We start from the raw sequence: 576,716 nt of genomic DNA on the forward strand, positions 1-576,716 counted from the left end.
CCTCATGTTCTTTCAGAACCCTGATCTGACCTTTGCCCAATTCAAGGACAGGGCCATAAGGGTGCTCCGTGAACCTGCAACAAGTGGCGCTATAAACCCCCGGCGCCCTGTCCTCACCTATCACCAGGAGGCAGCGCCCTCCTCTATGGACTCTGTGGGGGCCGATGCACAGGCCCTGAACCAAACCCCGTCGAAAGAACTGCACCACCAAGACCAGGAGCGTCGCGGCATTGACCAGGACCGTCCAGGCGTTGCAAGTGGACCAGTCAAGACCCATCGAGTTGGCCTCAAGTCCGGAGGATGTCCCGTGGCGTCGACAGAGGAGGATCCCGTCATTCCGAGGGAGGCCCACAGATCGCTACGCAGAGGATGGACAGCCTATTTGTCGTCGATGCAACCAGCCCGGACACATTTCCAGGTACTGTAATTTAAACGGGTCCAACCTGGGGCAGAGGGCCAACCCCCAGGCATAAGATCACCAGGCCCTTACAATTGGCGTAATAAGTACATTGGGGGGCGCCCGGTTTTACCCGTGGTGCTGGACGGTATCCCCATGAGCGCCTTGCTGGATACCGTGTCGCAAGTAACTACTATCCCTTATGTACTTTTTAAGCAGTATTGGACTGATGCTGATATAACACGGCATCCAGACAGTGACTTGAGCATCATCGCCAGTAATGGCTTGCCCGTGCCGCAGATGGGGTTCAAGGAGATGACCATTAAAATTGGTAAAGTTGAACTACCGGCACAGGGAGTGATTATTGTGGACATTGACCGTCGTGAAAGTCACCCTAAAATAACTGTGGGTACTAACGTGATTGAAAATTGTCTTTCAGAGGTAATTGTAATTCTACAACAGGTGGCGGTAAATGCTAGTTCCAGCCAACAGAGAGTCCTCAACAAGGAGATAAAAGCCCTGATGAGACGGCAGCAGGTAGAACTGTCTGGTGGTGAGATCGGTAGCGTAAGACTGAGTGACCCATTCCCCATTTCCATGCCTCCCAAAAGTGAAATGATGATCTGGTGTCGGGCTGCAATCGGGTTGAGAGGTAGAGACTACCAAGCCATGGTAGAACCCGTGTACTCAGACAGCAGGCCCACCATTTTGACAGCCCGGGGGGTGGTTGATGTCCGTCATGGGAGGGTGCCCGTTCGCATTCTCAACATTGGGGAGAGAGAGGTACACTTACCCAGGTATGCTACACTTGCCAAACTGTTTGTTGTCGAACACAAAGCTATCAGGGCCGTGGAGCCTTTGCCTCCATCTCCACAGGCAGAGGGTAATGGCTCCCAGAAACAAAAGGAGGACTGGTGCCAGAAACTCCATGTGGGTGCCGACTCCACTCCCCTGCACCAAAAACAAGGAGTCTACCGGGTGGTCCAGGAGTATGAGAGAATTTTTAGTAAGCACCCGCTAGACTTCGGCAGAGTAAAAGGGATAGAACACCATATCCCCACGGGGAGCCACCCACCAATAAAAGAGAGACACAGGCCTGTACCCCCTGCACATTATCAGAACGCCAAGGGTATGCTGCGGGAAATGAAAGAAGCTGGGGTCATTAGAGATAGCTGTAGCCCCTGGGCAGCCCCCCTGGTTCTGGTGAAAAAGAAGGACGGCACCATGAGAATGTGCGTAGACTATAGACAAATGAACCGTATCACCCATAAAGACGCATACCCGCTGCCTAGAATAGAGGAGTCTTTAGCCGCACTAAAATCAGCTAACTTCTTTTCTACTTTGGACCTTACTAGCGGGTACTGGCAGGTTCCTGTGGCAGAGGCTGACAAGGAGAAGACCGCCTTCACCACCCCGATGGGATTGAGCGAGTTCAACTGTATGCCCTTCGGGCTCTGCAACGCACCAGGGACCTTCCAGAGGCTGATGGAATGCTGTCTAGGGCACCGAAGCTTCGAGACGGTCCTCCTTTACCTGGACAACGTGATCGTCTATTCGAAGACTTGCGAGGACCATCTAAACCACCGGGCCGAGGTGTTCGAAGCCCTGGCAGGCTATGGCCTGAAGGTGAAACCATCAAAGTGTCACCTGTTGAAACCAAAGGTCCAGTACCTAGGGCACGTGGTAAGTGGGAAGGAGTAGCCCCCGACCCTGACAAGGTCACAGCAATCAAGAGCTGGCCAAGCCCCTCGAACATCAAGGAAGTGAGGCAATTCCTCGGGTTGGTAGGCTACTACTGAAGGTTCATCCCCGGGTTCACTAAGATGGCAGCTCCTATGCAGGACCTCCTGATAGGACAGTCTAAGTCCAGAAGCCAAAAGCCACCCTTCAAGTGGGATAAACCGGAAGAGGAGTCCTTCCGTCAGTTGAAGGTGGCCCTCACAGGGGATGAGATCCTGGCCTACCCTGATTATGGCCAGTCTTTTATTCTCCACACAGACGCCAGTAATGTGGGACTAGGAGCCGTACTGTCACAAAACCAACAGGGCAGAGAAAGGGTGATCGCGTACGCCAGCCGGAAGCTGAGGCCCACCGAGAGGAACCCGGAGAATTACAGCTCCTTCAAGCTAGAATTCTTGGCGGTGGTGTGGGCCGTAACGGAACGCTTCAAGCATTACCTGGCCTCCGCAAAGTTCACCGTGTACACGGACAACAACCCGTTAACACACCTTGACAGTGCAAGACTTGGTGCCCTAGAACAGCGGTGGATGGCCCGTCTCTCCAATTATGACTTCGTGATCAAGTACCGGGCAGGCAAAACCAATGCCAACACTGATGCCCTGTCGAGAATGCCTCACTTACCTGAAGGTGACGAAGACCCAGAGGAGCTGGAGGAGGTAGAACTCCCTGCGTTTCACCGGTATGGGGCCGCTCAATACTCCCACCGCATGAAGGAGGAAGATTTAACAACCGTTATGATTAGTGTTGAGCGAGCACTAAAATGCTCGGGTGCTTGAAGCTCGGGCCGAGCTCGCCGTGATACTCGAGTGCTCGACCCGAGCAACGAGCCCAATGTTAGTCTATGGGAGACTCGAGCATTTTTGCGGTGGCACCCCCGGCAGTCTTTTAAAAGCCTAACAAGTGCCCAAAACGATAGTGACAGTGCTCAAATGACATGGGGACAGCATGGGGATCACCCCAGGAAGCATCTCTGACCCCCAGGTCACTGCTGTCAACAACGTGGTCAGAGGTATTAAGCCACTTTTACGGGCTCACAATAAAACGTTCAAAAACGAAAGTGAAACTTTTTTCCGGTGAAATATGTTAAGGAACATCCTTTCCAGGGAAAAGACTTGTGTATAAGTTAAAATAAATGACCAAAAACAAAAATACTCCTCCACACCTTCGGCTATGTTCACAAGTAGCATTTTTTATGCGTTTTTGCACTTTTGTATTGCTTTCAACTATGACAAATGTCATTTTAACATTTTACAACCTTATCTGGCCATGTGCTGTGTGACACATGCATAAAGTGCTGAAAAGACATGGGAACAGCATGGGGAAGACCCCTGGAAGCATCTCTGACTCCGAGGTCACTGTCTAAAAGTGTGCCCATCATAAGTGATCCTTGCCGCATCAGAAGATGCAGACTTGCAACTATCCCCATGCAAGTTCTAGTCCCAGGGCAGTGTTCAATTATACCTCCCCCATTCCTTGCAATGCAAGCGCAAGTATGCAGCCTGCCACCCACCCACCCCCAGGCTGCAATACCATACTGCTTGCTTGCTTGAACTTGAAATTGGGCCTTTTAGGCATGTGGAGGCGGAATCTGGCCACCACGTCATGGCTGTGTTGGCGGCCTGGAATCCATACTCAGTCCCCAGCTGCCCGGCGGCCGGGTGTCCATACTCGGTCCCCAGCCGCCCCGCTGCCGGGTGTCCACACACGGTCCCCAGCCGCCTGGGGGCAGCCGGGTGTCCATAAACGGTCCCCAGCCGCCCCTATTTCTCCTTGGAACATCCCCCCACACACTTTTCTTAGCCCGGCCTGCTTTAGGCAGCATTGGACGAGCCCACCAGAGAACCAGGCTCCTCCGGTGGGCCCTGACTTCTCCATCGGTGGAGTTGAGAGTGCCAAGGTGAGGAGCATGATGATGATGACAGAAGTTAGCATCTGCTATGTTTTCTTTTAATGCAAGTGTAAGTGTGCAGCCTGCCACCCACCCACCCCCAGACTGCAATTCCATACTGCTAGCTTGCACTTGAAATGGGGCCTTTTAGTTCGGAGGAGGCCGAAGCTGGCCACTACCTCATGGCTGCTTCGGCAGCGAGGTACCCAGACTCCTCCGGTGGGCCCTGGCTTCTCCATCAGGGGAGTTGAGAGTGCCAAGGTGAGGAGCATGATGAGAATGATAGAAGTTAGCATCTGCTTTGTTTTGTTGTAATGCAAGCGCATGTATGTAGTAGCGGCTAGGCCTGAGGTGGTCAGCGTTTTGGCGCTTTCCTGCTACTATCCAAGTTCTATGACTCCCGTTAAAACAAAGCTTCAGGTGATAAATGATGGATGAGGTAGTGGCAAAGGAGAAAGAGCAGCAGGAACAGGGACCATTCACATCAATATCAGGCCAGTCAACCAGATATGTCTTGTAGGATATGTTTCTGTAACAAAAGGAGCGGTTTGGCTACACAGTTATAGGGCATACAGTGAGTGCAATGCCTACCAAAAATTTTGAGGCACTCCAATGCCCCTTGGAAATGACATGGAGGTCAGAGGGCGTTAACTAAACCTTTTTTTCCATTTATAGCAACTGGGTCTCCTGTGCACTGTTGGCCTAAGCAGTGAATGGAAGGCTTTCCAAAAATTATGAGGAACTGCAATGCCCCTTACAAGAGCCATGTGTGGCACCCCAGGGGTCTGGTCACCACAGTAATAGAGATATTACGTCGGAAAGCAAGTGGGAGGTTTCCTGGTCAGGATCCCTTAAACATGCAACATCCTCCTGCCCCAGTCCTGGGAGGGGAGAATTCTGTCCTTATAAACTGGATCTGGGGCGGGGTTGAGTGAGTCAGAGAACAGAGAACAGTCAGAGTCAGAATGAGAGCAAGCGAAAGTAACAGCAAGGAGCTCTGTAGGAGCTAGGAGCTAAAGACCAGGGGCTGGAAGCTGAGCAGAGCTCGCCCTGGCAGAAGACAATAGGAACCGGACACAGGAGTCCGAGGCTGTGAGGACTTATATATCCAGCAGCAGAAACCAGCCGGCAGGGGATTTCAGGTCCTCTGGCCATAGAAGCCCGGAGACTCAGTCACAAGCAAGGGACCAGCACCGCCATCGTGGAGCGGAGGCTAACAGAAGGCCCAAATTCACCAGCCATACGGGTGAGCACTACACGGTACACTCAGGGACGTGGGCTACTTCTACCCGCTTACAGCAAGGTAGCCAGGAAGAGTGCAGACAGACGGGGAGGCCTACAACTCCACCTGGCCAGGGGAACTCCTGCTTGCTCACAGACTGACCAGGCCTCTTATGCTAGCCAGTACTCCCGGGAGGGTCTACCTTATAATCATCAGTAAAGACCCTGAACTGCACTGCAAAGACTCTGAGTTGTTCCTGCTGCGCTCGTGCACCATCACCCCCATCATCCACACTCACTGCCCTGAGGCTATACTCCTCCCGTGGGGAGTTATCCCATTCTCTGCTGCGCACACAACACCAGCCTCAGCGGTCTGCCTCGCAGCGGTGGTACTCCCTGACCGCAATCCACGGGTGGCGCAGTCGGACAATTAACCTCAAAACCTAAGAAAGACTGCCACTGGTTTGACCAGCCTGAGCCACGGGACCGGGTCACCGCCACGGAGACTACAGACCCCAGAGACCCGGCACTGGGTATCCCACACACGTGTACACACGGCCCAGGGGGCGCGTCACATGCAGTACAGCATATTACAAACATAAAGTCCCATTATTGGGGAGTGGGTGTCCCATAGTATTTGCTTATGCCTTGCAAGCAAAAGCTGCCAAAAATTAGGACGGAGCAACTTGCAATGCCCCTTACAAGAGCCATGCAGTACAGCATATTACAAACATAAGTCCCATTATTGGGGAGTGGGTGTCCCATAGTATTTGCTTATGCCTTGCAAGCAAAAGCTGCCAAAAATTAGGACGGAGCAACTTGCAATGCCCCTTACAAGAGCCATGCAGTACAGCATATTACAAACATAAGTCCCATTATTGGGGAGTGGGTGTCCCATAGTATTTGCTTATGCTTTCCAAGCAAAAGCTGCCAAAAATTAGGACGGAGCAACTTGCAATGCCCCTTACAAGAGCCATGCAGTACAGCATATTACAAACATAAGTCCCATTATTAGGGAGTGGGTCTCCCATAGTATTTGCTTATGCTTTCCAAGCAAAAGCTGCAAAAAATTAGGACGGAGCAACTTGCAATGCCCCTTACAAGAGCCATGCAGTACAGCATATTACAAACATAAGTCCCATTATTGGGGAGTGGGTGTCCCATGGTATTTGCTTATGCTTTCCAAGCAAAAGCTGCCAAAAAATTAGGACGGAGCAACTTGTAATGCCCCTTACAAGAGCCATGCAGTACAGCCTATTACATACATAAGTTCCATTATTGGGGAGTGGGTTCCCATAGTATTTGCTTATGCCTTGCAAGCAAAAGCTGCCAAAAATAAGGACGGAGGAACTTGCAATGCTGGCACCCTGGTGGTATAGTGGTGGTGGAGGCTGAGGATAAGGAGAAGAAGATAAAACAGCTGAAACGAGGAAGCGTATACCCATGTGTGGGTGTGAAGCGGTGCATGTGAATACACCTCCCGAAATAACACAGTGGATTTGACTTTATGTTACTCTGCTGTCATTTGGTGGTGATGAGAAGTCTGGCCCAATCCAGCCCTTGTTCATTTTGATAAGGGTCAGCTTGTCAGCATTGTCAGTTGACAGGCGAGTGTGCTTATCAGTTATAATTCCCCCAGCGGCACTAAAAACACGCTCCGATAATACGCTAGCGGCAGGGCAGGCCAGGACCTCCAAGGCGTACAGAGCGAGTTCATTCCAAGTGTCCAGCTTGGATACCCAATAATTAAAAGGCACAGAGGAATCACAGAGGACGCTGGTACGGTCGGCAAGGTACTCTCTCACCATCTTTTGAAACTTTCCACTCCTTGTGAGAGTACCCCGCGCCTCAGGGCCTGTAAGCTGGGCGGGTCTCAGAAAACTGTCCCAGAACGTTGACACTGTTCCCCTGCCTCTGCTGGATTGGAGTTGCATCTCTCTCACCTGTACGCCTTGGTTGGGCAACGAACTGTGACCTCTGCTGCTAGTGTGTTCAGATGGGAATTTTTTTAAGAGTTCTGCAGCAAGGGCCTTCTGGTACTGCCCCATTTTTGTAGACCTCTCCACCTCAGGAATAAGAGAGTGAAAGTTCTCCTTGTAGCGGGGGTCTACAAGTGTCACCAACCAGTAATGACTGTCACCCAACATTTTGACAACGCGAGGGTCACGGTTAAGGCAGCGTAACATAAAGTCAGCCATGCGTGCCAGACTGGTAACGGGCAAGATTTCCGTGTCCTCACCAAGATGACGACTGACCATGCTCTCCTCCTCCTCCTCCTCTTCCTCCTCCCCCCTGTCCTCAGGCCACCCACGCTGAACCGACGGTATGACACTTGTACAGGTACTACCGTCTACAACGCATGATAGCTGCTCCTGTTCTTCCTCCTCCTCTCCCTCATTGTCCCCCAATGCACGTTGGGATGAGATGAGGCTGGGCTGTGTGTAATCGCCCGCTACGGCTTCTTGATCCATCTCATCATACTCTGGCTGCAATGCCTCCTCTTTAATTCTCTGCAGAGAGCGTTGCAAAAGACAGACAAGTGGGATGCTGACACTAATGATGGCGTCATCGCCACTCACCATCTTGGTGGCCTCCTCAAAGTTTGTCAGGATGGTACATATGTCAGACATCCAGGTCCACTCCTGAGGTCTTATGTGTGGAGTCTGACCTGAATATCGATGGCCTTGTTGCAGCTGGTACTCCACAACTGCTCTCTTCTGCTCACAAATCCTTTGCAACATGTGGAGGGTAGAGTTCCAATGTGTGGGGACTTCACACACCAGTCGGTGTGCCGGAAGCTGCAAACGCTGCTGCAACACAGCAAGAGCGGCGGAAGCTATAGCCGACTTGCAAAAATGAGCTGACAGGCGGCGTGCTTTCACGAGCAGATCTGGCAACTCGGGGTACGATTTAAGAAACCGCTGAACCACGAGGTTAAGCACATGAGCCAGGCATGATACGTGTGTGATCTCACCTCGCCTCAGAGCCGCCACCAGGTTACGGCCATTGTCACACACGACCATGCCGGGATGTAGGTTCAGCGGTCTCAGCCACAGATCTGCCTGCTCTTTCACAGCTGTCCACAACTCACAAGCAGTGTGAGGTTTATCACCTAAGCTTATGAGTTTCAGCACAGCCTGTTGCCGCTTGGCGGAGGCAGTACTGCAATGCTTCTAGCTTGTAACTGATGTGGTGATATCTGAGATGGAGGCTGAACATGAGGAGGAGGAGGAGGATGCGCAGGAGCTGTACACTGTGGGGGCAACTCTGACTGACATAGGGCCCGCAATCCTCGGTATGGGGAGGATGTGTTCCGTCCCAAGGTCCGACTGGGTCCCGGCTTCCACTATATTTACCCAGTGTGCCGTCAGAGAGATGTACCGTCCCTGGCCACAAGCACTTGTCCACGTGTCCGTTGTCAGGTGGACTCTCCCAGTAACTGCGTTGTTGAGGGCACGGCAGATGCTTTGGGACACGTGCTTGTGTAGTGCCGGGATGGCACACCGGGCAAAATAGTGTCGGCTGGGGACCGAGTACCGAGGGACGGCCACCGCCATAAGATTGCGGAAGCATTCCGTCTCCACCAGCCTTAAAGGCAGCATTTCCAATGCAAGCAGTCGTGAAATGTGCGAATTTAGGACTGTGGCCTGTGGGGCGTTAGCTGCGAATTTCTGCTTTCGTTCAAAGGTCTGGGATATGGACAATTGAACGCTGCGGTGGGACGTGGATGTGGACGTTGATGCTGTTTCTTGAGAAATTGCCATAACAAGTGAAGACTGAGAGGAGGGGGCATCTTTACATGCAGTATGGACAGGGGATTGCCTTGCACACACAACAGGGGGTTCTATTGCACGCACAACAGTGGAAGAAGCAGTGGTTACACCCGCTGACACTGGTTGTGGACCCTGGGTTTCGCCCCACAAAGTCGGATGCTTTGCTGCCATGTGCCTGATCATGCTGGTGGCGGTCAGGCTGGTAGTTTTGTCACCCCTGCTGATGCTGGCATGGGGGAACATATGGCCTTTTGGGTGTTATCAGCAGAGTCTTTAAAAAAATTCCAGACTCTGGAAGACCTACCGCTTGTACTGGCAACTTCCCTCGTGTTGGTGTTACGGGGAACGGTTGCCTGCCTTCTGTCTGCGGCCACCACACTGCTTCTCCCTGCCTGTTGGGGTACTCTGCCTCCCTCCCCCTGTGTGCTGCTGGCCTCACTCTGCATGTCCTCCTTCCACGTTGGGTCAGTTACTAGATCATCCACCACCTCCTCCTCTTCCACTTGCGCACCACGATCCTCCTCCTCACTTCCTGGCAATTGTGTCTCATCATCGTCCACCTCTTGTGACAGATTGCCAACGTCGACTTCCTGTGGCCGTGGCTGTTCAAATATTTGGGCATCGCAACATGGGATCTCCTCTTCCACCACTTCAAGCGTATCAGGCGAGGGGCCCAAATATGGAAATGGACCAGTGAACAGCTCTCCAGAGTGTCCAAGTGTGGGATCACTTGCTGTCTGACGACACTCGGCATGGTGGGAGGAAGGAGCATCAGGGTGAGGAGGAGTATGCGGTCGAGACTCACGGCTACTAAGAGTTGACCGTGTGGAAGACAGACTGGAGGTGGTGGTGCCCAGGTAACTGGAAGTATTATCTGCTATCCAATTAATAACCTGTTCACACTGATCAGTTCTCAATACTGGTGTTGTTCTGTGCTTCCCTAGTAATTCGGTCAAGAAGTGGGAGCGAGAAGATGTGGCTGTTGGTTGTGGCACATTTTCACCTTGGCCACGGCCCCGTCCTCTGCACGACCCATCACCAGAATGTCCACTTCCACGTCCCTTGCCACGCGCCTTGCCCATTGTAAATGAAGTAAAATAGCTTACACTTGCACTATCAATGGAAAAAGGGTAATAAAGAGTAGATTAGAACCGTGGAAAAGGAAAACCACAGTTATTGTTTACTGGGGTATACCACACTTTTTTAAATAGAGATATTTGCGGCTGAACAGTGAGCGACACACTCAAACTGCTTTTTTTTTTAGATACCAAAGGCCCAAAACTGGATAGTACAGCGATTTGACCCGTGGAACTGCGAAACCACACTGGGATGTCGGGCTTACACAAGACTATTTTCAACAGATATATTTTTGTGCCACAACAGTCAGGAGACACTACTGTTTTTCTTTACGGAAAAAACTACCAAAAGCTGAATAATAGAGATTTTTTACCGTGGGATGGCAAAACCACAGTTATTGTTTACTGGGGTATACCACACTTTTTTAAATAGAGATATTTGCGGCTGAACAGTGAGCGACACACTCAAACTGTTTGTTTTTTTTAGATACAAATGGCCCAAAATGGATAATACAGAGGTTTGAACCGTGGAAGTGCAAAACAACACTTCTGTTTCTCTAGCCTACACCAGACTATTTTCAACAGTTATATTTGTGTCTGAAAAATCAGAGACACGCTTTTTTTTTGGGGGGGGGGGGGAGGAAGGACACACCAAAAGGTTAATAAGACGGGTATTTGTACAGTGTGAAGGAGGAAAAAAAAGGAGGATTTAGATGAAAAAAAAAGGATTTTTCCTGGCCCCCGACACCTGGTGCTAAGTCCAGCAATTTCAGCAACAGGAGCACACAGCACTGTAATGCAGCGTTTGCTGGTATAACCACTGTGTCTCCTATACGGCCTGCCTGGTATCTGGGATGGATATTAGTCCTGAAAAGGACTGTTTGTTTGTTCTGGCAGCCTTTACAGACCCTACACTAACTATTTCGCAGTTTATATCTCTCCCTAAATCAGCAGCGCTGTCCCTACACTGTCTAATCCGGAGCGACAGTGCCCAAGATGGCGGCGCCCGGTTTTAAATACTCGAGGTGACACTGTGCGGCCAGCCAATCACTGTAATGCCCACAACCAACATGGCTGCAGCATTACAGTGACTGGCAGGCAATCCCTGCATGTTCATTGGCTCTGTAAAGAGTGCCAAACATGCAGGGCGGAGACCCGAGCTCCCGCCCGAGTAACCCAGAAATGCTCGGTGCTCGCCGAACATCCCGAGTAGCGTGATGCTCGGGCGAGTACCAAGCAGTGTCGAGCGTGTTCGCTCAACACTAATATTTAGCCTTGTCTACACCACCAATATGGTATCAAATTAAAATAAGGAAATAACACTTATCATCTTATTATCTGCACACGGCATTGACTGGCCATCTGGGGAGAGAGACTGAGATCTCCCTTAGGTCGCCTGAAGAACCTTGGATGACCCAGGGAGAAACGCGTCGGGACAACAAATGAGGGACAGCAAATGATAAGTGTTATTTCATTATTTTAATTTGATACCATATTGGTGGTGTGGACAAGGCTAAATATCCATAAATTATGAGTGTATTTAATTTCCTGATCTTCCAAGTGTCATGACACTCACATGATGCAGTTTGGCAATTTTCTTGGCCAAGAGACCACTATCGATGAGCTGGATTATGCTGTTTCTCTTTTCTTGAGAAACCTTCTTTATGGCTGTTCCTCAATTTGAACCAGTGACCTTTCACTTGGGAATTAACCTAATAACACACTGAGCTATTAGGGAATGCGAGAACAGATTGTAATATGTAGTATACAGGTAGTCAAAGATTTTTCCACCACCAGGAGCAAAACACTAACAATGCTTTTACATGACAAGAATCTGCAAAACTAATCATAAGCAAAATAGTTTATTAACCTATACAGAAATACCCCTGGTTAGTATGCATAAAACCTAAAAAGAAAAAGACAGGATTCTTTGCCAATACCTGCACAATAAGATAATAATGGCAGAGTTCTTATAGAAAAAAAGAACCAGGGGAGAAAAAGTTCAATAATAATAATACTTATTTATTATACAAAAATAGAACAATGACACAATACAAAATATTACATAGTGTGGCGTATACTGTAATTGCCCAGTTTGGCACCCCTTAATGAGAAAGCTATAAAAGGTGTCTAGCACCAGTTGTCAAAATGCAACAAGCCCCAATATTAAATCAGAAAACCCCTATGGGCTTCTACAGGATAGGAATATTACTCCCAAATAGCCCTTAGATAGTTCATAGTATAGGCGCCGTCGGGATCCAAACAATGGAAGAAGCTGGCGGTCGCTATGTCTGTTTAATTAGTCAATACAAAAAACAACTAATGTTTGCAAGAAAAGCTAGTAAAATACAGTGATCATAATGATATTGGTAGTCCTATATTACCTTGTAACATGTTGTAAACAGCGTGGGGGACTCCAAGAGGGACAAGAAAGCGCGCCTCAACGCGCGTTTCACCTATGTGGCTTCCTCAGGAGGCGTGCGGGATTACGTCCCAGGTTTTTACATCTCCTGGTTTCCTGTTTGTACTTCTCTCTTCCATCACCATATTTTGTTAAATACTATGTAATATTCTGTATTGTGTCATTGTTCTATTTTTGTATAATAAATATGTATTATTATCAAACTTTTTCTCCCCTGGTTCTTTTTTCTATAAGAACTCTGCCAGAATTACCTTATTGTGCAAGCATTGGCAAAGAGTCCTGTCTTTTTCTTTTTAGGTTATAAGCAAAACAGTTGTAAGTCAAATTTATGTATGAGATAGCCAAGATGATTGTGTATAAAATGATGGTAGTCTCACATTAAAAGCAGAAGTGGATGGTGAGATATGGAGCCTAAAAGTCAAAATTTCAAAACATTGTTACCCTTTTGCTCATCAGAGTACATGGACAGTAACTTGCTAATCAGTGCTTGGGGTGGAACAGAAGGCACATGAGCTGTAGTCCTGTAGTGATAATCTGCTGACAAAACATTCATTGTTTTGAAACAACAGCACTTGGCCTAATAAGTGACACATCACTGATATCAGTGTCTCAGCCCCTACCTCATGCTGCCCTCAAATTACATAGAAAAAAACTGCTGACAGATCTCCTTTAAGTCTTAAAAGACCAGTTCATACATAGGAGAAGTCTTTCACCAATAGATGTGTAAACAAGCAAATATATAGAGATTTTTTTTCCACACTCAAAAGTATGGATTTATAGTGACAAAGAGGAGAGTTGTTAAAATAGAAATATTATGACACCCTCTGATTACATTTAGAACGTGAACACCTATATCACACAGTCTTACTAACTGATAGTATATTTGATATTGAGTAATCTACCTGATATCCTCTAGGCAATAGTGACTTCCTAGGATTTCCTGAGATAAGCTCCAAGAAAAACAAGAAGGAGTGTGAAATAAAAGTGGTAACAACTCTATGCCCTGCAGGTGGAAAAGGGCAAGTCCCATCTGGTGAGTGAGAACAAGGCCTGACCTATCTGAGAACTGGCACAGAAATACCAAAGGGAACTGGTATACTGCCAACGCCTTAACCCCAAGGTTTAACCCTTGTGGTCAAAGTGTAATTTTAAGGAGGGAATTTAGCGAGGTATTTATCTATCTATCATCTATATATTGTGATGAATGTTGACACATTTCACTAGTCATATTTACCCCTAACATATGTGCTCTGTAAATTTCCCTTTAATATATTATACTATGGGACATGTTATGGAATGATCTGATCAATAATTAATTGTAAAATAAATTGTATACACTGCAGTAATTATTATCTTTGTGACAGTTATTATATTAACATGATTATTATGTCTCTTCATACCTAGTCGCCATAATGAAACACTGATAAAGCAAGCGATTAGATGATGGGATAATTAATACATCCTTCTTCTTTTTTAAATCTAGGAGATTTAAGTTACTGAGTACGGATTCATTTCCTTCAATGCTCTAAACATAGAACTAACTTGGCTTAATTCTTTTATGAATGGATTTCTCCTACAATATCATTTAGTGAATGAACTAAAGTATCAATAAGCAATAGCTTTAAGCACAGATTCCTCTTAACAACAGTTCATGACATTGCTGCTCCAGGAGTGCAATTAGCCATAATTACTCAATTCTGCAATCCATTAGGCATGTCAATGTCACTATTGTACTTTGATCCTGCATAGACTGCTTTAATAAACTTCTCCTATTTAAAGTGCAGTGCTACTCAGTGCCTTACAGGAGACATCAGTGGCTCAGGGGTTAAATGTCATATTTTCTGTAACCTGATATTGGCCAGCAGGAGGAGTTAGTGAGAAAAGAAAGATTAAAGTTGGGAAAAAAAAAAGTCAAAACCTTGCACTTATATAGACACACTCTCACCCTCCCACCTTAAGCCCTTCCTTCAAAAGAAACTCATTTTCTCCTTCAAGCAAGGTTCTGGGTGGCTGAGAGAAGGAGGAAGATTAAACATTAGACTACTGCTAAAAATAATTAATCCTACAGCACAAGAATCCGACAATCCCGAGGAGTTTTCTTAGCTCCAATCACATTCCAATAAAGCAAAATTACTTAGAGAAAGAAATATATCAGGGCTCATCAGAAGATTGTGGCTTTTTGTATTTGCAGCAGTGCCTAATATTTGGAGGAGTTCAAGATCTTCAATTTATTTTCGCAGGACAGATCAGGTTAAGTGGAAGAAGTGTTGCTTAATATGTTAGACACATGACATGCCTCCAGAAACACGTATGTTAATTAGCTGCACTTATATAATGAAGCGACTATAACTTCTGACAGCTCTTGGATGGGAAAGACGGGCTGGAGAGAGAAATTACAACAACCCTACTTAGTGGATTTTACAAGGAATTACAAGAAGACTTAACAAGGCTTTTTTTTTTTCACTGTATAACAGAATTTCCGAGGAGCTTTCAAGAAATCGTTGACTAGAAATAATCTAAAGTCCCTGTTTTAGTTGTACCCAGCATGGGACATGATGACCACTCAGAAGCTGTCATGAGAGGTTGGGCAGTTCCTTCCAGATGTTGCAGCCTCTCTTAGTGGTGTCCAAGTGACCTTTAAAACATCTTCTTTGACTGTCCCAATGGAAGTCACAGACATATTCAAGGGGAACCCATCTTTATGGCTTTGTGCTTACAACAGTGGATCTGATATGATTTCAGGAGACCCCAATATTCACTAGCAGTCTGGATGGTCCGGGCTAAAGGTAAGGAAAAAAGGAATAAAACCACAATTGTACTTCTTGAAACATGTGTTCCTCTTCATATGTGCCTCTCTTAGCAGCCTCGCAAAGCCTTATAATTGAGAAAGCATGTAGGTGTAATAAGCTCAGCCTCAGACTTTTCTCTTTTGATGTTCAAAATACTATAAAACTATTTAAGGAATTTCTCCTAAAAGTGAAACATTTGCATCCAAGTGTACATTTTGATGAGAACTGAACATTAAGACTAAAATCCTCGTTCTTGAGTAGAATGGATTAATTTACAAGCTTTTAAGACTGAAATGTAAATGCTGTAGTTTTCTTGGTACCAGAGTCTTGATGAATGTGTCAGAGTATCATCAGCAGGAGGTGCAACAGAAGATCTCAACAGGATTCGGAATTCAGCTCGGCAGATAGCTTGTCAATAAGAATTAGTTAAGTCATTTATTAGTCTTTTTTTAAATTGCGAGTGACTATCCATGGATTTTTTTTAAAGGATTTAAAGCAGTATAACACAGTATCACAGGGCAATCTAATCCCTTATGGATTACAGTGTCAGGTGATCCAGGCTTTTAATGCAACATTTGCACATTAAACTGGTTACACCTGATTCAGAGTAAATCGAACAATATTCATGAAAAGAAGACATTATCTACTTTATAATTTATGTGAGATCATTTTTAATCCACATCACTATAAACTACAAAATACTCCAATTTTATTTTATTTCAAATCATCAATATTTTGCTTTATTGAATAAAACACAGGGTTTTTTTCAGTCTCACTACATTCACATGTTCAGTATTGAGTCAGTATTTACATCAGTATTTGTAAGCCAAAACCAGGAGTGGGTGATAAATCCAGAAGTGGTGACGCATTTCTATTATACTTTTCTTCTGATTGTACCACTGCTGATTTTTGCTTACAAATGCTGATGGAAAATACTGATCAAATACTGAACGTGGGAAAGTGGCTTCAAGACTTTAGAACATACTGACCAAATACTGAATGTGGGAAAGTGGCTTCAAGACTTTAGAACTAAAGCTATATGGCTCATAAGTAGAGCACAATAGTTGTCAAAGGCTTCGTACCATGCACAGTGGAAATCAAAGGGTTAAAGAGAACATGACAAGCTCAATAGACAGTCAATGTAAATTCCACTCTAACAAAATCTGTCTGAATCTCATCCTAGCACATGTTTCGGAGGGATATAGGCTATAGTTAGCTGAAGTCCACAATCACCATACACAACTGCTAATATACTGTGATTACTCAAATAAATAGACCAGATTAAAATATACTACATTGAAAAAAAATGTGATTATTAAAACAATTTAATAAAATACGTAGATGGAAACGAATGACTGATTTGAAAGCCTTTGTGTCCATCATTGCTGATTACCAATATTTCAGGAAGTTACCTAATTCATAGAGACATCTTGCCTGCATTATATTTTCCTATTAGGGCATGTTTATACAGTACAGTGTTTTGGAGCATTTTTCTCTTCATGAACAATGGCAGTGTTGGCAGGAAAAAATGCTGCAAGATTTTGATGTTTTTTTAATGCATTTAATTGAAGCAGGAAAAATGCTGCGGCTCCCTAAAAATGTCGCCTCTTCTCAAAAAACGCAAGGAAAAAATGCACCGTGAAAATATGATTTTAAAAATCTTTTTTATTTTGCTGAAAGAAAATCCCCTACAAGTGAACCAGCCATTCGAGTTATGAATAAAGTAGCCTCTTTTTTCATACAAACAGGACTATTCTTAGATATTAAAATATCAAGTGGGTCTTAACGGTGCGAGAATGGCATAACCATTGGTAGGACGTTCATACAAATGAGGTACGGGACAAGACCTCCTTGTCATGCTTCACCAACGTCTGATAACAGCAAAGTGCCAACATGGCTGAACGGAATTTCAGAGCTGTGCGATTCTGACAATGTGCCGCTTGATAAGTGCTTTACATTAGATAGTAGGCCGGCACATATTGCATTCATTGTGATAATCTGTAGAATGGAGGACACACGCAATGGAAAGCTAGCTTTCTCTTGATAATCTGGTCGTGCGGTCACAGCTCAGTAGATAGGATGCAAGCACACTGCGCTGCCCTGGATATATGGGAAAGGAGATTGCACAGAAAGCCAGTACATCTTCTGAGCGCTCTGATTTTATCAGATGTCACCATGTATTAGAGAAAGTGAGACATCTTTACCTTTCACAAAATGTGTGGCAATTGCATTAGAAAGTGTTTGGGTTTTCATATCCTGATCTATATTCCCAACTCATGTGAAAGTAAGAACAATCCGCACCTGTTTTGGCAATCTGTTGGAGGGTCCCGCCGGACAGAAGACCATGTAAAAGTCATTCAGTAGTTTCCAAATTGAATATGTATCTCTTTCAGGAGGAAGCCTGTAATCTTTACCCTTAATCCACTCATGCTTTCCTAAGCATTCCTAATATTCCACGAAGAGCTCATTCAGACGTCAGGGATTTTCTTGTTTAAGAAAATCTGTCCGAGTCTCATCAGGGTTTTTGATCAGCATATCATCAGAGTGGGAGCCACAATCAGGAGTGGGTGATAAATGCAGAATTGGTGACGTGTTTCTATTATACCTTTTCTCTGATTGTTCCTCACCTGGTTTTGGCTCCCACTCCTGAGAAAAAATACTGACCGAATACTCAATGTGTGCTTGTGGTCTTTTTCAAACTGCTCATATTAAATAGACTGTAAAAAGGAGACTATGTGGATGGCATCCAAGCATTGTCCATTTTTTTTTCACAGGCCCATAGATTTGCATTGGCAAGTTTGATTCGAGACTGTGAGTCCCATAGATTATAATAGGTACTATACCATAGATAATAATAGTTCTATTCGTGAAAAACACAGATAGTACTCATAGGCAAATTGACATGTGAATGAACCTTTAGAAGGATGTTAATGGTGAAACTGCCATTCATTTCTCTTACACTTCATTCAGACATCAGTGTTTTTCACATATGCAAAAAATATGGTACGAGTCTCATCAGTGTTTGGGATCCAAGTGCCTGAGTATTTGGTCAGTGTTTGGACAGCATGTCTTCAGTGTTTGGTCAGCGTGTCTTCAGTGTTTGGTCAGTGTGTCTTCAGTGTTTGGTCAATGTGTCTTCAGTATATTGGATCAGTGTGTCATCAGTATTTGGTTAGTGTATTATCAGTGTTTGGTCAGTGTGTCATCAGTGTTTGGTCAATTTGTCTTCAGTGTTTTGGATCAGTGTGGCTTCAGTGTTTGGTCAGTGTGTCATCAGTGTTTGGTCAGTGTGTCATCAGCATTTGGTCAGTGTTTGGACAGCATGTCTTCAGTGTTTGGTCAGCGTGTCTTCAGTGTTTGGTCAGTGTGTCTTCAGTGTTTTGGATCACCATGCCATTATTGTTTGGTCAGTGTGTCTTCAGTGTTTGGTCAACATTTGGTCAGTGTTTGGACAGCATGTCTTCAGTGTTTGGTCAGCGTGTCTTCAGTGTTTGGTCAGTGTGTCTTCAGTGTTTTGGATCACCGTGCCATTATTGTTTGGTCAGTGTGTCTTCAGTGTTTGGTCAGTGTGTCTTCAGTATATTGGATCAGTGTGTCATCAGTATTTGGTTAGTGTATTATCAGTGTTTGGTCAGTGTGTCATCAGTGTTTGGTCAATTTGTCTTCAGTGTTTTGGATCAGTGTAGCTTCAGTGTTGGGTCAATTTGTCTTCAGTGTTTTGGATCAGTGTGTCTTCAGTGTTTGGTCAGTGAATTATTAGTGTTTGGTCAGCGTATTATCAGTGTTTGGTCAGTGTGTCTTCAGTATATTGGATCAGTGTGTCATCAGTATTTGGTCAGTGTATTATCAGTGTTTGGTCAGTGTGTCTTCAGTATATTGGATCAGTGTGTCATCAGTATTTGGTCAGTGTATTATCAGTGTTTGGTCAGTGTGTCATCAGCGTTTGGTCAGTGTGTCATCAGTGTTTGGTCAGTGTGTCATCAGTGTTTGGTCAGTGTGTCATCAGCGTTTTGGTCTTCAATGTTTTGGATCAGTGTGGCTTCAGTGTTTGGTCAGTGTGTCTTCAGTGTTTGGTTAGTATGTCATCAGTGCTTTTCATTTATGGATAAAGAAATAAATTATAAATCTTCTACTATTCTTTGCAATGTTAATCTCGGACAGCACACCGATGCCATACATGTGCTGTCTGTGTTTTTTTCATGGACCCATAGACTTGTATTAGTACTTTTCATTAGTACTTTTCATATGCCGGAAACAAAAATTAACATATCTCTATGATTTTTGCAACGACACACAGTCCGCAAAAAATGCATGGACATGTGAACAGTCCCATAGACTATAATTGGTTTGAGTTCTATTTGTGACAATCACGGATAGAACATGTACATGAAACACAAATGACTGAATGAGGCCTTAGACTGTGATGGACGCTACTCACAGGCAAATTAATGTAATGTACAGTTCCAAAAATTAGCAAAGTATTTGATAAGTATTTTATTAATAAGGATTTTGTTATCCCGAATTGCAGAAAGAATAATGCTAGAGAAGACATACATAAATGTAGCTCCACTACAAAGTCCTGCCATTGAGAAGATTACATTTAGTACTCTAGTCCTATATCTAAATTGTATCTAAATTTGCTGACAGAGAAGCTTGTTGCCATCCCCATAATGATTGAGGCACATGCCTTGCCAACCGCACCGCTGTTCCCCCGCGCCATTATACTTTCATAATAAAAGGACTGATGATGACTAAACTGTAACTAGAAGTTCCATGCTTATCGAAGAGGTGCACAAACATGGGGGCCCAAGCCATATTCCCAAATCCCATTCTTTTAGTAATTGGCTAATGGCAAATAACCCCTTCTGGTTTTAATGTGGTTTAAAGGAGACTAACCAGTAATTGGTGTTGGTGCAAGGATATTTGGAGAAGCAGGCATATGTGAGATGAGCTCAAAATGTAATCAAAACCTCTTAACATAGACCACCTTGAGGCGGCACACTTTATACCATTTGTGACACACTCTTAAGATGAACTCCAGAGATTGAAATACACGCACTATCGGAATTTGTCTGTTAAGTCTTGCAGTAAGAACATTTCTCTACATGACATAGAAAACGTGCTGACTTCAAAATTGTTGTACTTTATTTCCTTTTCAGGACATTAATCAGGAATTTAGTGTAGTCCTGAGAAGCATTAGATAATTGGAGGAGAATTTCTATAATTATTTTTCTGCTGACCACCCAAAGTGTGCAGTTGATCAACTCACGCTATATTCAGCCTAGGTTTATACAAATGTATTTATAAGTAGAGTTTAAAGGAATGAATGTTAAGGCTATTTTCCTTAAAACCTTAAATCTGGAGATTTGTCAGGCAAGAAAATTTTGTTGTATACATTACAAGTACAAAAATAGTAACAGAGTTTACAGGTTGTACAATGATAGGCTCGTTACACTTGGTGGTGGGGGTTACAGTCAGTGGAGCACCTGTGTGCACCAATGTCTTTCAATTAATTTTAAAGAGTACTGTACATATAATTAAAGTAAATGAAACAAGTGGCAATTAATCATTATTAGAGATTGTTAAACCAATTCAATCTGAATTCGAGTTGAGTTTCATTAAATTTGCAGATCGTACTCGAACGATTTGCAATTCAATTTGCGTAAATGGCCACAAAAATTTCTGTTGCCTTTTAACACATTGCATAAAATTACATCAGTCATAAAAGGCTAACATGACTTCAGGAGCAATCACATTAGTTTTTTATAATGCATTTAGGTATCACATCACATGGTATAACACAGCCAATCAGGAGAGACTATCATAGCCTGTATAAAAGCCTAAGCAGGGAATGAAGCAGCCATTTTAGAGTGATTTAAGATAGTGAGAATTTGTCAGAGCTGACAGCTCAGGAATAGAGACAGGAAGAGAGAGCCCTGAATCATTGGATAAATATTCCAGACACTAGTAGTCTACCAATAATACAAAGATTAAATTGGTAAAGGGGTTATCCAGGTCTACTATTATTTTTGTGCATGGAGCGAAGAACTAATAGACAGGTAGTTGCTAATTACCTGCCTGTTCTTAACGGGGACAATCTCTGCCTGCTCAGTCGGTTATTTCACCTCTTCAGTTCACCACTCGTCAACAGAGCGGCTCTTCCTTTTTCAGTCTGCTCTGTGAAAGGGGTGATACTGCAGACAACATGCTGATTAATAGCTGGCTCCCAGCAGTTCGGCAGCAGGGAGTCAGCTGTTAATCAGCATGACATCAGCAGAGATGCCCCTCAACAGAGCAGAGCGAAAAGAAGACACCGCTTTGTCAATGTGATGGTTGCAGAAGAAAGAGAATCGGCTACAGAAGCTGTCCATGACCACTCTGAGCCAGCAGAGATTGGTGCCAAGCAGAACAGGTAGGTAGTTTGCCACAATTGGCCTCCTTAGCATCCAGCAAGCGTAATAGTGCGAAAGAGGTAGAGGGCATTATCGAAAGTAAGGTACATCACTTGTCTCAGTCACAACAGGATGATGGTACCTCTAACAGAGGCACCATCAGTTTGAGTCTGTGTTCTACATATAATTGTCTGTCTGATCACAAATGACTAAGAAGGATAACTTATGGACCATTTTTTATAAAAAAAAAAAATGAAAAACATGAAAAACTGTCAGCACACTGTTTTTAAATGGGCTGTTTGTTACTACCGGATTACCATCTGTTTCTATGATGAGGTCACTTTGACACATTTTGGCTGTGCTTGTGTTAAACAGATTGAAAGGGGTTGTATACAGTCCTAGGAAACCTCAGAGTGTTATATATATCTTTGTAGGGCAATTGGAGTACCTGCAATTTATTTATGTATGTGTCGCGCCCCTGGGGCCGTGGGGTACCCGGCAGCCGGGCCCTCAGATGCTTGGGGGATATCACGGTGGCTGGCCCGGTCTGTGGCCCAGGGCGTACAACTGAAAATAGGGGAAAGTATATTGGGATAATAGGTTTGTAAATGTTCGTGACGCCACCTGTGGTGTCTGGTGAGGATCACCAGCGCTGCAGCAGTCCACTGAGGCCGGTGTTGTGACAGCTTAGATGGTATCGCTCCCCACAGGTGGAGCAGGGCCTCAGGGCAGCGTAAGAGGGGTGGGTGCAGGACAGAGGGGACCCAGCCGGGTCAGAGCAAGAATAGGAGCACACACGAAAGTCACTTCAGTACCTTTTACTGATGGAAATTCAGGCACATCCCGGAGCACTGTAGGGTGAAGGGTGCATATCAGGATCCTACCCAGTGAGTGGGTGTAGGGCCTCCTTTTTCTTGCCTCTCTGTAGTAAGTTTCTGACCTGCCTAGAGCTAGGCCTAACTTGGTTCTGTTCTGCACCTGCTGACTTGGTGATAGGGCCTTCTGTTGGAGATCACTCTCCCTATGCTTTGAGGTCTCCGTGATTCCTGACCATGGTACGTATCAGCTTTTGGTGATCCTTGGACATGTAGTTCGCCAGGGGTTTCGGTTGTTTTCTACTGGTCATGAAGATCCACGTAGACTCGGACCTGGTGTCCGGTATATGCTTTCGGGGTGAGCTGGTTAAGCTCCTCTGCCCCCTATGTTACTCACTTTCCACTCGCCTTCGGCCCCGCTCGGGCCCTCACTATGCTACACACACTGCAGCGGGGACGCTGCTCTTCTTCGCCGCTCTCAGAGTGTCGGCACACTCCTAGGTCTCTATCCTGAGCTCTGTGAGTTCTAGTCTGGACTCACTCTACAGACTGTACTGAACTCTTTCTGCAGGAACTGCTAGGCTCTGGCTCGACTGCACTGACTCCTTCTGTGTCTGAGCAGGAACTCCCTAGCTGCTCTGTACTCTAGCAGGCTAGGAACTCTCCAGAGGAACTGACTGCCTAGCTCCACCTTCCCTTTTTATACCCCTAATGGGCTCCCTCTGGTGGTCTGAGGTGGAAGGTGGAGGTGTGTGAATGCTTATGAGGGCCTCATGTGGAGAAATCCTTCTATGCACCCCTCTAGGATCTGTGGTACCAAGCGCAGCTGGGCGCCACATATGCTTTCCATGGTTTGTAGAAGATGCGGAACTATAGTATTTTCTCATTGGGAAACAATTGAATATTTTGCATCAGTTCAGTGCTTTTTGGTTTTATCTTTAAGATTGATAGTTGGCCTACACAATCACACTGTAGAAATTTGTACACGACTGTCGCTGTGTTCAATGAGAACCCAGCATTGGAGATATAGCTGGTAGCATCTTTATTAAAAGTCATAAAAGAGGGCTTTCTGTTTCTTTGACAACACAAATTGTTATAAAGTTGTGATGTTGCTGGAGTGATACAGTTACTATGGCAACGAGTGAGGAGTTTGGTTTGACTCCATGTATACACTGCTTTTTGCATTTTGGCAGAGTAATGCATTTTGAAGGACACTTTGTCCAGTGGAATATAAACTATTAAATACAGATAGTGAGTCAACTTAGTAGGGGAGGGCTTCCTAGTTGTAATGCTCTTAATAAAAGCTGGAAGTGTTGGAAGAAGTTTCTTAATATTCGAGGTCCTCTGAGTTTTACCTGCTTATGAGACAAAACTTGGAAATTCTTTCAATCCTGGACCAAACATTCTGGAGATGTGAAAATGTTGTGTTGGTGTCTCATTTGTTTAGTACTGGTAAATTTTATTCTTGGGAACAATTGAAGGACTCCCACAATAAAGAGTAAAAGACTCATAAGCCTCCCAAACATATTAGACTAATGTTGACTGAACCAGACGATACTAACAGGTTCTGCCTAAAGTCTACAGAGAATTGATTGTCGAGGAAGTTAAGGATCTGGTATATCCAATTTAGGACTGTTGATCCTTTTATTCCTGAGAGAAGATGGCCCCTTTGATACTTTGATAGAGAAAACAGGAGCGCTAGTTCAGCCAAATGTACTGTGGTGTGAAAAAGTGTTTGTCTCCTTCCTGATTTCTTATTCTTTTGAATATTTGTCACATTTAAATGTTTCAGATCACAAAACAAATTTAAATATTAGACAAAGATAACACAAGTAAACACAAAATGCAGTTTTTAAATGAAGGTCTTTATTATTAATGAAAAAAGAAATCCAAACCTACAGGACCCTGCGTGAAAAAGTGATTGCCCCCTAAACCTAATAACTGGCTGGGCCACCCTTAGCAGCAATAACTGCAATCAAGCGTTTGCGATAACTGGCAATAAGTCTTTTACAACGCTCTGGAGGAATTTTGGCCCACTTATCTTTGCAAAATTGTTGTAATTCAGCCACATTGGAGGGTTTCTGAGCATGAACCGCCTTTTTAAGGTCATGCCACAGCATTAATGATCAGCGAGCATGTTCGTTACTTGAGATTTACGAGCATGCTCGGGTGTTTTCTGGGTATCTATGGCGTGCTCGGATGTTATGTTTGAGTCACTCCGTGCGCATGATTTGCGACTGTTTGACAGCTTTAATACATGTGAGGAATAGGTTTAGCACGCTGAAGATACTCGGTGAGCACCCGAGTATGCCTGCCGAAAGGGTTAACAGAACATGCTCGATCATCACTACACAGCATCTCAATATGATTAAGGTCAGGACTTTGACTAGGCCATTCCAAAGCCTTAATTTTGTTTTTCTTAAGCCATTCAGAGGTGTACTTGCTGGTGTGTTTTGGATCATTGTCCTGCTGCAAAACCCAAGTGCGCTTCAGCTTGAGGTCATGAACAGATGGCTGGACATTCTCCTTCAGGATTTTTTGGTAGACAGCAGAATTCATGGTTCCATTTACCACAGCAAGTCTTCCAGGTCCTGAAGCAGCAAAACAGCCCCAGACCATCACACTACCACCACCATATTTTACTGTTGGTATAATGTTCCTTTTCTGAAATGCTGTGTTACTTCTCCGCCAGATGTAATGGGACATACCTCTTCCAAAAAGTTCAACTTTTGTCAGTCCCTAGAGTATTCTCCCAAAAGTCTTGGCAATCATCAAGATGTTTTCTGGAAAAACTGAGATGAGCCTTTATTTTCTTTTTGCTCAGCAGTGGTTTTCGTCTTGGAAATCTGAAATGCATGTCATTTTTGCCCAGTCTCTTTCTTATGGTGGAGTCATGAACTTAACTGACAACAATGATCTTAACTGTAGCAAGTGAGGCCTTCAGTTCTTTGGATGTTGTTGTGGGGTCTTTTGCAACCTCTTGGATGTGTAGTTGCTGTGCTCTTGGGGTAATTTTGGTTGGCTGGCCACTCCTGGGAAGGTTCACCGCTGCTCCATTTTTTCACCATTTGAGGATAATGTCTCTACTGTGGTTCTCTGGAGTCCCAAAGCTTTAGAAATGGCTTTATAACCTTTTCCAGACTGATAGATCTCAACTACTTTGTTTCTCATTTGTTCCTGAATTTCTTTGGATCACAGCATGATGTCTAGCTTTTGAGGATATTTTAGTCTACTTCACTTTGTCAGGCAGGTCCTATTTAAGTGATTTCTTGATTGAGAACAGGTGTGGCAATAATCAGGCCTGTGTGTAGCTAGGAACATTGAACTCAGCTTCCCAAAGATGTGATAAACCACGGTTAATTTATGTTTTAAGCGGGGGGGGGGGGGCGCTATCACTTTTTCACACAGGGACCTGTAGGTTTGGATTTCTTTTTCCTTTAATAAAACTGCAATAAAAGGCCTTCATTTAAAAACTGCATTTTTTGTTTACCTGTGTTATCTTTGCCAATTATTTAAATTTGTTTTGTGATCTGAAACATTTAAGTGTGACAAATATGCAAAAGAATAAGAAATCAGGAAGGTGGCATACACCACTGTATATGTATGGAAGGGCCGGCCAAGATGGCTGCCAAGTTGAATAATCGGCCGAAGTATGTTTGTTCGACAGCTATCTCATGTGTACAGCGGACTTTCTACACATTTATAGGTTTCTAATAAAAGCTTACACAGATAAAGTCACTTTTAATAGTCAGATGAAATTGGCAACAAAGATAGGACACTTAATAGCTGAACTCTGGTGTAACATATTTAAACAGACCACCAGGACTATCCAGTTTTCACTTAGTTCACAAGTTGTATTATACCCAAGTATCCTTGGCCAAAATTAAAATTAAGCCAATGGACAGTTGCCCAAGATGCTATAGTTCTCGGGCTAATTTTGGCCATTTGATTTGGGCGTGTGTGGTTCATGAGCAATACTGGCATCGGGTATTTGATACAATAAAAGAAAATTAGGTATATTTTTACCTTGAAATATTCTGGCAGAGGTCTTAAACTGCACTTTAAGGAGTGGCAATGCGACAATAACTGTAAAGTATTAATCACTAAACTGATCTTTAAAGGTGGTGATGGTGGCAAAGCAAGCCCTGTCTGTAGCTGAATGACTAGTGGTCAGTAGGATAGCAGAATTTGAAAAAATTGGTTTGAAAGTCAAAAGGTAATGAGAAAGGCAATTCATGTGTTCAAGTCATAATTATTGTAAACCTTTTATCCGGCTGCTCCGGGCAAAACTTTTTAATTTGGTCTACAAGTGAGACTCACTCCAAAGCATTTGAACAGTATAGAATTTGTGTTTTACATGAGCCATATGTCTAAAACTGTGCCTATATAATGTTGTCAGCCTTCTGCAATGGATCTGGCTTTATAGGCATACAGTGGCTTACATAGACTATGCAGCCCACCTTCTCTTTTGTCCATTAACCCCAAATTCCCTGTTGCTTCTGACTAGCCCCTGTCCCTTTCCAGCTCTCAAGACAGTCTCTGGCTGTCAGTTATTTAGTTTAGCTAGACCTGATCGCTCTGATCCATTTATGTTATTGTGCTACTTTGTCTATCTCATTTTCTGACCTCAGTTTTTATTGTGACCACTCACTTGCTTTCTGATTTTGTCGCTGACTTGACCTCTTGGTATCGACAGCTTGTGATGACCGTAATTGCTGCCAGCTTGCTCCTCCGGTCAGTTGACTCCGTGTCCCCAGCTGTGTAAGTCCAGATCACTGTCCAGCCATTAGAGGGTTAAGGCCAGGGCAAATACTGGGATCTGATAAACGGAGTGTTTTGCACTAAACCTGTCTTTGGAAGTCCTATTATCAGCTTCCAGGCTTCCACAAACAGTGCTTTAAACCTAAAAAAAAGAAGGAATTGAATTCCAAAATATCATGATATAGATATATGTTGTCCTAAGCACAATTCAAGCAGACAGCATAGAATATGAAAAAGGAACTACTGGAACAAAGATATAGACAATAAAATTATTCCATATAATTGATTTTTTACTAGGGACAGCAAGACATGAAAAGACTGATTAAAAAACAAAATGATAAGACATGATAAAACCGACTACAATAAATTAAAAAGCAAACAGGACAACATACACAGCATAATGGCAGTATAAGTAAGGTGCAAGTGCTTGGTAAAGTGGAGTAATTTAAATCTTTAATAGCAATAGTACTATTGAATAGTCATAGCAATAGTGGATATATATAAGGATATATAAAGTGCAGTGCACATAAATAATCCACCCGTACTATAAAGTGCAGTGAATTAAGGATGATAATCACACATAACAGCGTGAGGTAGCAGTGTGAGTGTGAGTGTGAGATAGCAGTGTGTGAGGTAGTAGTGTGAGTGTGAGCAGTGTGTGAGGTAGTAGTGTGAGTGTGAGGTAGCAGTGTGAGTGTGAGCAGTGTGTGAGGTAGCAGTGTGAGTGTGAGATAGTGTGTGTGAGGTAGTAGTGTGAGTGTGAGCAGTGTGTGAGGTAGCAGTGTGAGTGTGAGGTAGCAGTGTGAATGTTAGATAGCAGTGTGTGAGGTAGCAGTGTGAGTGTTAGATAGCAGTGTGTGAGGTAGCAGTGTGAGTGTGAGGTAGCAGTGTGAATGTTAGATAGCAGTGTGTGAGGTAGCAGTGTGAGTGTGAGGTAGCAGTGTGAGTGTGAGGTAGCAGTGTGAGTGTTAGATAGCAGTGTGTGAGGTAGCAGTGTGAGTGTGAGGTAGCAGTGACAGCATGCACAATATGAATTCAGGTTGGTAACTTTCCTTATGTGTACAATGGGGAGCTTGGTATTTAAATGGCTTTCTAATCACTGATTATGATTATCTCCTAATTATGATTTATTATGCATGATTATCATCCTTAATTCACTGCACTTTATAGTACGGGTGGATTATTTATGTGCACTGCACTTTATATATCCTTATATATATCCACTATTGCTATGACTATTCAATAGTACTATTGCTATTAAAGATTTAAATTACTCCACTTTACCAAGCACTTGCACCTTACTTATACTGCCATTATGCTGTGTATGTTGTCCTGTTTGCTTTTTAATTTATTGTAGTCTATATCATTTTGTTTTTTAATCAGTCTTTTCATGTCTTGGTGTCCCTAATAAAAATTCAATTATATGGAATAATTTTATTGTCTATATCTTTGTTCCAGTAGTTCCTTTTTCATATTCCACAAACAGTGCACCTGTGACACATAGGGCCTGATTCATTAAGACTGCCATTGTGCATGCCACTTAATGAATTAGGCGCACTTTTCAACTGGGTGCTCCTCAATGCTTCTCTGCTAGAAATGTTATTCCAGTCAGGAAATGGAGTAACATTTATTCTATGAGGCACGTGAAAACGCCATAAAAAAATCCAAAACTTTGCAGCATTTGAAGGCGTTTTATGCCATGAAACTGTCGAAAACACCTTCATGGATCAGGCCCATAATGTGAGCAGGGCTTTAAAAGGGTTTGACAACTTTATCTTTATTTTAACAAATGCATTGTGGACATGATTTTGTGTAACATACCAATTTCAGGTTTTCTAACCTTGTGAAGCCCTGTCTGCTTGTTAGTGCTGCCGTCCTCACAGAATGCACATTGTTCTCAAAATGGTCGCTGATGGAGGGGCACAAGACTAAATCTGCTCCTCAGTCTCCTCCAATCGAACAACAGCATTCCCATGTTCAGTCTTCATCAAGGTCAGTTTCACATGAGCGTTATATGACACTATAGGTTTGGGTCATTAGACCTGCTGGGACTAAAGTTAAGCAGGCCTATCTGTATATTACAGTATATAAGGGATTAGCGGGAGGTGCATTTTATGGTCTTCTACTGATGATTAAACTTATTTGTATAACTCATTTTAGACAACATGAAGGTGTTTTCATATCCATTGTTTTTAAATACGTGTTTAATATTTGTCATCTAAGGGGTGTTTAACTGGTGGTATAGGGCCCAGACTTAAAATGTTTCCCTCCAAAATAAGGGGTAGGTTGTAGTAGATGTTAAAAACTTTGTTATATGATTTTGGTGCCAGGAAGTAAAGCATTCAATGCAAAACATCTTCTCCCCTCTCAAGCCAATTTTGACTGATATGGGCATCACAAATGATTGGAGGAGTGTTGACTGAGCAGGGAGCTGTTGTGGGATTGTTTTAGTTTGCTGATATTCAGGTCCAGATAATTTTGTATTCTTTTTTATTAGAAGTTTAATTAAAGGTACTGCATGTTATACAGTATGTCTGTTCGTAAATTGATTTACAAAGCTGAGGTCAACCTCCAAGTCAAGCCAAAAATGTAAACTTGAAATATTGTTGGTCTCTGATTTTGTGTTATATTAAGTAAAAGGAACTAAGAAAGTAAATACGTGTACAAGGCCTGCTCAAAGCGTTCCTTGGGGATCAAGTGTTCGTTTTATGATACCTCTAGTTTTATACATAAAAACATCTTCCCTTGCCATAAAATAAGAGTGTCAATAAATCAATTTTAGTTTATTTAACATGCCTGTCATTTCAGGTGACTGTTTTAATAAGCTGTCCGTGTATGTACATGAAGAATAACTCTATTTCTGGACCTTAAATAAGTTGCACACAGCATTTTTCACCAGTCTCCCCATCTGCAGACTCTGTTGTTGTCTCTGAGCTAATAGCTAGTAGCCATGATGTCTTCTACACAACACACAGAGACATGAGAGATTCCTGCTCTTCTGTGTCTATGTAAAACATAATCAGATGCAGCAACATGGAGGACATTATATAGCAGTACTAAGCAGTGTAGCTGTGAATCCAGGACTGGGGTGAGATAAATACTTATTAGAAAGCAGCAGCAAATGTCTGTTTATGTCTGTCCAGCTCTCTTTTTGTTATTATATTCTATTATACAAACTGATGTTGCAAATCACTACATGGGCTTGAGAATACTTCCAGAAATCATTGTCTATGAACACAGTTCACCATACATTCCACGAGTGCAAGTAAAAGCTCCATCATACAAAGAAGGAGCAATATATCAACACAATCCAGAAATGTTGCCGTCTTCTCTGGGCCAAAGCTCATTTATAATGGACTGAGGCAAAATGGAAAACTGTTCTGTGGTCAGATGAATCAAAATTTGCAATTCTTTATGGAAACCACTGATACTGTGTCCTGCAGGCTCAAGAGGAGAGGAACCATCCAGTTTGTTATCAGCGCACAATACAAAAGCCTGCATCTCTGGTGGCATGGAGTTGCATTAGCGCCTATGGCATGGGCAGCTTACACAACATAAAACAATTTATGCTCCCATCCAGACGACGTCTGTTTCAGGAAAGGCCTTTTATGTTTCAGAAAGACAATGGCAAACCACATACTGCATCCATGACAACAGCATGGCTTCACAGAAGAAGACTTTGGGTGATGAACTGGCCACTTGCAGTCCACACCTTTCACCAATAGAAAACTTTTGGTGTCTTATGAAAAAGAAAAACCCGACAAAGAACACCCAAGACTGTTGAGCAGATAGAATCCTGTAAATGCAGAAAAAAATTTGAAAAAGAAACCCAGACCCATAGAATATTTTTCAAACAGTGCTATTATTTTTACTTTAGATCTAATAAAATAGCATAGACAATAATAGTAGCAATTTACGGAGTGCACATCAATATAATGCAAATACTTGCTATATGTTTCGTCTATAATTGAATCTGCCAGCAAGTTTTTGCTGTATAATCTGGGGGCAGAATGAAGTAGGGGCTGAGACTGATTTCAGCGATGTGTCACTTATTAGGCTGTGTGCTGTTGTTTCAATACAATAAGTGTTTTATCAACAGGAAATTATCACTGCCAGACTATGTCCTGGTCCAAAGTCTGCAACACTGATTAGCAGCTTACTGTCAATTTACAATGTACATAGGAAGCTGTGGTGTGGATGGGGTTAGCTTTCTGAGCATTGCTACATCTACAGCAAAGAAAACTCTGATTGTATCACAACTGCTGCACACAGCAAATGAAGTGATACATCGCAGAAATCAAGGTCTCTTTCCCTACATTGTGCTGCTCTCAGATGAGGTAGCAAAAACCTGGTGGCAGATTCTTTTTAAGACAGTCCCATAAGCGAGTCCTCAGGATAATCCAGTCCATAACGTAATCCGTGAGAAAACACACATAAACAGCATGCACAAAAAGAGTATCATGGAGGCATTGTATTAGGAAATTGGCATGTAGACACACCTGTAGCAGCTAGAATCCTACATCAGACCCGAAAAGGACAACATTCCTCTCCCAAAACTCCAGCAATTGGTCTCCTCACTTCCCAGACGTTTACTAACTGTTGTGATAAGAAGAGGGGATGCTACACAAAGGTAGACATGGCCATGTCCAAACTTTTTCGAGATATGTTTTTTTCATCAATTTCTAAATGAGGTAATTTTTCCAATTGAAAGTGGAAAATGTCCTTTCATCTTCTAATCTGTGTTCTATGTTCTGTTGTGAATATAATACGGCTAGAAGAGATTTCCAAATCATTGCATTATTGTTTTCTTCACATTTGACATTTCGGTTGTAATTTAAATCATTTTCATGGAGTAAATTATGGTGAATTTGTCGTCATACTCCTTCCCCACTAAGCTACCCCAAAAAAGTTGGAGCTGGCCAGAGTTGGCCTAAAAATGTCAAAAGTCATGACATTTTTGCACAACTATGTTGAGCTTAAAACTTTCATGACATTTCAAAGGTTTTAATCCAGAAATCTGGCACAAACTGATAATGGATAGGATCTAGAGTGCTTATTGCATATATTTTATAGTGATGTGCCAGACTCCATGAGGCTAATTGTATAAAACTGGTAACAGAATAAAAGCCTAGAGTATAGGACCAAGCATATGGTATAGGCAAAATAAAACCCCCAAGCCCAATACATACTGCACACTCACAGACCCGGTTAATACTGCCCAGCAATCACTTGATCTGTGTGCATTATTCCTAAATGACAGCAAAGGCCGGACTGCCCTTCTGGCAATTCTGGCAAATGAAAAATGTGTCAGTTGGCCTGCATTGGCCTGCATAATTATTAACAGAATGCGGATACTGGTAAAAAGAGCAGAGAGACATCAGATCCATGCTCTGCCACTTTTTATGGCAATACTCAGGCTACTTTATTCCTGTAAGCTGACGCAGATCTGGATCACACAGGGGACATCAGGTGTTGAAATAACATTACTTCATGGAGCCACCTGTGCTGGGCCACAAGCTGCACTGAAAATAAAGAGACTGTCATTAATCAATCATTTTAGCAGTGTAATTGTTATGATCTGCTACAAGCACTAAGGAAAGAAAGGAGATCTGTCCCTACAATAGAACTAAGCTAGATCCCTACGATGTAACGGGGAACCTGATCCTGCGATCAGACCCGCTAAAGTCCTCGGCTAGTCTGTACGAAGACCTATAGATGCAAGGGAGGGATCCCTACAAGAACTAGGGACTGGGATAAAGTTGGACACCTCCTAGCAGAGATTGTAGCAGTAAAAGACAAACACACAACATAGAACATAAAGGTCCGAAGACCTAGCTAAACTGACTGAGAAAGGTAACAAAGCACCAGGCTAGCTTAAGAGTAGAAATTACAATGAAGTCCAGCAAGGCCAGGAGGGCGGAGCAGGATTAAATAGGCAAAAAAGGTCATGTGACCAGCAAGATACAAAAAACCTAACAGGAGAGTTCTAACAGTACCCCCTCTTCTATGAGGATCCTCCGGATCCCCTAGGCCCAGGCTTATCAGGAAACCTCTTGTGAAACGCTCTGACAAGTCTGGAAGCAGAAACATCATCCGCCCTCACCCATGAGTTATCCTCGGGTCAGAAACCCTTCCAAGCGACGAGATACTGCAAACTCCCTCTATACCGTCTAGAATTTAGGATGCGGGAAATTTCGTATTCCCCGTCCTCCACCACCGGAGGAACAGTGGCAGAGGCGTCTCCATCTGACACATAAGCTCTTTTCAACAGAGAAACATGAAACACCGGATTAATCTTCCAGGAGGTAGGAACCTCCAACCTAACAGCAGATTGGTTAACTACCTGAAGCACCTTAAAGGGCCCTACAAACTTGGGACCCAATTTTTTAGAAGGAAATCCTCAACCGCAGATTCTTAGAGGACAACTAAACCATGTCACCAATAGCAAACAAAACCTCTTGCCGTTTCCTATCAAAACACCTCTTAGATTTTTTGTTAGCCTCCTGAAGATTACCACGCACATCCGTCCAAACTCTCTCCAAATCACCGGAAAAACTCTCCTCCTCAGGCACAGCCGATACCAATTTGGAGAATGACCCAAAAGACGGATGTCTCCCAGAACAACAAAAAAAAGGCGAACAACCAGCAGAAGAGGATGTATGGTTGTTAAGAGCAAACTCAGCAAGTGGCAGAAACTCAGACCACCCCTCCTGATTGTCTGCCACAAAACAACGCAAGAACTGCTCAACATCCTGATTCTTCCTTTCTGTCTGGCCATTAGACTCAGGATGATATCCGGATGAAAACGACAAATGAACTCCCAACCTGTCACAAAAAGCACGCCAAAAACGAGCCACGAACTGAGGTTCCCTATCCGAAACAATGTCAGTAGGATCGCCATGTAGTCTGACAATTTCCTTGACAAAGGCCTTAGCGAGTGTCTTAGCGCAGGGCAGTTTGATGAAATGAACCAAGTGACACATCTTGCTAAAACGGTCCACGACCACCCAGATGACTGTGAAACCCTCAGAGGGGGGAAGGTCAGTAATAAAGTCCATAGCCAGATGTGTCCAAGGTGCACTAGGAACCTCCAGAGGGCAAAGCAACCGCGCTGCAGGAGTATGTGAAGACTTAGATCTAGCACACACCGTACCTTGACGCACCCACTTAATGACTTCCTTCTGCCATCCAGGCCACCAAAAACTGTGACCCACAAGTCTCTTGGTCTCAGAAATTCCTGGATGACCTGCCAACCGAGACTCATGACACTCAACAAACAAATCTCTCCTAAAGGTCCTAGGCACAAACAACCTCCCATGGGGAGTGTTAGATGGGGCATTCTCCTGTGCTTTAAGAATCTCATCTTCCAAAACAGAGTCCAAAGCAGCAATCACAATACCTTCTTGTAAAATTCTCCCCTCCTCCTCAGCACCGACCATGGGAGAAAAGCTGCGAGACAAAGCATCAGCTTTAACATTCTTGGTACCCGGGATGTAAGTATCGGAAAAATTAAACCGCGAGAAAAAAAGTGCCCACCTAGCCTGACGGGCATTCAAGCGCTTGGCAGCATCAAGATAGATCAGATTTTTATGATCAGTGAAAACCTGAATGGGAAATTCAGCACCTTCCAAGAGATGACGCCAGTGTTCAAATGCGAGTTTAATAGCCAGCAATTCCCGATTACCAATATCGTAATTAAGTTCAGTCTCAGAAATTTTTTTTGAAAAAAAAGCACAGGGATGTACTCAATCCTTGTTTTTCTGAGACAACACCGCACCGACCCCCACCGAAGAAGCATCAACCTCAACCAAAAACGGCTTAGTCACATCAGGCTGCATAAGGATGGGAGCAGAGCTGAACCTCTCCTTTAGAAACACAAAAGCTTCAATGGCCTCAGCAGTCCACTGAACCGCATTAGCACCTTTCCTGGTGAGATCGGTCAGTGGTTTGACAATAATAGAAAAATTTTTAATGAATTTTCTGTAATAATTGGCGAAACCCAAAAACCTCTGTATCGATTTCAAACCAATAGGCCTAGGCCATTCCTGAACCGCCTGAACCTTCACAGGGTCCATATCAAAGCCCTCGCTGGAGATAATGTAGCCCAAAAAACTAATTCTCTGTACAGCGAACTCACATTTCTCCAGCTTAGCAAAAAGCGAATTGCCAATTAATAACTGTAATACCTCACATACGCTCCGCCAATGAGACTCCAGGTCAGGCGAATAAATCAGAATGTCATCCAAATACACAACCACATTTTTGCCGATCAAAGGTCTAAGGATGTCATTAATAAGATTCTGAAAAAATGCTGGAGCATTGGTAAGACCAAAAGGCATAACCAGGTTCTCAAAATGACCCACAGGAGTGTTAAAAGCAGTCTTCCATTCATCACCCTCCTTCATGCGCAACAAATTGTATGCCCCCCGGAGATCAATTTTAGAGAACCACTTGGCCCCCACTAACTGGTTAAACAAATCAGGAATCAATGGCAGTGGGTAAGGATTGCGTACAGTAATTTTATTAATCTCACAAAAATCCAGACAAGGACGTAAACCGCCGTCCTTTTTTTTAACAAAAAAAAATCCAACAGCCACAGGAGACTTGGAAGGCCTAATGTGACCGGCGGCCAAGCTTGTCTGTATGTATTCCTCCAAAGCCTTTCTCTCAGGAATAGTAAGATTAAATAAACGACTTTTAGGAAGAGTCGCTCCAGGGACAAATTCAATGGTACAATCATAGTCTCTATGGGGAGGCAAAATTTGTGACTCCTCCTCAGAAAAAACTCTCCACAAATCCTGAATAGGTACAGGTAATTCCCCTTTTTCCACCGCAGCAATACGTCCGTTACAATACTTGTCATAACACTTAGGGCTCCAGGACTTAATTTCATTGGTAGACCAATCCAGTACAGGATTGTGCAATTTTAACCAGGGTAACCCCAAAATTACTGGAGAAGGCAAATTATTTAATACCACCAAATCCAAATTTTCTTGGTGAATACCATTAATACTGAGGGGAAATTCACAGACCTTGTGAGTAACACTCTTCAAGGGGGAGCCATCGACAGAAACCACAGCAATAGGGGATGACAAAGGTTTGGGTTTTAATTTAAGTTTTTCCAAGAATCCCCCATCAATCACATTCAGAGTAGAACCACAATCCACAAATATCCGAAATTCAATTAATTCTTCCTGAGCAGCAGTAGTAGCAGAAAGAAATACCCCCTTAGTATTTAAACAGGCAATACGGGCGTAACTGACCTTTTTTTTTTCTTTGTTCATATGAAGCACACAGTTCTTAATAAAATGGTCAGATTTCCCGCAATAAAAGCACAAACCTTCAGAAGATCTGCGGTCTTTTTCCTGAGAGCAGGGTGCCATCGCCCCAATCTCCATCGGCTCTCCAATGTCAGTACAGACCCTCTCAAGACTCGGAGCTGACATGGCAGAGGATTTACTCTCATTAACCCTTGCACGCAGTCTCCTGTCCACCCGTATAGCTAATTGCATTGCCTCCTGCAAGTTTCCAGGTGTGGGATAAGCAATCAGCAAATCCTTAACCCTTTCACCTTGCCCCGCAAGAAACAAACTTTTCAAAGCTGAATCGTTCCACCCCACCTGGGCAGACCACCGACGGAAGTGAGAACAATATTTTTCCACATTTCCTGATCCCTGCCTCAAACGTCTCAATTCAGTCTCAGCTGATGAGACACGATCAGGATCATCATACAGCAAACCCAAAGCAGAAAAAAAACTATCCACTGATCTAAAGCATGGATCACTAGGTTGGAGAGAAAAGGCCCATCCCTGAGGTTCTTTGCGTAAAAGTGACATTATGAACCCTATGCGCTGTGATTCATCACCAGAGGATCTGGGTCTCAAACGAAAATACAACAAACAAGCATTTTTAAAGGAAAAAAATTCTTGTTGATCGCCAAAAAATAAATCAGGCAAACGTACCTTTGGCTCCACAAAATGTGCTCTAGAACAGCTACTCACGTGTTGTTGGAGTTCGGCCACCTCCAGAGAGAGTCCCTGCAGGCGTTGAGCCAAATCCTGAACCGACACCATGATGGAAACTGGAGGTCTTTCCTTAGAAATATTTTTGGGCTAGACTTACTGTTATGATCTGCTACAAGCACTAAGGAAAGAAAGGAGATCTGTCCCTACAATAGAACTAAGCTAGATCCCTACGATGTAACGGGGAACCTGATCCTGCGATCAGACCCGCTAAAGTCCTCAGCTAGTCTGTACGAAGACCTATAGATGCAAAGGAGGGATCCCTACAAGAACTAGGGACTGGGATAAAGTTGGACACCTCCCAGCAGAGATTGTAACAGTAAAAGACAAACACACAACATAGAACATAAAGGTCCGAAGACCTAGCTAAACTGACTGAGAAAGGTAACAAAGCACCAGGCTAGCTTAAGAGTAGAAATTACAATGAAGTCCAGCAAGGCCAGGAGGGTGGAGCAGGATTAAATAGGCAAAAAAGGTCATGTGACCAGCAAGATACAAAAAACCTAACAGGAGAGTTCTAACAGTAATAAGGTAAAGAGGGCCAGTGGAATAACTTGAAACAATGCAAAAGCTCCAACAAGGCCCCCAATTATTGCAAGTATTTAATAGTAATGGTCTTTTCATATGGGCCAAAGGGATCTTTTGAGCCACTTAGGCTCCTGGACCCAGGTGTGATTGCAACCCCTGCACCTATTATAGTTACGCACCTGAAGATGGCAATACACATGAGATAGTTGTCAGCCAAACGTTTGTCCAGCAGACAACAGTGTCTCCCAAATCCACCATACAAATGAGCACTCAATTTGGCCAAGCATTCATGTGTTTTCACAGGGAGAGAGGAGAAAGCCCCTGCCAGATTTCTCTGGCAGCACTTTATCTCCCTTGAAAACAAAAGGATCGGTTATTGAAATTGCAACTGCCTGACACTTCTCTCCCCAATATCATTTGTCAGGGAGAGAGGCATGGAGAAGCACAAAGGGGACATTATTACTATATTAAGACATGGAAGAGGGGACTGTTACTATGTAGAGGCACAGAGTGGGCATTATTACTATGAAAGGGTACCGAGAGGAGCACTATTACTATGAAGAGGCACTGAATGGGGCACTATTACTATGAAGAACCACAAGGGAGTCACTATTACTATGAAGTGGTACAGAGGGGGTCCCTATTGCTATATGGATGCATTGTAAGAACCCATAGGGTCACTATGTGAATCCAAAATAGGGTCACTGCACATCATTATTATGTAAGCACAATGGGGACACTATTACTATGTGTAAAGTACAATAGGGTCGCTATTACTTTGTGCAGGCATTATTATGGTGGAAGCACAATAGGGGCACTATTACTATGTGAGGGAAGAGAGGTGGTATTATTACTATGTGGAGGCACAATGAGGACACTAGCAGAAGATCAAAGAGGGTACTATTACTGTGTGGAAACCTAGGGTGCATTACTAATAGAACTATGTATGTACTGTATATCAGTATGTTGTTTGTTTAGGGGTGGGAAATGTAGAGATTTTCCTTAAAAAAAACAGTGATTGATGTCTACGCATTACATTCTGCTGAGTCGAGTAATGGATGTAACATTTTATGGAGATCTAAGCCTAATTGAAAAGAAAAAGGAAACTGGACGACTCCAGTCATAGAGACCATCTGTCACGGGGATACCATGACAGAGAGGGGTCAGAAGAGGTGTCCAGCTAAATGTGCACCTGCACTGGATGGATCTGCTTTGCCATCTAGTTAGCTGCGCATATTTCCTTTGTTCTGGTGTTGCAAGGGTTAAGTTGCACAAATTTCCCTTGCTCTGTTGTTGCAAGGGTTACACAGTTCTGTTTGTCTCCTAGAGCTCTCTGTGCTAAGTTATTTCAGCTGTTCTGAGTTTGTCACTCCCCTCTGGTATAAATGCTCACCTCTTAGTTAGAGTAGTTGCCAGTGATAGCTTGCTATAACCTGGTTTGGAGCTGGAGGAAGGAGCTATGTGAAGAGAGATCGTCTAGGAGTCGTCTCTGGAGATATCTGTTTGGAGGTTTGTTTGAGTGTTTTTTCCTTACCTTATCGTCTATTTGGTTTGCCTCACCAAATCCTTCCCCTTTTCCCTTTCTGTAGTCTGGAAGTGCATTGAGTGATTGCTGTTTGCCTTTGTACTAGAGCAAGAGTAGCGTTTCTGCTGCCCTACGCACTAGTCAGGGTCTTTCTCAGGGTTTGACAGGGATAGGAACGTGATCACCACACTGGGTGAAAGGACTCATCTAGGGATGCTAGGGAGCCTAGGGTTGCAAGTGTCAGGGGTGTCCCCCTTTAATCTTTCCCTAGTAGCAGAGCTCCCCTTCCCTTTGGTCTTGTCATGAGCCATCTTACTTCTGGCAGAAGCGTGACAACATCATGGGGAATCACAAGATTTACCAGTACTATATACAAAAATGGTCTACAAAGCACTAGTGTAGAACTGATGTCTACCACTATATGGTTAATTTATGGTCGTAACATTGACCACAGTGCAGTGATTTTTGTTAATAATCAGTATTGTGGTATTATTTTGTCATATTGAGGTGGTAATACAAGGTCATTGGGATATTTGAAGGGGGAGGCAAAGGGCCGCTACTGACATGCTGTGGGCCGGAACTGACTTCTCTTCGCCCTGTGTCCGCTCTTCTATTAAGGACTGAGAGTGGAGTGTGTGGTGTGATAAAGGGTTTTCTGTACTCACTGTTACCTCATCCATGGGACCGAAACCAACTTCAAACAAGACAGGAGATCTTAGATTCGAATTAACAGACTCACTTTTACTGTGTAATTCTTCTATACACGGCTGCATACAGATTAAGACATAGTCTTTAGTTAGTGAAGTACCCTTGGTTATGTGCCTTCCCAGTGTTCGTCCTTGTCCTGTCCTGAGACCCAACATCATCCACTTCTTCTGCGACCCAGCTGAGAATCTCCCCATGAGGGATATAGAGGCTTCCTTCTGAGCACTTCTGATGGTCTGTAAGCCTAGAACTGTGTCGGCATCCAGATCGAATATCAAACGTGTTACCATTCTGTTCTGACAACTTACACTATTAAAACACTTTCTTCACCGCTGTACCTGCTGTTGGAATCTGTCTCCCTGTCCGTTCAGTCTTCCTTCAACATTCCACTCTCTCTGGTTTGGAATAGGACCTGCACCAGTCCTGTGCTGTTGGGGTCGTGGACCCAGAACTGGAGTGGTCTTGCCACAGACTACACCCTAGCAGCCTCACTGCCTAACTCTCCCTCTAACTGCAACCCGGAAATTGTTTTCTATAAAACTGCTCTAACTCCTCCCAACTGGGAAATTCCCTTGTGTGGTGGGTGTAATGCATAACTACTTCTGCACTGAACTTACCTAACTTCCTGAACTACAGTGCCCTCTCCCATTACTAACCTAAACTAGGAACCCTATACTATACCTATGTCCTACACCTAACCCTATATGTTATACATAAAGAACATTATACATTCACTATATTACAATACATTAACTGAGCACATTAGTTTTCATGAAACTCTATACATTCCACATATGATAACAGTCACAAATTAGTACACATTTTGCATGAACACTGCTTAGAGAGGGAGTGGCATATGACAGCCCTTGTCACACCCTTACATATTATTTCATTTATATGGTGGTATTATTGGTAATATTGCCTTATTAGATCTTATTAGTAATGCTACGTGTTCATTGTACAGGGATATAACTTGGCATTTGCATAACTTTAATATTTAGTGGTGTACCGGCTAGGGGACATGCTGGACTAGTCAGGCCTCTCTCTATAGTCCTTGGCCTGCTCTTCAAGCTATGTTTTCTCTGAAAACTCCAGAGCATTTCAGAGCAGAGAAAAACATACCTGTCTGCAATCGTACATACAGACTCCTATTATTGCTGCCTGTGGTTTGAGCAGGATGAATGGAGTGACAAGTTCCCTTTAAAAATGCCAGAGCTGAATTTCAATATCAGCGCGGCCCTGATGGAAACAGCAAACAAAATGTTAATATGGAGATAATAAATACATTACTATATAACTCATACATATGTTTCATCATCCACCGATAGACCTGTATGTCTCAGTTAAATAGTGTATTCTCTAAAATGGATAGGGACACACAAAAAAATGAACTAATTAAAGAAAAATTAATAATAAAACTATGTTTAACTCAATATATAAATATATAAACTTCTTGTAAAGTCTACATCCACTGCATACTTAATGACATTTCAGCAGCCAAAACTGTTGTCCTTCTCCCAGGAATGTCTGAAAATGTACACAAATCACACAGGAATGACTATTTTAGGGTGGGATGTACATAAACCCTGCCCCTTTGTGTAGAGGGTAGCTCTGAATCTAGAGTCCTGTCTTCAATGGAGTGGAGGTGCGTATGCTCCATTCGTGGGTCTGCTGGAAATAGCTGAGCTCTGTACATAGACAATGAATGGTATGGAGGTCGAACATGAATACCTCTGCTCTTTTCTGCAGATCCCTTGGGATTGATGAGTGTCTGAGCATCATCAATTGTCTATGATTGATCCAGTGTTATCTGGCCCTATTTTTATAACAGAGGTGTTAACTGCCTTTGATGATAATTCTTCCTGTGATGATAATGAGACTACTGCGGAGGAGTGATCTTTCTATATTAGACAATTAATAAGCTCAGCGTTCTGTATGACAACTGGAAAACTGCAAGATATCAGGATCATTTAAACATAAAATCCTGAAAGATTAGATGAAACACAACAAACATTTTTAAAAAATAGAAAGTTTTTTAACTTTGAAAAGTAAATTTAAGCAAAATGTAATTTCTGCTGCTACTTTCCCTTTAAACGTGGCGTCATTGGGTCATGTTTATTCCTACCCAGGGAGGAACTGTTGATTGGCATGTACCCAATAAAATTACATTTTCTCAGTCATTAGTTAAAGTTCCGCTAAGATGAATAGAGTGTTTTCCATCTGCTCTATTTCTTTACACACCGCATTTAGTAATTACACAGACCTCGCTGTTTTGGTACAAAAATTAGCTTTTGATGTTGTTGTTGTCAGCTGTCCAGACCACATTGTATTTTCCTACTTAGATGTTATCCTTACAAAAAGTAAATGGAGAAGTGCAAGTTTAAACTGCCTCTATTTCTCTTGTTTATAGAGTAACATTATATCGGTAGCAAGTTGTGCTCGCAGTGGTTTACAAAAGTACTGATTGTGGTTACGTGAAGGTGGCACGTTGCACATGGTGAGAGCAATTAATTTGATATCAAAGGGGTGGTCTGAAATCCAAATTAATTTTCTTCCTAAATCTCTATCTATTTAATGCTATAATCTAAACTATTTTCTAATATGCTTGGATTAAAAGTTCCCTAACTATACTGTAGAACTATTTAACAGTGCATACTGGGATACTCAAATGAAGTGTCATCAGGGGGTAGAGGCTGCGGTCACTGCTGCAGCCTCTGCCCCCTCCATGACACAAAGCGTCATCAGTGACACTCGTTTCAGGGGCTCGGCTAGTGATGCGATGTGCACAATGACAGCGCACTCTCTTGCCGGCTCAGATCAGCAGTAACGAGTCGGCAACAGAGCAGAGTGTACTGTTAGAGCGCGGTGTAAGAATACCCAGCGTGCAGAGACCAGTGCCGCCCCTGTAAGATGTGGATGTCACAGCAAAGCGTCATCAAAAAGGGAGAGGGAAAAAAAATAGAATAGCAGTTAGATAGTGTAGTTAGGGAATGGTAGGGAATTTTAATATCAAGTATATTAGAAAATAGTTTAGATTATGGCATTAAATAATTAGGGATTTAGGATGAAAATTGATTTGGATTTCAGATCACCCCTTTAATAATCCCCTTACTTACCGGGGACGTATTAGTACGCATGTTTGCGTACCCCCCGTTCAGTGAGGGCTGCTGCGCTGAGCCCTCACTGAACGGAGCACATGTCAGCTGATTCTTACAGCTGACATGTGCCCGCAACAGCCGCGGGTGGAATCGCGATCCACCTGCGGCTGTTAACATGTTAAATGCCGCTGTCAATCTCAGACAGCAGCATTTAACGCGCGCTTCCGGGTAGCGCGTCATAAGCCCCGCCCACCGGCGACCCCGTCACGTGATCGCCGGTCGCCGATGGGCGTGCATGACAACCCAGGGTCTGCAGCAGACGCCTGTGGTTGTCATGATCTTGTCGCTATGAGCGCCACCTAGTGGTCGGCGCTCATAGCACAGGACCATTTCTGCTGCATGCAGGGGACCTGCTCGTCCCCTGTATGTAGCAGAGGCAATCGGACAGTTGCTGCTTCTAGTCTCCTATGGAGACTATAGAAGCATGCAAAAAGTAAAAAAAAAAGTTTTTAAAAATATAAAAAAAAATAAAAAAATATAAAAAGTTTAAATCACCCCCCTTTCGCCCCATTCAAAATAAAATATATAAAAAAAACCCCACATACACATATTTGGTATCGCCGCGTTCAGAATCGCCCGATCTATCAATATAAAAAAAGAATTAATCCGATCGGTAAACGGCGTAACGAGAAAAAAATTCTAAACGCCAGAATTACGTTTTTTGGTCGCCGCAAAATTGCAATAAAATGCAATAACGGGCGATCAAAACATCGGATCTACCCCAAATGTTATCAATAAAAAACGTTTGCCTGGTGCGAAAAAAATAAGCCATCAACCAGCCCCAGATCACGAAAACTGGAGACGCTACGGGTCTTAGAAAATGGCGCTATTTTTTTATTTTTTTTTTAACAAATTTTGGAATTTTTTTTCACCACTTAAATATAAAAGAACCTATACATGTTTGGTGTCTATGAACTCGTAATGACCTGTAGAGTAAGAAGGGCAGGTCAGTTTTAGCATTCAGTGAACGTGGTAAAAAAAATAAATAAAAAACAACTGTGGTATTGCACTTTTTTTGCAATTTTACCGCACTTGGAATTTTTTTCCCGTTTTCCCGTACAGGATATGGTAAAACTAGTAATGGCATTGAAAAGTACAACTCGTCCCGCAAAAAATAAGCCCTCACATGGCCATATTGACCAAAAAATAAAAGCGCTATGGCTCTGGGAACAAGGGGAGCAAAAACGAAAATGCAAAAACGGAAAATGCTCCGGGGCTTAAGGGGTTAAGAAAAAGCCATGTTATATTTTGGGATAAGTAAAATGTAGTTAAGATAAAGTTCTTGGTGCAGGTAAGTTATATCTGAGTATGAAAAATATGTACAATTAAAGGAGTCCAGCCATTAAAAATAAAAATACAAAAAAGCTTACAATGCTTTAAAATAAGATAATAAAAATACCTACTTAACTGATTCTCCATCAGTCTGCTTCTCATGCTTTCCAGTACTTTGACAGTCTCTACACTTCCTTGCAGGTGATCATGCACCACCTAGACATGTGACCACTGCAGCCAATCACTAGCTCTAGCGGGTCACTTCAGCTAGAGACTGGAAAGCATCAGAATAGGAGTCGCAACGGATAAGTAAGTTGAACATAACTTTTGTTTTCATAACATATAAAATGTTTTCTGGATTGGACAACTCCTATATGAAGAGAACTACGTATGAGTTTATGGAAGTTCAATCCTGAAAAGACGCAGATAACTGAGGACCAGGGAATGTGAATGCTAAGTGTTATTTTTAGAAGGTATTCACCCAGCTGTAAAGGAAGCCAAGTTGTGATGCTTAAAAAGGTTCAGTAATAACAATGGAACAAAATATTCATAGGGCAACATAACACACGTGTGGAATAACCTGTACTTGGAAATCTAGTATCAAATGACTTGGTACATTGCAATTTAACAGAATACAAGCACTCATTTTTGTTGTTTTTTTTAAATTGTGTAGAATGCATTATTCACTACCTGGATAATATGCAGCGCCTATTTGACTATTGATAAATCTTTTAATAATTGAAGAAGCTAACTAGTAAAAACTTTCGGGCCATTTAGATGTACTGATGCTGAGGGAACAGGCCAGAAAACACTCGACTAATGGGAAAAACACTTGTTTGTAAGGTGTGTTGATTTTAAAGGGAATCTGTCACCCCCCTGGGAGTTATCAGACCTCTAATATGGGCATACAGGTTATAGAAATGTAAATCTATACATACCTGTATGTCCCATATTAGGGGTCTGGTTGCAGAGAAATGTCTTTTTACAAAATCCGTTTTCATATGCTTGGCGCCCGTAGGACGACAAGAAATCCCCACCTATCTGATTAGGAAGCCCAGAAATCCCGCCTATCTGCTTAGGACGCCAAGAATCCCAGCAGTCAGACCCCCAGCCATCTTCTGTTCTATTCTGTAGAAAGGGGATAACTTGAGTTTTTGGGAATAACCCTTTAAAATGATTAATGATTACTAACATTAGGCCATTGTCACAGACTTTCTACATATGTAGGTCAGTCTTATGTGGCTATAGTTTGTCCACATTTTAGGGTTAGTAGAGGAGGACGATATCACATTGAACAGGTTGCGCTATAGTAAATGAGAAGCCTTTTGTGTTCCAAAACGGTTCTCTATTGTTCCAACGCATTTTGGTGCCGAACCGGCTCCTTTCTCAAGGTATAGAACCGAGTAACAGTTCCTCACATTTTAGAGTTGCAATAATATGGTGTCCAGATCAGAATACCTGCAATGAGAGGAAAGTTTTGGGTGTTGAGCAGAACTTACTGGCTCAAATGTGCATCAGCATGTTGACTAGACTGTAGTAATGAGGAACAAAACCTCCTATGTGCCTCTACTTTTAGAGCATCCAGAATACTGACATCATAATGAAGTGTCGGAAATTGGCATAATTAAAGCTGCCACTATGTAGCAAAGGCAATATATATCGAAAGATATAGTTGATAGGATTGGTAGGAATAGTTTAAAGCAATAGGTCTTAAAAGGTGTTAGAAGGATTAGGGGAATAATTTATCAGGATCAGGTGATATAATACATAAAGGGTTAAGGAGGCGTAATAAAATCCTGGCAGGTTTTGGCTGGCATAATGTGTCTGTTGATTTAAAAGATGTTCAAGCCAGTTCACACAATAAATGAGCCACACATGTTTGCATTGCTGTGAGACCAAGGCAGCAATCGGACAGATGGCTCAGCTTAGCCGGGAAAAGCCTTCAAATCCAAAACACATTTACAAAGCAGCTCAGAGGGGGCTCAGAGTACGTGAGTTCCTCTCTGCTGCCCTCCAGATGGCTACACAGGGCAGGATGTGAGGTGGCAGGAGGCAAACAAAAGGCCAATGATACTCAACTTTGAAGACCAAAAATATTTGAATACTATTTACATTTTTTTAGCATGCTCCAGGGACCTTTCACTACCTTTCACTAACATAGGAGAAAGGGCACTTATCTGTTTTGTGGGCACAATAGCTTCATTAGAAATGAGAGTACTCCATTGGGAAGTACATATATACTATGCCATGCTCTGCTTGGGAAAGGCTCGAAAAAGGGACCTGAAACGTAGCACGTATTGGTGAATAAAAGGATTCATTTTCTTTTTTATTATTTTGATTTTTTTAATATTTGATGGGGTCCTGAGCCCATGACCCTTGGAGTTTTTGAGCATGAAAATTTACCGTGCTGTTATTTTTTTATTCTTTGTACTGTGTAAAAAGCTTTGGGCACAAATTTTGTCTCTGTATATGTTTGCATCCTGCTATCATGCAATTTACAGGTTCAAAGTTTTCAAGGGCTTTATATCTTAATGTAACTTCTGTCTATATCTATACATTGGCGTTGCAGCATTCTTATATTTGCATAAGTTATCTTGTGTGCAGTGTTTCCTCCTCAGTCTAAATTAAAGTGTTCCCAATAGATAAAATATTAGTTACTCCTACCAGGGGTCAACTCGGAAAGCCTCTGTCTTAGCTTAGTTCACTTAATTAACGTTATAGATCAATGCATAAAAAAACATGAAAATTCTTATAGCTTCGTGAAAAATTCTGTTTCTGCTCTTCAAAAGGAACCGTACTATTAGCAAACTGCATAAATCAATCATACAAGTGATTATAAAATAAAAACTTTGAAATATATCTTACCAGAGAACTCTGCTTCCTTGCCCACTTATGAGCCACTTCTTCCACCCACCCACCTTCTGATGTCTTCATCCTCTTGGCTCAAGATCATCTTGCTCGAAAAAGATGGACTGAAGGTTTCATGGGACATAGCCCATTATACAGAATGAAAGGGGAAAGAGAAGGAGAAATGAAGAGCTGAATGGGAAAATAGGTCGAGGGAGACACAGAAAGATCATGCTGAGCTTTCTAACATGTCGTTTCACTCACATCATAGATATATCCACATTTTATTCTATGATTCTATCAAAAGAGGCTGGACAGACATCTGTCTGAGATGGTTTAGTGAATCCTGCATTGAGCAAGGGGTTGGACATGATGACCCTGTAGGTCCCTTCCATCTAATATTCTATGATTCTAGATTCTATCCACACAGTTCAGTAATGCGGTATATTGTCCTCCATGCTGCTTTTGCTGATTATCTCTGTGTGGTAAAATGGAATAAAAAGCAGGAATCCCTCTTTGTGTGCGCTGTGCTGTGCATGGGAGAGATCATAGCAGCTAGTTTCCTCCCACCAGCTCAGAGTCCATTGCAAAATAAGAGACAGAGCCTGCAGAGGGGATACTGGTGAAAATGCAGGATACAAGTATAATGATACAATATAATGGCCAAAAATAATGTTATTCTTCATTCAGCTTATTCTGAAAAGTTACTTTTCAATACTGTTACCCTTTAAGGCATAACTATCTGAGGTAGTAATGCTACACAATTGTATTTCATACTACATATTGTAAGCTTAATATAGTTTTTTGTGAGTTGAACTCTCCTAGATATTTCTTTCTTGGTTTGATGTGTTTCCTCCTAAGTAAAATGTTAAATTACCATTGTTAGCATTGCTGTTTTTGCTGAGGTTTTTCTAGCTGTATCATTTTTGCAACCAGTGATCTGCATAAACATGTGCAGTAACTAATTGTACATAGCTGTATCAATGTCAGTATGCTGAGAGTAAACATATTATCTCATTGTTGTTACATGAGTGTTCTAGATCGGAATATCCACCTCCTTTTGGAAGTGTACGATTAGGAACAAATAAATTATGCTCTGGTAAGTCAAATGCTTATACCAAACTAGTATAAGCATTGATTTCTACTATGAACAGGGAATAAAAGTGCCTTTTTTCTGGGCTGTTTATGAAAAGCCATTACTTTAGTGTCCTAATGATAAACTATCTTAGTTCATCCTTAAAGTGGAATAAATTAGGGCTGATGAGCTATATTCAGTACTGACATCCTTCCTTCTACGGGATCACGCTGGAAACAAATAGCTCCCCAATGGCAATATGCCATTATTTTAGACTTTGCTGACTCCTGTAATGAGGCGTCAAAATAATTTATGTGAATGTAGTGGGTGAGCAGAACTGGTGGTGACGTCATTTCACTTGAAAGTGTCTGCCTGCCCACTCTATTCTAAAGCAGCAGTGGACGGGAATCCCACAGCCATTGAGAGTAGGGGCTGGGTCTCACATGTGGTGTGAATTTAATGTTATATTTATGTGAATGGAGTTATTCTTGCAGCAAGCATATTCAAGCCCCATTCAGATGAGTTAGGCTTTTCTCTTGTTACAGGTAGCAGTCATGAAAGGAGAAAACGGAGTTATAATTTTGCTGCTCCTTGCTCCTTTCTAGTTATGGGGGCAGCATGTAGCACGGAGCAGTCATGGCTGTTCTCCAATCATTCCCACTGATCAGTTAATAGACCTCCAACTCAGAACATTCACAGGCTAAGTGGAACGTCAGTCAACTGAACAGTGGGCATTATTGGAGAATGTCTGGAATAGCTCATACTTTGTGTTCTCCTTTCACCAATGACTGCTACTTGTGACAGACACATGTTCAGGATGCTACACACCAACTCACAAAAAGACAAAAATCACTATAAAAAATATAATGAATTTTATTGGGATCAGAAAAACAATATATGATGTGCCAGGTAGGATAACAGGAAGAGAACAAGTATAGCAAGTTGGTCAAAAACAGGCCACCTCCTGACAACTTACTATAGTGAAATGCGCGTCAACATGTTCTTTTAGCTGATGCAGTATGGCCTGTCTAGAACTATGTCTGCAAGTATAGTGATTAATAAATAGTTTACCTCCTTTATGTTTAGCCATGCTTCAAGAAGATGTACATGTTTGGTTTGTTTAAAGATGAATTTTCTTTAAATCCTGTATGTCTTACTCCATTGATCGAGGAATATAGTATAATTCTAAATTACACTTATATCAGTAGTTGCTATTGATCTTTCTTATTGTTACATACCCATCCATATGATCACTTGATATATATTATATATATTGTAGAGTTTCCACGCTCTTTAACTGCAGTTAGCATTCACACAGGCAATGTGTTCTGGTCCAAACATGCAAAGTTTTATTGCTTGCATAAAACTCCAGTGGGTTCAAAACAAAACAGCCTCTTCTGGGCACAATGGAATAACAGAAACACGCAGTTCATGTGGCAGGCACATATATGTCAGTGTGGGCTCACCTGATCAAACAAAAGTCCAACTGCGAATCTCTAACAGATTAACCAATGCTCACAAGTTTATTCCTTCCTCCCACACCACAGATCATCTCTGAGACAGCTCAGCTACCTTAAATAGGACCTGCAAAGCCCGGACTGGAGCTGTGGGACCGACCATACCCACCCAAGCTCTTCTGGGTGCTCCTAAAACACGGACCCAAAATCCAGTCCTATTATAAACGTATCAGCAACCTATTATTGATGGAATCTTTAATCTCCTGGATTTACATCATCGCGGCTAGCCACCTCGACACATACCTCCCATCCAGAACTTTACCTCCAGCTTCCCAACAATATATATATGTATATATATATTTTTTTATAACATCTTATTACATTTTGTATCTCCTTGTTGTATGGCAATATTTACACATTTTAGCTATTATAGCTTTGGTATTAATTATATGTGGACTACCATATATTTCCATACATTTCGAATCCTGTAACCGTCCAAAGTTTTTCTGCTTCCTAAAAGCCTGTAGGTTTGTGCATAGTTTTGACTGTTGTCTGGGAGCAGCCTTTATTTTGTGAGGTAGGTTAAAGGGGTTCTCCACTACTCAGACACCCCCTTCTGAATCTGTATGTTTCACCTCAGTAAAATAATAACACTTATACTCATCTCCGGTGCTGGCATCATTCCAGTGGTGTTGGCCCTGGCCCTCCCAGGGCTCGCATGACATTGTTACATCACGCTTTCCTGCTGGCTTCACTCTCCCCTGCTCCAGACAAATCAAAACATCTGGAGGAAGTGAATGAGCAGACCTAGTAATCATTTCCTCCGGATGTCAATTTCGTCTGTAGGAGGAGAGACTAGCCAACTTTGATTGGCCGCAGGAATCGTGTGACATGATAAGCGATCCCCAGGAGAGACAGAGCCACCACCACTGGAATGATGCCTGCACAGGAGATGAGTATAAGTGTTATTATTTTACTGGGGGGGGAACATAGGGATTCAGAAGGAGTGCAGTTATTGATTCCTTGTAGCCGTCACAGAGACATAAAGAAATAGAAAGTGTAATGGACAGGTTATCTTCTCCCTTGAATCTACTCCTGGTTTTGGCTTAATAACTGCATAAAAAAAACCTGATCAAAGACTGCACATATACTGGCAGCCATATGGGTTGCCAAGGTATGCATCTCGAGCACTGAAGCTCAGGTATTCCTGGTTGGCCTTGTGTACTTGTTCTGCATTGATGATCATGTACATCCAGGTAACTGTTGCAACCAATCACTGGTCTCAGCAACATATTAATGATGATAAACCTATACCTGTCAAGACATATTTTAACTTCTATTTTGATTCACCTATGGCTATGCTCTTTTCGTGTTTTAGCCGACGGTCAGGGGCTCCGTCAGGACTGACGTTTGAAGTTCTGGAAAACAGGATTCAGACATATACATTGACAGAGATATTGACTCTAATGAGCCAGATGGAGTCACTATGTGCTCTGTCATACATGATTTTCGGCAGTATCCACCTATTTGAAACTTTTTCCAAGACGGGGTTAACTGCATCGTCAAGTAAGCCTCAAATAGGCAAACATGACCAAAAATCATGTCCGACAGATGAAAATGTGACCCCATCTGCATCATTATAGTCAATGGCCCCATCAGCGTAAACATCCAAATGCCGTTTTGGTCGCTTCAGATCTAAATCCTGATGGAGCCACTGACCATATGATAACACGGTATGTGAAAATAGTCTTACTCATAACAATGCCTTAGATTTGGTTATATATAACCAGTCTTGTAATGTTTAAAGGGTGATATTGGTCTTAGAAGGTATCTCACTTTCCAGTTTCAATAAGTTCCCTCAGTAACTGTAAATCCCCTAATATGCTGTGTTATAAGATGTTATTTTATGAACCTAATGCACACCCCTGATATAACATTACATCAATACTAATCAGTGAAAAACCAACACAGCTTCAATATAGTTGCAGATTATCACAGCTTTGGGTTGTTTAATGACAGAATTTATGGAGCCATAAAAGTTGATACGGTGCAGGTTGTGACCATTTTCTCTTAATACCAGAGAAGTTACAACTCCGTCTTTTTTCCACTGCCTAAATAAGTCTGAGCTAACTGAGTGTATAAACCAGATTCCAGACCCCTTTGAATGTTATTGTTGGATGCTGAACCCATTTGGCGTGTTGAAAACTCATGGGTAATATTTATGTGTTCTTGGGAATGACCCTCAACCTCAGGTCATAAAACTCGCTGGCTTGTTTTATTTTGGAGACTCCTCTGTTACAGGTGTTAGACACCTGCAATTTGCATCTTATATTTTAACATTTCTGAACCTTTGGCTACTTTAGAGAGTAAATTTCCTTGTGATGATATGCAATAATAGTATTAAAGAGTAAATGTCATTTCAGGAAGGTGCAGAAGTAATACAAGGACTGTGCCCCTTTCTTTATGAAAGGTGCTTATTGGGGAACCAAGCAAGGAACATAAGGGTAGATAGAAAGTCAATGGGCCCGATTCATCATTTGCGACTTTTCATTTTTTTATGTCAAATTCATCAAAATGGTGCACATGGTTCATGAATTTTGTCAAAAATGTTTTTTTTTTCTGGTCCTTAATCGTTTTTGAAATTCTTTAGTAGCAAAAGTAGTATTTTGATTGATGCTTTACTGACCTATTTATAATGTGTTTTTTGCATTAATAACTGTCCACATGCTGTGTGTTAGTGTTTGTCTTGTGTATTTATACAGTGTATGTCCTGTGTTTGTGTAACCAATGCAGTGTGATATTTGCACTGTGTTTCTTTGACGTGTCTAATATGAGTGCTGTGCTTGTGTGACATGCCTGATGTGTGTGTTGTGGTTGTATGTGTGAGCTATGCTTGTGTGATGTGTCTGGTGTGTATGCTGCGCTTGTGTGATGTGTGCTGTGCTTGTCAGTGTGCACTATGCTTATGTGGTGTGTGTTCTGTGCTTGTCTGATATGTCTGATGTGTATGCTGTGTTTGTATGTATGCACTGTTTGTATGGTATGTGTGTGTGATGTGTTCCCTCTGCTTTTATGTGTACAAAATGCTTGCATGTTATGTGCATGTGTGACACATCTACGTGTGTCACACATGTAATTTACTTGTGTGATGTGTCTAACTTGTGTGCTTTGCTTGTGTGACATGTGTGCTGTGCTTCAGGAACTTGTACACTATGCTTGTTTAATGTGTGTGCCGTATTCGCATTATATGTACACCCGTCTTGAATGTCGAGTGTACTGTGCTTGTATGATGTGTGTGTTTTGTTTTTCGTACGTGATTGCTGTGTTTGTGTGACATGTCTGTGTAGCACCCTGAGGATTCGGCTGCTACAGGGGTATTGCACCTCAATCCAGAGGTGTGATATTCCACTCCCGGGTAAGGATGGAGTGTGGAACTGAGCTCGGTAGGCTGCATGCACTACACACATCCCATTTCCGAGGAGCAGACCGACGGTACTCCCACTTAGAAATGTGCAGGTACGACCGAGTCTGTTCCTGGCTGGAGTGGGAGGGGGGTGGTACATCCCAAGTAGTGTAGGGGCAGATAGGGGGAGCAGCCTGGGTAAAGATAGGAGCTCATTGGGTGCTGGTCACCTGAGCTCACACATAGAGGGTGTATATAAGGTGGGCACCATCTAAGATCAGGGTCAGTCTTTGCAGAGCAGTCAGTCTGTCAGAGTCAGGAAGAGGAGCAGAGCAGATCCAAAGAGAGAGAGAGGAGAAAGAAGGAAAGACCCAGAGAGGGGACAAAGAGAGGACTCTGAGAACCCAAATTCAAGCTACGGGTGAAGAGTCGGCATCAGGGTACCGGAACCCAAGCTGGTGGGGGCAAAAACACACCCCAGCCAGAGACCGGAGGCCGTGGGCAGCGTCTGCCACGGCCACCCACCACATCCACCACGAAGGCATACCACGTGGAGGGTCAGGGAACCCAAGGCCAAGGGTCACCCAACAGAAGGCCCGAGGGAGCTGGACCTGGGTGGATCAATAGTGGGGACGGCCAGAGAAAGGACAGAAGGAGAGCTCAGGGTCACGCTCCGGACTCGCTTGGGGGTTGGCTGGATCCAGGACCTGGTGGACGCAGCACGGCTCGGGAGGTCACTTGAAGCTGGAGTGACCGGAACATCAGCAGTGAGTAAATACCCTAAACTGCACAACCCGACTCTGTCTTCATTTAACACCTATGCTGCACCACCACAACCCCCATCCTCTGCACCTGACCCCCTGAGGCTATACCCCACCCGTTGGGGGTTATACCACCAAAAGCTGCACCTACACCATCAGCCTCAGCGGACCCTGCTGCAGCGGCGGCCATAGTGACCGCAATACAACGGGTGGCGTAGTCGACAATAAAGAACTTATAACATCTGTAGGACTGCCACATACAACTGAGTTTGACACCCTGGGCACGGACCGGGTCACAGCCACTCGGAAGACTACAACTCCCATCTGATCCGGCTCCGGATATTCCCCCTAAAGAATATGGCCCAGGGGGCGCGTCAACTTTGGCGTAGTCGGCAGGATTACGTGCCCGCAACACCCGGGTACTGCGTGCCTGAAGAAAAGAACAAATTTACCTCAAAAAGAAGTCTCCTGTCGGTTCCGGAGGGTCCATGCCATCGGACTCCATCACAGGTCGATTCCCGCCGGTTGTCCGCCATTAACAGCGTTTTCCCGCCATCTGCAGAGTTTCCCGCCACTGGGAAGCGATTCCCGCCATTTCCAAAGGTTTCCCGCCTTGGAAGAGCGGACGCCATTATGGGCGTGCCAGAGGGTGGCGAGAGGCCACCTCCCATTGTGGGCCAGGACCGAAAATGGCGCCAAAAGTGGAAACCGCCCCCACCAACAGAGACTGTGATGCTAGAGGTGTCTGTCAGCGTGAAAGAACAGCCCCTGGAGCTGACAGTCACCAAGTGGCCCCGGGACCGCCCTCGAGGGGGGAGGAGACGAAAGGAGAGAACAAAGATGGGTGCCGCCTGGAGCAGTCTAGAGCGAGCGCACCCGGAGGCAAGAAGCCGGGAGAAGAATATCGGAGGAGCTTACCCGGAGATGGCGAGAAAGCAGAGCAGCACCGGCCCGTTGGCCAGGAGCCTGCTAGAAACAGAGGAGGGAGAGCAGAGCAGCACCGGCCCGCTGGCCAGGAGCCTGCTGGAGACAACTGTAGAAGAGCAGAGCAGCACCGACCCGTTGGTCAGGAGCCTGCTGGAAGCAACGACCCCACTAGGCCTAGTGGAGGTCCTAGCACAGCTCCCCCGAGACCGGGAGTGTGCGCAGACCGCTCTGGAGGGCCTCGCAAGGAGGATGGCCCGGGTGCAGCGAGAGACGTTGGCGGAGTGGAGCCGAGAGATGGCCCAGCAGACCGAGACCCGTCAGCGGAGCACGCCACCCAAGACGAGGAGACCGACCGCCTCTGAGGATGGCGCGGGAGGACTGAAGGCCGGAGACGGCGCCGAGAAGGGAGCCGAACGAGTGGAGGCAGGTAAAGGGGACGTCTATACCCCAAACCGGGAAACCGCGAACCTGCCCCAGCTCCCCGTCGCAGAGCCCGAAGTCTATCCTGCCGTGCCCGTCGCTGCAACGTCACCGCCGCAGACTAGGCCTCAAACGGGAGCCGCGACCCCTGTGACGTCACACGCCTCGACCCCGGGCGTGACCAAGCAGGAAGTACCACCAGCCTGGTCGCAAGGCTTAGTACCCCCGGGCGCCGCAATACCAACAGCGCCCCCTACCTCCGCGGAGCCCCCGGCCTGGTCGCAGGGCCAAGTAGCCCAGGGCGCCGCCGTCCTTACGGTGCCCTTTACCTTCCAGATACCCCAGGCCTGGCCGCAAGGCCCGGGCAACCCGGGTGCTAACACCACCGCGCCCATAAGACCAAGAGTGCCGCATCTGGGAGAGGACCTGTACGCCCAGCATACGTGCCCGGATGGGCAGCCATTTATATGGCCACCGGAGTTCCACCATCCCCGACTCCGGAGAGAGAGACCCCTGGATGAACCCCTGATCCCGGCTCCAAAGCCCGTAAAGAGGATCTCGCCCCCGCTAGCAGAAGCGCAGTTTGAGTGGGACCCCACCGGAGAAGACCTCATGGGGTTCACTCAGGAGACTCGGGCAGCTGCAGCGGAGCGTGCTGAGTGCTGCCGCCAACAGCTCGAGGTCTTCGAGAGGGAGCGGAGAGAGAGGCGGGTCCGGGAACAGCAAGCTCAAATAAGGAGCGCGGAGCAGAAGAGCCGGGCCAGGAGAGACCCCCGTGCAGCGCATAGTCCCCGCACCACCGGGACTGTGATAAAGTTTAACATGCAGCATGGGTGGGGCTTCATCCGAGACCACCGCACCCTAGGCGACGTCTTCGTGACCAGGAGAGACGTTGAGTCCCACCTACCGGAGGGACACAGAGGTCGTGACCTTTACATCGGGGACGAGGTCACCTTTACCCGGCACAAGTGTGCCAAAGGACCCTACGCCCTCCATGTGCATCGTCTGACGGAGGAAGAGCTGCGGTGTGAGGAGGAAGAACAAGAGGACCCGGACGGGTCTGAAACTAGAGCCAAAGGTAACAATAAAGAAAGAGCAGGAGGACGCCGTCGTTAAGTACAGCGAAGGAGGAGCTGTATATAGTTGCCCGTCGGGGCACCATAAACTGAAACTGTTGCTGTTGCTAAAAATAGTCCCCGTTGGGACCAGCAAGTGTAAACTGTTACCCGATTAACCCCTAAATCCCACTGACCGAGGACTGAGAGCGGTCATTACTCCCCAATACCTGGCCGAGGACTGAGAGCGGCCATATCCCTGTATATAGTTGCGCGTCCTAAAGCGCCCCCTACCGGTTTTATAGGAAAACCAGTTTTCCAGAGAGACTGTCGCACTTTACCCGGTCACACGTTGCACAGTGACCGGAGGAGGAGCCAGAGGCGACCAGAATGATTATATGAAAAGTTTTATATGATGTTTTATTATGTTTATGTTTATGAAAAAAAAAAAAAATGTATGTTTGTGGATGTTATGTCTTACAGCCCGAGGACGTGCTGTGATTTACCAGGGGGGAATGTAGCACCCTGAGGATTCGGCTGCTACAGGGGTATTGCACCTCAATCCAGAGGTGTGATATTCCACTCCCGGGTAAGGATGGAGTGTGGAACTGAGCTCGGTAGGCTGCATGCACTACACACATCCCATTTCCGAGGAGCAGACCGACGGTACTCCCACTTAGAAATGTGCAGGTACGACCGAGTCTGTTCCTGGCTGGAGTGGGAGGGGGGTGGTACATCCCAAGTAGTGTAGGGGCAGATAGGGGGAGCAGCCTGGGTAAAGATAGGAGCTCATTGGGTGCTGGTCACCTGAGCTCACACATAGAGGGTGTATATAAGGTGGGCACCATCTAAGATCAGGGTCAGTCTTTGCAGAGCAGTCAGTCTGTCAGAGTCAGGAAGAGGAGCAGAGCAGATCCAAAGAGAGAGAGAGGAGAAAGAAGGAAAGACCCAGAGAGGGGACAAAGAGAGGACTCTGAGAACCCAAATTCAAGCTACGGGTGAAGAGTCGGCATCAGGGTACCGGAACCCAAGCTGGTGGGGGCAAAAACACACCCCAGCCAGAGACCGGAGGCCGTGGGCAGCGTCTGCCACGGCCACCCACCACATCCACCACGAAGGCATACCACGTGGAGGGTCAGGGAACCCAAGGCCAAGGGTCACCCAACAGAAGGCCCGAGGGAGCTGGACCTGGGTGGATCAATAGTGGGGACGGCCAGAGAAAGGACAGAAGGAGAGCTCAGGGTCACGCTCCGGACTCGCTTGGGGGTTGGCTGGATCCAGGACCTGGTGGACGCAGCACGGCTCGGGAGGTCACTTGAAGCTGGAGTGACCGGAACATCAGCAGTGAGTAAATACCCTAAACTGCACAACCCGACTCTGTCTTCATTTAACACCTATGCTGCACCACCACAACCCCCATCCTCTGCACCTGACCCCCTGAGGCTATACCCCACCCGTTGGGGGTTATACCACCAAAAGCTGCACCTACACCATCAGCCTCAGCGGACCCTGCTGCAGCGGCGGCCATAGTGACCGCAATACAACGGGTGGCGTAGTCGACAATAAAGAACTTATAACATCTGTAGGACTGCCACATACAACTGAGTTTGACACCCTGGGCACGGACCGGGTCACAGCCACTCGGAAGACTACAACTCCCATCTGATCCGGCTCCGGATATTCCCCCTAAAGAATATGGCCCAGGGGGCGCGTCATCTGTGCACTGTGCATGTGTGACTTGTCTGACGTGTGCACTTGGCGTCTGTAACCTTTGCAATTTGCTCAAGTGATATGTGCGCTGTGTTTCTGTGACATGTCTGATGTTCAGTGTGTTTGTGTGACATGTTCGCTATAATATTATGATATACTGTATGTGCAACATGTTTTTGTTGTGTACCATGTGTTAATTAAGGGAGAGGGTCCATACACAATTCTCAAACAAGGGCCCATTGCTCCGACTGTCTGCCCTTGGTTTAAATTGTTGCACACCATAGTGGTTACAGCCATTTCAAGACGTACAATGGGTTTGGTCGTATCTTACAGGACTGGGTTCTAGAGGATTATTTATCACAAGCACAATTCCCCCAGGGGTCAGGTCGCACCCAATATGCCTGACTGCTCTTCTATGAACCTACATACTGCTATGGGTCTTAGCTTATCTCCTCTTCCCCATAGCATGGGAAATCCAGTTCTAAAAGTATGCATCACAATTTGCACAATGGAGTCAGCCCACTGCTCCAATTAATGGCCCCTTCTAACTGACATCTCCTCCTACTGCAGGGTGACATCCAGGCATCCATTACTGGTGTCATCAACCAATACTGTTAAGACAGTGTTTCCATTCCATTGAAAAATGTAGTTGACACTACAGGTGTAGAGCGTGCATTCTTTTGAACAATTGAGTTGAATACTAGAGGGATGTGCTGCCATAGTATAGTTGTAGAAAGCAATCTGCAAATGCATTATTGAAGAAGGAGGGGGTTGTCCATAAATCCTTAGTCATATAACATGGCCCATTTCATAAGACATCAAAGTACAGGATGCGGAGATTACCATTTTATGTAGATGCCATAAAATACAACACAATACAGCCAGATGAAAAAGCATGAATCAAAATTAAGGAGAAAATATGGATTCTTTTTCTTGTCGACACGTTTTACATAAATAATATAGTAAATCACTCCAAATATAAATTTAATATTATATCAAACGCTTTTTATCTTGACCATTTTTCCAGTTGTTGCAGGAAATCTGAACGATATGGGAGTGCGAATAAACATTTAGAAAGCCTGTTAATCCATGGAAATACCTACATCCTCACAATGAGTATCACGTAATCCTACAAGCCATACCGCACGTGGTGAGGAATTAAAACACGTCGCTATCCCCTGTTCAGTATAGTGTTCACTTAATTCATGGGAATGGAAGCAGTAGCTGTTTAACATTTGATTTTATGATATGTAATAATTCATTAGAAGTCTTTGTAAGAAATAACAAACCTTTACTGCCAGGGCAAAAGTTGCATATATGTCTGTTTAGAAGTATTGTCCTTTGTAATATAAACGAACCATAACGAGAAGCAGTCCGTGGACCGACATCATGCTCTCTCTGCTACCCATCTATTACATAATATATACAATAACACCTATGTAAAACATACAGAACTTCTCCAGAGGTCGTGTATGTAACTTTTCAATGGCTTCTAAGAACGCCATATGAACATAATCCAGACCTCGAAATAGAGTACTGAAACTTACTTTCTTAGCTATTTCCAAGTGCATTAATCACAATTTGAACCTATTAAAATATTAATTAATATATGTAACCAATGACCTATATACTGTAGGTCCACCAATAATAAGACAAATGGTCTTGTGTTTGTTTCCCCCTGCATCCCTTTCCATGGGCCATTTCCTTACCTCTATGCCAGTATGCACTTCCTTAGTTTATATGCTTTCATAATTTGTTGACTAAGTTGACCTTCAGTTATTCTGTATATACTGTTCACCTTATTTTTTATTGCATTACAACAGTCATACTGCTCTCTTTACTTTATGCCTGATGACGGCTCTCAAGGCATTAGTCATTAATCTATGCATGTCAAGGAAATATCCACTTAAGTAGCTTTAGCCTCTTGGAGTGTGGGCTGCCGGGAAACGTCTTATATGTAACAACAGTAGAAAGAACACAATCCATCACACTGACATAATATCTATATTGTAAGATCCTTCTTATAATGTCAGGAATCAAAGCGATCTGTCTGCCTGGATTCCAACAACTTTCTTCCCTAAATTAATAACTGTTTTTCAATTGGTTGTTCAGTTTTATATAACTATAGTGTCAATATTGCATGTTGTAAAGTTACAGGGGGGAAAAAATGTATTTAGTCAGACACCAATTGTGCTATTTCTCCCACTTAAAACAGGTAATGAGTGGAGGACAGAGGAGCCTCTTAAAGAAGAAGTTACAGGTCTGTGAGAGCCAGAAATCTTGCTTGTTTGTAATTGACCAAATACTTATTTTCCACCAAAATTTGAAAAAAATTTCTTTCCAAATCAGACAATGTGATTTTCAGGATTTGTTTTCTCGTTTTGTCTCTCATAGTTGAGGTCTACCTATTATGTCAATTACAGGCCTCTCTCATCTTTTTAAGTGGGAGAACTTGCACAATTGGTGGCTGACTAAATACTTCTTTCCCCACTGTATCTCCAATAGACCATGTCAAAGCATCTACTTGCTTTCAAGGAATATTAACATCTATTCACTAAAGAGGACTACCCTGGCTCACTCAGCCTACTTTTACACAGTTTGTTACAGTTTGAGTGGAAGGAAAGAGCTGTCAGCATGGTTTCTAAGAAAAAGCAGGGGCGTACATAGAAATCACAGAGCCTCATAGTGGAAGCTCTAATAAGGCCCCCCCTCCAAAAAAATAATAATAATATCTGACAACTTTGTAGCACTCATAGAATAATTTTCCTCCAGTTGAAGCTCCGGATTCCCCTGTCATTGCCCCCATATACCAACAAAAGTGCCTCCCAAACACAATATGATACTGACACAGTGAATTCCTACACAGCACCCTACAGATGCACAGTATGATGACTCTACTGTACCCACCCGGCACAGTATGGTGACCCCAACACAATATGATGCCCCAACTGTGACCCCCAACACAGCCCTCCAAACAATATGATGGCCCCTACACAATATGATGGACCCTACACAAACCTCCATACTGTATAATGACCCCCACTAGCCCTCCAAACAATATACCGGCCCCCACTCAACCCTCCAAACAGTATAACGGCCCCCACATAGCCCTCTAAACAGTTTAATAGTCCCACATAGCCTTCCATATAGTATAATGGCCCCACATAGCCTGTAATTTAATATAATATAATTAGTAGTGATGAGCGAGTATGTTCTGTTAACCCTTTCGCCGAGTATGCTCGGGCGAGCACCGAGTAGTTACAGCTGCACGGTGTTATGTTTAAATCACTCACGCGTGCATGATTTGCGACTGTTTGACAACTTTAATACATGTGAGGAATGATTGTTTCTTTTGCATTCCTCACATGTAATAAAGCTGTCAAACAGTCGTAAATCATGCACGCGGGAGTGATTTAAACATAACACTGAGCAGCTGTAACTACTCGGTGCTCGCCCGAGCATACTCGGCGAAAGGGTTAACAGAACATACTCGCTCAACACTAATAATTAGTGATGAGCGAGTATGTTCTGTTAACCCTTTCGCCGAGTATGCTCGGGCGAGCACCGAGTAGTTACAGCTCCTCGGTGTTATGTTTGAATCACTCCCGTGTGCATGATTTGCAACTGTTTGACAGTTTTAATACATGTGAGGAATGTCTATTTCTTACACATTCCTCACATGTATTAAAACTGTCAAACAGTCGCAAATCATGCACACAGGAGTGATTCAAACATAACACCGAGCAGCTGTAACTACTCGGTGCTCGCCCGAGCATACTCGGCAAAAGGATTAACAGAACATACTCGCTCATCACTAAATATAATATATAACTCACCCTCCCCAGATCCATTGCTGGGTCTCTGCGACTGCTCCCTATGTCTGGCATTAGTTGCGACACTGACGTCACATCAACAGTGATGCTTACAATCAGTGAGCTTAGCGGCCCTGCTAGACTAAACAGAATGCCCCACTCAGAACCACTGAACTCACTGATTGGCTGCCACACTGTTGACGTAACGTCAGCACCGCTGCCAAAGCCAGACACCGGGAGCAGTGGCAGAGACTCACTGTTGGCCCGAGGGTCGGTGAGTATAGCATGGTATGTTTGTTTTTTATACCAAACTGCACCCAGTAACCAATATTTCCTGAAAGGGGACAACCCCTGTAATGGATTTATACATCTTGTTGATCTAACAGTTACTGCCTCTGTACCCGCGCAACCAAGGAGGCAAGGGCTGATACACAAATACAGGTTCTGCTGACACTGTGGGGTTCGATAAGAACACCATTCCCACACAGTTTTAACCCATTGGATGTTGGGGTCAATAGCCCATCAATGGTGGAGATGTGCTATTACGATAGTTGGGGCCTAATAATAATTGCCAAATGTTAGTTAATATGCATAATACTGTACATTGCAAAAACAGAAGTTTTGATGTGTATTATATGACCAATTACGCTCAATGAAATTCAAGTTCTCTAGTAGGACTAAAATAAAAAGGTAAAAATATTAAAAAAAAGGTGAAAGAAAAAATATCCCTCTTACTTATTTTTTTATTAAACCCTTCACACCTTATGACATACTATTACATCATGCGTAGGTGAAACTTCAATCTGAACTTCGTTTGCATTTGAAGCTAAGCCCTTGAAGGAGAAAGTGTCAATAGTAACAAATAGCTGACACCCTACTCCATTTGCCAGGTTCAATGCTAGCACTGATCCTCACATTTTAACCCTTTAGATGCCACAGTAAATAGCGACCATTGTATTTGGATGGTTGACAGAGGTTGCGGGCACCCTCTGTACCTCCATCAGTCTCCTCACAATGCAATTGCAGGGTTCCATTGGTTATCATGGGAACCTAAGATCTAACAATAACCTCATGGTCTTTCAGCTTTGGAAGCCTACTAGGCCTTACTATCAGTATGGTCTAATAGGCTGAATGTGACGCTGCAATGCAGAAGTATTGCAGTAAATTATACTGTTGATCGAGCTGGTAAAGGTTGAAGTCCCACTGTGGGACTAAGTAAAGAAATAAATAAAAGATTTATAAAAAAATGAAATCACCCTTTCTCACTTTTTGGGCCAATTCTTCAAGAGAGGCGTAAATACACCATCACAGTATGCCAGTCTTGACAGAGTAGAAAAGGTACCAAATTCATTAAGAAGTGTATGTTACTTGAGAATTTGATGCTTCTTCTGAATGGCGTGCACCTCTGTCTGCCATGCTAGAAATGCTACTCCAGTTAGAGGCTAGAATAGCATTTCTAGCTCAAAAAATGCTGTCACTTTTCATGAATCAGATGGGTGTTCTGACATGACTTTTCCCAAGCTCCCCCATTTTGGCGTAGCTGATCCAAAGTGGGGTAAAAAAAGCGAAAGTTGCAAAATTGTTGCAACTCTTCAAAGCATTTATGGCACTTTTGTGGCATAAAAGCTTTGATGAACCGGCCCTTATTTTCTAAAATAAAAAAAGTTCTAGTTATTTGGTAAACACTGCATGTGTAGAGACAAGATCTATAAAGCTAGCATTTAATTTAACTCCTCCCCATTGAACGCTTTTAAAAAAAAGTAAACAAACTTGTTGTTTATGACATGGTGCCTAAAAAAATTAAATTAAAACGTGATCAAAAAGTCAAATAAACACAAAATTGTACAAATAAAATCTACAGTTCGTCCTGCAAAAAACGTGCCTTCTCAAAGTAATAAAATTTAAATGTAAGATACATAACTGATATTGCAGCCTGAATTGTTTTTTTTATTGCAGCCAGAATTGTTTTTACTCATAGTGCCTAAATAATGGAATAAATAAATAATAAAGTCACAGGTACCCTAAAATGGTACCAATCAAAACAACATCTCGTCCCGCATAAAAAAGTCCTCATACACCCTATTAATGAAAAAAAAAGTTCTAGCTCTATGTTTAACATAAGGGATTTTATTTTAGCAAGGTAAAGAAAACATTAACAAAATACACATAATTGATATCACAGTACTATAACTTTATCATGTTTCTTATTCTGCTATGTAATGGCTATGTGCCTTCAAAAATTTCAATAAAACGTTGTCAAAACTGCAAAATATACCAAAAATGATACAAGAAAATTATCATTTGTCTTGCAAAAATACAAGCCTTCACACAGATCCAGCTACAAAAAAATGTCACATAAAAACATAAATTCTTTTGAAAAATTGGATTTTATTGCAAAAAAAAGTAATAAAACTAAAGAAACTTTTTTGTTACAAAAATATCTAATTTATAAAAAGACATGCTATTTACATTGCCCAATGAGTATTTAAAAAAAAAAGAAAAAGAAACCTAGAATGACCATTTTTGTCATCTCGTGATCAAGACGAAAAGGCGATGCCTGAAAACTATTCCAGTGAAATCTGTGCCCAAACAATGGTTATACTACCCCATATAGTGTATTGTTGTACTCAGAAGAAATTGCGTAACAAATTGTGTGGTGCTTTTTCTCCTATTACTTCTTGTGAAAATGTAAAATTTAGGGATAAAACCGCATTTTACTGTAGAAAAATTGAATATTTCATTTTTACATTCCAATTTATGTTAATTCCTCTAAAGCATCTGAAGCGTTAAAAAATGTCCTAATTTTTTTTTTAAATACTTTAGGGGGATCACTTTTTCAAATCAGGGGATTTATAGAGGGCTTCTAATATATAGGACCCTCAAAGGCACTTGAGAGCTAAATTGACCTCTAAACTATCGTTTTCTGAAAGTTTCTTGAAAATACGGAAAATTGCTAAACTTAGAAGCCATCTAATGTTCCAAAAATAAATGGATGTATAAGAAAATCTGTTTTAAGGGCAGATATATTAAAAGTTTGCAAAAGAGCAAATTTTCCAATTTATTCGTAAATTTCATTTTTTTTTTTAATAAGTTCAAAACATATCAATCTACTATTCCTCTTAATGGAAAGTACAATGTGTTATAATTAGTGTTGAGCCACCCCGTAGTGTTCGAGTTCGGTTCTGTTCGTCGAACACCCGTATGTTCGACGAACTGTTCGACGAACACCTTCGAACACCATTAAAACCAATGGCAGGCAAACAAAAACACATAGCAACAGATAGAAAACACATAGAAAACACTTCAAAGGTGTCCAAAAGCTGACAAACTGCTCAGAAGACACAACTAACACATGGAAAAGTGACAAGTACATATAGTCATGCGAAAAGAAAAGAGGTGGAGGAGTAAAAGGAGGGGGAGACACAGATATAGGCATGTCATGCCCTTCTAAAACCAAAAAAGTGCAAAGCCGACACGGCCAGTCCGTTCCTGCCTGTGCGACCTCCGTGTCGCCGGGTTTGTGCCAGAGCTGCGGTGGACCCTGACGGCCAGCCCCCCTCTCCCAATACTGGTGCCTGTCCGCTGGTGGGTCAAGCGAGCCCCCCTGCGGTGGAGGCAGGTCTAAGCTTTTTCATTTAAATTGTCTCTCTAATTTGAATGAGTACACTTTAAATCCTTTTACAAGGATCTATTGGAGGGCAAGTCTGATGCCAGCAGCTGCGGGAATTCCAGCTCCAGTAGCGTCAACTAAAGCTGCTGCAGTTAAAAAGCTTTTATAAGGATCGAGCTTGGCGCTCCACCGCAAGGCGTCCTACCGCCAGTCCCTGCCCCTGTGCCTTGGGGTGCCTCCCGATGCTCTTCACTGAGTATCCCAGGGGCCCAAAGCATTTCCTTTGAAAAAATTAAGTGTCCAAACTACAGGTGGTGTAGCTTGCTTAACAGCTGGGATAATCCGCTGACTAGCAAACACTGCTACTAGGCACAAAGTATTTCCTGGGCTAGATGCAGTTAAAAATTTGTAATTAGATACTCTCGTTGGATGCTGAGAAAGCATTCCATAGAGTCTCCTGGCACGCCATATATTATTCTCTTAAAAAGCTTGGGGTAGGGGTCTAGGGGACCCTTTTATAGCCAAAATCACGGCCCTGTATCGCAATACGTCACCTAGGCTGAAGATAAATGGAATTGTAGCACCCCGAGGGCTCGGTTGCTACAGAGGTATTGCACCTCACCCAGAGGTGTGATATTTCACTCTCAGGTAAGGATGGAGTGTGGATCAGGACCCCGACACCTGCATGCATTACACCACATTGCCGTGGGGCAGGGCGACCAATATGCCCCTGAGATGGGCACGACAGTCCCTGTCCCTGGTTGGAGTGTGGGGAGGGAACACCGAGGAAGGGGAACCCTGTAGTGCAGGAGCAGGGAGGAAGCAGTTCCTGGGTGCATTGAGAAGGGAGTATAAAAGGTGGGCACCATCTTAGTTCAGTGCAGAGAAGTCTGAGCAGAAGTGACAGGGAGCAGGGGTCTGCATGAGCTCTGCTCCGGAGGCGGGCCTAGTAACAGAGGCCCAGGCCTGGAAGAGGGAGAAGGAAGGAAGAGGAGCGGAGAAGGCTCCAGGAACGAGAAACGAAGGGATCCCAGGGGTGCGGACGGGCGAGTCGCCACCGCACGCCCGAATCCACCTGCGTGGAGGGGTCAGGCCAAAGGGGGAGACCGGTCCCCAAAACTAGTGGAGGCGGGAAACGACCCTCAGCTAGAAACCGGAGGCTGTGACATTTTATGTGGCGCAGCCCCTCGCTACACCCGCTAGGAAGGCACCACATAGGGTCAGGGAAACTGGCGCCAAGTTTACCAAGAAGAGGCCCGAGGCAGCCGGACAGAAGCGTGGTCACTGGTGGGGTAAGAAAGGCCAGAGAAAGGACACACAAAGGGGGTCCTGTGAAACGCTCCAAAGTTATCTGGGAGTTGGCCGAGCCCCTCACCTGGTGAGCACAGTACGAAGTGGGCAGCCGTTACCTGCAGAAGTGGTCTGGATAATAAGAACTGTGAGTAAAGGCCCTGGACTGCATCATTGACACCGTGTCATTACTGCTGCTGCCCTGCACCATTACCCCCATCCTCCGCATACACTGCCCTGAGGCTATACTCCTCCCGTGGGGAGTTATACTACGCTCTGCTGCACCCACAACACCAGCCTCAGCGGTCTGCCCTGCAGCGGCGGTTCACTCTGACCGCAATCCACGGGTGGCGTAGTCGGACATTTAAACATCAAAACCACATAAATAGTTCCGCCACTGGTTTGACCGCCCTGAGCCACGGAACCGGGTCGCCACCACGGAGACTACAACCCCCAGCATCCACCAAAAAGGGTCCGGCTCCAGAAGTCCCAAGGCCCAGGGGGTGCGTCAGAACATTTTCATCACCTTTCATAATCACCAATGGGACAAGGCAGGGATGTCCTATGTCCCCTCTCTTATACATCCTAGTGATGGAGCACCTGCTCTCATCCATTCGCCATAACCCCAATATTAGGTGGATTGAGGTGGGAGGCACCGAGTACAAGTGCTCTGCATTTGCTGATGATGTCCTAGTATATATCACTCAATCACATATATCCATCCCTGCTGTTATGGCTGAAATAGATCACTTTGTTACATGGTCAAATTTTAAAATCAATGCAGCGAAGTCTGAGGCCCTCGATGTTTCCCTCCCCAAATCCATACAGGATTCCATCCAGTCCAACTTTCCCTTTGCCTGACCCTCACAGGGTATCAAATACTTAGGAATTCGTATTCATAGAGACCTCTCCTGTCTATGTTATCTTAATTTTTGGGCCCTTTATTGAACAACTCCATACAGACCACGGTTGGCAAGTTAGAACTGTAAGATTCACTACGTAAACCACAGGTGTTTTGTGGAAAAGCACATGTACACTGTGTTCCTAATTATTATGCAAAAAGTGTTTAGGACTGATAAGGTAAGAATTTTTTTGTTTGTCAGTTAAACTCATTGATGGTGATGTGTCAGGGCTCTTTATATCACTGTAAGCAATTGCAGACACCTGTGCTAATTAGTTTGGCAGGTGTGTACAATGAAAGGCAAGACTACTTAAGAAGGCTGTCCCACATTATTAAGCAGCCTACATTTTCTGCCAAAATGGGAAAGAAAAAGGATGTGTCGGCTGCTGAGAAGCAACAAATTGTGGAGTGTTTAGGTCAAGGCATGACTACAATCAACATTGCCTAGACACTTCATCCTGATCATCGCACAATCAAGAAGTATGTAGCTGATTCACAGTACACACGTGTGCGTGCTGATAAGGGAAAATTGAGGACTCTTTCCTACAGGCAATTACGTCAGGTTAAAAGAGCAGCGGCAAAAAAGCCTTGTCATAGCAGCAGACAAGTTTTTTAAGCTGTTGGTGCCTCCAACGTCCCCCGAACAACAAGATGCAGGGTCCTTCAGAGGTTTGCAGCTGTGCGTAAGCCATCCTGTCGACCTCCTCTATCCACTGTGCAGAAGCAGAAACGGCTCCAGTGGGCCAAACAATACATGAAGACTGACTTCAAAACTGTTTTGTTCACCGATGAGTGCCGTGCAACGCTCGATGGTCCAGATGGATGGAGTGGAGGATGGCTGGTTGATGGACACCCCATGCAAACACGGCTACGGCGCCAACAAGGAGGAGGTGAAGTAATGTTTTGGGCTGGAATCATGGGGAGAGAGATTGTCGGCCCCTTTAGGATCCCTGAAGGAGTAAAGATGAACTCCATAATGTATGTGGAGTTTCTCAAACAGCACTTCCTGCCATGGTTCAAGAAGAAGAACCGTGTATTCCGCAGCAAGATCATTTTCATGCATGATAATGCACCGTCTCATGCTGCATATAACACATCTGCATCCCTGGCTGATATGGGCATAAAAGGGGACAAACTTATGGTGTGACCCCCATGCTCCCCTGACCTCAACCCCATTGAGAACCTCTGGAGCATCATCAAAAGGAGTGTCTATGATGGCGGGATGAAGTTCACATCTAAGCAACAGCTCTGGGAGGGTATTCTGTCCTCATGCAAAACAATTGAAGCAGAAACCATCCAAAACTTGACAAATTCAATGGACGAGAGAGTTCAGAAGCTCCTGTCGAACAAGGGGTCCTATGTGCAAATGTAACATCACCTAGAATAAAGTTTTGAGTTGAAAACTGTTTGATTTCAGTTTCTAATAACCTGCTAATGCTTATAATTTCAAAAATGACCATTTTTTTGTTCTTTATTAAAATGAAAAGGTTGATCGAAGAGTGTCGGGGATCTAAGAGTGTGGCAACCCAGTAGTCAGGATTATTTCGAATTCTGACAATCTGAGGGTCATGTTGCAGGTACTGCAGCAAGAAGGCACTCATGTGTCTTGCGCATCTAGGAGCCCCAAAATTATTTTCCAGGCTAGATGCAGCTAAAAATTATAATTAATTTGAAAGCTGGTGGAGCTTAGTATAGATGGCCTAATAGAATCAGTACTGCAAACTGCTACAAGGCCCATATTATTTTACAGCCAAGATACAGATAAACATGATTAGTAATTTTAAATCTGGTGGAGTTTAGTATAGATGGCCTAATAGAATCAGTACTGCAAATTGCTACAAGGCCCAAATTATTTTACAGCCAAGATACAGATAAACATGATTAGTAATTTTAAATCTGGTGGAGTTTAGTATAGATGGCCTAATAGAATCAGTACTGCAAACTGCTACAAGGCCTAAATTATTTTCCAGCCAAGATACAGATAAACATGATCAGTAATTTGAAAGCTTAAAACGGTTGGTGAGGTGATTTTAACAAATCATCAAGCTTTTACTCTCCCCAGGATGACACAGGGGTAGAAAAGTCCTTTCGGATCCATGATTTGTTCATCTTTATGAACGTGAGTCTGTCTACATTATCAGTGGAGAGCCGCATGCGCTTATCTGTCAGCACACCACCAGCAGCGCTGAACACACGTTCAGACAGAACGCTGGCTGCGGGGCATGACAAGATTTCCAAGGCGTAAGTGGCGAACTCCGGCCATTTATCCAGATTGGAAGCCCAAAAAGAGCAAGGGTCCAGAGACACAGTCATGGCTTCAATGTTTACTTGGAGATACTCCTGTACCATCGTCTCTAGGCGTTGACTATGTGTCAGACTTCTTGTCTCCTGTGGCCTTGCAAAGGATGGGCTAAAAAAGTGGTGAAATGATTCCGCAAAATTGATGTTACCAGCAGATACTGTGTTTCTGTTCTGTTTTGAGTGCTGAACACTTGACGGTCCCACGGTTGGCAAGTTGGAACTGTGAGATTCACTACGTGCACCACTAGTGTTTTGTGGAAAAGCACATGTAAGATTCTGCAACAGTCTCTGCTGATACTCCTGCATGCGTGCATCTCTTTCTATAGCCAGAATAATTTCTGCAAATTTACTTTTGTACTGGGAATCTAACAGTGTGGCAACCCAGTAGTCAGGATTATTTCTAATTCTCACAATTCGAGGGTCATTTTGCAGGTAGTGCAGCAAGAAGGCACTCATGTGTCTTGCGCATCCAGGAGCACCAAGTCCCTGTTGTGTTGGTGGCGAGGTAACAATCATGCTTCCTTCCTCTGCCCTCTCCCCCCAACCTCGCACAACAGAAATGTGATCAAGGTCTCCCTCATCTGATGAGTCTTCCATCAGTTCGTCCTCCACTTCTTCCTGGGCTCCTGCACCTTCCTCACTAGTTTGGCTGCTACCATGCGCCCTGGTAAAACCATCTCCCCCACCCTCACATGCCTGCCGCCTTGGTGCTGCCGACCATCTGGACCTTGCAGATGTTAGCCCTTCCGCATACAACTCCTCCTCCTCTACTTCCTCCACCTCCTCTTGTGCCACCACCTGACTCCGAATTCTGTTTAACATGTGCTCCAGCATGTAAATCACCGGAATAGTCATGCTGATAATGGCATCGTCAGCACTAAACATCTTCGTCGCCATTTCAAAACTGTGCAGAAGGGTGCATAGGTCCCTGATCTGAGACCACTCCTCCAGCGTGATTTGCCCCACCTCTGGATCTCGTTGGCCCAGGCTATACGTCAGAACGTATTGCACCAGGGCTTGTCGGTGCTGCCACAGTCGCTGCAACATGTGCAGAGTTGAATTCCACCGGTTAGGCACATCGCATTTTAGCCGGTGAAGTGGCAGGCCCAACGACTTCTGTAGAGATGTAAGTCGCTGAGCTGCGGGATGCGAATGGTGGAAGTGAGCACACAGCGACCGTGCCCTCTGCAGAAGGCCATCTAGTCCGGGATAGTGGGCTAAAAATTGCTGGACAACCAGGTTCAACACGTGAGCCATACAAGGCACGTGTGTGACATTGCCCCGGTGAAGGGCCGCACCCAGGTTTGCAGCATTGTCGCACACGGCCTTCCCTGGTTTCAGGTCCAGTGGAGACAACCATTCATGAAACTGGTTCTCCAGAGCTGACCACAACTCCTCAGCTGTGTGACTCACATTTCCCAGACATTTCAAAATAAAAACTGCCTGATGACGTTGAGCCCTGCTGCCAGCATAGTATGGAGGTGTGCAGGATCCCTTCTGCGCAGTTAGAAAGCTTGTGGCATGACCAGGCAGGCTTTGGGTGCAGGTAGAGGACCGAGAGGAGGTTGAGGAGGCAGAAGCTGTGGAGGAACTTCGAGATAAAGAGGATTGACGCACAACTCGTGGGGACGGCAAGACTTGGACAGCAGCCCCTTGTCCTGCTGTCACCATAGTTACCCAGTGCCCAGTCAGCGACATGTGTTGCCCCTGTCCATGCCTACTTGTCCAAGTGTCTGTGGTGAAATGCACCCTGTCACACACAGAGTTTCTCAAAGAAGCGGTGATGTTGTGTGCGACATGCTGGTGGAGCGCAGGCACACCTTTCTTTGAGAAGTAGTTCCGACTGGGCATCTGGTACTGGGGCACTGCGACGGACATAAGGTCTCTCGAAATCCTCTGTGTCCACCAGGCGGAAAGGCAGCATTTCTGTAGCCAAGAGCTTGCAGATGGTGAAATTCAACCTCTTAGCTTTCTTATGGCTAGGAGGAAATGGTCTTTTACTTGTCCACATCTGAGGGACCGAGGGCTGGCTGTTGTGCTTAGACGGGGTTGAGAAGGGTGTCCCCGGCAAACTGCCGGTCTGTGAGGAAGATGCAGGCAGACATGTTAGGTTGCCTTGATCCAAAGGTGGTGCTATCGATGTCGGACAGCGCTGAACACCAGCTGGTGTTTCCACCTCCAAAGAAAATGATGACCTGCCAATCACGCTGGCTGTTGTGGGTAAAGAGGTGGCAGGTCTGCGTCCCAAAATAGGTGTGACTGCTGTCCCCCCAGTCACAGAGGATGAAGAGGCCACGGATGCACAAGATGTGGCAGACGGTGGTTGGCCCGGCCGGCTAGGCCGCATTGTAGCACAGTGAGCTTCCCACTGCAACTTATGCTTCATATCCATGTGCCGGTTCATGCATGAAGTACTCAAACTATGTATTTTTTGGCCTCTACTTAGCTTTTGCTGACAAATGTTACAGATAACACGAGTTGGGTCATCTTTATCGATCTGAAAAAATACCCAGGCTATGCAAGGCTTAGCACTCATGCGACCTGAAGAGCCACCACGACTTGTGGTCAGAGGCAGAGTTGTGTTTGAGGATGCAGTTGTTGACGTGCTTCCAGTACTACGTCTCTGTCCAGGAAGGCGCAACCTGACCTCGTCATCACTAGCATCCTCCTCCACCTCCTCTGCTGACCTCATCGACTGGCTTACTGTGGGTTGACAGTAAGTGGGATCTCCAACCTCGTCATCATCACCCTGTGTATTACCACACCCGTCGTCCTCAGAGCCAACCTCTTCCTGCCCTGACAAAAAACTAAAGTTGTCGCTCCAATCAGGTATTTGAGTCTCATCATCGTCTTCCTCATTGTCTCCACCAACAGGAGTTACAGTTTGGCAACGAGGGTCGACATTATGGTCAGAACCTTCTGCGTCTGGTCCTGGATCCGACTCATAAAGATTCTGGGCATCAGTGCAGATCATTTCCTCGTCTGCATTCACAGAAGCTCTGGAGCCGATCTCTAATTCCCAGGCTATAGTATGAGTAAACAGCTCTGCAGACTCAACCATCTGTTCTACCCCATACTCAGATGGGCAGCTGGATACTTGGGAGCTGTGAGGAAGCAAGTGCGATTGGGGTGACACCTCTGAGGACTGGAGTATTTGTGATGTTGAAGTTGAGGTGGAGGAGAGCCCACTTAAAGGAGCACTTGATATCCGCTGAAGCACCTGCTGTTTTTGTGCCTCATCTGGAATTTGTAGCGATTGGCGTGGCCGTAAGAAAGGGATCTTATCACATTGTCCGCTAAAAGAAGTAGACATCTTAGTTTGGCTGGAAGATGGTCTTTCTTCTGCAGATGTTACTGTTGCTTTAACACCTACCCCACGGACACAACCTTTTTTCCCTTCCCAACACGCCTATTCCCCTTTCCACCAGCAGCAGGCCTTTTTCCACTCATTTTGGTGGTTAACTAATTCACAACTCTAGAGTTGTTTGCACAAAAAACAATGGATGGGAGCTGAGTGGCCAAACTGTAGTATTAGCCCAAAAGTATTGGCTGGGTTAGATGCAGATAAAAATTATTTTGAATTTGCAACCTGGTGGAGGTTAGTATAGATGGACTAATAGAACAAGTCCCACACACTGCTACAAGCCGAAATATTTTTTCAGAGCTAGATGCAGAAAAAAATTATATTGAATTTGCAACCTGGTGGAGGTTAGTATAGATGGACTAATAGAACAAGTCCCACACACTGCTACAAGCCAAAATATTTTTTCAGAGCTAGATGCAGAAAAAAATTATATTGAATTTGCAACCTGGTGGAGGTTAGTATAGATGGACTAATAGAACAAGTCCCACACACTGCTACAAGCCGAAGCCCAAATATTTTTTCAGAGCTAGATGCAGATAAAAATTATATTGAATTTGCAACCTGGTGGAGGTTAGTATAGATAGACTAATAGAACAAGTCCCACACACTGCTACAAGCCGAAATATTTTTTCAGAGCTAGATGCAGAAAAAAATTATATTGAATTTGCAACCTGGTGGAGGTTAGTATAGATGGACTAATAGAACAAGTCCCACACACTGCTACAAGCCAAAATATTTTTTCAGAGCTAGATGCAGAAAAAAATTATATTGAATTTGCAACCTGGTGGAGGTTAGTATAGATGGACTAATAGAACAAGTCCCACACACTGCTACAAGCCGAAGCCCAAATATTTTTTCAGAGCTAGATGCAGATAAAAATTATATTGAATTTGCAACCTGGTGGAGTTTAGTATAGATGGACTAATAGAACAAGTCCCTGTTATGTTCTGCTACCAGAGCTAAGGAAAGAGAGGAGATCTGTCCCTACGATAGAACTCAGCTTAATCCCTACGATGTAACAGGGAACCTGATCCTGCGATCAGACCTGCTAAAGTCCTAAGCTAGTCTGTACGGAGACCTATAGATGTGGGGAAGGAATCCCTACAAGTACTAAGGACTGGGAGGAATATGGGACACCTCCTAACAGAAATAGTAGCAGACAGACGAACAAACAAAATATATAGAACATAGAGGTCAGTAGACCAAGCAAACTAACAGAGCAAGACACAGAGCACAGGCTAGCTAGAAAGTAGATATACAATGAAGTCCAGCAAAGCCAGAAGGGCGGAGCAGGATTAAATAGGCCAACAAGGTCATGTGACCAGCAAAGGAAAAAAAACTAAGAGCAAGGTTCTAACAGTACCCCCCCTTCTAAGAGGATCCTCCGGATCCCCTAGGACCAGGCTTATCAGGAAATCTCCTGTGAAACGCTCTGATAAGTCTGGACGCGGAAACATCATCCGACCTCACCCAAGAGTTATCCTCGGGACCGAAACCTTTCCAGGCCACAAGATACTGCAAACTACCTCTATACCGTCTAGAGTTAAGGATGCGAGAAATTTCATATTCCCCGTCCTCCACCACCGGAGGAACAGAGGCAGAGGCGTCACAATCCGATACAACAGCTTTTTTCAACAGATAGTCATGAAATACCGGATTAATTCTCCAGGAGGTAGGAACCTCCAACCTAACAGCAGATTGGTTGACAACCTGAAGCACCTTAAAGGGCCCTACAAACTTGGGACCCAATTTCTTTGAAGGAATCCTCAACCGCAGATTCCTAGAGGACAACCAAACCATGTCACCAACAGCGAACAAAACCTCTTGTCGTTTCCTATCAAAGTAGTCTTTAGATTTTCTGTTGGCCTCCTGAAGATTACCACGCACATCCGTCCAAACTCTCTCCAAATCACCGGAAAAATTCTCCTCCTCAGGCACGGCAGATCCCAACTTGGAGAACGACCCAAACGACGGATGTCTCCCAGAACAACAAAAAAAAGGCGAACAACCAGCAGAAGAAGATGTATGATTGTTCAGAGCAAATTCAGCAAGTGGCAGAAACTCAGACCACCCCTCTTGATTGTCTGCCACAAAACAACGCAAGAACTGCTCAACATCCTGGTTTTTCCTTTCTGTCTGGCCATTAGATTCAGGATGATATCCGGACGAGAACGACAAATGAACTCCCAACCTATCACAAAAGGCACGCCAAAAACGAGCCACGAACTGAGGACCCCTATCAGAAACAATGTCAGTAGGAACGCCATGAAGTCTGACAATTTCCTTGACAAAGGCCTTAGCGAGAGTTTTAGCGCAGGGCAGTTTGACGAAAGGAACCAAGTGACACATCTTGCTAAAACGGTCCACGACCACCCAGATGACAGTAAAACCCTCAGAGGGGGGAAGGTCAGTTATAAAGTCCATAGCCAAATGTGTCCAAGGAGCACTGGGAACCTCCAAAGGACAAAGCAACCCCGCAGCAGGAGTATGTGAGGACTTAGATCTAGCACATATAGTACATTGACGCACCCACTTAATGACTTCCTTCTGCCATCCAGGCCACCAAAAACTGCGACCCACCAGTCTCTTGGTCTCAGAGATTCCGGGATGACCTGCCAACCGAGATTCGTGACACTCAACAAACAAATCTCTCCTAAAGGTCCCAGGCACAAACAACCTCCCATGAGGAGTGTTAGAAGGGGCATTCTCCTGTGCTTTAAGAATCTCATTTTCCAAAACGGAGTCCAAAGCAGCTATCACAACACCTTCTTGTAAAATGTTCTCCTCTTTCTCAGCACCGACTATGGGAGAAAAACTGCGAGACAAGGCATCCGCCTTAACATTCTTAGTACCAGGGATGTAAGTAACGGAGAAATTAAACCGCGAGAAAAACAGTGCCCACCTAGCCTGACGGGCATTCAGGCGCTTGGCAGCATCAAGATATATCAGATTTTTATGATCCGTAAGAACCTGAACGGGAAATTCCGCACCTTCCAAGAAGTGGCGCCAGTGTTCAAATGCGAGTTTAATAGCCAATAATTCCCGATTACCAATATCGTAATTCAGTTCAGTCTCCGAAAATTTTTTTGAAAAAAAGGCACAGGGATGTAATCCATCCCCGTTATCCTGAGACAATACTGCGCCAACCCCCACAGAGGAAGCATCAACCTCAACCAAAAACGGCCTAGTAACATCAGGCTGCATAAGGATGGGAGCAGAGGTGAACCTCTCCTTGAGATACACAAAAGCTTCAATGGCCTCAGAAGACCACTGAACCGCATCAGCACCTTTCCTGGTGAGATCAGTCAGAGGTTTGACAATACTAGAAAAATTTTTTATGAATTTTCTGTAGTAATTGGCGAAACCCAAAAACCTCTGTATCGATTTCAAACCAATAGGCCTAGGCCATTCCTGCACAGCCTGAACCTTAACCGGATCCATCTCAAAACCTTTGCTGGAGATAATGTAGCCCAAAAAACTAATTCTCTGTACAGCGAACTCACATTTCTCCAGCTTAGCAAAAAGCGAATTGTCCATTAATAACTGTAATACCTCACGCACGCTCCGCCAATGAGACTCCAGATCCGGCGAATAAATCAAAATGTCATCCAAATACACAACCATATTTTTACCGATCAAAGGTCTAAGGATGTCATTAATCAGATTCTGAAAAAATGCAGGAGCATTAGTAAGACCAAAAGGCATAACCAGATTCTCAAAATGACCCACAGGAGTGTTAAAAGCAGTCTTCCATTCGTCACCCTCCTTCATGCGCAACAGATTGTATGCCCCCTTAAGGTCAATTTTAGAGAACCACTTGGCCCCCATTAACTGGTTAAACAGATCAGGAATCAATGGCAGTGGGTAAGGATTGCGTACAGTAATTTTGTTAATCTCACGAAAATCCAGACAAGGACGTAAACCGCCGTCCTTTTTTTTTACAAAAAAAAATCCAACCGCCACAGGAGACTTAGAGGGCCTAATGTGACCGGCGGCCAAACTTGTCTGTATGTATTCCTCCAAAGCCTTCCTCTCAGGAATAGTAAGGTTAAATAAACGACTTTTAGGAAGAGTCGCTCCAGGGACAAATTCAATAGAACAATCATAGTCTCTATGGGGAGGCAAAACCTGCGATTCCTTCTCAGAAAAAACTCTCCAAAAATCCTGAATAGGAACAGGCAATTCTCCCCTATCCAAAGCTGCAATACGCCCATTACAACACTTGTCATAACATTTATGGCTCCAGGATTTAATTTCACTGGTAGACCAATCCAGTACAGGATTGTGAAATTTTAACCAGGGCAATCCCAATATTACTGGAGAAGGCAAGTTATTCAACACTACCAAATCCAATTTCTCATGGTGAACACCATTAATAGTGAGAGGAAATTCACAGACCTTGAGAGTAATATTCTTCAAAGGGGAACCATCCACAGAAACCACAGCAATGGGGGATGATAAAGGTTCAGGTTTTAAATTGAGTCTTTCCACGAATCCCCCATCAATAACATTCAGAGTAGACCCACAATCGACAAACACCCGAAATTCCATTAATTTTTCCTGAGCAATCGTGGAAGCAGCTAAAAATACACCCTTGGAATTTAAACAGGCAATACGGGCATGACTGACCATTTTTTTTTCTTTCTTCATACGAAGCTCACAGCCTTTAATCAAATGACCAGATTTTCCGCAATAGAAACACAAGCCTTCAAAAAATCGACGGTCTTTTTCTTGAGAGCGAGGTGCCACCGATCCAATCTCCATCGGTTCACCACTGTTAGTACACACATTCTCATAACCAGAAACTGACATAGCAGAGGATTTGCTCTCATTAACCCTTGCACGCAGTCTTCTATCCACCCGTATAGCTAATTGCATAGCCTGTTGCAAATCTTCAGGTGTAGGATAAGCAATTAGCAGGTCTTTAACCCTTTCACTGAGCCCAGCAAGAAATAGACTTTTCAGAGCAGAATCGTTCCACCCTGTTTGAGTAGACCAACGACGGAAATGAGTACAATATTTTTCCACATTACCTGATCCTTGTTTTAAACGTCTCAACTCAGTCTCAGCTGATGCGACACGGTCAGGATCATCATATAATAGTCCCAAAGCAGAAAAAAAACTATCCACTGATCTGAAGCATGTATCACTAGGTTGCAAAGAAAAGGCCCACTCCTGAGGCTCTTTGCGCAAAAGTGACATTATGAACCCTATGCGCTGGGATTCATCCCCAGAGGACTTAGGTCTCAAACGAAAATACAATAAGCAAGCATTTTTGAATGAAAAAAATTCTCGGTGTTCACCAAAAAATAAATCCGGCAAACATACCTTAGGCTCCAAGAAATGTGCTCCAGGACAGTTACTCACGTGCTGACGGAGCTCGGCCACCTCCAGAGAGAGTCCCTGCAGGCGATGAACCAAATCCTGAACCGACACCATGATGGAACAGAAAAATCTTTCCTTAGAGAATTTGCTGGCTGGACTTACTGTTATGTTCTGCTACCAGAGCTAAGGAAAGAGAGGAGATCTGTCCCTACGATAGAACTCAGCTTAATCCCTACGATGTAACAGGAAACCTGATCCTGCGATCAGACCTGCTAAAGTCCTAAACTAGTCTGTACGGAGACCTATAGATGTGGGGAAGGAATCCCTACAAGTACTAAGGACTGGGAGGAATATGGGACACCTCCTAACAGAAATAGTAGCAGACAGACGAACAAACAAAATATATAGAACATAGAGGTCAGTAGACCAAGCAAACTAACAGAGCAAGACACAGAGCACAGGCTAGCTAGAAAGTAGATATACAATGAAGTCCAGCAAAGCCAGAAGGGCGGAGCAGGATTAAATAGGCCAACAAGGTCATGTGACCAGCAAAGAAAAAAAAACTAAGAGCAAGGTTCTAACAGTCCCACACACTGCTACAAGCCAAAATATTTTTTCAGAGCTAGATGCAGAAAAAAATTATATTGAATTTGCAACCAGGTGGAGGTTAGTATAGATGGACTAATAGAACAAGTCCCACACACTGCTACAAGCCAAAATATTTTTTCAGAGCTAGATGCAGAAAAAAATTATATTGAATTTGCAACCTGGTGGAGGTTAGTATAGATGGACTAATAGAACAAGTCCCACACACTGCTACAAGCCGAAATATTTTTTCAGAGCTAGATGCAGAAAAAAATTATATTGAATTTGCAACCTGGTGGAGGTTAGTATAGATGGACTAATAGAACAAGTCCCACACACTGCTACAAGCCGAAATATTTTTTCAGAGCTAGATGCAGAAAAAAATTAAATTGAATTTGCAACCTGGTGGAGGTTAGTATAGATGGACCAATAGAACAAGTCCCACACACTGCTACAAGCCGAAATATTTTTTCAGAGCTAGATGCAGAAAAAAATTATATTGAATTTGCAACCTGGTGGAGGTTAGTATAGATGGACTAATAGAACAAGTCCCACACACTGCTACAAGCCGAAATATTTTTTCAGAGCTAGATGCAGAAAAAAATTATATTGAATTTGCAACCTGGTGGAGGTTAGTATAGATGGACTAATAGAACAAGTCCCACACACTGCTACAAGCCGAAATATTTTTTCAGAACTAGATGCAGAAAAAAATTATATTGAATTTGCAACCTGGTGGAGGTTAGTATAGATGGACTAATAGAACAAGTCCCACACACTGCTACAAGCCGAAATATTTTTTCAGAGCTAGATGCAGAAAAAAATTATATTGAATTTGCAACCTGGTGGAGGTTAGTATAGATGGACTAATAGAACAAGTCCCACACACTGCTACAAGCCGAAGCCCAAATATTTTTTCAGAGCTAGATGCAGATAAAAATTATATTGAATTTGCAACCTGGTGGAGGTTAGTATAGATGGACTAATAGAACAAGTCCCACACACTGCTACAAGCCGAAATATTTTTTCAGAGCTAGATGCAGATAAAAATTATATTGAATTTGCAACCTGGTGGAGGTTAGTATAGATGGACTAATAGAATGATGCTATGCCCAAAAGGTTTTACTTCACTAGATGCAGTAAAAAAATTGGTATTCTATACACAGGTGGTGTAGCTTGCCACACAGATAGGCTACTCCACTGACTAACACACACTGCAAGAGGCCAAAAAGGATTTGCTTTGCTAGATTTAGCCAAATGCTGTGAAAAAAACTTGCACAGCACTAAAACAGACCTGCCTGGCAAAAAGTGATAGGAACTGATGTAACCTAGCCCTCAAAAGGACTGCAATTACAATTAGTCTTTACTCCCAACCTATCTATTTAAGAGCACAGACCTGCCTGATAAAAGTGATAGGAACTGATGTAACCTAGCCCTGAAAAGGACTGCAATTACAATTAGTCTTTACTCCCAACCTATCTATTTAAGAGCACAGACCTGCCTGATAAAAGTCATAGGAAATGATGTAACCTAGTCCTTAAAAGGACTGCAATCACAACTATTCCCTACTCCCAAGCTATCTGTAGATTTGTGCGAAAATTGGCTTGAAATTAACAAAGTATAGCGTACACAGCAACAGCGGTGCCGTCTAACACGCAGCTGCAGCAGTGAGAAAATGGTCGCGACGGGGAAAATGGCTGGGTCTTATAGGGCAAGGACATGTGACATACACTGCCAATGACACATGCCCTTGCTTGTGTGAAAAAAAGCAGTTCGCTCCGTGTGTGCGCTGCTGATAGGCTGACAGATTGCACCTCCCCACTGTAAATGCGGGAAAGAGAAAAAAAATGGAGATCTTCATTATTTATTGCAGAGATCCATCCCCTGCCCCTCCCCCCCCGCCCCGCTGTACACTCAAACTGCGTATTAACATTAATTTTCAGCAATGATTTTGGTGCACGAACAGTTATCGAACATAACCTCGAACAGCCGAATTTTTTTAAAATCGTTCGTGTTCGCCAAACGCCTCGAACACCGCCCAAAACAGCTCGAATTTGAGATTGGCGAACAGTTCGATTCGAACACCGCTCATCTCTAGTTATAATATAACATTCTCAGAATCACTTGGATATGTAAAGCCATTCTAAAATATTTATTACGGAAAGTAACATGGCAGATTTGAAAAATGGGGCTGCGGCTAACATCCTGAAAAGAGAGCATCATAAAGGGATTAATAATAATAATAATAATTTTTTGGCTTATTCTCCTTTCAAAAAATGAAACAAAACACTATAAAAAAATTATATGTACCCCAATCTGAAATCTTCACTCAGCTCCATTGGCAATATAATAAAACAGTTTGGGCTCTTGGAATAGGGAGACAGAAAAATAAAAGTGATATTATTGTGCAAAAATGCAAAAAAAGTGAAATATAATAAACATAAAAAAACAATGTAAATTTTGTTTTATTATAATATATAATTTTTGCGTATGCTTGACAAAAGCTGCATGATGGCCAAAACGTTACTTTATGATGCATTTTGGATACAAATTAAACTATCTCTCTGGTGCCTTGGAAACAATTTGTCTCTTAATTTGTTGGTAGCTTGGTGGCAAGTTGCCCCAAGGAAGCACAGAGTCTGTGGAGTGGTGCAAAGGGAATTACCATTACGGACACAAAAAAACAAAATTATTTTCTTTTAGAATTGCTATTTTTCTTTTTTTATTCCCCTTTACAAATATTATGTATAGCCTGACATGATACAATTTAAGGGAATCTGTCACCACATATGACCTATCTAAACTATTAATATGGGCATACAGGTTATAGACTGCTGAGGAGAGTGATGCATGTGTGCCTCATATCAGATGTCTCGTTGTGGATACATAATCTTTTATCACTTTATGTAAATGACTTCCTCCAGACTATGGAGAGGACGCTGCCCAGAAGATAACTCCGCCTCCAGAGCTTGTTTTACATGAAGGAGGAGTTACCAATGTGAGACAAGTAACTAACACAGAACAGGAGAACTGAACTTTATCTTCCCCGTCATGTAATATAAGATCTGGAGGCAGATTTATCTTCCAGGCAACATCCTCCCCAGAGCCTGGAATATGTCATTTACATAAAGTGATAAAAGATTGGATGGATTTATCCACAACAAGGCATCTGATAAGAAGCATACAGGTAGGACTTTTTTCAGGAGTCTATAACTTGTATTCACATATTAATAGTTTAGATAGATCAAATATGGCGACAGATTCCCTTTAAAAAATACAACTTGACTTGAAGAAAACAAGCTTTCATACGCACACATTTAATGAATAAAAAACTTAATGGGAGTGCTTCTTTAAAGGGAATCTGTGCCACTATCCTGCCATTCATGAGGTCCTATGGACGCAGTGAGTGATAGTTCAGCCACCATATAGAATGCAGGGGCGTGCTGGGCTGTCAGTTTTGTGAATGACAGCCCATCCGCCCATTCAATGGCAGGGGCATGCTGGGCTGTTAGTATGGTGAGTGACAGCCCAGTCGCCCAATCAGTGGTAGGGGCATGCTGGATTGTCAGCATAGTGAGTTACAGCCCAGCTGCCCATTTAGGTCAGGCTTGCTGGGTTCATTGTCTGGCTGTTTAGTTAGCTGACAAAGGATAGATCATTGCCAGTCGTAGCTTTAGCTCAGTGGTGTGTGTGCCTTGTACTCTAGTGCTCTGTTATTCTGATCTTTTGCTGCCCGACCTTGGACCTTGCCTTTAACCATCCGTTTGCCAAATCCCTTTGTCTCGATACGTTACCTCCCCAAATTATGACCTCGGACTGTGACCTGTTTACTCCTTTGTCTTGTCCCTCTGTTTATGATGAAATCTCTTGGAGTTTGACCCCGAACCTATTGACTCCCCTTCTTGTCCGTGAGAAGTGATGTTTATGACGCGCCCCCTGGGCCATATTCTTTAGGGGGAATATCCGGAGCCGGATCAGATGGGGGTTGTAGTCTTCCGAGTGGCTGTGACCCGGTCCGTGCCCAGGGTGTCAAACTCAGTTGTATGTGGCAGTCCTACAGATGTTATCAAGTTCTTAATGTCGACTACGCCACCCGTTGTGTTGCGGTCACTGTGGCCGCCGCTGCAGCAGGGTCCGCTGAGGCTGGTGGTGTAGGTGCAGCTTTGGTGATATAACCCCCAACGGGTGGGGTATAGCCTCAGGGGGATCAGGTGCAGAGGATGGGAGTTGTGGTGATGCAGTGTAGACGGCAATCAGAGACAGAGTCGGGTTATGCAGTTTAGGATGTTTACTCACTGCTGATGTTCTGGTCACTCCAGCTTCGAGTGACCTCCCGAGCCGTGCTGCGTCCACCAGGTTCTGGATCCAGCCAACCCCCAAATAAGTCCGGAGCGTGACCCTGAGCTCTCCTTCTGTCCTTTCTCTGGCCGTCCCCACTATTGATCCACCCAGGTCCAGCTCCCTCGGGCCTTCTGTTGGGAGACCCTTGGCCTTGGGTTCCCTGACCCTCCACGTGGTATGCCTTCGTGGTGGATGTGGTGGGTGACCGTGGCAAACGCTGCCCACGGTCTCCGGTCTCTGGCTGGGGTGTGTTTTTGCCCCCACCAGCTTGGGTTCCGGTACCCTGTGCCGACTCTTCACCCGGGGATTTAGTTTGGGGTCTTAGAGTCCTTTTCTTCTGTTTCCCCCTCTGGGTCTCTCTCTCTCCTCTCTCACTCTGGGTCTCTCTTCTCCTCCGCTCGCTGACTTTCTCTCTGCAACTGACTCTGTTCTTAGTTGGTGCCCACCTTATATACACCCTCTATGTGTGAGCTCAGGTGACCAGCACCCAATGAGCTCCTATCTTTACCCAGGCTGCTCCCCCTATCTGCCCCTACACTACTTGGGATGTACCACCCCCCTCCCACTCCAGCCAGGAACAGACTCGGTCGTACCTGCACATTTCTAAGTGGGAGTACCGTCGGCCTGTTCCCCGGAAATGGGATGTGTGTAGTGCATGCAGCCTACCGAGCTCAGTCCCACACTCCTTCCCTACCCGGGAGTGGAATATCACACCTCTGGGTTGAGGTGCAATACCCCTGTAGCAGCCGAATCCTCAGGGTGCTACATTCCCCCCTGGTAAACCACAGCACGTCCTCGGGCTGTAAGACAAAAACATCACAAAACATACAAAAATTTTCATATAAACATAAACATATAAAACATATAAAACTTTATATAAATTAGCAGCATTAAACATTCTCGTCGTCTCTTGTTCCTCCTCCGGTCACTGGGCAACTGTTGACCGGGCAAAGTGCGACAGTTCCTTTCTTTAAGGTGGTTTTACAGTAAAACCAGTAGGGGGCGCCTTAGAAAGCGCAACTATATACAAGGATATGGCCGCTCTCAGTCCTCGGCCAGTTAAGGAGGGAAAGGGAATGGCTGCTCACAGTCCTCAGCCTGTGGGATTAAGGGTAAACGGGTGAACAGTTCACTCAGCTGGTCCCAACGGGGACTATATTTGCAGTAACAGTTTCTTTATACCCCGATCGGGTAACTATTTACAGCACCTGCTCCGCTGTACTCAACAACGTCTTCCTCCTGCTCCTTCTTTGGGGATCTCAGCTTCAGACCCGTCCGGATCCTCTTGCTCTTCCTCCTCACATCGCAGCTCCTCCTCTGTCAGGCGATGCACATGGAGGGCGTAAGGTCCTTTGGCACACTTGTGCCGGGTAAAGGTGACCTCGTCCCCGATATAAAGGTCACGACCTCTGTGCCCCTCCGGCAGATGGGACTCCACATCTCTGCGCGTGACAAAGACGTCGCCGGGGGTGTTGTGGTCTCTGATGAAGCCCCACCCATGCTGCATGTTGAACTTAATTACAGTCCCGGTGGTGCGGGGACTGTGCGCTGCACGGGGGTCCCTCCTGGTTCGGCTCTTCTGCTCGGCGCTCCTTATTTGGGCCTGTTGTTCCCGGACCCGCCTCTCTCTCCGCTCCCTCGCAAACTCCTCGAGCTGCTGTCGGCAGCACTCAGCACGCTCCGCTGCAGCTGCCCTGGTTTCTTGAGTGAACCCCATTAGGTCTTCTCCGGTGGGGTCCCACTCAAATTGGGTCTCTTCAAGCGGGGGCGAGATCCTTATCACGGGCTTCGGAGCCGGAATCAGGGGTGCACACATGGCCCCAACTCTCCTCTGGTGCTCCAGTTCATAATATTTCTGGGGCCAGATGAAAGGCTGCCCGTCCGGCCACGTGTGCTGGGCAAACAAGTCCTCTCCCAGACGCGGCACCCTTGGTTTTACGGGTGCGGGCGCGGTGGTGGTGGCGCCCGGGTTGCCCAGGCCTTGCGGCCAGGCCTGGGGCACCTGGAAGGTGAAGGGCACCGTTAGGACGGCGGCGCCCTGGGCTACCTGGCCTTGCGGCCAGGCCGGAGGCTCCGCGGAGGTAGGGGGCGCTGTTGGTGATGCGACGCCCGGGAATTCTAGGCCCTGCGACCAGGCTGGTGTTACTTCCTGTTTTGCCACGCTCGGGGTCGGTGCGCATGGCGTCACAGGGGTCGCGGCGGCGGCTTCCGGTTGGGGCCTAGTCTGCGTCGGTGACATGGCGTTTTCGGGCACAGCAGGGGGACTTTCGGGCTCTGCGACGGGGAGCTGGGGCAGGTAAGCGGTGTCCCGGTTTGGGGTATAGACGTCCCCTTTACCTGCCTCCATGCGTTCGGCTCCCTTCTCGGCGCCGTCTCCGGCCTTGGGTCCTCCCGCGCCATCCTCAGAGGCGGTCTGTCTCCTCATCTTGGCTGGCGTGCTCCGGGTCTTGGTTTGCTGGGCCATCTCTCGGCTCCACTCCGCCAATGTCTCTCGCTGTACCCGGGCCATCCTCCGTGCGAGGCCCTCCAGAGCGGTCTGTGCACACTCCCGGTCTCGGGGGAGCTGTGCGAGGACCTCCACTAGGCCTAGTGGGGTCGTGGTTTCCAGCAGGCTCCTGACCAACGGGTCGGTGCTGCTCTGCTCTTCTTCCAGCAGGCTCCTGGCCAGCGGGCCGGTGCTGCTCTGCTCTCTCGCCATCTCCGGGTGAGCTCCTCTGCTACTCTTCTCCAGGCTTCTTGCCTCCGGGTGCGCTCGCTCCAGACTGCTCCAGGCGGCACCCATCTTCGTTCTTTTCTTTCGTCTCCTCCCCCCTCGAGGGCGGTCCCGGGGCCACTTGGTGATTGTCAGCTCCAGGGGCGGTTCTTTCACGCTGACAGACACCTCTAGCATCACAGTCTCTGTTGGTGGGGGCGGTTTCCACTTTTGGCGCCATTTTCGGTCCTGGCCCACGATGGGAGGTGGCCTCTCGCCACCCTCTGGCACGCCCATAATGGCGTCCGCTCTTCCAAGGCGGGAAACCTTTGGAAATGGCGGGAATCGCTTCCCAGTGGCGGGAAACTCTGCAGATGGCGGGAAAAAGCTGTTAATGGCGGACAACCGGCTGGAATCGACTGGTGATGGGGTCCGATGGCGGGGACCCTCCGGAACCGGCAGGAGACTTCTTTTTGAGGTAAACTTGCACTTTTCTTCAGGCACGCAGTACCCGGGTGTTGCGGGCACGTAATCCTGCCGACTACGCCAAAGTTGACGCGCCCCCTGGGCCATATTCTTTAGGGGGAATATCCGGAGCCGGATCAGATGGGGGTTGTAGTCTTCCGAGTGGCTGTGACCCGGTCCGTGCCCAGGGTGTCAAACTCAGTTGTATGTGGCAGTCCTACAGATGTTATCAAGTTCTTAATGTCGACTACGCCACCCGTTGTGTTGCGGTCACTGTGGCCGCCGCTGCAGCAGGGTCCGCTGAGGCTGGTGGTGTAGGTGCAGCTTTGGTGATATAACCCCCAACGGGTGGGTTATAGCCTCAGGGGGATCAGGTGCAGAGGATGGGAGTTGTGGTGATGCAGTGTAGACGGCAATCAGAGACAGAGTCGGGTTATGCAGTTTAGGATGTTTACTCACTGCTGATGTTCTGGTCACTCCAGCTTCGAGTGACCTCCCGAGCCGTGCTGCGTCCACCAGGTTCTGGATCCAGCCAACCCCCAAATAAGTCCGGAGCGTGACCCTGAGCTCTCCTTCTGTCCTTTCTCTGGCCGTCCCCACTATTGATCCACCCAGGTCCAGCTCCCTCGGGCCTTCTGTTGGGAGACCCTTGGCCTTGGGTTCCCTGACCCTCCACGTGGTATGCCTTCGTGGTGGATGTGGTGGGTGACCGTGGCAAACGCTGCCCACGGTCTCCGGTCTCTGGCTGGGGTGTGTTTTTGCCCCCACCAGCTTGGGTTCCGGTACCCTGTGCCGACTCTTCACCCGGGGATTTAGTTTGGGGTCTTAGAGTCCTTTTCTTCTGTTTCCCCCTCTGGGTCTCTCTCTCTCCTCTCTCACTCTGGGTCTCTCTTCTCCTCCGCTCGCTGACTTTCTCTCTGCAACTGACTCTGTTCTTAGTTGGTGCCCACCTTATATACACCCTCTATGTGTGAGCTCAGGTGACCAGCACCCAATGAGCTCCTATCTTTACCCAGGCTGCTCCCCCTATCTGCCCCTACACTACTTGGGATGTACCACCCCCCTCCCACTCCAGCCAGGAACAGACTCGGTCGTACCTGCACATTTCTAAGTGGGAGTACCGTCGGCCTGTTCCCCGGAAATGGGATGTGTGTAGTGCATGCAGCCTACCGAGCTCAGTCCCACACTCCTTCCCTACCCGGGAGTGGAATATCACACCTCTGGGTTGAGGTGCAATACCCCTGTAGCAGCCGAATCCTCAGGGTGCTACATTTACAAGCGTCGCAACCTGACAGCTAATACACTCTGCTTTAACCACAACCAGCATGTATCAGACACTGGCTCTACAGTTTGAGCCAGGTATGTTTTACTCTAAAATGCTGAGTCAAAAGTTTGGACACACCTGTTCATGCAATAGTTTTCCTTGTTATTACTGGAATGTGCAAATTGTAAATTCGGACTGAAGTCAGCAAAACAACAAAAAAGCATGTATGGAGATATGGAGTAAAAACATTTGTGAAATAAACCAGAATATGTGTTAATTTTTTACTCTGATGACATCTTTCCACACCTTTAACAGATAGTCACCTAGAATGACTTTCCAACAATCTTGAAAGTGTTCCCAGAGGTGCTGAGCACTTTGTCGTTACTCTGTAATCTAACTCATCACAAACCATCTCAATTGTGTTGAAGATGGGAGATTATGGAGGCCATGTCATCTGACGCAGCACTCCATTCCTCTTCTCCTTGGTAACATAGCCCAAACATAGCCTAGAGGTGTGGTTTTGGGTTATTGATGGTCCCACTAAGTGCAAACCAGATGGGATGGCATGTCATTGCAGAAACACTGTGGTAGTCATGCTGGGTAAGTGTAAAAATGGCAGTTCAGCTGTTGCGATAATATGATGTGGGAGCATGGAAGTTCGTCCTGACCAGAAATTCAGAAAGGTTGAAGAATCCAGCTCCGGTTTAACAGTAAAATCCTGTATTGAAAAACATTAAAAATACCAACTTCATGAAAACATTCGCTCACTTTTTCTGCATCTCACTCATCAGTACACAGTACACAAATATTGACTCATCAGTACACAGTACAGTTACCACTGATCTACTGTCCATTCTTTTGTTGCATGGCCCAAACAAGTCTCTTCTTCTTGGTTATGGTCCTCTGTAGTACCTTCTCTGCAGAAATTCAACTGGTAAAGGTTTGATCTTGCAGTCTTCTCTGTATAGCTAATGTTGAGATGTGCCTGCTACTTCATGTCTTTGCATTATTTATGAGGGCTGTTATCTGAGGTACTGTCAATTTACGTTTTCTTAGTTGGTTTTGCTGATGAACTTATCCTCTACAGCAGAGGTAATTCCTTGTCACCAGTGGCTTTTTCTCACCCTGCTCCCATTGAGTGACAGGTCTCTCCTTATACTCACATATAGTGAGAAACCTGTTACTTAAGGGGATCAGGTAAGGGGGAAACCATTGAGCATTGACCTCTTGGATTATCCAAGTAGCTTGGTTTCAAAAGTAGTTTTTTTTTTTTTTCTGAAATGCTGTTGTGTTTCAAAGTAAAATATACCTGACTGAAATGACAAAGCTAGTGTTGTTTGGGCAGCTTGGGGAATAGGAATCTATAACTCAATTACAAAGAATTGTAGTTCATTTGGCATTAACTGGAGGAATGTAGGAACTAAACAGTTCATGAAATATTTTTTGGCATATCATACTGATTAAATCAGTCATCATGTGCGGCGAAAGATGAGGGCCCAGCATGCGAGCCCACATCAAAGTCAGGGACTTGACCCTTGACGTAAATATACGTCAAAGGTCGTGAAAGGGTAATATTGAAAATTTTCAAAGTTTCTAAATATTTGGCAGAATTTTGATGTTTTCCTAGATAAACACAAAACATATTGAATCTAAATCTACCACTAACATATGATAAAATCAGGGTTGCCAACTTTATTTTTTATTTTTTCCGGACACCTTCTCAAAAACTCATGGACAGCCAATATTTTATATTTTTTTTTATAGATACATTTCAAAACCATGTTAAATCATAAAGATTTTATGTAATATATGTCTATAGTACATCATTCTGATACAAAGATTTTAGCTGCATTCACTGAGAACTGTAAATTGATGATAATTACAGTCACAGTAATCTGTAAAAGATTATACAGCCTTGAACCTCATGGTCACATCCATTTTTTCTTATAGACAAGAGGAAAAGTGTTCTATTTTTAAGGACTGTCCAGGAATTTGTGGATTGTTGGCAACCTTGAGTATAATGTGTCATAAAAAAAAATCTCACAATTGCTGAGATATATAGAAGCATTCAAAATGTATCATCACATAAAGTGATACATGGCAGATTTGAAAAAGGGGGCTCTGCAGGAAGGCCAAAAATGGTTTCAGCAGTAAGGGGTTAAAATTAAACATCATCTTCAGTTACACTATATAATAGTTCTTGAAATTTCTAAAAGGGTAGAAAACTTAATTTATGATTCAGTGAGCGAGGTGGTCATGCCTGTTGCTGTTGACAGCTTGTCTGAGCTAGCAGATACTAGCACAAGTCTGCATACATAGGAATCAATTTCAGCAGTCGACACATATTGCATTCTAATGAATGTGGAGCCCTTTTGAATAAAAAATGCCAAAATGCAACGCTTATTGACATTTAGAAGTGCAGAAAATTTCTTTGGCTTTATTCAAATTCCCATTTTAAAATTCAAATCATCCATCTATGAAGAGAGAGGAATAACCCTCTTATTAGATGAAACTGATGAAGGATGCCAAAAGAATTACATATTAGCATGGGTGTAACGATTGCGGTTGAAGAGAGTGTGACCGCAACCAGACCAGTGAAAGAAAGGGACCCCCCGATGTAACCACCTTTTTCAACTCAGTGTGAATCCTTGATTGTATTACGGCGCAGAGAGCTACCAACCACAACAATGACTATATCAGAGGCCGGCTGCTGATGTCAGCGTACCCATCGTGGGTAGCACATGACATCATTGCCATGTGCCTCCCCTCCGGACCTCTACACAGTGGGAGTGGGGGCAGGTTTCAAGGTGGGAGACATTGTTACAGGATAGGAGATATTATTATAAGGTAGGGACCAGGATGGTGGACATGATTGTGAGATGGGTGATATAATTACTGTATGGGGTTCAGAATAAGGAACATATATTATTAGTTTATGGTAGCCAGTTGGGGAAATTATTACTGCCTGGGACCTACTGGGGGACAATATTACTGTATGGAGGCCAGAATGGGGGACACTATTACTGTACAATGAAGAATATTAAAATTCCTTATTGTGGCCCATACATTATTAATTTACGGAGCAACAATTTTGGACTTTCCAACTGTTTTGAGGCCTAAAACGTGCACGCGATTACTGTATGGGGACAGAAATGGTGTAGGTTACTACAGTTTTGTTGACACTGGGTAAGGGGCATTAGTGTTGTATTTGAGCACAAAGACGGACATAACTACTGAATGGGTGCACAAAGAGGAAGTTTAGTTTTGCGTGGGGCCACAAAAGGGGACATATGCATTAATATTGTATGAGGGCCACAAAGAGGGGGAATATCTACTGTGGGTCACAAAGGGAGACATCACATCACTACTATAATATATTCTATTTTTGCAGACACTGTTACTATGGGGGAACAAATGGGAAATACTGTTACTATGCAGTGCAACAAGGCGGCACTATTGACATTTCTAGCCCAGTGTACAAGTGGAAATATTTGTCTCTTGTATCTGATGATTTTGGTATATTGGTCTTGGTATAGTAGATTTTGTTCAGTAATCCTCAGATGCTATATTGTAATTATATACAGTACAGACCATAAGTTTGGACACACCTTCTCATTTAAAGATTTTTCTGTATTTTCATGACAATGAAAATTGTACATTCAGACTGAAGGCATCAAAACTATGAATTAACACATGTGGAATTATATACTTAAAAAAAAGTGTGAAACAACTGAAAATATGTCTTATACTCTAGGTTCTTCAAAGTAGCCACCTTTTGCTTTGATGACTGCTTTGCACACTCTTGGCATTCTCTTGATGAGCTTCAAGAGGTAGTCACCGGAAATGGTGTTCACTTCACATGTGTGCCCTGTCAGGTTTAATAAGTGGGATTTCTTGCCTTATAAATGGGGTTGTGATCATCAGTTGTGTTGTGCAGAAGTCTGGTGGATACACAGCTGATAGTCCTACTGAATAGACTGTTAGAATTTGTATTATGGCAAGAAAAAAGCAGCTAAGTAAAGAAAAACGAGTGGCCATCATTACTTTAAGAAATGAAGGTCAGTCAGTCCGAAAAATTGTGAAAACTTTTAAAGTGTCCCCAAGTGCAGTTGCAAAAACCATCAAGCGCTACAAAGAAACTGGCTCACATGGGGACCGCCCCAGGAAAGGAAGACCAAGAGTCACCTCTGCTTCTGAGGATAAGTTTATTCGAGTCACCAGCCTCATAAAATTGCAGGTTAACAGCAGCTCAGATTAGAGACCAGGTCAATGCCACACAGAGTTCTAGCAGCTGACACATCTCTACAACAACTGTTAAGAGGAGACTTTGTGCAGCAGCCCTTCATGGTAAAATAGCTGCTAGGAAACCACTGCTAAGGACAGGCAACAAGCAGAAGAGACTTTTTTGGGCTAAAAAACACAAGGAATGGACATTAGACCAGTGGAAATCTGTGCTTTAGTCTGATGAGTCCAAATTTGAGATCTTTGGTTCCAGCCACCATGTCTTTGTGCGACGCAGAAAAGGTGAGCAGATGGACTCTACATGCCTGGTTCCCACCATGAAGCATGGAGGAGGAGGTGTGATGGTGTGGGGGTGCTTTGCTGGTGACACTGTTGGGGATTTATTCAAAATTGAAGGCATACTGAACCAGCATGGCTATCACAGCATCTTGCAGCGGCATGCTATTCCATCCGGTTTGCGTTTAGTTGGACCATCATTTAGTTTTCAACAGGACAATGACCCCAAACACACCTCCAGGCTGTGTAAGGGCTATTTGACCAAGAAGGAGAGTGATGGGGTGCTACGCCAGATGACCTGGCCTCCACAGTCACCAGACCTGAACCCAATCGAGATGGTTTGGGGTGAGCTGGACCGCAGAGTGAAGGCAAAAGGGCCAACAAGTGCTAAGCATCTCTGGGAACTCCTTCAAGATTGTTGGAAGACCATTTCCGGTGACTACCTCTTGAAGCTCATCAAGAGAATGGCAAGAGTGTGCAAAGCAGTCATCAAAGCAAAAGGTGGCTACTTTGAAGAACCTAGAATATAAGACATATTTTCAGTTGTTTCACACTTTTTTGTTAAGTATATAATTCCACATGTGTTAATTCATAGTTTTGATGCCTTCAGTGTGAATGTACAATTTTAGTCATGAAAATATAGAAAAATCTTTAAATGAGGTGTGTCCAAACTTTTGGTCTGTACTGTATGTATAGCAGACTTGTTCAGAAACAATATGGTGATATTTGTTATTTGGTAACTGTATGACTTTTATTTAGAAGTATTACTTAGAAAGTATCGTACTACCGTGTTTTTGATGAGATTTATAGATTTTATCTGTATAAAGAGAAATAGAGAGTAGTGTTGAGCCACCCCCGTAGTGTTCGGGTTCGGTTCGGTTCGTCGAACACCGGGATGTTCGAGGAACTGTTCGTCGAACTGTTCGTCGAACACCTAAGAACACCGTCGAACACCGTTAAAACCAATGGCAGGCAAACAAAAACACATAGAAACACACAGAAAACACCTTCAAAGGTGTCCAAAAGCTGACAAACTGCTCAGAAGACACTCTCTTTAAAAAAGCCGGCCGGCAATTCAGCAGCGGCATACACCGGTACCCGACAATTTAGACAAGAAGGAATAGAGCCTCACACATAGATTAGATAGATAGAAACATGTCAGTCACATATATATGAAGTACAGTGACAGTGTTGCTTACTGTACTTGTCATTTAGTGTAAAGGATTTATTAAAAAATATAATAGTGTTTTCATGCACTGTCTCTTTAAAAAAGCCGGCCGGCAATTCAGCATCTGTACCCGACAATTTATAACAGACAGAATAGAGCTTCACACATAGATTAGATAGATAGAAACATGTCAGTCACATATATATGAAGTACAGTGATAGTGTTGGTTACTGTACTTGTCATTTAGTATTAAAATAAAGGATTTATTATTAAAAAAAATTGGCGTGGGGTTCCCCTTAATTTTAGTCTCTAGCGGAGGTTAAGCAGACAGCTGGGGCAGATGTTTGAAGCCTGGGAAGGGGGTAATACCCACGGAGCTTCCCAGGCTACTAATATCAGCCCCCAGCTGAATACATAGCCTTTACTAGCTATTAAAATGGGGGACCCCCCAAAAAAAATGACGTGGGGTCCCCCCTAATTTAATAGCTAGCAAAGGCTAGGCAGACAGCTGGGGGCTGATATTAATAGCCCAGGAAGGGAGCCATGAATATTGGCCCCCTCCCAGGCTAGAAACACCAGCCGTCAGCCGCCCCAGAAATGGCGCATTCATAGGATGCGCCAATTCTGGCACTTAGCCTCGCTCTTCCACGCTGCCCTGTAGCGGTGGCAGGGGGTAATAGGGCTGGGGTTGATGTCAGCTTATAATGCCAGCTGACATCAAGCCCAGGTTAGTAATGGAGAGGCGTCTATAAGACACCCCCATTACTAACCCCATAGTCAAAGTTAAAAGAAAACACAAACACCCAGAATAAAGTCCTTTAATTGAAATAAAGACACAATCCTTTATTGTTCTAAATTAAACCATACTTACCATCACGCCCATTCCAGCTGAAGCCAACGATCTCCTGCAATAAAAGAAAAATAATAAAGCAACATCATCCTTACCTTTCCATGGTTCCCACGACAGCTTCAGCTCTGCTACATCGAGATGACAGGCTGGACCGCAGCAGAACGCTGCCATCCAGCCTGTCATCCCGCAGACACTGAGAAGCGCAGGCATGCTTGCGCTCTGCAGTGTCTGGCTGTGACGGCATAAAGATGAGACGAGTTCATGTCCAATGAACTCGGCGCACCTCATGCACGTCACTGACAGCGTGGGAAAATTCTCACGCTGAAGCGCTGAGTGCAGGAGAATTCTCCCACGCTGTCAGTGACGTGCATAAGGTGAGCTCATGTCCAATGAACTCAGCTCACCTCCTGCACGTCACTGACAGCGTGGGAGAATTCTCCTGCACTCAGCGCTTCAGCGTGAGAATTCTCCCACGCTGAAGCGCTGAGTGCAGGAGAATTTTCCCACGCTGTCAGTGACGTGCATAAGGTGAGCTCATGTCCAATGAACTCAGCTCACCTCCTGCACGTCACTGACAGCGTGGGAGAATTCTCCTGCACTCAGCGCTTCAGTGTGAGAATTCTCCCACGCTGAAGGGCTGAGTGCAGGAGAATTTTCCCACGCTGTCAGTGACGTGCATGAGGTGAGCCGAGTTCATTGGACATTAACTCGGCTCATCTGGATGCCCTCACAGAGAGACACTGTGGAGCGCAAGCAAGCCTGCGCTTCTCAGTGTCTGCGGGATGACAGGCTGGATGGCAGCGTTCTGCTGCGGTCCAGCCTGTCATCTCGATGTAGCAGAGCTGAAGCTGTCATGGGAACCATGGAAAGGTAAGGATGATGTTGCTTTATTATTTTTCTTTTATTTCAGGAGATCGTTGGCTTCAGCTGGAATGGGCGTGAAGGTAAGTATGGTTTAATTTAGAACAATAAAGAATTGTGTGTTTATTTCAATTAAAGGACTTTTTTCTGGGTGTTGTGTTTTTTTTAAATACTTTACTAGAAATTCATGGTGGTCATGTCTAATATTGGCGTGACCCCATGAATTTTGGGCTTAGGGCCAGCTGATAATGCCAAGCTGGCCCTAACCCCTTTATTACCCAGTGAGCCACCGCATCAGGGCCCTGGATGAGTTGGGTACAGCGCCAGAAGATGGCGCTTCTATGAACGCGCCATTTTCCGGGGTGGCTGCGGACTGCAATTTGCAGCGGGGGTGGCCCAGAAAGCTTGGGCATCCCTGCGCTGCGGATTCCAGCCCCCAGCTGCATAGTTGTACCTGGCTGGACACAAAAACAGGGCGAAGCCCCACGTCAATTTTCTTTAAATTATTTCATGAAATAATTAAGAAAAAAAGGGCTTCCCTATATTGTTGTGTCCGGCCAGGTACAAATAGGCAGCTGGTGGTTGGGGGCAGCCCGTTCCTGCCTGCTGCACCTGACTGGACACAAATATAGTGCGAAGCCCCACGTCAATTTTTTTTTAATTATTTCATGAATTTCCTGAAATAATTAAATAAAAAATACGTATGGCTTCGCCCTATTTTTGTGTCCAGCCAGGTACAACTAGGCAGCTGGGGGCTGGAATCTGCAGCGCAGGGAGGCCCAAGCTTTCTGGGCCCCCCCCGCTGCAAATTGCAGTCCGCAGCCACGCCGGAAAATGGCGCGTTCATAAAAGCGCCATCTTCTGGCGCTGTACCCAACTCATCCAGGGCCCTGGTGCGGTGGCTCACTGGGTAATAAAGGGGTTAGGGCCAGCTTGGTATTATCAGCTGGCCCCAAGCCCAAAATTCATGGGGTCACGCCAGTATTAGACATGACCGCCATGAATTTCTAGTAAAGTATTTAAAAAAAACACAACACCCAGAATAAAGTCCTTTAATTGAAATAAACACACAATTCTTTATTGTTCTAAATTAAACTATACTTACCATCACGCCCATTCCAGCTGAAGCCAACGATCTCCTGCAATAAAAGAAAAATAATAAACCAACCTCATCCTTACCTTTCCATGGTTCCCACGACAGCTTCAGCTCTGCTACATCGAGATGACAGGCTGGACCGCAGCAGAACGCTGCAATCCAGCCTGTCATGCCGCAGACACTGAGAAGAGCAGGCATGCTTGCGCTCCTCAGCGTCTCGCTGTGACGGCATCCAGATGAGCCGAGGTCATGTCCAATGAACTCGGCTCACCTCATGCACGTCACTGACAGCGTGGGAAAATTCTCACGCTGAAGTGCTGAGTGCAGGAGAATTCTCCCACGCTGTCAGTGACGTGCATGAGGTGAGCTCATGTCCAATGAACTCAGCTCACCTCATGCACCTCACTGACAGCGTGGGAAAATTCTCCTGCACTCAGCGCTTCAGCGTGAGAATTCTCCCACGCTGTAAGTGATGTGCATGAGGTGAGCCGAGTTCATTGGACATGACCTCGGCTCATCTTTATGCCGTCACAGAGAGACAATGTGGAGCGCAAGCAAGCCTGCTCTTCTCAGTGTCTGCGGGATGACAGGCTGGATGGCGGCGTTCTGCTGCGGTCCAGCCTGTCATCTCGATGTAGCAGAGCTGAAGCTGTCGTGGGAACCATGGAAAGGTAAGGATGAGGTTGCTTTATTATTTTATTTTTATTACAGGAGATCGTTGGCTTCAGCTGGAATGGGCGTGACGGTAAGTATGGTTTAATTTAGAACAATAAAGAATTGTGTCTTTATTTCAATTAAAGGACTTTATTCTGGGTGTTTGTGTTTTTTTTAACTTTGACTATGGGGTTAGTAATGGGGGTGTCTTATAGACGCCTCTCCATTACTAACCTGGGCTTGATGTCAGCTGGCATTATAAGCTGACATCAACCCCAGCCCTATTACCCCCTGCCACCGCACCAGGGCAGCGTGGAAGAGCGAGGCTAAGTGCCAGAATTGGCGCATCCTATGAATGCGCCATTTCTGGGGCGGCTGACGGCTGGTGTTTCTAGCCTGGGAGGGGGCCAATATTCATGGCTCCCTTCCTGGGCTATTAATATCAGCCCCCAGCTGTCTGCCTAGCCTTTGCTAGCTATTAAATTAGGGGGGACCCCACGTCATTTTTTTGGGGGGTCCCCCATTTTAATAGCTAGTAAAGGCTATGTATTCAGCTGGGGGCTGATATTAGTAGCCTGGGAAGCTCCGTGGGTATTACCCCCTTCCCAGGCTTCAAACATCTGCCCCAGCTGTCTGCTTAACCTCCGCTAGAGCCTAAAATTAAGGGGAACCCCACGCCAATTTTTTTAATAATAAATCCTTTATTTTAATACTAAATGACAAGTACAGTAACCAACACTATCACTGTACTTCATATATATGTGACTGACATGTTTCTATCTATCTAATCTATGTGTGAAGCTCTATTCTGTCTGTTATAAATTGTCGGGTACAGATGCTGAATTGCCGGCCGGCTTTCTTAAAGAGACGGTGCATGAAAACACTATTATTTTTTTTAATAAATCCTTTACACTAAATGACAAGTACAGTAAGCAACACTGTCACTGTACTTCATATATATGTGACTGACATGTTTCTATCTATCTAATCTATGTGTGATTCTCTATTCCATCTATTCTAAATTGTTGGGTACAGATGCTGAATTGCCGGCCGGCTTTTTTAAAGAGACGGTGCATGAAAACACTCTTATTTTTTTTGATAAATCCTTTACACTAAATGACAAGTACAGTAATCAACACTGTCACTGTACTTCATATATATGTGACTGACATGTTTCTATCTATCTAATCTATGTGTGATTCTCTATTCCTTCTATTCTAAATTGTCGGGTACCGCTGCTGAATTGCCGGCCGGCTTTTTTAAAGAGACGGTGCATGAAAACACTATTATTTTTTTTGATAAATCCTTTACGCTAAATGACAAGTACAGTAAGCAGCACTTTCACTGTACTTCGTATATATGTGGCTGACATGTTTATATCTATCTAATCTATGTGTGAAGCTCTATTCTTTCGGTTCTAAATTGTCGGGTACCGGTGTATGCCGCTGCTGAATTGCCGGCTTTTCGTGTTTCACTGTGAGCACAGTTCCCATCGATTTGGGCAATCACTGTAATGCCACAACCACCATGGCTGTGGCATTAAAGTGAGTGGCAGACAATCCCTGCATGATTGGTGCTCTAAATAGCACCAGACATGCAGGACACGCTTTTGGTGCACGAACAGTTATCGAACATAACCTCGAACAGCCGAATTTTTTGCAAATCGTTCGGCTTCGTCGAACAACTCGAACACCGCCCAAAACAGCTCGAATTTGAGATTGGCGAACAGTTCTAGTCGAACACCGCTCATCTCTAATAGAGAGAGAGATCCACAGTGTGTGCAATAATTTAGGTATGTCTAAAAAATACTGCTAAGTAAAAATTTCCCTTAAAAAATAGAGAAATTAGAGGAATCTAAAATAAATCGGTATTTATATTGACCACCCTTTGCCTTTGAACCAGCATCAATTCTTCTAGATACACTTGTACACAGTTTTGAAAGGCAGACAGGCAACCTCGGCAGTGAGGTTGTTCCAAACATTTTGGAAAATTAACCGCAGATCTTCTGTGGATGTAGTCTTGTACAAATCCTTCTGTCTCTACATGTAATCCCACACAGAATCAGTGATGTTGATATCAGGCCTTTGTGGGTACCTTCTGTGCTTTTAGGACTCTGGGTCCTTTTTTACACTGAAGATAGCTCTTAACCCCTTATATGTTTGAAGTGTAGTATTTGTTACTAGCTGTGTTATATAACGGGCACCTGACAGTAACTGATGCGATAAAACTCTCTGATGTCATCAGTTCAAAACTTTAAATGTTGCTGCCAGCAGCATTTAAAAGTCTTCAAGAAGGCAGTCATCAGGGTACACATTGGTTCCTATCGCATCCAGGAACATTCTGAAAAAATCAGAAGGTCCCGGCAGTTATGACTTTAATGCAGTTTCTCTTTATTTCGGTGTAGCTTCAAGTATTACGTTTCTTTCAACCCACCCAAGCTTTTATCAACAACTTAAACAGGTGAAAAATTTCCAATGTTCAATTTGCATTTTCTTCACTTTTTTCTTCTGTTCCAATCCACACAAAGGAAATAAACATGTGGATAGTAAAACATATGTTATTGCAATAATTTTCTGGGAGAAATACTTCATTTTCTGGAACAATTTCAAGGGTGCCATCACTTTCGGCAATGATTGTATATGTATATGTACAGTATATGTATATGTATATATATATATATATATATATATATATATATATATATATATACAGTTATATGAAAAAGTTTGGGCACCCCTATTAATCTTAAGCTTAATGTTTTATAAAAATTGGTGTTTTTGCAGCAGCTATTTCAGTTTGATATATGTAATAACTGTTGGACACAGTAATGTTTCTGCCTTGAAATGAGGTTTATTTTACTAACAGAAAATGTGCAATCTGCATTCAAACAAAAATTGACAGGTGCATAAGTATGGGCACCTCACCAGAAAAGTGACATTAATATTTAGTAGATCCTCCTTTTGCGATAATAACAGCCTCTAGTCGCTTCCTGTAGCTTTTAATGAGTTCCTGGATCCTGGATGAAGGTATTTTTGACCATTCCTCTTTACAAAACAATTCCAGTTCAGTTAAGTTTGATGGTCGCCGAGCATGGACAGCTCTCTTCAAATAATCCCACAGATGTTCAATGATATTCAGGTCTGGGGACTGGGATGGCCATTCCAGAACATTGTAATTGTTCCTCTGCATGAATGCCTGAGTAGATTTGGAGCGGTGTTTTGGATCATTGTCTTGCTGAAAGATCCATCCCCTGCGTAACTTCAACTTTATCACTGATTCTTGAACATTATTGTCAAGAATCTGCTGATAGTGGAATCCATGCGTCCCTCAACTTTAACAAGATTCCCGGTGCTGGCATTGGCCACACAGCCCCAAAGCATGATGGAACTTCCACCAAATTTTACTGTGGGTAGCAAGTGTTTTTCTTGGAATGCTGTGTTTTTTTGCCGCCATGCATAACGCCTTTTTGTATGACCAAACAACTCAATCTTGGTTTCATCAGTCCACAGGACCTTCTTCCAAAAAGAAATTGGCTTCTCCAAATGTGCTTTTGCATACCTCAGCCGACTCTGTTTGTGACGTGCTTGCAGACACGGCTTCTTTCTCATCACTCTCCCATACAGCTTCTCCTTGTGCAAAGTGCGTTGTATAGTTGACCGATGCACAGTGACACCATCTGCAGCAAGTTGATGCTGCAGCTCTCTGGAGGTGGCCTGAGGATTGTCCTTGACTGATCTCACCATTCTTCTTCTCTGCCTTTCTGATGTTTTTCTTGGCCTGCCACTTCTGGTCTTAACAAGAACTGTCCCTGTGTTCTTCCATTTCCTTACTATGTTCCTCACAGTGGAAACTGATAGGTTAAATCTCTGAGACAGCTTTTTGTATCCTTCCCCTGAACAACTATGTTGAATAATCTTTGTTTTCAGTTCATTTGACAGTTGTTTTGAGGAGCCCATGATGCCACTCTTCAGAGGAGATTCAAACAGGAGAACAACTTGCAAGTGGCCACTTTAAGTAGCTTTTCTCATGATTGCATACACCTGGCTATGAAGTTCAAAGCTCAATGAGGTTACAAAACCCAAAAAAGTGCTTTAGTAAGTCAGTAAAAAGTAGGTAGGAGTATTTAAAACAAGAAAATGATAAGGGTGCCCATACTTATGCACCTGTCAAATTTTGTTTGAATGCAGATTGCACATTTTCTGTTAGTACAATAAACCTCATTTCAAGGCAGAAACATTACTGTGTCCAACAGTTATTACATATATCAAACTGAAATAGCTGTTGCAAAAACACCAAATTTAAGAAAACATTAAGCTTAAGATTAATAGGGGTGCCCAAACTTTTTCATATAACTGTATGTATATGTATATATACACACACACACACACACACACATTTATCAATATATAAATGTGTACACTGCTGGCTCTGCAAGTGCTGTTGGTGCATCTGTCGTTGGCTCTGCTTAATGAGCTCCTCCATACTGCCGGACTTCTCTGGCTGACTGCCGGCCTTCACCCAGGACATCCATCGGTATCTGTGGCAGTACACATGTTCCTGGAATCTTGCACGCACTCTCACACCAACTGTGGTAGGTCGACTAGCTCGGCTGCTTCCGGAAGTAGACTCAGGAACCGGGTTTTCTCTGCAGGCTTTATTCTATGGCATAAAGCCCTGCAACTCCAGCGAAAATAAACATGGCCCTAATGGCAAAACAACAAAATAAAAGATAAACGATAGAACAGTCCATATGTGTGTGTGCGGTTCGCCTACACAGGTTATGTCCAGCCTTCAGCTCCTCTCTGAGCTATGGCTGACCAGTCTGGAGACCTTGCCTCTCCAAACACAACACAGAGAGAAAGAAAACTGAACTGAACATTTAAAGCTTGCTCATCCACACCCTGAGGTGGAGGTATGGGGAATGACTTCCCTCCCATCTCTACGTCATTCCCATAAAACCACACCCTTTAAAAGATGTAACCTCCAGCATATAACATGCTGGCAGACATTCAGTAGGTCTCTGTTCATACAGGAGAGCATCCTGAGTGACACATACCTCCCCTCGCATATAATACCAGTGACTCTGTCACAATATATATAGTACATACAGTTGAAACAAGAAGTTTACATACACTATATAAAAAGATACATATGCATGTTTTTCTTAACCACTTAACCCCCGGGGACGTATTAGTACGCATATTTGCGTACCCTCCGTTCAGTGAGGGCTGCTGCGCTGAGCCCTCACTGAACGGAGCACATGTCAGCTGATTCTTACAGCTGACATGTGCCCGCAACAGCCGCGGGTGGAATCGCGATCCACCCGCGGCTGTTAACCAGTTAAATGCTGCTGTCAATCTCCGACAGCAGCATTTAACGCGCGCTTCCGGGTAGCGCGTCATAAGCCCCGCCCACCGGCGACCCCGTCACGTGATCGCGGGTCGCCGATGGGCGTGCATGACAACCCAGGGTCTGCAGCAGATGCCTGTGGTTGTCATGATCTTGTCGCTATGAGCGCCACCTAGTGGTCGGCGCTCATAGCACAGGACCATTTCTGCTGCATGCAGGGGACCTGCTCGTCCCCTGTATGTAGCAGAGGCGATCGGACAGTTGCTGCTTCTAGTCTCCTATGGAGACTATAGAAGCATGCAAAAAGTAAAAAAAAAAAGTTTTTAAAAATATAAAAAAAAATAAAAAAATATAAAAGTTTAAATCACCCCCCTTTCGCCCCATTCAAAATAAAATATATAAAAAAAAAACCCACATACACATATTTGGTATCGCCGCGTTCAGAATCGCCCGATCTATCAATATAAAAAAAGAATTATTCCGATCGGTAAACGGCGTAGCGAGAAAAAAATTCTAAACGGCAGAATTACGTTTTTTGGTCGCCGCAAAATTGCAATAAAATGCAATAACGGGCGATCAAAACATCGGATCTACCCCAAATGTTATCAATAAAAACGTCAGCCTGGCACGCAAAAAATAAGCCATCAACCAGCCCCAGATCACGAAAAATGGAGACGCTACGGGTCTTAGAAAATGGCGCTATTTTTTTATTTTTTTTTTTACCAAATTTTGGAATTTTTTTCACCACTTAAATATAAAAGAACCTATACATGTTTGGTGTCTATGAACTCGTAATGACCTGTAGAATAAGAAGGGCAGGTCAGTTTTAGCATTCAGTGAACATGGTAAAAAAAATAAATAAAAAACAACTGTGGTATTGCACTTTTTTTGCAATTTTACCGCACTTGGAATTTTTTTCCCGTTTTCCCGTACAGGATATGATAAAACTAGTAATGGCGTTGAAAAGTACAACTCGTCCCGCAAAAAATAAGCCCTCATATGGCCATATTGACCAAAAAATAAAAACGCTATGGCTCTGGGAACAAGGGGAGCAAAAACGAAAATGCAAAAACGAAAAATGCTCCGGGGCTTAAAGGGTTAATATCTGGTATCTAGTAAATATATTTCTAAAGGTACTATCAACAGCTATCCAGCTATCATTGTGTCCAAGACAAAATTAAGACTCCTCGCTGAAGAACCTACACCTCCATTTCAACCTCCATTGTTATCTTGCTCTGCACCAAGACAGCCCTCAATAGTGGTGACATGATGTCAAGTACAGAGTAGATCAATTGAGGAACTAGTGGTATGGCCATTTTTCCAATGTGTTCTAGTAGCCATTTTCAATAAGACAACATCAGGTCACATGCTGCTCATGCTACTGTGAGCAGCTAACCTGGCATGCAGTATCTCCGGACTTGTTTTCCATCGTGCGTAGTATAGCTCCGTATGGCATTAGATTTTTTTTTTGTGAACCCATAGACTTAAATAGATGAGTCCCATCCAATTTATGGAAGAAACCAGTACATGCTACGATTTTTTTCACATGCAGATTCGGTCAGTGAAAAAGATCACTCAGCTGCAATACCCCATTGAATAATATTGGTCCTAGTGCTGTCCATTTATTTCACGGCGAAGACTAGGACCGAAAATATGGTTGTGTGAATGAGTCCTAACACATGGGAAATATAAAAATTGATTTATCTGAAAATAATCAGTACAGTAAATTACTCATATTGATAAGGAGACAAGTATTATAAGCGTAACAGAGATACGACAAGACTACATATAAAAATGTCAAAATGTGCATGAATGTGTGAATAAATGACCCATAACAATATGTGCCACCATATAGTATGTAGGTAAACTGTCAGATATCAAGTAATTAAAACTAAAGAAAAATCAACAGATTAAAGCAAATTAGCACTGAATGCGAACAAAACAAGAGAGAACATTTTTTATAACTGATTGTATAACTGTATAAGCTACAGAAATACCAATAGCGGTAAATTAATGATGTAAAATAAAATCTAGTTTTTTATTCACACCATGCAGAATACGTGCCCCTAAACTATCCAAAAGGTCTTATGAATGAATAGTTTTCAAAGGTGGTCACAACCTCTAACTGGTGGATTTTAAAGATGAACGGATCTTAGGAATTCGAATTCACCGGATTCGCAGAATTTTCCCCAAAAATGTGAAGTTTAACTGTCTTTTTAATTTTTATTTCATGAATCAATAAATCAATAGTACACATGGAAATATACTTTGTAATATATCTTATCAGGAAAATCTGCTTATTTCTCTGCCAGGAATTATTATTTACTCTCAATTCAGGGGTAAAATCTGTGAATTCAGTGAAGACAAATTTTCTCATTACTGGGTTAAGAGATGACAGCTAGTGCTTTTAAAAGTTCTCCTGACATGACAGTTAGTTCTGCATAGAACTTGATGAGCACCAGCCTGTCATCTTCTTTATCACTAATGGGAAAATCCATATTCACTAAAGAGTAAAGACAGATTTTACCTGTAAACTGAGAATGAATGATTAGTTAAAGAGGAGAAGGAACCTGATTTCTTTAATAAGGTATATTACAAAGTTTCTTATTTTCTTGTGTATTCTTGATTTAAGAAATACAAATTAAAATGATGGCTACTCTTTAAGTGGAACATGTCAAGTGATTCATATTGCCCGAACCACTGGCAGTAGGAATCAGACACTAGCTGCACTATTACAACCATGTATTTTTTACTCTGAAATGCTTTGGCGAAAAACAATAAAAACAATAGGACGGGGATTGTGCGTCGAGTCCTCAAGAGCCACCAACAGAAGTGTTCCCAAATTCCAGTCCTCAAGAGCCACCAACAAATCATATTTTCAGAATTTCCTTAGTATTGCACAGGTGATGGAATTATTTCCTATGCAAGTTATGCCATTTTCACCTGTGCAAAACTAAGGAAATACTCAAAACATGATCTGCTGGTGATTCTTGAGGACTGGATTTGGGGAACACTCCTGTTGGTGACTCTTGAGGACTAGATTTAGGGAACACTCCTGTTGGTGGCTCTTGAGGACTGGATTTAGGGAACACTCCTGTTGGTGGCTCTTGAGGACTGGATTTGGGGAACACTCCTGTTGGTGGCTCTTGAGGACTGGATTTAGGGAATACTCCTGTTGGTGGCTCTTGAGGACTGGATTTGGGGAACAATCCTGTTGGTGGCTCTTGAGGACTGTATTTGGGGAACACTCCTGTTGGTGGCTCTTGAGGACTGCATTTGGGGAACACTGCTCAAAGGCATAGGTTGTTATAGGTAGGTAGGTATAGATATTGATATTTATTGTCTAACATTAAAAGCCATTTAAGCAAGTAGTACTGTGGTTTAGTAGCTTGCATTGTTGTCTTGCAGTGCTAACATACCAGGTTTGAATCTTGCAAAGAACATCTGCTTGGAGTTTGTATGTTCTACTTGTTTTTGTATGAGATTTCTTCCAGTACTCTGTTCTCCTTCCACAATCTAAAAATGTAATGGGTTAATTTAGATTTTGGGCTCAATAAGTACAGAGACTAATATGAGCTATGACAATCTGTGTAGAGCGCTGCAGAATATGTTGGCCCTATATAAAGAAGTAACATAAAGATGTGGTCATGCAGCTTTGGAGGCTAGCTCCAATCTGACTGTGAGTATGGGTACCTTTAAAAGTCAAAGTATTTTTTGTTATATGAAATAAGATCATTTTTAATAAGAAAAAGCATTTTGGTTTCCATCAGTGAATAGCAAGTATAGTGGAAGCTGTTTTCCATGTTTTCCTGAGACTTTTTGTGCCATTATGCCCTAGAATCCTTGTTCAGGAAGAAATATACATAAAACTCCTCAAGGAAACATGCCGTTTCCATCTGTAAAAAATGTTAAACTGAGACAGATACTCACTGTGTAATGACCCTAAATCATCCAGTTTGTATATAGACAGTCCATATATAGCTTGGAGATATGTTAGAGAAGTTGTATTGGAAAGCGGGCATCCCTGGCATAGGAACCACATCAGGCCTTACTAAACTGCACTCTCAGCTTTCCGTTGCCCCTTCATCAGGTGTAGGATTGAAATCCTAAAACTTATATGAACAAGAAAAAGTTTATCCCACCCTATATTAAGTTCAGCCACCATAGAAGTCTTGTGGACCACATTTACATTTAGAAAACGTTCTGTTCTAACAGAGTAAGAATATGAAATACTTAGTACATATAAACATTTGTGAAAGCATGCAATACATTGACATGGAAATGATGAGTTTAGTTGATTTTATAATAGAAAATGAAACCATATTTAGCAGATTTGTTTGAAATGTAGATGGTTTATGGGCCATTCAGAGGTTAATGCACTAATTAGCGTGTATGCCAAGGTTTATTTTACTTAGTCTAGTTCTCATGCCACACACTTGTTATTCTGAAAGTTGTATTGACTGATTAGTATGTGGCATACTCCATGGTATGAATACTTCATAGAATGTTTCCAAAGTGCAGTTCAAGACAAGCCTGTTTACCATAAACAGGTCAAAATGAAGTTTGAAAGAATTGAATATGTCAAATGCCCTGATTGATTTTCATTTATAAAAAGATAAAGTTATTGTTTCTCAACATATCTGTGCGTATTTCTGCCTGCTATTAGAGATGAGTGGATCTTTTTGAATTTGCCAGGTTCGCTGAATTTTCTGTAATATTGAAAAGCCAGTACTTGCCTTTAAAAAGGAGAGAGAAAAAAAGTGAGAGAGAGAGAGAGTGAGACTCCTTGTTTGTAATGTGTGAAGAATGGAAAAATAGGCTATTAGTAAGGTACAGTTACAGGCAGGGCCGGCTCCAGGTTCTTGTAGATCCTGGGCGAAAGAGTCTCAGTGGGCCCTTTTAACACATACCACGATTCATGATGCACAGATACAGCAGAGAAATATATATATATATATTGTACAAGGCCAAAGATTTCACTTCTTATATTACATGAGCAATATCTATCGTAAATTTCACAATAGCTCAGAAACCGGCGAATCTCTCCATACAGAATACTGGCCCCCATAAAATGCTCCATACAGGATACTGGCCCTCATATAACACTCCATACAGGATACTGGCCCCTATATAATGCTCCATTCAGAATACTGGCCCTCATATAATGCCCCATGCAGGCTGTTCCCCCCACATAATGCCCCATGGAGGCTGTTCCCCCCACATAATGCCCTATGCAGGCTGTTCCCCCCTTAAAATGCCCCATGCAGGCTGTTCCCCCTTATAATGCCCCATGCAGGATGTCATCCCCCTTATAATGCCCCATGCAGGATGTCAACCCCACCCTTTATAATGCCCCATGCAGGATGTCACCCACCCTTTATAATGCCCCATGCAGGATGTCACCCCCCCTTATAATTCCCCATGCAGGATGTCACTCCCCCCCTTATAATGCCCCATGCAGGATGTCACTTTCCCCCATATAATGCCCCATGCAGGATGTCACTTCCCTCCCCCCTTATAATACCCCATGCAGGATGTCACCTCCCTCTCCCCTTATAATGCCCCATGCAGGATGTCACTTCCCCCCTTTTAATGCCCCATGCAGGATGTCACTTCCCCCCCATATAATGCCCCATGCAGGATGTCACTTCTCCCCCCTTATAATGCCCCATGCAGGATGTCACCATCCTCCCCCCTTATAATGCCCCATGCTGCATGTCACCCCCTCCCTTATAATTCCCCATGCAGGATGTCACTTCCCCCCATATAATGCCCCATGCCTCCATACATTAAAAAAAAAATCAAATACCTCACTTCTCCTCACCTGCTGCCGCTGCTCAGCTCTGGACTCCAGCGTCGCCGGCGTCTTCCCGCTCTGCGCTGTGATGGCTCAGGAGAGGGCACGGTGGAAAGACGTCACCGCGCCCTCTGACCTGAGACGTCACAGTGCAGCAGCCACGGAAGATGCAGGACCTGCTACGGAGGCAAGGGGAGAGGTAAATATTGTGCCGGCTGCCGGGGTCCTGAGCAAAAGGCGGGGCGGAGGGCGGGCGCTGGCACCGCTCTCCTCCGCTCATGGGTCCTATAGCGCGGGGGGGTGCCCGACGGCGAGTGGACCCCCTGCCTGCTCAGGGCCCTTGCACTTGCCCGGGTGCACCGAGCACTGGCACCCGGGCCTGGTTACTGCAGTATATCTCAGATCAATCAGTTCAGTCACACTGACTATGCAGCTACAGCACTTCCCTCTATATCACTTGAATGTTTGGAATACTATTCACAGACTGAGACTAGCACTCTCACATTTAATCTGCTTGAGCAATGAAAGTAGTACACCGCAATCAGATTAGGCTTTTTTCTATCCATAGGTGGAATAATCTGTGTGCTCGGTCTCCTATCAATACACAGTGCAAGCACAAAATGGCACTCATTGGCCAGCCTCTATTTTTTATACTGGCTGTGATAGCCCCTTGATTTGATTGGCTGTACTAGACCATTTGATATGATAGCTGCAGGGCATTAAGAAGAAGCCTGTGTGATTACGCCACATGCCTTTAGCTCGCTCTCTAAGTCTTCAATAGTGTGAAATGACACTGGGAATGTTTTTTTTTCTTGGTTGACCCTTGCAAATATAATTGCAGAGTATTTGAATTTGCTGAGACCTGCACATTTCAGGAGATTCAACTTAAAGTTGATCAATCTACTCATCTCTACTTGCAATACATATTGTAGTCACTGCAGTTACATGCAAGTGTAATTTTACAAAGCATATTTACTTGTAGAACCATTGCATGGGAAATGCACTGCCAAAATTTCACCCACTTATTTTATAAAATATGCAATAAATCTGGGGAAACATTTCTGCAAAAGATTAAAGTTGTCAACACTTCCATAGAATAACACATGTTACATAATCTGTACTTACTCCATTAGGTTCAAGGCACATAAGAGTGCAAGAGGCTTTAGGCTTTCTTTCAGGCATGCCAACTCACCCAGTTTTACCAGGGGTCACCTGATTTCTATGAACCATACCTTAGTCAGAGTTCAACAATCCTTTTCACCGGGCCTTTTGCTTGGATTCTTGACAGTGAGAAGATTACTGCACCCAAGCTACAGAAGCAGGTAGCGCTGACATCAAGTTAAGTAGATTGCCAGACTCCACCTCTCTCTCTTCCTATTCGGAGCTACCAGGAAGAAGGAGTAATTCAAGAGGCATCTCCAGCCAACCCAGAAAGAGCAACATGGTAGGGAATACTACAGTCAAAGGTAAACTTATACTGACTGACTGGTGTAAAAGTGGCTAAAGCTCATGTCCGAACTTATGATTAGGCACATGAGACAGAGGTCGAGGGTGGCTAAAGGATGGGGCAACACTTTACCCTTCTTAAAGCCAACATCTACTATATGGCACAGGAGATTATATGAAGAGCAGAAAAACCTGGCTTCTGTTTTACACAATAGTAGCATCTGAGTCAATGAGCAGATATTTTAGACCTGTAAAGCACATGCTCCGCTGAGCACTCCCACTCTAGATCTAAATCATTGGCCTCTAAATATTCAGGTCATTGCACATCACACAACACCTTCACTGTGTGGTGCTAGCATGTGTAGATGTTGTTCATACTTATTTTGACCCAGCAGGCTGTTTAGTACTGTTCCCATTTCACTGGCCCAGCAGACTTCACCTCTTCATTTCCTGTTTTCTTACAATAGAATTCTGCCCCTTGGCTCTTCTAAGCTACAAGTTGCCTAGAATTTAGAGGAGCAGGTGATAGGAAGATAGGTACAGTGTTGGCCAAAAGTATTAGCACCCCTGCAATTGTGTCAGATAATAGTTGACTCAACCTCTGTCCTGTGTCCTTGTGTGTACCACATTGAGCATGGAGAAAAGAAATAAGACCAAAGAACTGTTTGAGGACTTGAGAAACCAAATTGTGAGGAAGCATGAGCAATCTCAAGGCTACAAGTCCATCTCCAAAGACCTGAATGTTCCTGTGTCTTCCGTGCGCAGTGTCATCAAGAAGTTTAAAGCCCATGGCACTGTGGCTAACCTCCCTAGATGTGGACGGAAAAGAAAAATTGACGAGAGATTTCAACGCAAGATTGTGCGGATGGTGGATAAAGAACCTCGACTAACAGCCAAACAAGCTCAAGCTGCCCTGCAGTCCGAGGGTACAACAGTGTCAACCCGTACTATCCGTCGACGTCTGAATGAAAAGGGACTGTATGGTAGGATACCCAGGAAGACCCCACTTCTTACCCCGAGACATAAAAAAGCCAGGCTGGAGTTTGCCAAAACTTACCTGAGAAAGCCTAAAACGTTTTGGAAGAATGTTCTCTGGTCAGATGAGACAAAAGTAGAGCTTTTTGGGAAAAAGCATCAACATAGAATGTACAGGAAAAAAAAGAGGCATTCAAAGAAAAGAACACGGTCCCTACAGTCAAACATGGCGGAGGTTCCCTGATGTTTTGGGGTTGTTTGCTGCCTCTGGCACTGGACTGCTTGACCGTGTGCATGGCATTATGAAGTCTGAAGACTACCAACAAATTTTGCTGCATAATGTAGGGCCCAGTGTGAGAAAGCTGGGTCTCCCTCAGAGGTCATGGGTCTTCCAGCAGGACAATGACCCAAAACACACTTCGAAAAGCACTATAAAATGGTTTGAGAGAAAGCACTGGAGACTTCTAAGGTGGCCAGCAATGAGTCCAGACCTGAATCCCATAGAACACCTGTGGAGAGATCTCAAAATGGCAGTTTGGAGAAGGCACCCTTCAAATATCAGGGACCTGGAGCAGTTTGCCAAAGAAGAATGGTCTACAATTCCAGCAGAGCATTGTAAGAAACTCATTGATGGTTACCGGAAGCGGTTGTTCGCAGTTATTTTGGCTAAAGGTTGTGCAACCAAGTATTAGGCTGAGGGTGCCAATACTTTTGTCCGGCCCTTTTTTGGAGTTTTGTGTGAAATGATCAATGATTTCATTTTTGCTTCATTCTCTTTTGTGTTTTTTCCTTGCAAGCAAATTAAATGAAGATAATAAGACCAAAGAATTTGTGATTGCAATCATTTTCAGGAAGAAACTGAGTATTACCTGACAGGATTGCAGGGGTGCCAATACTTTTGGCCAGCACTGTATATATGGTAGCCATAGCCAAGAGCTCGCCTGCAGTGTGCAGATTGTGTGTAAGAAAACTATAAGTAATGCACTCAAGCTCAGGTACTCCCCGCAAGATTTCAGACAGAGGTGTGAAAAGAATTATCAAAAGAGTTATCCAAGAACCAAGGAACTGAGGAGAGCTACAGAAAGACCTGGAATTAGCAGGTACAATTGTTTCAAAGAAAACTATAAGTAATGCACTCAAGCTCCATGGCCTGTATGGACGCTCACCATGCAAGACTCCTTTGCTGAACAAAAAGACCGTGTACAGTTTGCTCAACAACATTTAGACAAGCCTGTGAAATACTGGGAGAATACAGTCTAATCAGTGAGACCAAAATTGAACTCTTTGGATGCCATAATACACACCATGTTTGGAGGCCAAAAGGCACTGCATATCTCCCAAACAAAAACCATGCCAACAGTGAAGTTTGCATGTTTGGAGGCCAAAAGGCACTGCATATCATCCAAAAAAAAATACCAACAGTGAACTTTGGAGGTGGGAACATCATGGTGTGGGGCTATTTTTCAGCATATGACGCTGGCAAACTTCATATAATTGAAGGATGGATGAATGGACAAATGTACCTAGACATTCTTGATAAAAATCTGCTGACATCTACCCGGATGATGATGATGATGATGATGATGAAGATTAAATGAGGGTGGACATTTCAGTAAGACAATGATCCGAAACACACAGCCAAGGAAACTCTCGAGTGGTTTCAGAGAGGCTGTTAGAATGGTCCAGTCTATCACCTGATCTGAATCCAATAGAAAATTTATGGAAGGAACTAAAGCTCAGAGTTCATGGAAGCAGCCCATGGAACCTTCAGGATTTGAAGAGTGTTTGTGTGGAAGAATGGGCCAAAATCAAACCTGAGCAATGCCTGCGACTATTTCTCCATACAGCAGGTGTCTTGAAGATGTCATCACCTACAAAGGCTTTTGTACGAAGTATGAAATAAATTTCAGTTAGCGTATTCAATACTTTTTCTCTGTGTCATTTCTCATTACTACACAAAACATAATTTATAGACATCTATGGTGATTTCTTTGCCTGTGTGGATAGGACGGGTTGTTACCAACATCTAGTGAGAATTTCATGTCAATAGCACCTTTAGAAATATATTTACTTAGAAAATTGGTGAAGTGATCAATACTTATTTCACCCGCTGTACATATATGTATATATAAATGTACACTACCGTTCAAAAGTTTCACAATTTTGTGCTTTCCATGAAAACTCATACTTTCATTTATCAAATGAGTTGCAAAATGATTAGAAAATATAGTCCAGACATTGACAAGGTTAGAAATAATGATTTTTATTTGAAAGAATAATTTTCTCCTTTTGCTTTGGTCACAGAATGCTCCCTTTGCAGCAATTCCAGCATTGCAGACCTTTGGCATTCTAGCTGTTAATTTGCTGAGGTAATCATGAGAAATTTCACCCCATGCTTCCTGAAGCCCCACAAGTTGGATTGGCTTGATGGGCACTTTTTGCGTACCATACGGTCAAGCTGCTCCCACAACAGCTCAATGGGGTTGAGATCTGGTGACTGCACTGGCCACTCCATTACAGATAGAATACCAGCTGCCTGCTTCTTCCCTAAATAGTCCATGCATAATTTGGAGGTGTGCTTTGGGTCATTGTCCTGTAGTAGGATGAAATTGGCTCCAATCAAGCGCTGTTCACAGGGTATGGCATGGCTTTGCAAAATGGAGTGATAGCCTTCCTTATTCAAAATCCCATTTACCTTGTACAAATCTCCCACTTTACCAACACCAAAGCAATCCCAGACCAGCACATTACCTCCACCATACTTGACAGATGGCATCAGGCACTCTTCCAGCATCTTTTCAGTTGTTCTGCATCTCACAAATGTTCTTCTGTGTGATCCAAACATCTCAAACTTTGATTCGTCTGTCCATAAAACTTTTTTCCAATCTTCCTCTGTCCAATGTCTGTGTTCTTTTGCCCATATTGATCTTTTCCTTTTATTAGCCAGTCTCAGATATGGCTTTTTCTTTGCCACTTTGCACTGAAGGCCAGCATCCCGGAGTCGCCTCTTCACTGTAGACGTTGACACTAGCGTTTTGCGTGTACTATTTAATGAAGCTGCCAGTTCAGGAGCTGTGAGGCATCGATTTCTCAATCTAGAGACTCTAATGTCCTTGTCTTGTAGTTCAGTTGTGCAGCGGGGCCTCCCACTTCTCTTTCTACTCTGGTTAGAGCCTGTTTGTGCTCTCCTCTGAAGGGAGTAGTACACACCGTTGGAGGAAATCTTCAGTTTCTTGGCAATTTCTCGCATGGAATAGCCTTCATTTCTAAGAACAAGAATAGACTGTCGAGTTTCACATGAAAGTTCTCTTTTTCTGGCCATTTTGAGAGTTTCATAGAACAAACAAATGTAATGCTCCAGATTCTCTACTAGCTCAAAGGAAGGTCAATTTTATAGCTTCTCAAATCAGCCAAACCGTTTTCAGATGGGCTAAGATACTTGTGCAAGGGTTTTCTAGGGTTTTCTACATTGTCCACATTATTTATTATTTCAATGTAATAGATAGTGATCCGTATATTTACCCTTCATTCTCCTGACTGTTTATCTTTGTGTGAACAAAAATATTACTTAGGGCTCATTCACTTGTCCAATTTTTCCATGTATGAGAAATATAAACCAATTATTCTTCTGATCAGACTATGATCATCGTTTGATCAGAGTGCAGTCCGAGTGTCATCCAATTTTCTAGTACGTAATTGAAAAAAAAAGTTTTCCACCTTCTCCATTCTGACAGTCCATGAAAATTGGATGTTATCTGATTGTGGTCCAATTTTTTCATGGACCTATTGACTTGCATTGCCAACTCTGATCGGACCAGTGGATCAAAATCTAATATGTCTATCGGTCCACAAAAAATCATGGTCATGTGAATGGCCTCATGGACTATCACAGGTACGGGTGCTATCCATGAAAATCAAGGCTAGCATTCCTATGCAAAAATTGGACGTCTGAATGGAGTCTTAATAGAAAATAAACTTAAAAAACAGGAAGTAAAAAATTGCAGATTGGCTTTTCCTCTCCCCCCAACATAAAAAAATATTTGTATTATACAGTGGGTACGGAAAGTATTCAGACCCCTTTAAATTTTTCACTCTTTGTTTCATTGCAGCCATTTGGTAAATTCTAAAAAGTTAATTTTTTTTCTCATTAAAGTACATTCTGCACCCCATCTTGACTGAAAAAAAACAGAAATGTAGAAATTTTTGCAAATTTATTAAAAAAGAAAAACTGAAATATCACATGGTCATAAGTATTCAGACCCTTTGCTCAGACACTCATATTTAAGTCACATGCTGTCCATTTCCTTGTGATCCTCCTTGAGATGGTTCTACTCCTTCATTGGAGTCCAGCTGTGTTTAATTAAACTGATAGGACTTGATTTGGAAAGGCACACACCTGTCTATATACAGTTATATGAAAAAGTTTGGGCACCCCTATTAATCTTAAGCTTATTGTTTTATAAAAATTGGTGTTTTTGCAACAGCTATTTCAGTTTGATATATGTAATAACTGTTGGACACAGTAATGTTTCTGCATTGAAATGAGGTTTATTGTACTAACAGAAAATGTGCAATCTGCATTCAAACAAAATTTGACAGGTGCATAAGTATGGGCACCTCACCAGACATTAATATTTAGTAGATCCTCCTTTTGCAAAAATAACAGCCTCTAGTCGCTTCCTGTAGCTTTTAATGAGTTCCTGGATCCTGGATGAAGGTATTTTTGACCATTCCTCTTTACAAAACAATTCCAGTTCAGTTAAGTTTGATGGTCGCCGAGCATGGACAGCCCTCTTCAAATGATCCCACAGATGTTCCATGATATTCAGGTCTGGGGACTGGAATGGCCATTCCAGAACATTGTAATTGTTCCTCTGCATGAATGCCTGAGTAGATTTGGAGCGGTGTTTTGGATCATTGTCATGCTGAAAGATCCATCCCCTGCGTAACTTCAACTTTATCACTGATTCTTGAACATTATTGTCAAGAATCTGCTGATGCTGAGTGGAATCCATGCGTCCCTCAACTTTAACAAGATTCCCGGTGCCGGCATTGGCCACACAGCCCCAAAGCATGATGGAACCTCCACCAAATTTTACTGTGGGTGGCAAGTGTTTTTCTTGGACTGCTGTGTTTTTTTGCCGCCATGCATAACGCCTTTTTGTATGACCAAACAACTCAATCTTGGTTTCATCAGTCCACAGGACCTTCTTCCAAAAAGAAATTGGCTTCTCCAAATGCGCTTTTGCATACCTCAGCCGACTCTGTTTGTGGCGTGCTTGCAGAAATGGGTTCTTTCGCATCACTCTCCCATACAGCTTCTCCTTGTGCAAAGTGCGTTGTATAGTTGACCGATGCACAGTGACACCATCTGCAGCAAGTTGATGCTGCAGCTCTCTGGAGGTGGTCTGAGGATTGTCCTTGACTGATCTCACCATTCTTCTTCTCTGCCTTTCTGATGTTTTTCTTGGCCTGCCACTTCTGGCCTTAACAAGAACAGTCCCTGTGTTTTTCCATTTCCTTACTATGTTCCTCACAGTGGAAACTGACAGGTTAAATCTCTGAGACAGCTTTTTGTATCCTTCCCCTGAACAGCTATGTTGAATAATCTTTGTTTTCAGATCATTTGACAGTTGTTTTGAGGAGCCCATGATGCCACTCTTCAGAGGAGATTCAAACAGGAGAACAACTTGCAAGTGGCCACTTTAAGTAGCTTTTCTCATGATTGCATACACCTGGCTATGAAGTTCAAAGCTCAATGAGTTTACAAAACCAAAAAAAGTGCTTCAGTAAGTCAGTAAAAAGTAGGTAGGAGTATTTAAAACAAGAAAATGATAAGGATGCTCATACTTATGCACCTGTCAAATTTTGTTTGAATGCAGATTGCACATTTTCTGTTAGTACAATAAACCTCATTTCAAGGCAGAAACATTACTGTGTCCAACAGTTATTACATATATGAAACTGAAATAGCTGTTGCAAAAACACCAATTTTTATAAACATTAAGCTTAAGATTAATAGGGGTGCCCAAACTTTTTCATATAACTGTAAGACGTCACAGCTCACAGTGCATGTCAGACCAAATGAGAATCATGAGCTCAAAGGAACTGCCCAAGGAGCTCAGAGACAGAATTGTGGCAAGGCACAGATTTGGCCAAGGTTACAAAATAATTTCTGCATTACTCAAGGTTCCTAAGAGCACAGTGGCCTCCATAATCTTTAAATGGAAGAAGTTTGGGACCACCAGAAGTCTTCCTAGACCTGGCCGTCCAGCCAAACTGAGCAATAGTGGAAGAAGAGCCTTGGTGAGAGAGGTAAAGAAGAATCCCAAGATCACTGTGGCTGAGCTCCAGAGATGCAGTAGGGATATGGGAGAAAGTTCCACAAAGTCAACTATCACTGCAGCCCTCCACCAGTTGGGCCTTTATGGCACAGTGGCCCGACGGAAGCCTCTCCTCAGTGCAAGACATATGAAAGCCCACATAGAGTTTGCTCAAAAACACATGACGGACTCCCAGACTATGAGAAATAAGATTCTCTGGTCTGATGAGACGAAGATAGAACTTTTTGGTGATAATTCTAAGCGGTATGTGTGGAGAAAACCAGGCACTGCTCATCACCTGCCCAATACAATCCCACCAGTGAAACATGGTGGTGGCAGCATCATGCTATGGAGGTGTTTTTCATCTGCAGGGACAGGACGACTGGTTGCAATTGAAGGAAACATGAATGCGGCCAAGTACAGAGATATCCTGGATAAAAACCTCTTGAAGAGTGCTCTGGACCTCAGACTTGGACGAAGGTTCACCTTCCAACAAGACAATGACCCTAAGCACACAGCTAAAATAACAAAGGAGTGGCTTCAGAACAATTCTGTGACCATTCCTGACTGGCCCAGCCAGAGCCCTGACCTAAACCCAAATAAGCATCTCTGGAGAGACCTGAAAATGGCTGTCCACCAACGTTCACCATCCAACCTGACGGAACTGGAGAGGATCTGCAAGGAAGAATGGCAGAGGATCCCCAAATCCAGGTGTGAAAAACTTGTTGCATCATTCCCAAGAAGACTCATGGCTGTACTAGCTCAAAAGGGTGCTTCTACTCAATACTGAGCAAAGGGTCTGAATACTTATGACCATGTGATATTTCAGGATTTTTTTAATAAATTTGCAAAAATGTCTAAATTTCTGTTTTTTTCAGTCAAGATGGGGTGCAGAGTGTACTTTAATGATAAAAAAAAATAACTTTTTAGAATTTACCAAATGGCTACAATGAAACAAAGAGTGAAAAAATTAAAGGGGTCTGAATACTTTCCGTACCCACTGTATATCCCATATTACCATTAAAAAAAACAAATAGACATACTGCATGCAAGCTCATTTTTTCTATGTTGATGGAAAAAATAGGCAGCTTTGGCTTTAGGAACATACAGTAGAAAAAAATTGCTGTCCTCAAGGAATAAATTGTGTTCTGAAGTTTGCAGTGGCGTTGATGCCATCAGGCAAATATGGTGATTGTCTACTTGATAAAATTAACAGCTGGTAAGGTGGTAGAATTCATAGTAGTAATAGTAAATGATGATTTTTGTTGCATCCAGTCTGAATCGACTTTATGTCATAGTGATCAAATGAATTATTTACAGGGAGGGAAATCTGCTTTTTCCAGGTCTGAACCTCAGAGTAATGTATATTCACAGATGCTATTCTTTTTGGAGAAAAATGCTATGCAAATATTTGTCTTTCCGCATAGGCCAAGTGAAATGTGAAAGGAAAATTCCTTGCTTTGTATGTTCTAAAGTGCTGAGTGGCATCTAGTGAAAACATGGTCGTCCCTGTGTGGTAGCACTGCGATAGCAATGTTTGTAAAGTATTGTCTACACGAGGCTCCAATTAAAATAAACCCTAAAGTGTGTCATACAGCTTTTTATATACACACATACGCACCAGGGATTTTTGTTCAGGCTTTTTGGATAATAACAATGGTAATGTAAGGTCTGCTGGGAAACTAAAATAGCTTTTGTTGCAGACTCAGCTCAGAGATGCTGCTATCTATTTACTTACTCTATATACATTAAAGAGTGAATGGAAAGCATCAAAGAGAAGTCAACATGTGTCCTAAAGGAGTGTTCCCTTATAGGATAGGATGTTTTTACTAAATGTGCACAAGTTGTAGTAATCATCAAATCAGTGCAAACATTAGTCTCCAAAACAAGTGCATAAAGAGGACGACAGAAAGTAAGGAAAATGGAGCAATTAAACCATTGCAGCAATAGTATATGCAGCAGCTGTCTATTAATTCAATGACATCACTATATGAATCCTATTACTGTTCTCTATTAATCCTATGACAGCTACCTATGATTCCTATGACAGCTAATTATGATTCCTATGACAGCTGCATATAATCCTATGACAGCTGTCTATAAATCCTATGACAGCTCTCTATAATTCGTTGACAGCTCTCTATGAATCCTACAACAGCTCTCTATAAATCTCATGACAGCTACCTATGAATCCTATGACAGCTACCTATGAATCCTATGACAGCTATCTATGAATCCTATGACAGCTACCTATGAATCCTATGACAGCTCTCTATAAATCCTATGACAGCTTTCTGTAAATCCTGACAGCTACCTATGAATCCTATGACAGCTCTCTATGAATCCTATGACAGCTCTCTATGAATCCTATGACAGCTCTCTATGAATCCTATGACAGCTTTCTGTAAATCCTGACAGCTACCTATGAATCCTATGACAGCTACCTATGAATCCTATGACAGCTCTCTATGAATCCTATGACAGCTCTCTATGAATCCTATGACAGCTACCTATGAATCCTATGACAGCTCTCTATAAATCCTATGACAGCTCTCTATGAATCCTATGACAGCTACCTATGAATCCTATGACAGCTCTCTATAAATCCTATGACAGCTTTCTGTAAATCCTGACAGCTACTTATGAATCCTATGACAGCTCTCTATGAATCCTATGACAGCTCTCTATGAATCCTATGACAGCTACTTATGAATCCTATGACAGCTACCTATAAATCCTATGACAGCTATCTATGAATCCTATGACAGCTCTCTATAAATCCTATGACAGCTCTCTCTAAATCATATGACAGCTCTCTATAAATCCTATGACAGCTATCTATGAATCCTATGACAGCTCTCTATAAATCCTATGACAGCTTTCTGTAAATCCTGACAGCTACTTATGAATCCTATGACAGCTCTCTATAAATCATATGACAGATCTCTATAAATCCTATGACAGCTATCTATGAATCCTATGACAACTCTCTATAATCATGTGACAGCTCTCTATAAATCCTTTGACCGCTCTCTATAATCCTATGACAGCTCTCTATAAATTCCATGACAGCTCTCTATAAATCCTATGAAAGTTTTTATGAATACTATGACATCTCTCTATAAATCCCATGACAGCTCTCTATAAATCCCATGACAGCTCTCTATAACTCACATGACAGATACCTAAAATCCTATGACAGCTCTCTATGAATCCTATGACAACTACCTATAAATTCTGTAACCGCTTCATATAAATTCTATGACAGCTTCTTACCAGGGTTGCCAACCATCCAGGAATTCATGGTCAGTCAGTAATAAGACCATTTTTTACCCCATCGGTGTTATGTGTCCATGATTTTCTTTTTTGAAACTGGAGGAACCCATACAAAATATTATGATTGTAATTACTATCACTTTAGAGTTCCCAGTACATTCAGCTAACGTATTTCCAATGTGTCTGTAAAAATGTTGTCTGTCCGTGTTTTTTCAAAGAGCTGTCCAAAATAAATAAATAAATAAAAAATTAAGTTGTCAACCCTTTTACATTTATAATCTTTTAATAGCTACCTATAAATACTAGACAGCTACTTATGAATCTAGTGGCAGCTACCTATGAATTCTTTGACATCTACAGACAAATCCTATGACAGCTTATAAATCAAAGGCCAGCTACTTATCACTCGTATGACAGCTACAGTACTTATAAATCCTAAAATAACAGCCATTTCGGATTATTTTAAAGAATGTAAAGGTAACATCATTTTACAATAACAAGCATCCAACCTAGTTTTAGATTTTTATTCAATGATGCATGGTAAGTGAGGTGCCCATAACATATTTATATAATATGGGAAGTATAGTGGCTCAGTGGTTAGCATTGTTTCTTTGCAGCACTGAGGTCCTGGGTTCAAATTTCACCAAGGACACCATCTGCAAGGAGTTTGTATGTTCTCCCCATGTTTGTGTGGGTTTTCTCCAGGTTCTCTGGTTTCCTCCCACACTCCAAAGACATACTGATAGGGAATGTAGATTATGAGCCCCAATGGGGACAGTGATGATAATGTCTGTAAAGCGCTGTGGAATTAATGGCGCTATATAAGTAAGCAAAGTAAATGTGCTCACTTGTAAGGATACAATAAAGACAGAGCTTCTGAAATTGTTGTAACAGTATATACAGAACAATTAAAGGGGTTTTACACCTTCCTTAAAAAAACAATGTTGGCCAATAGATTGAAAGGAGAAAATGTATACTAACTTATATGCTAAGAGATGACATCCTCACCATCAGTCTCCTTGTAACGTGAGACGGGGCAGTAACCATGGGTGAGATCCTCGTCTTCCACACCCTGGCACGCTACATGAAAATAGGGGTCCTGGCTGGGTGTGGGGACTTTAGTTATAGAGGCGCTATGCCCTTGCAGACCGCATGATGCCGGTGACTTCGGCTGGTCAGCACCAGATGTTGAAGAGTTCAATGAGGGAGACCACCACTCAAAATTAACTGTCTTTTACTGAACAATAGTATAAGGAGAAAAATGTACATTGGATAGCGGGAACTAAACTTTGTGAACGTTTTTCTTAGAACATATGACATTTCCATACACATTCCGTTCCTTCATGAGCTTTTTTCGTTCTCTGCCCATTAGTCTCTCCCTTTAGCTTCACCACCATCCAGCACCGCACTCTGAGAGCTTCCTTAGTCTCCAACAACAGCACCACTAACCAGTAAGCAAGAGTCCTAATTTCAACCCACGTTTCCATGCACTTTTCCCTTTAGTAAAGCTTCTTTGCCACTATGGCTGTTACTTACTTCTTTGCTTGCCAATGCCTTGGAACTACCGCACAGGGCACTCTGTCTTCGTCCTGCTTTAATTCTCAGCACTGCTCCATTATTTCACTGTCAGATAACTCTCTACCATCCCTCTAGGCTTAATGACCCAGACCTCATCTCTGGAGAATCACTCACTCCTTCTAACACTTTTCCTTGTCCCCACTCTAGATCACGCTATCCATTGCCTTGGTCTTCTCTCACTTTAGGGTCACCCAATTCATGCGGCTCTGCTGACTAATCAGACCAAAGGTCTGTTGTAGCTACAAGCTAGGCCCTGTCTGACTTCCTGACAGGAAACTCCCTTTGTCCCTTCCCTTTAGCCCCTTTCACTCTGGGCTAGTCCCAACCATTAACTCTACCGGTCCCTATTAACTATTTCAAATCCAATGATTGATTCTTATGTTTTCTTATTCCCTGATTAAAAACAAACACTTCTATTTTTTTAAACATTCTTTAAGTAAATAGAACATAAACAAATGACATCAGTGCAGCATATGGAATTATAGACAAGGAAATTGAGATATCATAACAATATCAATAAAGAGACAATAGTATCTCGATGGAGCAAATCAAGGCACTTGAAACAATATATAACAAGGAAAACACAAAAGTAAACCTAATATACCTAGACAATGAGAGACCTAAGCTAGGGAAATTAATAATATCTGAATAAAGTATTAGAAAGGGTTTAATACAAGAGAGCATAATGTATGAGAGACATCACATACCAAAACAAAGTTATTTGTGTCGTGGCGCGTTGGCAAGATTAATAAACAACCTGAATGAGGTAGGAGAAAAACAGTAACGGAAAGGGGGGGGCTACTCAAGATATAACAGAATAAGTAGTAGTTATTTTGGCCCACAAAACCGCTAAACCGGCCAGGTAGGTTTCCAGGGAAACCAAACCTCAAGAAAATGGGAATGCCAGGATGTCTCCCAACTAGTGAACTCCTCCAACCACCTAATCATGTCAAACTTATTCAACCACTCAACGTAAGTGGGGGTGTAACCTGCAACCAGTGTAGAGGAATCAGGTATTTCGTCGCCCCGAACAGTAGGGGAGCAGATCATGATTTTTAGGTTTAAAATTTTGAGATGGGCAGGATAGTAAGATTTCTTTCGGAGACAAGGGACCCCTTATCAAACCTAAGTCTTTCAACGTCTCCTCTATTTTAACCCAAAAAGGTCTAATATTAGGGCAGTACCAAAATGTATGGGACATGTTCCCCACCCCTACTTTACATCTCCAGCAACGGTTAGAGTCAGACAATCCATAATGGCATAAAAGTTCTAGCGTTCTATACCACCGTGTTAATATTTTGTACGAATTCTCTTGCAAAGATATGCACCTGCAGAATCCGTGAGAATTAGTAAGTATGGATTCGACTTCTTCATTCGCCAAAGAGATGTTAAGTTCCTTTTCCCAAGAGTATATAAAGGAGGGTTTTTGGAAGGACTGGGGCAGGATCATATGGTTATATATCTTCGATATTCCTTTAGGAAAAGGGAACGAAGTTTACACAGCATGTCCACCCATGAACCTCCTCCCGCACCAGGGAATTTAGATTTAAACGTCGAAAGAATGTGGATGACATGTTTGTGTTGTAAGAAATTAATGGGGCGCGTGGAGGAATTAACCGGCCATGAATCCAGCAATGGGATTTTATTGGTCAGGAACTGTTTGAATAGTTCGGCAAATCCAACCAGAGATTATAGAGATCTGAATAATTTGGGTCTAGAAAGTACGGAATGGTAGAAATAGGGGCCTGAGCTGAGGGGAGTGTGCTCTTTTTTAGATCTTTATCTAAGTCTCGTTTAATCTTAAGGGAAGTGGTAATAATAATGTCACTTATGGCCTCGGAAGTGGGGAAAACATTTGTCCATATGTATTTGTGTGGATTATTACCCAGGAGTAGAAGATCAATGTCTGAGGCATCCCATCTCTTGGAGGCACTGGTTAATTTGAGCCATCTATTTAACTGGATTGCTTTGTAATAGTTTAGGACACTAGGAAGGCCAATACCCCCTTTTTGATTAGGTAGGGTTAGGATTTTATGAGGAAGTCTAGATTTTTTATACTTCCAAATGTATTGGGATAGGACCTGTTTTATTGCGGAAAAGAAGGCTAATGGAAGATTTATAGTGTGCATATTCATGTGATAAATAATTTTGGGGAGGATATATGCTTTGACTACATTTTTCCTACCTTTCCAGGATAACAAAGGGTTATCATATGTTCTAAGGAGGAATTTAATTTTCTCAATAAGTGGCATAAAGATTCTATAGTATAAAAGGTCGGGATTATTAGTAATCTGCATTCCTAAGTATTTGATACTGACCTCTGGCCATTTGAAGGGTGCAGTTCTCTGAAGTAATTTTACGTCGCTTAAGGGAGTCGAAATGTTAAGAGCCTCAGACTTTTTGAGGTTAATTTTGAAGTTTGATATTTCCCCAAATTGCTCTAATATCGTTAGAAGTCTGGGGATTGTTACCACGGGATTAGATAACATTAGGAGGAGATCATCTACGAACACTGCAGCCAATAACTTTGTATTTTTGATTTTAATGCCCTGGACATCTGGATCTTGTCTGATTTTCTGTACAAGCTCCTCCATAAGAAGGATGAAGAGGGAAGGAGAGAGGGGGCACCCCTGCCATATCCCATTTTGAATATCGAAACTCCCTGACAGCGTGCCATTAATTCTAACACGAGCAGAGGGGGCACAGTATAGCGATAGGACGCTGTTCACAAATACTGGCGGGAAGGCAAATTTTTAAGTATATAAGTATAAGCTAAAAAGCGCTAACTGACCCTGTCAAACGCCTTCTCCGCGTCAGGAGAATCCCCCTACTCCTAGCATAAGAGATGGTGTGTATAATTTTAATAGAATTATCTTTTCCTTCTCTCCCTCTGACAAATCCCGCCTGATCTTGATTAATTATATATCGAAGAACATCCTCTGGTCTCTTGGCCAGAATTTTCGCCCATAATTTAATATCTGCGTTTAATAACAAAATTGGACGATAGCTAGCACAGTGGGTGGGATCTTTACCTTCTTTGGGTATTGTTGAGATGTGAGCTACTAAAATCTATTTGGCTGGGACTTCCCACTCAAGGAAAGAATTAAACAAGGTTACTAGATGTAGGAGCAGAGATTTGATAAGCTTTTTATAATAGATGATAGGGAGACCATCGGGACCCAGGGATTTCTCGTTAGGGATAGTTTTTAGTGTGTCCAGAATTTCCTGCTGCATAATTTTCCCAGTTAACTTCCGAATATCCTCAGGTTTAAGCGAGGGGAGTATTAGGGTGTCAAGAAAATCTTTAATTTTAGTGGCGGCTATCCCAGGATCTAGCATGGAGAGTGGCGTTTCTAGATTATAAAGTACCTGGTAAAATGTAGTAAAGGCTTGAGAGATATCAGTTGTCTTGTCAACCAGAGTGCCTTCTTTGTTTCGAATCTTATTGATAAATGAGTGTTCAATGTTTTTCTTAAGCAGGGAGGAGGTAAGTTTGCCTCCTTTGTTGCCATGTAGATAAATCTTTTGTTTACATCTCAAATAGAGTTTGGCCGAATTAATATTTAGGGTATCTTTGAGTTTATTTCTTAACTTCAGGAGCTCGTTTTGAGCTTTGAATGCTAGCGATCTTTTGTGGAGTCTTTCCATGATGTTAATTTGAAGTAGTATGGAGGAGATTTCTTTGTTTCTTAATTTTTTTAAGTGGGTGTTATAAGAAATCATTTCACCCTGAATAACAACTTTATGAGCTTCCCATGTCACCGGTATGGAGGGGCCCGACCCTGCGTTTTCTTGGAAAAACAAATCAACGGATTTAGTGACCCTGGAGATGTATTCCTCATTATTCATTAACGTTTCATTTAATCTCCACAGCAGTTCCTTTCTAGGGAGAGAGGATATAGTAAGTTCTAAAAAAAACTGGAGCATGATCTGATAAGGTTATAGAACCTATTGAGGAAGTTTTAATAAGGGATATATAGGAGCTTTGAAGGAACAAATAGACTAATATGTGATAAGTTGAGTGTGTGGGAGAAGAAAGTATAATCCTTTGTTGAAAGGTGTAAGGTTCTCCATGTGTCAGTTAAATGCAGCTTGTTGAAAACCAGATGAATCCTTCTCAGGGTTTTTTGGGACAGAGTGGACGAGCCAGTAGACACGTCCATAAGGAGATTTAAAGGGGTATTGAGATCACCCCCCACTATCAAGAGACCCAGGGTCTCAAGAGTCTTACTGAGCCAACCTGATTGGCCTTTGTTTGGTGCGTACAAGTTGCTCATAGTGACTACAGTGTTAGCGACAGTGCCCTTAACAAACATACAAGGTGGGCTATTTATATGGATACACCTAAATTAAATGGGAATGGTTGGTGATATCAACTTCCTGTTTGTGGCACATTAGTATATGGGAGGGGGAAAACTTTTCCAGATGGGTGGTGACCATGGCGGCCATTTTGAAGTCGGCCATTTTGGATCCAACTTTATTTTTTTCAATGGGAAGAGGGTCATGTGGCACATCAAACTTATTAAGAATTTCATAAGAAAAAAAATGGTGTGCTTGGTTTTAACGTAACTTTATTCTTTCATGAGTTTTTACAAGTTTATGACCACTTGAAACTGTGCGCTTGGAAGCCCAGGTACTGGATCTAAATGAGCAGCTGGCAACACTGAGATCCATTGACAATATGGAAAGGAGTCTGCTGCTCACTGAGCAGCTGCTCACTGGGGTAGATGAGGGTGGTAGTAGGGAGCTGCAGGACAGTGAGGCAGCCAGCTGGGTGACAGTTAGAAGGGGGGGTAGAGGGAAGAGTGCCAGGGAGGCTAGTCCTGATCTGGCACACCCCAATAAGTTTGCAAAGTTGGCAGATGAGGGGGGTGTCGGTACAGGGGTAGCACTGCTGCAACAAGGCATGTCCTCTGGAGGAGTGTCAGCTCCAGTAATGGGGGAAATAGGAGAGCAGGGCAGGCCAGGCAGGTGCTGGTAGTGGGGGACTCAATTATTAGGGGAACAGATAGGGCAATCTGTCACAAAGACAGGGATCGTCGAACAGTGTGTTGCCTACCTGGCGCTCGAGTCCGGCACATCGCTGATCGGTTTGACAGATTACTGGGAGGGGCTAGTGAGGACCCATGGTGCACATTGGCACAAATGATAAAGTTAGAGGTAGGTGGAAGGTCCTTAAAGAAGATTTCAGGGAATTAGGCTGCAAGCTTAAAGCAAGGACCTCCAAGGTGGTATTCTCTGAAATACTACCTGTACCACGTGCCATGCCAGAGAGGCAACAGGAGATTAGGGAGATAAATAAGTGGCTCAGGAATTGGTGTAGGAAGGAGGGGTTTTGGTTCCTGGAGAACTGGGCCGACTTCTCAGTTGGTTACAGATTCTACGCTAGGGACGGGCTGCACCTCTATGGGGAGGGTGCAGCTGTGCTGGGGGAGAAAATGGCTAGAAGGTTGGAGGAGTGTTTAAACTAGGGATTGGGGGGGGTATTCATTTTATAGGTGGGGAAGATAGTGCAGATAGTGACCTGGGCACAAATAAAGAAATTGGGGGTGGGGTTAGAAGAGTCAATATAGTAAGAAGGAATAGAGGTACAGAGAGATACATAAAATGCATGTACACTAATGCCAGAAGCCTCACCAACAAAATGGAGGAATTAGAATTAATTTTGTTGGAAAATAATTATGACATGGTGGGGATATCTGAGACATAGCTGGACGAGAGCCATGACTGGGCAGTTAATTTACAGGGCTATAGTCTGTTCAGAAATGACCGTACAAACAAGTGAGGGGGGAGTGTGTTTATATGTAAAATCATCCTTAAAACCCTGTGGGTGGAGATAAGGGGAGGGTGAAAAAATAATAAATTACTGATAGGGGTTTGTTATAAGTCTCCAAAAATAATGGAAGTAGCAGAGAATATCTTCATAAAGCAAATAGATGAAGCAGCGACTCAAGGAGAAGTCATTATTATGGGGGAATTCAACTACCCTGAAATACATTGGGGAACAGAAACCTGTAGCTCAAGCAAAGGTAATAGGTTTTTGACAACTTTGAGAGACAATTACCTTTCACAACTGGTTCAGGACTCAACAAGAAGGGGGGCACTGCTAGACCTAATATTAACCAACAAGCCAGACCGCATATCAAATATACGAGTTGGAGGTCACTTGGGTAATAGTGATCACAAAATAATAAGTTTTCATTTATCCTTTAATAAGATGTGTAGTAGAGGGGTTACAAGGACCCTAAACGTCCAACGGTTGAGAGATGATCTTAGTGCAACAAACTGGGACGATATCCTGAGACATAAAACTACACAAAGCAAATGGGAGACATTTATTCGCATCCTGAATAGGACCTGTGCACAATATATACCCTATGGGAATAAACATGCTAGAAATAGGAGGAAACCACTATGGCTAAATAGAGCTGTAAGGGGCGCAATAAGTGACAAAAAAAGCAGTTAGAGAACTAAAGCAAGTAGGTAGTGATGAGGCATTAAATAAATACAGAAAATTAAATAAATTCTGTAAAAACCAAATCAAGGCAGCAAAGATTGAGACAGAGAGACTCATTGCCAGTGAAAGTAAAAATAATCCAAAAATATTCTTTAACTACATAAATAGTGAAAAATTAAAAAATGATAGTGTTGGCCCCCTTAAAAATAGTCGGGGTGAAATGGTGGATGAGGAAAAAGCCAATATGCTAAATGATTTTTTTTTCAACAGTATTTACACAAGAAAATCGCATGACAGAAAACATGATTAGTGATGACAAAAATTTTCCATTAAATGTCACTTGCTTAACCCAGCTGGAAGTACGGCGGCGTCTAAAAATCACTAAAGTTGACAAATCCCCGGGCCTGGGTGGGATACACCCGCGAGTACTACAGGAATTAAGTAACGTCATAGATAGACCATTATTTTTAATCTTTAAAGATTCCATAATAACAGGGTCTGTACCACAGGACTGACGTATAGCAAATGTGGTGGCAATATTCAAAAAGGGGACAAAAACCGAACTTGGAAATTATAGGCCAGTAAGCTTAACCTCTACTGTGGATAAAATCCTGGAGGGTTTCCTAAGAGATACTATACTAGAGTATCTGAAGAAGAATAACCTCATGACCCAATATCAACATGGGTTTACGAGGGACCGTTCCTGTCAAACTAATCTGATTAGCTTTTATGAGGAGGCAAGTTCTGGACTGGACCAAGGAAATGCAGTGGATGTTGTGTATATGGACTTTTCAAAAGCTTTGGTACGGTTCCACACAAAAGGTTGATACATAAAATGAGAACAATGGGGATAGGTGAAAATATACGTATGTGGGTTAAGAACTGGCTCAGTGATAGGAAACAAAGGGTGGTTATTAATGGAATACACTCAGACTGGGTCTCAGTTAACAGTGGGGTACCACAGGGGTCAGTATTGGGCCCGCTTCTTTTTAACATATTTATTAACGACCTTGTAGGGGGCATACAGAGTAGTATTTCAATATTTGCAGATGACACTAAACTCTGCAGGGTAATCAATACAGAGGAGGACAATTTTATATTACAGGAGGATCTATGTAAACTAGCTTGGGCTAATAAATGGCAAATGAGCTTTAATGGGGATAAATGTAAGGTAATGCACTTGGGTAGAGGAAATAAAATATATAATTATATGCTTAATTGTAAAACACTGGGCAAAACAGTCACTGAAAAAGACCTGGGTGTATTGGTGGACGACAAGCTTACGTTTGGTGGCCAGTGTCAGGCAGCTGCTGCAAAGGCAAATAAAATAATGGGATGCATTAAAAGAGGCATGAGGGGAACATAATTTTACCTCTATACAAGTCACTAGAATACTGTGTACAGTTCTGGTCTCCGATGTACAGTACAGACCAAAAGTTTGGACTCACCTTCTCATTTAAAGATTTTTCTGTATTTTCATGACATGGCACCCCTAATCCCTGACGTCACTGCCATGCGCAGCTCACAAGGAGAGATCAGCTGCCGGAAGTCACTGCTCCTCACGCTGGGTCTGTGTGCGCGGGGAGCAGTGACTTCACTCTCCTTCATAGCCGACACACAGCGTGGAGAGAGGTTGAATATTCATGCCCTTTAACAGCGGGCGCAGGAGATAGCCGGCAGCAGCAGCAGCCGCAGCGCGGCTACACTGTATACCGCTATTAAGGAGCATGAATATTCAGTGCTCTTTAGCACCGGGGACAGTGTAGGCTGCAGTAGGCGGCTGCTGCCTCCTGTGCCCCGCTCCTCCACCGATACTGCTCCCCCCACACCACACATAAATATACACACACCCCCAACATTCGGACCATAAGACGCACCCCCCATTTTCCTCCAAAATTTTGGAGGAAAAAAGTGCGTCTTATGGTCCGAAAAATATGGTATATGAAGGGACAGTACAAAGACCTTTCTACTGATCTTTTTACTCTGAGACCTGAGACGGGGACAAGGAGGCATCTTCTACGTCTGGAGGAAAGAAGGTTTAATCATAATCACAGACGCGGTGATGTGAAGGACCTGCGGTGACGTCATTGAGCCATGTAAAGGGTCACATGACTCAGTGACGTCATGGCAGGTCCTTCACAACAACGCGAACATTGCAAGACACCGGACGGAGCAGACAAAACACCGGGATGACATCGGAAGGTGAGTATAAACTTTATTTTTTATTTTAAATTTATTTTTTTTACAGTTTCTATGGTACCCAGGTCTGGATGAGAGTCTCCTCTTCTCCAGACCCGGGTACCATCCGCACATTGAAACTCATATAATCCGTGAGTACAAATGTACTGACACGGATTATATGCGTCTCAATGCAAGTCAATGGCGGCGATTACGCCGCGCTTCCGCAAAATTAATGGACATGCTGCGGAATTTTGAGCGCAGCTGCAGAAAAAAACGCAGCATTGGCATTGAATGTGCGGCTTATCATTGGGGACCATGGGGGGGCGGATTACCAAGCATTTTTGAAGCGTTTATGCCGAAATTCAGCAGCATAAATGCTTGAAAAACGCATTGTGGGCACACAGCCTTAGTCTTCCTTCAATCTTAAAAACTATGTTACTATGTTACTTATAAAATGTGTTCAAAGTGCTGCCCATTGTGTTGGATTGTCAATGCAACCCTCTGCTCCCACTCTTGACACACTGATAGCAACATCGCAGAAGAAATGCTAGCACAGGCTTCCAGTATCCATTGTTTCAGATGCTGCACATCTCGTATCTTCATAGCATAGACAATTGCCTTTAGATGACCCCAAAGATAAAAGTCTAAGGGGGTCAGATCGGGAGACCTTGGTGGCCATTCAACTGGCCCACGACGACCAATCCACTTTCCAGGAAACTGTTCATGTAGGAATGCTCGGACCTGACACCCATAATGTGGTGGTGCACCATCTTGTTGGAAAAAACTCAGGGAACGTGCCATCTTCAGTGCATAAAGAGGGCAACACATCATCATGTAGCAATTTCAGATATCCAGTGGCATTGAGGTTTCCATTGATGAAGAATGGCCCCACTATCTTTGTACCCCACATACCACACCATACCATCAAGATACAAGATGTGCAGCATCTGAAACAACAGATACTGGAAGCCTGTGCTAGCATTTCTTCTACGGTGTTGCTATCAGTGTGTCAAGAGTGGGAGAAGAGGGTTGCATTGACAATCCAACACAATGGGCAGCACTTTGAACACATTTTATAAGTGGTCATAAACTTGTAAAAAACTCATGAAAGAATAAAGTTACATTAAAACCAAGCACACCATTGTTTTTCTTATGCAATTCTCAATAAGTTTGATGTGTCACATGACCCTCTTCCCATTAAAAAAAAATAAAGTTGGATCCAAAATGGCCGACTTCAAAATGGCTGCCATGGTCACCACCCATCTGGAAAAGTTTTCCCCCTCCCATATACTAATGTGCCACAAACAGGAAGTTGATATCACCAACCATTCCCATTTAATTTAGGTGTATCCATATAAATGGCCCACCCTGTATATCTGCCATCTGCATCCGCTAATTAGTCCTTAAATGAGAAGGGTAAATTTTTGTGAAGGGATATACTAACCCCTTTAGATGCCGAGGCGCTGCAACTATGGAACCAGACAGGAAATTTAGTTCTAGTGAGGTCAGGGGCAAGTCCCACTGTAAAGTGAGTCTCTTGAATAAAAGCTATAGAGATGTGGTTCTTAATCAAGAGGTGGATGATCTGGCTACGTTTTGGAGGGGAATTAAGGCCCTTGACATTAAAAGACACAACAACAACAGTGTCAGGGGGGGTCCTATCATCCATAAGATGTCTTGACCAAGTGAAGTATCTGGAAAGAGGTCCAACAACCTAGGTATAAACGAAAACATTTAGAAATAAACAACACTAAACTATCAATAATATACACCTTGTCTGCAGCAGGGCGGGGCGGGTAGCATCCCAAGGTATAGCAGACAAGGAAATTAAGGAGGTGATACCTTCAAGAATTATAAAGGATTATTTGTAAAAGATTATTAGTAACAAGAACTCAAATAAGAACAGTCATTCAAGCTAAACATAAATTGCCCACAAGGTTGGAGTGTAAATCCAGCATGGGTTAATGAAAAGGATATAAGAGACCAGTCCCCATTTTTGGATATCATGGAGGCAGAAACTTTGATGGTTGTCCTCTAGTCCTGGAAGGGGAGCCCCTCCCCTGCACCGACCATTTTTCAGGTCTCTGGAGCTGTGGGAAGGTAGAGGTATCATCTAGTGGCATCCAAGAGGGAACCTCGATTTGCTGGACCCCCAAGGTCTTCCATGAAGCTTGTAGATCTTCAGGGGTCCGTATGAAAATTCGTTTACCATCTTTTTGTACAGCAAGGCCAAATGGAAAAAGCCACCTGTACAGAAGCTTGTTGGACCATAAGGCGTTTAGGAGAGGTTTAATTTTCCTTCTTTTCGCAAGGGTAGAAGGGGCAATGTCCTGAAAGATCTGTAACGGGTTGTTATCATAAAATAAAGCGGAACTTTCTCTCATCTTGGACAGTACAGCCGAGGTGTCAACGAAACTTTGCAGGCCACAGATTACGTCTCTAGGTGGGTCTGGGACTTTAGGTTTTGGTTTCAAGGCTTTATGTACCCGTTCGATGATAATGCCACAAACACTTCTATTTTTAACCATTATGTATGTATTTTGCTCAAAACGCTCGTGAGATTACGTATAAGTGAGATGAACAAGAAAAATCTTTATTGTAGCCAAATATGTACAAAATATTATGTGTAAAAATTTATTGAACATTCATTCTGCAACTTTGTTGTAAATTAATTCTTGCACCTTTTCCTTTTCTCTTCAAAGCTTCTCTTGATACATTTTCTCTTATAGAAGGCCCGTGGCTCTTCTCTGTGAAGCATCCAGCAGTAGCCCCCCATCATGTTCACATTCTATCTACTTTAGTATCGTCGTTCCATCTCCATAATATCCTGATGAAATCTTTCTCCATGTTCTTTGCTAACAGAACCAAGGTTTTCAGGAAAGTAGTCCAAATAGGAATGTAGAAAATTTAACTTCAAATTCATCAGACAAGCCAAGGCTTTGAAACGTTTCAGCATATTTTCCACGATGGACTTAAATTTTGGATTTTTGTTGTTACTTAGAAATTTCTTCACAATTTCTCTAAAAGAATCCCAAACCCTTTTCTCAACAGCTTTCATTTTTGTTTCGAACACGTCTTCCTTCATGAGTTTCCGAATGTACGTACCTACAAAAATGCATCCTTCAGTTTTGCTTCAGACAGTCCCTAAAACTTGGTACACAGATTCTTAAAGTACACCTATCATCAGCAAAAACACTATTAACCTACAGATATAGGCTTATTCTGCAGGTTGATAGCGTTATTAACCTGCCTGGCCCCCGCACTTAGTCAAACGCTGTGGGGAGAAAATGAACTTTACTCTCCCTGACAGCGTTCGGGTTTCAGTCATGGGGGCAATGCCGGTGGGGGTTCAATCACCGCTCTGAGTATTCAGAGCAGTAGCTATAACCGTGCCACCGGCACTGACTGACAGCCAGCCCCAATACAGAGAGAGTGTCAATTAGGACCGGGGACGCAGTTACAGCCACCGCTCTGTATCCTTTGTAGGCCCCATGACTGAAACCGAATGCTTCTGGGGGAAATAAAATTAATTTTCTTCCCGCAGTGTTCGGCTATGTGCAGGCACCGGGCAGGTTTGTAACTCTATTAACCTGCAGATTAAGCCCATATCTGCAGGTTAATATTGTTTTTGCTGGTGATAGGGTCCCTTTAAAAGTCTTTTGGTACAGCTTTCACAAACTACTTAATCAGTTCAAGCTTAATATGGAGTGGTGGCAGGAGAACTTTAGTGAGATCAACTAAACTTTCCACAACTATATTGTTGAGTCCAGGTTGCAAAGATGTTCTCGTTGGCCAACTTTTTTGGCTCCAGTGATGAGTCCTATCCTGGCTGTCCCATTAACACAAAAAGCATGGGTACCTCATGTATCCTCCTTGCTGCCCAAAGAGCTAAGATATATCTTACAGATGGGCACATATTGACCATCCTTGATCCTCGTAATTACGTTTCTTGGGAATAAAGTCGAAATTCTCATAGCTTTCCTTCAATTGCACAGAATGCCCTACAGGTACTGAAGCATACCTGCTGCCAATGTGCAGTAGCACAGCTGTCAAACTTTTTTTTAATGAATCAATAAAGAGTCTCCATTCGCTCACATTGTACTCAATGTTAAATTATTCCATCAGCCCAAGCACTGTCTTGAGAAAAATATTGAAGGAATTCCTTTTCTCTGCTTCTGTATCATTTCTAACCAATCTAATGACACCACAATCATCCACCAAAGGTCGCGCAAAAGGGGTAAAAGCATTGGTTCAAGAAAAAGCCTATGGAGTCAGTGTTTGTGAAAAAAAACTGTACGTGATGGAATTTTTTCAATATTTTTGCTAAGTTCAGCAATCGAAAGTATATAAAAATCACCTCTTACTTTTCAAACAATTTAACTCTTGCAGACCTGTGTTATTAATCATTCAAATGTCATAAAGCATTGCAACGAAATACATGTCTTCTAGGGGGGAATGTGGGCAACACCTCCACCTTCTTACATCCTGAGCATACAGCCAATCAGTGGCAGCAACAGTGAAGTGAATGGTAGTAATGACATCTTTGCTAGCAGTCTAGCGGAGACAGTCAAAACTGCAGTGCTAGAGCGGAGAGTTGACCCCTAGGGTAAATATATTTTAGTTTCCCTTTTTATCCTCATGACTTACTTCTGCCAGAAATCCCTTTTAAATTCTAATACATCACAAAATTTGAATATTCTAAAATGGAACACAGTGGAAGCGGTAATTTTCATTCTCACACAAAATTAACATTTTCACGTGTTAAACATGTCTTCCATTCCTATAATATTGATGACTTGTTCTTAGGATTGGCTATTAATATCATCTTGGTGGAAGTCCAACTCTTGGTGTCCCACCATTCAACAATATAATGGGCTACGGCGTTCCTGCATTGTTTGCAGTGTCTGAAGTCTGTACACCAGCACCATTCAGTAGTAGCGGTAGTACTGAATATTGCAGTTTAGTCCCATTACAAGCCATTAAACTGTTTCTTTTGAAGAAAATAATTCTGACAGGTCTAGATTGTCAATTACGTATGTCATCTTTTGGTGTAAAGAAATTCTGCATAGCTATAATATTGCGTTTCATAACGAGGCATGGCAAAACAGATAAATTCAGTTCTTAGTAAGTATAATTTATTCATAAATCAAGCATCAGATTGGATTGTGTTATTTTCATAAGTATGCTAAGTAATCTATTTTAAAGCATTTGATGCCCCCGAGGTACCTATTATTCTGTGGATTTATCTGAAGTCAACTTGCTAAAAACAATTTTTTGGCTGTGAGCGATTAACTTTTTTAAGTTTTAACTTTTAATTACAGTATGTTTTATTTATTTTATAGCGTGTATTAATTACTAATGTTGATGTGCTCGAAGCAGGTAAAATGTGTAATCATAACTGTGAGAGATGGACCACTGAGTTTGAGCATTTCCAAAATGACAGGTCTTGTAGTTTATGGTCAGCCTAGGCTTCATGGTGTGTCGATGCCAAAGGTTGTCTGGTCTGATCTCATAAAAAAGTTACTGTAGCACAAGTTACATAAAACATTAATGCTGGCTATGATAGGAAACTGTCAGAATACATGGTGCATTGCATCTTGCTGAGTATGGGACTGTGAAGCATTGGAAGAAAGTGGCCTGCTCTGATTAATTATAACTATTACATCATGTGGATAGCCGGGAGCATGTGTTGCTTAACTGATGATGGCACCAATATGCACAAAAGGAAAAAGTCAAGCGTGTGGAAGCACTGTGATGCTCTGAGCTCTGTTCTGGTGGGAAAACATGGGTCCTGGTAATTAGAGTATATGTAGGACATAATGAAAAATACAGATGGAAATTCAACTCAACGGATAAAATCTTCCACTTTATTTAATACCTATACACTGTATTTACTGATCAGTCTCTTTTCAAAATGGCTCAGATCTCTACACTTGCCCATTTTAAAGTATCTAACTCATCTACCAGCTATCAATTTACTAACTCCCGAAGCAGAAAACGGCCTCTATAAAATAACAAAACTTGTATGGGAAACAATTAAAGATACAATCCATGGCACTCATCAGATATTCAATTATAACTCTTTTTATTATTTGACAAATAGCAGGTGCACAATGTTAATAATAACAGGTGAAACTTTGTTTAAAGACAGGCAGTGAAATGCTGCATGGTCTTCTAGCGTATCCTGCATCATAGACAGCATGTCACAAGGTTATCTCGGTGTCCCACACCATTTCGAGTATCAGATTTGATGTACAGCGATATGTGGCTATTCTAGAATATTTCTTTATAGATGATGCAAATACTTTTATGCCAAAAATGACAAAAGTATTCTCGGAGTGATACCTTTATTGGCTAACCAGAAAAAAATATATATATATGCAAGCTTTCAGAGCACAGAGGCTCCTTCGTCAGGCAAGATTACAAATGAATTCATAAGACAAAAGGCACAACATTTGAGAGATGTTACAACAAGACATTTGTTCATGAGGTGTAAGTTGTGATGCCTCCTACTGATAAGTCAGAGACATCAAATTAGTTTTTTTTGTTGCAAAATGAGAGGCTTTGGGAATGTTTAATTATCTGGAGGTGTGAATTGTGTCCATGTAGTGAATCATAAACCCAGGTGTTATATTTAGTCCTGTTGTCAGTGAATTGAATATCAATTTGAATTCCCAAATTTTTCTTTCTCTGTTGCCCTTGAAGTGACCTCTTAGTATTAAAACTTTTAGATCTGTCATACAGTGTCCCCGGCCAGAGAAATGTTTCCCCACAGGCGTGTCCAGTTCATTCTTAATTGTGTGTCTGTGTAAATTCATTCTCGTTTGCAGTTTTTGCATTGTTTCTCCCATATAAACTCCTTCTGGGCACCTTGGACATTATATCATGTACACCACATTTGAGGATGTACATGAAAAGACATCCATGATTTTGTAGTCCTGATTTGTGTTTGGTATGCAGACTGTATTTGATGGTAATATGTGGGTACAAGTTTTGCATTTTTTGTTTTTACATGGGAATGATGGTGATGAGAGGACACTTCTGACAAGGAGATTCCTTAAGTTAGGGGGCTGTTTGTAGGAGAGAAGTGGTAGATCTGGGAATATGTCTTTACAGATTTCTTTATAGATGACAAATTTAGCATAGATATTTTTTTCCCTATAAATTGTCAGCTGTACATCAATTTATATTATCCACCTATGATTGAACCGCCGGGATAGAACTTTAAGCCTTGCCATACTTGACATCTATATGCACGTGTTGCTGTTAGGTATTTGAGGTCCTGGCCACTGCTAGGGACCCTGTGTCTCCTTATTTACTATGGTGACAGTCTCTATCTTTTCCCATAGCTTTACTAGTAGTCTTCTCACCTCTCCTGTTTGGATTCGAGGTGTAGTTTGAGAGGTAAACTAAAAGCAAAGCAACAAAAAGAGGAATTAAAAATTAAAATTCACCCAGGATTCAAGAAAAACATAACAAAAAAGGTCAATAGTGTTTACCTGCCCAGGTCTCAGATCTAATGCACTACCAGGGTGCAGCAAACCCATATATTAAAGATGAAGGCAACACAGGTGCAAAATACTGATGAGACAATCATTCACAATCTAACATTTTATGGAGGGGGTGATTGCTTAGTATTAAAATTGCACACAAAAAACGCTTGTATAGGGCGCTGTTCACTCATGAGTAGTGCACAGTATACGGCTTACAGCCTATTGGTGACGCCTATACTATTCGATTAGGCAGGCTACCCAATACTATCTAAGTGCACCCCATGAGGACAGACACCCTAGTTTACAATGCCAGCACTGATGGGCCTGGCTGCATCATGGAATAAAAAAGTGCAAAAATACATATTTAATATATGAGGTATTGGTCTATATTTTGGCCAAAATACGCAAGCTCCCACCCCTCGTCAAGGGTCCTCATACTTGCGAGTCCTAACACTAAACTAAAAGCAAAGCCTTTGTTGTGTGCAACTCTAATACTAAGCAATCACCCCGTTCATGAACTGATAGGCTGTGAGTGGTTGTCTCATCAGTATTTTGCACCTGTGTTAATATATGGGTTTGATGCACCCTGGTAGTGCATTAGTTCTGAGACCTGGGCAGGTAAACACTGTTGCCCTTTTTTGCTGTGTTTTTCTTGAATCTTGGGGAAATTTTAATTCCTCTTATTGTGGCTTTGCTTTTAGTTGTGGCTTCCTCAGGGGAAAAAAGTGCAATGAATGTTGGCCAGGTAAGTATATACAGTACAGACCAAAAGTTTGGACACACCTTCTCATTTAAAGATTTTTCTGTATTTTCATGACTATGAAAATTGTACATTCACACCGAAAGCATCAAAACTATGAATTAACACATGTGGAATTATATACTTAACAAAAAAGTGTGAAACAACTGAAAATATGTCTTATATTCTAGGTTCTTCAAAGTAGCCACCTTTTGCTTTGATGACTGCTTTGCACACTCTTGGCATTCTCTTGATGAGCTTCAAGAGGTAGTCACTGGAAATGGTCTTCCAACAATCTTGAAGGAGTTCCCAGAGATGCTTAGCACTTGTTGGCCCTTTTGCCTTCACTCTGCGGTCCAGCTCACCCCAAACCATCTCGATTGGGTTCAGGTCTGGTGACTGTGGAGACCAGGTCATCTGGCGTAGTACCCCATCACTCTCCTTCTTGGTCAAATAGCCCTTACACAGCCTGGAGGTGTGTTTGGGATCATTGTCCTGTTGAAAACTAAATGATGGTCCAACTAAACGCAAACCGGATGGAATAGCATGCCACTGCAAGATGCTGTGGTAGCCATGCTGGTTCAGTATGCCTTCAATTTTGAATAAATCCTCAACAGTGTCACCAGCAAAGCACCCCCACACCATCACACCTCCTCCTCCATGCTTCACGGTGGGAACCAGGCATGTAGAGTTCATCAGTTCACCTTTTCTGCGTCGCACAAAGACACGGTGGTTGGAACCAAAGATCTCAAATTTGGACTCATCAGACCAAAGCACAGATTTCCACTGGTCTAATGTCCATTGCTTGTGTTCTTTAGCCCAAACAAGTCTCTTCTGCTTGTTGCCTGTCCTTAGCAGTGGTTTTCTAGCAGCTATTTTACCATGAAGGCCTGCTGCACAAAGTCTCCTCTTAACAGTTGTTGAAGAGATGTGTCTGCTGCTAGAACTGTGTGTGGCATTGACCTGGTTTCTAATCTGAGCTGCTGTTAACCTGCGATTTCTGAGGCTGGTGACTCGGATAAACTTATCCTCAGAAGCAGAGGTGACTCTCGGTCTTCGTTTCCTGGGTCGGTCCTCATGTGAGCCAGTTTCTTTGTAGCGCTTGATGGTTTTTGCAACTGCACTTGGGGACACTTTCAAAGTTTTCCCAATTTTTCGGACTGACTAACCTTCATTTCTTAAAGTAATGATGACCACTCGTTTTTCTTTACTTAGCTGCTTTTTTCTTGCCATAATACAAATTCTAACAGTCTATTCAGTAGGACTATCAGCTGTGTATCCACCAGACTTCTGCACATCACAACTGATGGACCCAACCCCATTTATAAGGAAAGAAATACCACTTATTAAACCTGACAGGGCACACCTGTGAAGTGAAAACCATTTCTGGTGACTACCTCTTGAAGCTCATCAAGAGAATGCCAAGAGTGTGCAAATCAGTCATCAGAGCAAAAGGTGGTTACTTTGAAGAACCTAGAATATAAGACATATTTTCAGTTGTTTAACACTTTTTTGTTAAGTATATAATTCCACATGTGTTAATTCATAGTTTTGATGCCTTCAGTGTGAATGTACAATTTTCATAGTCAAGAAAATACAGAAAAATCTTTAAAATAGAAGGTGTGTCCAAACTTTTGGTCTGTACTGTATATAAATAGATAATAATAATATCGTTACCAGCTGGCAGCAGGTCAGAATTGGCGTTTCCTTGACCTACATCACATGCCCAGTTTGGTTGGTGGCACGTACTGAAGACAACAGTCACGTGTACAGAGAGAACCAATAAGGAGTCACATAGGGTAGTGACGGAACAGTGGAGTGACGCTCACAAGATAGCAATATACATGCTGGTGGCGGAAGTCATTTCCACCACACAGCTCATGCGTATGTGATCACATAAGAGGGCGGAAGTCACAGTAATCATAGTTCACTGCTATATACGGCAAAAAATAGCTAATATACAAGGGTGGAAGTCACAGAGACGCAGTAGTCTTAGGAAAGATACACTGGCACAAATATATAGATGTATGGGTGTTCATCATATGCTCCCCAATGTAATAGTAAACATGAACTCAATTTGATATAAACAGTACATAATACTGAGAAAATTATTAAACAATTATGAATGTGAACGTAAGTAACTATGTGATAGCAAAGTAACATACAGTAGTAACATAGTAACATAGTTTTTAAGGTTGAAGGAAGACTAAGTCCATCTAGTTCAACCCATAGCCTAACATGTTGATCCAGAGGAAGGCAAAAAAAAACATGTGGCAAACACTAAGCTCCACATTGGGGAAAAAATTCCTGACTCCATACGGCAATCAGACTAGTTCCCTGGATCAACGCCCTATCAAGGAATCTAGTATATATAACCTGTAATATTATACTTTTCAAGAAAGGCATCCAGGCCCTTCTTAAATTTTAATAGTGAATCACTCATTACAACATCATGCGGCAGAGAGTTCCATAGTCTCACTGCTCTTACAGTAAAGAATCCCCGACTGTGATTATGATTAAACCTTCTTTCCCACAGACGTAGAAGATGCCCCCTTGTCCCCGTCTCAGGCCTCAGAGTAAAAAGATCAGTAGAAAGGTCTTTGTACTGTCCCCTTATATACCTGTACATATAGTACACATATAGTATATACAGTATGTGCCTATCAAAATCATATGCATGGCATAAGATAAATATTAATAAGGTAAAAAGAAGAGATCAGCATCAATATCCACTTTCTCCATCCCCAATGCACTATTGACACCGCATCAACAATATAAAAACCAGCTGAACAATACGCTGGAAAGCCAAGGATTAGTCTTGTTCAGGTGACCAAAAGGACTCCCATATGTGAATTAGTCTAAAGAAAGAAAAAGAGAGAGATAGAAAAAAAAAAAAAAAGAGAGAAAAATGGCTGTTTCTTTATCCTCATATGCACATTGATACTTTAATAACAACATTTATGTTTGTGATCGTATGTAATCTAATTATGGGATTGTGTATTATTGAGGCAATGATTGTACTTTTTGGATGGTTTCTTTTCTTCTGTGCCATATAGTGGATCAGGGGGGTCACATCTTTATTATAACTGTATGACCTGTCTTTATAAGCTTTGGGCTTGTTTAAATGATTTTATTCTTTTTGGCTTGTTGTTGTATAATAATAAAGATTTGTGATTTTTTAGAGATCCATGTGTATTGCATACTCTCTTTTCTCTTGCGCTCTCATCTGGTTCTTTATGTATGCAATAGGTTGATCTCTGTGTATATTTGGTTGTGCCCGCATTTTTCCATTTATATTCTCTAAGGTATGCTTTTCTGGCTCCTCAGGAGCTCTGCCAATGTGACATTGCACCCTCAAACCATTTCAGCAAAATCTGCGCTCCTTCACTTCTGAGCTTTGCACTCTTCCTCAAAAGTAGTTTTCGACCACATATGGGGTATTGGCGAACTCAGGAAGAATTGCAAAACAAATTGTAATGTTCATTTTATCCTATTACCTCTTCTGAAAATTAAAAACTTGGGGCCAAAGCAACATTTTAGTGGAAAAAATGGTAATTTTGCATTTACTCAGCCTAATGTTATACAATTCTGTGAGTCGCCTGAGGTTTAAAAATGCTCAGTACACCCCAAGATGAATTTCTAAAGAGATGCAGTGTCCAAAATGGGGTCAGTTGTGGGGGGTTTCTGCTGTTTTGGCATATCAGAGGCTCTTCAAATGTGACATGGCATCTGCAATCTATTCCAGCCAAAATTGCGCTCCAAAATTTAAATTGTGCTCCTTCAATTCTGAGCCCTGCCATGTACCCAAACTGTAGTTTTCACCACATATAAGGTATCGGTGTACTCAAGAGAAATCATACAACAAATTCTATAGTCCATTTTCTCCTGTTATCCTTGTGAAAATGAAAAATTTGGAGCAAAAGCAACATTTTTCGGGAAAAATTTATTATTTCATTTTCACGGCTCAAAGTTATAAAATTCTGTGAAGCATCCGTGGGTTCAAGGTGCTCACCACACCCATAATAAATTCCCTGAGGGGTGTAGTTTCCAAAATGGGGTCACTTGTGGGGGGATGTTTAGGCACATCAGTAGCTCTGTAAACGCGACATGGCATCTACAATCTACACCAGCCAATTTTGCGCTCCAAAAGTCAAATGGCGCCTCCTTCCCTTCCGAGTCCTACTGTTCACTCAAACTATAGTTTGCCGTCACATATGGGGTATCGGTGTACTCAAGAAAAATTGAACAGCAAATCGAACAGCAAATTGTATGATCCATTTTCTCCTGCTATCCTTGGGAAAATTAATAATTTGGGGTGAAACCAACAATTTTGTGGGAAAAATTTGATTTTTTAAAAAACGTTATAAAATTTTGTGAAGTATCTGCGGGTTCAAGGTGCTCACAACACAGCTAGATAAATTCCTTGAGGGGTGTAGTTTCCAAAATAGGGCACTTGTGAGGGGTGTCTGCTCTCTATTCCTGCCAATTATGCGATCCAAAAGCCAAATGGTGCTCCTTCACTTCCGAGCCCTGCCATGTGCCCAAACAGTGGTTTTCCACCACATATGGGGCATCGGCATACTCAGAAGAAATTGTATAACAAATTGTACTGTCCATTTTTTCCTATTACCATTGTGACAATGCAAAATTGGGGGCTAAGGCTATGTGCCCACGATGCAGAAATGAAGCAGAAAATTTCTGCAGCATTTCTGCATCTCCCTGGCAGAAAAAACGCATGCAGATTGTGCATGCGTTTTTCCTGCAGAATACATGCGGAATACATGCGGATTCACATGCGTATCCACATGCGTTAACGCATGTGTTTCCGCATGCGGACTGACAAGCACTTTCCAGGCGATTAGCATCACTTGGAAAGTGCTTGACAACTAGGTCACACTATATAAATCCATGCAAAAGGCATGGATTTATATAGTGTGACCGTAAAAATAAAAAAATAAAGCTATACTTACCCCCGATCCCCCGCCGCGTGTGCTGCAGCGCTCGTCCTGGCTTCTTCCGGGTTGCCGGCATCTCACGAGACAGTCTGCGGTCACATGACCGCGACGTCATCTCAGGTCCTGGAAGGTAAGCGCTGCAGGGGCCGCCGGACAGGTGAATATAAACTTTATTATTTTATTCTTTTTTTCACAGGTACAATGGTACCCAGGTCTGGATGAGAGTCTTCTCTCCTCCAGAACTGGGTACCATCCGTACATAGAGACGCATATAATCCGCTTGTACAAATGTACAGACACGGATTCTATGCGTCTCAATGCAAGTCAATGGCGGCGCTTCCGCAAAATTAATGAACATGCTGCGGATTTATGAGCGCTGCAGAAACGCTGCGGAAAAATCCGCAGCATGTGCACTGACATTGTGGAATGCCATTGGAGACCATGGGGTGCAGATTACCATGCGTTTTTGATGCGTTTCCGCTGCGGAAATTCCGCAGCGGAAACGCATAAAACACGCATCGTGGGCACGCAGCCTAAAGCAACATTGCGGTTTACAATTTCACAAAATCTCATCTACCCGCTATGGATAAAATCTGTGGTATACAGTAATTTTCCTTGTGCTACGGATTTCAAATCCTTGGCATGTCAATTTATTCAAAGAAAGTTACTGAGGATTTCAGACATCACACATACCAAAACCAAACACTAGTCTGCCTTATTCAGACATGATCTCTACACATATTGTCACTATTACTTCTGTTGCTCTATTTAAGGCCTCCTTCACACCTCTGTATAGAACACGTATGTTAAAAATCGGTACCGGTGTTATTAGAGTTTTTCATCAGTGTGTCTTCAGTGTGTCATCTGTGTCTCCATTTTTACCATTTTTGTGTCATCAGTGTATTTCACAGATTTATAAAGAAAGAAATTAGAAGGCTTTTCCTATACTTTAAAACACAGACTCTAGATAGGGATCCCGAGTAGTGATGAGCGAGCACTAAAATGCTCGGGTCGAGCAAATTGGAATTCTCGAGTGAACGGCCCGAGTAACAAGCCCAATGTAAGTCTATGGGACACTCGAGCATTTTTACGGTACCCCCCCCCCCCCGACGGTCTGCAGAGGGCTTAAAAATTGCCCAAATTGATGGGAACAGGGTTCAAATGACATGGGAACAGTATGGGGAACACCCCTGGAAGCATTTCTGACTCCCAGGTCACTGCTGATAACAAAGTTGTCAGAGGTATTACGCCACTTTTACGGACTCACAATAAAACATACAAAAACTAAACCAAAATGGATTTTCCAGGGAAAAATGTTAAGGAACATGCTTTCCAGGGTAATGACTTGTACATAAGGCAAAATAAATAACCAAAAACAAAAATGCTCCTCCACACCTTGGACTATGTTCACACATGGTGTTTTTGATGCGTTTTTGCACTTTTGCATTGCTTTCAACTGTGAAAATTACATTCACCAGGAAATGTCATTTTAACATTTTACTACCTTATTTGGCCATGTGGTGTGTGAGACATCATCAGATACATCCTGTTTCATTTATGAAGGAGGGACTCTGAAAGTCACAAACACTATTCTTAAAGGGACAGCAGTCGGCTATGCTTTGTTATTCCCATTATTGAAGAGTGTGTCTCGTATACTGTTATTGGGTATGCAGTGATTGCAAGGGCTGCCAAAAATTTGGAAGTACCCCAATACCCCTTTGAAGAGATATAGAGGAGGGTCGCAGTAAAAAAAATGTTCCCATTATAAAGGAGTGGGTCTCCTATAGTGGTAATGCCCATGCAGTGACTGTAAAGGCTGCCAAAATTTGGGAAAACCCCCAATACCAATTTAAAGACACATAGAGCTGGGCCACAGTAACGACATGCTTCCATTAGAAAGGAGCGGATCTGCTATACAGTTATAGGGTATGAAGGGAGTCCAATGGCTGCCAAAATGTAGGAATTACCCCAATAACAATTTAAAGACACATAGAGCTTGGCCACAGTAACGACATGTTCCCATTAGAAAGGAGTGGGTCTCCCATACTGTTTGCCTATGCAGTGAATGCAGCAGCTACCAAAAGTTTGGAGGAACTCCAGTGTCCCTTGCAAGAGACGTAGAGGTCGGAGGGCCTCCTGAAAACAATGTTCCCATTTTTAGGAAGTGGTTCTTCCATACTGTTTGCCCATGCAGTGAATGCAATGGCTGCCAAAAATTTGGAGGAACTCCAGTGCCCCTTGCAAGAGACGTAGATATGGTGATATGGTAGATATTGTGGTGATATGGTGGTGAAGGATGAGGATGAGGAGAAGGAGGAGGACAAGAGCAATAGACAAAATCAGGAAACTTATACCCATGTCTGGGTGTGAAGACAGAGGTACATGCGAATAGAGTTAGACCTCCCCAAAAAAATATACTGTACTTGAGTTTATGCTACGCTACTATCATTCGGTGGTGTTGAGAAGTCTGGCCAAGTACAGCCCTTGTTCATTTTTATAAGAGTCAGCCTGTCAGCATTTTCAATTGACAGGCGGATGCACCTATCGGTTATAATACCACCAGCGGCACTAAAAACCCGCTCTGACAAAACGCTAGCGGCAGGGCAGGCCAGGACCTCCAAGGCGTAGAGAGACAGTTCATGCCATGTGTCCAGCTTGGATACCCAATAATTATAAGGTACAGAGGAATCACGCCATAGCACTCCCTCAGCATTTTCCTAAACTTTTCCCTCCTTGGGAGAGTACCCTGCGCCTCAGGGCCTGTGCGATGGGAGGATCTGAGAAAACTGTCCCAGAACTTTGACAGTGTTCCCCTGCCTCTGCTGGATTGCATTTGTGTCTCTTGCGCCTGTACTCCTTGGTTGTCCAAAGAACTGTGACCTCTGCTACCAGTCGGTGAGCTGGAAGCTGCAAATGCTGCTGAAGCACGGCAAGGGTGGCGGAAGCTGTAGCTGTCTTCTAAAATGGGCACACACGCGGCGTACTTTGACAAGCAGATGCAACAGATCTGGGTAGGTTTTGAGAAACTGCTGAACCATGAGGTTAAGCACATAGGCCAGGCATGGTACGTGTGTGAGCTCGCCTCACTTCAGAGCTGCCACCATGTTCCGGCCATTGTCACACACGACCATGCCTGGCTGAAGGTTCAGAGTTGTCAGATCTGCCTGCTCTTTCAGAGCTGTCCACAACTCTTCAGCGGAGTGCGGTTTGTCACCTAAGCATATTAGCTTCAACACAGCCTGTTGCCACTTGACCGAGGCAGTGCTGCAGGGCTTCCAGCTTCTGACTGATGTGGTAATTTCGGAGATGGAGGATGAAGAGGAGGAGGAGGTACAGGAGCTGTAGAATGTGGGGGCAACCCTGATTTACCCAGGGCCTGCAATCCTCTGTGTTGGGAGGACGTGTTCCGTCCCAAGGTTCGACTGGGTTACGGCTTCCACTATATTAACCCAGTGTGCCGTCAGCAAGATGTACCATCCCTGCCCACAAGCACTTGTCCACGTGTCCGTGGTTAGGTGGACTTTCCCAGTAACTGCGTTGCTCAGGGCACGGCTAATGTTGTGGGACACATGCTCTTGTAATGCAGGGACGGCACACCGGGAGAAATAGTGGTGGCTGGGGACCGAGTACCGAGGGATGGCTGCTGCCATCAGGTTGCGGAAAGATTCCATCTCCACAAGCCTAAAGGCAACATTTCGAGCGCAAGCAGTCGCGAAATGTGTTAATTTAGTAGTGTGGCCTGTGGGGCATTGGCTGCATATTTGCGCTTGCGTTCCAAGGACTGGGGTAGGAACAACTGAATGCTGCGCAGGGACAAGGAAGTGGACGCGCTTGCTGATAGTGCTTTTTGAGAGTGTGCACCAACACGTGCAGGGCGGGAGGCATCTTTGCATGCGCCATGGACAGGGGATTGGCATGCACGCACAACAATGGAAGAAGCAGTGTTGTCACCCACAGACACTGTTTCTGGACCCTGGGGTTCGGCCCACTTAGTCGGGTGCTTTGCTGCCATGTGCCTGATCATGTTGGTGGTGGTCAGGCTGCTAGTTTTGCTACCCCTGTTAATGCTGGCCTGGCAGGTGGTGCAAATGGCCTTTTTGAGGTTATCTGCAGAGTCTTTAAAAAACAACCAGACTCGGGAAGACCTAACAGTTGTACTGGCAACTTTCGTCATGTTGGTGTAACGGGGAATGCTTTCCTGCCTTGTGTCTGCGGCAACCACACTGCTTCTTTCTGCCTGTTGTCGTGCTACGCCTCCCTACCCCTGTGTGCTGCTGTCCTCGCTTTGCATGTCCCCCTTCCAGGTTGGATCAGTTACTATATCATCCACCACCTCGTCTTCCACTTCCAATCCCTGGTCCTCCTCCAGACTTTTTGGCAATTGTGTCTTATCCTCATCATCATCCACCTCTTGCGACAGTAATTGCACTTTCACACCATTGCCTTCGTGTGACTGTGGCTGCTCTATTTGGGCATCGCTACACGCGTTCTCCTCTTGACTCACTTGAAGCTGGCCAGGCAAAAGGCCCGAATCTACAAATGGAAAAGTGAACAGCTCCTCTGAGTGTCCAAGTGTGGGATCAGTTGTCTCTGGGCACTCGGCATGGTGGGAGCAAGGAGGATCAGGGTGAGGAATATGCGGTCCAGACTCACGGCTACTGAGATTTGACCTTGACGTGTGGAAGTGGTGGTGGCAAAGTGACTGGAAACATTATCTGCTATCCAACCAACAGCCTTTTTATATTGCTTTGTGTTCAATAGTGGTGTGCTGCGGTCCCCTAGCAATTGGGACAGGAAGGTCGGGCGACAAGATGTGGGTGTTTGTTGTGGCACAATTTCAGCTTGCCCACGGTCACGTCCTCGGCCTGTGCATGCACCATCACCATTACATCCACATCCCCGTCCCTTGACACGCACCTTGCCCATGGAGGACATTATTTTCCACGTTCACTAGAAATGGCTGATTTTGGAACTCAGTTATATGTGATACGTCTGACAGAGAAACATGGTTTTAAATAGCAAGCTTGTAATTTACTAATATTATTCTTCACAGAGACCTAGTGTGAATAGCTTGACCCACACACTGCAATGAAATGGAAGGCAGAAATGACTGATTTTGGAACACTATTATATGTGATATGTCTGACAGAGAACCACGGTTTTAAATAGCAAGCTTGTAATTTACTAATATTATTCTTCACAGAGACCTAGTGTGAATAGCTTGACCCACACACTTCAACGAAATGGAAGGCAGAAATGACTGATTTTGGAACACTATTATATGTGATATGTCTGACAGAGAACCACGGTTTTAAGTAGCAAGCCTGTAATTTACTAATATTATTCTACACAGAGACCTAGTGTGAATAGCTTGACTGACACACTGCAACAGAATGGAAAAGGAGGCCAATATTTTCCAAGTTCAGTTCAAATTTCTGGATTTTTATTGCTGAAATATGTAACAGTTCTGGCTGTATTCTCTATTGCTAACAAGCAAATGGAGCAGAAAAATTGTGTACTCTGGATTGCTTTTTAAGCAAATAACCAGGATTAAGATAAAAAAAAATTGCCTTGGCCCCTGATACCTGGGGCTATGTCTACAAATATTTGTCACAGCAGAATCACTCAGAAGTTCAACATGCAATGGACCCTCTTGTGCTGTATAATGCACTGCAGTCTGTCACATACCCTGCCTGCCTTGGTTTTTAAGCAAATATCCAGGATTAAGATAAAAAAAAAAAGTGCCCTGGCCCCTGATACCTGGGGCTATGTCTACAAATATCTGTAAGAACAGCAGCTGCAGGAACGTGCTATGGACCCTCTTGCACTATATGCACTGCAGTCTGCCACATACACTGACTAACTTTTGCTATCACCTTCACCACTGAAAATATGCAACTGTGTAAGTCCTCAGAAGGACTGTTAGTTCAGATGGATATATAGATATATGTTGTGGAATACCTATACTAACTCTAAAGAAGCAAATCTCTCCCTGACTCAGCAGCAGCTCTCCCTACTCTGCCTGATTCCGGGGTAGACTGTGACGAGCATAGCGGCGTAGGTCTTATATAGACCTGATGACGCTGTGCGGCCAGCCAATCACTGTAATGCCTACAACCAACATGGCTACGGCATTACAGTGCAAGGCAAGCAATCCCTGTATGTTCATTGGCTCTCTAAAGAGCGCCAAACATGCAGGGCGGGGACCCGAGTTCCCACCCGAGCAACCCGGAAATAGTTGTCGAGCGCCAAGCTTGTCGAGCACCATGATGCTCGGGCGAGTACTGAGCAGTGGCGAGCATGTTCGCTCATCACTAATCCCAAGTCAAGAAAGTGTAAACACACCCCCGGAAGAAGACAGGCAAAATGCGCATCGGGGTGAGGGATGCAGCTGGCATTTGTTTCCGTGGCCTGCACTTAGGTAAAAAACTACTGATTATATTTATGGGTATTTACTGAATAACTGGATACAATGACCAAGTCTTAGAACTTCCCATAGTAAATAATACTTAAAGGAGATACTGTAGTAAGTTATCTCCTTTCACAACTGATCAATGGTGGATCAAACTAGTGGGATTCCCATTGATCCTGGAAACAGAGCTCTACCCAACTCTATCTTTATATGAGTGGAGGTGCACATGCTCAGCCTCCACTACATTCATTGTCTATGGAATGGCAAAAATAGCTGATCGCTGTATTCGACTTTCTCCAACAGTCCCATACACAATAGAGTGAAAGGCGAGCATGTTCATCTCTGCTCCATTCAAGATGAGTCTCTGCAGAGCCTGGTTCATGGATTCTTCTGGGGGTCTCACTGACTACTAAGGTATCTGCTATCCTTTAGATAGGGGAGACTAACATACTATATTGGAAATAACCATTTAATATAAGGTTAATAAAACAATACTATGTATACCTAAATAATGCAATTTAAAAAAAAAAACATTTTCATACAAAAGTGTTAATGAGAAAAAGTATGTCTCCGGTAATAACACATCTCAAAAGCCTAAGATGAACTGGTGGTATTTGCATGTAATGAAAGGGTTAGCCAGCAGAGTCATATCTACTGGTATCCCCTAGGCACCAGAGTCTGACACTAATAGCAGCACTTATATTTCTGAACTGCACTGGACTACAGTTGCCAGCACCTTTTGCTTTTGTATTCCTCAGCAACAAGGGCGGAAGCAAAGATGCACAGAAAAAGACTGGTTGGTGAGCAATGATCTGGAGAGCCACATGCAGTGGCTTGCAAAAATATTCACCCCCTTGGGTTTTTACCTATTTTTTACATTACAACCTGTGTTTAAATATTTCTGTAATCCTATTTGTGTGTGATTCAACAGCACTAAATAGTCTAAATTGATGAAGTGAAGTGAGAAAAATATAGGCATAAATTAAATTTATGGGCTCAAATAACTAAAAATTGTGCATATGTATTCACCCCTTTTGCTATGAAGCTCCTAAAAATTTCTGGTGCAATAACAAGTCTCATGCTTAGTGAAAGGAAGTCCACCTGTGTGCAATCTAAGTGTGACATGATCTGTCAGTATATACACACCTTTTCTGAAAGGCCACAGAGGCTGCAACACCATTAAGCAAGAGGCTCCAATAACCAAACAACATCATGAAGACCAAGGCGATCTCCAAACAAGTCAGGGACAAAAGTTGTTGAGAAGTAAAAGTCAGGGTTGGGTTATTAAAAAAAAATAACCCAGTCTCTGATGATTCCCCGGAGTCCCATCAAATCTGTTAGCATCAAATGGAAAGAACTTGGTACCACAACAAACCTGCCAAGAGAGGGTCGCACACCAAAACTCTCAGCCCGGGCAAGGGGGGCATTAATCAGAGAGGCAGCACAGAGACCAAAGGTGACCCTGAAAGAGATGCAGGGTTCCCAAGCAGAGACTGGAGTATCTGTCCATATGACCACAATAAGCCGTACACTCCATAGAGGGGGCTTTTATGGAAAAGTGGCCATAAAAAAGCCTTTACTTACACACAACAATTGTAAGGCTCGTTTTAAGTTTGCCAGAAGACATGTGGGAGACTTCCCAAATGTATGGAGGAAGGTGCTGTGGTCTGATGAGACCAAAATTGAACTTTTTGCCCACCAAGATAAATGCTATGTCTGGCACCAAACCAACACAGCTCATCACCCCAAGAACACCATCCCCACTGTGAAACATGGTGATGACAGCATCATGCTGTGGGGATGTTTTTCAACAGCAGGGACAGGGAAAATGATGCAAACCCTAAACAAAAAAAATAGTGAAATTCCAAATTGTGAAGTAGCAAAAGACGAAAAATGCCAAGGGGGTGAATACTTTCACAAGTCACTGTAACCAAGAGAGAGAGGTTGTGTTTCCACTGCAGAGTGTAGACAGTTCCGGATTGGGGAACACATGACAAAAAGCATAGGGAGTTGTGAAAGCATTCCAGCTCACTCTAAGGGGAGAGGAAATAATTCTGAAGCAGCACCACCCCTGAAGTTCAAACAGAGTCCCAAGAGTTTCTCATAGTACCCTGGTTCCCACCACCCACTCCATTTGCATCTAATCGCTCTGTTCCTAAGCTGAATCAAAGTGTAACATCAGTTTTCCTGCAATAAGGAGCAAGTAAACATTGTGAAATGAGTAAGAGAACTGGTTCTGAGAGGACTTTACTGCATTTATAATACTAAAAAGGCAACACCAGTTCCTGGAAACTTGCCACTGCAACTGGATCCCAATGCTTGGACTGTGTTTATTAAATAGCTGCAGTCATTGTAAACTGAGTTTTCTGTGCTAGGTGTCAACTGCAGTTTGGAGGTGTATGATCATCGTCAACTGTAGGTTATGTGTCTGGGAGAAACCAGGATTATCATATCCAGGATTCCTAGGTGATTAAACAGATAGATTAAGGGGAATGCACTTGACCCAGTGTAGTGAGGGTAAAGGGAAAAAGAGGAAAATTGGCTTACCTTGGCACTGTCAGCAATGTTGCTATGCGGTGGGTGCACGGAATCCTCCAGGTCGGCACTCTTGGTAGTACGGTGGGGATAAGGATGTGAGCTCCAGGTATAAAAAAATCAAATTTATTGAAATAATTCCATTAAAAAAAAGCCATACAAAAAAGTAGATACATATGCTGGCAGTATGATTTCGGACAGGTATGTTTGTCTCTGAAATACTGTGATGTTTCAGAGAAAAACATACTTTAAGAGCCGCCAGATACCGAGACGCGCACAGGAGATTAGTTGGAGGGGTGGGTCTCTGGTGACTTCTCACCACTCACTATCAGTGTCAGACAGGTCTCTCCCTATAGACGCACGCAGGGAAAAGCTGGCGGCTTTTAAAGTATGTTTTTCTCTGTAACGCCGCTGCCTTTAGCAATCAAACATGCATATGAAAAATCATATAGCCAGTGTCTGATACATGCTGCCTGTGGGGTTGTATGGGCCTTTTACATTAATAGCCTGATCTTAGAATAAGTCATCAATATCTGATCATGGGGGTGTGACAGCTGTTCCGAGTGCCAGCCACAAGTGCTCTGTTGCAGGAACTGCACAGCACAGCTCCATCAATGGTATAGTGGTCGCGGATGGGTACTGCACATCCCCTCTTAAGTAATTAAATTATAATGGAGCTATGCAGCTCTATAACTGAGCAATTGTGGCCGATGCCTGAACAGCTGATTGACAGGAATGCTGATTGTCGCCTCTCCCGCATAAATAAGATGTTGATGACCTACTATATGTAGCATCGGCGTCTCTGCCTCCTGCCCGGCAGAGACGCCGTCCCCCTTTCCACCGCGGTCCTAATCCGGCATCTTCTGGCCTCCCTGCGGCTGCTGCTGGTGCACGCAGCTTCCCCAGCTCCGTGCTTAGGGCGCGCGCGCTCCCTCCCTCTTAAATGGACCACGCACGCCGTCCTAAAAAGTCCCCGGCCAATGGCCGGAGGGCTTCCCCTATAAAAGGCACCTCCTCCAATATGGAGGTGCCCGTGCAAGGTTGTAGCTTTTTGTTTGATACCCTGCTTCAGCCCTCAGGTCCCGCTGCTAGCCTGACTACCAGTCCAGCCCGCCAGCCTGACAACAAGTCCAGTCCGCCAGCCTGACTACTAGTCCAGCCCGCCAGCCTGACTACAAGTCCAGTCCGCCAGCCGGACTTCAAGTCCCGTCCACCTGCTTGTCTACTCTCCAGCCCGACAGTCTGTCTACAGTCCAGTCCACCAGTCTGTCTATGGGTTCTGCCCGCCTGCTTACCTGGAAGCACCTGCCTGTTACCTGCCGTGCCTACCAGCCAGCCTACCTGGAGGCTCTTGCCTGTTACCTGCCGTGCCTGCCAACCCGCATACCTAGAAGCACCTGCCTGTTACCTGCCGTGCCTATCAGCCTGCCTACCTGGAGGCTCCTGCTTGCTACCTGGCGTGCCTGCCAGTCCGTCTGCCCGGATCACCCGTCAGCCTGCCTGCCGTGCTCATCTGCTGTACCGGTCAGTCCCTGCCTTCTGACCCGTAGGAGTCACCTGCTCTCATACAAGGTCAGTCCCCAGAGTAGCACCTGGTCCCTCTGCCCGGTCCTTCCCTGCTCACGGAGTCGATTGAGCCGCCGTACGACCTTGGTCGGTCCGAGTTGATACCTAATTACACCCCTCTGGTCCCTCCTTGCACCGCAGCACAGAGGTTCCACCACCCGGATCCGTAACACTATAATGATAGACCATCAATGTAAAAGTCCCAGACAACCCCTTTAACCTTAAACATAAAGCTCATCCACTCTGCAATAGCAATCATAGACTTAAGCACTCCAGTTTCAAGAGACTACCAAGCACGCAAGATAAAGAATTCTAGAGACTAATTCACTTTATTATATAGAAAAGAGCCACTCGTTTAATATTAAAGACCAACCCCATGATGGTCGACGTGGAACCCACCCTGATCCTTCCTTGAATGATTCGGCAGACCTTTTTCCACTACTCCTGAATGGGAGGGCACTGTATGAAGGAAATCTACCCAACTAGTGCTTCAATATTGGCAAGAGGCTACACTTTTAAGATTTGTTTTAGTGAGACTCCACAGGGTAGAGTAAATCCGGTGAACAATATTGAACTGAACCACATGCGTACATGTAGTTAATAATATAGTACAACAAATTGCCTTTAAAACCCTGTGTTATAATTATTTTTGCCCCACGCTGCTCATCATATGGCACCATGTCATATCTTGCTTTTCACTCCAACACTCTCCTTTTCCATGAGCAGATGAAGCATTTCTTAGAGTAAATATATGCGTTCTGCACTGATTAGGCTACATAATTGCTGGGTTGCACCCCGAAACACAAGATGTTATAGCAGTTTTTGGCTGCTTTAAAGAAAACATGCCTCTTAAGACCAAGATCACAGCGGCAGCTGTAAAAGTTTACCTGAGAATCTTGTGAAAATAACATGACTAACGTCAGCCTTATGCCTGAGGTGCATTAATTGTAACAATATCAAGAATGTTGTTAATTTGTGGCTGCTGCCTGAGCCTGTCCTGATAATCTGCAGTCACAAGGTCATGCTATAAGACACCGAAACCTAACACTGTCTGACCTTGCTCCCTATAGTCATAGAGTAACATTTAATCCATCCTTCTTATGAATATTCCTTCAAAAAACATATATTGTACATTATGATTCTGGCTTATCCCAAACCCTGTATTTTCCCCTATGTGTATTTTATATAATTTACAATTTTGCAATGTTTTCAGCAAATGATATGCTTCATCCTGATGAAGTTACCCCAGACTCCTAAAAACTTTTCTAATGGTTGACTTGTCTCCTATGACACAATATATTTCTTGCAAGAATATTAAAGGGACGTTACCAATTCAGACTTTTATGGTATATCCACAGGAAACTCGTAGCAGGAAAACAAAAAATCTCCTGACATTTTTAAGGTCCATTTAAACAAGCAGACATTATACCCATAATGACTGTTAATTGGTGATATAGCAAGTCAATTGGAGCTTGTCTGCTTCAATTCACATGAAGCTTTCATATGCATTAGTGCTGGTGAATAATTGTTCATATGATTGTCCTTACCCTGGTCAGAAAGTTTACAGAGGAAAGGAAAAGGCATAGGGGCCAATTCATCAGAGCTTTTACGCCAGTTCTCTAGACTTAGCTAGATATGCCAAAACTGGGCTGGGCCAGAGCCAGGGCGGGACGGGGGTATGGCCATGTCCACCCATCAATTTCTTTAAAAAGCTGGAGCTCTGTACATCAGAAATGATACTCCTATGCCTGACTGGAGTAGTATTTCTGGTGCAGCACACAGAGGCATGCACCACTTAGGAGAAGTACTAAATTAATTAAGAGGCACCTCTTAAGCTAGGTTCCCACAATGAGCTTTTGGTGAGTTTTTGTGATTTTCTGCACCATTTCTGGGCCCATTAAGCAAAATAGGTTACTTGCATTTTTTCGAAAATATGCAGCGTAAAAAAAACTCACCAAAAACTTGTCGTGGGAACATAGCCTTAATGAATTCAATGCCTTCTTCAAGAAGACTGGTGTAGAGCGGTTGTGCACTACGCCAGTCTTCATGAATCGGCCCCATAGAGTAGAAGACTAAATATTGACAATTAAACTGTCCCTCCACTTTTAAAATACTTGCTTATTATTATTATTATGATTAGTAGTAGTAATAATAATAGTCATTACAACAAAAGGAACCATATTCATAGCAAACCAACTTATAAAAAGATCACATTATTTATTGACTGCTATAAAAAATCCCAGAATTGATTTTTGGTCACATTGTTAACAAAAATGGAATAAATCATGATTAAAAGTGGAACAATAAAAACTGACACAGCTCCTTTGATGGAAAAACAAAAAAGTATTTGCATCTAGAATATCGTGTCACAAAAATCTAAAATAATTATTAAAGGCATACATTTCAGCAGGGACTGTATCATGCTGAATCCTAGCACTTTGAATATACACTGTAAGGCTATGTGCCCACGATGCAGAAATGCTCCGGATTTTTCCTGAGCGTTTCTGCATCTCCCCTGGCAGAAAAAAACGCATACGGATTGTACATGCAGATTGTACATGCGGATTGTACATGCGGATTGTACATGCGTTTTCCTGCCAGGGACATGCGGACGTGAATCGTTCTTCACTTGCATTTCCGCATGCGGGTTGTCAAGCGCTTTCCAAGCGATTTTAGCATCACTTGGAAAGTGCTTGACAACTTGGTCACACTATATAAATCCATGCAACCGGCATGGATTTATATAGTGTGACCTTAAAGAATGGTTAAAAATAAAAAAATAAATCTATAATTTCCTTCCGATGGCCCCCGCAGTCCTCGCTTCACTCCGTCCTGGCTGCCAGCAGATCGCGGTATACTGAAGGACCAGCTGACGTCAGCGTCGCGTGACCCGTCACATGACTATGACGTCAGCGCATGTCCTTCAGTCCATCGCGAGCTGCTGGGATGGGTGGACGAGCGCAGCGGGGGCCACCAGAAGGTAAGTATAACATTTATTTTTCATTTTATTCTTTTTTTCACAGTTTCTATGGTACCCAGGTCCGGAGGAGAGTCTCCTCTCCTCTAGACCGGGTTACCATCCGCACATTGGAACGCATGGAATGCGCATCTACATATACAGTGATGCGTAATCCATGCGATCTAATGCAAGTCAATGGCGGCGAAAACGCAGCGCTTCCGCAAAATAATTGGTAGTGCTGCGTTTTTTTCCCGCAATGATAATCCGCAGCGGAAATTTCCGCAGCATGTGCACAGCACATGCGGATTATCATTGGGGAACGTGGCAGGCCTTCTACCATGCGTTTTTTAAGCGTTTCTGCAGCGTTTTTGCCGCTGCGGAAACGCTTAAAAAAACGCATCGTGGGCACACAGCCTTAGGATTGTGCATACACACCGTAAGGGGATGTGCACATGATGTCTTTATCAGGCAGATTGTGTCTGGAACCCGCCTGAAAAAGCGCTAAAGAAACATAAAAAAGAATGAACATATGCATAGTAATATCAAAATGGCTTGCTGTGCATATGTTCTGTTTTTTTTTTAAACGGTTAAACGCTTAAGGCTTTGAAAACTTTGAAGCAGCTCAAGGAAGTGATCTGACCATACATATATAGCATGTAAAAAAAAAGGTGCCAAAAGATGTCCGAAAATACATCAGAGAAGACACTTTAGGAAAAACACTGCCTTACAAATAATGCCTGTACACAGACATATAAAAAGACGATGTGTGCACATATCCTAAGACCTCAAGTAAAAAATGGTCAAAGTATATGCATTACAGCAGGGGATCACATCTGATTCTTTCTTTGAAGTAAAACATTATTTAAAAACAGGCAGGTAAATGTTTTACCTCACAGAAAAAATCATCTGTGATCCCGTGCTGTCCTGTCTGTATACTCTTTTGCTTCCTCCTCTGCCCAGGAGATGTGGTATGATCAGACCATGTTCCTGTACGGTGAGACACAGCCATTACACAGTACACAGCAGGGGCACATTTATAAGATTATCTCAGCACAGGAATATTTTTTTTAACACATCAAATTGTGGAACTTATTTTAATTACAAGATCTATTGATTAAACCCCTTTAATGGCTATGTGTTCTAGCCATGAGAATCACATACAGAACAAGTACATGAAAAACGGATCTATGAATACAGGCTTAAGCTTCCACTTGACAGTTCAATCGGTCATCAGTTGACGGCTTATATCTGATTTGCATAACTGTGACCAATTGCTTTCTTTTCCTGCTTCTTACAATTGAGCATTGAAAGAAGCGAAAGGGAAAGTAGTCGCCCCATGATCACAAGTTTGCAAATCGTATGAGAAATACCATGACAGCTCAAATTGTCAAAAAGATACGTATCCTGTTAGGATTTGGCATGGTAGGGTCGCTGTTGAAATTTTGACTATCTTGGAACATGACTTTAACTGTTTAAACTGTTTAATTACCTGTGATGAATATTTTCGTCATAGGTGATAAGAAAAGAATAAAGCCAGCTCAGGAGATGAGCCTGCTTCATATGCAACAGAGTCTTGCTGTATTATATACCTGGCATCTGCTTGTAATTGCAGTGAGCAGAGCTTGCTCTGATCGCTGCAGTTTAACCATTTAAATGCCACCATCAATAAGTGACAATGGCATTTGAACAATGCCATTGGCGATGCGTGTGTGCACCACCTCCCATCAGCTCCCCGGGGACAGCTAGGTTCCTGCTGAAGGTTCTCATAACTTCAATTTTTTGTCCTTCTGTGAAGCTCAGTCACAGACTGAGCTTTATAGGAGATCAACAATTGCATTATATACGGCAATATAATGTAGTACATTGTATAAGCAACCAAATGATCGAAAGTTCAAGTCCCCTGGGGTGGGCAGTGAAAATAAAATAGAAAAAAAATGTTTGAAAAAATAATAATAATAAATGATAATAATAATAATAATAATAAAAGTTCAATGTGAATATATATATATATTTATATATATATACAGTACAGACCAAAAGTTTGGACACACCTTCTCATTTAAAGATTTTTCTGTATTTTCATGACTATGAAAATTGTACATTCACACTGACGGCATCAAAACTATGAATTAACACATGTGGAATTATATACTTAACAAAAAATTGTGAAACAACTGAAAATATGTCTCATATTCTAGGTTCTTCAAAGTAGCCACCTTTTGCTTTGATGACTGCTTTGCACACTCTTGGCATTCTCTTGATGAGCTTCAAGTATATAATTCCACATGTGTTAATTCATAGTTTTGATGCCTTCATTTAAACTGTACATTAAATCCTGAAAAGAAAAACAATAGGAATGCACGCAGTTTCATTGTTGTTAAAAAAAAATAAGAAGTTGCAGGTCTCAATATCCAGTTGAAAATTTTACCATGTGAACATACACATATGAGTGTCTGGAAAACATCCCAATAAAAAGGAAATCCAAAAACTGACAAGGTCATACATTTGAAAAGCCTGAGTTTAAGTCCATTGGCACACCAGGCACATGTGGGATATTTCTTAAAACTGCAGAATCTGAGTCTTAAATATTGAGTTCCATTTCACTGCAACTGCTGAAAATTAAATGTATCAACATACAGAATAAAGTTAGTATGTCATTGACTCTTCAAAAATGCTGAATCACCATTTTTAAAGTACTCAAAATGTTACCATGGTACCTAAAATGGCAAAAAAAAATAAAACTACACAAATACAAGCCTTCATACAGTTACCTCAATAGGAAATAAAAATTTATGACTTTCTTAAGGTGGGGATGAGTAAACAACAACAAATCCACTATTTCTTTAAAGCTGGGGCAACACGGCAACTTTGACCACGACTTATGTTGCATGGCCAAAGATCACTTGGTGTCACTGCTACATCGTAGCACAATACAAGTGAACGAGGTTACATTGCGACCTCAAGGGAACTACGACAGTGACAAGAAAGTTGCAAAAATCGGATTTTTTTGTGACTGGTTTATCATGGTCATTGTACTGTCGGGGGTCATAATTTGACCCCATTCACTTCTATTGAGTGAAACCTACAGATCTTTGGCCTCACAACAGGTATTGAGGCCAAAGCAATCGTGTAGCTCCAGCCTAAGACCAAAATAGGTTGCAGAACCAAGCTAGTGGTTGATCATTCTAGCAACAGGTTTGCCACAAGCATACACCTAAGAGAAAAGCATATATATAGCTAAATCTCTGACACATTTTGAGAGACTTTAATCCTGCTAATACCTGACCTGTAAGAGCAAAAGGTATGGTGATATGCTGTTAAAAAATATAATCTGTACGAGAGTAAACAGAGAAATAAAAAAAATAGATTGTAATTAAATACCTGCCACAAAGACACAAAGATGGTTTCACATTCACTTTTTTAAAAACTTTCAAAATGCACTTAGAAATACTTTAAGGGGTACATATAATATATATATATATATATATATATATATATATATATATGTGTATATATATATATATATATATATATATATATATATATATATATTTATATATATTATATGGGTTTCTCCAAGCCAATTCAGAACTTGCTAAGCTCCTAAAAAAAAAAGATAGTCCTTGAAAATTTTCTTTGAAATTACTTGCATTACAAATTTATTTTTTAGCCCTAAATTTAAAGCACCACTTTGGCAATTTTTTTTAAATTCACTGCCAAAGTAGTGTCACTAATTTATGTTCCATGAGTGGAGTGGAATAGTTACCAGCCACCATCTACTGCTGTTCTCAGCGCCGCTTTGGTTTTGTTTTCTAGTTGCGACCTGCCTGATTGCTCCAGTATTTGATGAGCGGACCGGTTGTCACCTCTCAATGTAAGTCTGTGAGAGTCAGAACGAGGCTCTCACAGATTTAAAGAGGTTGTCCACTACTTTAACATTGATGACCTGTCCTTAGAATAGGTCATCAATGTCTGATCAGTGTGGGAGCGACACCCAACAAGCCCGCTGATCAGCTGTACTCGGTGCCGGCGGTTGCCAGAAGTACTCAGTTACAGAGCTGCTCCATCTACTGAAATCATTTGACCCGAGGTGAGGTTTTAATACTAGAGCATAGGACCATCCCCACTGGGATACAGCTTGCCGCGGTGGGATGATTTTTAAGCTTTTTTGATCAAAAAACAGTGTTTACTATGCACCCTATGTTATTTTTATGTACTATTACTATTTACTTACTTACTTACAACAGAGTATATGCTCATTTCATTTCTATCTTAGCCTTCCCTCCCCTTCTAGGTCTATTGACCCGTTTAATATCAGTTACTTTTAGGGAAGAGACATTGCCCTTATGGATTTCTAGAAAATGTTTTGATAGACATGAGGATGAGCTATTCAGTTGTGCTGAATCCAGTAATGATGCGGTTATATGTTCTGCTAATCTTCTTTTTAGCATACGAGTTGTGCAGCCGATATAATATTTTTGACAAGACATACAGTACATATTGCCATATATACAACATGGGTGGTGTTGCAGTGTCTGTATGATTTTATGTTGTATGTTTTGCCTGTATTACCATTAAAGGGTTTAGTTTTAAGCATATGTTTGCAAAGATTGCATTAAAAACCACCACATATATAAGATCCTTGGACGCTAAGCCAGGTGTTAGGCTGCATGCCCACGATGCGTTTTTTAAGCGTTTCCGCAGCAGCAATTCCGCCGTGGAAACGCTTAAAAAATGCCTGGTAGAAGGTCTGCCATGTTCCCCAATGATAATCCGCATGTGCTGTGCACATGCTGCGGAAATTTCCGCTGTGGATTATCATTGCAGAAAAATCCGCAGCACGTCCATTAATGTTGCGGAATCGCGGCGTTTTAGCCGCCATTGACTTGCATTGAACCGCATAACATCCGCATGACTACACGTGCACATGCGGATATTATGCGGTTCAAAGCGCAGATGGTACCCGGGTCTGGAGAAGAGGAGACTCTCCTCCAGACCCGGGTACCATAGAACCTGTAGTTAAAAAAGAATTAAAATAAACATATACTCACCTTTTGCTGACAAGCTGGTCTCCTTCTCCAGTGTCTTCGTCTGCTCGCGGTGGTAAAAAGACCTTCCATGATGTCATTTAGTCATATGACAGGTCACGCGCGCCGACGTCAGCGGTCGCGAGACCTGTCACATGACTAAATGACGTCATGGAGGGTCCTTTTACACCACCGCAAGCAGGCACCGGAGACAGAGACCGGGGGCCATTGGAAGGTGAGTATAATGTTTTTTTTTATTTTTCACCATTTTTATTCTTTTTTTTTTTACTATTGATGCTGCATTTACAGCATCGTAACTTGGTCACACTATATAAATCCAGTTGCATGGATTTATATAGTGTGACCAAGTTGTCAAGCACTTTCCAAGTGATGCTAAAATCGCTTCTAAAAGCGCTTGACAACCCGCATGCGAAATCGCATGTTCAAAACGCTTCACAAACGCTTCTACCTGGCAGAAAAAATGCATGTAAAATCTGCATGCGTTTTTTCTGGCAGGGAGATGCAGAAACGCTCAGGAAAAATCCGCAGCATTTCTGCATCGTGGGCACTTAGCCTTAGTGTTCTGATATCAGGTAAACAAACTAAATGAAATGATATTCCATAGGTTGCTAGCCTGAAGACAAAATTAATACCTTCAGACCCAGGAAAATATATCTTTGTACCATGTCAGCTATTATTTAGAAAAATATTACAATTTAAGAGTCCTTAATGGTTGATACCTTTTAATGGCTAACTTAAAAAATGGTAATAAATTGCAAACACTTGACTTATTTACTGCACTATACTACAACCCCTGGCAAAAATTATGGAATCACCGGGCTCGGAGGATGTTCATTCAGTTGTTTAATGTTGTTGAAAAAAAGCAGGTCACAGACATGGCACAAAACTAAAGTCATTTCAAATGGCAACTTTATGGCTTTAAGAAACACTAAAAGAAATCAAGAAAAAAAATGTACTCAGTAAGGGTAATTTTTTTCAGACCAAGCAGAGGGAAAAAATTATGGAATCGCTCAATTCTGAGGAAAAAATTATGGAATCACCCTGTAAGTTTTCATTTCCAAAACAAACACCTGCCTCAAATTAGATCTGCTCGTTAGTCTGCATCTAAAACGGAGTGATCACACCTTGGAGAGCTGTTGCACCAAGTGGACTGACATAAATCATGGCTCCAACACGAGAGATGTCAATTGAAACAAAGGAGAGGATTATCAAACTCTTAAAAGAAGGTAAATCATCACGCAATGTTGCAAAAGATGTTGGTTGTTCACAGTCAGCTGTGTCTAAAATCTGGACAAAATACAAACAACATGGGAAGGTTGTTAAAGGCAAACATACTGGTAGACCAAGGAAGACATCAAAGCGTCAAGACCGGAAACTTAAAGCAATATGTCTCCAAAACAGGAAATGCACAACAAAACAAATGAGGAACGAATGGGAGGAAACTGGAGTCAATGTCTGTGACCAAACTGTAAGAAACTGCCTAAAGGAAATGGGATTTACATACAGAAAAGCTAAACAAAAGCCATCATTAACACCTAAACAGAAAAAAACAAGGTTACAATGGGCTAAGGAAAAGCAATTGTGGACTGTGGATGACTGGATGAAAGTCATATTCAGTGATGAATCGCGAATCTGCATTGGACAAGGTGATGATGCTGGAACTTTTGTTTGGTGCTGTTCCAATGAGATTTATAAAGATGATTGCATGAAGAGAACATGCAAATTTCCACAGTCATTGATGATATGGGGCTGCATGTCAGGTAAAGGCACTGGGGAGATGGCTGTCATTACATCTTCAATAAATGCCCAAGTTTACATTGATATTTTGGACAGTTTTCTTATCCCATCAATTGAAAGGATATTTGGGGATGATGACATCATTTTTCAAGATGGTAATGCATCCTGCCATAGAGCAAAAACGGTGAAAACATTCCTTGAAAGAAGACACATAAGGTCAATGTCATCGCCTGCAAATAGTCCGGATCTCAATCTAATTGAAAATCTTTGGTGGAAGTTGAAGAAAATGGTCCATGACAAGGCTCCAACCTGCAAAGCTGATCTGGCAACAGCAATCAGAGAAAGTTGGAGCCAGATTGATGAAGAGTACTCTTTGTCACTCATTAAGTCCATGCCTCAGAGACTGCAAGCTGTTATTAAAGCCAGAGGTGGTGCAACAAAATACTAGTGATGTATTGGAGCGTTCTTTTGTGTGTTTGTTTTTCATGATTCCATAATTTGTTCCTAAGAATTAAGCGATTCCATAATTTTTTCCCTCTGCTTGGTCTGAAAAAAATTACCCTTACTGAGTACCACATTTTTTTTCTTGATTTCTTTTAGTGTTTCTTAAAGCCCTAAAGTTGCCATTTGAAATTACTTTCGTTTTGTGCCATGTCTGTGATCTGCTTTTTTTCAACAACATTAAACAACTGAATGAACATCCTCCGAGCCCGGTGATTCCATAATTTTTGCCAGGGGTTGTATGTCCTGTTGTGTATAAATATGTAACGCTTCTGATTTTGTGTTATAATATGCCTGATGAGGAGACCTGAGTAATCACGAAAGCTTGCTATTTATTACCTTCTTTTCTATTAGCCATTCAAAGGTATCAACTACTGAGGACTCTTAATTTTTAATATTTTTCTACCTTCATACAGAATTTTGGACAAGATTGCATTCTTGGCGCAACATAGGAGAATATTTACATGTAAGATCTATAATCTTATAGTAATCTGGGCTGGATGAAAAAAAAAGTCCTATTGGTGAATGATTTTTGGATTTATCTTGATGTAATATGCAAGAAAATAAGACTATCAAAGCTGAAAAAATTATTTTCAAGTGAAAATTTGGTGACTGTGAGGATAAATTCACGCAGCTCAGGTGAATATGAACGATGTTTGGAAAAATGGAAAGAAAGAACCTAAAGGGACAAATCTTGGTGTATACTAAAGTGCAAAGATGAAACATTGTATGTAACCCAAAAAGTTGTATCTGTCCATTTAAGTTTTTGAAAGCTGGAAAGTAACTGCTTAGTGTCACGTAAGTAACCAGTGGTACGTAGTACCAAATGTTGTAATAGTTGGTCCAACCACATGAGAGACGTTCAGTAAAGGAGCCAAGTCTTGCTACAATGGGTCATTGAGGAGGTGGAAATTGGGGTTCGTGTGTATTGGGGAACGTGTGTAAGATTGGACATATACTGGAGATTCCACAAGTAGATATTCATATAATTTGTCATTCAAAATGCCCAGTTGAACACCCTCTTGTAGAATGTGATCAAGTTTAAGTTTGACATTGGATGTAGAATCATTGTATAATGGAAGATGGGTATTGGTATCAGACAACATTACATAACTTCATGTCTGTATAATAGTCTATCCATAATCACAAGTGATTCCCTTTATCAGATGGTCGTATTATAACATTTTGGTTCTTATATAAGTCCACTAAAGCTGTTCTTTTAGCAGGGGTAAGATTGTGACAGTCATCTTATTGTGATTCTAGTATAAGTTTAATTTCACATTTCATTGCATTCATAAAAGTGTCTATCATGGGAACTCTAGAAAACACAGGATAATAATCCAAATTGGATATGTTGTTAGGGTAAATGAGAAGAGAAGAATTTTCTTTAGAAGTAGCAGATTCTTGTTATAAGTCAATCAATATTTTTGCGGCAACTGGGTCAGACAATTCTATAAAGAGGGGGATATCAGTAACTATATCGGGTGTGATAGAATTGTATAAAGTTTCATCAGTGTTAGCTTTGAAAAGTGTCTCTTTTCAGTGAGTAACGGCATAAACTTGTTTATGTATTTAATTGTTTGGAATAAATTACCCCGTGTTGTAGGTACAAATTTGAGTCCCTTTGAGCACCTGAAGTTGTGTAGGAGAGATGACTTTAGCAGACAGATTTACAGCTGAAAATTCAGACAAGGTGTCATTTGCTGAATGAAGATCATGGTAGGTTTCTATTTGTGGTAGAGGACCTGATATCTTCGATTGTTGTGTGGTATTTTCTACCCACTCTATGCTTCCTGTGTTTTTGGGAGATTTGGAAATGTTAATGGAGGTTGACTGATATTTGTAAAGGATAAAAGATATTCATAATTCCTGAATCAGAGAGATCTGTATGATCGATAGATCCGGAGAGGTAAAGCTAACTTGTCTATTATACTATTCAGACTGACTATTGGTTTTGAGAATTTCCATGAACAAACAGTTGTCACGCAGTGCCTTGAGACTGTGGGTGCTAACCAGGTATACACACTAACCAGACAAACAAGGGAAGATGGACAGGGATAAATGAAAAGAACAGCCATACAAAATACACACACCAAACAACAGAGTGGGACACAGGGAAGTTAAAAGGAGAAATCAAATAGGAGAGGATGAGGATGTGCACACAAACAAAATTCCAAGCAACAATCTCCTGAACAATCTCCAAACGCCTACTCCAACCATGAACAACACCTCCAACTTCAAACCAGGAAGTAAGAACTAACACTGGCAATTCCTAAGTGCTAGAGGGGAGCATAAATAGCAGAGGGGAGTGGCCAACACTGAACAGCTGAGAAAATCCAGGTAAGAAAGCTCCAGGAGCTGCAACTGAACAGATTAACCCTTGCACTGCTAGCAAGGAAAAAACCTGCATTGTTTAATAAGATGGTGAAGTACTTCTAACCAGTGAAGGAGTTAGTGAAACCAGGCGCTGCAATCTTCCGGCCCCTCTCTATCGCGGTATCCCCATGACAACATTATTGGATTTGTAATCTTTACAGTCCCGATAAAACATAGACCTTTTGATTATAGTGATGGATTCTTCTGTAGTGTTTATTTTTTATTGTAATTTATCATTAAATTTGCTGAATTCCGAGTGTGTGGTAATTATTTTAAGGGACTCTTTCAAAGTCGAGATCTTAGTGATCTTAGTTTCCAGTTCTGTTAGTTTAATAGATTCTTCTTTTAGAATCAGCAGCATGGGCTTGATTGAGCAATTGGTGGGGATATCATTCCACTGGGTAGTGAAGGCATCATAATATGTAGTAGTGGCAATTTTTTTTGATTCATAGTCCTCTTGGCACCATTTGATCACCATTTTGATCAATATATAAGTTATGGAGTCCCACAATGTACAGTACAGACCAAAAGTTTGGACACACCTTCTCATTTAAAGATTTTTCTGTATTTTCATAACTTTGAAAATTGTACATTCACACTGAAGGCATCAAAACTATGAATTAGCACATGTAGAATTATATACTTAACAAAAAAGTGTGAAACAACTGAAAATATGTCTTATATTCTAGGTTCTTCAAAGTAGCCACTTTTTGCTTTGATGACTGCTTTGCACACTCTTGTCATTTTCTTGATGAGTTTCAAGACGTAGTCACCGGAAATGGTTTTCACTTGACAGGTGTGCCCTGTCAGGTTTAATAAGTGGGATTTCTTGCCTTATAAATGGGGTTGGGACCATCAGTTGTGTTGTGCAGAAGTCTGGTGGATACACAGCTGATAGTCCTACTGAATAGACTGCTAGAATTTGTATTATGGCAAGAAAAAAGCAGCTAAGTAAAGAAAAACGAGTGGCCATCATTACTTTAAAAAATGAAGGTCAGTCACTCCGAAAAATTGGGCAAACTTTGAAAGTGTCCCCAAGTGCAGTTGCAAAAACCATCAAGTGCTACAAAGAAACTGGCTCACATGAGGACCGCCCCAGGAAAGGAAGACCAAGAGTCACCTCGGCTTCTGAGGATAAGTTTATCTGAGTCACCAGCCTCAGAAATCGCAGGTTAACAGCAGTTCAGATTAGAGGCCAGGTCAGTGCCACACAGAGTTCTAGCAGCAGACACATCTCTCCAACAACTGTTAAGAGGAGACTTTGAGCAGCAGGCCTTCATGGTAAAATAGCTGCTAGGAAACCACTGCTAAGGACAGGCAACAAGCAGAAGAGACTTTTTTTGGGCTAAAGAACACAAGGAATGGACATTAGACCAGTGGAAATCTGTGCTTTGGTCTGATGAGTCCAAATTTGAGATCTTTGGTTCCAACCACCGTGTCTTTGTGCGACGCAGAAAAGGTGAACGGATGGACTCTACATGCCTGGTTCCCACCGTGAAGCATGGAGGAGGAGGTGTGATGGTGTGGGGGTGCTTTGCTGGTGACACTGTTGGGGATTTATTCAAAATTGAAGGCATACTGAATCAGCATGGCTACCACAGCATCTTGCAGCGGCATGCTGTTCCATCCGGTTTGCGTTTAGTTGGACCATCATTTATTTTTCAACAGGACAATGACCCCAAACACACCTCCAAGCTGTGTAAGGGCTATTTGACCAAGAAGGAGAGTGATGGGGTGCTACGCCAGATGACCTGGCCTCCACAGTCACCAGACCTGAACCCAATCAAAATGGTTTGGGGTGAGCTGGACCGCAGAGTGATGATAAAAGGGCCAACAAGTGCTAAGCATCTCTGGGAACTCCTTCAAAATTGTTGGAAGACCATTTCCAGTGACTACCTCTTGAAGCTAATCAAGAGAATGCCAAGAGTGTGCAAAGCAGTCATCAAAGCAAAAGGTGGCTACTTTGAAGAACCTAGAATATAAGACATATTTTCAGTTGTTTCACACTTTTTTGTTAAGTATATAATTCCACATGTGTTAATTCATAGTTTTGATGCCTTCAGTGTGAATGTACAATTTTCATAGTCATGAAAATACAGAAAAATCTTTAAATGAGAAGGTGTGTCCAAACTTTTGGTCTGTACTGTACATAACCATTGAATCATAACTTCATAGAAAATATCCTCGATATCTGTGTTCGATGAAGTATTGGATCTCGTGTGATGAGAATAGTGAGGCAGCTTTTTGAAGTCTTTCCTCATTGGCAATGGTTTGGAAAAATGCAGAAGAATCCATATTAAAAGAGAGGCAAAAAATGAAGGAAAAGGAAAAATGTATGTATATATCAAAGTTCAATATGAACAAAGTCTTGGTAGTGAGCGGCAGCATGAAAAAAAAATGGAGTAGTACAATGAAAAAGGAAAAGAAAAAATCGGCTTACCACTGCACTGCACAAAATCCTCAAGGCCGGCAACCTTAAACTCAAGCAAATAACAAAGTAATGAAGGAAAGGGGAAGGGAGATAAGTTCCATCAGCGCAAAAACATAAAAATATATAAAAAAGAAAAAAGGAACGCATATGAACCTTATGCGTTTCAGACTATAGTAACTCCTTATTCATAGGTATTGTATATTATATGACTGTTAACCAACAAATAAATACTTGTTCCATCCTCTGGAAATTGGATCTAGGGGAGATGCCCTAGAGACATAGTATTGGGGAAACAGAAAGCTTATAAAGAAAAAAATTTAAAATAATAATATGAATACTATATATATATATATATATATATATATGTATATATATAAAATATGGATATACTGTATGCATAGAATAAAATGTTATGGGTCTTTTAATGCAGAAACATAAAATCATTTTTTAAGAAAACATTTTATTGTGCAGAAGTGAAGCATTACAAACATGGGATTGAAGAAAATGTAAACATTTTTGAAAAGCCAAAACTAGCCACAGTGGGAAGTGAAGTGATTAAACATATAGGCGCCTTGGAAACACATTTCAATGTGTTCCTTTCTCAGTTTTTTCAATTATTTTGCACAGGTTCTGCTTTTTCCACAGATGTTTATCGGCAAACTCTCAGCTATAATACAGCCATTACCCACCTGGGCAGTGCCATAATTCGTAATTTGACAGTGCTGAACTACCTGAAGGGGTGGTGGTCACTGTTCCGGCTCTCCTGGACCCTCCAGCCATCACAGGGACATCAGGACTCTCTTTGGGGATAGTGAAGACTGCAGGTGATGTCTCACTTTCCGCCCGCTCGGGGGTAGGGACTTGTTCAGTCGGACTCTAGGCAGACTCCACCTTGCTGCCAGTCGTCTCCCCCGAAGCTAGGACATTCTTTTCAAGTCTTGCCCCTTCTAGTTGCGGTGCCCATTCAGACCTCCTCTGCATGTAGTCTTCCATAGCACGCTGTGCCTTTGTTCTGGCTTTCTCGATAGCCAGCTGTTCCTTCCACTCTCCTATATCACTATACCGCTAGGGCCGGACCAATGCTGCAGCATACCAGCCTTTCCTATATTTCACAAAATCGACGATTTCCCCTGCATAGAGGCTGTGCAGCCAGGGAGACAGGAATTTTCTCTTCACCACACTCCTATTCACATATACCTCGTCTCCAGAAAACTCCTCCAGAAAGCCGAAACCTTTATCCAGGTCAAATAAGATCACGCGCCCCCGCGTCTGTGCATCCTCCACGACCCTTTTTCTGGCCAAGTTAGATCCCTCCAGCCAACCCCTGAGATATATGGCGATCCACTTCCTTTCTTCGATAACATCAGGATGCCAGGGGGAACGGGCCATGTGCTGGAGGTAGACATGCTTCGGCCCGGTCCCTAGGGGCAAGTGCCAGGACCTCACGCTCCATCCTTCTCCAGCATACCACTGCGGACTCTTGCGGTTCGGCCGCTTGGCGTTGCATAGGGAAGGCGACATCCCTTACCGGGTTTGGCAGCTCTGCGCGAGGAAGCAGCTCCACGAGGCTTCTGGGGTTGTGTGAAGGGGTACGATCTATACAAGTCTTCCTCCACTTCTGCCGGCTCTTCACGGTTGGAGGGGAATCCTGGGGTGGGTGACACAGGCCCAGCAGCCGCTGCGGCCATTCCTGGTACACAGACACCGGAGGTGCCAGTTGCAGAGTCCAGGACTTCAGGGCCTGAGCGCGGGATTCCTGCCTGGGGCATCTCGCTCCAGCATCATCATTGGCAGGAGCACCACACCGGTCGTCGCTCCCAGCAGGACATGGTCCTCAGCAGCGGCCCCTGGGGTCACAAGATGGATCATTCCTTCGGTCTCCCCCATCGCTGACGCAGCCGGTGCTATTTCCTCCAGCTCCGGCAGCATGTGGAAGGGGTTGTATCGCTCCATTGGGTCACGTGTCCTTTCAGCAGCATGATTGGACAGGAATGGCGGCTCCGGAATCTCCAGGCTTCTTTTCCGGTCCGGACTCCACCCCTTCCAGGGCCGGCCAGATGATGCGATGTCATCCGCGTCACCATCACTCTGGGCAGTCCGCGCCCACTGTCCGCATCGTCACTTACCCGGTGGGCCGGTCTTCATCTTGAACCGTGCCCTGTTCTTGTATGCGACTCTTCTTCTGGGACGAACATTGGCTGATGGATGTCCTCTTCTCCAGGTCAGCCTCAGGGTGGGTTAGGGAAATTTTCGCTATCCCATGCGCTGTCTCCGCCCATGAAAGGTCAGTATTTTACCGAAAATCTCCGCCAACTTGGGACTCACGTTGCCGACCACCATTTTAGGATTGCCATCTTCATCTGCCATCTTGGTTCGTACATTTTTCACTATCTTCAGTTCTTTTTGCTTATCTTCAGGAGTTTCATCTGCGCCAGGGGCATTTTTCAGCGTTCTCTTTCTTATGCCACAGGACCTATTCACCCCGCTTGTTTGGATGTGAGGACTTCGCATCCTGCCGACTATGCCAAATGTAACGGGGGCCAGGGTGGTAGTCAGTGGCGAGTGATGCAGTGTTTTCTCCTTCACTCTGTCCTGCTACAGGAAAATGGGGACTTGTGTGTCCGTGGGTGTGTGTGGTGTGCTGTAGTCTGGGCTGTATGCTATGGGAGTCTTTACTCACTTTCATGCTTGGTTCAGACGGGTGCAGATCTTCTGCGCTTTGAATGAAAGACAACACAGCATACAGCCCAGAGTACAGCACACCACACACACCCAGGGACACACAAGTCCCCATTTTCCTGTAGAGGGACAGGGAGAAGGAGAAAACACTACATCCCTCGCCACTGACTACGACCCTGGCCCCCATTACAATTGGCATAGTTGGCAGGATGCAAAGTCCTCACAACCAAACAGCGGGGTGAATAGGTCCTGTGACATAAGAAAGAGAACGCCAAAGATGGACCGCAAGAAAAATGGGGACTTGTGTGTCCTTGGGTGTGTGTGGTGTACTGTACTCTGGGCTGTATGCTGTGGGAGTCTTTACTCACTTTCATGCTTGGTTCAGATGGGTGCAGATCTTCTGCACTTTGAATGAAAGATGGCACAGTTCTTTAAAAACAAAACAGTCCAGTTTACTTGGCCAGCATGGCCTTGAAGACAGGTAGAATTACAGGTCATTTAATGGCATTCAAGATGTTAACATACAGTCACAGTCCTTACACAGTGCTCTTCACTGTGTGTAGCAGACCTAGGGGAAAACTGCCTCTGGACTTACACGTAAGGAAACGCTCCTGCTTTACCCCACGGCTCCCACTGCCCGACTCTAACAGGGACTACCTCTCTTCTGAGGCTCCCTAGTCCTGACAGGTCCAATAATGCCTATACACTGGAAGAGGCCAGAATCCACAAGTAGACTACTTTAGTATGGACTATACTGTCGTGTGCCCGTTGCTATCAATCCTCCATATCTTCCCCACACACACCCGTACTTCTCCTCAGACTCCTAGCACGTCTGTCCTCACTGACTGACTCCTCTTAACTGACTAAAACATGGCCGCCACCAACTGTCACTAAGGGCGGTTCAAATAAGTTAACCCTATGTGCCCCAACTGTCATAAGAGCAAAGTAATATAAAACTGTGACTGTGCTGCCATCTAATGGCCGTCCTATAAATAACATATTTATGTTACACAGATATCCTAAAACAGCTTTAGAGGGGAATTGGACTCCTACCACCCCTCACAGTGCATAGACAGAAAGCTGCCAATCAGTGGTGGGGGATAGGTTATACAGAGCTCAGGAATTTTGAAAATATCCTTTTAATATAACAGTGATTTTATCAAAACTACAGCAAGCAGCCCAGAAATTGACACAATGCTGGAATCATGGTCTCTGCTGCTATATTATGTTGCTCTCAGATTAGGTGGCAAACTCTGGTGAGATTCCCTTTATCTTTAACATGGGGAAAATGCATGTAAACACTGTGAGGCTGGGATCCAACTTACCAGTCAGTGTGCAGTTATCGATGCTGCCACTTCATAAAAGTCGCAGCAACTTTCAGATGTATTATTAGTAGTGGTGAGCGAGCACTAAAATGCTCAGGTGTTCGAAGCTCAGGTCGAGCACATTGGAATACTCGGGTGCTCGACCCGAGCAACGAGCCCAATGTAAGTCTATGGGAAACTCAAGCATTTTTCTGGCGGTCCCCCCCGGCGGTCTGCAGAAGGTCTAAAATTGCCCAAATCAATGGGAACAGTGCTCAATTAAACGTCAGGCAGGCAGAATATATAGGCAGACAGGCAGGCAGGGTATATAGGAGGGTGCATGAAAAACATAGCAGGGCACTTGGAACACACTAGTGCCCTCCGATTTTCATGCACCCGTCTCATTTTAATAGCTAGTAAAGGCTAGGTATTCAGCTGGGGGCTGATATTAGTAGCCTGGGAAGCTCCGTGGGTATTACCCCCTTCCCATCCTTCAAACATCTGCCCCAGCCATCTGCTTAACCTCCGCTAGAGACTAAAATTACGGGGAACACAACGCCAATTTTTTTTTTTAATCCTTTATTTTAACACTAAATGACAAGTACAGTAACCAACACTGTCACTGTACTTCTTATATATGCGACTGACATGTTTCTATCTATCTAATCTATGTGTGATGCTCTATTCTTTCTGTTCTAAATTGTCGGGTACCGATGTATGCCGCTGATGAATTGCCGGCCGGCTTTTTTAAAGAGACAAAAACACTATTATTTTTTTTTTAATAAATCCTTTATTTTAACACTAAATAACAAGTACAGAACCAACACTGTCACTGTACTTATTATATATGTGACTGTCATGTTTCTATCTATCTAATCTATGTGTGATGCTCTATTCTTTCTGTTCTAAATTGTCGGGTACCGGTGTATGCAGCTGATGAATTGCCGGCTTTTCATGTTTCACTGTGAGCACTGTTCCCATTGATTTGGGCAATCACTGAAATGCCACAACCACCATGGCTGTGACATTACAGTGAGTGGCAGACAATCCCTGCATGATTGGTGCTCTAAATAGCGCCAACATGCAGGACGGGGACCCGAGCTCCCGCCCGAGCATCGCGCAAGTACTCGGCGAGCTCCGAGCATCTCGAGTACTGAGATGCTCGGGCGAGCACAGAGCAGTGGCGAGCATGCTCGCTCATCACTAATTATTAGAAATTCATTGAAAATTGTTTGTTTATTGTTAATGGACATGCAGTTGTGCAGAAACCCACAATTTGCAAAACATTTCCAATTAGACAGAAAGCCTGCCAAAAATTACAAGCAGGGTCATCCATACACCCCTGAATGTACCAACTGAGGGCCTCATTCAAATATTAAGAAAGTGTAGTTGTGATACTTCTACACTCATAAAGGCTCTGCATACAGTGCAAAGCCAGAAAAAAATTATAAGGAAGGTCATCCAGTCATCCATATTTACGCTTGAAGCAACAACTGGTGGGCCTCATTCAAATATTGAACATTAAAAACACTTTGTGTGCTGCTGTCATCTGGTGGCGTGGAAAAGTCAGGGCTAATCCAAACATTGTTCATTTTTATCAGAGTGAGCCTGTCAACATTTTCTGTTGACAGACAAAAGCACCTGTCTGTTAGGACCCCCCCAGTAGCACTAAGAGCCCGCTCAGATAAGACACTAGGGGCAGGGCAAAGAGGGACAGCTCATGCCAGGTGTCCAGCTTTGAGACCCAATAGTTGAAGGTCGCAAAGTGCATCTCCTTCCTGAGGCAGAGAGGTCTACTAAAATGGTGCTATATGTAACGGGTCTGGGAGGCGGAACCTCTGAGCAACTATACAAGGGGGCGGTCCTTGTAAGGAAGCGGGTGGCTCCCAGGGAAGACGGGCAGGTAGTCCCGGCAAGTGACAGGGACAGTCTCTGGGTAGAAGGGCAGGTAGTCACGGCAAGTGACAGGGACAGTCTCTGGGTAGAAGGGCAGGTAGTCACGGCAAGTGACAGGGACAGTCTCTGGGTAGACTAGCAGACAGGTAGCAGGTGGACGCTCCCAGGTGAGCGGGCAAGAGTCTCTGGATGGGCAGGTGGTCACGGCAAGTGACGGCAGAGCCTCCAGGTAGGCTAGCAGGCAGGTAGCAGGTGAGCGCTCCCAGGTGAGCGGGCAAGAGTCTCTGGACGGGCAGGTGGTCACGGCAAGTGACGGCAGAGCCTCCAGGTAGGCTAGCAGGCAGGTAGCAGGTGAGCGCTCCCAGGTGAGCGGGCAAGAGTCTCTGGACAGGCAGGTGGTCACGGCAAGTGACGGCAGAGCCTCCAGGTAGGCTAGCAGGCAGGTAGCAGGTGAGCACTCCCAGGTGAGCGGGCAAGAGTCTCTGGACAGGCAGGTGGTCACGGCAAGTGACGGCAGAGCCTCCAGGTAGGCTAGCAGGCAGGTAGCAGGTGAGCGCTCCCAGGTGAGCGGGCAGGCTGGTCCATAGACAGACTGACAGGTGTCGGAAGGCAGACCGTCGGACCGCAGGCTTGCAAGCAGGTAAGCGGATATCAGGCAGGTATCAAGCAGGAATCTGGCAGGTGACTGGCAGGAAACAGGCAGGAATCTGGCAGGTGACTGGCAGGTAACAAGCAGGAATCTGGCAGGTGACTGGCAGGTAGCTGGTGACGGGACCAGAGGGCTGAAGCAGAGTGAAGGCTTTGCAACAACATTGCTCGGGCACCTCCATTTTGGAGGAGGTGCCTTATATATGGTGAGGTCCTCCGGCCATTGGCCGGGGACTCCTTAGGACGGCGCGCGCGGCCCCTTTAAGAGAGGGGGAGCGCGCGCGCGCACGCCCTAAGCACAGTGGCCGGGAAGCAGCGCGCGCTGCCAGCAGAGCGGGAGGAGGACGCCGGGCACGGAGCGGAGAGGAGAGGGGAACAGCGTCCCTGCCTAGCAGGAGGCAGGGACGCCGACGCTACACTATACCAGAAGGCCATTGTGGAAAATATGTTGAAAAAATTCCCATCAGACAACACTAGCGGCAGTGAGTAAGCTTTCTTGCCCAACCAAGGAGGAAAGCGAGGGAGACACACACCAGGTACAACAAAGGCAGGGGTACACTATCAAAGGCCTGGGCCAATTTTATGACACCCTCCCAGTGTCCAGGCCATGATGACTGGGTATTTTTGACAAGGAGGGAAAAGTTTTTAAAGATGGTCATGATCAGCAATACCTGGCCGATCAATCCAGCATAATCCCTAATGCACTTGGTCCAAACATGATACGTGTGTGAGCTTGCCAAGCTTCACAGCCGCCTCCAAGTTACGGCCATTATCACACACGACCATGCCTGGTTGTGGGTTCAGCGGCAAGGGTCACAGATTTGTCTGGCCTGTTATTCCTTTCAATAACTCTGCGGCGGTGTGCAGTTTGTCTCCTAGACATATTACCTTTAGCAGAACCTGTTGCCGCTTCGCTGAGGCAGTGCTGCAGAGCTTCCAGCTTCCGGCTGATGTGGACGACATGCTCTGAGATAAAAAATCGAAGATGGAGAATGAGGAGCAGGAGAGGGTGCAGGAATTGGTGAAAGAAGTGGAGGAAACCCTGATAGATGTAGGGACAGCAATCCTCTGTGTCGGTAGCACATGTGCCGTGAAAGGGTGGGACTCGGCCCAGGCCTCCACAATGTTCACCCAGTGTGCCGTAAGGGAAATGTAGCACACTTGGCCACAAGTAGTGTTGATTTTTTGGCGCGAACAAGCCGGAACCCCAAACATAAACCCGAATTTGAAATGCCGAACAAATTCGCTAAACAATAGCCACAAGCGCTTGTCCATGTGTCGGTCGTTATGTGGATAATCCCAGTAAGTGCATTGGTAAGGGCACGGGTAATGTTCCTGGACACGTTCTGGTACAAGGCAGGGACACCACACTGGGAAAAATAGTGGCAGCTAGAGACTGAGTACCGAGGAACGGCTACCGCCATAAGTTGGTGGAAATCCAACGTGTCCACAAGCCTAAATTGCCACATTTCCACGGTAAGCATCCTTGAAATGTGCCCGTTTAGCATTTGGGCCTGTGGGTGGGTGGCTGGGAACTTTCTTTTTCATTCCAAAGCCTGGGGTAGGGACAGCTGAACGCTGTATTGAGACAATGATTTGGAAGTGCCTGATGATAGTGTCTCAGAATGTGCAAGGACAGGTGCAGGGCGGGAGGCATCTGTGTCATGGACGGAATTGGCAAGCACCTAGCACAGTGGAAGAGGCAATGGTGTCACCCGCTGGCACCAATTGTGGACTCAGGCGTTCGACCCACCTAGTTAGGTGCTTACATGACATGTGCCTGATCATGCTGGTGGTGGTTAGGCACTAAGTTGTCAGGCCCCTGCTGATCTTGGCATGGCGCAGGTTGCAAATTACCAATATTTTTTGTCTCAGAACCCTCTTTAAAAACGTTCCAGACTAGGGAACACCTAACTCTTTGATGGATAAATTCACGAGTGTCAGTGCTCTGCAGAACAGTTGCCCTCCTTCTCCCTCTGGTCACCCCTCTGCCTCTTCTTCCCTGTTTCAGTGCTGCCGATCCCTCCCACTCAGTGCTGCTGTCCTTGCTCTGCATGCCAGCTTACCAGGATGTGTCAGTGACTTTGTCATCCACCACATTGTCTTCCACCGCCGCACCCAGATCTTCTGACTTGGTGACTTAACAGCAACATGACTTATCGGCAACTGTGTCTCATCATCATCTACCGCCTTAGAAAAAATTTGCAATTCCCCACGGTTTTCTTCTTATTACCATGGCTGCTCTATATTTTGTGCATCACTAAACAGCATGTCCTCCTTTCCCTCTTGGAACATGCAGGGTGAGAGGTAACAATCAAGAAATAATGATGTAAAGAGCTCCTTGGAGTGTCCTATTGTGGGATCACTGGTCTCCTGGGACTCGACATGGTGGGTGGAAGGAGGTTCAGGGTGAGGATTAAGTGATACAAATTCTTGGCTGGTGAGACTGGACTGTGTGGAAGATTGGATGGTGCTGGCAAACATGCTCTAAGCATTATCTGCTATCCAACCAACCACCTGTTCGCACTGGTGTGGCTTCAGAAGTGATGTCCCGTGCCTCCCTGCAGAATGGGACAGGAAGTGATGTGTCATGGATGAGCTTGTTTCTTATGCTCCAGCATGAGGCGTAGTCGCACCTGCCCCACGTCCTCGCTGTCTGCATGCACCATCATCAGAACTTTCACTTCCCCGTCCCTTACCGCACACAATAAGCATTTTCTAATTGCTAGGTCTCTGGAAACCAAGTTTCTTTGATTAATTGAAACACATTTTTTTAATAAAAAGAACAATTGGGTCACCTGTAGCAGGCCAAGCATTTTTTTTAAATTTCCAACCACCGTAATGTCACACAAAGCTGGTTAAACTGTATGGATGACAATAGTCAATTTTTGGGAAAAAAAATTGGTCACCTGTAGGAGGCCAAGCGTTTTTTTTCAAATTTCAAACCACTGCTATTTCACACAAAGCAGGTTAAACTGTATGGATGACAATAATCAATTTACGGAACAAAAAAATTAGGACACCTGTAGCAGGTCAAGTATTTTTTTTTCTTTTAAACCACCGTAATTTCACATAAAGCAGGTTAAACTGTATGGATGACAATAGTCAATTCTTGGACAAAAAAAATGTGGTCACCTGTAGAAGGCAAAGCATTTTTTTTTATTTCAAACCACAGTAATTTCACACAAAGCAGGTTAAACTGTATGGATGACAATAGTCAATTTTTTCACCAGAAAAAAAAATGTGGTCACCTGCAGCAGCTGTATATTTAGCAAAGCCCTAAACCCTGCATAGAGGCTGTATTCAGCCAGTCTCCCTGCTCCAGCAGCTGTTCATAGGCTAAATGCAGAATGTATTGCACAGAAACAGCAAAGCACAAGATTAGTCCTTAGAAGGACTTTTAGTATGATGGTTCAGCAAAGTATGACCACTAGAGGACTCTGATTCCTAAACCTGTGCACACAGTCCTGAAAAACTTTCTCCCTCCAATCAGAACTGCCCCTGAGCAGGGCGAGTGCCGAGCATATCCGAGCACCCAGATACTCGAGTGATATTCAAGTATCACCGACCACATTCGCTTATGACTATGCATTTCCTTAAAGGTGTATTGGTTGAGCATACATGCTTGGTGCTGGGGGAGGGTATCTTGGCTTTATAGGTGTCGCCCTGCATTCATATTCCCACTGACCTAATATCATATAGTAAATAGGTAACAAATGTTTTTTTCTACAATATCCCTTTTAGTCTTGTAAAGGGCTGGTTTGACAAGAGCTGTGTAAGAACCACAAAATGTATATGCAAAATACAGAGAAAATTACTTTCTTCAGAAATCATCAACTCCGTTTAAGAAACTGTTCAGCAAGAGTACTTTGCCTGTAATGATGGTCTTCTGGGTATAGTAGGCCAGTATGATAATTATATTATTTCATAATGCAATTGATAGATATTGTATTTAAAAATTGTTTCTTGCAGGTGCTGACTGTTATGCGTGCTCATGTTTATTGTGGGTGTTGTGCTACTTAGTGAGCGGTGGGTGCTCAGGTCATAGGTCACATGTGCAACAGTAAGTTAGGGCCAGACTACATATGCTGATTTGTGAAGGAACTATAGTCACAGAACTTGACCTGCAGGTCCTCAGGTCAAGCATGCTGCTAATTAATAAAGAAGAGCTTTGTGTGAGTCGTCTGTAGCCAGCTAGTAAGTCTTGTCTGAGTTAATGCAATGAGATAATCCATGATTGCTCAAACAACTAGAAAACATTAGATCCAACTGTTTTTTTCCAGTTTAATTGGGCCTTCTATAATCAGCACTATGAAGAAGAGCTAGCTCTGAACATAGGCATAGCTCCTAACCATCCCGGATTCAGTGGGACTATCCCAATTTGATTGGTCAGTCCCACTGTTCCAGCAGGTCAGAGTTTTGTCCCAACTTCTAATACTCACTTTTCTTTCCATGTGATGTCTTCTCTGTTGGTGCCTTTCTCTTCATCCCTCCTCCTCAGGGACATGTCTGCATATGTCTGATATGCCATGCCATATCTCCCCCCACCTCCTCCATCATCATTGCCATGCCATATCTCCCCCACCTCCTCCATCATCATTGCCATGCCATATCTCCCCCCACCTCCTCCATCATCATTGCCATGTCATATTCCCCCCCCACCTCCTCCATCATCATTGCCATACCATATCTCCCCCCCACCTCCTCCATCATCATTGCCATGCCATATCTCCCCCCATCTCCTGCATCATCATTGCCATGCCATATCTCCCCCCACCTCCTGCATCATCATTGCCATGCCATATCTCCCCCCACCTCTTCCATCATCATTGCCATGTCATATTCCCCCCCCCACCTCCTCCATCATCATTGCCATACCATATCTCCCCCCACCTCCTCCATCATCATTGCTATGCCATATCTCCCCCCACCTCCTCCATCATCATTGCCATATCTCCCCCACCTCCTCCATCATTATTGCCATATCTCCCCCCACCTCCTCCATCATCATTGCCATGCCATATCTCCCCCATCAGACAATTTTATTCTTCAGGTCACTACGGTTACAGCAATGTCAGATTTATATAGCTTTTTATGTTTTGCTACTTTTACACTCTCAAAATGCATTTTTTTACAAAAATATTTTTTTCCATTGACATATTTTGAAAGCTATATTTTTTATTTTTCTGCCAGACAGAGGTGCTGTATGAGGCTAGTTTTTATGCGGAACAAATTGGAATTTTTTTGGTACAATTTGGGGTAAATTATATTTTTTTATGGCTTTCTATTCTGATTTTTTGGGATGCAAAATGAACATAAAATGGCAATTCTTTGCATCGCCATATTCTGAAATGCTGTAACGTTTTGAGTTCTCTGCCAATAGAGCTGAGTCAAGGCTTGTTTGTTGCGGGATGAGTGGCCACCATTGTTATTGTTTGACCTCTGGTTGCACGACAACAAGGGAACCAATGAAGTGAATGAGAAAGCACCCATGCAATTTGCATACTTGCTGTAATGCAGTGCACGCAATGTGATGATTCAAAAGTCTGCAGTCACATAGAGTGACTTGTAGCTTAATGCCAGATAACCCCATTAAAGGGAATCTGTCAGTAGGACGAGCCTTCTTAATTACAGATTAGTTAACCCGAACTGTAAGGTTCGGGGTTTGTACCGGACACCTAGTGGCCAGGGCTGAACTCCAAACAAGGACTTCTTCTGGAAGTCTGTTGTACTGTTCAAGATTGGATGCCGAATAAAGTTTGTTGAAAGTGTGCAGAACAGTCAATTAACAAGCTTTTAGCCTGTGGGCACTTCCAGAGCCCTCACAGTCGTCATTCTGTGCCTGCTACATGCCCAAATGAAACACCTTCATCTGGTGCACACAGGCGCAAGTGGAAGAGAATGATGCCCAACTGATCACCAACCACTTGTTTAGTTTGAGAATGAGTACATCGGAGGGCTAGTGCACACAGTCAGTGGACCACAACAGCACATCTCTGAAGATGTTGATGAAACACAGGTCCCAATGCTGCATCTTTCTGCAGTGTGCAAGAAAGGCATGGGTGAGGAGTGGGTGGAAGATGATGCGGGGGATGAGGAGGTCCTAGACCCCACATGGAGTGAAGGCCATCCGTCTGACGTGCACAGTTCAGAGGAAGAGGAGGTGGTCACACTGCCCCAGCTGCACAGCAAAAGAGGGAGCAGGGTACAAAAGCACAGCGGCCAGCCCCTAGCAAGTATGTCAGCTGCTTCTGCCCACCACGCTGACGAACTGAACACACCAAACCCAGCTCAAAGGAGCTCCCTGGACTGGCATTTCTTCAGGCAATGTGCTCACGATAAGAGACGGGTGGTTTGCACGCTGTACCATCAAAGCCTGAAGCGAGGCATAAATGTTCTGAACCTGAGCACCACCTGCATGACGAGACATCTGAATTCAAAACACGAGCTGCAGTGGAGTACACACCTGAATAAACAGGAAAGATCTGAGCCTCCTCCTGCTCACTCTTCTACTGCAGTCTTGGCCTCTTCCTCCTGCTCATGATCAACAGGGTCACCTGGCTCACTGCAAAAAGAGGAAGTGACAGCACCATCACCAGCACTGTCACCAAGCATCTCTATACCATCCCCCAAACACTGGAAAGAAAGAGAAAGCACCCCCTACCCACCCAGGAGCCCTGGTCCTCAATGACAGCATTTCAAAATTTCTGACCTTTGAAATGCTGCCATTCTGGTTGGTAGAGATGGACAGTTTAAAAAAACTGATAGCGGTGGCTGTCCCACTGTACATGCTTCACTGCCACCACTACTTTTCAAGGCAAGCCATCCCTGCCCTGCACACACATATTGAGGACAAAATCAGGTATGCATTGCACCACTCCATCAGTGGAAAGGTCCACATAACCACCAATACATAGACCAGTAAGCACGGGCAGGGACGTTATATCTCCCTAACTTCCTAATGGGTAAATATAGTGGCATTTGGGCCTGAGGCGGAAGGCGTTCTGGCACATGTCTTACCACGACCAAGGATTGCTGAATGTTTTTCTGTCCATGTTGTCTCCTTCTACCCCGCTTTCTCCACTGTCTCCTCATTTGGTCAGCATAACACCAGCACCACCAAGTTGAAATGACAGCAGGCTGTTCTTAAACTCCTCTGTTTGGGGGAAATATCCCACACCGTGCATGAGCTGTGGACGGGGATAAAAAACAGAACCTCAAGCCCGGCCTGGGGGTGTTTGATAATGGCCGAAATCTCATAGCAGCTCTGGGCCTAGCCGGTTTGACACACATCCCTTGCCTGGCACATGTGCTGAAGCTGGTGCACAGCTTCCTTAAAAACTACCCCGATATGTCAAAGCTGCTGCTAAAAGTGTGGGCCATCTGTGCGGACTTTCGGCGTTTTCACCCTGCTTCTGCTCACCTGTCTGCAGTGTCACTTCTGCCTTCCCATTCATTGCCTCATATGTGACATACCAACAAGGTGGAACTGCATCTTGCATATGCTGGAGAGACTGTGCGAGCAGCAGCAGGCAATAGTGGAGTTTCAGCTGCAGAACGTACAAGTGAGTCGCTCTGCAAAACAACACCGCTTCACGATCAACGAGTGGGCCTCCATGAGGGATATGTGTGCTGTGTTGAGCTGTTTCGAGTACTCCACCAACATGGCCAACGTTGATGCTTGAAAAAACACTCCAGGCGATGATTAATGAGGTGGTGGCACAGGAGGAAGGGGAGGAACAGGGACCATTCACACCATTATCAGGCCAGTCATTCACACATGGCTCGGTGGGTTGGTTACTGTATTAACAGCGACCAGGTACACAACTGTCTATCAGGGGATAGTGACGCGCCCCTGGGCCTGTGTCGCGCTGCGTTGCGCACGCGGGAGCTTACCCGGAGCCGGATCTCTTGAGGGTTGTAGTCTCGTGGCGGTGACCCGGTCCGTGCCCAGGGAGTCAAACTGAGCGGCGATGTAACAGCGGTAGATGTAGGACGACTACGCCACCCGTTGAATGCAGCTATGGAGCTGCCGCTGCAGGACAGTCCGCTGAGGCCGGTGGATGGATGGTGCAGCGTAGATGGTATAACCCCCAACGGGAGGGGTATGGCCTCAGGGCAGCAGATGTGGATGATGGGGGTAGCAGGAACCACTCAGAGACGGTGCGGTGTAATTCAGGGTCTTTACTGGTAACAACGATAGACCCTCCCGGAGTACTTGCTAGTGAACGGGGCCTGGTCAGTCCTTGAGCAGATGGGATCTCCCCTGGCCAGGCGGAGTTGTAGGCCTCCCAAACTGACTGTACTCTTCTGGCTACCTTGCTAGAAGCGGATATAAGTAGCCCACGTCCCTGAGTGTACCGTGTGGTGCTCACCCGTATGGCCGGTGACTCGGGGCCTTCTAATGGCTTCCGCTCCACGATGGCGGTGCTGGTCCCACGCGTGTGACCGTGCCTTCGGGTTTCTGGGCCTGAGGACCTGAAATCCCCTGCCGGTCGGCTTCTGCTGCTGGGTAAGAGTTAGTCCCCACAGCCTCGGACGCCGGGTCCGGTAAGAAAGCTTCTCAGTCAGGGCGAGCTCTGCAGCTGCCAGCCCCTGACTCGTAGTAGTATTGCTTCTGCTGTTTCTTGTCTCTACTCTCCTTGACTGACTAACCCTGCCTCAGCCCAGGGTTTATACAGGGGAAGTTCTTCCCCTCCCAAGACTGGGCAGGAGGTGTGGCATGCACAGGATCCCTGACCAAAGGACCTCCCACCTGCTCTCAGACATAACATTACATTACTGTGGAAAACCAGACCCCTGGGGTGCCACATTCCCCCCTAGTGAAATTTAGTACTCCGGGACTAAACATATTTTAGAAAAAACATAACAAGATATAACAACAATAATAGTACAATAAGAAGAAACACATAAAGGTGGTCACGGCATGTCCGTAACCGGGTGTAGTCTTTGAAGAAAGCAAGGTGTCCATTTCACCAAAACAGGGAGACGTAACCAGGTAGGGGTCTGTCCTACCCCGAGTCCTTAAAAGTCTCTAGTCCATCCTGGGTTACGCTCCAACTATGTACAAGGATTCCCGGTAAATCCACCAAGGATTCCTAAAAATAACTGGAAACACAAAATTATACACAAGCAACAATACACAGATAAACATAAATAAAACAATTTATACACTTCAAATCCTCCAGCGTGCGGGTAACTGGCCTCTAGTGGCCCTAGTGGACCTACGGAGCTGACTGTCTGGCCCTGAACTACAGGGTGTAGGAGCTGTCAAGGGTAAACTGGGCAGCTGTCTACCGGCTCTTTGTCTCACTAGGGGTACGGCAGGCTCACTATAAGCAGAGGGTTGATCCTCCTGTTCTGCTTGTGTGGAGTCTTCTGCCTCCTGGACCGGCTGTTCTTCCAGCTCTACCTGTTGCTCCGTAGGTGCTTGGGATGCTGGTTGGAGGAAGGTGAGTACGGGTACCACAACTGCACCATTGACTTGAGTCCAAGACCGAGGGAAGTCCCCGAGCACAGTACTAACCATATCTTCCCTTTCCTCTACGGGTCGATGGTCTTCTTGTTCCTCTTCAGGGTTCCTCAGTTGTTCGGGACACTTCTTCAGGTGGTCCCGGGATACAATGGCTGTGGTTTCCCCTCCGTCTTTACTGATGGTACAAACCTTCGGGTTCTCGTGGCTTGAGGGCAGTACGGTGTACGGGTCCTTCTCCCACTGGTCATCCAACTTGTGGAGCCGTCTCTTCCTCTTCAAGACCTGCTCTCCGGGTACCAGGGGAACAGCGGGAGCATACTGGTTGTAAGTTTTCTCTTGTCTTTCCCTAGCCTGACAGAGACTTCGCTCCACGCTCTCCTGTACTCTCCGGTACTGCTGCTGCCTCTCTGTGTCCCAGTCTGTTTCTGGTGAAGTGTCCTCGGGTGTCAGGACTCCCATTTCCAGGTCAACAGGTAACTTACCAGGTCTTGCCCTCATTAGGTAAGCCGGGGTACAGTTGGTGGAACCTACCGGGATGTGGTTGTATAGGTCCACCAGATCGGGCAACTTCTCAGGCCACAGACTGCGTTCTTCCAGGGGCAACGTTTTTAGAAGATCCATTACCACCTGGTTCATTTTCTCACAAAGTCCATTAGTTTGCGGATGGTAGGGTGTCGTCCTTATCTTCCGGCAGCCATACAGATTGCAGAATTCCTGGAAGACCTCCGCTTCAAAGGCAGGTCCCTGGTCCGTCAGCACTTGGTCCGGGTACCCGTGTGGACGGCAAAAGTGCTGCTGGAAGGCTCTAGCTGCTGTTTGAGCCGTTAAGTCCTTGACGGGGACGACAACCAGAAACCGGGAGTAATGATCCACGATGGTTAACGCGTAGACGTAGCCACTTCTGCTTGGGGTCAGTTTTACATGATCCAAGGCTACCAGTTCCAACGGTTGCCGGGTGACGATGGACTGCAGGGGAGTCTTCTGGCTGGCACGGTCCTTCCTTCTCAGGTTGCACGGGCCACAGTCTCTGCACCACTTCTCGATGGTTCCCCTCATGCCTACCCAGTGGAACCGCTCGCGCAGCAGGAACTCCAGCTTCTTCCACCCGAAGTGTCCAGCTCCGTCGTGGTATGCCTCCATCACCATGGCTGCGTCTCTTCGTGGCACCACTACTTGCCAGAGTAATTCATGCGTCCGGGAGTTAACCATTCTGCGGCACAACTTCCCTTTGTAAAGGAACAGTCGACTCTTCTCTGCCCATAGTTGTTTGGCTTCCTCCGGAGCGTCTGGTTCAAGGCGAGCCTCCGGCCGAGTCAGCATCTCCTTCACCAGTCGGACGGCAGGGTCGCTGTCTTGCGTTTCCGCCCAGTTGTAGTGGGGTAAGGGGTTCAACGTAGCAGCCTGCTTACTCCTTACCCGGTGGGAATACTGGATAGTCCCATGACGGTGGAATGCAGGGAGTTCAACTTCTTCCAGTCCCTCCGGATCTTCTCCTCCGTCCGGCAGGTTGGGCATCCTGGACAGGGCGTCCGCGTTGGTATTGGAGCGTCCTGCCCGGTATTTGATTGTGAACTCGTAGTTGGACAGACGGGCCATCCACCTCTGCTCCAGGGCACCGACTCTTGCCGTGTCCAGGTGTGTCAACGGGTTGTTATCCGTGTACACGGTGAACCGGGAAGAAGCGAGGTAATGCTTAAAGCGCTCGGTGACTGCCCATACTACGGCCAGGAACTCTAACTTAAATGAGCTGTAATTCTCGGGGTTCCTTTCGGTGGGTCGCAGTTTTCGGCTGGCGTAGGCAATTACTCGTTCCTTCCCCTGCTGGATCTGGGACAGTACGGCTCCTAGCCCGATGTTACTGGCGTCGGTGTAGAGGATAAAGGGCTGGCTATAATCCGGGTACGCCAGGATTTCGTCCCCCGTGAGGGCCATCTTCAGCTGGCGGAAGGACTCTTCTTCCAGCTCCTCCCATTTGAAGGGCGGCTTCTGGTTCTTGGCCTTCCGGGACTGGCCTATCAGGAGGTCCTGCATAGGTGCTGCCTTTTTGGTGAAACCGGGAATAAACCTTCGGTAGTAGCCTACCAACCTGAGGAACTGCCGCACTTCTTTTACGCTGGAGGGGCTTGGCCATTCCTTAATTGCGGTGATCTTATCAGGGTCGGGAGCCACTCCGTCAGCGCTCACCACGTGTCCCAGGTACTGCACCTTTGGTTTCAGGAGGTGACACTTGGAGGGTTTCACCTTTAGGCCGTAACTTGCCAGAGCTTCGAACACTTCCGCCAGGTGTTTCAGGTGGTCCTCATACGTCTTGGAATATACGATGACATCGTCCAGGTACAACAGGACCGTCTCGAAGTTTCTGTGGCCCAGACAACACTCCATTAGTCGTTGGAAGGTTCCCGGTGCGTTGCAGAGTCCGAACGGCATGCAGGTGAACTCGCTAAGTCCCATCGGGGTGGTGAATGCGGTCTTCTCCCGGTCCGCCTCTGCTACAGGAACCTGCCAGTACCCGCTAGTGAGATCCAAGGTAGAGAAGAAGTTAGCAGATCTTAAAGCAGCCAATGACTCCTCTATCCTTGGTAAGGGGTACGCATCCTTGTGTGTGATACGATTGATTTTCCGGTAATCTACACACATCCTCATGGTGTTGTCTTTCTTTCGGACTAAGACTAGTGGAGCTGCCCAGGGGCTACAGCTATCCCTGATCACCCCAGCCTCCTTCATGTCTCTAAGCATCCCCTTGGCGTGTTGGTAGTGGGCAGGGGGTACGGGTCGATACCTCTCTTTTATAGGAGGATGGTCTCCCGTGGGGATGTGGTGTTCTACCCCCTTGACTCGCCCGAAGTCTAACGGGTGTTTACTGAACACTCTCTCGTACTCCTGAACCACCCGATAGACTCCTTGTTTCTGGTGTGCGGGAGTGGAGTCAGTACCCAGATGTAGTTGCTGACACCAGTCCTCCATGTTTTTCTTAGAGCCGTTACCTTCCTCCGGGTGAGATGGAGGCAAGGGTTCCACAGATTGTATAGAATTTTGGTTAATGTTATATAATTTGGCTAGCGTGGCATACCGGGGCAGGTACACTTCCCTCTCCCCGATATTTATTATGCGAACGGGCACCCTCCCATGGCGTACATCAACCACCCCCCGTGCTGTCAAAATGGTGGGCCTACTGTCCGAGTAAACTGGTTCTACCATTGCCTGGTAATCTCTACCTCTCAGACCAATAGCTGCCCGGCACCAAATCATCATTTCACTTTTTGGGGGCATGGCAATAGGAAAAGGGTCACACATTCTTACGCTACCAATCTCACCGCCGGAGAGTTCCACCTGTTGCCGTCGCATCAGTGCCCGGATCTCTTTCTGGAGCACCCGCTGCTCGCCGGAGCTGGCGTTCTTGGCAACCTGCTGTAAAAGGAAAATCACCTCTGCAAGACAATTTTCAATTACATTAGTTCCTAGAGTTATTTTTGGGTGACTCTCATGTTTGTCAATATCTACAATGATCAGTCCCTGTGCTGCCAGTTCGACTCTACCGATTTTGATGGTCACCTCTTTAAATCCGATCTGTGGCACGGGCTGGCCATTGCTGGCGATGATACTCAAGTCGTCGTCAGGGTAGCGGGTAATATCCGAGTCATTCCAGTACTGCTTAAAGAGCACGTACGGGATGGTGGTGACCTGTGACCCGGTGTCCAGTAGGGCACTCATGGGAATGCCATCCAGTACCACAGGCAAGACTGGACGTCCTCCCACATATCTGTCGCGCCAGTTCGATGGGCCTGGTGATCTTTTTCCTGGGGGTTGGCCCTCTACCCCAGGTTGTGCCCGTTTAAAGAACAGTACCTTGCCATATGTCCAGGTTGATTGCAGCGGCGGCAGATGGGTCGTCCGTCCTCGCTGTATCGGTCACTGGGTCTTCCTCTGGCCGGTGGGGTCCTCCTTGGTCGACGCCACGGGATGTCCTCCGGTCCGGATGCCAGCTGGATCTTCCCTGGGGTGGAAGCCTGTAAAGACTGCACAGTTCGGGTTAGCGCAGCAACGCTCTTAGCTAGCTCTTGGACCTGATGGTGTAGGTCTGGAGCCGGGTCATTGTCCAAAGCCTGCGCATCAGCTCCCACAGGCCCTGCCGACAAGGGCGCCGCCTCCTGGTGGTAAGTGATAGCAGGGCGCTTGTGGGTCACAACGCCACCCGGTGCCGGTTCTCGGAGCACCCGGACGGCTCTGTCCTTGAACTGTGCAAAGCCCAGATGGGGATCCTGTAAGGCCATTGCCCGCAACTGGGTTCGGTGGGTATTACAATACAGTCCCTCTATAAACTGTTCGGTCAACAGCCTGTCCTCGTTTCCCACTCCATCAGGGTCGGTCTGCTTAATGGCCCTCAGGGCCTCTTGTAGGTTTAGTGCATAGTCCCTTATACTCTCATGCGCTCGCTGCTTGCACCCGTAGAATCTAAGCTTAATCTCGGCTGAGGTGCGGGTATCAAAGGTGTCCTTCAGCCGGGTTAGTATCCCTGCGACAGTCTTCCTCCCAGGTGGCCAGGATTTTACTTCCCTTTTGGCTGCCCCGGTTAGTTGGGCCACCAGGATGCTCACTTTTTGCTCTTCTGTGAGGGGGTACACCTGGAAGAGGCTATCCAGCTTTTCTCTAAAGTCATGCAGGGTATGTGACTCCCCTGAGTACTGGGGTAGCCAAGCTGCTCCCGGGATATAGGGCATGGTGAAGGGCATAACTGCAGCAGCGGTAGCGCTGGCGGGGGTTGAGGCAGTGAAGCTCTCCTCCGTATCCGACATCTTCCTCCCCCCTAGTGGACCGTGGCCTACCTTGCGATGATCCTGTTCCGTAGGCCGCGGCTCCGCAGTGGATCGTCAGGGTTGAGGACCTTCCGTCGCGCTCCTGTGACGTCGGCGTCTGCTGGGCTCCTTCCAGGACCTTACGCAACGTCCGGACGTGAGGCGGGGCTTCAGTTCTCGCGCGCTTTCGGAGTCCACGCCCCTCTTCTTCCCGCGCGGCGTCCTCAAGATGGCGTCCAATGGCGGGAAAACTCCACGGATGGCGGGAAGAAGGCAGAAGATGGCGCCGGATGGCGGGAAACTTCACCGATGGCGGGAAGAAGGCTGAAGATGGCGCCGGATGGCGGGAATCTTCACCACAGGTAAGTTTGAAAAGTCTCTTTTTCAGGCACGCAGTACCCGGTGGTTGCGGGCACGAAATCCTGCCGACTACGCCAAAGTTGACGCGCCCCTGGGCCTGTGTCGCGCTGCGTTGCGCACGCGGGAGCTTACCCGGAGCCGGATCTCTTGAGGGTTGTAGTCTCGTGGCGGTGACCCGGTCCGTGCCCAGGGAGTCAAACTGAGCGGCGATGTAACAGCGGTAGATGTAGGACGACTACGCCACCCGTTGAATGCAGCTATGGAGCTGCCGCTGCAGGACAGTCCGCTGAGGCCGGTGGATGGATGGTGCAGCGTAGATGGTATAACCCCCAACGGGAGGGGTATGGCCTCAGGGCAGCAGATGTGGATGATGGGGGTAGCAGGAACCACTCAGAGACGGTGCGGTGTAATTCAGGGTCTTTACTGGTAACAACGATAGACCCTCCCGGAGTACTTGCTAGTGAACGGGGCCTGGTCAGTCCTTGAGCAGATGGGATCTCCCCTGGCCAGGCGGAGTTGTAGGCCTCCCAAACTGACTGTACTCTTCTGGCTACCTTGCTAGAAGCGGATATAAGTAGCCCACGTCCCTGAGTGTACCGTGTGGTGCTCACCCGTATGGCCGGTGACTCGGGGCCTTCTAATGGCTTCCGCTCCACGATGGCGGTGCTGGTCCCACGCGTGTGACCGTGCCTTCGGGTTTCTGGGCCTGAGGACCTGAAATCCCCTGCCGGTCGGCTTCTGCTGCTGGGTAAGAGTTAGTCCCCACAGCCTCGGACGCCGGGTCCGGTAAGAAAGCTTCTCAGTCAGGGCGAGCTCTGCAGCTGCCTGCCCCTGACTCGTAGTAGTATTGCTTCTGCTGTTTCTTGTCTCTACTCTCCTTGACTGACTAACCCTGCCTCAGCCCAGGGTTTATACAGGGGAAGTTCTTCCCCTCCCAAGACTGGGCAGGAGGTGTGGCATGCACAGGATCCCTGACCAAAGGACCTCCCACCTGCTCTCAGACATAACATTACATTACTGTGGAAAACCAGACCCCTGGGGTGCCACAATAGTTTTGGAGGATGAGGAGGAGGAGGAACCATGTCCACAGCAGGATGGCACTCAGAGCAGCTCACGGGAATCACTGGTGCGTGGCTGGGGGGATACAGAGGACCCAGACCATACACCTACTACAGAGGACAGCTTGTCGTTGCCTCTGGGAAGCCTGGCACACATGAGCCAATACATGCTGCTTTGCCTGAGCAATGACCGTGGAGTTGCCCGGATTCTTACCAATGCTGATTATTGGCTGGCCAACCTGATGGATCCTCGATACAAGGACAACATACCATCCTAACTTCTGTCACTGGAGCGGGATCAGAAAATGCGGGAATTTATGCGCACGCTGGTAGACTCACTACGGACAGCGTTCCAACCTGCATTGGGGGCTCAGTGGAAGAACAAGGCAGAGGAGGAGAAGGAAGTCGCCAAAACAGCTGGGGCACCGTCACCTCCTCGGAAGGGATGGTTATCATGGCCAAAATATGCACAACCTTCCTTAGCATGCCACAACATCTGGCACCAAAATCTGATATGGCCCGTATTAGCAGGAGGCAGCATTTCAACAATATGATGGAAGAGTGCATGTCCACACGTGTCTAAATCGAACGCATGGCCTGAGCTTGCCCTTTACGTCTTGGAGGTGCTGGCCTGCCCTGCGTCAAGTGTTTAGCACTGCAGAAGGTGTGATCACAGACAGGCGCATCCATCCACAGTCAACGTGGGCAAGCTCACATTCATTAAAATGAACCAGGCGTGGATCCCATAGGACTCGTCCATACCTTTGGCTAACTAGAGAAGTATACCACCAGCACACAGCCATTGTTATACTCCACTGCAGTTTGTTCGTTCTATTTGCTATTCCCCCAAAAAAAGCAAAACAAAAAAATAAAAAACAAAAACTGTGTTGGCTACCTCCTCTTCTGTCTCTTCTACCTACACCGCCACGTCCACCTTCACCTCCTCCTCAACCGCCTCCTCCACTTGGACCTCTGCCTCCTGGTTCAAGATTGCTATTTTTTTTCCATTCTATGTTATTTTAAGTCATTTCTAGTGATGAGCGACCATGTTCTCCACTGCTCGGTACTCGCCCGAGCATCACTGTGCTTGACAAGCTCGGCGAATATTTCCGGGTTGCTCGGGTGGCAACTCGGGTCCGCTCCCTGCATGTTTGGCGCTCTTTAGAGAGCCAATGAACATGCAGGGATTGCCTGCCACCCACAATGCCGTAGCCATGTTGGTTGTGGGCATTACAGTGATTGGCTGGCCGCACAGCGTCATCAGGTCTATATAAGACCTGGCGCCGCTATGCTCGTCACAGTATATCACAGTATATCCCGGAATCAGGCAGAGTAGGGAGAGGTGCTGCTGTGTCAGGGAGAGATTTGCTTCTTTATAGTTAGTATAGGTATTCCACAACATATACCTGTATAGATATATCCAACTGAACTAACAGTCCTTCTGAGGACTAATCCAGCTGCATATATTCAGTGTTGATAGCAGGAGTTAGGCAGGGAGGCAGGGTATGTGGCAGACTGCAGTGCATATAGAGCAAGGGGGTCCATTGAACGTCCTGTTAGTATAGGTATTCCACAACATATACAGGTGCATCTCACTAAATTAGAATATCATCAAAAAGTTAATTTATTTCAGTTCTTCAATACAAAAAGTGAAACTCATATATTATATAGAGTCATTACAAACAGAGTGATCTATTTCAAGTGTTTATTTCTGTTAATGTTGATGATTATAGCTTACAGCCAATGAAAACACAAAAGTCATTATCTCAGTAAATTAAAATAATTAACAAAAAACACCTGCAAAGGCTTCCTAAGCGTTTAAAAAGGTCCCTTAGTCTGTTTCAGCAGGCTCCACAATCATGGGGAAGACTGATGACTTGACAGATGTCCAGAAGGCAGTCATTGACACACGCCACAAGGTCCCAGAGTTCCAATTTTCATTTGGAAATTAAGGTCCCAGAGTCTGGAGGAAGAGTGGAGAGGCACACAATCCAAGTTCCTTGAGGTCTAGTGTGAAGTTTCCACAATCAGTAATGGTTTGGGGAGCCATGTCATCTGCTGGTGTAGGTCCACTGTGTTTTATCAAGACCAAAGTCAGCGCAGCCGTCTACCAGGAAATTTTAGAGCACTTCATGCTTCCCTCTGCCGACAAGCTTTTTGGAGATGGAAATTTCATTCTTCAGCAGGACTTGGCACCTGTCCACACTGCCAAAAGTACCAATACCTGGTTTAAAAACAACAATATCACTGTGTTTGATTGGCCAGCAAACTTGCCTGACCTTAACCCCATAGAGAATCTATGGGGTATTGGCAAGAGGAGACACCAGAGAGACACCAGACCCAACAATGCAGACGAGCTGAAGGCTGCTATCAAAGTAACCTGGGCTTCCATAACATAGTGCCACAGGCTGATCAACTCCATGCCACATTGCCACATTGATGCAGTAATTGATGCAAAAGCAGCCCCGAGTGCATTTACTGAACATACATTTCAGTAGGCCAACATTTCGGATTTTAAAAATATTTTTCAAGCTGTTGTTATAAAGTATTCTAATTTACTGAGATAATGACTTTAGTGTTTTCATTGACTGTAAGCCATAATCATCAACATTAAAAGAAATAAACACTTGAAATAGATCACTCTGTTTGTAATAACACTGTATAATATATGAGTTTCACTTTTTGTATTGAAGAACTGAAATAAATTAACTTTTTGATGATATTCTAATTTAGTGAGATGCATCTGTATATATATATCCATCTGAACTAACTGTCCTTCTGAGGACTAATCCAGCTGCATATAATCAGTGCTATGCAGGCAGGCAGTGTATGTGGCAGACTGCAGTGTATGATAAACAACACAAGAGGGTCCATTGAACATCCTGTCTGCTGCTGCTATAATAATTACAGATATTTGTAGACATAGCCCCAGATATCAGGGGCCAGGGCAATTTTTTTTTTATCTTAATCCTGGTTATTGTCTTAAAAAGCAATCCAGAGTACACCATTTTTCTGCTCCATTTGCTTGTTCTCACTGCAGAATAAAGCCAGATCTGTTCCATATTTCAGCGATAAAAATCCAGAAATTTAAACTGAACGTGGAAAATATTGGCCTCCTTTTCCATTCTGTTGCAGTGTGTCGGTCAAGCTATTCACACTAGATGTCTGTGAAGAATAGTATTAGTAAATTACAGGCCTGCTATTTAAAACCGTGGTTCTCTGTCAGACATATCACCTATAAGACTGTTCCAAAATCAGACATTTCTTCCATTTTCATTTCGTTGCAGTGTGTCAGTCAAGCTATTCACACTAGGTCTCTGTGAAGAATAGTATTAGTAAATTACAGGCGCGCCATTTAAAACCATGGTTCTCTGTCAGACATATCACCTATAAGACTGTTCCAAAATCAGACATTTATTCCATTTCCATTCTGTTGCAGTGTGTCGGTCAAGTTATTCACACTAGGTGTCAGTGAAGAATAGTATTAGCAAATTGCAGGCCTGCTATTTATAACCGTGGTTCTCTGTCAGACATATCACCTATAAGACTGTTACAAAATCAGACATTTCTTCCATTTTCATTCCGTTGCAGTGTGTCGGTCAAGTTATTCACACTAGGTGTCTGTGAAGAATAGTATTAGCAAATTACAGGCCTGCTATTTAAAACCGTGGTTCTCTGTCAGACATATCACCTATAAGACTGTCCGAAAACCTGCCATTTCTTCCATTTCCATTCTGTTGCAGTGTGTCGGTCAAGCTATTCATACTAGGTCTCTGTGTGGACTAATATTAGCAAATTACCGGCCTGCTATTTAAAATTGTGGTTCTCTGTCAGATGTATCACATATAACTGCGTTCCAAAATCAGCCACTTCTCGTGAACGTGGAAAATATTGTCCTCCATTAAAAATGGGCAAGGTACAAGGCAAGGGACGAGGAAGTGGACGTGATGGTGATGGTGCATGCAGAGGCCAAGGACATGGCCGTGGTCAAGCTGAAATTAAGCCACAACAAACACCCACATCTTGTCGCTCGACCTTCCTGTCCCAATTACTAGGGGACCGCAGAACACCACTATTGAACACAGAGCAGTGTCAAAAGGTTGTTGGTTGGATAGCAGATAATGTTTCCAGTCACTTTGCCACCACCACTACCACCTTGTCTTCCACACAGTCAAGTCTCAGTAGCCGTGAGTCTAGACCACATATTCCTCACCCTGATGCTCCTTCCTCCCACCATGCTGAGAGCCCGGAGACAACTGATCCCACACTTGGACACTCAGAAGAGCTGTTCACTTATCCATTTGTAGATTCGGGCCTCTCACCCGGCCAGCTTCAAGCGAGTCAAGAGGAGAACGCGCGTAGCGATTCCCAAATATTGGAGCAGCCACAGTCAAACGAAGGTGACGGTGGGAAAGTGCAATTACTGTCGCAAGAGGTGGATGATGATGATGATGATGAGACACAATTGCCAGAAAGTCAGGAGGAGGATCAGGGTGCGGAAGTGGAAGACGAGGTGGTGGATGATATAGCAACTGACCCAACCTGGCAGGTGGACATACAGAGCGAGGACAGCAGCACACAGGGGGAGGGAGGCGTAGCACCACAACAGGCAGGAAGAAGCAGTGTGGTGGTCGCAGACACAAGGCAGGAAAGCGTTCCTCGTAACACCAACACTAAGGAAGTTGCCAGTAAAACTGTTAGCTCATCCCGAGTCTGGTTGTTTTTTAAAGACTCTGCCGATAACCCCAACAAGGCCATTTGCACCACCTGCCAGGCCAGCATCAGCAGAGGTAGCAAAACGAGCAGCCTTACCACCACCAGCATGATCAGGCATATGACAGAAAAGCACCCGACTAAGTGGGCCGACCCAGGGTCCAGCAACAGTGTCTGCGGGTGACACCACTGCTTATTCCACTGTTGTGCGTGCACACCAATCCCCTGTCCATGGTGCATGCCAAGATGCCTCCCGCCCTGCACCTGTCATTGAACACTCTTAACTAGCACCATCAGCAAGCACGTCCACGCCCTTGTCCCAGCGCAGTGTTCAGTTGTCCCTATCCAAGTCCTTGGACCGCAAGCGCAAATATGCAGCCAACGCCCCACAGGCCACACTACTAAATTCACACATTTCGCAAATTCTTGCGCTCGAAATGTTGCCTTTTAGGCTCGTGGAGACAGAAGCTTTCCGCAACCTGATGGCGGTGGCCGTACCTTGGAACTCGGTCCCCAGGCGCCACTATTTCTCCGGTGTGCCATCCCTGCATTACACAAGCACGTGTCCCACAACATTAGACCACATGCATAACGAGGCATCTGAATTCCAAGCATGATGTGCAGTGGAGTACACACCTTAAAAAGCATGACAGATCTGAGCCTCCTCTTGCTCCCTGTTCTGCGACGGTCTCGGCCTCTTCCTCCCACTCACGATCAACAGGGCCACCTGCCTCTCCACAAAGAGAGGATGTGACAGCACCAACAACACCACCACTAGTGTCACCGAGGATCTCCACACAGTCCCATGTAAGTGTTCAGCTTTCCATCTCCCAAACTCTCAAGAGAAAGAGGAGATACCCCCCTACCCAACCAAGAGCCATGGTCCTGAATGATAGCATTTCCAAATTACTGGCTTTTGAAATGCTGCCATTTCAGCTGATGGAGACAGATAGTTTAAAAAACCTGATGGCGGTGGCTGTCCCACAGTACGTTCTTCCCAGCTGTAACTACTTTACCAGGCTTGCCATCCCTGTCCTGCACACACATGTTGTGGACAAAATAAGTTGTGCACTGTGCTACGTCATCAGTGACAAAGTCCACATAACAACAAATACATGAACCAGTAAGCATGGTCAGGGATGTTACATCTCTATAACTGCCCGCTGGGTAAATATAGTGGCGGCTGGGACAGAGGCGGAAGACATTCGAGCCCATGTTCTACCACCACCGAGGATTCTGGACGTTTATCTGTTCTGGTTGCTTCCTCCTCCTACTCCACTTCCTCCACCATCTCCTCATCTGGTCAAAGTATGACCTGCACCACCAACACCAACTTCTGCACAGCCAGGAGCAAACGGCAGCATGCTCTTCTTAAACTCCTCTATTTGGGGGATAAATCCCAAACCGCGCAGGAACTGTGGACGGAGATCAAACATCGATCACGGGTGAAATCTCGTAGCAGCTCTGGACCTTGCCGGTTTGACGCGTATCACTTGCCTGGTGCATGTGCTGAACTTGGTCTTGCAGAGATTCCTTAAAAAATACCCACATATGGCAGAATGCTGCTGAAAGTGCGGGCAGTGTGTGCCGCTTTCGGCATTCTCGTCCTGCTGCTGACCGCTGCAGCATCACTTCTGCCTTCCCGCTCACCGGCTCATATGCAACGTACCAACAAGGTGGAATTCCACCTTGCATATGCTGGAGAGACTGTGAGAGCAGCAGTAGGCAATAGTTTAGTTTCAGCTGCAGAACAATATCACTTCACCACCAATGAGTGAGCCTCCATGCGGGACGTGTGTGCTTTGTTGCGCTGCTTTGAATACTCCAGCAATATGGCCAGCGCTGATGACGCCATCATCAGCGTTACTATACTCCTTATATGCCTGCTGGAAAAAAATCAATTCAGGCGATGATGAATGAGGTGGTGGCACAGGAGGAAGAGGAGGAGCAGGGCCAATTCACACCATTATCAGGCCTGTCGTCCACACATGGCTTGGAGGGTGTGTTACTGTCCCAACAGCGGCCAGGTACCCAACTGTACAGCCAGGGGACAGTTTGGGAGGAAGAGGAGGAGGAACAAATGTGTTTACAGTAGGGTGACTCTTAGAGCAGCGTGCGGCATCACTGGAGCGTGCTGGGGGGATACAGAGGACACTGATCATACACCTCCCACAGAGGGCAGCTTGTCGTTGCCTCTGGGCAGACTGTCACACTTGAGCCAATACATGCTGCTGTGCCTGCGCAATGACCGCCGTATTATTACAGTGCAGATTACTGAGTGGCAACCCCCCCTGCTACAAGGACAAAATACAATCATTACTTCTGTCACTGGAGCGTGATCGCAAAATGAGTGAATACAAGCACACACTAGTAGAGAAACTACTGATGGCTTTCCCACCTGACAGCGGGAGCTCAGTGGAAGAACAAGGTAGAGACAGAGGAGGAAGTTGCCAACACAGCTGGGGCACCGCCACCACCTCAGAAGGCAGGGTTAATATGGCCAAAATGTGGCAAAACTTTATGAGCATACAGCAACATCTGACAGCACCATTTGATATGGTCCGTTTAAGCAGAAAGCAGCGTTACAACAACATGGTCGAAGAGTACCTGTCCACATGTCTCCACGTACTAACTGATGAGTCTGCCCTATTTAACTTCTGGGTGTTCAGATTGGACACATGGCCTGAGCTTGCCATTTATGCCTTGGAGGTGCTGCCCTGCTGCAAGCGTACTGTCGGAATGTGTGTTTAGCATTGCAGGGGGTGAGATAACAGACAGGCACATCCATCTGTCCACATCCAACGTGGGGAAGCTAACATTCCTTAAAATGAACCAGGCGTGGATCACACAGCACTTGTCCTTACCTTTTTATGACTAGACAACTATACCAGCCGCACCCAGCCAATATTCAACTCTATTTGCCATTCGTTTCATTTAGGTGCCTCCTCCCCTAATAAAAAACCCTCAAAACTGTGTTTTTCTAATTGACTGATTTAATGACCATTTGCTGTTTCACTGTACCATCCGTGTGTACGCGGCCATTGTGGTACAGGGCCTCATCTTCATAATTTTTTTTAATCTATTCCACTTCACAAACTTTTTAAATTCGTCCCAAAATGTGTCCTTTTTTGGGGGATTCTGTGTTAATTTAAGTCAATTTATCTATCCAAATTTGTTTGCAGAACACTTGTCCTGCTGTTACCCCCATTTAGCTTCCTAGCCCTTACTATGACCATTTTACAGCCATTTTAAAGAACCCAAGTTCGGGTCGCATTTGACTTCTATTGGGTTCGGGGTCATGTTCGTTATCCTGATCCGAACTTTTAACTCTAGTTTGGCCAAACACAGAGGAACCTGAACATCCATGGGTTTGCTCATTCCTAGTCATTTCCCTTAAAAAACAAACAAAAAAAACCCAAAAACACAAAAACAGTGTTGGCTACCTCTTCCACCTACACCGCCACGTCCACCTCCACCTTCTCCTCCACTTGGACCTCCACCTCCTGGTTCAAGATTATTATTTTTTATTTTTTTAATCATATGTTGTTGTAAGTAATTTTCCAATCCACATTTGCGATTGTCCTGCTCTTACCCCCATTTTGCTTCCTTTTTCAGCACCCTAGCCCTTACTACGACTATTTTACAGCCATTTTACAGCACAAAAGTTCGACTCCCCATTGGCTTCTATGGGGTTCGGGTTCGGGTCAAGTTCTAGTCAAGTTCTGGTAACGGAACCGAACTTTGGCCTACAGTTCGACCGAACCCGACGAACCCAAACATCCACGGGTCCGCTCATCTCTATTCTTAAGCCGTCTATATGGGCATGCAGGTCATAGAAAGTTGAATAAAGTGATACCTTGATATCTGCAATCTGTTGTCTTATTCCAGAGTAATCCACATTTTTCTTAATATGTAAATAAATTGTTAAGATCTATGGGTCGCACATAGATCTCCCTGAGAATCCTCCTTTAGAGATTGTTTTAAATGAAAGAGGACATTATCAGTTAATATGTAATGACACAGTTTTTTGCTCCTGATCTACATGTCTCATACTGGTAATGTTCCCTTTCATTTAAAATAATTTAATTTTCAGGGAGATCTGAGTCCGGACCATAGATCTTAACAACTAATTTATTTTATTAAACAAATGTGGATTATTCTGGAATAAGACATCAGATCACAGATATCAAGATATCATTTTATTCAGCTTCCTCTGACCTACATGCCCATGTAGACAGCTTAGGAGGGGTGATCCTACTGACAGATTCCTTTTAATTGGTTTCAGTCCAACATTCAGCTAAACATTGCACAGTATATCATTAACATACTGATTAGCTCATGCTACTCACAATCAGTTAATTTCACCTGTTTTATATACCATATATATTTATGCTGGATCACATGACTACATAAATTGGTGAGTGACCTGTGTCTTTTCATAGAGCTATGTTCTTCATAAATCAAGCCATGTGTCAAGCCACAAAGGCATGTCAGGCAAGAGTGATTAGAAGTAGGAAACAAGCCTGTTCTCTTTTACTCCATCTGTTGAGAGTACTGTCAATCCATATACCAGAAACAGGATATTCTTATTCAGTAACTGATAGCCCTGTTTCTGTTAAAACACTGGAGAGGTACCAGCCATTAACATCATCCTCGTCCTTAGTCTTCATCATAAAGCCAGATTTATTATAAAGTTGCAGATGTGCAGACTAATAGAAAGCAGACTAAGCAGTATTACCCATTTTCATTTTTAGTCTTTGAAGAGAATTGAAACACGGGCACTGTTGGTAAATCTTGATAAATGGATTTTGCCACCACTACATTAGGGCATTGTGGTCCACCTCATTTGTTACGCCACACCAAATCACAAATTGTGATCTTAGTTTTTTCTCCTGTTCAACTGTAATGTGACACGGGGCGGTAGCCGTGGGTGAGATACTCGTCTTACACGCCCCGGCACGCTACATGAAAATGGGGATCCTAGTTGGCTGTATGGACTTTGTCTACAGGGGCGCTACGCACTTGCAGGCCACATGATGCTGGTGACCAGATGTTGAAAAGTTCAATGAGGGAGACCGCCACTTAGCAAGGAACTGTCTTTTTCTGAAAAATAGCTTGGTGAGAATTATATACAACATATAGCGGGTGGATACATTCATGAACGTTTCTCTTAATACTTGGAACATCTTCATACATATTTACTCTATCCTTCCTTACTTAGTCCTCTGTCTTCATCATTACCCATCATGGCACTTCAGGAACTTCCATCATCCCCAACAACGGTACTACAGTCAGTAAGTGAGAGTCCTGTACTTTAACCCGTGGGCCTTTTCCTCTTAGAGGAGCTACTTGTCCACTATGGCCATTACTCAGCTTTTCTGCTGACCGACGCCTTCGAATTACTACCCGGCGCACTCTCTTTGTCTCATGTTCACTGCACTGATCCTTCCCATTACCTCCTGGACTTGCGAACTCGGGACCATCCTGCTAGGCCTCCTGCCTCAGATCCCGCCTCTGCAGAATCACTCACTCTTTCTATCTCTTTTCCTTGTCACTACTTTGGATCACGTTATCCGTTGCCTTTGTCTTCTCTCACTTCAGGGACACCCACTTCATTTGGATCTGCTCACTGGTCAGACAATAGGTCTGCCTCTACAGCACGCTGGGCCCTATCTAACTTCCTGACAGGAAACTGTATCTGTCCCTTCACTTTAGTCCCTCCCACTCTGGGCTAGTCCCAATCATTAACCTTAACTCTTCCTACTGCCAGAAAAACTACAATATAGTCACGAATAACGCATGTCACACTACACATTACAACAACCCATGTGTCTTCAAGGGGAACGTGAGCAGCATGTCCACCTCCTTACACAACTATTGAAAAGCATGCAAATATTTTTACTAATATTACTGAGAGTGATGTTAAAAAATATGAACAAAGCTAAATGCTTAGATGACAAGTATTGATTGATACAGCTCACCCCTGCTTGATGTGCAAATGTTGATCCAGCCTGTAGGTAATAAGTGCCGATGCGCGGACAAAGTTAGTGAGGATCCAGATGTACTTGATAAAGTCCAATGATAGCTTGAAGTCCAGCACATGGTGGTTTAAAATCCAATAATCCTTATTGTAAATCCATTAAAGCACCACTCTGACATTTTTTATTTCACGGCCAGAGTGGTATTGTTAATACTTGTGCCTGCTCCTAGAAATGAACTTACCAGCCGCCGTCTTCTTCTGTTCTCAGTGCCGCTCCGGTCAGTCTTCTGCAGGTTGTGAAAAAACCAAGAGACCTGAACTGTAATGTAAATTGGTGTGCATGCAGCATGTAAGAGCATGTTCACTCATGACCACTAAACAGGAAAAAAAAACAAAGACAGAAATACAATACTCAAATACCCTGCAGTAAATAAATAAATCACAATAGTACATGAAAATAATAAAGGGTACTTAGTTAACATAATTTCGATGATCAAAATAATGCGCAAGCCATCCCGCCTCATCACAGCGACCCTTATGGGACAGTCCTAACTCTAATATTTAAAACCTTACCGTTTGTCAAGTGACATACATGTGGATAAGGGCAGAGAGACTGAACCAAAACAGTGGACACAGAGACATGGGGAGCAAGATGAATAAGCTTTCCAGCTCAAAGAAAGGGCGGCCACACCCTTAAATGTGCTTATACACATTAGACTGAAAAAAACGCGACCTGAACTGGAATGTAAATTGGTGTGCATGCAAGCGCAATAGTGCATGAAAATAATAAAGAGTACTTAGTTACATAACTATGTACCCTTTATTATTTTCATGCACTATTGCGATTTATTTATTTACTGCAGGGTATTTGTGTATTGTGTTTCTGCCTTTGTTTTTTTTTCTGCAGGTTGTGATCTGCTGGATCGCTCCAGGTCGTATTAGCTGGTCAAGCCAGAGGTCACTGCTCAATGTAAGTCTATGAGAACCAGAACAAAGCCATAACGAGGCTCTCATAGACTTACATTGAGAGCTTGTGACCGATACCTCTGACTTCCGGTCAATCAGAAGCTACGGACACAATATGGTGGAACGGGGCCAACTCAGGTGCCAGAAAGAGCAGAAGATGGTGGCTGGTAACTATATTACTAGGGGCAAGGAATATGCATTAGTCATACCATTCCAGCGGTGAAATAAAAAAAAATGCTGGAGTGATGCTTTAAAATATAGACGGTACAGAAAAGATTTTTCTGACTATTAATCGACTTAAAAAGCGCCAGAAAAACTTTGATGCACCTTCTACATTCTAATGGATTTACAATAAAGATTATTGGATTTTAAACTTCAAACTAACATTGGAATTTATAAAGCTAAGTGTCCACGAACATTTGTAGTGAGATTCCCAGCTCAAAGTCAGATCACAATTACTTGAAGTCAGAATCTGAAAATCATCTACAGCAGTTTTCCCTGTCCTGATATTGTACAGTATGTTTATCTTTCTATCTTTTTTAATGATTTCCCCAGAATACTGACCCTTTTGACACATCCTTGTCTGGATTTTACATCCCACCTCCTGAGATCCTTCCTCCCTATATCTGGCAAAGTATCTGAAAGTAACCCACGCATTGGCATTTCAAACAAGACTTTGTTTCATACTTTATTTTTTAAGTTGTCGTAATTAATTTTGGCACGTCCAGTGGAAGTGTGCAGTTGTCTATGTGCAAGTTTACTGGGTGTCATGTTTTGGGTCGTCTGTTCTGATTAATATTCTTCAGTATAAAGTTAAAAACAAATGCTTGCAATTTGAAGGAATTACTACATAAACAGATGACATACCCTGCTGACTAGTATTCTGGTACATCTGCATTATGTGTTCCTTTGGTATTTATGGGATGCAATAAAAATTAAATATATATATTTTTTCAAAGCAAGTTCTTGAGTTCCCCCAACAGGAGTAGCAGTTAGAAAATCATTATCTGACCAGGAGTAAATTGCCTGTATCAATTTATGTTACATTAAATTGACAGAATATACATATCATACATTATAAAGGAAGTTAATATTGCACAGAATGTTAATTGGACATATATAGATCTTATATTTCATATATGGATGAATACTGCAAGTCAAAGAGTGTCCCTTGGCATATTGCCAGCCAATCTTGTATTCACCTGCCCCCATTCCTGTGCCAATATTATCAGGATATACAGTACTTGTTTTTTTACCTTGAGAAACGTGCTGGTCCAGTGCCGAAATGCATTGGAACAATAAAGAACCATTTTGGAACACAGAAGGATTCTCATTTACAGCAGTGCATCCCTTTCAACGTGATATTTTCCTCTTCTACTAATTTTATCAGTCAGGAGCCGCCACTTCTTTCCCTGCCAGTATGATAAACAGTTGAAAGGGACATACTGGTGGCCTGACTGACAGGTCAATTATACAAGTAGGTCAACAGACCAATCAATGCACGGGTCTAGGATCCCACAAGCACTCTAAATCCTCTGTTTCCCATGACAAATGGGGTATACTTTTTGGAAATTACCCTAGTGCACTTTTTTTATATCTCTACCCTTTATTCTGACCTAGCTAATTTCTTGCCCGTTCTCATTATTTATCATTGAATGCCCTTACTTGTTTGGGTATTGGACTGTTTGATTTCTCTTTGCTTTTTTATTCTGATTAATGCCCCGGACTCTGACTTAGCTCAACCTGACTATGCATTTGTATCACATTTTGTCTTTGTCCCTGACTTAATGACCACTAGCCGGTGACAGTCGGGTAGCCCCTGGACCGTTGGCTAACATCAAGCCAGAGATTGACTAATTAATAGCATTGACCAGAAAGTGCCCCCACCATAAATAATGCTAGTGAAGATGTTCACATAATCATCTCAAACTCTCTACATTGTCTCTGTAGGCTTTTTTGTGAGTGGCCAAAAGACAAATGCACACATCAACGAGCCCAATGTAAGTCTATGGGAAACTCAAGCATTTTTCAGGCAGCTCCCCCCGACGGTCTGCAGAGGGCCTAAAAATTGCCCAAATCGATGGGAACAGTGCTCAAATGACATGGGAACAGCATGGGGAAGACCCCTGGAAGCATCTCTGACTCCCAGATCACCAATGTCAGCAACGTGGTCAGAGTATTACGCCACTTTTACAGACTCACAATAAAACATACAAAAACGAAACCAAAATGGATTTTCCTGGGAAATATGTTAAGGAACATCCTTTCCAGCGTAATGACTTGTATATAAGGCAAAATAAATAACCAAAAACAAAAATACTCCTCCACAACTTGGGCTATACGTAGCGTTTTTGATGCGTTTTTGCACTTTTGCATTGCTTTCAACCAAGACAAATGCATTCACCAGGAAATGTCATTTTAACATTTTACAACCTTATCTGGCCATGTGGTGTGTGACACATCACCAGACACATGCATACAGTGCTGAAAATTCATGGGAACAGCATTGGGAAGACCTCTGGAAGCATCTCTGACTCCCAGGTCACTGCCTAAAAGTGTGCCCATCATAAGTGATCCTTGGCGCATGCGAAGATACCTCCCGCCATGCACCTGTCATTGCAGACTTGCAACAATCACCGTCCATGTCCTTGTCCCACTGCAGCGTTCAGTTGTCCCTACCCCATTCCTTGGAATGCAAGCGCAAGTATGCAGGCAGCCACCCACCCACCCACAGGCTGCAATACTATACTGCCAAAGTTTTGACAGCTGCTTGTACTTGAAATATGGCCTATTACGCTCGTGGAGGCGGAAGCTTTTCATAATCTCATGCCGGCGGCGGCCGGGTGTCCATACTCGGTCCCCAGCCGCCACTATATTTCCCGGTATCGCCTCCACCTTCCACAAGCACGGGTCCCACAACATTACCCGTGCCCTCCCCAGTGCACTTACTGGGAAGGACCGCCTAACCACAAACATTTGGACAGGTGAATGTGGCCAGGGACGGTACGGAGCCAGTCCACAACATTTTTTGCTGAGAGTTATATTTAGCTCGGTGAAAGGACTGGCATAGAGGGAAACCGTATCTACCCTGCGTGTCATTTCTCCCAGGAAGTCCTGTAATTGAGCTTGTTGCAGAAGCAATGGCAGCCCATCCAACATCAACTCGCACTTCTCGGTGGTGCTTTGACACACACATTTTTCTTTGAGCATTTAATGTCTTGAATACAGAGTTGGACAATGGCCTGATCTGTAATGCGTTTTGAGAAATAACATGCATAAGCATGGCCGATCCACATTAAAAAAGCAGCCATAGAGTGTCCGGGAACCTTCCCCCACACTTTTCTTAGCCAGGGCTGCTTTTCGGCAGGGTTGGACAGGCCCACCAGAGACTCCTCCAGCGGGCCCTGGCTTCTCCTTCAGGAGAGTTCATAGTGCCAAGGTGAGGCCATGATGATGATAGAGGTCACCATCTGCTTAGTTTTTCGTTACTTGGAATGCAAGTGCAAGTATCCAGCCAGCCACCCACCCACCCACAGGCCGCAACACTAAGCTGCCAGATTTCTGCGCAGCTCTTTGCACTTGAAATATGGCCTTTTAAGCTCGTGGAGGCGGAAGCTTTTCGCAACCTCATGCCGGCGGCGGCCAGGTGTCCATACTCAGTGCCCAGCCACCACTATATTTCCCGGTATTGCCTCCGCCTTCCACAAGCACGGGTCCCACAATATTACCCGTGCCCTCCCCAGTGCACTTACTGGGAAGGACCGCCTAACCACAAACACGTGGACAGGTGAATGTGGCCAGGGATGGTACAGAGCCAGTCCACAGCTTTTTTTGATGAGAGTTGTATTTAGCTCAGTGAAAGGACTGGCAAAAGGGAAACCGTATCTACCCTGCGTGTCATTTTTCCCAGGAAGTCCTCTATACCTGCTTGCACTTGAAATGTGTCCTGAACATTACTGCTGGTACTTTTCTGTGGGAATTTGCTTGCCTCCTACCAGCCTGGAATATTTCCAGCAAACTATGGTACAACGACATGGTATTAGCACTGCCCCCAGTACCAGTAGCGAAGCCATCCCCAATTTCCTTCTCAGGAATTTTATTTCGTAGATTGAGTGGCTTCCCAAATACATTAGTTTCTCACAAAGGAGCTGAAGATAGAGTGGCAGTAGGTGCAAGTTTCTCCAGCCTGTTAGATATTAGAGGGTGAACGGCAGCACATTGGATCAGTGGTTAGCACTGAAGTCTTGCAGCGCTGGTGTTACGCTCGTGCCCGGACTGACTGGCGTGAGCGTGATTAGTGATTCCACTGTACCATGAACTGAGGAGTGCCTGGAGGGGCGTAACTAAGTATCAACCCGATCCGAACAAGGTCACACGGTGGCTCAGTCGACTCCGTGAACCAGGGAGGAACCGAGCAGAGGGACCAGGTGCTACTCCAGGTCAGACCCCGGTCACAGCTGTTGACCCACACCGGGGAATGCAGGAACAGGCAGGTTAAACTGGCTATTGACAGGTGGGTACTGGCAGGCACGGCTGGCATGCAGACAGGTGGATATTGACAGGCACAGCTGGTATGCAGACAGGTGGGCATTGGCAGGCACGGCTGGCATGCAGACCGGCGGGTACTGGCAAGTAGGAACGTAGGCAGGATAGGGACCAGTACAGACTGGGATACAGGAACAGAGCCGCAGGTGCGGTAGACAAGCAGAGCGGAGCAAAACCCGCAGATGCGGTGAACAAGCAAAGCAGAGCAAAACCCGCAGATGCGGTGAAGAAGCAAAGCAGAGCAAAACCGCAAATGCGGTGAACAAGCAAAGCAGAGCAAAACCCGCAGATGCGGTGAACAAGCAAAGCAGAGCAAAACCGCAGATGCGGTGAACTAGCAAAGCAGAGCAAAACCCGCAGATGCGGTGAACAAGCAAAGCAGAGCAAAACCGCAGATGCGGTGAACTTGCAAAGCAGAGCAAAACCGCAGATGCGGTGAACAAGCAAAGCAGAGCAAAACCGCAGATGCGGTGAACAAGCAAAGCAGAGCAAAACCAGCAGATGCGGTGAACAAGCAAAGCAGAGCAAAACCGCAGATGCGGTGAACTAGCAAAGCAGAGCAAAACCCGCAGATGCGGTGAACTTGCAAAGCAGAGCAAAACCACAGATGCGGTGAACAAGCAAAGCAGAGCAAAACCGCAGATGCGGTGAACAAGCAAAGCAGAGCAAAACCAGCAGATGCGGTGAACAAGCAAAGCAGAGCAAAACCGCAGATGCGGTGAACAAGCAAAGCAGAGCAAAACCCGCAGATGCGGTGAACAAGCAAAGCAAAACAGAACCGCAGGTGTGGTAAACAAGCGGAACAGAGCGGAACCGCTGGAGCAGTGAACAAGCAGAGCAGAACAGAACCGCAGGTGCGGTAAACAAGCGGAGCAGAGCGGAACTGCCGGAGCAGTGAACAAGCAGAGCAGAACAGAACAGAAGGTGAAGGCAGACAGGACAGGGCTCTGTTCACATGGAACAGACTGGAAAATACTGGAAGATGGATAGAACACAGGAGGTAGATACGGAGGCAGGGAAAGGGGACAAGCAGAACCAGATACACACAAGGTACTTACAATGAAGTAGCGAGTGGACACAAAACTCACAAACAGAAGTACAGAGACAACAAGTTTGAATTAGGTGCAGGTTCAGACACTGCAGGCAAAGGGAAGGCACGGACATAGAGAGAAACAAGTAATGGGCTAGGACACTGTTCAGACAGGAACTGAACCGGGAACAAGATACAGGAACGAGCCTGGGAACTCAGCCCCCTGGGTGGCAGAAACAAACTAGAAGTCAGAGATACAGGTAGCTGCCCTGGGTACTCGGCCCCCAAGGTGGCGGAAACAGACTAGAAGTCACAGGTACAGGAAAAGGCCCTGGGTACTCAGCCCCCAGGGTGGTGGACAGACTACAGTCAGGACAGGACCTGGCACCTCAGTTGCAAAAGACAAACTGAGTGAAAGTGTTGCTCAGGCCCCTCCTACTGGGTGGAGGAGGTTTAAGTATCCAGTGACTCACAGCAATAGGCTGGGGACGCATTAGGACTGTGCACACAGTAGCTATAAGAAACAAGCAGAAAGCCGCGCCGACGCCCTAAGCATTCAGACAAGAGACATGGACACAGCAGGTACTGGAGCAAAGAGTGCAACATGGACTGACAGGTAAGATTGCGGTCTTGCATGGTGGGAGATGGTAAGCCATGCAAGCACGCCGCCAGGGATGTTACAGCTGGGATCCTGGGTTCAAATTCCAGCAAGGACAACATCTGCTAGGACTTTGCATGTTCTCCCCGTGTTTGCGTGTGTTTCCTCCTCAGTAAAAATAGAGTGCCCGGGAACCTTCCCACATACTTTTCTTAGCAAGAACTGCTTCTCGGCAGGGTTGAATGGTCCCACCAGAGAATCCTCTGGTGTGCCTTGGCTTCTACCTCAGGAGAGTTCGTGATAGCGCTAACTTTGCAGCTGCTATGGGGCTCTTCAGCGGGTGAGAAAGGTTATCCCTCAGAATCAAATTCTCTGGTGGGCACAATGTTTTTCAATCTGAAACAGCTTCTCAGTGGGAGTTGTATTTCACCACAGCCATATTCTTTAGCTCGGTGAAAGGACTGGCATAGAGGGAAACCATATCTACCCCGGCTATCATTTCTGCGCCACCAGGTTCCGCCCATTGTCACACACGGCCATGCCTGGCTGTATGTTCAGCGGTGAGAGCCACAGATCAGGCTGCTGTGTTACAGCTTTCAACAACTCTACAGCGCTGGGCGGTTTGTCAATTAAGCATTAAGCATGTTATCTCCAGCACAGCCTGTTGCCGCTTGGCCAAGGCAATGCTGCAGTGCTGTCAGCTTGTGACTGATGTAGTCATTTCGGAGATGGAGGAGGAGGTGCATGAGCTGAACAATGTGATTCCACTGAGGTTAAATTGGTGACGCTGTTTTTTATACTAAAAAAAGATTCTATTGTTTTGTTTTTTTTACGTTATTTTTTAAGATAAATGCATTCACCGGGAAATGTCATTTTAACATTTTACAACCTTATCTGGCAATGTGGTGTGTGACACATCATCAGACACATCCTATTTTATTTATGATGGAGGGACTCTGAAAGTCATAAAGCCTATTTTTATAGGGCCATCAGACGGCCCTTACTATTCTTAAAAGGCCAGCAGTTGGCCCTCGCTATTGTTAGAGAGCCATCAGCCGGCTATGCTTTGTTGTTCCCATTGTTAACAAGTGGGTCTCCTATACTGTTATTGCGTATCCAGTGACTGCAAGGGCTGCCAAAAATTTGGACGCAACCCAATACCCCTTTGAAGAGACATAGAGGAGGGTCTCAGTAAAAAAAAATTTCCCATTATAAAGGAGCGGGTGGTAATGCACATGCTGTGACTGCAAGGGCTGGCAAAATTTTGGAAAAACCCAACTAAGAATTTAAAGACACATAGAGCAGGGCCACAGTAACGACAAATTCCATTTAGAAAGGAGAGAGTCTGCTATACAGTTATAGGGTATGCAGTGAGTCCAACGGCTGACCAATTTTAGGAAAAACTCCAATAAGAATTTAAAGATACACAGAGCAGGGCCACAGTAACAATTGCGACATGTTCCCATTAGAAATGAGAGGGTCTGCTATACAGTTATAGGGTATGCGGTGAGTCCAATGACTGACCAATTTTAGGAAAAGCCCCACTAAGAATTTAAAGACACATAGAGCAGGGCCACAGTAACGACAAATTCCCATTAGAAAGGAGAGAGTCTCCCATAGTGTTGGCCTATGCAGTGAATGCAAGGGCTGCCAAAAATTTGAAAGCACTTCAATGACCCTTGGAAGAGACATGGAGGATCGGGCCTCCTATACTTGTAATGCCCATGCACTAAGTGTATGGGCTGACAAACATTTACCCCTGGGGGGGTATACATGAACATACTGTATAAAAAAAATTTTTTACGGGCATCATAAACACCCTTTCAAAAAATTATGTAAGTGTTGCATCACAGACCACTGTCACCCTGGTGATATGGTGGTGGATGATGAGGAGAAGGAGGAGGACAAGAGCAAATAGCCAAAATCAGGACGCGTATACTCATGTGTGGGTGTGAAAAGGTGCATGGAAATACACCTCCCAAAAAAAGACACTGGATTTAAGTTTATGTTACGCTGCTATCATTCGGTGGTGTTGAGAAGTCTGGCCAATCCAGCCCTTGTTCATTTTTATAAGAGTCAGCCTGTCAGCATTTTTAGTTGACAGGCGGATGCGCTTATCAGTTATAATTCCACCAGCGGCACTAAAAACCCACTCTGATAAAATGCTGGCGGCAGGGCAGGCCAGGACCTCCAAGGTATAGAGAGCCAGTTCATTCCACGTATCCAGCTTGGATACCCAATAATTATAAGGCACAGTGGAATTACGGAGGACGTTGGTACGGTCGACTAGGTACTCCCTCAGCATCTTCCCAAACTTTGCACTCCTTGTGAGAGTACCCCACGCCTCAGGGCCTGTGTGATGGGAGGGTCTGAGAAGACTCTCCCAGAACTTTGACAGTGTTCCCCTGCCTCTGCTGGATTGAAGTTGTGTTTCTCTCACCTGTACTGTTATGATCTGCAACATGTACTAAGGAAAGATAAGGGAAAACTGTCCCTACAGTAAAACTAAGCTGAATCCCTACGATGTAGCGGGCTGCCTGTTCCTAGCGAACAGACCCGCCTTAGTCCTCGGCTAGTCTGAACGAAGACCTATAGCATAAGGGGAGGGGTCCCTAAAAGAACTAAGGACTGGGACAAAAATGGGACACCTCCTAAACAGAGAATTGTTGCAGAACACAAAAAGACAAACAGACAAAAGAGTACTAGAGGTCCCAGAAGGACCAAACTAACTGACAGAGAAAGGCACAGAAGCACCTGGCTAGAGAAACAGTCAAACACTGAAGTCCAGCACAGCCAAAGGGCGGAGCTGGAATATAAAGGCAGATGGTCACGTGACCGCAAAACACAAGATGGAAAAAACAAACAGGAGGGTTCTAACATGTACTCCTTGGTTGTCCAACGAAGTGTGCCCTCTGCCGCCAGCGTTTTCAGATGGGAATTTCTTTAATAGTTCCGCAACAAGGGCCTTCTGGTACAGCCCCATTTTTGTAGACCTGTCCGCCTCAGGAATAAGAGATAGAAAGTTTCCTTGTAGCGTGGGTCTAGAAGTGTCACCAACCAGTTATGACTGTCATCTAAAATTTTGAGAATGCGAGGGTCATGGGAAAGGCAGCGCAACATAAACTCAGCCATGCGTGCCAGACTACTAACAGGCAAGACTTCCGTGTCCTCACCAAGAGGATGACTGACCTTGCTCTCCTCCTCCTCCTCTATGTCCTCTGGCCAACCACGCTGAACAGACGGTATGACAGCTGTGCAAGAAGTACCGTCTATAGTGCATGAAACTAGCTCCTGTTCTTCCTCCTCCTCTTCCTCATTGTCACCCAATCCACATTGGGATGAGATGAGGCTTGGCTGTGTGTAATCACCCTGTATGGTTCCTTGCTCCATCTCATCGTGCTCCACCTGCAATGCATCCTCTTTGATTGTGAGCAGAGAGCATTTCAGAAGACAGAGAAGTGGGATGGTGACGCTAATTATGGCGTCATCGCAGCTCACAATCTTGGTGGAGTCCTCAAAGTTTTGGAGGATGGTACATATGTCTGACATCCATGCCCACTCCTGAGGTCTTATGTGTGGAGTCTGAACTGAATACCGACGGCCTTGTTGATGCTGGTACTCAACAACTGCCCTCTTCTGCTCACAAATCCTTCCCAACATCTGCAGTGTGTTACGGATCCGGGTGGTGGAACCTCTGTGCTGCGGTGCAAGGAGGGGCCAGAGGGGCGTGACTAAGTATCAACTGTTATGCACACGCCCGGACTGACTGGCGTGTGCGTGTTTAGTGATCCCACTGGACCATGAACTGGAGAGTGCCTGGAGGGGCGTAACTAAGTATCCACCCGATCCGACCAAGGTCGCACGATGGCTAACGACGCCAGTGCACCAGGGAGGAACCGAGCAGAGGGATCAGGTGCTACTCCAGGACAGACCCCGGACACGGCTGTTGACCCACACTGGAGAATACAGGAACAGGCAGGTTAGGCTGGCACACTGACTGGTGGGTATAGGCAGGCACGGCAGGTATCCAGACAAGCAGGCACTGGTAACCACGACTGGTATGCAGGCAGGGAGTACTGGCAAGCATGGCTGGAGTGCCGACAGGGAGGCACTAGCAGGTTGGAGCACAGGCAGGATAAGGTCCAGTACAGACTGGGACTAAGGAACAGAACCGCAGATGCGGTAGACAAGTAGAGCAGAGCGAGACCGCCGGAGCGGTGAACAAGAGCAGAGCAGGGCGAGATGGTGCCCTATGCAAGAACGCCGCCAGGTATGCTACAGTACCCCCCCTTTACGCCCCCTCTTCTTCAAGCCTGCAAGGGTGTTCCACAGAGAATTTGGAGGCCAATCCTTCCCTTCAAGAGGACTACCTCTTCTGTCCACCAGAGGAAACGAACCTGGTCTCATTATCTTGGTAACTAGGGTGCTTTCTCCCATCAAGCCATCCTCAGCAACAGATGAAATGGGTGAAGTACCGGGAACAGCACACAGAAAAGTCTCTCTCCATTTATTTTCAGATAGCACCCCGGTGGATTCAGGAGACAACTGGAGGTCCTCCGCCTGGTTGGACGGGTGCAGAGACTCGGGGGTAGCCACTGCTTTGAGGTACCCGTTGACAAGCTCACTGGACGGAGAAGGCAAAGTATCGGGTACCGGGTGTAGGAAAGTCTCTCTCTATTTGCCATCAGGTGGTACCCCGGAGGATTCAGGAGACAACAGGGGGTCCTCCACCAGTTTGGAGGGGTGCAGGGACTCGGGGGTAACCACTGCTTTGAAGTACCCCTTGCCAAGCTCACTGGACGGAGCGGGCGAAGTATCGGTTACCGGGTGTAGGAAAGTCTCTCTCCATTTGCCATCAGGTGGCACCCTGGAGGATTCAGGAGACAACAGGGGGTACTCCGCCAGGTTGGAGGGGTGCAGGGACTCGGGGGTAACACTGCTTTGAAGCACCCTTTGTCAAGCTCACTGGACGGAGCGGGTGAAGTATCGGGTACCGGGTTTAGGAAAGTCTCTCTCCATTTGCCATCAAGTGGTAATCCGGAGGATTCAGGAGGCAACTGGAGGTCCTCCGCCTTGTCAGAGGGGTGCAGAGACTTGGAAGTATCCTCCGCCTCGATGGGCGTATCGCCAGTTTCATTAAAGATGGAGAGTTCCTGCTTAGGGACCATCTTCAGGCTGGTTTCTGGGTGGGCAGCAGTCTCTTCGGGCAGGAGAACTGGTGAGCTACCCACACACATCACCCATCGGGGCTGCTCCGGGACACTGGGAAGGGCAGCTTCAGCAGAGTCACTAGGATTAGGGTCGTCGAAGACCATTAGAAAGGCCACCAGGAAGGCCTGCAGGTCAGAGACGATAGGATCCCTTGCTTCCCATAGGGGGGTGATCCATTTCAAGGCATCACCCGCTAGGTAGGACATCATAAATCCCACTTTAACCCGATCGGTGGGAAAAAAGTGAGCATAGAACTGGAACTGCAGCATGCATTGCTCCAGAAACGCACGGCTTTGTTTAGGATCCCCATAGTACCGTGGCGGATCCGCAGGATAGAGTGCCGATAGCTCCATTTGGACTGGTGCATACATCGCCTGGGCCATAGCTAGAGAAATTTTTTTTTTATTTATTTATTTATTTTTTAATGCATGGATTCGCAGGACACGGTTCAAAAAGTCTCTGAGAGCGAAGGGCCGTGGGGCTCAACGTGAACCATGGCCTGAGCAAACTGTTATGCACACGCCCGGACTGACTGGCGTGTGCTTGTTTAGTGATCCCACTGGACCATGAACCGGAGAGTGCCTGGAGGGGCGTAACTTAGTATCCACCCGATCCGACCAAGGTCGCACGACGGCTAACGACGCCAGTGCACCAGGGAGGAACCGAGCAGAGGGACCAGGTGCTAGTCCAGGACAAACCCCGGACATGGCTGTTGACCCACACCAGAGAATACAGGAACAGGCAGGTTAGGCTGGCACACTGACTGGTGGGTATAGGCAGGCACGGCAGGTATGCAGACAGGCGGGCACTGGTAACCACGACTGCTATGCAGGCAGGGAGTACTGGCAAGCACAGCTGGAGTGCCGACAGGAAGGCACTAGCAGGTTGGAGCACAGGCAGGATAAGGTCCAGTACCGACTGGGACTCAGGAACAGAACCGCAGATGCGGCAGATAAGTAGAGCAGAGCGAGACCGCCGGAGCGGTGAACAAGAGCAGAGCAGGGCGAGACCGCCTGGAGCGGTGAGCAAAGGCAGAGCAGAGCGAGACCGCCTGGAGCGGTGAGCAAAGGCAGAGCAGAGCGAGACCGCCAGGAGCGGTGAGCAAAGGCAGGGCAGAGCGAGACCACCTGGAGCGGTGAGCAAAGGCAGGAAAGAGTGAGACCGCCTGGAGCGGTGAGCAAAAGCAGGGCAGAGCGAGACCGCCTGGAGCGGCGAGCAAAGGCAGAGCAGGCAAGAACCGCCGGAGCGGTGAGCAAGGCAGAGCATGCAAGAACCGCCGGAGCGGTGAGCAAGGCAGAGCAGGCAAGAACCGCCGGAGCGGTGAGCAAGGCAGAGCAGGCAAGAACCGCCGGAGCAGTGAGCAAGGCAGAGCAGGCAAGAACCGCCAGAGCGGTGAGCAAGGCAGAGCGGGCAAGAACCGCCGGAGCGGTGAGCAAGGCAGAGCAGAGGGGACAGGGTTCTGTTCACATGGAACAGACTGGAAGGGAAAGGCAGAACCAGAAACACACAAGATACTTGCAATGAAGCAGCGAGTGGACTCTAAACTCACAAACGGAAGTACAGCGACAACGAGTAGGAGTTAGGTGCAGGTTCAGACTCTGCAGAAAAAGGGAAGGTAAGGACATAGAGAAAAATAGGAAACAGGCTAGGAGAGTGTTCAGACAGGAACTGAGTGTTCAGACAGAAACTGACACTGCAGCGAGATACAGGAGCGAGTCTGGGTATGCGGCCCCCAGAAAAGGCAGAACGAACAGGCTAGGAGTGTCAGAATGCCGCCAGGTATGCTACATCAACTCGGTCCGACCAAGGTCGCACGGCGGCTTAGTCGACTCCATGAACTAGGGAGGAACCGAGCAGAGGGACCTGGTGCCACTCTGAGAGCAGGTGACTCCCACGGGTCAGAAGGCAGGAACTGACTGGTACAGCGGATGAGCTTCGGCTAGCAGGCTAACGGGTGGTCCGGGTAGACGAGCAGGTTGATTAGGCAGATAGTCAGGTGAGTGTTCCAGGTAGGCAAGCTGGCGGCACAAGAGATAGCTGGCTGGTGCTTCCAGGTAAGCGGGCTGGCAGGCACGGCAGGTAACAGGTGGGTGCTTCCAGGTAAGCGGGCAGGCAGGCACGGCAAGTAACAGGCAGGTGCTTCCAGGTAAGCAGGCGGGCAGAGCCCATAGACACACTGGCGGACTGGACTGCAGACAGACTGTCGGGCTGAAGAGAAGACAGGCTAGCGGACTGAGCAGAAGATCAGACTGGCGAACAGGACTGACTTGCTGAGGACCTGGGGGCTGAAGCAAAGTAAGAATCACAAAGCAACAACCTTGCACGGGCACCTCCATATTGGAGGAGGTGCCTCTTATAGGGAAAGCCCTCCGGTGATTGGCCGGGGACTTTTTAGGACGGCGCGCGCGGCCCCTTTAAGAGGGAGGGAGCGCGCGCGCCCTAAGCACAGAGCCAGGGAAGCTGTGTGCACCAGCAGCAGCTGCAGGGAGGCCGGAAGACGCTGGAGAAGGACCACGGCGGTAAGGGGGACGGTGTCTCTGCCTGGCAGGGGACAGAGACCCCGATACTACAGTACTCCCTCCTTTACGCCCGCTCTTTTTCAGGCCAGCAAGAAATTTTTTAAGAAGAAGAGGGGCATGGATGTTCTCCCTGGGTTCCCAAGACCTCTCCTCCAGGCCAAACCCCTTCCAATCCACCAGAAAAAAATGTTTTTCCTCTTACCCTTTTGGTGGCCAAAATGTTCTCTACCTCATAGACGTCCTCAGCGGAAACTGGAGCTGGAGTGGTACCTGGATCGCCAGAAAAAGAATTAAGAACAACTGGTTTGAGGAGAGATATGTGGAAGGAGTTGGGAATCCTTAAGGTAGCCGGGAGTTTTAGCTTGTAAGCCACGGGATTGATTTGTTTGAGAACCTCAAACGGACCGATCAACTGCGGACCCAACTTATACGATGGAATTTTGAGCCGAACATGTTGGGAGGAGAGCCAGACCCTGTCTCCCAGACGAAAAAGAGGCGGATCCAGACGTCTCTTATCGGCATGTCTCTTCATCCGTTCAGAGGACTGTAGAAGTGCGGATCTAGTGTTTTCCCAAATAGTAGAAAATTTGCTGACCAGAGACTCCGCGGCAGGATTGTCCACTGAAGCGGAGACGGGAAACGGGATCTGGGGGTGTTGACCATAGACTACAAAGAATGGGGATTTGGAAGAATCCTCACTCTCATTGTTGTTATAGGAGAACTCGGCCCAAGGTAGGAGCTCAACCCAATCATTATGGTGGGCATTGACAAAATGCCGGAGAAAGCTGGTAAGGACCTGGTTGATACGTTCCACTTGACCATTGGACTGAGGATGATAAGCAGAGGTGAAATCCAGGGTGACATCCAACAGCTTACGCATAGCTCTCCACAAGCGCGAAGTGAACTGGACCCCGCGATCAGACACAATGGGGAGGGGTAGGCCGTGGAGACGAAAAATGTGAAGGATGAAGTCCTTAGCCAGCATAGATGCGGACGGGAGACCAGGCAGAGGGATGAAGTGGGCCATTTTAGAAAAGCGGTCAGCGACCACCCAAATGACGGTACAACCGGCAGAAATATGGAGATCTGTAATAAAGTCCATAGCAATGTGTTGCCACGGGGTGGAAGGTACGGGTAGAGGCAGGAGACGGCTGGCCGGCAGATGCCTGGGAACTTTGTTACGGGCACAGGAGGAACAAGCCTAGACGAAATCCGCAACATCCTTGCGTAGCGAAGGCCACCAGTAATGCCGGGCAATGAGCAGAAAGGTATCTGGCCAGCATGGCCGGCAAGTTTGGATGAATGACCCCAGAGAAGAACCTTCCTACGATCCGGAACCGCTACAAAAGTCTTACCGGGTGGAAGACGAGGCAGGTCAAACGGGGCCACGGTCATTACTCTGGAGGGGTCAATGATATGTAGAGGCTTCTCCTCTTGGTCGGAGGACAGGAATGAGCAGGATAGAGCGTTGGCTTTAACGTTCTTGTCAGCAGGGCGGTAATGTAGAGAAAAGCAGAATCGGGCAAAGAACAGAGACCACCGGGCCTGACGTGGATTGAGTCTCTGGGCGTTTTGTAGATAGGCCATGTTTTTGTGATCTGTGTAGATGATCACCGGGTGCAGAGCCCAGCAGGTAGCGTCACTCCTCCAGCGCCAATTTGATGGCAAGCAGCTCACGATCTCCTATGGAGTAGTTGTGCTCAGACGAGGAGAAGAGCTTGGAGAAAAAGCTGCAGGTTACCATTCTCCCGGACGGGGATCTCTGGGTGAGCACCGCTCCGGCTCCGGAGAAGGAAGCATCAACCTCCAGGAAGAACTGCTTGTTGCAATCCGGGCGGTGCAGCACAGGGGCGGAGGAGAAAGCTTGTTTTAGGGAGACGAAGGACTGCTCCGCTTCGGAAGTCCATTCCTTGGGATTTGCTCCCTTACGGGTGAGCGCGGAGATGGGAGCGGTCCGAGAGGAGAAATGAGGAATGAAGAGGCGGTAATAATTTGCGAAGCCCAGGAATCGCTGAATCGCCTTCAACCCCTCTGGTCGGGGCCATTTTAAGACGGCAGAAACTTTCTCGGGATCCATCCGAAGACAAGTCTCGGAGATAATATATCCCAGGAACGGAAGGGAAGTCTGCTCAAAGAGACATTTTTCTAATTTTGCGTAGAGTTGATTCTGCCGAGAGCCTAAGCAGAACCTGATGAACATTCCTCCGGTGTGAGGGCAGATCCGGAGAGAAGACCAAGATATCGTCCAGGTACACCACTACGCAAGAATACAAGAGGTCACGGAAAATGTCGTTAACTAGCTCCTGGAAGACGGCTGGGGCATTACAGAGACCAAAGGGCATCACGCGGTATTCATAGTGACTGTCCCGAGTGTTGAATGCCGTCTTCCACACGTCTCCCTGGCGGATCTGGACCAAATTGTACGCCCCACGTAGATCGAGCTTGGTGAAGACCCTCGCGCCTTTAAGGCAGTCGAACAGCTCTGAGATGAGAGGCAGGGGGTACTTATTTTTGATGGTAATTTGGTTAAGCCCCCTGTAATCGATACACGGCCGTAGCAAGCCGTCTTTCTTTTTAACGAAGAAGAATCCTGCTCCAGCCAGGGAAGTAGATTTCTGAATGAATCCCCTAGCAAGATTCTCCTCGATGTACTCAGACATGGCCCGGGTTTCAGCCAGCGACAAGGGGTAGATACGCCCGCGGGGAGGCGAAGCACCAGGTACCAGGTCGATGGGGCAATCATACAGCCTATGAGGTGGTAGTGTCTCGGCTTCCTTCTTGTCGAAGACATCCGCATAGGACCTGTAGGGTGCCGGCAGACCAGGTAGATTAGCTGGAGTAGACGGAGGTCGAGCCGGGCGAACTGGAACCAGGCAGGTCTCATGGCAATCCTGCCCCCAGCACCTCACCGGATCGACAATTCAGAACGGGTTCATGTTTCTGTAGCCAGGGTAGACCTAGCAAAAGGGAGTGAGAGAGTCCGGATAGCACATGGAAGGAGATCCTCTCCGAGTGCCGCATTTCCACCTGAAGGGTTACAGGCTCTGTGACGAGCAAGATGGTCACCGGAAGGAGTGTTCCATCCACGGAAGCGACTGCCAGTGGTTCAGCCAGATGTTTGGTGGGAATCTGATACTTCTCCACAAGGGACTGAGAAATGAGATTCCCAGCGGCTCCGGAATCCAGGTGGGCGGTTTCTAAGAAGCGGGTCTCTCCACAGGAAATAGAAATGGATAGAGTCAAGGATGGAGAGGATTTACTCTTGCCTAGGACGACCTCTCTGAGCGGTCCTAGACACTAGAGTTTCCCGGCTTCACCGGACAGGAACGGATCAGATGCTCCTTACTACCACAGTAGAAACAGCTCCCCTCGGCACGGCGTGTTTCTTGGCGAGATTTGACCATCTTGGTCAGGTCGATCTGCATGGGTTTGGGCGAGCGTGCCCGGGGAGTTGCTGGTTGGGAGGCAGGTTTCTGGAAAACAGGAGCGAGACGAGGAAATCTTCTCTCCCGGGTAGTCTCCTTAGCTCGTTCCAGGAAACGGATGTCAATCCGGGTAGCTAGTGACACCAGGTCATCCAGGGTGGTAGGAATGTCCCGGCCGGCTAGCTCGTTCTTGATCCGTCTGGAAAGACCCTCCCAGAAGGTGGACACCAGGGCCTCGTTGTTCCAGGCAAGCTCAGATGCGAGGGTACGGAGCTGTATGGCATACTGGCCCATGGTGAGACTCCCTTGGCGGAGACGGAGCAATAAGGAGGCAGTAGAAGTCTTTCTTCCGGGCTCATCGAAGACCTTCCGGAAGGCAGTGAGGAAAGCCGGAAGATCGGACACCAGGGGATCACCTCTCTCCCATAAAGGGTTTAGCCATGCCAATGCTTCCCCGGTGAGGTGAGACATGATGAACGCCACCTTGGCCCGGTCAGAGGGAAACTGATGTGCCAGGAGTTCAAAGTGCAGCGTGCACTGGTTCAGAAAACCCCGACATAAGACGGGGTCACCCCCAGAATGAGGAGGCGCAGAGAGCCGGGGTCCAGAGCTGGATGCCATGGCACCAGTAGGCAGAGGTGCCACCGGAGCGGGTGCCGGTCGGATCGAGGCAGACACAGGTGGGACGGACAGCGTGTCCAGGTGGGAATTGACAGACCGCAGGTAGGTCAGGATGGTTTCCTGTTGGGATCTCTGATGAGAAATCTCCTGGTACAGGTCAGCAAGCGAAGGAGCCTGGGGGCTACCGGGTTCCATGGCCCATGCAAACTGTTACGGATCTGGGTGGTGGAACCTCTGTGCTACGGTGCAAGGAGGGGCCAGAGGGGCGTGACTAAGTATTAACTCGGTCCGACCAAGGTCGCACGGCGGCTCAGTCGACTCCGTGAACCAGGGAGGAACCGAGCAGAGGGACCAGGTGCCACTCTGGGACCGACCTTGTAAGAGAGCAGATGACTCCCATGGGTCAGAAGGCAGGAATTGACCGGTACAGCGGATGATCTTCGGCTGGCAGGCTGACGGGTGATCCGGGAAGACAAGCAGGCTGATTAGGCAGATAGTCAGGCGAGTGTTCCGGGTAGGCAAGCTGGCGGCACAACAGATAGCTGGCTGGTGCTTCCAGGTAAGCGGGCTGGCAGGCACGGCAGGTAACAGGCGGGTGCTTCCAGGTAAGCGGGCAGGCAGGCACGGCAGGTAACAGGCAGGTGCTTCCAGGTAAGCAGGTGGGCAGAGCCCATAGACACACTGGCGGACTGGACTGTAGACAGACTGTCGGGCTGAAGAGAAGACAGGCTAGCGGACTGAGCAGAAGATCAGACTGGCGAACAGGACTGACTTGCAGAGGACCTGGGGGCTGAAGCAAAGTAAGAATCACAAAGCAACAACCTTACACGGGCCCCTCCATATTGGAGGAAGTGCCTCTTATAGGGAAAGCCCTCCGGTGATTGGCCATGCACTTTTTAGGATGGCGCGCGCGGCCCCTTTAAGAGGGAGGGAGCGCGCGTGCGGCCTAAGCACAGAGCCAGGGAAGCTGCGTGCACCAGCAGCAGCTGCAGGGAGGCCGGAAGACGCGAGAGCAGGACCGCGGCGGTAAGGGGGACGGCGTCTCTGCCTGGCAGGGGGCAGAGACGCCGATGCTACACAGTGTAGTTCCAACGCGTGGGGACATCACACACCAGTCTGTGAGCCGGAAGCTGCAAATGCTGCTGAAGCACGGCAAGGGCGGCGGAAGCTGTAGCTGACTTTCTAAAATGGGCACACAGGTGGCGTACTTTAACAAGCAGATCCGGCAGCTCCGGGTAGGATTTCAGAAACCACTGAACCACGAGGTTAAGCACATGGGCCAGACATGGTACGTGTGTGAGCTCACCTCGCCTCAGAGCTGCCACCAGGTTCCGGCCATTGTCACACACGACCATGCCTGGCTGTAGGTTCAGCGGTGTAAGCCACAGATCTGTCTGCTCTTTGAGAGCTGTCCACAACTCTTCAGCATTGTGCAGTTTTTCAGCTAAGCATATTAGCTTCAGCACAGCCTGTTGCCGCTTGGCTTTGCTTCCAGATTGTGACTGGTGTGGTCATTTCGGAGATGGAGGCTGAGGAGGATAAGGTGCAGGAGCTGTAGACCGTGGGGTCAACCCTGATTGACCTAGGGTCCACAATCCTTGGCGTCGGGAGGATGTGTTCCGTCCCAAGGTCCGACTGGGTCCCGGCTTACGCTATGTTAACCCAGTGTGCCGTCAGCGAGATGTACCGTCCCTGCCCACAAGCACTTGTCCATGTGTCCGTGGTTAGGTGGACTTTACCGGTAACTGCGTTGTTGAGAGCACGGCTAATGTTTTGGGACACGTGCTTGTGTAATGCGGGAACGGCACACTGGGAGAAATAGTGGCGGCTGGGGACCGAGTACCGAGGGCGGGCGCCGCCATCAGGTTGCGGAATGCTTCAGTCTCCACGAGCCTAAAGTGTGCAAGAGTGTGCAACCACAGGTGCAGGGCAGGAGGCGTCTTCGCATGCACCATGGAGAGGGGATTGGCTTGCATGCACAACAGCGGAAGAAGCAATGGTGCCACCCGCAGACGCTGTTCCTGGACCCTGGGGTTCAGCCCACAAAGTCGGGTGCTTTGCTGCAATGTGCCTGATCATGCTGGTGGTGGTCAGGCTGGTCGTTTTGCCACCCCTGTTGATGCTGGCCTGGCAGGTGGTGCAAATTGCCTTTTTGGGGTTATCGGCAGAGTCTTTAAAAAACAACCACACTCAGAAAGATCTAACAGTTGTACTGGCAACTACCTTCATGTTGGTGTTACGGGGAACGGTTGCCTGCCTTCTGTCTGCGGCTACCACACTGCTTCTTTCTGCCTGTTGGGGTGCTCTGCCTCCCTCCCTCTGTGTGCTGCTGTCCTCGTTCTGCATGTCCTCCTGCCAGGTTGGGTCAGTTACTATATCATCCACCACCTCGTCTTCCACTTCCGCACCCTGGTCCTCCTCCTGACTTTCTGGCAATTGTGTCTCATCATCGTCCACCTCTTGTGACACTTTCCCACCGTCGCCTTCGTGTGACCGTGGCTGCTCAAATATTTGGGCATCGCTACACGCGATCTCCTCTTGGCCCGCTTCAAGTGGACCGGGCGAGAGGCCCGAATCTGTAAATGGAAAAGTGAACAGCTCTTCAGAGTGTCCAAGTGTTGGATCAGTTGTCTCTGGGTACTCGGCATGGTGGGAGGAAGGAGGATCAGGATGAGGAATATGCGGTCCAGACTCATGGCTACTGAGACTTGACCGTGTGGTGGTGGTGGCTAAGTGACTGGAAGCATTATCCGCTATCCAGCCAACAACCTTTTCACACTGCTCTGGGTTCAATAGTGGTGTGCTGCGGTCCCCTAGAAATTGGGACAGGAAGGTCAGGCGAGAAGATGTGGGTGCTTGTTGTGGCACAATTTCAGCTTGCCCACGGCCTTGTCCTCGGCCTCAGCGTGCACCATTACCATCGCGTCCAGTTCCCCGTCCCTTGCCACGTGCCTTGCCCATTTTAAATGGAGGACAGTATCTTCCACGCTCACTACAAATGACTGAGTTTGGAACGAACTTATATGTGATCCGTGTGATGGAGAAAACAGAGTTTTAAATACCTGGCCTGTAGGTAAGTAGTTTGATCATCAAACTGCTGTGAATTGCTTCACTGACACACTGAAAGAAATTTTTAATGGAGGCCAGAAATGGCAGTATTTTCTGACAACATATATGTGATCCGTTTGACGGAGAAAACAGAGTTTTAAATACCTGGCCTGTAGGTATGTAGTTTGACCATCAAACTGCTGTGAATTGCTTCACTGACACACTGAAAGAAATTTTTAATGGGGGCCAGAAATGGCAGTATTTTCTGACAACATATATGTGTGTTTAATGGAGAAAACACAGTTTTTCTAGCACTCTAATATGGAAAGGTCCTGGCTGTATTCTGCAGTGCCAACAAGCAAATGGCGCAGAAAAACGGGTGTTCTCTGGATTGCCTTTTAAGCAAATAATGAGGATTAAGATCCAAAGACAAGTATTCCTGGCCCCTGAGACCTGGGCCTTTGTATAGAAATATCTAACAGCAGCAGAAAGCAGATTTGGAATGGAGCCTCTTGTGCTATATGCACTGCAGTCTGCTATATACACTGCCTGCCTATACACCCTGCCTGCCTGATATCTCTGCAGATGGATTAGTCCTCAGAAGGACTGTTTGTTAAAATGGATATGTGTAATGTACGTTTTTTCTCCCTACACTACCTAATACACAATCAAATCTGTCCCTGACACAGCAGCACCTCTCCCTACACAAGCAAATGGCGCAGAAAAACGGTGTTCTCTGGATTGCTTTTTAAGCAAATGATGAGGATTAAGATCCAAAGAAAAGTATTCCTGGCCCCTGAGACCTGGGCCTTTGTATAGAAATATTTAACAGCAGCAGAAGGCAGAATTGGAATGGAGCCTCTTGTGCTATATGCACTGCAGTCTGCTATATACACTGCCTGCCTATACACCCTGCCTGCCTGATATCTCTGCAGATGGATTAGTCCTCAGAAGGGCTGTTTGTCAAGATGGATATGTGTAATGTACGGTTTTTCTCCCTACACTACCTAATACACAATCAAATCTGTCCCTGATGCAGCAACAGCTCTCCCTACACTGTCTGATCCGGAGTGACTGTGACGAGCATGGCGGCGCCAGGTCTGATATAGACCTGATGACGCTGTGCGGCCTGCCAATCATTGTAATGCCCACAACCAACATGGCTACGGCATTACAGTGCATGGCAGGCAATCCCTGCATGTTCATTGGCTCTCTAAAGAGCGCCAAACATGCAGGAAGGGGACCCGAGTTCCCACCCGAGCAACCCAGAAATACTCGTCGAGCGCCGAGCATCTCGAGCAGTGAGATGCTCGGGCGAGCACCGAGCAGTAGCGAGCATGCTCGCTCATCACTAATCTTAACCCATACAGGACATATGAATGTATGTGAACCTGCAACCTTATACACGTGTAGATCAAACACTGTGCAGTAAAGTTTATGTAGGTTTAGGAGAAATATATAATGGAGATAAGACCTACTAGGTGCTACAATGTGTACCATAACTATATCCTAAGAACATAAGAATTCTTTTAGAAATCTTTTTAGAATTCTTTCATAATGCTGAAAAAAAATGTTTTGTGACACTTTAGTTTTACTTTTACTACATTTTATACTATTGTCTTAACAGGTCTGTTTCTCCTCGGAGAAGTAATCAAGTGCAAGCTGATCACATGTAGTTTTCACTTACAGCACCAAAGGGGATTACAGGGTTTTCCTACTTCATCTGCAAGAAGGATAATGTAGAAAAAGAGACCCTGTTTCCAACAATGTATCATTTAGTTTAGAAGTTGGCTAGCCCCTGGATCGTTGGCTAACATCAAGCCAGAGATTGCCTCATTAATAACATTGACCAGAAAGCGTAAGAATTGGGACATCTAATGGATGAGCCATTTCTGGGGTGGCTGAGGGCTGGTCTTATTAGGCTGGGAAGGGGCCAATATCCATGCACCTTCCCAGCCTATTAATATCAGTCCCCAGCTGTCTGCTTTGCCTTAGCTTGTTATTAAAAATAGGGGGGACCCAATATAATTTTTTTTGGGTCCCTCCATTTTTAATAACCAGAAAAGCATTTTCTGTTTTTGCTTTTTTGTTTTTTGCTCCTCTTGTTCCCAGAGCCATAACTTTCTTATTTTTGGTCAATATGGCCTTGTGAGGGCTTATTTTTTGCGGGACGAGTTGTACTTTTGAACGACATCACTGGTTTTACCATATCGTGTACTGGAAAATGGGAAAAAAATTCCAAGAACGGTGAAATTGCAAAAAAATGCAATTCCACAGTTGTTTTTTGGGGTTTTTTTCTTACCACGTTCACTGAATGCTAAAAGTGACCTGCCATTATTATTCTCCAGGTCATTATAAGTTTGTAGACACCAAACATGTGTAGGTTCTTTTTTATTGGTTAAAGTGGTTAAAAAAAATCCAAAGTTTGTTAAAAAAACAAAAACAAATTGAGCCATTTTCCGAGACCCTCCATTTTTCGGGATCTTGGGGCCGGGTGAGGGCTTATTTTTTGCGCACCAAGCTAATGTTTTTATTGATACCATTTTGGGGTAGATCCGATGTTTTCATCGCCTGTTATTGCATTTTATTGCAATGTTGCGGCGACCAAAAAAACGTAATTCTGGCTATTAGAATATTTTTCTCGTTACGCCATTTACCGATTGGATTAATTATTTTTTTATATTGATAGATCAGGCGATTCTGAACATGGCGATACCAATATGTGTATGTGGGTTTTCTTTTTTGTTGTTTGTTTTTTAAATGGGGTGAAAGGGGGGTGATTTAAACTTTTATATATATTTTTTATATATATTTTTAAAAACTTTTTTTTTTTTACTTTTTGCATGCTTCAATAGTCTCCATAGGAGACTAGAAGCTGCAGATGCCTTATCGGCTCTGCTACATACAGGCGATGAGCAGATCGCCTGTATGTAGCAGATTTGCTCACTTGCTATGAACGTCGACCACTAGGCGGCGCTCATAGCAATCTGGACTTGACAACCACAGGGGTCTGCTGCAGACCCTGGGTTGTCATGCCAACCCATTGGTGACCCGCAATCACGTGACGGGGTCACCGATGGGGGAAGTCAGTGACGCGCTTCTGGCGCTGCGCTGTTAATGTCAGAGATTGACAGCAACATTTAACTAGTTTCTAGCGATTCCACTCGCGGCTGTTGCGGGCACATGTCAGCTGTATAAATCAGCTGACATGTGCTCAGTTCAGTGCAGGCTCAGCGCCGGAGCCCGAGCTGAACAGGGGGTGGCAATGTGGTGCGTACTATTATGTACCATGCCGGAAAGGGGTTAATAGGCTGGGAAGGTCCATGGATATTGGCCCCTTCCCAGCATAATGAGACCAGCTCACAACTGTCTGCTTTCCCTTGGCTTATTTGGGGTTGCGGTCAAGTTTGGGTCTAATTCTGGTTCCCGAACTTTGGACTAAAGTTGGGCCGAACCTGACAAACCCCAACATCCACGAGTCCGCTCATCCCTAATGACTATAGCAAAATGTTTTGTAAAAGGAAGCCGTTTATAGGAGACAAAGAAAGCTAAAAGGGTTTCCTGGTGAAAACCTATCCTTTATATATTGGTAGGAGTCCATCGGCTGAGTCCCGCACTAATCGAACAACGGGACATTTTTATCTCTGTTAGAATGGAGCGGTAATACACATGCTTGACCACTGCTCCATTCATTCCCAATTATGCCAATCAGTGCAAGTACCATCAGTGGGGCGCCCACCAATCATCAAGTTATTACCTATAATTGGTTATAACTTGTTTTCATTTTACATCTGCCTTAAATTCCATACCTTTGACTAACTCATTCAGTTGTTTCCTAGACACAAATGAAAGATACCAAAAGAAAACTGACACCATAGTTTTTAAAATAGAATTTTAAAAAAACTCCTACACTGACTATCTGTAACATACCTGGCGGCGTTCTTGCATGGTGGTCCATCTCCCACTGTGCAAGAGCGCGCACTTGATCTCCAGTCCAGAATGTCTCTCTGGCTTCCCTCCATGCTGTCTGTTTGTGTCTGTTTCTGCTGCTTAAGGGCGGCGCCCGATCACTTCCTGCTTTTTGTACCTGCTGTGGGTCACACCCCTTGTGCGTCCTCAGCCTATTGCTGTCTGTCACCTGGTATATAGCTCAGCTGCTCCCATCTATCCCTGCCTGAGCATAGTGTTTCATTCAGTGTGTGCTTGCACTCTGAAGGTGCCAGGTCCCGTTCTTTGTCTCCTGCTTTGCGGTATCAGTTCCCGTGTCTGAACTGAGTCCTGTCTATTTCTCCTGCTTTGCGGTATCAGTTCCCGTGTCTGAACTGAGTCCTGTCTTTGTCTCCTGCCTTGCGGTATCAGTTCCCGTGTCTGAGCTGAGTCCTGTCTATGTCTCCTGCCTTGCGGTATCAGTTCCCGTGTCTGAACTGAGTCCTGTCTATGTCTCCTGCCTTGTGGTATCAGTTCCCGTGTCTGAACTGAGTCCTGTCTATGTCTCCTGCCTTGCGGTATCAGTTCCCGTGTCTGAACTGAGTCCTTTCTGTGTTCTCTTGTCTGCCTATCCTGGAGGCTGTATTTCCAGGCCTGTCTGAACTCGCTCCTAGCCTGTTCCTCCCGCCTTCTAGGGGCCGATTACTTAGACCTGTTCCTGTATCTTGTCTGTCCTGTCTGAACACGCTCCTTGCCTGTTCGTCCCGCCTCTCTGGGGGCCGTATTCCCAGACCCGCTCCTGTATCCCGCTGCAGTGTCGGTCTCCTCCGTACACTCAGTTCCAGTCTGAACTCTTTCCTATCCTTTACCTGTTTTGCCTCTATGTCCGTTCCCTTCCTTTTTCTGCAGAGTCTGAACTCGTACCTAACTCCTGCTTGTTGTCTCTGTACTCCCGTTTGTGAGTTTGTGGTCCACTCGCTACTTCACTGCAAGTATCCTGTGGGTATCTGGCTCTGCCTTTCTCTTCCTGTCTGTTCCGTGTGAACAGAGCCCTGTCCCCCCTGCTCTGCCTTGCTTACCGCTCCGGCGGTTCTAGCCTGCTCCTACTCCTTTGTTTACCGCTCCGGCGGTTCTAGCCTGCTCTGACTCCTTTGCTCACCGCTCCGGCGGTTCTAGCCTGCTCTGACTCCTTTGCTCACCGCTCCGGCGGTTCTAGCCTGCTCTGACTCCTTTGCTCACCGCTCCGGCGGTTCTAGCCTGCTCTGACTCCTTTGCTCGCTGCTCCGGCAGCCTTGCTCCGCTCGGACCCTTTTGCTCGCTGCTCCGGCAGTCTCGCTCCGCTCTTATCCTTTTGCTCACTGCTCCGGCAGTCTTGCTCCACTCTTGCTCACCGCTCCAGGCGGCCTCGTCCTGCTTTACTCTTGCTCACTGCTCCGGCAGTCTCGCTCAGCTCTGACCCTTTGTTCACCGCTCCTGGCGGCCTTGTCCTGCTCTACTCTTGCTCACCGCTCCAGGCGGCCTTGTCCTGCCCTGTTCTCGCTCACCTCTCTGGGCGGCCTCACTCTGCTGTGTTTGTCCGCCACATCTGTGGTTCTGTTCCTGAGTCCCAGTGTGTACTGGGTCCTATCCCGCCAGTGTCCCTACCTGCTAGTGCCTCCCTGTCTGCACTCTAGCTGTGCTTGCCTGTACCCCTCTGCCTGTATTGTTCCTGAGTCCCAGTGTGTACTGGGTCCTATCCCGCCTGTGTTCCTACCTGCTAGTGCCTCCCTGTCTGCACTCTAGCTGTGCTTGCCTGTACCCGCCTGCCTGCATACCAGTCGTGCCTGCCTATACCCACCAGTCTGTGTGCCAGCCTACCAGTCTGTTCCTGTATTCCCCTGTGTGGGTCAACAGCCGTGTCCGGGGTCTGTCCTGGAGTAGCACCTGGTCCCTCTGCTCGGTTCCTCCTTGGTACACTGGCATCGTATGCCGTCGTGCGACCCTGGTCGGATCGGGTGAATACCTAGTTACGCCCCTCCAGGCATTCACTCTCCGGCACGGTCCAGTGGAATCACTACAATCACACGCACACGCCGCTCAGCCCGGGCGTGTGCATTACAGCATGCTCAGGCCATGGTTCCCGTTGAGCCCCACGGCCTTCGCTCTCTGAGAAGTTTTCCAGCGAATACATGCATTAAAATAAATAAATAAATTTTTTTTTTTTCCTTAGCTGAGTTCCAGGCGAATTACGCACCGTCCAGATGGATCTATCAGCTCTCGTTCCTGCGGATCCGCTACGTTACTATGGGGATCCAAGACAGTGTCGTGCATTTGTGGAGCAATGCATGCTACACTTTAAGGCCTACCCTCTCTATTTTCCTTCCGATTGGGCTAAAGTGGCCTTTATGATTGACTACCTAGCGGGTGATGCCTTGAAATGGGTCACCCCCTATGGGAAGCATGGGATCCTGTCGTCCTTGACCTGCAGGCCTTCCTGGTGGCCTTTCGTATGGTCTTCGAGGACCCTAACCCTGAAGCCCCTGCTGAAGCTTCACTTCCCAATATCCCGGAGCAGCCCCGACGGGTAATGTGTGTGGGTAGCGCAATAGTCCTCCAGCCTAATGAGACTACTGCCCACCCAGAATCCTCACAGGGTGACTACGCTTTCCGGAATACTTCTCCCAACCTCAAGAGGCAGTCCAGACGTGCTAGACGTAGAGGCAAGCCGTCACGCCAGGGTCTGTCCTCCCTGAGACCTCCTGACCCCAACCTTGAAGTCCCTACTGAAGCTTCATCTCCCTGTATCCCGGAGAAGCCCCAACGGGTAATGTGCGTGGGTAGTGCACCAGTTCTCCTGCCCGAAGAGACTTCTGCCCATCCAGACTCCACACAGGAGAACTTCCTGCACCCGGCATCAGATGCTTCACCCACTTTAACCGGTGTGCATGTCCAAGGATGCTCCAAAGCTGTGGTTACCTCAGAGTCTGTGCACCTCTACTACCTGGCGGAGGACCCCCTGTTGCCTCCTGAATCCTCCGGGATACCACTCGATGACAAATGGAGAGAGACTTCTCTACACCTGGTACTCGATACTTTGTCCGCTTCGTCCTGTGAGCCTGACAATGGGTACCCCAAAGTGGTAGTTACCCCCGAGTCTCTACACCCCTCCGACCAGGCGGAGGACCTCCAGTTGTCTCCTGAACCCTTCGGGGTGCTACCTGGTAGCGAAAGGACAGAGACTCTCCTATACTCTGTACCTGATACCTCGCTCGCTTCGTCCAGTGAGTCCAACCTAGTGTACTCCGAAGCAGAGGTTACTCCCGAGTCTCTACACCCCTCCGACCAGGCGGAGGACCTCCAGTTGTCTCCAGAACCCTTTGGGGTGCTACCTGGTAGCGAAAGGACAGAGACTCTCCTATACTCTGTACCTGATACCTCACTCGCTTCGTCCACTGAGTCCAACCTAGTGTACTCCGAAGCAGTGGTTACTCCCGAGTCTCTACACCCCTCCGACCAGGCGGAGGACCTCCAGTTGTCTCCAGAACCCTTCTGGGTGCCACCTGGTGGTGAATGGACAGAGACTTTCCTATACTCGGTACCCGATATCTCGCCTGCTTCGTCCAGTGAGTCCGACCTAGTGTACTCTGAAGCAGATGTTTTCTCTGAGCCTCTGCACTCTTCTGACCCGGCGGAGGACCTCCAGTTGTTTCCTGAATCCTCCGGGGTACCACCAGATAACAAAGAGACAGTGACTTTTCCTCATTATGTACCTGATAACCCGTCTATTTCTTCCTGTGAGCTTGACAAGATGTACCTCGAAGCAGAGATTACCCCCAAGTCTCTGTCCCCCTCCAACCCGGTGAAGGACTTCCAGTTGTCTCCTGTACCCTCTGGGGTGCCACCTGAAAATATGTGGAGAGAGACTTCCTTGTGTGCTGTTCCTGGTACTCCACCCGTTTCGTCTGTTGCTGAGGATGGCTGGATAGGAGGTAGCATCCTAGCTAACCAGATGAGATCAGTTTTTCCTGTGGACAGTGGAAGTGATCTCCTTGAAGTGAACGACTGGTCCTCGAATTCCCTGCGGAAGATTCTGGCAGGCCTGAAGAAGAGGGGGCGTAAGGGGGGGGGTACTGTAACATACCTGGCGGCGTTCTTGCATGGTGGTCCATCTCCCACTGTGCAAGAGCGCGCACTTGATCTCCAGTCCAGAATGTCTCTCTGGCTTCCCTCCATGCTGTCTGTTTGTGTCTGTTTCTGCTGCTTAAGGGCGGCGCCCGATCACTTCCTGCTTTTTGTACCTGCTGTGGGTCACACCCCTTGTGCGTCCTCAGCCTATTGCTGTCTGTCACCTGGTATATAGCTCAGCTGCTCCCATCTATCCCTGCCTGAGCATAGTGTTTCATTCAGTGTGTGCTTGCACTCTGAAGGTGCCAGGTCCCGTTCTTTGTCTCCTGCTTTGCGGTATCAGTTCCCGTGTCTGAACTGAGTCCTGTCTATTTCTCCTGCTTTGCGGTATCAGTTCCCGTGTCTGAACTGAGTCCTGTCTTTGTCTCCTGCCTTGCGGTATCAGTTCCCGTGTCTGAGCTGAGTCCTGTCTATGTCTCCTGCCTTGCGGTATCAGTTCCCGTGTCTGAACTGAGTCCTGTCTATGTCTCCTGCCTTGTGGTATCAGTTCCCGTGTCTGAACTGAGTCCTGTCTATGTCTCCTGCCTTGCGGTATCAGTTCCCGTGTCTGAACTGAGTCCTTTCTGTGTTCTCTTGTCTGCCTATCCTGGAGGCTGTATTTCCAGGCCTGTCTGAACTCGCTCCTAGCCTGTTCCTCCCGCCTTCTAGGGGCCGATTACTTAGACCTGTTCCTGTATCTTGTCTGTCCTGTCTGAACACGCTCCTTGCCTGTTCGTCCCGCCTCTCTGGGGGCCGTATTCCCAGACCCGCTCCTGTATCCCGCTGCAGTGTCGGTCTCCTCCGTACACTCAGTTCCAGTCTGAACTCTTTCCTATCCTTTACCTGTTTTGCCTCTATGTCCGTTCCCTTCCTTTTTCTGCAGAGTCTGAACTCGTACCTAACTCCTGCTTGTTGTCTCTGTACTCCCGTTTGTGAGTTTGTGGTCCACTCGCTACTTCACTACAAGTATCCTGTGGGTATCTGGCTCTGCCTTTCTCTTCCTGTCTGTTCCGTGTGAACAGAGCCCTGTCCCCCCTGCTCTGCCTTCCTTACCGCTCCGGCGGTTCTAGCCTGCTCCTACTCCTTTGTTCACCGCTCCGGTGGTTCTAGCCTGCTCTGACTCCTTTGCTCACCGCTCCGGCGGTTCTAGCCTGCTCTGACTCCTTTGCTCACCGCTCCGGCGGTTCTAGCCTGCTCTGACTCCTTTGCTCACTGCTCCGGCGGTTCTAGCCTGCTCTGACTCCTTTGCTCGCTGCTCCGGCAGCCTTGCTCCGCTCGGACCCTTTTGCTCGCTGCTCCGGCAGTCTCGCTCCGCTCTTATCCTTTTGCTCACTGCTCCGGCAGTCTTGCTCCACTCTTGCTCACCGCTCCAGGCGGCCTCGTCCTGCTTTACTCTTGCTCACTGCTCCGGCAGTCTCGCTCAGCTCTGACCCTTTGTTCACCGCTCCTGGCGGCCTTGTCCTGCTCTACTCTTGCTCACTGCTCCAGGCGGCCTTGTCCTGCCCTGTTCTCGCTCACCTCTCTGGGCGGCCTCACTCTGCTGTGTTTGTCCGCCACATCTGTGGTTCTGTTCCTGAGTCCCAGTGTGTACTGGGTCCTATCGCGCCAGTGTCCCTACCTGCTAGTGCCTCCCTGTCTGCACTCTAGCTGTGCTTGCCTGTACCCCTCTGCCTGTATTGTTCCTGAGTCCCAGTGTGTACTGGGTCCTATCCCGCCTGTGTTCCTACCTGCTAGTGCCTCCCTGTCTGCACTCTAGCTGTGCTTGCCTGTACCCCCCTGCCTGCATACCCGCCTGCCTGCATACCAGTCGTGCCTGCCTATACCCACCAGTCTGTGTGCCAGCCTACCAGTCTGTTCCTGTATTCCCCTGTGTGGGTCAACAGCCGTGTCCGGGGTCTGTCCTGGAGTAGCACCTGGTCCCTCTGCTCGGTTCCTTCTTGGTGCACTGGTGTCGTATGCCGTCGTGCGACCCTGGTCGGATCGGGTGAATACCTAGTTACGCCCCTCCAGGCATTCACTCTCCGGCACGGTCCAGTGGAATCACTACAATCACACGCACACGCCGCTCAGCCCGGGCGTGTGCATTACACTATCATAGAGGAATATCGTTCTTCTGTTTAATTTGTACTGTATGTTTAGTGCTACTCTAAGCTGTGAACATACAGTAGCATATAAAGTTTCCATATATACATGTACAGTCTTCCTTTCAAATGTTATAATAAATAATGTTGTGCTAAATACATTGAATATTCAAGAAAAGATAAATGTAAGATTTCTAAACTGAGTTGTTTTATTTTTTTCTGATTATTTTTCTTTTATAGAACATAGTATAAAATATTTGTCATACTTTTATAATATAGCCAAGAAGAGATTATAAGAATGTAATTTGCTACATGGAATATGTTGAGTTAATAACTTGCCATGTAATTGCCAATATCATCTCATAATAGCATAGCTGACATAGCAGAACTGAGTTTTGTCAGAAGACTCATAAGTAGAGATTTAACAGATCTGGCACAAGGAAGCAGTCCACAGTAGTGGTGTGGATGTCAAGTACCTGAATACTCAGGAAGACTATAAAGCCTGAAAGCATGGCATCAGTGGTATCTGCTAGGTTAAAAAGGTACATCAGCACACACAGGAGGAGATTGAGTCTAGAGCTGGAGCACAGAGATAAGTAAGAGAAATTCAGTTTGCAGGCAGCCACCATTAGGGAGGCTCACTTTATAAGGACTAAAACAGCTACCAACAGTCACCATTAGGAGGAGCTCACTGCATACAGATTAAAACAACTCTCTATAGTCGCAATTGGGGGCTCAATGCATAGGGATTAAAACTGCTGCCTGCAGCCACACATTAGAGGAAGAAGGAAGGTGTAAAACAGTTACTGTTGACCTTTATAACGTACAGTTTGCAGTGAGATCCCCATACTAGCAACACGCAGACATCTTTCTTTCTCATAAATGGTTCACACACTGTCTGTAGGTACTAGAACTCCCAATTGTGTCCAGAAGGGTTTTATTAATAGATTGTTTCCACTGAAACACATATGTCTGTATATACAGTAGGTCTGTAGGCACAAAATGTTAAGAGATATTTAACCAAGACTGTTAGAACTCTCCTGTTAGTTTTTTTTTAGTTTGCTGGTCACATGACCATTTTTGCCTATTTAATCCGGCTCCGCCCTCCTGGCCTTGCTGGACTTCATTATATTTACTACTCTTGAGCTAGCTTGGTGCTCTGTTGCCGTTCTCTGTTAGTTTTGCTAGGTCTTCTGACCTCTATGCTTTTTGTTGTGTGTTTGTCTTTGACTGCTACTATTTCTGCTAGGAGGTGTCCAACTTATCCCAGTCCCTAGTTCTTGTAGGGATCCCTTCCACACATCTATAGGTCTTCGTACAGACTAGCCGAGGACTTTAGCGGGTCTGATCGCAGGATCAGGTTCCCCGTTAGGGATCTAGTTTAGTTCTATTGTAGGGACAGATCTCCTGTCTTTCCTTAGTCCCTGTAGCAGATCATAACAGTAAGTCCAGCCATAAAAGAAAAAAAAAAAAAATTTCTCTAAGGAAAGACCTCCAGTTTTCCATCATGGTCTCGGTTCAAGATTTGGCTCAACGCTTGCAGGGACTCTCTCTGGAGGTGGCCAAGCTCCAACAACACGTTGTTCTGGAGCACATTTTGTGGAACCAAAGGTACGTCTGCCTGATTTATTTTTTGGCGAACAACAAGATTTTTTTTCTTTTAAAAATGCTTGTTTATTGTATTTTCGTTTGAGACCCGGATCCTCTGGTGATGAATCACAGCGCATAGGGTTCATAATGTCACTTTTGCGCAAAGATCCTCAGGGATGGGCCTTCTCTCTCCAACCTAGTGATTAGAGATGAGCGTTGTTCTACTCGAACTGTTCGCCAATCTCAAATTCGAGCTGTTTTGGGCGGTGTTCGAGCCGGTCGGCGAACACGAACAATTTGAGAAAAATTCGGCTGTTCGAGGTTATGTTCGATAACTGTTCGTGCACCAAAATCATAACTGGATTTTTTCTCAGTAATGATGAAAATTAATGTTAATACGCAGTTTGAGTGTACAGCGGGGCGGGGGGAGGGGCAGGGGATGGATCTCTGCAGGAACAATGAAGATCTCCATTTTTTTTTCTCTTTCCCGCATTTGCAGTGGGGAGGTGCAATCTGTCAGCCTATCAGCAGCGCACACACGGAGCGAAGTGCTTTTTTTCACACAAGCAAGGGCATGTGTGATTGGCAGTGTATGTCACATGTCCTTGCCCTATAAGACCAAGCCATTTTCCCCGTCGCCACCATTTTCTCACTGCTGCAGCTGCGTGTTAGACGGCACCGCTGTTGCTGTGTGCGCTATACCTTGTTAATTTCAAGCCAATTTTCGCACAAATATACAGATAGCTTGGGAGTAGGGAATAGTTGTGATTGCAGTCCTTTTAAGGACTAGGTTACAGCATTTCCTACGACTTTTATCAGGCAGGTCTGTGCTCTTAAATAGATAGATTGTGGGAGTAAAGACTAATTGTAATTGGAGTCCTTTTCAGGACTAGGTTACATCAGTTCCTATCAGTTTTTGCCAGGCAGGTCTGTGCCAGTGCTGTGCAAGTTTTTTTCACAGCATTTGGCTGAATCTAGCAAAGCTAATCCTTTTTGGCCTATTGCAGAGTGTGTTAGTCAGTGGAGTAGCCTATCTGTGTTGCAAGATATACCACCTGTGTATAGAATACCAATTTTTTTACTGCACCTAGTGAAGTAAAATCTTTTGGGCATAGCATCATTCTATTAGTCCATCTATACTGACCTCCATCAGGTTGCAAACTGAATATAATTTTTTTCTGCATCTAGCTCTGAAAAAATATTTGGGCTTCTAGCAGTGTGTGGGACTTGGTCTATTAGTCCATCTATACTGACCTCCATCAGGTTGCAAATTAAAAATAATTTTTTTCTTCATTTAGCTCTGAAAAAATATTTGGGCTTCTAGCAGTGTGTGGGACTTGTTCTATTAGTCCTTCTATACTGACCTCCAGCAGGTTGCAAATTGAATATAATTTTTTTCTGCATCTAGCTCTGAAAAAATATTTGGGCTTCTAGCGGTGTGTGGGACTTGGTCTATTAGTCCATCTATACTGACCTCCATCAGGTTGCAAATTAAAAATAATTTTTTTATGCATCTAGCTCTGAAAAAATATTTGGGCTTCTAGCAGTGTGTGGGACTTGGTCTATTAGTCCATCTATACTGACCTCCATCAGGTTGCAAATTAAAAATAATTTTTTTCTTCATTTATCTCTGAAAAAATATTTGGGCTTCTAGCAGCGTGTGGGACTTGTTCTATTAGTCCATCTATACTGACCTCCATCAGGTTGCAAATTAAAAATAATTTTTTTCTGCATCTAGCTCTGAAAAAATATTTGGGCTTCTAGCAGTGTGTGGGACTTGGTCTATTAGTCCATCTATACTGACCTCCATCAGGTTGCAAATTAAAAATAATTTTTTTCTGCATCTAGCTCTGAAAAAATATTTGGGCTTCTAGCAGTGTGTGGGACTTGGTCTATTAGTCCATCTATACTGACCTCCATCAGGTTGCAAATTAAAAATAATTTTTTTCTTCATTTAGCTCTGAAAAAATATTTGGGCTTCTAGCAGTGTGTGGGACTTGTTCTATTAGTCCTTCTATACTGACCTCCAGCAGGTTGCAAATTGAATATAATTTTTTTCTGCATCTAGCTCTGAAAAAATATTTGGGCTTCTAGCGGTGTGTGGGACTTGGTCTATTAGTCCATCTATACTGACCTCCATCAGGTTGCAAATTAAAAATAATTTTTTTCTGCATCTAGCTCTGAAAAAATATTTGGGCTTCTAGCGGTGTGTGGGACTTGGTCTATTAGTCCATCTATACTGACCTCCATCAGGTTGCAAATTAAAAATAATTTTTTTCTGCATCTAGCTCTGAAAAAATATTTGGGCTTCTAGCAGTGTGTGGGACTTGGTCTATTAGTCCATCTATACTGACCTCCATCAGGTTGCAAATTAAAAATAATTTTTTTCTTCATTTAGCTCTGAAAAAATATTTGGGCTTCTAGCAGTGTGTGGGACTTGTTCTATTAGTCCTTCTATACTGACCTCCAGCAGGTTGCAAATTGAATATAATTTTTTTCTGCATCTAGCTCTGAAAAAATATTTGGGCTTCTAGCGGTGTGTGGGACTTGGTCTATTAGTCCATCTATACTTACCTCCATCAGGTTGCAAATTAAAAATAATTTTTTTCTGCATCTAGCTCTGAAAAAATATTTGGGCTTCTAGCGGTGTGTGGGACTTGGTCTATTAGTCCATCTATACTGACCTCCATCAGGTTGCAAATTAAAAATAATTTTTTTCTGCATCTAGCTCTGAAAAAATATTTGGGCTTCTAGCAGTGTGTGGGACTTGGTCTATTAGTCCATCTATACTGACCTCCATCAGGTTGCAAATTAAAAATAATTTTTTTCTTCATTTAGCTCTGAAAAAATATTTGGGCTTCTAGCAGTGTGTGGGACTTGTTCTATTAGTCCTTCTATACTGACCTCCAGCAGGTTGCAAATTGAATATAATTTTTTTCTGCATCTAGCTCTGAAAAAATATTTGGGCTTCTAGCGGTGTGTGGGACTTGGTCTATTAGTCCATCTATACTGACCTCCATCAGGTTGCAAATTAAAAATAATTTTTTTCTGCATCTAGCTCTGAAAAAATATTTGGGCTTCTAGCAGTGTGTGGGACTTGGTCTATTAGTCCATCTATACTGACCTCCATCAGGTTGCAAATTGAATAAAAAAAAATTCTGCATCTAGCTCTGAAAAAATATTTGGGCTTCTAGCGGTGTGTGGGACTTGGTCTATTAGTCCATCTATACTGACCTCCATCAGGTTGCAAATTAAAAATAATTTTTTTCTGCATCTAACCCAGCCAATAGTTTTGGCCTAATACCACAGTTTGGCCACTCAGCTCTGCTCGGTTACCATCCATTGTTTTTTTGTGCAAACAACTCCAGAGTTGTGAATTAGTTAACCACCAAAATGAGTGGAAAAAGGCCTGCTGCTGGTGGAAAGGGGAATAGGCGTGTTGGGAAGGGGAAAAAAGGTTGTGTCCGTGGGGTAGGTGCAGAAGAAAGACCATCTTCCAGCCAAACTAAAATGTCTACTTCTTTTAGCGGACAATGTGATAAGATCCCTTTCTTACGGCCACGCCAATCGCTACAAATTCCAGATGAGGCACAAAAACAGCAGGTGCTTCAACGGATATCAAGTGCTCCTTTAAGTGGGCTCTCCTCCACATCAACTTCAACATCACAAATACTCCAGTCCTCAAAGGTGTCACCCAAATCGCACTTGCTTCCTCACAGCTCCCAAATCTCCAGCTGCCCGTCTGAGTATGAGGTAGAACAGATGGTTGAGTCTGCAGAGCTGTTTACTCATACTATAGCCTGGGAATCAGAGGTCGACTCCAGCGCTTCTGTGAATCCAGACAAGGAAATGATCTGCACTGATGCCCAGAATCTTTATGAGTCGGATCCAGGACCAGACGCAGAAGGTTCTGACCATAATGTAGACCCTCATTCCCAAACTGTAACTCCTGTTGGTGGAGACAATGAGGAAGACGATGATAAGACTCAAATACCTGATTGGAGCGACAACTTTAGTTTTTTGTCAGGGCAGGAACAGGTTGGCTCTGAGGACGACGGGTGTGATAACGCACAGGGTGATGATGATGAGGTCGGAGATCCCACTTACTGTCAACCCACAGTCAGCCAAGAGATGAGGTCAGCAGAGGAGGTGGAGGAAGATGCTAGTGACGACGAGGTCAGGTTGCGCCTTCCTGGACAGAGACGTAGTACTGGAAGCACGTCAACAACTGCATCCTCAAACACAACTCTGCCTCTCACCACAAGTCGTGGTGGCTCTTCAGGTCGCATGGGTGCTAAGCCTTGCATAGCCTGGGCATTTTTTCAGATCGATAAAGATGACCCAACTCGTGTTATCTGTAACATTTGTCAGCAAAAGCTAAGTAGAGGCCAAAAAATACATAGTTTGAGTACTTCATGCATGAACCGGCACATGGACATGAAGCATAAGTTGCAGTGGGAAGCTCAGTGTGCTACAATGCGGTCTAGCCGGCCGGACCAACCACCGTCTGCCATATCTTGTGCATCCGCGGCCTCTTCATCCTCTGTGACTGGGGGGACAGCAGTCACACCTGTTTTGGGGCGCAGACCTGCCACCTCTTTACCCGCAACAGCCAGCGTGATTGGCAGGTCATCATTTTCTTTGGAGGTGGTAACACCAGCTGCTCTTGAGCGCTGTCCGACATCGATAGCACCACCTTTGGATCAAGGCAACCTAACATGTCCGCCTGCATCTTCCTCACAGACCGGCAGTTTGCCGGGGACACCCTTATCAACCCCGTCTAAGCACAATAGCCAGCCCTCGGTCCCTCAGATGTGGACAAGTAAAAGACCATTTCCTCCTAGCCATGAGAAAGCTAAGAGGTTGAATTTCACCATCTGCAAGCTCTTGGCTACAGAAATGCTGCCTTTCCGCCTGGTGGACACAGAGGATTTTCGAGACCTTATGTCCGTCGCAGTGCCCCAGTACCAGATGCCCAGTCGGCACTACTTCTCAAAGAAAGGTGTGCCTGCGCTCCACCAGCATGTCGCACACAACATCACCGCTTCTTTGAGAAACTCTGTGTGTGACAGGGTGCATTTCACCACAGACACTTGGACGAGTAGGCATGGACAGGGGCGTTACATGTCGCTGACTGGGCACTGGGTAACTATGGTGACAGCAGGACAAGGGGCTGCTGTCCAAGTCTTGCCGTCCCCACGAGTTGTGCGTCAATCCTCTTTAGGTCATTTTTCCTCCACTGCTTCTGCCTCCTCAACCTCCTCTCGGTCTTCCACCTGCACCCAAAGCCTGTCTGGTCATGCCACAAGCTTTCTAACTGCGCAGAAGGGATCCTGCACACCTCCTTACTATGCTGGCAGTAGGGCTCAACGTCATCAGGCGGTTTTTACATTGAAATGTCTGGGAAATGTGAGTCACACAGCTGAGGAGTTGTGGTCAGCTCTGGAGAACCAATTTCATGAATGGTTGTCTCCACTGGACCTGAAACCAGGGAAGGCCGTGTGCGACAATGCTGCAAACCTGGGTGCGGCCCTTCGCCGGGGCAATGTCACACACGTGCCTTGTATGGCTCACGTGTTGAACCTGGTTGTCCAGCAATTTTTAGCCCACTATCCCAGACTAGATGGCCTTCTGCAGAGGGCACGGTCGCTGTGTGCTCACTTCCGCCGTTCGCATCCCGCAGCTCAGCGACTTACATCTCTACAGAAGTCGTTGGGCCTGCCACTTCACCAGCTAAAATGCGATGTGCCTACCCGGTGGAATTCAACTCTGCACATGTTGCAGCGACTGTGGCAGCACCGACAAGCCCTGGTGCAATACGTTCTGACGTATAGCCTGGGCCAACGAGATTCAGAGGTGGGGCAAATCACGCTGGAGGAGTGGTCTCAGATCAGGGACCTATGCACCCTTCTGCACAGTTTTGAAATGGCGACGAAGATGTTTAGTGCTGACGATGCCATTTTCAGCATGACTATTCCGGTGATTTACATGCTGGAGCACATGTTAAACAGAATTCGGAGTCAGGTGGTGGCACAAGAGGAGGTGGAGGAAGTAGAGGAGGAGGAGTTGTATGCGGAAGGGCTAACATCTGCAAGGTCCAGACGGTCGGCAGCACCAGGGCGGCAGGCATGTGAGGGTGGGGGAGATGATTTTACCAGGGCGCATGGTAGCAGCCAAACTAGTGAGGAAGGTGCAGGAGCCCAGGAAGAAGTGGAGGACGAACTGATGGAAGACTCATCAGATGAGGGAGACCTTGATCACATTTCTGTTGTGCGAGGTTGGGGGGAGAGGACAGAGGAAGGAAGCATGATTGTTACCTCGCCACCAACACAACAGGGACTTGGTGCTCCTGGATGCGCAACACACATGAGTGCCTTCTTGCTGCACTACCTGCAACATGACCCTCGAATTGTGAGAATTAGAAATAATCCTGACTACTGGGTTGCCACACTGTTAGATCCCCGGTACAAAAGTAAATTTGCAGAAATTATTCCTGCCATAGAAAGGGATGCACGCATGCAGGAGTATCAGCAGAGACTGTTGCAGAATCTTACATGTGCTTTTCCACAAAATACCAGTGGTGCACGTAGTGAATCTCACAGTTCCAACTTGCCAACCGTGGTCTGTATGGAATTGTTCAATAAAGGGCCCAAAATTAAGATAACATAGATGGGAGAGGTCTCTATGAATAGGAATTCCTAAGTATTTGATACCCTGTGAGGGCCAGGCAAAGGGAAAGTTGGACTGGATGGAATCCTATATGGATTTAGGGAGGGAGACATCGAGGGCCTCAGACTTCGCTGCATTGATTTTAAAATTTTACCATGTAACAAAGTGATCTATTTCAGCCATAACAGCAGGGATGGATATATGTGATTGAGTGATATATACTAGGACATCATCAGCAAATAGAGAGCACTTGTACTCGGTGCCTCCCACCTCAATCCACCTAATATTGGGGTTATGGCGAATTGATGAGAGCAGGTGCTCCGTCACTAGGATGTATAAGAGAGGGGACAGAGGACATCCCTGCCTTGTCCCATTGGTGATTGTGAAAGGTGATGAAAATGTTCTGACGCACCCCCTGGGCCTTGGGACACCCGGAGCCGGACCCTTTTTGGTGGATGCTGGTGGTTGTAGTCTTCGTTGCGGCGATCCGGTTCCGTGGCTCAGGGCGGTCAAACCAGTGGCGGAACTATTTATGTGGTTTTGATGTTTAAATGTCCGACTACGCCACCCGTGGATTGCGGTCAGAGTGAACCGCCGCTACAGGGCAGACCGCTAAGGCTGGTGTTGTGGGTGCAGCAGAGCGTAGCATAACTCCCCACGGGAGGAGTATAGCCTCAGGGCAGTGTATGCGGAGGATGGGGGTGATGGTGCAGGGCAGCAGCAGTAACGACACGGAGTCAGTGATGCAGTTCAGGGCCTTTACTCACAGTTCTTATTATCCAGACCACGTCTGCAGGTAACGGCTGCCCACGTCGTACTGTGCTCACCAGGTGAGGGGCTCAGACAACTCCCAGATAACTTTGGAGCGCTTCACAGGACCCCCTTTGTGTGTCCTTTGTCTGGCCTTTCTTACCAACACTTCTGTCCGGCTGCCTCGGGCCTCCTCTTGGTAAACTTGGCGCCAGTTTCCCTGACCCTATGTGGTGCCTTCCTAGCGGGTGGAGCAAGGGGCTGCGCCACATAAAATGTCAGAGCCTCCGGTTTCTAGCTGAGGGTCGTTTCCTGCCTCCACTAGTTCGGGGACCGGTCTCCCCCTTTGGCCTGACCCCTCCACGCAGGTGGATTCGGGCGTGCGGTGGCGACTCGCCCGTCCGCACCCCTGGGATCCCTTCATTCCTCGTTCCTGGAGCCTTCTCCGCTCCTCTTCCTTCCTTCTCCCTCTTGCAGGCCTGGGCCTCTGTTACTAGGCCCGCCTCCGGAGCAGAGCTCATGCAGAGCCCCTGCTCCCTGCCACTTCTGCTCAGACTTCTCTGCACTGAACTAAGATGGTGCCCACCTTTTATACTCCCTTCTCAATGCACCCAGGAACTGCTTCCTCCCTGCTCCTGCACTGCAGGGTTCCCCTTCCTCAGTGTTCCCTCCCCCCACTCCAGCCAGGGACAGGGACTGTCGTGCCCATCTCAGGGGCATATTGGTCGCCCTGCCCCACGGCAATGTGGTGTAATGCATGCAGGTGTCGGGTCCTGATCCACACTCCATCCTTATCTGAGAGTGAGATATCACACCTCTGTGTGAGGTGCAATACGTCTGTAGCAACCGAGCCCTCGGTGCTACAGTTCCATTTATCTTCAGCCTAGGTGACGTATTGTGATACAGGGCCGTGATTTTGGCTATAAAAGGGTCCCCTAGACCCCTACCCCAAGCTTTTTAAGAGAATCATATATGGCGTGCCAGGAGACTCTATGGAATGCTTTCTCAGCATCCAACGAGAGTATCTACTTACAAATTTTTAACTGCATCTAGCCCAGGAAATACTTTGTGCCTAGTAGCAGTGTCTGCTAGTCAGCGGATTATCCCGGCTGTTAAGCAAGCTACACCACCTGTAGTTTGGACACTTAATTTTTTCAAAGGAAATGCTTCGGGACCACGGGATACTTAGTGAAGAGCATCAGGAGGCACCCCAAGGCATAGGGGCTGGGACTGGCACTAGGATGCCTTGCGGTGGACAGCCGAGCTCGATCCTTATAAAAGCTTTTTAACTGCAGCAGCTTTAGTGGACGCTACTGGAGCTGGAATTACGCGGCTGCTGGCATGAGACTTGCCCTCCAATAGATCCTTGTAAATGGATTTAAAGTGTATTCATTCAAATTAGAGGGACAATTTAAATTAAAAAGCTTAGAGCTGCCTCCACCACAGGGGGGCTCTCTCGACCCACCAGCGGACAGGCACCAGTATTGGAAGAGGGGGGCTGGCCGTCAGGGTTCACCGCGGCTCTGGCACAAACCCGGCGACACGTAGGTGGCACGGGCAGGAGCGGACTGGCCGTCTCGGCTTCTCACTTTTTGGATTTTAGAAGGGCATGACATGCCTATATCTGTGTCTCCCCCTCCTTTTACTCCTCCACCTCTTTTCTTTTCGCATGACTATATGTACTTGTCACTTTTCCATGTGTTAGTTGTGTCTTCTGAGCAGTTTGTCAGCTTTTGGACACCTTTGAAGGTGTTTTCTATGTGTTTCTATGTGTTTTTGTTTGCCTGCCATTGGTTTTAACGGTGTTCGAAGGTGTTCGACGAACAGTTCGACGAACAGTTCGGCGAACACACGGGTGTTCGACGAACCGAACCGAACTCGAACACTACGGGGGTGGCTCAACACTACTAGTGATCCGTGCTTTAGATCAGTGGATAGTTTTTTTTCTGCTTTGGGTTTGTTGTACGATGATCCTGATCGTGTCTCATCTGCTGAGTCTGAATTGAGACGTTTGAGGCAGGGATCAGGTAATGTGGAAAAATATTGTTCTCACTTCCGTCGGTGGTCTGCCCAGGTGGGGTGGAACGATTCAGCTTTGAAAAGCTTGTTTCTTGCAGGGCTTGGTGAAAGGGTTAAGGATTTACTGATTGCTTATCCCACACCTGGAAACTTGCAGGAGGCAATGCAATTAGCTATACGGGTGGACAGGAGACTGCGTGCAAGGGTTAATGAGAGCAAATCCTCTGCTATGTCAGCTCCGAGTCCTGAGAGGGTCTGTGCTGACAATGGAGAGCCGATGGAGATTGGGGCGATGGCACCCCGCTCTCAGGAAAAAGGCCGCAGGCTTTCTGAAGGCTTGTGCTTCTATTGCGGAAATTCTGGTCATTTTATTAAGAACTGTGTGCTTCGTATGAAGAAAGAAAAAAAAATGGTCAGTCATGCACGTATTGCCTGTTTAAATTCTAAGGGAGTATTCCTATCTGCTACTACTGCTGCTCAGGATGAATTAATTGAATTTCGGGTTTTTGTGGATTGTGGTTCTACTCTGAATGTGATTGATGGGGGATTCTTGGAAAAACTTAGATTAGAACCTAAAACTTTGTCATCCCCTATTGCTGTGGTTTCTGTTGATGGCTCTCCCTTGAAGAGTGTTACTCATAAGGTCTGTGAATTTCCCCTCACTATTAATGGTATTCATCAAGAGAATTTGGATTTGGTGGTATTGGATAATTTGCCTTCTCCAGTAATATTGGGGTTACCCTGGTTAAAATTGCACAATCCTGTACTGGATTGGTCTACCAATGAAATTAAGTCCTGGAGCCCTAAGTGTTATGACAAGTGTTGTAACGGACGTATTGCTGCGGTGGAAAAAGGGGAATTACCTGTACCTATTCAGGATTTTTGGAGAGTTTTTTCTGAGGAGGAGTCACAAATTTTGCCTCCCCATAGAGACTATGATTGTACCATCCTTACCCACTGCCATTGATTCCTGATTTATTTAACCAGTTAGTGGGGGCCAAGTGGTTCTCTAAAATTGATCTCCGGGGGGCATACAATTTGTTGCGCATGAAGGAGGGTGATGAATGGAAGACTGCTTTTAACACTCCTGTGGGTCATTTTGAGAATCTGGTGATGCCTTTTGGTCTTACCAATGCTCCAGCATTTTTTCAGAATCTTATTAATGACATCCTTAGACCTTTAATCGGCAAAAATGTGGTTGTGTATTTGGATGACATTCTGATTTATTCGCCTGATCTGGAGTCTCATTGGCGGAGCGTACGTGAGGTATTACAGTTATTAATGGACAATTCGCTTTTTGCTAAGCTGGAGAAATGTGAGTTCGCTGTACAGAGAATTAGTTTTTTGGGCTACATTATCTCCAGTGAAGGTTTTGAGATGGACCCTGTTAAAGTTCAAGCTGTGCAGGAATGGCCTAGGCCTATTGGTTTGAAATCGATACAGAGGTTTTTGGGTTTCGCCAATTATTACAGAAAATTCATAAAAAAATGTTATATTATTGTCAAACCGCTGACCGATCTCACCAGGAAAGGTGCTAATGCGGTTCAGTGGACTTCTGAGGCCATTGAAGCTTTTGTGTTTCTAAAGGAGAGGTTCACCTCTGCTCCCATCCTTATGCAGCCTGATGTGACTAAGCCGTTTTTGGTTGAAGTTGATGCTTCTTCGGTGGGGGTCGGTGCGGTGTTGTCTCAGGAAAACAAGGATGGAGTACATCACTGTGCCTTTTTTTCAAAAAAAATTTATGAGACTGAACTTAATTACGATATTGGTAATCGGGAATTGCTGGCTATTAAACTCGCATTTGAACACTGGTGTCACCTCTTGGAAGGTGCTGAATTTCCCATTCAGGTTTTCACTGATCATAAAAATCTGATCTATCTTGATGCTGCCAAGCGCTTGAATGCCCGTCAGGCTAGGTGGGCACTTTTTTTCTCGCGGTTTAATTTTTCCGTTACTTACATCCCGGGTACCAAGAATGTTAAAGCGGATGCTTTGTCTCGCAGCTTTTCTCCCATGGTCGGTGTTGAGGAGGAAGAGGAGAGCATTTTACAAGAAGGTGTTGTGATTGCTGCTTTGGACTCCGTTTTGGAGGATGAGATTCTTAAAGCTCAGGAGAATGCCCCATCTAACACTCCCCATGGGAGGTTGTTTGTGCCTAGGACCTTTAGGAGAGATTTGTTTGTTGAGTGTCATGAGTCTCGGTTGGCAGGTCATCCAGGAATTTCTGAGACCAAGAGACTTGTGGGTCGCAGTTTTTGGTGGCCTGGATGGCAGAAGGAAGTCATTAAGTGGGTGCGCCAATGTACTGTGTGTGCTAGATCCAAGTCTTCGCATGCTCCTGCTGCGGGGTTGCTTTGCCCTCTGGAGGTTCCTAGTGCACCCATCTGGCTATGGACTTTATTACTGACCTTCCCCCCTCTGAAGGTTTCACGGTCATCTGGGTGGTCGTGGACCGTTTTAGCAAGATGTGTCACTTGGTTCCCTTCATCAAACTGCCTTGCGCTAAGACACTCGCTAAGGCCTATGTCAAGGAAATTGTCAGACTACATGGTGTTCCTACTGACATTGTTTCTGATAGGGGACCTCAGTTCGTGGCTCGTTTTTGGCGTGCCTTTTGTGACAGGTTGGGAGTTCATTTGTCGTTTTCATCCGGATATCATCCTGAGTCTAATGGCCAGACAGAAAGGAAGAACCAGGATGTTGAGCAGTTCTTGCGTTGCTTTGTGGCAGACAATCAAGAGGGGTGGTCTGAGTTTCTGCCACTTGCTGAATTTGCTCTTAACAACCATACATCCTCTTCTGCTGGGTGTTCGCCTTTTTTTTGTTGTTCTGGGAGACATCCGTCTTTTGGGTCATTCTCCAAATTGGTTTCGGCTGTGCCTGAGGAGGAGAGTTTTTCCGGTGATTTGGAGAGAGTTTGGACGGATGTGCGTGGTAATCTTCAGGAGGCTAACAAAAAATCTAAGAGGTACTTTGATAGGAAATGGCAAGAGGTTTTGTTTGCTGTTGGTGACATGGTTTGGTTGTCCTCTAAGAATCTGCGATTGAGTATTCCTTCTAAAAAATTGGGTCCCAAGTTCGTAGGGCCCTTTAAGGTGCTTCAGATAGTTAACCAATCTGCTGTTAGGTTGGAGGTTCCTATGTCCTGGAAGATTAACCCGGTGTTTCATGTTTCTCTGTTGAAAAAAGCTGATGTGTCGGATGGTGACGCCTCTGCCACTGTTCCTCCGGTGGTGGAGGACGGGGAATATGAAATTTCCCGCATCCTAAATTCTAGATGGTATAGAAGGAGTTTGCAGTATCTCGTCGCTTGGAAGGGTTTCGGACCTGAGGATAACTCATGGGTGAGGGCGAATGATGTTTCTGCTTCCAGACTTGTCAGAGCTTTTCACAGGAGGTTTCCTGGTAAGCCTGGGCCTAGGGGATCCGGAGGATCCTCTTAGAAGAGGGGGTACTGTTAGAACTCTCCTGTTAGTTTTTTTTTAGTTTGCTGGTCACATGACCATTTTTGCCTATTTAATCCGGCTCCGCCCTCCTGGCCTTGCTGGACTTCATTGTATTTACTACTCTTGAGCTAGCTTGGTGCTCTGTTGCCGTTCTCTGTTAGTTTTGCTAGGTCTTCTGACCTCTATGCTTTTTGTTGTGTGTTTGTCTTTGACTGCTATTATTTCTGCTAGGAGGTGTCCAACTTATCCCAGTCCCTAGTTCTTGTAGGGATCCTTCCCACACATCTATAGGTCTTCGTACAGACTAGCCGAGGACTTTAGCGGGTCTGATCGCAGGATCAGGTTCCCCGTTACATCGTAGGGATCTAGTTTAGTTCTATTGTAGGGACAGATCTCCTGTCTTTCCTTAGTCCCTGTAGCAGATCATAACAAGACTATTTACAAAACTACTTTTCTATCTTACTGGAACCATAAAAAAGTTTTTGCAAAAGTATTAGATACCCTAAGATTATACATTTTTAACTTGAGACGAGCTTGTGCAATCACTGAAATCACCCAGTCAATTTTACCAGCAGGGAACAAAACCTTTATCCCATTCCTTCCTATAACTATGTAAAGATGAAAGTGAACAATACATTCGATGAACTGTTTATGAACAAACCTGTTTGAAGTCAAACATTTTTTTAGTTTTAAAAATCTGTTTAAAGGGCAGTAAAACCATGCTGTTTATTGGGCAGTGCACAGCTCTAAAATAAAGCTTTAGTTTATCCATGCAGTGCAGTGTCCATATCATAGAAAAAGATTTAATGGCTTAATTATTTTCATGTTTTTTTAGCAGTGCACTCTGTCCCTGTGACAGATAGAAAATTTTGGGAAGATTTTTAAAGCCAGTGTAGCACAATAACACTACCTAATGTCATGCTAACTAATGTCATACTTCATGTAATTTCCAACTACACGCCTGACTTTTTTTTCTATCCATTGAAGCAACTAAATGTACAGCAAGCCTTGCAAACTGTGTCATTTATTTGCCTTGCTCAATTTTTTTTACTCATCTATGATAAAAACCTTTTCCTCAATCAATTACATAGGGTCCACATAGCAAAAAGCCAAAACATAAGTCTAGTAAACATTCATTGACATTGTTAGTAGGATCAATGACATGTAGGTCATAGAAAGTTGAGTAAAGTGATACCTTGATATCTGAAATCCGCTGTTCAGTACTATGGGCCGGACATAGATCTGCATGAGAATCTGCCTCCAGCAAAGATAACATACTGTAGTACAGCAGAAGTGAACTTTGTCTCATTACAAAAACATTTGCAGCTCCAGGTATCCACTAAAAGGGCTTCAGCTTTCATATCACAGCCAGCCAGTGTGGGGGAAGGGCAGTGCTGTAAGAAGACAGCTGAAAATGTGATTGCTGTGTTTGTTATGAGACAATGTTTACTCTGCTGTATTGTGTTAGTTATAATCAGGCACAGCTCTGCAGCAGAGCTGCCAGCTCGATAAGAGGACAAGTATTGCTGAAAATGTTTGTAATGCGACAAACTTCACTTCTTTTATACCGTGTTAGCTCTGCTGTACTGTGTTGGTTATAATCAGGTACAGCTGTACAGCAGAGCTGCCAGCTCTATAAGAGGATAAGTGCTGCTGAAAATGCTTGTAATGAGACAAAGTTCATGTCTGCTGTAGTGTGTTAGCTCTGCTGTACTGTGTTAGCTCTGCTGTGTTTTTTAGCTGTTGTATTGTGTTAGTTCGGATCTCACTGCAGAGCTGTTTGTGATTCTGAGAGCAAAGTGCCAGTCTTTAGCTGTCTCACACTGGTAACGACCCCTTTAATTTAAAACAAGCTCTAGGAACAGATTCTCATGCAGATCTGTGTCCGGCCCTTAGATCTTAACAGCTCATTTGCATATACCGTATATTCCGGCGTATAAGACGACTTTTGAAGACTGAAAAATCTTCTGTCTAGTCTGGGGTCGTCTTATACGCCGGTAATGCTTTTGAACTTTCAGAAATTGACATGCGGGGATACTCTGGGGGTGTTAATAAGCTGCCGTGGCCGTATCCCTGCCATGTCGGAGTTAATATAAGGTGGAGGGAGTTAAAATACCGCGGCGGTAGGTCCAGACAGTCAGCGCTTCTGTGCTGAAACTGACACATCGCTGCGTATTCCCAGCTCCGGACACAGCGCAGGGCTTCTGTGCCGACAGCTTTCACTTGTCACAGAAGCGCTGCGCTGTGTCCGGAGCAGGGAAGTTCGCATCGCTTCTGTGACAATATATGAAAAGCCGGCAATTCAGCAGCGGCATAAGCCGGCACCCGACAATTTAGAATAGAAAGAATAGAGCTTCACACATAGATTAGATAGATAGAAACATGTCAGTCACATATATATGAAGTACAGTGACAGTGTTGCTTACTGTACTTGTCATTTAGTGTAAAGGATTTATTAAAACAAATAATAGTGTTTTCATGCACCGTCTCTTTAAAAAAGCCGGCCGGCAATTCAGCATCTGTACCCGACAATTTATAACAGACAGAATAGAGCATCACACATAGATTAGATAGATAGAAACATGTCAGTCACATATATATGAAGTACAGTGACAGTGCTGGTTACTGTACTTGTCATTTAGTGTAAAGGATTTATTAAAACAAATAATAGTGTTTTCATGCACCGTCTCTTTAAAAAAGCCGGCCGGCAATTCAGCATCTGTACCCGACAATTTATAACAGACAGAATAGAGCATCACACATAGATTAGATAGATAGAAACATGTCAGTCACATATATATGAAGTACAGTGACAGTGCTGGTTACTGTACTTGTCATTTAGTGTTAAAATAACGGATTTATTTAAAAAAAAATTGGCGTGGGGTTCCCCTTAATTTTAGTCTCTAGCGGAGGTTAAGCAGACAGCTGGGGCAGATGTTTGAAGCCTGGGAAGGGGGTAATACCCACGGAGCTTCCCAGGCTACTAATATCAGCCCCCAGCTGAATACATAGCCTTTACTAGCTATTAAAATGGGGGACCCCCCCAAAAAAATGACGTGGGGTCCCCCCTAATTTAATAGCTAGCAAAGGCTAGGCAGACAGCTGGGGGCTGATATTAATAGCCCAGGAAGGGAGCCATGAATATTGGCCCCCTCCCAGGCTAGAAACACCAGCCGTCAGCCGCCCCAGAAATGGCGCATCCATAGGATGCGCCAATTCTGGCACTTAGCCTCGCTCTTCCACGCTGCCCTGGTGCGGTGGCAGGGGGTAATAGGGTTGGGGTTGATGTCAGCTTATAATGCCAGCTGACATCAAGCCCAGGTTAGTAATGGAGAGGCGTCTATAAGACACCCCCATTACTAACCCCATTGTCAAAGTTACAAAAAAACACAAACACCCAGAATAAAGTCCTTTAATTGAAATAAACACACAATTCTTTATTGTTCTAAATTAAACCATACTTACCATCACGCCCATTCCAGCTGAAGCCAACGATCTCCTGCAATAAAAGTAAAATAATAAAGCAACCTCATCCTTACCTTTCCATGGTTCCCAGGACAGCTCCAGCTCTGCTACATCGAGATGACAGGCTGGACCGCAGCAGAACGCCGCCATCCAGCCTGTCATCCCGCAGACACTGAGAAGCGCAGGCATGCTTGCGCTCCTCAGTGTCTCGCTGTGACGGCATCCAGATGAGCCGACAATGAACTCAGCTCACCTCCTGGACGTCCGTCACTGACAGCGTGGGAAACTTCTACTGCGCATGCGGGGAGCAGGAGAATTTTCCCACGCTGTCAGTGACGTGCATGAGGTGAGCCGAGTTCATTGGACATGATCTCGGCTCATCTGGATGCCGTCACAGTCAGACACTGAGGAGCACAAGCATGCCTGCGCTTCTCAGTGTCTGCCACATGGCAAGCTGAACGGCAGCGTTCTGCTGCGGTGCAGCCTGTCATGTGAATGTAGCAGAGCTGGACCGGTCCTGGGAACCATGGAGAGGTAAGGATGAGGTTGCTTTATTATTTTACTTTTATTGCAGGAGATCGTTGGCTTCAGGTGGAATGGGCGTGACGGTAAGTATGGTTTAATTTAGAACAATAAAGGATTGTGTCTTTATTTCAATTAAAGGACTTTATTCTGGGTGTTTGTGTTTTTTTTAATTACTTTACTAGAAATTCATGGCGGTCATGTCTAATATTGGCGTGACCCCATGAATTTCGGGCTTAGGGCCAGCTGATAATGCCAAGCTGGCCTTAACCCCTTTATTACCCAGTGAGCCACCGCACCAGGGCCCTGGATGAGTTGGGTACAGCGCCAGAAGATGGCGCTTCTATGAACGCGCCATTTTCTGGGGTGGCTGCGGACTGCAATTTGCAGCGGGGGGGGGCCCAGAAAGCTTGGGCCTCCCTGCGCTGCAGATTCCAGCCCCCAGCTGCCTAGTTGTACCTGGCTGGACACAAAAATAGGGCGAAGCCCCACGTCTTTTTTTTTTTAATTATTTCATGAAATAATTTTAAAAAAAAGGGCTTCCCTATATTGTTGTGTCCGGCCAGGTACAAATAGGCAGCTGGTGGTTGGGGGCAGCCCGTTCCTGCCTGCTGTACCTGGCTGGACACAAAAATATGGCGAAGCCCACGTCAACATTTTTGGGAAAAATTAATTACAAAATTAATAATAATTTAGGGACTGCATCTTTATTAACCCCTCAATTGTCATTTAGTGTTAAAATAAAGGATTTTTTAAAAAGAAAATTGGCGTGGGATCCACCATCATTATAGTCTCTAGCGGAGGTTAAGCAGACGGCTGGGGCAGATGTTTGAAGTCTGGGAAGGGGGTAATACCCACGGAGCTTCCCAGGCTACTAATATCAGCCCCCAGCTGAACACCTAGCCTTTACTAGCTATTAGAATGGGGGACCCCCCCAAAAAATGATGTGGGGTCCCCCCTATTTTAATATGTTTATGAGTGACAGTTTTCCTGCTATATACCTGCATGTCATAAGAATTTAAATTAAAAAAGGACCATGTTAAATTCAAATCTGTTTTTTTTTATTTTTACCGGTGTTTGGTATGCGTTGGAAAAGGGGTAGTCTTATACGGTGAATATATCCTAAACTTTATATTTTAACAGGAAAGTAGGGGGGTCGTCTTATACACCAGGTCGTCTTATACGCCGGAATATACGGTAATAAAAATCTGGATTTTTCTTGAATAAAAGATCAGATCTCAGATATCAAGGTATCATGTTATTCAGCTTCCTATGACCTACACGCCCATATAGATAGTTTAGGAGTATTGATCCAAATGACAGATTCCTTTTAATACAAACCGTCTCATAACAATTAACAAATCTGTTACTTCTATCAATCCCCAACTGTGACAACACAGCTTTTCTTCTTAATTATCCAGACGTATAAATCAGTAGGCCAGGAGACATACAACTTTATTTTTATGTTGACTTTTGAACTTGTTTTCTTCTTTGGTTGATCAACACAGACTATTGTTTGTATAAACCTGAATGTTGTTCACTTGAGTTGATATTTGGTAATTGATGAATGGCTGTTATTTACATCTCATATCAGCTCCTACAAGGTATCGTCTTCTAGTTTTGCAGGTTTTATATAGACAGGTCCTATCAGTTTAATTAAACACAGCTGGATTCCAATGAAGGAGTAGAACCATCTCAAGGAGGATCACAAGGAAATGGACAGCATGTGACTTAAATATGAGTGTCTGTTCTGAGCAAAGGGTCTGAATACTTATGACCATGTGATATTTCAGTTTTTCTTTTTTAATAAATTTGCAAAAATTTCTACATTTCTGTTTTTCTTCAGTCAAGATGGGGTGCAGAGTGTACTTTAATGAGAAAAACAATGAACTTTTTAGAATTTACCAAATGGCTGCAATGAAACAAAGAGTGAAAAATTTAAACTGGTCTGAATACTTTCCGTACCCACTGTAATCATATAGAGCTAGAGACAAAATTTGTTAAGGCCGTATTGTAATATTTTTTTCCATAGTGCCACACTCATTTTCATATTAATTGCATCTAAAAATACATCTAATAGTAAAACTGTTTGAGATTGTTTTTTTGTGATACATTCTACTTTATGTTAGTGGCATATTTAGGTCAATATATTTTGTGTTTTATATGAAAATATCTGATATTTGTTGAAAATTTTGAAAAATTACCAATGTTCAAACTTTGATTCCTTATACCCTTAAACCTGATAGTCATACTGCACAAAAAGTTACTAAATAACATATGCCATATGTTTACTTTACGTCAGCACAATTTTTAACCTTCCTTTAATTTTGTTATGATGTTGCAAAGATTATAAGTTTAGCAACAATTTTTCATTTTTTTCCAAAGAAATTTACAAATCCTATTTTTTACAGACTTAATCAGTTTTGAAGTGTCATTGAGAGGCCTAAATATCGGAAAACTTCCACAAGTAAAGTGATGGCAGTTTGAAAACTGTGAAAACAGTGTCGGACTGTGGTGGCAAGGGCCCACCAGTAACATTGACTTGAGGGGCCCACTGTTCAGCTAAATGCAAATGTGGGATTAAATGTACAAAGACTCTATTGAAATAGAGGTAACTAGAATGTGTGTAAACATGAAAAGACCTCTAAAAAAATATTTTATTCAAATCTTTCTTAAAAAACACCAAAAAACCCTTGTGATACACGAGTAAGAAACTCCATGGTTATATCAAGAACCATCCAATATCCTTTAAGGACTATTTAGCATTGAATCAAAAAAATGGAAGTAGATGACCACAAATGGGCCAGTAAAGTCTTAGACATGATAAATATTCATATACAATATAGACTTAAAACTGCCCTATCTCAAAAGCCTCAACTGATACTGCCTGTCATGGAGGTTGGCACCCTAATTTACGAGTTTGGCGCCCCCATTCAACGGTGACTGTCCCTCACTTTCCCTGCTATACCCTGATAATGTGAGTTAAACAGGTAATGAGTGACTGCCTGCTCTAATACAATTTTCATACTATACTAATCGATAAATAAAGAGAATGCAACATGATCATGATAGCAGACTTATCTCATACACCTACTTCCAATAATGTCCTCCCCACCCTATGTTGTCTCCTGTCTAAAGTACGTGTATGAGATTCACGGGGCTATGATTGAGCACGATATTTAAACACAGCCGGAGCATATACCAGCATAGCCTGCCACATCCTCCATTGAGCTGCATCTGTTTACATGACGTTCTGGAGTCCTGTACATTTGGCCTCCCGATGAACCCACAGGAAGGGGAAACGCGTTGGGGTGAATTCCAGAATATGAGATAAGTCAGCCATCATGTTGCATTCTCTTTATTTATCGATTAGTATAGTATGAAAATTGTATTAGAGCAGGCAGTCACTCATTATCTGTTTAACTCACATTATCAGGGTATAGCAGGGAAAGTGAGGGACAGCCACCGTTGAATGGGGGCGCCAAACTCGTAAATTAGGGTGCCAACCTCCATGACAGGCAGTATCAGTTGAGGCTTTTGAGATAGGGCAGTTTTAAGTCTATATTGTATATGAATATTTATCATGTCTAAGACTTTACTGGCCCATTTGTGGTTATCTACTTCCATTTTTTTGATTCAATGCTAAATAGTCCTTAAAGGATATTGGATGGTTCTTGATATAACCATGGAGCTTCTTACTCGTGTATCACAAGGGTTTTTTGGTGTTTTTTAAGAAAAATTTGAATAAAATATTTTTTTAGAGGTTTTTTCATGTTTACACACAAATGTGGGATTACCCTCTTTCAGATATTTACCTCTGCTTCTATATAATAATAAACTAGGTAGTTTGTTGAATGAATGATGAGATGCTGCTTTTGTATGTACATAGTGAATTAATGTATTGGCAAACTACTGCTCATATGGGGGGCTTACTCTTGCATAGGGGCCCACCGAAAGATTCTCCTGTTCTCCTGTGAGCCAGTCTAGCCTGTTCACAGGAATTAAATCAAAAAAGAACAAAAAAATTAAAAATGAAATTTTTTCCACCATAATGTCACTTTTCCCTCAAATTTTTCATTTTCACAAGAGTTAATAGATGAAAATAAACTCCACGATTTGTTACACAATATCTCCCGAATATGGCAAAATCCAATATGTGGTCAAAAACTGCTGTGTGGGCACAAGGTGCGACTCTATAAGGAAGGAGCGCTATTCGATTTTTGGATTCCAAATATAGGTGAAATGGATCGTGGATGCATGTCATGTTTGCAGAACATGCAAGGTGTAAAAAAAAGCAGAAACCCTCCATAATTGATCCCATTTTGGAAACAAAACCCCTCAAGGAATTTATCTAGGGGTGTGATGAGCATTTTAAATCTACAAGTAATTCACAGAACTTTATAAAAATAAGACAAAAAATTGAAAAAAGAAAATGAAAAAATATTTTTTTGTTCCAGTAAAATGTTGTTTTAACGCTAAATTTGCCATTTTTATAATGGGTAATAGGAGAAAACGGAACCCAAAATTTGTTAGACGTTTTCTCCCAAATGCATTAATACCTAACATCTTGTCAAAAGCTAATTTTTGAGGCATACAGCATGGCTCGGGAAAGAAGGAGCGCTATTTGATTTTTTTAATGCAAATTTGGCTGGAATAGATTGTGCCAAAAAAGCAAAAAAAAAAGCATGTTACCCCATTGTGGAAATTAAACCCTTCAAGGAATTCATCTAGGGGTGTGGTGAGTTTTTTTTTAACCCAGAGATGCTTCATAGAATATTATAAGACTGGACCATTATAAGATTAGACCATTGAAGGAGCTTTATTTTAGATAGTGGACAACATTCCACTTTTGCACAGCTCCTGTGAGGCCAAAACAGCGTAAACCCCATAAGTCCCATAAATCCCATATGTAAACCAATTTCAAAAGCATTACTCCAGCATTTTTTTATTGCACTCCTGGAGTGATGATTTAAGTGTAAGTTTCCTGCCCTCTGTCATATACCCACCTTATGGCATTTGCATCTGTTTTTGCTGCCGATCTGGTCCGTCTCTGCCGTAAAGTAACCTGCCTGGAGCTACTGCCTCATTCTGGTTCTCATAGACTTGTATTGAGAGCTTGTGATATAGCTTTTGACTTCAGGCCAGTCAGAAACTACTGTCACAAGGTGACGCCATGGGACCGGAGAAACACTGAAAAACGATGAAGATGCCGTGGGTTGAGTATATGCCTGGGGGAAGGGCGCTTACATTTAAAGCACCACTCCAGCACTGAAAAAAAAAACAAATGCTGAAGTGGTGCTTTAGGTATACACCCCTCGGTAAATTCATCTACCACAGCAAATACTATTTACAGTTTACTGTGATTAATTATTTCTGTGATTTTTATTTACAAATTTTCTTGAACTTGACTTGAATGCTTTACACTTTAATTGCTTGTTTGATACACTGCAATACTTCTATACTGGAGTGCATGAGATCTATCAGATTTACACTGACACAGCCTGCTAGACCTTGATTATGGCAGGCCACCATACATCAAGGCCATTACTTGGCAATAGGTAGCCATGGGTGTTAATGGCGTTAAAGAGGAACCCATCTAGATGCCACTGTCCCTATTGATAGCAGCATCTAGTGGGGTTAAACGACAACAATCGGTGCTAACTTAGCTGATACAGCAGAGTCTCAGCTATGCAATACAGTTTACAGCTGCTGCATTTCCACAAATCGTGTGTGCTATTCACTTAATCTTCAGAAGCATAAAAAAGCAGAGCTGAGGACCAAGGCCCATTAATGACTGTTGTAAAAATACGTATCGGTGTTCATTATGGGGTTAAAACATGCTAACATTTAAAAAATTAATTTAGTAACTTTTAAACGTCTCAGTAACATCTAAATACAGTGAATGTTGGGAGTTGTATCCACCATGTGGTATAACATTAGATATGTGATATGAAAAGTTTGCTTCTGCTAAATCAGAACTTACTGCAAGTTGAAAATACTTTAACGAAAATACTTTAAGCAATTGTCAGAATTCTTGGAAGTAAATAGAAAATTAACCAAAGCATTCTGTCCTTTCCAAGACTCATCTTAAATGATTGTTTGTGTATTTAGTGCTCACAGAAATTTGGATGAAATTATGACTAGATTTAACAAAAACAAATGAAAGAAATGCATTCATTAAATTATTTACAGGAAAAAATAATTTGTAGAATATCCTTACGTGAACCGTATTTTACTGGCCTAAAAAGCATCTCTGAAATTTTGCAACGATCTACTGCATAAAAGCAGACATCAGGTAAGCAGCATGATGTCCTGCGACAGTACTGCTTACTGGAGATCTGAAAGAACAAACTGACAAAATGGAGCTGTATTCCAAAAACTGAAGGAAAAGTAGAAAATCTTCGTATTAAAACTTAGCTTCTGTGTAATATGTACCGTATTTTGCGGACTATAAGACACACCGGACCATAAGACGCACCTAGGTTTTAGAGGAGGAAAATAAAAAAAATAAAAATTTAAGCCAAAAATGTGTTCATGATGCATTTTTAAGGGGGAGGGGGTCTTCTGCTGACACTGGTATAGGGGTAATGTCCCCCAATTCTGACAATATCCCCCATCCTGGTATATATGTCCCCCCCTTCCTTTTATACGTGGTCCCCATCCCCATCCTGGTATGCATTGAACCCCTCCATCCTGGTATGCATGGCACCCCTCATCCTTATCCTGGTATGCATGGCACCCCTCATCCCTGTCCTGGTATGCATGGCACCCCTCATCCCTGCCCTGGCATGCATGGCACCCCTCATCCCTATCCTGGTATGCATGGCACCCCTCATCCCTGTCCTGGCATGCATGGCACCCCTCATCCCTATCCTGGTATGCATGGCACCCCTCATCCCTGTCCTGGTATGCATGGCACTCCTAATCCCTATCCTGATATGCATGGCACTCCTAATCCCTATTCTGGTATGCATGGCACCCCTCATCCCTATTCTGGTATGCATGGCACCCCTCATCCCTATCCTGGTATGCATGGCACCCATCATCCCCATCCTGGTATGCATGGCACCCCTAATCCCTATCCTGGTATGCATGGCATCCCTAATCCCTATCCTGGTATGCATGGCACAGCAATCCCCATCCTGGTATGCATGGCACAGCAATCCCCATCCTGGTATGCATGGCACCCCTCATCCCTATCCTGGTATGCATGGCACCCCTCATCCTTATCCTGGTATGCATGGCACCCCTCATCCCTATCCTGGTATGCATGGCACCCCTCTTCCCTGTCCTGGTATGCATGGCACCCCTCATCCCTATCCTGGTATGCATGGCACCCCTAATCCCTATCCTGGTATGCATGGCACCCCTAATCCCTATCCTGGTATGCATGGCACAGCAATCCCCATCCTGGTATGCATGGCACAGCAATCACCATCCAGGCATGCATGGCACAGCAATCCCCATCCTGGTATGCATGGCACCCCTCATCCCTATTCTGGTATGCATGGCACCCCTCATCCTTATCCTGGTATGCATGGCACCCCTAATCCCTATCCTGGTATGCATGGCACCCCTAATCCCTATACTGGTATGCAAGGAACAGCAATCCCCATCCTGGTATGCATGGCACAGAAATCACCATCCAGGTATGCATGGCACAGCAATCCCCATCCTGGTATGCATGGCACCCATCATCCCTATCCTGGTATGCATGACACCCCTCATCCTTATCCTGGTATGCATGGCACCCCTCATCCCTATCCTGGTATGCATGGCACCCCTCATCCCTGTCTTGGTATGCATGGCACCCCTCATCCCTATCCTGGTATGCATGGCACCCCTCATCCCTGTCCTGGTATGCATGGCACCCCTCATCCCTATCCTGGTATGCATGGCACCCCTCATCCCTGTCCTGGTATGCATGGCACCCCTCATCCCTATCCTGGTATGCATGGCTCCCCTCATACCTATCCTGGTATGCATGGCACCCCTCATCCCTATCCTGGTATGCATGGCCTTCTCATCCCTGTCCTGGTATGCATGGCCTCCTCATCCCTGTCCTGGTATGCATGGCACTCCTCATCCCTATCCTGGTATGCATGGCACTCCTCATCCCTATCCTGGTATGCACGACACCCATCATCCCTATCCTGGTATGCATGGCACCCCTCATCCCCATCCAGGTATGCATGGCATCCCTCATCCCTGTCCTGGTATTCATGGCACCCCTAATCCCCATCCTGGTATGCATGGCACTCCTAATCCCTATCCTGGTATGCATGGCACCCCTAATGCCTATCCTGGTATGCATGGCACACCTAATCCCTATCCTGGTATGCATGGCACCCCTCATCCTTACCCTGGTATGTATGGCCCCCTCATCCTTATCCTAGTATGCATGGTCCCCCTATTCCCCATCATGCTGCACATAAAAAAAAAATAAACACTCCTACTCACCTTTCTTCTCTCCTCCAGCGCTGCGTCCTGTCTGCCCGCACTGATCTCTCCATGTGAGCCGCGCATGATGTCACTGCCATGCGCGGCTCACAAGGAGAGATCAGCTGCCGGAAGTCACTGCTCCCCACGCCGGGACTGTGTGCGCTGGGAGCAGTGACTTCACTCTCCTTCATAGTCGACACACAGCGTAGCCGCACTGCGGCTCCTGCTGCTGCCGGGCTATAGCGTGTGCCCGCTTATTAAAGGGCATGAATATTCACCCCCTCCCCACGCCCATGGGCGTGGAGAGAGGTTGAATGTTCATGCCCTTTAACAGCGGGCACAGGCGATTCCGGCAGCAGCAGGAGCCGCAGCGTGGCTACACTGTGTGCTGCTATTAAGGAGCATGAATATTCAGTGCTCCCCACGCACAATCGAGATGGTTTGGGGCGAGCTGGACCGCAGAGTGAAGTCAAAAGGGCCAACAAGTGCTAAGCATCTCTGGGAACTCCTTCAAGATTGTTGGAAGACCATTTCCGGTGACTACCTCTTGAAGCTCATCAAGAGAATTCCAAGAGTGTGCAAAGCAGTCATCAAAGCAAAAGGTGGCTACTTTGACAAACCTAGAATATAAGGCATATTTTCAGTTGTTTCACACTTTTTTGTTAAGTATATAATTCCACATGTGTTAATTCGTAGTTTTGATGCCTTCAGTGTGAATGTACAATTTTCATAGTCATGAAAACACAGAAAAATCTTTAAATGAAAAGGTGTGTCCAAACTTTTGGTCTGTACTGTATACATATACATACATATATATATATCTTTAACATGCTGTTTTATTTATGTCTTCATGTATTTTACCCACTTTGCCCCCCTAAGGTTTCATAAGACCTTTGGGGGTGCATTTGAAAGCATTCATACATTTGTTTTATTGCTGATTTCCACTGTAACTGTGGATGTTATATTAGCCCGAGTTACAGATGAACTTCATTGTTTTCTATGAACAGCAGAGGTGTCTGGGTTTCCTAACACCCCGCAGCTCCTGTTCACTCCCCACTGCCCAGACTTTTAAAATCTATGAACAGTCATGAAGTAGTTAAAGAAGCCCTCCTATGATTTTTTTAAATAAATCTGAGTATATGTGTATGTAATGTAATGTGTATGTGTTAATATACTCACCTACTGCTGCCTTCTTCAGGATTCAGCGACATTCTTCTTATTTTCTCAGTGACATCACCATTTTTCAGACTCTCCTGGTCTCTGTTCTGCTCGACCTGGAAGTGGCTTTTACAATGTAAGTCTTTTGAGCATCAGAACAAGCCTCGATAGGCTTACATTATAAAAAAGACTTCCTGCTCACGCATAGAGCATAGAACAGGCTGGCTAGTCTGAAGAACAGTGACGTCACTGAGAAGAGGAGCAGAATAGCACTGGATCCCAGAGAAAGCGGTGGTAGGTGAGTATATTAACACATACACACTATATTATATATACATATTATTAGCATTTATTATTATAGCACCATTTATTCCATGGCGCTTTACATGTGGAAAGGGGTATACAAAATAAAAAACAAGTACAATAATATTGAACAATACAAGTCACCGACAGGTACAGGAGGAGAGAGGACCCTGCCCGCGAGTTCTCACAATCTACAAGGGATGTGTGAGGATACAGTAGGTGGGGGTAGAGCTGGACGTGCAGCGGTATTGTGGAACGGTGGTTACTATAGGTTGTATGCTTTTCGGAAGATGTAGGTCTTCAGATCTCTTTTGAAGGTTTCCACGGTAGGTGAGAGTCTGATATGTTGGGAGAGAGAGTTCCAGAGTAGGGGGATGCCTGGGAGAAATCTTGTATGCGATTATGGGAAGAGGAGATAAGAGGGGAGTGGAGAAGGTTATCTTGTGAGGATCGGAGGTTGCATGTAGGTAAGGACCAGGAGACTAGGTCACAGATGTATGGAGGAGACAGGTTGTGGATGGCTTTCTATGCCAAAGTTACAGTTTTGAACTGGAGTCTCTGGGTAATGGGGAGCCTGTGAAGGGATTGACAGAGAGGAGAGGCTGGGAAATAGTGGGGGGACAGATGAATTAGTCGGGCAGCAGAGTAGGATAGATTCGAGGGGTGAAAGAGTGTTAGAAGAGAGGCCACAGAGCAAGAGGTTGTAGTAGTCAAGGCTGGAGATGATGAGGGCATGGACTAGGGTTTTTGCAGATTCTTGAGTAAGGAATGTGCAGATCAGGGAAATATTTTTGAGTTGGAGTTGGCAGGAAGTGGAAAGGGCTTGGATATGTGGTTTGAAGGAGAGATCAGAATCCAGGTTTACCCCGAGGCAGCAACTTTGCTGGACTGGGGATAGCGAACAGCCATATACTTAAGTGATAGGTCCGTTGGTGGGGATTGAGTGAGATGAGGGAAAGATGATGAATTCTGTTTTGTCCATGTTAACATTTAGAAATCTAGCAGAGAGGAAGGATGAAATAGCGGACAGGCATTGAGGGATTCTGGTTAGTAGGGAGGTGATATCGGGTCCAGAGAGGTAGATCTGCATAGAGGTGATACTGAAAGCCATGAGACTCTGTGAGGTGTCCCAGGCTGAAGGTGTAAATGGAGAAGAGCAGGGGCCCCTAGAACCTTGCAGGACACCGACAGATAGGGGGCGAGGTGAGGAGATGGTGTGTGAGTGGGAGACGCTGAATGTCTGGTCTGTTAGGTATGTGGAGGTCCAAGATAGGGCAAAAATGTATTTAAAAAAATCTTCATATGAGTGCTTCATTAAAGAATTGCAATGTTTGTGGAAAAATCAGATGCCATACGGTTGATCCATATGAGATTTGATTTTTTTTTGCGCACCAATAGACTTGAAAATTTAGTCTCAATCGTGATATTTTTGAAAAAAAAACGGTTATGTGAACAGCCCAATTGATTAACATTGGATTGAGTGCTGGCAGTTGCTTTCACGGCAGCACTGAAACCAAAAATATGCTCATGTGCCATGCTACAAATGGTTAGTACACACTTTCTTTGCTCATTAGTAAAGGTGATATTTTTTTATATTGTTTTTGTCTTCTCTGTCTACCATTCAGACGTATCTCATTCATCCATCCACCTTCATCTCATTATACATTTTAAGGGATCTGATGTGAATTAAGCTGTGGAATTTGTGTCTGTATGGCGCCTCTTCTCTGGTAGTAATTAGGTTTGGGATGTTTGAACTGCTCAGAATCATTATTAGGCTTCTTCAGTGAAGGAGTAAATAGAGATGTTCAGAATTTTCCAGCTTGTCATTTCTCTGTAGGAAGAGACCCAAGTTAAGCCATACTCTTGACCTAAAAAACACATTATAAGGCCTTGGGGAAAAAAAATACTTTATTAGACCATCATAAAATTGTTCCTGGTAACATGTGGAAAATTATCAAAAATGTCTGATAGCTGCTTAGCATTGTATGGGGGCTGCAATAAAACCACTATATACAGTACAGACCAAAAGTTTGAGCACACCTTCTCATTTAAAGATTTTTCTGTATTTTTATGACTATGAAAATTGTACATTCACACTGAAGGCATCAAAACTATGAATTAACACATGTGGAATTATATACTTAGCAAAAATGTGTGAAACAGCTGAAAATATGTCTTATATTCTAGGTTCTTCAAAGTAGCCACCTTTTGCTTTGATGACTGCTTTGCACACACTTGGCATTCTCTTGATGAGCTTCAAGAGGTAGTCACCGGAAATGGTTTTCACTTCACAGGTGTGCCCTGTTAGGTTTAATAAGTGGGATTTCTTGCCTTATAAATGGTGTTGGGACCATCAGTTGTGTTGTGTAGAAGTCTGGTGGATACACAGCTGATAGTCCTACTAAATAGACTGTTAGAATTTGTATTATGGCAAGAAAAAAGCAGCTAAGTAAAGAAAAATGAGTGGCCATCATTACTTTAAGAAATGAAGGTCAGTCAGTGCGAAAAATTGGGAAAACTTTGAAATTGTCCCCAAGTGCAGTTGCAAAAACCATCAAGCGCTACAAAGAAACTGGCTCACATGAGGACCGCCCCTGGAAAGGAAGACCAAGAGTCACCTCTGCTTCTGAGGATACGTTTATCCGAGTCACCAGCCTCAGAAATCTCAGGTTAACAGCAGCTCAGATTAGAGACCAGGTCAATGCCACACAGAGTTCTAGCAGCAGACACATCTCTACAACAACTGTCAAGAGGAGACTTTGTGCAGCAGGCCTTCATGGTAAAATAGCTGCTAGGAAACCACTGCTAAGGACAGGCAACACGCAGAAGAGACTTGTTTGGGCTAAAGAACACAAGGAATGGACATTAGACCAGTGGAAATCTGTGCTTTGGTCTGATGAGTCCAAATTTGAGATTTTTGGTTCCAACCACCGTGTCTTTGTGCGATGCAAAAACGGTGAACGGATGGACTCTACATGCCTGGTTCCCACCGGAAGCATGGAGGAGGAGGTGTGATGGTGTGGGGATGCTTTGCTGGTGACACTGTTGGGGATTTATTCAAAATTGAAGGCATACTGAACCAGCATGGCTACCACAGCATCTTGCAGCGGCATGCTATTTCATCCGGTTTGCGTTTAGTTGGACCATCATTTATTTTTCAACAGGACAATGCCCCAAACACACCTCCAGGCTGTGTAAGGGCTATTTGACCAAGAAGGAGAGTGATGGGGTGCTACGCCAGATGACCTGGCCTCCCCAATCACCAGACCTGAACCCAATGGTTTGGGGTGAGCTGGACCGCAGAGTGAAGGCAAAAGGGCCAACAAGTGCTAAGCATCTCTTGTTGGAAGACCATTTCCGGTGACTACCTCTTGATGCTCATCAAGAGAATGCCAAGAGTGGGCAAAGCAGTCATCAAAGCAAAAGGTGGCTACTTTGAAGAACCTAGAATATAAGACATATTTTCAGTTGTTTCACACTTTTTTGTTAAGTATATAATTCTACATGTGTTAATTCATAGTTTTGATGCTTTCAGTGTGAATGTACAATTTTCATAGTCATGAAAATACAGAAATATCTTTAAATGAGAAGGTGTGTCCAAACTTTTGGTCTGTACTGTAGATAAATACATAACATAAACACTACTATTATAATACCATTAGATGCCATTTGCCACTTGGTAACACATCCATAAACCAGTCAATTTAGCAGTGAGCTATTAAAAATGTATCCTTGTCTGACTATAATATATTAATGTAATATAATGTTGACCATGGTAATGGACATTAGTGTGCACCTTCTGTTCCTAACAAAACGAATACGAGCGTCTGATTTCTAGGAAACACTTAACTGGAGAACATCGCTTAATATAGCCAAGGTATTTGCTGCCAAATCAAAAACTTAACCCTTATTTTGAAAATGACATATTGTTAATCCTTTTGATTTGTCAGCATATTGACTTACTTTAACTCAGGTGAAACTGTCATTGTCAATTTTACCCTAAATTTACAGAGTACCCCGTCTCTCCTATGTATACCTTCTCTTCTAATTTTAGATGCTAATAGAGGAAACCAGATTTACCAACTGAAGAGTTAAGCAAGTCCTATTCTTCAATACATGGGGTGAATTACTGCACGTATAACTTCTACAGCACATGGAAATTAAAGCCATGAAGAGAATGCAGGCAAAATCCCTGCTGTGTTTACAAATTTGTTTTTCATCCTCGTTACTGTGAGGTTTGTTCAGTTCCTCTATTTGAGGATCAAAGGGTTTAATATAAGAAGGGGCTCATTTTTCTTTTAGTTAAACGGTTATTTTTGTACTAAAGTGATTTGATTTGTGACTACCTTTATGTGGTTTCTACTAGGTCCAGTGTTTTGCTAGGAAGACATGGCAAATTAATATCTGTAAAGTTCTGCCAATTTTTTCTTTCTTTTTAAGAGAGCACAGTTTACTAGTACAGAATGGGGCCACCATATTTGAGAATTGGTTGTATTCTTCTTAGGATTAAAATCACATAAAGAACAGAAACAATACAATATTGCAAATCATTTTATGCAAGTAAAGCGAATTTTCACGGAACAATAGAAATAATACTTTTAGTTGTTTTTATAATGCCGCACAATGACCAAGCTTTCTGTCAGGATGAGAGTCTTCCCTTTTTGTATTACACGCACACAAAGTTCCACAATATACTGTTTGCACAATAGCTGCCTCTAAGTAGAGGATGATGGTGGTGGTAGTAGTTTGTACAACTGAGCCCCAATCATGAAGAAGCCGTAAGAACTTAAACAGAGCAGTCTCTTTACTGATGATAATGGGGCAAATTATTTTTTACAAACTGTAGGGAATTGGCGTACAGCGTTACACTCATGGTTGAAGATTGCTGTGCACCTGCAGACAGGCGGATCTCTGTAAACACTTGTTTTATTAAATCAGAATATTTCTTCCTCAGAGCTGTGCTTTGTTTCTGCCCTGAGGTAATGTTTCCTCCTAGAGATGCAATAGGAATCTTTCTAATATGAAGGCTGTCAGCTTCCCTTACATTATTAGTCCCCTTTTGAAGCGCAGCATTCAGGGGGGTTGGGAAACTCCTTCACCTACAAAATGGCTTCCTCTTCACAAAATGACTAGCCACCAACTGCCACTTCAATTCTTAACTACCTCACAGGATTTAGCTCCTCCCACTCTCATGTGACTCTTAGAGCTGCAGTCATTGGCTAACTGCCCAGAGGCGTTTGTTCCAGAAGTTTCTGCATACTAAACAGAGCTGGGTCACATGATCAAGCCTATGAGGGGAAGATTAACCCTTTTTGTTCTGCCTGTCAGCAGGTCTCTCAATGTATTTACAATGTACAGTTTACACAACTTTTATATGGAACACACTATACATCAGGTATCCCATAGAAATGGCCACTTTGTGGGATACCACATAGGTTCACCTAGTTTTCATTTTTCATTTACTGATTACATAACTTTGAGCCAAGTACAGGGCATTTGAATGAAATAGATTGGGTCATGAAGTCAAACCAGACCATATTGTTCACCTCTAGCCCACACTAAGATTTATCGGCCTTGCTCCAACGGCTCAGCTGTGGCCTTCCAATAAAGTTGTTGGTGATAGCTGATAAGATTGCAGATCAACAAAACTTGAAAAAAAAAGAAAGAAGTGGAAATAGAGCATCCAAAAAAACAAAATGGGAAGCCAAAAGGGTCAGGATGGAAGTCTAGAGATGTAATCAAGATTTATGATGAGCAGAAGATATGAAGCCGGATGACAGATCCAAACCTTAACCAGAATCAGTGCCAAGGAAGAAGAGTAAACAGTTCATCAGTACTGAAAGATATAGTCAGCCAGAAAGAATATGTAGCCAGAGTTTAAATAAACTTTTGAATGACAGTGCCACCATGACAGTGAAAATACAAGAACGTAAGGGCAGGACCAAAGCTCTGCTCTGCCCTTGTAATGAAGGGGGAAACATTGCTTGATTGGCCCATCTTGTTTATATATTATACTTACCTATATAATGCCATCATATTCTGCAGCGCTTTACAGACTTTATCATCATTGTCCCCAATGGGGTTCAGAATCTAAATTCCCCATCAGTATGTATTTGCAGTGTGGCAGCAAACACAGGAAGAAAATATAAATTCCTTACAAAAGTTGTCCTTGATGAGATTTGAACCCAAGTCCCTAGCACTGGAAAATAACAGAGCTAACCTCTGAGCCAACCCTTCATGGTATATTTTAACCCATCTTCATGATTATATGAACCAAACCAGTTCTGAAGTCTCAACTTACCTTGACTTTCTTAGTACACTATGAACCATCATGTCAGTATTTCATCTTTTAATAAAATCAGAACCGTGTATATTATTAGGCCAAATTCTAAACAAAGCATCATTAACAATATAATGGTATAAAAGGCAACCTGTCAAGGAAGTCAATACCTAAAATGTACTAGAAGTACTTTATCACTGCACTAATTACATTTTCAATGATCCCCTTATTATACCTTCAGTGGCATGTAAAAGTCTGAGCACCCCTGGTCAAAATTACTGTTATTGTGAACAGTTAAGCAAGTTGAAGATGAAATCATCTCTAAAAGGCCTAAAGTTAAAGATGACACATTTCCTTTGTGTTTTAGGCAAAAAATATATATATGTTTTCATTTTTTCCATTTTAAAAATTTAAAAAAGGAAAATTGGTTGATGCAAAAGTTTGGGCACCCCTGGAGATTTGTGTGCTCAGATAAGTTTGACCAAGGTTTCAGACCTTAATTAGCCTGTTAGGGCTATGGTGATGCAAATTTCCCAGCTTTATAAAAAAACAGCCTTTTACATGCCACTGTAATTGTAACTGCAGTTTATGTAAAAATGATATTTAATCCTGACATGCACGTATTCAGGCAAGTCCAAGACTCCTGTCACTCATCCCAGCAGTGTGCTGGTATCACGTCCAGAGTGGTGTGATTGACATCTCAGCCTGTGCAGAGAAAGCTGGGTGGAGAAGATGTCATGGTTCCAGAGTAGTCCAAGTACACACATTTTATATTGAAAACTTTATCAGGAAACTGATAGAGCACTATTAATATAATATAGGGGTCAATACTCGTGACAAGTTCGCAATGAATCATTTACTTGTGTTTGTAGATTTATGTTTGTGTTTTCTTTGTGTTTTGTGAATTTATGTGAGAGAAAAATTACTGTACAGGAAGAGAAAATACTTGACATAGTGTCCTGGGACTAAGTCATCAAAGTGGGGGTGTAATGGAGGACGGGGTTAGAACAGTTCATAAGGTCAGGAGGGAAAAAATACAGAAAAACACATGTATTGCTGGTATACCAATGAATAACAATTTTTAGGATTCAGAATTAATAATAATGTGTAAGGTTGCTAACAGACACATAGTTGATGGGAGGTATGTATCACAAAGATGGCTGTCCTCTGTGATGTAACACGGATTGTTGCTCTATTGCATGTAAGCACTAAGAGGACTTTTAGGTGCACCTGGGGCCAGGTTACGGGTAGTTGGAGAGATGGGCAGGTCTAGCTACCCACATACCTAACCTCTGGGTATGGTTAGGACATAAAATGGAGGCCGTTGTTTGGCACATGATCTGTGTGTTTAGAGGGAGAAGGCCTCCTGTGTGTTGTGGTCTCCCGACTGAGGCCAGTGAACAGGATGCTATCAAGCCTGTGTGCCCATAGGACTGGCTAACCAGAGACTTGCCTTAAGGACTCTTTACTTTGTTTTTGCCTGAACTAAAGGTTGCTTGTGTTACTTTTGCTTTTGCCTGGTTTATGAAGTAATAAACTGACATGGACCTTTACAGGAACATTGCCTCCCGAATTATTAATTAGTGGGGATAAGTAAGGCATAGCTGAATTAATTTGGGGCCCCATAGAAAATAAAAACAGTGTATACTTACCTCCTGTAGAGACATTATTCCAGCAACGTTGGTGCGGCTATTACGGGCCCGTTGGTGGCCAGCGGTACGGTATCACATTAATATTCTGTCAGATGGAATGTCTCCTCTGACAAAATAGTGAAGGCTGCAGCCAGTCCACAACTGACAACAATGTAACATGAAATAATGGCACCATTATCGCTGGAATGGCGCCGCTGCGGGAGGTGAATATCCATTGTTTCTATTTTACATGGGGCCCTGAAATGACTATGCAGGAGTTATCCAGTAGTGGACAATTCCTTTAATTTTCCAATGTTTCAAACTGTTCAGAAATTATTGTGTGAACAAGATGGAACAACTACCTTGATCTAAAATCTTGCCTAAAGCCCACCATGCATGATAATACAGTACAGACCAAAAGTTTGGACACACCTTCTCATGTAAAGATTTTTCTGTATTTTCATGACTATGAAAATTGTACATTCACACTGAAGGCATCAAAACTATGAATTAACACATGTGGAATTATATACTTAACAAAAAAGTGTGAAACAAATGAAAATATGTCTTATATTCTAGGTTCTTCAAAGTAGCCACTTTTTGCTTTGATGACTGCTTTGCACACTCTTGGCATTCTCTTGATGAGCTTCAAGAGGTAGTCACCGGAAATGGTTTTCACTTCACAGGTGTGCCCTGTCAGGTTTAATAAGTGGGATTTCTTGCCTTATAAATGGGGTTGGGACATCCAGTTGTGTTGTGCAGAAGTCAGGCTGATACAGCTGATAGTCCTACTGAATAGACTGTTAGAATTTGTATTATGGCAAGAAAAAAGCAGCTAAGTAAAGAAAAACGAGTGGCCATCATTACTTTAAGAAATGAAGGTCAGTCAGTCCGAAAAATTGGGCAAACTTTGAAAGTGTCCCCAAGTGCAGTTGCAAAAACCATCAAGCGCTACAAAGAAACTGGCTCACATGAGGACCGCCCCAGGAAAGGAAGACCAAGAGTCACCTCTGCTTCTGAGGATAAGTTTATCCAAGTCACCAGCCTCAGAAATTGCAGGTTAACAGCAGTTCAGATTAGAGACCAGGTCAATGCCATGTCAATTCTAGCAGCAAACACATCTCTTTAACAACTCTTAAGAGGAGACTGTAACGGGTCTGGGAGGCGGAACCTCTGAGCTACTATACAAGGGGGCAGTCCTTGTAAGGGAGCGGGTGGCGACCAGGGAAGACGGGCAGGAGGTCACAGCAGGTGACCGGGACAGTCTCTGAGTGAACGGGCTGGAGGTCACGGCAAGTGACCGGGGCAGTCTCTGGATGAACGGGCTGATGGTCACGGCAAGTGACCGGGGCAGTCTCTGAATGAACGGGCAGATGGTCACGGCAAGTGACCGGGGCAGTCTCTGGATGAACGGGCAGATGGTCACGGCAAGTGACCGGGGCAGTCTCTAGGTAAAGGGTTGGTACGACCTGTGGCGGCTGATGATAGACGTGAGTTCCCAGGTGAGCAGGCGGGAGTCTCTGGATGAACGGGTGGTCACAGCATGTGACGGCGGAGCCTCCAGGAAGACCAACAGACAGGCGGCAGATGAGCGCTCCCAGGTGAGCGGGCAGAAGTCTCTGGACAGGAGGGTGGTCACAGCACGTGACGGCAGAGCCTCCAGGTAGGCTAGCAGACAGGCAGCAGATGAGCGCTCCCAGGTGAGCGGGCAGGAGTCACTGGACAGGCAGGTGGTCACAGCACGTGACGGCGGAGCCTCCAGGTAGACTAGCAGGCAGGTAGCTGGTGTGTGCTCCCAGGTGAGCGGGCAAGCTGGTCCATAGACAGACTGACAGGAGATGGAAGGCAGACCGTCGGACCTCAGGCAAGCAGGCAGGTGGCTGATGTGCGCTCCCAGGTGAGCGGGCAGGCTGGTCCTTAGACAGACTGACAGGAGTAGTAAGGCAGACCGTCGGACCTCAGACTAGCAGGCAGGTAGCAGATAATCAGGCAGGAATCTGGCAGGTAACTGGCAGGTAACTGGCAACGGGACCTGAGGGCTGAAGCAAAGTAGTGAACAGTGCAACAACATTGCTCGGGCACCTCCATTTTGGAGGAGGTGCCTTATATATGGTGAAGTCCTCCGGCCATTGGCCGGGGACTCCTTAGGACGGCGCGCGCGGCCCCTTTAAGAGGGAGGGAGAGCGCGCGCGCCCTAAGCACAGTGGCCGGGAAGGAGCGCGCGCTGCCAGCAGAGCGGGAGGAGGACACCGGGCACGGAGCAGGGAGGTGAGGGGAACAGCGTCCCTGCCTGGCAGAGGGCAGGGACGCCGGCGCTACAGAGACTTTGTGCAGCCGGCCTTCTTGGTAAAATAGCTGCTAGGAAACCACTGCTAAGGACAGGAAACAAGCAGAAGAGACATGTTTGGGCTAAAGAACACAAGGAATGGACATTAGACCAGTGGAAATCTGTACTTTGGTCTGATGAGTCCAAATTTGAGATCTTTGGTTCCAACCACCGTGTCTTTGTGCGACGAAGAAAAGGTGAACGGATGGACTCTACATGCCTGGTTCCCACCGTGAAGCATGGAGGAGGAGGTGTGATGGTGTGGGGGTGCTTTGCTGGTGACACTGTTGGGGATTTATTCAAAATTGAAGGCATACTGAACCAGCATGGCTATCACAACATCTTGCAGCAGCATGCTATTCCATCTGGTTTGCATTTAGTTAGACCATCATTTATTTTTCAATAGGACAATGACCCCAAACACACCTCCAGGCTGTGTAAGGGCTATTTGACCAAGAAGGAGAGTGATGGGGTACTGCGCCAGATGACCTGGCATCCACAGTCTCCAGACCTGAACCCAATCGAGATGGTTTGGGGTGAGCTGGACCGCAGAGTGAAGGCAAAAGGACCAACAAGTGCTAAGCATCTCTGGGAACTCCTTCAAGATTGTTGGAAGACCATTTCCGGTGACTACCTCTTGAAGCTCATCAAGAGAATGCCAAGAGTGTGCAAAGCAGTCATCAAAGAAAAAGGTGGCTACTTTGAAGAACCTAGAATATAAGACATATTTTCAGTTGTTTCACGCTTTTTTGTTAAGTATATAATTGCACATGTGTTAATTCATAGTTTGGATGCCTTCAGTGTGAATGTACAATTTTCATAGTCATGAAAATACAGAAAAATCTTTAAATGAGAAGGTGTGTCCAAACTTTTGGTCTGTACTGTATATGTGAGGCAAATGAAATTGTAGAGACCCTGTGGGTGGACATAAAAGAGGGAGATAATAAAATACTGGAATGGGGTTGTATTAAGACGCTAAGCAGTATCGGACTGGGGTGCCAAGGGCTCAACAGTAACCAACCCCAGGGCTCCCCTTTTCAGATACATGCAAATGTGACATTATCCTCAATCACAAAATTATATAACAATGAACTGGGTAGATTGTTAAATGAATAAGATGCTGACTATCTCTGTACAAGTATATTGTGCCGAGTACTGCTCATATAAGAGGGTGGTGGGCCTTTGCACAGGAGCCCACTGGAGGATTCTCCGCTTCTCCAGTGGGCCAGTCCAAACCTGACACAAAGTATAATGAAAGCAGCAATCTGCTAATAAGGTTAAATATATGAGGTAGCAAATCATAGCAAAGTAATTTTTATGGGGGACATCAACTACCCTGATATACATTTAGAATTTAGTTACTGCAGGTTCAACAAGAGAAATTGATTTTTGACAATTAATAAAAGTCTTCACAATTAGTGCAAGAGGGAAGCATTTCTAGACCTATATTTGACCAATATGTCAGAGAAAATATCAAAAGTACAGTTTAAGGGTCACCTGTGTAATAGTGATCACATCATAAGTTTTCAATGACCCTTTAATAAGATGTTTAGGGAAGGGGGGACTAAAAAACATTTTCACTGTCCATTTTCACTGGCTTAGAGATGACTTTAACCCCTTTACCCCCGAGGGTGGTTTGCACGTTAATGACCAGGCCAATTTTTACAATTCTGACCACTGTCAATTTATGAGGTAATTATTCTGGAACGCTTCAACGGATCCCCCTGATTCTGAGAATGTTTTTTCGTGACATATTGTACTTCATGATAGTGGTAAAATTTCTTCGATATCACTTGCGTTTATTTGTGAAAAAAACGGAAATTTGGCAAAAATTTTGAAAATGTTGCAATTTTCAAAATTTGAATTTTTATGCCCTTAAATCAGAGAGATATGCCACACAAAAGAGTTAATAAATAACATTTCCCACATGTCTACTTTACATCAGCACAATTTTGGAACCAAAATTTTTTTTGTTAGGGAGCTATGAGGGTTAAAAGTTGACCAGCGATTTCTCATTTTTCCAACAAAATTTACAAAACCATTTTTTTAGGGACCACATCTCATTTGAAGTCACTTTGAGAGGTCTTTATGACAGAAAATACCCAAAAGTGACACCATTCTAAAAACTGCACCCCTCAATGTGCTCAAAACCACATTCAAGAACTTTATTAACCCTTCAAGTGCTTCACAGGAATTTTTGGAATGTGGAAGAAAAAAATGAACATTTAACTTTTTTCACAAAAATGTTACTTTAGACCCAAATTTTTGTATTTTCGCAGGGGTAACAGGAAAAAATGGAAACCCAAAATTTGTTGTGCAATTTCCCCTGGGCGCGCAGATACCCCATATGTGGGGAAAAACCACTGTTTGGGCGCACGGCAGGGCTCGGAAGGGAAGGAGCGCCATTTGACTTTTTGATTGTAAAATTTGCTTGAATAATTAGCGGATGCCATGTTGCGTTTGGAGAGCCCCTGATGTGCCTAAACAGTGGAAACCCCCCACAAGTGACCCCATTTTGGAAACTAGACCCCCCAAGGCACCTATCTTGATGCATAGTGAGAACTTGGAACCCCTAGGTGCTTCACAAATTGATTCGTAAAAATTAAAAAGTTTTTTTTTTTCCACTTTTTCATTTTTACAAATCAATTTGTGAAGCACCTGAGGGTTCCAAGTGCTCACTATGCATCTAGATTGGTGCCTTGGGGGGTCTAGTTTCCAAAATGGGGTCACTTGTGGGGGAGCTCCACTGTTTAGGCACATCAGGGGCTTTCCAAACGCAACATGGTGTCCGCTAACAATTTGAGCCGATTTTCCATTCAATTTGTTAGCGGACACCATGTCGCGTTTGGAGAGCCCCTGATGTGCCTAAACAGTGGAGCTCCCCCACAAGTGACCCCATTTTGGAAACTATACCCCTCAAGGATTTTATTAAGGGGTATAGTGAACATTTTGAACCCAGAGGTACGACACAGAATTTGATAACATTAGGTCATCATATTGAATAAGTTGTCATTACTCTTGAGCGCAAGTGCTCGCTACTTGAGCTTGCATCGGGTACTCAGGTATGCACCATGTATCACGGGTGCTCGAGTGAAATGCTCGAGTCCCCGCCCGCATGTTTCACGGTTATTAGACACCCCAAAAAAAACATGCAGGGATCGCTCGTGCATGGCAGGCAATCCCCGCGAGGTTTTTTTGGCCGCGAAGCATATGGGGCGGAGACTTGAGCACCCGCAATACTCAGTGCATACCCGAGCACCCGATGCAAACTCAAGTAGCGAGCACTTGCGCTCAACACTAGTCGCCATATCGTCATCTTTTTTTCTTCTTTTTTTTACTTTTGAAAAAAAAAAACAACCCCAACCCCAGCCCTAGCGTTTATTTTTTACGCCGTTCCTCGTGCGATATAAGTGATGAGATTACTTTATTCTTCGGGTCGGTGCGATTACAGCGATACCAGAATTATAACGGATTTTTATGATTGACAGCTGTCACACACTAAAAGACACATATTTTGTAAAATCTAGTTTTTGCATCGCCATATTTTGGCTGACAGAGTCATGTGACGGCTTGTTTTTTGCAGGATGAGTTGATGTTGTTATTGGTTCCATTTTCGGGCATGTGACATTTTTTGATCGCTTTCTATTCCTATTTTTGGGAGGCAGAATAAACAAAAAACAACAATTCAGGAATTGTGTTTTTTTACATTTTTTTATTCTGCGCCGGGTGTGGTAAAATTGATGAGGTAGCTTTATTCTTCGGGTCAGTACGTTTACAGCGGTACCACATTTATATCGTTTTTTATGTTTTGGCACTTTTACACAGTATAAAAAAAATTATTCTTTTCCATCGCCTTTTTCTGAGAGCTGTAACTTTTTGATTTTTCGGATGATGGAGCTGTATGGTAGCTTGTTTTTTGCGGGACGAGATGATGTTTTCAGCGGTATAATTTTTATTTATATTCGTCTTTTTGATCGCGTGTTATTCCATTTTTTGTTTGGCGGTATGATGATAAAGCATTGTTTTTTGCTTTGTTTTTTTTGTTTGTTTTTTTACCGTGTTCACTGAAGGGGTTAACTAGTGGAACAGTTTTATAGGCCAGGTCGTTATGGATGCGGCGATACCAAATATGTGTACTTTTATTGTTTGTTTGGGTTTTTTTCATAATAATATTTATTGATGGGTACATTATATTTTTATTTTTAGTGGATTATTTTTTTTATTTTTTTTTAATATTTTTACAATTTTTTTTTTTTTCACTTTTTGGGAGTTTTTTTTACTTTGTCCCACTATGGGACTTTCACTTTTTTTATTCTGATCGCCTGCACAGCATAGGGATGGAGCACCATCCCTGTGCCATGCAGGCAGTCAGCGCTGGACAGGGAGAAAATAGTTTGGAGATGCACTGCGCATGTCCAAACAATCTTCCTGCTGTCTGGTGACCCGGATGTTGTCATGACGACATCGGGTCGTCATGGCAACACCCGGGAAGCTGTGGCAGACAGCGCTGGAGGCCGGAAGAGGAGGTGAGTATTGCGATCACCTCCCCTTGCCACCCCAATGCTGCGATCGACTTCGATCGCAGCATTGCGGGGGTTAATGTGCTGGGAGCGGTGCAGGACCTCTCCCTGCACATAGTATCGGGTGTCAGCTGTGACAATCAGCTGACACCCGGCGGCGATCGCTCCCACACAGCCTGTGTGCACGCGCGATCGCGATGACGTACTAATACGGGTCAGGCTCTTAAAGCCCAGGGCACTGACGCGTATTAGTACGTCATGGGCTTTAAAGGGGTTAAACCCTTCATGACAAGACCTAAAAATGCCTCTCCACATTTCAGCAGCCAAAACATTTAGACTTTCCCATTGAAGTAATTGTAAGTCATTTTTTATGTGGACGAAGTTGATAATGTCTGTAAAGCGCTGTGGAATTAATGGCGCTATATAAGCGAGTAAATAATAGCAAATAGTATTATTTTTTGGCGCTATTTGGTGGTACAAATAAATTACTGTATAATATAAAAATATATTCAGAACATAGAAAAAGTGTATTTTGATACAGGAACAGGAGCGTTTATGATTAGAGATGAGCGTTGTTCGACTCGAACTGTTCGCCAATCTCAAATTCGAGCTGTTTTGGGCGGTGTTCGAGCCGTTCGGCGAACACGAACGATTTGAGAAAAATTCGGCTGTTCGAGGTTATGTTCGATAACTGTTCGTGCACAAAAATCATAACTGGATTTTTTCTCAGTAATGATGAAACTTAATGTTAATACGCAGTTTGAGTGTACAGCGGGGTGGGGGGAGGGGCAGAGGATGGATCTCTGCAGGAATAATGAAGATCTCCATTTTTTTTTCTCTTTCCCGCATTTACAGTGGGGAGGTGCAATCTGTCAGCCTATCAGCAGCGCACACACGGAGAGAAGTGCTTTTTTTCACACAAGCAAGGGCATGTGTCATTGGCAGTGTATGTCACATGTCCTTGCCCTATAAGACCAAGCCATTTTCCCCGTCGCCACCATTTTCTCACTGCTGCAGCTGCGTGTTAGACGGCACCGCTGTTGCTGTGTGCGCTATACCTTGTTAATTTCAAGCCAATTTTCGCACAAATCTACAGATAGCTTGGGAGTAGGGAATAGTTGTGATTGCAGTCCTTTTAAGGACTAGGTTACAGCATTTCCTACGACTTTTATCAGGCAGGTCTGTGCTCTTAAATAGATAGATTGTGGGAGTAAAGACTAATTGTAATTGCAGTCCTTTTCAGGACTAGGTTACATCAGTTCCTATCAGTTTTTGACAGGCAGGTCTGTGCCAGTGCTGTGCAAGTTTTTTTTCACAGCATTTGGCTGAATCTAGCAAAGCTAATCCTTTTTGGCCTATTGCAGAGTGTGTTAGTCAGTGGAGTAGCCTATCTGTGTTGCAAGCTACACCACCTGTGTATAGAATACCAATTTTTTTACTGCACCTAGTGAAGTAAAATCTTTTGGGCATAGCATCATTCTATTAGTCCATCTATACTGACCTCCATCAGGTTGCAAATTGAATATAATTTTTTTCTGCATCTAGCTCTGAAAAAATATTGGGCTTCTAGCAGTGTGTGGGACTTGTTCTATTAGTCCATCTATACTGACCTCCATCAGGTTGCAAACTGAATATAATTTTTTTCTGCATCTAGCTCTGAAAAAATATTTGGCCTTCTAGCTGTGTGTGGGACTTTCTCTATTAGTCCATCTATACTGACCTCCATCAGGTTGCAAATTAAAAATAATTTTTATCTGCATCTAGCTCTGAAAAAATATTTGGCCTTCTAGCAGTGTGTGGGACTTTCTCTATTAGTCCATCTATACTGACCTCCATCAGGTTGCAAATTAAAAATAATTTTTTGTCTGCATCTAGCTCTGAAAAAATATTTGGCCTTCTAGCAGTGTGTGGGACTTTCTCTATTAGTCCATCTATACTGACCTCCATAAGGTTGCAAACTGAATATATTTTTTTTCTGCATCTACCTCTGAAAAAAATATTGGGCTTCTAGCTGTGTGTGGGACTTGTTCTATTAATCCATCTATACAGACCTCCATCAGGTTGCAAACTGAATATAATTTTTTTCTGCATCTACCTCTGAAAAAATATTGGGGCTTCTAGCTGTGTGTGGGACTTGTTCTATTAGTCCATCTATACTGACCTCCATCAGGTTGCAAACTGAATATAATTTTTTTCTGCATCTAGCTCTGAAAAAATATTTGGCCTTCTAGCAGTGTGTGGGACTTTCTCTATTAGTCCATCTATACTGACCTCCATCAGGTTGCAAATTAAAAATAATTTATATCTGCATCTAGCTCTGAAAAAATATTGGCCTTCTAGCAGTGTGTGGGACTTTCTCTATTAGTCCATCTATACTGACCTCCATCAGGTTGCAAATTAAAAATTATTTTTTGTCTGCATTTAGCTCTGAAAAAATATTTGGCCTTTTAGCAGTGTGTGGGACTTTCTCTATTAGTCCATCTATACTGACCTCCATCAGGTTGCAAACTGAATATATTTTTTTTCTGCATCTACCTCTGAAAAAATATTTGGCCTTCTAGCAGTGTGTGAGACTTGTTCTATTAATCCATCTGTACAGACCTCCATCAGGTTGCAAACTGAATATAATTTTTTTCTGCATCTACCTCTGCAAAAATATTTGGGCTTCTAGCTGTGTGTGGGACTTGTTCTATTAATCCATCTATACAGACCTCCTTCAGGTTGCAAACTGAATATAATTTTTTTCTGCATCTACCTCTGAAAAAATATTTGGGCTTCTAGCTGTGTGTGGGACTTGTTCTATTAGTCCATCTATACTGACCTCCATCAGGTTGCAAACTGAATATAATTTTTTTCTGCATCTAGCTCTGAAAAAATATTTGGCCTTCTGGCAGTGTGTGGGACTTTCTCTATTAGTCCATCTATACTGACCTCCATCAGGTTGCAAATTAAAAATAATTTTTTGTCTGCATCTAGCTCTGAAAAAATATTTGGCCTTCTAGCAGTGTGTGGGACTTTCTCTATTAGTCCATCTATACTGACCTCCATCAGGCTGCAAATTAAAAATAATTTTTATCTGCATCTACCTCTGAAAAAATATTTGGCCTTCTAGCTGTGTGTGGGACTTGTTCTATTAGTCCATCTATACTGACCTCCATCAGGTTGCAAACTGAATATAATTTTTTTCTGCATCTAGCTCTGAAAAAATATTTGGCCTTCTAGCAGTGTGTGGGACTTTCTCTATTAGTCCATCTATACTGACCTCCATCAGGTTGCAAATTAAAAATAATTTTTTGTCTGCATCTAGCTCTGAAAAAATATTTGGCCTTCTAGCAGTGTGTGGGACTTTCTCTATTAGTCCATCTATACTGACCTCCATCAGGTTGCAAACTGAATATATTTTTTTTCTGCATCTACCTCTGAAAAAATATTTGGGCTTCTAGCTGTGTGTAGGACTTGTTCTATTAGTCCATCTATACTGACCTCCATCAGGTTGCAAACTGAATACAATTTTTTTCTGCATCTACCTCTGAAAAAATGTTTGGGCTTCTAGCTGTGTGTGGGACTTGTTCTATTAGTCCATCTATACTGACTTCCATCAGGTTGCAAATTGAATATAATTTTTTTCTGCATCTAACCCAGCCAATAGTTTTGGCCTAATACCACAGTTTGGCCACTCAGCTCTGCTCGGTTCCCATCCATTGTTTTTTTGTGCAAACAACTCCAGAGTTGTGAATTAGTTAACCACCAAAATGAGTGGAAAAAGGCCTGCTGCTGGTGGAAAGGGGAATAGGCGTGTTGGGAAGGGGAAAAAAGGTTGTGTCCGTGGGGTAGGTGTTAAAGCAACAGTAACATCTGCAGAAGAAAGACCATCTTCCAGCCAAACTAAAATGTCTACTTCTTTTAGCGGACAATGTGATAAGATCCCTTTCTTGCGGCCACGCCAATCGCTACAAATTCCAGATGAGGCACAAAAACAGCAGGTGCTTCAACGGATATCAAGTGCTCCTTTAAGTGGGCTCTCCTCCACATCAACTTCAACATCACAAATACTCCAGTCCTCAAAGGTGTCACCCCAATCGCACTTGCTTCCTCACAGCTCCCAAATCTCCAGCTGCCCATCTGAGTATGAGGTAGAACAGATGGTTGAGTCTGCAGAGCTGTTTACTCATACTATAGCCTGGGAATCAGAGGTCGACTCCAGCGCTTCTGTGAATCCAGACGAGGAAATGATCTGCACTGATGCCCAGAATCTTTATGAGTCGGATCCAGGACCAGACGCAGAAGGTTCTGACCATAATATAGACCCTCGTTCCCAAACTGTAACTCCTGTTGGTGGAGACAATGAGGAAGACGATGATGAGACTCAAATACCTGACTGGAGCGACAACTTTAGTTTTTTGTCAGGGCAGGAACAGGTTGGCTCTGAGGACGACGGGTGTGATAACGCACAGGGTGATGATGATGAGGTTGGAGATCCCACTTACTGTTAACCCACAGTCAGCCAAGAGATGAGGTCAGCAGAGGAGGTGGAGGAAGATGCTAGTGACGACGAGGTCAGGTTGTGCCTTCCTGGACAGAGACGTAGTACTGGAAGCACGTCAACAACTGCATCCTCAAACACAACTCTGCCTCTCACCACAAGTCGTGGTGGCTCTTCAGGTCGCATGGGTGCTAAGCCTTGCATAGCCTGGGCATTTTTTCAGATCGATAAAGATGACCCAACTCGTGTTATCTGTAACATTTGTCAGCAAAAGCTAAGTAGAGGCCAAAAAATACATAGTTTGAGTACTTCATGCATGAACCGGCACATGGACATGAAGCATAAGTTGCAGTGGGAAGCTCAGTGTGCTACAATGCGGCCTAGCCGGCCGGGCCAAGCACCGTCTGCCATATCTTGTGCATCCGCGGCCTCTTCATCCTCTGTGACTGGGGGGACAGCAGTCACACCTGTTTTGGGGCGCAGACCTGCCACCTCTTTACCCGCAACAGCCAGCGTGATTGGCAGGTCATCATTTTCTTTGGAGGTGGTAACACTAGCTGGTGTTGACCGCTGTCCGACATCGATAGCACCACCTTTGGATCAAGGCAACCTAACATGTCCGCCTGCATCTTCCTCACAGACCGGCAGTTTTCCGGGGACACCCTTATCAACCCCGTCTAAGCACAATAGCCAGCCCTCGGTCCCTCAGATGTGGACAAGTAAAAGACCATTTCCTCCTAGCCATGAGAAAGCTATGAGGTTGAATTTCACCATCTGCAAGCTCTTGGCTACAGAAATGCTGCCTTTCCGCCTGGTGGACACAGAGGATTTTCGAGACCTTATGTCCGTCGCAGTGCCCCAGTACCAGATGCCCAGTCGGCACTACTTCTCAAAGAAAGGTGTGCCTGCGCTCCACCAGCATGTCGCACACAACATCACCGCTTCTTTGAGAAACTCTGTGTGTGACAGGGTGCATTTCACCACAGACACTTGGACGAGTAGGCATGGACAGCGGCGTTACATGTCGCTGACTGGGCACTGGGTAACTATGGTGACAGCAGGACAAGGGGCTGCTGTCCAAGTTTTGCCGTCCCCACGAGTTGTGCGTCAATCCTCTTTATGTCAAAGTTCCTCCACTGCTTCTGCCTCCTCAACCTCCTCTCGGTCTTCCACCTGCACCCAAAGCCTGTCTGGTCATGCCACAAGCTTTCTAACTGTGCAGAAGGGATCCTGCACACCTCCTTACTATGCTGGCAGTAGGGCTCAACGTCATCAGGCGGTTTTTACTTTGAAATGTCTGGGAAATGTGAGTCACACAGCTGAGGAGTTGTGGTCAGCTCTGGAGAACCAATTTCATGAATGGTTGTCTCCACTGGACCAGAAACCAGGGAAGGCCGTGTGCGACAATGCTGCAAACCTGGGTGCGGCCCTTCGCCGGGGCAATGTCACACACGTGCCTTGTATGGCTCACGTGTTGAACCTGGTTGTCCAGCAATTTTTAGCCCACTATCCCAGACTAGATGGCCTTCTGCAGAGGGCACGGTCGCTGTGTGCTCACTTCCGCCGTTCGCATCCCGCAGCTCAGCGACTTACATCTCTACAGAAGTCGTTGGGCCTGCCACTTCACCGGCTAAAATGCGATGTGCCTACCCGGTGGAATTCAACTCTGCACATGTTGCAGCGACTGTGGCAGCACCGACAAGCCCTGGTGCAATACGTTCTGACGTATAGCCTGGGCCAAAGAGATCCAGAAGTGGGGCAAATCACGCTGGAGGAGTGGTCTCAGATCAGGGACCTATGCACCCTTCTGCACAGTTTTGAAATGGCGACGAAGATGTTTAGTGCTGACGATGCCATTATCAGCATGACTATTCCGGTGATTTACATGCTGGAGCACATGTTAAACAGAATTCGGAGTCAGGTGGTGGCACAAGAGGAGGTGGAGGAAGTAGAGGAGGAGGAGTTGTATGCGGAAGGGCTTACATCTGCAAGGTCCAGACGGTCGGCAGCACCAAGGCGGCAGGCATGTGAGGGTGGGGGAGATGGTTTTACCAGGGCGCATGGTAGCAGCCAAACTAGTGAGGAAGGTGCAGGAGCCCAGGAAGAAGTGGAGGACGAACTGATGGAAGACTCATCAGATGAGGGAGACCTTGATCACATTTCTGTTGTGCGAGGTTGGGGGGAGAGGACAGAGGAAGGAAGCATGATTGTTACCTCGCCACCAACACAACAGGGACTTGGTGCTCCTGGATGCGCAACACACATGAGTGCCTTCTTGCTGCACTACCTGCAACATGACCCTCGAATTGTGAGAATTAGAAATAATCCTGACTACTGGGTTGCCACACTGTTAGATCCTCGGTACAAAAGTAAATTTGCAGAAATTATTCCTGCCATAGAAAGGGATGCACGCATGCAGGAGTATCAGCAGAGACTGTTGCAGAATCTTACATGTGCTTTTCCACAAAACACCAGTGGTGCACGTAGTGAATCTCGCAGTTCCAACTTTCCAACCGTGGGACCGTCAAGTGTTCAGCACTCAAACCGTAACAGAACCACAGTATCTGCCGGTAACATCAATTTTGCGGAATCATTTCACCACTTTTTTAGCCCATCCTTTGCAAGGCCACAGGAGACAAGAAGTCTGACACATAGTCAACGCCTAGAGACGATGGTACAGGAGTATCTCCAAGTAAACATTGAAGCCATGACTGTGTCACTGGACCCTTGCTCTTTTTGGGCTTCCAATCTGGATAAATGGCCGGAGCTAGCCACTTACGCCTTGGAGATCTTGTCATGCCCCGCAGCCAGCGTTCTGTCTGAATGTGTGTTCAGCGCTGCTGGTGGTGTGCTGACAGATAAGCGCACGCGGCTCTCCACTGATAATGTAGACAGACTCACGTTCATAAAGATGAACAAATCATGGATCCGAAACGACTTTTCTACCCCTGTGTCATCCTGGGGAGAGTAAAAGCTTGATGATTGGTTAAAATCACCCTACCAACCGTTTTAAGCTTTCAAATTACTAATCATGTTTATCTGTATCTTGGCTGGAAAATAATTTGGGCTTTGTAGCAGTGTGCAGCACTGATTCTATTAGGCCATCTATAATAAGCTCCACCAGATTTAAAATTACTAATCATGTTTATCTGTATCTTGACTGGAAAATAATTTGGGCTTTGTAGCAGTGTGCAGCACTGATCCTATTAGGCCATCTATACTAAGCTCCACCAGATTTAAAATTAATAATAATTTTTAGCTGCATCTAGCCCGGAAAATAATTTTGGGGCTCCGAGATGTGCAAGACACATAAGTGCCTTCTTGCTGCACTACCTGCAACATGACCCTCATATTGTCAGAATTCGAAGTAATCATGACTACTGGGTTGCCACACTCTTAGATCCCCCAAACTTTTCGATCAACCTTTTCATTTTAATAAAGACCAAAAAAATGGTCATTTTTGAAATTATAAGCATTAGCAGGTTATTAGAAACTGAAATCAAACAGTTTTCAACTCAAAACTTTATTCTAGGTGATGTTACATTTTCACATAGGACCCCTTGTTCGAAAGGAGCTTCTGAACTCTCTCGTCCATTGAATTTGTCAGGTTTTGGATGGTTTCTGCTTCAATTGTTTTGCATGAGGACAGAATACCCTCCCAGAGCTGTTGCTTAGATGTGAACTGCCTCCCGCCATCATAGACACTCCTTTTGATGATGCTCCAGAGGTTATGAATGGGGTAGAGGTCAGGGGAGCATGGGGGTCACACCATAAGTTTGTCCCCTTTTATGCCCATATCAGCCAGAGATGCAGATGTTTTATGTGCAGCATGAGATGGTGCATTATCATGCAAAAAAATGATCTTGCTGTGAAATACACGGTTCTTCTTCTTGAACCATGGCAGGAAGTGCTGTTTGAGAAAATCCACATACATTATGGAGTTCATCTTTAGCGCCTTCAGGGATCCTAAAGGGGCCGACAATCTCTCTCCCCATGATTCCAGCCCAAAACATTACTCCACCTCCTCCTTGTTGGCGCTGTAGCCGTGTTTGCGTGGGGTGTCCATCAACTAGCCATCCTCCACTCCATCCATCTGGACCATCGAGTGCTGCACGGCACTCATCCGTGAACAAAACAGTTTTGAAATCAGTCTTCATGTAATGTTTGGCCCACTGGAGCCGTTTCTGCTTGTGTGAAGTGGATAGAGGAGGTCGACAGGATGGCGTATGCACAGCTGCAAACCTCTGAAGGACCCTGCATCTTGTTGTTCGGGGGACGTTGGAGGCACCAGCAGCTTCAAAAACTTGTCTGCTGCTATGACAAGGCTTTTTTGCCGCTGCTCTTTTAACCTGACGTAATTGCCTGTAGGAAAGAGTCCTCAATTTGCCCTTATCAGCACGCACACGTGTGTACTGTGAATCAGCTACATACTTCTTGATTGCCAAGACACTTAATCCTGATCATCGCACAATGTTGATTGTAGTAATGCCTTGACCTAAACACTCCACAATTTGTTGCTTCTCAGCAGCCGACACATCCTTTTTCTTTCCCATTTTGGCAGAAAATGTAGGCTGCTTAATAATGTGAGACAGCCTTCTTAAGTAGTCTTGCCTTTCATTGGACACACCTGCCAAACTAATTAGCACAGGTGTCTGCAATTGCTTACAGTGATATAAAGAGCCCTGACACACATCACCATCAATGAGTTTAACTGACAAACAAATTCTTCCCTTATCACTCCTAAACACTTTTTGCATAATAATTTGGAACACAGTGTACATGTGCTTTTCCACAAAACACCAGTGGTTCACGTAGTGAATCTTACAGTTCTAACTTGCCAACCGTGGTCTGTATGGAGTTGTTCAATAAAGGGCCCAAAATTAAGATAACATAGATGGGAGAGGTCTCTATGAATAGGAATTCCTAAGTATTTGATACCCTGTGAGGGCCAGGCAAAGGGAAAGTTGGACTGGATGGAATCCTATATGGATTTGGGGAGGGAGACAAAGAGGGCCTCAGACTTCGCTGCATTGATTTTAAAATTTGACCATGTAACAAAGTGATCTATTTCAGCCATAACAGCATGGATGGATATATGTGATTGAGTGATATATACTAGGACATCATCAGCAAATAGAGAGCACTTGTACTCGGTGCCTCCCACCTCAATCCACCTAATATTGGGGTTATGGCGAATTGATGAGAGCAGGTGCTCCGTCACTAGGATGTATAAGAGAGGGGACAGAGGACATCCCTGCCTTGTCCCATTGGTGATTGTGAAAGGTGATGAAAATGTTCTGATGCACCCCCTGGGCCTTGGGACACCCGGAGCCGGACCCTTTTTGGTGGATGCTGGTGGTTGTAGTCTTCGTGGCGGCGACCCGGTTCCGTGGCTCAGGGTGGTCAAACCAGTGGCGGAACTATTTATGTGGTTTTGATGTTTAAATGTCCGACTACGCCACCCGTGGATTGCGGTCAGAGTGAACCGCCGCTGCAGGGCAGACCGCTGAGGCTGGTGTTGTGGGTGCAGCAGAGCGTAGCATAACTCCCCACGGGAGGAGTATAGCCTCAGGGCAGTGTATGCGGAGGATGGGGGTGATGGTGCAGGGCAGCAGCAGTAACGACACGGAGTCAGTGATGCAGTCCAGGGCCTTTACTCACAGTTCTTATTATCCAGACCACGTCTGAAGGTAACGGCTGCCCACGTCGTACTGTGCTCACCAGGTGAGGGGCTCAGACAACTCCCAGATAACTTTGGAGCGCTTCACAGGACCCCCTTTGTGTGTCCTTTGTCTGGCCTTTCTTACCAACCCTTCTGTCCGGCTGCCTCGGGCCTCCTCTTGGTAAACTTGGCGCCAGTTTCCCTGACCCTATGTGGTGCCTTCCTAGCGGGTGTAGCGAGGGGCTGCGCCACATAAAATGTCACAGCCTCCGGTTTCTAGCTGAGGGTCGTTTCCTGCCTCCACTAGTTTCGGGGACCGGTTTCCCCCTTTGGCCTGACCCCTCCACGCGGTGGCGACTCGCCCGTCCGCACCCCTGGGATCCCTTCATTCCTCGTTCCTGGAGCCTTCTCCGCTCCTCTTCCTTCCTTCTCCCTCTTCCAGGCCTGGGCCTCTGTTACTAGGCCCGCCTCCGGAGCAGAGCTCATGCAGAGCCCCTGCTCCCTGCCACTTCTGCTCAGACTTCTCTGCACTGAACTAAGATGGTGCCCACCTTTTATACTCCCTTCTCAATGCACCCAGGAACTGCTTCCTCCCTGCTCCTGCACTACAGGGTTCCCCTTCCTCAGTGTTCCCTCCCCCCACTCCAGCCAGGGACAGGGACTGTCGTGCCCATCTCAGAGGCATATTGGTCGCCCTGCCCCACGGCAATGTGGTGTAATGCATGCAGGTGTCGGGTCCTGATCCACACTCCATCCTTACCTGAGAGTGAGATATCACACCTCTGGGTGAGGTGCAATACCTCTGTAGCAACCGAGCCCTCAGGGTGCTACAGTTCCATTTATCTTCAGCCTAGGTGACGTATTGTGATACAGGGCCGTGATTTTGGCTATAAAAGGGTCCCCTAGACCCCTACCCCAAGCTTTTTAAGAGAATCATATATGGCGTGCCAGGAGACTCTATGGAATGCTTTCTCAGCATCCAACGAGAGTATCTAATTACAAATTTTAACTGCATCTAGCCCAGGAAATACTTTGTGCCTAGTAGCAGTGTCTGCTAGTCAGCGGATTATCCCGGCTGTTAAGCAAGCTACACCACCTGTAGTTTGGACACTTAATTTTTTCAAAGGAAATGCTTCGGGACCACGGGATACTCAGTGAAGAGCATCAGGAGGCACCCCAAGGCATAGGGGCTGGGACTGGCAGTAGGATGCCTTGCGGTGGACAGCCGAGCTCGATACTTATAAAAGCTTTTTAACTGCCGCAGCTTTAGTGGACGCTACTGGAGCTGGAATTACGCGGCTGCTGGCATGAGACTTGCCCTCCAATAGATCCTTGTAAATGGATTTAAAGTGTATTCATTCAAATTAGAGAGACAATTTAAATTAAAAAGCTTAGAGCTGCCTCCACCACAGGGGGGCTCGCTCGACCTACCAGCGGCCAGGCACCAGTATTGGGAGAGGGGGGCTGGCCGTCAGGGTTCACCGCGGCTCTGGCACAAACCCGGCGACACGGAGGTGGCACGGGCAGGAGCGGACTGAACATGTCGGCTTCTCACTTTTTGGATTTTAGAAGGGCATGACATGCCTATATCTGTGTCTCCCCCTCCTTTTACTCCTCCACCTCTTTTCTTTTCGCATGACTATATGTACTTGTCACTTTTCCATGTGTTAGTTGTGTCTTCTGAGCAGTTTGTCAGCTTTTGGACACCTTTGAAGGTGTTTTCTATGTGTTTCTATGTGTTTTTGTTTGCCTGCCATTGGTTTTAACGGTGTTCGAAGGTGTTCGACGAACAGTTCGACGAACACACGGGTGTTCGACGAACCGAACCGAACTCGAACACTACGGGGGTGGCTCAACACTATTTATGATATCCCATTAGACACCCCACTTTTCAGACAAATCATTTTTCATTCTTCTAGGAAGACCTTCTACAACTTGCTGAAGTGTGTTGGAAGTTTTGCCCATTCATCCAGAAGAGCATTTGTGGGGCCAGACGCTAGGTTTAGAGAACATGGCTCTCACTTTACAGTTTATTACAAAGGTGTTTGATGAAGATCAGAGCTGAGCAGCATTACTGCTTTAACACCTTAATGACTGGGCCTAAAAAAGGTCTATTTGAAATGTAGTATAGTTCTGCTGATTCACTATGGTGTTTACTACATGTGCAGGGCATTGCAGTAGCTTAGGTATCCATGGTTACGACCACAAACAGCTAATTAACTGTGGCTATATGAGTGGTCATAACCATGGATACCTAAACTATTGCAATGCCATACATGGGATAACTGACATAGCAAATCAGAAGAACTATACTGCATTTGTAACTGGAGCTATTTGCTAATATAATTATTATTACACTCACTACACACTGGGATAGGATCTTGAAGATGGGAATACCCCTTTAATGACCAGCTAATTGTTTACCTCTACATATTTTAGCAGTTATAACATCATTAGACAATAACCTATTGTTTATAGCAGGATTTTGTGTAAAAAAATATATTTTTTATTTTTTGGTGATTTTTTTTCCATTACATAAACTGTACTAACAAAAATAGAAAATAGAAGTCTTGCTGTTATCACACTGGCTATCGGGGCTTTTTTATATGCATACTCCTTGTCCTTTGAGGCTATGTGCCCACGATGCAGAAATGCAGCATATTTTTTCCCCTTCTCCCTGGCAGGAAAAATGCATGCGGATTTTACATGCGTTTTTCCCGCCAGGTAGAAGCGTTTGCGAGCTATCAAGCGCTTTTCCAAGCGATTTTAGCATCACTTGGAAAAGTGCTTGACAACTTGGTCACACTATATAAATCCATGCAACCGGCATATATAGTGTGACCAAGTATAGTTAAAAAAAAAGAATAAGAATGGTAAGAAATAAAAAATAAACATTATACTCACCTTCTGATGGCCCGCGGTCTCATTCTCCGATGCGTCCAGTCTCCCCGGTGTCTCCCGGTTGTGTAAAAGGACCTGCCATGACGTCATTGAGTCATGTGACAGGTCACGCGACAGCCGACGTCAGCGGTCGTGTGACCTGTCACATGACTAAATGACGTCATGTCAGGCCCTCACACCACCGCGAGCTGTACAAGAGACCGGACGCATCGCTGAGGAGGCCGCGGGACATCGGAAGGTGAGTATAATGTTTATTTTTTATTTGAAATTTTTTTTTTACAGGTTGTATGGTACCCAGGTCTGGATGAGAGTCTCATCTTCTCCAGACCCGGGTACCATCCGCACATTGAATCGCTTCATATCCGCGTGGGCACATGTAGTCTTGCGGATATTAAGCGATTCAATGCAAGTCAATGTCGGCAATTACGCTGCGTTTCTGCAAAATTAATGGACATGCTGCGTTTTTTTCTGCAATGATAATCCGCAGCGGAAACTTCCGCAGCATGTGCACAGCACATGCGGATTATCATTGGGGACCATGGGGCACGTATTACCAAGCCTTTTTAAAGCGTTTTCGCTGCGGAAATTCCGTGGCAAAAACGCTTCAAAAACGCATAGTGGGCACTCAGTCTGAGGGAGCACTTTCAGCAAGGCTCCTTATCATCAGTCATTATTACAATGACTAATAATTCACCTCTATACACAGCAGAAAACACAAGATACACCATGCACAATAGGTGATGTCACCCCTGACTCTGCTCCCCCTCCCTTCTCAATGAGCACAGTCTCATTAGATGCTTCAATACAAAAAATTCCTGCTTAAATAGTCCACAATCAAATGTGGGTGATATTACTGAAAAGTAGAATAATTTACGAACCACAGCAACTCAGCCACTAATTGTCACATTATGTAAAGTTACAAAGCAGGGGGGCCAAATGCAGAGCTGTATGTAAACAGGTACGCAGATGCAACGGCACAGAAGATGAAGACCCAGTGGTAGCTTGAACCAATTGATTATTTAATTACTACAAACAATTTAGGTGAACAGAAATGAAATGAAACATCTAAAGGTTTAGTGATTTACAAGAAACGTTAAACTAGTTCACAATACTGGGGGTTATTATTCTAAGTATACAGTTGTGCCCAAAAGTTTACATACCCCGGCAGAATTTTTCCTTTCTTGGCCTTGTTTCAGAGAATATGAATGATAACGAAAAAACTTTTTCTCCTCTCATGGTTATTGGTTGGGTGAAGCCATTTATTGTCAAACTACTGTGTTTTCTCTTTTTAAATCTTAATGACAACCAAAAACATCCAAATGACCCTGATCAAAAGTTCACATACCCCAGTTCTTAATACCGTGTATTGCCCCCCTAACATCAATGACAGCTTGAAGTCTTTTGTGGTAGTTGTGGATGAGGTTCTTTAATTTCTCAGATGATAAAGCTGCCCATTCTTCTTGGCTAAAAGCCTCCAGTTCCTGTAAATTCCTGGGTTGTCTAGCATGAACTGCGCGCTTGAGATCTCCCCAGAGTGGCTCAATGATATTGAGGTCAGAAAACTGACATGGCCACTCCAGAACCTTCACTTTGTTCTGCTATAGCCAATGACAGGTCGACTTGGCCTTGAGTTTTGGATCGTTGTCATGTTGGAACATCAAAGTACGTCCCACGCGCAGCTTCCAGGCTGATGAGTGCAAATTTGCCTCCGTATTTGCTGATAACGTGCTGCATTCATCTTTCCTTCAACTTTTACCAAGTTTCCTGTGCCTTTGTAGCTCACACATCCCCATAACATCAGCGATCCACCTCCGTGCTGTACTGTAGGAATGGTGTTCCTTTCATCAAAGGCCTTGTTGACATCTCTCCAAATGTAACGTTTATGGTTGTGGCCAAAAAGTTCAATTTTGGTCTCATCACTCCAAATTACCTTGTTCCAGAAGTTTTGAGGCTTATCTCTGTGCTGTTTGGCGTATTGTAGGTGAGATACTTTGTGGCATTTGCGCAGTAATGGCTTTCTTTTGGCGACTCGACCATGCAGCCCATTTTTCCTTCAAGAGCCACCTTATTGTGCATCTTGAAACAGCCACACCGCTAGTTTTCAGAGAGTCCTGAATTTCAGCTGATGTTATGTGTGGGTTTTTCTTTGCATCCCGAGCAATTTTCCTGGCAGTTGTGGCCGAAAATTTTGTTGGTCTACCTGACTGTGGTTTGGTTTTTACAGAGCCCCTGATTTTCCATTTGTTAATCACAGTTTGAACGCTGCTGACTGTCATTATAAATTCCGTGTATTTTTTTTTTATTCCTTTCCTGTGTTATACAGTTCAACTACTTTTTCCCTTAGATCCGTTGACAATTCTTTTGCTTTCCCCATGACTTGCAATCCAGAAACATCAGTGGCTGGATGAAAGATGCAAGAGTCTGTCTGGATCCCAGAAACTCACTCAGCTTTTATGCACACACACTGATTACAAGCAAACAGGTCACAAGTGAGGATGTTACCTTTAGTAGCCATTCAAACAAATTTGTGTCAAATTCTGTGCATGTTATCAGGCCAAAATCACCAGGGTATGTGAACTTTTGATCAGGGTCATTTGGATGTTTTTGGTTGTCTTTAAGAGTTAAAAAGAGAAAACACAGTAGTTTGATAATAAATGGCGTCACCCAACCAATAACCATGAGTGGAGAAAAAGTTTTTTTGTTATCATGCATATTCTCTGAAACAAGGCCAAGAAAGGAAAAATTCTCCCGGGGTATTTAAACTTTTGAGCACAACTGTATAAACAGTATCTTTGTTTCACAACATAATTTGCAATCACAAAGTTAACTAACTAATATACCAAACAATATTTACTGGTACCTTAGTCAATAGTATGTCAATGTCCATGTGGTAGTTGTCACCATCGTAATCTAAACACTAAGTCTGCCGTGGTAGTCTCTGTAACAAGCCTCAATGGGAGTCAGCTCTATTTCTCCATTAGGCCACAAGGCTATTGACGTAGTATACTGACGAGTCACTTCACCAACGTGACATTCTGGCTGCTTCCGTCTCATCCTGCCACTCTTGTGTCTCTTAAATGTGGCTGTAAGCCAGTTCAGCTAGCACTGCACATCTGTTCTAACACAAGTCCAAGTGATGACTCTTTCTTTAACCTGGCCTCAGGGGCTTTTTATATTTCTAACTGCGACACAACTTGTCACATGACCTTGTGCCTCTTGCTTCTGCTTCCTACCCAGCAACACACACACTTTCTAGTTCCTGCTTGCTCTCTTTTTGTCCCTGTTTTCATACTCTCCGGTCACTAGATGGCAGTGTTCATTTACTTAGGCTACACCGTATATTCAGCTAAATAATTCTTTCACCTCCTTATATGTATATTTCATAAAAGTCACAAACACTCTTCTGACTTGGTAACTACAGAGTTCATAACGTTCTCTGGCATTAAAATCAGTACGAAAACTGTGAGCCAGGAGCTTCATTGAGAAGAGGCTACAAACAAGCTTTACATCACCAAGCACAATGCCAACCATCAGATGGAGTGGTGTAAAGCCTGTTGCCACTAGAATCTGGAGCATTGCAAACAAGTTCTGTGGAATGACAAATCATGATTCTGTATATGGCTGTCTGATGGACAAGGTTGGATTTGTCAACTGCCAGGGGAACGTTACACACAAAGCAAGGTCCATAAAGGCATGATTTGGTGAGTTTGGTGTGGAAGATCTTGACTGGCCTGCACAGAACCCCGACCTCAACCCCATCCCACACCTGTGGGATGAACTAGAATAGAGATTACAAGACATTTTTTCCACAATCAGTCTCAGACATCACAAATGCTTTTCCGAGTGATTGGACAAAATTCCCACAGAATAAACTGCAAATTTTGTAGAAATCATTCCCAGAAGAGTGAAAGCTATTTTAGCTGGGAAGGTGGACCAACTCCATCTTAATGCATATGGATCTACAATAGAATGTCATAAATGATCCTGAAAATATAAAGTGTAGGTGTCCCAATACTTTATTCCATATATGAGAAACCATGGATTAGAATTGTTACTTTTATGGAGAGATCAAGTATTTACTAAAACAAACATGTCAGGATAGGTGACAGGTTCTTTAACTCCTTCATACATATCACGTCATATGATGTGTCCCTCACCTAGGCTGGAGTCAGTCTAGCGTATAAACAATTGGTCCGATGTTGATCCAGAAAAGTAGGATAAGTGCCATGTGAGTTTCATGCAATTACAATGCAATTTTTGTCAACTAGCGTTCGTATGACATCTGTATGATATGCGTATGCAATGTGTTTTTAACATTATCTTTTGCATACTATAATTCTCTATATAATTTAAAGCTAGTTTTCAAACTATATAATAAAGCAATCTTATATACAGATATAGATAGATAATAGAAATATGTCTGTGAAATACTTAGTCAGTGCCGCGGGTGTAGTTTACTGTACATGTATTTAGCTAATAAATAAATAAATGAAAAATATGGCGTGGGGTCTCCCCTATTTTTAATAACCAACCAAGGGAAAGCAGACAGCTGTGAGATGGTCTTATTAAGCTGGGAAGGGCACAATAACCATGGAGCTTCCCAGTCTATAAATATCAGCTCACAGCTGTTTGCTTAGCCTTTACTGGTAATTAAAAAGGTCGGACCCTAAAAAAAATGACATGGGGTCCCCCCTATTTTTAATAACCAACAAAGGCTAAGCAGACAGCTGCAGGCTGATATTAATAGGCTGGGAAGGTGCATGGATATTGGCCCCTTCTGAGCCTAATAAGATCAGCCCTCAGCCACACCAGAAATGGCGCATCCATTAGATGCGCCAATTCTGGCGCTTAGCCTCGGCTCTTCCGAGGTGCGTTGTCAATCGGAGTAATGGGTTTGTGGGGTTGATGTCAGCAGCTGTAACTGACATCAAGCCCTGGGGTTAGTACACCCCAGACACTCCCATTTCAAACCCCGTAGTCAAAAGAAATAAACACACACACAAAAAGTCCTTTATTTGTAAAAATCACTCCCCGACAAATTCCCTCTTTCACCCATTTATTAAAAAAAATAATAATAATCCACACCAGTCTGTTGTAATCAAAAAAATGGAGGTTTCACGATGATCCCCGTCTACTTCATCCAGTGTATGGAGCCACAAGTGGTGACGTCAGTAAGGTTACCGCAGAGGGCAGCGCAAGAGATAGAATGATGAGCGGTAACATTACTGCTCATCATTCCGGCTCTCGCGCTGCACAGCGTGAGACCAAGCAGCTGTGAACTGCGGTAACCTTGCTGATGTCACGGCTCATGACACAGCAGCTGGGTCAGTATTAAATCTCTTATTGTTAATTGGGCAAAAAGTGAAAAAAAAATCTGAATTCAAAGCTTATGTATCACTAGTAGTGTGCTTCTTGTATTTTAAGATATGGAAGCCAATTTTTATTTTTTTGAGCAATCTCCACATCCTGAAACTTAAAACTGTTTGCCTACCAAAGTGTGCGCGTTAGTTAAAATAATATTTAGCCATGCCAGCCACACATCTCCTGGCTGCCCAGTGTTTTTCAAAGTGCTAAATTGCACTGCTGCTGCTGGGACTGCCAATCCTGACCTTAAACTACCACACATCCCATTGGCTGTCCTATTCTAAATCTTTACCATGGTGCTCCTGCCACAGCCACTGCACATCCATGCCAGCCACACATCTTGCTGTCCATAGTGTTTGACAGTGTTGTTTTTAAAAAGGCTTGGTGACAACTAGCCATAGCTTCTTCATTTTAAAAAAAGTACTCTTGTTTTGTCTCCCTAAAATAGTGGATAATTTTTGGACAGCTTGACAAATGCCTTGGTAATTGCCTTATCATTTTGGGACTAGCAAACCAGTTGCAAACCCCAAATAATGGATAATTTTTCAATCCAGTTTAGAAACAATAACTTCTTCATGTTCAAACCACCACACCTGTTTTGTCTCCCTAACTAAGAGAATAATTTTTGAAAGTTTTGTGAAAAAGTCATTGCGTCTTGATACTCCACAATCAGGGATAATTTTTGCACTCCCCATGTTCAAATGCATCTTCCATTTGCATCACCTGTTTATAAACAACAGCAAGGCATCTGCCCCCCAAAAGAGATAATTTTTGGATCTTTTATACAATTTAAGTAGCTTACAAAGACTGACACTGCTCTGTGTGGTTAAATAGGCTGCTGGTTACTACTGCTTACTCTCTGTTTTCCCCGATCCATATAGGTTGAGGTCACTTGGACATTAAAAAGGCTGTGTTTGCATCACAGGACTCAAAATGGGCTAAATAGACTCCAATGAGACTCTAGAGTGTTATACATATATTGTCCAAGCTATATGATGATTTTTAATTATGTGATTTTACACAATTAAAATTTTTGGGGAAAATTTGAAAGCAGTTGAATTGGAATTCAAAAGATCTGCTCATCTCTAAGATTTATTGCTGCAGCATTAATTATAATTATACTCAGAAACATCTGTATTTCTGTAATTTTGCTGTGGGTAGTCATAGTAGTTTTTACTTAAAAACATGATTGGCATGTGAAAACATTAGAGTAGAAAAGGGTTTTTAAAGGGAGGCCATCATCCCCAAAATGTATTTTAAATAGGCTATATAGTGTTGTAGGGGACTTGGCCCTATAACAACCATACAAGCACTGTACCTGTTACTAGTACAGCGCCTGAGAATATAACTTGTATTTTTTATTAATATGCTTACTTGTATAGCACCATTAATTCCACAGCACTTTACAGATCTTGTCATTGCTGTGCCCATTGGGAAATCACAATTTAAATTCCCTGCCTCTTTACCAACAAATGAGGACTGTGATATTCAGCCATCATCTGCCTCTAAAAAACGCGCATGGAGCAGGGCTACACCCGTGGCTGTTAACCTGTTAAATGCCGCTGTCAATCTCTGACAGCGGCATTTACAAAGCAACAGTGGGGCCCGCTGTTCTACCAACCCATTGGCGTCTCTGTGATGCGATCGCGGTGCGCTGATGGATTGCCCTGATGGCCCATTAGTCTGCTGAAGACCCCCATGCCTGTCATGACAGTTCTGTAAATATCAGCTTCTAGCTGGTGTTCATAGGAGACACTGATTTGTATTATACACAGCAGTACTGTAGTATTGCTGTGTATAGTACAAGCGGTCAGATGATTGCAGGTTCAAATCCCCTTAGGGGATAAACAAATACAATTAAAAGTGAAAAAAAAAAGTTTAAAAAAAAAAAAAATATATATATATATATATATATATATATATAAAAGTTCAACGCATCCTCCTTTTAACCCATTAAAAATAAAGAATTTTTTTTAAAAAATACACATATGTGGTAACGTTACGTCTCTAAAAGTTCATTCTGTCAAGATATGAAATTAATTAACTGACCTGTAAACTTTGTAATGACAAAAAATAAAAACTTCAGAATTGTATTTTTTCATACACTGCAACACCACAAAAAATTACAATAGTAGGCGATCAAGCTATTGTATTTATCCCAAATTGGTATCAATAAAAATGTTGTCTCATGGTGCAAAATACAAGCACTCTTAGGCTGTGTGCCCACGTAGCGTTTTTCAAGCGTATATGCTGTGGAATTTCCGCAGCGTAAACGCTTGTTAAACGCTAGGTAATCCGCCCCCCATGGTCCCCAAGGGGATTCCGCAAGTTCTATGCCCATGCTGCGGATTTTTCCGCAGCGTTTATGCTGCGCTCAAAAATCCGCAGCATGTCCATTAATTTTGCGGAAGCGCCGCGTAATCGCCGCCATTGACTTGCATTGAGACGCACATAATCCGTGTCTGTACATTTGTACTCACGGATTATATGCGTTTCAATGTGCGGATGGTACCCGGGTTTGGAGGAGAGGAGACTCTCTTCCAGACCTGGGTACCATTGTACCTGTAAAAAAAAGAATAAAATAAAAAATAAAGTTTATATTCACCTTCCGACGGCCCCCGGTCTCCTTCCCTTTGCGTGCGGGCAGGACTGAAGGACCTGCGGTGACGTCACAGTCATGTGACCGCAGGCCCTTCAGTGCAGTGTCCCGCGATCAGCTGGCAGACAGGAGCGAGCGCAGCTACACACGCCGGGCCATCAGAGGGTAAGTATAGGTTTATTTTTTTATTTTTAAACATTCTTACGGTCACACTATATAAATCCATGCTGTTTGCATGGATTTATATAGTGTGATCTAGTTGTCAAGCACTTTCCAGGTGATGCTAAAATCGCCTGGAAAGCGCTTGTCAACCCGCATGCAGAAATGCAAGTGAAGAACGCTTCAAATCCGCATGTCCCTGGCAGGAAAAACGCATGTACAATCCACATGTACAATCCGCATGTACAATCCACATGTACAATCCGCATGTGTTTTTTCTGCCAGGGAGATGCAGAAATGATGCATAAATTTTCTGCTTCATTTCTGCATCGTGGACACATAGCCTTACAGACCCATCAACCAAAGGTTGAAAACATTATCTGTCTTCAAAAATGGCGACACAAGCTAAGTTTTAATTTTGTTTTTTAAGAACTTAAAAAAAAATGCATGTTTGGTATCCTCATGATTGCACTGACCTGGAGAATCATATTGGCAGGTAATTTTTATTGCATAATGAACACTGTAAAAAAAATTGCAAAATTTTGCTCTTTCGCAATTCCGTCACACATGTCATTTTTTCCTGCTTTCCAATACATTACATGATAAGATGAATGGTGTCATTTAAAAGAATAACTTGTCCCACAAAAAAATAAGCCCTGATAAGGTTTTATTAACGGAAGAATAAAACAGTTATGGCAAAAATAACCATGATGCGAAAGAGTTAAACACTGTAGACCTGATTTAACCCCAGATAACTATGTGGTAGTAGTCATCTCCCCTCCTTTCCCTGCTCTTTCACTAATGATTGACAATTGCTGGGTAAAAATTGGACATATATTATTCGCTGTCAATCATTAGTGAGAGGGTAAGGTGAGTAATACAGAAAACTTTGCGTCTTATTTCTGAAACTATCCAATCAGAGCTGAGCTGTCATTTCTCAAACAGCTCTGGTAAAATAAATACTTTTCTTGCTGTGTGCAACAAAGTGTCTCTATTTTAGATAATTTTCACAGATCTGCCCCTATGTATTTTTAATTTTTTATTAGTATTTGTAATTAATATATCCCAGTATTAGCTTATATAGTCGTCCTTAAATGAAGCAGCATATCAGCATATTCTTATGATAGTCCTTATTAATCTGATTAATTCTAATAGTGTCTAGTAATATCCGGCCATATGATGATATGAAACATAGGCATGATTTTTACTTTATATACTAGCAAAAATAATCTTGTACTCAACATTTTCGAGCCTTACGCTGCACAGACTATTATGAGCTGTAGTGCGGAAGTTAAGAGGATGTTTCTGTATTCCACACTTCTTCCCTGAGGGGTATTTCAGCACCATAAACAGCAGATCAGTCTGGTACCAAAGGTCACAAGATTCCCTGGTGATCAATGGGTTTGTTGTCATATGTCGTGTGACACATGGCCTGTTCAATCTAAGACTTTTCTGTTATTTCACACCCACTGATTATTGTGTGCTGTTACTAGATTTGTAAAAATAGGATGAGAGTGATAGCCTATGCAAGTTTTTAGTCTGTAGCATTATGTGTTGTAAGTGTTTATTGTTGCTGTTTCTATCCAACTATTCTGTGGCTTTCACAATGGCTGACTCATTTCTGGTTTCATAAAGGATACATGAAAGCATGTTATGTAGATGATGAATCAACTTCTGGAACTAAATGTAACAATGCTCCACTCAGCTCAAAGAGCTGTCATGGCATCCGGATACTGTAATGTTTCACTACAATTAGTTTCTTTATAAATGGGACCATCAGCTTCCCAAGTATAAGATATTGATTTGCTTTAAACAAAATAACAAAATATATATTTGTCATGTATCGCATCATTCCAATTTTTCTTTTTCATAACTTCCCATGTCAGTATCCCAAATAGACATGCAGTGATTTTTTTAAAAATTTGAATTCGCTGACTTCATCTAAATTTTCCCTAAACTTTTATGAGCAGAAAATGAATTTGCACGAATTTTAATGCTGGGAAGCTTGTAAATGCTCGGAAAATACAGCTGCCCATAAGAGGTTATGTGGCACCCCAGGGGTCTGGTTTTCCACAGTAATGTAATGTTATGTCTGAGAGCAGGTGGGAGGTCCTTTGGTCAGGGATCCTGTGCATGCCACACCTCCTGCCCAGTCTTGGGAGGGGAAGAACTTCCCCTGTATAAACCCGGGGCTGAGGCAGGGTGAGTCAGACAAGTGGAGTAGAGACAAGAAGAAGCAGCATAGGAAACAGCAGAGTCACAAGGAGTCAGGGGCTGGCAACTGCAGAGCTCGCCCTGACTAAGAAGACTTCTTTCCGGACCCGGAGTCCGAGGCTGTGGGGACTAACTCCTACCCAGCAGCAGAATCCGTCAGGCAGGGGATTTCAGGTCCTCTGGCCCAGAAGCCCGAAGGCACGGTCACACGCGTGGGACCAGCACCGCCATCGTGGAGCGGAAGCCATTAGAAGGCCCCGAGTCACCGGCCATACGGGTGAGCACCACACGGTACACTCAGGGACGTGGGCTACTTACATCAGCTTCTAGCAAGGTAGCCAGAAGAGTACAGTCAGTTTGGGAGGCCTACAACTACGCCTGGCCAGGGGAGATCCCATCTGCTCAAGGACTGACCAGGCCCCGTTCGCTAGCAAGTACTCCGGGAGGGTCTATCGTTGTTACCAGTAAAGACCCTGAACTACACCGTACCGTCTCTGAGTGGTTCCTGCTACCCCCATCATCCACGTCGGCTGCCCTGAGGCCATACCCCTCCCGTTGGGGGTTATACTATCACGCTGCATAATCCTACCATCGGCCTCAGCGGTCTGCCCCGCAGCAGCAGCTCCCTGGCTGCACTCAACGGGTGGCGTAGTCATCAACTATTTACTACTAATAGACTGCCGTCCAGTTTGACTCCCTGGGCACGGACCGGGTCACCGCCACGAGACTACAACCCTCCACGGATCCGGCTCCGGGTAAGTTCCCGCGTGCGCACCGCAGTGCGACACAGGCCCAGGGGCGCGTCAACTTTGGCGTAGTCGGCAGGATTTCGTGCCCGCAACCACCGGGTACTGCGTGCCTGAAAAGCAAAGACTGTTCAAACTTACCAGTGGTGAAGATTCCCGCTATCCGTGGAGGTTTCCCGCCATCCGGCGCCATCTTCTACCTTCTTCCCGCCATCCGCGAAGTTTTCCCGCCATCCGGCGCCATCTTCGACCTTCTTCCCGCCATCCGTGGAGTTTTCCCGCCATTGGACGCCATCTTGAGGACGCCGCGCGGGAAGAAGAGGGGCGTGGACTCCGAAAGCGCGCGAGAACTGAAGCCCCGCCTCACGTCCGGACGTTGCGTAAGGTCCTGGAAGGAGCCCAGCAGACGCCGACGTCACCGGAGCGCGACGGAAGGTCCTCAACCCTGACGATCCACTGCGGAGCCGCGGCCTACGGAACAGGATCATCGCAAGGTAGGCCACGGTCCACTAGGGGGGAGGAAGATGTCGGATACGGAGGAGAGCTTCACTGCCTCAACCCCCGCCAGCGCCACCGCTGCTGCAGTTATGCCCTTCACCATGCCCTATATCCCGGGAGCAGCTTGGCTACCCCAGTACTCAGGGGAGTCACATACCCTGCATGACTTTAGAGAAAAGCTGGATAGCCTCTTCCAGGTGTACCCCCTCACAGAAGAGCAAAAAGTGAGCATCCTGGTGGCCCAACTAACCGGGGCAGCCAAAAGGGAAGTAAAATCCTGGCCACCTGGGAGGAAGACTGTCGCAGGGATACTAACCCGGCTGAAGGACACCTTTGATACCCGCACCTCAGCAGAGATTAAGCTTAGATTCTACGGGTGCAAGCAGCGAGCGCATGAGAGTATAAGGGACTATGCACTAAACCTACAAGAGGCCCTGAGGGCCATTAAGCAGACCGACCCTGATGGGGTGGGAAACGAGGACAGGCTGTTGACTGAACAATTTATAGAGGGTTTATATTGCAATGCCCACCGAACCCAGTTGCGGGCAATGGCCTTACAGGATCCCCATCTGGACTTTGCACAGTTCAAGGACAGAGCCATCCGGGTGCTCCGAGAACCGGCACCAGGTGGCGTTGTGACCCACAGACGCCCCACTACCACTTACTACCAGGAGGCGGCGCCCTTGTCAGCAGGGCCTGTGGGAGCTGATGCGCAGGCTCTGGACAATGACCCGGCTCCAGACCTACACCATCAGGTCCAAGAGCTAGCTAAGAGCGTTGCTGCGCTAACCCGAACTGTGCAGTCTTTACAGGTTTCCACCCCAGGGAAGATCCAGCTGGCATCCGGACCGGAGGACATCCCGTGGCGTCGACCAAGGAGGACCCCACCGGCCAGAGGAAGACCCAGTGACCGATACAGTGAGGACGGACGACCCATCTGCCGCCGCTGCAATCAACCCGGACATATGGCAAGGTACTGTTCTTTAAACGGGCACAACCTGGGGTAGAGGGCCAACCCCCAGGAAAAAGATCACCAGGCCCATCGAACTGGCGCGACAGATATGTGGGAGGACGTCCAGTCTTGCCTGTGGTACTGGATGGCATTCCCATGAGTGCCCTACTGGACACCGGGTCACAGGTCACCACCATCAGGTACGTGCTCTTCAAGCAGTACTGGAATGACTCGGATATTACCCGCTACCCCGACGACGACTTGAGTATCATCGCCAGCAATGGTCAGCCCGTGCCACAGATCGGATTTAAAGAGGTGACCATCAAAATTGGTAGAGTCGAACTGGCCGCACAGGGACTGATCATTGTAGATATTGATAAACATGAGAGTCACCCAAAAATAACTCTAGGAACTAATGTAATTGAAAATTGTCTTGCAGAGGTGATTTTCCTTTTACAGCAGGTTGCCAAGAATGCCAGCTCCGGCGAGCAGCGGGTGCTCCAGAAAGAGATCCGGGCACTGATGCAACGGCAACAAGTGGAACTCTCCGGCGGTGAGATTGGTAGCGTAAGAATGTGTGACCCTTTTCCTATTGCCATGCCCCCAAAAAGTGAAATGATGATTTGGTGCCGGGCAGCTATTGGTCTGAGAGGTAGAGATTACCAGGCAATGGTAGAACCAGTTTACTCAGACAGTAGGCCCACCATTTTGACAGCACGGGGGGTCGTCAATGTACGCCATGGGAGGGTGCCCGTTCGCATAATAAATATCGGGGAGAGGGAAGTGTACCTGCCCCGGTATGCCACGCTAGCCAAATTATATATCACTAATCAAAATTCTATACAATCTGTGGAACCCTTGCCTCCATCTCACCCGGAGGAAGGTAACGGCTCTAAGAAAGACATGGAGGACTGGTGTCAGCAACTACATCTGGGTACTGACTCCACTCCCTCACATCAGAAACAAGGAGTCTATCGGGTGGTTCAAGAGTATGAGAGAGTGTTTAGTAAACACCCGTTAGACTTCGGGCGAGTCAAGGGGGTAGAACATCGCATCCCCACGGGAGATCATCCTCCCATAAAAGAGAGGTATCGACCCGTACCCCCTGCACATTACCAACACGCCAAGGGGATGCTTAGAGACATGAAGGAGGCTGGGGTAATCCGGGATAGTTGTAGCCCCTGGGCAGCCCCATTAGTTTTAGTCAAAAAGAAAGACAACACCATGAGGATGTGTGTAGATTACCAGAAAATCAACCGTATCACACACAAGGATGCGTACCCCTTACCAAGGATAGAGGAGTCATTGGCTGCGTTAAGATCTGCTAACTTCTTCTCTACCTTGGATCTCACTAGCGGGTACTGGCAGGTTCCTGTAGCAGAGGCAGACCGGGAGAAGACCGCATTCACCACCCCGATGGGACTTAGCGAGTTCACCTGCATGCCGTTCGGACTCTGCAACGCACCAGGAACCTTCCAACGCCTAATGGAGTGTTGTCTGGGCCACAGAAACTTCGAGACGGTCCTGTTGTACCTGGACGATGTCATCGTATATTCCAAGACGTATGAGGACCACCTGAAACACCTGGCGGAAGTGTTCGAGGCTCTGGCGAGTTACGGCCTAAAGGTGAAACCCTCCAAGTGTCACCTCCTGAAACCAAAGGTGCAGTACCTGGGACACGTAGTGAGCGCTGACGGAGTGGCTCCCGACCCTGATAAAATCACCGCAATTAAGGAATGGCCAAGCCCCTCCAGCGTAAAAGAAGTGCGGCAGTTCCTCGGGTTGGTAGGCTACTACCGAAGGTTTATTCCCGGTTTCACCAAAAAGGCAGCACCTATGCAGGACCTCCTGATAGGCCAGTCCCGGAAGGCCAAGAACCAGAAGCCGCCCTTCAAATGGGAAGAGCTGGAAGAAGAGTCCTTCCGCCAGCTGAAGATGGCCCTCACGGGGGACGAAATCCTGGCGTACCCGGATTATAGCCAGCCCTTTATCCTCTACACCGACGCCAGTAACATCGGGCTAGGAGCCGTACTGTCCCAGATCCAGCAGGGGAAGGAACGAGTAATCGCCTACGCCAGCCGAAAACTGCGACCCACCGAAAGGAACCCCGAGAATTACAGCTCATTTAAGTTAGAGTTCCTGGCCGTAGTATGGGCAATCACTGAGCGCTTTAAGCATTACCTCGCTTCTTCCCGGTTCACCGTGTACACGGATAACAACCCGCTGACACACCTGGACACGGCAAGACTCGGTGCCCTGGAGCAGAGGTGGATGGCCCGTCTGTCCAACTACGAGTTCACAATTAAATACCGGGCAGGACGCTCCAATACCAACGCGGACGCCCTGTCCAGGATGCCCAACCTGCCGGACGGAGGAGAAGATCCGGAGGGACTGGAAGAAGTTGAACTCCCTGCGTTCCACCGTCATGGGACTATTCAGTATTCCCACCGGGTAAGGAGTAAGCAGGCTGCTACGTTGAACCCCTTACCCCACTACAACTGGGCGGAAACGCAAGACAGCGACCCTGCCGTCCGACTGGTGAAGGAGATGCTGACTCGGCCGGAGGCTCGCCTTGAACCAGACGCTCCGGAGGAAGCCAAACAACTATGGGCAGAGAAGAGTCGACTGTTCCTTTACAAAGGGAAGTTGTGCCGCAGAATGGTTAACTCCCGGACGCATGAATTACTCTGGCAAGTAGTGGTGCCACGAAGAGACGCAGCCATGGTGATGGAGGCATACCACGACGGAGCTGGACACTTTGGGTGGAAAAAGCTGGAGTTCCTGCTGCGCGAGCGGTTCCACTGGGTAGGCATGAGGGGAACCATCGAGAAGTGGTGCAGAGATTGTGGCCCGTGCAACCTGAGAAGGAAGGACCGAGCCAGCCAGAAGACTCCCCTGCAGTCCATCGTCACCCGGCAACCGTTGGAACTGGTAGCCTTGGATCATGTAAAACTGACCCCAAGCAGAAGTGGCTACGTCTACGCGTTAACCATCGTGGATCATTACTCCCGGTTCTTGGTTGTCGTCCCCGTCAAGGACTTAACGGCTCAAACAGCAGCTAGAGCCTTCCAGCAGCACTTCTGCCGTCCACACGGGTACCCGGACCAAGTGCTGACGGACCAGGGACCTGCCTTTGAAGCGGAGGTCTTTCAGGAATTCTGCAATCTGTATGGCTGCCGGAAGATAAGGACGACACCCTACCATCCGCAGACTAATGGACTTTGTGAAAAAATGAACCAGGTGGTAATGGATCTTCTAAAAACGTTGCCCCTGGAAGAACGCAGTCTGTGGCCTGAAAAGTTGCCCGACCTGGTGGACCTATACAACCACATCCCGGTAGGTTCCACCAACTGTACCCCGGCTTACCTAATGAGGGCAAGACCTGGTAAGTTACCTGTTGACCTGGAAATGGGAGTCCTGACCCCCGAGGACACTTCACCAGAAACAGACTGGGACACAGAGAGGCAGCAGCAGTACCGGAGAGTACAGGAGAGCGTGGAGCGAAGTCTCTGTCAGGCTAGGGAAAGACAAGAGAAAACTTACAACCAGTATGCTCCCGCTGTTCCCCTGGTACCCGGAGAGCAGGTCTTGAAGAGGAAGAGACGGCTCCACAAGTTGGACGACCAGTGGGAGAAGGACCCGTACACCGTACTGCCCTCAAGCCACGAGAACCCGAAGGTCTGTACCATCAGTAAAAACGGAGGGGAAACCACAGCCATTGTATCCCGGGACCACCTGAAGAAGTGTCCCGAACAACTGAGGAACCCTGAAGAGGAACAAGAAGACCATCGACCCGTGGAAGAAAGGGAAGATATGGTTAGTACCGTGCTCGGGGACTTCCCTCAGTCTTGGACTCAAGTCAATGGTGCAGTTGTGGTACCCGTACTCACCTTCCTCCAACCATCATCCCAAGAACCTACGGAGCAACGGGTAGAGCTGGAAGAACAGCCGGTCCAGGAGGCAGAAGACTCCACACAAGCAGAACAGGAGAATCAACCCTCTGCTTATAGTGAGCCTGCCGTACCCCTAGTGAGACAAAGAGCCGGTAGACAGCTGCCCAGTTTACTCTTGACAGTTCCTACACCCTGTAGTTCAGGGCCAGACAGTCAGCTCCGTAGGTCCACTCGGGCCACTAGAGGCCAGTTACCCGCACGCTGGAGAATTTGAAGTGTATAAATTGTTTTATTTATGTTTTTCTGTGTCTTGTTGCTTGTGTATAATTTTGTGTTTCTAGTTATTTTTAGGGATCCTTGGTGGATTTACCGGGAATCCTTGTACATAGTTGGAGCGTAACCCAGGATGGACTAGAGACTGTTAAGGACTCGGGGTAGGACAGACCCCTACCTGGTTACGTCTCCCTGTGTTGGTGAAATGGACACCTTGCTTTCTTCAGAGACTGCACCCGGTTGCGGACACGCCGTAACCATCTTTATATGTTTTCTTATTGTATTATTAATGTTTTTGCCTTGTTATGTTTTTCTAAATGTGTTTAGTCCCGGAGTACTAAATTTCACTAGGGGGGAATGTGGCACCCCAGGGGTCTGGTTTTCCACAGTAATGTAATGTTATGTCTGAGAGCAGGTGGGAGGTCCTTTGGTCAGGGATCCTGTGCATGCCACACCTCCTGCCCAGTCTTGGGAGGGGAAGAACTTCCCCTGTATAAGCCCGGGGCTGAGGCAGGGTGAGTCAGACAAGTGGAGTAGAGACAAGAAGAAGCAGCATAGGAAACAGCAGAGTCACAAGGAGTCAGGGGCTGGCAACTGCAGAGCTCGCCCTGACTAAGAAGACTTCTTTCCGGACCCGGAGTCCGAGGCTGTGGGGACTAACTCCTACCCAGCAGCAGAATCCGTCAGGCAGGGGATTTCAGGTCCTCTGGCCCAGAAGCCCGAAGGCACGGTCACACGCGTGGGACCAGCACCGCCATCGTGGAGCGGAAGCCATTAGAAGGCCCCGAGTCACCGGCCATACGGGTGAGCACCACACGGTACACTCAGGGACGTGGGCTACTTACATCAGCTTCTAGCAAGGTAGCCAGAAGAGTACAGTCAGTTTGGGAGGCCTACAACTACGCCTGGCCAGGGGAGATCCCATCTGCTCAAGGACTGACCAGGCCCCGTTCGCTAGCAAGTACTCCGGGAGGGTCTATCGTTGTTACCAGTAAAGACCCTGAACTACACCGTACCGTCTCTGAGTGGTTCCTGCTACCCCCATCATCCACGTCGGCTGCCCTGAGGCCATACCCCTCCCATTGGGGGTTATACTATCACGCTGCATAATCCTACCATCGGCCTCAGCGGTCTGCCCCGCAGCAGCAGCTCCCTGGCTGCACTCAACGGGTGGCGTAGTCATCAACTATTTACAACTAATAGACTGCCGTCCAGTTTGACTCCCTGGGCACGGACCGGGTCACCGCCACGAGACTACAACCCTCCACGGATCCGGCTCCGGGTAAGTTCCCGCGTGCGCACCGCAGTGCGACACAGGCCCAGGGGCGCGTCAGTTACACTCTATCTGGGAGAGAGAGGACCCAGCTGACCATAAGAGCTTATACTCTACAGGAGAGAGAGAGGACCCCACCGACCATAAGAGCTTACACTCTACAGGAGAGAGAGAGGACCTCACTGACCATAAGAGCTTACACTCTACAGGAGAGAGAAAGTTACTCTCTACAGGAGAGAGAGAGGACTCCACTGACCATAAGAACTTAAAATCTACAGAAGAGAGAGAGGACCCTGATGACTCTAAGAGCTTACACTCTACAGGAGAGAGAGAGGACTCCACCGACAATAAGAGCTTACACTCTACAGGAGAGAGAGAGGATCTCACTGACCATAGGAGCTTACACTCTACAGGAGAGAGAAAGTTACTCTCTACAGGAGAGAGAGAGGACTCCGCTGACCATAAGAAATTAAACTCTACAGGAGAGAGAGAGGACCCTGATGATTCTAAGAACTTACACTCTACAGGAGAGAGAGAGGACTCCACCGACAATAAGAGCTTACACTCTACAGGAGAGAGAGAGGATCTCACTGACCATAGGAGCTTGCACTCTACAGGAGAGAGAAAGTTACTCTCTACAGGAGAGAGAGAGGACTCCGCTGACCATAAGAACTTAAACTCTACAGGAGAGAGAGAAGACCCTGATGATTCTAAGCGCTTACACTCTACAGGAGACAGAGAGGACCCCACCGACAATAAGAGCTTACACTCTACAGGAGAGAGAGAGGACCTCACTGACCATAAGAGCTTACACTCTACAGGAGTGAGAGAGGACCCCGCTGACCATAAAAGCTTACACTCTACAGGAGAGAGAGAGAAAAGGTTACACTCTACAGGAGAGAGGACCCTAATGACCATAAGATCTTACACTATACAGGAGAAACATAGAGGACCCCGCTGAGGGCCGACTTTAGGCTGAATGTTGCCCTGTGCAAAAGTGCCCTTTGGTGCCCCAACCCCACTGTTTTTTTACTCAAAACACATGAGCGGGCATGTTAGTACATGATCTGTACATGGTCTGCTTCACTTTCAGTTGCTTTAGGACCTGCGTAGAGCTGAAAATGGGAGATAGCAGGTATCAGACCCAAAAACAGTCCAATACTGATGATATGGAAACGCCATCAATATCTAAGCACTGGAAAACCCCTTTAAGATCTTTGATAAGTACATGTATAGTATATGCAAATACAGCAGGGATGGGGAACCTCAAGCAATTTACGGCCCTCGATGACCTTTACTTCGGCCCCCAGGAATCTGCCCAGGGGCCGCAGTGCTTGGGCTGGCAGCTGTGTTTTGATGGCCACAGGCCTTTTAATTTCTTCTTGCTCTGTGAGCATGCACATGCAGTGTTCACTACTGCATGCTGAGGTGTGTGCCTCAGGTGTGTGCGCCCACTTTTCTGGGCAGAGTTAGCGCACAATTTGAATGGCCCCCAAAGGATGGCTTAAATATCCAAATGAAGCAACAAATGACACAGTCTTGCTGTCTCCCTGTAGCGCCCCCTCTTTTGTCTGGCGGCTGGCGCCCTGTGCCACCACACTGGTCGCACACAGGTAAGGCCGGCCATGACCCCAGTGAGCATAAGAGTTTGCATCCTACCGGAGAGAGAGAGAGGGGATCCTGCTGACCATAAGAGTTCTACAGGGGAGAATGAGTTGGAGAGATAGGGGGTCCTGCTGACTATATGAGCTTATACTCTACTAGAGAAAGAGAGGACCCTGCTAACCATAACAGCTTACACTCTACAGGAGAGAAAAAGTGAGAGAGAGAGACAGAGAGAGAGAGTACCCTGCTGACTGTATGAGCTTACACTTAGTAGGAGAGAGAGGACACTGCAGACTATATGAGGTTACACTCTACAGAAGAGAGAGAGGACCCCGCTTACCATAAGAGCTTACACTCTACAGGAGAAAAAGAGAGGATCAAGTTGATAATTATTTACTTTCTACAGGAGATGTAAGAAACCTTGCTGAGCAAAAGAGCTTACACACTAACGAAGAGATAGAGAGAGAGGACCCCACTGATTATAAGAACTTACCCACTACAGGAGAAGGAGAAAGAGAGGGCCCTGCTGTTTATTGTCTTTTAGTTTTGTGTTTCATTTTCAAGATACAATTATAGAAACTTAACTTTTTCTAATGAAAACTATGTATATTGTGGCAAGACAACTCGCTCGGCTCTCCCGGAGGCAGACTCAGGACACACGTTCTCAGGTTACCTTTCTGCTGGTTTATTATGGCATAAACTCATGCAGGGTTCCACAGGAAAAATAAACAAGACCCCTCTGGGTTAAACAGGAAAAACAAAACAAAATATAGCTCAGTCCATAGGTGAGTGGGTTCCACCCGCTCTCGGTAGTATAAACTGCACAACAAAGTCCTTGTGAAAAGCTCTGCAGCTTCCACAACACTGTCTGGAGACTTCACTCTCCAGACCACACTCCAGAGGAAAAAAAAAGGGACTGAGCTTTTACACATTGCTTAGCCACACCCTGAGGGGAGGTAGGGAGAATGGCGTCCCACCCTCTTTGCCATTCCCATAAAACCACACACCCTTTAACAGAGTAAACGCAGCAGCATATAACATGCTGGCAGAAATAAAATAGGTCTTAGTTCACACAGGAGAGTATCCTGAGTGACACATACCGCCCCTCACATATAAAACCAGTGACTCTGTCACAATATGCTACACCATATATATGTAAAAGAAGATACATGGGTTGTATTGTGCAGTTATGTATCTATTTGCTGTAATTTTCTCTATTACATTGACCTTATTAGATGAATCACAACCAAAGGTTGTGTAGAGTTAACAGTGGCAGGCTATAGCTCCTGGCTGGGTTGCTCTTATTGCCCCAAGAACTAAAAGGCAGGTAGTTATTAGATACCTGCCTGTTCTGCCCACCACCGATCATTGCCAGCTCAAAGTGGTCACAGACCATTCCTGCTGGTGATTCTGAGGCTTCCGCTGACATCATGTCAACAGAGCTGCTCCTTCTCTTCCAATCTACTCTGTTGATGGGGCGTGACTGCTGATGTCATGCTGTTTGACAGTTGGCTGCCCGCTATCTAACTGCGGGAAGCCGACTGTAAATCAACATGACATTGGCAGTAGTGTTGAGCCACCCCCGTAGTGTTCGAGTTCGGTTCGGTTCGTCGAACACCCGTGTGTTCGCCGAACTGTTCGTCGAACTGTTCGTCGAACACCTTCGAACACCGTTAACACCAATGGCAGGCAAACAAAAACACATAGAAACACATAGAAAACACCTTCAAAGGTGTCCAAAAGCTGACAAACTGCTCAGAAGACACAACTAACACATGGAAAAGTGACAAGTACATATAGTCATGCGAAAAGAAAAGAGGTGGAGGAGTAAAAGGAGGGGGAGACACAGATATAGGCATGTCATGCCCTTCTAAAATCCAAAAAGTGAGAAGCCGACACGTTCAGTCCGCTCCTGCCCGTGCCACCTCCGTGTCGCCGGGTTTGTGCCAGAGCCGCGGTGAACCCTGACGGCCAGCCCCCCTCTCCCAATACTGGTGCCTGTCCGCTGGTGGGTCGAGCGAGCCCCCTTGTGGTGGAGGCAGCTCTAAGCTTTTTAATTTAAATTGTCTCTGTAATTTGAATGAATACACTTTAAATCCATTTACAAGGATCTATTGGAGGGCAAGTCTCATGCCAGCAGCCGCGTAATTCCAGCTCCAGTAGCGTCCACTAAAGCTGCTGCAGTTAAAAAGCTTTTATAAGGATCGAGCTCGGCTGTCCACCGCAAGGCATCCTACTGCCAGTCCCAGCCCCTATGCCTTGGGGTGCCTCCTGATGCTCTTCACTGAGTATCCCGTGGTCCCGAAGCATTTCCTTTGAAAAAATTAAGTGTCCAAACTACAGGTGGTGTAGCTTGCTTAACAGCCGGGATAATCCGCTGACTAGCAGACACTGCTACTAGGCACAAAGTATTTCCTGGGCTAGATGCAGTTAAAAATTTGTAATTAGATACTCTCGTTGGATGCTGAGAAAGCATTCCATAGAGTCTCCTGGCACGCCATATATGATTCTCTTAAAAAGCTTGGGGTAGGGGTCTAGGGGACCCTTTTATAGCCAAAATCACGGCCCTGTATCACAATACATCACCTAGGCTGAAGATAAATGGAACTGTAGCACCCTGAGGGCTCGGTTGCTACAGAGGTATTGCACCTCACCCAGAGGTGTGATATCTCACTCTCAGGTAAGGATGGAGTGTGGATCAGGACCCGACACCTGCATGCATTACACCACATTGCCGTGGGGCAGGGCGACCAATATGCCTCTGAGATGGGCACGACAGTCCCTGTCCCTGGCTGGAGTGGGGGGAGGGAACACTGAGGAAGGGGAACCCTGTAGTGCAGGAGCAGGGAGGAAGCAGTTCCTGGGTGCATTGAGAAGGGAGTATAAAAGGTGCGCACCATCTTAGTTCAGTGCAGAGAGCTCTGCATGAGCTCTGCTCCGGAGGCGGGCCTAGTAACAGAGGCCCAGGCCTGGAAGAGGGAGAAGGAAGGAAGAGGAGCGGAGAAGGCTCCAGGAACGAGGAATGAAGGGATCCCAGGGGTGCGGACGGGCGAGTCGCCACCGCACGCCCGAATCCACCTGCGTGGAGGGGTCAGGCCAAAGGGGGAGACCGGTCCCCGAAACTAGTGGAGGCAGGAAACGACCCTCAGCTAGAAACCGGAGGCTGTGACATTTTATGTGGCGCAGCCCCTCGCTACACCCGCTAGGAAGGCACCACATAGGGTCAGGGAAACTGGTGCCAAGTTTACCAAGAGGAGGCCCGAGGCAGCCGGACAGAAGGGTTGGTAAGAAAGGCCAGACAAAGGACACACAAAGGGGGTCCTGTGAAGCGCTCCAAAGTTATCTGGGAGTTGTCTGAGCCCCTCACCTGGTGAGCACAGTACGACGTGGGCAGCCGTTACCTTCAGACATGGTCTGGATAATAAGAACTGTGAGTAAAGGCCCTGGACTGCATCATTGACTCCGTGTCGTTACTGCTGCTGCCCTGCACCATCACCCCCATCCTCCGCATACACTGCCCTGAGGCTATACTCCTCTCGTGGGGAGTTATGCTACGCTCTGCTGCACCCACAACACCAGCCTCAGCGGTCTGCCCTGCAGCGGCGGTTCACTCTGACCGCAATCCACGGGTGGCGTAGTCGGACATTTAAACATCAAAACCACATAAATAGTTCCGCCACTGGTTTGACCACCCTGAGCCACGGAACCGGGTCGCCGCCACGAAGACTACAACCACCAGCATCCACCAAAAAGGGTCCGGCTCCGGGTGTCCCAAGGCCCAGGGGGTGCATCAGAACATTTTCATCACCTTTCACAATCACCAATGGGACAAGGCAGGGATGTCCTCTGTCCCCTCTCTTATACATCCTAGTGACGGAGCACCTGCTCTCATCAATTCGCCATAACCCCAATATTAGGTGGATTGAGGTGGGAGGCACCGAGTACAAGTGCTCTCTATTTGCTGATGATGTCCTAGTATATATCACTCAATCACATATATCCATCCATGCTGTTATGGCTGAAATAGATCACTTTGTTACATGGTCAAATTTTAAAATCAATGCAGCGAAGTCTGAGGCCCTCGATGTCTCCCTCCCCAAATCCATATAGGATTCCATCCAGTCCAACTTTCCCTTTGCCTGGCCCTCACAGGGTATCAAATACTTAGGAATTCCTATTCATAGAGACCTCTCCCATCTATGTTATCTTAATTTTGGGCCCTTTATTGAACAACTCCATACAGACCACGGTTGGCAAGTTAGAACTGTAAGATTCACTACGTGAACCACTGGTGTTTTGTGGAAAAGCACATGTACACTGTGTTCCAAATTATTATGCAAAAAGTGTTTAGGAGTGATAAGGGAAGAATTTGTTTGTTTGTCAGTTAAACTCATTGATGGTGATGTGTGTCAGGGCTCTTTATATCACTGTAAGCAATTGCAGACACCTGTGCTAATTAGTTTGGCAGGTGTGTCCAATGAAAGGCAAGACTACTTAAGAAGGCTGTCTCACATTATTAAGCAGCCTACATTTTCTGCCAAAATGGGAAAGAAAAAGGATGTGTCGGCTGCTGAGAAGCAACAAATTGTGGAGTGTTTAGGTCAAGGCATGACTACAATCAACATTGTGCGATGATCAGGATGAAGTGTCTTGGCAATCAAGAAGTATGTAGCTGATTCACAGTACACACGTGTGCGTGCTGATAAGGGCAAATTGAGGACTCTTTCCTACAGGCAATTACGTCAGGTTAAAAGAGCAGCGGCAAAAAAGCCTTGTCATAGCAGCAGACAAGTTTTTGAAGCTGCTGGTGCCTCCAACGTCCCCCGAACAACAAGATGCAGGGTCCTTCAGAGGTTTGCAGCTGTGCATACGCCATCCTGTCGACCTCCTCTATCCACTTCACACAAGCAGAAACGGCTCCAGTGGGCCAAACATTACATGAAGACTGATTTCAAAACTGTTTTGTTCACGGATGAGTGCCGTGCAGCGCTCGATGGTCCAGATGGATGGAGTGGAGGATGGCTGGTTGATGGACACCCCACGCAAACACGGCTACAGCGCCAACAAGGAGGAGGTGGAGTAATGTTTTGGGCTGGAATCATGGGGAGAGAGATTGTCAGCCCCTTTAGGATCCCTGAAGGCGCTAAAGATGAACTCCATAATGTATGTGGATTTTCTCAAACAGCACTTCCTGCCATGGTTCAAGAAGAACCGTGTATTTCACAGCAAGATCATTTTTTTGCATGATAATGCACCATCTCATGCTGATATGGGCATAAAAGGGGACAAACTTATGGTGTGACCCCCATGCTCCCCTGACCTATACCCCATTCAGAACCTCTGGAGCATCATCAAAAGGAGTGTCTATGATGGCGGGAGGCAGTTCACATCTAAGCAACAGCTCTGGGAGGGTATTCTGTCCTCATGCAAAACAATTGAAGCAGAAACCATCCAAAACCTGACAAATTCAATGGACGAGAGAGTTCAGAAGCTCCTTTCGAACAAGGGGTCCTATGTGAAAATGTAACATCACCTAGAATAAAGTTTTGAGTTGAAAACTGTTTGATTTCAGTTTCTAATAACCTGATAATGCTTATAATTTCAAAAATGACCATTTTTTTGGTCTTTATTAAAATGAAAAGGTTGATCGAAAAGTTTGGGGGATCTAAGAGTGTGGCAACCCAGTAGTCATGATTACTTCGAATTCTGACAATATGAGGGTCATGTTGCAGGTAGTGCAGCAAGAAGGCACTTATGTGTCTTGTGCATCTCGGAGCCCCAAAATTATTTTCCGGGCTAGATGCAGCTAAAAATTATTATTAATTTTAAATCTGGTGGAGCTTAGTATAGATGGCCTAATAGGATCAGTGCTGCACACTGCTACAAAGCCCAAATTATTTTCCAGTCAAGATACAGATAAACATGATTAGTAATTTTAAATCTGGTGGAGCTTATTATAGATGGCCTAATAGAATCAGTGCTGCACACTGCTACAAAGCCCAAATTATTTTCCAGCCTAGATACAGATAAACATGATTAGTAATTTGAAAGCTTAAAACGGTTGGTAGGGTGATTTTAACCAATCATCAAGCTTTTACTCTTCCCAGGATGACACAGGGGTAGAAAAGTCGTTTCGGATCCATGATTTGTTCATCTTTATGAACGTGAGTCTGTCTACATTATCAGTGGAGAGCCGCGTGCGCTTATCTGTCAGCACTCCACCAGCAGTGCTGAACACACGTTCAGACAGAACGCTGGCTGCGGGGCATGACAAGATCTCCAAGGCGTAAGTGGCTAGCTCCGGCCATTTATCCAGATTGGAAGCCCAAAAAGAGCAAGGGTCCAGTGACACAGTCATGGCTTCAATGTTTACTTGGAGATACTCCTGTACCATCGTCTCTAGGCGTTGACTATGTGTCAGACTTCTTGTCTCCTGTGGCCTTGCAAAGGATGGGCTAAAAAAGTGGTGAAATGATTCCGCAAAATTGATGTTACCAGCAGATACTGTGGTTCTGTTACGGTTTGAGTGCTGAACACTTGACGGTCCCACGGTTGGCAAGTTGGAACTGTGAGATTCACTACGTGCACCACTGGTGTTTTGTGGAAAAGCACATGTAAGATTCTGCAACAGTCTCTGCTGATACTCCTGCATGCGTGCATCCCTTTCTATGGCAGGAATAATTTCTGCAAATTTACTTTTGTACCGGGGTCTAACAGTGTGGCAACCCAGTAGTCAGGATTATTTCTAATTCTCACAATTCGAGGGTCATGTTGCAGGTAGTGCAGCAAGAAGGCACTCATGTGTGTTGCGCATCCAGGAGCACCAAGTCCCTGTTGTGTTGGTGGCGAGGTAACAATCATGCTTCCTTCCTCTGTCCTCTCACCCCAACCTCGCACAACAGAAATGTGATCAAGGTCTCCCTCATCTGATGAGTCTTCCATCAATTCGTCCTCCACTTCTTCCTGGGCTCCTGCACCTTCCTCACTAGTTTGGCTGCTACCATGCGCCCTGGTAAAACCATCTCCCCCACCCTCACATGCCTGCCGCCTTGGTGCTGCCGACCGTCTGGACCTTGCAGATGTTAGCCCTTCCGCATACAACTCCTCCTCCTCTACTTCCTCCACCTCCTCTTGTGCCACCACCTGACTCCGAATTCTGTTTAACATGTGCTCCAGCATGTAAATCACCGGAATAGTCATGCTGATAATGGCATCGTCAGCACTAAACATCTTCGTCGCCATTTCAAAACTGTGCAGAAGGGTGCATAGGTCCCTGATCTGAGACCACTCCTCCAGCATGATTTGCCCCACCTCTGGATCTCGTTGGCCCAGGCTATACGTCAGAACGTATTGCACCAGGGCTTGTCGGTGCTGCCACAGTCGCTGCAACATGTGCAGAGTTGAATTCCACCGGGTAGGCACATCGCATTTTAGCCGGTGAAGTGGCAGGCCCAACGACTTCTGTAGAGATGTAAGTCGCTGAGCTGCGGGATGCGAACGGCGGAAGTGAGCACAGAGCGACCGTGCCCTCTGCAGAAGGCCATCTAGTCTGGGATAGTGGGCTAAAAATTGCTGGACAACCAGGTTCAACACGTGAGCCATACAAGGCACGTGTGTGACATTGCCCCGGCGAAGGGCCGCACCCAGGTTTGCAGCATTGTCGCACACGGCCTTCCCTGGTTTCAGGTCCAGTGGAGACAACCATTCATGAAATTGGTTCTCCAGAGCTGACCACAACTCCTCAGCTGTGTGACTCACATTTCCCAGACATTTCAAAGTAAAAATCGCCTGATGACGTTGAGCCCTACTGCCAGCATAGTAAGGAGGTGTGCAGGATCCCTTCTGCGCAGTTAGAAAGCTTGTGGCATGACCAGACAGGCTTTGGGTGCAGGTGGAAGACCGAGAGGAGGTTGAGGAGGCAGAAGCAGTGGAGGAACTTTGACATAAAGAGGATTGACGCACAACTCGTGGGGACGGCAAGACTTGGACAGCAGTCCCTTGTCCTGCTGTCACCATAGTTACCCAGTGCCCAGTCAGCGACATGTAACGCCCCTGTCCATGCCTACTCGTCCAAGTGTCTGTGGTGAAATGCACCCTGTCACACACAGAGTTTCTCAAAGAAGCGGTGATGTTGTGTGCGACATGCTGGTGGAGCGCAGGCACACCTTTCTTTGAGAAGTAGTGCCGACTGGGCATCTGGTACTGGGGCACTGCGACGGACATAAGGTCTCAAAAATCCTCTGTGTCCACCAGGCGGAAAGGCAGCATTTCTGTAGCCAAGAGCTTGCAGATGGTGAAATTCAACCTCTTAGCTTTCTCATGGCTAGGAGGAAATGGTCTTTTACTTGTCCACATCTGAGGGACCGAGGGCTGGCTATTGTGCTTAGACGGGGTTGATAAGGGTGTCCCCGGCAAACTGCCGGTCTGTGAGGAAGATGCAGGCGGACATGTTAGGTTGCCTTGATCCAAAGGTGGTGCTATCGATGTCGGACAGCGCTCAACACCAGCTGGTGTTACCACCTCCAAAGAAAATGATAACCTGCCAATCACGCTGGCTGTTGCGGGTAAAGAGGTGGCAGGTCTGCGCCCCAAAACAGGTGTGACTGCTGTCCCCCCAGTCACAGAGGATGAAGAGGCCGCGGATCCACAAGATATGGCAGACGGTGGTTGGCCCGGCCGGCTAGGCTGCATTGTAGCACACTGAGCTTCCCACTGCAACTTATGCTTCATGTCCATGTGCCGGTTCATGCATGAAGTACTCAAACTATGTATTTTTTGGCCTCTACTTAGCTTTTGCTGACAAATGTTACAGATAACACGAGTTGGGTCATCTTTATCGATCTGAAAAAATGCCCAGGCTATGCAAGGCTTAGCACCCATGCAACCTGAAGAGCCACCACGACTTGTGGTGAGAGGCAGAGTTGTGTTTGAGGATGCAGTTGTTGACGTGCTTCCAGTACTACGTCTCTGTCCAGGAAGGCGCAACCTGACCTCGTCGTCACTAGCATCTTCCTCCACCTCCTCTGCTGACCTCATCTCTTGGCTGACTGTGGGTTGACAGTAAGTGGGATCTCCAACCTCATCATCATCACCCTGTGCGTTATCACAACCGTCGTCCTCAGAGCCAACCTGTTCCTGCCCTGACAAAAAACTAAAGTTGTCGCTCCAATCAGGTATTTGAGTCTCATCATCGTCTTCCTCATTGTCTCCACCAACAGGAGTTACAGTTTGGGAATGAGGGTCTACATTATGGTCAGAACCTTCTGCGTCTGGTCCTGGATCCGACTCATAAAGATTCTGGGCATCAGTGCAGATCATTTCCTCGTCTGGATTCACAGAAGCGCTGGAGTCGACCTCTGATTCCCAGGCTATAGTATGAGTAAACAGCTCTGCAGACTCAACCATCTGTTCTACCTCATACTCAGACGGGCAGCTGGAGATTTGGGAGCTGTGAGGAAGCAAGTGCGATTGGGGTGACACCTTTGAGGACTGGAGTATTTGTGATGTTGAAGTTGATGTGGAGGAGAGCCCACTTAAAGGAGCACTTGATATCCGTTGAAGCACCTGCTGTTTTTGTGCCTCATCTGGAATTTGTAGCGATTGGCGTGGCCGTAAGAAAGGGATCTTATCACATTGTCCGCTAAAAGAAGTAGACATTTTAGTTTGGCTGGAAGATGGTCTTTCTTCTGCAGATGTTACTGTTGCTTTAACACCTACCCCACGGACACAACCTTTTTTCCCCTTCCCAACACGCCTATTCCCCTTTCCACCAGCAGCAGGCCTTTTTCCACTCATTTTGGTGGTTAACTAATTCACAACTCTGGAGTTGTTTGCACAAAAAAACAATGGATGGGAACCGAGCAGAGCTGAGTGGCCAAACTGTGGTATTAGGCCAAAACTATTGGCTGGGTTAGATGCAGAAAAAAATTATATTCAATTTGCAACCTGATGGAGGTCAGTATAGATGGACTAATAGAACAAGTCCCACACACAGCTAGAAGCCCAAATATTTTTTCAGAGGTAGATGCAGAAAAAAATTGTATTCAGTTTGCAACCTGATGGAGGTCAGTATAGATGGACTAATAGAACAAGTCCTACACACAGCTAGAAGCCCAAATATTTTTTCAGAGGTAGATGCAGAAAAAAAATATATTCAGTTTGCAACCTGATGGAGGTCAGTATAGATGGACTAATAGAGAAAGTCCCACACACTGCTAGAAGGCCAAATATTTTTTCAGAGCTAGATGCAGATATAAATTATTTTTAATTTGCAACCTGATGGAGGTCATTATAGATGGACTAATAGAACAAGTCCCACACACAGCTAGAAGGCCAAATATTTTTTCAGAGGTAGATGCAGATAAAAATTATTTTTAATTTGCAGCCTGATGGAGGTCAGTATAGATGGACTAATAGAGAAAGTCCCACACACTGCTAGAAGCCCAAATATTTTTTCAGATCTAGATGCAGACAAAAAATTATTTTGAATTTGCAGCCTGATGGAGGTCAGTATAGATGGACTAATAGAGAAAGTCCCACACACTGCTAGAAGGCCAAATATTTTTTCAGAGCTAGATGCAGACAAAAAATTATTTTGAATTTGCAGCGTGATGGAGGTCAGTATAGATGGACTAATAGAGAAAGTCCCACACACTGCTAGAAGCCCAATATTTTTTCAGAGGTAGATGCAGAAAAAAAATATATTCAGTTTGCAACCTGATGGAGGTCAGTATAGATGGACTAATAGAGAAAGTCCCACACACTGCTAGAAGGCCAAATATTTTTTCAGAGCTAGATGCAGATAAAAATTATTTTTAATTTGCAACCTGATGGAGGTCAGTATAGATGGACTAATAGAGAAAGTCCCACACACTGCTAGAAGGCCAAATATTTTTTCAGAGCTAGATGCAGAAAAAAATTATATTCAGTTTGCAACCTGATGGAGGTCAGTATAGATGGACTAATAGAACAAGTCCCACACACAGCTAGTGACTTTGAAGGCTTAGGCAAGAAAGTGAAAGAATTGGGAGCGCAGGTTGTCTTCTCATCCATCCTCCCAGTGGATGGCCATGGAACAATGAGGTGGAATAAGATTCTACAGGTGAACAACTGGCTACGTCGATGGTGCCGTCAACAAGGATTTGGATTTCTGGATCACGGAATGAATTACCTATACGATGGACTACTTGCTAGAGATGGGGTGCACCTTACGAAGACTGGAAAACATGTATTTGGAAGTCGCCTTGCTACACTCATCAGAAGAGCTTTAAACTAGAACAATGTGGGAAGGGAAGCAAAAGGCCAGAAAAAGCCATACAGCTGACAAATACTATTGAGATCTCTGCTACTGGAAGTGGAAAAGAAGAACAAAGACAAAAAAATCTAAATAATAAAAATATGGGAGGAAGAGAAACCAATCACAAACTAAAATGTTTTTATACAAATGCACAAAGCATGGGCAACAAACAAGGAGAATTGGAACTACTAATGCAGGAAAAAGAATATGATGTCATTGGAATCACTGAAACTTGGTGGGACGATACACATGATTGGAATAAAAGGCTAAAAGGATACAACTTATTTGCAAGAAACAGACTTGATAAACGAGGAGGAGGTGTTGCATTGTATGTTAGAAAAGCGTATATCTGCACAGAGATTGAAGCTTCAGAGACTGGGAGTTCTGTGGAAACTGTTTGGGTAAGAATACAAGGAGAGAACAACGGAAAGGACACCATTGTAGGCATTTACTACAGGCCACCTGGGCAAGCTGAAGATATGGATGAACTCTTTATGTATCAAATGACCAAGTTCTCCAAAAAATATGACGTAGTGGTCATGGGAGATTTCAACTATCCAGACATTTGTTGGGAATCTCTCTCAAGTAAAACTAACAGGTCAAGCAAATTCTTATCCTCTCTTGCTGACAACTTTATCTTCCAAAAGGTAGGGGAGAAAACAAGGGGATCTGCTACTTTGGATCTAATCCTTATAAACAGGGAGGAAATGGTTGAGGAGGTAAAGGTGGCTGGGACCCTAGGAGGCAGCGATCATGCTATTATAGAATTTTGGATAACTAGAGGAGGAAGACATGTGAAGACTCAAACTTCAAGGTTAGATTTTAGAAAGGCAGATTTTAAGAGACTCAGAAAGAGAATAGGAGGGATCCAATGGCTGGATGTCCTTAAGGACAAAAATGTCCAGGAAGGATGGGAAATTTTTAAAAATGAGATTCTCAAAGCACAATCGTTAACAATCCCGGAAAGTAGGAAGAATGGGAAGCATTTAAGGAAACCAGGATGGATGAACACAGAACTTAAACACATGCTAAAAAGAAAGAAAGAAATGTTTATTAAATGGAAAGAGGGAGGCATATCTAAAGAAGATTATAATGCACTCTGCAGATCCTGTAGGGCACGTATCAGGTTAGCTAAAGCTGACAATGAATTAAGGCTTGCAAGAGATGTCAAAAGCAATAAAAAAGGATTTTGGGGGTATGTCAAAAGTAAAAGAAAAGTCAAAGATGCTATAGGATTTTTACAGGATGAAAATGGAGAAATGGTAAGAGAGGATGTTGAGAAGGCCGAACTTTTTAATTCCTATTTTGCATCTGTTTTCTCTCAGAAAGAAAATGTAACATCAACTGATCTTCACTGTCCTTTTAAAGGAATAGAGGAATCCAAGTTATCTGTAAACAGAAAGATTGTGAGGGAATATTTAGCTAACATAAATGAGTTCAAGTCTCCAGGTCCAGATGAATTACACCCCAGAGTACTGAAGGAGATCGTAGAAGAAATTTTAGAACCACTCTCCATAATCTTTGAAAATTCTTGGAGAACAGGAGAAGTCCCAGAAGACTGGAGAAGAGCAAATGTTGTTCCTATCTTCAAAAAGGGGAAGAAGGTGGACCCAGGGAACTATAGGCCGGTGAGTCTGACTTCTATACCAGGAAAGATCTTTGAACAAATTATTAAACAACATGTATGTAAGTACATGGATAAGAATGAAGTGATTAACCAGAGTCAGCATGGGTTTGTAACTAACAAGTCATGTCAGACTAACTTAATTTCCTTCTATGACAGAATCACTGACTGGGTGGATCAGGGAAATGCTGTAGATATAGTATATCTTGACTTCAGCAAAGCATTTGACAAAGTATCTCACACCATCCTTATTGAAAAAATGACCAAGTATGCAATGGACCAGGCAACTGTTAGGTGGATTCATAACTGGCTTAGTGATCGGACTCAAAGGGTGGTTGTAAATGGCTTCACATCCAGCTGGATGAATGTCTCAAGTGGGGTACCACAGGGCTCCGTCCTGGGACCTGTATTGTTCAACATCTTTATCAATGATTTAGATGAAGGAATTGAGGGTAAACTGATTAAATTTGCTGATGATACAAAGCTAAGAGGGATAGCTAATACTAGAGAAGAGAGAGAGAGGATTCAAAAAGAACTAAATAAACTGGAGCAGTGGGCAGCAACCAACAGAATGGTTTTTAACAGGGAAAAATGCAAAGTACTACATCTGGGCAATAAAAATGAAAAAAGCATATACAGAATGGGAGGAATAGAGCTAAGCAACAGTACATGTGAAAAAGACTTAGGTATACTAATAGATCATAGACTGAACATGAGTCAACAGTGTGATGCAGCAGCAAAAAAGGCAAATACAATTCTGGGATGTATTAACAGAAGCATACAGTCTAGATCACGTGAAGTCATTATCGGTCTTTACTCCTCTTTGGTCAGACCTCATCTGGAATACTGTGTACAGTTTTGGGCACCACATTTTAAAAAAGACATAGACAAACTGGAGCAAGTTCAGAGAAGAGCGACCAGAATGGTGACTGGTCTGCAAACCATGTCCTATGAGGAACGGTTGCAGGATTTGGGAATGTTTAGCTTGCAAAAAAGAAGACTGAGAGGAGACTTAATAGCTGTCTACAAATATGTCAAGGGCTGTCACATTGTAGAAGGATCATCTTTATTCTCATTTGCACAAGGAAAGACTAGAAGCAATGGGATGAAACTAAATGGGAGGAGACACAGATTAGATATTAGAAAAAACTTTTTGACAGTTAGAGTGATTAATGAGTGGAACAGGCTGCCACGAGAGGTGGTGAGTTCCCCTTCAATGGACGTCTTCAAACAGAGGCTGGACAGACATCTGTCTGAGATGATCTAGTGAATCCTGCTTTGAGCAGGGGGTTGGACCAGATGACCCAGGAGGTCCCTTCCAACTCTACCATTCTATGATTCTATGATTCTATGATTCTAGAAGCCCAAATATTTTTTCAGAGGTAGATGCAGAAAAAAATTATATTCAGTTTGCAACCTGATGGAGGTCTCTATAGATGGATTAATAGAACAAGTCCCATACACAGCTAGAAGCCCAAATATTTTTTCAGAGGTAGATGCAGAAAAAAATTATATTCAGTTTGCAACCTGATGGAGGTCTGTATAGATGGATTAATAGAACAAGTCCCACACACAGCTAGAAGCCCAATATTTTTTCAGAGGTAGATGCAGAAAAAAAATATATTCAGTTTGCAACCTGATGGAGGTCAGTATAGATGGACTAATAGAGAAAGTCCCACACACTGCTAGAAGGCCAAATATTTTTTCAGAGCTAGATGCAGAAAAAAATTATATTCAGTTTGCAACCTGATGGAGGTCAGTATAGATGGACTATTAGAACAAGTCCCACACACAGCTAGAAGGCCAAATATTTTTTCAGAGGTAGATGCAGATAAAAATTATTTTTAATTTGCAGCCTGATGGAGGTCAGTATAGATGGACTAATAGAGAAAGTCCCACACACAGCTAGAAGGCCAAATATTTTTTCAGAGCTAGATGCAGACAAAAAATTATTTTGAATTTGCAACCTGATGGAGGTCAGTATAGATGGACTAATAGAGAAAGTCCCACACACTGCTAGAAGGCCAAATATTTTTTCAGAGCTAGATGCAGACAAAAAATTATTTTTAATTTGCAACCTGATGGAGGTCAGTATAGATGGACTAATAGAGAAAGTCCCACACACTGCTAGAAGGCCAAATATTTTTTCAGAGCTAGATGCAGATAAAAATTATTTTTAATTTGCAACCTGATGGAGGTCAGTATAGATGGACTAATAGAGAAAGTCCCACACACTGCTAGAAGCCCAATATTTTTTCAGAGCTAGATGCAGAAAAAAATTATATTCAGTTTGCAACCTGATGGAGGTCAGTATAGATGGACTAATAGAACAAGTCCCACACACAGCTAGAAGCCCAAATATTTTTTCAGAGGTAGATGCAGATAAAAATTATTTTTAATTTGCAACCTGATGGAGGTCAGTATAGATGGACTAATAGAGAAAGTCCCACACACTGCTAGAAGGCCAAATATTTTTTCAGAGCTAGATGCAGACAAAAAATTATTTTGAATTTGCAGCGTGATGGAGGTCAGTATAGATGGACTAATAGAACAAGTCCCACACACTGCTAGAAGGCCAAATATTTTTTCAGAGCTAGATGCAAGAAAAAAATTATATTCAGTTTGCAACCTGATGGAGGTCAGTATAGATGGACTAATAGAACAAGTCCCACACACTGCTAGAAGCCCAAATATTTTTTCAGAGCTAGATGCAGAAAAAAATTATATTCAATTTGCAACCTGATGGAGGTCAGTATAGATGGACTAATAGAATGATGCTATGCCCAAAAGATTTTACTTCACTAGGTGCAGTAAAAAAATTGTTATTCTATACACAGGTGGTATATCTTGCAACACAGATAGGCTACTCCACTGACTAACACACTCTGCAATAGGCCAAAAAGGATTAGCTTTGCTAGATTCAGCCAAATGCTGTGAAAAAAACTTGCACAGCACTGGCACAGACCTGCCTGGCAAAAACTGATAGGAACTGATGTAACCTAGTCCTGAAATGGACTGCAATTATAATTAGTCTTTACTCCCACAATCTATCTATTTAAGAGCACAGACCTGCCTGATAAAAGTCGTAGGAAATGCTGTAACCTAGTCCTTAAAAGGACTGCAATCACAACTATTCCCTACTCCCAAGCTATCTGTAGATTTGTGCGAAAATTAGCTTGAAATTAACAAGGTATAGCGCACACAGCAACAGCGGTGCCGTCTAACACGCAGCTGCAGCAGTGAGAAAATGGTGGCGACGGGGAAAATGGCTTGGTCTTATAGGGCAAGGACATGTGACATACACTGCCAATGACACATGCCCTTGCTTGTGTGAAAAAAAGCACTTCGCTCCGTGTGTGCGCTGCTGACAGATTGCACCTCCCCACTGTAAATGCGGGAAAGAGAAAAAAAATGGAGATCTTCATTATTCCTGCAGAGATCCATCCCCTGCCCCTCCCCCCACCCCGCTGTACACTCAAACTGCGTATTAACATTAATTTTCATCATTACTGAGAAAAAATCCAGTTATGATTTTGGTGAACGAACAGTTATCGAACATAACCTCGAACAGCCAAATTTTTCTCAAATCGTTCGTGTTCGCCGAACGGCTCGAACACCGCCCAAAACAGCTCGAATTTGAGATTGGCGAACAGTTCGAGTCGAACAACGCTCATCTCTAATTGGCAGTCATTCCTTTTCAACAGAGCAGCCCAGAAGAGGAAGAGCTGCTCTATTGACATTAAGCAGCAGAATAGTCGTCAGGAGTTGTCCGTGATCGCTCTGAGCCGACGCTGAGTAAAACAGGCAGGTAGTTAGATCCCTAAAGGAATATTGAACAGAAGCCTTCTACTATTACATTTATCAGGATGCAGGTCAAATGTTCTGATAATTATACTGCATACATGGCTTTTGCATTGAACCCCTGCCTGAGATAGCAGACATTTGATTACTGTGATGTTACAGTATTTCTGTATTTCTACCACAGACATAGCAAATGAAAGTGAGTTTTTTTGGTTGTCCTTCTTCATCAGGACACTCTTTGACTTGTCTCAGCATATTCTACAAAACTTTCTAAGTTCAGTTTTACTCTTTCCTCAATAATGGCATTGTGCAATCCTGCCCCACAAAAATCAATATATATTCTAAACTCTTTTGCATTCTCCCGTAATCCTTAGGATACATGCCAACCACAAGGTACATATAACACATTCTTATAGCAGGGGGAGGCAGAAGGGATGGATGAAGTCCCAGAAACCTTTTAGTGCTGTTGGAAAGGGATCTCTAGGTTGTAAATAGACAGTGAGGTGGCTCTGAAGAATGGCGGTTATCATGAGTCAACATCCCACTTGGCTGTAATATCAGAACAAGCTCTGTTTTGGGATAAATATCTCTAAAGGGCACAAAGAGAGGAAACCAAAGAATTACTTAGCCTTTCCTAGAACATTAAATTCTATCTGTGCATTATTTTAAATAGCAGGTTTAACTTGCATGGCTCCACACCTACATTAGAGCATTGCTTATAAAGCAATCCCATCAAGAAACTACATGCTGCTATGTACAGTTATGGAACTGATAACCCTTAGAAAGCCTGCCGTACTTGTTCCAATAGAACAAACCAAGTTGGAAATGGAGTCATTTAATTCATAAATATTTAATTGTAAATTATAGAGATGAGCAAAACTGTAAAAAATTGCTTCGGCAGCAGTTTCTATTGGTTTCAGTTCTATCTGTTTCTATTAGAAATTAAATGGGTTGCCCAGGCATATTTGTAGGATAGAACATCAACAGCTCAATAGCAGATTGGTGGTGGTCCAACACCCAGCGCCCCTATCAATCATCTGTTTTCTTGCTCAGGCCAGATGTAAACACTTTGAATATAACCTCTGAGTGGCGCTCCATTGAAATTATTGGCGCTCCAATGACTATTGCAGCACATTTCCTATTCTTTAACATAGAAGCTGTGCTGCAGTAGGCGGCATTGGCACCCAGTGGACGCTACTCTTTGAATGAAGCTGCACTGAGCCTCAGAATTGTCAATCACCGCAAACCACGAAAAAAAAAGAAAAGAAAAAGAAAAACATTATATGTACCCCAAAATAATATCAATAAACACGTTAGCTCACCACGCAATACACAAGTCCTCGCACAGCTCAATAGATGGAAAAATAAAAAAAAATTGCAAGTCTCAAAAAATGGCAACACAAGCTGATTTTCTTTTTTCCAAAATTCTGAATTTTTCTACCACTAAAATAACCACTAAAATAAGAAAATAAATATGCTCAGTTTCAACGCAATCATACTGCCCTGAAGAAACAGGTCCTTTTTAGCACACATTAAACAATGAAAAATCAAAAAACAAAAAAATGTTGGAATTGCAGTTTTTTGCAATCTCACTAGACTTGGAGTTTTTTTTCCCATTACATACGTTGTATGGTAAAACGAATGGTGTCATTTAGAGGCTATCACATTTTTTGAACGGCGAATTCACAAAGTTCGATTTATTTTTTCAAAAATCTTGATTTATACAAATTTATTCACTGCAAACTGCAATATTGTAAAGCCTCCAATTGCCCCAAAAAGACTAGTGTAGCCCTTTGAGGCCTTCTAGTGCTGTTTCCAACCCTTTTCAATCTCTTTAATGTAAGCATAGCCTTTTTCTGATTTTTAAAAATAAAAAATAGTCCAAAAATTATTTCTCTTAGTCATTTGTGCAAGGACACTGACTAAAATTGATAATGTCACTGCTGTCTGAGGTAACATCATCCTGATATGACTGAGACAAGTGATGTGCCATATATTCCGTAATGCCCTCCACCACTTATCCTCTAATACGCTTGATGATGGCAAGTGAGGCCAATTGTGACCTGCGTTTAGTAGTACTTAGGCCTGTACGGATGGTGACAGTGGTGGTTGATGCTTCTGTTTCTGCTGCTAGCGTCTCCTACATTTTTAGCTGTTGTATGCTTTTTTTTTCTTTTACACTACCCCATCCATTGTCATTGCCATTTTTTTTTTTACCATACATTTTTCACAACATTTTTCAGGATTTCCTTAGTATTGTTATAATTCCATCACCTGTGGAATGCTAAGTAAATTCTGAAAACATGATCTGTTGGTGGCTCTTGATGACTGCAGTTTAGGAACACTGACATAGAGTGCCTGAAGACTTTTTTTCTGATACTGAACACCTTCTTTAAATGTCTAAATTTCAAAAAAATATTTTTTTTAACAAAATTCAACCAAAAATGATGTGTTAAAAATACTAAGTTCAAATAGCCAGCACCTGCAACAGGGCACTGTATTGATGTGATTTGTACGGATGTAAGATTTGACTACAGATGTGCAAAAGAAAATTGTTTGCAACACGTACACTTTGTGAGATAGACAGTCACAGCTAAATGTTTGGGGAATGTTTTGGGGAATTTTATATTGTAGTTTTAAAAAAACAATTATTTCCCCCTTGACAAAAAAAGATTGCACAAGAAGCGTAAAAACTTAGTGCACGATCTTGTGACAGGAAAGCCAATCGTGTCTGACTGACACTGATTTCAGATTTTTTTTCTCTGTTTAAAATATTGTGTTGGCTTGCTGCTTTTTAGTGCATTAGGAAAGAAGAGAAAATGTATAATTGCAAGAAAAATACAGGAAGAAAGATGCCAGCTATGCCATAACACTGATCAATCACTAGCACTGCTGCTGGCACCTACCCTATCTCATCCATCAGCTAAAGAAAGCAAAGAAATGTACAAGTTTGATCAAATTTGTGGACCAAATGCACTCATGTCTATAAATGTGTCAGAGAAGTAATAAACACCACACAAATGCCATGCGCATTGCTGTCCATTAAAAATTACCAGTGTTTCTTCACGACACGATAAAAATTGCACTCTACAAGCAATCTTATATTGGTCCTGCATCAGATGACCTAAAAGAAGATTTATCAATGAATATTTCCAATTTGCTGCCTGCAAAATTAAAAAGCTCTAAACTTGAAATTGGAAACCAGTACATTTATTTTTAGAGAATTGTAGCTTCAAAGTTAGCAAAGAAATGATTATTATTTCATGCCTTTATCTTAAAAACATTACAGAATATAATTTTTGTTATAAAAGACAGGAAAATAATAAAAATGCCAAACAATATTTGAACTTCCTTATAGCTATTTATTAACTATATCCTGTCACTGCACTGCCTCTTCCGTCTCAATAAGAAGTGCTACTTTCTATTGCAAAGTAAATAGGGCTCTACTAGTTTTCTTCAGCTAAATTAGATTCAATGAAAATGGACATGCTAAAAAACAGCCTCGCCTCATAAATTTTTTTAAAAAAAATTATTTAAAAAATATTTTCTTTTTTTTTAATATCAGCATAAAAGATATCAATGTGGTGTAGACATTTACTTCCAAGCACAGTTCTGTTATAACTGATTCAGTTTTACAAATTAATATAGGCCAAAAATTACGTGTCATTTTGGCCCTTGTGCTGTCTCTGGTATTACAGCTCAGCCACGTTAACTTGAATGCAATGCCAGATGTAACCATGAACAAGAGCAATGCTGTTTCTCAGAAGAAAACAGAACTTTATATAAAACTCCAGGCACATTTTGTATTGAAAACTGTATTAGGTACTATTTAAAAATCAAAATTCACAGCATTACAATGTAATACATAAGACATTAAGTAGTGCAGGATTTACATTAGCTATATTTTAGGACTGTATTGAAAATGTATTGAAAAATTCCTTACAGTCTTTAAGAGTTCATGCATGCAACTATGTCACAGATGAAAAAAATTGCAGAAGGGGGGAAGCATTTTAGACAGTAATCTCCCACGGATGGGTGCAATACCTGAAAAAGGTTGGCTCCATGCCTCTCTAACCAACAGATGTAGCAGAAGAATGAAGAACTTCGATGGATACTCAACAGAAAAAGTGATTTATTTGCCCATTGGTCAAATACATTCCAGCTATGTTTTAGCTTTTCCATAAAGCTTGATTAATGTCAAAAAGCTGAAAAATAGCTTGTATTTGACATGGGTGACTCAATCACTTCTTTTGTTGGGAATCCTGTAGACCGCTGCTTTCTTTTGTATTACTGTTCCATGTTACACAGATAGATTATAGAAATCTATGAGTCCTTACTGTGCCCCATAGAGCCATAAATTGATTCTGAGGGAAATACAGTGAAGCGAGGCACTATGTATTGTCAAATGGAGTGTCTATAGCTCATAAGGTGCAATAGGTTTAATGCTGCCCATACACTACGACATAAGACGATGACTGACTATTGTGTTACAATATAGTTTATAACAGAAACAAGCAATCAGCCTTATGAAGAATGCAAATATGTATATCTTTTTGTTTCTTGATATGGTAGATAAAAAGATTGATTAATAGTTATGCTATGTCTTTTAGTGGAAAGTGTGTTTTTTGGCAGAAACAAAAGAAAAACAAAAACTATTACAGCTACCACGTTAGACAAGATGTCATTGTCAGTTCATGTTGATTCGGGAAAATTGCAGGTCACTCACCACCCCTGAATGTTAGGGGGAAAAGTTCAATGCAAGATGACTGGTAATCCGGTCTAATCCTCAAATTCTGTAGGGAAAGTTTACATGATTATGGAGCAAAGGAAAAAGATTTAAAGGGAATTCATGCTGCCAAAACCATGAGCAGCATAAATAAGACCTAGGCTGCACTAATGCAAGTAGGAACCCAATTCATCAAAGCTTTCACTGCAAAATTCTGTCTTAAAAGCTTTGCAAAGTCATAAAATTGAAGTGCAACTCTGAGTTGCACCTAAATTTTGCAATTTTTGGTGTCTTAGCGACAATTTCTGTGGTGCTGGGGTGGGACAGGGCACGGCGGGTGTGTGACGCAACAGTCCATCATATTCATGACGAGCTGTGGTGTTTCCTACCCCAGAAATTTCACTCCAGTACCTCACTGGAGTAAGATTTCTGGGGTAGCGCATGGAAGTGCACACCACTCGTCAGACACTCCAGATTCTCCTCTTCATGAATCAGAAGCGTCTGACTCCAGTAAGCCCCGTCATCAACACTGGTGTGAACAAGATATATCTTAGTTTCAGAGAAAATATATTTTGAGGAGCCGCACACCCATCCAGATGATTGAAAGGTCTCTCATCTGTGTACATAATGAGCGACCTAGTGATAACTTGAAGTGGTGCTGCAAAAACCCATTCGGGGGCAGCGCCGGACTTATCTCTTCTCTGCCTATCGTCCCCCAACTGCACTTGAAAATATGTTTTCTCTGAAATGCAGGAACGTTTTAGAGAAAAGTATACCTGGCTGCAATAGTGCAGCGATTCCCTGATTCATGCTGCCAGTGGTTTGGGCAGCATAAATTGACTGACTGGTTCTTTTTAATGCAAACCATCCATTTCTAAAGGTAAAAAAACAGGGTATAATATTTCTTATCTTCACAATCACAATAACAATACAAAAGAATTGCTCCATAACAAAAATCCACATATGACATGCTGATCATCAAGTCATCATTGTTCCACCATCAATGGCTTCTTCCAATTTTTGGGATGCACAAAAATTATGAAGATATTGACTAAAGAAACATGAAACACAAAAATAAGATACTTTGTCCTGTATTATGATGGCAACCAATATCTTTTATAAGGAGTCCTGGCCAATTGCCCTCCAATCCGTGTCAGCCACAAATGCTCCCAAAGACCGCCAACCTCAATGGCAAACATAAGTGACATAAATGTAATAGGTGGTGTTTGGTGCTAAATAATACAAATATTATACATCGCAAGTGGAAAACCTACAAAAAATCTACATCCACTTTACATGTGGTTTATCCACGAATAAAATGCTGTGGTAAGAAAAAAGCTATAATATAAAAGGCAGTAAGTGGTTCTACGTGTGTCAATCGTCAAGCAATACTAAATTCTTAACATACTTATAGGTCACATTTCCTGTGTCTGTGATATTTGTATTTTTAATTTTGTAGCTGTGTCATAATTACTATTTGGATTGGATTACTCATTAAATTAAAATTACAACTGTAAGCTACATAAAAGCGTTTTTATGTGTACAGTGTATAGTATGTGTCCACAGATAAAATCTAGAAGCATTCCTAAAAGTCAATAAAAATTGTTACTTTGTTTCACTTTTAGTTTCACCTTTTAGGACTTCACAGTATACATGTATGCTCTGCGATAGAAAAACAGCAAGTTTAAAGGCGTTGTCCACTTCTTTTATATTAATGACAGCCAGCACCCCCATAGTCAGCTATTCCTGCTGCTGGAGACTGGATGCTATTGGTTGCGGAGCAAAATAGCACATCTCAATCAACTGTATAGCGGCTGCAGCAGGGTACTGTAGATACACTATTATTCATTTGAATGGAGGCAAATATACAGTACCCAGCCGTGGCCATTATACAGTTGACAGAGCTGTGCTGTGCAGCTCAGCAACTGATAACATCCAGCCATTGCCGGCACCAGAAACAGCTGATTGGAGGGGTTGACGGGTGTTTCAACCTCGCCGATCTGATATTGATGACCGATCCTATTGATAGGTCATCAGAATAAAATTAGTGGAGGTACAGTTCAAATGGTAAGTCGTGTCATAGTTAGAGGGCTGATTTCCATTTCTCAAGATAGCCTCAATAACAGTAAAATAGAGTAGTGAAATATATAATAAACCTCAATATTAACGATTACCTCATATGAAAGGGGAACATTCCTTCCTGACAACAAACACTACAATCAGAATAAATCCTAGATACCTTGTAATGTTTTTTTACCAATTTTCTATTTGACTTGGCAGCAGTGGCCTGGCACAGGATGCTTCAGTTTACTTTGCTGCCCATCAATATTTCAAGTCACATTAGTTTTCTCATTTATGTCCATTAAATTTCCTTTCCCACTTCTGCAGCTCAAAAGTCCCCAACGTTACCACATCCCTCTGTAATATATCATTATTACTAGAGATGAGCGAATTGATCCACGAAGGCCGAGTTTAAGTAAAATTTCCTGAAATCCACAGATTCACATAAATTCAAATGATGAGCGAACTCTCTCGGATGAGGTGTTATCCGAGCATGCTCGGGTGCTAACAGAGTATCTTTGGAGTGCTCGAAAGATATGTTCAATTTGCCGCAGCTGCATGTCTCGCAGCTGTTAGACAGCTGCACCACATGCAGGAATTGCCTGTTTTTGGTCAATCCCTGCATGTGCTGCGGCTGGCGAACAGCCGTGAATCATGTAGCTGTGGCGACTCGAACATGTTTTTCAAGCACGCTGAAGATACTCGGTCAGCACCTGAGCATGCTCGGATAACACCTCATCTGAGCACATTCGCTCATCACTATTAGGGAGCTCTTATGTCATTTTGCGTTGCCGTGCTGATCTCCAAATAATGCCCTGCAGCTATGACATTTAGAGGATTATCACACCTTGTACAGTGGAGTCATTTTCCATCTCCTGAGACACTGGATAAGTTTCTCTCTCCTTTAGAGTTTAAGCTCTTATGGTCAGTGGGGTCCTCTCTCTCTCTCTCTCTTTACTGTAGAGTGTAAGCTTTTATGGTCAGTGCCATCCTCTCTCTCTTTCTTTCACCTGTAAAGTGTAAGCTATTATGGTCAGCAGGGTCCACTCTCTCTCCTATAGAGTGTAAGCTCTTATGGTCAATGGGGACCTCTCTCTCTCCCTTGTAGAGTGAAAGCTATTATGGTCAGAGGGGTTCTCTCTCTCCTGTAGAGTGTAAGAGTAAACTGTTATTGTCAGTGGGGTTCTCTCTCTTTCTCTCTCCTGTAGAGTATAAGGTCTTCTGGTCAGCGGGGTCATCTCTCTTTCTCTCTCCTGTAGAGAGTAACTTTCTCTCTCTCACTCACTCCTGTAGAGTTTAAGCTCTTATGATCAGTAGATTCCTCCCTCTTTCTCTCTCTCTATCTCCTGTAGTGTGTAAGTTCTTATGATCAGAGGGGTTCTCTCGCACTTTTTCTCTCCTGTAGTATGTAAGCTCTTATGATCAGCGGGGTCTTTTCTCTCTCTGTCCTGTAGAGTGTAAGCTCTTATGGTCAGTGGGGTCCTCTCTCTCTTGTAGAGTGTAAGCTCTTATGATCAGCAGGGTCCTTGCTCTCTTGCCTGTAGAGTGTAAGTTCTTATGATCAGCAGGGTCCTTGCTCTCTTGCCTGTAGAGTGTAAGTTCTTATGATCAGCAGGGTCCTTTCTCTTTCTCTTCTGTAGAGTGCAAGCTCTTATGATCAGTGGGGTCTTTTTTCTTGCTCTCTCTCTCTCCTGTAGAGTGTAAGCTCTTATGGTCAGCGGCGTCCTCTCTCTTATATAGAGTGTGAGGTCTTATGGTCAGCAGGGTCTTCTCTCTCTTGTCTGTAGAGTGTAAGCTCTTATGTGTAGATTAGAAAGCTTAGTACCATATGTAGATAATGAGGGCCATTATTAATCATTTGAAAATGAAAAAGTGGTCAGTACTGACACTCACACACAGTACCCTAATTTATATATGTTCCATCTATTTTTTTGTTCTTGGCCTGTATTAAAGGTAATAGCTCAATCTAAACCTCAATCTAAACCAACCTATATGAGGTAGTTGACCATTGTCCTCACTTGAAAATTAAGAAAAAAAAAACATCTGAACTCCAAATATCAATTAATCAATAGATTCAAAGCAGTCTAATATACTTACCCTGACATGCACATGCCATTAACCATCAGTACATCCTTCCCTTAGAGAGATTCACATAAATACTGTATGGGGCTATGATATATAAGCGACAATGCTGATGGATGGAAACTCTGCATGATAAATTGCACTGGAAAGTTCAGATAGTGAGGAAAACTAAGCCAACTGCACTTATGATTCACTGGTCGCTGTACTCAGGCAGTTTTATGTCCTTCTCTAAGGTGTTGCCTGGCAGCATGTGCATTTAATAAGATCTGTATGCTCAGCCTTTGATAAAACGCTGTTAAAATGATCAGCATGATAAGCACTTTAACAACACTTAGGAGAATACCTCTAGAAATGTGGCTCATCATTTACAATTTTGACAAGTATAATCCAAAACAACAAGCAACATTTTCTGGATGAAAGAGGAATTTATTAAACTAAATTTAGATACTTTATTCAGCTAAGTGGTTAAAGCATCACTCAAGCGATTTTTTTTATGTCAGCGCTGGAGTGGTGCTACAAAGGTAAGTTCCCTGACCCTAGCATTATACTTACCAGCAGCTGTCTTCAGCTCTGGTTCCGTGTCTCCATCTTGTGAATGCAATTTCTGACCAACCAGAAGTCACGTTTTCTCAGTGTAAGTCTATGAGAGCCTCGTTCTGGCCTTGTTGTGCCTCCCATAGACAACCATTGAGTTGTGACTACAGCAAACACTGAAGCGATCCGGAAGGTCACAAACCAAAGAATTCTAAAGGGCATCAGCTTGTATAAAATGTATTGTAAATATAATATACTCTTCCATTAAACTGTAAGAAGCCCCATTTACCAGGGTTAATTTTGACTACTGATATTTTTAGAACTCCTGAACTATCCCGTTTCAATGTACTTAATGTGCCTAGTAAAAGAGCAAGAGAGCATACTTATCTCCCAGACCGGCGCCATTCCTCCACCGCGCTGTGTCTCCTGATGATCTTGTGACATTGTTCATGTCATCTGAACGCCAATCAGCCAATCAGCTGCCACTGGCGAGGTGCAGCCTTCACAGTTCTGTCAGACCAGACTATTCCGGCTGCAACCCATTATTATTATTACTTTTAGAGCATCATTGATTCCATGCTGCTGTACATGTGAAAAGGGGTTACATACAATATACAAATATAGAATACAATGTCAGTGACAAACTGGTAAAAAAGGGAGAGGGCCCTGCCCTTGCGGGCTTACAGTCCACACCCATCAGCAGCCATTGATAAGCTGCAGCGCTCACTTGACATAAACAATGTCACAATAATAATGGGGAATCATGGCGCTCAGAGCAGAGGGAACTATGCTTTTTATTTTACTATGCATATTAGGGATAGTGGAAAAGGGGTTTTCCAGCAGTGAACCACCCCTTTAAATATTGTGCAGATGTTGAACAAGTTAATGGAGAATACAGCAATACTATTACAAATGCTGTGGTTGAAATACAAGTCCATCTGATTAGAAAAAAATGCAATCACTTCCATGTCTCAGTGATAAAGGTATTGTTTACTTTCATCAATCTCTTATTGCTGAGATCCCATAAATCAGCGCTGTGAATGAACATAGTCACAAGTGTTCAATTTCCATGCAGCACCACCAGAAAAGAAATAAAGAATTACAAAGTTCTCAATAGAAATTAGTGGGCTGTTTGTGTGATGTCTACTTCTCCAGAGTGAGTGACACTCTTTGTGGATGAAGCTTAATTCCTTGTTAGGGTATTGTTTAGTAAATGTTTTCAAAACCAAACAACTTCTTTATAAAGGAACAATAAACACAGAAAATGAATAAAAATACCCCAGTAATTCCTTAATCTCATTATTTTTTTTTAATCCTTATGTCGTCTCCTATTGCAAGTGAAGGATTATTTACAAGTTCTTAAATTCTTAAATGGGTAAAATTGCAAACTGCTTGGAAAAACAAGTCAATTTGCAATTTACTTTTTATTAAAAATCCTCTTTGTTCTCAAGAAAGAAATTATTTTTCATTTTATTGTTTATTGCTCGTTGGCCAGGTTACCAGGCACTGCTGCTGTTTATTAGAGGTGGCTGGTCTCCTATGTAAGAAGCACAGCACTTACAAGCTCTCTTCTATACAACTTGTAAGTGCTGCTCTAAAGTTGGCCAGATCACTGAATACTACCAGCTTCAGTGCCCTTGTGCTCCTCCAATGTTGCCTCTGATTGCTGCATATGGAAGTGCACAGTTTGGTCTATGCCATGCAGTTGAGCCCATTTTTTAATCGGTATGGTCCTGAAGATGAAAATGAGACATCTTTAATACAGAGATATGTATAAAAGAATCTTCTCTATTTTTTCTCCAGCACTCAGCCATGTCCTTATGTATAGCTATGGTAAATTTTTAAAAAAGTGATGCCAATTGTGCTGCTGATTTATGAAGATAAGCAAAATAAAAGTAACATGTTTCTACAGGATGAAACAGGCTAAACATTTTGGCAATGGACCATTACCTTCTTCATGCCGTACTACAGTAACAAACAGCTGGGGTTTATGTATATGATACAGGAAAATGAAAAAGTGACATAGTAGGGTTGTGTCAAAAGTCACGACTCCACAGAAAAATATAGAAATATGTATTTCTAAAAAAAACCTTTGGATAGAATTGAACCAAGGATTCTACTTTAGGAAGATAGTGACAGTATGATCTGTGCTACTAAGCCTTATCTTACAGTCATGCTTTATTAGTAATAATAAAATGAAAGAAAATAAACAGATGATAGATTTAATAGCTAATAAATGAGATATTAGAAATAAAAGGGCTTGATTGCTATTGAAATTTATAATATGAAGCAGGGGGGCCCTTGCCAGTCAGGTAATATTGAGGGCAATCTGGCCTGCTTCTCGGAGCCCCAGGCTCCGTGAGGCCCATGGCCAGATTGCCCTCTCTTGTGCAGCAGGCAAGGAGCGATCCCTCCAGCTCCACTGCCATCAGGAGGACTGCCCGGCGCTTCTCCCTGACACAGGCCCGTGCTGCTTGATGGCATCATCATGCGGGCCTGTGTCAGAGTGAAAGTTGCCGGCACCGGAGGAGGATGCTGAAATGGCTGGGGAGAGGAACAGGAGAATGAGGGGAGGTGGGGGAGAGCAATGGTGGGGCTGTTGGCGATGGGGAGAGCAATGATGGGGCTGGTGGTGATGGGGAGAGCAGTTATGGGGCTGGTGGCGATGGGGAGAGCAATGATGGGGCTGGTGGCAATTGGGAGAGCAATGATGGGGCTGGTGGCGATGGGGAGAGCAATGATGACGATGGTGTCAATGGGGAGAGCAATGATGACGATGGTGGTGATGGGGAGAGCAATGATGGGTCTGGTGGCGATGGGGAGAGCAATGATGAGGATGGTGGGGATGGAGAGAGCATTGACGAAGATGGTGGCAATGGGAGAGCAATGATCGGGCTGGTGGCGATGGGGAGAGCAATGATGGGTCTGGTGGTGATGGGGAGAGCAACGATGAGGATGGTGGCGATGAGGAGAGCAACGATGAGGATAGTGGCGATGGGGAGAGCAATGATGGGGCTGGTGGCAATGGGGAGAGCAATGATGGGGATGGTGGCTATGGGGAGAGCAATGATGGGGATGGTGGCAATCGGGAGAGCAATGATGGGGATGGTGGCGATGGGGAGAGCAATGATGGGGATGGTGGTGATGGGGAGAGCAATGATGAGGATGGGGAGAGCAATGATGAGGCTGGGGAGAGCAATGATGGGGGTTGGTGGGAGAGAACAATGACGGGGGGTGCTGGGAGACAGCAATGATGGGGGTGCTGGGAGAGAGCAGTGATGGGGGTGCTGGGAGAGAGCAATGATGGGGGTGCTGGGAAAGAGCAATGATGACAGACGAGTCGTGGCTAGGAGATGTCAACATGAAGGTCTGACCAGATGGAGAAGAAGCAGCAGAAACCGGCTCTGATCAGATAAGACGTCAGCGGTAAGTGCCTGGATGTAAATATTATTCTATATCTGCACTGTGTGACTTGGAGTGATAATGTTATCTGTAAAATCCCTTAGGCTGCATTCTCACATTTGTGTGAAATGTCGTGTGCTGCCATATTTTTTTATCGGATGGTCCACGGACTCGTAGAGTTTTATAGATCCATTCACACATCCATGAAAATCACGGATCTGAGAATGAGATCTGAATTCATACATGAAGAAAGCGAGGTGGCACACCGATGTAATAAAATCTTCTTTTATTCCATTTCCATTAAAAATGCAGGGAAGCGGCACCTTTTGCGGACGACGGCCGTTTCACGTGTCTATCACGCTTCTATGGGTCCAGGCATATGGTCATGGGGGTGTGCAGGGGTTAAAATACTCTCGACCCCACCCCCTGGACCAAACAGCCATACAAAATGTTACAACAAAATATACAAAATGAAAAACAATTGTTTTAAAAAAAATTTATACAAAATATTCATTGAACCATCATAAAAATACTGCCATGTCTAGCTTGTCGTTTAAGCCGAGGGGTCCCTGGGCATTAGTTCGGAGGATCCTTTTCGCCTCCCTCTCTAAGAGGATCCTATTGTGGTTTCCTCCCTTGCGTGGCAATTCCACTTTTTCTAATCCTATGAAGCGCATGGCTTCAGGATTACCCCTATGCTCAGTGCGAATATGCTCTATTAACCTTTTAGAGCCCTTCCCTGAAAGGATTGAATTGAAATGCTCTCTGAACCGTGTGAACAGGGGTCTAATTGTTTTGCCTATATAGAACATTCTACACGGGCAAAAAATTGCATAAACCGTGAATTTGGTTCTACATGTAATCAGATCCCTGATCACATGGTGTACCCCTCCAAGTTCTATTTGCCGGGCATTCTCATGAAAACTGCAAAAATTACTCGTACCAGATTTGTGATTGCCCGTGATTACTGATTTATTTAACCAATTCCTCGCCGAGTTACCCTCTATGTGATTCTTTACAAGCTTGTCTTTCAAATTTGGTCCCTGGCGGTAAGTAATCAATGGGTTCCCCACTCCCACCTGGAAATCCCTGTCTGCCGTGACAAGATGCCAGTTTTTCAGAATTGCTGATCTAATTCTTCTATCCATAGGACCAAACTTGAAATTGAAAATGAATCTCTTTAACTTATCTGTACTGTCCTCGTTTTTTTTAGGATTTAATAACGAGGTCTGAGGAAATTGGCATACCGTTTGATAGGCATTATCTATGATATCGTCTGGATATCCTCTTTGTTTGAACTTCATTTTCAGAGTTCGTGCTTCTTTTACAAAGGAGGCAGTATTGTTATTAATTTTTCTCAAGCGTAAGAATTGACTGTAGGGTAGAGATTGCTTCATGTGTAAAGGATGCGCAGTCTGATGGTGAAGCAGTGCATTACAGGATGTGGGTTTTGAAAAGGATTCTGTGGATAGATTGCCATCCACAATTTTAAGTTTTACATCCAAAAAATTAAATTCCATGTCTCCAAACACTGAGGTGAACGACATATTCATGTCATTGTCATCATTCAAATACCTGACAAAGGAGTCAATATCACTCCTATTGCCTGACCAGACAATGAAAATGTCGTCCTCAAATCGGACATAGAATTTAAGGAATTGGGAGAAACGGTTACTACTGGAGAAGATTAATTTTTCTTCAAAGGAAGCCAGGAACAAATTTGCCAAAAGGCAAGCCGCCGGGGTCCCCATCGCTGTCCCAGTGCACTGAACGTACCACTGGTCCATAAATTTGAATGAGTTGTGATTCAAAATAAATCCTATGGATTCACACACAAACCATATAAAAATTTCACTCCTGTTTGTGTGGGAGAGGATGTTGCGAACAGCCTCAATATTTTGGGAAGGGCTCTAAAAGGTTAATAGAGCATATTCGCACTGAGCACAGGGTTAATCCTGAAGTCATGAGCTTCATAGGATTAGAAAAAGTGGAATTGCCACGCAAGAGAGGAAACCACAATAGGATCCTCTTACAGAGGGAAGCGAAATGGATCCTCCGAACTAATGCCCAGGGACCCCTCGGCTTAATCGACAAGCTAGACATGGCAGTATTTTTATGATGGTTCCATGAATATTTTGTATAATTTTTTTTTAAAACAATTGTTTTTAATTTTGTGGTTTTTGTTGTAACATTTTGTATGGCTGTTTGGTCCAGGGGGTGGGGTCGGGAGTATTTTAACCCCTGCACACCCCCATGACCATATGCCTGGACCCGTAGAAGCGTGATAGACACGCGAAACGGCCGTCGTCCGCAAAAGGCGCCGCTTCCCTGCATTTTTAATGGAAATGGAATAAAAGAAGATTTTATTACATAGGTGTGCCACCGCGCTTTCTTCATGTATGAATTGTGGCTTACTTTGTTTCTGGAGGGAGTTGCACCCGATGGTAAGACTGATTGCTCCAGCTGATGAGGTCGAGCTTCTGGAGTCTCTGCACAAGGACAGAGTCGCTGCAGTGCTGGTTGCCTGTGCATTTGTATTGAGAATGAGATCTGTTCTGATCTGATTTTGAGGATTAGAATAGGACATGCTCAATGTGTCTGTAAAAGAGGGCAGCACACCGACACTGCACACAGATACAGGAATGAAACACACAAGGACAAAGTAAAACAAACATATATGTGTTGTATACAGATACAGGAATGTAGCCTTATTATGTATAGCACAGTCCCTTAGTTAATAGTGTACTCACTTATTATGTATAGCGCCATCCTTAGTTATATAGTTTCATCTTTTATTATGTATAACACCCTCCTTTATTACGTACCATCCTTTCTAGTTATATATGGTGCCATCTCTTATTATATAGCTTCCTCTGCTGTTATGTACAGTGCTGTCCCTTACATAGCGTATTCTTGTTATTTTTATCAGTCACAGTGCCCTCTTTTATTACATAGTTGTCTCTTGTTAGATATAAAATGACTGCTGATGGAGCAGCCGGTGACCAGAAGACCAGTCCATCAGCGCCACCATTAGAAAAGAAGCTTTCCCCTGCTCCTTCAGCAGTCATTGCATTATATATCTAACAAGAGAGGACGGTATATAATAAAGAAAGGGGGCTATAAATAATCCAATATGTAAGGGACTGTGCTGTACATAACAAGAGAGGGCACTGTGTATTAAAGGACTGCAATATACATAATAAAGGAGGCTATGTATGAGGTATATATGTGTGTGTGGCTATATATACAGTGGTGGCCAAAAGTATTGGCACCCCTGCAATTCTATCAGATAATACTCAGTTTCTTCCTGAAAATGATTGCAATCACAATTTCTTTGGTATTATTATCTTCATTTAATTTGTCTTCAATGAAAAAACACAAAAAGAATTGTTCTAAAGCCAAATTGGATATAATTTCACACCAAACCTAAAAAAGGGGGTGGACAAACGTATTGGCACTGTTTGAAAAATCATGTGATGCTTCTCTAATTCGTGTAATTAACAGCACCTGTAACTTACCTGTGGCACCTAACAGGTGTTGGCAATAAATAAATCACACTTGCAGCCAGTTAACATGGATTAAAGTTGACTCAACCTCTGTCCTGTGTCCCTGTGTGTACCACATTGAGCATGGAGAAAAGAAAGAAGACCAAAGAACTGTCTGAGGACTTGAGAAACCAAATTGTGAGGAAGCATGAGCAATCTCAAGGCTACAAGTCCATCTCTAAAGACCTGAATGTTCCTGTGTCTTCCGTGCGCAGTGTCATCAAGAAGTTTAAAGCCCATGGCACTGTGGCTAACCTCCCTAGATGTGGACGGAAAAGAAAAATTGCCGAGAGATTTCAACGCAAGATTGTGCGGATGGTGGATAAAGAACCTCGACTAACATCCAAACAAGTTCAAGCTGCCCTGCAGTCCGAGGGTACAACAGTGTCAACCCGTACTATCTGTCGGCGTCTGAATGAAAAGGAACTGTATGGTAGGATACCCAGGAAGACCCCACTTCTTACCCCGAGACATAAAAAAGCCTGGCTGGAGTTTGCCAAAACTTACCTGAGAAAGCCTAAAACGTTTTGGAAGAATGTTTTCTGGTCAGATGAGACAAAAGTAGAGCTTTTTGGGAAAAAGCATCAACATAGAGTGTACAGGAAAAAAAAAGAGGCATTCAAAGAAAAGAACACGGTCCCTACAGTCAAACATGGCGGAGGTTCCCTGATGTTTTGGGGTTGCTTTGCTGCCTCTGGCACTGGACTGCTTGACCGTGTGCATGGCATTATGAAGTCTGAAGACTACCAACAAATTTTGCAGCATAATGTAGGGCCCAGTGTGAGAAAGCTGGGTCTCCCTCAGAGGTCATGGGTCTTCCAGCAGGACAATGACCCAAAACACACTTCCAAAAGCACTATAAAATTGTTTGAGAGACAGCACTGGAGACTTCTAAGGTGGCCAGCAATGAGTCCAGACCTGAATCCCATAGAACACCTGTGGAGAGATCTCAAAATGGCAGTTTGGAGAAGGCACCCTTCAAATATCAGGGACCTGGAGCAGTTTGCCAAAGAAGAATGGTCTACAATTCCAGCAGAGCATTGTAAGAAACTCATTGATGGTTACCGGAAGCGGTTGTTCGCAGTTATTTTGGCTAAAGGTTGTGCAACCAAGTATTAGGCTGAGGGTGCCAATACTTTTGTCTGGCCCATTTTTGGAGTTTTGTGTGAAATGATCAATAATTTGATTTTTGCTTCATTCTCTTTTGTGTTTTTTCCTTGCAAGCAAATTAAATGAAGATAATAATACCAAAGAAATTGTGATTGCAATCATTTTCAGGAAGAAACTGAGTATTATCTGACAGAATTGCAGGGGTGCCAATACTTTTGGCAACCACTGTACATTTGTAGCTTAGTCGCCATAAAAGGTGGGGGGCCCAGACACATTTCTTGCACAGGTGCCCCAAGCAGTCAGTGTCCGCCCCTGATATGAAAGATAAAACCATATCATTAAGAAGTGTATACAGTGACTAGCAAAAGGGTAACTTTGTTTTGAACTTTTGACTTTCAGACTCCATATCTCACCATCCACTACTGTTTTGAATGTGACACTACCATCATTTTATAGACAATTATCTTGGCTATCTCATACATAAATTTGACTTGCAACTATTTAGCATGTGATTAGTTATGCAGATTCTTGTCATGTTACTGCATTGTTACTGTTTTGCTTCTGATGGTGGAAAAAAAAATTTCTTCCTGTATACTACAAAATACAACCTGTTCTCACATTCCCTCACATTCAGTGTGTTATTAGTGTGATCATTCCCAAACGAAAGGTTACTGGTTGGAATCAAGGAGCAGCCATGAAGAAGATTTCCCCAAAAAATAGAACCAGCATCACTCAGCTAATCGATAGTGGTCTCTTGGCCAAGAAAATTGCCAAACTGCATCATGTGAGTGCCATGACAGTTGGAAGAATACAAAATGAAGTCAGTCCATCCATTCAAAAGCAAAGAGATAAACGTCCAGGCAAAATATTGGAGTCAACGAGTCCGGTCATCACAAGGTCTATCAGTTCTGGCACAACAAACACGGCAGTGGAGGTGGCTTGTATTCTTCGCAATAGTGAGATCACAGAAGTCCATGCAAACACCATGCGATGCATGCTACACAAGTCTGGCATGGTGGCTCAAAAAAGTTGAAGAAGCCTCAACTTTAACATTGTTATAAGAAGCGTTGGCTCAAGTTTGCAAAAAAGTACGAAAAGTGCACAGTATAAGTTTGAAAATGGGTGATTTGGAGCAATGAGACTAAAGTCAATAGACTACGTTCTGATGGGTGCAAATAGGTCTGGAAGAAACAAGGGAAAAAGGGGCTAATGGGTCGAAAAATTTAACAAACTGTCAATTTTGGTGAAGGAAGCTTGATTATATGGGGTTATTTCAAAGGCAAAGGCATTGGATATTTGACCAGGATCGATGGTGGTCTCAATGCCGAGCTATATGTGAGTATCCTACAAGATGAGTTACTTCGTACACTCAAGTACTATGGGTACGAAAAGGACGATATAGTGTTCCAGCAGGGCAACAACCCAAAGAATTCATTGAGATTGGAGAAGAAATGGTTCAATGAAAATGAAGTAGAGGTGCTGAATTGGCCCTCACAGTCCCAAGACCTTAACCCAATCAAACACATGTGGGTAGAGTTGAAGAAAAAGCTGTATACATACTCAAGTGAGTCGGGTCAGTAATGGTGTGGGAAGACATTTCCTTGTAGGACCACACAGCCCTCCATATGCTAGCCACAGGTACCCTGACTGCCATTAGGTACTTGGAGGAGATTCTCAGACCCATTGTGAGACCACATGCAGGTGCAGTGGTCCTTGGGTTCCTTCTGATGCATGACAATGCTAGACCTCATGTGACTGAGGTGTGTCAGCAGTTCCTCCTTGATGAAGGAATTGATGCTTTGGATTGGCCTGCCCATTCCCCAGACCTGAATCCAATCGAGCAACTCTGGGACATCACGTCTCAATCCATCCACCTCATTGCACCACAGACTGTTCAGGAGTTGACTGATGCTTTAATCCAGGTCTAGAGGGATATCCCTCAGGAGAACATCCGCCGCCTCATCAGGAGCATGCCCAGGTGTTGTAGGGAGGTCATAGAGGCATGTGGAGGCCACATACACTACTGAATATCATTTCCTTGTCTTGAGGCATTTCCACTGAAGTTGGATCAGCCTGTAATTTGATTTTACACTTTGATTTTGAGTATCATACCAAATCCAGACCTCCATGGGATATTAATTTTAATTTGCATTGATCATTTTATGTTTTATTGATCTCAACACATTCCACTATTTAATGAATAAAGATTTGCAACTGGAATATTTCATTCAGTGATATCTAGGATGTGGTATTTTAGTGTTCCCTTTCTTTTTTTGAGCAGTGTATATATATATATATATATATATATATATATATATATATATATATATATGTATATATATATATATATATATATATATACAGTGCCGGCAAAAAAAAAATCTTTACAAATTCAACGAAACCACAAAATCTTAACGTTCAAGTGTTTTATTGTGGATATTTCGTTACAATTAGTATTTTAATTAATTAGTATTGATATTTACATTTTACTAAGCCAGTTTTTCTATTATATAGTTTTTGATTATCTCCTTCATTGTGTGCACTTTTAAGAAGTGAAATCATGATGCGGATTTTACACGTAAAGTTTTTTTTTACTGCACAAATGTAAAGATTTTTTTTTGCCGGCACTGTATATATATATATATATATATATATATATATATATATATACACTGCTCAAAAAAATAAAGGGAACACTCAAATAACACATCCTAGATCTGAATGAATGAAATATTCTCATTGAATACTTTGTGCTGTACAAACTTGAATGTGCTGACAACAAAATCTTTTTTAATAAATTTGCAAAAATTTCTACATTTCTGTTTTTTTTTCAGTCAAGATGGGGTGCAGAATGTACTTTAATGAGAAAAAAATGAACTTTTTAGAATTTACCAAATGGCTGCAATGAAACAAAGAGTGAAAAATTTAAGGGGGTCTGAATACTTTCTGCACCCACTGTAGCAGCACCATTGCTCACCCTTTTTTAGTTTTTTACTATACATATTGACATTACTGAGTGCTTGAGTAAAATCAAAGAAGACACCTTTATATATATCTAATCATTAGCAGAGCAACGCTCCTAAATTTTTTACTAGTCTAAAGGATTACAGTTAGCATCAGTTAGTTGTGGTGATTCAGTAACTGTTTTTATTCACGCTTACATAGTATATTTTATTTAGTGTAGTGTAAGAATTTCAGTGAAAAATTACTTTAGTCATTACTATACTAATGTTTTTTCTACTAATTTATAAAATTATACTCTGCAGCCGTGTCTCCACGAGTAGTATGCCTAAAAAATAATTTTAGTCCGCCGCTGTATGTGTCTGTGCCATTTGTGGGCCTAAAAAATAATTATACTCTTCAGCCGTGTCTTTGCGAGTAATGTGCATAAAAAATAATTCTACTCTGCCGCTGTGTCTGTTCCATTTGTGGGCCTAAAAAGTAATTTTACTCAACTGCTGTGTCTGCACAAGTTGTGGCCGGGCCTACTGCTGTGTCTGTATGAGTTGTTTCTGAACCTAAAAAAAATAATTTTACTCTACCGCTGTGTTTGTACAAATTGTGGCTGGGCCTAAAAAATAATTTTACTCTATTGCTGTGTCTGTACAAGTAGTGTGCCTAAAAAGAATTATACTCTGCAGCCGTCTCTGTACGAGTAGTGTGCCTAAAAAATATTTCTACTCTGAAGACGTTTCTTTGCAAGTAGTGTGCCTAAAAAATAATTCGATTCTGCAGACGTTTCTTTGCAAGTAGTGTGCCTAAAAAATAATTCTATTCTGCAGACGTTTCTTTGCAAGTAGTGTACCTAAAAAATAATTCTACTCTGCTGCTGTGTCTGTGCCATTTGTGGGCCTAAAAACTAATTTTACTTTACCGCTGTGTCTGTACAAGTTGTGGCCAGGCCTAAAAAATAATTTTACTCTACTGCTGTGTCTGTATAAGTTGTGGCCAGGCCTAAAAATAATTTTACTCTACTGCTGTATTTGTATGAGTAGTGTGCCTAAAAATAATTTTACTCTGTAGCCGCCTCTGTATGAGTAGTGTGAATAAGAAAAAAATCTACTCTGACGCTGTGTCTGTGCCATTTGTGGGCTTAGAAAAATTTTTTACTTTACCGCTGTGTCTGTACAAGTTGTGGCTGGGCCTAAAAAATAATTTTACTCTACCGCTGTATCTGTATGAGTAGTGTACCTAAAAATAATTATACTCTGCAGCCGTCCCTGTACGAGTAGTGTGCATAAGAAATAATTCTACTCTGCCTCTGTGTCTGTGCCATTTGTCGGCCTAAAAAATAATTTTATTCTACCACTTTGTCTGTACGAGTAGTGTGCCTAAAAAAGAATTATACTCTGCAGCCGTGTCTCTGCAAGCAGTGTGCCTAAAAATAATTATACTCTGCCGCTGTGTCTGTGCCATTTGTGGGCCTAAAAAGTAATTTTACTCTACCGCTGTGTCTGTACAAGTTGTGGCCGGGCCTAAAAATAATTTTACTCTATCGCTGTGTCTGTATGAGTTGCGGCTGTGCCTAAAAAATTATTTTACTCTACTGCTGTGTCTGTACAAGTAGTGTGCCTAAAAAATAATTATACTCTGCAGCCATGTCTGTACAAGTAGTGTGCCTAAAAAAGAATTATACTCTACAACCATCTCTTTGCGAGTACTGTGCCTAAAAAGTAATTCTACTCTGCCGCTGTGTCTGTGTCATTTGTGGGCTTACAAAATATTTTTACTCTTCCGCTTTGTCTGTACAAGTTGTGGCCGGGCGTAAATAATAATTTTACTCTACTGTTGTATCTGTACGAGTAGTGTACCTAAAAATAATTATACTCTGCAGCCCTCTCTGTACGAGTAGTGTGCCTAAAAAATAACTATACTCTGCAGCCATGTCTGTATGAGTAGTGTGCCTAAAAAATAATTATACTCTGCAGCCGTCTCTTTGCGAGTAGTGTGCATAAGAAATAATTCTACTCTGCTGCTGTGTTTATGCCATTTGTGGGTGGGCCTAAAAAATAATTTTACTCTACCACTGTATCTGTACGAGTAGTGTGCCTAAAAATAATTATACTCTGCAGCCGTCTCTGTACGAGTAGTGTGCCTAAAAAATAATTGTACTCTGCAGCCATCTCTTTGCGAGTAGTGTGCATAAAAAATAATTCTACTCTGCCGCTGTGTCTGTGCCTTTTGTGGGCCTAAAAAATAATTTTACTATACCTCTGTGTCTGTACAAGTTGTGGCCGGGCCTAAAAAATTATTTTATTCTGCAGCCGTGCCTTTGCAAGTAGTGTGCCTAAAAGATAATTCTACTCTGACGCTGTGTCTGTGTCAGTTGTGGGCCTAAAAAAAAATTATACTCTGCCACCATCTCTGTGTGAGTAGTGTGCCTAAAAAAACACTTAAAAAATGAGGAGAGCATCAAATAGGGGATGTAAACATAGCCTTGGTGGTGCTGGTAATTCTGTGCCTGCTACGTGCCAAATTAAACATCTTCCTCTGGTGCAAGCAGGCAACAGGACGTTCTGCGTCATTTCGTAGAGCCAAGTACTGTTACACGAATGGTGAGGCCGTTTTTTGACTGGATGACTGAGAGTGCCTCCAGTTCCTTTGCATTATCTTCTACCCGGTCCACTGCAGAAAGTGTAGAGTTGGTGTAGCACCCCGAGGACTCGGCTGCTACAGGGGTATTGCACCTCGAACCAGAGGTGTGGTATTCCACTCCCGGGTAAGGATGGAGCGTGGAACAGAGCTCAGTAGGCTGCATGCACTACACTCACCCCATTTCCGGGGGACAGACCAACGGTACTCCCACCAGATAGATGTGCAGGTACGACAGCTTCTGTCCCTGGCTGGAGTGGGGAGGGGGGAGGAACATCCTAGTGGTGTAGGAGCAGAGAGGGGAGGGACTCTGGGCATAGGTAGGAGCCCATTGGGTGCTGGTCACCTGGGCTCGGGTGTCAGTAGGGAGTATAAAGGGTGGGCACCATCTTGGATAGAGGGTCTGTTCAGAGAGGAGCTCAGCCAGAGAGGGCTGACAGGGAGCTGTGGCTCAGTCTGGGCCCAGCTCCAGAGCCAGGCCTGGAGAGGAGGCCTGAGGCAGAGAGAGAGAGAGAGAAAGAAGAAGAAGGAGGAACAGGAACACCAGGAAAGGCCCAGAGACGCAAGAAGAGAGGGAACCCTGAGATCCCACGAGTTGACGGGTGAAGGGTTGGCAGAGAAGGGTACCGGATCCCAAACTGGTGGAGGCCAATTATCCTCAGCCAGGAACCGGAGGTCGTGGTCAAGCCTTGGCACGACCCCTCACCATATCCACCAGGAAGGCATACCATATAGGGTCAGGGAAACCGGGAAAGGTTTCACCACCAGAAGGCCCGAGGGAGCCGGACAAAGGTGGGTCCCTAGTGGGGACGGCCAGTAGGAAGGAAGAGAGGGGAGCCTTGGACCACGCTCCGGAACTGCCTGGGAGTTAGCCGAGTCCCTCACCTGGTGGGCGCAGCACGGCTCGGGTGGTCCTTACTGCGCACAAGTGACCTGATAAAGAACTGTGAGTAAAGCTGTGAAAACTGCAACCGCACGTCTCAGTGATTCCTTGTTACACCACCACGACCATCATCATCCCTCCCTGCCTTTCCAGCTGCCCTGAGGCTATACCCCTCCCGTTGGGGGTTATACCATCCACGCTGCACCACCGTACCACCGGCCTCAGCGGTCTGCCCTGCAGCGGCGGCTTCATAGCCGCAATCAACGGGTGGCGTAGTCGAACAAAACAATATCTTATGCCAAGCATCGCCACTTAGTTTGACACCCTGGGCACGGACCGGGTCACCGCCACGAGGACTACTACCCCTATCGGATCCGGCTCCGGGTATTCCCCGCATACGCAACGCTGCACAACATGGCCCAGGGGGTGAGTCAACTTTGGCGTAGTCGGCAGTATTACGTGCCCGCAGCCACCGGGTACTGCGTGCCTGAAGGAAAGTTAACATGTACCTCAAAAAGAAGTCTCCCGCCAATTCCGGAGGATTCCCGCCATCGGACGCCGTCCGGAGTAGTTTCCCGCCGTTTGCCCGCTATTTGCAGCCTTTACCCGCCATCCGCGGAGTTTCCCGCCATCAGGAGACGATTCCCGCCATCTGAGACGGTTTCCCGCCCTGGCAGAGCGGACGCCATTATGGGCGTGCCAGAGGGTGGCAAGAGACCACCTCCCATCGTGGGCATGGTCCCAGAGTGGCGCCAAAGGAAGAGACCGCCCCCACCAGCCGAGAGTACAATAATGGAGATGTCCATCAGAGTGGGGGGGCTGCCCCTGAAACTGACAGTCACCAAGTTGCCCCGGGACCACTCCCAATGGGGGCGGATAGAGAACAAAACTGAGAGGATGGGTGCGGCCTGGAGGAGTCTGGACAGATCGCACCCGGGGATGGAGGAAGAGTCGAGCAGCACCGACCCCGTGGTTCGGAGCCTGTTGCAGGCCGCCACCCCAGAAGGCCTGGTGGAGATCCTGGCACAACTCCCCAGAGATCGGGAGCGTGCACAGACCGCGCTGGAGGCCTTGGCCCGGAAGATGGCCCGAGTACAGCAGGAAGCACTGGCCGAATGGAGAAGGGAGATGGCCCAGCAGGCTGGAACCCGCCAGCAGAGGACGCCACCCGCAACGTGGGGCATGTCTGCCCCTGAGGATGGTGCAGGAGGGACGAAGGCCGGAGACGACGCCGCGGAGGGAGCTGCAAGGATGGAAGCAGGTAATGGGGACGTCATCACCCCGTGCCCAGTAGCCGTAAGCCTGCCCCAGCTCCCCGTCGCAGAGCCCGAAGTCATACTCACCGTGCCCGTTGCCGCACCGCCGCTGCTCCAAACTAGGCCTCAAGCGGCAGGAGCCGCGGTCGCGCCCTCTGTTACGCCACGCCCCTTGACCCTGAGCGCGGCGAAGCAGGAAGTGCCACCGGCCTGGTCGCAAGGCCTGGTGAACCCGGGCGCTGATGCCCCTCCAGCGCCCTCTTCCTCAACGGTGCCGTCCTTTGACCCAAATAGGATTCCCCCGGCCTGGTCGCAGGGCCGAGTACACCCGGGCGCCGCGGTCTCCACAGCGCCCTCTACCTCCACTGTGCCGCCGGCCTGGTCGCAAGGCCGGGTACCTCCGGGCACCGCTGCCCCCACAGCGCCCTCGACCTCCACAGTGCTGCCCCTGGGCGAAGATCTCTTCGCGCAGCATACTAGCCCAGACGGGCTGCCCTTCGTGTGGCCACCGGAGTACATCAACCCCCGACTCCGGAGGGAACGGCCCCTGTGTGAGCCTCTGATCCCGGCACTGGCGCCCGCCAAAATTGTCCTGCTCCCGTTGGAAGACGCCCAATTCGCATGGGATCCGACCGGTGAGGACCTCATGGGGTTCACCAAGGAGACCCGGGCGGCCGCAGCCCGGCGTGAGGAGTGCTGCCGTCAACAGCTGGAGGTCTTTGGGAGAGAACGGCGAGAGAGGCGAATCCGCGAGGAACAGCTGCAGGCCCAAAGCGCGGAGCAGAAATGCCGGGCCCGACGAAACCCCCGTACGGCCCACGGCCCCCGCACCACCGGGACCGTAATAAAGTTTCAACTGGAGAACGGCTGGGGCTTTATCCGGGATCACCGAACCCCCGGCGACGTCTTTGTCACCCGCAGGGATGTCGAGAGCCACCTGCCGGAGGGACACCGCGGACGTGACCTCTACCCGGGTGATGTGGTCGCCTTCACCCGGCATCAGTGTGCTAAAGGACCGTACGCCCTTCACGTACACCGGCTGACTGAGGAGGAGATGCAGTATGAGGAAGACCAAGAGGACCCGAACGGGTCTGGAGACTACCCTCAGGAAGGAGAGTGTGGAGGACACCGTAAATCATAAACGGTAAAAGAGATGTAAATAGTTACCCGATCGGGTATAAGGACTGTTGTGGGACTGTTTCCACAAAGAGTGTGGTCCCCGTTGGGACAGAAAAAGAACTGTTTCCTGTGTGCCCCTATCCCTAACCAGGCTGAGGACTGTGAGCAGCCACTCCCTTATCCCCACTGGCCGAGGACTGAGAGCGGCCACCCTGTAAATAGTTGCGCTTCTTAAAGTGCCCCCTACTGGTTTTATAAGAAACTGTTTTTCCACCGTGGAATTGGTGACTGTTGCACTTTACCTGGTCACAAGTTGCACCGTGGCCAGAGATCAAGAATATATTTTGAAAATGTTTTATACCTGTACGTTTAAAAAAAAAAAAAAAAAAAAAAAAGAGTACCTCCCATAAAGGGATGAGTTTTCAATTAATGTTTTATATATGAGTGCACTTTAAAAATGTGTATGTTTTATATTGTTTTATTCTATTCCAGCCCGAGGACGTGCTGTGATTTACCAGGGGGGAATGTAGCACCCCGAGGACTCGGCTGCTACAGGGGTATTGCACCTCGAACCAGAGGTGCGGTATTCCACTCCCGGGTAAGGATGGAGCGTGGAACAGAGCTCAGTAGGCTGCATGCACTACACTCACCCCATTTCCGGGGGACAGACCAACGGTACTCCCACCAGATAGATGTGCAGGTACGACAGCTTCTGTCCCTGGCTGGAGTGGGGAGGGGGGAGGAACATCCTAGTGGTGTAGGAGCAGAGAGGGGAGGGACTCTGGGCATAGGTAGGAGCCCATTGGGTGCTGGTCACCTGGGCTCGGGTGTCAGTAGGGAGTATAAAGGGTGGGCACCATCTTGGATAGAGGGTCTGTTCAGAGAGGAGCTCAGCCAGAGAGGGCTGACAGGGAGCTGTGGCTCAGTCTGGGCCCAGCTCCAGAGCCAGGCCTGGAGAGGAGGCCTGAGGCAGAGAGAGAGAGAGAGAAAGAAGAAGAAGGAGGAACAGGAACACCAGGAAAGGCCCAGAGACGCAAGAAGAGAGGGAACCCTGAGATCCCACGAGTTGACGGGTGAAGGGTTGGCAGAGAAGGGTACCGGATCCCAAACTGGTGGAGGCCAATTATCCTCAGCCAGGAACCGGAGGTCGTGGTCAAGCCTTGGCGCGACCCCTCACCATATCCACCAGGAAGGCATACCATATAGGGTCAGGGAAACCGGGAAAGGTTTCACCACCAGAAGGCCCGAGGGAGCCGGACAAAGGTGGGTCCCTAGTGGGGACGGCCAGTAGGAAGGAAGAGAGGGGAGCCTTGGACCACGCTCCGGAACTGCCTGGGAGTTAGCCGAGTCCCTCACCTGGTGGGCGCAGCACGGCTCGGGTGGTCCTTACTGCGCACAAGTGACCTGATAAAGAACTGTGAGTAAAGCTGTGAAAACTGCAACCGCACGTCTCAGTGATTCCTTGTTACACCACCACGACCACCATCATCCCTCCCTGCCTTTCCAGCTGCCCTGAGGCTATACCCCTCCCGTTGGGGGTTATACCATCCACGCTGCACCACCGTACCGCCGGCCTCAGCGGTCTGCCCTGCAGCGGCGGCTTCATAGCCGCAATCAACGGGTGGCGTAGTCGAACAAAACAACATCTTATGCCAAGCATCGCCACTTAGTTTGACACCCTGGGCACGGACCGGGTCACCGCCACGAGGACTACTACCCCTATCGGATCCGGCTCCGGGTATTCCCCGCATACGCAACGCTGCACAACATGGCCCAGGGGGTGAGTCATTGGCACCTGAGGACCATGGTCATCTGGCTTCCACCTAACCCACTTGCAAATCAGCCAAGCAGTGTGAGCCCCAAGTCATGAAGCAGTCTCTTCTGATTTTTGATGATTCTGCTGGTTGGGGTTTCATGGCCCAACCACCTGGCCCTGCCCCAGAAGTGGAAGAGACTGAGTGCACTGATGCCCATCCACTTATTAGGTTGGAGGATGAGTACGTGAGAGGGCTAATGCACACGGTTAGTGATCCACTGCAGCACATCTCAGAGGAAGACTAAACACAGTTGCCAACTGCTACATCTTTCTGCAGTGTGTAGACTGGCAAAAAGAGTAGAGGTGAGGAGTGGGTGAAAAATGATTCAGAAGATGATGAGGTCCTAGACCCCACATGGAGTGAAGGCCATTCTAGTGATGTGTGGAGTTCGGAGGAAGAGTAGGTAGTCACACTGCCAAGCAAAAGAGGGAGCAGGGTGCAAAGGTATAGTGGACAGCCCCTAGCCAGTATGTTGACTGCTACTGCCCTCTGCACCACTGAAATAAGCAAACCAAAAGAGCTTTGTGGTGTGGCATTTCTTCAGGCAATGTGCAGACGACAAGCAATGGGTGGTTTGCATGCTGTGCCGTCAGAGCCTGTAGCGAGTCATAAATCTTCTGAACCTAAGCACCACCTGCATGATGAGGCATCTTAATTCCAAGCACAAGGTGCTGTGGAGTACACACCTTAAAAAGCATGACAAATCTGAGCCTCCACTTGCTCCCTCTTGTGCTGCAGTCTCGACTTCTTTCTCCCGCTCATGATCGACAGGGCGACCTGCCTTCCTGCAAAGAGAGGATGTGACAGCACCACCAGTGTCACCGAGCATCTCCACACCGTCCCATGGAAGTGTTCAGCTCTCCATCTCCCAAACCCTCAAAAGAAAGATGAGATACCCCCCTACCCACCCATAAGCCATGGTCCTGAATGACCGCATTTTCCAAATTACTGGCCTTTGAAATGCTGCCGTTCCGGCTGGTGGAGACAGATAGTTTTAAAAAAACTGATGATGGTGGCTATCCCGCAGTATGTTGTTCCCAGCCGCCACTACTTTTCCAGGTGGGCCATCCCTGTTCTGCACACACATGTTGCAGACCAAATCAGGTGTGCACTACCCAACGCCATCAGTGGCAAGGTCCACATAACCACCGATACGTGGACCAGTAAGCACGACCAGTGACATTACGTTTCCCTAACCGCCCAATGGGTAAATATAGTGGCAGTTGTGACAGATGCAAAAGGCGGTCTAGCCCATGTCCTACCACCATCGAGGATTGCTGGACGTTTTTCTGTCCAGGTTGCCTCCTCCTCCTACTCCGCTTCCTCCACCGCCTCCTTATCCGGTCACAGTAAGAATTGCACCACCAACTTCAGCACAGCCAGGGGGAAATAACAGCAGGCTGTTCTGAAACTGATCTGTTTGGGGGACAAATCCCACACCATGCAGGAGCTGTGGACAGGGAATCAAACAGCAGACAGATGAGTGGTTGGTGCCGATGAACCTCAAGCCCGGCCTGGAGGTGCGCGATAACGGGCAAAATCTCGTTGCAGCTCTGGGCCTAGCCATTTTGATGCACATTCCTTGCCTGGCGCATGTGCTGAATTTGGTGGTGCAGAGCTTCCTTAAAAATGACCCACATATGTCAGAGCTGCTTTTGAAAATGAGGGCAGTGTGTGAGCGATTTTGGTGTTCTCAGTTCTGCCTTCCCTCTTACTGCCTCATATGTGACGTACCAACAAGGTGGAATTCCACCTTGCATATGCTGGAGAGACTGTGAGCAGCAGCAGGCAATAGTGGAGTTTCAGCTACAGCATGCACAGATAAGTTGCTCTGCGGAACAACACCACTTCACCACCAATTGGTGGGACTCCATGTGGGATGTGTGTGCCGTGTTGAGCTGCTTCAAATACTTCACCAATATGGCCAGCGTTGATGATGCCATCATCAGCGTTACTATACCACTTTTATGCCTGCTGGAAAAAATAATACAGGCGATGATGGATGAGGTGGTGGCATAGGAGGAAGAGGAGGAGCAGGGCCAATTCACACCATTATCAGGCCTGTCATCTACACATGACTCAGAGGGTTGGCTACTGTTCCAATAGCGGCCAGGTACCCAACTGTACAGCCAGAAAACAGTTTGGGAGGATGAAGAGGAGAAGGAACAACCGTGTTCATAGCAGGGTGGCTCTCAAGGCATCTCACGGGCATCACTGGAGCATGGCTGGGGGGATACAGAGGACCCAGAGGATTCACCTCCCACTGAGGACAGGTTATTGTTGCCTCTGGGTAGCCTAGCACACATGAGCTAATACATGCTGCTGTGCCTGTGCTATGACCGCCGAGTGGCAAGTATTTTCACCAGTGCTGATTACAGGGTGGCCACCCTGGTGGATTTCCCATACAAGGACAACATACCATTATTACTTACATTACTGGAGCGGGATTGCAAAATGCGTTAATACAAGCACATATTTTACTGCTACATATAATTAATGCATAAAAGTTTCAGTACTTTGAAACATTATTATTTTTGTAAATGTAAAGATGCAGAATATTTTGTTATGCCAATTTTCTGATATTTATTTAGAGGAAATTTAGCAACAATTCAAATAACTAAAACATGTCTAAACACTATTGCGAATTATAAACAGTTACAGAAATTGCACTACAAAATTTGGTCCTCATTCAGTGAGAACTCTTTTTCATTTGTCTCTTGTACTCTTGCATCAGATCATCTCTTACAATTGTCCCACAGTAATCTGCAAGCATTGATGGATTCCATTTTCCTTGATATCTTTTCGCAATATCTTGGTGAAATCCCTCACTCATTGCTCCACAGTTTGGTGGAAAAAAGTCTACAGTAGATGATTCTTTCTTGACATGTTATAGCTAAGATCCTTATATGTTTTGAGGAGATTTTCCACCAACTCTTCATACTTATCTACTCTTGAGTTTCCCAAACAATTAGAACGCCACCCATGCAGCCTTTTCCTTGTCCTGCAACAAACGGAAAAACTCCTCATCTTGAAAGCGCTTATGAATCTGAGGTCCATTACAGACTCCTCCCTTTATCTTTGCTTCACTCATCCTTAAACTTATCAATGAGATACTTCAATGCTTTTGCATTTTTATCCATTGCCTTTAGAAAGTTCTTCATTAGGCCCAACTTGATATGCAATGGTGGCAACAAAATCTTATGTGGGTCAACAAGTGCTGGATGCAGGACATTTTTACTCCCTAGCTGAAGTGAATTTCGGAGAGGCCAGTCTCATTTATTGTAATGATATTCTCTTGCATGACTATCCCACTCATACAGAAAGCATCACTACTTTGCATACCCACCCTGGAGACCAAGCAAGAGGACAACCACATTTAAGTCACCACAGAGGGGCCACAAATGTTGGTCATAGTTCAGGCACCTCAACAGCTGTTTCATGTTGTCATAGGTTTCCTTCATGTGGACTGCATAACCAAGTGGAACTGAATGTAGCGCATTGCCATTTTGCAGCAAGACTGCTTTTAAGCTTGTTTTGGACAAATCGATGAAGAGCCTCCATTCCTCTGGATTATGACTTATCTTCAGACCTTCCATTAAACTGTTGATGTTGCTGTATGCCACAAGATCACCCTTCATGAAGAAGTATTGGGCAAGATCTTTATCACAGTTGTGGAACAAAGAAATCAGAACATCGCTCATTAGGAGATTCCACTGCTGTAGCCTGGAACCTAAGAACTCAGCCTTAGTCTTGGGCGGATCCAAATCTCTAACAAAATCATTCAGTTCACTTTGTGTTATAAGGTGTAGTTCAGCTGAGGTTGCTGGCAGAAAGTCTGGGTCATGAGAGGAAGATACTTTATGACACTAAGTGCCCTCTTCTTCCTCAATTGACTCCAAATGAAAATGTTTATGGTGCTTTTGGAACTGGCAGTCCTTCTGGGCATTTGCAGATTGATTGTTTGGATACTGTAAAGTCCACTTCTTCCTTGAAACTACTTTCCTAATGGGGGGGTACCATGCAGAAATAGCAATTGGTAGTGTGAGCAGTTGGCTCTTTCCAGATCACTGGGACTGCAAAAGACATAGATTGCCTCATCCCATACAACCACTGGGTAAGATGTGAGACACATCTATTGCAGCATATATGAGGAGCCCAACTCTTATCTTAATGTACTATTCTGCAGCCAAAATACAGGTTGTAGGCTTTCCTTATCATGGTAGTCAAGTTTTGCCATTGTGACACAAAAGTGACTTCTCTGCATATGTAGCAAAAACTATCTGCTTTGTTAATGCAAGAATGAGGCATATATGAAAGAACATATACAAACATGTCAATATGCTAAGAAACTAAGATAAGAAATCCTAAATTTGTATACCTTACACATAGAGCATTTATAAAAGTAGGTGCTGAAACTGTAATTAGGATTACATCATCGGAGCTGAGTTGGTGTTTTTTGATTGGTCATCCCAAAATGATAGAATACTGAAGGTTCAATAGATTAAATAGATTATGTGATAGACTAGCTACTAACAATGCAATAATGATGATGAAATAATACAGACGCAATTTTTCAATAAGCCTGCATGAAAGGTGTCATTAGTAATTACAACTTCCTTTAGATCTTGAAAATTAGAGCCAATCAGCAAATTTAAGCATCATATTCATTTTCAGCACCACAAAATTAGTTATCAGCCCCTATGGCAGGAAGTGAAAAGAGCCTAATCTTTCCAATAGGAGCGGAGTTGCTGTTCCATCTCTTGTTCTGTTTATATCCGGAGCTTCCGGAGCTGATAACAACTGATCAGTGGGATTGCCATTTATCGCACCAAGCTGTAATATGTCACCCATAAAGATGTGTGAGTGACCTACTGTAATTCTGTATGCCTTTCATATGGGTTGCAGAATAATCAAACATTAAAAACATCATGGCACGCTTCTTAAGATGCAATTTCATGAAAGTGTTCTCTCCTAGAAGCAATGATTATCTCAGAAATACAGTGCTGTGTGAAGATACCACATAGAAGCACTTGGATTGCCTGCATCTCCATTGTAAAGAGCTGCAATACATCTACTATTTGCATGAATTCTAAATAAGCTTCTAACAGCTAATACTTACAATAATGATAGGATGAACCAAAAAGAACACTGCAAACACTTGTAACAAGGCTTAACGCCTTCCTGACATCTGACTTTCATATACAGGGCAAGTCAGGAGTGGGTGTATGGTGTGAGCTCACAGCATGAGCCCGCCCCGTACCCCACAAATAATGGCTGTGTGTCTCAGCCAGAATCTGCCTCTAACACCCACAGGCTCCACCTACAACTGTTAACCTGTTAAATGCTGCTGTCAATCTCTAACAGCAGCATTAATTGCACGCCAGTATGGGGCTAGTCATTCTTTGCGTTCATTAGTCAACCCACAACTTGATTCAGTAAACAACTTAAACATAAAAAATAAAAAATACCAAAATTGCAGGGTTTTTTTTGTCTCTGCAATGCCACAAAAAATGCAGTAAAAAGAAATGAAAATGTCTTATCTATCCTATAACTGTATCGATAAATACATTGGCTCACACTGAAAAAAAAGAAGCCCTCACACGGCTTCATCGACCAAAAAATAAAAACGTTACAGGTCAAATTTTTTTTTTACAAATTTACAAATTTGTTTTCTCCACTAAAATAATAAAAAAAACTGGCAAGTTTGATATCACCGTAATTGTACTGATGCGAAGAATCATATTGCCAGGACATTTTTACTACATAATGTATTCCGAAAAAAACAATGTCAGAATTGCGATGTTTTTTTGTTTTTTTTCGCAATTACAACGTACTTGGAATTTTTTTGTTTTCCAGTACACTATGTAGTAAAATGAATGGTGTCATTCAAAAGTACAACTTGTCCTGCAAAAAACAAGCACTCATACATTTATGTGGGGGGATAGATAATAAAGTTAAGGCTTTTGAAAGAAGGAGCGGAAAAAATAACAAAGCAAAAACAGAAATTGGCCATGTTGGGAAGGGTTAGCTATCAATCCATTAAGATTTCTCTTGTTTTGGGATCAGAATCTCCTAAACAGGCATACCATCTACAAACAACAAGCAGTCATTTCCTCATAAAGGTCTCTTGATTCAAAAAGTAAAGATGACTGGGTAAATGACTAATGCGTGCGTGGCTTTGCTAAATTGATCTCATTGTTAAAATTTTACACAAATCCGACACTGCTACAAAAGCTTTCAACAAATTATTCAGAGTGAGTTCCATATTTGAAACAATACATAATTGCAGTTCTACTTAGAATGAAGAAAATAGATTTCTAGTATGCAATTTATAAATATTCACCAAAGTACCTTATTTATCTGGGAAGTATCACTTGTAAATCATGGTTTGTACCCTACTATCAACCACGTTAATAATCATGTCTGTGTATCTGTTGCCTTTCCTCCATTATTTAGTGCTTCATGTGTAATTTTATGTTATTTTGCAGCGTCTCAATGCCTTGATTGTTCTTAAGATGAAGGTATGGAAGAGGACAGCTCCTGCTTTGATGATCCTCTGTGCTGTGTTGTCCTTACTCGTTTGCACAGAAGTCTTCCTCCGGAGCTGGAAAGTCAGCTCAACCCCCTCTCAGTCAGTCATGGGTTCATCACCAAAGAGATCATGGAGATTTCCACGAGCCTCCGAACGCAAGCCTCCTATGATTTCTCAATGTAAGAGCAGAATTATTTAGTAATCTTTAAGTGTTTGATTTTTCCATTTTTATGCATATATTGCACTGAATGTATGTGAACATTTAATATAAAATAAAATAATATTGAGTGTAAAGTATTGAAGTCAAGCTGCCGTACAGGATACAATAAACAAAGGTGTACACGTTGTCCTTGGTGGGATTTGAACCCAGGACCCCAGTACAGCAAAGCAACAGTGCTAACTACTGAGCCACTGTCCCTGATCAGCGAATCAACATTTCCAGTATGTCAAGAGGGGACAAGGAGAGACTATCAGGAATCAAGCAATCATGGTGACTGGAGCTGCAAGGGATTGGTGAGGATAAGAATCTCATCCTTTGATTTTCTAACTAGTATATCTGACTGACTACTCTTTTAAAGTGAATGTTCACCTAAGAACTACAGCACCTGTTAAAAGCTTGGACACACCTTTTCATGCAATAGTTTTTCTGGTTCTTATTGGAATGTGCACATTGTAGATTCAGGCTGAAAGCAACAAAACTGCAAAGGTACATAGGGAAACAAGGAGTAAAGAAACACGTGTGAAGGAAACCAAAGTATGTGTTAAACCTTAGATTCCTCAAAGTACCCCTCTTTACTCTGGTAACATCTTTACACCCCCTTGGCATTTTCTCAAGCACCTTCATCAGGTGGTCACCTGGAATGGCTTTTCAATAGACTTAAAGGAGTTCCCAGTGATGCAGAACACTTGTTTGCTGTTTTGCCTTCACTTTGTTGTCCAACTGATCCCAAAACGTCTCACCTGGGTTCAAGTTGGGTGATTGTGGAGGTGGAGGCCATGCTATCTGATGCAGCACTCCATCCCTCTCTTTATTGGTCACATAGCCCGGTGGTGTGTTTTGGGTTCTGTTGCAATGCAAACGATGGTCACAAACTAGATGGGATGGCATGTCATTGCAGAATGAGGAGGTAGCCATGCTGGGCAATTGTGCCTTGAATTTGGAATACATTACCAATAGCGTCACCAGCAAAGCACCCTCACACCTTCACTTTCCCCTCCATTCTTCACGGTGGGCACCACAGTTTTAAAAAACATTATTTCACCTTTTGTGCACCTCACAAAGACATAGTGGTTGATACCAAAAGTCTAACATTTTGTCTCATTAGACCATAGTACAGATTTCCACTGTTCTATTGTCCAGGCCTTAGCTACTTGACCCAAGCAAGTCTCTTCTTCTTTTTGTGGTCTTCAGTAATAGCTTTTTTGCAGAAATTCAACCATAAAGGCCTGCTTCTCGCAGTCTCCTGATTTTGAGATGTGTCTGCTAGTTGATGTCTGTATTATTTATGAGGGCTGTTATCTGAGGTGCTGCCATTTGTGGTTTCTGAGACTGGTAAATCTGATGAACTTATCCTCTGCAACAGAGGTAATTCTTTGTCTTTCTTCCCTGGGGCCAGTTTTATCACATTTATTAATGGTTTTCATGATTGCAATTGAGGATACCTTCAAGATTCTAGCAATTCCCTGATGAATTGACCTTAAAGTAATGATGGAACTGCCATTTATCTTTATTTAGTTGACTGGTTCTTGCCATATTTTGCCTAGTTGTGGAAGTAGCATTAGGCTATGTGCCCAAGATGCAGAAATGCTCCGGATTTTTTCCTGAGCGTTTCGGCATCTCCCTGGCAGAAAAAACGCATGCGGATTGTACATGCGGATTGTTCATGTGTTTTTCCTGCCAGGGACAAGCGGAAGTGAAGCGTTCTTCACATGCATTTCCGCATGCGGGTTGTCAAGCGCTTTCCAAGCGATTTTAGCATCACTTGGAAAGTGCTTGACAACTTGGTCACACTATATAAATCCATGCAAATGGCATGGATTTATATAGTGTGACCTTAAAGAATGTTAAAAAATAAAAAAATAAATCTATACTTACCTTCCGATGGCCCCCGCAGTCTTGCTTCGCTCCGTCCTGGCTTGCCGGCAGCTCGCGGTGCACTACACTGAAGGACCTGCCGTCACATGGCTATGACGTCAGCGCAGGTCCTTCAGTCCACCGCGATCTGCCGGCAAGTGAAGACAAGGAGACCGGGGGCCATCAGAAGGTAAATATAACATTTATTTTTTATTTTATTCTTTTTTTCACAGGTTCTATGGTACCCGGGTCCGGAGGGGAGTCTCCTCTTCTCCAGACCCGGGTACCATCCGCACATTGAAATGCATGTAATCCGCATGTACAGATCCAGTGATGCGGATTACATGCGTTCCAATGCAAGTAAATGGCGGCAAAAACACAGCGCTTACGCAAAATAATTGGTAGTGCTGCGTTTTTTTCCGCAATGATAATCCGCAGCGGAAATTTCCGCAGCATGTGCACAGCACATGTGGATTATCACTGGGGAACATGGTAGGCCTTCTACCATGCGTTTTTTAAGCGTTTCTGCAGCGTTTTTTCCGCTGAGGAAATGCTTAAAAATCGCCTCGTGGGCACACAGCCTTATATGAAACTGTACACCAACACTGCTCCTGCACAGACAAGAGAGTCAAAGAGGCACAGCGCTCAGCTGGATGCTTCTCCTTTATTTTAGCAATTGTAAGTGTCTCAGCACCTGGATCTGCAACAAGCAATATTTCTAAAACATCCCTATGCAGTCTGAATATGACAGAACATTTATTATACATGCATGTAAATCTGGTGGTTTACATTCACATACACAAACCAGATTGTAAGGGCTGGTCACCATTTACGCATGAGTTTGAGATGAAAGGCCATAAAGTATTGTTGGTATGCACTTTGTGAAGAAACGCTGGGCATGTAATGATTTAATGATTGTGCAGGAGAAGTGACTGTATTTTGCTTTGGTGGTTTACATTTTAGTGTATGAACTCTTACAATAGAAGAGACACATGTTGTAGCTTAGAACACAGTAGGATGCTGATAGGTTAAGGTTTATTGATTTTTTTTCTGTTTTTGTATTCTTTTATAGTTTTTACCTTCAGATAACTCAAATATATTTGTTTGCACATGCACTGGGAAAAAAGGTTTTGTATACATGGTAATGTCTTTCTGGCCCCTTTTATTTTCCATAACTCTTTTATACATGAAAGGCAGATTTTGCAAAGACAAATCTTTGTTCCTTGAACAAAGGGTAATCTGGTACAAAAATAACAAACCAATCAAGTTAGTAAAAGCTGCAGAGAATGAACTTTTAAAAGTGGGGTATGTTTTCAGCCCTTCTTTCTTCACTCTTAAAATCACAGATAGGAGCTATAGAATGCTAAAAAAAATCGGAGCTGATCTCAGTGGCTGCTGCCTGTTGTGGGTTTTTTTATAGTAGAGCTCTTAGATTCTTTTTGACTTTCCAGAGAGCTTTATTTTCGGTCTTCTTGGTAAACTTTTGTTTGTACAGAACAGTTAATCAGAAGAAAAGCTGAATAAAAAAGCGTAGAGGAAAAACAAAGGAGTCACCTGATCCTCTAATGAAACAAAACGCAAAAAAGTCAACAGAGCTAATCTGCAATTATTGATTGCCACATGGAGAAGAGTAACAGGTAGGCAGTAGCCAAAGCTACTGCTTTATATATTGGATACTTAACCCTTGCTGTAAAATATATGAATATATGAATAATAGCAAATGAGTTACATTACTATACAAGGCCTCTTTTACATGTGCGCATAAAACGTGTGGGACGTTCCATTTTGACCATCTGTGCATTTTTTTATCAGCATCCATGTGTACATTTTTTTCAATCCGTGTTTCATCTGTGTGTACGTGTGCGGCATCCATGTGCCATCCATGTGACATGTACTGGAATATAATGCATTCGAGAAATGACTGATTTTTAACTGTTAAAGATGTGCAAAGATAACAGACAGAGAGATAATAGAAAAATAAATAAATAATTAATTACATGAAAAAAATGACGTGGGATCCTCCCTATTTTTTGAAACCAGCAAAAAAACAGACAGCTGTGAGCTGATATAATCAGGCTGGGAAGGTCCATGGTTATTGGACCCTTCTCAGCCTAATAATACAAGCCTGCCAGCAGCACATTAGATGCACCATTTCTGGCACATCGCCTTCGCTCTTCCCGATGCCCTTGTGTTTTTACAATCAAAGTAATAGTTTTTGGGGTTGATGTCAACTGTGTAGTGTCAAAAACCTCAGCTGGCATAAAACCCTGGTGTTAGTAATGGAGAGGTGTCACACAGACACCACATGGATGTCATCTGTGTGCGATACATATTTTACACGGACCCATAGACTTGTACGGGTCAGTTACTTGCATGGGTCCTTCACACGTCTGTGTTTCTGGTACTTGTTTTCACACATACCGGAGACACGTACAGACGCTCACCCATTATAATCTATGGTGCTGCTTACGCAACATACAATATCTTTGGAAGATGCTGTCTTTGATGGGATCTTGCTACTCTTCAAAGGAGATTATGCAGAAATTGTAGTGTGGATTAACAGTAATAATGTGACGTCCACCAAAATAGCCATAATTATTAAGAGTTTCCTTGTAATTTTATGATCTCTATAAGGTCCTGTACTAGAGGATTCCAATTAGTAATCTGTAACAGCAGGACGGGAGGCCTGCAAATCTCTTTACCTCCCGGCATTCCTTGTCCTTCTTTTTTAACCCGACTGGCCCGATGTAATTATTGTGGCATGGCGCACACACAATGTTGTGCCAATCTGGCTAATTAGAAGAGAAGCTGGGAATGCCAGGAGGTAAGGAGATTCGCTGGGCTTCCATCTAGTGGTTACAGATTAACTGATCTGGCCAATGGACCGCAGTCCTAAGAATCGAATCTCACATCTGTATCCTGTCTTCCTGCTGTTCTGTAGTCATGAATTCTCATATTCATTACAGTATGTGGTATGTAATATGTAACTGATTTTCTTGGTGGCTCAGTGGTTAGCACCATTGCTTGGCAGCATTGGGGTCATGGGGCAAAATCCTACCAAGAACAACATCTGCAAGGAGTTTGTATGTTCTCACAGTGTTTTTGTTAGAACCTTCCTGTTTGTTTTTTCCATCTTGCGTTTTGCGGTCACGTGACCATCTGCCTATATATTCCAGCTCCGCCCTTTTGGCTGTGCTGGACTTCAGTGTTGTTTAACTGTTTTGCTAGCCAGGTGCTTCTGTGCCTATCTCTGTCAGTTTGCTTGGTCCTTCTGGGACCTCTAGTACCTTTTTGTCAGTTTTATCTTTTTGTGTTCTGCAACAACCTTCTCTGTTCAGGTGGTGTCCCATTTTTGTTCCAGTCCTTAGTTCTTTTAGGGACCCCTTCCTTTATGCTATAGGTCTTCGTTCAGACTAGCAGAGGACTAAGGCGGGTCTGTTCACAAGGAACAAGCAGCCTGCTACATCGTAGGGATTCAGCTTAGTGTTACTGTAGGGATAGCTTTCCCCTTTCTTTCCTTAGTACTTGTTGCAGATCATAACAGTTTGTGTGGGTTTCCTCCAGGTATTCCGGTCTCCTCTCACACTCCAAAGACATAATGATAGAGAATTTAGATTGTGAGCTTCAATAGAGACAGTGATGCTGATGCTTGTAAAGCACTGGACCTACTACTGGCATTGGTGAATAAGTAAACTGACAATATGCCCCAATACCTGGGTTACAGCAGTGCCGACGCCCCTGTAGGGGTTCCCTTCCTCCTCCCTGCAGAGACACTGGCGTGTTAAAGGGGTTGGGCCACCATAAAGAATACTTTTAACCAAGTAGAAAAGGTGGAAATAAATAGTTTTGTAATTTACATTTATTAAAAATTATGCTCCGTTCAATAAATGCCAAGCTTTTATCTTCTGAAGTATGCTCCCTTGTGCCCCCTGACATTATTCCATTCCGTCCTAGTAGTGGACGATCAGCTAGTCGAGTGTGCACTGTTCCTGTCATCATAAGATGTCCTACTCCCCCCCAACTCCCCACCCTCTGTGTGCACAACATATTCTCCTCACAAGTCTGACAGCGCAGGGAGCAGATTGCTATGGAAGTGTGTCAGTGAGTCTCCACCCTCCCTTCTGGGTGAGATCGTCTGCCCCACAGAGCTATGAGCACAATTGCAGAGAAACTCTTCCCCTCACACACAACTCTGTGAAGCAGAACGATCTCACCCAGAGAGGGGTTGGGAGACTCACTGACACATTTCTTTGCTTTCAGTAATCTGCTTCTTGCACTGGACAGAGAAAGACTTTTCAGCTCATATCACGTCACTACTGGTGGCCTACCATGCGTAAGGAAATCATGGAGTTTGTTACCATCTGCCCTTCCTATGCTTGCAACAGAGTTCCTAAGAAACTCCTGTCCTATCACTCCCTGTGCCCTCGGTGCCTTGGCAGCATAATGCTATGGACTTTATTACAGATCTTCCTGTGTTCTCGGACTGTTACGTCATCTGGGTAGTGGTGGATTGCTTCTCGAAGATGGCACATTTCACTCCATTACCAGGCCTTCCATCTGCTCTGGAACTTGAGGAGAAATTCATTTAGCACATATTCCGTCTTCACGGATTCCCTCGCCACATCGTGTCCGATTGAGGTGTCTAGTTCACATCTAGATTCTGGCAAGCTTTGTGTAAACTTCTGATTGTTGTCCTGGATTTTTCATCTGCATTTACCGCCCTAAATCCAACACCATAATCCAACAGACTGGTAGAGACAATCAACCAGATTCTGGCCAACTTTCTGCGGCACTTCACTAACGCCCATCATGACTATTAAGTCAAGCTCTTATCATGGGCGGAGTCCTCCTATAGCAACCACGGAAGTGAGACTTCTGCGAGTTCTCCATTCTTCATTGTTTTTGGGCAACAGCCAGGAATCCACCTTCCAGTGTCGGCTGCTTCAGGCGTTCCAGCAGCTGATGATCTTACAAAGGATTTCTCTAAGATATTGGAGGACGCTAAAGCCACTCTAGAGAGGTCATCTGAGTATATGAAGAGGCATGTGGACAAGAGAATCTAGGATCCACCTTGCTATTGTCCAGGAGATAAGGTGTGGTTATTTTCTTAGTAAATCTGTCTTAAGATTCAATCCTTCAAGTTAGATTCTTCAAACCCTTTGAACTCATCAAGCAAATTAATGCTGTATCTGATAAATTGAAGTTGCCAGCCTCCTCACGATTACCCAATTCCTCAGTCATATTGAGTCTCTTCTTCAAGGATCCTGGTGTCATGCCTGGTCCCGTCAGTTCCGATAATGTCTTTGAAGTAAAGAATATCCTAGCCTTGACGAGGGTGAGAGGAAAACATTTCTCTTAGTTGATTGGAAGGGATTTGGGCCTGACGAGAGGTCGTGGGAGCCCAAAGAAAATATTCATGCTCCACTTCTACAGAAACTTCTAGCATGCTTGAAGAAGAGGGCTTTTGGTATATAAGGCATCCTCCCCTTTGGGAGGTGCCTTAGCAACTTTAGTCAACCAGTGTATATCCTGCTAGCTAGTTGTAAGGTTCCTGTACCCGGGCTTATCTGATACTGTCCACTCTGTCTGCACCGGTTTCAGTCCGTCCTGCTGAACCCATACCTGTATACATCCTGCCCATACCTAGTCCTGCTCCTGATCCACCTGAACCTGCACCTGTGTACCTGCACCCATGATCTCGTACCTATGGCCGTACTGGGTTCCTGTCCCTGTCCTGCCTGCGCTTGATTCCTCATCTGCCTACCAGCCATATCCCTCCCATTTAACCAGTTCATGGCCGGTCCTGCTTCCCTGCCCTTTTGGGGGTCAGCTGCCACGCCTCTGGGGTCCATCCTGGAGTAGCACCTGGCATCCATCTGGAGCCAAGTCTAATCCCACCATCAGGGCTCTAGCGAAGAGTCAAGTGTTCACCTAGTTACACCCCTCCAGGCTCTCCCTGCGCCATGGCACAGTGGTTCCACAACCATGTGCGTAACAACCTGTAGTAGGTCCAGAGCGGTGTATGTGACAAGATGATCTTCACAATTCCATACTGTATCTCTCCTCTTCTGGATCTGTAATGACAGTAAGAGATAGATAGATACTTAGATCGATATTACACTGGAGAGACAGATATGTAATAGATTGATAGATAGATATGTCATAAGAAGTAAGGAATGTAAGCAGCACACCAAGCAATATGGCAAAAAAAGCAGTGGTTTATTAGTCCACAGTGGCAGTGGCAACGAATGGAGGCAGCACACCAAGCAATATGGCAAAAAAACGGTGATTTAAAAAGCCCATAGTGGCAACGTTTCGGTTCTGAGGTATGAACCTTTCTCAAGCTTAAGAAAGGTTCATATCTCAGAACCAAAATGTTGCCACTGCCACTATGGGCTAATAAACCACCATTTTTTTTTGCCATATTGCTTGGTGTGCTGCCTCCATTCATCATTTCTTATCTTTAAAGTTTGCTCTGTGCCAGGGAGGCTTTGCACCCACCTTACCCTGGTGCTGCTCCTGCTTTTCTATTTTTAAATATGTGATAAGATAGATAGATAGATAGATAGATAGATAGATAGATAGATAGATAGATAGACGTCGCATGACCTGTCACATGACTCAATGACGTCATGGCAGGTCTTTTCACACCACCGGGACCCATACAACAGACAAAACGCAGCGGAGAAAACACCGGGGGCCATCGGAAGGTAAGTATAATCTTTATTTTTTATTTTTTACCATTTTTATTCTTTTTTTTAACTATTACTTGGTCACACTATATAAATCCATGCCGGTTGCATGGACTTATATAGTATAGTGTGACCAAGTTGTCAAGCACTTTTCCAAGTGATGCTAAAATCGCTTGGAAAAGCGCTTGATAACCCGCATGCAGAAATGCATGCAAAAACGCTTGACAAACACTTCTTCCTGGCTGGAAAAACGCATGTAAAATCCGCATGCGTTTTTCCTGCCAGGGAGAAGCGGAAAAAATATGCAGCATTTCTGCATCGTGGGCACTTAGCCTGAAGATGCTGCAGGCAGGACTTGGTTAATTTGTATGGCGTTGCGTAGTGTGAGCTCAACAGTTCAGTACTGTTGCTGCACAGCCCTACACTGATGGTAGTAGGGAATGGCAGGACTGGATATTGGTACAGAGACTCAAATATGTAACTGTCTCACTGGATCCAAGATGGATGGGAGCTATGAGGATTATGTGGCAAAAACCCGGTGACAGATAGAGATTCAATAACTCTATATTTGCACCTTATATTTGTACAGATAATATTGAATGTAGCAGTAGACTTCTCACTCTATAAATAGGGGTCGGGTGAAGAGGAGAGATGAAAAAATGTGTGGAAACCATCAAAGGTAGACACGGAAAGATCAAGTTGAGTTTTCTAACAAGTCTTTGATATCGTTGCTGTCCTGGATTCATATCTTCATTGATCATTACTGCTTTATAATGTCCTCCAAGAATAAATGGCTTAGTACCTCAGATCCAGTGAATTGGGGTCCCTAGCAGTGGGACCTTTGCATAGGTTATATGTAATTTAATTTAGTAAGTTAACCCCTTTAAGCATTTTCTTCTGCTTGTAAACAGCAATTAAGGGTGTTACTACAATTCATAGAGCCCCATAGCCAAATAATATAATAACAGGAAAATTAAACAACAGCTTAACTACTAATAGTTGAAGGTATAACTATTAGCTTCACATATAAGATGTAACATACCTGGTGGCGTGCTTGCATAGTGCACCATCTCCCACTATGCAAGATCGCATCTTAACCTTCAGTCCAGTTTGTAAGCCGTGCTCCTGTTCTACTGTGTGCATGCTCTGGTCTGACTGTTAAGGGCTGCGGCCCGGTTACTTCCTGTTTCTTATAGTTGCTGTGGGCACACTCCAAATGCGTCCCCAGCCTATTGTTGTGAGTCACTGGATATTTAAACCCACTCCACCCTGTAGGAGATGCCTGAGCAACTCTTTCCTTCAGAGGGCTCCTTGCCTCTGATGTGCCAGGTCCCGTTCTGTTTCTTGCCTGTCCGCCAACCTGGGGGCTGTATTCCCAGGCCTGTCTGAACTATCTCTTAGCCTGTTTGTCCGCCTCTCTGGGGGCCGCATACCCAGACTCGCTCCTGTATCTTGTTGCAGTGTCAGTTCCTGTCTGAACACTCTCCTAGCCTGTTTGTCTCTATGTCCGTACCTTCCCTTTTTCTGCAGTCTCTGAACCTGCACCTAACTCCTACTCATTGTCTCTGTACTTCTTTTGTGAGTTTAGAGTCCACTCGCTACTTCATTGCAAGTATCTTGTGTGTATCTGGTTCTGCTTGTCCCTTCCAGTCTGTTCAGTGTGAACAGAGTCCTGTCCTCTCTGCTCTGCCTTGCTCACTGCTCCGGCAGTTCCTTCCTGCTCTGCTTTACTCACCGTTCTGGCTGTCTTGCTCTGCTCTGCCTTGCTCACCGCTCCGGCGGTTCCTTCCTGCTCTGCCTTGCTCACCACTCTGGTGGTTCCTCTCTGCTCTGCCTTGCTCACCGCTCCGGTGGTTCCTCTCTGCTCTGCCTTGCTCACCGCTCCAGCGGTTGCCTCTGCTCTTCCTTACCCACCGCTCCAGCGGCTTCTCTCCGCTCTGCCTTGTCCACTGCACCTGCGGTTTCGCTCTGCTCAGCCTTGTCCACCGCACCTGCGGTTTCGCTCCGCTCAGCCTTGTCCACCGCACCTGCGGTTTCGCTCTGCTCAGCCTTGTCCACCGCACCTGCGGTTTCGCTCCGCTCAGCCTTGTCCACCGCACCTGCGGTTTCGCTTTGCTCAGCCTTGTCCACCCCACCTGCGGTTTCGCTCTGCTCAGCCTTGTCCACCGCACCTGCGGTTTCGCTTTGCTCTGCTTGACTACCGCATCTGCGGCTCTGAACCCGTCTCCCAGTCTGTACTGGACCCTATCCAGCCTGTGCTCCAACCTGCTAGTACCTCCCTGTCTGCACTCCAGCCGTGCTTGCCAGTGCCCACCTGTCTGCATACCAGCCGTGCTTGCCAGTGCCCACCTGTCTGCATGCATACCAGCCATGCTTGCCAGTGCCCACCTGTCTGCATACCAGCCGTACTTGCCAATACCCACCTGCCTGTCTGCCAGCCTAACCTGCCTGTTCCTGCATTTGCCGGTGTGGGTCAACATCTGTGACCGGGGTCTGACCTGGAGTCGCACCTGGTCCCTCTGCTCGGTTCCTCCTTGGTCCACGGAGTCGATTAAGCCGCCGTGCGACCTTGGTCGGATCGGGTTGATACTTAGTTATGCCCCTCCAGGCACTCCTCGGTTCATGGTACAGTGGGATCACTAATCACGCTCATGCCAGTCAGTCCGGGCGTGAGCGTAACATAAGAGCACATGTATAGTAGAACTAGACATCAGAAACCCACCAACTTGTTATTTCTGAAATGAAGGTACTATACTATTGCATTTAAATGCCCCCCTCTAATCTCAACCTCTGGGCCCCATAAGATCTGCTAAGGCTGCTACAGCTATAGTTACACCCATGGATCTAATGATTACATACTATGTATCAGAAAGAATGAGCAGTAGACGTACGTATTTTAGCTATTTTAAAATTTCTTTACAGCTGGATTTAAAGCTAGATTCTGTTTGCTCATTTTACAGAGTTTGAAGTTATTGAATACAAATATATTATAATATTCCTTTTATTCATGATTATACAGACAATAGAATGGATAACACTAATCTGTATTGCCCCACATCCAGTGGGATAGGGGACTATTTGAAGGTGGCTGCAAATCTCTATTAAATTCTATGGGAATCTGATAAAAGATCTGAGCAAGCTCATTTTGATGGAGGTAGTTAATGGGATTTCTCAGGAGTTTATTGTTTTCTTTAGGGCACCATGGTTCTTATATATGATGGTGTGATAATTAATGAAAGATTATAGATCTATTAAAAAAAGTAACTTTAATAAAAATAACTTTGAGACGGGAGGTCTTTAAAGCTATAGAAGGTGTTGGACAAATACGTTGAAGGTGTAATAAATAGTTTTGATGGAAGGGGACACCTAAGTGAGGTTGTAAACCTCATGAAATTACATTGCGCCTCCCTAGAGTCAACCTCTGATCTACATGTATCTGTTCCCCAGGCTTTACCTGGTGGTTTTAATTTAAAGTACTTGGGAATGCTCTCCTGCATTGCAGGAAACAGTATTCCTTTGATCAAGATCTCATACCCTTTTCATTGACATGCGGACCCTTAACTCCTTCTTAGGTATCTGGCCCATAGAGTTTTACTTCTAAAATATTTCCTGTTATTTGTTTTGTAAAAAAAAAACCCTACAGCAAAAAACAGCAAGAGTAGAGTTAACCACTTCACATAGTTCTTTCTTTTTTATTCCCAGATGTAACTTTACAGTGCAATTTAATTTTACACCTGGGAATAATAAATGAAAGCTAATAATTTTTATGCAGTGGATCTGCATATTTCCTGGATAATAAATTCTGTATTTTATGACACTGGCATAAAGAATTTGTAGGATCTCTACACTGAGGTGTAAAGTTGACACCAGGAGATGAAGGGGATGGTAAAGGGAGCAATAACAGGAGTTACAAGGATCCATTACGCTAAACTAGAAGTTACAATGGGAAGTTATTGGGTGTAATAATGTGGTTAATAGAATGAGCCTGTATGAAACACCTAGGGTAGGAATATATGAGGGAACAGACAGAGCAGTGCAAAATGATCAAGAACATGCAGGAAATTATTTAAAAAAAAACAATATTAACTGTTACAGAAGTAAAATACTAAAGAAATAGTAATACTAAAAGGAAGGGTGACTTTGGAGAAGCCGAATATTAAACACAAATAGATGACTGTGTTCCTTCATAGGACCAAATCTAATAGAGCTCAGTGCATGTTTTAATCTGTACAGTGTTAAAGGGGAAATGCTCAGCTGCTCTGCACATGGCCTGAATGAACCAAAACATTAGCATTGCGTACTTGTATTTTGGCTCATATCTCAAGAATATTAAAATATATTTACAATGATGCATTAAGGTATGCATGCAAAATATAGGAACCAAAAAGGAGTTTCTTCAAAACCACCTCTTACAATGTATAGCAGTGATTAATGCGTAAACCTAATTTAAAGGGGTTGTCCAGTCAAAATCGATAAGTCTGCAGTCACTCCGTGTGACTGCAGACTTATGAATCTCCCCAGTCCACGCACTGTGCGCTAAGGTGATTTGCCGGTTTTAGACCCGGGACCGGAGGGTATGTATGAGTTATAAATACCTCCGGCCAGTGGGCGCTGCCTTGCTCTTCTTACGCTTGTATTGAGTGAGGCCATGCCCTCTAGTCAGTCACGCCCACTGGCCGTCCATGTCACTAGACGGGGCGTGGCCTCGATCCATACAAGTGTATGGAGCAGGCTGCAGCCACCGGCCGGGAGTATGTGTAAAGCATACATACCCTCCGGTCCCAGTTCAGAAACCGGCGAATCCCCGCTGTGCACAGTGCGTGCGTTGGGGGGATTCATAAGTCTGCAGTCACACAGAGTAACCGCAAAGTATTAACTCTAGGGGGCCGAATAATATTGCACGCCCCACTTTTCATTTTTGATTTTTTTTTAAAAAGTTTAAAATATCCGATCAATTTTATTCCACTTCATGATTGTGTCCCACTTGTTGTTGATTCTTCCCCCAAAAATTAGAATTTTATATCTTTATGTTTGAAGCCAGAAATGTGGCAAAAGGTAGAAAAGTTCAAGGGGGACAAATACTTTCACAATGTACTGTATATATCCACATGAACTAACAGTCCTTCTGAGGACTAATCCAGCTGCATATATTCCTGGTGATAGCAAGAGTTGAGCAGGCAGGGTTAGTGGCAGTGTACACAGCACATTAGGGTCCATTGCACGCTCTGTCTGCTGCTGCTGCTATTATAGATATCCATAGCACTACATATCCCGGCTATTTTTTTTTTGGGCTCTTAATCCTGATTATTTGCTTAAAAAGCAATACAGAGTACACCATTTTACTGCTCTATTTGCTTGTTAGCAGAATACAGACAGTTTTTTTTTATTATATTCGTATTACTGTATTGTGGAAGCAGAGAAATTTTTCCATGATCACACGTGATCTCATATTACTGCGGTAATAATCGTGACATTTTTTGGAGCGTGCCAAATATTCTACTCCATTTAAAGTCAACCAGCTCTGTTTTGTTGAACCTATTCACACTTGGTCACTGACAAATACCATACTATTAGGCGACTGACTGAAACCGTGGTCATCAGACGTGATCACATATTACTGCCGTAATAATACAGAAATTTTTGGGATCGTGTCAGATATTACACTCCATTTAAAGTCTGCCAGGTGTATGTTGTTCCAAACTATTGACACTTGGTCGCTGACAAATACCATACTATTAGGCAACTGCCTGAAACCGTGGTTATCAGATGTGATCCCATATTACTGCCATAATATTACAGACATTTTTGGGAACATGTCAGATATTACACTCCATTTAAAGTCTGCCAGGTGTATGTTGTTTGAAACTATTGACACTTGGTCGCTTACAAATACTATACTATTAGGCGACTGGCTGAAACCGTGGTCATCAGACGTAATCCCATATTAATGCCGTAATAGTACAGAAATTTTTGGGAGCGTGTCAAATATTATACTCCATTTAAAGTATGGTAGTTGTGTGTTCAAACCTATTCACAGTATCAATGTTGCCAGAGTATTATGCCACTTTTACAGACTGACAATAAAACATACAAAACCAAGCTAAAATGGATTTTCCTAGAAAAAAAGTTAAGAAACATTCTTTCCAGGGTAATGACTTGTATATAAGGCCAAAGAAATTAAAAAAAAGTTATGGACTGTGGAAGAGATTTATGCGACCAGAATGAACACTCATCTCGAGCTGATGATACCACCTAGCAGCACCTGTCCCTATTGTAAATGCATCTAACAGTGGTATCGATAGGGAATAGAATAGATTTTTCTTTTTTGGCAGCACCAGTAGCACTCAGTATAAGGCAATAATACCTGGATGGATTGGTGTAACGCCATCCATACTGCAATACCTCACCCGTAAATGAATTTCAGATAAGACAGGTAATATTCTAGAATATACAAATCTATTTGAATTGTCCTTCCCATTATTAAAGAGTGGGTCTACTGTTGCGTATATGCAGTAATTTCAAGGGCTGCCAAAAATTAGGACGCACTCCAATACACATTTGAAGAGACGTACATTTTTTTTTATAAAATATAAAAACACAGCAGGATCTTTAGTATAAAAACCAGACTCGCCAATATAATCACATTGTACAGCTCCTGCACTTCCTCCTCCTCTTCGGCCTCCATCTCCGAAATGACCACATCAGTTGGAAGCACTGCAGCACTGCCTCGACCAATCGGCAATAGGCTGTGCTGAAGATAATATGCTTATGCTTAGGTGAAAAATCGCACACCGCTGCAAACTTGTTGAAAGCTGTAACACAGCAGGCAGATCTGTGGCTCTCACCGCTGAACATACAGCCAGGCATGGTCATGTGTGACAATGGCCAGAGCCTGATGGCAGAGAAATGACAGCCGGAGTAGATACGGTTTTCCCTAAAGAATATGGCTGTGGTGAAATACAAATCTCACGAGAAGCAGCCCTGGCTAAAAAAAAGTCTGTGTGAAGGTTCCCAGACACTCTATGGCTGTTTTTTTTTACTGAGGAGGAAACCCACGCAAACATGGGGAGAACATACAAACTCCTTGGAGATGTTGTCCTTGGTGAGATTTGAATCCAGGACCCCAGCACTGCAAGGCTCCAGTGGTAACCCCTGAGCGACTGTGCTGCCCTCTCTGTTCTCCTTCTGATATCTAACATGCTGGAGAAACTTGCACCTACTGCCACTCAGTATCTTCAGCTCCTTGATGAGAAACTAATGTTTGGGCAGCCACTCAGACTGCGAAATAAAATTTCTGAGAAGGAAATTGTGGATGGTTTCACTTCTGGTACTGGGTGCTAATACCAAACCATGACTTGGCATAATTCACTGGAAATATTCCAGGCTGGTTGAAGACAAGCTCATTCCCACAGAAAAGTACCAGCAGCAAGCTAAGGAGATTGTGGCCTCTATCATCATGAATAATTTGCTCTTTGTCTAGGAGACCGACCACTGTTGCTGTCTACCTTGTAAACATTGTGTTGAAGCTTGATTGACCCAAGGCCCACAATCCTATGCGTCGGGAAGACATGTTCCATCCCAGGGTCCAACTGGGTCCCGGGTTCCACAATATTAACCCAGTGATGCGTCAGTGAGATGTACCGATCCTGGTCACAAGCACTTGTCCACGTGCCTGTGGTTAGGCGGTCCTTCCCAGTAACTGTGCTGGTGAGGGTACGGGTAATGTTCTGGGGCCCATGCTTGTATAAGGCGGGGACAACACCAGGAGAAATAGTGATGGCTAGAGACCGAGTACCGAGGGCCAGCCGCTGCCATGAAGTTGTGGAAAGCTTCCACCTTCATGAACCTAAAAGGCAAAATTTCTAGTGCAAGCAGTCGAAAAATGTGGTAGTTTAGTATTGTGGCCTGTGGGTGGGTGGCTGCATATTTGTGCTTGCACTTCAAGGGCTGGGGTAGGGACAACTGAACGCTGCGCTGGGACAAGGAGATGAACGTGGTTGCTGACGGTGATGGTTGCAAGTGTGCAACGACAGGTGCAGGATGGGAGGCATCTTTGCGTGCATCATGGACGGAGGCTTGGTGTGCACGTACAACAGGGGAAGAGGCAGTGGTGTCACCCGCAGACACTGTTTCTGGACCCTGGGCATTCGACCCATCAACTTCATCATCTACCACCTCATCTTACACTTCCGCACCCTGGTCCTCCTCCTGACTTTCTGTCCATTATGTCTCAGCATCATCCACCTCTTGCGACAGTAATTTCATTTTCCCACCGTGACCTTTGGGTGACCATGGCTGCTCAAATATTTGGGCATCGCTACATGCGATCTTCTGTTTCCCCACTTGAAGCCAGAGGCCAGAATCTATAAATGGACAGATGAACAGAACAGCTCTTCGGAGTGTCCAAGTGTGGGATGAGTTATCTCTGGGCACAGGGCATGTGGGAGGAAGGAGGATCAGGGTGAGGAATATGCTGACTCCAAGTAATAAAAATCTCCCGGATCCGCACATTCCTCAAACAAGAATCTGCAAAAACACTAGAGGAGTTTTTAAACTAGAGACGGGGGGGGGGGGGGGGGGGGACCAAGGAAATAGGTGGGATGTGAGGCAAGCAAGGGGGAAGGGGAGAAGTGAATATAATGAGGGTGGAGAGGGGGGTGGGGATAGTACAGTTAGATCGTTAGAGAAGAATAGGATGCTAAATAACCCCAAAGTTTTATCTTGCATGCTGACCAACGCAAGAAGCCTGACCAATAAGGCGGATGAGCTGCGGGCGCTTATATCGGAGGAGAGGTATGACATCGTAGGTATAACAGAGACTTGGCTAGACGATAGCTACGACTGGGCGGTAAATTTATTAGATTATAGTTTATTTAGAAGGGACCGGAAACAGGGGAAAGGCGGAGGAGTCTGCTTATATGTAAAGTCATGTCTAAAACCCAGACTAAGGGAAGATATAGGAGAGGGAGAAGAGGGGGTCGAGTCCATGTGGGTAGAGATAGAGGGGGCAAAAAATAATAATAAAATATTACTGGGGGTCTGCTATAAGCCACCAAATATAACAGAGGAGAATGAGAATCTGCTATTAGGACAAATAGACAAAGTTGCAAAACATAATGAAGTGATTGTAATGGGGGATTTCAACTACCCGGATATTGACTGTGAAACAGAAACCTGTAGATCTCAGAAAGGAAAAAGGTTCTTGACAAATATTAAGGATAATTATCTCTCCCAACTAGTGCAGGAACCAACGAGAGGGAAGGCCGTGTTGGACTTAATATTGACTAATAGGCCTGATATGATAGAATAACTGAGGTACAGATAGGGGGGCACCTAGGTAATAGCGATCATAATATTATCGACTTCAAAATGCCCTTCAGTAGGGTTATCAATAAGGGAACAACAAAAACATTAAACTTTAGGAGGGCGAAGTTTGATCAGCTGATAGAAAACCTTCAACTTATTGACTGGGACAAAGTACTTAATCAAAGGAATACGAATAGTAAATGGGAAACCTTCAAAAGAATTCTGAATACTCAGTGCGAGAGGTATATACCGTATGGGAATAAAAGGGCCAGAAATAAGAGGAAACCAATATGGTTGAACAAGAACGTAAAAGGGGCGTTAAATAGCAAAAAAGAGGCATTCAAGAGATTAAAACAGGAAAACAGTAAGGAGGCACTAATGTGTTACAAGGAAAAAACGAGAACCTGTAAAAAACAAATAAAAATAGCGAAGGAGGAAACAGAGAAACGTATTGCTAGGGAAAGTAGATCAAATCCCAAACTGTTCTTTACGTATATAAATAGTAAAAGGATTAAATCGGATAATATTAGACCGATAAAAAGTGAGGAAGGCAAAATCATAGAGAAAGATGAGGATAAAGCTAATCTATTAAATATTTTTTTTTCGACAACTTTCACAAAGGAAATAGAACTAACAGGAGAAATGAGAAGTGACAAGCTTAATCCTCCACTAAGTATGACTAATCTAACCCAAGCTGGGGTACAGAAACGCCTCAGTAACATTAAAATAAACAAATCACCTGGACCTGATGGCATACACCCACGGGTACTAAGGGAACTAAGTAATGTGATAGACAGACCGTTATATCTTATATTTAAGGACTCTGTTGAGACTGGGTCTGTACCACTTGATTGGCGACAGGCGAATGTAGTGCCAATATTCAAAAAGGGAGCGAAAAGTGACGCCGGAAACTATCGGCCGGTGAGTCTGACGTCCGTTGTGGGCAAAATTTTTGAAAGCTTCATTAAAGAGGCGATTACGGAGCATCTTGATGCTAATAATCTTTTAATCCCGAACCAACATGGATTCATGAGGAATCGCTCCAGCCAAACAAACCTGATTGACTTCTACGAGGAGGTTAGCTCTCGATTAGATCAGGGGGAACCAGTGGATGTCTTGTATCTCGACTTCTCAAAAGCGTTCGATAGCGTGCCACATAATAGGTTGGTATACAAAATGAGAATGATGGGGCTGGGGGAAAATGTCTGCAAGTGGGTAGCTAACTGGCTAAAGGATAGAAGGCAGAGGGTGGTTATAAATGGAATATACTCAGATTGGGTAAGCGTCACTAGTGGGGTACCACAGGGGTCTGTACTAGGCCCAATGTTATTTAATATCTTTATTAACGACATAGTCAACGGGATAAATAGTAAAATATCAATATTTGCAGATGGCACAAAGTTATGTAAAACAATTAATACAAAAGAGGACAGTGCAGACCTACAGAGGGATTTGGATAAGCTGGGTAGGTGGAGCATTAAATGGCCAATGAGGTTTAACGAGGATAAATGTAAGGTCATACATATGGGAAGGAAAAATGGAAGTCACCAGTACTCACTGAATGGGAAATCATTGGGGAATTCAGAGATGGAGAAGGACTTGGGCATCTTGAGTGATAGCAAACTAAATTGGAGTGCCCAAAGTCAGGCCGCTGCTGTAAGGGCAAACAGGGTAATGGGATGTATCAGAAGAGGTATAGCTGCAAAGGATGAGAACATTGTTCTTCCACTGTACAAAGCACTGGTCAGACCACACTTGGAATACTGTGCTCAGTTATGGGCCCCAATATATAGAAAGGATATAAATGAGCTTGAAAAGGTACAAAGGAGGGCAACAAAATTAATAAAGGGAATGGAGGGACTGCAATACCCAGAGAGGTTGGCAAAACTAGGACTATTCAGCCTGGAAAAGAGAAGGTTGAGGGGGGACATAATAAATGTGTACAAATATGTTAGGGGACAGTATAGAGATCTTGCCCGGGATTTGTTCAAAATGAGGGATAATACGGTAACAAGAGGGCACTCACTAAGACTGGAAGAGAAAAGGTTTCAGCACCAGCATAGGAAGGGGTTCTTTACGGTAAGAGCAGTGAGAATATGGAATTCACTGAGTGAGGAGACGGTAATGTCGGATTCACTACACCAGTTCAAGCGGGGACTGGATGCATTTCTAGATACCAGGCAGATTTCAGCGTATACTTAAAAATAAAATAAAATAGTAGGTTGATACAGGGATTTATTCTGACTGCTGGTTTCAGAGTCGGGAGGGAATTTTTCCTCAGGTGAAGATTGGCTAAATCATTTGGGGTTTTTGCCCTCCTCTGGATCAACTTTAGCAATTACAGAACTAACAGGTTGAACTTGATGGACGCAAGTCTTTATTCGGCTTTACAAACTATGTTACTATGTTACGCTCATGCATTACAAAGTGACAGGTTATGCAGTGCAGGATATGAGTGGCCAACAAAATTAACCATAAAAGGGTTGTAACCAACTGTGTGTGTGTGTCAAACAGAGAAAATGACATACTCCTTGCAGAGTGATCGAGGTGCTGCCCAATAATTTGCTAGCAATCCGCTGCAAGTATTAGCATATTGTCATAAACATGTACTAATATGGCAAGTGTAAACACAGCATAGTTTATACCAATTGTGTACCTCTGTCACTCGTTTGCCTCTTATGAGATTGTTGACACCAGAAAGCTCATTATCTCGTGTAAGACTATGTAACCATCAAGCTTGTTGCCTCCTTGTGAGTAAGTATTGAAACCGTCATTTTTGTAGGCCTGCATCCATTCACCATCTCTGAGTGGGGAACCACTCTACCACCAGAGGTTACTACATCCTATAATATTTAAAATGGTGCACTATTCTTTCCATCTCTTTCATAAAGGGGCTCCACCATACACAACCCAACTTAACAAGTTAAGTTTTCTATAGTTATGGTACAGAATATAAAACATACTGAATATGGCTAATAATAGAACTCTATATACAGTGCTGCGATAATATTTTGTGTATTCCAGCGGTATTATGAAAGCACACTGATACTTTCAAGGCTATAGTGAAACATTGCCATTGAAGAACACATGGTTTATCACAGTGTAAAATGGTAAATGAAAGCAAAAATGGTTACAATTTACTAAGGCATGTATGGCTTTGATAGATGAAAGGTACTAATAAAATGTGAAATTAAAGGGATCTGAAATGAAAATTCTGTAGTCACTCTATGTGACTGCAGACTGTCAAATCGCGACAGTGTGCTTTGTGCTCACTTTCATTATTTCCCTGTATCTCCTCTGCAGGTGGGCGGTCACATGACTGCACGTACGTGATTTGTATACTTGCTGTCATGTGCTGAGTGATCTAATCTGGTTTGTCTCAATTCTCTCTTCTAGTCAGTTTGTGACTACAAGAATACAAATTGCATGCATGTGGTCACACATCGTTACAGAGTGCACATTGTCCACTGTCAGTTTGCAGTCACATAGAGTGTGCGCGGACTTTTCATTTCAGACCAGAAAACAATTAAAGTGATAATTCAGTTGTAAGCAAATAGTATATATTATTATAACCTTTTTTGTGTTTTTATCTAACAGAATTATCTGATATTCGTCTTTTGTTTTTAGACACTGCCCTTTTCGAAAGTTATACTCAAGGCGAGATACAAGAACTTGTTTCTACTCTTGTAGAGAGGTACAGCCAATCAATACACTCTGGGGACGACCCAAGAAATGTTGCCAGAATGAAAAGAGCCCGTGTGCGCAAACAGCCTTGTACCATAAAAGAGCTCGAAGTGAGAGTCAGCGAGCTTGGTCTTGGATACATATCCGATGAAACAGTTCTGTTCCGCTACTGCAGTGGTACGTGCGAAGCTGCTGTACGCAACTATGACCTCTCTCTACAGAGCATCAGAGGCAAAAAGAAGATAAAAAAGGATAAAGTAAGGGCCAAACCTTGCTGCAGGCCTCTCACATACGATGATGATATTTCTTTCTTGGACGCCAAAAATCATTACCACACAATCAAAGAGGTATCAGCCAAGGATTGTGGCTGTGTTTGACAAGCATCAAGGATGAAAGCAAAAACAGAGAACATACAGTATACACACTCCAGACCATAAGGCTTCGTCCCATGGAGACAGGAGATTGCAATTTTTATTTCTACCTCATTGAATTGTATACATTGAGATATGATTCCTTTAAAGACAATGGTTGGCTGTAAGTGTCTGAAATAACTTAATGGAGCCGAGGAATTAGTGGTTTTACGTTACCTGCAACAATGACAATGAAAAGAAACACGATAATGAATATGAGTAGGACCCAAGCTTGCGTCATATTTGTATTGCATGTGGGCTTGGCTGGTACCCTCTGAGTAAAATATATGTAGGTTTTGTGTTGCTCCTAACTACCAAAAGACCTATCATTTTTCCTCTAACTAAAAAATAAATTTCCCCAAATAAATTATGTACAGTAAATTTCTATCCACTTTTTCTCCAGTTGGAGTTGGGATCTCTTTACACCAAGTGAAGCTGTCACAGAACATATGTGCCAAAATTCAAGCTTTTACATCTGCAACTTATGAGAAAGACTTTAAAAGTGTATATCATTTCTTACTATCACAAGTAGCCTGAAGGCACCAGGTTATTAGCTTTATTTAATTATATACATGTACATTTTGCCTGTAAATGTCAGTAAACGCCTAAATATATGAGTTAATGTAATGTCTGCATTGGTAATATTTATGAGTATTAAATATGGTCCAGGATCTGGTAGTGATATCACAAGATAGAGATCCTTTCATTTTTATTTATGCTGAGTTATGAATTAAGAATTTCCACCCAAACTATAAAATTAGCTAGGTAGTAATAACTTGAGTTTGGTTGTTATATTTTATCTACTTACAGAGATAGAGGAATTTGCTCATTTGTTGTTGTGGCTATTTTTCTTAAATTGAAAACCAAAAGTAAAGTCATATTGGCTACCACTTTTTAAAGGGAATCTGTCACCAGGTTTTTGCTTCCCCATCTAAGGGCTGCATAATGTCTCTTACTGAGCTGCTTGCTACAGTTTTGATAAAATCACTGTTTTATCTGCTGCAGGTCTAGCAGTTATCTGAATGTTGAGCTCTGTATAATCCCACTCAGACCACTGATTGGCAGCTTTCTGCCTATGCACAGTGTACACAGAAAGCTGACAATCAGTGGTGGGGGCGGGGTTATACAGAGCTCATGACTACGGAGGACTACATGGTAGCAGATTTGATAGTTATCTAGTGATAATCTCCTGCTAATAAAATAGTGCTTCTGTCAAAACTATAGCAAGCAGCCCAGTAAGTGACACATTACTGGAATCAGGCTCTCTATCTCTACATTATGCTACTCTCAAATTAAGGCGATGGCCCCACTATCAGTATTTGGTCAGTATTCAGTCAGTATTTTTTCTCAGGAGTGGGAGCCAAAATCAGGAGTGGGTGATAAATGCAGAATTGGTGGCTTGTTTCTATTATACCTTTTCTCTGATTGTTCCTCACCTGGTTTTGGCTCCCACTCCTGAGAAAAATTACTGACCGAATACTGACCAAATACTTATAGTGGGGCCGTGGCCTAAGTTGCAAAGCCTGGTGCCAGAATACATTTAATTAGCTTTACTGTGACAAATGGTAGAACTATCACTTTGTGATAGAGCATGCTAACAAAATTACAGTTTACCTTCTGTTTCAGAGATAAAGAAAATATGTCAGCAGGTTTTTTCTATGTAATCTGAGGACATCATGAGGTTCGGGTTAAAACACAGAATTCAGCGATGTGTCACTTATCAAGCTGTATACTGTTATTTACTTACAGTGAATGTTTTATCACCAGTACCTTATCACTGCTCAGGCTGCAACAGCTACAGTAGCACATGAGACCTAGTCCAGCCACACCCCCTTCTGTGATAAGCAGCTCACTGTCTATAAAGAGCAGGGTGTGGGCGGGGTTAACTCTCTGAGCTCTACTACATGCTATATCTAAAACACGGATTGTGTCACAGCTGCTGCACACAGTAAACAAAGTGATACATCATTGGAATCAGGGTCTTTTTTCCTACTTTATGCTGCTCATAAGATTCACCAGATCAAAAAATATCACCCCAAAACCAAAAGGCATGGTGGGGTAATCAAAACCATGACCACTACAATTATTATTAAAATTTATGTTTACTAAATAACAATATTAACAATATTAAAATGCAAGAAGCAAGGTACCTCAGTTGTGAGGGACAACCTATAGCAATGCCCTATAAATAATTGTGACTCCAGAGGTCAAAGTTCAACTATACATGTCTAATAGGAAAAATACATAAATTTATAGATAATAGCTCAAGTGGCATAAATGAACAAGATACCAATCCAATAATTGACATATATAGATCACTCACTAATCATGTAATACATAAGGTGATAACTACTATGAGATCCACAGACTAAATGGAATAAAGTGGAAAGTGCAAACAGTACCCAGTATAGGATTAAATATATCTCAAAATCATATGAAATTGGTACAGCCAAAAAACCGGGACCTAAATTAAGTAAAGTGCAGCACTCTATCAATCTATTATCTATGGATACCTATAAAATAGCAATAAGTTACCTGTAGTAACAGTAGAGCTCTGAGTGGGGCATGCACGCGTCCCTCAACCCCGACGCGCATTTCGCAAACACTTCCTCAGGGGCTGTCCATTGATTTATATATATGCTCTCAGAAGAGGTAGCAAAAATCTGGTGCTAGATTCCGTTTACAAGAGTTGTCCTCTTAATTTGAGAAACAGTTTAAGGGCATGATTTTTTGACACTTATACATATACAAATTTTTCAGCTTATCTCATTTTGTGAAATACCACTCACTTGCCTATGTAGCCTTCCTTACAGACTGCTCAACAATCCTGGTCTAAAAAAAATTAAATATATAAAGTCAGTTAATGAAGGGGCATGTGACTAGATCTGTTCATCGCCCTCCTCCAGTTAAAAAAAGACAGTTTTCTCTTTTGCAGTGATGGACAAGTCCGCTCACACATCAACACCCATCTTGAGAATAGGATTCTGTGCAGAAAGCTGCAATAACACGTGCACAGCTCTTCACGAAGGATGAGATTGTCACACATGTAATACGTACAACATGATGCCCCCAAACATTTGGTGAAATTAAATGTAAAGTGGGCAACCTCTTTATTTCTAAAGTGACAATCATTATGGCTGTCCTTCTTGTTGTCAATTTTGCTAGAATGCCAATGCTAAGTAACACAATCATAAAGTCCTATCTTTCTATCTTTGACTCTAACTTACTAATCTAAGGCGAATTTTACATTTTGGGTGAAAATCTCTTTTTCAATGTATTTACTTTACATTCACTAAGCCAGATATATATATATAAATATATATATAACTATGCAAACGCAAGAGTATTTAAGGACAGTTGTTTCTTAATATATACTTATTAAACAAATAACATGTTTCCTTGATAATCATAAAGCTATTACTCTGTTTCACTCGAGATTACGTTTTATATTAAGGCCGGGTTCAGATGAGAATATACATACCAATTAAGTCTGTGAACACCCTCTCCTGACAGACAAGAAGAGATCGATATTACAATAAAAACTTCCAAAGTTTCGCCACATTTGCTTCTTCCGGGGGGCCCCAGGAAAAAGCAATCGTGGCAAAACGTGCATCGGGGCAGCGGGACATAACATACCTGTTACTTTCCATCAGCCTCATGGAGGCATTCACCCTTACACTCCTCAGGTAACATTCTCTAGATGCAATCTAAAGAGAAGGGTTATGTGTAGTGATGGCTAGTGTTATTACTATGCAATAGGGGAATATTGTTATCATAGGTGGAATGGGAAAATGTTTATGCACTGGAAAAGTATTGTCATTCATAACCTATATGTAGATATGTACTTTTAGCCTAATTTAGAAGATTTAGAAGATTTAACATATATTCAGGTATGTAATGCCCCCTGAGGTATCCTTGTACTATATGACATGTCCATTTATGTATATGGTACTTTAATTTTTATTGATTTTTTCAATAAACTTTGGAAGTTTTTATTATAACATAGATCTTCTTTTCTGTCCAGAGAGGGTATTCACAGACTTAATTGGTATATATACGTAGTTAGAAATACTATGGATTATTATGGGACAAATTTTGATTATTCACATGAGAATATGCAAAACTGACCATTCTTCATCCAGAAAAAAGATAAGTTTTCATTTGTGTTGTCATCTATATGCAATCAGTATGTCCGTTCTTTATATCCATATGCCATCCGTAAGTCCATTTTGTACATCTGGATGGTGCCCAGATTTGACAGGAACAATTTAATAAATAATAAAAGTCCATATACAGTTTCCTTTGTTAATAATTGTAATGGATCCGTGAAAAACACATTTGGATGGTAACCCATACGTGATCCGTCTTTTGAGCACTCATTGACTTTTAATGGAAGAGTCTGGTGAATGCTGTGAATTCTGCGATTTTTTACATTCAGATCATCGGTTTGTGCGTAAAATCATTTGTGTGAAATACCATATTTACCTGCATTGGTCAGTGTGCTGACTGCATGCTACTCATTTTGCTTACAGACACTACACAGACCAATTACATTCATCTGAACGAACCCTTATAGAAGCTCTCTTGACAGCTCTCCGGACATGTCTTGTTAAAGGTAATCTGTTACTAGGTTTATGCTGCATAGGGAGTCAGCTCCTAAACAGTGTCAGGTGGGAGGAGTAGGTGCAGGTCATGAAGATCCAGGACTCAGCAGCACTTGCACACAATGGCTTTCCCAGATGCAGATCTAGGTTTTCCAGCACCTGAGGCAAGAATTCAGTTTGGAGCCCCCTCCTATACACAGCAATGTGCGATTTGCACACATACATTTGTGAGTTGTTGTTATCAGTCATCATCAAACTACAGACCATACATACTCTCTGATTGGAGTCGTTCTCTTTCTTTTCTTTTCTGTCTTGTCCAGACGGCGTGATGACTTTTCACATCCACAGTTCGGCTCTGCTGATTTCCATCTTCTACGGTGTTCTGCAGCGCATCCCAAATAGTGCTCTTAAAAATAACATTGTGATTATATTGCTCCTGGATAAATATATCTGCCCTATGCTTTTCCCCCTGAATAATTGCCCCTCTTTGTGCTCCTTGCACAAATTATGACCCCTACTCTATCCCTTTTATGGTACATGGCCTCAACACTGTCCTCTCCTTTCCGTACTGGGCCCCCTCTTCACACTGCCCCCTCACATTATGTTCCCCCTATACGGCCCAGTCTCTATAATGTGCACCCTCCTCACACTCCCTCTCCTCGGCATACTGTTACCTCCATAATATGCACTTACACTGTTCCCCCATGCTGCCCTTTCTGTATACTGATCCATCCCAACTTACCCAGTCTAAATACTGTGCACCCTCACACTTTCTTCCCTCCATACTGTCTCCTCACGCAACACCCCTCAATACTGTTTCCTCACATCTTCCATCCTCTCCCTGCTCACTACTCATACTGAAAGACGTGAATACAATTGATTACTGGGATCCAGCATGTTACTCCTTCTCTGAGCCAGCTGTCAGATTGATAGCCACCTTGGAGAAGAGCCGAATCCCACTCTGGGGAGCGGGAAAATGCAGAAACCCAGGAGACACCTCAGACCGCCGCATCAGGCAGCCCGATCGCGCCCCTCTGCCGGCTATGTCTGGTGCAAATGCCTGCCCACTCCCCCAGATATGCCCCTGGCTTTCCATTATTGCACTTGCTGCTCAAGACCATGAGTCCAGTGATATATTGCTTACTTTTTTTTCTTGCAGCTATTTTCATGAAGTTCCTTGGTATCTGCTGCAGCACTGAATTCCAGAGTTAACATTTGAAGAAAAGTTCTATACTTTTGCTTCTGTTTCTTATTCTGTGTCATATTTCTAAGTATGACCATGTCATCTGGGCTCGATCAAGGCTTTGTCAAGGACTTATATATTGATGACCTATCCTATTGCTGTTTGCCATTCTCGTACTGCAGCTCAACTCTCATTGAAGTTAATTGACAGAAAAGGATCGCTTGTAAATATTTATTGTAAGTCCTGATCAACTGTGTAATATTGTATAATATCACATATCAAAGTTATTTCATTCACTTGAGTTATATTTTTATATATTTGATATTAAATACAGTGGATTGTGGATATTTTATTCAATTTAAAGAACTAAATTCTGCATTCCAGAAATTATACATATTAATGCTTTGGAAGCAAATTCCCCAAAAGATAATATTTGTTCCTATTAAATATTTGAAAGGGTTGTCCGGGACATTTATATTGATGGCCTATTCTAATTCATAGGGAGAAGATGTGCAGTACCCTGTGGCCACTATACAGTTGATGGAGCTATGCTGTGCAGCTCCACAAATGAGCACATCCGTCCGTCGCCCACACTGGGAACAGATTATCAGCAGTGGTGCCGAATGTTGCATTGCATCCCCACCAATCAGATATTGATTACCTACCCTAAGGATAGGCTATCAATATAAAAGTCCAGGACAACCCTTTTAAAATATAGACTTTTGTTTGAAACTATGTAACACATTCTACTACTGGATTGTATCCATATAAATCTCAGATCTGTCACGCACTGTACACTTCTTTAATAAGGCTCCTGATTTCACTGTTATTGCAGCCTTATATTGGAATGGAAAGATCTTCAGTATAATCAACTAACATGCAAACCTGCAAGTTCTGACAACCACAGCAAGCTTAAGCCGTTCTAATGGAACATATTTGCCTGTATTTATTGCTCTGTAAAAAATTCCAATGAATCTACAGAATCAATTCCCTTTCTATCTTATATTTACTTCTCATTTCTTAAAATGTGTTTTGTAATAATGCATTGCAAGATATTCAGTGAAAAAATAGACGTTATTCAAATGCAATAAACAAACTATGACATCGAAAATTACTTGTACTCTGCAAATAGTGTATCTTTAAATGGCCTCAAATCTGTTTTTCACTGATGACAGAGAAGTTAATGTTACTACCATATTAGTGAAAAAACTATATGGAGAAATGGATATAATATATGCAAAGCAATCTATCTGTATCACAATTGTCATTGACGATCATCGGAATGAGAGTTTAAACTATATTCGATAAATATATGGCAAGCTAAGTTTTCTTGGTTTCATTCACTTGAGATTGCCTGTAAATTTAGACGTTAAGGTCTCTATAGCACATGTACTGATCACCCTCTAGTGGATTTAAAAATGAACTGTTTAAGGCTAGATTTGAGAGTCCTCAGTGGTTGATACCTTTTGATGGCTCCTTATTTGATGTAAAATGACATAAATCCATGCGGCACATTCATTCCTGCTCTGAAGGTGTCAAAGGTCATCATCAATTTATATTCCCAAACCTTTCTATCTCTCTGAGATTTGAAGTTACCTTTTAATACCAATAATTTCATGTCTGTGATGTTGTGATCAGGTAAACAAAAATGCTTGGCCACAGGTAGATCTATTTTTTCTTCTTTTATTGTGTGGCGATGATACAATAAAAGAATAAAAAATAGATCTATCTGAGGCCAAGCATTTTTGTGGAGATCGGTGTACAAGCCCACCCCCTCTCTGCTGCTATCTCTAACACTGAAAAGAAGGGAGGAAAAGAGCAGAACAAGCCATCACAACAAGGAGGAAGAGCTCTCACAGATTTTAACATTTAGATTTTTTTTTAATGACGACTATTTAGAAAGTTGTTTAAAAAGTATAAAAGAGCGTACTTTTTTTTTACTCCTCCATACAGTTTCAGAGATATGGGCTATTTTTAAATTCTATTTTGTAAGGCCTTTACCAAGGGGACAGGGATCACAGGATTATCTGGTGACTTGTCTTTAAAGGGGTTCTCGAAGAATGTGATAAAATAGCCCCTTCATGTAATTCAAACTGAAGCCCATCACTGTCTAGTGTCAAGATGGGTTATAAGCTGAATAAACCTGTGTCTCAACAATCAAGAGAGCAGGATCCGAAACACACATACCCAATTGAGTTGTTGGAGAAGGGCTGTGACATGAGGAGAAATAAATCAGTCAGTCAGCACTCAGTGTGCGCAGTTAAAGGGGTTGTCCCACGAACTAGTACAATTTAATTAATACATCTTTGAATAAAAATAAGTTCCACAATTGGATGTGTTAAAAAAAAAGTTCTTGTTCCGAAATAATCTTATAAATGTACCTCTGTGTAATTGTAATAGATGTGTCCGACCATGCAGGAACATGGTCAGATATAGCACATCTCCTGGACAAGGGAGGAAGCAAAAGTGTATATAGACATTACAGCACGGGATCACAGCTGATTCTTTCTGTGATGTAAAACAAGTTTTTAAACAGGCAGAAAAAATGTTTTTCCTTACAGAAACCAGCAGCTGTGATCCCATGCTGTAATGTCTGTATACTTTCTTTTGCATCCTTCCCTGGCCCTGGCTGTGGTATGATCAGACTATGTTCCTGCACGGTCAGACACAGCCATTACACAGTACACAGCAGGGGCACATGTATATGATTATCTCAGCCCAGAAACATTTTTTTAACACATCCAATTGTTAAACTTATTTTTAAGACCTATTGATTAAAGTGTACTTTGCTCGTGGGAAAACCCCAAAAATCAGCAAAAACAATTACTTCTTCTCATGTCACAGCCCTGCTCCAGTACGTGTGTTTATGATGCAAATCTCTGGCTGTGAAGAAACTGTGTTTCTTCAGAATGCAGCTGTCCTAAATGTGACTAGGAAGAGCTGCAGTTGAATTACGTGTCAGGTGCCATTTTATTACATTCTTGGTGAATCCTTTAAACTGTTCAACTTGGTAAAACCCATAAAAATTTGCAATGAATTAAAAGGCTTATGTCTCTGGAACCATATGGCAGAATTTAAAAAAGCAAAAAACACCATGCTCTGGAGAGCAGTGGGAATAAAATAAAAGCATAAACTGGCCACTTTTGACCTGCTGACATGTCCTCTTCAGCTTTGCATTTAGAAGACAAATGAAAAATTAAAAGAATTCATTGTGACGGTATACATAGCCTTTTAACCTCATGCACAAAGCTGCGTGCAGTTTGGGCCATCATCTCATGCATATTATAAAGATATGGGATATTGCAAGCATATACCATCACTTTATCATTACTTAAATGAGGTCTAGTTCAGTACCCTTCATGATGGTTGACCTGGAGTGATGTTGTGCAGGCAAAAACAATAATGAGGTTGCATCACTCTGGACCAATCATTCATCAGGATAAATGGTGGTCCCAAAAGTTGGACACCCACTTATATCTTAGCAATATGCTGTTACTATATAAGATGTGAAAACCCCTTAAAAAATTATATTAATAAAGTATTTAACAGTAAAATAAAATTTGTCTACATGTCTAAACAGGTCGAGATACAATAAAAAAACGTCATTGTATCAAGGTCCTGTAAACATTACAATTACTTATATATAACATCTTGTTTTCAGAAGCTACGAAGGCATATGTCTATTTTATTTCATTCCTTATTTAAACTTTATTTTAAATTTTCTTTGCTTTGTAAAAATGTATTTATTCCCTTTTATTCTTTTACAGTTTTATTTGTACCATTTAATTTTGTACAACAAGGTGTTCCAATGCTAAATATTTAAATAAATAAAGTGTAATATGAGAAGGATTGCATAGATTCAAGGAATATAATTTACTATTAAAAAAATAGTTCATACCCTTTGTTTAACATTTTAAAGTGATGGGTTTTATCACATCATGGAACTAGTGTTAATCTTTGCTTTTTTACGCTATCACAAGAGTTTTAAAAGGAAACTGGTACCGTACAGGTGCACCATATTGCAGCATTCAAAATGTCTATGGCGCCTTAGTTTGTCACCACAAGAACTGTGTTAGCTTCAATCCAGGAATTGTATACAAGGCTCTGCTTTGTGCATGAGACCTCAAATTCCATTAACCTTTCTGTACACAGGAGTATGTGCACATTGAGTTTTTCAAGTGGAAATTGCTCCAGAAAACAAGTGGAAAAATCAGAGGAAAAGTATAATAGAAACACGTCACCACTTCTGGATTTATCACCCACTCCTGGTTTTGGCTTACAAATATCGATGTAAAAAACTCTCCAAATATTCAACGTGTGCACGTGGCCTAAAACTTGTAGCAGTTTTTTTTCTGAATCATTTTTTTACAGCCCTTTGATTCGACAGTGCCTACTTTGGAGTAGATTTCATCAGGGATCACTTAAAAAAATGACATGCACTTTATTTTGTGGAACGTAAGCCTCTGTACCTGTCTGTCACTATTAGTTTGTTCATTGTAATTACTACTTGTGTTTTGTATGTAACCCCTTCTCATGTACAGCACCATGGAATCAATGATGCTATAAAAATAATATTAATAATCATTTTTTTAATTATGTGTTTTACAATACCTGAAGCGGAAAAAATGTTCAAAACACTGAACAAGCGAACAGCAAAATGCTTTTACAATAGAAATAAAATGGAAAAGTCTACCACTTTTTAGGCAATTTTACAGTCTATTTTTGGAGTTGATTTGCTTCAGAAAAAAAAAATCCTCAAAAACTCAGTATGCACACACCCTAAGGATCTGTCCAGAACACACTTTTGCAATCTGATGAAATCGTATAAAAAAAATAGATGAGTTGATGAAGGAGCACGTGACGTGACCAGATCTGTTCATCACCCTTCAGTTAAAAAAAAAAAAACAGCTTTCCCATTTATCGAGATGGGCTGGTTTGGTCACATGCTCCTTCATCAACTCAAATTTTGAGAATGGAAGTCTGTGCGGAAGGCTGCACTAACAAGCACACAACTCTTCACAAAGGAGGAGATTGGCACTGAACATGTAATACTTACAACATGATGTCCCCAAACTTTGGTTAAATTAAATAAAAAGTGGACAACCTCTATACTTACAAAAAGAAATGACAACTGTTATTGATCTCCTTTCCGTTGCCAATTTTGCTAAAATGACTGCTGAAACTCAGCAGAAGATGCCAATGTCTCTGTAAGTAACATAAACATACTGTCAAATCTTTGGCTATGTCTTACCCTTTGTTATTTTTACAATGGTCATATACCACAGGAGTAATATTCAGTCCTACAAATTAATTTAATTTAAAATTACTTCACTTATAACATAGTAGCAACAAAGCAATATACAGTACATCAACATATACATTACACTTTATTGATGCCAAGGGAAATTTCAGCATCGCAGCAGCAAAACATAGACATGAATTACAACATAACAGTAGAATGTTGCAGGTATAATCTCATACATTCCTATTCATGACCGGTCAGTACAATATACCATTAGAACGCCAATAATACACCAGTCACTTGGAGAATTTCACACTTAGGTAGTTATTGTACATTCCCATAGCAGTCAGCACGAATGATTTCCTGTATCTTTCCTTCTTACAGCTATTAGGATTAGACGGTTACTGATAGTGATGAGCGAGTGTGGCACCCCAGGGGTCAGGTTGCCACAGTAATAGAAATATTACGTCTTAGAGCAAGTGGGAGGTTTCTCTGGTCAGGAGCCCTTAAGCATGCAACACTTCCTGCCCAGACCTGGGAGGGGAGGAATCTGCCCTTATAAACTGGGTCTGGGGCGGGATTAGTCAGTAGAGTCAGAGCCTGGAGACAGTTCCAGACACAGGGAGAGTTACAGCAGGAGCTCTGTAGGAGCAGTAGCTGAAGACCAGGGGCTGGAGCTGAGCAGAGCTCGCCCTGGCAGAAGAATCTGATAACCGGACACAGGAGTCCGAGGCTGTGGGGACGTATATTCACCCAGCAGCAGAAACCAGCCGGCAGGGGATTCCACGTCCTCTGGCCATAGAAGCCCGGAGGCTCAGTCACAAGGAAGGGACCAGCACCGCCATCCAGGAGCGGAGGCTAACAGAAGGCCCCAAGTCACCAGCCATACGGGTGAGCACCACACGGTATACTCAGGGACGTGGGCTACTTCTACCCGCTTACAGCAAGGTAGCCAGAAAGAGTGCAGATAGACGGGGAGGCCTACAACTCCACCTGGCCAGGAGAACTCCTGTTTGCTCGCAGCCTGACCAGGCCCCTTATGCTAGCCAGTACTCCCGGGAGGGTCTGCCTTAATATCACCAGTAAAGACCTTGAACTGCACTGCAAAGACTCTGAGTCGTTCCTGCTTCATCGCCGCACCAGCACTACTAGTGCTGGGACGCCCGCGCACCATCACTCCCATCATCCACATTCCCTGCCCTGAGGCTATACTCCTCCCGTGGGGAGTTATCCCATCTTTTGCTGCGCACACCACACCAGCCTCAGCGGACTGCCTCGCAGCGGCGGTACACCCTGACCGCAATCCACGGGTGGCGTAGTCGGACAATTAACCTAAAACCCCTAAAAGACTGCTATCGTCCTGACCACCCTGAGCCATGAGACCGGGTCGCCGCCACGGAGACTACAACCCCCAGAGACCCGGCTCCGGGTAACCCACACACGTCCACACTAGGCCCAGGGGGCGCGTCATGAGCATGCTCGCTACTGCTCGGTGCTCGCCGGAGCATCTCACTGCTCGAGATGCTCGGCGCTCGCCGAGTATTTCCGGGGTTGCTCGGCGGGAGCTCGTCCTGAGGACTAATCCATCTGCAGAGATATCAGGCAGGCAGGGTGTATAGGCAGGTAGTGTATATAGCAGACTGCAGTGCATATAGAACAAGAGGCTCCATTCCAATTCTGCCTTCTGCTGCTGTTAGATATTTCTATACAAAGGCCTGGGTCTCAGGGGCCAGGAATACTTTTTTTTGGATCTTAATCCTTATTATTTGCTTAAAAAGCAATCCAGAGAACACCGTTTTTCTGCGACATTTGCTTGTGGGCACTGCAGAATACAGCCAGGTCCTTTCCATATTACACCGCTAGAAATCCAGCTATTTAAAACTGTGTTTTCTCCGTCACACGGATCACATATACGTTTTCAGAAAATACTGCCATTCCTGGCCTCCATTAAAAATGTCCTTCAGTGTGTCAGTGAAGCAATTCACACCAGTTTGCTGATCAAACTAGTTACCTACAGGCCAGGTATTTAAAGCTCTGTTTTCTCCGTCACACGGATCACATATACGGTGTCAGAAAATACTGCCATTTCTGGCCTCCATTAAAAATTTCTTTCAGTGTGTCAGTGAAGCAATTCACACCAGTTTGCTGATCAAACTAGTTACCTACAGGCCAGGTATTTAAAACTCTGTTTTCTTCGTCACACGGATCACATATAAGCTCGCTCCAAACTCAGTCATTTGTAGTGAGCGTGGAAGATACTGTCCTCCATTTAAAATGGGCATGGCACGTGGCAAGGGACGGGGAACTGGACGTGATGGTGATGGTGCATGCAGAGGCCGAGGACAAGGCCGTGGGCAAGCTGAAATTGTGCCACAGCAAACAACCACATCTTCTCGCCCGACCTTCCTGTCCCAATTCCTAAGGGACCGCAGCACACCACTATTGAACCCAGAGCAGTGTCAATAGGATGTTGGTTGGATAGCGGATAATGCTTCCAGTCACTTAGCCACCACCACCACCCTGTCTTCCACACGGTCAAGTCTCAGTAGCCGTGAGTCTGGACTGCATATTCCTCACCCTGATCCTCCCACCATGCCGAGTGCCTGGAGACAACTGATCCCACACTTGGACACTCTGAAGAGCTGTTCACTTTTCCATTTATAGATTCGGGCCTCTCGCCCGGTCCACTTGAAGTGGGGCAAGAGGAGATCGCATGTAGCAATGCCCAAATATTTGAGCAGCCACGGTCACACGAAGGCGACTATGAGAAAGTGTCACAAGAGGTGGACGATGATGAGACACAATTGCCAGAAAGTCAGGAGGAGGACCAGGGTGCGGAAGTGGAAGATGAGATGGTGGAAGATATAGTAACTGACCCAACCTGGCAGGAGGACATGCAGAGTGAGGACAGCAGCACATAGGGGGAGGGAGGCAGAGCACCCCAACAGGCAGGAAGAAGCAGTGTGGTGGCCGCAGACAGAAGGCAGGCAACCGTTCCCCGTAACACCAACACGAAGGAAGTTGCCAGTACAACTGTTAGGTCTTCCCGAGTCTGGTTGCTTTTTAAAGACTCTGCCGATTACCCCAAAAAGGCCATTTGCACCACCTGCCAGGCCAGCATCAACAGGGGTGGCAAAACGACCAGCCTGACCACCACCAGCATGATCAGGCACATGGCAGCAAAGCACCCGACTTTGTGGGCCGAACCCCAGGGTCCAGGAACAGTGTCTGTGGGTGGCACCACTGCTTCTTCCGCTGTTGTGCATGTGTGTCACCCTGGCCTGGATGCCACAAATATAATAAAGCTGTGTCTGAGAGCAAGGGGGAGGTTCTCTGGTCAGGGGAACATTAGCATGCAATACCTCCTGTCACAGGCCAGTAGGGGGAGCAGGCTGCCCCTATAAAAGCTGGAACTGGGGGCAGGGTTAGAGAGAACTGGACGACCTGTCTCTGGATTGAGAGGTGTCCCAGAGCAGTGAGGGACAGTTGTATTGCACCCTAAGAGGACGTGTGGCGGTGGGAGAGCCACAAGCCAGGGACAAGAGGTGAAGTAAGCCTGTCCTGGCAGATAAAGAACCAAATTTACCAGACTTTGGTGTCTGAGGCTGTGAGGATTCCACGTCCTACAGCAGATAACCAGTCTGCAGGGGACTGTACGTTCCTTGGCCTAAGAAGCCCGGAGGCTCCGCCACAGCAGAAGGGACCAGCAGAGCCGTACCAGGCCGGGAGTAGAAAGGAACCCACATTGCAAACCATACGGGCGAGAGGACACGGTGAGCTCGGGACCGTGGGCTGTTACCCTACCAGGAGGAGATAGCCAGAACGAGCGCAGAGAGCACGGTTGGCCTACACCCTCACCCTGACCAGGGCCAATTTCCCAATTGCTCTCAGACATCCAGGTCCACTCCTAGCCGGGACTGTTTGTGGGTCAGTTCACCTGTTCTAGTAAAGACCCTGGACTGCAACCTGTTGTCTGTGTGCTCCTTGCTCCTCCAGCACTAACGGTACTGGGACGCCCTACACCATCACCCCCATCTTCCATTATACTGCCCTGGGGCCGCACTCTTCCCGTGGGGAGTCACACTATCCCAGCTGCATACATCATCAGCCCCAGCGGTCTACCTGGCAGCGGCGGTCCTCACTGACCGCAATCCACGGGTGGCGTAGTCGGACACACCAACAGCGCGTCGCAGACTACCACTGGTCTGACCACCCTGAGCCACGGAACCGGGTAGCCACTACTACCCCCATCGTTCCCCTTTTGCCCGGATCCGAGTGCCCCACGGCCTAGGGGCGAGTCAGCTTCTAAATAAATATAGAAAATTAAATAAATTATGTAAAAACCAAATCAAGGCAGCAAAGATTGAGGCAGAGAGAATCATTGCCAGAGAAAGTAAAAATAACCCCAAAATATTCTTTAACTACATAAATAGTAAAAAACTAAAAAATGATAGTGTTGGCCCCCTTAAAAATAGTCTGGGTGAAATGGTGGATGAGGATGAGGAAAAAGCCAATATGCTAAATGATTTTTTTTCAACAGTATTTACACAAGAAAATCGCATGACAGAAAACATGATTAGTGATAACAAAAATTCTCCAATAAATGTCACTTGCTTAACCCAGCAGGAAGTACGGCGGCGTCTAAAAATCACTAAAGTTGACAAATCCCCGGGCCCGGATGGGATACACCCGCGAGTACTGCAAGAATTAAGTAACGTCATAGATAGACCATTATTTTTAATCTTTAAAGATTCCATAATAACAGGGTCTGTACCACAGGACTGGCGTATAGCAAATGTGGTGCCAATATTCAAAAAGGGGACAAAAACTGAACTTGGAAATTATAGGCCGGTAAGCTTAACCTCTACTGTGTGTAAAATCCTGGAGGGTTTTCTAAGAGATGCTATACTAGAGTATCTGAAGAAGAATAACCTCATGACCCAATATCAACATGGGTTTACGAGGGACCGTTCCTGTCAGACTAATCTGATCAGCTTTTATGAGGAGGCAAGTTCTGGACTGGACCAAGGAAATGAAGTGGATGTTGTGTATATGGACTTTTCAAAAGCTTTTGATACGGTTCCACACAAAAGGTTGATACATAAAATGAGAACAATGGGGATAGGGGAAAATATATGTATGTGGGTTAAGAATTGGCTCAGTGATAGGAAACAAAGGGTGGCTATTAATGGAAAACACTCAGATTGGGTCTCAGTTAACAGTGGGGTACCACAGGGGTCAGTATTGGGCCCCCTTCTTTTTAACATATTTATTAATGACCTTGTAGGGGGCATACCGAGTAATATATCAATATTTGCAGATGACACTAAACTCTGCAGGGTAATCAATACAGAGGAGGACAATTTTATATTACAGGAGGATCTATGTAAACTAGAAGCTTGGGCTGATAAATGGCAAATGAGCTTTAATGGGGATAAATGTAAGGTAATGCACTTGGGCAGAGGAAATAAAATGTATAATTATATGCTTAATTGTAAAACACTGGGCAAAGCTGTAACTGAAAAAGACCTGGGTGTATTGGTGGACGACAAGCTCACGTTTAGTGGCCAGTGTCAGGCTGCTGCTGCAAAGGCAAATAAAATAATGGGATGCATTAAAAGAGGCATAGATGCTCATGAGGAGAACATCATTTTACCTCTATACAAGTCATTAGTGCGACCACACTTAGAATACTGTGTACAGTTCTGGTCTCCGGTGTATAAGAAAGACATAGCTGAACTAGAGCGGGTGCAGAGAAGAGCAACCAAGGTTATTAGAGGACTGGGGGGTCTGCAATACCAAGACAGGTTATTACACTTGGGGTTATTTACTGTGGAAAAAAGAAGGCTTAGGGGTGATCTTATTACTATGTACAAGTATATGAGGGGACAGTACAAAGACCTTTCTACTGATCTTTTTACTCTGAGGCCTGAGACGGGGACAAGGGGGCATCTTCTACGTCTGGAGGAAAGAAGGTTTAATCATAATCACAGACGCGGATTCTTTACTGTAAGAGCAGTGAGACTATGGAACTCTCTGCCGCATGATGTTGTAATGAGTGATTCACTGTTAAAATTTAAGAAGGTCATGGATGCCTTTCTTGAAAAGTATAATATTACAGGTTATAAATACTAGATTCCTTGATAGGGCGTTGATCCAGGGAACTAGTCTGATTGTCGTATGGAGTCGGGAAGGAATTTTTTTCCCCAATGTGGAGCTTAGTGTTTGCCACATGGTTTTTTGTTGCCTTCCTCTGGATCAACAAGTTAGGCTATGGGTTGGACTAGATGGACTTAGTCTTCCTTCAACCTTAAAAACTATGTTACTATGTTACTATGTAGTCGGCAGGATAGTAACCAACCCGCCACAAACGGGTATTGCGTGCCTGAAAAAGACTGTAGACGCACCTGAAAAGAGGTTTCCCGCCATCCGGATCCGTTTCCCGCCATTTCCAGCCGTCTCCCGCCATTTTCCATCGGTTCTCGCCATCTTCAGCCGCTTTCCCGCCATCGGACGCCATCTTCAGGACGCCGCGCGGGAAGAAGAGGGGCGTGGACGTCCAAACCGCGTGAGACCCGAAGCTCCGCCCCATGCACCGACGCTGCGCAAGGTCCTGGAAGGGAGAGAGAGCGACGCTGACGTCACCAGGACGCGACGCAAGGTCCTCGTCCAGAGCAGCATCAGCGGAGCCGCGGCCTACAGAAGAGGATCGTCGGAAGGTAGGCCACGCTTAACTAGGGGGGAGGAAGATGTCGGACACAGAGGCGCCCACTACCACCAGCGCAGCTGCAGCAGCAGTGATGCCATTTTCCCTGCCCTACATCCCTGGAGCGGCCTGGCTGCCTAAGTACTCAGGGGAGCCCCATGCCCTGACTGATTTTAAGGAAAGGCTGTACAGTTTGTTCCAAGTTTACCCCCTGACAGAGGAACAGAAGGTCAGCATACTGACGGGGCAGTTAACTGGCGCAGCCCAGCGGGAGGTAAAGCCGTGGCCCGCTGAGGAGAAAAGGACTGTGAAGGACATTCTGGCCCGGCTGCGAGGTACCTTTGATACCCGTACCTCAGCAGAAATTAAAATGCGGTTCTATGGATGTAAGCAGTGGGCACAGGACAGCATCAGAGACTATGCCCTAAATTTGCAGGAAGCCTTGAGAGCCATCAAACAAACTGACCCTGGCAGCGTGCAGGAAACGGACAAGCTGCTAATAGAACAATTCATAGAAGGTCTGCTGTCTAGTGCCCACAGGGCCCAACTGCGCCTCATGTTCTTTCAGAACCCTGATCTGACCTTTGCCCAATTTAAGGACAGGGCCATAAGGGTGCTCCGTGAACCCGCAACCAGTGGCGCTATAAACCCCCGGCATCCTGCTCTCACCTACCACCAGGAGGCAGCGTCCTCCCCTATGGACTCTGTGGGGGCTGATGCACAGGCCCTGAACCAAGCCCCGTCGAAAGATCTGCATCACCAAGTCCAGGAGCTGACCAGGAGCGTCGCGACGTTGACCAGGACCGTCCAGGCGTTACAAGTGAACCCGTCAAGACCCATCGAGTTGGCTTCAAGTCCGGAGGATGTCCCGTGGCATCGACAGAGGAGGACCCCGTCATTCAGAGGTAGGCCCACAGTCCGCTACGCAGAGGATGGACAGCCCATTTGCCGTCGATGCAACCAGCCCGGACACATTTCCAGGTACTGTAATTTAAACGGGTCCAACCTGGGGCAGAGGGCCAACCCCCAGGCATAAGATCACCAGGCCCTTACAATTGGCGCAATAAGTACGTTGGGGGGCGCCCGGTTTTACTCGTGGTGCTGGACGGTATCCCCATGAGCGCCTTGCTGGATACCGAGTCGCAAGTAACCACTATCCCTTATGTACTTTTTAAGCAGTATTGGACTGATGCTGATATAACACGGTATCCAGACAGTGACGTGAGCATCATCGCCAGTAATGGCTTGCCCGTGCCGCAGATGAGGTTCAAGGAGATGGCCATTAAAATTGGTAAAGTTGAACTACCGGCACAGGGAGTAATTATTGTGGATATTGACCGTCGTGAAAGTCACCCTAAAATAACTGTGGGTACTAACGTGATTGAAAATTGTCTTTCAGAGGTAATTGTAATTCTACAACAGGTGGCGGTGAATGCTAGTTCCAGCCAACAGAGAGTCCTCAACAAGGAGATAAAAGCCCTGATTAGACGGCAGCAGGTAGAACTGTCTGGTGGTGAGATCGGTAGCGTAAGACTGAGTGATCCGTTCCCCATTTCCATGCCTCCCAAAAGTGAAATGATGATCTGGTGTCGGACTGCAATCGGGTTGAGAGGTAGAGACTACCAAGCCATGGTAGAACCCGTGTACTCGGACAGCAGGCCCACCATTTTGACAGCCCGGGGGGTGGTTGATGTCCGTCATGGGAGGGTGCCCGTCCGTATCCTCAACATTGGGGAGAGGGAGGTACACTTACCCAGGTACGCTACACTTGCCAAACTGTTTGCTGTGGAGCACAAAGCTATCAGGGCCGTGGAACCCTTGCCTCCATCTCCACAGGCGGAGGGTAATGGCTCCCAGAAACAAAAGGAGGACTGGTGCCAGAAATCTCCATGTGGGTGCTGACTCCACTCCCCTGCACCAAAAGCAAGGAGTGTACCGGGTGGTACAGGAGTACGAGAGAGTCTTTAGTAAGCACCCGCTAGACTTCGGCAGAGTAAAAGGGATAGAACACCACATCCCCACCGGGAGCCACCCACCAATAAAAGAGAGACACAGACCTGTACCCCCTGCACATTATCAGAACACAAAGGGCATGCTAAGAGAAATGAAAGAAGCTGGGGTCATTAGAGATAGCTGTAGCCCCTGGGCAGCCCCCTTGGTTCTGGTTAAAAAGAAAGACGGCACCATGAGAATGTGCGTAGACTATAGACAAATCAACCATATCACCCATAAAGACGCATACCCGCTGCCTAGAATAGAGGAGTCTTTAGCCTCACTAAAATCAGCTAGCTTCTTTTCTACTTTGGACCTTACTAGCAGGTACTGGCAGGTTCCTGTGGCAGAGGCTGACAAGGAGAAGACCGCCTTCACCACCCCGATGGGACTGAGCGAGTTCAACTGTATGCCCTTCGGGCTCTGCAACGCACCAGGGACCTTCCAGAGGCTGATGGAATGCTGTCTAGGGCACCGAAACTTCGAGACGGTCCTCCTTTACCTAGACGACGTGATCATCTATTCGAAGACCTACGAGGACCATCTGAAGCACCTGGCCGAGGTGTTCGAAGCCCTGGCAGGCTATGGTCTAAAGGTGAAACCATCAAAGTGTCACCTGTTGAAACCGAAGGTCCAGTACCTAGGGCACGTGGTAAGTGCGGAAGGAGTAGCCCCCGACCCTGACAAGGTCATGGCAATCAAGAGCTGGCCAAGCCCCTCGAACATCAAAGAAGTGAGGCAGTTCCTCGGATTGGTACGCTACTACCGAAGGTTCATCCCCGGGTTCACTAAGATGGCAGCTCCTATGCAGGACCTCCTGTTAGGACAGTCTAAGTCCAGAAGCCAAAAGCCACCCTTCAAGTGGGATAAACCAGAAGAGGAGTCCTTCCGCCAGTTGAAGATGGCCCTCACAGGGGATGAGATCCTGGCCTACCCTGATTATGGCCAGCCTTTTATTCTCCACACAGACGCCAGTAATGTGGGACTGGGAGCCGTACTGTCACAAAACCAACAGGGCAGAGAAAGAGTGATCGCGTACGCCAGCCGGAAGCTGAGGCCCACCGAGAGGAACCCGGAGAATTACAGCTCCTTCAAGCTAGAATTCTTGGCGGTGGTGTGGGCCGTAAGTTCACTGTGTACACGGACAACAACCCGTTAACACACCTAGACAGTGCAAAACTTGGTGCCCTAGAACAGCGGTGGATGGCCCGTCTCTCCAATTATGACTTCGTGATCAAGTACCGGGCAGGCAAAACCAATGCCAACGCTGACGCGCTGTCGAGAATGCCTCACTTACCTGAAGGTGACGAAGACCCAGAAGAGCTGGAGGAGGTAGAACTCCCCGCGTTTCACCGGTATGGGGCCGCTCAATACTCCCACCACGTGAAAGAGGAAGATTTAACAACTGTTATGATCAATCCCCTACCTCACCACAGCAGGGCCGAGACCCAAGATAGTGACCCTGCAATCCGCCTGGTGAAAGATCTGCTGACCCAGGAAGATGCCCGCTTAGGTCCGGATGCTCCAGAGGCAGCTAAGCAGCTATGGAAAGAGAAGAGCAAGCTGTTCCTCTATGAAGGCAAGCTGTGCAGGCGACTGGTCAACCACCGGACACACGAGCTGACCTGGCAAGTCGTGGTCCCAAGGCGGGATGCAGCTATGGTCCTGGGGGCTTACCATGACAGAGCGGGGCACTTCGGTTGGAAGAAACTGGAGTTCCTGCTAAGAGGACGGTTCTTTTGGGTCGGCATGAGAGGGGCTGTAGAGAAGTGGTGCAGGGACTGTGGCCCTTGTAACTTAAGGAGAAAAGACCGCACCAGCCAGAAGGCGCCCTTGAAGCCCATCGTCACCCAGCAGCCTCTTGAGCTGGTAGCTCTGGACCACGTTAAATTGGCTCCAAGCCGGTCTGGATACATCTACGCCCTGACAATCGTGGACCACTATTCACGTTTTCTAGTGGTGGTCCCGGTGAAAGACTTGACAGCCCAAATGGCGGCCAGAGCCTTCCAGCAATACTTCTGCCGTCCACACGGGTATCCGGAACAGGTCCTGACAGACCAGGGTCCAGCGTTCCAGGCTGAAATCTTCCAAGAGTTCTGCAACCTCTATGGCTGTAAGAAGATTCGGACAACGCCTTACCACCCACAAACCAACGGGATGTGTGAGAAAATGAACAATATAGTCATTGATCTCCTGAAGACGTTGCCCCTGGAGGAACGCAGCCTGTGGCCAAAAAAACTGCCGGATCTAATAGACTTATACAACCATATCCCGGTGAATGCTACAACCTGCACCCCGGCTTACCTGATGCGAGCTAGACCAGGTAAGCTGCCCGTAGACCTGGAGATGGGAGTCCTAACACCTGAGTACACCTCCCCGGATGCGGACTGGGATACGGAAAGGCAACTGCAGTACAAGAAGGTACAGGAGAGTGTGGAGAGGAGTCTGGCCCAGGTGAGAGAAAGGCAAGAAAGGCTCTTCAACCAACACGCCCCTGCTGGTCCCCTGGAACCTGGTGAGCAGGTCCTGAAGTGAAAGAGAAGGCTACATAAGTTGGACGACCAGTGGGAAAGGGAACCCTACACCGTACTGCAGTCTGACCACGAAAACCCGAAGGTGTGCGTGATCACCAAGGACGGAGGAGAAACCACTAGTACCGTCTCTAGAGACCACCTAAAAAGGTGCCCCGAGCAACTCCGTAGTGCAGAAGAGGATCAAAGTGACCTTGAACCCGCAGAGGACAAGGAAGAAATGATCAGCACCGTTCTCGGAGAGTTCCCTCAGTCCTGGACTTGAATAAACGATGCCATAGTGGTACCCGTCCTGCATTTCCTGCAACCGGCCCAGCAACAACCTACACCAGAGCCGGAAGGTGAAGAAGAGCAAGCAGCTCCAGAGGCTGAAGAGCCTGTACCAGCAGCCCAGGAGAGTCAACCCTCTGCTGACAGTGAGCCTGCCATGCCTGCGGTAAGCCAAAGGACCCGCAGACAGCTGCCTGCCCTGCCTGTAAGTCCAGCTGGTAGCTGTACCCCTAACGCTAGTGGGGAAAGCCAGGTTGGTCCACCACCAGACAGTGGGTTAAGGAGGTCAACCAGGAGCACAAAGGGGCAGATACCCGCTCGCTGGAGAATATAGGGTGCACTAAAATTGTAAATAACCCAGTTGCCAAATGTTGAAATGTTTGCCAAGTTACCTGCATGATTATTAATAGTGTATTTCAGTTTCTTGCAGTTACCGTACAGACTCAAAGGTTATGGACTTTTAATAACCGGGACTTTGTATGGACTGCGTTCGGAGCCTAACCAAGGAATGAACTAAGACTGTAAAGGACTTGGGGTAGGACAGACCCCAACCTGGTTAAGGCTCCCCATTGTGTTGGTGATATGGACACCCGGTCACAGACCACACTGTGACCTTAAGAACTTAAACTGTGCGTCGTTTGTCTACTAATGTTTTATAGTCATGTATATTATCTTTGTTTACTGTTTAGTCCCGGAGTACTAAATTCTACTAGGGGGGAATGTGTCACCCTGGCCTGGATGCCACAAATATAATAAAGCTGTGTCTGAGAGCAAGGGGGAGCTTCTCTGGTCAGGGGAACATTAGCATGCAATACCTCCTGTCACAGGCCAGTAGGGGGAGCAGGCTGCCCCTATAAAAGCTGGAACTGGGGGCAGGGTTAGAGAGAACTGGACGACCTGTCTCTGGATTGAGAGGTGTCCCAGAGCAGTGAGGGACAGTTGTATTGCACCCTAAGAGGACGTGTGGCGGTGGGAGAGCCACAAGCCAGGGACAAGAGGTGAAGTAAGCCTGTCCTGGCAGATAAAGAACCAAATTTACCAGACTTTGGTGTCTGAGGCTGTGAGGATTCCACGTCCTGCAGCAGATAACCAGTCCGCAGGGGACTGTACGTTCCTTGGCCTAAGAAGCCCGGAGGCTCCGCCACAGCAGAAGGGACCAGCAGAGCCGTACCAGGCCGGGAGTAGAAAGGAACCCACGTTGCAAACCATACGGGCGAGAGGACACGGTGAGCTCGGGACCGTGGGCTGTTACCCTACCAGGAGGAGATAGCCAGAAGGAGCGCAGAGAGCACGGTAGGCCTACACCCTCACCCTGACCAGGGCCAATTTCCCAATTGCTCTCAGACATCCAGGTCCCCTCCTAGCTGGGACTGTTTGTGGGTCAGTTCACCTGTTCTAGTAAAGACCCTGGACTGCAACCTGTTGTCTGTGTGCTCCTTGCTCCTCCAGCACTAACGGTACTGGGACGCCCTACACCATCACCCCCATCTTCCATTATACTGCCCTGGGGCCTCACTCTTACCGTGGGGAGTCACACTATCCCAGCTTCATACATCATCAGCCCCAGCGGTCTACCTGGCAGTGGCGGTCCGCACTGACCGCAATCCACGGGTGGCGTAGTCGCACACACCAACAGCATGTCGCAGACTACCACTGGTCTGACCACCCTGAGCCACGGAACCGGGTAGCCACTACTACCCCCATCGTTCCCCTTTTGCCCGGATCCGAGTGCCCCACGGCCCAGGGGGTGAGTCACATGCAAGCCAATCTCCTGTCCATGGTGAATGCGAAGATGCCTCCTGCCCTGCACCTGTCGTTGCACACTCTCAAGTAGCAGCATCAGGAAGCATGTCCATGTCCTTGTCCCAGCGCAGCGTTCAGTTGTCCATACCCCAGTCCTTGGAAGGCAAGCGCAAATATGCAGCCAACGCCCCACAGGCCACACTACTAAATTCTCACATTTCACGACTGCTTGCGCTCGAAATGTTGCCATTTAGGCTCGTGGAGACTGAAGCATTCCGCAACCTGATGGCGGCTGCCGTCCCTCGGTACTCGGTCCCCAACCGCCACTATTTCTCCCGATGTGCCGTCCCCGCATTACACAAGCACGTGTCCCAAAACATTCGCCGTGCCCTCATCAATGCAGTTACCAGGAAAGTCCACCTAACCACGGACACGTGGACAAGTGCTTGTGGGCAGGGACGGTACATCTCGCTGATAGCACACTGGGTTAACATAGTGGAAGCCGGGACCCAGTCGGACCTTGGGATGGAATATGTCCTCCCAACGCCAAGGATTGCGGGCCCTAGGTCAATCAGGGTTGCCCCCATGGTCTACAGCTCCTGCACCTTATCCTCCTCAGCCTCCTCCTCCTCTTCAGCCTCCATCTCCGAAATGACCACATAAGTCAGAAGCTGGAAGCACGGCAGCACTGCCTCGGCCAAGCGGCATCAGGCTGTGTTGAAGCTAATATGCTTAGGTGACAAACCGCACAATGCTGAAGAGTTGTGGACAGCTCTGAAAGAGCAGGCTGATCTGTGGCTCACACCGCTGAACCTACAGACAGGCATGGTCGTGTGTGACAGTGGCCGGAACCTGGTGGCGGCTCTGAGGCGAGGCGAGCTCACACACTTACCATGCCTGGCCCATGTGCTTAACCTTGTGGTTCAGCGGTTTCTCAAATCCTACCCGGAGCTGCCAGATCTGCTTGTTAAAGTACGCCACCTGTGTGCCCAATTTAGAAAGTCAGCTACAGCTTCCGCCGCCCTTGCCGTGTTTCAGCAGCGTTTGCAGCTTCCGGCTCACAGACTGGTGTGTGATGTCCCCACACGTTGGAACTCCACACTGCAGATGTTGGGAAGGATTTGTGAGCAGAAGAGGGCAGTTGTTGAGTACCAGCATCAACAAGGCAGTCAGTATTCAGTTCAGACTCCACACAAAAGACCTCAGGAGTGGACATGGATGTCAGACATATGTACCATCCTCCAAAACTTTGAGGACTCCACCAAGATGGTCAGCGGCGATGACGCCATAATTAGCGTCACCATCCCGCTTCTCTGTCTTCTGAAACACTTTCTGCTCAAAATCAAAAAGGATGCATTGCAGGCGGAGCAAGATGAGATGGAGCAAGAAACCATACAGGGTGATTACACACAGCCTAGCCTCATCTCATCCCAACATGAATTGGGTGACAATGAGGAAGAGGAGGAGGAAGGACAGGAGCTAGTTTAATGCGCTATAGACGGTACTACCTTCACAGCTGTCATACCGTCTGTTCAGTGTGGATGGCCAGAGGACAGAGAGGAGGAGGAGAGCATGGTCCGTCATCCTCTTGGTGAGGACACGGAAGTCTTGCCTGTTAGTAGTCTGGCACGCATGGCTGAGTTTATGTTAAGCTGCCTTTCCCATGACCCTCGCCTTCTCAAAATTTTGGGTGACAGTCATTACTGGTTGGTGACACTTCTAGACCCACGCTACAAGGAGAACTTTATATCTCTTATTCCTGAGGCGGACAGGTCTACAAAAATGGGGCTGTACCAGAAGGCCCTTGTTGCGGAGCTATTAAAAAAATTCCCATCTGAAAACGCTGGCGGCAGAGGGCACACTTCGTCGGACAACCAAGGAGTACAAGCGAGAGAGACACAACTTCAATCCAGCAGAGGCAGGGGAACACTGTCAAAGTTCTGGGAGAGTTTTCTCAGCCCCTCCCATCGCACAGGCCCTGAGGCGCAGGATACTCTGATAAGGAGTGCAAAGTTTGGGAAGATGCTGAGGGAGTACCTTGCTGACCGTACCAACGTCCTCCGTGATTCCTCTGTGCCTTATAATTACTCGGTATCCAAGCTGGATATGTGGAATGAACTGGCTCTCTATGCCTTGGAGGTCCTGGCCTGCCCTGCCACCAGTGTTTTATCAGAGCGGGTTTTTAGTGCCTCTGGTGGAATTATAACTGATAAGCACACTCGCCTGTCAACTGAAAATGCTGACAGGCTGACTCTTATAAAAATGAACAAGGGCTGGATTGGGCCAGACTTCTCAACACCACCGAATGATAGCAACGTAACATAAACTCAAATCAAGTGTCTTTTTTTGGGAGGTGTATTCCCATTCACCTTTTCACACCCACACATGGGTATACGCTTCCTGATTTTGGCTATTTGCTCTTGTCCTCCTCCTTCTGCTCATCCTCCACCACCATATCACCAGGGTGATCGTGGTCCATGATGCAACACCCACATAATTTTTTTAAAGGGTGTTTATGATGTCGGTAAAAAAAATTTTTTATACAGTATGTTCATGTATACCCCCCAGGGGTAAATGTTTGTCAGCCCATACACTTAGTGCATGGGCATTACAAGTATAGGAGGCCCGCTCCTTTCTAATGGGAACATTTTTTTATGAGGCCCTCCTCCACGTCTCTTCCAAGGGGCATTGGAGTGCCTCCAAATTTTTGGCAACCCTTGCATTCACTGCATAGGCCAACACTATGGAAGACCCACTTCCTAATAATGGGAACATTGTTTTCAGGAGGCCCTCTGGCCTCCATGTCTCTTCCAAGTGGCATTGAATAGCCTCCAAATTTTTGGCAGCCCTTGCATTCACTGCATAGGCAAACACTATGGGAGACTCTCTCCTTTCTACTGGGAATTTGTCATTAATGTGGCCCTGCTCTATGTCTCTTTAAATTGTTAGTGGGGTTTTTCCTAAATTTGGTCAGCCATTGGACTCACTGCATTCCCTATAACTGTATAGCAGACGCCCTCCTTTCTAATAAGAACATGTCGCACTTGTTACTGTGGCCCTGCTCTATGTGTCTTTAAATTCCTAGTGCGGTTTTTCCTAAATTTGGTCAGCCGTTGGACTCACTGCTTACCCTATAACTGTATAGGAGACTCTCTCCTTTCTAATGGGAATTTGTCGTTACTGTGGCCCTGCTCTATGTGTCTTTAAATTCTTAGTGGGTTTTTCCTAAATTTGGCCAGCCATTGGACTCACTGCATAACCTGTAACTGTATAGGAGACTCTCTCCTTTCTAAAAGAAATTTGTCATTACTGTGGCCCTGCTCTATATGTCTTTGAATTCTTATTGGGTTTTTTCCTAAAATTGGTCAGCCGTTGGACTCTCTGCATACCATTTAACTGTATAGCAGACTCCTTTCTAATGGGAACATGTCGTACTTGTTACTGTGGCCCTGCTGTATGTGTCTTTCAGAGTCCCTCCATCATCAATGAAACAGGATGTGTCTGATGATGTGTAACACACCACATGGCCAGATAAGGTTGCAAAATGTTAAAATGACATTTCCCGGGAATGCATTTGCCTTAAAAAATAATGTAAAAAAAAAAAAACAGTAGGATCTTTCTTTAGCATAAACTACAGAGTCGCCAATATAACTTCAATGTAATCACATTGTTCAGCTCCTGCACTTCCTCCTCCATCTCCGAAATGACCACATCAGTCACAAGCTGAAAGCACTGCAGCACTGCCTTGGCCAAGCGGCAACAGGCTGTGAAGATAACATGCTTAATGCTTAAGTGACAAACCGCCCAGCGCTGCAGAGTTGTTGAAAGTTGTAACACAGCAGCTTGATCTGTGGCTCTCACCGCTGAACATACAGCCAGGCATGGTCGTGTGTGACAATGGGCGGAACCTGGTGACGGAGAAATGACAGCCGGAGTAGATACGGTTTCCCTCTATGCCAGTCCTTTCACCGAGCTAAAGAATATGGCTGTGGTGAAATACAACTCCCACTGAGAAGCTGATTCAGATTGAAAAACATTGTGCCCACCAGAGGATTTGATTCTGAGGGCTCAACTTTCTCCCCCGCTCAAGAGCCCCATAGCAGCTGCAAAGTTAGCGCTATCATGAACTCTCCTGATGTAGAAGCCAGGGCACACCAGAGGATTTTCTGGTGGGACGGTCCAACCCTGCCGAGAAGCAGTCCTGGCTAAGAAAAGTGTGTGGGAAGGTTCCTGGACACTCTATGGCTGCATTTTTACTGAGGTGGAAACCCATGCAAACATGGGGAGAACATACAAAGTCCTTGCAGATGTTGTCCTTACTGGGATTTGAACCCAGGATCCCAGCGCTGCAAGGCTTCAGTGTTAACCACTGATCCAATGTGCTGCCATTCACCCTCTAATATCCAACAGGCTGGAGAAACTTGCATCTACTGCCACTCTATCTTCAGCTCCTTTGTGAAAAAATAATGTATTTGGGCAGCCACTCAGTCTACCAAATAAAATTCCTGAGAAGGAAATTGGGGATGGATTCTCTACTGTTACTGGGGGCAGTGCTAATACCATGGCGTCGTGCCATAGTTTACTGGAAATATTCCAGGCTGGTAGGAGGCAAGCAAATTACCATAGAAAAGTACCAGCAGTAATGTTCAGGGACCCGCGCTTGTATAAGGCGGAGACAACACCGGGAGAAATAGTGACGGCTGGGGACCGAGTATGGACACGAGGCATGAGGCATGAGGTTGTGAAAAGCTTCCGCCTCCACGAGCCTAAAAGGCCACATTTCAAGTGCAAGCAGCTGCCCAGAAATCTGGCAGTTTAGTATTGCAGCCTGTGGGTGGGTGGCTGGCTGCATACTTGCGCTTACATTCCAAGTAACAGAAAACTAAGCAGATGGTGGCCTCTATCATCATCATGGCCTCACCTCAGCACTATGAACTCTCCTGAAGCTCATCAAGAGAATGCCAAGAGTGTGCAAAGCAGTCATCAAAGCAAAAGGTGGCTACTTTGAAGAACCTAGAATATAAGACATATTTTCAGTTGTTTCACACTTTTTTGTTAAGTAGATAATTCCACATGTGTTAATTCATAGTTTTGATGCCTTCAGTGTGAATGTAAAATTTTCATAGTCATGAAAATACAGAAAAATCTTTAAATGAGAAGGTGTGTCCAAACTTTTGGTCTGTACTGTATATGTGCAGGTTCAAAAAAAAATATTATTTTTTTTTCCCCCTTTTCTTTCCTTTTTTTCCCTTTCTCTTCCTTTCTCTTTCTTTTCTCCTCTTTTCCCCTTTTCTTTTCCTTTTCTTTATTTTTTTTATTTTCAAGTTATCATACATTATCTATAAAATTTATTTTCTTTTCATTATTATTCCCCCTCCCTACCTTTCCTTTCTTTTCTTTAAGAAGCTTATATAGGTATCTCTGCTCCTATCATGAACTCTCCTGATGGAGAAGCCAGGGCCCACCCGAGGATTCTCTGGTGGGCCAGTCCAACCCTGCTGAGAAGCAGCCCTGGCTAAGAAAAGTGTGTGAGAAGGTTCCCGGAAACTCTATGGCTGCATTTTTAATGTGGACTAGCTCCGTACCATCCCTGGCCATATTCACCTGTCCACATGTTTCTGGTTAGGTGGTCCTTCCCAATAAGTGCACTGGGGAGGGCATGAGGTTGTGAAAAGCTTCCGCCTTCACGAGCCTAAAAGGCCACATTTCAAGTGAAAGCAGCTTTAGAGGACTTCCTGGGAGAAATGACAGCTGGGTAGAAATGGTTTCCCAAGTCCTTTCACCAAGCTAAAGAATATGGCTGTGGTTAAATACAACTCAGCAAAAAAAGCTGTGGACTGGCTCCGTACCATCCCTGGCCACATTCACCCCTTCATGTGTTTGTGGTTAGGTGGTCCTTCCCAGTAAGTGCACTGGGGAGGGCACAGGTAATGTTGTAGGACCCGTGCTTGTGGAAGGCGGAGACAACACCGGGACAAATAGTGGCAGCTGGGGACCGAGTATGGATACCGGGTCGCCGCCGCCATAAGATTGTGGACAGCTTCCGCCTCCACGAGCCTAAAAGGCCACATTTCAACTGCAAGCAGCTGTCAAAAATTTGGCATTATAGTATTGCAGCCTGTGGGTTGGTGGGTGGCAGGCTGCATACTTGCGCTTGCATTCCAAGGAATGGGGTAGGGACAACTGAACGCTGCACTGGGACAAGGATGTGGACGGTGATTGTTGCAAGTCTGCAATGACAGGTGCATGGCGGGAGGCATCTTCGCATGCGCCAAGGATCACTTATAATGGGCACACTTTTAGGCAGTGACCTGGGAGTCAGATATGCTTCCAGAGGTCTTCCCCATGCTGTTCCCATGTCTTTTCAGCACTGTATGCATGTGTCTGATGATATGTAACACACCATATGGCCAGATAAGGTTGTAAAATGTTAAAATTAAATTTCCTGGTGAATGCATTTGTCTTGGTTGAAAGCAATGCAAAAGTGCAAAAATGCATCAAAAACGCTACGTGTGAACATAGCCCAAGTTGTGGAGGAGTATTTTTGTTTTTAGTTATTTATTTTGCCTTATATACAAGTCATTACCCTGGAAAGGATGTTCCTTAACATATTTCCCAGGAAAATCCATTTTTGTTTAGTTTTCGTATTTTATTGTGAGTCTGTAAAAGTGGCGTAATACTCTGACCATGTTGCTGACAGCAGTGATTTGGGAGTCAGAGATGCTTCCAGGGGTCTTCCCCATGCTTTTCCCATGTCATTTGAGCACTGTTCCCATCGATTTGGGCAATTTTTAGGCCCTCTGCAGACCGCCGGAGGGGCGCTGCCTGAAAAATGCTCGAGTTTCCCATAGACTTACATTGGGCTCGTTTCTCGGGTCGAGTACCCGAGTATTTCAATGTGCTCAACCCGAGCAATGAGTACCCGAGCATTTTAGTGCTCGCTCATCAACAGCTCATACAATGGGTGTGCATTATTTCTCATTATTACGAAACACTTCTTCTGAATTCTTTCCTCCACTAGCTCCTCAAAAGTGGTAAGATGGTGGCCAACAGCGGAACTTGCCTTTTTGAAAGGCTTGTTTAGCTTATTAGTATCAGACACCCGCACATTACTTCCCCAGCATATGATTGCAAAAAAGATGGCACTTGCCACTACGGACTGTTAGAACATTTCTAACATTTTGCTGCACACATTAAACGACCTTAGTTTCCGTATGAAGTGCAGTTTTGCTCCTCACCCCGACCCCCCTAATGCATCCGACTACAACGGAGTCATATGAGAATTTTTGGAGGTGGCAAAAATCTGATTTATACAAAAAATTTGCAGTATACAATGTGAAAAGAAAGGGCGACAGCACTGTTCCCTGAGGGGCACCTACACTGCTCAATAATCTGCCAGACACAACCGCTCCCATCTGTATAAACTGTGGCCTGTCTGACAGGTAGTCCACTATCCAATTTCTCATCCCCTCCTCCACCTTCATATCAGTCATCTTATTGCATAGTAAGAGTGGTTGTAAGGTATTGAACGCACTGGAGAAGTCAAATAACATTGCACGTACAGTGGTTCCATCATTGTCCAAACATTAATGTACTGTATGTAACAGAGACAAAACAGCATCGTCCATCCCAATCTATGCTGGTAAGCAAACTGTAGGGGGTCATCAAAAGCCCTCACCCTCAGACTCAAGTAAGCAAGCACTAATCTTTACAAGGATGTTAAGGCTACAGGGTGATAATCGTTTAGGGATGCTGGGAAAGTAGTCTTGGAAACCGGAGCAAGGCAGGAAATCTTCCATAACACCGGTACTCTCTGTGATTGTAGACTCAAGGTAAACAGGTACTGAAAGACAGTACATAGCTGGTTTGCACACACTTTAAGGACATGTGGACTGAGTCCATCTGGACCTGCCGCTTTTTCTATGTTTCGTTTCCTAAACTGTCTCCTCACATCAATTTGGGAGACTCTGAAATCAGTCTGTTCATCCCCCAATATCAATGTTGCTGATCGTTTCCTAGCTCCATCCCCCCTCCCTGTTGGTTCTGTTCATGTATTGCTAAATCTGTTGAAAAACTCATTGATTTCATTAGCTCTGTCCTGTCCCTCATCCCCCTGATCTGGCCTCACCTTAAACCCAGTTATTAGTTTCATTCCCAAGCACACCTCCCTGGGATTATTATGTGACATTTAGTTTTCTAGTTTTATTCTTTAAGCCTTCCGGGCATCTTTTATTCTGCTCTTCAAGTCTCATTGTATCATTTTAATTTTCTCGTTGTCCCTCTTTTTTAAATGCCAGTTTTTTCCTCTTTAGTAAGTGTTTTAACTCTATTGTTATCGAGGGCTTGTTATTTAAAAAACACCTAATCTCCTTTACAGGCACCAGCATATCAGTACAAACATTAATTTAATCAGTAATTCTGCCAACCATCTCATTTACTTCAGCTTCATTAACACCCTCTCCCCCAGTTCCACACAACAAGTCCCAGTCTATAAGATCGAAGCATTCTTGTAACACCTCCTCTGCCTCCAGATACCAAATTCTGACTTTTTTAATTTTAGCACGTTGTCTACTAACAACTGGTTGATAAGCTGGTGACAACCATAGGCGGATTATAATGAGGGCAATCCGGCTCCGGGCGGGGTGTCTAATGCCGGATTGCCCTCATTATATGTGCGGGCCGCCGCGGCACATACTGGTAGCAGTTGCGGGAGGGGGGGCCCCGGACCGCTCCTCCAGCAGCGGCCGCCGCTACTTCTTCATCAGCCGGGCCAGCACTGCAGCAGTTAACATCCCTGTGCTGGCCCGGCCGCGTCACTGCTAGGAGACACGGCCCTGTGCGCGGCCGTGTCTCCTAGCTCTGACGTCACGCAGTGCGCGCCCGGCCTGTACTGCTACTTACCACCGGAGAGGAGAGAGAGCAGGCAGGAGGAATGGAGCCGGGGGATGGTGAGTGTGTGTGTGGGCAGATGTGTGTGTGTGTGGGCAGATGTGTGTGTGTGGACAGATGTGTGTGTGTGTGGGCAGATGTGTGTGTGTGGGCAGATGTGTGTGTGTGTGTGGGCAGATGTGTGTGTGTGTGGGGGCAGATGTGTGTGTGTGTGTGTGGGCAGATGTGTGTGTGTGTGTGTGGGCAGATGTGTGTGTGTGTGGGCAGATGTGTGTGTGTATGGGCAGATGTGTGTGTGTGTGTCGGCAGATGTGTGTGTGTGTGTGTGGGCAGATGTGTGTGTGTGTGTGGGCAGATGTGTGTGTGTGTGTGGGGGCAGATGTGTGTGTGTGGGCAGATGTGTGTGTGGGCAGATGTGTGTGTGGGGGGGGCAGATGTGTGTGTGTGTGTGGGCAGATGTGTGTGTGTGGGCAGATGTGTGTGTGTGTGTGTGGGCAGATGTGTGTGTGTGTGTGTGTGTATGGGCAGATGTGTGTGTGTGTGTGGGCAGATGTGTGTCTGTGTGGGCAGATGTGTGTGTGTGTGTGCAGATGTGTGTGTGTGGGCAGATGTGTGTGTGTGTGGGCAGATGTGTGTGTGTGTGGGGGCAGATGTGTGTGCGTGTGTCGGCAGATGTGTGTGTGTGTGTGGGCAGATGTGTGTGTGTGTGGGCAGATGTGTGTGTGTGTGGGCAGATGTGTGTGTGTGTGTGGGCAGATGTGTGTGTGCGTGGGCAGATGTGTGTGTGTGGGCAGATGTGTGTGTGTGGGCAGATGTGTGTGTGGGCAGATGTGTGTGTGTGGGCAGATGTGTGTGTGTGTGTGTGGGCAGATGTGTGTGTGTGTGTGTGTGGGCAGATGTGTGTCTGTGTGTGGGCAGATGTGTGTGTGTGTGGGCAGATGTGTGTGTGTGTGGGCAGATGTGTGTGTGTGTGGGGGCAGATGTGTGTGTGTGTGTGGGCAGATGTGTGTGTGTGTGTGGGCAGATGTGTGTGTGTGTGGGCAGATGTGTGTGTGGGCAGATGTGTGTGTGGGCAGATGTGTGTGTGTGGGCAGATGTGTGTGTGTGTGGGCAGATGTGTGTGTGTGTGGGCAGATGTGTGTGTGGGCAGATGTGTGTGTGTGGGCAGATGTGTGTGTGGGCAGATGTGTGTGTGTGTGGGCAGATGTGTGTATGTGTGTGTGGTCAGATGTGTGTGTGGGCAGATGTGTGTGTGTGTGGGCAGATGTGTGTGTGTGTGGGCAGATGTGTGTGTGTGTGTGTGGGCAGATGTGTGTGTGTGTGGGCAGATGTGTGTGTGTGGGGGGGGGCAGATGTGTGTGTGTGGGCAGATGTGTGTGTGTGTGTGGGCAGATGTGTGTGTGTGTGGGCAGATGTGTGTGTGTGTGGGCAGATGTGTGTGTGTGTGTGGGCAGATGTGTGTGTGGGCAGATGTGTGTGTGTGTGGGCAGATGTGTGTATGTGTGTGTGGGCAGATGTGTGTGTGGGCAGATGTGTGTGTGTGTGGGCAGATGTGTGTGTGTGTGGGCAGATGTGTGTGTGTGTGTGGGCAGATGTGTGTGTGTGTGTGTGGGCAGATGTGTGTGTGTGTGTGGGCAGATGTGTGTGTGTGTGGGCAGATGTGTGTATGTGTGTGTGGGCAGATGTGTGTGTGTGGGCAGATGTGTGTGTGTGTGGGCAGATGTGTGTGTGTGTGTGGGCAGATTGTGTGTGTGTGGGCAGATGTGTGTGTGTGTGGGCAGATGTGTGTGTGTGGGCAGATGTGTGTGTGTGGGCAGATGTGTGTGTGTGTGTGGGCAGATGTGTGTGTGTGGGCAGATGTGTGTGTGGGCAGATGTGTGTGCATGTGGGCAGATGTGTGTGTGTGTGTGTGGGCAGATGTGTGTGTGTGTGTGGGCAGATGTGTGTGTGTGTGGGCAGATGTGTGTGCGTGTGTGGGCAGATGTGTGTGTGTGTGGGCAGATGTGTGTGTGGGCAGATGTGTGTGTGTGGGCAGATGTGTGTGTGTGTGTGTGGGCAGATGTGTGTGTGTGTGTGGGCAGATGTGTGTGTGTGTGTGGGCAGATGTGTGTGTGTGGGCAGATGTGTGTGTGTGGGCAGATGTGTGTGTGTGTGGGCAGATGTGTGTGTGTGGGCAGATGTGTGTGTGTGTGGGCAGATGTGTGTGTGTGGGCAGATGTGTGTGTGTGGGCAGATGTGTGTGTGTGGGCAGATGTGTGTGTGTGTGGGCAGATGTGTGTGCGTGTGGGCAGATGTGTGTGTGTGTGGGCAGATGTGTGTGGGGGGGGTAGATGTGTGTGTGTGTGGGCAGATGTGTGTGTGTGTGGGCAGATGTGTGTGTGTGTGGGCAGATGTGTGTGTGTGTGTGGGCAGATGTGTGTGGGCAGATGTGTGTGTGTGTGTGTGTGGGCAGATGTGTGTGTGTGTGGGGGCAGGTGTGTGTGTGTGTCTGTGGGCAGGTGTGTGGGCAGCTGTGTGTGTGTCTGTGTGGGCAGGTGTGTGTCTGTGTGGGCAGATGTGTGTGTGTGTGGGGGGGGCAGGTGTGTGTGTGGGCAGATGTGTGTGCGTGTGTGTGTGGGGGCAGGTGTGTGTGTGTGGGCAGATGTGTGTGTGTGTGTGGGCAGATGTGTGTGTGTGTGTGTCTGTGTGGGCAGGTGTGTGTGTGGACAGGTGTGTGTGTGTGTGTGTGTGTGGGCAGATGTGTGGGCAGGTTAGAAAGTCTTGCCCTGTTGGACACTACACCTGACTTGAGGCCACCACCTCTTGGTTGTCCAATGTTCTGGCTTCTCTAGGGCTCTTCTCAGATATTCATTATACCAGCTCCCCAGAATACCAAAGATAGGGTGGGTGACCGCGAGCCCTGGTGGTGGCCATAACTGCGGCCACCCAGGGGCAATACTCCATAACAACAATCCCCTGAGGTGGTGTAGGATGTAAGGACCTATTCACACTACATTCAGCGCTGCATTCAGGTCTTTACACAAGGCTTACAACTGAATCCCTGAAATTCAGGATTGTGCTGTCTGAAATGAGACATCTGAAAGCAGAGCAAATGGAGCCTGATGATTCAGACTTTAGCCTCGGTTTGCCTTTGTTCAAATCAATGGCTATGTCAAGGCCCATCTGAATGCCATTTTTCAGGGATTTAGATAGAAGCCTGGAAAGAGGAGATGAATGCATTGCAAAATTCAGTGAGAATAGGCCCTTATATCTGGAGTCTTGATATTGATGCCACATGCATTTTACTTGTTTTTACTTGTTTTTAAAAAAAAAAAATACACACACACAAATTATACACACACACACACACACACACTATACATACACACACACAGATGTGTGTGTGGGCATGTGTGTGTGGGCAGGTGTGTATGTGTGGGGGCAGGTGTGTGTGTGTGCGCATGTGTGGGTGTGGACAGGTGTGTGTGTGTGTGGGCAGATGTCATTGTGTGATGTCTGTTTATATGTATTTTTGTGTTTCAAATGTGTTTATGCGTGTCTGTATATGTTTGTGTGTGTGCATGACTGCATGCGGCCTCCTGCTGAGTATAGTTGGCGCCGTGCGGCCTCCTGATGTCTTTGGGGGGGCGCCGTGTGGCCCCCGCTGTGTATAGATGGCTACGTGCGCCCCCCCGCTGTGTATAGACGGTGCCGTGTGGCCCCCCGCTGTGTATAGATGGCTACGTGCACCCCCCGCTGTGTATAGATGGCTACGTGCGGCCCCCTGCTGAGTATAGATGTCGCCGTGCGGCCTCCTGCTGTGTATAGATGGCTACATGCGGCCTCCCGCTGAGTATAGATGGCTACGTGCGGCCTCCCGCTGTGTATAGATGGCTACGTGCGCCCCCCCGCTGTGTATAGACGGTGCCGTGTGGCCCCCCGCTGTGTATAGATGGCTACGTGCGCCCCCCGCTGTGTATAGATGGCTACGTACGGCCCCCTGCTGAGTATAGATGTCGCCGTGCGGCCTCCTGCTGTGTATAGATGGCTACGTGCGGCCTCCCGCTGAGTATAGATGGCTACGTGCGGCCTCCCGCTGTGTATAGATGGCTACATGCGGCCTCCTGCTGTGTATAGATGGCGCCGTGTAGCCTCCCGCTGTGTATAGATGGCTACGTGGGGCCTCCCGCTGTGTATAGATGGTTACTTGCGGCCTCCCGCTGTGTATAGATGGCTACGTGCGCCCCCCGCTGTGTATAGATGGCTACGTGCGGCCCCCCGCTGAGTATAGATGGCGCTGTGCGGCCTCCTGCTGTCTCTGGGGGAGTGCCGTGTGGCATCTATACTCAGCAGGAGGCCGCACGTAGCCATCTATACACGTATACTCAGCAGGAGGCCGAACGTAGCCATCTATACACGTATACTCAGCAGGAGGCCGCACGTAGCCATCTATACGGTGCCATCTATACTCAGCGGGAGGCCGCACGGCGCCATCTATACACAGCGGGAGTCTCAGTGCTTTGCAAGAGCAGTCAATAAATTCTGCTTGACTAATTCTGAGCACCATAAAGTCTGGTTCGCTTCTAACCTGCTGTCTTCATTTTCAGCTTGCTGAATTCTATCTCATTTACTGTCATTCGAGACGATGCCTTTGCTGGTCTCTTTCACCTTGAATACCTGTAAGTGCTCCACTTAATGTCATATTTTTGATTCTGTTCTTCTTCATCTTTTGGCATGTGCAATTGTATGAGCAAGTATTCATATGAATTTATGACCTACTTAAACCTTTGAGGACCTTAAATTTTATTCAATCAAATTTTTTTCCAGTTTAAAACTATGGGACATATATGTGCCTTGGTCCTCAAAGGGTTTTTAAAGGGGCTGCAAACATAAATACGAAAAAAAATAATTCAATTAGTGCTTTTTGTGTTCATTTAATTTTTATTTGAAGTCCATTTTTTTTATATACCTTCAAATTAAGCCCTACCCCATGGAATGAAGCCCTACCTACATGACATCTGAGAGCTACATGGATTCCGCTTGTGAGGTGCCTGTCCGTCACTACTATTCAGTTTTAGGGTCCACTCACTAAGCTATATATTCTCTCATGCAAGAGAATAGGGCCAATTATGCTAATGACACTCGGCTCAAACTCTGTCAGAGCTTCAACTGAGTGTGATCCAATTCTCTCGCAGCACAGATATGGAGAAGATGGAGAACTTAATTTCTCCATAGTCTCTGTGAGTGTTCATCGGACTGCACTTGGATGACATCCGAGTGCAGTCCAATGTTTTACGTGCACCCATAGACTTGCATGGGTGCACATGGTCCGAATATCGAATGAAATTATTTTCTCATGCCAATAATCGCAGATCTGCACTGTCCCATAGTATAACATAGGGCCGAGTCCTATCCGATAAAACATCACATAGCATTCGGCCGTGTTATACGACAGTGTGAGCGAGCCCTTAGAGTCAAGGAATATTTACATGCAGATGATGATATTACTCTCCAAGTGTATATTTTTTTAGGCGAGTTCATAGTAAATGCTTTGCCTTTTTGACATGTGATCAACTAAAGAACAAGAAAGATTTAGGACCTCCCCTATAGAGAAACGGAAAATAGTTTGGAGGACTTGCATGTCCTTTTTTATTTATTATGAGAAAATCATAAAAGATCCCGTTTTTTAACCATGCTGTGACTTTCTGCTGAGGGAGAGGGAGAGAGCTGCCCTATTCAGAGTCTGTAATAAGACCTGCTGACAAAAGTGTTGAAGATACAGTCTAATGTGAATTAACAATGAAAAAAAGTTAATTTCACAAATGGCTTGTATTTTTTTTAATACAAACTTTTTTTGTGTTTACAGCTCCTTTAAAGGGAATCTGTCATCAGGTTTTTGGCACCTAATCTGACAGCAGCATAATGTATGGTTAGAGGCACTGATTCCAGTAATGTGTCACTTACTGGGCTGCTTAGTGTTGTTTTGATAAAATCATTGATTTGTCAGAAGGTAATTATCACTAGATGACTAGTAAGTTCTGTAGGACCCCACCCCCATCACTGATCAGTAGATTTCTGTGTACACTGAGCATGGGCAGAAAGCTGCCAATCAGTGGTGTGGGTGGGGCTATACAGAGCGCAGCATTCAGAGAGCTGCTAGATCTGCAGCAGATAAAACGGTGATTTTCTCAAAATGACAACAAGCAGCTGAAAAAGTGACACATCGCTGGAATCAGGGTATCTGCCCCTATATTGTGCTGCTCTCAGATGAGGCAGCACAATTAATATTGTGCCAAATTAATTTCCCGTGAACTATCACATGATCTATCACAGGGGATCATGTGACATGTGATACATCAGGTGTGTGTGTGTGGGGGGGCGCGCCTTCTAAACTGCCCGGGGCCCTTGCTACTCTTAATCCACCCCTGGTGACAACAGTATAAGATTGTGGTCAGATTTCCTCAAGGGAGCAGGGCAAATGATGAATAAGCATTCTTAACAATAGCAAAGAGGAAATCTATTATAGTGTTGTCACATGTAGTATATTTGACATATTGATAGAACTTTGGTAAAGCAGTTTAGATCTTAGCTTGATTAAAATCCCCAGAAATTACAATTAGACAGGGCGTTTCGTCTGGAGCTGAGCCATAACCCCTGACAGCAGTTCTCCAGCTGCCTCACGTTTCGCTGATAGTGGTACATACATCACTAAAGCAATTACAAGAGAGAATTCTCTAGGAAGATAGTAAGGCTTGAGGCCTACAGCTAGCAGCTCAATATTTGGGTAGCAATGATGCTCCTTTACAATCACAATTGATTACACCATCTGTTGTTTATGTAGAGTATCACCACCCTTCTTCTAGCCATTCCTCATCATGTCTCTATCCTCCCGGGCCATGTGAAACCTGGTACCGAGACACTTGAATCCGGGACATCCCCATGTAACCAAGTTTCAGTAAAACACATCAGACTGTATTCTTTGTACTCCCTCCGGATCCGAATCAGTGCCAGAAGTTCATCCGACTTATATCCAAGTGAGCGTACATTACCCATGATAATGGATGGGACCGCAGGCTTAAACCATCTTCCTCTGGACTTTATTTTTTTGCCCCCTCTGCAGCCTCTGACAGGTCTTCGCACTTCACAGGGAACATGTGATCTACCCACTGCAGAAGAAGACATTAGCCTGCGCAGCTCCAGAAGTCGACCTCTTGAGTACCCAATACATTTAACAGTGTTTGGGACATCCAGCAAATCATCATCCACATCCGTCCCACCAAGCCTGTCCATAATTGACCCTATATGTTGTTCACCACCTGACACAGATGGCTGTACACATATCTAATAAGGTAGTAACCGCAGGTGACAGTAGCTGTATTAAACAAACACCACTCAAATACAACTGTTGGTTAGCACTGGTTACCATCCGTTTTCCCCTAGCCATATAGGTTGAGGTCACCTGGACATTAATAAGGCAGGCTGTGCATTAAAGAGTTTAAAAGGGATAGACAATAATCTTCAGACATAAATTTGATTTGCAACTACACTGTGTTCCAAATTATTATGCAAATAATATTTTCTCAGATTTTCCCAAATTACCTATATGAATTGCAGTCATTGTAATTTTCCAGTCAAATAACTATTAGAGTACAATTGAAAGGTTTTTGTACAAACTGCCTATGATAACAGTATATTTTTTAAAAAATAAAAAACTCAAACTGCACTCAAAATGCATGTTCCAAATTATTATGCACAGCAGAGTTTTCAACCTTTTCATTTTAATAAAGAACAAAAAAATGGTCATTTTTGAAATTATAAGCATTAGCAGGTTATTACAAACTGAAATCAAACAGTTTTCAACTCAAAACTTTATTCTAGGTGATGTTACATTTGCACATAGGACCCCTTGTTTGAAAGGAGCTTCTGAACTCTCTCGTCCATTCAATTTGTCAGGTTTTGGATGGTTTCTGCTTCAATTGTTTTGCATGAGGACAGAATACCCTCCCAGAGCTGTTGCTTAGATGTGAACTGCCTCCCGCCATCATAGACACTCCTTTTGATGATGCTCCAGAGGTTCTCAATGGGGTTGAGGTCAGGGGAGCATGGTTGCCACACCATGAGTTTGTCCCCTTTTATGCCCATAGCAGCCAGAGATGCAGATGTGTTATGTGCAGCATGAGACGGGGCATTATCATGCATGAAAGTGATATTGCTGCGGAATGCACGGTTCTTCTTCTTGAACCATGGAAGGAAGTGCTGTTTGAGAAACTCAACATACATTATGGAGTTCATCTTTACCCCTTCAGGGATCCTAAAAGGGCCGACAATCTCTCTCCCCATGATTCCAGCCCAAAACATCAACCAGCCATCCTCCACTCCATCCATCTGGACCATCGAGATCATTTCATGCATGATAATGCCCCGTCTCATGCTGCACATGCATTTTGAGTGCAGTTTGAGTTTTTTATTTTTTTAAAAATATACTGTTATCATAGGCAGTTTGTACAAAAACCTTTCAATTGTACTCTAATAGTTATTTGACTGGAAAATTACAATGACTGCAATTCATATAGATAATTTGGGAAAATCTGAGAAAATATTATTTGCATAATAATTTGGAACACAGTGTATTTAGCATATGATAAGTTATGCAGATTCTTGTCATGTCACTACATTGTTACTGTTTTGCTCCTAAAAATCTAAATTTAAATTTTTATAATTTTGTCAGTATTTTGTAAATCCATCTTTGGTTTTCAACACTGCCTGAATCCTTCTAGGCATGCTCTCTATCAGATTCAAATGTTTCAACCGAAATCTGATCCTAGGTCTCTTTTTACACGTTCCCAAAGTTGGTGTATACTGGTCGACACACTTGGGTATGTATACAGCTTTTTCTTTAACTCTACCCACTAGTGTTTGATTGGGTTAAGGTCTGGGGACTATGGGGACCAATCCAGCACTTCTACTTCATTGTCATTGAACCATGCCAATCTTGACGAATGCTTCGAGTTGTTGTCCTGCTGGAACACTATGTCGTCCTTTTCATACACATAGTACTTGAGTGTACGAAGTAACTCATCTTGTAGGATACTCACATATAGCTCAGCATTGAGACTACCATCAATCCTGGTCAAGTATCCAACGCCTTGGGCTGTGAAACAACCCCATATCAGCAAGCTTCCTCCATCGAACTTGACAGTTCCTTCAATTTCTCAATCCATTAGCCCCTTTTTCCCTAGTTTCTTCCAGACCTATTTGCACCCATCAGAGCCTAGTCTATTGACTTTTGCATAGTTGCTCCAAATCACCCGTTTCCAATCTTCTTCTGTCCACTTTTCGGACTTTTTTGCAAACTCGAGCCAATGCTTCTTATGACGATATTAATGTCGAGGCTTCACCTTTTTTTCAAGCCACCATTACAGACTTGTGTAATGTGCATTGCACAGTGCTTGCTTGAATGTCTGTGATCTCACTATTACGAAGCATACGAGCCACCTCCACTGCCGTGTTTGCCACGCCAGAACTGATAGACCTTGTGATGAGCCGACTTGTTGACGCCTATATTTTGCCTGGATGTCCACCTCTTGGTTTTTGAATGGATGGATGGACTCCATTTTGTATTCTTCCAACTGTCATGGCACTCACATGATGCAGTTTGGCAATTTTCTTGGCCGAGAGAAGCTATCGATGAGCTGGATGATGCTGTTTCTCTTTTCTTGGGAAATTTTCTTCATGGCTGCTCCTCAGTTCCAACCAGTGACCTTTCGCTTGGGAATCAACACACTAATAACAAATGGAGCTATTAGGGACTGCAAGAACAGGTTGTATTTTGCATTATACAGGAAGAAAAAGATTTTTCCAGGAGCAAAACAATAACAATGCAGTGACATGACAAGAATCTGCATCACTAATCATATGCTAAATAGTTGTAAGTCAAATTTATGTATGAGATAGCCAAGATGGTTGTCTACAAAATGATGGTAGTCTCACGTTTGAAGCAGTAGTGGATGGTGAGATATGGAGCCTGAAAGTCAAAAGTTCAAAATATTGTTACCCTTTTGCTCGTCAGTGTATATATACTGTACATTAATGTTTTAAACAAACCAGTATGCTAAATCTTCATACTCTGGCATACATGTGACACGCAGATACATATCTATACATTATGACAAACAAAAATATTTTCGTAAGGATAGAGAAATTGTGGCTAAGCTGTAAAACTGGTTATCTAAACCATTATATTCACTTCTTATTTCAGCCAGTTGTGCAAACTCTTTGTTTATTGTGCTCTAGTTTTCCTCTTTTGATATCTGATACACTTATACAAAAAGTTTAATTAAATTCTCTAAGCTCTAAAATTAGATTGTGGAGCTGAGGTCGCCATATTTTCCATAAAACAGGATTTCTGGCAGAATAATAGTCAATAAACTTGAATTTTCATTTTAAAGCAAAGTAACATTTTAATAGACAGACTTAATGGGTCTCATGAACTCTTACAAGACAACACAATAACAAGCTCAATATTGGCAGATATTACTCAATAAATTCATATTAGCTTTATTTTCATATTAAAGCTGATATTTGAGCTGATTCTTATCTAAATAATCAATGATAGAGAAAGAAGACCCCCAATTGGCACAAACAGTGATTTTTTTTTTCTAAAATAAGATGTTTATTCTTAGAGCTTATTCACACAACCATATTTTCAGTATTTTAGGCTTTTTCACCGACAGCACTTGTACCAGTGCAGATGACCGATTGTTTTTTCACTGACCGAATCTGCATGTGAAAAAAGTGCAGTATGCACTAGTATCTTTCGCAAATCGGATGAGACTAGCTCATTCAAGTTTATAGGTGTGCACAAAAAAATCGGATGCCATACATCCGGAGCCACATTATAGCATTGGATTTTTACTGATAAATTGCAATTCTGTAGCATAGGAAACTGCAAATGGTCTTGTAAATGATTAATAGCTGCTGCTATAAAAGCTGGATTGTATACGGACTGCACATTGATGACGAGTGAGAAAAACAATCGTCCCGCTTTTCTGGATGCAACTCTGAATGATTTTTTTATACCCTCATGTGAACCTACCTTTACTTTAATTTTTCAACCAATCTTTGCTTTAAGGTCCAGATTCATTCTTTGCGTTTTTTAAAGTCACTTTTTTATTTTTGTCTTGTGGTATTCATTGATACTTTTGCTCCAAATTCCTTGAAATGGTGCACATGGTTCATGAAGTATAAAATACTCTTTATTTTTGTTTTTAACATTTTTGCATCTTTTTAGGACATAAAGTCGCATGCTCCACTACAAGGTTGCAAAATCTGCACAAAATTTTCAGATGTAAGTACAATTACTCCAGAGTGTCGCTGGAGTACATTTGTGCAAAAATTTAGTGACTTTTTGAAAAGTTGCAATTGATTAATAAGCTGAAAATATCATCAAACCCAAGCCCTACCCAGAATGAAAAAAAAAAACAGATGATAGCATATAAAAAAAACAGGTGAAAACATATAAAACAAACAAACACCCAAAACTTGGAAAAAAAAAAGGCACCAATGCAATAATGAATCAGGTCCTAAGTCTTTGCAGCTAGTGAGCAGAGAAGAAAAGGACTTGGGCACTGATCACTATAAGGCTAGGGACACATGAATGCCTCTAATCCGAGAAAATCAGCCGATTATGCTAATCACACTCTGGTAAGACTATGTTTGAATGTGATCAGAGTGTAATCCCACAAATAACATCAGCTGAAATTCAGGACTCTCTGAAAACTAGCAGTGTGGCTGATTCAAGATGCACAATAAGGAGGCACTTGAAGAAAAATTGTCTGCGTGGTCAAGTCGCCAGAACAAAGCCATTACTGAGCAAATACCACAAAGTATCTCGCCTACAATACGCCAAACAGCACAGAGACAAGCCTCAAAACTTCTAGAACAAGGTAATTTGGAGTGATGAGACCAAAATTTAACTTTTTGGCCACAACCATAAATGTTACATTTGGAGAGAGGTCAACAAGGCCTATGATGAAAGGAACACCATTCCTACAGTAAAGCACGGAGGTGGATTGCTGAGGTTTTGGAGACGTGTGAGCTACAAAGGCACAGGAAACTTGGTAAAAGTTGAAGGAAAGATGAATGCAGCATGTTATCAGCAAATACTGGAGGCAAATTTTCAGCCCGGAAGCTGGCATGGGACGTACTTGGACATTACAACATGACAACGATCCAATACACAAGGCCAAGTCGACCTGTCATTGGCTACAGCAGAGCAAAGTGAAGGTTCTGGAGTGGCCATCTCAGTCTCCTGACCTCAATATCATTGAGCCACTCTTGGGAGATCTCAAGCGCGCAGTTCATGCTAGACAGCCCAGGAATTTAAAGGAACTGGGGGCTTTTTGCCAAGAAGAGTGGGCAGCTTTACCATCTGAGATATTAAAGAACCTCATCCACAACTAGCACAAAAGACTTCAAGCTGTCATTGATGTTAGAGGGGGCAATACACGGTATTAAGAACTGGGGTATGTGAACTTTTGATCAGGGTTATTTCGATGATTTTGGTTGTCATTAAGATTTAAAAAGAGAAAACACAGTAGGTTGACAATAAATGGCTTCACTCAACCAATAACCATGAGTGGAGAAAAAGTTTTTTTGTTATCATTCATAGTCTCTGAAACAATACCAAGAAAGGAAAAATTCTGCCGGGGTATGTAAACTTTTGAGCACAACTGTACATTAAACTGAAGCATACTCGGGACTACAGAACAAGAGAAGGACTTGGGTATTCTGGTTACAAGTAAGCTGAGCAGCAGTACTCAATGTCATGCAGCAGCTGCAAAAGAAAATTTTAGGGTGCATAAAAAGAGAAATAGAATCCTGTGATCCCAATTAGTGATGGGCGAGCACTAAAATGCTCGGGTGCTCGATGCTCGGATCGAGCAAATTAGAATGCTCGGGTGCTCGACCGCTAGCAATGAGCCCAATGTAAGTCTATGGGAAACTCGAGCATTTTTCAGGCGGCTCCCCCCGGCGGTCAGCAGAGGGCCTAAAAATTGCCCAAATCGATGGGAACAATGCTCAAATGACATGGGAACAACATGGAGAAGACCCCTGGAAGCATTTCTGACTCCCAGGTCACTGCTGTGAACAACGTTGTCAGAGGTATTACGCCACTTTTACGGACGTGTATAAAACATACAAAAACAAAAACAAAATGGATTTTCCTGGGAAATATGTTAAGGAACATCCTTTCCAGGGTAATGACTTGTATATAAGGCAAAATAAATAACCAAAACCAAAAATACTCCTCCACACCTTGGGCTATGTTCACACGTAGCGTTTTTGATGCGTTTTTGCACTTTTGCATTGCTTTCAACCAAGACAAATACATTCACTGGGAAATGTCATTTTAACATTTTACAACCTTATCTGGCCATGTGGTGTGTGACACATCATCAGACACAAGCATACAGTGCTGAAAAGACATGGGAACAGCATGGGGAAGACCCCTGGAAGCATCTCTGACTCCCAGGTCACTGCCTAAAAGTGTGCCCATCATAAGTGATCCTTGGTGCATGCGAAGATGCCTCCCGCCATGCACCTGTCGCTGCAGACTTGCAACAATCACCGTTCACGTCCTTGTCCAGCATTTAGTTGTCCCTACCCCATTCCTTGGAATGCAAGCGCAAGTATGCAGCCTGCCACCCACCCACAGGCTGCAATACTATACTGCCAAATTTTTGACAGGTACTTGCACTTGAAATGTGGCCTTTTAGGCTTGTGGAGGCGGAAGCTGTCCACAACCTTATGGTGGCGGCAACCGAGTATCCATATCCAGCCGCCACTATTTGTCCCTGTGTCGTCTCCGCCTTCCACAAGCACGGGTCCTACAACATTATCCGTGCCCTCCCCAGTGAACTTACTGGGAAGGACCACTTAACCACAAACACGTGGTCAAGTGAATGTGGCCAGGGATGGTACGGAGCCAGTCCACAGCCTTTTTTGCTGAGAGTTGTATTTCACCACAGCCATATATTCTTTAGCTTGGTGAAAGGACTTGGGAAACCATATCTACTCCAGCTGTCATTTCTTCCAGGAAGTCCTCTAAAGCTGCTTTTACTTGAAATGTGGCCTTTTAGGCTTGTGAAGGCGGAAGCTTTTCACAACCTAATGCCGGCGGCGGCCGGGTGTCCATACTTGGTCCCCAGCCGCCACTATTTCTCCCGGTATCGTCACGGCCTTCCACAAGCACGGGTCCTACAACATTACCCATGCCCTCCCCAGTGCACTTATTGGGAAAGAACGCCTAACCAGAAACACGTGGACAGGTGAATATGGCCAGGGATGGTACGGAGCCAGTCCACATTAAAAATGCAGCCATAGAGTGTCCGGGAACCTTCCCAAACACTTTTCTTAGCCAGGCCTGCTTCTCAGCTGGGTTGGACTGGCCCACCAGAGAATCCTCGGGTGGGCCCTGGCTTCTCCATCAGGAGAGTTCATGATAGGCGCAAACTTTGCAGCTCCTATGGGGCTCTTCAGTGGTGGAAAAAGGTGGGCCCTCAGAATCAAATCCTCTGGTGGACCTAATGTTTTTCAGTCTGACACTGCTTCTCAGTGAGAATAGTATTTCACCACAGCCATATTCTTTAGCTCGGTGAAAAGACTTGCATAGAGGGAAACCGTATCTACTCTGGGTGTCATTTCTCCCAGGAAGTCCTCTAATGCAGCTTGTTGTAGAAGCAATAGCAGCCTGTCCAACATCAGCTCGCACTTGTCGGTAGTGCTTTGACACACAAACATATTTCTTTGCGCCTTTAATTTCATGACTACAGAGTTGGGCAATGGCCTGATCTGCATTGCGGTTTGAGAAATAACATGCACAAGCATTCCCAATTCACATTAAAAAAGCAGCCATAGAGTGTCCGGGAACCTTCCCACACAATTTTCTTAGCCAGGGCTGCTTCTCGGCAGGGTTGGACGGACCCACCAGAGAACCGGAGACTCCTCCGGTGGGCCCTGGCTTCTCCTTCAGGAGAGTTCATAGTGCCGAGGTGAGGCCATGATGATGATAGAGGCCACCATCTGCTTAGTTTTCTGTTACTTGGAATGCAAACGCAAGTATGCAGCCAGCCACCCACCCACCCACAGGCCGCAAAACTAAACTGCCAGATTTCTGGGCAGCTGCTTGCAGCTGAAATGTGGCCTTTTAGGCTTGTGGAGGTGGAAGCTGTCCACAACCTCACGGCAGTGGCCGGGTGTCCATACTCGGTTCCCAGCTGCCACAGCCGCCACTATTTCTCCCGGTATTGTCTCCCCCTTCTATAAGCGTGGGTCCCTGAACATTACTGCTGGTACTTTTCTGTGGGAATCTGCTTGCCTCCTGCCAGCCTGGAATATTTCCAGTAATCTATGGTACGACGCCATGGTATTAGCACTGCCCCCAGTACCAGTAGCAAAGCCATCCCCAATTTCCTTCTCAGGAATTTTATTTGGTAGACTGAGTGGCTGCCCAAATACATTAGTTTCTCACAAAGGAGCTGAAGATAGAGTGGCAGTAGGTGCAAGTTTCTCCAGCCTGTTAGATATCAGAGGGTGAACGGCAGCACATTGGATCAGTGGTTAGCACTGAAGCCTTGCAGCGCTGGGATCCTGGGTTCAAATCCCAGTAAGGACAACATCTGCAAGGATTTTGTATGTTCTCCTCGTGTTTGAATGGGTTTCCACCTCAGTAAAAAAGCAGCCATAGAGTGCCCGGGAACCTTCCCACACACTTTTCTTAGCCAGGACAGCTTCTCGGCAGGGTTGGACGGTCCCACCAGAGAATCCTCTGGTGTGCCCTGGCTTCTACATCAGGAGAGTTCACGATAGCGCTAACTTTGCACTTGCTATGGGGCTCTTGAGCAGGGGAGAAAGGTGAGCCCTCAGAATCAAATCCTCTGGTGGGCCCAATGTTTTTCAATCTGAAACAGCTTCTCAGTATGAGTTGTATTTCACCACAGCCATATTCTTTAGCTCGGTGAAAGGACTGGCATAGAGGGAAACTGTATCTACTCCGGCTGTCATTTCTCCGTCACCAGGTTCCGCCCATTGTCACATACGACGATGCCTGGCTGTATGTTCAGCGGTGAGAGCCACAGATCAGGCTGCTGTGTTACAGCTTTCAACAACTCTGCAGCGCTGGACGGTTTGTCACCTAAGCATTAAGCATGTTATCTTCAGCACAGCCTGTTGCCGCTTGTCCAAGGCAGTGCTGCAGTGCTTTCAGCTTGTGACTGATGTGGTCATTTTGGAGATGAAGGAGGAGGTGCAGGAGCTGAACAATGTGATTACATTGAGGTTACATTGGCAACTCTGTTTTTATACTAAAGAAAGATCCTACTGTTTTGTTTTTTTTTACGTTATTTTTTAAGACAAATGCATTCACTGGGAAATGTTATTTTTACATTTTACAACCTTATCTGGCCATGTGGTGTGTGACACATCATCAGACACATCCTGTTTCATTTATGATAGATGGACTCTGAAAGTCACAAAGCCTACTTTTATAGGGCCATCAGGCGGCCCTTACTATTCTTAAAAGGCCAGCAGTCGGCCTTCGCTATTATTAGAGAGCCATCAGCCGGCTATGCTTTGTTGTTCCCATTATTAACGAGTGGGTCTCCTATACTGTTATTGCATATGCAGTGACTGTAAGGGCAACCCAATACCCCTTTGAAGAGACTTAGAGGAGGGTCTCAGTAAAAAAAAATGTTCCCATTATAAAGGAGCGGGTCTCCTATAGTGGTAATGCCCATGCTGTGACTGCAAGGGCTGCCAAAATCTGGGAAAAACCCCACTAACAATTTAAAGACACATAGAGCAGGGCCACAGTAATGACATGTTTCCATTACAAAGGAGCGAGTGTGCTATACAGTTATAGGGCATGCAGTGAGTCCAACGGCTGCCAAAATTTGGGAAAAACCCCACTAACAATTTAAAGACACATAGAGCAGGGCCACAGTAATAACATGTTTCCATTAGAAAGGAGCTGGTGTGCTATACAGTTATAGGGTATGCAGTGAGTCCAACGGCTGCCAAAATTTAGGAAAAACCCCACTAACAAAGACACATAGAGCAGGGCCACAGTAAAGAGTATGACATGTTCCCACTAGAAAGGAGAGGCTCTGAAATACAGTTATAGGGCATGCAGTGAGTCAAACAGCTGACAAAATTTAGGAAAAACCCCACTAAGAACTTAAAGACACATGGAGCACTAACGACAAATTCCTATTAGAAAGGAGAGGGTCTCCCATACTATTTGCCTATGCAGTGAAGCAATGGCTGCCAGAAATTGGAAGGCACTCCAATGCCCCTTGGAAGAGACGTAGAGGGCCTCATAAAAAAATGTTCCCATTAGAAAGGAGCGTGTCTCCTATACTTGTAATGCCCATGCATTAAGTGTATGCACTGAGAAACATTTACCCCTGGGGGGTATACATGAACATACTGTATAAAAAAAATTTTTACGGGCATCATAAACACCCTTTAAAAAAATTATGTGGGTGTTGCATCACGGACCACGATCACCCTGGTGATATGGTGGTGGAGGATGAGGATGAGGATAAGGAGGAGGACAAGAGCAAATAGCCAAAATCAGGAAGCGTATACCCATGTGTGGGTGTGAAAAGGTGCATGGGAATATACCTCCCAAAAAAAGACACTGGATTTGAGTTTATGGTACGCTGCTATCATTTGGTGGTGTTGAGAAGTCTGGCCCAATCCAGCCCTTGTTCATTTTTATAAGAGTCAGCCTGTCAGCATTTTCAGTTGACAGGCGGATGCGCTTATCAGTTCTAATTCCACCAGCGGCACTAAAAACCCACTCTGATAAAACTCTAGCGGCAGGGCAGACCAGGACCTCTAAGCGTAGAGAGCCAGTTCATTCCACGTATCCAGCTTGAATACCCAGTAATTATAAGGCACAGAGGAATCACGGAGGACTTTGGTACGGTCGGCAAGGTACTCCCTCAGCATCTTCCCAAACTTTGCACTCCTTGTGAGAGTACCCCGCGCCACAGGGCCTGTGCGATGGGAGGGGCTGAGAAAATTCTCCCAGAACTTTGACAGTGTTCCCCTGCCTCTGCTGGAAAGGAGTTGTGTCTCTCTTGCCTGTAGTCCTTGGTTGTCCAACGAACTGTGACCTCTACCACCAGCGTTTTCAGATAGGAATTTTTATAATAGTTCCGCAACAAGGTCCTTCTGGTACTGCCCTATTTTTGTAGACCTGTCCGCCTCAGGAATAAGAGATATAAAGTTCTCCTTGTAGTGTGGGTCTAGAAGTGTCACCAACCAGTAATGACTGTCACCCAAAATTTTGAGAAGGCAATGGTCATGGGAAAGGCAGTGTAACATAAACTCAACCATGCTTGCCAGACTGCTAACAGGCAAGACTTCCGTGTCCTCACCAAGAGGACGAGTGACCATGCTCTTCTCCTCCTGTCTGTCCTCAGGCCATCCACGCTGAACAGACGGTATGACAGTTGTGCAGGTAGGTATTACAGACAGTACGTCTATAGTGCATGAAACTTGCTTCTGTTCTTCCTCCTCATTGTCACCCAATCCACGTTGGGATGAGATGAGGCTGGGCTGTGTGTAATCACCCTGTATGGTTCCTTGCTCCATCTCATCGTGCGCCGCCTGTAATGTGACTGATGTGGTCATTTCGGAGATGGAGGCTGAAGAGGAGGAGGAGGATGAGGTGCAGGAGCTGTATACTGTGGGGGCAACCCTGATTGACCTAGAGCCTGTGATCCTTGGCGTCGGGAGGACGTGTTCTGTCCCAAGGTCCGACTGGGTCCCGGCTTCCACTATGTTAACCCAGTGTGCCGTCAGCGAGATGTACCGTCCCTGCCCACAAGCACTTGTTCACGTGTCAGTGGTTAGGTGGAAGTTTCCTGGTAACTGCATTGTTGAGGGCACAGCTAATGTTTTGGGACATGTGCTTGTGTAATGCGGGGACAGCACACTGGGAGAAATAGTGGCGGCTGGGGACTGAGTACCGAGGAACGGCCGTCGCCATCAGGTTGCGGAATGCTTCCGTCTCCATGAGCCTAAAAGGCAACATTTCGAGCGCAAGAAGTCTCGAAATGTGGGAATTTAGTAGTGTGTCCTGTGGGGCATTGGCTGCGTATTTGTGCTTGCGTTCCAATGACTGGGGTATGGACAACTGAACGCTGCGCTGGGACAAGGACATGCTTCCTGATGCTGCTACTTGAGAGTATGCACTGACAGGTGCAGGGCAGGAGGCATCTTCACATGCATCATGGACAGGGGATTGGCTTGCGTGCACAACAGCGGAAGAAGCAGTGGTGCCACCTGCAGACACTGTTCCTGGACCCTGGGGTTCGGCCCACAAAGTCGGGTGCTTTGCTGCCAGGTGCCTGATCATACTCATGGGTGTCAGGCTGGTCGTTTTGCCACCCCTGCTGATGTTGGCCTGGCAGGTGGTGCAAATGGCCTTTTTAGGGTTATCGGCAGAATCTTTAAAAAACAACCAGACTCTGGAAGACCTAACAGTTGTACTGGCAACTTCCTTCGTGTTGATGTTACGGGGAATGGTTGCCTGCCTTCTGTCTGCAGCCACCACACTTCTTCTTCCTGCCTGTTGGGGTGCTCTGCCTCCCTCCCCCTGTGTGCTGCTCTCCTGGTTCTGCATGTCCTCCTGCCAGGTTGGGTCAGTTACTATATCATTCCACTTCCGCACCCTGGTCCTCCTCCTGAATTTCTGGCAATTGTGTCTCATCATCACCCACTTCTTGTGACACTTTCCCACCATCACCTTCATGTGACTGTGGCTGCTCAAATATTTGGGCATTGCTACATGCGAACTCCTCTTGCCCCGCTTCAAGTGGACCGGGCGAGAGGCCCGAATCTATAAATGGAAAAGTGAACAGCTCTTGTGAGTGTCCAAGTGTGGGATCAGTTGTCTCTGGGCACTCGGCATGGTGGTAGGAAGGAGGTTCAGGGTGAGGAATATGCGGTCCAGACTCACAGCTACTGAGACTTGACCGTGTGGAAGACAAGGTGGTGGTGGCTAAGTGACTGGAAGCATTATCTGCTATCCAACCAATAACCTTTTCACACTGCTCTGTGTTCAATAGTTGTGTTCTGCGGTCCCCTATTAATTGGGACAGGAAGGTCGAGTGAGAAGATGTGGGTGTTTGTTGTGGCACAATTTCAGCTTGCCCATGGCCTCGGCCTCTACATGCACCATCACCATCACGTCCCTTGCCACGTGACTTGCCATTTTAAATGGAGGACAATATCTTCTACGCTCACTACAAATGACTGAATTTGGAGTGAACTTATATGTGATCCATGTGACGGACAAACCACAGTTTTAAATACCTGGCTTGTAGGTAACTATTTTGAACAGCAAACTAGTGTCAATAGCTTCACTGACACACTGAAACAAATTTTTAATGGAGGCCAGAAATGGCAGTATTTTCAGCGCAATTATTTCTAAAAATATCTAACAGTAGCAGCAGACAAGACTGGAATGGAGCCTCTTGTGCTATATGCACTGCAGTCTGCTATATACCCTGCCTGCCTATACAAACTGCCTGCCTGATATCTATGCAGATGGATTTGTCCTCAAAAGGACTGTTTGTTGAGATGGATTTGCATCCCTGCACACCTCTCATCCTCCTCTACCTCAGCAGGAATGCCGACTCACTTACTGCCCTGGTCCTTGTCTTGCGCTTCCTCATCCTCATTCTTCCCGGGGTCTGCGCACACCTGGCAGATCCCCAGGCATTGCACTTAAGACGCGTGCTCCCGGTCTCTTAAAGAGAATAGTGAGCACCATCCTAAAGTGCCTCCAGCCAATGGATGGGAGACACTTATTATTTAAGGCAGCTCCACCTGTTGGGAGGTGCCTGAGCAACGTATTAAGTCAGTTGTCTGCACACTTTCTAGTTCTCAGGTCCCCAGTACCTGCCAGTATCTGCCTGTACCTGCCAGCATCTGACTGTACCTGCCAGTACCTGTCCACCTGTACCTGCTGTGTGCTCCTGTATGTCAGCCGTGCCCACCTGTATTCCAACCGTACCTGCTAGCACCTGTCGTGCCTGCCTGTATACCAGCCGTACCTGCTAGCACCTGCCGTGCCTGCCTGTATACCAGCTGTACCTATCAGCACCTGCCTTGCCTGCCTGTATACCAGCTGTACCTGCCTCCACCTGCTGTGCCTGCCTGTATACCAGCTGTTCCCGCCTGCACCTGCCGTTCCTGTATTCCTGCCGTGCCTGCAAGTACCAGCTGAGCTTTCCCATCTAGTGTTGAGCCACCCCCGTAGTGTTCGAGTTCGGTTCGGTTCGTCGAACACCCGTGTGTTCGCCGAACAGTTCGTCGAACTGTTCGTCGAACACCTTCGAACACCGTTAAAACCAATGGCAGGCAAACAAAAACACATAGAAACACATAGAAAACACCTTCAAAGGTGTCCAAAAGCTGACAAACTGCTCAGAAGACACAACTAACACATGGAAAAGTGACAAGTACATATAGTCATGCGAAAAGAAAAGAGGTGGAGGAGTAAAAGGAGGGGGAGACACAGATATAGGCATGTCATGCCCTTCTAAAATCCAAAAAGTGAGAAGCCGAGACGGCCAGTCCGCTCCTGCCCGTGCCACCTCCGTGTCGCCGGGTTTGTGCCAGAGCCGCGGTGAACCCTGACGGCCAGCCCCCCTCTCCCAATACTGGTGCCTGTCCGCTGGTGGGTCGAGAGAGCCCCCCTGTGGTGGAGGCAGCTCTAAGCTTTTTAATTTAAATTGTCCCTCTAATTTGAATGAATACACTTTAAATCCATTTACAAGGATCTATTGGAGGGCAAGTCTCATGCCAGCAGCCGCGTAATTCCAGCTCCAGTAGCGTCCACTAAAGCTGCTGCAGTTAAAAAGCTTTTATAAGGATCGAGCTCGGCTGTCCACCGCAAGGCATCCTAGTGCCAGTCCCAGCCCCTATGCCTTGGGGTGCCTCCTGATGCTCTTCACTAAGTATCCCGTGGTCCCGAAGCATTTCCTTTGAAAAAATTAAGTGTCCAAACTACAGGTGGTGTAGCTTGCTTAACAGCCGGGATAATCCACTGACTAGCAGACACTGCTACTAGGCACAAAGTATTTCCTGGGCTAGATGCAGTTAAAAATTTGTAAGTAGATACTCTCGTTGGATGCTGAGAAAGCATTCCATAGAGTCTCCTGGCACGCCATATATGATTCTCTTAAAAAGCTTGGGGTAGGGGTCTAGGGGACCCTTTTATAGCCAAAATCACGGCCCTGTATCACAATACGTCACCTAGGCTGAAGATAAATGGAACTGTAGCACCGAGGGCTCGGTTGCTACAGACGTATTGCACCTCACCCAGAGGTGTGATATCTCACTCTCAGATAAGGATGGAGTGTGGATCAGGACCCGACACCTGCATGCATTACACCACATTGCCGTGGGGCAGGGCGACCAATATGCCCCTGAGATGGGCACGACAGTCCCTGTCCCTGGCTGGAGTGGGGGGAGGGAACACTGAGGAAGGGGAACCCTGCAGTGCAGGAGCAGGGAGGAAGCAGTTCCTGGGTGCATTGAGAAGGGAGTATAAAAGGTGGGCACCATCTTAGTTCAGTGCAGAGAAGTCTGAGCAGAAGTGGCAGGGAGCAGGGGCTCTGCATGAGCTCTGCTCCGGAGGCGGGCCTAGTAACAGAGGCCCAGGCCTGCAAGAGGGAGAAGGAAGGAAGAGGAGCGGAGAAGGCTCCAGGAACGAGGAATGAAGGGATCCCAGGGGTGCGGACGGGCGAGTCGCCACCGCACGCCCGAATCCACCTGCGTGGAGGGGTCAGGCCAAAGGGGGAGACCAGTCCCCGAACTAGTGGAGGCAGGAAACGACCCTCAGCTAGAAACCGGAGGCTCTGACATTTTATGTGGCGCAGCCCCTTGCTCCACCCGCTAGGAAGGCACCACATAGGGTCAGGGAAACTGGCGCCAAGTTTACCAAGAGGAGGCCCGAGGCAGCCGGACAGAAGTGTTGGTAAGAAAGGCCAGACAAAGGACACACAAAGGGGGTCCTGTGAAGCGCTCCAAAGTTATCTGGGAGTTGTCTGAGCCCCTCACCTGGTGAGCACAGTACGACGTGGGCAGCCGTTACCTGCAGACGTGGTCTGGATAATAAGAACTGTGAGTAAAGGCCCTGAACTGCATCACTGACTCCGTGTCGTTACTGCTGCTGCCCTGCACCATCACCCCCATCCTCCGCATACACTGCCCTGAGGCTATACTCCTCCCGTGGGGAGTTATGCTACGCTCTGCTGCACCCACAACACCAGCCTTAGCGGTCTGCCCTGTAGCGGCGGTTCACTCTGACCGCAATCCACGGGTGGCGTAGTCGGACATTTAAACATCAAAACCACATAAATAGTTCCGCCACTGGTTTGACCGCCCTGAGCCACGGAACCGGATCGCCGCCACGAAGACTACAACCACCAGCATCCACCAAAAAGGGTCCGGCTCCGGGTGTCCCAAGGCCCAGGGGGTGCGTCAGAACATTTTCATCACCTTTCACAATCACCAATGGGACAAGGCAGGGATGTCCTCTGTCCCCTCTCTTATACATCCTAGTGACGGAGCACCTGCTCTCATCAATTCGCCATAACCCCAATATTAGGTGGATTGAGGTGGGAGGCACCGAGTACAAGTGCTCTCTATTTGCTGATGATGTCCTAGTATATATCACTCAATCACATATATCCATCCCTGCTGTTATGGCTGAAATAGATCACTTTGTTACATGGTAAAATTTTAAAATCAATGCAGCGAAGTCTGAGGCCCTCGATGTCTCCCTCCCTAAATCCATATAGGATTCCATCCAGTCCAACTTTCCCTTTGCCTGGCCCTCACAGGGTATCAAATACTTAGGAATTCCTATTCATAGAGACCTCTCCCATCTATGTTATCTTAATTTTGGGCCCTTTATTGAACAATTCCATACAGACCACGGTTGGCAAGTTAGAACTGTAAGATTCACTACGTGAACCACTGGTGTTTTGTGGAAAAGCACATGTACACCGCGTTCCAAATTATTATGCAAAAAGTGTTTAGGAGTGATAAGGGAAGAATTTGTTTGTTTGTCAGTTAAACTCATTGATGGTGATGTGTGTCAGGGCTCTTTATATCACTGTAAGCAATTGCAGACACCTGTGCTAATTAGTTTGGCAGGTGTGTCCAATAAAGGCAAGACTACTTAAGAAGGCTCTCTCACATTATTAAGCAGCCTACATTTTCTGCCAAAATGGGAAAGAAAAAGGATGTGTCGGCTGCTGAGAAGCAACAAATTGTGGAGTGTTTAGGTCAAGGCATGACTACAATCAACATTGTGCGATGATCAGGATGAAGTGTCTTGGCAATCAAGAAGTATGTAGCTGATTCACAGTACACACGTGTGCGTGCTGATAAGGGCAAATTGAGGACTCTTTCCTACAGGCAATTACGTCAGGTTGAAAGAGCAGCGGCAAAAAAGCCTTGTCATAGCAGCAGACAAGATTTTGAAGCTGCTTGTGCCTCCAACGTCCCCCGAACAACAAGATGCAGGGTCCTTCAGAGGTTTGCAGCTGTGCATACGCCATCCTGTCGACCTCCTCTATCCACTTCACACAAGCAGAAACGGCTCCAGTGGGCCAAACATTACATGAAGACTGATTTCAAAACTGTTTTGTTCACGGATGAGTGCCGTGCAGCGCTCGATGGTCCAGATGAATGGAGTGGAGGATGGCTGGTTGATGGACACCCCACGCAAACACGGCTACAGCGCCAACAAGGAGGAGGTGGAGTAATGTTTTGGGCTGGAATCATGGGGAGAGAGATTGTCGGCCCCTTTAGGATCCCTGAAGGCGCTAAAGATGAACTCCATAATGTATGTGGATTTTCTCAAACAGCACTTCCTGCCATGGTTCAAGAAGAAGAACCGTGTATTTCACAGCAAGATCATTTTTCTGCATGATAATGCACCATCTCATGCTGCACATAAAACATCTGCATCTCTGGCTGATATGGGCATAAAAGGGGACAAACTTATGGTGTGACCCCCATGCTCCCCTGACCTCTACCCCATTCAGAACCTTTGGAGCATCATTAAAAGGAGTGTCTATGATGGCGGGAGGCAGTTCACATCTAAGCAACAGCTCTGGGAGGGTATTCTGTCCTCATGCAAAACAATTGAAGCAGAAACCATCCAAAACCTGACAAATTCAATGGACGAGAGAGTTCAGAAGCTCCTTTCGAACAAGGGGTCCTATGTGAAAATGTAACATCACCTAGAATAAAGTTTTGAGTTGAAAACTGTTTGATTTCAGTTTCTAACAACCTGCTAATGCTTATAATTTCAAAAATGACCATTTTTTTGGTCTTTATTAAAATGAAAAGGTTGATCGAAAAGTTTGGGGGATCTAAGAGTGTGGCAACCCAGTAGTCATGATTACTTCGAATTCTGACAATATGAGGGTCATGCTGCAGGTAGTGCAGCAAGAAGGCACTTATGTGTCTTGTGCATCTCGGAGCCCCAAAATTATTTTCCGGGCTAGATGCAGCTAAAAATTATTTTTAATTTTAAATCTGGTGAAGCTTATTATAGATGGCCTAATAGGATCAGTGCTGCACACTGCTACAAAGCCCAAATTATTTTCCAGTCAAGATACAGATAAACATGATTAGTAATTTGAAAGCTTAAAACGGTTGGTAGGGTGATTTTAACCAATCATCAAGCTTTTACTCTCCCCAGGATGACACAGGGGTAGAAAAGTCGTTTCGGATCCATGATTTGTTCATCTTTATGAACGTGAGTCTGTCTACATTATCAGTGGAGAGCCGCGTGCGCTTATCTGTCAGCACACCACCAGCAGCGCTGAACACACGTTCAGACAGAACGCTGGCTGCGGGGCATGACAAGATCTCCAAGGCGTAAGTGGCTAGCTCCGGCCATTTATCCAGATTGGAAGCCCAAAAAGAGCAAGGGTCCAGTGACACAGTCGTGGCTTCAATGTTTACTTGGAGATACTCCTGTACCATCGTCTCTAGGCGTTGACTATGTGTCAGACTTCTTGTCTCCTGTGGCCTTGCAAAGGATGGGCTAAAAAAGTGGTGAAATGATTCCGCAAAATTGATGTTACCAGCAGATACTGTGGTTCTGTTACGGTTTGAGTGCTGAACACTTGACGGTCCCACGGTTGGCAAGTTGGAACTGTGAGATTCACTACGTGCACCACTGGTATTTTGTGGAAAAGCACATGTAAGATTCTGCAACAGTCTCTGCTGATACTCCTGCATGCGTGCATCCCTTTCTATGGCAGGAATAATTTCTGCAAATTTACTTTTGTACCGGGGATCTAACAGTGTGGCAACCCAGTAGTCAGGATTATTTCTAATTCTCACAATTCGAGGGTCATGTTGCAGGTAGTGCAGCAAGAAGGCACTCATGTGTGTTGCGCATCCAGCAGCACCAAGTCCCTGTTGTGTTGGTGGCGAGGTAACAATCATGCTTCCTTCCTCTGTCCTCTCCCCCCAACCTCGCACAACAGAAATGTGATCAAGGTCTCCCTCATCTGATGAGTCTTCCATCAGTTCGTCCTCCACTTCTTCCTGGGCTCCTGCACCTTCCTCACTAGTTTGGCTGCTACCATGCGCCCTGGTTAAACCATCTCCCCCACCCTCACATGCCTGCCGCCTTGGTGCTGCCGACCGTCTGGACCTTGCAGATGTTAGCCCTTCCGCATACAACTCCTCCTCCTCTACTTCTTCCACCTCCTCTTGTGCCACCACCTGACTCCGAATTCTGTTTAACATGTGCTCCAGCATGTAAATCACCGGAATAGTCATGCTGATAATGGCATCGTCAGCACTAAACATCTTCGTCGCCATTTCAAAACTGTGCAGAAGGGTGCATAGGTCCCTGATCTGAGACCACTCCTCCAGCGTGATTTGCCCCACCTCTGAATCTCGTTGGCCCAGGCTATACGTCAGAACGTATTGCACCAGGGCTTGTCGGTGCTGCCACAGTCGCTGCAACATGTGCAGAGTTGAATTCCACCGGGTAGGCACATCGCATTTTAGCCGGTGAAGTGGCAGGCCCAACGACTTCTGTAGAGATGTAAGTCGCTGAGCTGCGGGATGCGAACGGCGGAAGTGAGCACACAGCGACCGTGCCCTCTGCAGAAGGCCATCTAGTCTGGGATAGTGGGCTAAAAATTGCTGGACAACCAGGTTCAACACGTGAGCCATACAAGGCACGTGTGTGACATTGCCCCGGCGAAGGGCCGCACCCAGGTTTGCAGCATTGTCGCACACGGCCTTCCCTGGTTTCAGGTCCAGTGGAGACAACCATTCATGAAATTGGTTCTCCAGAGCTGACCACAACTCCTCAGCTGTGTGACTCACATTTCCCAGACATTTCAATGTAAAAACCGCCTGATGACGTTGAGCCCTACTGCCAGCATAGTAAGGAGGTGTGCAGGATCCCTTCTGCGCAGTTAGAAAGCTTGTGGCATGACCAGACAGGCTTTGGGTGCAGGTGGAAGACCGAGAGGAGGTTGAGGAGGCAGAAGCAGTGGAGGAAAAATGACATAAAGAGGATTGACGCACAACTCGTGGGGACGGCAAGACTTGGACAGCAGCCCCTTGTCCTGCTGTCACCATAGTTACCCAGTGCCCAGTCAGCGACATGTAACGCCCCTGTCCATGCCTACTCGTCCAAGTGTCTGTGGTGAAATGCACCCTGTCACACACAGAGTTTCTCAAAGAAGCGGTGATGTTGTGTGCGACATGCTGGTGGAGCGCAGGCACACCTTTCTTTGAGAAGTAGTGCCGACTGGGCATCTGGTACTGGGGCACTGCGACGGACATAAGGTCTCGAAAATCCTCTGTGTCCACCAGGCGGAAAGGCAGCATTTCTGTAGCCAAGAGCTTGCAGATGGTGAAATTCAACCTCTTAGCTTTCTCATGGCTAGGAGGAAATGGTCTTTTACTTGTCCACATCTGAGGGACCGAGGGCTGGCTATTGTGCTTAGACGGGGTTGATAAGGGTGTCCCCGGCAAACTGCCGGTCTGTGAGGAAGATGCAGGCGGACATGTTAGGTTGCCTTGATCCAAAGGTGGTGCTATCGATGTCGGACAGCGCTCAAGACCAGCTGGTGTTACCACCTCCAAAGAAAATGATGACCTGCCAATCACGCTGGCTGTTGCGGGTAAAGAGGTGGCAGGTCTGCGCCCCAAAACAGGTGTGACTGCTGTCCCCCCAGTCACAGAGGATGAAGAGGCCGCGGATGCACAAGATATGGCAGACGGTGGTTGGCCCGGCCGGCTAGACCGCATTGTAGCACACTGAGCTTCCCACTGCAACTTATGCTTCATGTCCATGTGCCGGTTCATGCATGAAGTACTCAAACTATGTATTTTTTGGCCTCTACTTAGCTTTTGCTGACAAATGTTACAGATAACACGAGTTGGGTCATCTTTATCGATCTGAAAAAATGCCCAGGCTATGCAAGGCTTAGCACCCATGCGACCTGAAGAGCCACCACGACTTGTGGTGAGAGGCAGAGTTGTGTTTGAGGATGCAGTTGTTGACGTGCTTCCAGTACTACGTCTCTGTCCAGGAAGGCGCAACCTGACCTCGTCGTCACTAGCATCTTCCTCCACCTCCTCTGCTGACCTCATCTCTTGGCTGACTGTGGGTTGACAGTAAGTGGGATCTCCGACCTCATCATCATCACCCTGTGCGTTATCACACCCGTCGTCCTCAGAGCCAACCTGTTCCTGCCCTGACAAAAAACTAAAGTTGTCGCTCCAATCAGGTATTTGAGTCTTATCATCGTCTTCCTCATTGTCTCCACCAACAGGAGTTACAGTTTGGGAATGAGGGTCTACATTATGGTCAGAACCTTCTGCGTCTGGTCCTGGATCCGACTCATAAAGATTCTGGGCATCAGTGCAGATCATTTCCTCGTCTGGATTCACAGAAGCGCTGGAGTCGACCTCTGATTCCCAGGCTATAGTATGAGTAAACAGCTCTGCAGACTCAACCATCTGTTCTACCTCATACTCAGACGGGCAGCTGGAGATTTGGGAGCTGTGAGGAAGCAAGTGCGATTTGGGTGACACCTTTGAGGACTGGAGTATTTGTGATGTTGAAGTTGATGTGGAGGAGAGCCCACTTAAAGGAGCACTTGATATCCGTTGAAGCACCTGCTGTTTTTGTGCCTCATCTGGAATTTGTAGCGATTGGCGTGGCCGTAAGAAAGGGATCTTATCACATTGTCCGCTAAAAGAAGTAGACATTTTAGTTTGGCTGGAAGATGGTCTTTCTTCTGCACCTACCCCACGGACACAACCTTTTTTCCCCTTCCCCACACGCCTATTCCCCTTTCCACCAGCAGCAGGCCTTTTTCCACTCATTTTGGTGGTTAACTAATTCACAACTCTGGAGTTGTTTGCACAAAAAAACAATGGATGGTAACCGAGCAGAGCTGAGTGGCCAAACTGTGGTATTAGGCCAAAACTATTGGCTGGGTTAGATGCAGAAAAAAATTATTTTTAATTTGCAACCTGATGGAGGTCAGTATAGATGGACTAATAGACCAAGTCCCACACACCGCTAGAAGCCCAAATATTTTTTCAGAGCTAGATGCAGAAAATTTTTTTATTCAATTTGCAACCTGATGGAGGTCAGTATAGATGGACTAATAGACCAAGTCCCACACACTGCTAGAAGCCCAAATATTTTTTCAGAGCTAGATGCAGAAAAAAATTATTTTTAATTTGCAACCTGATGGAGGTCAGTATAGATGGACTAATAGACCAAGTCCCACACACCGCTAGAAGCCCAAATATTTTTTCAGAGCTAGATGCAGAAAAAAATTATATTCAATTTGCAACCTGCTGGACGTCAGTATAGAAGGACTAATAGAACAAGTCCCACACACTGCTAGAAGCCCAAATATTTTTTCAGAGCTAAATGAAGAAAAAAATTATTTTTAATTTGCAACCTGATGGAGGTCAGTATAGATGGACTAATAGACCAAGTCCCACACACTGCTAGAAGCCCGAATATTTTTTCAGAGCTAGATGCAGAAAAAAATTATTTTTAATTTGCAACCTGATGGAGGTCAGTATAGATGGACTAATAGGACAAGTCCCACACGCTGCTAGAAGCCCAAATATTTTTTCAGAGATAAATGAAGAAAAAAATTATTTTTAATTTGCAACCTGATGGAGGTCAGTATAGATGGACTAATAGACCAAGTCCCACACACTGCTAGAAGCCCAAATATTTTTTCAGAGCTAGATGCAGAAAAAAATTATTTTTAATTTGCAACCTGATGGAGGTCAGTATAGATGGACTAATAGACCAAGTCCCACACACTGCTAGAAGCCCAAATATTTTTTCAGAGCTAGATGCAGAAAAAAATTATTTTTAATTTGCAACCTGATGGAGGTCAGTATAGATGGACTAATAGAACAAGTCCCACACGCTGCTAGAAGCCCAAATATTTTTTCAGAGATAAATGAAGAAAAAAATTATTTTTAATTTGCAACCTGATGGAGGTCAGTATAGATGGACTAATAGACCAAGTCCCACACACTGCTAGAAGCCCAAATATTTTTTCAGAGCTAGATGCAGAAAAAAATTATTTTTAATTTGCAACCTGATGGAGGTCAGTATAGATGGACTAATAGACCAAGTCCCACACACCGCTAGAAGCCCAAATATTTTTTCAGAGCTAGATGCAGAAAAAAATTATATTCAGTTTGCAACCTGATGGAGGTCAGTATAGATGGACTAATAGAATGATGCTATGCCCAAAAGATTTTACTTCACTAGGTGCAGTAAAAAAATTGGTATTCTATACACAGGTGGTATATCTTGCAACACAGATAGGCTACTCCACTGACTAACACACTCTGCAATAGGCCAAAAAGGATTAGCTTTGCTAGATTCAGCCAAATGCTGTGAAAAAAACTTGCACAGCACTGGCACAGACCTGCCTGGCAAAAACTGATAGGAACTGATGTAACCTAGTCCTGAAAAGGACTCCAATTACAATTAGTCTTTACTCCCACAATCTATCTATTTAAGAGCACAGACCTGCCTGATAAAAGTCGTAGGAAATGCTGTAACCTAGTCCTTAAAAGGACTGCAATCACAACTATTCCCTACTCCCAAGCTATCTGTATATTTGTGCGAAAATTGGCTTGAAATTAACAAGGTATAGCGCACACAGCAACAGCGGTGCCGTCTAACACGCAGCTGCAGCAGTGAGAAAATGGTGGCGACGGGGAAAATGGCTTGGTCTTATAGGGCAAGGACATGTGACATACACTGCCAATCACACATGCCCTTGCTTGTGTGAAAAAAAGCACTTCGCTCCGTGTGTGCGCTGCTGATAGGCTGACAGATTGCACCTCCCCACTGCAAATGCGGGAAAGAGAAAAAAAAATGGAGATCTTCATTGTTCCTGCAGAGATCCATCCCCTGCCCCTCCCCCCGCCCCGCTGTACACTCAAACTGCGTATTAACATTAATTTTCATCATTACTGAGAAAAAATCCAGTTATGATTTTGGTGCACGAACAGTTATCGAACATAACCTCGAACAGCCGAATTTTTCTCAAATTGTTCGTGTTCGCCGACCGGCTCGAACACCGCCCAAAACAGCTCGAATTTGAGATTGGCGAACAGTTCGAGTAGAACAACGCTCATCTCTATTCCCATCCCAGGCCGTTCCAGCTCCCTGCCCTTTGGGGGTTAGCTGGCGTGTGTCCGAGGTCTGTCCTAGAGTATCACCTGGCGTCCATCTGAAACCAAGTCTAACCCCACCATCAGACGCTCTAGTGAAGAGTCAGGTGTTCGCCTAGTTACGCCCCTCCAGGCTCTCCACAGTCCACAGCACAGCGGTTCCATCACCGTTCGCCTTACATACTAAATGGGAAGTAAGGTGTCACGGGTGTGTCGCCACGAAGATCGTCACGATTACACAGCCTGACTTCTCGCAGCTGAGTTTTTGGTGTTTTGTGTTTTTCGGCAGTGAGGGAGTTAACTCTCTCTCTCTGTGCTAGACGAGGTCCAGCCTCGCCCAGCTGCAATCAATGCTGCAGTAGTGGGACTCCTTCAAATGCCTGCCGGTCTGTTAGGGAAGTGTCGGTGAAAGCATTTCATACAGACAAACAGAGCGGATCGTGGTATTTTGGAGTTCTGAGCTAAGTGTATTTGGTGTGGTTTTTCCCTTCCTCGCTTTATCATTTATCTCCTTTCCCGTTGGTGTTCCCTCTGTAGTTGTGGTGTAGTTTTTGTATGCAAGGTGGTTTTTGCTTTGACCCTTGTACTGTCTCGTTCGTCTTAGTACTGAGTGTTGGCATATTATTTCCTGTCCCCTATTGTTGTGATCGGGGTCCTTCTCAGGACTAGATTACTGAGGTGCAGGGATCCTCAGGAGGTAGGGGTTACGCTGGCGGCCTGGACCTCTGTACCTTTAACAGTACCTCCAGGTAGAGGGATTAGTCAGGGCCCCAGCTTAGGGTCAGCTTAGGCCCCTGACCTCCTGTACGCAGAGTCAGTGTGACATTTTCACCGACCCACTAAGATTTTCTCCAGCTACCATGGATCCAGTAGCCAGTCTAGCTCGGCAGTTGCAGAGTTTGTCCATGGAGCTGGCGGACGTTAGGTCCAAAGTTTTGTATCCCCAGGAGCAAGCCGGACCAGAACCTAAAGCAGCTCTCCCTGACAGGTTCACTGGGGGGCGGGACAAGTTTTTTGTTTTCCGGGAGGCATGCAAGTTGTACTTTTGGCTGCGGCCTCGGTCGTCGGGGAGTGAAGAACAAAGGGTGGGAATTGTCATCTCGCTCCTACAAGGGGACCCACAATCTTGGGCGTTCTCTCTTCCCCCAGGCTCCCCGGCTCTCCAGTCAGTGGATAGGTTTTTTGCAGCTCTGGGTCTCGTATATGATGACCCGGATCGGATCTCCCTTGCTGAGTCTAAGTTACGTAGGATCCAGCAGGGAGATCGTCCGGCGGAGGAATTCTGTTCGGAGTTCCGTAGGTGGGCCACGGACACCCAGTGGAATGACCTGGCTCTTAGGAGCCAGTTTTGTCAAGGTTTATCCAACAAATTAAAGGATGTGTTGGCTCAGTATGACCCTCCCACGTCACTGGAAGCCGCTATGGCCCTTGCTATTCGCATTGACAGACGGCTTCGGGAGAGGTGCGGGGCAACTCCGCCCCCTGTGATGACTCCACCTTCTACAAGGGTTCCTTATATGGAGGGTCCCCTGGTCAGTCCAGAGGAGCCTATGCAATTAGGAGGGACATCATTTCGGGGGAGGGGACCGGTGGTGCGCCATAAGACAGGAAGGTGTTTCTTCTGCGGGAGAAAGGGACATTTTATTGGGGGCTGTCCATCCCGTCCCTTGCAGAGTGAAGAGTCGTCGGAAAACTGTTGATCCCAGGTTGTGTGGTGGACGGCAATCTGGGAGTAGGTATTTCGTCCCTAGGTTCATCTCAGTTTCTCGTACCGGCGGAGGTGGTGGTGGGTATGAGAACTGAGAGGATATCTGTTCTTCTGGATAGTGGGGCCAGGGCTAATCTGGTGGACGCTCGGTTTGTCCGGGTTCAAGGTATGCGATTGAGTGAGTTGGCTAAACCCATCCCCATATTCTCGATCGATGCCAGGCCCCTCGGTCAGGGAAGTTTTTTGCAAGCTGTGCATAACGTAAAACTTCAAGTGGGGGCGATACATAAAGAACTGTTGTCTTGCTACGTGTTGGAGGGTCTTCCCACTCCTATAGTGTTGGGCCTTCCTTGGTTAACTAAGCATAACCCGGTTATTAATTGGCAATCTAGAGAGATAAGCCAATGGAGTAAATTCTGTAATAAAAACTGCATGAATACGGTCATCGGTGCGGTTACTCCTAGGGTCTTACCTCCATTTCTGGCGGACTTTGAGGATGTATTCTCGGAGAAAGGGTGTCAGGAATTACCTCCTCATCACGAGTATGACTGTTCTGTAAAACTGCTCCCTGAGGCCAAGTTACCTAAAGCTAGGTTGTATAACCTTTCTGGTCCTGAGAGGCAGGCCATGAAGGATTATATTTCTGAAAGTCTGGCTAAGGGGCATATTAGACCTTCATCTTCACCGGTGGCCGCGGGGTTCTTCTTTGTGAAGAAGAAAGATGGAGGCCTACGCCCTTGCCTGGATTTCCGTGAACTTAATCGGATTACGGTCCGAGATCCGTATCCGCTCCCACTTATTCCCGATCTCTTTAATCAGATCGTGGGAGCCAAATGGTTCTCTAAATTGGATATCAGGGGGGCGTACAATCTGATTAAGATGAAGGAGGGGGATGAGTGGAAGATGGCGTTTAAAACTCCGGAGGGGCATTATGAGAACCTTGTCATGCCATTCGGTCTGACTAATGCCCCGGCGGTGTTCCAACACTTTGTTAATGACATTTTTCGCCGCCTGGTGGGACAGTTTGTTGTCATATATCTGGATGATATCTTAATTTACTCGCCGGATCTGCTGTCTCATCAGGAGCACGTTAGGCAGGTGTTACAGATCTTGCGGGATAATAAACTGTATGCCAAATGGGAAAAGTGTGTGTTCGCCGTACAGGAACTCCAGTTTTTAGGCTTCCTGGTTTCAGCGTCCGGTTTTCGTATGGACCCTGGGAAAGTGCGGGCAGTTCTTGAGTGGGATCTGCCAGAGAATCTTAAGGCACTACAACGTTTCCTGGGGTTTGCTAATTATTACCGGAAGTTCATTCGTAATTTCTCGTCCATGGTTAAACCTCTCACAGACATGACAAAAAAGGGGACGGATTTTTCTAGGTGGTCTGACAAGGCTTGTCAAGCTTTCTCCTCCTTGAAAAAATGTTTTGCCTCGGCACCCATACTCATTCAACCTGATGCGTCACAGCCATTCATTGTAGAGGTAGACGCTTCCGAGGTAGGGGTGGGAGCAGTATTGTCACAAGGTTCGTCCCCTGGTAAGTGGCATCCTTGCGCCTTTTTCTCTAAAAAATTGTCGTCCGCTGAGAGGAATTACGATGTCGGCAATAGGGAACTCTTGGCCATTAAGTTAGCTTTTGAGGAGTGGCGCCATTTTTTAGAGGGGGCAGTCCATCCGGTCACCGTCATCACCGATCACAAGAACCTGCTATATCTGGAGTCCGCAAAACGTCTGAATCCCAGACAAGCTAGGTGGTCATTGTTTTTTACCAGGTTTAATTTTGTCGCTACATATCGTCCTGGGTCAAAAAATGTAAAGGCGGATGCCTTATCTCGTAGTTTCCCTGGGGCCGGGAATACGGACGACCCGGTTCCTATCCTTCAGGAGGGGATGGTGGTTTCGGCAGTATGCTCTGAGCTTGAGGAGGAGGTATTGGAGTCTCAGGGGGACGCCCCTGTTGGACCTCCAGGGAGACTGTTTGTTCCAGATCAGTTGCGACAAAAGGTGATCGAGGCACACCATAACTCAGTTTTTGCAGGACACCCGGGGAGTAAAGCAATGGTGGATCTCCTCTCGCGTCGGTTTTGGTGGCCTAACTTACATAGGGAGGTGGTAACTTTTGTCGCGTTCTGCGGGGTTTGTCCGCGCTCTAAGACCTCACATACCCGTCCGTCTGGGGCCCTCTTACCTTTGAAGATCCCGGAGCGTCCTTGGACTCATCTGTCTATGGACTTTATTACGGACCTCCCGCCGTCTTCGGGTAAAACGGTCATACTCGTTGTAGTGGACAGGTTCAGCAAGATGGCACATTTTATCGCTCTTCCTGCTCTTCCTAATGCTAAAACTCTTGCGCAGGTGTTCATTGGGGAGATTGTGAGGCTTCACGGGGTACCCTCCGATGTGATGTCAGATCGGGGGTCTCAGTTTGTGTCCAAATTCTGGAAGGCATTCTGTACACGGCGGGGGATGCATTTATCGTTCTCATCGGCTTTTCATCCTCAGACCAATGGTCAGACGGAACGTATGAACCAGAGCTTGGAGACATATCTCCCGTGTTTTGTGTCAGAGAACCAGGAGGACTGGGCTTCTTTCTTACCTCTGGCAGAGTTTGCTCTTAATAATAGGCGGAGCGAGTCCACTGGTCAGTCCCCGTTTTTTGGGGCATATGGTTTTCACCCCCAGTTTTGTACTTTCAGTAGGAGGGGCTCTTCGGGGGTTCCTGAGGAGGAACGATTTTCCTCATCACTCGCTTCAGTAAGGAGAGGGGTGCTGAAGAATCTGAATACTATGGGGAACCGATACAAACGTATGGCTGATAGGAGAAGAGTGTCTGGTCTGGACCTAAGTGTGAACGATCGGGTATGGTTGTCTACCAGGAATATAAAACTTAAGGTTCCCTCCTGGAAACTGGGTCCCAGGTTCATCGGGCCGTACAGGATCAGTTCTATAATTAATCCGGTGGCATTCCGTCTTGACCTCCCCCCCACGTTTAAAATTCACAACGTGTTCCACAGATCGTTGCTTAAGAGGTATGTGGCGCCGGTGATACCGTCACCTTTACCTCCCCCTCCTGTGGTGGTCAATGGTAACTTGGAGTTCCAGGTATCGAAGGTCATCGATTCACGCTTTAATCGCCGGTCCCTTCAGTACCTGGTTCATTGGAAGGGGTATGGTCCTGAGGAGAGGATGTGGGTTCCTGCGTCGGATATTAACGCGGACCGATTAGTTCGGGCCTTCCACACGACTCACCCGGATAAACCTGGCCCTGAGGGTCCGGAGGCCCCTCGTTGAAGGGGGGTACTGTCACGGGTGTGTCGCCACGAAGATCATCACGATTACACAGCCTGACTTCTCGCAGCTGAGTTTTTGGTGTTTTGTGTTTTTCGGCAGTGAGGGAGTTAACTCTCTCTCTCTGTGCTAGACGAGGTCCAGCCTCGCCCAGCTGCAATCAATGCTGCAGTAGTGGGACTCCTTCAAATGCCTGCCGGTCTGTTAGGGAAGTGTCGGTGAAAGCATTTCATACAGACAAACAGAGCGGATCGTGGTATTTTGGAGTTCTGAGCTAAGTGTATTTGGTGTGGTTTTTCCCTTCCTCGCTTTATCATTTATCTCCTTTCCTGTTGGTGTTCCCTCTGTAGTTGTGGTGTAGTTTTTGTATGCAAGGTGGTTTTTGGTTTGACCCTTGTACTGTCTCGTTCGTCTTGGTACTGAGTGTTGGCATATTATTTCCTGTCCCCTATTGTTGTGATCGGGTTCCTTCTCAGGACTAGATTACTGAGGTGCAGGGATCCTCAGGAGGTAGGGGTTACGCTGGCGGCCTTGACCTCTGTACCTTTAACAGTACCTCCAGGTAGAGGGATTAGTCAGGGCCCCAGCTTAGGGTCAGCTTAGGCCCCTGACCTCCTGTACGCAGAGTCAGTGTGACAGAAGGTCTTTCCTATAGTGACAGGTTAGGAAAGTTGAGCTTGTTTTGCCTAGAAAAAGATGCCTCAGGGGAGATCTCACATAAATGTGTTGTCAACACAAAGGACTGGCGCATGACTTATTCTTTCCAAGTACCTTACAAAGGACGAGTGGATATTCACTACATATAGAAGAAAGGTGATTCCAGGAGCTAAAGACAAAAGGATTCTTTACAGTTACAGAAATCAGACTGTGGAATGCCATACCTCAAGAGGTAATAATGGCAGCCACTATAACATAATTTAAAAAAGGGCTGGATGCTTTTATCACAACAAATGGCACTGTGGGATATAAATAATCTATTGATTGAGAATGTATAACTGTGGAGGTGTAGAAAAGTTAAACTTGATGGATCTATGTCTTTTTCAACATATATAACTACGTAAAACTATGTAAAACTTTGTCTTTAGCCATTGTCATTGTATGACATAAAGTGAAGGCTATTTTATGTCTATGTGGAACAGTTTGTCTAGCATTTGATACAATCAAATGCATTTATTTATCTCTTCATAATATGTAAACACAGAGAAATGTGCATTAGGATGAGGATTAGAGGTCATTTTGCCAGAGCAATGTTTTGGCATTTTAATGATATCCCCTTCAGCATGCCATTCTTAATTTAATTAATGTCCAGAGGACCTGTGTTAGGCCCTTAATCACATTTACGTCATTTGACATATGGTAAGGTTTTAATGCTAGAGGTTATGACCGTCATAGGGGTCACCTTGACATGGTGGAATGGCTTTTATGTTTTTTTGATCAAAATTATGTTAACTAAGTACCCTATGTTATTTTCATACACTATTGCTATTTATTTATTTACTGCAGGGTATTTGCTAATTTTGTTTTTATCTCAGGTTTTGTCTGTTTAATGGCCAGTGTGAACATGTGCCTACACTTTGCATACATACCAATTTATAACCCAGTTCATCTCTTTAGGTTTTTGTTTCAGGTTTTTGCACTTTGTGGGCCTCGCTTTTCTTTGAGCTGGACAGTACGTTTATATAGCTTCCCATGACTGGGTGTACATTAGTCAGCTTCTTGGTCCTGCTCGGCCCTTATTCATATTTAAATAATCTGACATATGGTACGGTTTTAATACTAGAGTTTAGGAATGTCCCAAATAGGGTCACCTTGATGTGGTGGGATGGCTTTTACATTTTTTGATCAAAATGATGTTAACTAAGTGCCCTACACTATTTTCATCCACTACTGCTATTTATTTATTTATTTACTTTAGGGTACTTGGTCATTTTGTTTTTATCTTAGGTTTTGTCTGTTTAGAGGCCAGTGTGAACATGCCCCTACACGTTGCATGCATACCAACTTACATTCCAGTTAATCTCTTTAAGTTTTTGCTGCATAATAACCGCATAAAAGCTTAATGTTGTGATATGGTTAATACTTCTGATAATTTCAACTAAAAATCCGGTGTTTATCCAGTACAGTCATGGCCTCCATCCTTCCTTTGATATTTACCAGGAGACAATAGATTGTGGATTCCCCTTTTTGCATTCTATGAATAACCCAGTGTATCCTGAATAAGCTGGAGAGAGCGACTCTAGTTTCTCTGGAAAAAATGAATGATATTGTCATTCACCAAAGGTGGAGCCGTGATTGTGCTGGATAGAGTAATATACAGACAAACATGATCCTGCTATTTGATAAACATATGTACTCATTAATTACTCCTACTCCTACCATGGAATTTAAAATGGTTTTGCAGGCACATTGTTGACTGAGGGGTTTCACCTAGAATCTTTACTAGTGTTCAGCGAACATGCTCGGATAAGGCCTTATCCAAGCATACTTGTGTGCTAACAGAGTGTCTTCTCAAAAAATATGTTTGCATCGCCGCGGCTGCATGTCTCCCGGCTGTTAGACAGCCACAACACATGCAAAGGTTGCTTGTTTGTTAGGCAATCCCTGCATTTTCCGAGCACGCCGAAGACACTCTGTTAGCACACAAGCATGCTCGGATGACGCCTTATCCGAGCACGTTCGCTTAACACTAACCTTTAATAAAAAGCAAGCTTAATTTATTGTAGTAGAATCACTTATTCCCCCCCCCCCCACATTGTACTCTTTTCTAAAACTTCACAAAAAGGGTTTTATTCCTCCTATGCATTCTATTGTAGGAGAGATTGGCTCACTCAATGAGTATCTCTACGAGTGGGCTGATAGCCTGCTACAACCTTTGGTACAACTTATTCCAGGATACATATAAGACACTAAATCCTTATTATTTGCTTTGGACAAATGCACATGGTGTATTATTTATTACAGTTGACTTACAGAGGATGTAGTATCCTTTTACTCAGTTATACTGCATGAAAAGGCAATGAAAGCTCTGAAATGGTGTAGAGCATACAATCTGGATTTCTGCAAGATTTTTTCTGTTCTGTTATTTATAAAAACATTCTTTTTATGTTTAATATAGAAAATTTCATGTAGAAAGCCAGTGCTTCCATAGGGACAAAATTCTCCTCGATTTTAGGAAATATTTATATGGTGTTTTTTGAAAGAGAATTTTTATTTGAAGGGCATAGAGGTGTGATGGGTTATGTGGTCTGGTACGGTTATTATATTGATGACTTTCTCTTTATTTAGGAAAGGAGGACATACCAAACTTCATGGTCCACTTCAACTCCAACAATTTATCTATAAAATGTGCTTATCCCTCTGACCATACTTCTATTCCATTTCTAAAGGTGGTCTTGGAGGGACATCTAGCAGATCGGAGAGTATCCTCAAGGGTATGCTTTAAGGAGTTCCTTTGACTATACTTCTATTCCCTTTTTAGATGTGATTTTGGTGGGACATGTGCAGATTAGAGAGTGTCTTCAGGTATGATAAAAGGAGTCTGCATGGAATACGATTTTGCATGCGGACTCATGTCATACTCTATATAAAATTAAGGGCAATAGGAGAACTTTTAAGAATTAAAAGTAGTGTACTGATGAAGATGTCTATACACTTGTAGCCTACAGGTTTTGCTGTAATTTAAAAATCAGTAGTGATACGTTGCAGTAGTGAAACATTTCAGTGGTGTTGGCATATTGTATCACCAAACATGCATCCAATTTGAGAGTACAAGGCTAGGGGAGGAGACCACCTAGGGAAGTTGTTCAACAGAGAAGCCTGTAACTTAACTGTCTCAGCTGCAGGGTCAGGCCCTCCTCCTTCCATATGGCCACCGCTCTTTGCTGTTGTACAGAATTCTCAGGTTGCACCAATGAATTCCACATCCTATCTAGCAAATTTTGTGCCCTGTGCCATCGCGTTCGGTGCATGTTGGTAAGGACTGTACAGGGGAGACCGTGTATCACAGGTGACCAGGAGGGGAGAGGTGGGTGAGTATTAGTGATTTTAGATTTTTTAAACCTTTTGTGGACCCTCTATGGTTCAGCAAAATATCGGCTAGCCGGCCACCACCTTGATAATTTCACGAAGAGCGAATTACAAAAAAATCCTCATTCTGGAGAATATGGATTTTTGTATAATTCATGCAGAATTTGCACAAATTTGCCCATTTTGATTTTCCCATTGAACACTTGTTTCCACATAATCTTAATAAGAAAAATGATTTCATTCTACATTATTAAATGTTTTCATCAAAATGTTTTTGCTGCGACTATTGACATGTTGATGGGTGTTTAACTTGTTTTTGTATGTCATCTTTTCATGTCAATGTACTTGTTATCTGAATGTAGACTGAGATTATAATTAGCCAATATATTTAATTGATCAGTGTTTGCTCATCATTTATAACTAAGAGAGTCATTCTCATGTTCCAAATGTGTCAGAAGATTTGTCCATCTTTATCCTAATTTTATCACGCCATGATTTTTATATGAAGAAACAATAAAACAAAGCTTTTAACTAGATTTGGAATGCTGGATTTTACAAAAAAAACATGCAAGCTGGAAGTGTTGCAATACGTTAACGATAGTAACTATTTGCATACCAATTTGCTTATTTGCATAACTACACCAATGAATATATCAGAAATCTAAAAGCTCCACTTCTGACTGCCTCTTTTCACATCATAGATATTTTTTTAGGATGACTTCCCTGATTATGAACAATGCAGCCATTTTTTGTTTATGAATGGAATGAAGAATTTAGCATTATTGGTGCTTGTAGAAATGGAATAATTTGCTCTATAAGAACAATTTGCATATATCAAATAGGAGATATTGAAGAAAAATCTAGTACAGGTGTGTGAGGTTGCACTGGGTCTTTAGCTCCTCTTCATTAGTAATGAGGTTTCTTTCCACTGAAATACTTGCCATTAAGCGTAATTTCTTCATTTTCTCTCTGATGCATACTGAAGACTCTCTGTAAACTTGCGTGAAATCTAATAAAGATTATAGAAGTCCTCTTTCAAACACTTACATAAAATAAGAGGTATACCTTCCTTTACATTTACCGGGATGAGTTATTGCAGGCTAATCTCACAAATCCTTTAAGAAACAAACACATGCAAATTCTCTTTAAGTCATTCTAGTATAGAATATAACCTATTTGACCTTGCAGTTGAACAAGAAAGAAGCAAACATGAAAAATACATAAAATTCATTCTCTATGCTTCAAGACAAATCTATTTTATGTGATATATTATATACTGTGAGAACACAGTCAGAACAGTACTGGATAGAATTTATATCTCATCTGGATGAGAATGAAAAGTCCATTAAATATGTTTTTATTTTTTGGGCCTGAATTTTTAGAACCATGATGGGAAGGTTGAAGGGGACTATTGGGAGTTTGTATGTAAGAAAAGGGCTACACAGCAGCTTTAGCTGTGACACATAAAGCGTATCCAAAGATCAAAATATGCCTTAGCTACCTGTTCACTTACTTGATGCAGTGATGTAGCAGTGGACTAGTGTGGTATTTCCATGCGCAAAGTGTGTTGTGGCCAGTATCATCATGTAGCCTTAGTCTTATGCAAACTACTAAGGAAATCATGTGAAATTGCAGAGGAAATTTAACCTACTGAGTAAAGATGAATGGATCAGACAAAATTCAAAATTGCCTGTTGGCACAATTGGGAAATTCTATTCATGGAGAAGTTATTCTCCGTGAATTTAATGTCACTTATTATGCTCTCTAATATGCAAAAAATAAATCATACAAACCTTCCAGCCCACCTGCTACTCACCAGCACCCATCCGGTTCTTGCCGCATCTTCTGATCCCCCCATTGCTCGCTTTGGAATCTTCAGTCCTCTGGGGATTTCCGGGTGTCATGGAGCCTGGAATTGTTCAGCATGAGCGCGAAGGAGGTGAGCAATGTCTTGACATCACAACGTGCGCCGTGACCTCAAGCATGCTTGCACGGAACCCTCCCATGTGCGATAACACCCAGAAGGCTGAAGGGGCCTGAATATTTCATTGTGAGCGGCAGACAATCAGAAGATGCGGTGAGGACCAGACAGGTGATTGAGAGTAATGGAGGAGCCAAAAAGGTGAGCATTGATGTGAGTATTATAATTTTTTTTTTAAACTTTTGATAACCCATTACGGTTTAGAAAAATGGCCAAGGTTCGACGCTGCAACTTTGCTGCTGTTCCAGTGATTGATTTCTGTCTGAGGTGGAGAAGCCATGTCAACAGCCTTCAGCCAATCACTGGGCTAAGTACTTTGTGCCATCTACATCAGCAGAGCTGCTGAACCCAGTGATTGGCTGCAGCATTGTTGAAGTGATATCACTGTTGCGGCCAGTAAAAGATTATCTGAGCTGTATCAGATATGCAACATTGGACCCTGAGAGGGTGGCAGAATGCTGAAAGGAGAATAAGCCTTTAAATAGAGTGGTTGTTTGGCAGTGGTGATAGTGGGACAACATCCTTGCATGTGGTTTCTTGCATTTAAGTGCTTGATGGTTGTATCATACTTTTTTGTCAGTTTGCTAGCTCCAAATTTCCTTGCATGTGACACCATAACACAGTATACGGCAGCCTGCAATGGCCATAAAGCTCCTTCACAAGTTGCCATAAACTGGTATTGTGACCTATGGTGACTTTTTTGAGTATTTGCACCTAGTGAAACCAACAGTATAACTTTCAAATTATGTACTTATGTCCAGGGCCAGCGTTAGCACCCGGGCAAGTGTCAGGGTCCTGAGCCAGGGGGGCCCACTCGGCGTTGGGGACACGAGCTAAGCTAAGGGGCCAGTGAGTCGGGGGAGCCCAGTGCCAACGCCCACGAGTGGGACCCCCTGCCTGCCAGGGGGTCCTATTCCTGTTTGGAATACTTACCTCTCCCCGTTCCCTGCAGCTCTAGCTTCTTCCGCATCTTTTAACTTGTGACATCTCGGGGCAGAAGGCGCAATGACGTCACTACAGCGTGCCCTCTGCCATGAGCCTCACAGTGCAGAAAGCGGAAAGATGGCGGCGCTGAGGAGTCTGGAGCAGCAGCCAGCGAAGAACGAGGAGAGATGAGTATTTGATTTTTTTTTCCTGTAAGGAGCATTATATGGGACCCATCATGTATGAAGCATTTTATGGGGCCTATTATATATGGAGCATTATATGGGGGTCCATTACGTAGGGAACACTTTAAGGGGCCTATTATATATGGAGCATTATATGGGGCCCATTATGGAAGGAGCAATATATGGGTCCTATTATGTATGGGGAATTATATGGGGCCCATTATGTATGGAGCATTATATGGGGCCCATTATGTATGGAGCATTATATGGGGCCTATTATGTATGGAGCATTAAATGGGGCCTATTGTGTATAGAGCATTATATGGAGCCTATTATGTATGGAGCATTATATGGGGCCCATTATGTATGGAGCATTATATGGGGCCTATTATGTATGGAGCATTATATGGGGCCCATTATTCTGTATGGAGCATTATATGGGGACCATTATTCTATATGGAGCATTATGTGCGGTCCATTATTCTGTATGGAGCATTATATGGGGTCCATTATTCTGTATGGAGCATTATATGGGGTCCATTATTCTGCATGGAGCAATATATGGGGCTAATTATACTGTATGGAGCAATATATGGGGCTCATTATACTGAATGGAGCACTATTTTGTCGGGTCTAAAATGAAAACGTTGAGACTAGACTCCCCCCTCCTCCCTTCCCCAGGACACGCACTGCACGCTGCGAGCATTCGCCCGTTTCTGAGCTATTGTAGAATTTACTGTACAATAGATATCACTCATGTAATGTAAGAAGTAAGTGAAATCTTTGGCATTGTACTATATATATATTTCTTATCTGTGCATCATGAATTGTGGTATGTGTTAAAGGGGCCCACTGAGACTTTTTCACCCAGGGCCCACGAAAATCTGGAGCCGGCCCTGCTTATATCTACAGTATCTTTTTACATTTTTAAACTACTTGTGCAGCACGGATTCTTTTTTGTCTTTTATTATCATCACTGTATTAGTAGTCATATAGGTTAACCCTTCTTCCAGTTACACACAATAGATTATATAGTAAAGAGGCCCTATTATAATTTTTTGGAATTTATGTTGCCTTACTTTATGCATATGTGGCACCCCAGGGGTCTGGTTTCCACAGTAATAGCAGTATTACGTCTGTGAGCAGGTGGGAGGTCTCCTGGGCAGGAATCCTAAGCATGCCACACCTCCTGCCCAGTCCTGGGAGGGGAAGGACTTCCCCTACATAAACTGGGGCTGAGGCAGGGTTAGAGAGAGGCGTTCCAGACAGAGACGGAGTCTGGTCTGGACACGCAGAAACAGGGACAGATAGACATCAGGAGCTCTGTAGGAGCCAAGGAGAAGCGCCAGGGGCTGGAGCTGTGCAGAGCTCGCCCTGGGAGAAGGTACTAAAACCGGACACAGGAGTCCGAGGCTGTGGGGACTAAGATATACCCAGCAGCAGAATCCATCCGGCAGGGGATTCCAGGTCCTCTGGCCATAAAAGCCCGGAGGCTCAGTCACAACGAAGGGACCAGCACCGCCATCCCGGAGCGGAGGCTAACAGGGGTCACCGCCACACGAAGACTACTACCCCCATCGGATCCGGCTCCGGGTATCCCCCGCGCGCACGCGCGCTGCACTACAGCACTGGCCCAGGGGGTGAGTCAACTTTGGCGTAGTCGGCAGGATTACGTGCCCGCAACCACCGGGTACTGCGTGCCTGAAAAAAGAGACTTTTATACTTACCTGTGGTGAAGTTTCCCGCCGTCCGGAGTCGTTTCCCGCCATCTGGAGCCGATTCCCGCCATCCGACGCCATCTTCTGCCTTCTTCCGCCATCCGTGGAGTTTTCCCGCCATTGGACGCCATCTTGAGGGCGCCGCGCGGGAAGAAGAGGGGCGTGGACTCCGAAAGCCCGCGAGAACTGAAGCCCCGCCTCACGTCCGGACGTTGCGTAAGGTCCTGGAAGGAGCCCAGCAGACGCCGACGTCACAGGAGCGCGACGGAAGGTCCTCAACCCTGACGATCCACTGCGGAGCCGTGGCCTACGGAAGAGGATCATCGCAAGGTAGGCCACGGTCCACTAGGGGGGAGGAGGATGTCGGATACGGAGGAGAGCTTCACCGCCACAGCCGCCGCCAGCGCCACCGCTGCTGCGGTCATGCCTTTCACCATGCCCTATATCCCAGGGGCAGCCTGGCTACCCCAGTACTCAGGTGAGTCACATACCCTAAATGACTTCAGAGAAAGGCTGGATAGCCTCTTCCAGGTGTATCCCCTCACGGAGGCGCAAAAAGTGAGCATCCTGGTGGCCCAATTAATCGGGGCAGCCCAAAGGGAGGTAAAGTCCTGGCCACCTGGGAGGAAGAGGACTGTCAGAGACATACTAACCCGGCTGAAAGACACATTTGACACCCGCACCTCAGCCGAAATAAAACTAAGATTTTATGGGTGCAAACAACGGGCACATGAGAGTATAAGAGACTATGCTCTAAACCTACAAGAGGCCCTGAGAGCCATTAAGCAGGCAGACCCTGACAGCGTGGGAAATGAAGATAAGCTGTTGACTGAACAATTCATTGAGGGTCTACTGTGCAATGCCCACCGGACCCAGTTGCGGGCAATGGCCTTACAGGACCCTGACCTGGACGTTGCACAGTTCAAGGACAGAGCCATCCGGGTGCTCCGAGAACCGGCACCAGGTGGCGCTGTGACCCACAGGCGCCCTGCTATCACTTATCACCGGGAGACGGCGCCCTTGTCTGCAGGGCCTGTGGGAGCTGATGCGCAGGCTTTAAACAGTGTCCCGGCTACAGACCTGCACCATCAGGTCCAAGAGCTGACTAAGAGCGTTGCCGCGCTAACCAGAACTGTGCAGTCTTTACAGGTCTCTTCTCCAGGAAAGATCGAGCTGGCATCCGGACCGGAGGACATCCCGTGGCGCCGACCAAGGAGGACCCCACCGGCCAGAGGAAGACCCAGCGATCGATACAACGAGGACGGACGACCTATTTGCCGCCGCTGCAATCAACCCGGACATGTGGCAAGGTACTGTCATTTAAACGGGCACAACCTGGGGTAGAGGGCCAACCCCCAGGCATAAGACCATCAGGCCCATCAAACTGGCGTGATAAATACGTAGGGGGACGTCCAATCTTGCCTGTGGTACTGGATGGCATTCCTATGAGTGCCCTACTAGACACTGGGTCACAGGTCACCACCATCCCGTACGTGCTCTTCAAGCAGTACTGGAATGATTCGGACATAACCCGCTACCCAGACGACGACCTGAGTATCATCGCCAGCAATGGTCAGCCCGTGCCGCAGGTGGGATTCAAGGAGGTGACCATTAAAATCGGTAAAGTCGAACTGGCGGCACAAGGACTGATTATAGTGGACATAGACCGTCATGAGAGTCACCCTAGAATCACCCTGGGAACCAATGTAATTGAAAATTGTCTTGCAGAGGTGATTCTCATTTTACAGCAGGTTGCCAAGAACGCCAGTTCCGGCCAGCAGCGTGTGCTCCAAAAAGAGATCCGGGCACTGATGAAGCGGCAACAGGTGGAACTATCTGGTGGTGAGATAGGTAGCGTGAGAATGTGTGACCCGTTCCCTATTGCCATGCCCCCAAAAAGTGAGATGATGATTTGGTGCCGGGCAGCTATTGGTCTAAGAGGTAGAGACTACCAAGCAATGGTAGAACCCGTCTACTCAGACAGTAGGCCCACCATTTTGACAGCACGGGGGGTGGTCGATGTACGCCATGGGAGGGTGCCCGTTCGCATCATAAATATCGGTGAGAGAGAAGTACACCTGCCCCGGTATGCCACGCTAGCTAAATTGTTCACCATAAACCAGAATTCTGTACAGGCCATGGAACCCTTGCCTCCATCTCAACCAGAGGAAGGTAACGGCTCTAAGAAACCAGTCGAGGACTGGTGTCAGCAACTACATCTGGGTACTGACTCCACTCCCTCACACCAGAAACAAGGAGTCTATCGGGTGGTTCAAGAGTACGAGAGAGTGTTTAGTAAACACCCGTTAGACTTCGGGCGAGTAAAGGGGGTAGAACACCACATCCCCACGGGAGACCATCCTCCCATAAAGGAGAGATACCGACCCGTACCCCCTGCACACTACCAACACGCCAAGGGGATGCTTAGAGACATGAAGGAGGCTGGGGTAATCAGGGACAGCTGTAGCCCCTGGGCAGCTCCACTAGTCTTAGTGAAAAAGAAGGACAACACTATGAGAATGTGTGTAGACTACAGGAAGGTCAACCGTATCACACACAAAGATGCGTACCCGTTACCAAGGATAGAAGAGTCCTTAGCTGCATTAAAATCTGCTAACTTCTTCTCTACTTTGGATCTCACTAGCGGGTACTGGCAGGTTCCTGTAGCAGAGGAAGACTGAGAGAAGACCGCATTCACCACCCCGATGGGTCTCAGCGAATTTAACTGTATGCCGTTCGGGCTCTGCAATGCACCAGGAACCTTCCAACGGTTGATGGAATGCTGTCTGGGACACCGGAACTTCGAGACGGTCCTGTTATACCTGGACGATGTCATCGTCTATTCCAAGACCTACGAGGACCACCTGAAACACCTGGCAGAAGTGTTCGAAGCTCTGGCAAACTACGGCCTAAAGGTGAAACCCTCCAAGTGTCACCTCCTGAAACCAAAGGTGCAATACCTGGGACACGTGGTGAGTGCTGACGGAGTGGCTCCTGACCCTGATAAGATCACCGTGATTAAGGACTGGCCAAGACCCTCCAGCATAAAGGAAGTGCGGCAGTTCCTCGGGTTGGTAGGCTACTACCGAAGATTCATTCCCGGTTTCACCAAAATGGCAGCCCCTATGCAGGACCTCCTGATAGGTCAATCTCGAAAAGCCAGAAACCAGAAGCCGCCCTTCAGGTGGGAAAAGCTGGAAGAGGAGTCCTTTTGCCAGCTGAAGATGGCCCTCACGGGGGATGAAATCCTGGCATATCCAGACTACAGCCAGCCCTTTATCCTCCACACGGACGCAAGTAACATCGGGCTAGGAGCCGTGCTGTCCCAGATCCAGCAAGGAAAAGAACGAGTAATCGCTTACGCTAGCCGAAAGCTACGACCCACCGAGAGGAACCCTGAGAATTATAGCTCATTCAAGCTGGAGTTCCTGGCAGTAGTGTGGGCAGTGACCGAACGTTTCAAGCATTACCTTGCCTCCTCCAAATTCATCGTGTACACGGATAACAACCCGTTGACACACCTGGACACTGCAAGGCTCGGTGCTCTGGAACAGAGATGGATGGCTCACCTGTCCAACTTTGAATTCACCATCAAATACCGGGCAGGACGCTCAAATGCCAACGCGGATGCCCTGTCTAGAATGCCGAACTTACCGGACGTAGGGGAAGATCCAGAAGATCTGGAAGAAGTTGAGCTCCCTGCATTCCACCGTCATGGGATTACCCTGTATTCCCAGCGTGTGAAGGACAGACGCTCCGCGACGTTCAATCCCTTGCCCCACTACAACAGGGCGGAGACGCAAGATAGTGATCCTGCAGTCCGTCTGGTGAAGGAAATGCTGACCCAAGCCGATGCCAGTCTGGACCCAGACACCCCAGAGGAGACTAAGCAACTGAGGAAGGAGAAAAGTAGGCTGTTCCTCTACAGGGAGAAGTTGTGCCGGAGAATGGTTAACTCTCGAACACATGAGTTGACCTGGCAGGTAGTGGTCCCCAGACGAGACGCGGCTATGATTCTGGAGGCGTACCACAACGGAGCAGGACATTTCGGGTGGAAGAAGCTGGAGTTCTTATTGCGTGAACGGTTCTACTGGGTAGGCATGAGAGGAGCCATCGAGAGGTGGTGCAGAGACTGTGGTCCGTGCCACCTAAGAAGGAAGGACCGTGCCAGCCAGAAGACTCCCTTGCAGCCCATCATCACCCGACAGCCACTGGAACTGGTAGCCCTGGACCATGTGAAACTGGCTCCAAGCAGATCTGGGTATGTCTACGCCCTCACAATCGTAGATCATTACTCCCGGTTCCTGGTGGTGGTCCCGGTCAAGGACTTAACGGCTCAAACAGCAGCTAGAGCCTTCCAGCAGCACTTCTGCCGTCCACACGGGTACCCGGACCAAGTGCTGACAGACCAAGGGCCAGCCTTGGAAGCTTAAGTCTTCCAGGAGTTCTGCAACCTGTATGGCTGCACGAAGATAAGAACAACGCCCTATCACCCACAGACTAATGGACTCTGCGAGAAGATGAACCAGGTGGTGATAGACCTCCTGAAAACGTTGCCCCTGGAAGAACGCAGTCTGTGGCCTGAGAAGCTGCCTGATCTGGTGGACCTATACAACCACATCCCTGTAGGTTCTACCAACTGTACCCCGGCTTACCTAATGAGAGCGAGGCCTGGTAAGCTGCCTATCGACCTGGATATGGGAGTCCTGACGCCCGAGGACACCTCGCCAGAGGCAGACTGGGATACAGGACGGCAGCAGCAGTATCGGAAAGTGCAGGAGAGCGTGGAGCGAAGTCTGTCTCAAGCTAGAGAAAGGCAAGAGAGGGCTTATAATCAGTATGCTCCCGCTGTTCCCCTGGTACCTGGAGAGCAGGTCTTGAAGAGGAAAAGACGGCTCCACAAGTTGGACGACCAGTGGGAGAAGGACCCGTACACCGTACTGCCATCAAGCCATGAGAACCCAAAGATTTGCGTGATCAGTAAGGATGGAGGAGAAACCACAGCCGTTGTCTCCAGAGACCACCTGAAGAAGTGTCCCGAGCAGCTGCAAAACCCTGAAGAAGAAGATCAAGAAAACCCTCGACCCGCAGAGGAAAGGGGAGAAATGATCAGGACTGTACTCGGAGACTTCCCCCGGTCTTGGACACAAGTAAACGGTGCTGTGGTGGTACCCGTCCTCACCTTTCTCCAGCCAGTCCCGCAAGTGCCTACAGAGGAACCAGTAGAGCTGGAAGAGCAGCAGGCCCAAGAGGCAGAAGAGTCCACACCAGCAGTACAGGAGGATCAACCCTCTGCTAGTAGTGAGCCTGCCGTGCCCCTAGTGAGCCAAAGAGTGCGCAGAAAGCTGCCCAGCCTGCCCATAACACCTCCTACACCCTGTAGTGCAGGACCAGTTAGTGAGCTCCGTAGGTCCGCTAGGGTTACCAGAGGCCAGATGCCAGTACGCTGGAGAATCTAAGTTGGCTAGTTGCTTTAACTATTTTATGTTTACCTGTTTTGTTGTAGCCGTTGCTAATTATGTTTTTCAGTTACAGATTTCTTTATATGGACTGACAGGTTATGGACAGTGAGTAACCGGAACTCTGTTGTAAATATGTTTGGAGCGTAAACCAGGAATGGACTAAAGACTGTTGAAGACTCGGGGCAGGACAGACCCCTACCTGGTTACGGCTCCCTGTTCTTTGGTGAAATGGACACCCTTATTGCTTCCCGGTTACGGACATGCCGTGACCATCTCATGTATTTAATTGTTATTGTTTATACCCTGTTATGTTTTAAAAAAAAATATATATATATGTTTAGTCCGGGAGTACTAAATTTCACTAGGGGGGAATGTGGCACCCCAGGGGTCTGGTTTCCACAGTAATAGCAGTATTACGTCTGTGAGCAGGTGGGAGGTCTCCTGGGCAGGAATCCTAAGCATGCCACACCTCCTGCCCAGTCCTGGGAGGGGAAGGACTTCCCCTACATAAACTGGGGCTGAGGCAGGGTTAGAGAGAGGAGTTCCAGACAGAGACGGAGTCTGGTCTGGACACGCAGAAACAGGGACAGATAGACATCAGGAGCTCTGTAGGAGCCAAGGAGAAGCGCCAGGGGCTGGAGCTGTGCAGAGCTCGCCCTGGGAGAAGGTACTAAAACCGGACACAGGAGTCCGAGGCTGTGGGGACTAAGATATACCCAGCAGCAGAATCCATCCGGCAGGGGATTCCAGGTCCTCTGGCCATAAAAGCCCGGAGGCTCAGTCACAACGAAGGGACCAGCACCGCCATCCCGGAGCGGAGGCTAACAGGAGGCCCCAGGTCACCAGCCATACGGGTGAGCACCACACGGTATACCCAGGGACGTGGGCTACTTGTAACCGCCGAAAGCAGGGTAGCCAGGAAGGGTACAGACTAACGGGAAGGCCTACAACTCCACCTGGCCAGGGGAACTCCGGCTTACTCGCAGACTAACCAGGCCCCAACTACTAGCCAGTACTCCCGGGGGAATTTGCCTTGTACCATCAGTAAAGGCCCTGAACTGTACCCTCGCGTCTCCGTGCTTCCTTGTCGCACCGTTAGTGCTGGGACATTCACACCATCACTCCCAACATCACCCACATCCGCTGCCCTGAGGCCATACCTCTCCCGTTGGGGGTTATATCAACATTGCTGCACACCTATACCACCGGCCTCAGCGGTCTGCCCTGCAGCGGCGGTTTCATAACCGCATTCAACGGGTGGCGTAGTCGGACACTAATACCATCATACCAATAACTGCCGCTTAGTTTGACCACCCTGGGCGCGGACCGGGTCACCGCCACACGAAGACTACTACCCCCATCGGATCCGGCTCCGGGTATCCCCCGCGCGCACGCGCGCTGCACTACAGCACTGGCCCAGGGGGTGAGTCACATAGATGAGAAAATCCTGAATTATGTTTACTTAGTGTCATTAGCTAAAAGTTCAGTTAGCAATTTTTGAACACAAAAATCAAAAATATTATGTTTAATTATCAAAGTCTTATCTTGTACCGTCAAAATATATGCACTTCCGATTCAGTGTGTGAGATTTTCAGCAACCAGTTCAATAATACAATTCAGATAAGTGCCCAAACAAGCTCCATACCAGATGAACTTTTCTAAATCATCATTACTGGCAGGTATTTTGTGTTTTTTGGGTGTATTATTATTTTAATGTTAAAACTCTAAAACCATCAGCTCTGGTCTAAACCACTTTGATAGGATTAAAAAAAATAAAAGAAAAACAATGAAATAAAGAATTAGTTGTAAAAGTTGGTATAACTTTTAACATGGTTTACATTGCTATATAAATCATCCCTTAGAATTATTCTGTTGACTAATCTAATGTAAAACGTAGACTTAGTGTTCCCAAATAGTGAAGAATTCATTATACTGTGGATATAAAAACTCTTCACACCCCTGTTAAAATGTCACTTTTTTGTCATGTAAAAAAAATCATACCACCAACAATCATTTCAGAACTTTTTCCAACTTTAATGTCACCTATAATCTGTAGAATTTCAATGAAAAATAAACTGAAATATTTTCTGTAGAGAAAGAAAAATAAAGAACTAAAATAATGTGGCTGTGTAAAGTGGCCGAAGGCAGTAGCCATGGAATTTCTGCTGCTTCATAACGCACTGGCACTTTACAGGAAAATTGTTCCAGTCCCAATGTGCTGCCAACTGTGGGGTGCATTGCACTCACTTGTAGGCCGCAGGCCTCCACTGTCTCCAGGCCTCCATCTTCAGGAGCCGCCGAACATAACTCAAGGGACACTCAGTTCCTTTTTAACAAGCAAAAGTTTACTGGACAGTTCAAGTTCATCAGATTGTAACACGCAAAATTGGGCACAACACTTCGCTCCTGTTTCCTTAATACAGTGCGTTTTCAGCTTTACTATCTGTTCCTGCTGGACTATCCCTACATTTAATGTTTCTATCAGCCTCAGGGATTTCCTGTCCAGTTCCACAGTGCACTCGGGATCCGTTTCCTTCCCTTACGCGGTTCCACGTCCAACCTTTCCGTCAATATGACAGAGGATAAGGCACTGTTCATAGTACCGGTATCGAGCCTTGAGCTCCGGACATTGTAGGAATGTCTGCAACGGATTCCAGTAAGGCCTCCCACTGCCTGGACGATAGATTCTTGCTGACACTAGCAGCCCACTGCACTTGAACATGACCTTGAACCTCTAACAGGAAGCAGTCCCTTTTTATTGGGCCTTACCCCTCCCACTATGGGCTAGTCCCAAACTTTAATTATGTCTAACCGTATGTCTGTAACTGACCGACATACTTTTGCACACATTATGCATTGCATTTGCATGCAATAAACATATTACTGTTATTCCCAATGGTGGAGCATGTGGATTTGTGGACCCATTATGCCACGAACTGGGCCGACTCTGTGGATGCATGACTAAGCAGCTACCTTGGTGTTCACTGGTGCCTCTACTGGTGAGGTCAGGCTTGTGCGGCAGGTAGCTGCCTGGTACCACTTCAGGATGGTGTCTGTCAGTAGCAGCTGACTCCAGGGGTCAGGTTAGCTGACACTGATTAGGGCTTCATTCAGACTTAGTAGGTACAGTTCAGGATCACTGACACGGAGAATCAGACAGGGAAATATTCAGATACTGCCTGCACCAGGACCAGGGAAATTCAGGAACAGGATTGGCTGCACCAGGACTAGGGGATAATGTTCAAGAACTGGGACCAGAAGACGAGGTTCAGGCACTGGCCACTTTGGGACCAGGGAACGAGGTTCAGGCACTGGCCGCTCCGGGTCCGGGGGACGGGGTTCAGGATCTAGTGGCTGCGGGACCAGGAGAAGAGGTTTCAGGGCTGACCACACTGGGCCCAGGGGATTACGGACACAGGACTGGCCACACCGGGGACCAGGGGACTACAGACACAGAACTGGCCACACCAGGACCAGAAATACAGGTTCATGACACTGGCTGCACCGGGGCCAGGTGACCTCACAACTCACTAGTAGTACATCTTACTGACTAATGATTCTACACGTTGATTGGCGACTCCCTATGGGAGGGGGAGTCTTTTATACAAGATGGCTCGCAGCTATTGGCTGGGAGCCATTTTGCAGGTGTACTACTTATGCATAATGCCTGTCAGCAACAAGCTGAGGGCATTTAGCAAAATGTGTGTGATGCCACTTTAAGAGTGGGGGAGCATGTACACGTGCATCCTAGGCGCTCCGCCGGGACTGTGGTGCGTTCACAGGAATCAGGAGCATGCCAGGGACCGTGCCGAGCCTGGGGCGGTGAGTAAGCCGGCGTCCCTGCATGGAGGGAAAAGGGGACACCATGCAGGGGCGCCAGCAGAAGTGCTACAGTACCCCTTCCTTTACGCCCCCTCTTCTTCAAGCCTGTGAGGACTCTCTGCAGAGAAGTTGGAGGCTGACACCTCATCATGGACTCCCACGACTTCTCCTCAGGACCACAATCTCATTGTCCACTAGAAGAAAAGTGACACCTCTCACAATTTTCTCGACTAGGATGCTTCTCTCAAACAAGCAATCCTCAGCATAGGATGAAGCAGGCATAGTACCAAGAACTGGGCATTGGAAAATCTCTCTCTGTACATTGAGATCAGTTACCACCCTGGAGGATTCAAGCACCAACTGGAGTTCCTCCGTCTGGTTGGTGGATTTCAGAGACTTGGAAGATGCCACTGCCTTGATGTTCTCTTCACCAGACCTACTAGAGATTGAAGATACCTGCTCTGGGTCCGAGGCTTCTTCTTCTTTCGCTGCTCCCACCACCATCAGGCACTGCTCACAGGGGGTTGCAACCTGGGCTCAGGTCACTGCCACGCCAGAAGGATTTATGCGCTGTTTATCTTCTGCTTCTGGGGTTTCTCCACTTTGTAAACCCGAGGACTCTAAATCCTGCCGACTACGCCAAGTTGTAAGGTGCAGTAGTCATGAGTAAAGCTCTGCTGTTCTCCGACACCCTGGCACCACACAAGTAAATAATATCCTGTCTGTCGTGTGGTTTGTGTAAAGTGGATAGCACTCACTTTTTGTCCTGAGGACTCCGCTTGCTTCACAATTCTGGATCCAGATGCAGCCACACAGTCAACAACAAACTCTTTGTCCTTTTTAAACAGTTCAACTGTACTCAGCCAATTAAGTTTGGTTTTAGTCACGGATACAGCACAGCATGTTAGTGGTGACAGTTCCTTCAGTCTGTGTTGTCCCTCTCTTTGCTGGCACTTCATGCCCCTGGGAAATCCCGCCCAACTCTGCAGCATCTCAGAACTCCGACCAGCTTTCTGTCTGTGAATCCCCATCCGCTTTCCCTTTTGGGGGCGAAAGCAAGACAGGCTCATCCATACCTTTTCCAGGCCGTAGACCTCGGATGTTACGGGATGGACCACCGAAATTGGTCGCCACCGTTCTAATGCTGCTCTCTCTTTCTATTTCCGTTTTCTTTGCATCCTACGTGACCTTCAGCTCACTGGCTCTGAACTACCGCTTCAATAACTCTTACCTACTCCAATCAGTATTATCTCCAACTCTATCCGCATCTCTATCTATCTAAACCAGGAAATACTTCCCCTTATATTACCCATGCCCCTCCCTATCTGGGGCTGTTTCTATCTATGTTAACCATTACCTTGCTATACAGTGGGTACGGAAAGTATTCAGACCCCTTTACATTTTTCACTCTTTGTTTCATTGCAGCCATTTGGTAAATTCTAAAAAGTTCTTTTTTTTCTCATTAAAGTACACTCTACACCCCATCTTGACTGAAAAAAACAGAAATGCAGAAATTTTTGCAAATTTATTAAAAAAGAAAAACTGAAATATAACATGGTCATAAGTATTTAGACCCTTTGCTCAGACACTCATATTTAAGTCACATGCTGTCCATTTCCTTGTGATCCTCCTTGAGATGGTTCTACTCCTTCATTGGAGTCCAGCTGTGTTTAATTAAACTGATAGGACTTGATTTGGAATAGCACATACCTGTCTATATAAGACCTCACAGCTCACAGTGCATGTCAGACCAAATGAGAACCTTGAGCAAAAAATAAATTGCCCATGGAGCTCAGAGACAGAATTGTGGCAAGGCACAGATCTGGCCAAGGTTACAAAAGAATTTCTGCATTACTCAAGGTTCCTAAGAGCACAGTGGCCTCCATAATCCTTAAATGGAAGAAGTTTGGGACCACCAGAAGTCTTCCTAGACCTGGCCGTCCAGCCAAGCTGAGCAATCGTGGGAAAGAGCCTTGGTGAGAGAGGTAAAGAAGAACCCCAAGATCACTGTGGCTGAGCTCCAGAGATGCAGTAGGGAGATGGGAGAAAGTTCCACAAAGTCAACTATCATTGCAACCCTCCACCAGTCGGGCCTTTATGGCACAGCGGCCCAACGGAAGCCTCTCCTCAGTGCAAGACATATGAAAGCCCGCATAGAATTTGCTCAAAAACACATGACGGACTCCCAGACTATGAGAAATAAGATTCTCTGGTCTGATGAGACGTAGATAGAACTTTTTGGTGATAATTCTAAGCGGTATGTGTGGAGAAAACCAGGCACTGCTCATCACCTGCCCAATACCATCCCAACAGTGTAACATGGTGGTGGCAGCATCATGTTATGGGGGTGTTTTTCAGCTGCAGGGACAGGACGACTGGTTGCAATTGAAGGAAACATGAATGCGGCCAAGCACAGAGATATCCTGGATGAAAATCTGCTCCAGAGTGCTCAGACTTGGCCGAAGGTTCACTTTCCAACAAGACAATGACTCTAAGCACAGAGCTAAAATAACAAAGGAGTGGCTTCAGAACAACTCTGTGACCATTCTTGACTGGCCCAGCCAGAGCCCTGACCTAAACCCAATTGGGCATCTCTGGAGAGACCTGAAAATGGCTGTCCACAAATGTTCACCATCCAAGCTGACGGAACTGGAGAGGATCTGCAAGGAAGAATGGCAGAGGATCCCCAAATCCAGGTGTGAAAAACTTGTTGCATCATTCCCAAGAAGACTCATGGCTGTACTAGCTCAAAAGGGTGCTTCTACTCAACACTGAGCAAAAGGTCTGAATACTTATGACTATGTGAGATTTCAGTTTTTCTTTTTTAATAAATTTGCAAGAATTTCTACATTTCTGTTTCTTTTCAGTCAAGATGGAGTGCAGAGTGTATTTTAATGAGAAAAAAAATGAACTTTTTAGAATTTACCAAATGGCTGCAATGAAACAAAGAGTAAAACATTTAAAGGGGTCTGAATGCTTTCTGTACCCACTGTAACTAGCTACTTCCTGAACTACAGTGCCCACCACTGCACATTCTATTCCTAACTATATTAACTATTTCCTAGTCTTATTCCTATATTGTCTTAGCACACGTTATAGCTCTAACAGAATACATACAGGTCATCCACATACAGTACAGACCAAAAGTTTGGGCACACCTTCTCATTTAAAGATTTTTCAGTATTTTCATGACTATGAAAATTGTACATTCACACTGAAGGCATCAAAACTATGAATTAACACATGTGGAATTATATACTTAACAAAAAAGTGTGAAACAAGTGAAAATATGTCTTATATTCTAGGTTCTTCAAAGTAGCCACCTTTTGCTTTGATGACTGCTTTGCACACTCTTGGCATTCTCTTGATGAGCTTCAAGAGGTAGTCACCGGAAATGGCTTTCCAACAATCTTGAAGGAGTTCCCAGAGATGCTTAGCACTTGTTGGCCCTTTTGCCTTCACTCTGCGGTCCAGCTCACCCCAAACCATCTCGATTGGGTTCAGGTCTGGTGACTGTGGAGGCCAAGTCATCTGGCGTAGCACCCCATCACTCTTCTTCTTGGTCAAATAGCCCTTACACAGCCGGGAGGAGTGTTTGGGGGTCATTGTCCTGTTGAAAAATAAATGATGGTCCAACTAAACACAAACCGGATGGAATAGCATGCCGCTGCAAGATGCTGTGGTAGCCATGCTGGTTCAGTATGCCTTCAATTTTGAATAAATCCCAACAGTGTCACCAGCAAAGCACCCCCACACCATCACACCTCCTCCTCCATGCTTCACGGTGGGAACCAGGCATGTAGAGTTCACCTTTTCTGCGTCGCACAAAGACACGGTGGTTGGAAACAAAGATCTCAAATTTGGACTCATCAGACCAAAGCACAGATTTCCACTGGTCTAATGTCCATTCCTTGTGTTCTTTAGCCCAAACAAGTCTCTTCTGCTTGTTGCCTGTCCTTAGCAGTGGTTTCCTAGCAGCTAATTTACCATGAAGGCCTGCTGCACAAAGTCTCCTCTTAACAATTGTTGAAGAGATGTGTCTGCTGCTAGAACTCTGTGTGGCATTGACCTGGTCTCTAATATGAGCTGCTGTTAACCTGCGATTTCTGAGGCTGGTGACTCAGATAAACTTATCTTCAGAAGCAGAGGTGACTCTTGGTCTTCCTTTCCTGGGGTGGTCCTCATGTGAGCCAGTTTCTTTGTAGCGCTTGATGGTTTTTACAACTGCACTTGGGGACACTTTCAAAGTTTGCCCACTTTTTCACACTGACTGACCTTCATTTCTTAGAGTAATGATGGCCACTCGTTTTTCTTTACTTAGCTGCTTTTTTCTTGCCATAATACTAATTCTAACAGTCTATTCAGTAGGACTATCAGCTGTGTATCCACCAGACTTCTGCACAACACAACTGATGGTCCCAACCCCATTTATAAGGCAAGAAATCCCACTTATTAAACCTGACAGGGCACACCTGTGAAGTGAAAACCATTTCCGGTGACTACCTCTTGAAGCTCATCAAGAGAATGCCAAGAGTGTGCAAAGCAGTCATCAAAGCAAAAGGTGGCTACTTTGAAGAACCTAGAATATAAGACATATTTTCAGTTGTTTCACACTTTTTTGTTAAGTATATAATTCCACATGTGTTAATTCATAGTTTTGATGCCTTCAGTGTGAATGTACAATTTTCATAGTCATGAAAATACAGAAAAATCTTTAAATGAGGTGTGTCCAAACTTTTGGTCTGTACTGTATACTGTATAATAGTTATAAAACCGTACACACTGTTATTTACAATAAACTGTTCAGTATACCTAGAATACAGTCATGGCCAAAAGTATTGAGAATGAGACAAATAGTAATTTTTCCAAAGTTTACTGCTTCATTTTTTGTAATGGCAATTTGCATATACTCCTGAATGTCAAAGAGTGATCAGCTTAACAGTAATTACTGTACTTGCAAAGTCAATATTTGCCCAGAAAATGAACTTTAACCCCCAAAACACATTTCAACATCATTGCAGTCCTGCCTTAAAAGGAGCAGCTAACATCGTTTTAGTGATTGATCCATTAACACAGGTGTGGGTGTTGATGAGGACAGGGCTGGCGATCAATCAGTCATGATTAAGTAAGAATGACATCAATGGACACTTTAAAAGGAGGCTGGTTCTTGGTATCATTGTTTCTCTTAAGGTTAACCATGGTTATCTCTAAAGAAACACGTGCAGCCATCATTGCACTGCACAAAATTGGCCTAACAGGGAAGAGTATCGCAGCTACAAAGATTGCACCTCAGTCAACAATCTATTGCATCATCAAGAACTTCAAGGAGAGAGCTTCCATTGTTGTCAAAAAGGCTCCAGGGCGCCCAAGAAAGACCAGCAAGCGCCAGGACGGTATCTTAAAACTGTTTCAGCTGCGGGATCGGACTACCAGCAGTGCCGAGCTTGCTCAGGAATGGCAGCACGCTGGTGTGAGTGCTTCTGCACGCACTGTGAGGCGGAGACTCTTTGAGCAAGGGCTGGTTTCAAGGAGTGCAGCAAAGAAGCCACTTCTCTCCAGAAAAAACATCAGGGACCGACTGATATTCTGCAAAAGGTACAGGGAGTAGAATGCTGAGGACTAGGGCAAAGTCATTTTCTCTGATGAATCCCCTTTTCGATTGTTTGGGACATCTGGAAAACAGCTTATTCAGAGAAGAAGGTGAGCGCTGCCACCAGTCTTGTCTCATGCCAACTGTAAAGCATCCTGAAACCATTCATGTGTGGGGTGGCTTCTCAGCCAAGGGAATCGGCTCACTCACAGTCTTGCCTAAAAACACAGCCATGAATAAAGAATGGTACCAGAATGTCCTCCAAGAGCAACTTCTCCCAACTGTCCAAGAGCAGTTTGGCGCCCAACAATGCCTTTTCCAGCATGATGGAGCACCTTGCCATAAAACAAAGGTGATAACTAAATGGCTCATGGAACAAAACATAGAGATTTTGGGTCCATGGCCTGGAAACTCCCCAGATCTTAATTCCATTGAGAACTTGTGGTCAATCATCAAGAGAAGGGTGGACAAACAAAAACCAACAAATTCTGGCAAAATGCAAGCATTGATTATGCAAGAATGGACTGCTATCAGTCAGGATTTTGTCCAAAAGTTGATTGAGAGCATGCCAGGGAGAATTACAGAGGTCTTGAAGAAGAAGGGGCAACACTGCAAATATTGACTTGCTGCATTAACTCATTCTAACTGTCAATATAACCTATTGGTACTCATAATATGATTGCAATTATATTTCTGTATGTGATATAAACATCAGACAAACACTAATAAAAACCAGAGGCCAGCAGATCATGTGAAAATATAATTTTGGTGTCATTCTCAAAACTTTTGGCCATGACTGTACACAAAACACGCCAATTTTAGTAAGGAGAAATGAAGGACATGCTTGTCCCGGACATACCCTTGCAGCCCCAGGGCATAGATGACTGCATGGTGTACGATCATATCGCTGAGGCTGGAATCAGAAGAGCACATAGCATCGGATGCGATATGCTAATGGCACTCAGCTCCTGCTCTGCTGCAAGTGTGATCTGAGTGTCAGTGCTCCGTGCTCCGATCCTCTCGCTTGAGAGAATCGCAGCACAGGTGTGGAGGAGACAGAGAAAGTAATCTCTCCATCTTCTCCATTGCCTGTCTCGGCGTATATTGGACTGCACTGGGATGACATCCGAGTGCAGTACAAAGTTTCACTCGCACCCACAGACTTGTATTGGTGCATGTGAGCTGAGACATGCTGCGATTGTTCTCTCATGCCGAATCGGCATGAGAAAATAATCGCAGGTATGAGCTGCCCCATAGAACAACACTGGTCCGAGTGCTATGTAATGTTTTATCGCATCGCACTCGGCTGTGTTATATTCTTATGTGACCCCGGCCTCATTCTGTGTCTGCCTCAGGTGTCTGGGTTGTAGAGTTTACAGTAGTGGGCAAGGGCGTAACGATCGTGGTCACAAAGGCCGCAACCAGGCCCGTGCAGGTGGGGGGCCCAGCGAGGCCAGCGCAAACTTCTACTGGATGTGCGTCCTTAGACGCACATTCAGCTGAAGTGTATTGCGGCGCAGAGACCCGCCGGGTCCGTGCACTGAAATACACGCTGCCAGCCAATCAGAGGCCAACAGCTGACGTTGACATGCACATGACCGGGCACGCATGGCAGTGATGTCATGCGCTCCCGTCACTTACATGCTGAAGTCAGCTGCCGTCTTCAGAAGAGGACGCCGCACAGCGGGGGAGCGGAGCTGCCAGGTACACATGAATTGGCCAATTAATGCACTAAGATTTCTCATTTATTTCTATTTTCTACAGCAGTAATGCTATTCAAATTTCATATATTTCATGTTCGCATACTTAGCGTTACAGAGTGCTGCTTTGTTTGTTAGTTGTTTATGGAGGTAGCTGCTCCTAGTAAGCACCTGTTCACACCTATTTCTTGTTTTGGAAGTGCCGGTCAGTTTTTTCTGTTTCCAAATACTGATAGTGGGGCCTGGCCTAATAATGGATGTAGGAGAACCTCAGCAGATGACAGAGCTGTTACTAAAAGAAATCTATACAAAGACCAACACTGATATTACCGCCATATGGTGACCATATAGGGCCGAACCCTTTGCCCCCCCGGTAGCTATTCTACTGGACTTCAGGATTCTCACTTACCTGGCTGGCATTAGGAAACTCTTCAGCTTTTGTGACAGATCTGCACTGAAAAAAAAGACAGCAAAAACGGAACATGTGCACACAGCCTTACAGACCCAGCTTCCAAATCAGTGTGCCAATTCAGTTGTAAAAGTGTTATTTTCTCGAGAAACCTGATCAGCACTCAAGGAATCTCCAGGACTCATTTTTCGGTATTGCTATTCTACAAAATAGAGCCTACTGTTTCTTTACCGAATTGCACAAGTTACTCATACATTACATTTCATCTTTCTTACATGCTCTGCGTGGGTGAGGGCCTATAGGAGGCATATGTTTATTAACTGTCCCCTATTATCTATCTCTTTGAAAATTGCTTTATTCTTGCAACTTTGCTCTCTAATCTCAGCACAGTGGACTCCTGCCTTTCATGCGATCTAAGACACAGACTGACTCTCTTCCTGCTTATAACCTTTATTTTTAGTCTATGATGCAGCAGAGACATCTAGTGGCAGCCATGAACATTGCAGGCATTCTTATAAACACAAGAATACTTGAAGAGCAACCATCATTTTAATTTTTATTGCATAAATTAATAGTTGTGTTGTTCAGCTGATCGTTTGTAAGGCATTTCAGCAATTCCAGGGACATATGGTATATGTGTCCATTATCCTGGGCCCCATCCTGGTATATATGTCCCTTATCCTGGGCCCCATCCTGGTGTATATATATATATATCTCCCATCCTGATATATACAGTGCAGACCAAAAGTTTGGACACACCTTCTCATTTAAAGATTTTTCTGTATTTCAATAACTATGAAAATTGTACATTCACACTGAAGGCATCAAAACTATGAATTAACACATGTGGAATTATATACTTAACAAAAAAGTGTGAAACAACTGAAAATATGTCTTATATTCTAGGTTCTTCAAAGTAGCCACCTTTTGCTTTGATGACTGCTTTGCACACTCTTGGCATTCTCTTGATGAGCTTCAAGAGGTAGTCACCGGAAATGGTCTTCCAACAATCTTGAAGGGGTTCCCAGAGATGCTTAGCACTTGTTGGCCCTTTTGCCTTCACTCTTCGGTCCAGCTCACCCCAAACCATCTCGATTGGGTTCAGGTCTGGTGATTGTGGAGGCCAGGTCATCTGGCGTAGCACCCCATCACTCTCCTTCTTGGTCAAATAGCCCTTACACAGCCTGGAGGTGTGTTTGGGGTCATTGTCCTGTTGAAAAATAAATAATGTTCCAACTAAACGCAAACCGGATGGAATAGCATGCCGCTGCAAGATGCTGTGGTAGCCATGCTGGTTCAGTATGCCTTCAATTTTGAATAAATCCCAACAGTGTCACCAGCAAAGCACCCCCACACCATCACACCTCCTCCATGCTTCACGGTGGGAACCAGGCATGTAGAGTCCATCCGTTCACCTTTTCTGCGTCGCACAAAGACATGGTGGTTGGAACCAAAGATCTCAAATTTGGACTCATCAGACCAAAGCACAGATTTCCACTGGTCTAATGTCCATTCCTTGTGTTCTTTAGCCCAAACAAGTCTCTTCTGCTTGTTGCCTGTCCTTAGCAGTGGTTTCCTAGCAGCTATTTTACCATGAAGGCCTGCTGCACAAAGTCTCCTCTTAACAGTTGTTGTAGAGATGTGTCTGCTGCTAGAACTCTTTGTGGCATTGACCTGGTCTCTAATCTGAGCTGCTGTTAACCTGAGATTTCTGAGGCTAGTGACTCAGATAAACTTATCCTCAGAAGCAGAGGTGACTCTTGGTCTTCCTTTCCTGGGGCGGTCCTCATGTGAGCCAGTTTCTTTGTAGAGCTTGATGGTTTTTGCAACTGCACTTGGGGACACTTTCAAAGTTTGCCCAATTTTTCGGACTGATTGACCTTCGTTTCTTAAAGTAATGATGGCCACATGTTTTTCTTTACTTAGCTGCTTTTTTCTTGCCATAATACTAATTCTAACAGTCTATTTATTAGGACTATCAGCTGTGTAGCCACCTGACTTCTGCACAACACAACTGATGGTCCCAACCCCATTTATAAGGCAAGAAATCCCACTTATTAAACCTGACAGGGCACACATGTGAAGTGAAAACCATTTCTGGTGACTACCTCTTGAAGCTCATCAAGAGAATGCCAAGAGTGTGCAAAGCAGTCATCAAAGCAAAATGTGGCTACTTTGAAGAACCTAGAATATAAGACATATTTTCAGTTGTTTCACAATTTTTTGTTAAGTATATAATTCCACATGTGTTAATTCATAGTTTTGATGCCTTCAGTGTGAATGTATAATTTTCATAGTCATGAAAATACAGAAAAATCTTTAAATGAGAAGGTGTGTCCAAACTTTTGGTCTGTACTGTATGTCTCCCATACTGGGGCCATCCTGGTATGTATGTACCCCACCCTGGGCCCATCGTGGCATATATGTCCCTTATCCTGAGCCCCATCCTGGTATATATATATCTCCCATCCTGATATATATGTCTCCCATACTGGGGCCATCCTGGTATGTATGTGACGCGCCCCCTGGGCCGTGCGTGTGTGTGTGTGTGTGTGAATACCCGGAGCCGGGCCTCTGTGCGACGCTGGGGTTTGTAGTCTCCGTGGTCAAGTGGCTCAGGGTGGTCAAACCAGTGGCGGATCTGTCTCTTTGGTTTTGTAATGCTTAAATGTCCGACTACGCCACCCGTGGATTGCGGCCACTGAGAACCGCCGCTGCGCGGCAGACCGCTGAGGCTGATGTTGTGTGCGCAGCAGAGGGTAGTATAACTCCCCATGGGAGGAGTATAGCCTCAGGGCAGTGAGTGCAGATGGTGGGGGTGATGGTGCGCAGGAGCAACAGTAATGACTCAGAGTCCAGTGATGCAGTCCAGGGTCTTTACTCACAGTTTTACACTCCAAGCCACTTCTGCAGGTGATGGCTGCCCACGTCGTGCTGTGTTCACCAGGTGAAGGGCTCGGCCAACTCCCAGGAACCTTTGGAATGCTTTTCAGGACCCCCTTCGTGTGTCCTTTCTCTGGCCTGTCGTACCCCACAATTGACCACGTTTCTGTCCAGCTGCCTCGGGCCTTGGCGGGCAAACGTATGTTCCGTTTCCCTGGGCCCTATATGGTGCCTTCCTAATGGGTGTAGTGAGGGGCCGTAACACGTGCAATGCCACGGCCTCCAGTTACTAGCTGAGGGTAGTTGCTCTCCTCCACTAGATGAGGGATCCGGTTCCCTTTTCTTGGCCTGACCCCCCTACTCTGGTAGCGGCAGGCGTGCGGTGGCGGCTGGCCGGTCCGCACCCCTGGGGTCCCTTCAGTCTTCTCCTAGAGCTTCCTCCGTTCTTCTTCCTTCCTTCCTTCTCCTCCAGGCCCAGGCCTTAAGACTTGGCCTGCCTGCGGAGCAGAGCCCATGCCGAGCCTCTGCTCCCCGCCTCCTTCTCTCTCTGCTTCTTCTCCCTGACTCTAAGATGGTGCCCACCATATATACTCCTCTATACAGTGCACCTGGGATCTACTCTCCCCACCCACACACTACCGGGTTCCCCCTTTCTAGGTGTTCCCTCCCCCCACTCCAGCCAGGGACAGGGACAGTTGTGCTCACTCTTGGTAGCATTGTTGCCCTGCCCCCGGAAATGTGGTGTAGTGCATGTGGGTGTTAGGGTCCTGAGCCACACTCCATCCTTACCTGGAAGTGAGATATCACACCTCTGGGTGAGATGCAATACCTCTGTAGCGTCCGAACCCTCGGGGCACTACATATGTACCTCACCCTGGGCCCATCGTGGCATATATGTCCCCCATCCTGGTATATACAGTGGCATGTAAACATTTTGGCACCCCTGTTCAAAGTTATACATTATATAACCCCACACCATACTCCAGGAAATAGGACAGATTTGAGGTTTAATCGTAAAGGCATAGTCATGGCGTTACTCAAGTGCATTCAGAATGGCAGAACATTCCTCAGGCAACTATTAATACCCAGGTGTGTTAGTGGAAGTATTTCTGCATGTGGCGTTCATACTCTAAAAGAAACTAGGTGTTTTGAAAATGTAGTTTTTTTTCATACTTTGCATATCATTAACATTTCTATCGATTCTGTGATTTCCATAGTCCCACAGCTTTTCCTTAACGTGAATGTGTCACGATTTGTATTTTTGCATTAATAATTATTGATTATATAATCAATTATTTTTAATACAAATTGAAATGTGGTGTTCTAACATCTATTTATTATTATTTTCTGCAGCCGCTGGGGGCTGCCATTTTTATTTGCTGGTATGTAAGTGTCCGAGCTTAAGGGCTCACTCATGTGAGCGTATAAATCGGACGAGTGCAATGCGAGAAAACATTGCACTCGCACTGATGTCATTCAATGAGGCAGTGCTCATCTGCAAGTTTTTCCTCAGCTCTAATCGGACTGAGGGAAAAAAATGTCAGCATTCTGCGAGTGAATGCAAAAATCAGATGGGACTCGCCAATGCAAGTCAATGGGTGCGAGGAAGTAATCAGTTGGCACACGGACCATTTCTTATGCTGCCCGATTTTTACGCACACATCTCAAAGGAAACCCGAAATTTCATCAGCCAAGTACAGCAAATTCACAGCCAGAACTGTCAGAACAGAGAAAATAGCTAGAATAGATAGATTTCCTGTAGCTATTTAACATCACCAGTCCCCAACATATTATTAAACTTGCACCCTTTAGTGCCTTCCATGTGGTACTAAAGAGTGTTTAGCTTTATTTAACCTATTAAATAAATAATAACAAAAAAATGACATGGAGGTCCCCCCTATATTTGATAACCAGCTAAGGTAAAGCAGAAAGCTGTGGGCTAATATTAATAGTCTGGTTAATGGGTATTTCCCATCTAAAAATACAAGCCCGCAACCACTCCAGGATTGTCGCATCATGTGAGATGCCCCAATTCTGGTGATTTCCCGGATCTTCCAGATCGCCCTGTTGTGGTGGCAATCGGGGTAATGGTAGTTGGGGTTGATCACAGCTGTGATTTGTCAAAAATCACAGCTGCCATTATCTGCTGGGGTTAGTAATGGAGAGGTGTCTATCAGATATCCCCATTACTAACCCAGTAATCAAAAATAAAAACACACACAGAAAAAAATTAAATTTATTACGCAAAAAGTTTCCACAAAGCTCCGATGTAGTCCACATTCCCCTATGTCTTCAGCGTCTGTGAATAGTAGTAAAGTGACTGCTATTCACAGGTGCCGTGTAGTGACGACAACGCTCATTAGCGTCGCCGGGTCTCGCTGACCTTCCTAAGAACGTAATATCAGCCCGCAATATCTGCTTTACCTTGGCTGGTTATCAAAAATAGGGGGGATCCCATGTTGTTTTTTCATTCATTTATTTATTTAATACATGTACAGTAAACTACACATGCAAAGCACTAATCGTATATATCCCACGGATATCTATCTATATCTGTATATAAGATTGCTTTATTAGGTTTGTAAACTAGCTTTAAATTAGTAAAAGAATTACATTATGTAAAAGATGACATTAAAAATACATGGCATGCGGATTGCATACGCATGTCATATGGATGTCATACAGATGCTATGTGAGAAAGATCACATAGCATGACAGTCGTCCTACTTTTCTGGATCAACATCAGAGCGATTTTTTTATACGATCATGTGACTCCTGCCTAACTCCACGTTCACACATTCAGTATTTGGTCAGTATTTTACATCAGTATTTGAAAGCCAAAACCAGGAGTGGGTGATAAATCCAGAAGTGGTGACGTGTTTCTATTATACTTTTTCCTCTGATTGTTCCACTCCTGGTTTTGGCTTATAAATACTGATGTAAAGTACTGACCAAATACTGAAGTGTGAGTGTGGCTTAACAGTTACACACTGCAAATTTGGCAGCCCCAGGGCATAGAAGACTGCAGGGTGTACGATCTTATCGCTGAGGCTGGAATCAGACAAGCATATAGCATCGGATGTGATATGCTAATGACACTTGTCTCCTACTCTGCTGCGAGCGTGAGCCAATGTCAGTGCACTGTGCTCCGATTCTCTTGCTTGAGCAGTAATTTCTCTATCTCCTCCATTGCCTGTCTTGGCGTATATTGGACTGCACTGGGATGACATCAGAGTGCAGTCCGATGTTTCACACGCACCCATAGACTTGTATGGGTGCGTGTGAGCTGAATCTCGTTGCCAATCTCTCATACCAAATCGGCTTATGTGCTGCCCCATAGAACAACACTGGTCCGAGTGCTATGTAATGTTTTATCGCATAGCACTCGGCCGTGTTATTTGCTCATGTGACCCCAGCCTTATTCTGTGTCTGCCTCAGGTGTCTGGGCTGTCCAGTTCAAAGCTGTGGGCGTAATGATCACGGTCGTAAAGGTCATGACCGGGCCTGTGTGGGTGGGAGGCCCGGCAATGCCAGCACAAAGTTTAACTGAAGTTTATTGCGGTGCAGAGACCCACTGGGTCTGTGCGCTCCAATACACACTGCCGGCCAATCAAAGGCCACCAGCTGATGTCGACATGCACGTGACAGGGCACGCATGGCAGTGATGTCATATGCTCCAGTCACTTGCACGCTGACGTCAGTTGCCGGCTTCAGAAAATGACATCATGTGACGGGGGAGTGGAGGGAAGGTAAGTAGAATTGTTTTTTTTATGTATTAAAGAATGGGGTACATAACCAAGATGGGAATCATACAGTGGCATGTAAAAGTTTGGGCACCCCTGGTCAAAATTACTGTTATTGTGAACAGTTAAGCAAGTTGAAGATGAAATGATCTCTCAAAGGCCAAAAGTTAAATATGACACATTTCCTTTGTATTTTAGGCAAAATATATATATTTTCATATTTTACATTTTAAAATTACAAAGAGGAAAATGGGCCAATGCAAAAGTTTGGGCAGCCTGCATGGTTAGTACCTAGTAGCACCCCCTTTGAAACTATCACAGCTTGTAAACTCTTTTTGTAGCCAGACAGGAGTCTTTCTTGTTAAAAGGATTTTCATCCATTTTTCTTTGCAAAATTCTTCCAGTTCTGTGAGATTCCTGAGTCATCTTGCATGCACTGCTATTTTGAGGTCTAGCCACAGATTTTCAATGGTGCTCAGATCAGGGGACTATAAAACCTGTGCCTTTTGACGTAGTTTATAGTGGATTTTGACGTGTGTTTAGGATCATTATCCATTTGTAGAAGCCATCCTCTTTTCAATTTCACCTTTTTTGCAGATGATGTTATGTTATGTTTGTTGAAATGTCATTGAATCCATTCTTCCCTCTACTCAAGAAATGTTACCCATATCATCGGCTGCAACAGAACCCCAAAGCATGATTGATCCACCCCCATGCTTAATGTGATGCCTCTACTTCGGGAAAGCCCTTTAGTTTACCCTGGGTGTTGGGGGACTCGGTGTCGGGTCCTGTGATGGAGAGATGGGATGCAGCCGTGGCCCGGACCCGACCTGTGCTCAGGGCCGTCACATTAAAAGGAGATGATGGTGGGCTTACCCGGGTTGAGTGGTTGGTTAACGACTACGCCACCTGTGGTGCCTGGTGAAGGGTCACCAGCGCCGTTGCAGTCCGCTGAGGCATGATGTTACGGCGGCCAGAGTTCTTACTACTAGAGATGAGCGTTGTTCTACTCGAACTGTTCGCCAATCTCAAATTCGAGCTGTTTTGGGCGGTGTTCGAGCCGTTCGGCGAACACAAACAATTTGATAAAAATTCGGCTGTTCGAGGTTATGTTCGATAACTGTTCGTGCACCAAAATCATAACTGGATTTTTTCTCAGTAATGATGAAAATTAATGTTAATACGCAGTTTGAGTGTACAGCGGGGCGGGGGGAGGGGCAGGGGATGGATCTCTGCAGGAACAATGAAGATCTCCATTTTTTTTTCTCTTTCCCGCATTTGCAGTGGGGAGGTGCAATCTGTCAGCCTATCAGCAGCGCACACACGGAGCGAAGTGCTTTTTTTCACACAAGCAAGGGCATGTGTCATTGGCAGTGTATGTCACATGTCCTTGCCCTATAAGACCAAGCCATTTTCCCCGTCGCCACCATTTTCTCACTGCTGCAGCTGCGTGTTAGACGGCACCGCTGTTGCTGTGTGCGCTATACCTTGTTAATTTCAAGCCAATTTTCGCACAAATATACAGATAGCTTGGGAGTAGGGAATAGTTGTGATTGCAGTCCTTTTAAGGACTAGGTTACAGCATTTCCTACGACTTTTATCAGGGAGGTCTGTGCTCTTAAATAGATAGGTTGTGGGAGTAAAGACTAATTGTAATTGGAGTCCTTTTCAGGACTAGGTTACATCAGTTCCTATCAGTTTTTGCCAGGCAGGTCTGTGCCAGTGCTGTGCAAGTTTTTTTCACAGCATTTGGCTGAATCTAGCAAAGCTAATCCTTTTTGGCCTATTGCAGAGTGTGTTAGTCAGTGGAGTAGCCTATCTGTGTTGCAAGATATACCACCTGTGTATAGAATACCAATTTTTTTACTGCACCTAGTGAAGTAAAATCTTTTGGGCATAGCATCATTCTATTAGTCCATCTATACTGACCTCCATCAGGTTGCAAATTAAAACTAATTTTTATCTGCATCTACAGTACCTCTGAAAAAATATTTGGGCTTCTAGCTGTGTGTGGGACTTGTTGTATTAGTCCATCTATACTGACCTCCATCAGGTTGCAAATTAAAAATAATTTTTATCTGCATCTACAGTACCTCTGAAAAAATATTTGGGCTTCTAGCTGTGTGTGGGACTTGTTGTATTAGTCCATCTATACTGACCTCCATCAGGTTGCAAACTGAATATATTTTTTTCTGCATCTACCCCTGAAAAAATATTTGGGCTTCTAGCTGTGTGTGGGACTTGTTGTATTAGTCCATCTATACTGACCTCCATCAGGTTGCAAACTGAATATAATTTTTTTCTGCATCTACCTCTGAAAAAATATTGGGCTTCTAGCTGTGTGTGGGACTTGTTCTATTAATCCATCTATACAGACCTCCATCAGGTTGCAAACTGAATATATTTTTTTCTGCATCTACCTCTGAAAAAATATTGGGCTTCTAGCTGTGTGTGGGACTTGTTGTATTAGTCCATCTATACTGACCTCCATCAGGTTGCAAACTGAATATATTTTTTTCTGCATCTACCTCTGAAAAAATATTGGGCTTCTAGCTGTGTGTGGGTCGTGTTCTATTAATCCATCTATACTGACCTCCATCAGGTTGCAAACTGAATATAATTTTTTTCTGCATCTAGCTCTGAAAAAATATTTGGCCTTCTAGCAGTGTGTCGGACTTTCTCTATTAGTCCATCTATACTGACCTCCATCAGGTTGCAAATTAAAACTATTTTTATCTGCATCTACAGTACCTCTGAAAAAATATTTGGGCTTCTAGCTGTGTGTGGGACTTGTTGTATTAGTCCATCTATACTGACCTCCATCAGGTTGCAAATTAAAAATAATTTTTATCTGCATCTACAGTACCTCTGAAAAAATATTTGGGCTTCTAGCTGTGTGTGGGACTTGTTGTATTAGTCCATCTATACTGACCTCCATCAGGTTGCAAACTGAATATATTTTTTTCTGCATCTACCTCTGAAAAAATATTTGGGCTTCTAGCTGTGTGTGGGACTTGTTGTATTAGTCCATCTATACTGACCTCCATCAGGTTGCAAACTGAATATATTTTTTTCTGCATCTACCTCTGAAAAAATATTGGGCTTCTAGCTGTGTGTGGGACTTGTTGTATTAGTCCATCTATACTGACCTCCATCAGGTTGCAAACTGAATATATTTTTTTCTGCATCTACCTCTGAAAAAATATTGGGCTTCTAGCTGTGTGTGGGTCTTGTTCTATTAATCCATCTATACTGACCTCCATCAGGTTGCAAACTGAATATAATTTTTTTCTGCATCTAGCTCTGAAAAAATATTTGGCCTTCTAGCAGTGTGTCGGACTTTCTCTATTAGTCCATCTATACTGACCTCCATCAGGTTGCAAATTAAAACTAATTTTTATCTGCATCTACAGTACCTCTGAAAAAATATTTGGGCTTCTAGCTGTGTGTGGGACTTGTTGTATTAGTCCATCTATACTGACCTCCATCAGGTTGCAAATTAAAAATAATTTTTATCTGCATCTACAGTACCTCTGAAAAAATATTTGGGCTTCTAGCTGTGTGTGGGACTTGTTGTATTAGTCCATCTATACTGACCTCCATCAGGTTGCAAACTGAATATATTTTTTTCTGCATCTACCTCTGAAAAAATATTGGACTTCTAGCTGTGTGTGGGACTTGTTGTATTAGTCCATCTATACTGACCTCCATCAGGTTGCAAACTGAATATATTTTTTTCTGCATCTACCTCTGAAAAAATATTGGGCTTCTAGCTGTGTGTGGGACTTGTTGTATTAGTCCATCTATACTGACCTCCATCAGGTTGCAAACTGAATATATTTTTTTCTGCATCTACCTCTGAAAAAATATTGGGCTTCTAGCTGTGTGTGGGACTTGTTGTATTAGTCCATCTATACTGACCTCCATCAGGTTGCAAACTGAATATATTTTTTTCTGCATCTACCTCTGAAAAAATATTGGGCTTCTAGCTGTGTGTGGGTCTTGTTCTATTAATCCATCTATACTGACCTCCATCAGGTTGCAAACTGAATATAATTTTTTTCTGCATCTAGCTCTGAAAAAATATTTGGCCTTTTAGCAGTGTGTCGGACTTTCTTTATTAGTCCATCTATACTGACCTCCATCAGGTTGCAAACTGAATATATTTTTTTCTGCATCTAACCCAGCCAATAGTTTTGGCCTAATACCACAGTTTGGCCACTCAGCTCTGCTCGGTTGCCATCCATTGTTTTTTTGTGCAATCAACTCCAGAGTTGTGAATTAGTTAACCACCAAAATGAGTGGAAAAAGGCCTGCTGCTGGTGGAAAGGGGAATAGGCGTGTTGGGAAGGGGAAAAAAGGTTGTGTCCGTGGGGTAGGTGTTAAAGCAACAGTAACATCTGCAGAAGAAAGACCATCTTCCAGCCAAACTAAAATGTCTACTTCTTTTAGCGGACAATGTGATAAGATCCCTTTCTTACGGCCACGCCAATCGCTACAAATTCCAGATGAGGCACAAAAACAGCAGGTGCTTCAACGGATATCAAGTGCTCCTTTAAGTGGGCTCTCCTCCACATCAACTTCAACATCACAAATACTCCAGTCCTCAAAGGTGTCACCCAAATCGCACTTGCTTCCTCACAGCTCCCAAATCTCCAGCTGCCCGTCTGAGTATGAGGTAGAACAGATGGTTGAGTCTGCAGAGCTGTTTACTCATACTATAGCCTGGGAATCAGAGGTCGACTCCAGCGCTTCTGTGAATCCAGACGAGGAAATGATCTGCACTGATGCCCAGAATCTTTATGAGTCGGATCCAGGACCAGACGCAGAAGGTTCTGACCATAATGTAGACCCTCATTCCCAAACTGTAACTCCTGTTGGTGGAGACAATGAGGAAGACGATGATAAGACTCAAATACCTGATTGGAGCGACAACTTTAGTTTTTTGTCAGGGCAGGAACAGGTTGGCTCTGAGGACGACGGGTGTGATAACACACAGGGTGATGATGATGAGGTTGGAGATCCCACTTACTGTCAACCCACAGTCAGCCAAGAGATGAGGTCAGCAGAGGAGGTGGAGGAAGATGCTAGTGACGACGAGGTCAGGTTGCGCCTTCCTGGACAGAGACGTAGTACTGGAAGCACGTCAACAACTGCATCCTCAAACACAACTCTGCCTCTCACCACAAGTCGTGGTGGCTCTTCAGGTCGCATGGGTGCTAAGCCTTGCATAGCCTGGGCATTTTTTCAGATCGATAAAGATGACCCAACTCGTGTTATCTGTAACATTTGTCAGCAAAAGCTAAGTAGAGGCCAAAAAATACATAGTTTGAGGACTTCATGCATGAACCGGCACATGGACATGAAGCATAAGTTGCAGTGGGAAGCTCAGTGTGCTACAATGCGGCCTAGCTGGCCGGGCCAACCACCGTCTGCCATATCTTGTGCATCCACGGCCTCTTCATCCTCTGTGACTGGGGGGACAGCAGTCACACCTGTTTTGGGGCGCAGACCTGCCACCTCTTTACCCGCAACAGCCAGCGTGATTGGCAGGTCATCATTTTCTTTGGAGGTGGTAACAGCAGCTGGTGTTGAGCGCTGTCCGACATCGATAGCACCACCTTTGGATCAAGGCAACCTAACATGTCCGCCTGCATCTTCCTCACAGACCGGCAGTTTGCCGGGGACACCCTTGTCAACCCCGTCTAAGCACAATAGCCAGCCCTCGGTCCCTCAGATGTGGACAAGTAAAAGACCATTTCCTCCTAGCCATGAGAAAGCTAAGAGGTTGAATTTCACCATCTGCAAGCTCTTGGCTACAGAAATGCTGCCTTTCCACCTGGTGGACACAGAGGATTTTCGAGACCTTATGTCCGTCGCAGTGCCCCAGTACCAGATGCCCAGTCGGCACTACTTCTCAAAGAAAGGTGTGCCTGCGCTCCACCAGCATGTCGCACACAACATCACCGCTTCTTTGAGAAACTCTGTGTGTGACAGGGTGCATTTCACCACAGACACTTGGACGAGTAGGCATGGACAGGGGCGTTACATGTCGCTGACTGGGCACTGGGTAACTATGGTGACAGCAGGACAAGGGGCTGCTGTCCAAGTCTTGCTGTCCCCACGAGTTGTGCGTCAATCCTCTTTATGTCAAAGTTCCTCCACTGCTTCTGCCTCCTCAACCTCCTCTCGGTCTTCCACCTGCACCCAAAGCCTGTCTGGTCATGCCACAAGATTTCTAACTGCGCAGAAGGGATCCTGCACACCTCCTTACTATGCTGGCAGTAGGGCTCAACGTCATCAGGCGGTTTTTACATTGAAATGTCTGGGAAATGTGAGTCACACAGCTGAGGAGTTGTGGTCAGCTCTGGAGAACCAATTTCATGAATGGTTGTCTCCACTGGACCTGAAACCAGGGAAGGCCGTGTGCGACAATGCTGCAAACCTGGGTGCGGCCCTTCGCCGGGGCAATGTCACACACGTGCCTTGTATGGCTCACGTGTTGAACCTGGTTGTCCAGCAATTTTTAGCCCACTATCCCAGACTAGATGGCCTTCTGCAGAGGGCACGGTCGCTGTGTGCTCACTTCCGCCGTTCGCATCCCGCAGCTCAGCGACTTACATCTCTACAGAAGTCGTTGGGCCTGCCACTTCACCGGCTAAAATGCGATGTGCCTACCCGGTGGAATTCAACTCTGCACATGTTGCAGCGACTGTGGCAGCACCGACAAGCCCTGGTGCAATACGTTCTGACGTATAGCCTGGGCCAACGAGATTCAGAGGTGGGGCAAATCACGCTGGAGGAGTGGTCTCAGATCAGGGACCTATGCACCCTTCTGCACAGTTTTGAAATGGCGACGAAGATGTTTAGTGCTGACGATGCCATTATCAGCATGACTATTCCGGTGATTTACATGCTGGAGCACATGTTAAACAGAATTCGGAGTCAGGTGGTGGCACAAGAGGAGGTGGAGGAAGTAGAGGAGGAGGAGTTGTATGCGGAAGGGCTAACATCTGCAAGGTCCAGACGGTCGGCAGCACCAAGGCGGCAGGCATGTGAGGGTGGGGGAGATGGTTTTACCAGGGCGCATGGTAGCAGCCAAACTAGTGAGGAAGGTGCAGGAGCCCAGGAAGAAGTGGAGGACGAACTGATGGAAGACTCATCAGATGAGGGAGACCTTGATCACATTTCTGTTGTGCGAGGTTGGGGGGAGAGGACAGAGGAAGGAAGCATGATTGTTACCTCGCCACCAACACAACAGGGACTTGGTGCTCCTGGATGCGCAACACACATGAGTGCCTTCTTGATGCACTACCTGCAACATGACCCTCGAATTGTGAGAATTAGAAATAATCCTGACTACTGGGTTGCCACACTGTTAGATCCCCGGTACAAAAGTAAATTTGCAGAAATTATTCCTGCCATAGAAAGGGATGCACGCATGCAGGAGTATCAGCAGAGACTGTTGCAGAATCTTACATGTGCTTTTCCACAAAATACCAGTGGTGCACGTAGTGAATCTCACAGTTCCAACTTGCCAACCGTGGGACCGTCAAGTGTTCAGCACTCAAACCGTAACAGAACCACAGTATCTGCTGGTAACATCAATTTTGCGGAATCATTTCACCACTTTTTTAGCCTTTGCAAGGCCACAGGAGACAAGAAGTCTGACACATAGTCAACGCCTAGAGACGATGGTACAGGAGTATCTCCAAGTAAACATTGAAGCCACGACTGTGTCACTGGACCCTTGTTCTTTTTGGGCTTCCAATCTGGATAAATGGCCGGAGCTAGCCACTTACGCCTTGGAGATCTTGTCATGCCCCGCAGCCAGCGTTCTGTCTGAACGTGTGTTCAGTGCTGCTGGTGGTGTGCTGACAGATAAGCGCACGCGGCTCTCCACTGATAATGTAGACAGACTCACGTTCATAAAGATGAACAAATCATGGATCCGAAACGACTTTTCTACCCCTGTGTCATCCTGGGGAGAGTAAAAGCTTGATGATTGGTTAAAATCACCCTACCAACCGTTTTAAGCTTTCAAATTCCTAATCATGTTTATCTGTATCTTGACTGGAAAATAATTTGGGCTTTGTAGCAGTGTGCAGCACTGATCATATTAGGCCATCTATAATAAGCTCCACCAGATTTAAAATTAAAAATAATTTTTAGCTGCATCTAGCCCGGAAAATAATTTTGGGGCTCCGAGATGCGCAAGACACATAAGTGCCTTCTTGCTGCACTACCTGCAACATGACCCTCATATTGTCAGAATTCGAAGTAATCATGACTACTGGGTTGCCACACTCTTAGATCCCCCAAACTTTTCGATCAACCTTTTCATTTTAATAAAGACCAAAAAAATGGTCATTTTTGAAATTATAAGCATTAGCAGGTTGTTAGAAACTGAAATCAAACAGTTTTCAACTCAAAACTTTATTCTAGGTGATGTTACATTTTCACATAGGACCCCTTGTTCGAAAGGAGCTTCTGAACTCTCTCGTCCATTGAATTTGTCAGGTTTTGGATGGTTTCTGCTTCAATTGTTTTGCATGAGGACAGAATACCCTCTCAGAGCTGTTGCTTAGATGTGAACTGCCTCCCGCCATCATAGACACTCCTTTTAATGATGCTCCAAAGGTTCTGAATGGGGTAGAGGTCAGGGGAGCATGGGGGTCACACCATAAGTTTGTCCCCTTTTATGCCCATATCAGCCAGAGATGCAGATGTTTTATGTGCAGCATGAGATGGTGCATTATCATGCAGAAAAATGATCTTGCTGTGAAATACACGGTTCTTCTTCTTGAACCATGGCAGGAAGTGCTGTTTGAGAAAATCCACATACATTATGGAGTTCATCTTTAGCGCCTTCAGGGATCCTAAAGGGGCCGACAATCTCTCTCCCCATGATTCCAGCCCAAAACATTACTCCACCTCCTCCTTGTTGGCGCTGTAGCCGTGTTTGCGTGGGGTGTCCATCAACCAGCCATCCTCCACTCCATCCATCTGGACCATCGAGCGCTGCACGGCACTCATCCGTGAACAAAGCAGTTTTGAAATCAGTCTTCATGTAATGTTTGGCCCACTGGAGCCGTTTCTGCTTGTGTGAAGTGGATAGAGGAGGTCGACAGGATGGCGTATGCACAGCTGCAAACCTCTGAAGGACCCTGCATCTTGTTGTTCGGGGGACGTTGGAGGCACAAGCAGCTTCAAAAACTTGTCTGCTGCTATGACAAGGCTTTTTTGCCGCTGCTCTTTCAACCTGTCGTAATTGCCTGTAGGAAAGAGTCCTCAATTTGCCCTTATCAGCACGCACACGTGTGTACTGTGAATCAGCTACATACTTCTTGATTGCCAAGACACTTCATCCTGATCATCGCACAATGTTGATTGTAGTCATGCCTTGACCTAAACACTCCACAATTTGTTGCTTCTCAGCAGCCGACACATCCTTTTTCTTTCCCATTTTGGGAGAAAATGTAGGCTGCTGAATAATGTGAGAGAGCCTTCTTAAGTAGTCTTGCCTTTCATTGGACACACCTGCCAAACTAATTAGCACTGGTGTCTGCAATTGCTTACAGTGATATAAAGAGCCCTGACACACATCACCATCAATGAGTTTAACTGACAAACAAACAAATTCTTCCCTTATCACTCCTAAACACTTTTTGCATAATAATTTGGAACACAGTGTACATGTGCTTTTCCACAAAACACCAGTGGTTCACGTAGTGAATCTTACAGTTCTAACTTGCCAACCGTGGTCTGTATGGAGTTGTTCAATAAAGGGCCCAAAATTAAGATAACATAGATGGGAGAGGTCTCTATGAATAGGAATTCCTAAGTATTTGATACCCTGTGAGGGCCAGGCAAAGGGAAAGTTGGACTGGATGGAATCCTATATGGATTTGGGGAGGGAGACATCGAGGGCCTCAGACTTCGCTGCATTGATTTTAAAATTTGACCATGTAACAAAGTGATCTATTTCAGCCATAACAGCATGGATGGATATATGTGATTGAGTGATATATACTAGGACATCATCAGCAAATAGAGAGCACTTGTACTCGGTGCCTCCCACCTCAATCCACCTAATATTGGGGTTATAGCGAATTGATGAGAGCAGGTGCTCCGTCACTAGGATGTATAAGAGAGGGGACAGAGAACATCCCTGCCTTGTCCCATTGGTGATTGTGAAAGGTGATGAAAATGTTCTGACGCGCCCCCTGGGCCTTGGGACACCCGGAGCCGGACCCTTTTTGGTGGATGCTGGTGGTTGTAGTCTCCGTGGCGGCAACCCGGTTCCGTGGCTCAGGGCGGTCAAACCAGTGGCGGAACTATTTATGTGGTTTTGATGTTTAAATGTCCGACTACGCCACCCGTGGATTGCGGTCAGAGTGAACCGCCGCTCCAGGGCAGACCGCTGAGGCTGGTGTTGTGGGTGCAGCAGAGCGTAGCATAACTCCCCACGGGAGGAGTATAGCCTCAGGGCAGTGTATGCGGAGGATGGGGGTGATGGTGCAGGGCAGCAGCAGTAATGACACGGAGTCAGTGATGCAGTCCAGGGCCTTTACTCACAGTTCTTATTATCCAGACCACGTCTGCAGGTAACGGCTGCCCACGTCGTACTGTGCTCACCAGGTGAGGGGCTCAGACAACTCCCAGATAACTTTGGAGTGCTTCACAGGACCCCCTTTGTGTGTCCTTTGTCTGGCCTTTCTTACCAACCCTTCTGTCCGGCTGCCTCGGGCCTCCTCTTGGTAAACTTGGCGCCAGTTTCCCTGACCCTATGTGGTGCCTTCCTAGCGGGTGTAGCGAGCCTCCTGTTTCTAGCTGAGGGTCGTTTCCTGCCTCCACTAGTTTCGGGGACCGGTCTCCCCCTTTGGCCTGACCCCTCCACGCAGGTGGATTCTGGCGTGCGGTGGCGACTCGCCCGTCCGCACCCCTGAGATCCCTTCGTTCCTCGTTCCTGGAGCCTTCTCCGCTCCTCTTCCTTCCTTCTCCCTCTTCCAGGCCTGGGCCTCTGTTACTACGCCCGCCTCCGGAGCAGAGCTCATGCAGAGCCCCTGCTCCCTGCCACTTCTGCTCAGACTTCTCTGCACTGAACTAAGATGGTGCCCACCTTTTATACTCCCTTCTCAATGCACCCAGGAACTGCTTCCTCCCTGCTCCTGCACTACAGGGTTCCCCTTCCTCAGTGTTCCCTCCCCCCACTCCAGCCAGGGACAGGGACTGTCGTGCCCATCTCAGGGGCATATTGGTCGCCCTGCCCCACGGCAATGTGGTGTAATGCATGCAGGTGTCGGGTCCTGATCCACACTACATCCTTACCTGAGAGTGAGATATCACACCTCTGGGTGAGGTGCAATACCTCTGTAGCAACCGAGCCCTCAGGGTGCTACAGTTCCATTTATCTTCAGCCTAGGTGACGTATTGCGATACAGGGCCGTGATTTTGGCTATAAAAGGGTCCCCTAGACCCCTACCCCAAGCTTTTTAAGAGAATCATATATGGCGTGCCAGGAGACTCTATGGAATGCTTTCTCAGCATCCAACGAGAGTATCTAATTACAAATTTTTAACTGCATCTAGCCCAGGAAATACTTTGTGCCTAGTAGCAGGGTCTGCTAGTCAGCGGATTATCCCGGCTGTTAAGCAAGCTACACCACCTGTAGTTTGGACACTTAATTTTTTCAAAGGAAATGCTTCGGGACCACGGGATACTCAGTGAAGAGCATCAGGAGGCACCCCAAGGCATAGGGGCTGGGACTGGCAGTAGGATGCCTTGCGGTGGACAGCCGAGCTCGATCCTTATAAAAGCTTTTTAACTGCAGCAGCTTTAGTGGACGCTACTGGAGCTGGAATTACGCGGCTGCTGGCATGAGACTTGCCCTCCAATAGATCCTTGTAAATGGATTTAAAGTGTATTCATTCAAATTAGAGAGACAATTTAAATTAAAAAAGCTTAGAGCTGCCTCCACCACAGGGGGGTTCGCTCGACCCACCAGCGGACAGGCACCAGTATTGGGAGAGGGGGGCTGGCCATCAGGGTTCACCGCGGCTCTGGCACAAACCCGGCGACACGGAGGTGGCACGGGCAGGAGCGGACTGGCCATGTCGGCTTCTCACTTTTTGGATTTTAGAAGGGCATGACATGCCTATATCTGTGTCTCCCCCTCCTTTTACTCCTCCACCTCTTTTATTTTCACATGACTATATGTACTTGTCACTTTTCCATGTGTTAGTTATGTCTTCTGAGCAGTTTGTCAGCTTTTGGACACCTTTGAAGGTGTTTTCTATGTGTTTCTATGTGTTTTTGTTTGCCTGCCATTGGTTTTAACGGTGTTCGAAGGTGTTCGACGAACAGTTCGATGAACAGTTTGGCGAACACACGGGTGTTCGACGAACCGAACCGAACTCGAACACTACGGGGGTGGCTCAACACTACTTACTACTCCCCACAGGCGGAGCAAGGCCTCAGGGCAGAGGGATAGGATGGAGGGGGCTAGTAGTTGAGGAGAAGGCATCCTGCATCCCGCGGTATGGCGCAGAAATAACAGTCCGGAGGCCATAGGGGTGAACTTCCAAGGCTTTACTCACTCAGATAGCAAAAGAAGGCGACTCCCTGCTCCCCGCGGAGTTCTGCGTTCACCAGAGACGGGGGCCCGACAACCTCCGAGTAAGTCCAGCATTCAGTCGCGACCTTACAGCAGAGTGTTCCTGAACTACAGACCTATTCCCTTCCTGTCCGTGTGTGTGCAAATAGGCCGGGTCTCCCTCTGAGCTCCTCTCAGAACAAGGGCACGGGGGCAGCTACGCTCCGTCCGATACCCGGTGGGATCCTCTGGGCCTAACCGGGCTTTCCCGTCCAGGACAAAGAGTAGCAAGGTCGGGTGTCGGGGGCCGGTGCCCCATTTGCAGCCAGAGTCCCTCTGAATATATCAGGTTGGCGAGGACAGGTGGCGTACACCGCTCCGTCTGCATCCTGCCTGGGATCCATTTGCTACGGAGCCACACTCTTAAGCTCCGGGCCTTCTTGATCATGGTCCTTGGCCGGCGCAGGCCCACACAGGATCTGCGCTCCCGGAGGGAGGTCACATTACACACAGCAGTTGACAGCAACCAAGACAGCACAAGAACTTGACTAACCAAAAAGACCAAGATCAAAGATGGCTTTGAATTAAATATGAAATCTAAAGTGTAACCCTCACCCACTAACTGGTTCCTACTACTTTGTGTTCCCCAGTCTCCCTGTAACCAGGGGAGCAGCACCTAGTGCATACTAGCTCCCCCTGGTAGAGAAATGTGGTGTTGGATGCAAGGGCTGGGTCACGACTATCACACTGGCCTTACCTCAGAGGAGGAACACCACACTCCATTAGAGAAGTGTAGCATTCCTGTGGCGGTCAAACCCTCAGTTGGCGAGATGTTCTTTTCCTGAAATACTGTGTCCTTTTTTCTCCACACATACCTTTGATCATTGTAGCCAAAGAGTTCTATTTTAACCTCATCAATTCACATGACTTGTTTTCCAAATAGCATTAGGCTTGTTTAGATGTTCTTTTGCATACTTCTGATGCTGAATTTTATGGTGAGGATGCAGGATAGGTTTTCTGATGACTCTTTCATGAAGGGCATATTTGTGCAGGTGTCTCAGAACAGTAGAACAATGTACCACAACTCCAGAGTCTAAATCTTTCTGAAGGTCTTTTGCAGTAAAGCGGGGGTTCTGATTTGCCTCTCAAGCAATCCTACGAGCAGCTCTCATTGAAGTTTGCTTGGTCTTCTAGACCTTATCTTGACCACCACTATTCCTGTTAACTGCCATTTCTTAATTACATTTTAAAGTGAGGAAAAGGCAACTTGAAAATGCTTTGCTACCATCTCCTGCTTTGGGGCCTCCACCATTTTCATTTTCAGAGTGCTAGGCAGCTGCCTAGAAGAACCCATGGCTGCTGTTTTTTTCCACAAGGTTAGAAGAAGTTTGGTTTTTATAAAGCTGGGAAATTTGCATCACCTGGCCTTTCTTAACGATGATAGTGAACAAGCCATAACCCTAACAGGCTAATTAAGGTCTGAAACCTTGGTAAAAGTTATCTGAGCACACAAATCTCCAAGGGTGCCCAAACTTTTGCATTGGCCCATTTTCCTTTTTGTAATTTTTAAAATGTAAAATATGAAAATATATATATATATGTTGCCTGAAATACAAAGTAAATGTGTCATCTTTAACTTTAGGCCTTTCAGAGATCATTTCATCTTCAATTGGCTTAACTGTTCACAAACAATAACAGTAATTTTGACCATGGGTGCCCAAACTTTTACATGCCACTGTATATACAGTTATATGAAAAAGTTTGGGCACCCCTATTAATCTTAAGCTTGATGTTTTATAAAAATTGGTGTTTTTGCAACAGCTATTTCAGTTTGATATATGTAATAACTGTTGGACACAGTAATGTTTCTGCCTTGAAATGAGGTTTATTGTACTAACAGAAAATGTGCAATCTGCATTCAAACAAAATTTGACAGGTGCATAAGTATGGGCACCTCACCAGAAAAGTGACATTAATATTTAGTAGATCCTCCTTTTGCAAAAATAACAGCCTCTAGTCGCTTCCTGTAGCTTTTAATGATTTCCTGGATCCTGGATGAAGGTATTTTTGACCATTCCTCTTTACAAAACAATTCCAGTTCAGTTAAGTTTGATGGTCGCCGAGCATGGACAGCCCTCTTCAAATGATCCCACAGATGTTCAATGATATTCAGGTCTGGGGACTGGGATGGCCATTCCAGAACATTATAATTGTTCCTCTGCATGAATGCCTGAGTAGATTTGGAGCGGTGTTTTGGATCATTGTCTTGCTGAAAGATCCATCCCCTGCGTAACTTCAACTTTGTCACTGATTCTTGAACATTATTGTCAAGAATCTGCGGATACTGAGTGGAATCCATGCATCCCTCAACTTTAACAAGATTCCCGGTGCCGGCATTGGCCACACAGCCCCAAAGCATGATGGAACCTCCACCAAATTTTACTGTGGGTAGCAAGTGTTTTTCTTGGAATGCTGTGTTTTTTTTCCGTCATGCATAACGCCTTTTTGTATGACCAAACAACTCAATATTGGTTTCATCAGTCCACAGGACCTTCTTCCAAAAAGAAATTGGCTTCTCCAAATGTGCTTTTGCATACCTCAGCCGACTCTGTTTGTGGCGTGCTTGCAGAAACGGCTTCTTTCGCATCACTCTCCCATACAGCTTCTCCTTGTGCAAAGTGTGTTGTATAGTTGACCGATGCACAGTGACACCATCTGCAGAAAGTTGATGCTGCAGCTCTCTGGAGGTGGTCTGAGGATTGTCCTTGACTGATCTCACCATTCTTCTTCTCTGCCTTTCTGATGTTTTTCTTGGCCTGCCACTTCTGGCCTTAACAAGAACTGTCCCTGTGTTCTTCCATTTCCTTACTATGTTCCTCACAGTGGAAACTGACAGGTTAAATCTCTGAGATAGCTTTTTGTATCCTTCTCCTGAACAACTATGTTGAATAATCTTTGTTTTCAGATCATTTGACAGTTGTTTTGAGGAGCCCATGATGCCACTCTTCAGAGGAGATTCAAACAGGAGCACAACTTGCAAGTGGCCACTTTAAGTAGCTTTTCTCATGATTGCATACACCTGGCTATGAAGTTCAAAGCTCAATGAGGTTACAAAACCAAAAAAAGTGCTTTAGTAAGTCAGTAAAAAGTAGGTAGGAGTATTTAAAACAAGAAAATGATAAGGGTGCCCATACTTATGCACCTGACAAATTTTGTTTGAATGCAGATTGCACATTTTCTGTTAGTACAATAAACCTCATTTCAAGGCAGAAACATTACTGTGTCCAACAGTTATTACATATATCAAACTGAAATAGCTGTTGCAAAAACACCAATTTTTATAAAACATTAAGCTTAAGATTAATAGGGGTGCCCAAACTTTTTCATATAACTGTACCAGGATGGAGGATAAATATATAAGGATGGGGCCCAGGATAAGGGACATATATACCAAGATGCGGGATATATATACCAGGATGAGGCCCAGAATAAGGGACATACAGTATATACCAGGATGGAGGATATGTATATGCAAGGATGGGATCCAGGATAAGGTACATATATAACAGGATGGGGAACATATATACCAGGATGTGCCCAGGATTGGTGACATATATATATATATATATATATATATATATATACCATGATGGGGAACATATACACGAGGATGGCGAACATATATACCAGGATATGGAACATATATACCAGGATGGGGAACATATATACTAGGAAGAAGGTCATATATACCAGGTTGGGGAACATATATACCAGGATGGAGGACATATATACTAGGATAGGCCCAGGATGGGGGACATTACTACATAATGGGTGAGTTGGGGCAACTTGTATGTCCTTTAGGAATGCTACAAGGGCCCATACATCTGACCAACATGCTTGCGCTGGCGGGTGGGGGCCCAGGTCCAAATTTTGTACCGGGTTCCATCGGACTCTAGTTACTGGCTATGGGGGGAGCCAGGTGTCATTTTTTTCTGCCCTGAGCTCTGTTCTGAGCTACAATTTTTCCATGTCACTGCTCACATAATATTTAGTGGAGAGTGGTGACAGGTTCGGGCCAGCAGCAGGAAGCAGAATACCAGGCGGCAGCAGTGAGAACAGGTATTGTATTATTAATACCAAGCTTTTCTCACCACTGTAAGAATTACTGCCACAGGGCTGCCCTGAGTGGTGAGAGCAATTCTGTGGCTGAGACTTCATCCAGCTATGAGCACAGCACATAGCAGAGAAATTATCACATTGCTGTACTCTGAACACTGACTGAGCGCTGCTTAGTGAGCGTAAAGCCTCATTCAGATGTCTGTAATGGAGAGACGTCTGAATGAGGCTTCAGTGCGGCATCTGCAAAGCACATCAGAAGTTTGATGCGCTTTATATATGCAGCAGTAAAGTCTCATTCAAACATCCCTGCATTACAGACATCTGAATGAGGCTTAAAACTGACTAAGCAGAGCTATGTATCTAATCCTATCATGTGTAATACAGTCCGTTGAGCCATGTATCTAATTCCATCACGTGTAACATAGTTTCGTGAGCCATGTACCTAGTCCCATCATTTGTGATGGTCTTTTGAGCTATGTATCTCATTCTATCATGTGCAATATAGTCTGCATAGCCGTGTATCTAATCTCATGTGGGATACAGTCCGCTTAGCTGTGTATCTAATCCTATCATGTGTGATAAAATCTGTGTATCTAATCCTATCATGTTTGATAGTCTGCTGAGCCATGTATCGAATCCTATCATGTGTGAGACAGGATTAGATACAACAAAACCAAAAACTTGAGCCAGAGATTATGTTGGTATAAGTGCAGGTATAGGTGTGCATCCACACTGTGGCCATTTAACAAACAAAACCTAAAATAAAAACAAAATAAGCAAATACCCTGTAGTAAGTAAATAAATAGTAATAGTGCATGTAAATAACAAAGGGTACTTAGTTAATATAGTTTTGATCAAAAAAACGTAAAAGCCATACCCCAATCGGGACAGTACCTAACTCTTGATATACACCTCAGTAAACTGTATCTTAAATGATACAATTAGATACATCACAAATTATAGGATTAAATACACACACTTTGTCACACATGCAGGAGCGGACATACTGCTGGAGCAACTGTACAGGGGCCCGGAAGGAGGGGGGCCCGAACAGCTAATGAAAATTCTTTGTTCATCATTGACTCAGTGGCAGCATCAACACTTGCAGGAAAGACAGGGGCCCATTTAAACGTCATCTGCAGGCAGTGGGTGGGTGCCAGTTGTACTGGACGCTACAGATGATGCTGATACAGGCCCCTCACCACGCCTGTGTTTATGCTGTGGTCGAGTCTTATTTATGCAGAGATGCTGTGGGGAGGGAGTCACTCATGCTGATCCCTGCAGAGCATGTGACCTCTTCTGTGCTGTCGGCAGGGCAGTGTCCTACCCAGTTTTTTTACACTGGGTAGGACATTTCGCTCTAAAATCTCTTGATAATTCTCTGATTTCATCATTCCTGTGATACGGTCAAGGCCTCCAGTACCAGATGCTGCAAAGCAACCACATAGAATTATGGATCCTCCACCATGCTTAACTGTTGGTAAGGTGTTCTTTTCCTTATAAGCTTCATTGCACCGTCTGTAAACAAACTGTTGATTTTCATTGCCAAAACTCTATTTTTGTTTCATCTGTCCACAGAACTTTTTCCCAGAAGGATTATGGTTTGTGAAGTCGTTCCTTTTTATGTCTTTTCTTTAGCAATGGTTTCTTCCGTGGCCTTTGCCCACAAACCTTTGCTTGGTTTAGTATGTGGCATAAGGTAAGTGTTGAAACCATGACCCCAGACTGTTCCAGGTTGGCCTTCGGGTCTTTGGATGTTTGACGTGGTGGTCTTTCCACCATTCGCACCAACCTTCGAAGACATCTCTTGTAAATTTTCCTCTTTCCCCCACATCCAGAGAGATTCTTGATGGTTCCATGCTTGGAAAACTTCTTGATAACATTGCACACTGTTGAAACTGGGATACCAAGGTCTTTGGAGATGGCCTTATACTCTTTGGAAGTCTTGTGTTTGCTAATAATAGCAGTTCTGATGTCTTCAGCTCATTTGTCTTCACCATTGTGACAAAGGAACAAGGCCTACCATGTGGATTTTTAAAACACTGAAGTCATCATTCATTGGCTAATTCATGTCACATTGGAACCAACAATTAGTCACAGGAGAATCTCTTTTGTGATTTACCACAGGAGAGTGAAAATGTGTTTCCATACTAAATTAATGTAAAGGGTGACAATACCAGTGACACAGCAAGCTTTAGGTTTTTCTATTTTTCCCTCCCATTGTCTTTTGTTTTAAATTATTGTTTATCATTTGCGCTTTTGTATTTAACACGAGTGCTCTATACAAAAAAACTTGATTCATGTTTTTCAGGAGATATTCCACATTATGTAATTAAACTTCATGGGTACCAATAACGATGAGCAGGATTGTAGTATCAGTAATCAAATCCCTGCCAGGACAGAAGATGATGAATCCTAAAGGTGAAGGACCTGTGCTGACATCATGCCAATGTGACTCGTCTCGGAGGAGCCATCCTAGAGATTGCAGGAAGGGAAGTGTTTTCCCATGGAGGAAGCAGCAGCTGGAGAAGATGGGGCACAGGTGACAGGTAATTAGGGTACAGGGGTACATGGGGGGATGCAGTTTGTATATGGGGAGTGTGTAGACTGTATATGGGTAGTGTGCAGACTGTATATGGGGAGTGGTGAAACTTTGTATGGAGGGTGCAGGCTGTATATGGGGGAGTGCAGTCTGTATATGGGGGTGCTGTTTGTATATGGGGTGAAGTCTGTATATGGGGTGCAAGTTGTATATGGGGGTGCAGGTTGCATATGGGGGTTCAGGCTGTATATGGGGTATATGGTGCAGGCTGCATGTGGGGGTGCAGTCTGTATATAGGTGAAGCAGTCTGTATATGGTGGTGCAGTCTGTATATGGGGGTGAAGTCTGTATATGGGGGTGCAGTCTGTATATGGTGGTACAGTCTGTATATGTGGGGTGCAGTCTTTATATGGGGGTTCAGTCTGTATGTGGGGGGTGCAGTCTTGTTATGAGGGAGTGCATGCTGCATAAGAGGGGTTCATTCTATATGGGGGTGCAGTCTGTATATGGGGGAGTGCAGGCTGTATATTGGGGGCATAGGCGGATTATAATGAGGGCAATCTGGGCTACCGCCCGGGGCTCCGGGGGGTCCATGGCCAGATTGCCCTCATTATAATATGTGCGGCACCGCGGCACATACCGGCAGTCAGAGGCGGGGGGCCCCCGGACCTCTTCCCCAGCAGCGGTGCACGGCCGCTGGCTTCTTCTTCGACCGGGCCAGCACTGCACCTGTTAACTTCCCTGTGTGCTGGCCTGGCCGTGTCACAGCTAGGAGACACGGCCCTGTGCGTGGCCCTGTCTGCTAGTGTGACATCACGCAGTGCGCGCCCTGCACTGCTACTTACCACCGGAGAGGAGCTGGATGATGGGAGCCGGGGGATGGTGAGTGAGTGAGTGTGTGTGTGTGCAGATATCATTGTGTGATGTCTGTTTATATGTATTTTTGTGTTTCAAATGTGTTTATGCGTGTATGTATGTATATGTCTGTATATGTTTGTGTGTGTGTGCGTGACTGCGTGAGACCTCCCGCTATCTCTGGGGGGGCGCCGTGCGGCCTCCTGCTGCCTCTGGGGGGGCGCCGTGCGACCTCTCGCTGTCTCTGGGGGGCACCGTGCGGCCTCCCGCTGTGTATAGATGGCGCCATGCGGCCCCCTGTTGTGTATAGATGGCACCATGCGGCCCCCTGCTGTGTATAGATGGCACCGTGCGGCCCCCTGCTGTGTATAGATGACGCCGTGCGGCCTCCTGCTGTGTATAGATGACGCCGTGCGGCCCCCTGCTGTGTATAGATGGCTACGTGCGGCCTCCTGCTGTGTATAGATGGCACCGTGTGGCCTTCTGCTGTGTATAGATGGCACCGTGTGGCCCCCTGCTGTGTATAGATGGCTACGTGCTGCCTCCAGCTGTGTATAGATGGCGCCGTGCGGCCTCCTGCTGTGTATAGATGGTGCCGTGTGGCCTCCTGCTGTGTATAGATGGCTACGTGCGGCCTCCTGCTGTGAATGGGAGGATTGTGGCAGCTCATATTGTGTGTAGGGTCTCATACTGTATATAGGGGATGTCAGCATACTTAATTGTGCTCAATATTAAGTCATACAATTAATGTAAAAAAATATATTATAATTAATATATTAATATTGTGCCAAATTAATTTCACGTGAACTATCACATGATCTATCACAGGGGATCATGTGACATGTCACGTGATACATCAGGTGTGTGTGGGGGGGGCCCCGCCTTCTAAACTGCCCGGGGCCCTTGCTACTCTTAATACACCCCTGATTGGGGGTACAGTTTGTATTTAGGGGCGCAGTCTGTACATGGAGTGAAGTTTGTATATAGGGTGCAGGTTGCATATGGGGGGTGCAGGTTGCATATGGGGGTGCAGGCTGTATATGGGGATGCATGGTGCAGGCTGCATGTGAGGGGTGCAGGTTGTATATAGGGGTGCACGCTATATATGGGGAGTGCATGGGGTGCAGTCTGTATATGGGGGTACAAGGGGTGCAGGCTGTTTATTGGGGACACTTTTTGTGCAGGGAGCACAGTGAGGGGCAATTATTTATTCAGGGGCACAGCACAGGGCTAATTTAGGGCACAGCAGAGGCAGCTATTTTTATTCAGGGAGCATTATAATGATACTTTTATTTTTAAGGCCACTGTGTCAGGATGTGCTGCAGAAGACTGGAGAAAAGGGACGTCTGTGGAGATGAGCAATAGAGTCGGAAGCAGATGAAGAAGAAAAGGTTGTGAGCAAGTACATTCAGAGAGGATGTCACCTATAAGGTATTGGGATTTAAGGGTGCATTTACACTGGTCAAGCGCGGCACTTAAATGACCGACAACTGGCTATATGAAGCTGATCGGTAGTCGTCTAATGGCCTGCTTAGGCCGACCGCACTTTAATGTGCACAAAGCGATCCGTTGCATGATCGTTCTGTGTACATTGTTCTCGGCAGCACATGTTTACACCTGATGATCTGCTGACCAGAACAATGATATTTAAAGGGGTTGTCCGGTCAAAAGTGATGTCTGCGGTTACTCTGTGACTACAGACTTATGAATTCCCCCAGCGCACGCACTGTGCGCTGCAAGGATTCGCCGGTTTCACACCCAGGGAATGGAGGGTATGTATAAGTTATACATACCCCAGGCTAGTCAGCGCCACCTCGTTCCATACACTTATATTGAGCGAGGCCACGCCCCATCTAATGATGCTCGGGTCCTGGATCTTAAACCGGCGAATCCTAGCAGCGCATAGTGCGTGTGCTGCGAGGATTCATAAGTCTGCAGTCACACAGAGTGACTGCAGACTTATGAATCCCTGCAGCGCTCGCACTGTGCGCTGCGAGGATTCGCCGCTTTCACAGTCACACAGAGTGACTGCAGACTTTTGACAGGACTACCTCTTTAAGCAAGCTAAAAAATTATTTCACCCTGATGAACTGTTTTGCTCATACATCGGTTGATTGGCAGCCTGTTTAGATAGGCTGAAAAACGGTACCCAAAAGTATTGGCACCCCTGCAATTCTGTCAGATAATACTCAGTTTCTTCCTGAAAATGATTGCAATCACAAATTCTTTGGTATTATTCTCTTCATTTAATTTGCTTGCAAGGAAAAAACACAAAAGAGAATGAAGCAAAAATCAAATCATTGATCATTTCACACAAAACTCCAAAAATGGGCCAGACAAAAGTATTGGCACCCTCAGCCTAATACTTGGTTGCACAACCTTTAGCCAAAATAACTGCGAACTTCCCGTAACCATCAATGAGTTTCTTACAATGCTCTGCTGGAATTGTAGACCATTCTTCTTTGGCAAACTGCTCCAGGTCCCTGATATTTGAAGGGTGCCTTCTCCAAACTGCCATTTTGAGATCTCTCCACAGGTGTTCTATGGGATTCAGGTCTGGACTCATTGCTGACCACCTTAGAAGTCTCCAGTGCTTTCTCTCAAACCATTTTATAGTGCTTTTGAAAGTGTGTTTTGGGTCATTGTCCTGCTGGAAGACCCATGACCTCTGAGGGAGACCCAGCTTTCTCACACTGGGCCCTACATTATGCTGCAAAATTTGTTGGTAGTCTTCAGACTTCATAATGCCATGCACACGGTCAAGCAGTCCAGTGCCATAGGAAGCAAAGCAACCCCAAAACATCAGGGAACCTCCGCCATTTTTGACTGTAGGGACCGTGTTCTTTTCTTTGAATGCCTCTTTTTTTTTTCCTGTACACTCTATGTTGATGCTTTTTCCCAAAAAGCTCTACTTTTGTCTCATCTGATCAGAGAACATTCTTCCAAAACATTTTAGGCTTTCTCAGGTAAGTTTTGGCAAACTCCAGCCTGGCTTTTTTATGTCTCGGGGTAAGAAGTGGGGTCTTCCTGGGTATCCTACCATACAGTCCCTTTTCATTCAGACGCCAATGGATAGTACGGGTTGACACTGTTGTATCCTCGGATTGCAGGGCAGCTTGAACTTGTTTGGATGTTAGTCTAGGTTCTTTATCCACCATGCGCACAATCTTGCGTTGAAATCTCTCGTCAATTTTTCTTTTCTGTCCACATCTAGGGAGGTTAGCCACAGTGCCATGGGCTTTAAGCTTCTTGATGACACTGCGCACGGAAGACACAGGAACATTCAGGTCTTTGGAGATGAACTTGTAGCCTTGAGATTGCTCATGCTTCCTCACAATTTGGTTTCTCAAGTCCTCAGACAGTTCTTTGGTCTTCTTTCTTTCTTTCAATGTGGTACACACAAGGACACAGGACAGAGGTTGAGTCAACTTTAATCCATGTTAACTGGCTGCAAGTGTGATTTAGTTATTGCCAACACCTGTTAGGTGCCACAGGTAAGTTACAGTGCTGTTAATTACATGAATTAGAGAAGCATCACATGATTTTTCAAAGGGTGCCAATACTTTTGTCCACCCCCTTTTTTAGGTTTGGTGTGGAATTATATCCAATTTGGCTTTAGGACAATTCTTTTTGTGCTTTTTTTCATTGAAGACAAATTAAATGAAGAGAATAATACCAAAGAATTTGTGATTGCAATCATTTTCAGGAAGAAACTGAGTATTATCTGACAGAATTGCAGGGGTGCCAATACTTTTGGCCAGCACTGTATATAAATGCACCTTAAAGAGTACTGTAAGTAAACTTTTGGAAAAAATTTTTTTATATTTTTTTGTAACTATAATTCTGTGTAGATCGGTGGAGAATCTAGCCTTGAGACCCCACCAATCACTCAAAATGCGTATTTAAATTGCGCAGTTCAGTAGACAAGAGCACACTTACACAGCGGAGTACAAATGCAGCATAAAGTCATAGGCTTCTGTCTCGTAAGCTTCACACTTCTAAGAGGTCTTTTGAGCAATTTGTGGGGGTCTCTGGACCCAGATCACACTGATATGAAAGAGCCTAAAACATCTGAAAAAAATCTACCAAAATTTAAGTTATTCTTTGGATGTTTAATGTTACCAGGGGGTGGATTAAGGGTAGTCTGGGCCCTGGGCAGTTTAGAGGGCTTGGGCCCCCACAGCACACAATGTATCACGTGACATGTCACATGATCTTCTTTGATAGACCATGTTATAGATGACGTGATTCACACACAGGTGCTCTGTGGCACATCTGAAGATGCAAAATGACAACGTTTTTTTCCCTTATGTACAGCGCTATACAGATCATAGCGGTATACATAATAGAGGATATTATGTAATTAGAAACGGAGCGATATACAATATGGGATGGGTGCGCATTGTTTAAAGGGGTGGTCTAAAACTAAATTTTATTTTCATTCTAAACTCTATTTAATGTCATAATCTAATCTTTTTTTCTAATATACGTTAATTAAAAATTTCCTATCCTTCCCTCTACACTATCTGACTGCTTTATTTTTTTACATGCCCCTCCAATTCCTTATATTTACATGCCCCCTCCCCCAATTCATTGTCATGTCCTCTCTCTCACCCACATCCTCTATTCATTATAATTTACTCTCTCTCACCCTGATTTCATTCATTTTATTAAGAAAAATCTTTTTTTAGGGCTCACACTCATCAGCGTAAATAAAATTGGTCCAATGCTGTTACTGAAAATTTGTCGAGTGTCATGCGAGTGTAACGCGATTTTTATCAAAAAGCATCAGAATGACCTCCGTATGACATGCATATGGAATCTGTATACAATGCGATTTTAACATTAGCTTTTACATAGAGTAATTCTCTGTCATTTAACGATAGCTTTCTAAGTAAATATTCTTCAATACATAGATAGATAAAAATATGTGAGTGAAATATATAATCAGTGATTTGCGAGTGTTGCTTACTGTACATGTATTTAAGTAATAAATAAATAAATTAATGAAAAAATGGCGTGGTGTCCCGATAATTTTTATTAACCATCTGAAGGAAAGCAGACAGCTGGGGGCTGATGTTTGTAACATACCTGGTGGCGTTCTTGCATAGTGCTCCATCCCCCACTATGCAAGATCGCAAACTTGATCACCAGTCCAGTCTGCTAGCCTGGCTTCTTTCCATGCTGTCTGCTTGCCTCTGTTCTGGCTGCTTAAGGGCGGCGTCCGATCTCTTCCTGCTTCATGTAGCTGCTGTGGGCACACCCCTAATGCGTCCTCAGCCTATTGCTGTCCGTCACTGGATATTTAAACCAGCTTCACCTGGAAGCTGGTGCCTGAGCAATGTGTTCATTCAGTGTGCTCTTTCACTCTGAATGTGCCAGGTCCTATTCTGTGTTTTCTTGCCTGTCTGCCTTCCTGGAGGCTGTATTTCCAGGCCTGTCTGAACACGCTCCTAGCCTGTTCATCCCACCCTCTGGGGGCCGCATACCCAGACTCGCTCCTGTATCTCGCTGCAGTAATAGTTCCTGTCTGAACTGTCTCCTTACCTGCTTCCTGTTTTTCTCTATGTCCGTACCTTCCCTTTCTCCTGCATTGTCTGAACCAGCACTTGGCTTTACCTTGGCTCGTTCCTGTATTTGTTGCAGTAACAGTTCCTGTCTGAACTGACTCCTAACCTGCTTCCTGTTTCTCTCTATGTCCGTACCTTCCCTTTCTACTGCATTGTCTGAACCAGCACTTGGCTTTACCTTGGCTCGTTCCTGTATTTGTTGCAGTAACAGTTCCTGTCTGAACTGTCTCCTAACCTGCTTCCTGTTTTTCTCTATGTCTGTACCTTCCCTTTCTCCTGCATTGTCTGAACCAGCACTTGGCTTTACCTTGGCTCGTTCCTGTATTTTGTTGCAGTAACAGTTCCTGTCTGAACTGTCTCCTAACCTGTTTCCTGTTTTTCTCTATGTACGTACCTTCCCTTTTTCTGCAGAGTCTGAACCTGCTCCTAACTCCTACTCGTTGTCGCTGTACTTCCGTTTGTGAGTTTAGAGTCCACTCGCTACTTCATTGCAAGTATCTTGTGTGTATCTGGTTCTGCCTTTCCCTTCCAGTCTGTTCCATGTGAACAGAGCCCTGTCCCCTCTGCTCTGCCTTGTTCGCGCTCCGGTGGTTTCTGCCTGCTCTGCCTTGTTCGCCGCTCCGGCGGTTTCTGCCCGCTCTGCCTTGTTCGCCACTCCGGCGGTTTCTGCCCGCTCTGCCTTGTTCACCGCTCCGGCGGTTTCTGCGCGCTCTGCCTTGTTCGCCGCTCCGGCGGTTTCTGCCTGCTCTGCCTTGTTCGCCGCTCCGGCGGTTCTTGCCTGCTCTGCCTTGCTCACCGCTCCGGCGGTTCTTGCCTGCTCTGCCTTGCTCACCGCTCTGGCGGTTCTTGCCTGCTCTGCCTTGCTCACTGCTCCAGCGGTTCTTGCCTGCTCTGCCTTGCTCACCGCTCCGGCGGTTCTTGCCTGCTCTGCCTTGCTCACCGCTCCCGCGGTTTCTGCCTGCTCTGCCTTTGCTCACCGCTCCGGCGGTTCTTGCCTGCTCTGCCTTTGCTCACCGCTCCAGGCGGTCTCGCTCTGCTCTGCCTTTACTCACCCCTCCAGGTGGTCTCACTCTGCTCTGCCTTTGCTCACCGCTCCAGGTGGCCTCGCTCTGCTCTGCCTTTGCTCACTGCTCCAGGCGGTCTTGCTATGCTCTTGCTCACCGCTCCAGCGGTCTCGCCCTGCTTTGCTCTTGCTCACCGCTCCGGCGGTCTCGCCCCGCTCTGCTCTTGCTCACCGCTCCGGCGGCCTCGCTCTGCTTTGTTTGTCTACCGCATCTGCGGTTCTGTTCCTGAGTCCCAGTCTGTATTGGACCTTATCCCGTCTGTGCTCCAACTTGCTAGTGCCTCCCTGTCTGCACTCTAGCCGTGCTTGCCTGTACCCCCTGCCTGCATACCCGCCTGTCTGCATACCAGTCGTGCCTGCCTATACCCACCAGTCAGTGTGCCAGCCGAACCGGCCTGTTCCTGTATTCCCCGGTGTGGGTCAACAGCCGTGTCCAGGGTCTGACCTGGAGTAGCACCTGGTTCCTCTGCTCGGTTCCTCCCTGGTGCACTGGCGTCGTATGCCGTCGTGCGACCTTGGTCGGATCGGGCAGATACTTAGTTAGGCCCCTCCAGGCACTCTCCGGTTCATGGTCCAGTGGGATCACTAAACACGCACACGCCAGTCAGTCCGGGCGTGTGCATAACAGTTTGCTCAGGCCATGGTTCCCGTTGAGCCCCACGGCCCTTCGCTCTCTGAGACATTTTGAATCCGTGTCCAGCGAATACGTGCATTAAAAATAAATAAATTAAAAAAAAAAATTCTCTAGCTATGGCCCAGGCGAATTACGCACCAGTCCAAATGGAGCTATCAGCACTCTATCCTGCGGATCCGCCACGGTACTATGGGGATCCAAAACTAAGCCGTGCGTTTGTATGGCAATGCATGCTGCAGTTCCAGTTCTATGCTCCCGATTTTCTTACCGACCGGATTAAAGTGGGATTTACTATGTACTACCTGGCAGGTGATGCCTTGAAATGGATCACCCCCCTATGGGAAGCACAGGATCCCATCGTCCTTGACCTGCAGGCCTTCCTGGTGGCCTTTCTAATGGTCTTCGATGACCCTAATCCTGGGGCCTCTGCTGAAGCTTCCCTTCCCAGTGTCCCGCAGCAGCCCCGATGGGTGATGTGTGTGGGTAGCTCACCAGTTCTTCTGCCCGAAGAGACTGCTGCCCACCCAGAAGCCGGACTGAATATGGTCCCAAAGCAGGGAGTCTCCATCTTTAGTGAATCTGGCGATACGTCCATCGAGGCGGAGGATGCTCCCAAGTCTCTGCACCCCTCTGACCAGGCGGAGGACCTCCAGTTGCCTCCTGAATCCTCCGGGCTACCACCTGATGGCAAATGGAGAGAGACTTTCCTACACCCGGTACCAGATACTTCGCCCGCTCCGTCTAGTGAGCTTAACAACGGGTACCTCAAAGCTGTGGTTACCCCCGTGTCTCTGCACTCCTCCAACCAGGCGGGGGACCTCCAGCTCTCTCCTGAACCCTCCGGGATGCTACCTGATAGCAAATGGACAAAGACTTTCTTACACTCTGTACCTGGTGCTTCGCCCACTTCATCCAGTGAGCAGGACCAAGTGCTGTCCGAAGCTATGGCTACCCCTGAGTCTCTGCACCCCTCCAACCAGCCGGAGGACTTCCAGTTGTCTCCTGAATTCACCGGGGTGCTATCTGATAATAAATGGAGAGAGACTTTTCTGTGTGCTGTTCCCGGTACTTCACCCATTTTTTCTGTTGCTAAGGATGGCTTGATGGGAAGAAGCATCCTAGCTACCAAGATAACAAGACCAGGTTCGTTTCTTCTGGTGGACAGAAGAGGTAGTCCTCTTGAAGAGAAGGATTGGCCTCCAAATTCTCTGCAGTACACCCTTGCAGGCTTGAAGAAGAGGGGGCGTAAAGGGGGGGGGGTACTGTAACATACCTGGTGGCGTTCTTGCATAGTGCTCCATCCCCCACTATGCAAGATCGCAAACTTGATCACCAGTCCAGTCTGCTAGCCTGGCTTCTTTCCATGCTGTCTGCTTGCCTCTGTTCTGGCTGCTTAAGGGCGGCGCCCGATCTCTTCCTGCTTCTTGTAGCTGCTGTGGGCACACCCCTAATGCGTCCTCAGCCTATTGCTGTCCGACACTGGATATTTAAACCAGCTTCACCTGGAAGCTGGTGCCTGAGCAACGTGTTCATTCAGTGTGCTCTTTCACTCTGAATGTGCCAGGTCCTATTCTGTGTTTTCTTGCCTGTCTGCCTTCCTGGAGGCTGTATTTCCAGGCCTGTCTGAACACGCTCCTAGCCTGTTCGTCCCGCCCTCTGGGGGCCGCATACCCAGACTCGCTCCTGTATCTCGCTGCAGTAACAGTTCCTGTCTGAACTGTCTCCTAACCTGCTTCCTGTTTTTCTCTATGTCCGTACCTTCCCTTTCTCCTACATTGTCTGAACCAGCACTTGGCTTTACCTTGGCTCATTCCTGTATTTGTTGCAGTAACAGTTCCTGTCTGAACTGTCTCCTAACCTGCTTCCTGTTTTTCTCTATGTCCGTACCTTCCCTTTCTCCTGCATTGTCTTAACCAGCACTTGGCTTTACCTTGGCTCGTTCCTGTATTTTTTTGCAGTAACAGTTCCTGTTTGAACTGTCTCCTAACCTGTTTCCTGTTTTTCTCTATGTCCGTACCTTCCCTTTTTCTGCAGAGTCTGAACCTGCTCCTAACTCCTACTCGTTGTCACTGTACTTCCGTTTGTGAGTTTAGAGTCCACTTGCTACTTCATTGCAAGTATCTTGTGTGTATCTGGTTCTGCCTTTCCCTTCTAGTCTGTTCCGTGTAAACAGAGCCCTGTCCCCTCTGCTCTGCCTTGTTCGCCGCTCCGGCAGTTTCTGCCCGCTCTGCCTTGTTCGCCACTCCGGCGGTTTCTGCCCGCTCTGCCTTGTTCGCCACTCCGGCGGTTCTTGCCTGCTCTGCCTTGTTCGCCGCTCCGGCGGTTCTTGCCTGCTCTGCCTTGTTCGCCGCTCTGGCGGTTCTTGCCTGCTCTGCCTTGCTTGCCGCTCCAGCGGTTCTTGCCTGCTCTGCCTTGCTCACTGCTCCGGCGGTTCTTGCCTGCTCTGCCTTTGCTCACGGCTCCGGTGGTTCTTGCCTGCTCTGCCTTGCTCACCACTCCGGCGGTTTCTACCTGCTCTGCCTTTGCTCACCGCTCCAGGCGGTCTCGCTCTGCTCTGCCTTTGCTCACCGCTCCAGGCGGTCTCGCTCTGCTCTGCCTTTGCTCACCGCTCCAGGCGGCCTCGCTCTGCTCTGCCTTTGCTCACCGCTCCAGGCGGTCTTGCTCTGCTCTTGCTCACCGCTCTGGCGGTCTCGCCCTGCTTTGCTCTTGCTCACCGCTCCGGCGGTCTCGCCCCGCTCTGCTCTTGCTCACTGCTCCGGCGGCCTCGCTCTGCTTTGTTTGTCTACCGCATCTGCGGTTCTGTTCCTGAGTCCCAGTCTGTATTGGACCTTATCCCGTCTGTGCTCCAACCTGCTAGTGCCTCCCTGTCTGCACTCTAGCCGTACTTGCCTGTACCCCCTGCCTGCATACCCACCTGCCTGCATATCAGTCGTGCCTGCCTATACCCACCAGTCAGTGTGCCAGCCGAACCTGCCTGTTCCTGTATTCCCTGGTGTGGGTCAACAGCCGTGTCGGGGGTCTAACCTCTAGTAGCAACTGGTCCCTCTGCTCGGTTCCTCCCTGGTGCACTGGCGTCATATGCCATCGTGCGACCTTGGTCGGATCGGGCAGATACTTAGTTATGCCCCTCCAGGCACTCTCCGGTTCATGGTCCAGTGGGATCACTAAACACGCGCACGCCAGTCAGTCCGGGCGTGTGCATAACAATGTTTATAGTTTGGGAAGGGGGTAATAAACATGGATCTTCCCAGGCTATTAATATTAGCTCATAGCTGTGTACATAGCCTTTACTGGTTACTAATAAGGGTGGACCCCACAATAAAAATGACATGGGGTCCCTCCTATTTTTACTAAGCAGCATAGGCTAGGCAGACAGCTTTAGGCTTATATTAATAGGCTAGGAAGAGGCCATAGATATTGGCCCCCTCCCAGGCTAAGCACATCAGCCCTCAGCTGCCCCAGAAATGGTAGATCCATCAGTATTTTGCACCTATGTTGCCGCCATCTTTGATATGTGGGTTTGCTGCATCTTGGTAGTGCATTCGTTCTGAAACCTGGGCAGGTAAACACTGTTACCCTTTTTTTGCTGTGTTTTTCTTGAAACTTTGGAGAATTTTAACTCCTCTTATTGTGGCTTTTGCTTTTAGTTTAATGTTAGGACTCGCAAGTGAGGACCCTTGACGCGAGTTGCAAGCTTGCATATTTTGGCCAAAATATTGACTAATACCTCATATATTATATATATGTATTTTTTGCACTTTTTTATTCTGGGGTGCAGCCAGGCCCATCAGTGTTGGCATTGTAAACTAGGGGGTCTGTTCTCATAAGGTGCACTTAGATAGTACTGGACAGCCCACCTAATCGAATAGTATGGGTGTCACTAATAGACTGTAAGCCAGATGCTGTGCACTACTCATGTGTGAACAGCACCCTATACAAGCCTTTTTTTGTGTGCAATTTTAATACTAAGCAATCACCCCCTCCATGAACTGGTAGGTTGTGAGTGATTGTTTCTTCAGTATTTTGCACCTGTGTTGCCCCCATCTTTGATTTGTGGGTTTGCTGCATCTTGGTAGTGCATTCGTTATGAAACCTGGGCAGGTAAACACTGTTGCCCTTTTTTGCTGTGTTTTTCTTGAAACTTGGGGGAATTTTAACTCCTATTATTGTGGCTTTTAGCTTAGTATAACTTACCAGTAGGGGGCGTGACCACTTAAAGTGCCTAGGGCAGCATGAATGCCATATGCGGCCCTGGCCATTGGACACCAGCCTGTGCACTGTGCACTTTTTTCATGTCGATCCACCTGTGGGGAAGGTATGGTAACAGGCAAGACCTGTTTAGAGGGAGAAGAAATAGTGCTGAAGTGAGCCAAAGCCACCATAGGTGGAGAAGTCTGCAGAGAGCCCCCTGTATATACAGCCTTATAAACATTTAGGCACCAGTGTCACTTGTATCATATCCCCGTCAGCCAAACACAGACTCTGCTTTATAAGCACATCTGCGATTGTCTGACACTCGATGAAGTACAACTGTCTGCCATGCACTGGAGTCACAGCTTGGAGCGGCCGACTGCAGCAGAAGACGACTATGGACAAGTCTGAAGGATGGAGAACAAGTACAGCCTCTCTTGAAGAAAATAAAAATGAACTTATGTAAATTAAATTATTTATAAGGAAGAGTGCACACGGTCAGTAAATGCTGCGGATTGGACTCAGAGCAGTTGCGCTGCGTGCAATCCGCAGAGGCCAGATGTTAGAGCATAGTGGAAGGGATTTCAAGAAATCCCATGCCCACTATGCATCTCCTTTCTCCTGCGACTCACTCGCAGAGACGGACATGCGGCGCGTCTTCATAGACCGCAGCATGTTAATATTTCTTGCAGAGACACTAGTCTCCGCAAGAGAAATTCTATCAGTGCAATGTATAGGATGCGGTGAATTCACCTGCGTATGTTGCATTCAAAGCGCTGCCAAAAAGGATCGTGTGCACATACCCTTAAAGTGAAGCTGACATCTGATACATGCTGATTGATCCACAGACAGCATGTATCAGACATTGATTATATTATCTCAGCCAGGTATGTTTGACTCTGAAACACTGAAGTGTTTCAGAGAAAAACATAGTTTAAGAGCCGCACTAGTGTGTGTTTTTCTTTTTATTACTGGGTTAGTAATGGGGGTGTCTGATAGACACCTCTCCATTACTAACCCATGGGCTTGATGTCAGCGGACATTACACAGCTGACATCAATCCAAAATACCATTACCCCAATTGCCACCACACCAGGGCAATCAGGAAAAGATGAGGATAAGTGCCAGAATTGGTGCACCTAATGGATGCGCCATTTCCGAGGTAGCTGAGGGCTGGTGTTATTAGGCTGGGAAGGGGCCAATATCAATTGACCTTCCCAGCCTATTAATATCAGCCCGCAGCTGTCTGCTTGGCCTTTGCTGGTTATTAAAAATAGGGGGGACCCCACTTCATTTTTTTGGGGGGTCCCCCTATTTTTAATAACCAGCAAAGGCTAATCAGACAGCTATATACACACATGTACTGTATATAGATATATACACATATCGCTGCTCCCATTTGCTTCCAAACTCCATGAGCCGCATGTCCACGCTGAACTTTCCACCTGCCTCTCATCTCACTCGCTTTTCGACAATTTACAATCTGGCTTACGTCCCCATCATGCCACTGAAACTGCCCTGACCAAAATTATGACTTACAGTTAAAGCTAACAGACAATTCTCTATACTTTTCCTTCTAGACCTATCTTCTGCTTTTGACACAGTTGACCACTGCCTCTTACTACAGATCCGTTCTTCCTTTGGAATCAAAGACCTTGCCCTATCCTGGATCTCCTCATACCTTTCCAACTGCACATTTAACATCTCCCACTCACACACTACCTCCTCATCCCACCCTCTCTCTGTTGGAGTACTGGGACAACTCATAAAGTCCCATGGCTTCCAGTACCACCTATACGCTGATGACACATAGATCTACCTCTCTGGCCCAGACATCACCTCTGTGCTGTCCAGAATCCCAGGGAGTCTATGAGCCATTTCCTCCTCTTGTCCTCCGATTTCCTCAAGCTCAATGTGGACAAATTTGAACTCATCATCTTTCCTTCATGTCACATATTTTCCTTACCTGATCTATCTATCACAATAAATGACATCATGATGTCCTTTGTACCAGAAATCTGCTGCTTTGAAGTAACCCTTGACTCTGCCCTGTCCTTCAAACCACATGTCACGACTCTATTGTCAGGTATCCCGGGGACAGGGGCTCCTTCCCTGTACCTAATGCTAGGCGCGCCCTAGCCATCCCTGTTCCCCGGATTACTTCTAATGGTGAAGATCCCAGGGCCACGTACCTTGCTGAGCTCTTGAATCTGCCCTCAGTCTGTTCCCTCCTCACACCCAGGGAAGAGGGGAGTAGTAGTATATGGCAATACACCCACCAGACTAACTAGGTAATACATACAGGGATAAAGGAAAATAGCAATTATATAAATATGCTCTCACAAAAAAACTGAGGGAAACACCGGGGAGTAAAGAATGGAAAAAACAAAGTAGGAGAAGAAGATTTGCACACAACCAAAACCAAGCAACACTATTTTAGATAAAACGCCTCCTTAGACAACAAAACTCCACCAACTCCTGAAACCATGCAGCATGAAGCTAACTCTGGCAATGACTGCTTGCCAGAGGCGAGTATATATAGGAGAGGGGAGTGGCCAACACTGAACAGCTGAGAGCAAAGGCAGGTAAGCTTCCAGGAGCTCTCAACTGAACAAATAAACCCCTGCACTGTTGGAAGAAACCTGCACTGTTTAATATGAAGGTGAACTGCTTCTAGTCAGTGTAGGAGTAGAGGAAATCAGACGCTGCGGTCTTCTGGCACCTCTCTGTCGTAGCAAATTCGTGACAGTACCCCCCTTCTATGAGGGACCTCCGAAACCTCAGGGCCAGTGTTTAACAAGATGTGCCGCGTGAAAAGACCGGATCAACCTGACCGCATGGACGTCAGATGCTGGTGCCCACATCCTCTCTTCAAAACCGTAACCCTTCCAGTGTACCAGATATTGAAGCGACTGACGAACGAAGCGAGAATAAGCGATCTTAGCTATCTGAAATTCCAAATTTCCATCAACAATGACCGGAGATGGTGATGGTACAGAGGACGCAACGTATTTTTTGAGTAGAGACGGGTGAAACACATTATGAAACCTAAAGATGGACGGTAAAACAAGGTGGAATGCTACCGGATTGACGACGGCCACAATCTTATAAGGACCAATGAACCTGTGACCCAGTTGCCAAGAAGGAACCTTCAACTTATGTTCTTCAAGGACAGCCACAACAAATCACCAACACACAAATCCAGACCCACCAAACGTCTCTGATCAGCCACACACTTATATTTGGACCCCATCTTCTTCAAATTATTCAGAACCCCCTGCCACACAGACATTCCTTTTTGGGTATTCTTGAAGATCGATCTCTATTAAACGAGCTGAACTGAGGATGAAGCCCGTATGCCCCGAAGAACGGGAACTTACCAGTAGACTCATGATAACAGTTATTCACCACAAATTCAGCTAGAGGTAAGTAAGTAACCCAATCCTTCTGATTCTCACGCAAAAAACACCTAAGGTAAGTCTCAAGGTTCTGGTTAACACATTCAGTTTGCCCATTAGACTGTGGATGAAATGCTGAAGAAAACGACAGATGGATCCCCAAACGAGGGCAAAACGCTTTCCAAAATTTGGAAATAAATTGTACCCCCCGATCAGAAACAATATCAGCAGGAATCCCATTTAATTTTATGATCTCTCTGATGAAAATTTGCGCCAACGTCTTGGCGTTAGGTAAAGCAGGTCACGCAATGAAATGTGGCATCTTGCTGATTCTGTCCACCACCAAAATTACAATATTACCTGCCGACACAGGTAGATCAGTGATGAAATCTACCGATAAATGAGTCCCAGGTCTACTGGGATTCACTAATGGTTGGAGAGACCCAAGCGGCTGATTATGAGAGGTCTTAGAACACGCACAGACACTGCAAGCAGCAACATACTCCCGAACATCCTGGTGTACCCCTAACCACCAAAAATGCTGAGTAAGCAGATCTGTGGTGGCTTTATTACCTGGATGTCTGGCTAAGATCGAGGTACAAACTGTTTACCTACTGGACAGGCAGCAGGAGCATCCCCCTGAGCCTCTACAACCTCCTTCTCCAGATTGGAGCATATAGACACAATAACCACCCCCTTTTTGTAGTATAGGAACCGGTTCACAATTATCTCCACCCCCAGGAAAACAATCAGATAAGGCATGTGCCTTAATGTTTTCATTCCCCGGCCTATATGTAACAAAAAAGTAAAATCTGTAAATTTGGCGAAGAACAACGCCCATCTTGCCTGTCTAGACGTTAGACGTTTCACAGATTTGTGATATTCAAGATTTTTATGATCCGTGATTACCATGACGGGATGAACTGCCCCCTCTAGAAAATGATGCCACTGTTTGAAAGCCCACTTCATTGCCAAAGTTCCCTGTTACCAATGTCATAGTTTCTCTCAGCGAATGACAGTTTCTTAGAAAAATATGCACACGGACAATTTACTAGGAGATGTACCCTGCGACAATATGGCCCAACCCTCACTTCCGATGCGTCAACTTCTACAATAAATGGCTGAATGACATCAGGCTGTATGAGAGTCGGCAATATACTATATTAGGCATTATACAATTGAGATGCTGCTGTTCTACATAGATAATTACTTTGGGTCATTTGTGATCAGTTTACTCAAACATATGTACTCCACTGATTACTATTGCATTTTGCATCTTTCTAAATATTACTAAGAATCCTATTTTATTTAAATGCACTTGCTTTTTATTTATTTATAGCAGGGTTTATGTTTATTTTGCTTCTTGTAGGTTTCTCTGATTCATGGCCATTGTGAAACATGCATTTATGTGCTGCATGTATACCAACTTAAACCAAGCTCAAATTTTGTGTTATTTCTTTGTATTTTTTGCATTCTGTGCAAACCTGGGTGTGACCTCCCTCCCTAGAGCTGGATATTACATTTAGGCTATGTGCCCACGAGGCAGAAATGCTCTGGATTTTTTCTGAGCGTTTCTGCATCTCCCTGGCAGAAAAAAACGCCTGCGGATTTTACATGCGTTTTTCCTGCCGTTTTGCACATGCGATTTCGCATGCAGGTTGTCAAGTGCTTTTCCAAGCGATTTTAGCATCACTTGGAAAAGTGCTTGACAACTTGGTCACACTATATAAATCCATGCAACCGGCATGGATTTATATAGTGTGACCAAGTTAATAGTTAAAAAAATAATATAAATGGCAAAAAAAAACAAAAAAAAAACATTTTACTCACCTTCCGATGGCCCTCGGTCTCCTTCTCCGGTGTCTTGGGCGGCTCGCGGTGGTGTAAAAGGACCTTCCATGACATCATTTAGTCATGTGACAGGTCACGCGACTGCCGACATCAGCGGTTGCATGACCTGTCAATGACTAAATGACGTCATGGAAGGTCCTTTTACACCATAGCGAGCCGCCAGGGTGCCAGGTTGCGTCGGAGAGAAGACCGCGGGCCATGAGAAGGTAAGTATAATGTTTATTTTTTATTTTAAATTCTTTTTTTTTACAGGTACTATGGGTCTGGAGGATAGTCTCCCCTCTCCAGACCCGGGTACCATCCACACATTGAATCTCAGAATATCCGCATGTGCACATGTAGTCATGTGGATATTATGCGATTCAATGCAAGTCAATGGCAGCGAAAAGGCCGCAATTACGCAAAATTAATGGTAGTGCTGCGGATTTTTCCGCAATGATAATCCGCAGCATGTGCACAGCACATGCGGATTATCATTGGGGAACATTGCAGACCTTCTACCAAGCATCTTTTAAGCGTTTCCGCAGCGGAATTGCCTCTGAAGAAATGCTTAAAAAACGCATCGTGGGAACGCAGCCTTAAAGCTTCCTTAGGCTGGTGTTCACAGTTTGGGACTCAGTCCTTTGTCTGCACTTATTCACACATTGAGGTCAACTTTGATACATGGTAAGGTTTTTAATATTAGACAGTGTAAGACCGCCCCGAGCGGGTTCACCTTGTTGATGGTGGGATGGCTTATATACTATCAAAAACAGTGTTACTAAGAATCCTATTTTATTTAAATGCACTTGCTTTTTATTTATTTACAGCGGGGTTTATGTTTATTTTGCTTCTTGTAGGTTTTTCTGATTCATGGCCATTGTGAAACATGCATTTACGTGCTGCATGTATACCATTTTAAACCAAGCTCGAATTTTGTGTTTTATCTTTCTAAATATATATAATGCTATAAATGAGGTTTACATACAGTTGAAACCAGAAGTTTACACACACTATATAAAGAGACACATCTGCATGTTTTTCTCAATATCTGACATGAAATCAGAATAAACCTTTCCCGTTTTAGGTCAATTAGGATTACTATAATTGTTAATGTTTGCCAAATGCCAGAATAATGAGAGAGAGAGGATGTTTTAAGGTATTTTTATTACTTACTGCAAAGTCAAAGTTTTCATTTACCAATGGGGTACCATTGCCCTTAACCCCTTTAAAGCTCAAGACGTACTAATACGTATCTGCGCCCTGGGCTTTAAGTGCCTAATACGTATTAGTACGTCTTTGCGATCGCACCCGCACACAGGCTATGTGCAGGGAGCAGTCGCGCACCGCTCCCGGCACATTAACCCCCGCAATGCTGCGATCGAAGTCGATCGCAGCATTACGGGGTCAAGGGGAGGTGATCGGGATACTCACCTCTCCTGCCGGCCTCCTCCTGCCGCGGCTTCCCGGATGTTGCCATGACGACCCGATGTCGTCATGACAACATCCTGGTCACCAGACAGCAGGAAGATATTTTGGTTATGCGTAGTGCATGACCAAAGTATCTTCTGCATCTGCAGCGCTGACAGCCTGTATAGCACAGGGATGGTGATCCATCCCTATGCTATACAGGCGATCAGAATAAAAAAAAGTCAAAGTCCCATAGTGGGACAAGGTGTAAAAGTAAAAAAAAGTGTCAGAAAGTGAAAAAAAAAAAATTGTAAAAATATAAATTAAAAATAAAAAAAAATAATCCACCAGAAATAAAAATATAATGTGCCCATTGTAACATACCTGGCGGCGTCCTTGCATGGTGGTCCATCTCCCACTGTGCAAGAGCGTGCACTTGATCTCCAGTCCAGAATGTCTCTCTGGCTTCCCTCCTTGCTGTCTGTTTGTCTGTTTTGGCTGCATAGGGCGACGCCCGCTGAACTTCCTGTTTCTTGTACCTGCTGTGGACACGCCCCTGTTGCACCTTCAGCCTATTGCTGTCCATCTTTGGGTATTTATACCACCTTCTTCCTCAAGATGGCGCCTGAGCATTGTGTCCTGTCAGTCGGCTTTTTGTCTCTGACATGCCAGGTCCTATCCTGTTTTCCTGCCTGTTTTCCAGTTCTTTGTCTGAACTGTGGTCTGTTCTTGTGAACACGCTTCTTGCCTGTTCTTTCGCCTTCTAGGGGCCGTATTCCTAGATCTGCCTGTCTGTGCCTTGCGGTATCTGTTCCCGTCTGAACAGAGTCCTGTTTGTGTCCCTGCCTTGCGGTATCTGTCCCTGTCTGAACTGAGTCCTGTCTATTTCTCCTGTCTTGCAGTATCTGTTCCCGTGTCTGAACTGAGTCCTGTCTGTGTACTCTTGCCTGCTGCCTTTCCTGGAGGCTGTATTTCCAGGCCTGTCTGAACACGCTCCTAGCCTGTTCCTCCCGCCTTCTAGGGGCCGATTACCTAGATCCGTTCCTGTATCTTGTCTGTCCTGTCTGAACTCGCTCCTTGCCTGTTCGTCCCGCCTCTCTGGGGGCCGTATTCCCAGACCCGCTCCTGTATCCCGCTGCAGTGTCGGTCTCTTCCGTACACTCAGTTCCAGTCTGAACTCTCTCCTATCCTTTACCTGTTTTGCCTCTATGTCCGTTCCTTTCCTTTTTCTGCAGAGTCTGAACTCGTACCTAACTCCTGCTTGTTGTCTCTGTACTCCCGTTTGTGAGTTTGTGGTCCCCTCGCTACTTCACTGCAAGTACCCTGTGGGTATCTGGCTCTGCCTTTCCCTTCCTGTCTGTTCCGTGTGAACAGAGCCCTGTCCGTCCTGCTCTGACTCCTTGCTCACTGCTCTGGCAGCCTTGCTCCGCTCTTACCCTTCTGCCCGCTGCTCCGGCAGTCCTGTCCTGCCCTGCTTCTGCCCGCTGCTCCGGCAGTCCTGTCCTGCCCTGCTTCTGCCCGCTGCTCCGGCAGTCCTGTCCTGCCCTGCTTCTGCCTGCTGCTCCGGCAGTCCTGTCCTGCCCTGCTTCTGCCCGCTGCTCCGGCAGTCCTGTCCTGCCCTGCTTCTGCCCGCTGCTCCGGCAGTCCTGTCCTGCCCTGCTTCTGCCCGCTGCTCCGGCAGTCCTGTCCTGCCCTGCTTCTGCCTGCTGCTCCGGCAGTCCTGTCCTGCCCTGCTTCTGCCCGCTGCTCCAGCAGTCCTGTCCTGCCCTGCTTGTGCTCGCTGCTCCTGCAGCCCCGTCCTGCTCTGTTCTTGCCCACCGCTTTGGGCGTTCCCTCTCTGCTGTGGTTGTCTACCGCATCTGCGGTTCTGTGACCCAGTCTGTACTGGGTCTTAACCTTTCTGTGCTCCAGCCCGTCCTTTCGGCCAGTACCTCCCTGCCTGCATACTCGCCTGTATCCACCCCTCTGCATACCTGCCGTGTTTGCTTACATCCACCAGTCTGTGCCAGCCTAACCTGCCTGTTCCAGTAATTCCAGTGTGGGTCAACCCCCGTGTCCAGAGTTTGACCTGGAGTAGCACCTGGTCCCTCTGCCCGGTTTCTCCCTGGTGCACTGGCGTCGTATGCCGTCGTGCCACCTTGGTCGGATCGGCCAGATACTTAGTCACGCCCCTCCAGGCACTCTCCGGTCCATGGTCCAGTGGAACCACAACACCCGCACACGCCAGTCAGTCCGGGCGTGTGCATAACAGCATGCTCAGGCCATGGTTCCCGTTGAGCCCCACAGCCTTCGCTCTCTGAGAAGTTTTCCAGCGAATACATGCATTAAAAATAAATAAATAAAATTTATTTATTTTTTTCTCAGCTGAGTTCCAGGCGAATTACGCACCCGTCCAGATGGATCTATCTGCTCTCGTTCCTGCGGATCCGCCACGTTACTATGGGGATCCAAGACAAAGTCGTGCATTTGTGGAGCAATGCATGCTACACTTCAAGTTCTACCCTCTATGTTTTCCCACCGATCGGGTTAAGGTGGCATTCATTATGTCTTACCTGGCGGGTGATGCCTTGGAATGGATCAACCCCCTATATGAAACACGGGATCCGATCCTCCTGGACCTAATGGCCTTCCTGGTGGCCTTTCTAATGGTCTTCGATGATCCTAACCCGGAGGCTCCTGCTGAAGCTTCACCTCCCAATATCCCGGAGCAGCCCCGATGGGTAATGTGTGTGGGTAGCGCAATAGTCCTCCAGCCCAATGAGACTACTGCCCACCCAGAATCCTCACAGGGTGACTACGCTTTCCGGAATACTTCTCCCAACCTCAAGAGGCAGTCCAGACGTGCTAGACGTAGAGGCAAGCCGTCACGCCAGGGTCTGTCCTCCCTGAGACCTCCTGACCCCAACCTTGAAGTCCCTACTGAAGCTTCATCTCCCTGTATCCCGGAGAAGCCCCAACGGGTAATGTGCGTGGGTAGTGCTCCGGTTCTCCTGCCCGAAGAGACTTCTGCCCATCCAGACTCCACACAGGAGAACTTCCTGCACCCAGCATCAGATGCTTCACCCACTTTAACCGGTGTGCATGTCCAAGGATGCTCCAAAGCTGTGGTTACCTCTGAGTCTGTGCACCTCTACTACCTGGCGGAGGACCCCCTGTTGCCTCCTGAATCCTCCGGGATACCACTCGATGACAAATGGAGAGAGACTTCTCTACACTCGGTACTCGATACTTTGTCCGCTTCGTCCTGTGAGCCTGACAATGGGTACCCCAAAGTGGTAGTTACCCCCGAGTCTCTACACCCCTCCGACCAGGCGGAGGACCTCCAGTTGTCTCCAGAACCCTTCGGGGTGCTACCTGGTAGCGAAAGGACAGAGACTCTCCTATACTCTGTACCTGATACCTCGCTCGCTTCGTCCAGTGAGTCCAACCTAGTGTACTCCGAAGCAGAGGTTACTCCCGAGTCTCTACACCCCTCCGACCAGGCGCAGGACCTCCAGTTGTCTCCAGAACCCTTCGGGGTGCTACCTGGTAGCGAAAGGACAGAGACTCTCCTTTACTCTGTACCTGATACCTCGCTCGCTTCCTCCAGTGAGTCCAACCTAGTGTACTCCGAAGCAGAGCTTAATCCCGAGTCTCTACACCCCTCCGACCAGGCGGAGGACCTCCAGTTGTCTCCAGAACCCTTCGGGGTGCCACCTGGTGGTGAATGGACAGAGACTTTCCTATATCCTGGATCTGATACCTCGCTTGCTTCGTCCAGTGAGTCCGACCTTGTGTACTCTGAAGCAGAGGTTACCCTTGAGTCTCTACACCCCTCTGACCAGGCGGAGGACCTCCAGTTGTCTCCAGAACACTTCGGGGTGCCACCTGGTGGTGAATGGACAGAGACTTTCCTATACTCGGTACCCGATACCTCGCCTGCTTCCTCCAGTGAGTCCGACCTAGTGTACTCTGAAGCAGATGTTTTCTCTGAGCCTCTGCACTCTTCTGACCTGGCGGAGGACCTCCAGTTGTTTCCTGAATTCTCCGGGGTACCACCAGATAACAAAGAGACAGTGACTTTTCCTCATTATGTACCTGATAACCCGTCTATTTCTTCCTGTGAGCTTGACAAGATGTACCTTGAAGCAGAGATTACCCCCAAGTCTCTGTCCCCCTCCAACCCGGTGAAGGACTTCCAGTCGTCTCCTGTACCCTCTGGGGTGCCACCTGAAAATATGTGGAGAGAGACTTCCTTGTGTGCTGTTTCTGGTGCTCCACCCGTTTCGTCTGTTGCTAGGGATGGCTGGATAGGAGGTAGCATCCTAGCTAACCAGATGAGATCAATTTTTCCTGTGGACAGTGGAAGTGATCTCCTTGAAGTGAACGACTGGTCCTCGAATTCCCTGCGGAAGATTCTGGCAGGCCTGAAGAAGAGGGGGCGTAAGGGGGGGGGTACTGTAACATACCTGGCGGCGTCCTTGCATGGTGGTCCATCTCCCACTGTGCAAGAGCGCGCACTTGATCTCCAGTCCAGAATGTCTCTCTGGCTTCCCTCCTTGCTGTCTGTTTGTCTGTTTTGGCTGCATAGGGCGACGCCCGCTGAACTTCCTGTTTCTTGTACCTGCTGTGGACACGCCCCTGTTGCACCTTCAGCCTATTGCTGTCCATCTTTGGGTATTTATACCACCTTCTTCCTCAAGATGGCGCCTGAGCATTGTGTCCTGTCAGTCGGCTTTTTGTCTCTGACATGCCAGGTCCTATCCTGTTTTCCTGCCTGTTTTCCAGTTCTTTGTCTGAACTGTGGTCTGTTCTTGTGAACACGCTTCTTGCCTGTTCTTTCGCCTTCTAGGCGCCGTATTCCTAGATCTGCCTGTCTGTGCCTTGCGGTATCTGTTCCCGTCTGAACAGAGTCCTGTTTGTGTCCCTGCCTTGCGGTATCTGTCCCTGTCTGAACTGAGTCCTGTCTATTTCTCCTGTCTTGCAGTATCTGTTCCCGTGTCTGAACTGAGTCCTGTCTGTGTACTCTTGCCTGCTGCCTTTCCTGGAGGCTGTATTTCCAGGCCTGTCTGAACACGCTCCTAGCCTGTTCCTCCCGCCTTCTAGGGGCCGATTACCTAGATCCGTTCCTGTATCTTGTCTGTCCTGTCTGAACTCGCTCCTTGCCTGTTCGTCCCGCCTCTCTGGGGGCCGTATTCCCAGACCCGCTCCTGTATCCCGCTGCAGTGTCGGTCTCTTCCGTACACTCAGTTCCAGTCTGAACTCTCTCCTATCCTTTACCTGTTTTGCCTCTATGTCCGTTCCTTTCCTTTTTCTGCAGAGTCTGAACTCGTACCTAACTCCTGCTTGTTGTCTCTGTACTCCCGTTTGTGAGTTTGTGGTCCCCTCGCTACTTCACTGCAAGTACCCTGTGGCTATCTGGCTCTGCCTTTCCCTTCCTGTCTGTTCCGTGTGAACAGAGCCCTGTCCGTCCTGCTCTGACTCCTTGCTCACTGCTCCGGCAGCCTTGCTCCGCTCTTACCCTTCTGCCCGCTGCTCCGGCAGTCCTGTCCTGCCCTGCTTCTGCCCGCTGCTCCGGCAGTCCTGTCCTGCCCTGCTTCTGCCCGCTGCTCCGGCAGTCCTGTCCTGCCCTGCTTCTGCCTGCTGCTCCGGCAGTCCTGTCCTGCCCTGCTTCTGCCCGCTGCTCCGGCAGTCCTGTCCTGCCCTGCTTCTGCCCGCTGCTCCGGCAGTCCTGTCCTGCCCTGCTTCTGCCTGCTGCTCCGGCAGTCCTGTCCTGCCCTGCTTCTGCCCGCTGCTCCGGCAGTCCTGTCCTGCCCTGCTTCTGCCCGCTGCTCCGGCAGTCCTGTCCTGCCCTGCTTCTGCCCGCTGCTCCGGCAGTCCTGTCCTGCCCTGCTTCTGCCTGCTGCTCCGGCAGTCCTGTCCTGCCCTGCTTCTGCCCGCTGCTCCAGCAGTCCTGTCCTGCCCTGCTTGTGCTCGCTGCTCCTGCAGCCCCGTCCTGCTCTGTTCTTGCCCACCGCTTTGGGCGTTCCCTCTCTGCTGTGGTTGTCTACCGCATCTGCGGTTCTGTGACCCAGTCTGTACTGGGTCTTAACCTTTCTGTGCTCCAGCCCGTCCTTTCGGCCAGTACCTCCCTGCCTGCATACTCGCCTGTATCCACCCCTCTGCATACCTGCCGTGTTTGCTTACATCCACCAGTCTGTGCCAGCCTAACCTGCCTGTTCCAGTAATTCCAGTGTGGGTCAACCCCCGTGTCCGGAGTTTGACCTGGAGTAGCACCTGGTCCCTCTGCCCGGTTTCTCCCTGGTGCACTGGCGTCGTATGCCGTCGTGCCACCTTGGTCGGATCGGCCAGATACTTAGTCACGCCCCTCCAGGCACTCTCCGGTCCATGGTCCAGTGGAACCACAACACCCGCACACGCCAGTCAGTCCGGGCGTGTGCATAACACCCATCAATAAATATTATTATGAAAAAAAAAAAAAAACAACAATAAAAGTACAAATATTTGGTATCGCCGCATCCGGAACGACCTGACCTATAAAACTGTCCGACTAGTTAGCCCCTTCAGTGAACACGGTAAAAAAATAAATAAAAAACAAAGGGAAAAACAATGCTTTATCATCATTCCGCCAAACAAAAATGGAATAACACGCGATCAAAAAGACGAATATAAATAAAAATGGTACCGCTGAAAACGTCATCTTGTCCCGCAAAATACAAGCTGCCATACAGCTCCATCAGCCGAAAACTAAAAAAGTTATAGCACTCAGAATAAAGCGATGCAAAAAAATAATTTTTTCTATAAAATAGCTTTGTGTAAAAGTACCAAAACATAGAAAAAAGATATAAATATGGTACCGCTGTAAACTTACTGACCCGAAGAATAAAGCTACCTTATCAATTTTACCACACGCGGAACAGCATAAAAAATGAAAGAAGCCGTCACATGACTGTCGGCCAAAATATGGAAAAATTATAGCTCTCAAAATATGGCGATGCAAAAACTAGATTTTACAAAAAAATACGTCTTTTTGTGTGTGACAACTGTCAATCATAAAATCCCGATATGATTCTGGTATCACTGTAATTGCACTGACCCGAAGAATAAAGTCGTCTAATCACTTATACCGCACGAGGAATGGCGTAAAAAATAAACTCTCGGGTTAGGGTTGTGCTAGGATTAGGGTTGGGCTAGGGTTAGGGTTGGGCTAGGGTTAGGCTAGGGTTGTGCTAGGGTTAGGATTGGGCTAGAGTTGTGTTAGGGTTAGGGTTGGGCTAGGGTTGGGGTTGGGCTAGGGTTAGGGTTGGGCTAGGGTTAGGGTTGGGCTAGGGTTAGGCTAGGGTTGTGCTAGGGTTAGGGTTGGGCTAGAGTTGTGTTACAGTTAGGGTTGGGCTAGGGTTAGGGTTGGGCTAGGGTTGGGGTTTGGCTAGGGTTAGAGTTGGGCTAGGGTTAGGGTTGGACTAGGTTTAGGGTTGGGATTTTTTTCAAAAGTAAAAAAAAAAAAGATGACGATATGGCGACTAGTGTTGAGCTCAAGTGCTCGCTACTTGAGTTTGCATCGGGTGCTCGGGTATCAACTGAGTATCGCGGGTGCTCGAGTGACATGCTTGAGACTCCGCCCCATATGCTTCGCGACCATACAAACCTCACGGGGATTGCTTGCCATGCACGAGCGATCCCCGCATGTTTTTTTGGGGTGTCTAATAACCGTGAAACATGCGGACGGGGACTCGAGCATGTCACTCGAGCACCCACGATACATGGTGCATACCTGACTACCGATGCAAACTCAAGTAGCGAGCACTTGCGCTCAAGACTAATGACAACTTATTCAATATGATGACCTAATGTTATCAAATTCTGTGTCGTACCTCTGGGTTCAAAGTGTTCACTATACCCCTTGATAAAATCCTTGAGGGGTGTAGTTTCCAAAATGGGCTCACTTGTGAGGGGTTTCCACTATTTAGGCACATCAGGGGCTCTCCAAACGCGACATGGCGTCCGCTCTCGATTCCAGCCAATTTTGCGTTCAAAAAGTCACACAGTGCTCCTTCCCTTCTGAAATCTGCCATGCGCCCAAACACTGTATTTTCCCCACATATGAGGTATTGGCGTACTCAGGAGAAATTGCACAAAAGTTTTTGGGGTCCATTTTCTCCTCTTACCCTTGTGAAAATAAAAAAATTGGGGCTAAAACATAATTTTTGTGGAAAAAGTTTTATTTTTTTTATTTTCACGGCTCCATGTTATAAACTTCTGTAAAGCACTTGGGGGTTCAGGGTGCTCACCACACATCTAGATAAGTTCCCTGAGGGGTCTAGTTTCCAAAATGGTGTCACTTGTGGGGGGGTTTCACTGTTTAGGCACATCAGGGGCTCTCCAAACGCAACATGGCGTCCGCTAATTATTCAAGCAAATTTTACAATCAAAAAGTCAAATGGCGCTCTTCCCTTCCAAACCCTGCCGTGTGCCCAAACAGTGTTTTTTCCCCACATATGGGGTATCTGCTTACACAGGAGAAAATGCACAACAAGCTACATGGTGCAATTTCTCCTGTTACCCTTATAAAAATGCAAAATTGGGGGCTGAAAAACATTTTTGTGGGAAAAATGTGAAAATTTTATTTTTACGGTTCAATGTTATAAACTTCTGTGAAGCACCTTGGGGGTTCAAGGTTCTCACCACACATCTAGATAAGTTCCCTGAGGGGTCTAGTTTCCAAAATGGGGTCACTTGTGGGGGGTTTCCACTGTTTAGGCACATCAGGGGCTCCCCAAACGCAACATGGCGTCCACAAATTATTCAAGCAAATTTTACATTCAAAAAGTCAAATGGTGCTCCTTCCCTTCCGAACCCTGCCGTGTGCCCAAACAGTGTTTTTTTCCCACATATGGGGTATCTGCGTACTCAGGGGAAATTGCACAACAAATGTTGGGGTCCATTTTTTCCTGTTACCCCTGCGAAAATAAAAAAAATTGGGTCTAAAGTAACATTTTTGTGAAAAAAGTTAAATGTTAAATTCCTGTGAAGCACCTGAAGGGTTAATAAACTTCTTGAATGTGGTTTTGAGCACTTTGAGGGGTGATGTTTTTAGAATGGTGTCACTTTTTGGTATTTTCTGTCATAAAGACCCCTCAAAGTGACTTCAAATGTAATGTGGTCCCTAAAAAAATGTTGTTGTAAATTTTGTTGGAAAAGTGAGAAATTGCTGGTCAACTTTTAACCCTTATAGCTCCCTAGTAAAAGAAAAAATTTTGGTTCCAAAATTGTGCTGATGTAAAGTAGACATGTGGGAAATGTTATGTATTAACTATTTTGTGTGACATATCTCTCTGATTTAAGGGCATAAAAATTACAATTTTGAAAATTGCTAAATTTTCGCCAAATTTCCGTTTTTTTCACAAATAAACGCAAGTCATATCAAAGAAATTTTACCACAATCATGAAGTACAATATGTCATGAAAAAACAATCTCAACAGCGTTCCAGAGTAATTACCTCATAAAGTGACAGTGGTCAAAATTGTAAAAATTGGCCTGGTCATTAACTTGCAAGCCACCTTGGGTTGTAAATGGGGTTAAACTGAATGACTTGGGTCAAACGTTTGGGATATCCTTCCACAAGCTTTTCACAATAGTTGGTCGGAATTTGGGCCCATTCCTCCTGACAAAACTGGTGTAACTGATCCAGGTTTGTAGGTCGCCTTGCTCGCACCTGCCTTTTCAGCTTTGCCCATAAATTTTCAATAGGATTGAAATCAGGGCTTTGTGATAGCCACTCCAAAACATTGAATTTGTTACCCTTAAGACACTTTATTACCATTTTGGCAGTATGCTTTGGGTCACTGTCCATTGGAAGACCCATTTTCGCCCAAGCTTTAACTTCTTGGCTGATGTCCTGAGATGTTGCTTCAGTATTGCCACATAATATTCTTTTCTCATGATGCCATCTATTTTGTGAAGTACACCAGTCCTTCCTGCAGCAAAACAGCCCCACAACATGGTGCTGCCACCCCTGTGTTTCACAGTTGGGATGGTGTTTTTAGGCTTCCAAGCTTCTCCCTTTTTCTTCCAAACGTAACGATGGTCATTATGCCCAAAAAGTTCAATTTTAGTTTCATCAGACCACAGGACATGTCTCCAAAAATTAAGGTTCCAGTGTGCATTTGCAATCATCAATATGGCTTTTTTTATGTTTCTTTTGGAGTAATGGCTTTTTCCTGGCAGAGTGGCATTTCAGCCCATGTTGATACAGTACTCGTTTCACTTTGGATATTGACACAATCTTACCAGCTTCCGCCATCATCTTCACAAGGTCTTTTGCTTTTGTCCTTGGGTTGATATGCACATGTCAGACCAAAGCACGTTCATCTCTGGGACACAGAACTTGTCTCCTTCCTGAGCAGTATGATTACTGGACATTCCCATCTTGTTTGTACTTGCGTGTTATTGTTTGTACAGATGAACAAGGCCCCTTCAAATTCTACCCTAAGATGAACCAGACTTGTGCAAGTCCACAATTCTTTTCCTGATATCTTGGCTGATTTCTTTATACTTTCCCATGATGCTACACAAAGAAGCAGTGGGCTTCCGGTGTGCATTAAAATACATCGACAGGTGTGTCTCTAATTAACTCAGATGTTGCCAAAAAAACAGAAGCTTCCAAACACATGACATCATCATATGGGCAGGCCAGAATTGTTTAAAGGCATAGTAATCTTAGTGTATGTAAACTTTTGACTTTGCAGTAAGTAATAAAAATGCCTTAAAACATTCTCTCTCTCATTATTATGGCATTTGGCAAATATTAAAAATAATAGTATTCCTAGCTGACCTAAAACGGGAAAAGTTTATTCTGATTTCATGTCAGATATTGAGAAAAACATGCATATGTGTCTTTTTATATAGTGTACGTAAACTTCTGGTTTCAACTGTAGGTGAAACTTTTCTACTCCATATACATTATATTGGCAATCTGTACTCCTTTTTATATCATTGGATTATCAATTTATATATATGCCATTATAGTAATATAGGATCCCTTAATATCTATCACCAGCTAATCCACTGGGATTCCACTTAACGTACTGATTCAGATTTGATGTATAGCCTCACTATTACTGATTTAGCTTAATATGCGGCTTCCTTTTTGCAGGTTCCTTTTCCCTGTTTTTAATATTGTGTTGTGGTTTTATCAATTTTTTTCAATAAACTTATATTTTTTAATATGAAGCTAGAATCTCTTTAATCCTTCAGCTTATCTTTTGGCTGATAGGGATCCTGGGTATTGTATAAGAATCGGCGCAGATGCAAAACATTACTTCAATGTATCAAATGCCTCCCTGGCTGGACTGGACCAATTGGAAAATTCCATCCCTTTCCTGGTCATATCCGTCAGAGGTTTGGTCACTACCAAAAAGTTTTTGATGAACTTACAGTAGTTGGAGAAACCCAAAAACCTTTGTAATGCTTTTAAGTCCTTGGGATGATCCCAATCCAGCACTGTCCGGACTTTCACTGGATCCATGCGAAAGCCGGTGGACGATAAGAGAACCCAGAACAGGGATCTCCTCAACCGAGAATTTCTCTGGTTTAACAAATAATTTATTGTCTTTGCATATCTGTAAGACCTGCCTGAAATGTACCTGATGTAACTCAAGGTCATGCGGATAAATTAATATGTCATCAAGATAGATTACAACAAATCTACCTGCCAGGTGACTAAAAATGTCATTTACAAAGTGCTGAAAGTCGGCGGGAGCGTTAGTCAACCCAAATGGCATCACAAGGTTTTCATAAGTGTCCCTCAGATGTATTTTCACCCCCCTCCTTAATATGAATGAGGTTATATGCCCCCTGAGATCCAGTTTAGAAAACTATTTTGCTCCTACGACCTTGTTAGAGAGGTTTGGGATAAGAGGGAGAGGATACGGATCCGGGATTGTGATCTGATTGAGTTTGCAGAAATCTAGGCAGGGGCATGACCCCCTGTCTTCCTTCTTTATAAAGAAAAACCCTGCAGCAATGGGGGATGAGGATGGTCTGATATGACCCTTTGCCAGACTTTCAGCGATATAGTCCTTCATGGTCTGCCTCTCTGGACCAGAGATATTATATAGTCTGCTCTTTGGCAGCTTGGTCCCTGGAATAAGATTAACAGCACAGTCATAAGGACGATGGGGAGGATGTTCTTGGCACCCCTGCTCTGAAAACGCATCCCCAAAGTCAGACAAGTATTCAGGCACAGACTGGGTTCTCACCCTGGCTAGCTGAATTCCCAAGCAGTGTCCTTGATAATACTGGCTCCACTTAACCACCTCCCAAGTCTGCCAATCTACCACAGAGTTGTGCAGCGCAAGCCAAGGTAGTCCAAGAACCACAGCAGATGGCAGACCGTCTAGCACATAACAGTCAATACATTCTGAGTGCATGACCCTTACCTGTAGTTGTAGCCCTCAGATGACTTGAGTAAAGTACCCCTGGCTCAAGGGTGCAGAGGCAATGGCAAATATACAGGCCTCCCTGAAAACAACCAACTTGTCACACTCTCCAGAGAACCTGTCAGGCAAATTTTGGGCTCCACTAGGGGTTGCCTGGGAGTCACAGTCCCCAAACTTGATGGGTTAGAGTGCTGCAACACTACGATGCATAGGTCTGCCACCTCCAGACTGAGTTGCTGCAATTGCCCTGTCAAAGCAGTGACTGGATCCATGATGGATAAAAAAAAAAAGGTTTGGGTCAGAGTTAATGTCATGACTTTTGCTGTCGGGTATCCTGGGGCTCCTTCCTTGTCCCTAATGTTAGTTGCGCCCTAGCTATCCCTGTTCCCTGGATTACTTCTAATGGTAAAGACACCGGGGCCACGTACCTTGCTTAGCTACTGAATCTGCCTTCAGTTTGTACCCTCCCCACACCCAGGGAAGAGGGGAGTAGTAGTGTATGGCAATACAACCACTAGACTAACAAGTTAATACGTACAGGCATAAAAGAAAATACCAATCATACAAATATGCTCTCACAAACAACAGAGGGGAACACTGGGGAGTGAAAGAAGGGAAAAAAACAAAGTAGGAGAAGGAGAGGATTTGGACACAACCAAAACCAAACAACAGTCTTTTAGATAAATCCACCAAATGGCTCCTCAAACAACAAAACTCCACCAACTCCAGAAACCATGCAGCATGAAACTAACTCTGGCAATGACTGCTTGCCAGAGGCGAGTATATATAGAAGAGGGGAGGGGCCAACACTGAACAGCTGAGAGCAAAGGCAGGTAAGCTTCCACGAGCTCTCAACTGAACAGATAAAGCCCTGAACTGTTAGAAGAAACCTGCACTGTTTAATATGAAGGTGATGTGCTTCTAGTCAGTGCAGGAGTAGAAGAAATCAGACACTGCAGTCTTTTGACACCTCCCTGTCACGGCAAACCCATGACACCGCACATCCAAGCTCATGCCACCTCGAGCTTCCAGCTCAAAAATATTTCCAGAATCTGTTCTTTCCTCAACCCCAATCTACTAAAATGCTTGTGCATGCCCTCATCATCTCCCACCTCAACTACAACAACATTCTCCTCAGTGGCCTACCTGCTCACACTCTGGCACCTGTCCAGTCCATCCTTAACTCTGCTGCCTGACTAATTCATCTCTCGCCTCGCTACTCCTCTGCTTCTCACCTCTGCAAATCCTTTCATTGGCTCCCAATTCACCAGCGTATCCAGTTCAAACTACTAACACTGACCTACCAAGCCATTCATAACCTGTCTCCTCAGCATATCTCCAAACTAATCTTCAGATATCTTCCCTCACGTAAACTCTGGTCGTCCCAAGACCTCCTTCTTTCCTCCACACTTATTTGTTCCTCACCCAATCACCTCCAAGACTTCTCCCTGATAACCCCCAACCTCTGGAATTCTGTGCCCCCAACACATCCGATTATCCACCACATTTGGACGGATGGTTCAGACGGAACTTGAAAACCCATCTCTTCAAGAAGGCTTACAGCCTTCAATGCCACTGCCTCCTCACCATCACTGAAGCTGCCGGTTCACCAGCGCCAGAGGTGCTGCAACTCCCCAATCTGTCTTCTTCCCCATCATCCTGTAGAATGTAAGCCCGCAGGGTCCTCTTCCCTCTGTACCAGTCTATCATTGTTAGTTTGTTTACTGCAAGTGATATCTGTATTTTGTATGCAACCCTTTCTCACGAATAGCACAATGGGATCAATGGTGCTATATAAATAATAATAATAATACACATTCATGCATGCTTACGTTCATAAATTGGGAAAGTAATCTTGGTGACAGGGACATTAGAAACTAAGTATGCAGGTAGGAAGGAAGCGGGGAGTGCACCTTTTCACCCCGCACACCGGAGGTCACTGGAGTGGTAATAACAGTGACTCGTCTGCGCAGAAGAAAAAAGAAGCCAATGCCCATATAAGGGTGTAAAAGGAACGTGTAATCGCGCTATTTCAAAGTGCATGCGCGGGATTGTGGGCCAACCACTACATGTCATAAGGCACTGTGAATCTGATGGGAGGAGGCTGCTACGCTAATGAAGATCGAAGGCAGAGTTTTCTTCCAGGCACCACACACTTCAGAGAACTCATTAGCATAATAGAATGAAAGAGGATTTTTCCACAAGACTGCTGATATGAGGCATACAGGTATGACTATTTTAAACGTTCTATAACCTGCATGCAAATATTAATAAGTAAAAAACCTCACGGTGCAACAGATTCCATTTAAATTACAACTCATCCCAAAATTACATGGGTTTTCCTGGCTCTAGACAACTTTCTGCATGTTATGTGATTGCAGATTTCCAAATCATACAATGTGCAATACACACACTGTCACAATTCCCCTGTATTCCCAGAGTGAGTGGGCGGTCATTGAATGAAGTGACTGAGACTCTAGTAAGTACATGACCATAAAGTCTGCAAATCATGCATTTGCAGTCACTTGACTACCCACTCTTGCTTGGAATACAGGGAAACTGTGACAGTGTGGCATTGAATACTGTCATGATTCTGCAATCTGCAGTCACATAAAGTAGCTGCAACATAATTTTTCTAGAGCCCTGAAAACTCCCTTTAACAAGCCCTCATATTACTATGGCTATAGCCCTCATATACTGTAGCTATGAAAATGTGAAAAGTCAGGGAATATAATTATGAAAATGAAAAATTGCTGTGTTGGGAGGGGATTAATGCTATAAAAGACATTGGCAATAATATGCTTCCAACTTTGTGGCAACAGTTTGGGAAACGCCCTTAGCTTTTTCTACATCACTTGAACAGTGCTTGTGAATCCAATGTACTAGTCTGTCATCAGTGCCTGACTGTACAAATGCTCTTTGGCTGAATGGTCACAAATTCTCACAGACATAATCCAAAATCTTTTGCAAAACTGTATATTAATGCCCATAGTTTACAATGAGATGTCCAAAAAAGTGCACTGATCGGGTATTCACATACTTTTGGACATATAATGTACTTTCTGTAACTGCATATTTTCTATATTGTAACACCAAGTGCCTTTTAGCTTTAGAAGTTCTCCCAGGCCTAAAATTGTGCTACCTTTATTTAGATAACTGGAATTTGTGTAGGGAAAGGTTAAAGGGACCCTGTCAGGTCTCCCATGCCCTCCAACCCAGCAGCAGTCACCTACTGTATGTATGATTAAACTTCCTGCTTAATCAGCCCTGTATAACGTAATTCAGTTAAATGCTTTAAAAAAGCATTTATAATGTCCCCGTTTCCTATGCTAATGAGGGCTTTAACTAGTCGATGGGGCGTTAGTTACCCTAGACTAGTCAGCCCTCCTTCCATGTTATCACGCCCCTGTTGGAGTGATAAAATAATTTGCACGAGCCGTCGTCGTCATCAGCTCATGCAAATCTCACGCATGTGCGCCGCTCATTTCGGCAGAGTCAATAATGCATCTCTGAAGCCAGGTGTATGCTTCCCGGCTTCATAGGCGCACTGCGCATGACCGGAAGTTCAGAAGATGGCTTCTGATCATGCGCAGTGCCCCTATGACTTTTGGTCAAGTCATGAAACTACATTCATAATAATCAGTTTACCTTCCTATTAGACAGCAATCACTAGAAACACGATGCACAGGAACACTTGGGAGAGTCAATCCCAAGGTAGTAGGGGATCTAGCACAGATAAAAATCCACAGATACTTGAGTAGATAAAATCAATGTTCATTCCAAAATTGTTAAAAACATCTTCATCAGTGTATGTTGCATAAAAAGATTCCGCAGTCTATAAGACATGCGAGTTATTATGCGTTTTGAACCTTTGAACTCCCTGGTTCTTAGACATAACTAAGAACCAGAGAGTTCAAAAGTTCGAATGGCGTAATAACTCCCAAGTCGTATGCACCTCTTGCCTAATCTTTTTATGTAATATACACAGATGAAGATGTTTTTAACAATTTTGGAATAAACATTGATTTTTATCTACTCACATGTACTGGATTTCCTATTACCTTAGGATTTTAATGGGTACACCAAAGTGGATAACAGTTATATCTATTAGTTCATCAGAATTTTTGTCCTTTTCCCATTTACTGCACTGTTTCTCAATTATGTGGAGGACGTGTGCGTTTTGTCACTTGTCATTTTGTTAAGAAGACCAAAAGTTGCATATAATTTAAAAATATCTATAAAAAGTTACTTATGTTTATAAACTATGCATGGTTCCGTAAGGGTATATGCATGTCTTTTCTACACTGACTTACCCGCATAGTTTTTGAAGCAAAAAACTTTGCATCAAAAAGCCCACAGTGTTTTCCTTGAAGTGTCTTTACTGGCATCTCGTAGCACATATTTTGCGGCAGCCTTGCCCTGGCGTTTTTTTTTTATTAATTCCATATATAACATAATGGTGGCATCCAAGTAGAAGCCAATATAAGAATAGACCAGTCACTTCTATTAACTACTTCACAGCTTTTGAAGCCTTAAATGGTTAAAAGAAGTTAGTGGGGATGGAAGATGTCCACAGCAAATCATTTTGGTATTTCTGTGCATAAGTTCATTGTTTTTGCAGTTCTTTAGCGCAGAATCCGCCTGATAAAAATGTTGTGTGCGCATACTCTAACGAGGAAGGGTTGTTATTTACAGTATTGGCAAAAGTTGTGTGTGAAACTGGAAAAAAGGAAACTCGGAGGGGGATCGCAATGCAAGCAAAAACAAGCAAGCAAATGGCAGATGCAAGTTAAGGAGCAAACAGTGATAATAAACAGTTAAAACTGAGGAATGGGAAAGTTAGTTGTGCCAATGTTAAATTGACCATAGTAAACAAGAATAAGAATGGATCAGCATTCTAGCAGTCTGAACAGATTGTTGAACGAGTCAGAGTAAAAGGAAACCCTGGTGAAAGAGAATACCAAGCATGAAATAACTGCCAAGCCGCAAAAAGATATAACAGCTGGAGTCAAGGAGTGAACCTGTCATTCTCCAGATCATAAGTCCATATGTGGAAAAAAAGAAAGCTGTCATCCAGATTTTTTCCTCTTTTTTATGTTGTGTGTTTAATAATCTTCTGACTATTTTAAGGACTTTTAGCTTTCAGTATATGAGTCTTGTCTGCGCGCCATCTCACAATATAATTTAGTTTCTTTCTAAATTAGATATCCCAGTGCATACATACAACCCTTAAAACATTAATTTATTTATACTGTATTAAAAATATACCATAAATCCCTAGTGGAAACAGCAACAATGAAACAAATAACCAAGAAAGAAACCAGTTAAAAATACTAGGGCCAACTTGAAAGGCCCACTAGAATGGTCCACTGACCAAAAGCTGGTGTTGTCTCTTATTATTTGATATGTCAATATATCATACACAGGTAGACATTAAAAGATGGACAACCCACATCAGCAAGGTATATCGATCGTGCTAAAAAACAAAATAGCAAACCAAGAGCTGAAGTTGACTCTTATTATTTGATATGTCAATATATCATACACAGGTAGATAGACAAACTACATCAGCAAGGCATATAAATCATGCTCAACATACAGGACAGTATAATATATTATAGAATAAATATGTTGCCCAGGATCACCACTTTGGGCCTAAGTAACCCTAGGACATCCTCGGACTAGAAGGCATCCTCCTGTGTCGTTGATTCAAATATGAGGCACTCAACAATTTTCTCCTGATATTGGAGAAATATGAGTGGTCCTTGTTTTTTTTATAGAGGACGAAGCTATTGTAAGTGGCACCTTTTTGTACCAGGCCCCGGTCTTCCGCTTCACCAGATATGGTTTAAGCACCTGGTCCGACAAGTCAACGCCATATTTGTTATCGTCGGTAACGCAGACCGGTTTTTCCTTGTCCCTGGTGGCGCCCCTGTCTCTGAACATCACAGTGGGGTCTGCATGCAGCATGGTCAGCATGTAGACATCCTTAATGTCATGCCACTTCACTGCAAGAAGATGGTCACTCGCAAGGGAGAATGACGCCCCCTTCTCCAAACGTCTGGACACCAACTGTGACGGAAACCCCACAGTTTTTCCTGACTGTCCCACAGGCCCCTGTACTTGCAGCGTGGAGGGATTGGTATAGGGGGATGCTCATGTAATAGTTGTCCATATACACGTGGTACCCTTGATGGAGGAAGGGCATCATTAGCTCCCACACAATTTTCTGTGGGATGCCAATTGTCTGGGGGCAGTTTGGGGGGCTAATTTGGCGGTCCCTACCTTCATACAGTATATCATGAAGGTGGATGTGTATCCTGATGAGCTTTCACACATCTTGTACAATTTGATGCCGTATTTGGCGCACTTGGAGGGGATGAATTGTCGGAAGGATATCCGGCTCTTGTAACTCATCAGGAACTCGTCCACTGCCACATTCTGTTCTGCGGTGTAGGAATTTAGAAAGGAATGTTGTAGGAGGGAAATTAGGGGTCTCAATTTGTTCAGCCGATCGTAGTTTGGATCAGTTCTTGGAGGGGCTTGGGAATTGTAACTGAAATGTAAAAACCTCATCAGGGATTCGTAGCAGGCTCGGTACATGACAGCTGCAAATGCAGGGGTGCTGTGGATGGATTTTGTTGCCCAGTAGGAGCGGAGTGTGGGTTGTTTTACTAATCCCATGTTCAGGGAAAGGCCCAAAAAAAATTTTTATTTCAGGAACATTTGAAAGGATCCAGGAATGGAAATGGAAGGATGTGGGCTTTGGGGAGATATACTGATATAAATTGGTTTGATGGAAAATCAATTGTAGAACTTCAAGGGTAATGAAAATTTGAAAAAATTCAAAGGGGGTAAAAAAGTGAAGTTTAATTTTATTCCTGGGGCTGCTAAAAAAGGGGGAATTTGAGGGAAAAATGAACCATCATGATACCACAGCAGTGGGGGGGGGGATATGGTACTTGGTCCTGCCTCTAAAGCTTCAGCAGTGACGACCGACTCCGCTACCATCGGGCTGTGGGATCCCGTAGAGAAAGAGGAGTCATCACTGTCCGAAAACTGCACTGCTTCAGAGGCAGATTCGGTTTCACTGCCGGAGTAAAGCAGGGCGTACGCGGGCTCCGCGCAAAATGTTCTGAGGGCCATTGCTTGATTTTATTCGCCTGCCTAACAAAAAAACTAAATCTAATCTAAGGCTGCTAGCCCTAAATTATTATTGTTAAGGTTAATTTTTTGTATCTAGCTTCATTATTATTTAGGAAAACAATCTATTCTATGTCTGAAGCCTTTTCTTAAAAAAACTTGCATCATGGAATGTCTGACTAAGATACTGGTTTCCTGTGAATTCCCTGACAAGGTTTTACGGTGGGCCAAGGGAAGTGTGTTATTACTGATAGTCTATTTCGGTTTCCTCTTCAGTTGTATGTAAGAAGTAAGAATTGCAGTTCCGTTTTTGTCTAGCTAATAAATGTGGTGAGTCTTAGTTGCCACACAGAAGACTCTACCTGCTGATAATGCATGTCGCATGTATTTTGTCTCTCTCCCTTCATCGATGAAGTATTTTAATTTGAATCTCACTGGCAATGTGAAGACCCTTTGCTGTCTATTCCACAGTTCTCCCTAATAACAAAGAGGATCTCCATAACAGTACATGGTGCCGAAACCGGGGATTGTCACAACCGGACCTCCTCTGGACCCGTCAACAAGGAGCTCTCTGGGAATCACTGAATAAAATCCGCGGTAAGTAATCCCTTGTATTACTAATAATTCAGTGCTACCTAGAGGGCTCCAGGACGGGTAATTGGTGGTCCTAACAAGACAATCATTTTTTGAACCCTTACCAGTGATTGAATTTGTTGTCTTATATGTTTCAATGTGTTTTTAGATGTATAATTGACGAATGAATGACGGTTGAATGATAATTGAATGAAGTGACGAGTAACCAACCTTGCCCAGGGTGTCGGGATTAGGCACCTCCGCAGTTCTCCTGTATATTTCAGGAGTCGGAGGATTGTTTTATGTTGTTTGCTTTGTCTACGTCATAAATGTCTGGTATGATATTGTAAACTATAAGGATCCTTGAATCTGGGACTGAATGATTTTTGATTGACCAATAAGGGACTACGGTCTCTGCTTGATAAGGGATCCCGTTAGGTGTGTTCCTTCACATGTGGTGGAGAGGAAAATAGGTCTGTAAGAGGATCAGGGATGTGTGATTGCCTATAACAGAGGAATCCTTCATGGTAAGGTAGTACTCTGAGGGTATTAAATTCCCCTGTAAATTGGTAAGGGCACCCTCAAGAAAGGGGTAACTGAATGCAGTTTTTAGCCCAAATACAGCAGGGGGATTAATATCAGCGATTGTGCAGTGTGCATTGAGTGACTGACGTATTGTTAAGTCGTTTTTGATTAATCAGAATTGTTGTCCTCAGTGTCTGTGTTCTGTTTTGTGTAAGCTCAAGAGAGGGAAAATCAAAGTAGTTGAAGTTCTTGCTCAGCCTGTATACCCAGACAGGGAAACATATAGTAAAAAAAGTAACACTTATTGCAGATATAATTGTCACGCAGTGCCTTTACAAGGTGTAGAAGGAAAACCTTTGAACTGGGTAGTAAAAGCACACCACTACTCCCCCACCTGGGTGACTTCCTTTTTTTGTCCCGAAACTAACCCAGTTGATAGAGAAACTGCAGAGGCTGCTATTTAATAATTGCAGATTACCTCAGGAAATGTTATGTGATCATGCAGAAATAATTGCAATAGTAGGTGGAGCAGTAGGCTTGGTATTGTTATTTGTTTGGTTGTGTGTAAGAATCTCCCTAGCTCACAGGGCTGGAAAATTGGTCTTAGTACTTCCTTAAAGATCTGTCTTCAGAGGAGACTGGGACAGGATCAGATCCGTCTTTCAAGGATCAGAGGAGACTGGAACGGAATCAAATTTAGAGTCTGAGAGGCTCTAGGTGTGTTGAAGAGAGTTCTACGGTAACTCTGGCACAGTGATTGCAGTCATGGGGACTGGCAACAGTAAGGAATTGACTGACCTAAAGGGCGTGGCCCCAGTTCCAGCATGTGAGATAGTGGAGAGACTGAAAGGGAAAGAAGCAGTAGAGGGATGTGAAATAACATTGAGGAAATTTGGTATGGGAAAGTGGGGTAATCTGGAAGAGAAGGAATGGGAGAAATATATCTGCAATTGGGAAGGGTGGTTGAATGATAAAAACAAACTAGAGCAGGCTAGGATGTGATTAGAAGTAGGCAAATGTCTCTCAATGAGTGAACAGAAATCAGAAGAAACCAGGCATGGAACTGTCTATGTAATCTATGATAGTTTGAAAAACTCTCAGATCCCTGTAGTCTCTGTAACTGATTTAAATTCAGCACCCCGTCTTATGCTGGGTCAATGGGATGGACTTGCAGACATTGTGGTCATCAGAATCCCCCTGGGGTTAATTTTTGCAGGTCCTGTGGGTCTTCACTCCCAGGGACAACACTCAGGGTGCCTCTGTTCCCTATGAGGACCACTAGTCATGTACAGTTTCAACCTCCTAGGATGGTTGATAATGTTCAGGTACACGACCCCCCCCAAGTATGACCAATAGAAACATATCGGCCTTGGTCCCCCAGTCCAGTGAACTTATTGCCCTTGCTACCCAGCTCCCAGATCCCCCCCAAAAAACCTTAACATTTAGAATGTGCCTCCAGGGTGCTCAGGAGGCATATCGGGCCACATGAGATGATCTAGTTTCTGTCATTCTGTAGAAAGGCAGTGACCCCTTACTTATGACAAGTTTTTTACTTTGTACTGCCACGAACAGGCTGGACATGCGTCTGGTGTCCTTACCCAAGAACATCGTGGTAGGCAGCGCCCTCTAGGGTATTACTCTGTAACCCTAGATCCAGTCATTATGGGGTCTACTACTTGTGTTAGAGCTGTGGCAGCTGCTTCAGAACTCATTAAAAAGACAGAGGACATAGTGTTAGGAAGCCCCCTCACACTTCAAGTTCCTCATGCTGTATCTGAAATACTTCAACAGGGTCAGACCCGCCACCTCTCAGCATCAAGGTTGACAAAATATGAAGTCTCACTCCTTACACCCCCCATATAACTATCAAACGCTCTAATGTTCTAAATCCAGCTACACTACTTCCAGTGGATTTAGAAAAGGGAGGAAAGTATCAGGATGGGGAAGAGGGAGGGACCATGAGCCAAGACCTGCCCCTGTTTTTCAAGTTAGCAGATGAGGAAGCTCAGTTTGATATGGCACATGAACATGATTGTCAGGCATTGATGGAAGCTGAAATAAAGGGCTTGGCAAATATTACTGATGTACCACTCACTAACCCCTCTGCTGAGTATTTTGTAGATGGTTCCAGAGCTTGGGACAGTCAACAAGGACGATTCATCACCAGGTATGCAGTAGTCCACAATGGTAAGGCAGTGATACAAGAACCACTCCCCTCCAGCTGCTCTGCGCAAGAAGCGGAGCTTAAAGCACTCCCTGCAGCGTGCAATCTGGGAAAAGATAAAGAAATTAATGCATTTTCTGACTCGCAATATGCTTAGGTGTTGCACATGACTTTGGCGCCATTTGGCGAAGCCGTAATTTCTTGACCTCTGCTGGCAAACCTATAAGGAATGCACAAGCGGTAGAGCAGCTACTCACAGCACTCACCCTTCCCCGAAGGGCAGCCATAGTCAAAGTGTCAGCACACACTCGGGAACAAACTCCCCTTGCAGTAGGGAATGCCTTGGCCGACCAGGCGGCTAAGGAAGCAGCACGACTACCTCTGACAGAGATACTGGCTATAGCAGGTGCGGGAACCCCAGGAGACTCAGAGTCAGGGAGTGCAGGAAGCCCCCTTTCAAATAAGGAGACATCCCCTGCACCGGCCCCAGTGGCCGTGGACCTCGAACTACAGCAGGTCTTCCAGACCCAGGCTCCCCCCCCACGAGCAGAATGCATGGGTCAAAGCGGGCGCCGTACAGTCAGTGTCAGGGGTATGGCAGGTAAACAAACGTATTTGCCTTCCATGCTGCTTGTTCCCCATGATGGCTGCCCTTGCTCATTCTCCGGTGCATAACTCAAAGGGTGTTATGTGTGCAGTGGTGCTACAATACTGGTGTGCCCCAGGGTTCCCGAATACGGCTGCAAAGTATGTTCAAGAATGTCTACTTTGTGCAAAACATAACCCTGGTAGGCCTATTCGAGTCCCATGGAAATGCACACCAAAATCAGATTACCCATTTCCAAGAATGCAGGTGGACTACATACAGCTACCTAAGGTGGGTAATTATGAATACGCCCTGGTATGCATTGACCTTCCTTTTCTCTGGGTGGCCAGAAGCTTGGGCGGTGACTAAAGCAAATACAGAAACTACTGCTAAAAAATTGATCAGTGAGGTGGTTTGTAGATATGGGGTGCCCGAAACTATAGAAAGTGACAGAGGAACCCACTTTACTGGGGAACTAATGAAACAAATCATGGTCACTCTTGGGATAGAACAGGCTTTCCATGTTCCCTATCATCCACAAAGTAGTGGGAAGGTGGAACGCCTCAATGGTACCTTGAAACTAAAAATCCAAAAGTGCATGGAAGAAACACACTTGTCCTGGGTAGATTTTTTGCCCATAGCATTGTATTCAGTGAGGACCACTCCAAGGGGGAGGAAGAAGCTGTCCCCATTTGAAATACTGTTTGGTAGTGTCCCTAAGATAGGGATGTATTTCCCACAGCAGCTGCAGGCCTCCTATGGTTCGCTCACTGAATATGTTCTGGAGTTGCATAAACATTTGACTGTTACTCATAATCATGTTCTTTTCTCTATCCCAGACCCCAATTGCTTCAGCGGCACTCACACTTTGGTACCAGGAGACTGGGTCGTGGTAAAGAGACATATGAGGAGACCACTGGAGCCCAGATACAGTGAACCATTCCAAGTGCTATTAACCACTGCCACTTCTGTCAAGCTTTAAGGCAATGAAACTTGGATCCACGCCAGCCATTGTAAAAAGGTTTTGAACCCCAGCAGCAGCAAAGATGATGACCTTGTTTGTTTGGACTGTGGTGATAGCAACCCTACCCCTTGCCCTAACTCTCCATGAAGTACTAAAAGAGAAATGGGATAACAAACAGGTAATGCATCACCAAGTTTTACTCCAAGACATGAACTCTAATGACCGTTCTAAGAACTGTTGGATATGCACCCATAGTCCAATATCCTCCAATACTATGCCTTATTTAGCCATTCCAGTGACTTTGAATGAAATGTTTTACTTAAGTAACTACACTTTTCCTATTAGACTAAGAACAAAAAAAAAAAAGAAGGCTGTAGGTCTAACTGTAGCTGCTTGGGTGACTGAGCCATGGTTGTTGTTTAACAGGAGTGGTCCGCCTCTAAGTCAGACTGAAATGCCTTAGGCGACCAGTCATGTCGACCTCTTCTGTTATCCGAACTTTACCTCTTGCAGCTGTATTCAGATAAAATCCAGAGGGTTTCCTTTCTCTACAGCTGACTATTCAGAGTGTAATGGATCTGCTACCACTACTACGCAGTGTATAGCGGTTGATGCCACTCTCAATCCTAAGCTTCATTGTGTAAATGTCACCTTGCAAAATCTAATATCAGGTTTTACCTCAAATGACAAATTATGGAAAAATTAAGCACCACCTTGTTATCTAAATGGATTGCTAGTCTGTTCAACAACACTGTTGTTGGAGCACCAGAGAGTTTATATATTGTATGTGGACATCAGGCTTACAAGTGGTTACCCAACAATTTCACAGGAGTTTGCACACTGGCCTTTCTGACACCTTCTACTTTTATAGTACCACACACAAGAGTAGATATTAAAGCAATCCCTCTATACACACTGTACAGACGAGCTGCAGACGACAAGCCCAGACCAAATGGTAAACCACATCTTGTAGAAATGGGGGTGGCTAACAAATTTTTTAGTGTCTTATTCATTTACCCATTCATAATGCAAATGTGGGATAAGTTGGTAGAAGCGACTGATTATCTAGATGACCAGATCTTCCAGATTCTTGACGTTTTCAATACATCTAATATTGTACAGAAACAACTAATTGCAGTTACTAACCAACACACCATAGTGCTAGATTACTTGACTACTAGAGAGGGCGGGATGTGTCAGATAATAGGCCTTACCTGTTACCACTACATAGACCCTGCAGGAAATTTCCAGGTAAAGATAGAGATAGTTAGAGAGATGAGGGATACGTGGCTCCAAAAACATCATGTCAGCAAAGATTCCTGGTGGAGCGACACTTTTTCATTTCTTAATCCTGTCAATTGGTTCAAGGGTATAGATGGATGGCTAATGGGCATCCTACAAGGTATTCTACAAATAGGAATTTTGATATTACTAGTGTATATAGTTGCCAGGATTAGTATATTTGCTATTAAGAGACTATGCAAGAAAACACGCAAGATTAAGCATCACAGGCCTGCAAAATATAATACCACTTCTCCTATAAACATATATGATGAGATTTACAAGCAAGATATTTGTCGTTGAATGGGATTCGTCCCCTCCAGGCTTTTATAGCATGGGGAAGTAGCTGATGAATAAATTGTTTTGTAACAATTTCATTATTATTATTATTATTAGGAAAACAATCTATTCTTTGTCTGAAGCCTTTGCTTAAAAAACCTTGCATCATGGAATGTCTGACTAAGATACTGGTTTCCTGTGAATTCCCTGACAAGAAGGTTTTACGTTGGGCCAAGGGAAGTGTGTTATTACTGATAGTCTATTTCGGTTTCCTGTTCAGTTGTATGTAAGAATTGTAGTTCCGTTTTTGTCTAGCTAATAAATGTGGGGAGTCTTAGTTGCCACACAGAAGACTCTACCTGCTGACAATGCATGTTGCATGTACTTTGTCTCTCTCCTTTCATCGATGAAGTATTTTAATTTGAATCTCACTGGCAATGTGAACACTCTTTGCTGTCTATTCCTAAGTTCTCCCTAATAACAAAGAGGGTCTCCATAACATTATTTATATAGCGCCATTGATTCCATGGTGCTGTACATAAGAAGGGGTTACATATCAAACACAGATATCACAGTAAACAAACTAACAATGATAGCCTGGTACAAAGGGAAGAGGACCCTGCCCTTGCGGGTTTACATTCTACAGGAATGGGGAAGGAGACAGTAAGTTGAGGGGGGTTTGCAGTAGCTCTGGTGTTGTTGAGGTGGCAGCAAGCAAGGTCATGGCAGGCTGTAATCTTGTTTGAAGAGATGGGTTTTCAGGTTCTGTCTGAAGGATCAAAATGTGGAGGCTAATCGGACATGTTGAGGCACAGAATTCCAGAGGATGGGGGATATTCGGGAGAAATCTTGGAGGCGATTGGGTGAGGAATGAATAAGTGTGGAGGAGAGAAGGAGGTCTTCAGAGGACCGGAGATTACGCAAGGGAATATATAGGGAGATTAGTTCAGAGATGTACAGAGAAGAAAGGTTATGGATGGCCTTCTAGGTCAGTTTTATTAGTTTGAACTGGATATGCTGGCAATTGGGAGCCAGTGAAGGGATTTGCAAAGGGTAGTAGCAGAGGAGTAGCGAGGCAAGAGATGAACAAGTCACGAAGCAGAGTTAAGGATGGACTGGAGGGGTACGATTGTGTTAGCAGGTAGGCCACAGAGGAGGATGTTGCGTAGTCGAGGCGGGAGATGATGAGGGCGTGCACAAACAGTTTAGTAGATTGAAGGTTGAGGAAAGGACAGATTCTGGAAATATTTTTGAGCTGGAGGCGACAGGAGGTGGCAAGGGCTTGGATGTGTGGTTTGAAGGACAGGGCAGAGTCAAGGGCTACACCGAGGCAGCGGATTGCCGGTACAGGGGAAAGTGTTATGTTATTTATTGTGATAGAAAGATCAGGTGGGGAAGTTATGTGAGATGAAGGAAAGATGATGAGTTCAGTTTTGTCTACACTGAGCTTGAGGAAGCGAGAGGAGAAGGAGTATATGGTTGATAGACATGCTGGACAGCAGTGAGTGGACAACTGGGCCAGAGAGGTAGATCTGGGTTTCATCAGCGTACATATGGTACTGGAATCCATGGGATTTTATGAGCTGCTCTAGGCCAAGGGTATAGATTGAGAAGAATTGTGGTACTCCAACAGAGAGGGGGCGGGATGAGGAGGTAGTGTGGGAGTGGGAGACGCTAAATGTGCGGTTAGAAAGGTATGAGGAGATCCAGGATAGGGCAAGGTTTTTGACACCAAAGGAAGAGAGAATCTGTAGTAGGAGGCAGTGGTCAACTGTGTTGAAGGCAGAGGACAGGTCAAGAAGAAGGAGTACAGAGAATTGTCTGTTAGCTTTGGCTGTAAGTAAGTTGTTAGTAATTTTGGTAAGGGGAGTTTTGGTGGAATGGTGGGGGCAGAAGCCATATTGTCGGTTGTTGAAGAAAGAGTTAGATGAGAAGTGAGAGGAAAGTTCAGAGTGAAAGTGTTGCTCAAGGAGTTTGGAGGCAAATGGGAGCAGCGATATGGGGTGGTAGCTATTTAAGGTGGTTGGGTCGAGGGATGGCTTTTTGAGGATGGGCGTGATTGTGGTATGTTTGAAGGCAGAGGGGAAGGTACCAGAAGTTAGTGATAGGTTGAAGAGGTGGGTTAGGGATGAGTGTTGGGGGTGAGGTTAGATGGGATGGGGTAGAGTGCACAAGTGGTGAGGTGTGATTTGAGGAGGAGATGAGTAAGGTCTCCTTCAGTGATGTTGGAAAGGAAGGTTATGGGGGAAGGGCAATGGTCTGGAAAACAAGGGTTTTGTGGTGGTTGGACAGTAAAGACTTGCCTTGTTTGGTCAATCTTGGTTTTGAAGTGTGTAGCAAACTCCTCAGCAGAGATGACGGAGGTCGGAGGGGCAGTGGAGCGCGAAGGAGAGAGTTGAAAGTGTTGAATAACTGTTTAGGGTTGTAGGATAAGGAAGATATGAGGGTTGTGAAGTAGGCCTGTTTAGCAGAGGTGAGGGCTGATTTGAATGCGAGTATTGCTTGTTTGAATGCAGTGAAGTCATCTTGCAAATGTGTTTTCTTCCAATGTCGCTCTGTAACCATGGACGCTTGCCGAAGCTGTTTTGTGAGGTTGTTGTGCCAGGGTTGTCTATTGACTCATCACGCTCTGCCATGCACAAGAGGGGTGACAATGTCAATAGCTGATGCGAGAGTGGCATTGTAGAAAGCAGTGGCGCTGTCTGTGTCGTGGAGTGAAGATATGGATGTCAGTGGTAGAATAGAATCGGAGAGTGTGTGTCTAGATGTGCAAGGTTTCTGCGGGGGGTGCTAGTTGCTGGACATGGGTGACAGGTGAGGAGGACAGGGAAGAGAATGTGAGTAGATAGTAGTTAGATAGGAGTAGGGGTAGGTTGTTAGGTTAGATAGGGAGCAGAGTCGGGTGAAGATGAGGTCTAGTGTATGTCCGTCTGTGTGGGTGGCTGAGGAGGACCACTGAGTAAGTCCAAAAGATGAAGTGAGCGACAGGAGTTTGAATGTTGCTGACTGGCGAGTATCAGTGGCGATGCCAGGTGGGGAATTGGTCAATAATGGCAGTGGCCGGGCCTGGAGGTCGGTATATGACAGCCACTTTGAGGTTGGAGGAAGACAAGATGGGGACAGAGTGAACTTCAAAAGAAGGGAGAACAAGGGAGGGTAGAAGTGGGATAGGGCTAAAGGTGCAGTTGGTAGAAAGGAGAAGACCCACTCCTCCACCATGTCTGTTACCAGGGAGAAGAGTGTGAGTGAAGTGGAGGCCACCGTAACACAGCGCAGCAGGGGAGGCAGTGTCAGAGGGTGTCAAACATGTCTTTGTGATGGTAAGGAAGGAGAGATTACAAGAGGTAAAGAGGTCTTGAATAACATGGAGCTTGTTGCAGACAGAGCGAGTGTTCCAGAGTGCTCCAGAGAGAGGGAGCAGGGGGTTGGGCATCCGGGGCACGGGTTTTAGGTAGGAGAGGATGCGGTAGTTTGCAGTTGGTTGGAAGCGATAGGAAGGGGAATTGGTGGAAGGTGTCAGTTATAGGGGCCAGGATTGGGAGATATGTCGCCAGCAGTGAGGAGAAGAAGATAGAGGGAGAGGAGATGGGAGAAGGAGAGTGTCTGGCTTGTTTTATGTTTTGGTAGGATAGATCTGAGGTTGAGGAGCAGGTCTGCAGATGAGGTCAGGTGGGGAGGTAAGAGGGAAGGAGAGATAATTATTTGGTTAGAGGGTGCTGGGGTTTGAGGATAGCGAAAGAGAGTAAGGATTAGTGGTGCAAAGACAGTAAGGGCATATGTAAGCATAATGAAGGTTTAAGTGTGAATGAGGAGGAACTAAGTATGATTAGTAAGTAGTTATTCGTACCTTCTGGTCACTTTTGGCCCATTTCTGGCACATTTCTGTTTAGACCCTTAAGAGCCAGACCAACGGTCTTAGCCAGAAATGGGTCTAGAGATTTATAAAGCCCTTAACAGCACATGGAAGTGGTTCAGGAGTGAGTAGGAGGGGAGGAGCCGCAGGCAGACTGGTCACAAAAGCATGGGGGGGGGGGGAATAATTAGGACACAGATGCTAAATGCAATTCAGGAAATAGACAGATAGGGACAAGTGTGTATTGGGATCAAAGGATTGAGGTGATAAAATTTGCAGATTGGATCAGACATATAAAGAGACAGATACAATATTGAGAAGGCAGTCAGCAGATATGCAGGGTGGTTTGGCAGATTGGATCACACATACCAAGCATAAAAGAGAGACACACAGTTGTGAATGGGGTTCAATCAAAATGCAGGCTGTTGCAGGGTGAAGAAGACATACCAAGCATAAAAGAGAGACACACAGTTGTGAATGGGGTTTAATCAAAATGCAGGCTGTTGCAGGGTGAAACCTAATCTAACACTGCTACACTTAAACCTAACACTACTACACCTAAACCTAATCTAACACTAGTTTTTTTTTTTTTTAAAACTGTAATCTTAATGCTAACCCTAATGCTAACCCTAATGGTAACGCTAACTCTAGTAACCTTAACGCTAACCCTAAACGCTAGTAACCCTAATCACAAAAAATGAAAAAAAAAAAATGATAAAAATTTTTTTTAATTAGACACGGGGATGACGCAGGAGGGGGGTATTCAATGAGGTTTGGGGTACGGACATGGCAGTAGATATGTGTTTTTTTTAAAGATTTTTTCTCTGACAGGGCAGCACTCGGATGTAGTACAGTATATCTCTCTTCTCTCCCAGAACAACTACAAGGAGGGAAGAGAGATGTACAGCCCTAAATTATTATTTACTAATATGGGGGCTTTTGATCACTGTGATAGGGTCTATCACAGTAATCAAAAGCCAGAAGCCAATGAGAAAATTCTCAGCAGTTGCTGAGTGCAGGGAGGCAGATCTTGGCAGGCGCACTGCACATGCGCCCTCCATTTTCTTTCAGCAAAAGGAGGGGGGCTGGGGATCACGGATCCGGTACCTAAGGTACAGTAGGGTGGTTAGGGGACCCCATTTCTGTCTCCTTTGATATGTTAGATCATATCAGAGGAGACAGAAATGGATTTTAAATTGGACTTTTTTTTTGTGTGTGATCGCCGTTAAACGGTTAATAACGGCAATCACATGACACTGGACCGGACAAACCGGCCCTGATCATGTTCTCCGGGGTCTCAGCTACCCCTAGTAGCTGAAATCCTGGAGAATTTCTGACGCTGGGGGGCGCTACACTATTATTTCTTAGCGTCACATTTTCACGTCGCTGAGGAATAAGTACCCTTAACTGCCACCATGAAAGTATGTTACGGTGGTCGTTAAGGGGTTAAGTACAGTTACCCTTTAAATAATACAGTACAATACAAACAAAGGAAAAAAAAGTGGAGAATCTGCGCTGCTGGTTAATTAAGCAAATCCACATTGGGATATAAAACGTTTTTTTATTTGGTTTACGCATTTCGAAGTACCATACTTCTTCCTCAGGACATAAAAACCTTATGACAATTAACAGTGTACAGCCATATATATAGGTAAATTTTCAAAAAAGAGTGGCGCCAAACAACAGACACATGATGTGTCAAAGTTAGTGATGAGCGAACATGCTCACCACTGATCGACAAACTCGGCGATTATTTCCAGGTTGCTCAGGCAGGAACTTGGGTCCCCGCCCTGCATGTTTGGCGATCTTTAGAGAGCCAATGAACATGCAGGGATTTCTTGCCACGCACTGTAATGCTGTAGCCATGTTGGTTGTGGGCATTACAGTGACTGGCTGGCCGCATAGCGTCATCAGGTCTATAAAAGACCTGGCGCCACTATGTTCATCACAGTCTACCCCGGAACCAGGCAGAGTAGGGAGAGCTGCTGCTGAGTCAGGGAGAGATTTGCTTGTTTATAGTTAGCAAATGTATTCCACAGCATATCTATATATCCATCAGAACAAACAGTCCTTCTGAGGACTAATCCAGCTGCATATATTCAGTGGTGATAGGAGTTACGCAGGCAGGCAGTGTATGTGGCAGACTGCAGAGCATATAGTGCAAAAGGGTCAATAGCACGTTCCTGCTGCTGCTGTTCTTACAGATATTTGTAGACATAGCCCCATATATCAGGGGCAAGGGCAAAATTGTTTTTTTATCTTAATCCTGGTTATTTGCTTAAAAACCAAGGAAGGCAGGGTATGTTACAGACTGCAGTGCATGATACAGCACAAGAGGGTCCATTGCATGTTCAACTTCTGACTGATCCTGCTGTGACAAATATTTGTAGACATAGCCCCAGGTATCAGGGGCCCAGGGCAATTTTTTTTATCTTAATCCTGGTTATTTGCTTAAAAAGTAATCCAGAGTACACTATTTTTTTGCTCCATTTGCTTGTTAGCACTGCAGAATACAGCCAGATCTTTTCCATATTACAGTGATAAAAATCCAGAAATTTGAACTGAACGTGGAAAATATTGGCCTCCTTTTCCATTTCGTTGCAGTTTGTCGGTCAAGCTATTCACACTAGGTCTCTGTGAAGAATAGTATTAGTAAACTAAAGGCCTGCTATTTAAAACCGTGGTTCTCTGTCAGACGTATCTCACATATAACAGCGTTCCAAAATCAGCCATTTCTGCCTTCCACTTGGTTGCCGTGCGTCGGTCAAGCTATTCACACTAGGTCTCTATGAAGAATAGTATTAGTAAACTACAAGCCTGCTATTTAAAAATGTGGTTCTTTGTCAGACGTATCTCACATATAACTGCGTTCCAAAATCAGCCATTTCTGGCTTCCATTTACATTTCATTGCAGTGAGTTGGCCAAGCTATTCACATAAGGTCTCTGTGAAGAATAGTATTAGTAAACTACAGGCCCGCTGTTTAAAACCGTGGTTCTCTGTCAGACGTATCACATATAACAGCGATCCAAAATCAGCCATTTCTAGTGAACGTGGAAAATATTGTCCTCCATTTAAAATAGGCAAGGTGCGTGGCAAGGGATGGGGAAGTGGACGTGATGGTGATCGTGCATGCAGAGGCCGAGGCCGTGGGCAAGCTGAAATTGTGCCACAACAAACACCCACATCTTGTCGCTCGACCTTCCTGTCCCAATTACTAGGGGACCGTAGCACACCACTATTGAACCCAGAGCAGTGTCAAAAGGTTGTTGGTTAGATAGCAGATAATGCTTCCAGTCACTTTGCCACCACTACCCTATCTTCCACACGGTCAAGTCTCAGTAGCCGTGAGTCTGGACCGCATATTCCTCACCCTGATCCTCCTTCCTCCCACCATGCTGAGTGCCCGGAGAAAACTGATCCACACTTGGACACTCAGAAGAGCTGTTCACTTTTCCATTTGTAGATTCGGGCCTCTGGTTCGTCCAGCTTCAAGCGAGTCAAGAGGAGAACGGCGCGTGTAGCGATGCCCAAATATTTGAGCAGCCACGGTCACACGAAGGCAACGGTGGGAAAGTGCAATTACTGTCACAAGAGGTAGATGATGATGATGAGACACAATTGCCAGAAAGTCAATAGTAGGACCTGAGTGTGGAAGTGGAAGACGAGGTGGTGGATGATATAGTAACTGACCCAACCTGGCAGGGGGACATGCAGAGCGAGGACAGCAGCACACAGAGGGAGGTAGGCATAGCACCACAACAGGCAGGAAGAAGCATTGTGGTGGCCACACCAAAGCGTTCCCCGTAACGCCAACACGACGGAAGTTGCCAGTACAGCTGTTAGGTCCTCCCAGAGGCTGGACAGACATCTGTCTGAGATGATTTAGTGAATCCTGCTTTGAGCAGGGGGTTGGACCAGATGACCCAGGAGGTCCCCTCTAACTCTACCATTCTATGATTCTATGAGTCTGGTTGTTTTTTAAAGATTCTGCAGATAACCCCAAAAAGGCCATTTGCACCACCTGCCAGGCTAGCATCATCAGGGGTAGCAAAACTAGCAGCCTGAGCACCACCAGCATGATCAGGCACATGGCAGCAAAGCACCCGACTAAGTGGGCCGAACCCCAAGGTCCAGAAACAGTGTCTGCGGTTGCACCACTGCCTTTTCCGCTGTTGTGTGTGCATGCCAAACCCCTGTCCACAGCGCATGCGAAGATGCCTCCCACTCTGCACGTGTTATTGCACTCTCAACTAGCACCATCAGCAAGCACGCCCACATCCATGTCCCAGCGCAGCGTTCAGTTGTCCCTACCCCAGTCCTTGGAACGCAAGCGCAAATACGCAGCCAATGCCCCACAGGGCACGCTGCTAAATTCACACATTTCACGAATGCTTTCGCTCGAAATGTTGCCTTTTAGGCTCTTGGAGACGGAAGCTTTCTGCAACCTGATGGCGGCGGCCGTCCCTCGATACCTAGCTGCCACTATTTCTCCTGGTGTGCCATCCCCACATTACACGAGCACGTGTCCCACATTAGCCGTGCCCTCAATAATGCAGTTACTGGGAAAGTCCACCTAACCACAGACACGTGGACAAGTGCTTGTGGGCAGGGACGGTACATCTCGCTGACGGCACACTGGGTTAATACAGTGGAAGCCGGGACCCAGTTGGACCTTGGGATGGAACACATCCTCCCGACGCCGAGGATTGCGAGCCCTGGGTTAATCAGGGTTGCCCCCACATTCTACAGCTCCTGCACCTCCTCCTCTTCAGCCTCCATCTCCGAAATGACCACATCAGTCAGAAGCTTGAAGCACTGCCTTGGCCAAGCGACAGCAGTCTGTGCTGAAGCTAATATGCTTAGGTGCAAAACGCTCAAAGCTGAAGAGTTCTGGACAGCTCTGAAAGAGCAGGCAGATCTGTGGTTGACACTGCTGAACCTACAGTCAGGCATGGTCATGTGTGACAATGGTCATAACCTGGTGACGGCTCTGAAGCGACGTGAGCTCACACACGTACCATGCCAGGCCCATGTGCTTAACCTCGTGGTTCAGTGGTTTCTAAAACCCTACCTGGATCTGCTTCTCAAAGTTCGTTGCGTGTGTGCCCATTTTAGAAATCAGTTACAGCTTCTGCCGCCCTTGTCGTGCTTCAGCAGCGTTTGTAGCTTCTAGCTCACCGACTGGTGTGCGATGTCCCCACGCATTGGAACTCTACATTTCAGATGTTGGGAAGGATTTGTGAGTAGAAGAGGGCAGTTGTTGACTACCAGCATCAACAATGCCGTCGGTATTCAGGTCAGACTCCACACATAAGACCTCAGGAGTGGACATGGATGTCAGACTTCTGTACCATCCTCCAAAACTTTGAGGACTCCACCAAGATGGTGAGCAGCGATGATGCCATAATTAGCATCACCATCCTGCTTCTATGTCTTCTAAAATGCTCTCTGCTCACAATTAAAGAGGATGCATTGCAGGCGGAGCACGATGAGATGGAGCAAGGAACCATACAGGGTGATTCCACACAGCCCAGCCTCATCTCATCCCAATGTGGATTGGGTGACAATGAGGAAGAGGAGGAGGAAGACCTGCGCTATAGACGGTACTACCTGCACAACTGTCATACCATCAGTTCAACATGGACGGGCTGAGAACAGGGAGGAGGAGGATGAGGATAGCATGGTCAGTCGTCCTCTTGGTGAGGACACGGAAGTCTTGCCTGTTAGCAGTCTGGCACACATGGCTGAGTTTATGTTACGCTGCATTTCCCGTGACCCTGGCATTGTCCAAATTTTGGGTGACAGTCATTACTGGTTGGTGACCCACGCTACAAGGGGAACTTTCTGTCTTTTACTCCCACAACTGGCAGGCCTAATAAAATGGGGCAGTACCAGAATGCTCTTGTTGTGTAATTATTAAAAAAATTCCCATCTGAAAATGCTGGCGGCAGAGGCCACAGTTCATTGGACAACCAAGGAGTACAGGCGAGACACAAATGCAATCCAGCAGAGGCAGGGGAACACTGTCAAAGTTCTGGGACAGTTTTCTCAGACCCTCCCATCGCACAGGCCCTGATGCATGGGGTACTCTCACAAGGAGGGAAAAGTTTGGGAAGATGTTGAGGGAGTACCTTGCCAACCGTACCAACATCCTCCGTTATTCCTCTGTGCCTTATAATTATTGGGTATCCAAGCTAGACACGTGGCATGATCTGGCTCTCTACGCAATGGAGGTCCTGGCCTGCCCTGCTGCTAGCGTTTTGTCAGAGCGAGTTTTTAGCGCCACTGGGGGAATTATAACTGATAGGCGCATCTGCCTGTCAACTGAAAATGCTGACAGGCTGACTCTTATAAAAATGAACAATGACTGGATTGGGCCAGACTTCTCAACACCACTGAATGATAGCAGCGTAACATAAACTCAAATCCAGTGCCTTTTTTTTGGGAGATCTATTCCCAAGCACCTATTCACACCCAGACATGGGTATACACTTCCTGACTTTGTCTATTTGCTCTTGTCCTCCTCCTTCTCCTCATCCTCCATCACCATATCATTCAACACCATATCTACCATATCACCTCCACTACGTCTCTTGAAGGGGCATTGGACTGCCTCCAAATTTTTGGCAGCTGTTGCATTCACTGCATAGGCAAACAGTATGGGAGACCCACTTCCTAATAATGGGAACATTGTTTTCAGGAGGCCCTCCTCTACTTCTCTTGCAAGGGGCATTGGAGTGCCTCCAAATTTTTGGCAGCCATTGCAGTCACTGCATATGCAAGAACAGTATGGGAGACCCGCTCCTTTCTATTGGGAACATGTCATTACTGAGGCCCACCTCTATGTGTCTTTAAATTGTTATTGATGTTTTTACCAAATTTTAGCAGCCGTTGTACTCACTGCATACCCTAGAACTGTAAAGCAAACCCGCTCCTTTCTAATGGGAACAAGTCTTTACTGTGGCCCACCTCTACGTGTCTTTAAATTGTTAGTTGGGTTTTTCCCAAATTTTGTCAGCTGTTGTACTCACTGCATACCCTATAGCCGTATAGCAGACCCGCTCCTTTCTAACAGGAATATATCGTACTCGTTACTGAGGCCCACCTCTTTGTGTCTTTAAATTGTTATTGTTTTTTTTTCTAAATTTTGGCATCCGTTGTACTCACTGAATAGACTATAGCTGTATAGCAGACCCGCTCCTTTTACATAGTTACATAGTTACATAGTTTATAAGGCCGAAAAAAGACAAGCGTCCATCCAGTTCAGCCTATTTCTTGTGCACTGCAGCTATTCCGCAGCGTTGATCCAGGGGAAGGCAAAAAAAAAACATGCGGTATAGGCCAATTTACATCATTGAGGAAAAATTCACTTCCCGACACCAATCTGGCAGTCAGATTAAATCCCTGGATTAATTAACTATCACTAAGCATAAGATGTAATTTTATTGTTCTCAAGAAAGGCGTCCAGGCCTCTCTTGAACTCATTAAGTGAGTTGGACATCACCACTTCCTCTCCCAGAGAGTTCCAGAGTCTCACGGCTCTGACCGTAAAGAATCCCCTTCTATGCTGGTGCAGGAACCTCCTTTCCTCCAGACGCATAGTGTGCCCCCTCGTCTTTGTCACCATCCTTGGTATAAACAGGTCATGGGAGAGATCTCTGTACTGCCCCCTGATGTATTTATACATGTTTATGAGGTCTCCCCTAAGCCTTCTCTTTGCCAACGTAAATAGGCCTAATTTTGACAACCTCTCTGGGTATTCTAGTCCCTCCATTCCCTTTATTACCTTAGTCGCCCTCCTTTGTACCCTCTCTAGCTCCAATATGTCTTTCCTGAGCACCGGAGCCCAGAACTGTGCACAATATTCTAAGTGCGGCCTTACCAGCGCTTTATACAGAGGAAGAACAATGTTCTCATCATATGCCCCTATTCCTCTTCTGATGCATGCCATGACTCTATTTGCCTTCGCAGCTGCTGCCTGACACTGGGCACTTCAATTTAATTTGCTATTAACCAAGACGCCCAGGTCCTTCTCCATGTCAGATTTCTTCAACGGTTTCCCATTTAATATGCATGGGTGACTGCTGTTTTTCTTTCCCATGTGCATGACCTTACATTTATCGGCATTGAACCCCATTTGCCTTTTTTTGGCCCAACTCCCCAATTTATCTAAATCCTCCTGTAGCTGTGACCTATCCTCATCTGTATTAACTACTTTACAAAGTTTAGTATCATCTGCAAATATTGCTATTTTACTATGCAACCCTTCCACTTGATCATTAATAAATATATTAAATAATATAGGGCCCAAGACAGACCCTTTCTAATGGGAACATGTGTACGTCACTTGACAAATGGTAAGGTTTCTAATATTAGAATTAGGACTGTCCCATAGGGGTTGCCTTGACATTGCGGGATAGCTTTTACATTATTTTGATCAAAATTATGTTAACTAAATACCCTTTATTATTTATTATTATTTTTGCTCTGTGCAATCTATCCATTTACTTCCAGTTATTTGGGTATTTTGCTTGTTTTTGGTTTTTCTCTTTTTAGTGGCCTTGTGTGAACATGGATTTGCATTTTGAATGCACATCAATTTACGTTTCAGTTCAGACTTCCAGGTTTTTTTTTTTGTAGTTTAGTGTGCTTCAGTGCATATAAAAGGGTGTGGCCGCCCTCTGTCTGAGCTGAAAGGTTCATTCTGCCTCAGGTCTATGCTTATACTAGGGATTCAGTCTCTCTGCCCTTATCCATGTGTACGTCACTTGACAAATGGTAAGGTTTTTAATATTAGAGTTAGGACTGTCCCATAGGGGTTGCCTTGACGTGGCGGGATAGCTTTTACATTGTTTTGATCAAAATTATATTAACTAAATACCCTTTATTATTTATTATTATTTTTGCACTGTGCGATCTATCCATTTACTTCCAGTTATTTGGGTATTTTGCTTGTTTTTGGTTTTTCTCTGTTTAGTGGCCTTGTGTGAACATGCATTTACATTTTGCATGCACATCAATTTACGTTTCAGTTCAGACTTCCAGTTTTTTTTCTTTGTAGTTCAGTGTGCTTCAGTGCATATAAAAGGGTGTGGGCGCCCTCTGTCTGAGCTGAAGGGTTCATTCTGCCTCAGGTCTATGCTTATACTAGGGATTCAGTCTCTCTGCCCTTATCCATGTGTACATCACTTAACAAATGGTAAGGTTTTTAATATTAGAGTTATGACTGTCCCATAGGGGTTGCCTTGACGTGGCGGGATAGCTTTTACATTGTTTTGATCAAAATTATGTTAACTAAATACCCTTTATTATTTATTATTATTTTTGCACTGTGCGATCTATCCATTTACTTCCAGTTATTTGGGTATTTTGCTTGTTTTTGGTTTTTCTCTGTTTAGTGGCCTTGTGTGAACATGCATTTACATTTTGCATGCACATCAATTTACGTTTCAGTTCAGACTTCCATTTTTTTTTCTTAGTAGTTCAGTGTGCTTCAGTGCATATAAAAGGGTGTGGGCGCCCTCTGTCTGAGCTGAAGGGTTCATTCTGCCTCAGGTCTATGCTTATACTAGGGATTCAGTCTCTCTGCCCTTATCCATGTGTACATCACTTAACAAATGGTAAGGTTTTTAATATTAGAGTTATGACTGTCCCATAGGGGTTGCCTTGACGTGGCGGGATAGCTTTACATTATTTTGATCAAAATTATGTTAACTAAACACCCTTTATTATTTATTATTATTTTTGCACTGTGCGATCTATCCATTTACTTCCAGTTATTTGGGTATTTTGCTTGTTTTTGGTTTTTCTCTGTTTAGTGGCCTTGTGTGAACATGCATTTACATTTTGCATGCACATCAATTTACATTTCAGTTCAGACTTCCAGGTTTTTTTCTTTGTAGTTCAGTGTGCTTCAGTGCATATAAAAGGGTGTGGCCGCCCTCTGTCTGAGCTAAAAGGTTCATTCTGCCTCAGGTCTATGCTTATACTAGGGATTCAGTCTCTCTGCCCTTATCCATGTGTACATCACTTAACAAATGGTAAGGTTTTTAATATTAGAGTTATGACTGTCCCATAGGGGTTGCCTTGACGTGGCGGGATAGCTTTACATTATTTTGATCAAAATTATGTTAACTAAATACCCTTTATTATTTATTATTATTGTTGCACTGTGCGATCTATCCATTTACTTCCAGTTATTTGGGTATTTTGCTTGTTTTTGGTTTTTCTCTGTTTAGTGGCCTTGTGTGAACATGCATTTACATTTTGCATGCACATCAATTTACATTTCAGTTCAGACTTCCAGGTTTTTTTCTTTGTAGTTCAGTGTGCTTCAGTGCATATAAAAGGGTGTGGCCGCCCTCTGTCTGAGCTGAAAGGTTCATTCTGCCTCAGGTCTATGCTTATACTAGGGATTCAGTCTCTCTGCCCTTATCCATGTGTACATCACTTGACAAATGATAAGGTTTTTAATATTAGAGTTAGGACTGTCCCATAGGGGTTGCCTTGACGTGGCGAGATAGCTTTTACATTATTTTGATCAAAATTATGTTAACTAAACACCCTTTATTATTTATTATTATTTTTGCACTGTGCGATCTTTCCATTTACTTCCAGTTATTTGGGTATTTTGCTTGTTTTTGTTTTCTCTCTGTTTAGTGGCCTTGTGTGAACATGCATTTACATTTTGCATGCACATCAATTAACGTTTCAGTTCAGACTTCCAGGTTTTTATACTCTATAACTGTATAGCATACCCGCTCCTTTCTAATGGGAACATGTCATACTCGTTACTGAGGCCCACCTCTATGTGTCTTTAAATTGTTATTGGGGTTTTTCCAAAATTTTGGCAGCCGTTGTACTCACTGCATACCCAATAACTGTATAGCAGACCCGCTCCTTTCTAATGGGAACATGTCATACTCGTTACTGAGGCCCACCTCTATATGTCTTTAAATTGTTATTGGGGTTTTTCCCCAATTTTGGCAGCCGTTGTACTCACTGCATACCCTATAACTGTATAGCAGACCCGCTCCTTTCTAATGGGAACATGTCGTACTCGTTACTGTGGGCCACCTCTATGTGTCTTTAAATTGTTATTGGGGTTTTTTCCCAAATTTTGTCAGCCGTTGTACTCACACCCTATAGCTGTTTAGCAGATCTGCTCCTTTGTAATGGGAACATGTCGTACTCATTACTGATGCCCACCTCTATGTGTCTTTAAATTGTTATTGGGTTTTTTCTAAATTTTGGCAGCCGTTGTACTCACTGCATACCCTATAGCTGTATAGCAGACCCGCTCCTTTCTAATGGAAACATGTTGTACTCGTTACTGAGGCCCACATCTATGTGTCTTTAAACTGTTTTGGGTTTTTTTCCTAAATTTTGGCAGCCCTTGCAGTCACTGCATGGGCATTACCACTATAGGAGACTCACCCCTTTATAATGGGAACATTTTATTTACTGAGGCCCTCCTCTATGTCTCTTCAAAGGGGTATTGGGGTGCGTCCAAATATTTGGCAGCCCTTGCATACGCAATAACAGTATGGGAGACCCACTCTTTAATAATGGGAACAACAAAGCATAGCCGACTGCTGGCACTTTAAGAATAGTAAGGGCCGCCTGATGGCCCTATAAAAAATTGTATTTGTGACTTTCAGAGTCCCTCCTTCATAAATGAAACAGGATGTGTCTGATCATGTCTCACACACCACATGTCCAGGTAAGGTAGTAAAATGTTAAAATGACATTTACCGGTGAATGTATTTTTCACCGTAGAAAGCAATGCAAAAGTGCAAAAACGCATCAAAAACGCTACGCGTGAAAATAGCCCAAGGTGTGGAGGAGCATTTTTGTTTTCGTATATTTATTTTGCCTTATATATAAGTCATTACCCTGGAAAGGAGGCTCCTTAACATTTTTCCCAGGAAAATCCATTTTGGTTTCGTTTTTGTATGTTTTATTGTAAGTCCGTAAAAGTGGCGTAATACTCTGACAACATTGCTGACAGCAGTGACCTGGGAGTCAGAGATGCTTCCACGGGTCTTCCCCATGCTGTTTCCATGTCATTTGAGCACTGTTCCCATCGATTTAGGCAACTTTTAGGCCCTCAGCAGCCTGCCGGGGGGAAGCGCCAGAAAAATGCTCAAGTTTCCCATAGACTTACATTGGGCTTGTTACTAGAGATGAGCGTTGTTCGACTCGAACTGTTCGCCAATCTCAAATTCGAGCTGTTTTGGGCGGTGTTCGAGCCGTTCGGCGAACACGAACGATTTGAGAAAAATTCGGCTGTTCGAGGTTATGTTCGATAACTGTTCGTGCACCAAAATCATAACCGGATTTTTTCTCAGTAATGATGAAAATTAATGTTAATACGCAGTTTGAGTGTACAGCGGGGTGGGGGGAGGGGCAGGGGATGGATCTCTGCAGGAATAATGAAGATCTCCATTTTTTTTTCTCTTTCCCGCATTTGCAGTGGGGAGGTGCAATCTGTCAGCCTATCAGCAGCGCACACACGGAGCGAAGTGCTTTTTTTCACACAAGCAAGGGCATGTGTCATTGGCAGTGTATGTCACATGTCCTTGCCCTATAAGACCAAGCCATTTTCCCCGTCGCCACCATTTTCTCACTGCTGCAGCTGCGTGTTAGACGGCACCGCTGTTGCTGTGTGCGCTATACCTTGTTAATTTCAAGCCAATTTTCGCACAAATCTACAGATAGCTTGGGAGTAGGGAATAGTTGTGATTGCAGTCCTTTTAAGGACTAGGTTACAGCATTTCCTACGACTTTTATCAGGCAGGTCTGTGCTCTTAAATAGATAGATTGTGGGAGTAAAGACTAATTGTAATTGCTGTCCTTTTCAGGACTAGGTTACATCAGTTCCTATCAGTTTTTGCCAGGCAGGTCTGTGCCAGTGCTGTGCAAGTTTTTTTCACAGCATTTGGCTGAATCTAGCAAAGCTAATCCTTTTTGGCCTATTGCAGAGTGTGTTAGTCAGTGGAGTAGCCTATCTGTGTTGCAAGATATACCACCTGTGTATAGAATACCAATTTTTTTACTGCACCTAGTGAAGTAAAATCTTTTGGGCATAGCATCATTCTATTAGTCCATCTATACTGACCTCCATCAGGTTGCAAATTGAATATAATTTTTTTCTGCATCTAGCTCTGAAAAAATATTTGGCCTTCTAGCAGTGTGTGGGACTTGTTCTATTAGTCCATCTATACTGACCTCCATCAGGTTGCAAACTGAATATAATTTTTTTCTGCATCTAGCTCTGAAAAAATATTTGGCCTTCTAGCAGTGTGTGGGACTTGTTCTATTAGTCCATCTATACTGACCTCCATCAGGTTGCAAACTGAATATAATTTTTTTCTGCATTTAGCTCTGAAAAAATATTTGGGCTTCTAGCAGTGTGTGGGACTTTCTCTATTAGTCCATCTATACTGACCTCCATCAGGTTGCAAATTAAAAATAATTTTTATCTGCATCTAGCTCTGAAAAAATATTTGGCCTTCTAGCAGTGTGTGGGACTTTCTCTATTAGTCCATCTATACTGACCTCCATCAGGTTGCAAATTAAAAATAATTTTTTGTCTGCATCTAACTCTGAAAAAATATTTGGCCTTCTAGCAGTGTGTGGGACTTTCTCTATTAGTCCATCTATACTGACCTCCATCAGGCTGCAAATTAAAAATAATTTTTATCTGCATCTACCTCTGAAAAAATATTTGGCCTTCTAGCTGTGTGTGGGACTTTCTCTATTAGTCCATCTATACTGACCTCCATCAGGTTGCAAATTAAAAATAATTTATATCTGCATCTAGCTCTGAAAAAATATTTGGCCTTCTAGCAGTGTGTGGGACTTTCTCTATTAGTCCATCTATACTGACCTCCATCAGGTTGCAAATTAAAAATATTTTTTTGTCTGCATCTAGCTCTGAAAAAATATTTGGCCTTCTAGCAGTGTGTGGGACTTTCTCTATTAGTCCATCTATACTGACCTCCATCGGGTTGCAAACTGAATATATTTTTTTTCTGCATCTACCTCTGAAAAAATATTGGGCTTCTAGCTGTGTGTGGGACTTGTTCTATTAATCCATCTATACAGACCTCCATCAGGTTGCAAACTGAATATAGTTTTTTTCTGCATCTACCTCTGAAAAAATATTTGGGCTTCTAGCTGTGTGTGGGACTTGTTCTATTAGTCCATCTATACTGACCTCCATCAGGTTGCAAACTGAATATAATTTTTTTCTGCATCTAGCTCTGAAAAAATATTTGGCCTTCTAGCAGTGTGTGGGACTTTCTCTATTAGTCCATCTATACTGACCTCCATCAGGTTGCAAATTAAAAATAATTTATATCTGCATCTAGCGCTGAAAAAATATTTGGCCTTCTAGCAGTGTGTGGGACTTTCTTTATTAGTCCATCTATACTGACCTCCATCAGGTTGCAAATTAAAAATAATTTTTTGTCTGCATCTAGCTCTGAAAAAATATTTGGCCTTCTAGCAGTGTGTGGGACTTTCTCTATTAGTCCATCTATACTGACCTCCATCAGGTTGCAAACTGAATATATTTTTTTTCTGCATCTACCTCTGAAAAAATATTGGGCTTCTAGCTGTGTGTGGGACTTGTTCTATTAATCCATCTATACAGACCTCCATCAGGTTGGAAACTGAATATAATTTGTTTCTGCATCTACCTCTGAAAAAATATTTGGGCTTCTAGCTGTGTGTGGGACTTGTTCTATTAATCCATCTATACAGACCTCCATCAGGTTGCAAACTGAATATAATTTTTTTCTGCATCTACCTCTGAAAAAATATTTGGCCTTCTAGCAGTGTGAGGGACTTTCTCTATTAGCCCATCTATACTGACCTCCATCAGGTTGCAAATTAAAAATAATTTTTATCTGCATCTAGCTCTGAAAAAATATTTGGCCTTCTAGCAGTGTGTGGGACTTTCTCTATTAGTCCATCTATACTGACCTCCATCAGGTTGCAAATTAAAAATAATTTTTTGTCTGCATCTAGCTCTGAAAAAATATTTGGCCTTCTAGCAGTGTGTGGGACTTTCTCTATTAGTCCATCTATACTGACCTCCATCAGGTTGCAAATTAAAAATAATTTTTTGTCTGCATCTAGCTCTGAAAAAATATTTGGCCTTCTAGCAGTGTGTGGGACTTTCTCTATTAGTCCATCTATACTGAGCTCCATCAGGCTGCAAATTAAAAATAATTTTTATCTGCATCTACCTCTGAAAAAATATTTGGCCTTGTAGCTGTGTGTGGGACTTGTTCTATTAGTCCATCTATACTGACCTCCATCAGGTTGCAAACTGAATATAATTTTTTTCTGCATCTAGCTTTGAAAAAATATTTGTCCTTCTAGCAGTGTGTGGGACTTTCTCTATTAGTCCATCTATACTGACCTCCATCAGGTTGCAAATTAAAAATAATTTTTTGTATGCATCTAGCTCTGAAAAAATATTTGGCCTTCTAGCAGTGTGTGGGACTTTCTCTATTAGTCCATCTATACTGACCTCCATCAGGTTGCAAACTGAATATATTTTTTTTCTGCATCTACCTCTGAAAAAATATTTGGGCTTCTAGCTGTGTGTAGGACTTGTTCTATTAGTCCATCTATACTGACCTCCATCAGGTTGCAAACTGAATACAATTTTTTTCTGCATCTACCTCTGAAAAAATATTTGGGCTTCTGGCTGTGTGTGGGACTTGTTCTATTAGTCCATCTATACTGACCTCCATCAGGTTGCAAATTGAATATAATTTTTTTCTGCATCTAACCCAGCCAATAGTTTTGGCCTAATACCACAGTTTGGCCACTCAGCTCTGCTCGGTTCCCATCCATTGTTTTTTTGTGCAAACAACTCCAGAGTTGTGAATTAGTTAACCACCAAAATGAGTGGAAAAAGGCCTGCTGCTGGTGGAAAGGGGAATAGGCGTGTTGGGAAGGGGAAAAAAGGTTGTGTCTGTGGGGTAGGTGTTAAAGCAACAGTAACATCTGCAGAAGAAAGACCATCTTCCAGCCAAACTAAAATGTCTACTTCTTTTAGCGGACAATGTGATAAGATCCCTTTCTTACGGCCACGCCAATCGCTACAAATTCCAGATGAGGCACAAAAACAGCAGGTGCTTCAACGGATATCAAGTGCTCCTTTAAGTGGGCTCTCCTCCACATCAACTTCAACATCACAAATACTCCAGTCCTCAAAGGTGTCACCCCAATCGCACTTGCTTCCTCACAGCTCCCAAATCTCCAGCTGCCCGTCTGAGTATGAGGTAGAACAGATGGTTGAGTCTGCAGAGCTGTTTACTCATACTATAGCCAGGGAATCAGAGGTCGACTCCAGCGCTTCTGTGAATCCAGACGAGGAAATGATCTGCACTGATGCCCAGAATCTTTATGAGTCGGATCCAGGACCAGACGCAGAAGGTTCTGACCATAATGTAGACTCTCATTCCCAAACTGTAACTCCTGTTGGTGGAGACAATGAGGAAGATGATGATGAGACTCAAATACCTGATTGGAGCGACAACTTTAGTTTTTTGGCAGGGCAGGAACAGGTTGGCTCTGAGGACGACGGGTGTGATAGCGCACAGGGTGATGATGATGAGATTGGAGATCCCACTTACTGTCAACCCACAGTCAGCCAAGAGATGAGGTCAGCAGAGGAGGTGGAGGAAGATGCTAGTGACGACGAGGTCAGGTTGCGCCTTCCTGGACAGAGACGTAGTACTGGAAGCACGTCAACAACTGCATCCTCAAACACAACTCTGCCTCTCACCACAAGTCGTGGTGGCTCTTCAGGTCGCATGGGTGCTAAGCCTTGCATAGCCTGGGCATTTTTTCAGATCGATAAAGATGACCCAACTCGTGTTATCTGTAACATTTGTCAGCAAAAGCTAAGTAGAGGCCAAAAAATACATAGTTTGAGTACTTCATGCATGAACCGGCACATGGACATGAAGCATAAGTTGCAGTGGGAAGCTCAGTGTGCTACAATGCGGCCTAGCCGGCTGGGCCAACCACCGTCTGCCATATCTTGTGCATCCGCGGCCTCTTCATCCTCTGTGACTGGGGGGACAGCAGTCACACCTGTTTTGGGGCGCAGACCTGCCACCTCTTTACCCGCAACAGCCAGCGTGATTGGCAGGTCATCATTTTCTTTGGAGGTGGTATCACCAGCTGGTGTTGAGCGCTGTCCGACATCGATAGCACCACCTTTGGATCAAGGCAACCTAAAATGTCCGCCTGCATCTTCCTCTCAGACCGGCAGTTTGCCGGGGACACCCTTATCAACCCCGTCTAAGCACAATAGCCAGCCCTCGGTCCCTCAGATGTGGACAAGTAAAAGACCATTTCCTCCTAGCCATGAGAAAGCTAAGAGGTTGAATTTCACCATCTGCAAGCTCTTGGCTACAGAAATGCTGCCTTTCCGCCTGGTGGACACAGAGGATTTTCGAGACCTTATGTCCGTCGCAGTGCCCCAGTACCAGATGCCCAGTCGGCACCACTTCTCAAAGAAAGGTGTGCCTGCGCTCCACCAGCATGTCGCACACAACATCACCGCTTCTTTGAGAAACTCTGTGTGTGACAGGGTGCATTTCACCACAGACACTTGGACGAGTAGGCATGGACAGGGGCGTTACATGTCGCTGACTGGGCACTGGGTAACTATGGTGACAGCAGGACAAGGGGCTGCTGTCCAAGTCTTGCCGTCCCCACGAGTTGTGCGTCAATCCTCTTTATGTCAAAGTTCCTCCACTGCTTCTGCCTCCTCAACCTCCTCTCGGTCTTCCACCTGCACCCAAAGCCTGTCTGGTCATGCCACAAGCTTTCTAACTGCGCAGAAGGGATCCTGCACACCTCCTTACTATGCTGGCAGTAGGGCTCAACGTCATCCGGCGGTTTTTACTTTGAAATGTCTGGGAAATGTGAGTCACACAGCTGAGGAGTTGTGGTCAGCTCTGGAGAACCAATTTCATGAATGGTTGTCTCCACTGGACCTGAAACCAGGGAAGGCCGTGTGCGACAATGCTGCAAACCTGGGTGCGGCCCTTCGCCGGGGCAATGTCACACACGTGCCTTGTATGGCTCACGTGTTGAACCTGGTTGTCCAGCAATTTTTAGCCCACTATCCAGACTAGATGGCCTTCTGCGATGTGCCTACCCGGTGGAATTCAACTCTGCACATGTTGCAGCGACTGTGGCAGCACCGACAAGCCCTGGTGCAATACGTTCTGACGTATAGCCTGGGCCAACGAGATCCAGAGGTGGGGCAAATCACGCTGGAGGAGTGGTCTCAGATCAGGGACCTATGCACCCTTCTGCACAGTTTTGAAATGGCGACGAAGATGTTTAGTGCTGACGATGCCATTATCAGCATGACTATTCCGGTGATTTACATGCTGGAGCACATGTTAAACAGAATTCGGAGTCAGGTGGTGGCACAAGAGGAGATGGAGGAAGTAGAGGAGGAGGAGTTGTATGCGGAAGGGCTAATGTAGCGCCCCGAGGGCTCGGCCGCTACAGGGGTATTGCACCTCAGACCAGAGGTGTGATATTCCACTCTCGGGTAAGGATGGAGTATGGACCAGGGCTCAGTTAGCTGCATGCAGCACACACACCCCATTTCTCAGGGACAGCTCTACGGTGCTCCCACTAGACATAAGTGCAGGCACGACCGACCATGTCCCTGCTGGAGTAGGGAGGGAGGGGTGGAACACCCAGTGCTGTAGGGGCAGATAGGGGGCGGTTCCTGAGCGTAGGTAGGAGCCCATTGGTTGCTGGTCACCTGGGCTCATGGTCAGAGGGAGGTATAAAAGGTGGGCACCATCTTAGATCTAGGTTCGTTCAGTCTGTGAGGAGAGGAGAGCTGACAGGGAGCAGCAGCTCAGGCTGAGTGCTGCTCCAGAAGCAGGCCTAGGGAAGAGGCCGGGGCCTGAGAGGAGAAGGAGAAGTGGGCCTGGAGAAGAGGCCGAGGAGGAGGTGAAGGGGAGCTGAGATTCTGGCTCATCTCAGCTCCAAGAGAAAGGAACAGAAACAGAAAGGAACTGCAAAGAAGGAGAGACAGAGAAACAGAAGGGCTCAGGAACAAGAAGGTGGAAGGGACCCTAAGAACCCACGAGAATCCAGGGTGCAGGGTCAGGCAGATTAAGGGTACCGGATCCCAAGTTGGTGGAGGAGAAACAACCCTCAGCCAAAGACCGGTCGTCGTGATCATATATTGGTGCGACACCTCATCAAACCTGCTAGGAAGGCACCATATAGGACAGCGGAGGACGGGGCCCACGTTTAACCGCACAAGTCCGCGGCAGCTGGACAAAAGTGGGTCACTGGTGAGGCAGGCCAGAGAAAGGATAAAAGGGGGTCCTGTGCCATGCTCCTGAACTGCCTGGGAGTTGACCGAGCCCCACACCTGGTGGACGCAGCACGGCTCGGGCAGTCATTGCCAGCTGAAGTGACTTGGATATTAACCGTGAGTAAAGACGCTGGACTGCAGTACGTTGTCTGTGTGCTTTTTCGCTCCTCCGGCACTACCGGTACTGGGACTCTCACTACCATCACTCCCACCATCCACTACACTGCCCTGGGGCTGCACTCTTCCTGTGGGGAGTCACATCACCTCAGCTGCACCCATCATCAGCCCAAGCGGTCTGCAAGCAGCGGCGGTTCCTAATAACCGCAAATCCACGGGTGGCGTAGTCGGACATTATCTAAGCACGTAGCAGACTACCATTGGCCTGACCACCCTGAGCCGCGGGACCGGGCCGCCACTACTACTACCCCCATCGTTCCCCTATCGCCCGGATCCGCGTGCCCCACGGCCCAGGGGGCGAGTCACTAACATCTGCAAGGTCCAGACGGTCGGCAGCACCAAGGCGGCAGGCATGTGAGGGTGGGGGAGATGGTTTTACCTGGGCGCATGGTAGCAGCCAAACTAGTGAGGAAGGTGCAGGAGCCCAGGAAGAAGTGGAGGACGAACTGATGGAAGACTCATCAGATGAGGGAGACCTTGATCACATTTCTTTTGTGCGAGGTTGGGGGGAGAGGACAGAGGAAGGAAGCATGATTGTTACCTCGCCACCAACACAACAGGGACTTGGTGCTCCTGGATGCGCAACACACATGAGTGCCTTCTTGCTGCACTACCTGCAACATGACCCTCGAATTGTGAGAATTAGAAATAATCCTGGCTACTGGGTTGCCACACTGTTAGATCCCCGGTACAAAAGTAAATTTGCAGAAATTATTCCTGCCATAGAAAGGGATGCACGCATGCAGGAGTATCAGCAGAGACTGTTGCAGAATCTTACATGTGCTTTTCCACAAAACACCAGTGGTGCACGTAGTGAATCTCACAGTTCCAACTTGCCAACCGTGGGACCGTCAAGTGTTCAGCACTCAAACCGTAACAGAACCACAGTATCTGCTGGTAACATCAATTTTGCGGAATCATTTCACCACTTTTTTAGCCCATCCTTTGCAAGGCCACAGGAGACAAGAAGTCTGACACATAGTCAACGCCTAGAGACGATGGTACAGGAGTATCTCCAAGTAAACATTGAAGCCATGACTGTGTCACTGGACCCTTGCTCTTTTTGGGCTTCCAATCTGGATAAATGGCCGGAGCTAGCCACTTACGCCTTGGAGATCTTGTCATGCCCCGCAGCCAGCGTTCTGTCTGAACGTGTGTTCAGCGCTGCTGGTGGTGTGCTGACAGATAAGCGCACGCGGCTCTTCCCTGATAATGTAGACAGACTCACGTTCATAAAGATGAACAAATCATGGATCTGAAACGACTTTTCTACCACTGTGTCATCCTGGGGAGAGTAAAAGCTTGATGATTGGTTAAAATCACCCTACCAACCGTTTTAAGCTTTCAAATTACTAATCATGTTTATCTGTATCTTGGCTGGAAAATAATTTGGGCTTTGTAGCAGTGTGCAGCACTGATTCTATTAGGCCATCTATAATAAGCTCCACCAGATTTAAAATTACTAATCATGTTTATCTGTATCTTGACTGGAAAATAATTTGGGCTTTGTAGCAGTGTGCAGCACTGATTCTATTAGGCCATCTATACTAAGCTCCACCAGATTTAAAATTAAAAATAATTTTTAGCTGCATCTAGCCCGGAAAATAATTTTGGGGCTCCGAGATGCGCAAGACACATAAGTGCCTTCTTGCTGCACTACCTGCAACATGACCCTCATATTGTCAGAATTCGAAGTAATCATGACTACTGGGTTGCCACACTCTTAGATCCCCCAAACTTTTCGATCAACCTTTTCATTTTAATAAAGACCAAAAAAATGGTCATTTTTGAAATTATAAGCATTAGCAGGTTATTGGAAACTGAAATCAAACAGTTTTCAACTCAAAACTTTATTCTAGGTGATGTTACATTTTCACATAGGACCCCTTGTTCGAAAGGAGCTTCTGAACTCTCTCGTCCATTGAATTTGTCAGGTTTTGGATGGTTTCTGCTTCAATTGTTTTGCATGAGGACAGAATACCCTCCCAGAGCTGTTGCTTAGATGTGAACTGCCTCCCGCCATCATAGACAATCCTTTTGATGATGCTCCAGAGGTTCTGAATGGGGTAGAGGTCAGGGGAGCATGGGGGTCACACCATAAGTTTGTCCCCTTTTATGCCCATATCAGCCAGAGATGCAGATGTTTTATGTGCAGCATGAGATGGTGCATTATCATGCAAAAAAATGATCTTGCTGTGAAATACACGGTTCTTCTTCTTGAACCATGGCAGGAAGTGCTGTTTGAGAAAATCCACATACATTATGGAGTTCATCTTTAGCGCCTTCAGGGATCCTAAAGGGGCCGACAATCTCTCTCCCCATGATTCCAGCCCAAAACATTACTCCACCTCCTCCTTGTTGGCGCTGTAGCCGTGTTTGCGTGGGGTGTCCATCAACCAGCCATCCTCCACTCCATCCATCTGGACCATCGAGCGCTGCACGGCACTCATCCGTGAACAAAACAGTTTTGAAATCAGTCTTCATGTAATGTTTGGCCCACTGGAGCCGTTTCTGCTTGTGTGCAGTGGATAGAGGAGGTCGACAGGATGGCGTATGCACAGCTGCAAACCTCTGAAGGACCCTGCATCTTGTTGTTCGGGGGACGTTGGAGGCACCAGCAGCTTCAAAAACTTGTCTGCTGCTATGACAAGGCTTTTTTGCCGCTGCTCTTTTAACCTGACGTAATTGCCTGTAGGAAAGAGTCCTCAATTTGCCCTTATCAGCACGCACACGTGTGTACTGTGAATCAGCTACATACTTCTTGATTGCCAAGACACTTCATCCTGATCATCGCACAATGTTGATTGTAGTCATGCCTTGACCTAAACACTCCACAATTTGTTGCTTCTCAGCAGCCGACACATCCTTTTTCTTTCCCATTTTGGCAGAAAATGTAGGCTGCTTAATAATGTGAGACAGCCTTCTTAAGTAGTCTTGCCTTTCATTGGACACACCTGCCAAACTAATTAGCACAGGTGTCTGCAATTGCTTACAGTGATATAAAGAGCCCTGACACACATCACCATCAATGAGTTTAACTGACAAACAAACAAATTCTTCCCTTATCACTCCTAAACACTTTTTGCATAATA

The 576,716-nt window shown here is 45.1% G+C and overlaps 1 protein-coding gene across 2 annotated transcripts; it reads left to right on the forward strand.

Moving 5' to 3' along the window:
- The first annotated feature begins 14,440 nt into the window (after positions 1-14,440).
- Positions 14,441-394,156, forward strand: LOC141273998 (neurturin-like). 2 transcript variants are annotated; one of them, XM_073686267.1, is made up of 4 exons: positions 14,441-15,303; positions 44,686-44,793; positions 361,470-361,692; positions 383,213-394,156. In XM_073686267.1, exons 3-4 carry the CDS (start codon positions 361,497-361,499, stop codon positions 383,644-383,646), a joined length of 630 nt encoding a protein of 209 aa, XP_073542368.1. In that variant the 5' UTR covers positions 14,441-15,303; positions 44,686-44,793; positions 361,470-361,496; the 3' UTR covers positions 383,647-394,156. The 2 variants fall into 2 exon arrangements, with proteins under 2 accessions (XP_073542368.1, XP_073542367.1); XM_073686266.1 differs by lacking the exon at positions 44,686-44,793.
- Positions 394,157-576,716: the final 182,560 nt, after the last annotated feature.

Source organism: Phyllobates terribilis, unplaced genomic scaffold, assembly GCF_046119375.1.
Source record: "Phyllobates terribilis strain yellow unplaced genomic scaffold, ASM4611937v1 Scaffold_1__5_contigs__length_1240528914, whole genome shotgun sequence".
Classification (NCBI taxonomy): Eukaryota; Metazoa; Chordata; class Amphibia; order Anura; family Dendrobatidae; genus Phyllobates; species Phyllobates terribilis.

What these genes read in the sequence shown, in the direction of transcription:
- LOC141273998 (XM_073686267.1), top strand. Translation starts at nt 361,497, where the DNA reads ATGAAGGTATGGAAGAGGACAGCTCCTGCTTTGATGATCCTCTGTGCT. An exon ending in GCCTCCTATGATTTCTCAAT is followed by an intron (nt 361,693 to 383,212) that starts GTAAGAGCAGAA and finishes TTTTGTTTTTAG; the next exon opens with ACACTGCCCTTTTCGAAAGT.